The sequence below is a fragment of the Puma concolor genome, chromosome D3 (genome assembly GCF_028749965.1).
Source record: "Puma concolor isolate L17-30 chromosome D3, mPumCon1.1.hap2, whole genome shotgun sequence".
NCBI lineage: Eukaryota > Metazoa > Chordata > Mammalia > Carnivora > Felidae > Puma > Puma concolor.
In genome coordinates this window covers 60,728,003-61,304,718 of record NC_141678.1, presented here as the reverse complement: position 1 = coordinate 61,304,718, position 576,716 = coordinate 60,728,003, and the positions used below count along the sequence as shown (strand labels likewise).

Genomic DNA, 576,716 nt, shown 5'->3' with positions numbered 1-576,716 from the left:
TTCTCTTATGTGGTTGGTAAATACTATATACTTCTTACTAGTACCATTTGTGTCTTTGTAATTTCTATCACCAAATTCTAGTTTTGTCCTAAGGATGTATTAAAAAAAAATACATTACTCTCTTAGTGCACATGTTCTACTCTTTTTCATTTTCTTACTTAAATGTTCGAAATTTCTACGGTCTCATACAACAGGATTTTCAAACACTTTACTACCATACTTTACCTCCCCTAAATTTTTCTAACTTGTTATTGTTTTTTTTTTAAACTGTGGTGCTCCAAACAAAATGAAAACTTCCAAATTGATCTAAACAATGTAGTTCATTTTCCCTTGTTTTGGACACTGAACTTTACCGTTATTTATACAGTTTAGGATTTGATTGGCTAATTTGAAAGTTAAAAAAAATCACATTCTAACCTCCTCTAATCTTGGAGTCACCCAAAACTTCAAGACCTCAAGAGAAATCTGCTGTATTCAGTTTTAAATAGATTTCAAATTTACATTTATCCCTATTAACTATTTTGCTCTCAGGTGTGACGCCTCATTCTAGCCTACCTTTTAAATTTGAAGTCTCTGATATGATGATTCAGTTATACGTCTGACTTTGTAAAGTCTACGGATTAAATAATAACCTTCTATTTTTCCACCCACTTTTTACTGAATTAAGTCAAACTTACATAATCTCCTTGAAGGCAACGGAGAGTTTGTCTTTGCCAATCTCAACCTTGCTCACTGCTGTTTCTTCAAATTTTAGGACACATCAGGCACTTGACATGTATGTGAAGAAAAAAACAACACAGCTCTAAGACTTCTCTCTGGATTGGCATTCATCCTTTAAGAAGCCGGGTTCAACCAACATTGACTTCATTTAAATGTTCAATACATGTTCATTTCCCCCATCTTCTTTTATTTTTAATGTCTTTATTTAAATTTCAGTTAGTTAACATACTGTGTAATACTAGTTTCTGGTGTAAGGCATAGTGATTCAACACTTCCATTCCTCTCCGATGCTTATCACAACAAGTGCATTCCTTAATCCCCATCACCTGTTTCACCCATCCTGTCCACCTCCCCTCTGATAACCATCAGTGTGTTCTCTATAGTTAAGAGTCTTTTTTTTTTTTTTTGGTTTGCCTCTTTCTTTTTTCCCCTTTGCCCATTTGTTTTGTTTCTTAAATTCCACATATGAGTGAAATCATATCATTCCCTCCCTCCCAACCATCTTCTTAAAAAGAGAAAAATTTCGTTGAGATGTAGCAATACTGTTATTGAAACTTCTGATTTTCCAGTCTGACAACAGGATCAAAAAAAGAAAAAAAAAAGAAATAAGATTACTTTAGCATGAGTTATTTTTTTTGGTGAAAATACATTGCACTTACCACTTTTCGTTTTTTGAATATGAGCAAATCAGTGATTTAATAATTAATTCGACAGTTTTATTAGTTATCGATGCCAAGCCCTTGAGCTGTAATTTTCACAATCCACCTTTTTCTCCTTTTTGAGAGCTGGTGAGATTTCTGCGCTTGCTTTCTAGCACTTCTCTTTTCCATTCCCCCTGATTATAATTGCTGCAGGGCTCTGAAATTATATTTGCACGCTTTTCTTATTTAAAATAACCAGGTTTATTGTTATAATTTTTTGGTCTTCAGTAGGTTGCAATTTTTTTAAGTCTGATTATTTTGTCCTTTAGAGTTTGAATCTGTTTTTCTTCTTTAATAATGAAGATGGAAAGAGACATTCTTCTTGGAAGTAAAGATTTTCAGAACATAGAATGTATCACTAAGAAAGGTTTTGCTAAGAAACAAAATTCAACCATGTGAATTTGAAGATCTAATTGCCTTCACAAAAGAATTCATGAGGGCAGAGTCCTACATGAGGGCAGAGTCCTGAGTTATACAAAACAGTAAGTTTTTATAGGAAGAGAGGTGGGACAAGAAACTTATCAGCAAAAGAAAAAGATTATTCCAGGCAAGGGTGCTTGATCTTAGGTGAAAGAGCAGGGAGTCCACAGATTTCCTCATCTTCCATTAGGGGGATGGAAAGGGCCCCTGTGGCAGATCCTTTGGCACTGAACAGGAAAATTCCTGACTGACTGGTTAAGACTGCATTTTGGGGGGAGTTGGAACCCACGATTAGATTAGGTATTAACCCCTGGTTTGGGGACTTGGCCTCAGTGACACCATTTTGGGCTTGTGGTTTGCATTTTAACAGTTACCTAATGTCATTCGATTTTTTGGAAGATCTGAAAAAATAGGGCTAATCCTAATTAATTCTGATTTGTAAGTCAGGATCTGCCTGTGAGCAGACAAACGGTTTGATGACCTACTGGCATTCCTACAAGTGGCTTTCGTCCCTACAACTAGCTCCCTTCACTTCCTCGGAGCACAGTCTTGCACCTTTCTCATTTAAAAGCATACGTCCTTTCCAAGCGTGGGAGTTCACTGAGGTATGAACAGCCGTGCAAAAGTCTTCGGCACAACACCAAGATATTTTCCCTTGACTCATCATTCTCCTTTTGCCTTCCCAGGTGATTTTCTTTCTGGAGCTCAGAAAGGTTTGATAAGACAATGGTTTTCCTAAGTCTCCTTTGACTGAAATCTCTGGCTATCTTGCTTCTGACATCGTCTGTGTTGCTGTGCTACCTGATTACCTGGACGAATAGCGTTTGCATTCCCAGTGCCCCAGCAGCTTTCACAGGCAGGGGAGTTTGATCTATTCCTGATTTTGCGGTTATATTAGATGAGATGTCCCTGTAAGCTAATTACTTTGGCAACCAAGGGGGCACCAATGATTCTGTCAGGCATCCATGGGGGCACCTTAATGGTGTTTTAAACAATGTGTACAGAAGGGGTTACAAGCTACACAGAGAGGAGCAGAGCCTGAGGGGAAAGACACTGCAGGTGTGTGGTTAACAAGGAACTAATTGGGTAACCAGGAAGGAGGAGAAGGAAGCATAAAGCTGGTCAACGTGCTTGTGTAGAATTCCAGCAGTTAGCTAGTGCCGAGCCCTTGAGAAGTTGAAATAAAGACAAGTTGAATCTGGAGTCTATTTTTTGCTGTGATCTTTACTAGAAACTGCAAATTGGGACTTGACAGCTTTTCTCGCCGCCTGTTGCTTTATTTCAGGTGGTATTGTTTTGAACGAGCTAAGAGCTGACATTCTGGATGCCTAGCCTGGGTGTCTTGCATCCAGACAAGAATGTGTGTCAACTTTTCAAGGCACGTTACTCTTTTTTCTGTTCTTAATGATCTCTGGGTATTGTGAGTGATGGTAAATAGTGAAATAAGTGTTGGCCTGGTACACAGAAGACGAGCCTAATCCCAAGTGTGCAGTCAATAGCATCAGCTTGAGCCGTTCACCCTGCCCCCCAAGTCTTCACTGCCTTCCAGGCTATACACAGAATGAGATTTCCGTGTGTCTATTCAGAATCTTTTTGAGTCCTAAGGTTTTTTTTTTTTTTTATTTTAAAAATTGATCAGTTTTCTGTATTAAATTTTGACCAAGTGCCTAAAAATAGACTAGGCAATACAGAAATACACCCAGAGTAGAAGGCATGTTTCCTGTCTTCACACAAAAAAATCATAGGAGTGCTACAGATGGATGTGAAGACCTTCTAGGGATGTGAAGACCTTCAGTATGGGGATGTGGTCACCCACTGAGCAGTGCAAATTTAACAAAGAAGGTGATGAGATGAGCCTTCTGAAGAGCAGGCTTTGAGGTGATAGCCAACATAGCTTTCTAAGTTGGTGGAATGGTGTGAAGTATGGCTCAGGATTGATAATAAACCTATGGGGAGAGGTGGTGCAATAAAGAGATTGATCAGACTGAAGGAGAGACCAGTTAATGGGGTATACTCTAAATAGTTTTCTTAGCAGGCACCAAATTGTGGATAGTCTGAAATGATAAGCAGGGAAGACTTGGAGGAGCAAGGGGAAACACTTTGGATTTGGGAATATTTTGAAAAACATTATGACAGAAATATTCTGTTGAGTAACATACAGAACTAACTCAAGTTCAATTACATTTGCCTTTATATAATAATGACATATATAATAAGAAGGAAAAAAAAACTTGCTAAAAAAATAAGTTCCCAGACCAGATTAAAATGTCTTTTCACTAATGTCATTAAGCTGCTTATTTTAGTCTAGGATAAAGGTCTATATTTTCACCGAGCCAAAGTGAGTTGGCATAAAAAGAAATAGAAATAAACAATTTGACAATGGTTTTATGAAGAACCTCTTCTAATTGTTTTTCAGCATAAATACCAAAGGAACTAAAATGGACGGTGAATTGAGTATATCACCACCACAGGTCTTAAAGTTGAGAACTCAACTTCTAATGCATGAAATATATGTAGTCACTGGTCAACTCAGATATGGGCATGTACCTTGTGTCAGCTCCATCACTACCTAATTGTCTCACATCCTTCCCACTGAACTCATTACTGTTGCCTTTATGACCCAAGAGGTCACTTCCAGGTATAATCCCTGATTAGAACTGGCTCTGCCATTGTGTGAGTGAGATCCTTGCTGCCCACGTAAACTCTCTGGCCTCTAGATTCACATTTGGAAAATGAGGGTGTTTGACTAGAGTAGCTCTAATTTCCCTTTTATTTCTAAAGTTCTGCAATACTTAGCAAGAAATAACATTTTTCTAACATGATAGTGTGATATGACAGTTTGGAAAGAGGGGAGAAAGGAAACTTTCAAAGACCAGATTAATGGAATGCAAATTGCAACCATATAACTTTTATTTTAAAGAAATTACCTCGTTTGTGCTGATTTTCTGAAGAACCAAATCACAATTCTTAAAGGAATTTGCAAAATCAGAATCTGAATTCCTGGCATGTCTTTCTCCTCCCACCTCCATTCAAGTTTCAACTTACAAGGAAGAAAGAACATTTTTAAAAGAGCTTAGAATTAGGCTCAAACAGCAAGTTCTGTAGTTTGAAGACATTTTGCCCATTTTAACAATAGCTGTACTAATGCTTTAGCAATTCATTGAGATCAGCGATTCCTTTAAATTAGCTACAGAAAAGTTCAACTTCTGAATAAAACTGACTGGTTGAAATTTTTATATAAAAATGGAGCTATTATACAGAATTTATAATATAGTATTTCAAATTCCAAATTTCTGCTTCTTAATGGACAGTGCCATCAAGCAAAACTGACATTTATATAAGTTGAGCACACATCCATTTTATTTCTATAACTTACTCTTGATTAATCACTTTCTTGTCTTTGATATAAGTTGAAGCTATGACATACAGCTTTCATATGCCACCAAAGACTCATTTTTCTTCTCCTTTTCTCTTATCTAGCCAAATTCTTCAAGTTGGATTATTCATTTCTCAAATTTGAATCTCTAAAGACTACTGGAATAACAAGCATTCAATTCTCTAATTAAAAGTCCTCTTTCATTCAACTTCCATTGTTTCTTTGCATTCTTTTAATGGTTGAACAAGAAGGAATGCAGAAATAAAGGACTGATAATCATAGTATGAGTGGTGTCCATAGTGATACAGGGACAGGTTACAGTGGGATACCATTATTCTCCTCCATATCTGTCATATCATGGCCTGAGGATTAAATGATAATTGCCATTGATGGTGAATTTGTGGTTCCATTATTGAAAAAAAACTGTTTCCATAATTAAAAAAAACAACCCATGACTCTTGAAGTTCTAGACTTATATACTCATGCCTCTGCCCCAATTTTCTCTACTTCTTTGAATATACTAATGATAAATGCAAACTTATATCCTCCTCCATCTTTCCTACTATTCAAGAGAAGCTTTAAAATATGTTGACATCTGACATATTGAGCCAATAATTATAAAACTTGAATTTATGTGATGAAATAATCTCCTAGGAGCAAACAGCCATTCATTTATTTATTCAGTCTATATTTATTGAGTATCTTTCATATGTCAGACATTGCACGTGGAGATAGCAGTCTATAAGACAGTCATGGTCTTTGCCATTTTAGAGTTAATATTATGCACATAAGGAGTCATATAATAGACAAGTAACTTCTATGAAATAATTTTGGAAAACTGCTATAAAGGAAAAACAGAGCTCTGTGGTAGAAAATAAAGAAATAATGTTGCAGTAACAGGGGCTATTTTTAGACTGGGTGGTCAACAAAGAGGTATCCAAGCGAAGCCTCAGTGTTGGAAAGGAGTCATGCAAAAGATAGGGAAGATTCTAGAAAATGGCATGGTAAAAACCCAGAGGCAGGAAAGAATTTGGTAATTTTGAGAGGAGACCAAGGAATGACTGATTTCTAGGAGGAGCTAAAGCAGAGTGTGCAAGGTGGAAAGTGGTATGAGAAAAGATTGGAGAGGCTGGATGATACCGTAACAGGAGAAATCATATAAGTCATGTTCGTGAGTCTGTACTTAATTTTGAGTGAGGTTAAAGATTTTCAACATTTTATGTTTGAAATGACCTCCTTTCTCTTCTGGTTGTAGGGAATGGGTTGGTAGAGAACAAGAGTAAAACCCTGAAGTCTAAGAAATCGTCCTGGAATGCAATTGTGGAGGCTTGGACAAAAGTGATTCCACTAGAAATGGAAATGAATGGTCAGGTTAGGAAAACATTTTGAAGCAGAAAAATAGGACTTGCATACAGATTGTCCTGAAGAAAGGCATCAAGGAAGTCTCTTAGGTTTCTGACTTGAGAAACAAGGTATTGCATGGTATGGTTTGCTGTAAGTTTGCATGGCAAACAAGTCTGTGTTTATGTAAGTGGGCTTATGTGTGTATATCAAGGATTATAGTTATATTTAAGATGTCCATGAAATATCTTTCAAGTAAATATGTCCAATAAGAAGCATGATACAGTAGTCTCAAATTTTTGATACGTTATGTCCTAAAGATTTAACTTTGGAAGTCCTTAGCACATAGACTACTTTTGAAGGCAAGGATGCTGAAGCTATCTTTTGGAGAACTTTTCTTTAAATAGTGAGGGAAATAGAAACTAAGACAAAACCTGTCATGTACACATGTGGCTGGACATGAAAGGACTCAGGAAATTTCTAATGAGAATTCTTGTAGGAAACTATTGGAGGATATGCTGCACCAAAAGCAAAAAAACCAAAACAAGAACATGACCAAAAAGTAAAAAAGAAGAGCAAAAGGCACATGCACAATTTTAAACACTGTAGTAGGCATATTAAGAAGTAAAAGAAACTGGTGAAATTAACTTAATACTATATTTTACTAATTCACCATAGTAAAATTATCATTTTAAAATGTAAAAGATATAAAACAATTATTAACACTTTACTTTTTTGTATTTGGTAAAAAGTCTTTGAAATCTGCTGTGTATTTTATACTTCCATACATTTCAATATATAGTAGCTACATTTCAAGTGCTCTATAATCACATATGGTTCCTGGATACAAGACTAGATATCAGGGGCTTGAATGCTTTCTAAGAATGGTACAGAGAAACATGGGATAAAGGAAATATCTCCTCTAAAACAATTGTATCTCTCAAGGAGCAAGGATACCTATGATACTTAGATATAGGGCATAAAAGGGGGTTAATCTTTGAAGGATTGGCACTCCCTTAAATGTAACAGAAACATTTTTAAAAAAGGATGCAGACGCTGATAGAATTGATTTTTTCATGAAAATACTAGAGTTCAATTTCACAAAATATTCTATTGCCTTCTTGAAATATGTTGCAAAGTCATTAACCAAGTGAGATGATGATAAGGTAACCTGTTCAGAGAACTTTCTAGAATATTGCCTACTGCAACTTCATGAATGGAATCAGTACTTAATACAAGGGGCCAGATTAATGGTACAAGTTGACCCTGTCAGAATTCCTCTGTATAGTCCTTCACCTGAGATGTTGAGAGGACATTGAAGCCTGCCTGTAATCTCCTCTTCACTCCTTTTCTTTTTATCTGCTAGTCAGTATTCTTCGAATTCAACAGCTGGCTTTTCACAATGCACTGGGGCATTGCTTCAATTTGAATTGGGCAAAATATCTTATTTTGTCATTGGTAGTTTTTTTTGTTTTTTTGTTTTTTGGGTTTTTTTTTTTTTTGGCAGGGAGGGGTGTAGGGAGGTTGTTTAAACAAACAATGCAATGTGTGCTATGGAGACACGGTAGCCTGTTATTAGCAGATCATGTTATAGGCATGAACTCAAAATTCATAGTGAATGGCTGCATGATTTCACAGCTTCTCTCTCAACCTTAACGTCCATTTCCCCAGCCCTACCTCCATGTACTTAAACCTCTGTGAGTAGAGAAGAAAGAAGTCAGAAAAACAGGAAATATGGGAACGGCAGGAAGGTCATATGGAGCAAGAACACGATAGATGGCTGTCCTGTTGTGTTGAGAAAATAAGACAGGAGTTGAGAAGTCAGATCGTATAAAAGTTGCTGCTTTGTGCTGTGGGGAGCAGGAGGGGGAGGGGGAGAGGAAGGAGGGGAAGGGTTGTGCAATAGAACTGCTCTGTTTTCAAGAATACCAAGGCTTTTAAACATAGGTCACTCCAAATCAATCCACCCTGCACTCCCCCAAAATAAGGAAAACACTAAAACAGCTCTTGATGTAATTTATTCTTTCAGATCTTGTGGCAGAGAGTTTTCTAAACCTTTAAGCTGTGAGTAGTTTTCTTCCTTTTTTTTAAGCTATATATCCCACTCACTTAACCCACACTTTCTATTTTTAGTTTTCTCTTTCTGATGAAACCTTGCAGATCATGAAGATAACATTCTCTGAGCAAGATTGGACTATGGGAATCTCAAGATTGCTTCTTGTTCAGCATTCTTTTTAGTTGTATATTTTTTTTCCTCTGTATATTTCAGTGTTACCTCTTGGTTCTGTAAATATTGCACAGACTTCTGCTATAATTTCTGATGTACATACAATCTTAGGTGTGGGGAAGGATACAGAGACATTTTTGTTACAAGTGTGCTGAAAAGGGGAAGACCAAAAAAAAGTAAGATTGGGATTTTATATTAAGTCTTTTTAAAAGAAGTTTGTTTATTCTTTTCTTCTCCATTCTGCATGCGCTTTATATTTGTACTTACACGTGTTAGGTTTGTTTCTGAGAATAAGGCATTTTTCAAATTGGTTTCCCCTTGCTTTTCCCCCTTGCTGATGAGACAACTTGTCATTGAGGTACTATTCAATTTCTATTCCACTATGGGCCTTCCAGGATATCCAACCCTTTTTTGTTTTCTGAACCCTTGTGTCTGAAGGAATCTGAGAACAGGACAGGGGGGAAACTATGAATAAGAGTCTGGATACTCAAGCAGTCAGGCCTCAGTTTGAATTCTGGTTCTAATTCTCAAAGTTATACCACTTTGATAAGTAACATACTGCCAGATTCATCATTTCTAAAATTAATAATTTCTCAAAGTAATGCTACAAGGAGTAAATAACATGTTTGCAAATCAGTGTGCATATAGCCTCAATTTTAGCTAATATAAGTAAATACTACTCCATAAATTGTAGTAATGATGACAATAGCAAGAAATGGAGGAGAACTTAAACATCATTGGGTATGTTTTTTAACTAAGTATCCCGAGGCTCACAATGTTAATTTTACCATGACCAAAGGTAGCAATGGAGCTGAAACTAGAATTAACATACTTGGACCCCTAATTCCATGTTCCTGGATTATCAGTTTGAGAGGTAGTAACCCACAATAGATAGAGTACAACCCTTGTAGTCCACAACTTGTAAAGTTAAATCCTGCTTCCAACACATATAAATGTGGGGCTGCATACTTCACATTTTTAGCCTATTTCTTACCCTTACCTACTTCATAGGCTTGTTTGGGTTTTACATGGCACAGTCCATAAAAACCAGGGGTCAAGTCATGACACATACAAGGGGCCAAAATTACTGAAAAGGAAGGAGAGGACTCTTTGGACCCAAAGATTATGAAAAGGTGTGAGAGAAAAAGAACATAAGTTAGAGGTGGGTGCAATTTGGAAACCTAGTGATTTTCTTCTTGGCCCATGCAGAAGCCCAGTACCAGTTTCAGCTGGGGAGAAACATGCTTAAGATACATCATGAAGAAGAAAAGGATCCCAGAGAACAGGAGCAAAGGAACTTTTATATGATAAGATTGTGTTCCTTACTCTTTTTTAAAATGAGTTTACATTTCTATTTAGAAAATGACATACAGTAATGAAGTTTGTAATTCTGCCAAAACTTTAAATAGAATGTGTTAAAAATAGCCTATAAAAGTTTAGGTTGCTTTCAATTCTGCAAAGAAACAGTAGACATCCCGTGTGTGTGTGTGTGTGTATGTGTGTGTGTGTGTGTGTGTGTGTGTGTGTGTGTGTGTAACAATCCCACTTTCTATGTGCCAACTCCACACTAATAGTATTTGTTAAAAACAAAACAAAAAGTTTTTAACTGCATGGCATTGTTTCTGTTTTCCACCAAGTTCTCCTTTTACTTTTTATTGATATGTAATGCACCAGAATTAAGCATTTGATTTTTAACTGCTTAAAGCGTCATTTCTCTTTCTCTCTATTTTCTGTGTTTTAGAAGCATTTTCTCTATTTTCACAAGCCAAACACAGTCGACTGTTAATGTCTCCCTGAAAGACATTGGAAGATGGCTCCCAAAATTAATGTTGTAAGACAAGCTTACAAACTGCCAGGCTTTGAAGTGAAAATTAGTGTGTCATCTTTATGAAAAAAGCAGAGCACAGAACTGACTGCTCTGTTATGAGAATCTCTCAAGGCAAAATATATGTTTTAGGTGAGAGGACAAAAATTAAACAAATGTTTTCTTCCCCACCTTACTACCCAAATTCCATCAACATACTTACACACATGCGCACACACACACACACACACACACACACACACACACACACAGGGAGGATTTCCCAGCAGCACATTCTTCACTGTTCAAAGAAATCAATAGCTATAGGAATTACACAATGAGAAATCATAAAATTCCACTTGACAAAATGTTATGTTGACTAGCATAACTGGAGAGGCCCAGGTGGGAAAAATCTGGGGACTATGTTACTATTTTTTTAACTCCTTAAAGTAAAAAAAATGTTAATGTTACTCAAAATTTGATGGCCACTTTGAGGAAGAAGTTTCAGAAAGATGAGATAACCTTTTCAAATAAAGTCAAGTGTTGGCTTTATTTTCAGGCTAAAATGCCACTGTCATTAAAAGCTCTATCCCAGCTGCCGTCCTAGGGTCCAGGATATTACAGCTGTAGATTCTTCAAAACTTACAAAGCACAACTTTTTCATTGTTTGAAGTGACAGAGGATTTGGGGTGCGTATTGTTGGGGTTAGGAAGATTTGGTCTCCTTTTCTTTTTAATGAAATCATGAACAACTTACTTGATCTCCTTGAGCCTCATTTTTTTTTTACATGTTTATTTGGAGAGAGAGAAAAAGCAGGGGAGGAACAGAGAGACAGAGGAGAGAAAGGCTCCCAAGCTGGTTCTGCACTGTCATTGCAGAGCCTGATGCAAGGCTCAAAGTCACAAACCATATCATGACCTGAGTAGAAACCGAGAGTTGGTCGCTTAACAGACCAAGCACCCAGGTGCCCCGAGCCTCAGTTTTATAGAGCTATACATCGTGAATAATAATCCCAATTTAAAGATCTAGGAGAAATGGAAGGGTTAAATTATACAATAGATTTAGAGCACATGACACATTGTTAAGGTTGGTAATCAGAGATGGGTTTATGCTGAGATGAGGAAATAAAGACTGTCATCATGGAAGTAAACTATTCTTAGGGGTAGAAGTGGAGTCCTCTCTTCTGGAGTAGGTTTCATACTGGTGAATACCTTTGTGGGAGTACAGTCTTTCTTGGGATAATTGGGCACCAATAATTTTAAGGAACACATTTCCATATCCTCAACTTTATGTATGCCTTCTTTATTCTAAAATTGATCTTCCCAAGAAAGTATCTGAGGGCAATTCACCTATTTGCTCGCTGTTCTTCTCCTGCTGGAAAACTATACATCTCAATGGATCATCACACAGAACATAAAAACTTCTAGACATATTCAAAATATTGTCATCCCTAAAGTACAAAAATAGACTTTTCTCGTTATCACTGTCTTATATATATTTCTGTCTTATATATATTCTGTTAGAATATAGCAGGGCTCCTGGGTGGCTCATACAGTTAAGTGTCCGACTTCTGCTCAGGTCATGATCTCATCCTTCCATGAATTCGAGCCCTGCATCAGATTCTGTGCTGACAGCCCAGAGCCTAGAGCCTGCTTCAGATTCTGTGTCTACCTCTCTTTCTCCCCCTTGCCCACTCATGCTCTGTCTCTGTCTCTGTCTCTGTCTCTCTCCCCCAAAAATAAACATGAAAAGGACAGAGTATGGCATTGGAAAGGGTATTTTGACTTGAGTTGAAATGTTCTAAATTTTGATATGTTATAGGATGGGGGGTGTGACGTAATTTTCATACTGTGACCTTCACTCTTCCGTCCCCAGTCTATCTAAAAGAGCACCTGGCTGCTAAAAGGCAGGTCCTGAGAATCAAGCAAAGAAAATTTAAGTGAAGAACTGAATGCAGTGGGCCTTATTTCATTCAGACCAAAAACTCAAGTCAAAACTTTATGACTTTATCTTTTATATATCTGTCACCCATTAATTTATCTATATCAGTGAAAATCCAGAATGTGATGTTGTGAGGTTGAGGTATGTATGAACACTTTGTTTTAAATTTAAAAATAAAGTTAAACTTTTTCTAACAAAAGGATGGTTCTAATGGGCTAATTGTTTTGACATTGACCTTTTTATATATTAAGTCCTGCATTGCCCATTAGGTTAAATAGTACTCACATCTTTTTTAAAGGATAGTAATCAGGGAAATTGATGATAAGCACTATCTCATGATAGCAATGAGTAGAATTCATCCATGAAATATCAGGGAAAAAAATACCTAGATCCATCTATCTCATTAAGAGATGCTATTCTAATGGAATTTTGTATTTTATGTTAAATATTATTAAAGTTTGTGATTTATTTATATTATTTTTATCAATTGTGTATTAATGATAATTATTGTAACTTGATTGAGAAGAAATTTTTGATTCTTAGAGCTTTATAGTCAGAGGAGTAAAATATTAAACACATTTTACATGCATAATTGTGTTTCAGACGAAGATGATCAATAAAAAACTTTTAAACATAAAAATGTATTAAAGGCTAAAATTCTTTGGGGGATATAGAACAGAAACAAATTCATGGAGGAAAAAAGAAACTGAAAATTTAATATTGCAAAGGAAATTCATATCATCTACTGTTTTCATAATGATGGCAGCTTTCAAATCCTATCCAGTATTCAGATTCCATTAGATATATTTAATAGAATGATTTAACAATTTTATATTTAAATGTCAACATTTATAATGTATTTATTTTGTAATCTGTATCATAAGTATGAGCTTATGATGAAAATTTTAATGTCAACTTAAAAGTACGTGACAGAGTAAATTAGTTTTTCAAAAGTCTTAGTGGTACATGAGCAAAAATGTTTGAAGACAACTGCTGTAAATTATTTACTAAGAATCCTATAGGGCCACAGCAAATTCTTTGCACTCTCCCTCCTGCTTGCTTCAATAGAATCAAACATGGCTTATACATCTATTTCTTTTTTCATTTAAATTTTTTCTTTAGACTTATTTAGAAAAGTTTGTATTTTTTTTCTAGCTGCAGCTATTTAAAATAACATCAACACATCTTTTCATAATAGGAAAAAAATGTTGGTAAAATTGAGTACATGATGAAATTATCATAGTGCCACTGTAACCTGAGAAGTTATAAGGAACAGCATAAGAGCAATCTCTATATTTCTCTGTAATTTCCTTGGTCAGGTACCCATTTCTGTTTTTTTTAAAAAAAAATTTTAATGTTTATTTATTTTTGAGAGACAGAACGTGAGTGTGAGAGGAGCAGAGAGAGAGAGAGAGACATAGAATCTGAAGCAGGTTCCAGGCTCTGAGCTGTTAGCACAGTGCCTGATGTGGGGCTTGAACTCATGAGCCGAAGTCAGACACTTAGCTGACTAAGCCACCCAGGCACCCCCTCATGTCTGTTAATACAAGGAAATATATTCTAGGTCATGCCAAAGAGCAGCTCCAGAGTAAAGTCTGTAGGAAAAGAAAATCTACTAATTTGGTGTCTTGATAGGTCCTCTGTTTTGGTGAACTATACATTTATGGAATTTTAATATTCATTGTCATCAATTCTTCCAAAATATGTTCGAACCATTTAAGGTTCCTAGTTATGTCTAGGGCTTTTTCCTCCCTACCCATTGTTACTGAACACTATATTAGAGAACACCCCTATAACCTCTAGGTGAAGTTTAACAGAGTCTCTTTTCCCTGACTGAACCGAGCAGACACTGTTCTTCATTCATTTTAGTACCACCAATAATTCTAAAACTTTATCAGACCCTAATTGTTCCCATAAGGCTGCTTCATTTACATCATTATCTAAAATTCTGTATCTCTTCATAGAACTATACTGTTTGTCACTTCTTTGCTTCATAATTTTATAAAGGGTTGTACTTCACCCTCCCCCTAAAGAGGGGGAAATTAAAGAAAGAGGTCATTTCAAATATTTTAAAATATTTCTTATCTTTCATAATATTTAAGGCAGGAGACATTCAATAAATCCCTAATGATGCATTGCTTGATCCAATTTACCATATTCCTTCACTGAACCTCCCTGTAGTTAATTACATCACTTCCTCTTTACCTATCAGAAACTTCTTAAAATGAATCATTTAAAATTAAACTACTATGGATTATAATTTATGTCTGCTGTCCGTTAATAGCCGGGTTTTCAGAAAGATACTTTAAATCCAAATAATGTAATTAGAGATGCTTCAAATTGGAAGTAGTATTGCACAAAATCAAATCTAACTTCCTCATTTTCTGGATGAATTGGAGGCTTTATGATTCATAGCCCCAAGGTCACATAGCTGGTTAGCAAGGACTAGATTTAAGACTAGAACTCAGGCTGCTGACTCGAGATCAAGTGTTCTTGCTGTAATAACTTATTGTCTTTTATATTATAAACCAGAGCTGCTTTTTTTCATGACTGTGTTCTTGTACATATATATATACCTTTGCAGTCACTCATATACCCCTGGCTAATTTTGGCTTCTCTGTTAGTAATGAAAAACAAATTGTGGATTTGAAAACCTCATGGCATCATAAGCAGTTTTAAGTAACACACATATGGAGCAAGTTCACTGTCATACCTTAAGAGTTGTAGTGAGCTTCCTTCCCTTTACTTCCTTTTCAATTTCCTTTAGCTTATGGAAGACCTCCAAACATAAATTGAGACAGTGTCCTTTTATGTAATGTCTTTATTATGAAAGATCTAACCATCTTTCTTAAGGAAAATACCACATTTTATACCAAGAGACCATCTTCCAAACAAAGTGACAAATCCCATATTATAACAGTTAGGGCATAGAACTATTTGACAGTTAAAGAAATAGCAGTGAATTTTATTGATGATGATAATATACAGAGTAAAGGAAAAAAAGAAGAATGACATTCAACAGAACATTAATGTAAAAAGATTGCAAGAGACTTGTAATTGAAGTAAGAATGTAAAATTTTAGACTAATATTGAAGGACTTGCAGTGGCTAGGCATAGTCTTAGCTGCCAAGTATGGTTCATGAAGTAGAGGGAAACCAGATACCTTTTGCAAGATGAAGAGTAAGTATAGACGGGATGGTGACAGATCCAGAGAGTGTAGTGAGACTAACTCACAGACTCCAGAGTAATTCTGCAGGCTGCATGTTAGTTTCTAGGGTGGCCTTTTATTCCCCGTGCTGAGGTGAAGGCCATGTTGTCTTTCCCTCATACCACTTCCCAGCAGCCTCTGATGAGCTCAGGGAGTTCTAATGTTTGTGCTGTTCAAAAAGGACTAGAGGCAATTACAGGAATGGATACTCCCTCTGACTATATTTTCCCAAATGTGTGTCTTCTTTACAAAATTTTAAGGTGCTATGTGAACACAATATCTGTTTGGATATAAAAAATACTTTATAAGAAGCAAATGGAAAGACTGTGAGACATGATAAGAAGGTAATCAAAATGAGACACGCTTTTTTTTAAAAATCTTCTTAAAAAAATAAAAAAATCTTGCTCCCCGTCAACCGATGACACACGTTTCACACCTAACCTTTCCTCTCACCCCTGAAATGCTGGATCTTAGCAAAGCTTCAAGGTTGGGATGAAAGGAAAGCCAAATTCTCTTCCAATGCAATGATTTCAATAGCAGTTTTTTATCACTTGTTCATGTTACCACCTGCTCGGATATCTGGCATTCCCTAGAGAAAGTGGAGAGGCTCTTTAATTAGCAGTTTACAAGTCTTATTAGAGAAAATGAGTTGAAACTCTAAAAAAAAAGAGGAAAAAATATGGAAATGGTTACTCAAGCTTCTGAACAAACAGAAGAACTTCAATCTAATAGGGAGAAAGAATCTTTCCCAAGAGTGACCAAAATGAGTGGTTTAATATTGCAGAAAAAGAAAATACACTTTGAAGGCTTTGCTTAAAGGCAACTTCTTATTTATTTTTCACTTTTCCCAAGGGCCTCTTACTCAATGCTCATCTCTGATGTCAACAATTTTGACCATGGGGGGAGAAAAAGGCTCAAAGAATACACTCCTTTAGTTTGGGACATTATTTTTTCTTTTGAGAAAACTGAACTTACAAAGAAGGGGCAGAAAATCTAAACTCAGGTACAAAGGCAACGGTTTATAAAGAAAATACACATTCTGTACACAGGGAACTAATTTAATAAGCAGTCTCCCCCTGGTAGCTTGCGATTAAACTAAATTGCCAGCCTAAACTTTTCTGTGCAGAATTTCAAATGTCAACACATTATATTGCGATTCCTCTTAATTTCTCACAAAGAAAATGCAAAATGAATTCATTATGCTGGAGTAAGTGGAAAAAATGATGAGTTTCTCCAGAAGAGTATGCAATGGGGAGAGATTGGGCAAGACGATTATATTGAGATATTTGAATAGCTGGCCATTAGCTAGAGCATCCCCATTACTCTGCTGATAATTATATCTCTTCTGCTATGACTTCCCAGTGGAATAATAGAATGTTCCCAGTGCAGGAGATAATGAAAAATACCATTCAGGTGGTACATATATGCCAGGAATAGAATGCAGTATTTCTTTCCTTCCTGGCTTTTGCTCTGCCTTAGCCCCCATCAGCCCCAACTGCCTGTACCTTGTCACTCTAATGGCGCACACCTACGCAATATATGTTAATATGTGTTTGGTTGTTCTATGCTGTGTACAGGGAGAATAAATGTATCTTGAAAATGGAGATGGCAATGGAATATCATTCTTCCAACATAATTATCTCCTGTGTTTAGAAAGCCCAGTGTTTTGCTGAGTACATTTTTGTTAGCTATTATGTAAATGACTTTCAAAACCCACTATGGCGCAGAGTGAAGGCTTTGGATGGGATCTTATAAGGATAAAACTTTTTTTTTTCTTTGTAAGAAAAATAATGGTTCCATGTTCTTCTAATTAATCCATCATTTTGCAGACACTTTTCATTTTAGCAATCAAGTGAAATTAAACAAACAAAAAGAGAAAAAACGAGATCAAAGAATAACACCCACTTATTTTCAATAACACTTTCCTTCCTTTCTCCTGCCCTTCTCTCTCTCCCCCCCTCCCCCCTTTCCTTTCTCATTCTAACAATTCATAAAACCTCTTATGTGTTATTGCCACCTTATCATACTGTGGAATTTTTGTTGTTGCATATTTTCGTTTTGGGGAAATCTTGCTGGGTACTCTATGTCTTCACAAATTCATTAATTTTACAGAAACCTCAGTTTGCATCTCTTGCACCCTCCTTTGCTTTGCCACTGCTGTTTTAAATTCTGGATCCTTGCTTGAGAGTTTCATTTTGAAATTATGCGCAGAAAAGAAAGTTCCACCCAAACAACTTATATTTGCATCCTGTAGAGGGCAGTGAAATGTTACAATGGTTTTACCCTTCATAAGGGTTAAATTCAGAACTGCTCATTTTTCTGAGTTTTGGCACTCACTGGAAACCAGGACAAAAAAAAAAAAAAAAAAAAAAAACAGCCAAATTACCCAAGGATACCATTTTTCTCCTATTAAAATTGTACTTATGTTTAGAGTCAGAGAGGTATACTTCATCATATGAATGTTTTCTGGTTAAAATATTTACTAACAATGTATTCTGAATGCATAAAGGTGCAATGTGCATAGACAAGTGGCTATAACTCAAGCCATATGGAAACAAAGTGTGTGTGTTCATGGTGTCCTTGTTAGGATTCATACTCAGTATTTTGTTAATATCAACTCTAGTCAAAGGACTGATTCAAATAGTCAATGCTTGATGGTGATCTAATACGAAATTAGGACTATTTTTAGTATGGAAGTTTTAATTTACAAATTCCAGTCACACACCCAAAAAACTAAAATCACATCTCATTATTATAATTTGCGTGTTTTATCATCAATGTCAAACATTACTAAGTAGCTTAAGGTAATCGTGAACAATGTCTTTTAAAATTGAATAAATTATTTGTGCATAAATTAGGAAATGTCTAGTTCCAAAGAGAATTTAGGGTACTTTAGTCTGTTTATCTTTAAACTAAACAAAATTTGAATTTAGAATAACACAAAGTACATGGATCTGTGTGTGTGTGTATATATATATATGTATATATATATTAAACACTTTATTATAAGGGTTCTCTATACCCAATGTGGGACTCAAACTCACAACCCCAAGATCAAGAGTCATATACTTTACGGACTGAGCCAGCCAGGTGCCCCACATGGCTGTGTATGTTATGTATGTATGTATGAATATATATATATATACTGTGTTTACTAATTATGACATATAGTCAATATATGGTATGTTCTAAATATCTTAACATTCATAAAGATCTTATTAATTATGTGATAGACTTACAAAATACTTTTTTTGAAAATATTTTATTTTAAGTAATCTCTACAAACAACATGGGGCTCAAACTTACAACCCCACGATCAAGAGTCACACACTCCACTGACTGAGCCAGCCAGGTGCCCCAAAATACTTTTGTAATCAATACCTAATGAAAAAAGCTATGATCTATCTAAATGCTTTCCCAAGTTTCAAATCTGTATGATGAAATCAATGTCACTAGTGATGGATTGAAATCTATATACCACACTCTGGTATGTATTTGGAAATAACCCCTAAGTTTAATAATAGTGTAAGTGACAACACAATCCTAGTTAGCTTTACTCTGGAAAGGACTACCTTAGTTTTTTCCTGTTTGTATTCTCCTTTCCCACTCCCAGTGACTTTTCATTACTTTCCAAATTATTTTCTTTTCTCTTTGAGATGTCAAACCCTATGATCAAGGTTTTGACCGTTTGCACCTGAATTCTCCAGTTTCCTTACCATGTGTATGTTTTTGTTGTTGTTGTTGTTTAAACGGTTTACAATGATTCCATTCTAGACTCTCGCTTCCTTAGCCTCCTGTTGTTTTTCCGAAATTTGAATTTACTAAATTCAGCTAGTTCTGGCAAAGGGTGAACTTCCTCACTGTAATCTCTCCTGCTTAGGAGCAAGGACTCCCCAAGGAAGATATTCTTTCTCATTCTAATCTCAGGTGCTTGTATAAACTTTCTAAATTTATTAGTTTAGGATAATCTAATATTGGTTTTTGTAACCACTTGTCTTTCTATTTTTTTTAAGTTAACTTCTTTTTCCAAGCTTTTGAATCAGAATTTTATGTTGACCTACAATTAGGTATGCTATTGCCTCTCTGCTCTAAGTTGTAATTATGCCAGTTTGAATTCACATTGTGCTATAAACGTTCATACCTGAGGTGTTCCTGCCTTGAGGTTTGTCCCATGATGTGGGAGCCCACTCGTCTCTCACTAGTGTAGCCTGGAAGTGCAAGGATATTTCTTCTAGGGTAACCTTCAAGCAGTGAGTATATAAAAGCTCTCATTTCGCATCCTTTAGAGAGCCAAAGTTTGTGTGACATTTTATATGTTTCATAGGTATTCCCAACCCTTGTGGTCCACAGTGGTCACTTCAGAGGCTTACGCTTAGATTGGCTTTTCCGCTTTTCCTAATTGACAGTCCTTGATCCCTCACTCCTATTCCCTTGATCATCTTCTAAATAAACTACTTGCACAAAAGTCCTTTACTCAAAGTGAGATAGAGAGAGAGAAAGAGAGAATCCAAAGTAGGCTCCTCACTGTCAGCTTGAGCCCAAGTGACTTAGGGCTCCATCTCAGGAACTGTGAGTTAAAATCAGTCCATATTTCCATGCATGTTTTAGGATTTACTTGTTAATTTCTACAGAGTATGTTGGGCCTCTGTTTAGAATTTCATTGAATCTATTGATAAATTTGGTAAGAATCAATATTATAGACGTATTGAGTTTCAAAACAAGGATAGGATTTAATTCTCTATTTGTTAAGTTATTATTTACTCTCATTTAGCAATGATTTGTACCTTTTATTAGGTAAGTTATGCACATATATATTTTTTAATTTTTAGGTATTTCGAATGTTTGTAGATTTAAAAAATTATTTCCCTGTTTTTGCTGCTAAAATATAGAAATACAATTGATTTTTTATATTCATCTTTGTAAATATTTTGCTAGACTGATAGAATCCTTAATATTTTTAACCAAAATAATAAACATCACTGTTTAAAGATAGTTTTACTTATAATTTTTTCCTTACCCACTTATTTTTCAAAGTAGACCCTCCACTGTAATATTAAATAGAGGTATGAAGGGTACATCTTTGTGTTTTTCCAAATACTAGGGACAATGTATACAAATTTTTATCATTAAGTATGATGCAAAGCATAAGTTATTTGTAAATGTTCTTGATTAGATTGTTGAATTTCCTTTTATGCCTAGCTTGCTGAGAATTTTCATTATAAATGTGGGAAATCTTGCCAGATACTTTTTCTGCATATATTGAGAAGATCATATAAATTTAATCATTTATTCTGTTAATGTTTTGAATTACACTGAATGATTTTCAAGTATTAAACAAACCAACCTTGCATTCCTCTGAGAAATTTCACCTAATCATGAGCTATCTCTTTATATTTCATTCCATTTTCTAATATTTAAAAAACATGCTTATATTATTTTTGGTCTGTATTTTTATTGTAATGTTTTTGTCTGGTTGTGGCTTCCAGATTGTGCTGACCTCAAAAAATGAGTAAGAATTTCCTCTTCCTTTATGTTTGCTGAAAGACTTCCTATAAAATAATATTATTTTGTCCTTAGATACATGTTAAATTTCAACAGACAAGCCATCAGAAACCTAGTTTTTCTTTATGGAAACTCTTTTTTATTATGAATTCATTTTCTTTAATACACAGAGCTGTTTAGATTTTCTATTTCTCCTTGACTCTCTTTGGTACTTTGTTTCTTTTTAATCCATTTCTTCCAAGTGGTGGAATTTATTGGCATAAAATTAACCATAAATTTCTTTATTATAATTTTAATACCTACAGAACCTTTAATGATACGTGTCTGCTCTTTCATTCCTACCATTGTTCATTTATGTTTTCTCTCTTTGTTTTCTAACCAATCTCAATAGGCAGTATAATTTTATTCATTTCTCTGCTGTGCTTTGCTTTCTACATCATTGATTTCTGCTTTCTTCTAATTAGTTTTTATCTTCTACTTACTCTGGATTTAATTTGCCCTTCTTTTTCTAGCCTCTTAATATAGAAGTTTACATCACTGATTTCAGTGCTTTATTCTTTTCTAATATAAATATTTGCATATAAAAATGTTAATCTAAACATTATTTTAACTGAATCACACAAACTGGTATTTTGTTTTCATTCATTTTGTTATAATTATTTCAGAACATTTTCTAATTTATTTTGCACTTCTTCTTTGACTTAGACTTTTTATAATTTTCACACACTAGGGATTCTCTAAGCATTAAAAAAATGTTTGTAACATCATTATGTTTTGGTCAGAACACAATTTGTATTTCCTTGTTTTTTGCTATCTGTTCTTTTGACTAAGAATATAGTTTATCTTATAGGATACTCCATGTATATTTGAAAAGTCTGACTTTGGCTTTTTTTTTTTTTTTTGGTCCACTATAAATGTCCACTTAGGTCAAATTGTTTATTAGTGTTGTTCAAGTCTTCTATATTCTTACTCATTTTGCCTCTTTTTCTATCAATTATCAAGAGACAAGAGACACATGTTAAAATCTTCAAGTATAATTATGTATTTTGTATTTCTCCTTTAAATTATTTCAGATTCATTTAATTTGAAATTCTGTTATTAAATGCATAGACATTTAGGATTATTATGTTACCTTGATTAATTGATGCACTTATCATTATACATTTTTTATTAAATGTTTTTTAAATGTTTATTTATATTTTAGAGAGAGAAAGAGAGAGAATGAGAATGAGAATGGGGGAGGGGCGGAGAGAAAAAAGGACAGGATCTTTGAAGCAGGCTCTGCCCTGACAGCAGAAAGCCTGATGCCAGGCTCAAACTCAAGAACCAAACAATGAGATCATGACTTGGACAGCAGTCAGACACTTAACCAACTAAGCCACCCATGCACCCTTGGCTATACATCTTTTTTATTGGTTATTTTCCTTGTTTCAAAGATGACTTTATAATTCATTATTTGAGCTTTCTCACTTTCTTATGATTATGATTTTCATGATATGTACTCCATACTATTACTTTCAAGCTAACTGTGTTTTCAAATTTAAAATATATATCTTGAAAATAACACACATTTTAGCATTACCTTTTTATGCAGTCTGAGAATTTCTTCCTTTTATTTTTATATTTAGTCTAATTGTTTTTAATGTAATCATCAATATGGCTTTGTCATCTTGCTGTTGGATTTCTATTAGTTCTTCTGTAGCTGTACTTTTTAGTTAATTTTCTGCATTATGAAAATTTCAAATTCCAAAAATAAGAAACCTATAATGAATCTTGGTTGTTTTACTGAATCAAAATTCTCTTCCAATAAATACCTTTCCTTTCACAGATAAATACATTGTGAGAATCAGTTTAATAACTTAGTAATAATGTCTCATAGTTATTTTAACTGTCTCTTAGCTTTATTCTAACTAAAAGTTTATCAACTACCTAAAATAATTCCATGAATAGAATCCCACAAGTATTTACCAAATCTCACACTAACCTTGTGCCTCAGAACAATCCAGTCAATAAATTAAACTTTTATGAAATCTGATTGCTATTGCAAGTCATACAAATTTGTCACCCATATCATATTATTGTCATGTACTGTTTCTTATATTTTAAGAAGAGTATCTTGGGGCACCTGGATGGCTCAGTTGGTTAAACTTCTGACTCAGTTTTTGGCTCAAGTCATGATCTCATGGTTTGTAAGATTGAGCTCCTCATCAGTCTGTGCATTGACATCACAGAGCCTACTTGGGATTCCCTCTCTGTCTCTCTCTCTCTGTCTCTCTCTCTCTCTCTCTCTGGCTGCCCCTCTCCCACAAGTGCTCTCTCTCTCTCTCTCAAAGTAAATATTTTTAAAAGTTAAAAAATTAAAATAAAAAAAACAAATATGATGGATTTACACTACCTGATGTAAGGAATTATTAGAAGATAATAGTAATCAGGAGAGTGTGATATTTGCTAGATAATAAAATAAATCAATAGAATAAAATAAAGAACACAGAAATTGATCCATACATGATTCTCGACAAGGATATCACTGAAATCCTATGGAGAGTAGAAAAAGCACTTCTGTGGTAACTGAGTAGTTAAAAGAGAAGGAATATAAATGGCCATAAGTACATGAAAATATTCTCAATGACATTAGTCACAAAGGAAATAAAAATTTAACACAATTAAATATCTCTATATACCCACTAGAAGGGCTAAAATTAAAGCGGTCACAATACCAAGAGTTAGGGAAGATGTGAAACAATTAGAACTTTCAGATCTGACTGATAGGAGTGTAAAATGGTATAATTATTTTGTGAATTGGTCAAGTATTTTCTTACAAAGTTAGATGTACATTAAACTTATAATCCAACCATTTTATTTATAGTCATTTACTCAAGAGAGATAAAACCATATGTACACACACACACACACACACACACACACACACACACAATGTATACAAGAATGTACATAGCAGCCTTGTTCAGAAATAGCTCCAAATGGAAAAAGCACAAATATTTTTTGACCATAGGATTGCTGAATAAAGTACAGTATAACCATAGAATGGAACACTACTCGGCAGTACAAAGAAACAAACTGCTGGTCCATAAAACAAAACGGATGAACTTCAAGTTATTATGCAGACAGGGAAAAGGGTATGTTTACAGTGGAGAAAGCAAACAACCACCACCTGAGACAGCTGATCAATTTGACATCATGATTAACCATTTGATAGTTTGCACCCTTGATATGATATACCAAAAATGTCACTTTACCTCTGTGGTCTTCCTCCCGAAAACTTATAATTCTAGTCTATGCATGAGAAAAACATCAGACAAATTTCAATTGCAGAACAGTGTACAGACTATCTTACCACTAACCTTAAAAAATGCCAAGGTCATCAAAAACAAGGAAAGTGAGTAACCATCATAACCAGAAGCCTAAGAAGACATGATGACTAAGTTAATGTGGCATCCTGGGTGGGACATTAGATAAAAACTAAGGAAATCTGAGTAAAGAATGGATTTCCCTTAATAATAATGTATCAGGGGGCACCTGGTGGCTCAGCTGGTTAAGCGTCTGACATTGGCTCAGGTCATGATCTCGTGGTTGAGGGGTTGGAGCCCTGCGTTGGGCTCGGTGCTGACATCTCAAAGCCTAGAGCCTGCTTCAGATTTTGTGTCTCCTTCTATCTCTGCCCCTTCCCCACTCGCACTCTGACTCTTTCCCTCTCAAAAAAAATGAATAAAACATTAAAAAATGTTTAAAAAGGGTATCAGTATTGGTTGTTTAATTGTAACAAATTTACCCTATTAATGTTAGATGTTAATCGGAGAGGAAACTGGGTATGGGATATATGAGAATTTTCTGTATTATCCTAATAGTTTTTCTTTAATTATAATACTGCTTTTTTTAAAAAAGTCACTAAAAATATTGTGATAAATGAAAAAGCCAGAAACATGAATGCACATGCTGTATGATTTAATTTATATTACATTGTAGAACTGACAACACTAATCTATGATGAAAGAAGGAATCAGAGTACTGATTGCCTTGTGGCAGGAGGGGTATAGATTAACTTTCCAGTCAAGGGAACTTTCTGGGGTAAAAAAAATGTTCTATATCTTGACAGGGGTCAGGATGATATGTGATCATTTTTCAAAACTCATTGAATTGTGCACTTAAAACCTGTGCATTTAATGATATGTAAAATACACTTCGTTTTTTAATGAAAAATGTGCAGTTACTGAGAGGCAATAATGAAGTATTCAGAACCTATCTTTATTCTGCCCTCTTGTTTCTGATTTAGTTGTCGTCCATCTGAAATGAGAATGGGTGCTCTTTGCAGCTTTTTGCCTGGTGAGATCTTTGTACAAAAGCCACTGAGTAAGTACAAAGGCTCATTGTGACTGTGTAGGATGACTCATTGCCAAGCGAACTTTTAAATAGGGAACTTTACTTCCAAATCTTACCTTCCTTTGTTTCTTGATCTGAATACATGCAGACATTCTCTCCTTCCTTGTCCTATTTAAAATTCTCAAAAAAAGAAAAAAAAAGAATGAATTCTTTCTATAGTCAGGATGAAATGTTCTCCTGGTTATCATTCTAAAAATAATACTATTTACCCAAATTTCATTTATGATTACTTGTCACTCTATTTGTTACTCAAGTGTCCTTACATTTGTTCACATTTTTGTTCATATGAAACAACTGTTGTGTTGAACTCCAAATCTCTTATCTTTACATGAGTGCTACAGATACACCGTCCTGTCATTTAGTTTCCATTCTCTTTAAAATTTTAAGTCCCTATTTAAGGGCAAAAAATTAAATGAAAGGAGACAAGAGGAGGAAGCAAATGAAGAGGGTAGGTAAGGAATGAAGATAAGACTTTGAAAGGTAAAGAGGAAATGCGACTTAACCAAGGTTTCTAAAACAGACACATAGAGCCCTCTGTGAGCTATGTGCATAATGGTATTCCTTAACTTACCCATGCCTGCTGTTTCCCTTTAAGAGTTTTTCCCCCTGAATTGAATGCTATGTGGCAATGTTAAGGACATATTAATACAGGCTTATAATAATGAAAATATGGTATAAAATTTGAGAGTGGCATCTTTTAGAATTCCGATGAACTCCATGACTTAATTTTTACACATCATGATCTATACCTACTGTATTTTATAAACACGTGTTTTAATGTAAGATAAAGACTTTTGAGACTTAAAAAATCCAAGGCAAGCTACACATATATTCCACAGGGTTCTGAACAGAGCTTGCTTATATAGGGTTTTAGTTTTTATTATATCCAGATTAAGATGTTTATTATACAGTACAAACATGGAATAGTAATTCACTGAGGGTTAGTATACTGCAACTATAATTAAAATTATTATGAAAATAATAGTTTCTCTTTACAGATCCCAAATGTATATATTGCTATTTATATAAGAAAATATCACCAATAACTTTAAATATAAGTTCCTGGAGGAGTGCAAAGTGCCATTTAATCAACAGTTTCTGTTAATAGAATGTCCAGCAACTGAGAACTTGCTGCATTTATTTTCTTACCAAGGATGTAATGAGTGTTTAAGATATCCATGGAACTGTCCTAAATAATGTTAGCTATAGGGGCAGAACTCTAAGCCATGTGGAGATAGCCACACAACAAAGGGTCTGAGTCAAAGGGATAAAAGAATTTCAGGAAAACAGCAATTATCAGGGGCAGAAGAATCCTCTTCGGTAAGAATTCAATGAAGGTTGATCAAGTGCAATGAATAAGCACAGAACTACAAAGTGTCTTGTCAAAGGAAACGTGGTACAGCAAAGCTTCCAAGTATGGGATTGTCATGGAGGCAATGGATTAGTGGAAGTTCATCCAAGGGAATTGCATCCAATACAAGGTGAAGAACTAAATCATGGATTGATCTCACAAAGGGACTGAAAAGACTAATTCTGGGCAATAGCCTCCAGCTAGTTATTGAAATGAAGATAAGGAAACTATTCTGCCAATTATGAATGTCAAATTGTTGGAAAAGGGTAGAAAAGCCCAAGTGCTGAAGAGACCACAAAGAATAGCACACAGTAGATGCCCTAGCTTTCTCTAGATAGGGATAGAAAAAAATTTGGATAAGTAATCCCTAATATACATGCCTTGAGACCATTTCTAATATGTATCATCATAGAAAGATAGGACTTCAGATGTTTTTGCCAAACAGTATCTTCATGGTTGCAGAAGTAACTCTATATCCTGAATACATTTGAATGGCCATGGAAAACTTCTTCATGAGGTATGATTAAATCATAGGCTAATATTGCTAGATACTAAAGAAGGTATAGAATTAAGTAAAAAAAAAAAAATCAGATACCTTACTCTAAGGGCATTATTAGATAAATATTCACCACAGTACATGAATATAATACATGATATGTGGGTGAAAGGTAAAGAGATCACAGGTAGTAAAGAGATCTTAAAAAAAAACAAAACAAAACAAAACAAAAAAACCAGAAAACAGAAAACAACCTGCCAGATGTAAGGGAAAGTGCCAGGGAAAAAGTCAATAAACAGGCTTAATCCCCAAATCCAAGAATTTTCAAAAAAGGGCAGGGAAGGGCAGGAGAAAGGCATTTCTGACAAGAGAAATAGCATAAACAGAGGCTTACACTCCAGAAGCAATATATTCCAAATGTGAACTCTTGGGAGGTCTGACAGGAGACCTCACAGATCTGCAGTAGAAGGTTTTTACTGGAAAATAGGGACAAAAAATAACATGATCCAGGCATTATTCTAAGCCCCTTTTATATAAAACACAAAGACTTTAAATAATTTTCCCAAGGTCATGTAGCTAATAAGTAGTGGAATTCAGAGTTTACCACAAACTGGTTCCGAAATTTATCTCTTTTTAAAAAAATTTTTTATCATGTTTATTTATTTTTGAAAGGCAGAGAGAGACAGAGCGTGAGTAGGCGAGGGCCAGAGAGAGAGGGAGACACAGAATCTGAAGCAGGCTCCAGGCTCTGAGCTGGCAGCACAGAGCCCGAGATGGGGCTTGAACTCAGGAACTGCGAACCGCGAGATCATGACCTGAGCTAAGTCGGATGCTTAACTGACTGAGCCACCTAGGTGCCCCCAAAATTCATCTCTTAACCACTGTGTTATACCCAATCTTCATATTCATTAGGTAGAGTTTCAAATCTACAGTCTAACTTTAACAAGTTTTCCAGATCAATAGGAATATGGTAGAAGTTATTCATGACCCAGTGAGTAAATATTTCTTCAGTGAAAAGCCTTGCATACCCTTGCCTGCCTGGCTAGTGCACTCTGGTAGGGATCAAGCAAGAGTGGATCCTCTGAAAGATCAGAAAGGTAAAATTAACTCATCCCATTACCTCAGGAACAGCAATCCATCTCAAAAGAGGACCTGAGCCTCATTCAATCACCCTCCTTAAAAATGGGTACATCATCTTTGTTTCATTAGCTATTACCAAATTGGAGTCATAAGGAAGAGAATGGCCAATGAGGGTCTTTCCTTCAAATAATCTCAGCTTACATTTTCAAGGGAAAATTTTAAACCAGCAAAGAAACAAACAAAATTCTATTATTTTTGTCACATTTATTTAGCTCCAAACGCTGTGGCATTAACACTCATAAAAGCATCTAATTTATCCCACAAATTGTAGAATGTGATTTGTCATGAAGGGAATTTGCATGCAAAGAAGAGGTGTCAAATTGACTCAAGCTGCCTGGGAGAACCTTTATGTATAATTTCTTCTAGGTTTCTATTGGGGTATTTAACCTGCTTTGGGAAAATGCCACTCATACTTATTACTTCAGTCTTTCTTGCCAAAGAGGCTTCAGCTAATGCCCCAGCAGGGATTGCACCACGAGCCCCATTTTTCAAGGGCTTTCTAACTCAGTCATAAAAATTGGATCTGGGTTCAAACTTGTCCCAATTGTGGTGCACTTTCTAGCTTGTTTGTTATAACCAGATGTATTTAAATTTTGTTCAGCTGCTTTTGAAGGTGGAAGGAAAATGACATTTTCTGCTTTTCAGATGAATTTTGGCAATGCTGGGAATCTGAAGGGAGTCTGATTTTAAAATTAAACATGAACTTTTAGATTCTATTAGGTCCATACTTTTGATCTGGGGCCACTGCCTATGGGCATTTCTATTAACAAGCAAACAGAAAATAAAACCCAGTGGAAATCATGCGGTTAAAAAGGAGCCTATAATTCAGTTCCATCCCAGGCCTTATGCTAATATTCAGCCAATTGTAGAATGTCTTGACCTCTGAGGATGATGCATTCTGACTCTGTGGAACATCAGATTGGGAGTTTGGGCCCAGATACAATTTTGGTTAGAAATTGAGAGGCAGGCATAATGAGAAAGAGGAATTTTGATCACAAAAGAAATATATAGGAGGAAAAAAATTACTTTCAACCAATAGACATGTTGACAGCCTACTGTGTGTTCAAAAACTGACAAGAGGCTTCTTCAGAGAGTGGGCATCCATATTGTGTTAGATGCAAACAATACAAATAATGAATGCAAACACGAAAAAGATGGCTAGAAACCAGAACATGTCAGGGAGTGCTGCAGACAATTATCCAGGGACAGAAGGACTCACTTTTACTGTGGAAAAGATGCCATGGGGTGAGGAGACTCCCTGACATCTTTCTGTCTTTGTGCAGCAAGGGGAACTTGAACTAGCCTCTGGAGGATTTGGCAAAGAGAGAAAGGTGAACTGCATGAGGAGAGATACAGAGTGAGAATGAACCAGGCACTTTTAGAGGATCATATTGGCAAGACCATAAGGGCTAGATTGCAGAGAGTCTTATATGCAAGAATAAAGCTTATTGTTTGTTTGTTTGCTTGTTTGTTTATTTGAGAGAGAGAGAGAGAGAGAGAGACAGAGAGAGAGAGTGCGCAAGAGCCTGTATGCTTGCTTGTGAGCGGGGGAAGAGCAGAGAGGGGGAGAGAATCTTAGGCAGGCTCTATGCTCAGTGTGGAGTTGGAGCTCAATGTGAGTTTGAATCCCACAACCCTGGGACCATGATCTGAGCCAAAATATAGAGTTGGACACTTAACTGACTGAGCCACCCAGGCACCCCTGTTTGTTTATTTTTAATAAGGCTTACAAAATAAATGAAGGTTTTTTGAATGAAGGGATACTTAGAATGATTTAGAAGATCCAGATGGTTTTAGTAACTAGGAAGAATGGAGTTTAAGCCTGGAGAAAGGGAGGCAGAAAAGTACATCAGTTAATGAGGATCTAAACTTTTGTGGTTATCAGAAAAGAAGAAAAAACTAACTTGAACTCAGTGTCTTGTTTTGTGTGAGGAATGGGAGGAAGAATATAAAGGAATAAGAGGCAAAATATAAAAAATGCCAAGGAGCATAGTGCCCTAAAGGCAATGGCTTTAAGCTAGGCTTCTCTCTGGAACCTCAGGTGGGAGGTCTCTTCAGGCACAGAAACTTCAGCATAGTAATATATGTTAGGGGCAGAGTATATGTCCTCATTCTTGCTGTGTTTTCAAGCATACGGATCCTGGAAGACTGCCTCCTAAATAATTAAGCAATTTATGGTGCAGTTGAATTTGGTACTTAATTTCCATTCTCTTTTTCTTTACTATGAATGTGCCCAGGTTAAGAACAAACAGTAAAAACAACAGTATCAACATTAACAACTTATTTTCTTAAATTCCTTTGCTAATAATGAGGCCAGTGAGATGATTTTTCCCCAGCCTATTTGAGGTGTAATTGACAAGTACAATTGTATATATTTAAGGTGTGGTAGTTTGATATATGAACACATTGCTGAAATGAACCGCTATCAAGTTCATTAACACGTTGGAGATCCAGAAGCAATGTTATGTCATTAAAGAGGATTGGAAGCGGAAGCCATGCATAAGGACGACAAAGCAGAAATATAGAGGAGTCTCTATAACTCAAAACCCACTATACCAGTACTGTGTTGCCTAACTCTGGGTTTTGTGTGATAATCTCCTTCAAGGAAAAGAAATCCCTCCTGTCATATTTGAGTTATTACCAGCATCTCATACATTCCTAATGGGCAAACATTCATTAAGACTAGATAGAAATCTTGAGGGGCACCTGGGTGGTTCATTCGGCAAAACATCTGACTTCAGTTCGGGTCATGATCTCATGGTTCACAGTTCCTGAGTTCAAGCCCCACCTCGGGCTCTGTGCTGACAGCTCAGAGACTGGAGCCTGCTTCAGATTCTGTGTCTCCCTCTCTCTCTGCCTCTCCCCCACTCATGCTCTGTCTCTCAAAAATAAACAAACATTAATTTTTTTTGGTAAAAAGAATAGAAATCTTGAAGATGTATAACTTTCTTGATTACATGTGCTATGATTAAGAACTGTTGAGGAGGAGTAAGAGAAGCCTAAACTCACCTTGTCCCCCAGATATTTACACATCAGTGTGAATAACCCAGAAACTGACCCTGAAGACTGGCAGAACAAACTCTCCACAGCTAAATGTAGAGAAGAGGTCATACTGCCGAGGGTAGGAAGGGCAGAGAACTGTTCCTGAGCTAAACAGGGTCCAAGGGAAGGAAGGATGCCATAGGTATTGAGAAGGAAGGGAAACAGGCTTTCATACCAGGGAGTCCACGTGGCAGAGATGAATCCCCATAATATTTGGCTTTGAAAACCAGAGGAGCTGAATTTTGTGAGTTCTTTCAATCAGCAGGGCTTACCATCTGGGACTTTAAAAATCAGCAGTATCCTGGGAAAGCTGGGATGGGGAGAAGAAATTGAGTCCCTGACCTGAAAGAGACAGCCCTGAGGAGATACAGCAAAGAAGCTTGTCTCAACTCAAGCCCAAAGTGACCCCAGACTGACCCACTAATAGCACAGGGACCAAATCCTGCCCACAATAGGCAAAGAGAGCCACTGAAGATAACTGGATAAAAGCAAAACCTGCTCAGCCATAAGAGCAGAGAACATGCAACACCAGGTTCTGGTGAACAGGGCACATTGCACTGTAGGGCATTATAGGACCTCTTCTTCATAAGGCCACTATTTTCAAGAGTAGGAAACATAACTGACTTTCCTAACACATAGAAAGAGACACAGACAGTTGGCCAAAATGAAGAGGCAGAGGAATATGTCACAAATGAAAGAACAGAACAAAATCAAAGTAAGAGAGCTAAACAAAATGGAGATAAATAATATGTTTTATAGAGAATTTAAAGTAATGGTCATAAAGATACTCACTGGACTTGAGAAAAGAATGGAGGACCTACCTCAGTGAGACACTTCACAAAGAGATAGTAGACTTAAAAAAACAACAGAGATGGAGAACTCAATAAATGAAACTTACAATACACAAGATGGAATAAGTAGTAGACTAGAAGAAGCAGAAGATTAAACTAGTGACCTAGAGGACAGAGTAATGGAAAGTAATCGAATTGAACATGAAAGAACAAAAACCATATAAAGTGAAAATAGACTTAGGGAACTCAGTGACACCATCAAGTGTAATAATGTTTGCATTATAGGGATCCCAAAGGAAGAACAGAGAAAAAAGGGGGGGCATAAAATATATTTTGAAGAAATAATAGCTGAAAACTAACTGAATCTAGGGAAGGAGACAGAAATCCAGATCCAGAAGGCACAGAGAGCCCACAACAAAATAAACCTAAGGAGATCCACTCTAATATACACAATAATTGAAATGGTAAAAAATGTAGTAAAAAAGAGAAATTTAAAGGCAGCAGGATGGAAACAGTTACATACAAGGGAAACCCATTAAGGCTATTAGCTGAATTTTCAGCAGAAACTTTGCAGGCCAGAAGGGAGTGGCATGATATAATCAAAGTGCTATAAGGAAAAAAAAAAAAGGAAAAAAAAAAAAAACCACACACAACAAAAACCACATATGCAACTAAAAATACTCTATCCAGCCAGACTAGAAGGAAAGATAGTTTCCTAGACAAAAATAAGTTAAAGAATTTATGACCACTAAATCAGCCCTATGAGAAATGTTAAAGGGGACTCTGAGGGGAATGAAAAGACCATAAATGGGAGTAAGAAAAATAGGAAACACAAAAGCAGTAAAATTAAATATATCTATAAAAATCAGTCTAGGGTTTAAAAAAATAAAAGGATGTAAAGTATGAAAAGGAGAGGGGAGAAGAGTAAAAAATGGGTTCAAACTTAAGTGACCATCAACTTAATGTAGACTTCTAATTGCACAAGATTTATATATAAAACTAATGGTAACCACAAATCAAAGATAAAGGAATCTAAGCATATCACTAAAGAAAGGCAGAAAACTATGAGTGAAGAGAGCAAGAGAAGAAGGTAACAGGAAAGAACTACAAAACTATCATGAAACAAGTAACAGGATGGCAGTAAGTACATACCTATCCATAATTACTTTGAAAGTAAATAGACTGCACACTCCAATCAAAAGACATAAGGTGACAATATAGATAAAAAAGCAAGATCCATCTATATGCTGCCTAGAAGAGACTCATTACAAACCTAAAGACACATGCAGTTTAACAAAAATGAAAGGGACAGAAAGCACTTATCATGCAAATGGTAGTGAAAAGAAAGCCAGGGTACCAATACTTACATTGTACAAAATAGACGGTAACAAGAGACAAAGTAAGACATTGTATAATAATAAAGGGAACAATCCAACAAGAAGATGTAACAATTGTAAATATTTATGCACCCAACTTGAAAGAACCCAAATGTATAGAACAGTTAATAACAAACATAAAGGAACTAATCAATAGTAGTACCATATTAGTAAGGGACTTTAATACACCACTTACATCAATGGATAGATCATCCAAATAGAATTTCCATAAGAAAATAGTTGCTTTGAATGACACATTGGAGCAGATGGATCTAACAGATATATTTAGAACTTTTCATCCTGAAAATGCAGAATACACATTCTTCTCAAGTGCAATGAAACATTCTCTAAGAATAGATCACATATTAGGTCACAAAACAAGCTCAACAAACTCAAGATTGAAATCATACCATCCATCTTGCCTGATTACAACACTGTGAAGCTAGAAATAAACCACAAGAAAATATAGAAAGAACACAAATACATTAAGGTTAAATAACATGCTACTAAACAATGAATGGGTCAGCCAAGAAATCAAAGAGGAAACAAAAAGATACATGGAGACAAATGAAAATTAATACACAATGTTCCAAAATCTTTAGAATGCAGCAAAAGCTATTTTAAGACGAAAGTTTATAGAATATGGGTCTACGTCAAGAAGGAAGAAAAATGTCAAATAAACAAGCTAACCTTACATCTAATGGAGCTAGGAAAAGAAGAACAAACAAAACCTAAAGCCATTAGAAGGAAGTAAACTTTAAATATTAGAGTAGAAATAAATGAAATAGAAACTAAAAAACAATAGAGCAGATCAATGAAAGATCATCAAAGATCAACAAAATTGATAAACATTTAGCCAGACTCATCAATAAGAGAGAGGGAGAGAGAACTCAAATAAACAAAATTAGAAATAAAAGAAGAGAAATAACAACCAATACCACAGAAAGACAAAGGATTATAAGAGAATATTGTGAAAATTATATGCCAAAAAATTAGACAACATACAAAAAATAAATAAATTCCTACAAACATACACCCGCCCAAAACTGAATCAGGAAGAAATAGAAAATTTAACAGATTTATTACCAGCAATGAAATTGAATCAGTAAACAAACAAACAAAACAAAACAAAACAAAACTCCCAACAAACAGAAGTCCAAGACCAGATGGCTTTACAACTGAATTATAACAAACATTTGAAGAACAGTTAATACCTATTCGTCTCAAACTATTTCAAAAAATAGAAGAGGAAAGAAACCTTGCAAATTTATTCTATGAAGCCAGCATTATGTTGAAACAAAAACCAAATAAAGACACTACCAAAAAAAGAGAGAGAGAGAGAGAGACAACTATAGGCCAATATTTGTGGTGAGCATAGATGCAAAATTCCTTAAAATATTAGCAAACTGAATTCAACAATACATTTAAAAAATCATTCACCACAATCAAGTGGATTTTATTACTGGGATGGTTCAATATCTGCAAATCAATCAACATGATACATCACATCAACAATAGAAAGGATAAAAACCATATGATCATTTTAACAGATGCAAAAAAAAGCCATTGACAAAGTACAACATCCATTCTTTACAAAAAACTTTCAAGAAAGTAGTGTAGAGGCAACATATCTCAAATTATTAAAGGCCACATGTGGAAAATCCCACAGCCAACATCATAGTCAATTCTGAGGAATGGAGAGCTTTTTCCTTAAGGTTAGGAACAAGACAAGGATGTCCACTCTTACACCTTTATTCAGAATAGTACTGGAAGTCCTAGCCATATCAGTCAGACAAGAAAAAGAAATAAAAGACATCGAAACTGGTAAGGAAGAATAAAAACTTACACTATTTTCAGATGGCATGATACTCTTTGTAGAAAACCCTTAAGACTCCACCAAAAAACTACTAGAATTGATAAATGAATTCAGTAAGTTCATAGGATAAAAAAAATCAATGTACAGAAATCCATTGCATTTATGTACACTAATAATGATGTAGCAGAAAGAGGAATTAAAATTAAAAAATTGGAGGTGACACAAACCAATGGAAAGACATTCCATGCTCATGGACTGGAAGAATAAATATTGTTAACATGTATATACTACCCAAAGCAATCTACAGATTTAACACAATTCCTATCAAAATACCGATAGCATTTTTCACAGAACAAGAACAAACGATCTTAAAATTTGTATGGAACCACCAATGAACCCAAATAGCCAAGGAAATCTTCAAAAAGAAGAATAAAACTAGAGGTATCATAATCCCAGATTTCAAGATATACTACAAATATTAGTAATCAAAAAGGTATGGTATTTTAAAAAAAGGAAGGAAAGAAGGAAGAAAGAAAAAAGAAGAAAAATACGGTAGATACATAGATCAGTGGAATAGAATTGAGAGACCAGAAATAAACCCATGTTTATATTGTCACTTAATCTTTGACAAAAGAGGCAAGAATATGCAATTGGAAAAGGGCAGTCTATTCAACAAATGGTGTTGGGAAAACTGAACTGAAACCTGGAAAAGAAAGAAACTGGACCACTTTCTTACACCATACACAAAAATAAACTCAAAATGGATTAAGGAGCTAAACGTGAGACCTGGAACCATAAAAATCCTAAAAGAGAGGACTGGCAGCAATGTTTGCGACATTAGCTGTAACAACATTTTTCTAGAAACGTCTCCTGAAGCAAGGGAAACAAAAGTGAAAATACACTATTGGGACTACATCAAAATAGAAAGCTTCTGCACAGCAAACAATCAACAAAACTAAAAGGCAACTTACTGAACGGGAGAAAATATTTGCAAGTGACATAATGGATAAAGGGTTAGTATCCAAAATGTATGAAGAACTTACACAACTGAACACACACACACAAAAACAAATAATCCAATTCAAAAATGGGCAAAAGACATCAACAGACATTTCTCTAAAGAAGACATATAGATGGCCACAGACACATGAAAAGATATTCAATACCACTCATCATCAGGGAAATGCAAACCAAAACCACAATGAGATATCACCTCAGAATGGCTAAAATCAAAACCACAAGAAACAGTAAGTGTTAGTGTGGATGCATGAAAAAGGAGCCCTTGTGTACCCTTGGTGGGAATGCAAATTGGTATAGGCACTGTGGAAAACAGTATGGAGGTTCTTCAATAAATATAGAATTAGCACTAATTACTACCAGTAATTCCACTATAAATATGAAAACACTAATTTGAAAAGAGATATGCACCTGTATGTTTATAGCAGCATTATTTACAATAGCCAAATTATGGAAGAAGTCCAAATATTCATCCATAAATGAATGGATAAAGAAGATGTGGTGTACAAACACACACACACACACACACAGCGATATTACTCAGCTATAAAAAAGAAAGAAATCTTGCCATTTGCAACAACATGGATGGACCTAAGGGTATAATGCTAAGTGAAATAAGTCAGTCAGAGAAAAACAAATACCATATTGTTTCACTCATATGTGAATTTGAGAAACAAAACACACAAAGAGAGAAACCAAAAAACACTCTTAACTATGGAGAACAAACAGATGGTTACCAAAGAGGAGCTGAAGGGGGGTGGGTGAAATAGGTGAAGGGGATTAAGAGTATACTTGTCACAGTGAGCACTAATAAATACAAGTGTTGAATCACTGTATTTGACACCTGAAACTAATATAACACTGCATATTATTTATATTGGAATTTTAAAACACTGCTTAGAAATAGATTAAATATACTAAAGTAAAAATGATCTTGTTTTTAGATCAGGCAAACAACTGAAACTCAGTAAGTATTTAGGAAATATTTGATGAATATATCTGTGGATAGGTCAATAAATTAATAAATTTGTTATTTACTCAGTCCCAGTGTGATTAATTTCATCCGTCTAATCTCTGATGTTCGGCATTGACACCTTTGCATCTCATCTCTCTATCGAATAGCAAAGAAAGAGAAAGGCTCACATCAGTGAAATATTATTTATTTTTAAGTCTTTAATATCTTGGTAGATTGGAAAGTTTAATTTATTGGATATAATCACCATATTAAGAGATCTTAGAGATACATAGATAAAAATTAATGCCTAGAAAAGCTAGGCAAGGTCTAATATGTAAAAAACAAACAAACAAACAAATAAAAACTTACAAATTTATGACAGGAAAGGCCTTTACCAAATAGGAAATGAAAGGACTTAAATAGTGATCTCACAGAAAAAGAAATGGATTTAATAATATGGAATGGCATTCAACCTCACAAACTATTAGACATCAGCAGAAAAGAAAAATAATCCCCTTCAACTTTCAATATTCAGAATAACAAATAACAAAAAGTTGGTCTGGAAGTGGGGAAACATTATCTCCTGTTGGTAGGAGTACAATTTGGTGTCACCAATTTGCTGGGCAGTTTTGCAGCTTCTACCAATACCCAATGTCCTGCAAATTCCATGCAAAGGACTTTATTATACAAATATATTTGCACAGATGCACAGGGATGCGTATGTAATAATGTTTGTCATCAATGGTAAACATTTTTTAGCAAACATGAAATACCCTATATTTTCACCAAGGAGCTTCCTAGAGCTAGTTGTTTTTCATAATATGAACATCTTCTTTATATAATAAAATACTAAGAAGACTATAAAAGTGGAAGTTCATGTGCTAAGATAGAAGGATCCACAAGATACATTAAGAAAAACAGTGAGCAACATTTGTGTACTACACCTGTACCCTTGTATGCTTTTAATGCATGAAACAATCATATTGGTTAGCATTCTTTATTTTCCTAAGGTCACAGACTGAAATCTTGCTTTGGGCCAGTTATTTAGTAAAATTTTTCAACCAGAAGAGGGTATTAGAACGGTACAATGCAATTTGCCCCCACTACTGAAGAAGGAAATTAAATTTGTCATTTACACTGACACTGTTCTATCACTTTCTTATGAGGCCCATTGCAAAGTAGTATTTAATACCTGAGCCGGGAATCCAGTTCACAAGTAGATCCTAGTAATATGAGAAAGCCAGCTCTAGTTACTGATGAATACTTTATCTGGTTCATGGGAAAATTAAATTCTCCTTGCCCTTGGGCTGATCAGATCAGGCCCATGAGATGTTGTGTATCTTTTTCAGCCAAAACACCAGCAAGGTTATTGGTCATTAAATTACCCACCCTGTAGTCCAACACTGTTATTTGATTTAAAGATGTCCTACAGTTGTGAATCCCACAGACCTATTATCACTATATTTAAGGTTATTGCCTTTAATTTGTTTCAAATTTGCCAGCCCTTCTGCATTGCCCCTAGTACCTTATTTTCCTGCTGTACCAAAGTACAATAGAATTTTCCTTCCTCCTGGGCTGTCAGTTTGCTTATGTTACTTTGCTATAGTGCTAATGACTCCATATTTCATGACCTTAAGTGTTCTTACACCCTGTCCCCCATTTCCTTGTTTTAGTACAGGATATCTATCTTTTGGAAGATCACTTTAAGTTTCAGTTGTGGACCTACTTCAGGTTAAATAGTTCATGACAGTGACAAATATGTACAATGATGGGTGACCTTGAAAATGACTGACATTTTAATTTTGCCTGGATATGATCTGAAATGCCAAAAGGCACAAATATGATCTGGAAATTTCACACAACCATGGAAAATTTTTTATTGTTTTTTTTTTTTCTATAGACAGATGTCTAAGAGATAAAGTAGCATAGTAGAGGAGACAGAAAAAAAGAAACAACAACAACAACAACAACAAAAACAGGCTTTAGAGTGAAGCAGGACTGGTTTTGAAACCCAGCACTGCTGCTACCTAACTGCATCACCTTGAAAAAACTACATAAAGTCTATGGACTTTAGTTTACTCTATAAAATAGGTTTAATGATGTATACTTACCAAGTGGTTCAACCTAGCACATAGCAGGTGTTGACTAAATTTAAATTTTAGTTTTTAAGTAGAAAGCAGATATTTTCTTTTAAAGATAAATTGGATAAATTGTTATTCTGGGGTCAGAGATTGTGAGAAACAGTTGAGAAAATCAGACTGTATGAGCTATATAAATAATAAAAATTTTTGAAATAGTCATGATTAATTGGCAAAATATAAGTATCATTTCAGCATACATTTCTTCTAGCATCAGCTTATGTTTTCCAAAGATAATTTGGGTAAACCAGCATGGGTGAAGGAAAAAAAAAATGAACACTTGACCTTCTCAATGAACCATATGGTAAAGAACAGGCAGTATTGGCAATATTTAAAGCTAGAATCTTGTTTGGCTCAACCATTGAGCAACTAACAAAACTTCTGTTTCATCATCTGTTAAAATGAAATGTTGAACAAGAAGTTCCCTTAGGTTCTTTGTAGTTTTATTATACTATAATTTAATGATATGTGACCTTTCCTTTTTCACTGTGGGCTCCTTCTCAATTCTTTCCTTGTTGTTGACAAATTTAACCAGTTTTGTTCATCTATATATACTTACGCAATCTCTATTTATTCATTCCCTTAGCAATATTATGAAATTTCTTATCAGCTCCTACTTTGCAGCTTTATCAAGGAGGGGCTTAGTTAGTAATGTGCTGGTAAATGTTTAACAATTAGGTTTCCACCAAAAAAAAAAAAAAAAAAAAAAAGATTGAGAGAGAGGAGAGAGAACCTTGATTTGTAGCATTTGCGTATTTCTGTGGTGGAAATACTCCCACCATGGTTTATTGCAATCTATCAATGTGACATTTGTGAAACTAGAGACTGAAGAGATAATTGGCCATTAACACACCACCATATAGTATTTCCAGGTACAGATACAATAGACATAGAACATGGGTAACATAAAATGTAACAAAATAATTAGAAAGTATACATTTTAAGTATTTATTACCCTTGTTTTTAGTGTCATTTATTTCATTGTAAGTTAATATAATTTAATTTCTAATAATGGCAGTATTTAAATTAGCTTGTGAAATTCCTGAAAATGTAACAATTGGTTCTTTTGAGCTGATATGAACTGACTCCAGAAGTGGCACTTAGTTCTGAAATTGAATTCAAAAGAAACCCTGTTATTGGAAGATGTAAAATGTTATACCTTTTAGTTACTGGGACTTGGAAGGGTTAGCTGAGCTTCTGAAGGTTATGCCTCTAATTCCAGGGAAGGAAAAAGAAAATTGGTAAATTACATAATTTTGTGTCAACTATTTGCAATGATGTTTATACTAGATATCATTGCTCAGTATTTTAATATATAGTTTTTTGTAAGTGTATGTGTCTACATTTGTATATATATATTATTCTTCAGTAGATGTTTTTATGAAATTTTAAAATTGCCCTATTGTCCATAAATTTTAATCTCTTAGGAAGCTAAAAAGCAAAGAATTATAACAAAAAGTTATAGTTTCTATCAATGAATGGAAATATTGTTGTGCATTTCTAAAAGTAACCAGAAACAGTTGAAAGGAGTTGTATCTTTAAAGCTCCTATAAGCTGTCAGGAAAGTGATTGTAATTAGGACAGTGGCCAAGATGATCAGGCTCTGTGTGATAAATTATTTGCTATTGGTGCCTAATTCTGAGGGTATCACCTCACCTGTTATGAAAAATCTGTATAGGTACAGATGGGCATTTTGAAGAACAAAACAGGCCATAAAACATTTAAACTCTGTGTCAGATCTAAAGGCAAGAATAAAATTAACATATAATTTGCATATCAGCAGTAGGTAAAGAGAGCAATGTTGATGGAAATAAAAGGAATAATACCAATATTACCTTAAAAGTTGATTTTGAAAAAACATGGAAATGGTCCATAGTTGGTGTGATAAAATTGATATATTTCTCAAAGTTGCCTCTGAAATCAAACTGAAGCACACTTTAGTGGTTGTGGTGTTTCCACAGGAAAAAGAGACAGGTTGATGTAGGCAAAAATGCGATGTAGGCAAAGTAGGTGTGGCAACTGTGGAAGGTATTGCTGATCTATCTGCAAAAAGCTACAGTTGGTTAATAGAACATACCCAGCAGCAAGATAAACAAGCGATTAACAAGGGTATTTCTCAAGAAATCAAGAATGTATAATCAGGAAGCTAACAGCAATTACCCAACTAAAAAATCATAATTTTGCTAATTTCTAATTTTAACTCAGTTTTTAGACCTAGTACCTTGATTGAAAGGGAGACAGGATTCCTAGAAAGGACATTGTAATACCACAGCAAATGTATGTGGTAATGATTCTGGAGTTCTTACCAAAAAGGATCTATGGTCATTTACTCAAGTAAATGTTAGAAGGGACACTGATGGAAAGCACAAACACAAACATTTTTGAGATTGTTGATCAAAAGATATTATTTGTCATAAATACCCAGACACTTCATCATGCCCCCACTGCACTGTTATAGTTGAATTGAATGAAGGCCTGGTAATAAATAGAATACTGGACTAGATTTGGCTCATAGGGGCTCCATTGTGTACATGGACCCACCAGTGGTCATTTCTCTGGTTCTCAAATGTATACTTGAAATGTATATTCCAACTTGGTTGTTGGGAGAACACGCGTATTACATACTTGGTTTGCAGGATAAAGACTATCAAGGTAGTGGAGGTCATGTGACAACCTTTTATACTGCCCTTCCCTAAAGCAAGACAGTAAATCAAGGATAGATTACATCATTGTGGGAGATAATTGCCACCCTTAATGATCTAAAATATGCCAAGTAGTGGTCCTCTTATATCTCTCTTTATTGCACAGTCTGGACCTTACAGAGGCCAGAAAGATCGTAGAGGAGGATACTAAACTCAAAGTCAAACTCAATCATGTAGTATTCCCCAATGCAGCTGCTGCACTTATCTTTGATCAGGTATAGTAAATCCTTGGTTTGCAAGCATAATTCATTCTGGAAACATGATTGTAATCCAAGGCACTTGTATATTAAAACAAATTTCAAGAACCATTGGCTCAGTTGTGATCATGCAACATTTGGCCTCCCGTACTACTCGTATTACAAGACATTGCTCATTTATCAAGTTAAAATTTATTAGAAATGTTTGCTTGTCTTGCTGAACACTCACAGAATAAGTTATTTGCAGTCCAAGGTTTTACTGTAGGTGGTATTTTGTCATTTAACTGGTGCATGCATTATTTTCTATTCCTACTAGAAAGATGGATCAGAAACATTTGGCATTCCTATGGGACAGAGATAGTTTACATTTTAGTAAAATTAAGTTTTATATGGGCTCCTGGGTGGTTCAGCTGATTAAACAACAGACTCTTGGTCTCAGCTCAGGTCATTGATCTCACAGTTCATGAGTTCAAGCTCCACATCATGCTCTGCTTGGGCCTGCTTGGGATTCTCTCTCTCTCTCCCTCTCTCTCTCTCTCTCTGCCCCTACCCTGCTTGCACTCTCTATAAATAAATAAATAAATAAATAAATAAATAAATAAACTTAAAAAATAAAGTTTTATAAAACGTATAAGTATAAATAAATTTATAAAATAAATTTTATAAAATTAAATAAAATAAAATTTTAATAAAATTCTATATACAAAAACAGGTGTCAGGCTGATATTGCCCATCAGTTATAGTTTTCCAATTCTTGGTCTACTGACCATGAGGAATGGGAGGTAAATCCCGAGGGTTTGTATGCTCCATGTGTTGGTTTTTCAATGAAGAGTCTTTTATTTTTCTTCAACTAGAGGTTTGAGGGCAGGGAAGAGGACACAAACTATTAATGAGGGGGTCTAAGCCACTTTTTTAGACCCAGAGAATTCAGGGGAATCTGGATATTTACAACTTAAGAGTATGTTAATGCAAATGAACAGATGTCCTCTTCTCATCTCTCTTTCCCAAATAGGACCCTGACCTGGCATATCTGATTTTCAAGGTTTGCAAAATTATCTTCCTCTGGAGTTCTTTCACAATTCTGCTTAAGACCTGGGCCTTATTCTCAGCTTTCTTGACCCTCTTTCTGCAGGAAATGAGCCCTTTTATTGACTACCACAGAGGTCCTCTGACTTTTATCCTTAGCCTTTAATAGATAATTAATTACCTTCCACTTTTCACTGATTTTCATCAAATCATATGTTCCCCCCAACAGCAGCCTTCAAATTCTATTTTGCTTAGAATTATTATCTCCCCCAAATTATTAACAGGATGATGCATTACTATATATAGCCTATGCATTTTTTTCTATCACTATGCTATCCAATCTTAGCACCAATGAAATAATTTTTTAAATGTTTATTTATTTTTAGAGGGAGAGAGTGGAGGGCAGAGAGAGTAGAAGACAGAGAATCTGAAGCAATCTCTGCGCTGACAGCAAAGAACTCAATGCAGGGCTCTAACTCATGATCCATGAGGTAAATGACTTGAGCCAAAGTTTTGAAGTGGGATGCTTAACCAGCTGAGCCACCCAGGTGCCCCAGCACCAATGAAATTATTGTAAATTTCAATGCTACTGCATACAGAGACTATCGATGCTCTGTCTCTAATCAGAAACTGGATTCTCATTGCTAAACAGCTAGTGTGCGATTCTACACTAAAATTCCATTTTAAATCTACTTTTTTGGACTACTCTTACACCAACCATTACAGGTGAAGATTCCTTAGGAGAAAGACTCTGTGATGGAAAATTTAGTGCTTATTATAAGCACTCTCAGATCCATACAGTAAAGGCATTATAGAAAGTGGGATTAAGCAGAAGGATAATGAGGGCCATAGTTAATTCATATCATAGGTCTCAGGCTATAGAGGAGTCTAAGGCTGGGATGGCCCTTCAGAATTGCCTTGACATGGAGCAAGATGCCAGACTTAAACTCCTCCACTGACCAGTGATTGGATGTAAGATGTTCCTGGGAAGAGGATGAGACTTTGGTTGAAATGGTTCTCTTTGGCCTAGAGTAATTTCTGGGAGGTCTCAGACAGACTCTGTAAATCATCAACTGTCTCAGCAGCTGGGGCAATAAGTCCTGAAATTTGGGGTAGGGGATGAAAGCCTGGTGGTACAACACACTGTCCAGTACAGGTGAGTAATTCTGGAAGAAGTAGTAATGAAGATCTTTGTCATGTAAACAGATAGGGTTTCAAATATCAGGAAGAAGAGAGCTCAAGAACAAAAGTCAAGAGACAAGAAATCATATAAGAGGACTGGCAAGTGGCCCATTCATGGGGTAGAACCATGATAAGACAATGCAATTGCAGTTGTGAAAATTGAGACTCTTCATATGTCCATACACAGAGGCCAGACTAAACAGTTTAAAGCATACAGCGTGTCTCTTCTCTCATACAGAGGTTTATAACCTAGTTGGCAGGTATCTTGAGATCAGGACTAGAACAAGGGTGAGGTAAATGAGCCACCTAAAGTGCAAAATTTAAGGAGGCACTCACTCTCAAACTCAACAGTCTGGTGCATAAATTTATAAATGTGACTCACTCTATCGACACCACTGAGATCACCAGGCTTTTTATCAAATGTTGCCTTGCCTTTCCTTCAAATTCCTTTGGGTCTAGCAATCCATTAGTTGGAACGATCATGCTTCCTACAGAAGGTGGAAAGGGGATTATTACTTTTTCTATCTAAATCACTCAGTTAATATTTCCTAGATCACAGGGGCGCCCAGGTGGCTCAGTCGATTGAGTATATATATATATATATATATATATATATATATATATATATACTGAACCGACTTTGGCTCAGGTCATGATCTCACATTTCGTGAGTTCGAGCCCCACGTTGGGCTCTGTGCTGACAGCTCAGAGCCTGGAGCCTGCTTCGGATTCTGTGTCTCCCTCTCTTTCTCTGCCCCTCCCCTGCTCATGTTCTGTCTCTCTTTCTCTCACTGTCTCTCAAAAATAAAGATTTTTAAAAATTATAAAAAAATAAAATAAATATTTCCTAGATCACATAATCTAGGGATATTGTCACCATTAGTAATGGGATGTCATCTTCTTTTCCTCTTCTTGTTCCCTTATTGCTGTTTCCAATAGTCATGCAAAAGAACATCCTTTGAGCTCTACTAGGGCCAGCATAGTAATGATAGGTATCTTCATGCCAATTAAGAATACTAAAAACGTTTCTAGAAATTGTGTTAAATAATACCTGATAGAAAGCAACCTCCTTCTATGCATTCTCCAATATCTCATTCTGTGAAAAAATTTGAAACTTGAAAAATAAGCCAACATTTGTAGTGGTAGATTTGTTCTTAATTTTCACGTTTTTAGGACTTCAGTGCTTTGATTGAGGGATTTCCATGAAGAAGATGATGAGAAACATGAAAATATCATCATATCACTGATTTTCAACTTTATCTACTTGATAGGATGCATCAGTTAAACATAGACATTAGCATATAGTTACTATGAGATACAGTACAAGAGAAGTTAAAGACATGTAGAGACAAAGAATGGACTGGGGTTAGGGTTGTTGACACAAGCATGTCATTCTGATGCCTTGAATTATTCATGCAAGCTTATTAAACATATTGAAGATACTGTATTGCTAATTTGATTTGAAAACCAAAAATAAGCCTGTGAACAGAATATGAACAGAAAAGAATGAAGATCAAATGGCACTCATTCTAAATCAACCTTATTCAGTGTCAACTAATTAACTAGCAAATCCTTAGATAAACTTTGTGATGCAAGTGCCCTCATATCACATGGCAGGAGGCTTGGTTTGGGGTAAGGTGGGGGATAAGGTAGATAGAGGCTGGAAGGGTTAGGCACATGGGGTCTAATACCCTTCCAGGGAGAAGCAGGGACCCCTGCTAACTTTAGATCTCTCAAACCAGGATATATGTCAGAGAGACTATGTGAATCAATAGAATAAACATTGGCCAGCTTCCTGGGGCTCTCAATTTTTAGCATAAAAATTTAAGTGAACTGAGAAGTAATTTTAAACATTTTTATATTACGACAGACACCAATATATTTTATGGAATAAAATGCAAGATATGCATGAATTTATAAGATAAAACGGAGACTTCAAAGAAATTTCACACTTGCTATGGGCCACTTAAGTTTAGATTCCAGAGCCCTGGGCACACATATCACTTTCTTTGTGCTGATAGGGATGCACCATTGAAAAAGTTGGAGAATCTGTTCTGCAAAATAGGTTTGTTTTATGGATTCTTTCTGAGCCCATTGGCATTTGGAAGGGGAAAATTAAATTCTACCATTGGGTTGGATTATCTTATTAGTGAGATTTCTAATAATGTCTAATAATGTTCCTGGAGACTTAGCATAAGATTTGACATTTCTATCTTCTCCCCAAATTGATGGCAAAATAAACCCCAATCTTGGTGTGCCACTAAACCACTAATAAACCTAAAGTACCTGAGGAAAGAGGTATACCTGTCCACTCTGCCTGTGAAATAGGCTTAGGCCATTCCAGCTTTGAGGCAGCAGACTCAGGTCAAGGGCTGTGATTTAAAGGATTCTCTTTCAGGAAGAGTACAGACTTACCTAAGATTTTGTTATTTTCTAAACCAGGAGGTAAAGAGAATGTCTATTTCTTTTAATAGATAAGGTGTCAAGTCCTAGTTACAGGACAATAATTCTGTCTAGATCAGATATTGGCAAACTTGGTCCCACAGGTCATATCTGACCCACTGACCATTTTTATATGGCCCCCAAGCTAAGAGTGGTTTTTACATTTTTAAACAGTTGAAAAAAATTCCAAAGAAAAATATTATTTCTTCACATGTGAAAGTTACATGAAATTCAAATTTCAGAGTCAATGTTTTATTGGAATAAAGCCACACCCATTTGGTTCTGTGTTATCTTTGGTTTCCTTTGTGCTACAACAGGCAGGGTTGAATAGCTATAGCCTAAAATACCTGTTTGTCAATTTTTGTATTAGAGTGTTTTAACTTAATGTGTAGTCCTAGGACCAACAGCATCAGTACCATCTGGGATATTATTGGAAATGTAGAATCTCAGGCATGATCCCACCTATCCTAAACCATATCTGGAATCTTGACAAGTTTCATTATTGATTCCTATGCACAATAAATTTTGGAATCACCAGCCCAGGTCACAAAGACCTTGAAGAGGTATGTGCTCCTTGAAGCTCCAATTGGCTAGAGAATAATGGAGGAGAAGTGAATCTTAGACCAGGACTACACAAGCTAATACTCCCCATGGTTGCTGAAAATGAAAATAAACTCCAGAGTCACTTTTTTGCCCAGAGAAAAGTGTTTTGATTAAACCAAGAGCATATAACATGAACAGCAGATATCAAGACAGAAATGATTCTTCTAAAACAGGATTTTGTTCTCCCAAGACACTCCTTCACTGGAATAGGATGCTGTGAGACCACTCTGGATCCCAGAGTATCCTGGAATTATAGCTCCAATGAAGCTGTTTATGCTAGAATACAGCTCTGATGAAGAGTGTTTGAACTCTTACTAGTCAGACATCGACCAAGGAGAGTTAAGTATTATATAGGATCTATTATACAGATTCAGTATTACATAGACTCTTGAGTTCTGTGCTCAAGAGAGCACCAAATTTCTTTCTTCCTTCTTTTTTAAAAAAAATTTTTATGCTTATTTTTGAGAGAGAGAGAGGGGTGGAGGGACAGAAAGAGAAGGAGACACAGAATCTGAAGCAGGCTCCAGCCTTTGAGCTGTGAGCACAGAGCCAGACGCAGGGCTCAAACCTGAGAGATCATGACCTGAGCCAAAGTCGGACACATAACTGACTGAGCCACTCAGGTATCCCTTGTTTCTTTTTCATGTTAGTGTTCTCTTCAATCCCAACAAACACATTCACAGACATGTATGTGCGCATGCATGCACGCACGCGCGCGCGCGCGCGCGCGTGCGCGCGCACACACACACACACACACACACACACACAGAGCCTTGGTTAATTTGAACACTCACTATAATTCCTTCTGACTTACATTTTGTGTGGAAAGAAAAATGGTAAGAAATCATTTTTATTAGCTGTAATCATAAAAAGGATAACAAAAATGAGATGAGATTTTAGGAGAGAGCCAACCAAAGAAGACAGGTGTTACGTATATAGACTGAGATCCATCAAAAGCAAGGAAAGAAATTTGTACACTGGAATTTGGACTCTAAGTGTACATCATACACTACTGCATATGTCTTGTGTTTGCTGCTATGGGTGAACAAATCCATGCAGCAGGATATATGGAACTGCTTGATTTAACAGAGACAAAAAATCGCACACATTAACTCTGTGGTAAATGTTCACTGTAATGACAAATGTTCCTGATGGTTAGGATTTCTGAGTTTTCCCCCAGTTTCACTAGTCCTTTAGAAAGAAACTAGTATCATCTTGCTATTGATTTTTAAGTACAGACCTACTTAAACCCATATTTACATTGGGCGCTGTGCTGAATACATTATAGACCTTAACTAATTTAATTCCTATAACATAATGCCAGGTAAGGTAGGCATCATTGCTCTATTATAGAGAGGAAGTGACTGAGCTCAGAAAGATTCAATAATTTGCTCAAGTCACATGGGTATTAGGAAAAGAGCCAGGCTGTAACACCACACTCTTTCTGTCTCATTATACAGCAAAACTGGTGGGTCTCCAAACAGAGATGTCACTGAAATATCAAGAGATGCTTCACCTCTGGTCTCCCCATTGTTTCTAGTCAACTTGTACAAAACCTTCTTCAATTTTGGGACCTCTCCAAGCACCATGATCATTTTGGAGCTAACTAAAACAGAATCTTAACACCAAATTAACAGTGGGAAGTTCTTGTCTGCCTTGCTTATGTACACCTAAGGTTGACATGCATCATTTACCTCCTTCTTCTAGACTATAAGTAATAGACCTTCACTTACAAAATGTTTAGGTGTGTATAAGGTCAAAACAAAGACTTACTGAATATTGGGTGAAAACACACACAAAAACAATCAATTACATATAAGGCTTACTCTGTTGCAGTTTTGACTAACATAAGATGCATGACGATAAACACTGTGGGAAATAAAAACGTTGCATGGGCAGTAATAAAATGGATTTTGGGGGGCACCTGGGTGGCTCAGTCAGTTAAGCATCCGCCTCTTGATTTTGGTTCAGATCATGATCTCATGGCTCATGAATTCGAGCCCCATCAGATCATGATCTGAGCCGAAATCAAGAGGCGGATGCTTAACCGACTGAGCCACCCAGGTGCCTCTCCTCTCTCTGCCCCTCCCCTGCTCATACTCTCTCTCTCTCCCTCTCTCTCTCTCTCTCTCTCTCTCTCAAATAAATAAATAAATAAATAAATAAATAAATAAACTTTATTTTTAAAAAGTTTTTTTTCAATACTAGATTGGGCTAAAAGTTTCAACCTATCTTCTCTATGTGATTCTTATAAAGATCAGAAATGAATGACTCCCTCACTCTTTCACTCTTACCCTGTGAATCATGAAAATTAACAAATTTTGTGGTTAAGGAACCTCCATTCTCATGTTATCCTAAGAATTAGAGCTAGGAAGACCCTTGTATCTTTTCTTGCTTCTTATGCAGTAAGCATTTGTCTTTCCTAAAGCATGGTATTATAAATATGAGAATAAGAAAACAAAGTCATCATTATTCTGTTCAATGTGGATTGCATTGCCAAATATCTACCCCTTTAGAAAATGTATCAGCCGTGCCATGTCCTACAATGTATGCCAGTATAACCACAGGTCTCTACAACCTGTTTCCACGTTCCATGGAATGCCTTTAAATAATGATGACATAAAATGTTAGAAAAAAAAATCATCATCAGGATGGTAAATTGAATCACAAATTAAACATAGAATGGCTCTGCTTATCCTACAAGATAAAAATCTGTCATCTACGTAAAGACACAAAATGGACAAACACAAATTGTGTTTCAGTTTCCTCGTAAAATTGTGAAGATTGAATGAGACAATAGAAATAAAACATTTAGAATGTCTGGCACACAGTAAGTGCTCAGTAAATATTAGTAATGGTTTGATAATTATTAGTTATATTCAAGGACTCACTTCATTTTGGTCAATAGCTTTTCATCAATTATTAATGACCTTCACTATTATACAGTGGCTTTAGAAAGTGGTAATTAGGCTGCTGTACGCTAACATGGAAATGACAGGCAAATATATTCATACCACTCAGATGTGAAAGTCAAGCCCCCTCATGGGGCCTTTCATGGGACATCTACCCTGAGGGCACAGAGTCAGTTTGAATGTCCTTCCCTCCCAGTGGGAGTACCATTTGGAGGACACAGTGGCCTGTCATCTCTTTCAGAGGAGCCACCACAGGAAGCCTGATTTGGGCTTAATGAACAGCCTTTGGGGAATTTCACATAAGTGGTCATTAATGTTTTGCATATTTGCAAGGTGAATCCATCCCATTCTTCAATAGGACTTTACCACAACAGACCCTGTGTTCACTGATCCATCCCACAGTACAAAAGGTGAAGGGGGAATGTAGGGGTACTGTGCAGCACGCAGAGGGTCAAATAGATAGATATTCAGAACTCAGATTGGATTATGGGCTACATGTTGATTATAGTGTTTGATTGGGGTGGGAGGTAGGAGGAAGCGTGATAGGTATGAGTGTGTGACAATTTCTCTGATTAACATACATTTATATATTCATATTTCAGAAAAACAATTCTAGAGGACAGTAATCTGCCTTAAGTTTATTTCCTCATGCATATTTGTTGTATTTAACAGCATCTTTCTTGATCATAATGCTCCCATATCCTTCATGCATCATGTATATTTTTCCTTGATCACTATTTCATCTAGGCTTTCAAATTTATTTGCATAAAAGTCTGTAATACAGTCTCTTGTGATTTTTAAAAACCTATTTGTTTCAATGGTTGTGTACCCTTTCTCCTGTCTTGTATGTTTTTGTTTTCTTCCTTCATTTCATAAATGAGCTAGTGGTTCGTCTATTTTGTTAAATTTTTCAAAAAAAACACCCCAAGATTTTTATTTGTTAGATCTATTTCTCTATTCTCTTCCTTAATTTCTTCTTTCATTTTTATTCTTTCCTTCCTTGTCCTTTCTTTGTGTTTGCTTTGTTGTTCTTTTTCTAGTTGTTTGAACTGGGAATTTATGTCATTTATGATCTTTCTTTCATTTTTACTGATAGTAGGGTTTAATGCTATGAATTTTCCTCTGATCTCTGCTCTAAATGCACCCCATATGTTCTGGTGTGTAGTATTTTCATTGCCATTCTTTTTCATAAAAATTTGTAATTTTGGTTTGTATTACCTGTTTTACCAAAGAGTTGATTCACAGAAAGCTTTAAAATTTTTCTGTGTGAAGGGTCTTTTGTTTTTGGTTTCATTGTTGATAATTTCTAATTTTATTTCATTACTATCAGAATGTTGTTTATATTTCCACTTTATGGAAATGACAAACATTTCCTCCTTAACTCAGTTTATGACCGGTTTTTGTGAATGTGCCATGGGTGCATAAGCAGAAACTATATTCCTTTATTGGGGTATAAAGTTTAATATTTATTTATAAGATCTATCTTATTGATTACATTTTTAAAAACCTCTGTACCCTGACTGTCTACTTCATCTCTCTTATTCTAGAGTGATATACAAATGCATCTTATTATTAGTGTTCTACTTGTCTCCTTGGATCTCCATACTTTTTATTTCATAAAGGTGGTCATTGTGTTCTTGGTGCATATATATCCATATATGTTATATCTTCACTGTTAATTGTGACTTTTAACACTTAAAAGTGTTCTTTTTCACATTTTATGGCTTGGGGTTTGAATTCTACTTTTTTTGATATCAGGATTGCTACTACTGCTCTGTTTCTGCTTCCCTGGTACACCTCTGTCTACTCCTTTATTTTCTGTATTTCTGACTTTCTTTAGTTTAGGTGTCTTTCTTCTATCGTGCCTATAGTAGGGTCTTGTTTTGTGAGCCAAATAGGAAATTTTTACCTTTTATTAGATCATTTGAGTCCATTTAAATTCACCAAAATGACTTTTTGGGTTTGATTTCAACCCTACCATAATATTTTGTTATTACATTTTTTATACTTACTGGGTTTTCCGTCTTTGGTTGGTGTCTATATTTTCCCATCACTTCTAAAATATTATGTTGTATTTAGGAAGGTTTGTATGTTTGTTCCAATGATAACTTTTGTATTTCTACTTTTCTTAAATGTTCTTATATATATGTGTGTGTATATATATATATATATATATATCTTATATATATATATATCTTATATATATGTTCTCATATTTTCTTATTTAATATTTTCCTATCTGATTTCTCAGTTTTTTTCAGCATTCTTTAATACCTATCTATAGCCTAGCCTATTCGACAATGAACTTATTCTATTTTTTGTTTTGTTTTTCCTTCCCATCTTTTCCCATTATTAAGTGCTTTATTCCTACTTTGTCACAACATTTAGGACTTTTACAATAATATATAACATTTTCCACAGTACACAGCATTTGTACATTAGTTGCCAACAACATCATGTTTTGTATTGTTTGGGGAGAAAATATTAGGAGGAAGGTAGTGGACTACTGACTTTGGGTTAGTTACCCAGAAGTCCTTGCATTCATATATTGAAAATGTCTTACACCGCTTGCTACTTTAGGCCTTGTGTTGGTCAAAGTTTGTTATCAGCCCTGAGATCTGACAAGTCCTGGGATTCTAGCGGTTTTACTATACCTTGACCTTGTAAACATGTCCTTTAGTAAACTTTCCCCAAATTACCTCTTTGAATATGTTGAAAAAATAGTAGTGGCAAAGTCTACTATTAATGGGGTTTTACTCATTTTTCCTAGCAAGTTCTGGTGTAATGTTTGAGAGTGTCCATATTATATTATTTGGAGTATAGATACTTATATTGCTTGCATTTTTTATTGTGAATTTTACTCTTTAGCAGTTAAAAGTGATTTTTTTTATCTTTTGAGGGTTCTTTGGTCACAGTTTAAACTTGTCTGATATTAAGATCATGACCTTTTGCTTTCTTAGTTTTTCTAGAAGGTTTTTGTCAATTTAAAAATTTTCAGGGCGTCTGGGTGGCTCAGTTGGTTAAGCATCCTACTTCGGCTCAAGTCATGATCTCACAGTTTGTGGGTTTGAGCCCCAAATCAGCCTCTGTGCTGACAGCTCAGAGACTGGAGCCTGCTTTGGATTCTGTGTCTCCCTCTCTGCTCCTCCCCCATTCATGTTCTGTGTCTCTCTGTGTCTGCATCTATATTATGGATTTAATGGTGCTGGGATTTTGCTTTGTAATCAAATGATCACAGATAAAAGTCATTTTCTTTTTAAAGGTGAATTTAGGGGTGCCTGGGTGGCTCAATTGGTTAATCGTCTGACTCTTGATCTCAGCTCATGTCGTGATCTCACAGTTTGTGATTTTGAGCCCAGTGTTGGGCTCCATGCAGACAGTGTGGAGCCTTCTTGGGATCCTCTCTCTCCCTCTCTCTCTGCCACTCCCCTGATCTGCTCATTCTCTCCCTCTCTCCCTCTCTCTCTCAAAAATAAATAAACTCAAAAAAAATGAAAGGCAAGTTTAACTAATTTGAATTTATTGATAAGATATACATTTATGGCCTTAATATTTATCTTTATATAACCCTTTTGTGTAGTTTCTTATGCTATTTTATTTTTTAAAGTTTATGTATTTTAAGAGAGAAAGAGAGAGTGTGAGGAAGTGTGAGCAGGGTCGGGGCAGAGAGAGAGGGAGAGAGAGGATCCCAAGCAGTCTCCACACTATCAGCACAGAGCCCAATGCAGGGCTTGAACTCCACAAATTGTGAGAGCTGAAACCAAGAGTGGGTCACTTAACTGAAAGCAACCCAGGAACCCCTCCCATGCTATTTTAAAAAATGTGTGCATGATTCAGATATTTAAGGAATTATAGAATTTAAGAAAAATTGTATTTTTTTCTTGTTATCTTTATATTAACTTCAAAGTACCAGTCTATTAAATATTCACTATGGGCATCTCTCCTCATCTGCAAATCTCTCTAATTCTATTTTCTTGATTAGCATCTATTTTTGTATTTTAGATAAGCTTTTTACTTCAATTGATATGATTCTGTCTCCCAACTACTAGCTTTTTTTTTTTTAATTTGTGTTATTTGTGTAGTTGTGGTATTCTCACACATAAAGCTTTGTTTTTTGTTCCATCACCCCATTTTCAGATTTGTTTCAGTTGTAGGTCCCCAGTTAACCATAGGCTTCCTACATGGCCAATACTTTTGCTACAGGCTTCCTAGTGATATCTTAATTGACTCTGTTATTGAAGTAGAATCCTGAAGTTCACATTAGATGATCTTTCCTTAATTCTTGCATGTTACAAACCATTTGTTTCTTGATGTTATAATTGATTGACCTTTGATCTAGGTATGAAATCCTTAGGTTACTTTCTAGCTTCAAAGAATTGGTATGTTTGGTCCTACTGTCTTCTTGTATCGACAGTAGCTGTGGAAAACTTATGGCCCGCCTTTCTTGCTTCTTTGTGTGCCTTTACTATGATGTGTTTCAAACTTGGTCATTCTGATTACTCACTGATGCAGGCTATATCTTTTAAGAAGTAGAAATAATTATTATTATTTTTTTCAATATATGAAATGTATTGTCAAATTGGTTTCCATACAACACCCAGAGCTCATCCCAAAAGGTGCCCTCCTCAATACCCATCACCCCCCCTCCCCCCTCCCCCCCTCCCCCCCTCCCCCCTCCCCCCCTCCCCCCCTCCCCCCTCCCCCCTCCCCCCTCCCCCCCTCCCCCCCCTCCCCCCTCCCCCCCTCTCCCCCCTCCCCCCTCCCCCCCTCCCCCCCTCCCCCCTCCCCCCCTCCCCCCTCCCCCCTCCCCCCCTCCCCCCTCCCCCCCTCCCCCCTCCCCCCTCCCCCCCTCCCCCCTCCCCCCTCCCCACCCCCCCCAACCCAACCCTCAGTTTGTTCTCAGGTTTTTTTTTTTTGTTTTTTTTTTTTTAATTTTTTTTCAACGTTTATTTATTTTTGGGACAGAGAGAGACAGAGCATGAACGGGGGAGGGGCAGAGAGAGAGGGAGACACAGAATCGGAAACAGGCTCCAGGCTCCGAGCCATCAGCCCGGAGCCCGACGCGGGGCTCGAACTCACGGACCGCGAGATCGTGACCTGGCTGAAGTCGGACGCTTAACCGACTGCGCCACCCAGGCGCCCCTGTTCTCAGTTTTTAAGAGTCTCTTATGCTTTGGCTCTCTCCTACTCTAACCTTTTCTTTTTCCTTCCCCTCCCCCATGGGTTTCTGCTAAGTTTCTCAGGATCCACATAAGAGTGAAAACATATGGTATCTGTCTTTCTCTGTATGGCTTAAGAATTTATTATTTTTCAACTAAATGATAATTTTCTTGGGTTACATATTTCAATATTTTATTTTTATGAATTTTTTTGTTTTTTATTTTTCTTCTAAGGACTCCAAATATATGTAGGTTGAATCTCCATTTAATGTCTTTTTTCCTTATAAATTCTTTTTTTTTAATTTCTATTTTATTTTGCTTGTATTTTCCATCTCTATATCCTGTGGATATTACTACATTTGTGTTCCTTTCTATTTTGCCTACATTATGTAATTTTTCATTTTTTTTTCATTTTTTAATGTTTATTTTTGAGAGAGAGAGGGAGAGAGGGAGAGAGAGGGAGAGAGTGAGAGAGAGTGCGAGTTGGGGAGGGGCAGAGAGAGAGGGAAACACAGAATCCAAAGTAGGCTCCAGGCTCCAAGCTGTCAGCACAGAGCCCAATGAAGGGCTCAAACTCACAAAACACAAGATCATAACTGGAGCTGAAGTCGAATGCTCAACTGACTGAGCCACCCAGGTGCCCTACATTTCTGTGATTTTTTTGAATTCTACTTACTTCCTGAACTATTTTAGCTCATAATATCCATCCCGTACTCTTTCCCCATCCATTCCTTAATGTGTTATTATTTTAATTATTTGTTTCAAAGCAAAGTTGGACATAGTGTCTTTCTTCATTGACGGTGAAATGTTTGGTTTTCATTTTTAACTACACTTGGCAACTGTTTTTTTTTTTTTTTGCCAGTTACCTTTTCCTATTTTCCTTGTCATGTCTTTCTGTCAGTCTTATGTTTGTTTCTCTTTATTACCTTTACTGAAGGAAGTGAATTTATTCTGCATCAGATATTTTCAAGGGGCTCTTGTGGCAGTTCAAAGTTGAGAGCGTTTTCTGGTAGAGTTGGGATTTTTCATAAGGCCTAGGTTTTTGTGTGCGAGTCTCTGTGACAGACAATTCTCCCAGCTAACGGGGACAGGCAGCTGTTTTTTTGTTTGTTTGTTTTGTGTGTGCGTGTTTTTTTGCGGGGGGGTGGGGGGGGGTTGTACCGTTAAGTAATCTCTTTTCCTCTGCACCAAATTATTTTATAAAACCCCAACTTGTTCATATGGTTCTTGGTTTGGTAAAATCATCTGTGCTTTCTGATTCTCCAGCACCAGCCAACACAGAAAATTGTACTATATCCTTTATATAACTAGCACCTCCAAAAAGCTAGTTATTACCTATTATATAATAATAATAATAATTATTACTATTATACTTATTATCTGTATATATAGTAATGCTGGCTGTTGCCCATTAAATTAATAAATTGATTTATTATCTTCCTGAAGGAGCTTATAATCAATCAATCTTGTGCTACAGTGCATATAAAGAGGAGCAAATGAAATACCTAAAAAAAGTGAAATGGAATGATACCTGCAACAGGTGTCAGAGAAGTAAGGGTCTCCCTATTAGCTCATGCTCAGAACAGGAGAAATGAGACCATATTTAAGCCCTTAAAAAAGAAAAAAGAAAAAAAAAAAACCCTGAAATACTGTTCCTTAGTGTGTCACTTTCTGCTGCACTTTCTGCTACATATATAGTGATGTATGTTATCTAACATCAATATCATATGCCATTTTTAGGTTAATATTTTATAATTAGTGCTCATTTACAGTTAGCAATACATTTTATTGATTTCTTTGCTCACTGCTGTTGCTTAAGCTCCATTTTTTTCTCTAGGATTCATCTATTTTACTTGTTGGAATGTATGCTCTGGTAATTCAGACTTGAATTATGGACACTGGAATATCCATGTCCTAAAAAAATCTGAAAATGTCTTTATTCTGTGCTAAAAAATTAATAATAGTGTTCAACATAATTTTCTCTAAGAATCTTGTGGAAAATGGACTTCATGCATCCAGTGTTACTGATGAGATTCTGAGGTCAAGCTATGTTGCTTTGTTTGAAATCCCATTTATATTTTTTCTTTTTCTTAAGACACCTCAGGGGCATTCTGTTTATCTTTGGATGTTTAGAATTTCACAATATTTCTATGTGCAGTCTTTTCTTTGTTTTTGTTTTGGTCACACAGTATGTGGTGGGCTCTTTCAATCTGGAAACACATCTTTTCTTCAGTCCTGTGAAATTAAAAAATTTTTGTCTTTGCCTATTTCCCCTTCATTTTCCTTTGATCTTTTCCTGGAACAGTATTGAACACATGTCCAAACTTCTTCCTATGTGCTTTTATGTGTTGGTCCTTTTATACTCCATTGGAGTGGGGAAAACTCAATTCCACCTTGCTGCAAAATATTTTCCTTTTTAGCATATGAATAGTCCACTTTTCAACTTTTCACATTTTTTCTTCAAGAATTACATTTTAAGTTTCCAAGTTTTCAAATTAAATCTTTTTCTTTAAAAAGTAGTCATAATATCCTCTTGTGTTTCTCAGAGATATATATAGTATCTCCTTTACTATCTTGTTTGTTTTATGCACTATTTCTGTTAGCATATATTCTTCCATTTGCTGTGTTTTCTGCCTTTCTTTCTTGATGTGGCTCTCCCCAGGTTATGCTTGGCTGTATGTTTATCTTTGTCTTAGGATCCGCTGTTATTTTTCCACTAATGCTGTGTCTGTTTGCATGGACTGTGTGGGCTATGGGCCAGGTCACAGCCCTGTGGTTTATCCTGATGTCTGAATAGAGTTACAGTGAAGAAGGGTGGTCTAGGTGTGGGATTACCCTATTCACCCAGAGCTTTAGCAGCCACTCAGCTATTGTCTTGCTTTCTGCCCTGTGAGCTCACATTTATTGTGGTTGCCTGGGCCCAGGCACCACTGGTGTTGACTGCCTGGCTAAAAGTTTGAGGGTACAGAGAGATGCAGAAGTTCTGAACGGTGCCACCCAAATGAATTCCTCTGCAATTGTTTTGGTCCCGATCTGATCCTGACACCACATTTTTAAAGCTACTTCAATTTTTTTGTAGCAGTCTATAGTCTGGCTCAGGTTGCTTTCCATATTTTATGTATCATTCGTGGTTCCTCATCCAATGAAGATACCCCGCCAGTATAGCTGTGGATTCATTTTCTAATGATGCTATGAATTGGTGACAGAAAAGGAGGCTGTGCTATTGGCACCATCTGCCCTCTTGGATTTGCAGAGTAGTGATTAGATGTAACACTGTACATAGTGATAAGGAGACATTTCTAAAACTTTCTTGTTCATATCACTTGTTGGTATAATGATTCCTTCTAATTTTCAATTGAAAACAACCACCAACCCTTAAGGATTGATGTTTCAACCCTACAACCTGATCAACCTAATAGTGGCTTCTTGGATACAATTATTGCTATTTATTGCTGAATTCACTGGGAGACCATTGGAAAATCAGGAGGCATGCCCAGCTAGAACAATAATCTTCCTTCCTTCTCCTTATTTAAATCCTCAACTACAAACATAAATCCTGTTTTGAGTGATCATGTTACAAATAATGAATAAATAATAAAAAATGTACCTTAAATCCCCTGTCCTTTAGAGCTCATCTCTTTCAATAAGCTTTCTCTAACCCGTCAGACTACTTTAACTCCTCCAGCTTCCTGGAAGGGTTTCAAAGTCAAGGATAGCAATGCTTGTAGGGGAATGAAAGGTCATCATGTTTGTTAATCGAGACTTTCCAGCTGGCAATACTTGGGTTGTAGGTTTTGCCTCTTCAACGTGACATTGGCACATAAGAATAAAGATTTTGTTAAGAATATTGATAAAACAGCATTCAGTGGGGAAATTTTTTGCATTTTCTATTTCACCAATATCTCCAGAAATAGGAGCACCCAACCCCACTTGTTGCATCCATTCGACTCTCTTTACCCCATCAGTCCTGCTATGTCTTACCTAACTCATTCCTTGAATATCTGCCGTGACTCTTGGGAACCTATTTCTCTGCTCTGTCATTCTAACTGCTATAAACTTTTCTTATTATCTGGTCCAAGCTGCTTCTTCCTTAGCTTCAGGCCATTGCACCTACTACTGCCATCATCTGAGACTGTGAATAATTTCAACCCTTCATTTATAATGCTACCTCGAAGGTATTTGCAGTCTATGATCATGTCCCTCCTGAGCCTTCCTTCTCCACATCTCCAGCTTTCCCCAAACTCTCTTGCTAGTTTGTGGAGATTTGTTTTCATCCTTTATGTATTTCTCTAGGTTTCTTACTTCCTTCCAAAGAAAGTCAAATATTGCTGATGTTCCAGGTGCTGTGGCATGCAGGAGGGGAGGCATGCGACTATTATCCCTCCTCGCTGTGTGTGTCCTCTTTAGAGGAGAGCCTCAGAACTGATAATGGTGCCTCACATAAAAATAAGCATAATCCCAGTCAACTAACCCTGTTAATAAATCAGAGAAACCCGCCATTCACCGGCTGCTTCCACTGCTCCCAGGGTCTCTGTGATATAATAGGGCATAATTCACTCCTCACAAACACTTAATACCGCATTTCCGCCATTTACAATCTGATAATATTCAAATACTATTGCTGTATTATGCAGCTCACAATTGCAGATGCGATTCCATAACAGCCTCACACTTTGGCATGCATTATGTAAGTTGGTATAAAATTGCCTGTCTTAAAACTCTTCTTCAATTGCAACCCAATATCATCGTTTCACACACAGAGCTTCGGGAACATTAAAAATTTAGCTTCTTCCCTATTTAGCAGGTTCTGCAAAAGGGAGTAAAACAGACAAACAGATGTTCCCTCTTCTGAGTCCCCAGGAGGTCTGAGGCAGAGTAGAGAGACCCTGAAATGCAGACAACAGCAATGACACTGAAGATGCATTTATTCAGATTTTAAAAAAGAGACAGAGAAATAGAGAAACCTTTCATTGTCTCCTCTGGAAAAGTAGGAATACTCTACGTGACATTGGTGAACGCTCCTCTAAACTAGAGGGGTTTTTCCATGTTATCACCTTTTGGAATGGAATTTCCCCATCTTACAATTATTAATCAATTCCTCACATGGTTTCCTGAAAGGGGAAGTGATGTGTGCACTTTGTTATTACTAATAGTAGATGTTAGTAGCTCAGAGATGAGAGTGGCAAAAAACAGCCCGCCCCTTGCCACAATCTGCCCTGATGTCAAATCCTTTAACAAGAACAAAATTTTTCCATTTCAAGAACTCGGAATATGTGGCTGAACATGAACACGCCCTCAGGGAGGGTGGTGTGGGGAATCTCATTCATCTTAAGTGGTTAAAGACAGATGTAAAACAATTTCTAATTGCAAGTTTTGTTGGAAGAAGATAGAAACAAAGGCTCCCGCTCTGAAGAAGGTGGGAAAGGCATACAAAATAGCATATAGCAAAGGGAAGATAATTCTTTAAGAAGACATTATCCTGGCAAGAAGTCTGTAGGAAGAAGGAAACAGAATATGGAATTTCTAGCCCTGGCTCTCTCTCTCCAAAGAGGTACAGGATTCTGGCCAAGTCACCTACACTTTTGGGCCTTAGTCTTCTTTATTGATAAGCTAGGGTTTGGGACTACGGGCTTGCCCCACCCTGACACACTAGGATGACTTTGCTGATGAGCAGACCAGAATATATTACACACATTAATGTCTTCAGGCTTAGATCAATGAGAACTTAAAAAGGAAAATTGTGAAGGTAACATAGGGAGATAACACATACAGACAGATGGTTTGCCAATTAGTCATTAAGATTTTTTTTCTTTTTTTTTTTCTCCCCTCTTGCTTTGCTGTCCTTTGCCTTTGAAGATGACTGTGCTAATGCAGCCGACTCTCCACGTGTGGGTGTGGCTGAGAAGATGAAAGGGGCGCCAGGATGCCTTTCCTTTCCTTCCTAGACTTGGTGAGGAGGATCTGTCTTCTCTGCTCCTACTTTGATTTATGCTTCTGGTTATTCGGAGACCAGTTAATCCTTAGTGACAGCAGCTGACCACTACCAGAAAACTTCAGAGAAATACTCCCAGCTACCATTTCTGGGAGGAGGGATTTGTCTGACAGTTAGGGGATGATTACTATTGTAGGACTGCAGCTGCACACGAGACGAGGCGGGGAGAAGCTGCTGCTGCCTTCTCGTGGCTTCTCTGAAGACCACGTGAGGGCAGGGGGATTGAACACTTTGAAGTTAAACCGAAAACACAACAGACAGAAACCAAATTGAGTGGGGTGAAAGATTTATTTTATTTTTTTGAAAATCTGTCTGGTTTACCTGAAATTGTTGTACTGTCTAAGAATTTTTTTTTCTTAAAGTAAGCTCTACACCCAACATGGGGCTTGAACTCAGGAGGGTGAGATCAACAGTTCCATGCTCCACTGACTGAGCCAGCCAGGTGCCCCTACAAATATTTTTATAATTGGGTGTTTTCCCCATTTCTGGTCCTCAGTTTGCATACACACACACACACACACACACACACACACACACACACTTGATTTACTGCGTTTAAAGATTTGAGTATCCAAGCTAAAATGGTTCAAATCCTTCCATTTTAAATGTTTGTTTATTTATTTTGAGAGAGAGAAAGAGAGACAGACAGAATCTGAAACAGACTCTGAGCTCTCAGCACAGAGCCGGACACAGGACTTGATCTCACCACTGTGAGATCATCACCTGAGCCAGAATTAAGAGTCTGATGCTTAACTGGCTGAGTCACCCAGGCACCTCTAAATCCTTCCATTTTAATCTGCACTTTAGTTAGATAACAAATATGGTAGATTACTTCCAGAATACTTTGCTTAATATGCACATATTTTATAGTAGAAAGAGTCCTCATAATTCTAGCCTGGACTCTTACCTTGACTAGTTGTGATCTACAGGAGAATCACATTGTCCTCAGATCTTGGGTCTCTGATCTATAAAATAAGGAGAATGATGTATCTGGCCTCTGAGAGTCTCCTCAGTAGTAGGATTTGGCGTTGTACCATTAACAGACAGGTTAGCTAAGTAAGAATGCCAAAGGAAAATAGAAAGCAAAGAAATATGACAGGATGTGGAAGGATGCACTAACTATGCCAGAGGTTTTGTCAGTGGTGGGGTCTAGATGTAAGCCTACTGTGATGGGGAATCAGATGGAAGGTGGTTGAGCATTGCCAACGTTTCTTCTGCATAAGTATGCTGAGGGTCAGCATTCTCTAACCTCTCATTGTTTTAAGTGAGAAGCAATTAGAAAAATGCTGTTTCATTATAAGTAAACATTAAAAACTGAACAGGCACACATATGAAGAAATCTTAACACCTAAGATTTTTCTTAGAGGCAATGATTGATTTTAGATTTGGCCACTTAATGCTCCTGGAAACAGCACTTAAGAATGCCCCATAGAGGTGTCTGTTGGCTCAGTCATTTGAGCATCTGACTCTTGATTTCAGCTCAGATCATGATCTCCAGTTTGTTAGATTGAGCCCTGGTTGGGCTCCGCACTGAGTGTGGAGACTTCTCAGGATTCTCTCTCTCCCTTTCTCTCTGCTCCTCCTGCAACTCTCTCAAAATAAGTAAATAAACATTAAAACAAAAGAATGCAATGTAGGCAGTGTTGAAATTAAGATGTACAAGACATTTGGAGCTTGAAGCACTGTTTCATTTTAAAAATGTTGATTTCAAAGTTACCTAGTTTAAAAACATATGCAACTTTTTGTTGATTTAAAAAATATGTGTTTTCACAGACCTCTTTAGTACAGATAGAAATGAGGATACAGTGGCAATCTCAAACAAACTCTGACTAGATACAAACCAAGAAAATGCAGACGAATCAATAGAGGTGGAGAAGGATAGAGTCGATAAGGTTCCTCACAGCTCCAAGGGCAGATTCAAATGAAGGGTTGAACAATCATTTGCTAAATCTAATAAAAATTAATGACAGTGTTTCCATTCTCCATACATTTATCAATTTACTTAATAAATAAGTAGCTGTTAGGGAAATGCGTTAGGTACTAAGAATATATCAGTGAACAAGATAGATACATGAGATTGACCCCTGTCCTCAAGAACCATATGATTTAACAGAGAACATAGTCAGTGAGCAAGTAATTTCAAGTATGATGAGAGTTATAAAAGGGCAAAGGGGGCAAACTAACTTAATCACAGAGACAGAGAAGCACCTTAAAGAATGTCGTTTCACCTGAAAACTTCCCAATGAATGGGACGAAGGCAGGCATTGGCCATTAATCCCTAGCTGCCAATGAGCACTTTCCCCTGGCTGGAGCTAGATGGCATGGCTAAGGGGAAATGGTAATAATCGTGATAATGGTGGGCAGATGTTCTGGGAAGAGTACAGTCCAGGAGGGAGAGCTTGAGGTGAGAAAGCAAACTGCGCAGAATAAACGAATTGAAAAATAATATAGATAAAGACTAGACAGAGAGATGTAGATATAGACATAATTAGAATATAAAAACTGAAGAATTAAAGTGGCATTCCTCTGAGTAGTGGTGGAACCCCCCGATTTTGCTGGATGTTATGGTGTAATTTAAGGGGCCTTCTCTGACTGCTTTGTGGATATTGGATTATAGAGGAAGTAAGGGGTATCAGAGTGTAGTCTCCAAAGAATTGATGTGAGATGTAAGTACTTTATACACATGAAAACAAAAATGTACTAAGAAAACCACAGACTAAAAAAAGCCACTAACAACTGAGGATGAAGCCCAGACTGTGGAAGGGAGCTCTGTGATGAGGAGAGAGTCACTGTTTTTATGAGGAGTGTGTGCATGGAGGCCCAAGAAAATTTCTAATGAAGACATGAGAGATACTGGTGAAAAAGGGGGACTGGATCCCACTTCTGTGTTGGATGTCTTTATAGGTAGTCAAATTGCTAATCTATCCACCTCAGTAAAAGAAAAGTAAACTGGAGAGGGGAGGCAGGCAGGCAGAGGGTGAATTTAGCAACCTTGACTCACACCAGTTGGCTTGGCAAAGGTGAGTTAGCTCTGGTCAAGTGGACAGTGTAGAACACTGTGGAAGCAAGAGTTGAGGTGTCTGGCTTGAAGCCCATTCAGCGGAGCTGTCCTCTGAACGGACACTCCTAAGTTTCCAGAAGCAAGTGGGAACCTGGGGCAGGTACAGCATTCAGCTTGGCTAGTGTCCTGATTGATCTGTGGGCACTTGCTTTGAACAGATGGGTCCCAGGAGTCTGAACAGCATGGACACCAGCTACACAGAGGCCATCATCAATGAGGGGTCAAAGTTAGGCAGAAAAGCAAAGGACATCAGCAGAAAAGGATTAAAATTAGGCCCAGGATGATAAGGAACATTTGCCCTTACCCTCCATTGCTTTGTCCTTGTCCCTAATTCTTGAGGAGGTAGTCATTAAAAGAAGGACAATGGCAAAGGAGTGAAAAGTGCCAGCCAGTCCTCGAGTCAGTAGTAGCAGACGAAAACATTTAGAATCAGATAAGAGATGGAGCTTTTCATATGGACTGACCAATTTTAATATTTGAAATCACTGTGAAGTGTTAGAATCTTCCCAGGATGTTGTTAAAAGGTAGAAAAGAGGAGGAGGGGATTCAACTTAGCACACTTTGAGGCAATGCTTGGAAGAAATGAAAACATTCCATCTTAGACTCAAGTGGAAAGAGATGCCTTGGTAAACAGGTTGGATAGAGTTCAGTGTGGCTGCTGCCCTGATCCCCAGGCCAGACGCTCCACTCCCACGACCTTGCCACAGTCTCATGTCAACTTACTTTCAAGAGAGATAGATTTTTTGAGGTCTTTCCTGAATAGCATCTGGGCCCAGAGAATGAACACCCTTCTCAAGGTAAAAAACAAATGTTCAGTGATACAACTCGGCCCAGAATGAAGGCACTATTTTACAATAAATGCAGAGCAAATTCTGCTTCATTCTTCATTTGAGAATATGATGTTTGTTTTATCTTCATCTTGAAAGGTGATGTAAAATCTTTGCCTCTAGAGAATAATAAAATAAAATAAAACAAAATAGTAAAATAAAATAAAAAAGTGAACAAAGGTAAAATAAAATGAAACTGTATTTAGTGTTTACAGTGATGACTTTTTCCCTTCCCTCTCTCCCTCTTATCATGGGTAAGAGTGGCAGTGGCCTGGCAAGTTGAGAGACCTGTGCACGTGTAGGGGTGAGGATGCTAAAATTGAGGGGAGGCTCTGGAGAATATTTGTATTTAAAAAGAGGTCTTTCTTAGAAAAGGCCTCAGAATTTCTCAGCACCTTCATGGCAGCTGAAGCTGCAGACATGGGTGACTTTGCCTAGGAAGCAGGTGAGAGATAAGAAAAAGGAGCCTAATAGTAGGTCTGAGTACATTTGACAATGTATAGCAATTTTGTTCTTTTACCAAAAGTTTTAATTCCTTGTTTTATATGCATTATTTTAATAACTGTAGGTGAAATAAATATTATTATTTCCTTTCCATGTTAGAAAATGGAAGCGCACATCTTTAAATCTGAAGTGACAGTTCCAGAAGGACAAATTGAGCACCATGTTTTCTCATCCTCATTCTTTTCCAGTACAGCTCAATTAATTCATAATTTTTCCCCATGTGGAACAAGAATTTGAACCCAAATTCTCTGGATAATAGCCCTAAATCTCTATTTGAATGTTGAGAAATATCTCTAAGAAGTTGACTAACTGTCAAAAGGAGAAATTTTAAAAATCTACCAACTTGTGTATAATTGATGCTCTCACATATGCTGTCCTCATGTATTTAACCAACTTAAACATGGAATCATCTTGTTGATTTGACACATATTCCAGGTGGTAATTTTAATAATATTTTAGGACACCTTTCCCATGCACCGAAGAATTCACAGGCATTCTAAATATCATCCTCCAACTACTCTCCTCAGGAAAGTGATATACTGCCTCTAATGAGCCTGAACTCTGCGATCATTTAGAATATTTCGTTAAGCTCTATTTAGTACCAATAGATACGGCACACTCTGGGTGGCCAGTCTGGTCCCATCCCCTCAACCCAGTGGGGATGGGAATTTACACTTTGGTTCATGCAAGAGCCCTGTGTTCATCTTAAGGTCCTTGCTTCTGTTTAGAATTAAGAGTGGAATGATTTTTTCTCTACCGACTGTCAATTGTCAAAATGCACTGAGTTTGTTTGGATTTGGGGTATTGGAGTGGTGGGGAGACCATCTGCTTTCTCTGACATGATGACTCCCCATCTTTTGCAAGTCATAATTATTCAGTCCCTTGTACCCAGGCTTTCTCTGAGATGAGGCATTCAAAATGTCCAGCATTAAATGCTTTTCAAATAGAAAACAGGATTTTATGACCCTGCAACTGCAGGCTCAGTGGTTTTATGCTCCTTAGCCTTTGTGATAATGTGTGTCTGCTTCCCCCATGCAGGCTATGCTGTGGTTAGTGTTGATTCAGTAAAGAAATTTTTGTTTTGTTTCCACAGATATTGTGTCTGTGGAGGACAGATTGTATTTCCTGATAGAGCTTCCTGGTTTTAAAGCACACTTCACTAATCCCAGCTCTCCTTTGTGATTTTCAGTATAAAACAAGGAAACTGATTAGAAAAGAATCAGGAGAAATGAGGGAGGGGGATAGAGGGGGTATATGTGCAGACAGCAACTGAGAAATGGAAGCATTTAAAAGCACTACATAGTATAAAATATATGTATGTATCAATTTAGTTAAAAGGAGATATATATCTCCTGAAAGTCTCTGATCTTTTTTCTCCCAGACCATAGATTATGATCTGGCTTATTGCATAGATTTTAATAGAACATACTGTTACTGAAGTTAACTTTCTGGAAGATAGAAACTTGTAAATTTCTACTTATACAGAGTTTTCCAGTTAGAAGGAGAATCATAACCTTTTTTGACCTTTAGAAAGCTGTCAGCCTTGTGTGCTTCATTGTTTGTAATACTTTGTATAAAAAAAATACCTTTGAAGGCAGGAGGTATGTTCTGACACGTGTCCTCTGAATCTCTGTAACACAGATCCTGGTTATAATGAGAACTCCTTGAAATTGCTCATCTGTGCCATTGTTGTGTTTGGCCCATTAAACCCTGAGCTCATGAAAGAAAGGAGTTACATCTAGTCTGTACTAGGTCAGGGGCATATACTTCCCTAAGAAAAGTGCTGGCTAGAAAGAAGTGATTGATTGGGTGTTTTGAAGTGTTTATATAAACACGTGAACTGGTTATATAGATATATTGCGCCGGTGGCCTGAGGAGACAGTAATAGAAGTGGCCGTCTGGCAGCCTGCACTCTGTCTCAAATTTGCTTTTTTTTTGGAGGGATGGTGATACAGGGAGAGGTGACTTTTCCACAGAATGGAGTCTGCATGTACAAGATCATTTGTATTTAAAGCAAAGGAACCACAAGGGTAATTTGCAAAGTATTTACTATTTAGTGACCTGTTACTCCTTCACTTACCTAGTGATGTGGAAATAATGTTTCTAAATATTAAAGTGGTTGGTCAATTGCTTGATGATCTTAAAATAGACTTCCAGGTGAAACTGGAACCTTTGCAGTGTCCACTGTGGGCAAGTGGACTACCACTACTCCCAGAAGGATGTAAAATTTGCAAAGTAGGTGATGAGGTGTGTTCCATGGGAGGAACCAATGTTCAGCTGAGATGGAACTGAGGGATGATTCTCTCTGACAAATATAATTCTCCTTGAGGCTATGGTACAGCAGAGAGTATCAGATGTGATAAAAAAAAAAAAAAAGCCACACAAGGACTCCCAGGTATAAGGAGAAATGCTGTACGTAGATAAATAAATTAAGGAGTCATTGTGAGTTGCGTAATTTAGTCTGGTAACTAGTGAGAGGTAATGGTGACCTTGAAGCAAGGTGCTAGCTGAATGGAACAGAAGCTGCATAGGATATAGGAAGAATTAGAAGATCCTAGAAGGCAAGGTATCCAAATTTAGCCAGGGCTCATTCCCTGTTACCATGCGGGTAAAGATTCTCTCTTAGCTCTTTAGTAAGAAAAACAACATTATATCAGAGGCTTTGCACATATGTTGTATGTGTAAGTATAAATATAAGACAAATATGTAGCAAAAGTAAGTGTTCTGTGAAAAACTGTGCTTTAAATGTATGTGATTTGGGATATATTATTAAAATATTTCTCAGGCTAAGGTGATGACGACTTATAATTCCAATTTTGAAAAATTTTCAGGATAAAATTATTTGTGGCATGGTATTTGTGCAGAACATGGGGGTGCTGATTACTCATGTGTTCATGTATTAGCATGGGCACAGTTGAACATTTTCAGAAAAACTTTGGCCTTGCTTCAAGTCCCCAGTTGGTCTATCTCTGTACAGAAATAAAAATGTCATTTAGTCATTACAAATATTTATTATCTAACTTTATTTTCTCAGAGACTATTAACTCTGCATTCCTCATTTATTAAGTTACAGTACACCCTTATTCATAAATTTGGTAGTTTCAGATTTTATGTTTGGTGACTACCTATGAAGATGTTTGCACCTCTGATTCTCAGCACTGATTCCCTCATGCATGTTAGAATCATCTGGGATCCAAGCATCCGTGCCCTGTACAGACATATATCTGCTACATATACGTGTAAACACACCTATACACATATGTTCACAGATGCCTGAACACACACACACACACACACACACACACACACACACCCCAGGGACACAACTTGAAAAAAATCTGGTTTCGTTTCACAGGTGGGGGCTAAACATTGGTATTTGAAAATGCCTCCCTATGGAATTCTAATTTGCAGCCAGGGTTGAAACCCACTGGTCTACAGCATGTAGTAATCTGCAGTTTTGCTGAGGCACAAAATTGAATTGCTTGTGCTTGGAGTAAGTGATTCAGTTGGTGAAGGAGGCTAGTCTGCCACTCAGCTTCCGTTCCTCCGGACAGCCTGGTTTTACTCTATTTGGGCTTGCACACACACTGACTTTTATAAAGCAAACAACAAAATTTTGCAAATAAAAGCCAACAAACAAAAGCAAGCCAAAATAGCACTTTGCTTCCTCTTCTTTGTGGGAAATTGGCCAAACAGAAAGACACAGTCACTCACGTCTCAGATGTAAGTCAAAAGATTGTGAAGAAGTCTAACAAAGCCCAGTAATAGAAGATTCGTTAATTATATTCTAATTAAGCAATCCTATATTACCTGTATGTTTCTTGTCTATAGTGTGATCCTTTTAGAGTTCTAAATTAATGCAAAAAAAGACGAGGATTTATCTGACTAGCTAGATACTAGATTTTATTGGCATCATGGTGAGTAGGAACTAAAACTGGTTCCAGCCTGGCTCAATAGTGAACATTCTAAACAAGGATAGAATTATCTGGGGTTTTATGCCATAAATTTGCATGAAGATGTATGTGTGTATATGCACACAAGCAAAAAACAAGAAAACAAATAAAATATCTCCTTTATATTGAAATCACTCCTTCCAGGGTGTGCGGTGACTTACAACCACGATGGCACTGATTTTTCCTTCATCCAAAACTAACAGATGTTTTTCTCACAGATCTTTTACTTATTATTATTAATCCCTTGCGTTTTGAGACACTGTACACGGACTCTATAGGGTCTGAATGATACCATCTATTTTAGTAACGATATTATAAAATCTAAAGAAAGAAGATTGAGAATCATTTTGAGAGAGATTTTATTTTCTTGTTTTCTCTTTGTTTTAAAAAATTCAAATCTTATATTCTATCAATTAAAAGACCCTTTCTAAATACTGAATCCATACTTTGTGGTGGGATCCCACACACAATGGCACCTCCTTTCTCATTGCTAACCACTCATTAAATGGCTTTTTAACTGCTCGTGACCTTTGAACCATGGGAAACCTAGACAAGATAAACTGACTCATTGCTCATGTTTCCTTGGTTCATTTCTTGTCCTCTAGACACTCTTTTATTCCATAAGTTTGGCGCCCCCTAAATGGGCCAAATAAGTAGAAATCTGAACCAAAATAAGCCTCTTCATAGATACCTTTTTCTATTTTGAAAAATTCCTCTTCAACATGTTTATGAATTTAAGGTTCAACTATTGTTTTCACAGTTTTTAAAATGATGGACAAAAGATACTGCAGTGAGGTTTTGCTTCTAGAAACCTTACTCATTTGACTGAGCATCCAGCATGTGCATAGCTGTCTTCCACATGCCCATCAAACATGAGTTCTTCATCTATAGGAACCAGGAACTCTGCAGACAACAGTTCTGCTCACTGATGCCCAGAGGTAAGGCCCTGGAAACAATTCCACTGAAGGAATGACATCAAACTAGCACCCTTTGACCTCCTCATCATTTATTTGTCCAGAAGAATGAGCAACAATCTCTGAGAAGTCTTGCATGGCACCCCTACCTACTAACAACATGATTGCCTTCTGCATTCTGCTTGCATTGAGCCTACATGTCATGTTTGAGTAGTCCTTGTCACTAAGGCCAATTGAACTCTTGACACCTCCATATCCTATCCTGTACATGCCATTGACTTTCCTACGGCCACATCCAGGTAAGGGTCACTGTAGACCTGATTATAAAAATGGCCCAAAGCATAAAACTTATGTTTGAATTAGGAACCTCATGTCTGATTGCATCCATTGGCAGTTCCAAAAGTATGTCTACACTCAGCATAGCCACAAGTGCTTCATTGCATTGTGTCCAGGTTTATTTCCCAACTACATTTCTTTGGGTAAATGGATTATGTCTTACCACTATTTCTGCTTTGATGACTTGCATATGCTTTAGATATAGTGGAAAATCCATGTATATTAATGAATAAATTCACAAAACAAAATTGTATTAAATTCACAGTCCTTCCTGGCTGCATTTTTGAAAATGTCAGCCCCACCTCCATCCCCACTACACACACACTTTTTTTTTTTCCTGGATTGAGATTAGTTGTGTCTCATTCAATATTTCTGAAAATTTTCTTAGGATTTTCTCATTTTAATTTCCTCCAAGCTAGAAAAGCAGGGAACTACAATTTGTAGAATTTGTGTTAAGTTAAATGGGACACTCAGAGTTTGTGGGATTTATATCTCTAGAAATATATGCTTTTACCATATTGATCATAAAATTGAATGGGAACAACAGTATTTTCATCCAACTGAAATAGAGTAAAGAAAGCATCAGGAATTACATAGGAATGTAAGGGTTGAATATATCTAAATATCTAAAGAGACTAATTCAGAATAAAGAAGACAAGTGAAAATTTCTGGTCTAATATATTTCCTAAATACAATTCTAAATGTATTTGATATTGTCCCTGGTCCCTACTCCCTGACAGAGGAATGAGTGAAGAGGATAGAATATCCTGTAAGTGATATTTAGTTAAGTTATTTTAATAGCAGTTTCATTACATCTAGCCATTGAAAAAGGTGGAAAGTGAGCCCCAGGGAAATGTAATGACTTGACAAAGGTCATTTTAGCAGTAAATGACATAGAAAAGAGTGGTTCCCAGAGACCTGACCTCTAAACTCTGCCTCACCATTCTCCTTTCCCCTGATAGTGCCATAAATGAATATGTTATTTTGATGGTGACAAAGCAATAGAAATACTTATTTTATATTGAAAATGATGTTTTTCTTTACTCAAATAAAGAGATATGGCAATACCTCAGAAACACAAGTATTTGAGAGGTACCTGTCCTTATAGAAATATACATAGTAGCCTAAATGGCTGTACTATTTTTTTTCTGTAATCTAGGAATAAGACTTTTTTTTATAATTGAAGTATAGTTGACACAAAGTTACATTAGTTTCAGATGTGCAACATAATGATTAGACAAATCTATACATTACGCTATGCTTGCCACAAACACAGCTACCATCTGTCTTCATACAACACTATTACAGTATCATTGACTATACTGCCTATATTGCACCTTTCATCCCCTTGAATTTTTCATTCCATAACTGGAAGCCTGTACCTGTCACTCTGATCCACCCATTTTGCCCATCTCCCCACCCCTCTTCAGTCTGGCAACCACTAGTTTGTTCTCTGTATTTGTGGGTCTGTTTCTGTTTTTGTTTGTTTGCTTGTTCATTTGTTTTGCTTTTTATATTCCACATAAAAAGCTGTACTCTTGATGTGCCCTACTTCACTCAGATTTTTGCTTCTTAACAAAGCTATAAGGGTTTACATAGAGGTCCCATTTAAAAAGTTGGGGAGAAGAAAGGGAGGAAGGGAGGAATGCAGGAAGGGAGGAGAAGAGAAGGAAAGAAAGAAAGAAAGAAAGAAAGAAAGAAAGAAAGAAAGAAAGAAAGAAAGAGAGGAAGGGAGGAAGGGAGGGAGGAAGGGAAGGAAGAAGGTAAGAAAAAAGGGAAGGAAGAAAGGAAGGAAGGAAGAAAAATGCTTACAATATTTCTTTTCTTCAGTTAGGAACATAGGCTAAATGAGTCAATATACAATTTGTGTTTTCAAAAATGTTTTTAGCTCAAACTATTCTGACCATTCATTGCCAAACAGTAAAAATCAAGATAAAAAGCATTTTCAACTTTATCTTACTCTGTGGTGAATCTGTGAAGTCCTCAAAGCATATTCCATAAGGAGAATAAAAGGCCAGATCTTACCCAAAAATACAAAAGGTGACAGTCATGCAGTATGATGCAAGAGGGAAACATACATAGAATCTGCCTATCTTTCTGTTAATCATTCTCATATTATACTTTGAATTATACTCATATTTCTTTGATGCCTTCAGGCCTCAATTTGGCTATTTTCTTTTTCTAAAAGGGGTCATATTTTAAATTTAAACGTATTCCTTTTTTAAAATAGCTAGCACCTTAACTGGGAATTCATTGGTCAAATAAAAATGAGAATTTGAGGGGCGCCTGGGTGGCGCAGTCGGTTAAGCGGCCGACTTCAGCCAGGTCACGATCTCGCGGTCCGTGAGTTCGAGCCCCGCGTCAGGCTCTGGGCTGATGGCTCGGAGCCTGGAGCCTGTTTCCGATTCTGTGTCTCCCTCTCTCTCTGCCCCTCCCCCGTTCATGCTCTGTCTCTCTCTGTCCCAAAAATAAATAAATAAACGTTGAAAAAAAAACTTAAAAAAAAAATGAGAATTTGACATAAATTTAGGGAAATATGCCTACCCAGTTCACACTCGGCTCACAAGCAGTTAGCTCATGTGATAGAATGGAAAGGGACTTGGCGATAGGAAAAAAACTTATATGTCTCAGTGAAAGAACACTAACAAGTGGAAATTCTGGTACACATGTCAGTAAGTGGAGGGAAAGAGTTCCTACCAAGTGGTTGGTGAGTTCCTATGAAGAAGGAGTCAAGTTGCCCTGTCTCTGAAGGGCTCTATTTGTGATGATGCAATAGCTTTCTTACTAAGATATTCACCTGAATGGTTATTTTTGAGTATACTTGGAAGCACTCATTTAAAGACATTTCTCCATGCTCCATTTCTCCATTATTCTCCAAAACAGAATAATTAAAGAAAACCTACCAGACAAGATTGTCTTCAGGAAAACGCTCTTCATGGACAGTTATAAATTCAGGAAGGCTACCAAGTCAGCTTCTAACACATTCTTGGCTATTGGAACTCAATTTATTTAATTTTCTCGTGTATCTCCATAATAATATTGTTTCTGTTTTCAGAAATGCATCTAATTTCCTCATACTGTCTTTAAATAACTGTAATTGCAAAAATTCTAAATGTGAAGTAATAAATGCAGAGAATGGGGAAAATACCAGGTTTATTATGTTGTATATCATGTAATTCAGCTTTAAGGCACTGAGAATCACAAGACCAAGTGCAAAATAGAAACCTATCTTATCCAGTCATTTAAAATATGATCTTTGACTAGTCAGCTTAACAAATTCAATTCATCAGTGTATCAACCAACAAAATTTGAGTACCATACTATCTTATAGTATAGAAGCATGAAGAATAAAAGAGATAGTCTCAAACCATGGATGCTGTTTGCCATGTTCTTCTTGCCCTGTACCCTTGGGCTCATGGTGAGATTGTTCTTCTTGGTCTCTTGTTAGTTGAGTAATGTGTCCAGTTCTTTCCAACAAGCTGTCAATGGAAAGAAGATATTTGAGTGCCTATTCTAGTCCCTCCAGACCTTTTATTTCCTCATTTAGTGTGAGGATAAAGCAGAGTATCCTGTCCTCACACAATGGATATGTATCATGAGTACATTTTTTTTGAATTTTTTTTGAATTTTGAATACATTTTTTTGAATAATATTTTTTTTGAAACACTGAGATTTTTGTTATGGCAGTGTAACCTAACATCTGCTGAATAGACCAATAATCAACATCTAAAGAACTCTAAACAGAAAAAAGCTAATTGTATTTGTAATAAATGTATTACATATACATTCATATGTATATATATGTACACACATATATATATGGCAAATATATATGGCATATTTATGTTTATGGTTAGGCATATATATATTTATATAATATATGTAGTATATTTAAATATATACATGGTTCAGTAAATATGTTTCCTAAGTTGATCAACAGTTAGGCTTAAATTAAAACCCTGCCTATCCTAATTTCTGGGCCAGGTGTTTGGTGGACAAGAAGATGTAATCTTCATTTATCAAAAACAAACATATCAACTGTATTAATTTCCTAGGACTGCCGTAATTAATTGTCACAAAGTGGGTGGCTTTAGACAACTGGAATTTATTCCCTCACAGGTCTGGAGGCTAGAATTCTAAAATTAAGGCATCAGCAGGGTCATGCTCCCTATGAAGCCTGTAGGGCAGAATCCCTCCTTGCCTCTCCCTAACTTCTATTGTCTCTTGACAATCCTTGGTGTTCCCTGGCATGTAGCCACATCTCTCCAATCTCTGCCTGCATCTTCAAATGGTCTTCTTTTTTGTGGGCCTTACATGGCCTTTTTTATAATGACACTAGTCATTGGATTTAGGGCCAACCACATTCTGAGATTCTAGGTAGACAAGAATGATGGTGGCAGGTGGAGAACATTATCGGGCTCAATGCACCAGCACTGCCCTAAATATAGTTCTGAGTTTCAAATATTGTCTATATAATTACCAGGTCAGTGTCACAAACAAAAGACAATTATGCTATTGGATTTAGCATCTATTCTTTTTCATTGCTGATACTCTACATAGCTTAGAAAAGAAAATTGAGGAAAAAGACCAATTATTACTTGTCCTTGTCTTCTCCATAATTAATAGATATGAAATAAATATTTGCCAAATGAGCAAATTGATTTGATACATAAAATTGTTCCTGATCAAATGACAATTATATTTCTGAGACTGAATCCACAGAGTTACTGGTTTTATAAATCTGCTGCTATCTGGATAATTAGAAGATCTGTAATAAGTCTGATTTTTTTATATTGCCCTATGCTGTGTTATTTTTTTCTTTATGTGGTAAGTTCAGATGAATCTACAGTGCCGTATTTGAAAATAGTCATTATCCCTTCCAATAGCATCATTACTAAATATGAACTATCTACCCAGTGTCAATGATGACAAATGGAAGGCGGGCAATTTGAACCCAGTTTTGAAAAATTCATGACCAGATTGCTTTAGGCCATTTCGAAGTACACAAGACACAGTTTTGAGGGTGATAAATATCCAGAATACAACTCTCTTAGAGCATCACAGACCTGGAATTAATTTCAAGGATTAGGTTTACCAAAACAAGCTTCATTAAAGATAATTTGAATTAGGACCTGGGTTAAGGCATTATGTTGTCTGAGAAAAGTAAGTCTTTAAGGAATTAATGCTTTAGCTCATTTAGTTTATCTGACTAAATCTATTAGACCTTGAAGTAATGAGACTCAATGGTGAATGAATTTTGGTGAGAAGAAAGTTGGGAATTTAATGTACTTTTTGGTTATCAGAATTCTGCAATTTAGAACCCTTAGTTTCCAGTAGATGATAGTTTAGAGACAAAAGGAGCTTAGTCAGGGTACCTGAGAGGATGAGCTATATGCCCTGGAATAAAATTTCATTTTTATGGCAGTTTTGCTAAGGGCTGTCCTTAAAAGCTTCGTAAGTCTTGGTTTCCTTGGATCTTATTTATTGCCTAGAATAGTGCCATGTTGCACCCTCATTTAGCATGGCACATCAGAGTATATGATGAATTTTTTTTTCTGCCTTAAATCCCTGCAGAGCACAATGATAGAGACATAATGCATCTGCATACACATGCAAGGTAGTTTGAATTTAATGCATTTCATATCATTAAAGTTAACATTTCATGTATTATATTTCCTTTTAGAATACACTTGCATACATCCATATCCATATAGATATATGCACGCACACACACAAAATCCCATTATGTAGATCAATTTACATGATCACAATGTTCATATCCATAAAGCAGTGAACTTCCCAAATCAGATGCATGCATAAAAGCATTGATGCATAAAATTTCCATCTTGCAAGTACAGAGAAAGTTCTAGTAGGCATTTAGTGCCATGACAGGTCACTTAGGTTACAACTAGCTATATAGGACATGCTAATAAGATTTAACCTTCTTTGTCTGTTACTGAAGAGGGGGGAAGAGGGGAGGAGTGAGACCTTCTCATCTTTGAAGATATCAAAGAAAATTAAAAATAACCACTTTCCCTCTGATCCCTGTGGCTGAATGTTTTTGAGCTGCATAAATGAGGTACACACAAAAAGAATATATATTTAAGGGAACAATATGAGGTCTTAATCCATTCTCTACTGATCATAGCATAAATGACATTGATAAAACAGAATTTGATGGAGTGTGTGTATAGAATTACTTCTATCTCCATACTTGATGTGACTTTTCATCTAAAGTAAACTCCATAGAGATTAATATTTAAAATGGAAAACTAAAAACCTAAAGTGCCATGTGACAACACTTACATAAAAATATATTAGACTTGTCATTTCTGTTAATTATTGTCATTTCAGCTAATTACTAGCCATTCCTGTTGGTTATTAGACATGTCATTTCCCCTTCCAAGCTGCCATCTAGCACCACCTCTGATTCTGGTTTCACTGCACACTCTTAGGCAACGGGTCAGGGGCCAGCCCAGTGGATCTGAACTCCAGAAGAACAATTCAGAATTGTTGTCAAAAGGCAGAGTGATCAGTGAAGAAATCCTTAACAATTCTTATCCTTCTGGCTTGCTAGGACAAGAGTCGAAGGAAGTGGCATCATTTGTTATAAATAAAACAACAAAAGCAAAAGGGGTTGTCTATGAGCTAGAGATAATCCATGAAGAGTTTATCGATAGCTTAACCAAACTCCAGAAATCTCTTGAACTCAGCAACATTCACTTCCCCAGGGTTTTACGATCTATATTGGACAATAGACTGAGAGGTGTCAGCTGAAGGGTAGCTTAGGGAGAGCAGCCTGACACTGATTTTCAATAAAAAATCCTCCCTGTCTGAAATGCTATCAGTGGATGTTAGACAACTGTGTGTATGTGGTTTTAGGAAAGGGTTTATTTCCCCCCCAGGTTTTCATAAAGTTTAATCTGATGATAGTAATAGAGAGATTAATCTAGGAATTGTATCAATGAAATGAAAATCAGGTATCACAAGAAAGAAAACAAAGAAATGCAGACATTGTATTTAAAAGAAATGTCAATAGACTTAAACAAGCAATATGGACACTTGATTTCAGTATCTTTAGGGTTTATTTGGGAATCATGGCATGGTCCTCATGAATAAGGCAGGTTGTGCTAATTATAAAGAATGTTCATGGCAACTTTATTGGATAGTTGGATAAATGCCCTCTCATTACATTTTGTTTTTATACATAATCAAAATAAAATGGAAAACTGAAAGATTATTTTGGAATCTATTCAGTAGAAGTAGCCAAATTCATCAAATAAATTATTTTGCTGTAGAGGTTTTTCTCCAAAATAATCCAAAGACACTTCAATTTGCTGCTGTAAGCTCACCCACTCCAGAAATTCACCCACCCCAGAAAGGCTGCATTTGAGTTCCTAGCTCATTCATTTTCCACTAGACCCATCTCTGTTCATATCATATCACTGGATTCCGCTCTACTCACTGGGCTAAAGTAGCCATCCCTCATCCCTTTGAAATGTTCATTCAGTTTTAGTGAGGTGATAGCATTTCAGTCAAGAGTTCTGTTACTAGTTAGAGTTCAAGGGCATCTGCCATACATACTGCAGTAAAAGGGAAGAAAGGGTAAGAAGTGCCTAAGATTTGAGACAGTCTAAGAAAGACTTGGGTATTCTAAATACATGCATGACATTCTCAGGCTTCATCAGATGCTTCCAAGTGAGGCAGTGACACTAGAACAAAGATGAAAGTCTAGCCATTCATTGGACTAACACCAGATGTTTCAGAATGCATCTTGTCCCACTAAAAATCTTGTCCCCACAATGGCTGGCAGTTAAAATGCATTGCAGAAGACTGAGAGAGCAAATAGCCATTTGATCTTTAAACAGTTAAAGTTGGTCTACCTTATACATCCCTAGACTGTCAGAACTCAAGTATTGAGATTTGGACACACACCATCAGTTTATGCATTCTGCAAGATTAGAAAACCTAGAGCAGTCTGGTCAGAACAGGATTCCTAGGTACAGGAACAAATTAATCAAATGCTGACGAAATTTACAAAAGGTGCAAGAGGTTTTGAAGGCAGGAGAGCAATGTAATTGCTACAAGGCAAAGATACACAAATAACTTTAGGGAGCAAAAGATTACATGTAAGTAGAGGTAGATTTTTTCTTGGGGAAGAAAACAGGGTAATAGGAATAATAGTTTCAGGGTTTATACTATACAAGGTAGGATCTACTAAATTAATGATGAAATCAAAAGTTTATAGTTGGATTAAAGGCTAGTATGGTCATTATCATGCACAAACTGTCTGCCCTGTTCGGTGTAGACAGAACAAAAGGAACAGAGAGGGTTGGGGAATGATATAGGAATTGTATCCTAAACATAATTGTTAGATACTATTTAGGAAGTATCTAATCTGTCTCAGGGAACCGGAATAAACATCATGGCAAAAACATGAGAAATTCCCCTCTATATGAAAACAGCCACTAGGCACAATCGAGTTGTTTGTAACCTGTGCAAAAATTCCCCCTCAAGCTTGAGAACTTTGTTTCTATCTTCCTACCAAAAACCGGCAATAGGCTACAGGTATTTGCCTGGAGCAACTATGGGACAAATTGGAAAGGGAATAGAAAAATAACTCGCTGCACGTGAGTGTGCGCGCGTGCTTCGCCACAATCAATCACATTTTCTCTGACATTGCTTCATTTGTGGATTATTGCAAAAACACAGGAAGAATGTGAAAAGATAATGTTGTAAAGCCATCGGAATGAAATTGGTGGGAGGAACCCATTTCTCACTGTGTTCCCAAGCACCTCTGCACTCAGAATCCCAGCATTGTTTAAACCTCCATTCTATATAAGAAAGCTAATCAAATGACACTCAGGAAAATTGACTTGGGTTTTCAATCTAGTTTCAGATCTCTAGTGTACTTATTTCAAATGGCATTTGTTATTCTCTGCATATCCTTAGGAACATGCCCTGTCAAGAAATGCCATACAACTTCAAACCATGTTTTTTCCCACCTCTATAACTTTTTATGTATTCCCTTTTTACATTTTATTACAGCATAACATCTAAAAATGAAATAAAGATTATAGGCAATGCTTCAGGACCTAGAGTTCTATGCCTTGCCCTGAATATAAAACCGTGTTGATAGGAACCGCTGTTATACCTCTGTAAATTGCTCAAATCTCCCCACTGACCATCACTGTAATTATTTCTGCTTGGAAATGAAAGGTTTGATCGGCAGAGGGGTCTTTTTTTATGTCTATCTTTTCTACCATTCATGTGAACTACACATTTCCCCTTGGTGGTGAATTACGGAGATTAAATCTGTATTTATTTATAATACTTATCTCGGGGAGGGGGGTAATCAAACAGGAATGAGGAGAAAAACAAGCAATCAATTTTTGTAACTTTTTAAAGGTAGCAGTATGAGAATTTGCTCTTAATTTTTCATGATTTTAATGAAATCAGACTAGTTGATGTAATTGTTCTCTCTGAAATTGTGTACTTTGTACAATATGGGGGAAGGGAGAGAGAGAAGACAGGAAAGAGAAAGAGAAGGAGGGAGGGATGCAGGGACAGAGAGAGGGTGAGAGGTGTGGAAATTTCAAAGCAGACACGGAATGTTGCAGAGACAGGGCAACTTTATCCAAAAATGTCTGCACTAATACAAAAGTTTCGGTAGTCAGCTAATTTAAAGGCATTGAGTTGTGATAAATTTATTGGAAAGGCCCTTATAGATGATTTCCTGTAGGCTTCAAATGTTTATGGCAATATCTGTTCTCCATTCTTTGCCTCTGCTCCAACTTTTTAACATGGCTCTTCCTGTTGGCTTCTGGCTCTAGGTCAACATAAGGTTGATTAGTTCTTCTTTTCAACTGAATACCATTCTTTTTTATAGAACATCCCTTGTGACTTGACTTTTGTTTACAATTTTATAGAACCCAGCAAGCATTCAAAGATGGGAAGGTGTTCCAATGGTGTGGGGTAGGAGTAGTGGTATGTGTGTGGAGTCCTGACTCTGCCAGATACCAAGTACTTCTGTGTCCTCATCTATCTTCCTGTCTCTAAGGATTATTTGGAGGATCAAAATGAGTCAAAATTCTCTCCCCTACTTAGTAAGAAGGTACTCAAGAGGTATTAGGGGAAATAAATGTAATTAATAACAAGACAAAATCATAACTAATGGGAAATCAGGGCAAGGAGGACAAATAGAGAAAGTTAGAAAGTGTCCAAAGTTGTTTTTTTCTGTTTATAGGGCAAGGATAACTTCTGCTGTAATTGTGGTTGTATACTGTTAACTCCTACACCTTCCCCAAAGCCCCAGAGATCAGGGTTTTTTCTTTTTTTCTTTTTTTCTTTTGTTTCCATCTTTCTTTCTACCATTTTCCCCATCTTCCTTTCCTTACCTCATTCTTTCCTTTCGTTTTTTGTTCTTTAAGTTTATTTATTTATTTTGAAAAACAAAGAAAGCATTCACACATTCCTGTGCAGAGGGGAGGGGCAGAAAGAGAGGGAGAGAATCCCAAGCAAGCTCTGTGTGAAGGCAGGGCAGTGCTCCACAGGGTGCTCCTTCTCACCATCAACATTGAGATCATGACAGGAACAGAAATCAAAAGTCCAAACCTTAACCAACCGAGCCACCAGGCACACCTCCCCTTTTTTTAAGTTTATTTATTTTGAGGGGGGAGGGAGGTGTAGAGAGAGAGGGAGTCAGCCTTTTCTTTCTCTGTCTATTCCTTTCTGCCTCTGTCTTTCACTCTCCCTTTATTTCCTTACCTTTCTCTCCTTCCTTCTGTCCTTCTTTTCTTTCCTTTTTTTCTCTTTTCTTTTTCTTTATCTAAACTAGATTTGATAAGCCCCATGAAAGACCAGTGACCTCAGCATACATTTCCTGGAGAAAAAGACCCCTTTGAGTATGGAGGTCCTAGACTAATGAGATCCAGGATGCAATATGGTGAGATGCTTTCTCCAGCATTCAACTCTCAGGGGAGGGGTGAATAAGTCTATATGAATAGTTCCCTGTTTTTAAAGAAAATAAGAATGGAAAGGCTCTAACTATGATCCCAGAGGATGTGCATACCCTGGAACTGAGATTATATAGATTTCTTCTCTTAGCAGAGTTTCTGAGGAAACCCAACCTTTGCACATATATTTCACTTTGATGTGTAATCTCTGAGTCTTTTAGACTATGTGCACACTTGCCAAGTTAGAGAGTGGGGTTAAAAACAAAATAACTGACTGCTTGTTAGAATCATTGAATTTAGATGCCATCTTGCTCCATTTTACAGATGAGGAGACTAAGTCAACTTGCCCAATGCCACAGACTTAGTTGGATGCAGAACTAACACTAGAATCTTTCTGTCTGCATGCTAAGATGAGTACCACTATAGTTATGTAAGTGGAACTGACCTCACTGGATATACACTTCAGATGAGTCCACTAATAGACATCTATGGAACACCATTAATTACCAGTGAGAGAGCCTTAGAACATTAGTGGACAGAATGTACCAGCTTAATTTGACTCTGGTCATGCTAAGTCACTCTTGGTTTTAGTAAACCAAGAATGCTTTAGCAATGACCAGAATTCTAAGAGCATCCAAGATAAAAGCAAAAGCCCTTGCCTGATAGGAGAAAAAGGGTGTTAAGAAAATTGTTAGTGTGAAATTTAGAAAGAGCACCTGCCAGCACACTGATTTCCCCATGCTTTAGTTGACTTCAGGTTTAAGAATTGTTTTTGATATGCATATCACTGCCTCTTGTTCAAGTTAATTTGTTTAAACATTCATGAAGGGGAAGGTTTTTTAATAGAAATGTGCCAAATGTTTTTTTTTTTTTTTCAATTACAGACAAACTGGGGTGTTTGCTGATCCATGAACAATGTGAATGCTCAATTGTGGAGAGTTTTACTGCCTAGTAACAAAGTTTTTTTTTGTTTTTTTGTTTTCTTATTTTTGCCCTCTCTGTTAAATGCCAAAATCTGTAAGGAAAATGATGGCAAATGATTTAGCATCAGCTTCCTCACGAATGGCTTGTTTTGAATAAGGCAGAGGTTTGACTGTGGCTTTGTTAGATTGGAAAGCAAAAACAAAACAATTGTGTATGGGCGAGAGGCAGTGGAGGAAATGATTCTGTGGGCTGACAAAATCAGTGAGGATGCAGGGAGATGAGCAGCAGGGTTGGTGCTGTTAGGTTCATTTTATGATCCATTAGGTTTAGGGCAGTGTTGTCGGAAGTTGGGTCAGAGACTCCAGGGAGAGTTTGTCATCAAAAGCATGTCAGCTGACCTATCAGGGATTGGTGATCAAGAAACGGTTGGTGGACAGGTGAAGGTTCTGTGAGATCTGGCTGATTTCTGTTCTGCTCTTGTCTTCTTCCCAACCCCTTAGTGGAAGCTCAGTTGATATCTTTCTTCAACTGATATTTTTGAATGAATAAGTGAATGCATGCAGGCAGTAAACAACAAAAGGATGCTTTAGCAGACTAGCATTTACATATAGAACATACAGTTGCAAATAACCTGTGTACCCAATCGGGAAGACTGAGGTTCACAAACAGGATGGCTCTGCAAAGAATTAGGCAATGGTTTGTGCTAGTGGAACTAAGGTATAATGAAATAATTTAATTATAATTAGATTGTAAGAATTTAGTTTTTATGGATAGAAGGATCATCAATAAGATGTACTTGGTTTTGAGCTGCTGTGCTTCTAAGTTACTGATTAGGTTTCTTAGATTCCCCCCACCTAAAAACTGGATCAAGTTCAGAGCCCAAGATTAAACAGAAGTGGGGAATTGACACCAATGCAGAACTATAGAGGAAATGAGAAATGATTTCGATCCCCCTTTTTTTGGAACTTTGGGACACAAAGGAAAACCACTTGACAGATGTTTCTTCCAAATTACCAGCAGAAAAAGGCATCTTTGGTGTCCTGCCAGAACCACAAGGTTCTCAATCAAAATTCCTTCAACCTTGGAATCTCTATTGATTTCATCAGCTAGGAAAAACTATGGTCCAATTGAGCCTCATCACCACATTCTATATCTTCTGCCATTTTATGGATGCTGCTATCTCTGATACTGATAACACTTAAGTCTGTGCCACTGAAGTCTCACAACCAGCAGAGGAAGACTTGGCTGTTGTTAACCAGCTATCTTTGATGACAGGTCATTACTACTTCCCTTATTAGGAGATGATTGGCAGAATCTGCAAGAGATGCCCTTTGTCTTCATCCTCAGGGAAAGAATGACTTTCTGTGGTATTTGCTTTTGTTAGAGGGTCTCAGATAGGAGTCCCTTCTCTCCTTCTTTAGACCTTTCAGGAAGCAGCCTCAGAATTACAGGCCTTCTCTGAAGACTAGGTCAGAGGAGGGGTCATTGGTATTTTTATGTTCTAATGTGTAAAATTCCAGGTTGGGAAAATATTCTGGGTATACATAGATGTGGGAAATTTACATGGAGTTCAGGTCAAATTCTTGAGGAGATTGAGGACAGGTGAAGGTAGGATGATGCTGGTTGATGGTTTGTATTCATGTCAGTCTGGATAATGTTGAGACTTGAAACTGAAACATAGATTGAGTCGGGTTTCAGAGGTTCCAGTAAAGTTAGGAAGGACTTGTGGAAGCCCAGTTGCATGGTGTTGTGTTAAATGATAACAATAGAACTTCAGGAAAATGTTGTGTGTCTCTTTGGGAGTTAGTGCTCTCTTTCCACAGAATACTTAGCATTAACAGAAGTTATTAGAAAGCTTTGCTGAGCACATTTGAACATATCAAACAATAGCTCTGCTTTTGCCTAATTCTTGAACCTTGAAAAAGAGAGTTTTAGCAAAAGACAAAGAAATGGAAAGGAAATGGAGATAAACTATAGTTAATAATAGTCACAGATAATGAAAAAATCATGGAGTAGTGACCCAAAGTGACTTTGAGTTATGAGAATGTATAGGTAGGTGTGTAAGTCAGCAGTTTGTAAAGGAGAGCCTGAGAAACATTAGAATTTACACAATGTTTTTGTTGCGGTTTTATAGGGGAAGGTTAAATTACGACATTTTCAATCTTGGCCTCTCCTCTAGATCTTTGGATCTATAATATACTCATTATGTTTGTGATAATGTTTTCCAACCTCTAATTGGAACACACGGTCCAACACTAACCATCAGAATATTTAAACTAGGGCATACCTAGATGGAGTCTTCATTTCTTGGTACCTATCTTGCTCTCAACTGGCAATGAAAGTGATTGTTGCAAATAAAGTAGGTCCAATGCAATACCTCAGAATTTTTTTAATTGACCTAATATCTGAAAAATCTATTTTGACAAAATACAGATCACTCTTAATAGAAGATTCCTCCATTCTGATAAGTTTTATGCCATGGGCAGTCTAAATTCCTCCATATTTTCACTTGAAATATTTAGTAAGATACCCATTTTTACAAGTTTTTCAAGGAGATTTTTCCATTAAAGAATGAAAAATGAAAAGTCATAATTCAAGGTCAGTAAAGATGGTGAATAGTGGCTACCCTTAGTATCTGCCATTCCTAGGTTAGAAATGATGTTATAAGATGCAGTAGCACATTCAGTGTATGGAAGTTACTGATTTATAACAAGTAAGCAGTCAGCCATTCTATTTATATGGCTGATCTTGTTGAAAAAAGATCTCAGAGGTACATGGGTGGCTCAGTCGGTTAAGTGTCCTACTTTAGCTCAAGTCATGATCTCAAGATTTGTGAGTTTGAGCTCTGCATTGGGCTGTCTGCTTACAGCACAGAGCCTGTTTTGGATCCTCTATCCCCCTCTCTGTTTCTGCCCTATCCCCTACCCTCTGCTGATATTCTCTCTCTCTCTCTCTCTCTCTCTCTCTGTCAAAATAAATACATAAACTTTAAAAAAGTTAAAATTAAAAAAAAAGATCTCAAATCATCAACTAAGACCAAACAAATTAATTTAAGTTTATTCTTTAGTTTTATTTGAAACGTATTCATAGGAGCACTGGTGTTCAAAGGAGATGCCTAGGGGCTAATACAGACTTAAGGAAAAGAAATATAACTGGTAATCAGGTGGGGTGGGGCACATGGCCTCTGCCTTCTTTATTCAAAGTAGCTTGACTTTCATTTGTTTTGGATAACAGCATTTTTCATATTATCCTTACTTAAAATATTGCTATTTTGCCAATATGGAAGTTTTTCATCTAGAGAAAAAAAGTGCAGAGTTTATACATGGGAGAGTTCTTAATGTTCTTTATAAACACAGAAGTGAACTTGGTGACTACTAAAGGTCTCTTCCAGGCATATCAATCTTTAGCTCAAGACCTTTAAGACTTTAACATTTGGACTGAAAAGCCTTGATGGGTGAGTGTACCTTCCTTTCTGGGTAAAAAAGATACCAGTACTTAAGCCAACATGTTCTACTCATAAATTTTTACTAAGTCTTCCCAGGAAATCCTCAAAACTGAACCAATCAGAGTTCATCTTCTCAATCCCTCTGCTCAAACTAGGGAACAGTCTTTGAGAAATACCATTCCTGTAACTTTGAGGGACACCAACAAGCAATGTTCTCTAACTGGAACTTTGGCTCTACCCTGCCAATCCTCATCAGCTTCTCTCATTTCTTTCAGAAATTTCCTGAAAAGTCACCAGCCTGGCAGGTACACTATCAAACATGACCTCAAACCCTGTCATCAAAACCTTTATACACTAATCAGAAAATTCAAGTGATTATTGATAAAACCTATCAACTTTCTTCCTCCACAATTGTGAATATAGCTCAGTATCAATTCTTATCTGCTCTCTTTCAGTTTCAGAAGATAAAATATCTCTCCTCTTCTTCAATGCCACTTCCTCTCATCACACTTAATCTCATCCTCACCAATTTTCTGTAAGGTGTCACTCAATCAAAAATTTACTTCACTCCCATGATTCTGAATCTTTTCCATCTATACATGTCTTCAAGAATATTCCATCTTCATTCTGCATTTGACTCCATGTTTCCCCTTAATAAGTTACTTATGCATCAATTAAAGTTGCGTGTGTGTGTGTGTGTGTGTGTGTGTGTGTGTGTGTGTGTGTTAAATTCTATGGAAGATGTTTGTACCAGTATTTTTAGATGCAATAACCTAAACACAACTAGGATTAGAATGGAGAGTTAAAGGTGTTTTATTATTTTACATGACCAAAATTCTGGACGTGTGGAAGTTGGAAGTTCCAGGGCTAATAACCAAGAGTATAAATTCTCTCTTCCATTTTCAAGATGTCAGCTTTTATCCTCAGACTTGCCCTCCTGGTTACAGGATAGCTGCTACAGCTCCAGAAATCATAGCCTTTGATGACTCCATCCAAAGGCTAGAAGATGAGGAGAGAGCATGACCCTTTCTGTATCTCTCACTTAAAAATTTCATAGAAGTCCACAGCATGTTTCGCCTCACATCTCATTGGTGTCAGGATCACCACTGTATAAGATTCATCCCTGGGGCTGAGTATGGGCCCAGAGCCCCTAAAGTTTATGATCACTTGATATCTAAAATTAATAAATTAGAGTTCTGTAAGCAAGAAAAGGCAGGGGTGGAGGGTGAGTGCGAAAGTATTCTTTAAACCACACATTCAGTCAATTAGAATGCCAGACTTAAGCATATTGCTGGGTGAAGTTTTGCTTGTGCTGCTCATACAGCCTTGATTCTGTTGAAGTCTCCAATAGGACATTTCATTATTTTTTGTTAGTTGGTCTTTGGATTAAAGAGAAAATAAGTAGGTATTGGTATGTGTATGTTTGCAGGTAGAGAAGTGAACTGAGGAGAGTAGAGAAAATCCAATACAATTCATAAATGCATGACTGTGTTTCTGAACTGAATTCTTGTTTATAGCACTTGATCCTTCTTATTCTTGTTAGGAAATCTGCTATTTGAATAACCATATGTCTGTTGGTCCAGAAATAGAAGAAACTAGAACAAAGGATCAGGTTGGAATTCAGGCTGGAATAAGCATTCAGTATTACTGTAACTCATAGTGCTTTCGATTTATACACAGCAGTGACTATAAACAATTTCAACAAAGTACAGAGATGGCTTTCTATTTATACCTATGGTACCTCAGGCTAAGGACTTATAATGACTTTTCAATGATATTATGGACTATTCGAAAACTTAAGAGGGTCTCACAGTGAATGGTAGGATCTGCTGGAGGCAAATTTGTGAATAAGTCAAGTTTGATACTTAACTATTCTGAGAACATGTTTACATAGGTTTGCTAAATAATCTCTCACTTTTTCTCTCAGTCTTTATTCTTAGTTCTTATTCTGGCATAACCTCATCTTCCTTCTCTCCCTTAGCCTTTCCACTCATTTTTTTCTTGTGTCCCTCCTTTTCCTTATTATCTGGACTTCCTTTTTCTCCATCATTCTTTCTTTCTTGACTCCTGATCTATTCTTTGCTTCTTCTCTTCCTTTTTCCTTTAACCTTAGGAGTCAACTGGAGTGAATATTTATCCCTATTGGACATATTTATATGATTAGGGGTCCATCCCTGTTTAGTGTGCATTTCAGCTTCTGGTAGCATCAAGGTAAACTGCAATAAGCAAAGTCCTTGTTTGGTCAGGTTTGACTATGTAGACAAACAATCTAGATAAATAATTCTCAACCTCGGCTCACAAAAACACCCTTTTTCTCCTTTGTAGTGTGTTTTCAGGCTTTAAATTTTTTATGTTCCTGCTTTAACACTTCACTTCACAATGCCTCCATAAAAAAGTAATGCCTTTTCTCTTTTGTTAAAAGAGGAATATCCTCCCAAACAGCTATCTCTCAAGATGTGTTGAAATCCCAAGAGGAATCATGTTTTACATTTAAAAAATTGCTTTCTCATGTAATATCTTGTTAGATAATCCCCCAAATCAAGTGAAGTAGGCAGGGAGGCAAAGCTGCTTCAGAGAAGTTTGGTCAACAATGTAATAGGCCAATTAAGGACAGAACCTAGATCTCTCTCAGTCTTTACAGGACTGATAGTTATGAATTTGCATTAGAATAATTTTATATAAAGTACAAAGCTACAAAGACAGTGAATATGCAATAAACACATATGATTGTCTTCTCTTTATTTTCAAGGAGAAGTAATATTTGCAATTACTCATTCCATGGAAACTGGAATTACTTCCCCTGGGTGACAGACACACCCTTATCTCTACAGGTTCAGCTGCATTTCTCTGTCCTTTAGTCCATTTTATTCAGATGCTTGATGTGGTATCAGGACCAACCCATGAATGAGCATTGGTTTACTTTTTTCCTTCCTCTCTTCTTTCTTTCTTTCTTCTATTCTCTTTCTCTCTACCTCCTTCCTTTCCTCCCTCTCTCTTTCCTTCTTCTCCTTCTCTCTCCTTGTCCCTGTCTCTATTTTCTATTTCTTTGTACCCAATCCCACTACTGAGAAGTGATGTGAAATTCCAGATTCCCTACATTCACATTCTCTTTGCTTTCATTCTTTGTTTCCCCTTTACATCCAAAAACATAATGCCAATTATTAGAAAATATAATTTGCTGTGTCTCACACTATTATTTATAATCTACTCGAGCATTTTCTTCACACTCTTAATATCCTCAGTGTCGGAGAGAATTACAGCCGGAAAGCTGACCGCAGACCTTTGTGTAACGAGAGGAGAGAAGAACATTGTTTTCACGGGCAGATTTTCTGTTGTGTGGTGGAGTTTCATGATTGTCCTACAATAGTTAGACATTTCTTTATTCATTTACAGTTATTTTTGCCAAAAAAGAGACTTGATGATTGAGTTTTTCTTTTCTTTCCTCATAGGAATAAGAAGATAAAAATGTTTCAGTAGATCAGTTTAAAGGAGAGAAATGTTACAAAGATATTTGCAAAGATATCCACTAGATGGTGATTCCCAGCATGGTTAGTTCTGTAATATGGCTCTGAACATATATGGCTTGTTCTGTACATTTGACTCCAACTTTTCCTAGCTCCTGGATTCTCTCTCCCCACCCCCGCTCTCTCTCTCTTCCTCATTCTCTCCACACTTCTCTGTCTACACACACACACACACACACACACACACACACACACATACTACATGAAGGTGAACTTTCGGAAGAGAAATAAAGTCCATATCTTTCCTTCAAAATTCAGCAATCATCTTAGTCTCTGTTCTGGAAACTCTGTTTTTTTTTTTTTTTTTAATTTTAAATTTTTGCCAAAGATAAGATTTATGATCTTACTAGGAGTCAATACAGAGCTAGACAGAGAGGCTCCTGTGTGGCTCAGTTGGTTGAGCCTCTGACTTTGGCTCAGGTCATGATCTCCACAGTTCATGAGTTTGAGCCCCGCGTCAGGCTTTGTGCTGACAGCTCAAAGCCTGGAGCCTGCTTCGGATTCTGTGTCTCCCTCTCTCTCTCTCTGCCCCTACCCTGCTTGGACTCTGTCTTTCTCTGTCTCAAAAATATATAAACATTAAAAAAAAGAACTTTACAGAAAAGTGAATTAGAAAAAAAAATTTTTTTTGGCAATAGTATGGTGAATGGGAAAGGAAGTGAGGAAAGCACAGAAGATGAAGACAAGGTAGATAGAAAAATTAGTTACTCCTAGGCAAGCAACATGCCATCTGGTGACCTGGGGATGAGAGAATCCCAGTGGAATTTAATATTAAGACCTTGAGTCCTTTGTCAGGCTCACAACTCTCTCTCTCTCTCTCTCTCTCTCTCTCTCTCTCACACACACACACACACACACACACACACACACACACATATAGCTGCCTTCCTTCTGTCCCCTTGTCCTACTCTTCCTGAAAAAAGCATAGAGGTACTTTACCTTTAGAGAATTTCTGTGCTAACCAGCATAGGAAAATAAACAATAACAATGATAAACTAGACACAATTACAAACATTTTTGGATTTTATGTATGATCAAACTTTCGTTTTTTTAAATATTTTTTTCAATGTTTATTTATTTTTGAGAGAGAGAGAGAGAGAGAGACAGAGTATGAGCAGGCGAGGGGCATAGAAAGAGGGAGACACAGAATCTGAAGCAGGCTCCTGGCTCTGAGCTGTCAGCACAGAGCCGGATGCAGGGCTTGAACCCACAAACTGCGAGATCACGACCTGAGCCGAAGTCGGACTCTTAACCAACTGAGCCACCCAGGTGCCCCAGGATGATCAAACTTCTAATGTGCATTTTATAATCCTCTGTAATTCATCCACTCATGCAACTAAATGATACCCTTACATACCATTTCTATAAAATGTGTCATGGTCCTAGTGGAATCCCTTTGATTTTCTCATAAATATTTTCTTAATGTTGGGTTCCATATTCAATTAATATATCAGTCCATCATTTAGAATCTTGTTTTGTTTTGTTTGATTGTCTTTTTAATTATAACCAAGCACAATATATTTTTCCATAAGAAATAGACTGAGTAGTATAAAATAAACTACTGACTTCATGAAACATAACTTCCTTGGACTGCAGGCAAACCAAATTCAGCAATCTCATCAATGCTCAATACTAACCAACTAAGAGATACTCTCTTAATTTCCTAGGATTGCTGTGACCAAACACCGCAAACTGGATGGCTGAATTAAAACAAGAGAAATTGAATCTCTCACATTTCTGGAGGCTAGACATTTGAAATCAAAGTGTCAGCATGGCTTGTTTCTTCTTGGGGGATGAGATGGAGAATCTTTACCGTGCCTGCATCCTAGTTTCTTGGGGTTTCTGACAACCCTCAGCATTCTTTGGTTTATAGATGCATCACTCCAATTTTTGCCTCTGTCTTCACCTGATGTTTTCTCTATGTGTGTCTTTGCCATGTTGCACAAATGTTGCATTAGCACACATTAGACCATGGTGTTTCCTCTATGCATGTTTGTCACATTAGGAAAAACACATCATATTGGATTTAGGACCCACTTTAATCCAGTATGACCTCATCCTAACTAATTACATCTGTGAAGAGCCTATTTCCAAATAAGGTCATATTCTGTAGTTTCAGGCTGACATGAATTTGCTGGTACACTATTCAATCCACAACAGATGGTAATCAAGGGCCCTTCTACTTACTTGAAAGGCAAACTAAAACAAAATGGTGTCCTTGAATATTTTATTCCACTATCTACTTAGTCTATATTTTACTCTTCTGGAGAAGAGTGACGTTTACTTGTACTTTTAGGGTGACACAAGTCACATCATTGACAGCTACTTTACCATATCCAGTTCCTTCCTTGAAAATCAGCACAAGAGGGAGAGGGAAGATGGCGGCGTAGGAGGACGCTGGGCTCACCGCGCGTCCTGCTGATCACTTAGATTCCACCTACACCTGCCTAAATAACCCAGAAAACCACCAGAGGATTAGCAGAATGGAGTCGCCGGAGCCAAGCGCAGACGAGAGGCCCACGGAAGAGGGTAGGAAGGGCAGCGAGGCGGTGCGAGCTCCACGGACTGGCGGGAGGGAGCCGGGGCGGAGGGGCGGCTCGCCGGCCAAGCAGAGCCCCCGAGCCTGGCTTGCAAAAAGCGGAGGGGCCTGACGGACTGTGTTCCGACTGCAAGCTCGACTTAGCGTCTGGGAGGTCATAAGTTAACAGCTCTGCTCAGAAAGCGGGAAGGCTGGAGGACAAAGGGAGGGAGAGCTGCTGAGCCCCCTGACGACAGAGCTCAGTTTGGTGGGGAACAAAGGCGCTCGCCAGTGCCATCTCCCCCGCCCATCCCCCAGCCAAAATCCCAAAGAGAACCAGTTCCTGCCAGGGAACTTGCTCGCTCCACGAAAACACCCAACTCTGCGCTTCTGCGGAGCCAAACCTCCGGCAGCGGATCTGACTCCCTCCTGCTGCCACAGGGCCCCTCCTGAAGTGGATCACCTAAGGAGAAGCAAGCTAAGCCTGCCCCTCCTGCCCCTGTGCACCTTGCCTACCCACCCCAGCTAAGACGCCAGATCCCCAGCATCACAAGCCTGGCAGTGTGCAAGTAGCCCAGACAGCCCACCCCACCCCACAGTGAATCCCGCCCCTAGGAGAGGGGAAGAGAAGGCACGCACCAGTCTGACTGTGGACACAGCGGTGGGCTGGGGGCAGACATCAGGTCTGACTGCGGCTCCACCCACCAACTCCAGTTATACACCACAGCACAGGGGAAGTGCCCTGCAGGTCCTCACCACGCCAGGGACTATCCAAAATGACCAAGCGGAAGAATTCCCCTCAGAAGAATCTCCAGGAAATAACAACAGCTAATGAGCTGATCAAAAAGGATTTAAATAATATAACAGAAAGTGAATTTAGAATAATAGTCATAAAATTAATCGCTGGGCTTGAAAACAGTATAGCTGACAGCAGAGAATCTCTTGCTACAGAGATCAAGGGCCTAAGGAACAGTCACAAGGAGCTGAAAAACGCTTTAAACGAAATGCATAGCAAAATGGAAACCACCATGGCTCGGATTGAAGAGGCAGAGGAGAGAATAGGTGAACTAGAAGATAAAGTTATGGAAAAAGAGGAAGCTGAGAAAAAGAGAGATAAAAAAATCCAGGAGTATGAGGGGAAAATTAGAGAACTAAGTGATACACTAAAAAGAAATAATATACGCATAATTGGTATCCCAGAGGAGGAAGAGAGAGGGAAAGGTGCTGAAGGGGTACTTGAAGAAATTATAGCTGAGAACTTCCCTGAACTGGGGAAGGAAAAAGGCATTGAAATCCAAGAGGCACAGAGAACTCCCTTCAGACGTAACTTGAATCGAACTTCTGCACGACATATCATAGTGAAACTGGCAAAATACAAGGATAAAGAGAAAATTCTGAAAGCAGCAAGGGGTAAACGTGCCCTCACATATAAAGGGAGACCTATAAGACTCGTGACTGATCTCTCTTTTGAAACTTGGCAGGCCAGAAAGAATTGGCACGAGATTTTCAGTGTGCTAGACAGAAAAAATATGCAGCCGAGAATCCTTTATCCAGCAAGTCTGTCATTTAGAATAGAAGGAGAGATAAAGGTCTTCCCAAACAAACAAAAACTGAAGGAATTTGTCACCACTAAACCAGCCCTACAAGAGATCCTAAGGGGGACCCTGTGAGACAAAGTACCAGAGACATCACTACAAGCATAAAACATACAGACATCACAATGACTCTAAACCCATATCTTTCTATAATAACACTGAATGTAAATGGATTAAATGCGCCAACCAAAAGACATAGGGTATCAGAATGGATAAAAAAACAAGACCCATCTATTTGCTGTCTACAAGAGACTCATTTTAGACCTGAGGACACCTTTAGATTGAGAGTGAGGGGATGGAGAACTATTTATCATGCTACTGGAAGCCAAAAGAAAGCTGGAGTAGCCATACTTATATCAGACAAACTAGACTTTAAATTAAAGGCTGTAACAAGAGATGAAGAAGGACATTATATAATAGTGACAGGGTCTATCCATCAGGAAGAGCTAACAATTATAAATGTCTATGCGCCGAATACCGGAGCGCCCAAATATATAAAACAATTACTCATAAACATAAGCAACCTTATTGATAAGAATGTGGTCATTGCAGGGGACTTTAACACCCCACTTACAGAAATGGATAGATCATCTAGACACACGGTCAATAAAGAAACAAGGGCCCTGAATGAGACATTGGATCAGATGGACTTGACAGATATATTTAGAACTCTGCATCCCAAAGCAACAGAATATACTTTCTTCTCGAGTGCACATGGAACATTCTCCAAGATAGATCATATACTGGGTCACAAAACAGCCCTTCATAAGTTTACAAGAATTGAAATCATACCATGCATACTTTCAGAACACAATGCTATGAAGCTTGAAATCAACCACAGAAAAAAGTCTGGAAAACCTCCAAAAGCATGGAGGTTAAAGAACACCCTACTAACGAATGAGTGGGTCAACCAGGCAATTAGAGAAGAAATTAAAAAATATATGGAAACAAACGAAAATGAAAATACAACAATCCAAATGCTTTGGGACGCAGCGAAGGCGGTCCTGAGAGGAAAATACATTGCAATCCAGGCCTATCTCAAGAAACAAGAAAAATCCCAAATACAAAATCTAACAGCACACCTAAAGGAACTAGAAGCAGAACAGCAAAGGCAGCCTAAACCCAGCAGAAGAAGAGAAATAATAAAGATCAGAGCGGAAATAAACAATATAGAATCTAAAAAAACTGTAGAGCAGATCAACGAAACCAAGAGTTGGTTTTTTGAAAAAATAAACAAAATTGACAAACCTCTAGCCAGGCTTCTCAAAAAGAAAAGGGAGATGACCCAAATAGATAAAATCATGAATGAAAATGGAATTATTACAACCAATCCCTCAGAGATACAAACAATTATCAGGGAATACTATGAAAAATTATATGCCAACAAATTGGACAACCTGGAAGAAATGGACAAATTCCTGAACACCCACACTCTTCCAAAACTCAATCAGGAGGAAATAGAAAGCTTGAACAGACCCATAACCAGCGAAGAAATTGAATCGGTTATCAAAAATCTCCCAACAAATAAGAGTCCAGGACCAGATGGCTTCCCAGGGGAGTTCTACCAGACGTTTAAAGCAGAGATAATACCTATCCTTCTCAAGCTATTCCAAGAAATAGAAAGGGAAGGAAAACTTCCAGACTCATTCTATGAAGCCAGTATTACTTTGATTCCTAAACCAGACAGAGACCCAGTAAAAAAAGAGAACTACAGGCCAATATCCCTGATGAATATGGATGCAAAAATTCTCAATAAGATACTAGCAAATCGAATTCAACAGCATATAAAAAGAATTATTCACCATGATCAAGTGGGATTCATTCCTGGGATGCAGGGCTGGTTCAACATTCGCAAATCAATCAACGTGATACATCACATTAACAAAAAAAAAGAGAAAAACCATATGATCCTGTCAATCGATGCAGAAAAGGCCTTTGACAAAATCCAGCACCCTTTCTTAATAAAAACCCTTGAGAAAGTCGGGATAGAAGGAACATACTTAAAGATCATAAAAGCCATTTATGAAAAGCCCACAGCTAACATCATTCTCAACGGGGAAAAACTGAGAGCTTTTTCCCTGAGATCAGGAACACGACAGGGATGCCCACTCTCACCGCTGTTGTTTAACATAGTGCTGGAAGTTCTAGCATCAGCAATCAGACAACAAAAGGAAATCAAAGGCATCAAAATTGGCAAAGATGAAGTCAAGCTTTCGCTTTTTGCAGATGACATGATATTATACATGGAAAATCCGATAGACTCCACCAAAAGTCTGCTAGAACTGATACATGAATTCAGCAAAGTTGCAGGATACAAAATCAATGTACAGAAATCAGTTGCATTCTTATACACTAACAATGAAGCAACAGAAAGACAAATAAATAAACTGATCCCATTCACAACTGCACCAAGAAGCATAAAATACCTAGGAATAAATCTAACCAAAGATGTAAAGGATCTGTATGCTGAAAACTATAGAAAGCTTATGAAGGTAATTGAAGAAGATTTAAAGAAATGGAAAGACATTCCCTGCTCATGGATTGGAAGAATAAATATTGTCAAAATGTCAATACTACCCAAAGCTATCTACACATTCAATGCAATCCCAATCAAAATTGCACCAGCATTCTTCTCGAAACTAGAACAAGCAATCCTAAAATTCATATGGAACCACAAAAGGCCCCGATTGGCCCAAGTAATTTTGAAGAAGAAGACCAAAGCAGGAGGCATCACAATCCCAGACTTTAGCCTCTACTACAAAGCCGTCATCATCAAGACAGCATGGTATTGGCACAAAAACAGACACATAGACCAATGGAATAGAATAGAAACCCCAGAACTAGACCCACAAACATATGGCCAACTCATCTTTGACAAAGCAGGAAAGAACATCCAATGGAAAAAAGACAGTCTCTTTAACAAATGGTGCTGGGAGAACTGGACAGCAACATGCAGAAGGTTGAAACTAGACCACTTTCTCACACCATTCACAAAAATAAACTCAAAATGGATAAAGGACCTGAATGTGAGACAGGAAACCATCAAAACCTTAGAGGAGAAAGCAGGAAAAGACCTCTCTGACCTCAGCCGTAGCAATCTCTTACTCGACACATCCCCAAAGGCAAGGGAATTAAAAGCAAAAGTGAATTCCTGGGACCTTATGAAGATAAAAAGCTTCTGCACAGCAAAGGAAACAACCAACAAAACTAAAAGGCAACCAACGGAATGGGAAAAGATATTTGCAAATGACATATCGGACAAAGGGCTAGTATCCAAAATCTATAAAGAGCTCACCAAACTCCACACCCGAAAAGCAAATAACCCAGTGAAGAAATGGGCAGAAAACATGAATAGACACTTCTCTAAAGAAGACATCCGGATGGCCAACAGGCACATGAAAAGATGCTCAACGTCGCTCCTTATCAGGGAAATACAAATCAAAACCACACTCAGGTATCACCTCACGCCAGTCAGAGTGGCCAAAATGAACAAATCAGGAGACTATAGATGCTGGAGAGGATGTGGAGAAACGGGAACCCTCTTGCACTGTTGGTGGGAATGCAAATTGGTGCAGCCGCTCTGGAAAGCAGTGTGGAGGTTCCTCAGAAAATTAAAAATAGACTACCCTATGACCCAGCAATAGCACTGCTAGGAATTTATCCAAGGGACACAGGAGTACTGATGCGTAGGGGCACTTGTACCCCAATGTTCATAGCAGCACTCTCAACAATAGCCAAATTATGGAAAGAGCCTAAATGTCCATCAACTGATGAATGGATAAAGAAATTGTGGTTTATATACACAATGGAATACTACGTGGCAATGAGAAAAAATGAAATAGGGCCTTTTGTAGCAACGTGGATGGAACTGGAGAGTGTGATGCTAAGTGAAATAAGCCATACAGAGAAAGACAGATACCATATGGTTTCACTCTTATGTGGATCCTGAGAAACTTAACAGGAACCCATGGGGGAGGGGAAGGAAAAAAAAAAAAAAAAAGAGGTTAGAGTGGGAGAGAGCCAAAGCATAAGAGACTGTTGAGAACTGAGAACAAACTAAGGGTTGATGGGGGGTGGGAGGGAGGAGAGGGTGGGTGATGGGTATTGAGGAGGGCACCTTTTGGGATGAGCACTGGGTGTTGTATGGAAACCAATTTGACAATAAATTTCATATATAAATAATAAAAAAAAAATCAGCACAAGAAGTCAGAGTCACATGCCCAGTGCCTGGGGTTCTGACAATAAAATGTACTCTTTGTTTTAATTTATAATTGTGTATTTGTAATTTATGTAACTAGACTGAACAACATCTAAAATGAACTTTAGAGAGTTGAGTATCTCTTATCTTATTCTATTTAGTAAATAAAGAGCTAGGAGTTAAAAATGAGGCATATCAGTTGAAATTGGTGACAAAGTCATTCGACAAATATAAAAGCATAGATGTTACACACACACACCAGGAAATAGGGTCAGCTTCATAGTTCATATTATTTTATTTCAAGAGAAAATATTTTATATTCAAATTACATAGTTTTATACCTGTTTAAAAAACAAACATGGTCACTCTTAGTCCTTTACATCTCAATTCTTGTCATCGCATATTTTTAGTCAATCAAGTTAAAATTTTGTATCAAACTTGTCCTTCCTCCCACCCTACAATGCTCTTGTAGTTTTATTTTGTTTCATAATAATTTGTGAATATGGCTTAGAGGCAGCCTAGAATAGCAATTAAGCAGTTATAAACATTTTCGGATTGATTCTGGAAACAGGTGTATGGAATTCAAATCGAGTCCCCACCAGTGTGTGAATTTGGGTCAAGTACTTGACCTCTTTGTGCCTTAGTTTCCTTATTTACAAGATGTGGATGGTGAAAAGAGTACATTCTTTATAAGAATATTATGAGGATTAAATGAGTTAATATCACTAAAGCTCTTATGCATTATAGAGTATTTGTTGAATAACTAAATGTCTGCTAGAGCAGAGGCTCGTTGATGATGGTTCTGTGTCTTGCATCTCTATTATTCTCTATGGCACTAAACACAGTGCTCTGCATTTAATATATATGCAACCCAATATCTATTTGAATAAAATATAATTGAATTGAGGTGAATTAACTTCCTCTAGCAAAATTCCTCTCCCTACATATGGATTGATTTGAGTTAGGGAGAAGAGGTATATCTGTCCCTCTAGAGGTTTGCAGAGCTCTATGGAGTTAGGAACCTAACTGATCAGCGCTCATTGAACATAGCACTGCACATTTTGCAAAGGTCTTTTGCAAGTATCTTTCCCAACTTCTCTTGTCCAAGCTAAATAACCCAGCTCAAAACTTATCTTCTCTTAGGGCTTTTTACATTAACCTCAGAAACATATCCCTTACTCTGTATTCCTCAATACTATTCTAGTGTTCCATAAGAATATGATTTATAAAGTTACCATAGTTTATAAAACTGGAAGGCATGGTAGAAGTTTCCAGGCCAGTGGTTATTGCCAATGGTGCAGATCACAGTCCACTTGGAATTTAGATTTGTCTTTTAATACACATGACTGGGGCCTATCATCAGAAATTTGGATTATATAAGACAGTAGGGTATTGGTTTCATATTTAAGGTCTGAAGTCAGATAGGATTTGATACATATCATGGCCCCTTCTGTTTGTCATCAGAGTGACTCAGACAGTGCTTGTCAAACTTTAATGTGTACACTAATCACCAGAGATGCTCTTGAAAGTGCAGATTCTGATTCAGCAGGTCTGTGATAGGGCCCAGGATTTTTCATTCCCAACAAACCTCATCTTATGATGGTCCAGAGAATGATGCTTTCAATATAAAGAACCTAGAACGTCATTGCTTAATATATCAAAATCTCAATTTTCTCCTGTATCAAATAGAGCTGTTATAAAAATTAAAGATACAAGATATACAAGGTAGCTTTATCACATAGCCCTGTACAGTAAATGTTAGACATTTAAGAGTATTATTATTAAGGCCAACTTCATGGGCTTGGGCCTGTGCAGTTGCACAGAGCTCTGTCTTAAAGGGGCTCTGTATTTGGTTTAATGCTCCTGTCACCATCTTGAATTTCTTAATAATTTTATCTTTGAACTTGTATTTTATAAGTGAAGTTCAGTGGGGCATTAGGGCATGCATGTGAGCAGAGTATATACTTGAAATATGCATTATTACCAACATCACTTGCCAACCATTTACATTTAAAATTTACAAGTTACCAGGAGCTCAGAATTCTGATGGACTCAAAGTGAATTTGAATTCAGTAAGACTCAAAAGTACAAGGTAAATTTGTTACATCTATGGCTAAGTAAGGCCACACTTTCCCCAAGAGATCATGCTTTCCATTTGAACCAGAACTTGCTTTGAATGAGGAATGAAGACAATTGCAGCCTAAGAATCATGAACATTCCAGGATCTCTATTATATCCTTTCTTACTCAAGTTACTTCCCTGTGTGTTAGCTAACCACTTACACTGAAAATACACCTTAGAAGGAAAGGAAAAGATAAGGCAACCCACAGTTCTTTTCTTTTCAATTATTTCTTACTTATCATTAAGCTGAAGGTAGAGTATTGAATGGGTAGAACATATGAATATCAAAAAGTGAAATGCATCGCCGCCGTAATCCCCCCTGCAGACTCTCTGCTCAAGTTTGAGAGCAGAGAGTGTCGGGAGCCGAACACAGAGAAAAGGAGCCCCAAAGCACGGCCACTGAAAGGCAGCCCCCCAGAAGCCTGGACCCTCGGATCCAATCTCACAGTCAACAAAGACAAGCTTCCTGTGTCCCAGATCCTACCAAGTGAGCAGAAGAAATCTTGAATAGCGTCCTGTCCCCAACGGAGTGGGTGGCTGCAGCCATGAGTCCAGCAGGTGTCAGACATGGAGAGGAAAGGTGCACCTCTAGGAACGGCCGGATCTGAAGCTGCAGCAGCGGCAGGCAAGGGGGACCAGCATCTACCCGGTGCGCAGGGAGCTCTGCTCGCAGTGTTTTGAAGAGCTGATCCAGGCGGTCATAGTCAACTGTGCAGAGAGGGGACTGCCTTCGCTGTGAGTCCAGGATGACATCTGCATGACCATGGCCGCCTACCAAAGTCTTGTATGAGAACAGTGTGGCGTGTGGCACGAGGAAGGAGCCGCAGGCCCGACAGGGGAGGTCAGACATGGAGAGGAAAGGTGCAGACTTAGAAACGGAAAAGAGAAGTTTGGAGAAGCAAACGAAGGAGCAGAAGGCCAAGTGTAAGGCCACTGAGAAGCGGGAGAGTGAAAGGAAACAGGTGAAGAAGCACAAAGAGGAGATTCCATCCTTCAAGCTAAGCAGACAAATCCCCAGCTGAAGGTCCACGGGGGAAGGCATTCTTGCACCAAAGAAGCAAAAATTTCCATATGAGTCTCAGCAAGCACTGTTACCCCATCATAGGCCTCTTGTAATAAAAAAGCTAGTTTCCTGAAAAAAGAAAGTGAAATGCAAATAATTTAGTTTTGTGTAGGACCCACTGTTCTGGTAAGACCAAAATATAGATGGGTATATGAGCTTAGATTATGAATTGTGCAAGTTTGGTGATTCCACACCCAAGTGCCTTTGTACATGCATTTAATTTTTTTTTGATGTTTATTTATTTCTGAGACAGAGAGAGACAGAGCATGAGCGGGGGAAGGGCAGAGAGAGACGAAGATGCAGAATCCGAAGCAGGCTCCAGGCTCTGAGCTGTGAGCACACAGCCCAACGCGGGGCTCGGACTCATGAACCGCGAGATCATGACCTGAGCCAAAGTTGGATGCTCAACTGACTGAGCCACCCAGGCGCCCCATGTACATGCATTTAAAACTGGCATTCTGCAATAGAAAGATGAATAGTAAAAGTCATGCAAATAATTTAAATTTAATTTTTCACTAATTAGGATGACATTAAATAGCAAATTAAACACACCATGACAGGTTGAAGGAGAGAGCATGGAGTAAAGAGAAAAGCTTTATATTTGAATATCTTTAATGGATACTTTTTGCTCTGCTTTTTGAACTGGGGTCCCTCTAGTTTCATTTTATACTGAGCCCCAGAGATTCTGTAGCTGACTCTGCCATCATTATTAGAATCACTATCAACAGGTCTGGGTGGGGCTTCAGGTTGAAAATCCTAAATAAAATAGAAATAATTTTGCAAAATTATATAGATCAGGAAATCTATCTATAGTTGAACACAATTCCCACCCTAAAATTTACTGATAAAACTAAGAATATTTTTTACTTTGCATAAATATTGTATTCTGAGGAATGTCTGGTTGTTTTATGTTGTGTGCAGATTCTCCTTCAGGAAGAAAATATCAGCATAAAGCTTGTTCCTTCTTGTATCATCTAGAATCGGTCCCTTTCTTCTCTGAATGCATGTGTTATTTCAGCTGGCCACACCTGCGACATAGCCCATACTCTCACCTGCATTATGATAACACATCATACCTCAACTCCCCAACTATACTGAGCCTTGGAGGCCTTCCTTGTAGCTCCCTTCACACTGGAGCTAGAAGATTTCCACACAACACAGTCCTTTCCTGATGAGTGAATGAGTGAATAGGCTAAGTAATTGAACAGACCGTGAACCCATTTGAATAATTACCAAAGGAAGAGGGGTCAGATTCTGAGGTATTATGTTAAATTCCAGTTTTGACTGCATTTATGCTTTCACCAGAGAGAAAGCAGCCATGTGTCAGTTATCATACAGTGTTGCCTTCATCTTTCTGGAATGAGGCTGTTTGATTCCACTATTCCAATTTATTATTGTGAGATAAATAATAGTTCTTATAATTGAAAGTGAGCAGGAAGACATTGCACACAGTTTCTAAAGGTAAGAACTGCCTACATTGGTCCTCAACTGATGCAGCGTCTGCCCTATGTAGACATCTTTAAATCCATATTCCATTTATATAGTCCAATCCCAAGCAGCTAAGACTTCTACCCCATATATTGCACTGCACAATTGACTCTCTGCTTTGTGTGTGTCTATGTGGGGGAGGGGGGAGTTTGCTCTCCTCTGGTGCTTCATGTATCATCTGGTGCCAGAGGCTGTGAAAATACAACATTGATGGACCAATGGGCTGATCCAATATGGCAAATCCTATATTCCTGCTTGGGTACAAATGAATAACCTCATATAGTTCTGCACACATTCAACAAAATGATGAAAGGGAGAAAAAAACAAATGGAATTTCCTGATCATTGCATTCCACTTTATTTCTCTGTTCTAACTTTGTAAGTGAATTCAATGTCTGTAGAAGGCAATTGATGGCTCTAAAAGAAAAGGAAAGAAAAATGTTAAAGCCCCAAACCACAATTTGAGCACTGTTAAGCTAGGTTTTCTTCTCCTGCTGGAATTCTAAGCTGGGCTCCTCATCTTGCAGCCTTCAATGGTCATCCCTGCATTTCAGGGCTAAGGGATTGTAGATTCTGTAGGACAGGCCTACAGCCCTAGGTCTGCTGCCTCTCATTAGTAGGAGGAGCACGGAAATGAGGACAAAGAAAGGAAGAATTGATTAGGCATGTGTGAAAGAAAAAAGTGGTGCTTCACTTTTTCTCCAAATCTCTCCAATATGTCTTCTAAGGGATCATGCTCCATGCCAATCATTTCACCTTGTCCACAGCTCACACTATACATACTCTCAGCTTCTAACTTTCTAGAATGCCCTACAATTTAATTTTTCTGCCTATCTAATTCTTGTGCTATATATTCTCTGTGACCTACCTCCAGTATGAAGTCTTCCTTAATCAACCCAGACCACAATATTCCTCTGTCACCGTGAGTCTGAAAGATTTATTATATATTTCTTGTTTGTCATCATGTTGCTCTGTGCCCTAATTTTTATTTTGCACAAATATATATTTCTTTCTATTAAATAAGTTAATTAAGGGAAGGTATGGCACTTAATCTTTTTATCAGCTATAGTTCCTGGTAGTACCTTTTACATAATAAGTTTTACATAATACCTTTTACATAAGTTCCTAATTAATGTTTATTAATTAAAATTACTGTTATCCTTAAAATAAGTATATGTAGGCCATCTCTTCATATGCATACACACAAATACATATATACATATATATACACACATATATACATATACACATATATATAGTAATATATATGTGTGTGTGTGTATATATATATAGTGATTTTTCTAAGTGAGTAATTTTCTCCATAGTCAATTGATTTTCTTTATTTTGATACTTCTACACTGGCTAGAAATAGCAGAACAGAACCTATATTTCCAAGGGCGGAGGTCCACCAAGCACTATCCAATTACCAGAGCTGCCCGCTTTTTCCCCCCATTGAGCATCGAGGACCAGGAAGTCTGATTTCAACTTGATTATATCTAGGTGAAGAAAGGAGGAAGGAGGATAACCCATCCATCACAGCCCAATCAGCCAATTTAAAAGATCAGGGCATATTAACCAGACAAGAATGAGCAGGACAAATGTGCAAAAGGGCCAATGGGCATAAACAATATATGCAACGCAAGGAGGCAATATTGCAGAAAGAGCTCAAAAATAATTGAATGCGAACACTATACATAAATCCAGATGAGATTCAAGCTGTGACCTTGAGGTGAAAAGGCTCCTTAAACGGCAACCAAAGCTTTCTATTCTAAAGGGATTAAATCTCTGAAAATCATTCTCTTTCTCTGCATTCATGTTTCACACTTTGTCGTGCTCACATAAAAAGGGCAGATATACCAGCAATTCGGTGTTTACTTTCTTGTGTTTCTTTTCTTCCCAGATAGCTGGTATCGGCTTTACCACAGATCAGAGTGGGTGAGCCTTTTTCACCTTCTGATTATGGCTTGTAATTGTCAATACCAGGTTAGCAAGCTTTCTAATGGAAATTACCAGTGCACGGAAGAATGATAAAGCAATCTGCTCAGGTGAGAGAAGTATAGGCTCCGGAGCTCAAGTCATCTTTTCTAGGGCTTACAATAATTATGAGAGCAAATTTAATAAACTTTTGCATGAAACTTGTAACAGAATATCCCTAGATTCTATTGTTGCCATTGCATTGCAAACTTGAGAATACTCGCATTAGAACTAAAATGTTCAAACGCAGGCTAGGCAAGGTTTTATCTTGACTGCTTTTCTATGGCCTCAGTGTAATATTTGAATCCAACTCCTAAGACAGGGATGCCTGTAGCATTTACAAGTTTGATTTTTCCTTTCTCACCAGACAGGTGGCAATGATCACAGAGCTCAAACTTATTTAGAATGGCAGCTACCACAACAGACAGTGGTTTCTTAGTTCAGAGCGTGGAAGGATTAAAACTGGATTAGGAGGAGGAAGGATGTATTCCCAACGGGTGATATTTATAACAAGGAGAAGGCTTTTTTCCACCTCCCCTACAAGAATAACAAGGAGGAAAAATGAATCCCTGCAATGATTCTCAAAATGGCAAGATGTGGGCAGGACTTAAGAAATACACCTTTCTAATTCCCAGGCAATTTATTGTGTGTATGCCTAAGTATCCAATTAGCAGGCACAGATGCCATTTTGCATTAAAAAATATAGGGTTTTACAACTGCAAACCAGCTGTGCCCATAAATTTCACCAATCACTTTGCAGAGGTCTACCGAGAATTTAGACTTGAACCTCATGGAATTTATTTTCTTCTGTGTTAAAATAATCAAAGATTGATTGGCATTTTTGTCTAGTGAAATATTTTCCTCAAAGAAGAGTCAGAAATCACCATGCATGTAGAGTAATAAGCCTCATGAAAATCAACAGAAATAGGTTATTTCTGACCCATGAAAAGCCCACATTTTAAAACAGCTCTGGCCAATGGAAATTTTTGAAATGATAGAAGTGTTCTATATTTCTGCTGTCCATTTCAGTAGCCCTTTGGCCCATGTGGTGACTGAGCCCTTGAAATGTGGCTAATTTAAGAAATTAATTTAAGAAATGTAGGACTGCATTCTTAATTTTACTTAATTTTAACTAGTTCAAATTTAAATAACCACCTGAGTGGTTCCAACAGCACCATTCAAATCATTCGTGTTGTTAATATGTCAATACACTAACAAAGATAGTCTGAAATCAAATAGGCACCTGTTGCTTAAAAGCCATGTGATAGCCACATGAGTTAAAATGGTTCACCTGTTAACCATTTTTTCATCTGGCAGATGCCAATAATAATGGTTCTTCCAGTATTGTTGGGTTGTTAAATGCACAATATATAAATTATTTGACCTCTTGCCTGAAACAAAGTAGGTCTTTAATCAATATTTTTGCATTTTACTTGTCTCTCCCTCCTTTCTTTTATCCTTTCTTTCCTTCATTTATTAGATAAGAAAAAAGGACCCCCCCCAAAAAAAGCAGCAAATAGACAATAACATTAATAAGGAATATTGTGATATCTGTCACTTCCTCAAGTGCATTGTTCTAAATGGGGGTTTTATGTGAAAGTCTAGTAAAGTATAACTGCCTCCTGTCTCCCAACCCCTCTCACAGCCTCTGCATTTACATGCACATACTTCTTCATGCCGCATACATTCCATTTAGTTCTCCATTTACCTATTGGATTTGGTGGTTCTCAATCAATTTTTATCAGGTTAGAGAAATCTAAACAGATTGAAATGATCCTCTCTGTCATTATCAAGATCTCAGGGTAAAGCACAAACTCACTGAACAGCATCTGTTCAGGACATGGCTGAGGTCAGCTTGCTCTTCTTCTGCCTTAACTTGCTACTCATTACACAGGACTTACAGGGAAGAGTGGGCAGCCCAATAGGAGAACATTGATTGAAATCAGATACAGAAAGGTCAAGAAATAAAGAGAATACCAAAAATCAAATTAAATATTTTTATGGATAGTATCTGATATTTGCATAATCATTTTTATGTATTCCCAGAATTTTCATATTTCTTACTGTCAATTTCTTTTATCAGCCCTTAGAAGGAGATCCTACAAACTATTTTCCCTGTTTCATAGGTACATAAACTAATAACCAAAAAAAATTAAGTAGAATGCTCAGGGTTTCTCATGAGGGTGGCCAAGAGAAGACTTCAAGTCAGTTACATTTTTTTTCTACTGCATTTTTCTTTCCAATGGCCTTATATATTTTTTTAATTTTTTTTTAACATTTATTTATTTTTGAGACAGAGAGAGACAGAGCATGAATGGGGGAGGGTCAGGGAGAGGGAGACACAGAATCTGAAACAGGCTCCAGGCTCTGAGCTTTCAGCACAGAGCCCGACACAGGGCTTGAACCTACGGACTGTGAGATCATGACCTGAGCCGAAGTCGGCCACTTAACCGACTGAGCCACCCAGGCGCCCCTCCAATGGCCTTATATTTAATGGTGCAGGTAATGCAAAGAAACAGAATTCATTTAGTCTCCAGATAGGTAGAGACTTTCTACCGAGCTCAAGTCAAAGAGTATTTATATATCAGGATGCAGACCCTTGCTTTTAAAGTTTGTTTATTGTTTTATTTTTCTTTTCCAATCGTCATTAAAATGTACCACTGATATCCTGTGTGCTGACCATTGTGATGTTTCTAAGAAAGGTGTTGGGGAGGACTACACTGTATGTGCATAGTGTGATGGCGGCTGGCGGTCAATAGTGAGAAAACTATATACTTCTCAACATGTTTTATGTGGCTGGGAACATTTACATTAAGGTCCATTAAGTTGCCAAAATGGAGAATCACAGCTGAGGGATGCTTAGTGAAGTGCACTGGTGTTTGGCAGGGGGAATGGAATTGATAAACCTACATGTGGGTTGGTCTGCCAGCTGGTGGGTGGTCCCAGCCTTGTTGCTGGAACACTGTCCAATTCATTTCAACAAATATTTATTAACAAGTTGGTGCAAGGCACCAGAGACAGTGCAGATGGGGTGGCAAGGCAGCACAAACCATGGCTCCGGTCTCCGAAGGGTTTCCAACAACAATAGATCTCAATATCTAGCAACGATGGCATGATTACCATATGCTAAACATTGTTCTAAAAGTTCAACATGTATTGGCCACTGTAATTTTTATTTTATTTTTTAATGTTTACTTATTTATTTTGAAAGGGAGGGAGAACGAGCATATGTGAGTTGCTGAGGTGCAGAGAGAGAGAGAGAGAGAGAGAATTCCAAGCAGGCTCTGTGCTGTCAGCAGAGCCTAATACTGGGCTCTATCTCATGAACCATGAGATCATGTCCTGAGCCGATATCAGGAATCGGGAGCTTAACCAACTGAGCCACTCAGGCATTGCAACCACTGTAATGTTTGTAACAACTCTATGAGATACGTGCTGTGATCTGTTTGATCAATGAGGACACTTGATTGGTAGTTTTGCTAGCTTTCATAATGTCTCCTTTTTTGAGCATACGGCAGAGTTACATTCACTGCTGCCTTGGAGTTGGCCATATGGCCATGTGTCTTGCTTTAGTCAAAGAAACGCGAGCAGCAGTGATGTGTGTCACTACTTGGGGAAGTGTTTAAAAGCTGCCACACAATTCCTCTGCTGCCATGGTACCCATTGACCTTCCACATGATGGAGACTCCATCAGCCTAGTCTGTGAGCAAGGACGAATGAGAGCAGGGATGTCACTGATATAAAATAGACATGAAGTAGGGTGTCATTTAAGCCTCTGAGGTTTTAAAGTTGTTTATTATGGCAGCATAATCTAGCACAGACTGGCTAATGAAACGTAAGAGTAAGAACAAGAGATGTATGAAGTTAATTGACAAAAAAGATACCACATGATTAGGTCCTAAGGAAAAAATAGCAATAATAAAAGCAGCTACCATTTATTAAATTCTTAGCAAGGTGCTAAGCTCATTACATACATTCTCTCTAGTTCATAAAACAAACCTACAACACTGTAATCCACATTTTATGGACAAGAAGCAGAAGCTTGGGTTCACTGAACTACTTAAGATGACATAAGAGATACAGAACTATGAATAAAATCAGGTCTTTTCTGTCTTCAAAATTCACACTGCCTATAGACGGGACCTCAGCCAGCAGCATACTTCAACTCCCTCCACTATGGAGTTGAAATAATTACAAGCATCTTTCCTTTTCTCCTTCTTCCCTTCTTATCTTCCCTGCCCCGTTTTGTCATTTTATCTCTTCATCCTCTCTTGTCCTTGAATTCTTTCCTCTTTTACCCCATTTCTTGTCTCCTAATTCCTGCCTTCTCATTTTCTCCGATATCTATTGTGCATCTTGTGTGTGTGTGTGTGCCCATGTAGGGGATGTGGGATTTTCCTCAAGATTGCCTCTGCATTGCTAACCCCAGTGGGTAGAGGCCAGGGATGCTAGTAAGTATGTCAAAGTGCACAGGACCTCCTCCCCACAATGAGAAAATAATTCAGCCCATGTGTCAATAGTGCTGACTTGGAAAAACCCTGCTCCATATGATCAGAAGATGCATCACGAGCTCTTTTTCACATCTGAATCTGGGACCTCCTGCCATACTTCATCTTTTGGTTAATCAAAACTCGATTTCACCTCTTCCACAGGAGGAAGTAACTTTTTTTTTGTTTCTTTCTTCCCAAGTCCTCAGTCTCAGGGGTTCCCTGCTTATGTCTAGACACTTTCTATGATTCAGGGTAGGGGTTGGTGTGTGGGATTTCAAATCCTAGTTCAATCCTTCTAATGAGATCATAGTATTCAGTAGCATCTTAGGATTTTAAATCTCCACTGACATTCCTGCATTTCCAAAAATTAGATCCATGGAAAACTATGTCAGAAGAATGTTCATATTCAATGGACCAACAAATTTCCAAATATGTTATATTTGGAAAATTCTATAATGGAATTAAAAAGATTACTATAGGGCTTTTCTGGGCATTTAATATGCATTATGTCTTGAGAATCTACAAATTGGAGATAACATGAGTGTTTCTTCAATATATTTTATCACAGAACATTTTTCCCAAAGATCATCTTTTTGGACTTTGCTTTGTAGCACATAATTTGCAAATTGTGACTCCTCCAACTTGCTCATTTGACTGAGGTCCAGAAAGTGAAATGACTGATTCCAGTTTAAAGGGCTAAATCTTGACAGTGCTGGAATCTGAAGCTAGGAGTGCTGACCCTAATTCGTTGTTCTTTTCAATACATGTCAGATAATAAAATCATGTATCAATCCCAGGGCATCCCTACATTGCAAGCATTTCTATTTCACTCAATTATTTCTTTAAAATAAAAATATAGGGGCGCCTGGGTGGCGCAGTCGGTTAAGCGTCCGACTTCAGCCAGGTCACGATCTCGCGATCCGTGAGTTCGAGCCCCGCGTCGGGCTCTGGGCTGATGGCTCAGAGCCTGGAGCCTGTTTCCGATTCTGTGTCTCCCTCTCTCTCTGCCCCTCCCCCATTCATGCTCTGTCTCTCTCTGTCCCAAAAATAAATAAACGTTGAAAAAAAAAATTTTTAAATAAAAATATATACACATTGACATAAGAATAACTATGCTATGCTCTTCGTGTATTTTTCTCATGTAATATTTAGGTTTATAACTAGTGTTACAAATGTTTGTTAAGAGGTTTGTGCATGCCTAAAACATCTATAGTTTTGTTGAGACTTCCTACATATTATCAACTGAGGAAGAATTATACTACGCTGACGAATTTACCTAGTTCGATGAACCCATAATATTTTATATTAATATAAGAATTTTTTGAGAATCTCTTATAGTGGAGTGTACCTTATTTCACTAAACATTCTACTCTCACACTTTTTCCTTTATGATGTTCTGGATCATTAAACACAGGTTATTATCTTATCTTGGGTCCATTGAAAGCAGAACTTAAGACAAAGAATAAAGGTGAAGGAAAGAGGAAGGGAGGCGAGGAAAGATGGAAGCAGTGTAATGTGATGTGTTCTTATGAGGCCACCACTGTATAATTAGCTGCAAACTAAACTCTACCTTTTTTACTCATTTCTAGTTTCCTACATTAACCAACATGCATTGCTTAATTTGGCAGATTTCTAATCTTCAAATTTTCTCAAGATGTACCACTTTATTTCCAAATTCAAATACCAAGTTTTCAGATTTCCCCTGATTTGTCCATAACTGGACTTCAATTGAACCTATTCTGAAATTTCTAAAAAATATATGACTTCAACCGTACATTATGCTCCATGTTTTATAACAGGATTTCCTTTAGACATGTCTGATGTTTCTACTATTATAGATTATAGAAACCCTATCTGGGCAAATATGTTGCCTTTTCTTTTTATTAAAAATTTTTTAAGTTTATTTATTTATTTTTGAGAGAGAGACAGAGGGAGTGAGCAGAGAGGGCCAGAGAGAGTGCGGGAGAGCGAGAATCCCAAGCAGGCTCCACACTGTCAGCACAGTGGCTGATGCTAGGCTCTAACTTACAAACCATGAGATCATGACCTGAACTGAATGCTTAACTGGCTGAGCCACCCAGGTGACCCAGATATGTTGCCTTTTAAAACTCTTTGTATCTCTCAAAGCATCCTACACAGGACCTTGCACATTGCTGATTCTCAGTACAATTTTGCTGAATAATTGTTTGTTTAACTTTGTTTATATTTTCTTTCAATATACAAACCTACAGGCTTTCTTTTTCCAAACCTGACCTTTTTCCCCCTATTTTCTCAGGAAGTTCTTAACCCTTTTGACATAAGGCAATTGAAGAAAATGCAAGTAAGAAAATTGTTTTCCTTACATAAAGCTTTAACAATGTTGCTGAAAGGCATAACGTGAAGCAGTTACAAGTACAGCAGGCCAACATTTCTAGTCTTTGCACTGAGGCTAATTAGCTAAGCAACCTTGAGAAAGTCATCTTACCTTTCTAAAGCTTCATTTCCTTATCTTTAAAATGAGCTATAGTGTTTTCTATATGAGCTACTACATAGGATTGTTTCAAAGAACAAACACTATCACATAAATACATTTTGGAGGTGCAGAGCACCATATAATTGCAAACACTATCATGAATAGAAAATAATAGTGTCTCTGAGTAGGGCAGGGCTTTGAAAACATTTAGTCCTGTCCTCTTCTGTTAGTGTTGAGTAAACTGAATACCAGGAGGTTATAGAACTTGTTCAAAGTCACAAAACTGGTTGATGCCAGAGCCAAAAATGAACCTAAGGATTGAATCATTCATCATTTTTATTTCTGTTGAAATTCTACTCCCAGATTTCCAGCTCACCTGATCTCTCTAGATTATCAAATCGTTTCTTTCCTCTATCCCCAATGCATTCACTTTCCATGGTTCAAGATTATTTTTTCTGATTCCTTGAAGAGGTCAGAATCACTGTGTTTCACATTTATGTAGGCTCTTTTATCCTTCTATAATTCTAGGCTTCTAAAATTTGACTTCAAACTGGAGTCCTAGCCAGGTCTCTGACTGGCTATGTGTTCACATTGGCTGGCATCTTCTAGCCTGTCCCTACTAAGCCAATCTGCTTTGAAGATCATACACAGACTCCTTGATTTTTCTGATTTGAAAACTTGCCCTCTCACTTCACGTGAGTTATTCTTTCCAGATGGAGGGTTTCTCCCACCTCTGTGCACATTTGTACAACAAAGCTAATTCTCCGGGGACATTCTTTGGTAATTTGTCACTCAGGTATTCCCAGAGGTGGAAGATTAGTTCCAAGTTCTTTTAATTGCGTAATACCATCCATGGTAAAATTAAGTACAATTCTTTCAAAAAATTCTGGCCTTCTCTAACCCAGACAAGATTTTTAAAAATGTAATATTGTACTTTATTATTACCACTGGTGTTACTCTTAGTTTCGAGAACATGAAAAGTAGGTTCATTCATTAACACAACTCAATTTGTATTTTTTCTCATTCTTGAAGAGGATGTTATATCAGTTGCTTTTGAATCTTATCAATCTATTATTTTCTTTGACAGTGAAAAAAAAAAGTCAGAAAATCCAAGCACTTTCTGTTGGCAGTAGTCAGATGAAACTCATCTATACGAAATGGAATGAAAAACTGTTTGATGAGCTAGACTTGAGGCAGGAGGACAGGCCTCATATATCTCATTGTTTTATTTGCCTTCCTTGGTCCTCCAATAACTATTCCCAATTTTGTTTTGCATCATCTATTTTCCCAAAATATACTCCTTAGGCTTTTATATTTATAGGTCCTTCTTTCCTTTTCATTCCTTTGATGCTCTCCCCCCCCCCCTTTTTCTTCCTTCTCCAATTATTCTACAGAGGTTTTTATTGACTTTAGCCTTTGATAGCTCTATGTATTTGAAAGCAGCCATTCACCACCTCCTCTGGAGAAGTACCAATAAAGTGCAAAACCATTATCACAAAACTGTTTCTCAAAGTTTTGTCACATCCCAGACAGTTTCATGAAGATATGCTGAAAGGATTTGTTTTCTTTGTTTCTGCTTTAGGGATTGCTAAGGGCAACAGGCGATCGGGGAAAGGGATTGTAAATCATGGATTATTGTGACGCATCTTATTTGTTTCTGGGGTATTTTCTTTTCTTTGGGCCAAAAAATTCAAAGTTTTGTGCAAAAGTATTTTCTAATGTCCTGTGCCATATCAGAAAAATAGTGCATGCTTTGTTGCTGGAAATCTTGAAAACTCTCCAAATGATTTTTAAATGATTTTCATCTCCAGGTCAGTAAGAACTACATTAAGTAGAAACAGATTTTGACATTAAAGAGTTTATAGAGTATTTTTATAAGAACAATTTTCAGATGCCTCTTGTGAAGTGGAGAGAAGGACCTAGAATCAACCTAGGTAGATCATGTAAATATACTGACTCTAAGGGGGGATACTCATTGTTAAGTCTCTACTTAGAAAACTCTGGGTATTATATGATAGGTCACTGGGAGTCCTCTGTATAATTTTAGTCTTTTCTGGTCAGAAGTATCAATAGTCTAGAGACTCAGTTATTGGGATATCTATAGTGATGAAAAATATGTGGATTTATTTTGAATGGAAGATGAATTTTGAGTTTTGGAAGTCTTGATTGAGGAGCCTGATGATGTCCATGCTGGGCATTGGTCCATGCATCAAGTCTGGAGCTCAAGAAGGAGATCAAGACCAAAAGCATAGTCTTTCCCTACATTTTACTAAAATATATGCATCGAGCTCCTAAATGAGGGCCACCTTGTGGTGGGCCCCTGGGACATAGTAGTAAAAAACAAAAACAAAAACAATAAAAACAAAAACAATAAAAACAAACCAAAAAAAAAAAAAAAAAAACAAACCCAAAAATAAGAACAACAAAAACCAAAACCAAGAAACAGTTCTTAACCTCAGGGAGTTTGACACACGTAAGAGAATTTTAAGCAATCCCTGTGAAGGGAGCTGGAGGAGGAGTCATAGAGACAGGAAAAAGAGGGAGAGAGACAGAGACAGAGAGAGACAGAGAGAAAACTGACATGGAATCCATAGAAAAGAGTATGATGAACAATTTTCCAAGTGTATCCAACTTGGATAGGGCATTTTAGGAAGGTGAATATTAAAAGGAAGGTATTGAAGTCAGTGAAATTAGGAAGAAATATTTTATTTTGTGGTAATTCATTTTTTTTGTCTACACTGGGAGAACCCTATCCACAACAAAAATGGTAAGAAATCACCATTCTCCAAAAGATATTTATAGTATAGGTTATTTTTTTATGAATTTACAGATTTGCTTTTCTGAATTACTTGGTGTTTATTCATGAATATACATTTTATCCTATACTATCTTGCACATTTATTGATCATTAAATATTCAACAAGGCTTTTTGACTGATTGATGAAAACAAAATGAATATCCATCCCTCCCCATTTAGCACAGTTATCTTCTGACAGTATAAATTCAATAAAGATGTACCAAGGACTTCTTAACAATGTCCCACACACAAGTCAGGATGCAAACACTGAGAGAAGGGTACAGATGTGTTAATTAATACACATGAAAGTAAATAACAATTCAAGGCAATATACTAGGCAATTCAGGAGGGTTCTTATTAGATTCATTGGTTCTTTCATGCATTAAACCCATTATTCATTCCATGTATATGTATTAATATGACCTCTACATTTTCTTCTAAATCTAAGCATCTCTGATCATATAGTTTGATGACTTCAAATCCATGCACTGACCTAGGTTTGCCTTGATTTTTTTTTTCTTTTTTTGTGATATGTGTGATCTAAATAGCCTTAAGGAAAGAGGTTAGAGGACATAATTTTTCTTTCTATATCCCCTAAAACTCTTGGCAACATGTTATGAGAGTAGGTAATTTTCTCTGGTTAACTACTTGCTAAATGAGATAAGTATAAATATGTACATAAACATACACAAACAGATATATGTAAATATATGTGTCCACTAAATGAAGGGTCAGTCTCTCACCAATATTTTGTATTTTGTCCTAGATTCAGTTACTTATCCATAGCAGTCTCTTGCTAAATGACAGAATGAAGTATCATCCAGGGCATTTTGATATACACAGTTTAATATAGCTGTTCTAATGTGACCATTTTTATACAGGGGATTTATTTGCAGAGCTTTTTTTTTTGTCCCCATCAAAATGTAAATTCACTGTCCTCTGTATCTCTTTGTTTGTATTTACTAACGAAGGTATGTAAATGAAGTCTCTGATTAACAATCCATTCTTGATCTCAGTTCCAACACAATGCCCATCCCAAAGGCAAAGTGGGCAAAGGACCTTTTTTTTTTTTTTTTTTTTTTTTTAAAGGACCTTTAATTTATTCATTGTGCATTCATTTCTGTTGTGTTTGTGTCCATTTCCTGCCTATTAAAAACTCTCCATACTTCAGTATAAATTACAGAAGAAGCTAATCTGATTGGCCTATTTAATTAGTATTAACCTTATTGGGTAGAGTCATTTATGACTGAATACACTATTCTTCACCATGTAGTATCTACCCAGTTCCTTTGACTCACAGGGACATCTGATCCTGATTCAATCAGTAGTGCTTGAAGAACACTTCAGTACCTATTTTCCCAAGCACTGGTCTGTGGATATGGCATGTTCAGAAAGAAAGAGATAGTGGGTATAGTGTGCTGACCATAGGTGCTAATTTCCTGAGACAGCTCCAGCTTGCCTCTGCTCTTCTGCTATCCCAGCCTTCTAGCTCCCTGATTCTTTCTCTGGAGTGGTAATGTAGGTATTCTCTCCTTCATGCCATGGCTGCCATCTTGCTACATGTACAGTTTCAAGGATGTTTCTGTCTAACATGATCCATGAGAAGAAACACAAACACAAATCATCACCTTCCAGCAGGGACGCAATTCAAAGACATCTTGGTTTACTTTATCCACAGGGACTATCACAGGTTCCTTTAAATGCTGTTTGTGTTGGAATCCACAGTCTCCATATGTTGTACATTTCTCCTCTAATTCCATCATAATCCCACCCAGATGTTACCAGATCATCTATAAGCTGTGGACTACATAGTAAATCTAGCTACCAATACATCTTTTGTGTAGTAAAAAGAGAATAATTAGAACACATGCAAACACATATGAACAACCACAGATAAAAGCATTATTTGTCAGTTATACTGCATATCAAAATACCTTAGCTGGTATTATTTTTCCCAAGGCATAGTATAGTCTTTGGTCTTAGTCCAGAATTCCAGTTGGCCAGACCTCTTAGTCCAATGGTATGAGATGAACACTTGGTCATCAGGAATCCAAGGCCTATGTGGTCTTGCCTGTGAATGTAGTGGTAGACTGCTATTAATTTTCATCACTGATAATGATTATATAAGAGCCTCCAAAGGGGATTCAGTAAGTCCCAAATTTGCCAGGTACCAAGATTCATTTCTAATATTTCTGCATAGCACCATAGCACTTTTTTAAAAACCTGTTTCTGTGAAATTAACGAGTTTTGAGATGGCTAATATGAAGTTTCAATTTCCAACTTACTGAAATATTTGTCTTTTCCCAGGATTGAATTAGTTTTCTTTTGGCTTTTATCACTATAGAAAACCAGAAAACAAAGATTTTGAGTTATTCTTTTAAGAATGATCATGAGGGGCACCTGGGTGGGTCAGTCGGTTAAGCATCTGACTCTTGATTTCTGCTCAGCTCACAATCTCACATTTCATGTGATCAAGCTCTGCATCAGGCTCAGTGCTGACAGTGCAGAACCTGCTTGGGATTCTCTCTCTTCCTCTCTCCTTGCTGCTTCCCTGCTTGCGTGTATGCTCTTCCTCAAAATAAATAAATAAATTTACTAAAAAAAATAAGAATAATCATGAGAGATTCAAGTGGACAGCTCCAAACCATGGTCTCAGGTTTCATGTTGTTACCATGTAACACCAAACATTAGATGGTGTTTCAGAGATCAGATCACAAGTCGGAAGACAAGCTCATCTGGGAAGAAGTGCTCATCTACTCAGTAAGTAATCCCCCAACAGTTTTTTTTTTGTGTGTTTTGTTTTAAATTTTATGTTTTATAATGATAGTACCTGTGTATGATAGGCTACATGATTAGTGAATCCCATTTAGATCAAGCCACTTTACATCTGGAGCAAATACTGTTGTTTGCCAATGCCAATGCTCATTTTCCTATCTCACTTTCTCAAAAGAATTCCATGTTTGTGCGACTACCTGCCCCTTAAGGAAGATTACACTATTACAAGTTCTTTAAGCATGGTAATTTGATTACACTTGCTAGTGATTGGTTTAGGGGTGAACATATGACCTAATAGGTAGCTCTGTTGAGCAGCTTCTGACGAAAAATAAAATTCCCTTAGTCTTAAAAAAAAAAAAGATAAGAAACAGATGAGGTTTCCTTCTGCTAGATGTTATTTTCTCGTCATTTGATATATGTAACTTCAGCAGGCCTTTGAAATTTAAAGGGAGGTAGCTGGCTTCCCTTAGAAGAAAATGCCAAAGTTGTGCCAGCAGACCTAGAGGACAAGTACACTGCCCTACTGGGAATGTGCCCAAAATGTGGGCAAACACAGAGGAAGAAATAACTAACTTTCCCTCGGGGAGCTGTAAAATTTTCAAGAAAAGGTGGTTTTTAAAAATAAGGATTCATAGATAAATAGTAGTTCATCAAGAGCAAGTATAGCAGAAAGAGGTGATCAAGGTAGAATAAATAGAATATGCAGAGGCACAAGGCATGTCAGTAGAGGGAAACTTTCCATAGGTTATTCAGGGGAGATAGTCAGGAAATGAAGCTAGAAAAAGTTGATCACGGCCAGATAGTGGGGGTCATTTTCCAAGTTGCTTTAAAGAGTATGAAATTCAAATGCAACTGATAAGGAACAGCTAAAAGTGCTTAAAGATTACCCATTCACGTTCACTTTTGGAAAGTTTTTTGGGAGGATGGATAGAAAAGTGTAGATTTATGTAGCACGGAAAACCATCAGCAGGCAAAGTAGTAAAACAGGTGAGAGACGTGACAGAGCTAATAAAAGACATTGGTTTCACTTAATTGACTGACCCTTTCCTTTCAGGGAACTTCACACCCTACATTTGAAACCTGGCTTCATTTCGCCAATTTCCAAGGCAAGTCTTTTCATAAAATGTGCACAAGTATTTTATGTTTTCAACCTAGCACCACTAACAACTCTAATTTTGATGTCCTTTCCCCAGTCTTAAAGAACAGCATCAATTTTCTTTATGTTGTTTTCCCTCTTTCCTAAATTACATGGAAAACTTCTGCCAAAGGCATAAAATCATCATTAGAAAAAAATCCAGTCGGCCCATCTGTTGTAGAAGTGCCACCTTCCCTACAGACTGCTAACACATTTTTCTCCCTCACTAGCAGTCAATGTTGCTTCTAAATTCCCCCAATAGAGTCTTTGAGATAATCTCAAATTCTTCCCCAACCTTTGTGGTCTCACTCTTTAAAACATGAATGAGATTTAGGGCTGGTAGATGGAAAGGACATCTCATCACATCAATATTTCTTTCAAATTTGGCATAACTTAGTCTCTTAGATTCTCAAAATATACATCCTGTCTTCTTTATCCTGAACCTTGCATGAAATTCACATAGGCTGATCCAGTGGGTGTTGATGACAGTGCCTATATCAGTCTCAGGCAAGAGGAACCCTGAGCCTGGACCCTGGTGTTAGAGAATACCTTTCTGACCCTCCTCTCTCCTGTGCCTCCATTCAGTGGGAGGCACCCATGAAGCCGTGCAGATGAAGCTTCACTTAGACCCCGTATTCCTCTTCTAGACCATGCTGTATGTATCTGGGACCTTGGAGTCCTTTGCTAAATCAGTCCCAAGCTCACTTCTAAGGGCTGTGCAAGTGTTCTTCCCAAGTCTTACCTCTGAGGAAGTAGCCCATGTACTCATTCCTAGGGTCAAGGGAAAGCTACAAGGAAATTCTTTACAACCGGTGTAGATGGAGTTTGATGTGCAGTCTCAACTGATCACATGTGTGTATACTTGCATTGCTGGACAGAGCCAGTGATAGGAAGGGAAAAGGATGGCTGCCTCTCCCCAAATTGCCATGTTTCTGGTCCAGGACATTGAAGAGTCAAAGAATTCTAAATTCAAAAGTGCCCTTCCAGGTTGTAATGAAAGTATGTATTTTAAAGTAGGAAGTTCAAATATAATTTAATGATTTGTTGACTTGACTTTTTGGAATTTAAATATTTAAACATATGTTATGTGGATCTCCATTTGTACTGTTGCCCCAGGAACTGCACACATTAGGAAGAACAGATTATGAGGTATGAGTTGATGGATCCTCGCTAGCTTCCTTGTTTGAAAATATTCCTCTACAGCCAGTTGCTGTGACTTAAATCCAACCATCATTGTTCCTTATTCAAATGCAAGTTCACTTGAGGGGATCACTTCTGTGGGCTTGGCGTTTCCAAATTCTCTCCAGATGGTAGGTTTGAAGAACAAATTTTAGTAAGTGGAAGGTGGAAATGCTGTGGATATAGACAACAACCATGTGGGTCTGAGATAAACTTGGGGAAACTATAAAGGAAGAGTTGATCAAGGGAACACACAGAGTGACCATGCACAGTTTAGTGAGCTTCCTAAAGGGCTGGTTCCCACAGGCTTGTGAAGTTCAACTCCATCAGATCACCATCCCCAGCCACTGAGTTTCATATGCACTTTGTCATATTCTGCTGTGGCTTGGTCAGGAGCTAGTGCTTTTCTTGGATTCATGGCAAGGTAAAGCAGATGGGTCAAGGAGTGCTGCACTCAGGGCCATCTCTGATCCTCGCAGGTGTCATGGCCTTAGAAATATAACTCTGCCTCCATCTCCTTTTCTCCTATGATGGAGATAACATTTCCTGACAAGCCTCACTCAGAAAGTATTTTCTGATTGGTTTGACCTGTTTTTTGTTTGTTTGATTTCTTTTGTTTTTGTGAAACTTAGATAATAATGAATCTAAAGAGTTCTATAAAAGAAAATGCATTGTATACGAATAGACTGTTAACCTTATTTTGTGCCTGGTTTTGCCTTGCTTTCCTTATTATTGTAGAGTTTGTGTGTATGAGTGTGTGTGTGTATGTGTTTCTTTCATGTATATGCAGATGAAGTAACTTTGGATTTCTAATCCCACTAAAGACGGAATGCAACAGGAGCACTACAAACCAATGGGTTCAAGTTACAGTAACTGCTGTGGTTTGACTCAAGGAGGGACAACTTGGGCCACCTACTTCCACCATTCCTAAGTGGATAGTGCACAGGAACAGAATTAAAAGAGTTCATCAAAAGCCAATTCCCTAATCCTACTTCCCTGACAAGCTGGAGGTTAGATAGAGCCCTAAGGCAATGGATGGTTTCAGGGCCAGAGAAAATTTGGGGGGTGGGATGTCACTTTGAGATGGTTGGAAGATAAGGGGTGTTACCCATAAGGTGCTTTGTAAGGCTCTGCTTTGTCTAATTAAAAATGATTCTAAAATCAGATAATTTTCCAAATACTGCTTATAATAAACATCACAGTTGAGTGCTTATTCTGTACATAATAGGTAGCACATATTGAGCACTTAGCATGTGCCAGGCATGTATTAAACAAAACATCATCCTCTTTTGGCTTCATAACAATACCAGGAGTTAGGTAAAATTTCTATGCTTATATATTAGTAAGGATCAGGCAAGAAAACAGATCCCATGAAAGAATGATTTTAATGTGGAAGGAGGAAATGCATTTAGAGGTAATGCCTAAATGAGGACTAAGTAGCTGGGGATGCTGTTTGGAAAGATGTCAGCAAAGCAAACTGCCGGAGCCAAAGCGTGCTATTTCGATTCTAACCAAGAGTCATATTTGCAAGTGAAAAAACAGCAGCAACAGAAACAACAAAACATTGAACACCTATATGTGCCAAGACAAAGCCAACAATCTTTATATGAGGTCAAAATATAAAATAAGCACAATTTAAGCTTCTGATATGAAAGGCAGATGTTCAAACACATATTGTAATAAGGTGTAGTAAGTGCCTAATAGTGAGATGTGCAAGGAAGGGGCTGAGTAACGGGGCTGGAGATGGCTTCATAGGAGAGGTGACAATGGATCTGGATTTTGAGGGGTACATAGGATAATAGTCACACATCATAGAAAGGTAGTCACATAAATTATTTGTGGCATAAGCTACATTTAAAAGAAGATTTGGGGCGCCCGGGTGGCTCAGTCGTTTAAGTGTCCGACTCTTGATTTCGGCTGAGGTTCGTGAGTTTGAGTCAAGCATTGGGCTCTGTGCCAAGCCTGTTTGGGATCCTCTCTCTTCCTCTTTTCTGCCCCTCTAATGCACACGTGTGCTCTCTCTCTTTCTCTCTTTCTCTCTCTCTCTCTCTCAAAAATAAATACATGAGCTTAAAAAAAAAAAAAAAAGAAAATGATTAGGGGTGCCTGGCTGACTCAGTAGGTGGAGTGTGTGACTCTTGATCTTAGTTTTCTGAGTTCAGGCCCCACATTGGGTGTAGAGATTACTTAAAAATAAAACTGTTTTTTAAAAAAGAAAATGATTAGACAAAAATTACCTCATTCTTGCGTATCTTATTGGCAAAATTACTTTTTAATAGAATAAGATGTTTATTCTTCATTCTATCAGCTATAGTATTTTATGAGTCAAAGACTGTTAAAATTATAAAAAGAACATATGAAACAGAAGGTTGTTTTTGATTTCCTCCAACTACTCCTTTAAATATCCTTTTCTTCATTCTTCAGCCCCTCTTCCCTTAGAATATACAGCACCACGTAAGATGATGTCATTCCCAGATGAATACATCTCAAGCACTGAATAATGTTCACTATTTCTGCTCAGGTGACATCTCTGATATCGGAACAAGTGGTGGGAAAAAATTGGGGTGCTGCTTGTCACCATTCAGGTCTTAAGAGTCAGGGAAGCTATACACACCCTGGAAGGATAAATGAAGTCAAAAGAGCATGAGAAAACAGGAAGTTGAGAAGTCCTGTAACAGGAAGCTGTAAAGTGCTACCCAAACTGATGAACAGAGAAATCAAGCAGAGACAGAAGCAGAAATGCTGCTCTTGACTTTACTCTAATATAAATCATTTGGTTCGGGGCTTTGTTGGTATTTCAGTCTCTGGTGCCCGTGCTATGCTGGGGAACCTCTGGTAGCATCTGGTTAGAAAGGTGCAGTTGTCAGTGCATTTCGACTCTTTGGAAATGCGAAGTGATGAAATATCAAAGTCAATATTTTTGCCAATCTTCCCTGCCCTTTGCAATCTCACAACTCTCCAGGGGCCTGAAATCTGCCGGTCCTGGAGCGGATCCATGTGTGACTGCCAACAAAGCCTCTCAGAGGAGAGGCTGGGTGTTTGATTCCACGTTGGACAGAAAAACATGCTCCCCTGTGTTCTCTCCAGTAAGTGGAGGAAACTCCAAAGGCAGGCGCAAAAGGTTCTGCAGCAACGAAGCAAAAGTTTCCATCCTGATTGTATTTTCTTACTTTATTTTGTTTTTCCTTCTCTACTTTTATTTTCCTTTATGAGAAAACTGAATGTAAAATGAATGTTTTGAAGAAAATGATAAAAGAATTATTTAGTGCTTGAAGCATTGTTGCAGAGGAAATTCTGCAATATTCAGTGGAGTGAAATTTGCCCCCGCTGACATCACTTTTAGTAGAATTTTGATCCTTTCACTTTACTCTAAGTTTTCTACTAAAACTTGGTTATCCTACTGTGATCTTTGACCAGATATGGTCTCAGGAAATTTTCAATTCTCTCTTACTGGTTCAATTCTCTCTTACAATTCTTTCTACCGTTTTTGCTTTCCCCTCCATGTCTACTTTTGTTCTCTATATTTGAAATATTAACCATTCCTAAAAGTGCCAGGGTCCTTACTGTTTTCTGCACTCTGAGTTCCTTTTATGAACTGGAAGGAGGTTGGATCTGTAATGTAGAACTCTGGTTGTCTGTGATCATGGAGGTTGATTTTGAGTCTAGATCTGAAAATGATGAATAAACTGCATATTGTCACTCAGGAGTTGTGCTAAGTATACATGTTCTGAGGACAAATCCTTCGGATTCTGGTCCTGTATGTGTATTTGGGAGCTCAGGAATCTGATTTCTAACATGTACCCTACATGATTCTGATATAGGTGATGCATACATCAAGAATGCTTCAAATTCCTTAGTAAGTGACCCAAGGTCCTTCACAATTGACTGTTGAATGCAAGGCTAGTTCTCAAAATTTCAAACTGTGCCAAAGGGGTTCAGACCAATTTCCCACCCTCTTTTGCTCCCTATGCTTTCCTTACTTTCCTCAAGTTATTTTATTATATCACTTGGAATGGTATTTGGATATTTTAGTGTAGACATTCTTTAGAATCAGAAACCCTATCTTCTCCATCATGACTTAGCTTCATAACCTTATGGAAGCCAGTTTACATTTCTATTCTGCAGCTTCCTTGTGTAATGTGGAGATACTTTAGGTCACCACATGAATTTAGGGCCCGCTTCATGGAAGCAACCTCTGCAGTCACACGTGACCTCCCACTTAGAAGGGCTCATACCTTGTTTAATGCTTGTGTTTTGCAGCCTTGAATTTCATAGTGATATTTGAACAAGGAGTCTTGCATTTTAATTTTGCACTGAGCCTTGCATATAAGTGTAGCTGATACTGTATATATTGAATGAGATAATTAGGTAATGTTGAAATAATTTCTACACATCCTTAGTTGTTCTTGTCATTCTTGCATGTCTCCATATTCTGACTTGGATCTTGTTAGGTGGAACCAGCTCTTATTTGAGAATGTCACTTTATGGATGTTCAGAGAAGGAAAATGCTGAGTGATTACGAATATTCACACTCAGAGCTTTCCAATATTAACCCGAGGCAGTTCTGCCTCCTCTGAGGTGACTAAACACATTTATCTGTGGCTCAAGTTCTCTAGGATCCAGAGTCAATGCGGTTGTCTAGTCCCTGCCTTCAGGATGGTTTTCTTGTACTCATCATTAGACTGATAATTACTTATATCTGCTTTGTGATTTCAAGAACTTTTTTATTCCCTGGGACTCCTAAAGTCAAAATAACTATAAACTCCTCAACTCAAATTATCAAATATGGGATTATACAAATAAAGAAGGAAATTAAAAAATTAATTTCCAAGTTCCTCTTTTAAAGATTAATTATCAGAGTTTATAGTATCACCCAGTACTTCCTGTGGTCTAAATAAAGTTGAACTTGAAACCATGTATTGCTATTAATTTACTGGACATAGGCAGGATAGAGGAATGCATTCTACAACACTAGGAGATCCTATCAAATAGACTTAAAAAAGATGTAACACCCAATACAATTATTGACCTACCTGCATGTTGATTCAAGCAAACTATTAAGACAATGTGATTGATATAAAGCTAGACATATAAATCAACAGATCAGAATTAAAAGTCCAGAGGTGGGTCAACCCATGTAGGATCAAATTATTTTTGACATAGCTGAGAGAGTAATGCAATAGGTAAATGAAAGCTTTATTCAACAAATTGTGCTGGAACAGTTGGGTTACCCATAAGGAAGAAACTAAATCTTGACCCTTACCTCACAGGACATTAAAAATTTAACTTAAAATGGATGAGAGGTCTAAATGTAGAAGTTAAAACTCTAAATTTCCTCATATGAAACATAAGAGAAAATCATTGCAATCATTGGATAAGCAAAGATTTCTTAGGATGCAAAAACCATGAACCATAAAAGAAAAAGTGAATAAATCGGACTTCATACAAATTAGACTTCTATTCTTTGAAAAACCCAATTATTAAAATGAAAGAAAAAGCTATAAAATTGTGTCAGTTACATTTTTCTAACCTCCAAAAAAAGAAGACAAACCCTTAAAATATTGTGCAGGATATGTGAATAGATACTTCAGAAGAGGTGTTGTGAATAACCAACAAGCACGGTAATCTCATCATTACAAATCAAATCAGAGAAATACAAATTAAACCTTAATGAGATACCACTACACAAGCACTAGAATTACTAAAATTAAAAAGACTGCCAAATGATGGTCAGGGTGTGCAGCAAATGAACTTTTATATTGTTGGTGTGAATTTAAGAAGGCACAAGCACTAAGGAAAACTGGCAATTTTTCATAAATTTAAAATACACACTTGACATGTAACTCAGTATGAGGTATCTACCTGAGACAAATAAAAACATCACCAAACAAAGACTTGTTCTCAAATTTTCCTGGTAGTTTTATTTGTAATAAGCCTCCAACCTAAACTTCCATCCGTAGGTAAACACATAAACAAAATGTTGTACCTCCACATAATGGAATATAGCAATGACACAGCAAACCACTAATACATAAAACAACATGGCTGTATCTTAAAAATAGCATGCTGAGTTAAAGAAGTCAGGTACGAAAATGTATATGCTATGTATATGTTTACATTTGTATGAATTTTTAGAAAATGAAAATTGAGTGCAAGTAGATCTGTATTTGCCCGGTGCAGGGCGTGAAGGGGGAGGAGTGAATGAGTTTGAAGGTGCCTGGGAATATTTGGCAGTGTTTGGAAATGTTCTATAAATTAATTGTATTGGTAGTTAAATATGTGTGTATAGTTTTTAAAAGTTACCAAAATGTACACTTAACATGGATTTTATTGTGTCTACATTTTACCTCAAATAAGTTAAATTGGATTTCCTGTGATAGAGAAGTAGTATTCAAACTGATTGAGTTGATTGACTATAAGTCCAAGTCAATTTTTTTAAATGTTTACTTTTTTTTATTTTTTTTCAACGTTTTTATTTATTTATGGGACAGACAGAGACAGAGCATGAACGGGGGAGGGGCAGAGAGAGAGGGAGACACAGAATCGGAAACAGGCTCCAGGCTCCGAGCCATCAGCCCAGAGCCTGACGCGGGGCTCGAACTCGCGGACCGCGAGATCGTGACCTGGCTGAAGTCGGACGCTTAACCGACTGCGCCACCCAGGCGCCCCTAAATGTTTATTTTTGAGAGAGACAGAGAGGGAGAGAAAGAGAGAACAAGTCAGGGAGGGGCAGAGAGAGAGGGTGACAGAGGATCCGAAGCAGACTCCATGCCCGATGCGGAACTCGAACTCATGATACCGTGATATCATGACCTGAGTTGAAGTTGGACGCTTAACTGACTGAGCCACACAGAGGCCCCTTTTTGTTCTTTTATATAAAGCATACACTGTGTCGATTCAATCTTCTACTTAGGGATGACTGTACCATACTGGCCTTAAGGAAAGTTTAAAACTATTTATGAATTTAGTCAAGAACAAACAGTTTAATGAGACTTAAGGCTAGGGAATAGTACAATAAATTTGTCATTGAAATTCAGGTGTGTGTGTGTGTGTGTGTGTGTGCGCGCGCGCGCACGCGCGCGCACGCATATGCGTCTGTGTGTTTTCTAGTCATATCAGGAATTGGGTAATGGGAGGGGGCTTAGGCAAATTACAGACTGGAAATGGGCTAGTGCTAGAGAAAGAAAATCACAAAAAAAGATGGAAGTATCCTGCACCAATTGAAGATTAATTTGGATTAAAGAGGGCAATTTGAAGAGCCTAATTTCACCCATTCTATAGCCATTTGCATTGTATTATTAATGTTCTAACTAATGAAATCAATCCCTGGGTGTTATTTGACTTGGTAAATGAAAAGTCTGATTGGAGTGGGGGTAATTTTGTAACTGTAGTTTTTGGTGGAGAATGCAGATATGAATGGAATGATACCTGCTATGGAACTCGGAATTTCTTGTTGAGTGAAGGTAAAAAAAATATGTTATAGACAGTAGTAGAAGAAGATAGATTATCAGGTTGCTGGTGTTCAATTTTGCCTACTAATAACTTTACATACATACTCATACATTTCCATTTAATTGATCTCTAACTAATATTTCTCAAAATGCTCTCTGTATTGCACCTGCAGAGAATCACATGTGGAGTAAAACTATTATGATTCCAGACAGTCCCTAAAGCATATTGTTCTGAAACCTCTGAGTTTTCTGGCTGAAAGTCAACAAGGCCCAGTAACTGATTGGTGGGTACCCAAAAGTTTGGAAAACCCTGGTTAAGACTGCAACATTTAAATACTGAGGATATTTTGTAAAGTTCTGCAGCCCATAGGTCAAATCCTAGTTTTGGTCTTTTAATTCATACAATTTCCTGTAAAAAGAAGTGTGAAAAAAAGATAAAGGAACCCCAGGAAGAATACCTGAGGAGTCTACATGGCAAAAGAATGACATTATAATTGTTTAATCTTGAGGCATGAAATGACCTCAGGAAAGGGTAACTGAGAGTATTATGGTTCCTGAAGCTGCAAAACAATGTGAATGGGGAACTAGGAATACAAATATCACAAAAATATAATATAACATAATACTTATAAATAGAAGATAATATATAATGCAGTAAAAGTATAATAGATATACAAATATAAAATATAATGTATGTATTTTAAATACAATACATAAATGCTCATTAAAATAAAAAAATAGGGGTGCCTGGGTGAATCAGTTGGTTGAGTCTGTGGCTCTTGATTTTGGCTCAGGTAATGACCTTGAGTTCTTGAGATTGAGCCCAGCATTAGAATCTGTGCTGATAGTGTGGAGCCTGCTTGAGATTGTCTCCCTCTCTCTCTCTCTCTCCCTCCCCCCTTCTCTCTTTGCCCCTTTCCTGCTCTTGCTCTCTCTCAAAATAAATAAACATGAAAAAAATTAAAGATTAAAAATAAAACTCATCCAACAATTCCTTCATGAGCAGCACTACTCGTTAATTCATTCCTTGTTTCAGCCATTCTTTGTTATATATTCACTGTCTACTCTAAGGCACTACTGACACTCTAAGATTAGCACTGTGAGAAGTTTTTTAAAAGATGCTATAACCAGTGGAGATTATACTCCATTTGATGAGACCAGACAATTAGACATCTCTTAGAAAGCAATAAAAGTTACATGCAAAAGTATACTCTACAAAAATATTATATAGTTAGAGAAGAGATGAATAGAGGTCAAAATACTTGAAATTTTCATAGAGAAGATAGGATGAGCTGTTCTTTAAGGTTGGGTAGGATTCAAGCCAAGATATGTGTGATGACTATTTCCTAGGAAGGGATGATATAAGCAAGTCATCAAGTGCAGAATACCATACTTCCTCCGTGGGTTTAGAGCAGGAAAGGTAGTGCACATCAAAGGAGCAGCATAATGGGGTTAAAATAGGACATGAAATCAAATTGCCAAAAGTATTATTTTAGTATTATTTTATACATCCCTAACACTGGTGAATAATCAATGATCATTTGCAGAAGGAAGGGTACATCTTAGGGAGGAAATCCTCACATTATCAAGTCTATAGCCAAGTTTAGAAAGATGAGAAATCCATGTGAATAGGAAGAATAAAACAAAACAAACAAAAAAAAATAATAAGGAGGGCAAACCAAATAGGCACAGAAAGAAACCAAACCTGGAGATGTAGTCAGGTTCTGTAATATAATGTGTCCCAAGGGTCATAGTGAGAAATTTTCACTTATCTGATAAATCAGAAGAGGCCTGGAAGGCCTCATCAGAAACTTAACTCAATAGGCTTGTATTATGGAATGACCAATCTTGCCACAGCATGGAAGGTAAAACAGAAAGGCCCAAGTGGAGGTAGCTGGGCCAATTAGAAAAGTAATATGGCACCCTAATTCCTATCAGAAAGGGTAACAATTTCTCTAGGGGGAGTGAACAGAAAGGAGAAGGTGTGGGGTCAGAAAGGAATAATGGGAGGCAGCAGCAGAAATCAGTAGGGTTTGCTATCATCCACCTCCATTCCACGCAGGAGGCTCTCATGCAATCCTCATTCCTCCCTCTTTCGATAGCAGAATACACACATATAAATACAGAGATGTTTTCCTTTGTTTCTTAATCAATTCCCTACTGCCCATGTGTATGTTTAAGTGTGTGTGTGTGTGTGTGTGTGTGTGTGTGTGTGTATGAGAGAGAGAGACAGACAGAGATAGAGAGACATTCAATGGGAGTGTGGATGCCTGCTCCAAACACAGGAGTGTTTGTCTTGGACTGGTGTAACATCTTGTTGGCTAAACAGAGATACCTGTCATCCTTCATTAATAAAAATTAACTGCAAATCTCCTTGCTTCCCACAGGAGGGCCTTTTAAACATTCCACTGGGGGCTTGCAGAGGACATCTGGCTGCTAGTCAATCAAGAGGCAGCAGGAACTGGCAGCAGAATCAATGAGAATTTTTAAAATATATATATAGATTTATATACTTTTATTCTATCTGCCAGTCCTGGGCAGCTCTCATCTGAATTTGTTTCTATGGCCTCTCTACAGACAGTTTCTTTTGCCACCCTCCCATCACTACCCCCTTATTCTTCCCTCACCACCCCTACACCCCCACCCCCTGCTGCCCTCCTAGTGCTGGAGATCTGTGCAATATCATTTTCCGCATAATGAAATCTGGAGTGACATTAATATAAGTGTAATTTTATAGAAGGGAATGGGCCTGGCTGATAGTTTCTACCTGCTGTGTTTTGATGATAGACATCGGGATGTCACCATCTGTGTAATGAAATTTCACCTCCGTAATGGTTCAGATTATCAAACGTTCTTCCAAGCTGGCTCTGGGAATCTATTTATTTATTTATTTACGTATTTATTTTTCTATGAACGGCACTGTAGGCCTGTTTATCATAGAAGGTATGGGTGAAGAGAGTTTTAAGTGCATTAAGCAAAGTAAAGGCGAAGTGAATCAAAACATTTGCTATTGCCCTATAGATACATTGATCATAAGGTGAAGTTACTATTTCCATCCTGGACAGAAGTTTCTCTTCTATATAAACTCCCATAGCTCTCTAAGTGGAACATGTCAAATTGATGGGTTAATATCATGTGAGTGTAAAATTAAGATAAGAAAAATGCATTGAGTGTTTATTACATAGATGTATATACTTTATATCATTTGATTTCCAAACAGGGTTGTCTGGATGCAGTGAGTTAGCAGGTCTAAAGCTCCAGTAGGCAAATGCAAGGCAAAATGTATAATATTCACCAAAAGGTAGATGCTAGTATCCTTTTAAGCAAAAGGTGTGGCTTAGGGAGGATAATTAATGTTTCAAGATGACCCAGGGATGAAACATGTTTTATCTCAGTTCTATCTGCTTCACAAATGCATGCCCTTTTCATCCAAGTTGCTTCCCAGGCACTGAGACCAAATTGGGGCAGGTGAGTTGGATTCAGTAGAGAGAATCTCAGCCTCGTCCAACTACCCCAATATGGCTCAATATATTCAAGTTGTGATATTGACTATCTGTGTCTTGAGTTGCCAGCATTGACCTAGAATTCACTTGTTTTCTATTTTCCTAATGTCTCGCTGAGACAATGTCATCAAGAAGATAAAGAAGATAGGAGAGAGAATAAATATCGATATGTAATCACATCAGATAGATTGCAAACTGCTTATTCCATTATATTATAAATCCATTTTTATATGAATACTTAAAACTACATTTCAGATTATATCCAGAAGCCTAGTACACATTTTTGATAATCAATTGCTGAATATTTATGGCTGATTATATCTTCTACCCTCTTTTTTTTAAATAGAAAATGCTAGTAATATTTTTTCATGATTATTTAGTGTTTTACTCTTCATTTCTAACCAAAAAAACCTCAAAGATTCAAAACTCTGTCCCTTTTTCAATTGGTGTGGATTCTTTGACTTTGAGGTGAAATACAAGTGCTAATAAGAATAACTACTCAAAATGTTAAATTATTTACCTCTGTTGAAAATATGTTATAGATTTTACTCACTTGCAATTCTCAATGAATTTTGGGTAGGAAAGAAAGGGATAGAGTTCATATTGTTTTCCAGTAAAATTCAAAGCCTCTTTACTTGTGTCATAGCCTGTAGCAGTGTGGAACCCATATGAAATTATGTATCAAGTCTTGGCAAAAGCCCGAGAATTGTGGATCTGCTCTAGTAAGTGCAACCAGTTTTTGAACCCCTCTTCAAGAATGTCAGATTTTTTCATCCCCTCTCTCTCATCCTCTCTGCATAGTTTCTCTTTTTGTACAGACTTGCTTTATATCCCACCCTGTGTACTTGTTGGAGACCCCAAATTTTATTGAACACCCTCCAAAGTGAGGACTTTTACCCATCCTTATGTGTACTGTGATGCCTAGCACAGTGCACTGAACAATCAAGGACTGTGTTTACACACATATTCAACACCCTTTTTTAACCAATATTAAAGCTAACAGAAGTACCTTCGTTTACATATTTTGGAGCATAATCCTACTAGAACTCAGATTTTCTGCCTCCTATCTCCTAAGTGTTCATATTGCTTTATGTCGTTCCTGGTTCTCAGATTCTCCTGTATAGAGAGCCTTGAGCCTATCTTCATTACCTCAGTCAGGAGTCTGTGGATGGAGCTTGCAGAATATCATACTTGATAACCATTTTATGGTCAAGGAAGAATCAAAACACTTAATACCTGGACAGATGGCCTTAGAGTCACTGGAGTGTGAAACCAGCAATGTTTTGTTGGTGGTGAGCACATGCTTATTCACTTTGGAATAAACAAACCCAGTGGTATAGGTTTGTTTATCAATAGGGGGTAAAGATAGAGGTGGGGGACAAGTTTATTTTGTTGACACCTTCCATCTGGGTCTTGGACAAAAACCCCTGCTAACTGAAGATTGTAATATTTTCCTTAAAAATATGCTTTTCATGGTCCTGAAATCTTTGCATGGACCAGAGACCAGAACTTAGAGTAGTGACGCTGAGTTAACAAGGGCTCTCTAATGATTTTTGTCTGTATCTAGGTGTATACCTATAGCCTCCCAAATCTCAAATTATACTTTACACTATTCCATTTCATCTCCTCTTCAGGTCAAATCTAACTCATCTAGTTTTATCTAACAATTAAATAAGAAATAATATGCATTTGATTGTAATTTATATCGAGAGAGATAGAATTATCCTACTCAAGACTTACTGGCAGAAGCCCAAATTTTACCTACAATTCTTTGTCTTAGTTTCCATTCTTTGTCTTAGGTTATTCGGAATCCTTCTCATTTCCCGTTTGGGAAGATATTTTCCAAGACTCATCAAGAGAAATTATTCACCAATAATTTACCTTAAAAATTAAGGCTGTTATATTTACTGAGTTTTCAATCCTTGAAATTCAACTTCAAATACTCATATGTACACGCACATACATGCACACACACTGCATATGCATACATCCCATGGAGTCTATTCTTCATTTTTTCTGGTTGCTTTTTGTTAAGTCATCTTTCATTACTTTAAACTTCTCTACTTGCATTAACATTTTCTCTCTCTTTACATTTTAGAAGTGGAAATATGAACAGTTCAGATTTAGTCTACTTTCCTCATATAACATTAGCAAGAGAATTCCAGGTAAGGATTGAGCTTCAATAAACTGGGGCTCTGGGTCTATAAACTAAGGTTAGGAAACTTTCCATTGCTAGAGGTTATAAACAGGCATGAGCAAAGAGTCAAGGTAACTCAGGAGAAACAGGAAAAGAGCAAATGGCCATTAACTATGTGAGCAGATGGGTTTCTAAGGAGCAAGAGATTGTTGTGTTTCAGAATAAGCAAAAAGTCAGTAATCAAAGCCCTATCCTGTGATAATGAAAGGGGGGTAAAGGGGTCATAGCAGGGTACATCATTAACTTGTCGTAAAGTTAGAAATAAGGGATGACTGTCACATGTCTGAAATCACTGGGAGTTTCTGAGTTCATGAAACTGTTTTAGCTTTAAGAATAATCTAGTCACTTTTCAGGGTGCCTGGGTGGTTCGGCTGGTTAAACGTCTGACCCTTGATTTCAGCTCAGGTCATCATTTCATGGTTCATGGGTTCAAGCCTCACATCGAACTGACATTGTGGAGCCTGGTTGGGATACTCTCTCTCTCCCTCTCTCTCTGCCCCTCTCCCGCTCACCTTCTCCCTCTCTCTCTCTCAAAATAAATAGAGAAACATTAAAAAAAAGAATAGTCACTTTTCCTACTGCTCTGTATCTACAATTCAGGCAGAAGAATGCAGTCAGTCTCAATAAACAAAGAATAAAGGAGAACTTCCTTAACTTGATAAAGATTTTCTTTAAAAAAATCTATATCTAACATTATACTAAACTGTAAGGAACTCAAAGCTTTCCCACTAAGATTAGGAACAAGGTAAAGAAGTCCCTTCTCACCACCCCTTTTCATACTGGAAGTACTAGCTAATTCAATAAGACAAGAAAAGGAAATAACATGTATATAAATTAGGAGGGAAGAAATAAAACTATCTTTGTTCACAGATAACATGACCATATATGTAGAAAAACTAAAAGAAACACCACTACCACCACCACCACCAACTCCTGGAACTAATAAGCAATTATAACAAGACTGCAGGCTACAAGGTTTATATACAACAGTTAATCACTTTCCTATTTATCAGCAATTAACAAATGGAATGTGAAATTAAAGATACAATATCATTTACATTAGCACCACCAAAATCAAATACTAACGTATAATTCTAATAAAATATGTACAAACTCTATTTAAAGAAAACTATAAAACTCTTATGAACAAAAGTAAAGAAGAATTAAATAAATGGAGAGACATTTCATGCTCCTAGATGGGAAGACTCAGTATTGCCAACATGTCAATTCTTCCCATATTGATCAATAGATTGAATGCAATTCTAATTCAGATTTGGGGATGTTATTTTGTGGACATTGACAACCAATTCTAAAGTTTATAGGGGGAAGCAAAAGACCCACAAAAACCAACAGATTATTGAGGAAGAAGAGTCAAATTACAGGACAGACATGACCTGACTTTGGTACTTACTATAAAGCTACAGTAATCAAGACAGTGTGGTAGTAGTTATGGAATATATATGTAGATCAATGTAGATCAATGGATCGCACCGAGGGCAAACACCATGAACAGGGTTCCCCTGTGACCCACCTTCAGAGGCATTGATCTACATATATATTCCATAACTACTACCACACTGTCTTGATTACTCAGTCAGAATAGAGAGTCCTGAAATAGATGCATATAAACATAGCCAAATAATTTTTGACCAAAAAAAATGCAGTCAGGTGCAGTACATCCTTCAGTTCATACCACATTATTGTGTAAAAAATATGCTCTTTGGTGATATTCTCTTATTTTGCAGTGAGAAGCCAGGGACCTAGTTATGACCATAAAGTTGTGACTTCCATATACCTGTGGGTAAAAATAAATTAGAGGGAAAAAAATCTGATTTAACAGGATGAGGAAAAGAGACACGATGATGTATATTACTTGAAATGGAATCCTACTTATTAAAACCTTGATTATAATAAACCTACAGACTTAAAACTTTACATCATCTAGTCTTTATTTTAGGTAACGTGTTTGACATTAGGAATGGGTAGATGATGTAGGTACCACAGCTGGGGTACTCAGAGCCTCAAGATCTTCTTTCCAAAACTGTTAGAACTGCAGAACTTCTAATAGTTAAATCACCTGGGGGAACCTGAAGGGATTCTCTGTCCACCCAGAATATAGAAAACTAATGGATTAAAAAAAAAAAGAAGAAAACTAATGGATTAGATTTACAGGCATTAGCAAACTACAGTCCGTGGAATGTAGCCCATCTCCTGCTTTGGTAAATAAAGTAGTAGTAAGGCCCAGCCACACTCATCTTTTTATGTATTGTCTATGGCTGCTTCTGGGCTACAGTTGCAGAGTGGAATAGTTGAGACATGTGGCCTAAATAATTTTTCCTTGGGCCTTGACAGAAAAAGCTTACTGACATCTAAGTTATTGATATCAGAAAGTGTTCTCTAAGCATACTTTAAATGACTGTACAAAATAAGGACAAATGACAAACAAAGCAAAATAAAAATTATTGTGCATATTGTTTTATAGAACAAGTACCAATGAAAACAATAAGTAATTTTAAAAAATACTAAATTAACCTCGAAGAAGAGAAGAAGTAACACCAAAACCCTTAGTTTCAGGATGCTCCAACATTATAAAATTCGGGAACCATTTGTCCCAGTTTACAAAAGTGAAAGAAAATGCAACTTAGAGAGAGAGAGAGAGAGAGAGAGAGAGAGAAATTTTTTAGAGGAGTAAGCAATTGGCAAAATAAAGAAAAATTACCTTGAGAGTGATTAGAAGTATATTCATGAGGAATAGAACACAAATGTTGCACACATTATAGAAAGGAAGAAATAAAACAGGAAAAAAGAAAGAAATGTAAATTAGAGATGTTACTCTAGCATATTAAATTGATAATTGTCAAATACTCATTGGATTGTTGGATAGTGAGAAAACAGTTTTAAACAACCACACCCCAAATCCTTCCTCCATAGTAAACAAATAAATTATGAGCAAGAAATAAGTACTTGCCAGAAAGTATTATAGAAAGCACAGGGTATCATATTACTGAAAGGATGGTCATTTGGATGTCCCAGCCTAGAGATGCTCATATAATGAGCAGGTGGCAAGTTTGGGCAAATGGGATTTCCTCTGCTAGTAGTAACACACTGGGGGTACCTGCCCATCAAAAATCTATATTGGGTTTTTAATGAGGGATTTTTCCTTTTCCATCTTCCTTTTATTATACATTTTTTCCCTTTTAACCCAAGAAAAACTTTCCAGAAGCTGTCTACCAGACATCATTTTCAATCTTATTGGCCAGAATTGTATCATCATCCTACTTTTAACAAAATCATATAAGTGGATATACTTACATTAGACAAAATAGACTATAAGCCAAAAATTGTAACAAAAGATAAATAAGGTCATTATATAATGATAGAGAGATCAATCTATCAAGAGGATATAATATTTGTAAATATTTATGCACCGAACAAAGGAGTGCCTGAGTATATAAAGCAAATATTAACATATCTGAAGGGAGAAATAACAATACAATAGGAGCAGGGGATTTCAATACCCCACTTTCAACAATGGATAGATCATTCAGGCAGAAAATCAATAGGGAAACACTGGATTTCAACCATGTATCAGACCAAATGTATCTAACCGACATACATAGAACATTCTATTGAGTAGCAGCAGAATACACGTTCTTCTCAAGTGCACATGGAACAGTTTCCAGACTAGGTCATATGTTAGGCCACAAAACACATCTTCCTAAATTTAAGAAAATTGAAATCGGGGCGCCTGGGTGGCGCAGTCGGTTAAGCGTCCGACTTCAGCCAGGTCACGATCTCGCGGTCCGTGAGTTCGAGCCCCGCGTCAGGCTCTGGGCTGAGGGCTCAGAGCCTGGAGCCTGTTTCCGACTCTGTGTCTCCCTTTCTCTCTCTGCCCCTCCCCCGTTCATGCTCTGTCTCTCTCTGTCCCAAAAATAAATAAACTTTAAAAAAAAAAAAAAAAAAAAAAAAGAAAATTGAAATCATATCAAGCATTTTTTCTGATCTCAATGGTATGAAAGTACCAATTCATTACAAGATGAAAACTGGAAAAGTCACAAGTGTGTGGTGATTAAAGAAAATGCTCCCGAATAATCCATGGGTTAAAGAAGAAGTCAAAAGAAGAATCCAAAAAACATCTTCAGACAAGTGAACTTGGAAATGTAACATGCCAAGACTTATGGGCTGCAGCAAAAATGGTTCTAAAGAGCAGTTTATAGCAATAAATGTTTTCCATTAAGAAAAAAGAGAGATCGCAGATAGGCAACCTCACTACATCTTAGGGTCTAGAAAAAGAACAAACTATACCCAAAGTTAGTTGTATCAGAAAAGAAATAAATGATTCAGAGACAAGAAAAAAACAGTAAGAAAGGCTGATGAAACCAAGGGCAGTTTTTTTTAAAAAAAGATAAAATAGGGGCGCCTGGGTGGCTTGGTCGGTTAAGCGTTGGAATTCGGCTCAGGTCATGATCTCACGGTCCGTGAGTTCAAGCCCCGCGTCGGGCTCTGTGCTGACAGCTCAGAGCTTGGAGCCTGTTTCAGATTCTGTGTCTCCCTGTCTCTCTGCCCCTCCCCTGTTCATGCTCTGTCTCTCTCTGTCTCAAAAATAAATAAACGTTAAAAAAAAATTAAAAAAAAAAAGATAAAATAGACAAACCCAGAAGAAAGAGGATTCAAATAAGTAAAATTATAAATAAAAGAGGAAACATTATAGCTGATACCACACAAATAAAAAGGATCATAAGAAACTATTACAAACAATATTATATGAACAAATTTGACAATCTACAAAATTAAATTCCTAGAAACATACAACCTACATAGACTGAATCATGAAGAAATAGATCACTGATTAGTAGTAAAGAGATTGAATCAGTAATCCAAAAACTCTCCAAAAACGAAAGTACAGGACCAGGTGGCTTAACAGGTGAATTCTACCCAACATTTAAAGAAGAATTAATACCAAACTTCTCAAACTCTTTCAAAAAATAGGAGGTGGAATACTTCCAAACTGAGTTTACAATACCTTGATATCCAAGTCAGAAAAGGACACTATATGAAAAGAATATTAGAGGCAAATATATGTTAAAGTGTTCAGTAAATGGGAAAACACTACATAAACATTAGCTATTATTATTATTATCATTATTACTAGCATTGACATAATTGTAAATATAGCTCATATTTTCTCAGTAGTGGGTATACAATAAGAGTTATTTGCTATATTGAGCTACCAAATTGTAATTTTTCTAAGCGTTTTTAGATGACCTATTTAGCTTTAGTTGCCACTAGATAGAAGGAATAATAATAATAATAATAATGATAATAATAATAATTTGAAGGCTCAAATTTCCTGGAAATATTTTTATATTTGTTGACTTCACATACATTTCAGTGACTTGGGTCTCAATAATGCTAATTATATAATCATATGTGAGGCCCTGAGCTAGTTACTCGGTGTGCTTCCTCTCCCTTAAACCTCATAATTCATTCTGTAGTGTAGATGTGATCACTTTCATTTCACAGAGAAGGAACCTGAGACTTAACGGGGTATTGTAAATGCCCTGTGTCAGAGTTCATAATGGGCAGAGGTAGGGTTTGAGTTTAAAAATGTCTAATTTCAGAGATAGCTCTTGTGCTTTACTGTTTCTTTATACATTATAGGTGTTACATATAAATTTTTTTTTTATTTTTTAATGTTTATTTATTCTTGAGGGAGGGAGAGACAGCGCATGAGTGGGGGAGGAGCAGAGCAAGAGAGGGACACAGAATCTGAAGCAGGCTCCAGTCTCCGAGCTGTCAGCAGAGAGCTTGAAGTAGGGCTCAAACCCATGAACCATGAGATCATGACCTGAGCCAGATGTCAGACGCTTAACTGACTGAGTCAGCCAGGTGCCCCTCAATATATATTTTTGAATGAATAAATGAGTGTTTTCTGGACAACCTTTGGTCTAACAACCTTACAAGCTCACAATATTTCAGGAAGGGAAAAGTGTCTGGATTCCTACTCTCCAAATTTTGTATACAATGATTATCTAGCATTCCACCATTATCTCAAATTAACCAGGTCCAAATTGTAACTCATTATCTTCCAAGTAATATTTGCTCCATTTACTGTGTTCCTCAAGTTACTGAAGAGTATGACTATCCACCCAGTTGCCTGTGTTCAATACTTGGAATCCTCCGTTTGCCCCATCCCTATTTAGAATCCATTTCTAAATCACGTAAATTCTTCTGTGAGGTATCTCAGATTTGGCTATTGCTTACCTTGGCTCCAACTGTCACTAGCTCTCAGCTGGGCTACTGTAATAGACGCCTAACTGGTTTTACCCACTCACATCCATCTCCCCGCTGCCGCTGGAGCATCTTCTACATGCAGATTTGATTATACCATCTTTCTGCTTTAAACATTAAAAGCCTTCCTGTTGCACTGAGACAGACATCAGCCTGGCCTGTAAGGATCTTCCCCATTTGTCCTTTTCTAACTCACTTCATTGGCCTTATTACTTGCCTTCTCACAATTTCCACCACAGAAATAATTGACTAGCTGCACTTTCACAAAGCTTTCCTCGCAGCTTTTGCCTTTACTCATTCCTCTGCCTGGACAGCCATTTCCCACATCTGGCCTAACTACTTCCTACAGCAGGACTGAGCTATTCCAGTGCAATCTTCCCACTAGCTTTGCCAATCAGAGCAAAAACTAACCCCATACACTCCTGAATCTAATCCTCATGTGACGCTATCCTACTGCATGGATTGCTCCGTTGTCTCTGTCCCCACTAAGTGAAAGCAGCTTGAAAACATGGGGCAGGTGTTTTTTTACTTTTATATTACCAGAATTTAGCATGCTTGGCACAATTCTGATGTCCAGTAAATGGTTTCAAATAGCACAATAAATGAATAAATAACTGGATGAATGGGGAAGGAGTGAAGGAAGAAAGGAAGGCAGGAAGAAAGAAAGGAAGGCAGGGAGGGAGGAAGCGAGGAAGAGAGAAAGGGAGGAAGGGAGGGAGGGAAAAGTAAGAGTAAAGAAGAAAAATTTATGTCCTTTTGCCCAAGAAGAACGTAAAAACCTAATACTGTTGGTTTTGGAGGTATGGGGATGGGATCAGAAGCACATGCTAGTGTAAGATGCAAGTGTATTTTTAGAGAAAATAAATTATAGTGTGTTTCTTGTATAGCAAACTGTAAACCTATCACCTCCTGTCGTAAATCTGACCCTCCGTGGCATAAATCTGTCCTGTAATCTCAGTGTTTTTCATAAGATAGTATTCTATTCTTTAAAAGAGCAAAATGATCTAATCTGCAGTTCCAAAAAAAGGGGGGGGATTATTGAAATTTATAGATTTGGCCATGGCAAAATGGCATTTATGTTTTTCAGAGTTAAAATGAAATAAAATATATAACTTGTTGGGTTTTGCTTTCATGACAAATAGGCACTGACAAATACATACCACATTACCATCCTTGATTGCTCTGATGGAACTCATTTTCATCTTGTGTTCCTCTAATTACATGAAAATTGCATACTTTTTATGCATGACACATTTTGCACAGCTTTCGCAAAAGGTTGTGAAGAGAGGGAAAAAAAAACATTTATCAGTTTTTTCCCCTTTCACAGAAGCAATTGATCATCTTCCCAGCAATCAATCTTGCTTTATGGGCCTACTTTTCTCCACTATTGTTGTAACCAAGTGGCAACAGAAAGGCACTGTACACAAAAAAATATGGTGGCGGTTTTTAGGTGTTTTTCTCTGCTCTTAATAGATGAGATTTAGGATGCCCTTGCTGTCCAACGAGGGTTCTGAGTTGTTTTCTTTGCTCCTCACTCCCCTTTCCACCTGGATTTGAAGCTTTTCACCTTAGAAAGAGCGATAGGATCCCTGTCTATAAGTCCTGTCCCACTCCTTATTTTTCATTCAAACTACTTAACATTTATAGAGAATATTAAATGTTTTAAAGCACTTTCTTATCAATTTTTTTTCACTTTAGCTTCATAATTAAATGGGATCTATTTAGAGGAGATAATTTTAATCCATATTTTAAAGATGAGGAAATTGAATGATTAGGACTTGTGACTTGCCTAAATTGATGTGATTTATTTGTTTTGAATCTTGAAGTTGACTCAGAAGTCCTGGCTTCCTGTCCCGGCTTTTTTCAGAGGGGTTGGCTTCTCTTTATGGAAGACCTGGAAAAATAATTTTTTTGCTACCTATCCCTAAAATGCATACAAAGAATACATCAATAACAAATACCAGAGCAAATTACAGGCAATCAATTGGCTGTTTCTTTTCCCATTCTTTATGTCTATTCTTTCTGAGAAAGAAGGCATTGGCATTCACGGGAAGCTCAGCGTCATTGTATTTAACTCGAAAGGGATTGTGGAAGGCACATCTCATTCCTTGAAAATAATGACAAATTATGCAATTTTTGTTTTACCCAACTAGATTGAAAACGCCTGGGGAATAGCCAAGCTGCCTGGCAAAGGGAGGCATTTGATGTTCGGGGCTTTGGAGCTGAGGGAGCGGCATTGCTTTTTAAACAGGTGCGGGCTCCTAAAGCTTCGCTCGCTTCCCTTTTTTGGACAGGCACAGCACCTGACCAACTTAGGGAGAACAAAGCCTCCATCTGGACCGAAGGGAAAGGGAGCTGGTCGCCCGTGGAGCAGCAAAGAACAAGGCTCTGCTTCCCTTTGAAGCGCTGGCATTCTTCTTAATCACCTGGCAAAGTCTTAATTTAAAGAGGGACTCTTGGAGAAGGGGGAATCTCAAGTATATTTGACTTTCATATCAAATCTACTTACCTTTCATCAGGTTTATTAAAATTGGTGATGTGTTAATTGTGAACCCTGTTTGTATCTGAATAGGAAGTGCTGCCTTTGGGTCCCCACCCCCTCCTTGCTGTTTTGTCTTAGGATACACTCACATTGCTGCCTTTGCCACGGAGTAATTATTTCTGGGGAGACATACTGTGATGTCAGGCTACTGGGTTACAGTTGTTGCAGGGTAAACACAAGAGGACATTAGATTCTTAGAATGCCTAATTAGAAAGAAAGTAAGTGCATTGCTGGATAGCTGAAAAATACAAGCCTATGTAGTATTGCATTTTTCACCAGTGGATGCTACATGCATTGGTACATTTTATATCTTTACTCTTAGGAAGTAAACATCATAAAGGAATTCTCTTGCCTTTTTAGAAAGATACTTGTAAGATTCACTTTGGAGGGATATATAAAATCCATAAAGTTATGGTATCGGGAGGAGTATTCAGTTCTACACCACGAGTGTGGAAATTGTCAGTGATTCCAATACATGAGCCTCATCCAAATTCCACCATGGAGTGCATTTTTAAAGAATAGGGGATAAGTGATTTTTTGATTTTATACAGGTATTGGGTTCTGGATGCAGCCATGTGCTGGAGATACAAGAAACATAACACAGTTATTGTCATAAAGAGTTTGTAATCTATATGTGGGAAATGAAATCATCCGGGAACACAAGTACAAACATAGAATTGAACATCACAAATATCAGTGGGAAATCAGACTAAGAAAATTTTAGTCAAAGAAATAGGTGACTGGGCTCATGGAATTGCAGTTAGAGATCAACTTTAAAAGTTGTAGAGCTATGAAGAGAGGGATGTGGATGGTGTGTTCTTACTGTCGATGAAGTAAAGAAGAAAATGTGTGTAGGAATAAGCCAGCTGAGTTTCTAGTGAGGACTCTCACCATGTCATAGAGGAGTTTTCAAATGATCTGGATAAATGAAGGCATCTTTAGTCAGTTATCAGATTTGAAATTAAAGATGAATGTCGACTTTTGATTTTGAGTGGAGTGTGTGTGTGTGTGTGTGCATTTTCACTAAACTTGCTCTCTTCTCACATGATGAGGTGGTACCCAACTACAGCTCCTTGGTCCATGACCCATACTCCAAAATTTTCCTCGCTTTTTTTCCTTCTCAGCAACCTTTCCTTTCAGGGCCTGTTTCCAGCTGACAGGGTGGGAGAATGATCAACAAAATTAATTTACCCTAGGTTGTATACATATGACTGCAATAACAAATGATGCTTCTCCCAAGACTGTTTATATTTGCAAAGGGTGTTCCCAACTCAAAGAAACAATGGGATGTCCTTTCAAGGAGTGGATGACTGAGGAACACTTTTGGGGAATAGGAGGACATCCCAGTGTCCCTCAGTTCTCTCCAATCAGTTGCTGTCTACCTACAGCAATGTATGCTTGGACAGAAAAGAACTTGTGTCTCAGGCCCACAGACATTCACAGGCTTATAAGCAATGGTGTCTGTCACATTGGGTGTTGGGAGTAGAGAGATGGGTGGGGAGGTGTTGCTCACAAAATCCCATTTAGGGAATTATTTATTATTCTAGTTTGTCGTTTATGCTTATAGCATCTGTAATAAATAAACACGCTCCAGAAGAAAGCACAACTTAACAAGGAGTAGATGAGATTGAATGTGACGACTCCAGCCCTGTAAGAGAGGCACTGGCCCATTAAATGAAGGCGCACAGCTACTTCTTAATGCTCTCCCTAAGTAATCAATTTCTGAAAATACCAAATAATTTTAAAACAGCCCTGTCTGACCTCACTCTCCAGTGACGTTGGACCAGCCCTTGCTGATTTGCCTACCTGGTTTTTAATCAATCAGATTTGACATTTTTGGTTTTGTTTTGTTTATTTTGTTTCTTCCTCTTGCCTACACTGGCACCTTTTCTCTTCCCTTGGCAAAATTAAATGGCATCTGCCCTCCCTCAAGGTTAGGGACCCAAAACATAGCTTAATATTTATAGGTTTGGACGTCTTCTGAAATAGCAGCAGAGGAATCTAAATGCCATTGCAAGAGGGTAGAACATTCTGATGCTGTACTAGGATTTGATTTCTATCCAGATAAAAAGACCCAGGATGCCCAGAGTCTGAACACAGATGGAACTTGAGGAAGAGAAACTGTCAGCCTGAAATATCTTCTATCAGACTTTCGAACAGAGTATGATTCAAGCAAAAGAGTTAAAAAAAAATGTGATTTGAGCCTACTTTCTCTTTTTGACTGATTAAATTCTCCAGGTCATTTTAAAACTACTTTTTTTCTCATTTCCCAGCTCGTAGAAGATAATAGTTGTGAAAGAGGCTTATAGATTATAATTTTTAAATATATATTGTATTATATAACCATCCTTTTTTTTTCTTTTTTTATCTCCTTTCCCTCTTACTGCTTCCTCCTTTCTGTATTCTTTTAATCTTCTTATTTCCCCTCCTCTTCTTCCTTTTGTAGTCATCCTTCTTTTAAGTATAATTACATGTATTTGTTATGAATTGAATATTTGTGTGCCCCCAAAATTCATATGTTGAAACCTAACTCGCAACATGGCAATGTTTGGAATTGGGCCTTTGGGAAATGATGAGGTCATGAGGGTGGAACCCTCATGAATGGCATTAGTGCCTTTCTAAGAGTTCCCAGAGAGTTCTTTCACTCCTTGTGAAAACACATGTAAGAACAGAGAGAAGATGGCTGTCTGTGAGCCGGGAGATGGGTCCCCTCCAGACACTGAATCTTCCAGAATGCTGATCTTAGACTTCTCAGGCAACAGAAGTACATTTCAAAAATAAATTTCTATTGTTCATAAGGACCCAGTCGATGGCATTTTGTTACAGTAGCCTGAACAGAGACTAAGTCAGAATCATAATGTGTCTTGGTGTGTTGGCCATACTGAAGGTGGCAGAAAGGGAGTTACCACAGAAGTTATGGGAGTTCATAATTTCATACTGGGGAGAGGGGGAGGCAAGGTTAGTAAGATCAATTTAGTAATATTAATAAGATTAGAAGTGATTCTCTGTTTAAAAAAATTAAAATGCTTTAGATGGGGGAAGAAATTGCTTTGACAGATGAGAAGATGGCAATTCAGGAAAAAATTCAGATTCTCAGGAAGCTAGTAGTTACTGAAAAATTAATTGTGACAATATGGGATATGCCTAAGTAGTAAATGATTGTGAAACACTGGCTCACACAGAAGCTCTGTGTTTATTCTAAAATTGCTAGAATGCATGGGCCAAGATCTTTGCATGTTCAATGTACATCACCTTAACAAGTGTTGGAGGTCAACAGTTACACTACTAGCAAAGAAGGTATATCTGAACGAGTGGCTTGGGGGACTTTCTGGTTGGGACATAGCCAAAATGATGGCTAGATAAGGCAATGACATGAATATGAATTATGTTAAATGATATATGCACTAGACAAACTGTAGATGGCAAAACCTGAAATGAGAGTTCATATAAAGTGTTAACCAAATAAGGAGATGAAACAGGTGATAAGTTGTGGCAGGTATCAGAAACCACAGCCTGTGGGTTAAATCCAGCTGGCTGAGTGTTTTTATATGGTTCTTGAGCTAATTGCTTCCACAGTTTTAAATGGTTGGAAAGCAATCAAAAGAATCCTATTAGGTGACAACTGAAAATTATATGAAATTCTAATTTTAGTGTCCACAAATAAAGTTTTCTTGGATCACAGCCATGCTCAATTTGTATTGGCCTATGGCTACTTTCAGTGGAAGAGTTTAGTTGTTGCCACAGTGACTTCATAGCCTGCAAAGCCTAAAATGTTTGCTGAAAACATTTCCTACTCCTCCTCCCTAAGTTCTGATTTGGGGGATTCTGGATCCTTGTCCATATATTGAATTTAATTAAGCAGGTATTTGTTGAGTGCCTGCTATTTTTGGTGGTACTGAAATGTCTGAAGTTAGATTGCAAATGTCTGTTCCTTTGAGATTTCTGTGATAGACAAAAATCTGTATGGGATTTTACAATACGTCCAGTCTAGGAATGATATGGAGTGGGAAGCACTAAGACCCTGTGAAAGTTTTTTAGTTTCAAAGAAAGGGAAGGACATGCTAAAGAAGAACACGCCATGAGTTTTACACAAGAATTGTCAGGAAACATGATACATTCCAGGACCGAGGACACACTTGAAATGGACTGAACATGCTCTAAGTGCAAGTAGGAAGTGGACGTACCAAGGTTAAAAGGAAGCATCAGTTTGGCCAGATGATGAAGAACTTTCCTGTGAGGCTAAGTATTTGGATTTTGCTCATGGTGAAGGAGGATGAATTTGTTCTTTGGTTTTTTGTTTGTTTGTTTTTTTAATCTCAAATTGATTGTGAAGAAAAGAGGATCTGACATCTATTTCAGAAAAAGAACCAATGAAATTCGCTAACAACTGGAGTTGGGTGGTAAAGAGATAGATATAGGGAGGTTTCTGGATGGGGTGCCTGCATGGATGAAGTCTTCCTAAAATGGTAAATGTAGGTAGGGAGCAAGAGTGTGGGGAGAATGAAGTTTGTCCTATTAGGTTATGTGCTTTGTGGAAGAATCATGGGCACAGATTTAAGCACAGGGAAGTCTCTGAGAGAACAAGAAGGGTTGAGAATTATGAGTGTACAATGGGAGTTGAAGCCATGGGGTGCATGGGGCTTCCCAGGGAGGGCGTATCAAATGCAGGGCAAAGGGATCAGGGAGAGTAATCAGAACAATAATACCATTAAAGAGTTCTCAGAGGGATTCAATATCAAATCTACCTTAAGCCTCCTTAAGACCTTGTGGAACTGAGACCTGGGCTATGTACCTGTGTCTGAGTAAAAGGGAAAAGGTTTATAAATGGTCACGTGCATGTCACGAAAGATGACTCTGGCCACACTCACCATTTTGGCCAGAGTCCTCCTGGTGCTCCTGCTTTCTAATCATGAGCTTAATTTCCTGAAGCTAAAAATGAAAATAAAGATCTTATACAGAACAGGCTGACGTCAACTTGCCCACTGCTCCTGGGACAGCAACCTCTCTTCCAGCCCCAATTAGTTTCATTGTCATTTTTCGATTCCTCCCCCAGTTTCCAGGCTGATCATACTTTGTTTTCCACCATCTCCCTTTATTTCTTCCTTTTCCAGTTGCTAAGCACTCCCTTGTTGCTAAGTGGGATATGAGCACTTAATTTACTCCATTCTTTTTTCTCGTACCAGATTTTAGAAATTGCAGATCCTGTTTAATCAATGTGTAAATGCAATGCTTTTGATGTATTTTTCCTAAGAGCAATATTTTGATCATTCTTAATGATACTTAATGAAGTCACCGCATGATTTCTGATTGTACCTAATTGAAGCTTGTGACTTGCATTTCAATATTATCATCTTACAGCTTTAGGTCTATGAGATGAAATTTTTCCAGGGCCCAAAAATATTAGAAAATATGAAGAAGTGATGTTTTGTTTTAAATTGAAAATTATTCTACAATAGATGTATGTGAATGTGGATGTATATATATATGAAATTAAATGAAAACTGAAACAAATTTCACAAAATGAGTTCCATGTATTGATGATAAAGGAAGCAATCTCTTTGATAGGAAGTTTAACCACTAGTTTTAAGTCTTAAAGGAATCTGAAGGGCCTTAATATTTAATATTTTGATATAAATCCTATGCTTAACTGCATATTAAATCCAGCATGTAAGCAAATTCTGGCCCTTGCAAAAGATAATAAATCGGGTTTTACTCTCTTTTTTGCAGTTTTTTTTTAAGTTTATTTATTTTGAGAGAGAGCCCTCACGCGTGAGCATGCGTGGGAGAGGGGCAGAGAGAAGGGAAGAGAGACAATCCCAAGCAGGCTCTGCACTGTCAGTACAGAGCCCAAGGTGGGGCTCGAATCCACGTACCATGAATCATGATCTGAGCCGAAATCAAGAGTCAAACACTTAACCGAATGAGCCACTCAGGCACCTAACAGGATTTACTTTTCTTGAAGCCTCTTCTAAAAACCCAATCTCAATGATTTAGTTCCTGGAAGCCATGGTACCAAGAATTTAACTAGCCCCAAACTTAGTCTCAAGCTTTTAATTTTGCCTCTTTTCATCAAAATGAGCACATCATGTACCCCATTCCCCCAGGATCCTTTTCTTTTCTAGAGGACAGTGGGTGGTAATGGCTTAATCAGAGACAATAACCCCTGCTAATATGTTAACTACCTAATATATGAACCCTCCTAGGATAACGCATTAGCCTTGACCCAGATTATAAAAAAAAAGAAGAACTATAGTTTCACTAGAAACCCTTAAGGAATAATACCATTAGAGCAACTTAACCCCATAGCAGGCTAGTGGGGGAGTTACTTAAGGGCAGCTTTTAGCATCCTTGATATAATATGGCCATCTCCATATTTGGTCAGTGGTGGAAATAAATAGCAATTGTGGTGCTGACAGAAATCAATTTCACTAATTACTTCTAATACCTGTCTCAGGAATTTCCATGAAGAATCATAAAGCTTATACAAAGCATAGATTGTGCATAATATCTCTGTAAGAGTAGAGAGGGCACCATAGTCAAAGTATCATCAGCATCACTTGTTATTTCTTCATGCTTTTCCCAGGTATTAAGGGTTTACAAAGATATTTCTAATCAATATTTATTTTTTTAGTCACCTGCTGAGGATGTTGACAATTCTAAGGAAATGAAGGCCCATATAATTTAAATTGAATAAAGTTCAGAGTTTAGTAAATATGCAAGCTGAGACTCAAATCCAAGACTTAAGTCCAAAGCTGGGGCTATTTATCTATGTAGGTTATTTATCTCTATAGGCAAAAGGAGTCCACATAAGAACAGTAAATGGGTTTTCCAATAGACATATTGTTATGGGGGTGGTTAGACAATGCAGTGTGACTATTGCTGGTAGTAGTCGTACAATAGTATAACTATTATTAGCCCTTTCATTGTTTAGATGTGCATTTGTGGATTGGGGTAAGATTCTACTGAAAAATGCATTGCAACTCCCCAAATGCCTCACCTATGAACATTAGGCAACCAGCCTGTTCATGGCTTAAGGAGCACCTGCATAAGATAATATCCTTATCATCAAGCCACTTAGAGTATAAATATTGAGACAATGTATGGAAAATTCAGTTATGAACCAAAGCAAACACTTTAAATAACAGGCATTGTGAGAATTCAGAAAAGGAAGAGAACACATACTACATTTTAAGCATTTTGTTCAATTATTTACCTGGCTTACCTTGTTTAATCTTCTCAATAAAACTAAGAGAAAGGTATTATTATTATCCTCCTTTTACAAATGTAGAGACTGAGACTTAGAAGGTAATGAGCAAGTAGCCCAAGTCACACTGAGAGTAAGCATCCAAGGCAAGGTTTGAATCCAAGCATCAAACCTCAGAACACAGGGGCATTCATGCTCCCTAGCTTTGGCCCACATTCATTCAGATTAAGAGCTGGAATCCAACTGGGAAGAAATAGGGACACCACTCGAAATTCTTACCATCTGCTTTCGGGAAGTGACGTAACATGGTTAAAATCACAGTAGCGTCAGGTGTTCTCATATTTATTGAGCATATACAAATTTACTAACGAGCTATTGCTGATGTAGAAGCAATTGTCCAGTGTGCTCTATTGGTTAATACTCTCCTCTACTCAGGAGATAATGATTTAGGAACAGAGCTTCTCAAACTTTAAATGAGTCGCCTGGGTAATTTGTTAAAAGCAAATTCTGATTTGTAGGTCTGAGGTGAAGCTTGAGAGGCTGCCTGTCTAATAAGCCTCCATGTGATGCTGATCCTGCTGATCCACAGACCACTCTAAGTACCGCGGATGTACAAGACATATTATTCTTCCAGGCAGATGATGAAAAGCTGGTAGAAGAATGAGCACTTGAACCATTTCAATTATGAAAGCTTTGAATGGCTTAATTAAATTTTTAAAACACCTTAAATATCTACAATAAAGTGCCCAAACTGGAAAGATAACATTTAATCGAGTGGAATACATAAGGTGGTATATGTAGTGCATTGGCTAAAAACAATGCATAAGTGAAAAGACTGACTGATAAACTACCTCAAGGTCTTTTAGCCTGTGAATGGTCCAGCTGGGATCTAAACCCATTTAGATCCCACTCCAGAGTTCATTATCATACTGACTGAGCAAGCTACCCCTGAAAAGGTGCAGATTAGTGCATGTGTGCAAGCTTTATCATAGAATATGGAAGGTTATTCAACCAGGCCTAACAGCATGCGAGAGGAAAAATGAGGTACAATGCCAAGAAAAATATAAATAAAATATAAAATAAAATAATAGTCTCCCTGAGCCCTTGCAATCACACTTAGACTACTTCTGGAGTGTTATACTTAGTTATGCATCACAGCTTAGGTATGATACTCACATAAAATATGTTCAGATGAGAAGGAAAGTCATTTTAGAGGGTCTGGAAATATGCCATAGGAGATATTAAAGGAACCGGTTACATTCAGAGTAGAGGAGAACATACTTACTGAAGGATGTAAGAACAAACTTACTGATAATGTAGGTTAGTGAGACAGAGAAGAAAGAAGTAGTATTATTCCATGCATCTCCAGAGAACACCACAACTTATGCATAGAAGTTGTAGCAATGCATTTTTTCTCAGTTAAATATGAAATATAAGCATCAGGAGTACTCAACTGGAGACCTGCCAAAAATCCTCTAATAATCAAGCAGTTTAGATGTGACGCCTATGCAAGAGGTAGGACCAGGTACCTATAAAGGTCAACCTCTAAGTCTAGGTGTCTGAATACTATGGACTTGGGAATCACCATGGTTGAGTCTCTCCAAAATACTGTACTCAAGAAGCAGTTCATCAGCCAGAGAAATGTTTAAAAAGAATTTCATTCTTTGATAACATGTCTTGAAGGATGTTAAAGAGATCTAATTTATGACCCACTGGAAATACGGTAAAAATCGCTTCCTCCTCTCTCCAGTACTTTTGTACCCCATAACTGTGAAAAATATCCCATATGTCCTAAACCATAGACATTTCTGCTCCAGACCAGCCACATATGACATTTATTTTCCCTCTCTGCTTCTCTCTCCTTCCAGCAGTAAAAAATTCTTTTTAGAAGGAAGAAAAAAGGAAGGGGATCTGAGAAGGTAAAGAAAAGATTTTTTTTGTTTGTTTTTCAGCTGGATTGGAGGGAGAAGCAGGCATCAGTTCTGACTCTTCACAGGAATCCAGAGTTGGAAGATCTTGAAAGGCTTTTTTCTTGGTCTTTCTGACTGAAGTTCAGCTTGGACCCCAGTGTGTTCATGTTTGGGTAGAGGAATGGTGTTATGGAAGAGATTAGAAGGAACAGTGTGGAGGGAGAGCTGTCTTGTTTCCTCTCAGATTTATGAGACAGGAACACAATTATCACTAACGAAATAGAAGCCCCGTTCCCTCCAACTACTACCATATACGCTGTCTGAATAAAAAGAAAAAATAGCAATCTAAAACTCTGTAACTGCCAAATCACCTTCCTTTCCTTCAGGATCTAGCTCACTTCCTTGAAGAAATTGATCACCATTTGATGGCCATAGAAATTCTGCCTCGTTATAAAACAGAATGTGAAGAGATTGTGACAGTTTTTTAAAAAAACAATCAATAGTTCAGTCTATTTGCTGAGTACCGACTATGTGCTCAGTCATTTAATTGGTGTTCAGGAAAATACAGGAGAAGAGACCTGGAGTTTGGAGTTCAATACTAGTTTAGCCATCTTAAATTCTAATCCTAAGACTTTGAAAGTTTGCGTATGTGTGTGTGTGTGTGTGTGCATGTGTATATGTGTTTGGGTGTGATTGTATCTGTACATGTGAGTATGTTTGTGTATGTAGGACCGTATTAATGAAACAAATGCAGAACCACACAATAGGATTCTTTTTGTCAACAACTTGGTGCAAGACATCAATTTAAGTGTGTGAATCACAGGCACTAGTTCTGGGAACCTATTTGTCTTGTTAGCAAGAAGTTTCTAAGGTTTTCTGTAAGTATAATAATGTCTAATAAACTTGCAGATTTCTATCTCACATGCAACTATTTGGCAATGTATCAATGTATGCATCTCAGCAGAAGTTGGGGTAGTGGCTTTTGTAATGGCTCTACTGATAATGGCTAATGCACTATCACCAAAGCATCATACAGACCGTGACAGATACACCTACTGTATACATAATGCTTATTGGGTATTGCACACTGTAAGGAAAATGGCTCATAAAAATCCCAGATGTCTTTTTTGTCCTCTCCTCTTTCTCTTTTTCTCCACATGTGTTTGCTCACAGTGTCACTGTGCTATGTAAATAACTGTACTGGAATATTTGATGGATGAATGAGTAGACGGATAGATATCCCTGTCATTTTTGTTGATAGTTCTAGGGAAAATTCCCTTGAACAATGAAAAGTAGAACTTTAGATGGTCCAATGAACAAAAATTGTGTGCCAAATTTAAAAGAAAAATGAAGACAATAGAAAACATATAACATTCCTGAGGCCTAATTTGTTAGGCTCCATGAGACAGCTCACAATATAATGGAGGATACTAGATTGGGAGTTAGAACACCTGAGTTCTTGTCCTGAATGGCTACCAACTACTGGTGTGACCTTGGGCAAGTTGCTTAACTTTTCTGAATTTCAAAATGTGGGGTGGGTTTGTGTTAGCCTTCAAGTCCACTTTTTGTTTTCACATTCTGTGTTTTGGTTTATCGATTTTATCAGGAAGTCATTCAGCAAGCATTTATCAATTTCTTAAGTAGTGTTCTTTATGATGTGGAGAATATAAAAAGATAGAGGGCATTGTCCTTACTCCACTTGAATTTATTAGATAAAACATAAACTCAGGAATCACAAAATATATAAGCAAAGGCTTGTGCATGAGTCCAGGTAGGATAATAAGCAAGCATTTGAGGTTACCAGAGAGCAATGAACACATTAGAAATCTTTGCAGAAAAGATTCTAATCTTTTAGATTCCCAATCTCTTCTTGGAGTCTCACTTTTCCACAAAGTTATTCTCTTTCTTTCTTCCCTTACTGTGTACCTTGCACCAAAACACATGCCTCGTTAATAGTCATTTATATTTTGCCATAGTGGTTAGAAACAATATCTCTGACCTTATTTTTTCAGACCTAATTGTTTAGAAGATTTATATATAAGGGTGCCTGGGTGGCTCAGCTAGTTAAGCATCCAACTTGATTTTGGCTCACATCAGGAACTCACACTTCACGAGATCAAGCCCCATATCCAGCTCCATGCTCACAGCACATGGGATTCTCTCTCCCTGTCTCTCTGCTCCTGCTCTACTTCCACACTCTCTCTCTGAAAATAAATAAATGTTAAAAAAAGGAAGTTAAAAAAAGAAAAGTTTTAGATTTATGACAAAATTTAGAGAAAGGTACAGAGATTTCCCCAAAATGCCCTGTCCCTACATAGCCTTCCCCATTATCAATATTACTAACCAGAAGTATATTGTTTACCAAGGAGAATCCGACTTAGATACATCATAATCACTCAAAGTCTATAGTTTACCTTAGGGTTTGTTCTTGGTATCATGCATCCTATTGGTTGGGCAAATGTATAACGACATATACTCATCATTACAATATTGTGCAGAGTATTTTCAGTCCCCTAAAAATCTTCTGTACTCTACCTATTCATCTCTCCCTCACCCCATCATGGGCAACCACTGATCTTTTTATTGGTCTCATTGTTTTTCCTTTTCCAGAATGTCATATAGTTGGAACAATATAGTATGTAGACTTTTCAGATTGGCTTCTTTCACTCAGTAATATTCATTACAGTTCCCTCCATGTCTTTTCATGCCTTAATAGCTAATTTTAGTGCTGAATAATATCCATTTTCTGAATGTCCCACCATGTATTTATTCATTCATTCACTTACTGAAGGACATCATGGTTAGGTCTAGCCTTATTTCATAATGTGAAAGTTTATACATACACAAAGGATTGGGGATATGACTTGAAACAATAAAGCACTGAAACTTTAGAAATCACACAATAGAGTAAAACAGGGTATTCTTTTTATCATTGTAATCCCTATTGTTAAAAAAAAATAACTCTCTTGATTACAAAATTATGTAAATTTAAAACTATGTAAAATTAAATCCTGTTGAGGATTTCAATTCCATCCCAGGTTAAACTGCTTATAATCAGAAGCTTCCCTAATTTAGGGACATCTTATGTGAGGCCTTCCAGATTAGCCTTGGAAGACATGCTATGGTTCCTTTTTGGTCAGAATCTCATAGAAGCTCGTTCTCAGGATCTACCAGAATTTTAGGCAGCTGCCTATGGAAGCTGGAGCTGCTAGTTAATAAAGATGTATTATTGTTCTAGACCTTTTACAGACCTCCTCTCTTCTCCTGGTTAGGAAGGTAACCTAAATTCGACGTCTTCTTGTATCTTTTTCCTGGTTGAATCAACAAGGAAAAATGAAAATCCCTGCAGAAGTTCCACAATGAAATATCTAATATGAGTGCAAAACTTTTGCTTTGCTAGAGAATTCTATTGGCAGTAGAAAAAGGTCAAGTACAAGGTTCCAGCATTAGCAAGCCTTCAAGCCTTGGCTCCAAACTTTGGGAAATTATTTACATTTCCTACACTTCAATTTATTTATTGGCAATACTAATTAAACTTATCCTATAGAGTTGTTATAAGAATTGAAAAAAAACTATGTAAATAATGTATCACAGTACCAGGAATGCTGTAACTTTGCAATAAACATTTGTGGTGGTGGTATTGTAATCTTTCCTGAGGCTAGAGAATGGTGAATCAAAAACCAAGCTTCTGTGTGTACAGTGAAAAACACTAGGAAATACATGTCTGGTGACTTCTCAACCTTCTTTGTTTCATAAATTTCATGGCAAAATGACCCTCCTGAGACTAACAGGTGGCATATATATATATATATATATATATATATATATATATATATATTCTTTTTCAAATGTGTATCTTTGTGATGAATGTATAGCATGCATTGCATGCTTATAGTATTCAATATAGCAAAACATATGATTAATAAAACATAAATTTATTTTGATAATTATGGAATTATGCTATGTATGCTGTAAATCAAGGGATAATAAACAGACACCTGCTACCATGTGGAGGCTCAGACACATTTGGGATATGCAAAAAGCATGTCTCAAGTGGACCTTTTGGAAAAGCCCCCACAGGCACCAAGTGGCCTTTGTGAAGACCCTTCATTTGACTGTTCTATATTTTTAAAAAAGATTCTTCTAGGGACAAAAAGACATGATTAGAACTGAGGTAAGCATCAAAGGTATAAAATTTGCTCCACAAGGACTCCAATTATTACCAACCCAATGTCTATGCTGTCAGATGCCTATGTTTGCCAGGGAAGAAGAAAACTAGAGAAAACTGTTGTTTTGTTTTAGCTTCATAAAAAAATTATTTTTTTGCTTGTTCTCTGACATATGGCATTAGAAAATAAAGGAGAGGATATTACTCATTCATCTTCATTCCTGCGTGGCTAGTGCAAAGATTGAACCTTGACGGGTACGGCTAGGGTAAAAGAAACAGCACACAATATTGTGACACTTGGAGTAGAATGAAAATTTTATGGCAAAACATTACTGATTGAGATCATGAGACAGAAGACTAGAGTTGACTTCAGTTAAGCGAGTGATCAAAGAGTAAATCGTTTTCCCATATGTGTATCGTACTGATCTGAATCAAAAAGTGAATTTTGGGGGTACCTGGGTGGCTCAGTTAATTAAGCATTGACTCTTCAATTCAGCTCAGGTCATGATTTCAGGGTCCTGAAATCGAGCTCCACATTGGGCTGCATGCTGGGCCTGGAGCCTAAGGAAGATTCTCTCTGTCTCTCCCCCTCTACCGCTCTAGCTACAAATACATACATACATACATACATACATACATTTTTTGTGACTTTTCTGCTCCTGAAGGTATTCAAGCTGAGAGGTACAGGGATTGTTGGTATAAAGCAAATCCTAATCCAGTAGAGTCTGGGCTGGAAGGCATTTCAGTGAGATTGTTTTAGTCTTTAAGTTGGAGGAAAGGCATGGAAGGTGTCTTGAGGAAACACTTAATTTTTCAGTTCACTTGTGGTGACCCTAGTGGGATCTTTTATGACTATCATTCATCACAAAGTGAAGTATAGAGCTGGGGCAAAAACTCATAAACGTTAACCAAAAATATAATCCTCCTCTTAAGAAAAATTCATATTCATTGCTTATGGTTTTGTCTAGATTATTTAAATCAGCTGAATGTCCCAAATTTACCCAGTGGTAGTTTGAGATCCCCCTCTGGAGAACGTAGCTTTTGTAAACCCTTTTGTGGGAGAGTGTGGGCACTGAGCACAATGATAAATGGGACTAGGAGTCTCACAGCTATCTTCCATATTATGCTGAACTCATCTGCCCTATTTCTACTTCTTCCAACTCTCTGAAGCATCGATGTTTCTTACTGATCCTAGAGATCCTAGAAAGGCCCCTACTCACATAAAAATTGTGGTACATTGTCCTTCCATGGGTCTTCACTCCCCAAACAATGATTCTCAATAGAGGCAATACAGCTCTCTGGGGGCATTTTTGTTGTTAAATGTATTGGTGAGTGCTACTGAAATTTAGTTGTTGGAAACCAAAAGAGGCTCATCTATTGCCATGTGTGGAAAATCATATGCAAAAACATATCCTAGGTCCCAGAGAAATTTTGAATGCCTTGCCAGTCTTTCGTGTAGAGAAGCCTACATCCTACACCTGCTTTATATAAACAAAATCAGTTTTAGCAGACACTGGTTTTTCCATAAGTGCAACAATCCAATAAATCAAAGAAAGATCATTTTTGTTTTGTTCTGAACTATATCAAGAGTTTTTTTTGCATTTTAAAAAATCATTTCACTGATGACAATACCACGCCTGGTATTTAAATACCATTGTCACACACTGCAGTAACGTGATTTGTACTTGATTCATTCATAAAGATTCTATGTATAGGTGGAAGCATCTAACCACTTTATTATGTTTCCTAGTGTAGTTTGCCTGTTCATTTAAATATTATAATAAATATTATCTTATTGTATATTATATTCCTCTTATTAATCTTTAAAGTTTGAATGTTACATTTTTTAAAACCTATGTGTGCTATAAGTTATACATCCATGAATTTTATTTAAGGGTACTACACTGGATGCTAGAAAATAATAAACATGAGGAATTTGAGTCTATTAGCACTGAAACCACTGCTCTTAAGAGTTTCTTATTCCAGGTACTAGACTTATTCCAGTCTTCAAAGCATCTGTATGATGATGGGTGTTATCCCTAGAACACTAATTTGTGGAAGGCCTACTTATACTAATACCTTGCCCAAGCCTCAATTTCTTTCTTTGGGATTATTTATCTGCCTTGCATATTATATATCTCTTCTAATTATTCCAAATCAGGCCATGAAATCTTTCAATCTGCATCCATGTTAAGTAATGTATTTATTCAATACATCAACTCAATCATCAGTGGATATTTATTGAGTATCTATTAGACACAAAACATTCTGCCAGATGCTATAGGACTCTGAGACATATAACACTTCATTTCTTAAAGATCTTATATTTAATTTGGATACAACGAGCACATATAAACAGTAAATCAATTTCATCAAGATCTTTCACAAACCTTCTCTCTGTTGATCCTACCAATGGTGAGGTAGGTATTATTATCATCATCTTCAGTTTAAAGGTTAATATAATAAAGCTCAAAGAGGTTGAATGACGGTCTTGAGGTTGATGGATCAACAGCTCGATCCCTTGCCTATTGATTTCAATGTTTAAATTAATTCTACTGCTAATCCCGCTTCCTGGAAAATAATAAACAACAACAAAATCATACCAACAGGCAGTCTGTAATTCAGCTCCCACAGAGAGACTATCAGTAAGTACTCCAGGAGCTCAGAGAGGAGAGACACCACTACGGGTTTGAAGAGTCAGGGAAAACCTCCCAAACACAGAGGAAATCAAATAAAACATCAGTTTCAAATATACAGGGCAGAAGTACTTATCAAAAAGAGGGAAGAGAGTATAATATATTGGGGCAGGAATACAGGAGGCTTACTGGAGGAAGAAAGAATACCCAATGTTAAGGGAGCCCTTACTCCGCCCAGATACCACCATTCCAGACATTCTCCCCAAGTCACTGCCTTTCGACAGATAAACGATCAAAGGAACAATAACTTACTCTGTGTCTCACAGCAGAGGAAAGGTTTCAATTCAGGAAGGCTGGCTCCAGAACGTGCGCACTTGTCACTACGGCCACGCCACAACTTCTCCAAGAGTTGGTGAGGTGGACTATATACACATGTGAAAACAAATCTAGACTACCAGCCTCAGCTTACGTATGCTTACTTTTGCAGTCCGAATTTATTGGTGACTTTTAGTTATCTGTGCTTGCACTGTTTTAGATATAGGGAAGTGATTGGTTGACTTTTTAAATCATTTGCCCAGCACATTCACATGTAATAGTGCATTTATTTCTTACTAGAATCCTATAAGAGAGACAAATCAGATAATCTTTCCATTTTAATGGAAAGACAGAGTAAAAATCTACAGGTCATGAAGTGCCAACTTTGTTCTTTTTTTTTTTTTTTTTAGGTTACTCACACATTACAAGTTGGCTTTGTCGCAGTCTGCTGGGAGATGTCACCATCTCTGCTGCCTCCCACTCTCTCTTCCGGCTCTATGTCTGGCTCCTAGATATGGTCCTCCCAACATGCTGCATGTTTGAAGGAGGACAAGGAAGCATTCACTTAAATTGCAACTCTGAGCAAGGCAGAATGGGATAAGGTTGGGAAAAAGGAAACTCCAATTTCCAAAAGGTTCATTTGCCAGTCACTGTTCGACCTGAGTGATTCAGTGGCCCTAAAAGTCTCCTATAAGAGTAAGGCCACTGCCTCCCTTGACAGCCATTCTACTGGGAAGGAGACAGACCGTGTAGGAACCTGCAGGGGAAAAGAAGAGAAAAGAGAAGAAAAAACAACTGTTGCTTCTGGACAAAATAAGCTGCTTGCCTAAGCTTTTGACTTATTGAATCAATTGGCTATACCTCCCACAGAACTTCATATTTCAATTAAAGACAGAGAGAAAGGGGCAAAGGGAGTATACAACTTTAGGAGGTTTTAAGCAATAATAGACTTTTACCCTTTTAGCAGGTCTAATTTCAGGAACTTTATCATTTCTGCAATGTTAGGGGTATTTTTCTGTCCTTTCTTCTCTAGGAACAATTACAGGAAAGCAGTCTGGAAGGGTGGCCAGACTCGGCTGATCTGCACCTGGAGGCTGAGGTTCTCTGTTCCAGGCAAGCCCCAAGCACTTGGAATTGGGCAAAGATTTCCATCTTCACACTCATTATGGCACAAGCCTTTTTAAAACAGAAATGTCCACCAAGCCCCAAGAACGCACATCCCATAATGAAGATAAATGTTCCCTTGAAGCAAGTTCAAACTGTGGAATTCATTTTGCTATGGACTTTATTGCCTTCTAATTAGAGTGACATTTGGTCATTCTCATTATATCTGGAATCAAACTCGAGACTTGGAGGTAAAAGCCCCTCTCTGTACTACCCCCCTTCTAGAACTGACTCAATGAGTAGGGTGAATAGTGTTGCTTTTTGATAGCTCCTGCCCTCACAGTCTGATTATTACTGGCATTGTTACTAGTAAAAGATGCCAGATTCGAAAGTGGTTTCTGCATTATGGTCTATCTTTTAAAATGTGGTGTTTTTACTTAGCTGTCTCCCTCTTTTCTGAGCAAACAAAGGTGTCGATGTCAGGGTACACTCTTTCCTCGCCCTCCTCCCTGAAGGATGCAGTTGGAAGAGTGCAGAGATGGTGAACATACAATGGTTGGCACCCATTTTTGTTGTTGTTGTTTGTTTTGTTTTGTTTTGTTTTTGTTCTGTTTTGTTTTGAGAAATGACTGGCAGGAGACAAGGAACATGAAGCATTTGATTGGGTGACCTGTCTTCTACAGAACACAAATCACAACATTTGAGTTATGTGGAAGTAAATATTTAGGGCCTTCCCGTGGATGAAGAATGCCTGGCTTTCTGTGGAGTTCAAGCGCCGTGGGGTCTAAGCGGTAGATCTTCAGACAGACCTGGGGAACCTAAGTGAAGCAAAAGGAAGGGAATGATCAAAGGGGTGTCACAGCACACATTATAATTCCTGTGGCTGGCAGACTGGCACCTGGACTCCCAGGTTCCTCTTCCATGACCCTCAGATGGCAGGTGTCCTGCATTTAACAGGATCTTTTTGTCAGCAGGCGTCTGGTCTGGGAAGCCTCCTCTGTCTCAACACTCTCACATTCTAGGCTGACTTTGTCTTTGCCTACCCTTGAATAGGTTTTCTCCTTCCATACGTAAACTTTCCTTTTTTTCCCTCCATAAGGTGTCCAAGGTCAGTCAAAAATGCACAGTGCACCATGTATAAGGCAATAGGATACCTACCCAATTAATAAATTTCCAGATTATTAAGCAATATCTTCTTTCATTAGTGCCTTTGGCATATTAATCATAATTATTTTAAATTCCTGGTCTGATAATTCCAACATCCCTGCCATATCTGAGTCTGATTCTGACATTTTCTTTGTCCCTTCAAACTGTTTTTTGCCTTTTAGTATGCCTTGTAATTTTTTGTTGTAAGCTAAACATGATTCAGGGGTCAAAGGAACTGTGATAAATAGGCCTTTAGTAATGCGGTGGTGAGGTGTTGGGGAGGGAAAGCATTCAAAGCCTTATGATCAGGTCTCACAGGTTTAGTGAGCCTTTGCTCCTGGGCTGTGAACTTCACAAATGTTTCTCAGTTTTATTCTATTTTGTTTCCACTCCTTTAGGTGGGACAGGATGGGTTGGAGATGGATACTTCTCTGGTTGGTTAGGCCTTGATAAAACCACAATATGTCAGGGTCATAAAGGCCTTCTCTTGAAGGCAGTCCTTATTAAAAAGAACAGCACAGAATGCTTTGGCAAATTTCGAAATGGTTACTTTACCTCCCCCCCTCCTTGCTCCTGTGGGAACAATGAGGGGCTTTTTCTCCAATCTTTACCATGAGAACTTGATAGAGTTCCTGGAGGTAAACAAAGCCCTCCAGGAGATCTCCCAAATACCGTTCCCCCAAACCCCCCCCCCCCCCCCGCTACACACACACACAAAGTTTTTAACTCCCAAACTTGTCTACACTGAGCCTCTAGCAATTCATCAATTAGTTTAGGTTTTCCTGCCTTGGTACTAGTTCCCATGGAGCTCATGGGTTTTTACTCCGGTAGGTTGTGATTCCCTGTGTCTGCATGTCTGCTTCTAAGAGGTTGTGATTCCCTGTATCTGCATGTCTGCTTCTAAGAGGTTGTGATTCCCTGTATCTGCATGTCCGCTTCTAAGATTTTTGAGACGGCCGTTTGCCTTTACTTCAAGGCTGTGATGGACTAAAGAAGAGTTACTTGTTTTTAATTTGTTTAGCTTTTTACTTATTGTTGGGAGGGAGTGATAACTTCCAAGCTCCTTACTTACTGAACAGGAAACTAGACATGCAACATCCTCTTTCAACATTTATGTTAGTCCTCCGAATCCTCCAGCATCCCAACATTATTTTCTCTAATATGGTTAAAAATTTCTGCCATTGATAGGTGGCACCAGACACCTCATAGCATTGCACTTTTGCCTGCTGTTCACCTCTTTGTGTGTCAACACTTCCAGAAATTTTCACAGGTGATCTGGAATGATACTAAGCGTCTGTACGATTGACTAAAGCCAAGCATATCTGAAAGTGTTAGAAGATGCCCAATGCCCAACCTGAGGAATTTATATTCTCCAGGTATCTTAACATTACTATCACAATCATTGCTATTATTGGAGCATTTATCCTACATGGTGTTGGATACACATTTATAACTTGAAAGCTGCCTGCAGGCTTATATACTTGAGTCCACTGTGGGAAACTTAAATGCCTACTGGGTGCAGACTGGTAAGGATTTAAGCTGGCCAGGATAAGTCTGGGCAAATCCTGGCACTCAAGCTCTTGTCTGAAGAGGGCAGTGCTACTCAGGGGCTGCTGTTCTGACAGGAAGGCAGGCCAACTCTAGTGAGATCATCAGGCAACAGGAACTACAAGTACAGATGTTTATGTTAAATCTCTAAATTAGTTAATCATGTCAACTACTTCCAACATTTTAATTAATCAAAATAAAACATGCCTACAAACTAGAGTTCTTTGGTAGGCCCCCCATTGTGCATCCTGTGTCTTAAGGCATGACAGCAAAGATGCGGGAGCTCTCCCCACTTTGACATTCACCTATGTTATCAAGGGAAATACTCTTTCCAGACTAATAGGTTCCCAAATATTGAAAATACTTCAATCAGTTACCCTTTACTCTTGAACACAATACTGAAGAAAGAGTCTTGTTTACTTGATCACAAACTCAGACGGACAAAGAACCATGTCACCAGATTGTTGTGTACTAACTAGGTGCTCGTTCTGTGTAGATCTGCAAATGTTTATTGAAAAAGCCCTATGGGGCAATCACTGTGCCACATATAGCTGATTTATGATTGGAAATAAAACATGGCCCTTTATGAAATCCTTTATGCATATCCATACAGTAGAATATAAGAGCGGTAAAAAAGAATGAGAAGGGTGTTTTTAAATATCCGACATGGAACAGTCTCCAAGATATAATATCAAATGGGAAAAAAAAGCGAAGGACAGTAAATATGCTAGAATTTGAATTGAGGGAAGAAATACATATTTATGTTTTTTGTAGAAGTAAAAAATCTCTTAACACACAGAAATTGACCTGGGCAGGAGAATTGAGAGAATAAGGGACAGCATAGGAGGAAGACTTTATATTTTGTATAAATTTAACCCCAAAGTTAGTTTTGTTATATTGTCAATTATGCTAATAAAATGACAAAGACAAGATCTCCTTTAAAAAAAAAATCTATCAGGGGACTCTTATGGTGACTCACTGAGTTAGGTAACATGGAGGCAGACACAGAAAGACATTCTAGAAGCACTTTCCCCTCCACCCCAACAAACTCATACATTTTTAAAAGTCAATAAATAAATAGAAAATTAACAGTATGCAAATGTGTTTCAGAAGAAAAGCTCTCCATGGCCCAGGCAGCTTTTGTTTGCAAGAAGCCAGCATTGTAAACTGTGAAGCAAATCCCAAATTGAATTTTCTTGGTCCCCAAAACGTATTCTGGCTGCCCTGCTGGTGAGAGACCAGGGGAGCCACAGCAGAAATCTCTTAGTTATTCATAAATTCTTCCTCTTAAAAAAAAGTTGTTGTTGTTGTTTTAAACACAAGAGTGAAGATGAACTCCAGAGCTCAGAAACCATTTTCATGCAAAACCAGGCGGCTCAGTATACAAATAAAGACCTAGCTGGGAACCCTGAACAGAGCAACATAAATACTCACATCTGGTATAAATAAACAACAAGATACATTGTTTTACGACTAATGCCCAGCTCATGAATAAGTACACACAATGGAGATAGAAATATTTAATTTTGTGTTGTAGAACATAATTAGAAATTATTAAACAAAGTCAGAACACAGTAGAGATTTCTCAAAATGCACAGGCTCTGGGTATAGTCTGGGCGTGTTTGGAACCAGTTTTGTCCAACATCAGATTTCTCTTTCTTTCTTTCTTTCTTTCTTTCTTTCTTTCTTTCTTTCTTTCTTCTTTCTTTCTTTCTTTCTAGAAAAACAATCAAGAAAAGCTACAACCACAGTGTTTCATTAAATAGTTCATGAGAGTCTCTCACTCACTCTCTCTCTTTTCCCATTTCCTTCTGGGAGTTTAATGCACTGTGATAAGATAAATATCTGCCTTTTAATGATGATCACACCGTATTAAAATGTCTCACCCGGTTACCGATAATGCATGAGATTATGAAAGATGAAAAAAAAGAAAAAGTTCCGTTTTCCCTTCCCTGCGGATGCTGTTCGTTTACCTTTTGCATTTCCTTAGCTTTGACAGTGAAACAGCAGCAGCTAATTCTACTGGATTTCTGTTCATTCCACTTTCATTTCTCAGACGGATGCAATACCTACTAGTTTTATTAATTATTTTCTTCTTAGATCAACAATCGTAATTTTGTTTCATTAAACTTGACTGAACATATCACTGTCACTTGATTTAATCGACTAGGATACAATTGGAGAGAATTAGGTTAATTCACCAGGGTTCATTAAAATAACAAGAGACTGCCCAGTGTTGAGGTGTGGGGAAGGACAGCAGCGGGTCAAGCCACCATCGTACCCAGTCACATGCAGTTGAGTGTGGTCATCAACACACAAGGACAGTTTTGTGTAAAGAATCAATGGAGTGATTTTTCTTTTGAATCTAATTTTTAAGAGCTGCTCTGCATCAGAACACGGAGGGAACTTCATGCAGACTTGATTTTTAAATATTAGAAGTAAGCAGGTCAAGAAGAATAAAGACCAAAGAATAAGCAAGTAGACAGGTACAAAGAGTTCTATGGCAAGAGAAAATAGGCTCCAAAAGGCGTGATTCTCAACGTTGGCTTTGCCAGATTCCAGAAAGCAAAGACAGGGCTTTTGTCCTCAGAGAGAATTGTCCCCTGCTCTGACTTTCTGTCTGAATAACCTTTCGAGCTGATTTATCTCCTTCTTAGAGACCAAAATGATAAGGATGCTGAATCTCTTCTTCCTGGCCTTTTTTCCTACTCCCCTGCCAGCAACTTAACTCTTATTTGTTTTGAAAATTAGCGATTTAACAGGGCATTGCCTTTACTGGCTATTTGTTCTGCTGACCTATGGGGGAAGCTGGAATTGGTGCTGCAAATGTGCTCCTCTAACAGGTCTGTTATTGCATTATTCCTTTATGGGGGCTTCCACGTAATTACACCAAATGTTGTTATAAATCCCACCGGAAGCCACCTCTCAGCTGAAGTCTAGAGGACACTTTCAGTGTATATATCCCTCATCTGCCATTAGCGCGACTCCATGTTCTTCCCAGTATATTAGAGGACACAGCGAACAGGGGCAAGGACTACACGATCCAAATGGAGGGTGAGTGATTTGACAAGAAGCCAACAAGCACTTCTCGCAAAACCAAACACTTCTTTCACAACAAAGGTTGAATCGAAACCCTATTCCCCTAGCATATGAATTAGAAGAACAATTGTCTGATTATGATTAAAAAAAGAGCATTACATTTTATGTTCAGCCATAATTGGTATTTATGACAATTTATGTAAACAGTAATGAAGCCTATGTGATTTTTGCGGGGAAATTGCATTATGACACCAATGATCGTTACTGTTAATTTTCCTGAAGATGATGGCAATCAGCAGGCATAGTTTCATTGTAAATAGGTTAATTTAAAATTCAAACACTGCTGGTATTTCAAAATGAGTTCACATTTGATTTCTGAAAGCTTTGGCCCAGCCTTTTTCTGTGTCAGGATAAAAATGCATGGATGATATATGTCAGTACGTAAAACTTTTTTCTTCTGGATTTTATGTGTATAAACATGTATGCGATATATATACGAACGTGTGTCTTACGTACTACGCATCCTTTTAAATTTTTGTTCTGTTTTTGTAAAAACTTACTACAGCGATCACAAACTATTTTGCCAGCTTTTTAATATAAGCAAAGCGCGACACACCATCATATTTTATTATTTCTATTGTGTAATTTGAAGAGTATCTAATCAAAATCTTAACAAGATATAAAAATATAAATGTATTTCTTTTTATTGACCCTGGGTTTGGGCTAGTTACTCAGTTAAATTGATGTTCTGCCAGTACATATTTTCAGATCACATCAACTAGTTAATTTCTTTTTTTCCTTTTCAGATACATGCTTTCTAGGATTTAGATCAATTCCTGCCAACTTGTCCCAGCAAGGTGAAAGTGTCTAATTTTCACCTTTTGACACTTTAAAAAAAAAATAGAAGCTACCCTAATATTCTTGTGTATATATATATATATAATATGTATATTAATAAAAATCACAAAAAGGCATTTGGAATTATAAGGCAAAAAGGAGAAGAATCATTTTAAATGCTGGTCTGTGTCTACTTATTTTAGGCAATATTTAAGTAATCACATAATATACTTTCATGTCCTTTGCAACTGTAATAATATAAAAACTACACTAATATAAGTTACTCATTTTTCTTAAAATAAAAATATTATGGTCGATGACTGTGATTTTTTTTTTGCAATAGATTTTTTTGATAATATAAATGAACCATGCTTGTAAATAGCTTCTTTCTCTGTCTCTGTCTCTTTGTTTTTAAGAATAGTTTCTGGGTGGTCAATCAATTGCTCATAGTTTGTTATTCTAATGAGAGAAAATGTAAGTATGAATATTCAAAATGTATTATAATTTTGATTATATTAATTCTGCCAGTTGGGTCTTTTGAAAATTTCAGCCTTTGTAGAGAAGTTATATGGCAAAGCTCATCTTTATATGTAGCCCTTTTATTTTAAATGCCACTTGAAAAATAACCTACTCAGAGGCACCTGGGTGGCTCAGTTGGTTAAGTGTCCGACTTCAGCTCAGGTCATGATCTCACTGTTCGTGAGTTCGAGCCCTGTGTCAGGCTCTGTGCTGACAGCTCAGAGCCTGGAGCCTGCTTTGGATTTTGTGTCTCCCTCTCTCTCTGTCCTTTCCCCGCTCATACTGTCTCCCTCTGCCTCTCAAAAAATGAATAAATGATAAAAAATAATGATAATAACATACTCAGATAGTTTTACCCTGAACCACTCATTTAAAAGAGGAGCAATTGGGAGTGCCTGGGTGGCTCCGTTGGTTAAGCGTCTGACTCCTAATTCGGCTCAGGTCATGATCTTAGGGTTTGTGAGATCGAGCGCATGTCCAGCTACTCACTGACAGTGTGGAGCTTTCTTGGGATTCTCTCTCTCTCTCTCTCTCTCTCTCTCTCTTTCTCTGCCCCTTCCTTTCTTATAAACGTGCACCTGTGCACATGTTCTCTCTCTCAAAATAAATAAACATTACCAAAAAATTTAGAAGAGCAATTGGAAAACATTTTTTAGGTAAGCAAACACCTGGAAAGGTGGAACAAGTGTTTTCAAACTTAGATGTTTAGAGCCTTGAATTCATATTATTTTTATTGACTATAACAAAAAAATCAATAATTTTTATGAACTAAAATTATATTTATATGAAGAGAAAGGATATTCATGACTATATATTAAGTATACGTACTTTATAACCACATCCAAATACTCATGCTTCCGTCAGGAGAGGGAAATACAACATGTTGAAGAAGATTGTTCAGGTGTTTTCTGGGTTTCTGTCTCAACATTCATTTGTAACTTTTTTCTCCACTCAAGTAGCTATTGTTAGAAGACCAGTAGTAGCCATTCTAATGTTTTAAGGAGGAAATTCTGGAAGAAACTTTCAATTTAAGATAATTATGTACATTTATTAAATGTTCTGTGGATTAGATGAGGGCCATTATTTGAATTATTCCTTTACCAGGTATCCTTTCCACAGGCATTTCTATTGAGAACTACTGCTCTAAAATATAATCAAAATGATATCGGTCTAGTGCTGAATAGTTTTTGTTTTAAACTATTTTTAATTTGATTGACCATTCTCTGCTGATGAGGCCAATTCCTATTTGGTTCCTGGGTGATCCCATTTATTGTCCTTCCATTCCCCCACAGGCAGAATAATTTCTAAATTCAGAGAAGCTCGTTAGTGAGAAAAAATAAATTCCTTCATATAAACCCTTGCCATATTTGAAAAACAGAATCAATACAAGAAAAAGAAGCAAATGAAAACATATCCTATTGATGAGAATTCATCACTAAGCACGAAGCACTGAGTCTTCATTTTTCAAATGAACAGGGAACGTCTCTAGTTACCCCTTTGCAGAACCATTTCGCAATAAAATCTCAGGATTTTTTACCTTTCAAAACTTTTATAATTCCATATCCCATAGGGGTCAGCTATTAATAAAACCTAGTTATGTGGCATCATAATGAATGGTAAATTGATTTAGTAGTCAAACAAATGGTGGGTTATACTAAAAGGAAAAAGTTCAGCCAAATTGATTTGCCTGTTAAATGCAAATTAATTTGCGATGAGGATATTCATCTTAAGTTACTCATAAAAAAAAAGAAGAAACAAAGAAAAAGAAAAAAAAAGAAGAAAGAAAAAAAATCACCTAAAGCAAAACATCCAGGCCAAATGAACCTTAAAAACTGATCACTGTGCTGGGTTCCCTGGGTGGCCCAGTCAGTTAAGCATCCTGACTTCAGCTCAAGTCATGATGTCATAGTTGGTGAGTTTGAGCCCCACGTCGGGCTCTGTGTTGACAGCTTGGAGCTTGGAGCCTGCTTTTCTCTCTCTGTCTCTCTCTTTCTCTCTCTCTCTCTCTCTCTCTCTGCCCCTACCCCACTTGTGCTCTGTCTCTGTCTCTCAAAAATAAATAAACATTAAAATATTTTTTAAGTAATCACTGTGCTAGTTGAGAAGACTTCTTTGTGTATCCTTATGACTGAGCATTTGGTTTGGTTATAGGAGCATAAATGGGTTCTGAATCTTGGGTTTAACATATGTACAAGTTACTGTGATTCGTTGAATAGACTACATCAATAATTTCAGCCAAAATATATCTATAAGGTTAACAACAAATTGTGCCTGTACTGCTGGCTTTTAACCAATCTAAAATCTCATAGAAAAGCACAGGTCAACAAGAAAAGGAAGTATGATACTAGTCTACAGTCATCTCTCCAATCAAAAAGCAAAAGCAAAACAAACAAAAATCAAACAAACAAAAAATCTCACCACTTATTCTATATGTAATATAAAGAGATACATTTTCTGTGACTATGCTTGTGGAAGATATCACCTCCTGTGCTCTTTAGTTCCTTGTGGGTATTTAGAAAGCACAGTACAGTTGTGTGAACAGATTTGAGACTGCATTAGCCTACATTGTTAAGGTTCTTACTTTATAAGTCGGACACTTTGGCACAATTGGTAGAAACAAAAAAGTATCCATAAAGATTTTATTTCTTTATTTTTTTAATATGAAATTTATTGTCAAATTGATTTCCATACAACACCCAGTGCTCCTCCCAACAGGTGTCCTCCTCCTCAATACCCATCACCCACTTTCCCCTCCCTCCAGCCCCCAATCAACCCTCGGTTTATTCTCAGTTTTTAAGAGTCTCTTATGGTGTGCCTCCCTCCCTCTCTAACTTTTTTTTTCCTTTTTTTTTTCTTCTTTTTTTTCCCTTCCCCTCCCCCATGGAAGATTTTCTTTCAATCTCCTAATGAGTTGCCCCTTATTAGGATTTCAAAAATGTTTGCTGAATATGGTTGATGACTTACACACGTGTTAAACATTTTGGTTTCTGACAGACCTTTTAAGATACTATATTTTGGTGGTAAAAAGAAAGTCTGCCACCAGTTACCATGTCCTTACCTTCCCGAAAGGGAGTACATAAACGCATTGGATACAGCATGCAGTCAGGGTTACTGACATCTTCCACAGACCATGTCCACATGGTAGAGCTGATCAGGTGGTTATTCACACTCCTAATTATGTTGGGGTGGGAGCTTGCTAGGAATTATGCAAACCTTATGCTCTCTGTCCTAATGGGGAAAAATGGCTGACAAACTGATTTACCTCTGGAGTTTTTGATCTAAAGATAGGCAGAGAGAGAGTCTAATTCCATTTGTTACTATCTGTCTTTCATCACTCACAGCTGATGAGAAAGAAAGAAAATTGCACTCAAAGAGATTCTTTTATTTCCGAGAGGAAAAGGAATTTGACCACAAAGATGACAGAGTTACAATTCTTTAGCTTAAAGGGGCAACCTTTGGAGGATGACTATCATTCTAAAAATGCAGGCATTGCTTTTTTTTCTTTTGTACTCTATTAAGAATTGTGCATGAAACCACTCAGAGTAAATGGGGACTAGGGGTCAACAGAACAGTTAGAAAGGTGACAAATAGCAATTCATTTCACTGTTTGTTTTCTAGATGATGGCTGCCTCTTTCTCCTGGTGTTCCCATGTTTCTGGGGGTGCTACACAATGAGCTCTATGTCCTTTTAAATAGGGGCAGAACTGCCACAGTGTAAACTAATAAATAGTACAATTGAAGTTTCCTTGGTCATGAAATACAATGGATTCCTCTCAGGTACTTTATTCTTTCTCTCAATTATCTTTTCTAAAGAAAAAAAAAAAAGAAGTTATTTTGTAACTTTATCCTGACATCCATGGATTATTTTTTTTTAAACTAGTGCTCCTTTTTCATACCTTTTGTAAGGTACAAATTTGGACCAAATTTGTATCATGTTTGCCTGATTAGATCCAAAACCTCCTGCCTTAAGAAAATTTCTAGTTACTCCTTATTTGGTAATCAGATTATTTCTGATGCACTAGTTTCATATTTTTAAAAAAAAAATTTTTTTTTAATGTTTATTTATTTTTGAGACAGAGAGAGAGACAGAGTATGAACGGAGGAGGGTCAGAGAGAGAGGGAGACACAGAATCTGAAACAGGCTCCAGTCTCTGAGCTGTCAGCACAGAGCCCGACGCGGGGCTCGAACTCACTGGCCGCGAGATCATGACCTGAGCCGAAGTTGGACACTCAACCAACTGAGCCACTCAGGCGCCCCCACTAGTTTCATATTTTACTTTTATTTTTAAAAATGTGACAACCGAGTGACAAAGAAATGGAAAAATTCCAACCTAAATGTGCTCTAGAGATTTCTGTAGGATTGACCTAATCAAGATGCCAAATGTGCATCAAAGAAGAAAAAGTATTCCACTTAATCAATATACTAATTTCAGTCATCTTTATAATTAATATCTGTCAATCCATTGAAACAGATGCTCAGTGATTCACACTGATCTCTAAGGTTCCCTGAAAAACACTGGGAAAAAACAGCATGCCAATGTGCATTAATTGCACTCCTATTGATATTTTCTAAGTGTTAGAATTTCTAAGATAGCAGCAAGTCAAATATTATAATGCCAGATCCAAGAAAAGTGATATTGTGATAATGATTAATCAGAGAATATTACCTCAAAAAGTGCTAATCATCTTTTTTACTAATCAATTTCTCATATATATATATTTACTTCCTTTTCTAAAATAACGCTATTATAACACTTGCTGATTTTAGGACCAAACTCCTAGAGGAGAAAAAAAGTCTTTGTACTAATGGGTGAGGCAAAGGTTCTTAGCTATGACACCAATGCATGATACATAAAAGAAACTACTGATAAATTGGAATATATCAAAATTAATAACTTCTATTCTTTGAAGCCACTGTTAGAAAAATGAAAAGATAAATCTCAGACTGGGAGAAAATATATGCAAAGCGTAGATCTGAAAAAAATGACTTGTATTTAGAATATATAAAGATATATCAAAGCTCAATAACAAGAAAACAAAAAATACAACAAATAAATTTCAAAAAATGGAATAAACCCTGCTCCCAAAAATGTCTATGATCAATACCATTAGTTATTAAGTAAAGAAAATTTTGGGGCGCCTGGGTGGCTCAGTCGGTTAAGTGTCCAACTTCGGCTCAGGTCATGATCTCATGGTCCGTGAGTTTGAGCCCCGCGTCGGGCTCTGTGCTGACATCTCAGAGCCTGAAGCCCGTTTCAGATTCTGTGTCTCCCTCTCTGCCCCTCCCCCGTTCATGCTCTGTCTCTCTCTGTCTCAAAAATAAACATTTAAAGAAAAAAAATTAAAAAAAAAAAAAAGAAAATTTTAACAACACACTTACCAGGATGCCTGAAATTAAACACTGACCATACCAAATATTCAAGAGAATATCAGGGAACCAGCATTCTCTTATACTATTGGAGGAAGTATAAAATGGTACAACCATTATAACCACTCTGAAATAGAGTCTGACGGTTCCTTATCAGGGTAAATTTGTATCTACCACATGATTTAGCTATTCCCCTCCCAGGTTTTTACTGAAGAATAAAAAAAAAGTTCTCTAGAAGTTTTATACTTTAGTTTTACTTTTTTTTTTAATTTAATTTTTTAATTTACATCCAAATTAGTTAGCATAGAGTGCAACAATGATTTCAGGAGGAGATTCCTTAATGCCCCTCACCCATTTAGCCCATTCCCCTCCCCCACCCCTCCTGTAACCCTCTGTTTGTTCTCCATATTTAAGAGTCTCTTATGTTTGGTCCCCCTCCCTGTTTTTATATTACTTTTGCTTCGCCTTCCTTATGTTCATCTGTTCTGTGTCTTAAAGTACTCAGATGAGTGAAGTCATGTGATATTTGTCTTTCTCTGACTAATTTCACTTACCATAATACCTTCTAGTTCCATCCACATAGTTGCAAGTGGCAAGATTTCATTCTTTTTGGTTGCTGAGTAATACTCCATTATATATATATATATATATATATATATATATATATATATATATATATATGTATATACCACCTCTTTTTTATCCAGTCATCCATCGATGGACATTTGGGCTCTTTCCATACTTTGGCTATTGTTGACAGTGCTATTATAAACATTGGAGTGCACGTGTCCCTTCGAAACAGCATACCTGTATCCCTTGGATAAATACCTAGTAGTGCAATTGCTGGGTTGTAGGGTAGTTCTATTTTTAGTTTTTTGAGGAACCTCCATACTGTTTTCCAGAGCGGCTGCACCAGCTTGCATTCTCACCAGCAAAGCAAAAGAGATCCTTTTTCTCTGCATTCTCACCAACATCTGTTGTTGCCTGCGTTGTTAATGTTAGCCATTCTGACAGGTGTGAGGCGGTATCTCATGTGTGGCTTTGATTTGTATTTCCCTGATGATGAGTGATGTTGAGCATCTTTTCATGTGTCTATGGGTCATCTGGATGTCTTCTTTGGAGAAGTATCTATTCATGTCTTTTGCCCATTTCTTCACTGGATTGTTTGTTTTTTGGATGTTGAGTTTGGTCAGTTCTTTATAGATTTTGGATACTAACCCTTTATCTGATGTCGTTTGCAAATATCTTCTCCCATTCTGTCAGTTGTCTTTTAGTTTTGCTGATTGTTTTCTTCACTGTGCAGAAGCTTTTTATTTTGATGAGGTCCCAATAGTTCATTTTTGCTTTTGTTTCCCTTGCCTCTGGAGACGTGTTGAGTAAGAAGTTGTTGTGGCCAAGATCAAAGAGGTTTCTGCCTGCTTGCTCCTCTAGGATTTTGATGGCTTCCTGTCTTACATTTAGGTCTTTTGTTCATTTTGAGTTTATTTCTGTGTATGGCATAAGAAAGTGGCCCAGGTTCATTCTTCTGCATGTCACTGTCCAGTTTTACCAGCACCACTTGCTGAAGAGACTGTCTTTATTCCATTGGATATTCTTCCCCGCTTTGTCAAAGATTAGTTGGCCATACATTTGTGAGTCCATTTTTGGGTTCTCTATTCTGACCCATTGATCAGTCCAGGGCATATGGCCCTGGACTCTTGTTTTTTGGCAGATTTTTGGTTACTAATTCAATTCTTTACTGGTTATGGGTCTGTTCAAATTTTCTATTTCTTCCTGTTTCAGTTTTGGTAGTGTATATGTTTCTAGGAATTTGTCCATTTCTTCAAGATTGCCCATTTTATTGGCATATAATTGGTCATAATATTCTCTTATTATTGTTTTTATTTCTGCTGTATTTGTTGTGATCTCTCCTCTTTTATGCTTGAATTTATTTATTGGGGTCCTTTCCTTTTTCTTTTTGATCAAACTGGCTAGTGGTTTATCAATTTTGCTAATTCTTTCAAAGAACCAGCTTCTGGTTTCATTGATCTGTTCTACTGGTGTTTTTTGGTTTCGATAGCATTAATTTCTGCTATAATCTTTATTATTCCCTGTCTTCTGCTGGTTTTGGGTTTTATTTGCTATTCTTTTTCCAGCTCTTTAAGGCTTAAGGTTAGGTTGTGTATCTGAGATCTTTCTTCCTTCTTTAGGAAGGCCTGGATTGCTATATACTTTCCTTTTATGACCACCTTTGCTACGTCCCAGAGGTTTTGGGTTGTGGTGTTATCATTTTCATTGCTTCCATGAACTTTTTAATTTCCTCTTTAACTTCTTGGTTAGGCCATTCATTCTTTAGTAGGATGTTCTTTAGTCTCCAAGTATTTGTTACCTTTCCAAATGTTTTCTTGTGGTCAAATTTCATAGCGTTGTGGTCTGAAAATATGCATGGTATGATCTCGATCTTTTTGTACTTACTTATGGCTGATTTGTGTCCCAGTATGTGATCTATTCTGGAGAACGTTCCATGTGCACTGGAGAGAATGTAAATTCCGTTGCTTTAGGATGAAATGTTCTGAATATATCTGTTAAGTCCATCTGTTCCTGTGTGTCATTCAATGCCATTGTCCTTGTTGATTTTTTGATTAGATGATCTTTCCATTGCTGTGAGTGAGGTGTTGAAGTCCCCTACTATTACGGTATTACTATCAATGAGTTTCTTTACATTTGTGATTAACTGATTTACACATTTGGGTACTTTCACATTCGGTACATAAATGTTTACAATTGTTAGGTCTTATTGGTGGATAGACCCCTTAATTATGATATAATGCCCTTCTGCATTTCTTGATACAGTCTTAATTTTAAAGTCTAGATTGTCTGGTATAAGTATGGCTACTCCAGCTTTCTTTTGTTGACCATTAGCATGATAGATGGTTCTTCATCCCCTTACTTTCAATCTGAAGGTGTCTTTAGGTCTAAAATGGGTCTCTTGTAAACAGCAAATAAATGGATCTTGTCTTCTTATCCATTCTGTTACCCTACATCTTTTGATTGGAGCATTTAGTCCATTGATGTTTAGAGTGAGTACTGAAAAATATGAATTTGGGGCGCCTGGGTGGCGCAGTCGGTTAAGCGTCCGACTTCAGCCAGGTCACGATCTCGCGGTCCGTGAGTTCGAGCCCCGCATCGGGCTCTGGGCTGATGGCTCGGAGCCTGGAGCCTGTTTCCGATTCTCTGTCTCCCTCTCTCTCTGCCCCTCCCCCGTTCATGCTCTGTCTCTCTCTGTCTCAAAAAAAAAAAAAAAAATATGAATTTATTGCCACTATGTTGCTTGTAGAGTTGGAGTTTCTGGTGGTGTTCTCTGGTTCTTTTTAGTCTTTGTTGCTTTTGGTCTTTATTTATTTTTATTTTTTTTCATTTCTCCCCTTAGAGAGTCCCCTCTTAGAATTTCTTGCAGGGCTGGTTTAGTGGTCACAAATTCCTTTAATTTTTGTTTGGGAAACTTTTTATCTCTCCTTCTATTTTGAATGACAGCCCTTGCTGGGTGAAGAATTCTTGGCTGCATATTTTTTTCTGATTCAGCACATTGAATATATCCTGCCACTCCTTTCTGGCCTGCCAGTTTTCCGTGGATGGGTCTGCTGCAAACCTGATCTGTTTTCCCTTGTACGTTAAGGACTTTTTTTTTTTCTCCCTTGCTGCTTTCATGATTTTCTCCTTTCCTGAATATTTTGTGAATTTGACTATGATATACCTTGTTGATGGTCGGTTTTGGTTGAATCTAACAGGAGGCCTCTGTGCTTCCTGCATTTTGATGTCTGTGTCTTTCCCCAGGTTAGGAAAGTTTTCTGCTATGATTTGGTCACATAACCCTTCTACCCCTATTTCTCTCTCTTCCTTTTCTGGGACCTCTATGATTCTGATGTTATTCCTTTTTAATGAGTCACTGATTTCTCTAATTCTTAAATCGTGCTCTTTTGCCTTAATCTCCCTCTTTTTTTCTGCTTCTTTATTCTCCATGAGTTTGTCCTCTATATCACTGATGTTCTGTTCTGCCTCATCCATCCTTGCCACCGTGGCATCCTTTAGAGATTGCAGCTCAGTTATAGCATTTTTTATTTCACCCTGACTAGCTTTTACTTCTTTCATCTCCACAGAAAGGGATTCCATTCTATTTTTGACTCCAGCTAGTATTCTTATTATCATGATTCTAAATTCTGGTTCAGACATCTTGCTTGTATCTCTGTTGGTTAAGTTCCTGGATGTCGTTTCTCCCTATTCTTTCTTTTGGGGTGAATTCCTTTGTTTTATCATTCTGAAGGGAGAAAAGGAACTAATGGGGTAAAAAATTAAAATTAAAAAATATTAAAAAGTTATAAACAAACACACACACACAAATCAAATAAATGATGCTAGATCCTTGGTGTGGTTTTGTCTGGGTGTTGAAAGGGGATTGATAGATTAGAGAAAAAAAGGGGGAAAGGAGAAGTAAAGGGAAATCATCTGAAAATTTGAAAAAAATGAATACAGTGAAGTAGCCTAAAATGAAATGATGGAAGTAAAATAGAATGTGAAAAATTTACACAAAAATAAAGCATATAGTAGAAAAAAATTTAAAGTGTTTTTAATAAGAATTGAAAAAAAAGAATTTTTTCTCTTTCTGTATTCAAGAAAAAGAAAAGAAATGAAAAAGAGAAAAAAGAATAAAGAAAAAAAAAGAAAGAAAATTGAATAGATGGACCAGTGAAGAGACTGATACAACTGAAATTACTTTGTTTTCCCCTAGAAGTCAGACTATCAAACGCTTTATAGTAATAAACTAAGGAGGCGGAAAGACTTGTGTTCCTGAAGAGCGAGGTTGGCCGGGTTGGCCGGGCTTAGTGTAACAGCTCCATTCTCCACTAGATGGCGCTGCCATTCTACTGGGGTGGATTGTTTCCGTGCGCATAGGTGCGTATACGCATGCATGGGAGAGGTGAGAATGGCGAGAATGGCGTCACCCAGGTACCGAGTCTCTAGTATCGTTGCTCTGTTCTTCCCAATCAGCAGCTTTGCCCCCGTCCTCTGTCTTCAGCTTTCCTCCACTCCCCGCTTCTTCACTGTCCCAGGCAGCACTTCCCTCCTGAGTTTTGTCTCAGATGTGACTGTTTTTCCCAACCCCTTACTTCTGACGGACTGCGGCTTTGACCTGTTCCGCCCCTCTGAGGGAGGGTCTCATCGAGCAATGGCCGAGTGCCCGCCGCAGCCAGGAACATTCACGGGCCGTGCTGCTGCCAACGCCCAGAGACTGCAGCCGGGTGCCAGCCCGCCCCGGAAAAAGTTTGTGAGACAGCGTAGCAGCAGCGCCTCAGGGATTATGGAAAATCACAACACGCATCTGGCACCAGGCTTCACCCCCAGCGACCTTGTTCCAGCACCAGTGAATGCAGTTATTCTCCTGGGTCTACTGGGGCCTTGCCTTGGGGGGGGCTGCACAGCCTCTACCAGGTGTCCTCCCAGCAGGGGAACTACCTCTCCCCGTGTGGCCTGAAGAACTCCAGACTCCACTCTGCTCCTCGGGATTCGCCCTTCTGACCAGAGCACTACCAGGTATTGAGCTGCGGAGTTTCAGATCTGCGCTCCCCCTGTTTATAGTCTTAACGGAATTTAAACCCTCTCCTTTCTCCTGTCTCCCTTTTTAGGTCAGTACCTGTGGCGATTTCCACTTTTCCACTTTCTCTCCAGCTGCTTTTGGGTCAGGGGGGCTTTTCCCATACTCTCTCCCCAGTCTTCGTACTCCTTCCACACGCAAAAGTGGCTCGCTGCCCTGCCCTGCCCTCCGCGGCTTCCCTCTCCCCCAGTTCACCTCTCCGCGCCGCGTACCTGCAGAATTCTGTGCTTCAGGTTGTGCAGATTGTTGTGTTAATTCTCAGATCAGTTTTCTAGGTGTGCAGCAGGGTTTAGTGTTGATCTGGCTGTATTTCATGGACATGACATACACAACTTCCATGCTGTTCTGACATCTTCTATACTTTAGTTTTACTTTTAAGTCTATGACCGATGTTGTCATAGATAACCATAAGATATGGATTGAAGTTTATTATTTTGTATGTCAATACCTAATAGTTCCAACATCGTATGTTGAAAGGACTATCCATTCTTCACTGGATTGCTTTTGCAGCATGGCCAAAATATATATTGTATATGTATGGGTCTATTTCTGGGCTCTACACTTTATTCAAATGTTCTATTTTTATATCCTGCTACCAATAACATACTGCATTCATTTTTGCACCTTTATAATAAGCCTTGAAATCGAGTACTGTTAGCCCTCCAATCTTCCTTTTGGATTTGCTTTGGCTACCTGTACTCTTTTAATTTTTATATGTATTTTAAAACAGTTTATCAAAATCTATAGAAAAACAGGGTGATGAGATTTTGATTGCAATTGTGTTGAATTTATGGATCGATTTGGGAAGACTGATATCAAAAGGATACTGAACCTTGCAACCCATGAACAAAATCTGTCTCCATTAAGTTAGGGCATTTACAATTCTTAGCAGTAAAGTCGTGAAGTTTTTCATGTACAGTTTTGCACATCTTTTATCAGATTTATTCCTAATATTTCACGTATTTATGCTATTTTAAATGGTAATTTAATTTCAGTTTGTTTCTTCTTGCTTGTATGCAGAAATACAATTAAATTTTGTATACTAAACTTAGTTCTTATAGTCTAATTTCACATATTAATTCTAGTTGCGTGTTTTTAGTATATATATATTTAAGTTTATTTATTTTGAGAGAGACAGAGACAGCTTGAGTGATGGAGGGGCAGAGAGATATGGAGAGAGAGAGAATCCCAAGCAGTTCGAGCAGATGCAGGGCTCGAACTCACAAAATCGCGAGATCATGACCTGAGCTGAAACAGAGTCAGACTTGGTTTAACTGACTGAGCCACCCAGGTACCTCATCTAGTTATTTTTTTATCATTTTATGTTTCATTATTTTTTAAGTTTTTATTTTAATTCCAGGTGGTTAACATACAGTCTTATATTAGTTTCAGGTGTACGATACAGTAATTCGACACTCTATACATCACCCTGTGCACAACACAACAAGTATACTCCTTAATCCTCATCACCTATTTAAGCCATCCCCCCACGCATCTCCCTTCTGGTAACCATCAGTTTGTTCTTTATAGTTAAGAGTTGAATAATATTCCATTGTGTGTGTGTGTGTGTGTATATACATACATATATATATTATATATATATATATATATATATATACACACACACACACACCACATATTTTTTATACACTCATCATTTGATGGGCACTTGGTCTGCTTCCATATCTTGGCTATTGTAAATAATGTTGCTATGAGCATTGAAGTGCAGGTATCCCTTTGAATTAGTGTTCTGTATTTGGGGGGTAAATACCCAGCAGTGTGATTTCTGGATCATAAGGTAGTTCTGTTTTTAACTTTTAGAGAAACCTCCACACTGTTTTCCAAAGTGGCTGCACTAGTTTGCATTCCCAACAACAGTGTAAGAGGGTTCCTTTTTCTCCACATCCTCACCAACACTTGTTGTTTCTTTTGTTTTTGATTTTAGTCATTCTGACAGGTATGAGGTCATATCTCATTTAGGTTTTGATTTGCATTTCCCTGATGATGAATGATGTTGGGCATCTTTTCATGTGTCTGTTGGCCATCTGTATGTCTTCTTTGGACAAATGTCTGTTTATATCTTCTGTCCATTTTTTAATTGGAATATTTGTTTTCTGGGTGTTGAGTTTGATAAGTTGTTTATACATTTTGGATACTAACCCTTTATTGGATATATCATTTGCAAGTATCTTCTTCCATTCCATAGGTTTCCTTTTAGTTTTGTTAAATGTTTCCTTCACTGTGCAGAAACTTTTTTTGGCTGTAGTCTCATTAGCTTATTTTTGCTTTTGTTTCCTTTGCCTTAGGAGACATATTCAGAAAAAAATATTGCTATGGTCAATGTCTCTTGGTCAATGCCTGTGTTCCTCCAGGATTTTTATGGTGTAATATATTTGTCTGATTTTGCTACCAGGGTAATACTAATCTCATAGAAATGGTCGCACATTATTTCTTTCTCTTTATGTTTTTTTTTAAGTTTGTATAGAATTGTATTGTATTGTATAGAATTGATATTATATCTACCTTAAATGATTGGTGGTGTTTGCCGATGAAATCTGGGCTTGGAGTATATTTGTGCCATAGTTTCTTTTTTTTTTTAATTTTTTTTTTGACATTTTTTATTTATTTTTGGGACAGAGAGAGACAGAGCATGAACGGGGGAGGGGCAGAGAGAGAGGGAGACACAGAATCGGAAACAGGCTCCAGGCTCTGAGCCATCAGCCCAGAGCCTGACGCGGGGCTCGAACTCACGGACCACGAGATCGTGACCTGGCTGAAGTCGGACGCTTAACCGACTGCGCCACCCAGGCGCCCCTGTGCCATAGTTTCAAAATGCAAACTCAGGGATGCCTGAGTGACTCAGTTGGTTAAGCGTCGGACTCTTGATTTTGGCTTAGGTCACGATCTCACAATCATGACATTTAGCCCTATGTCCAGCATCTCATTTGGTGTGGAGTCCGCTTAAGATTCTCTGTCTCTTGGGGCGCCTGGGTGGCGCAGTCGGTTAAGCGTCCGACTTCATCCAGGTCACGATCTCGCGGTGCGTGAGTTCGAGCCCCGCGTCAGGCTCTGGGCTGATGGCTCGGAGCCTGGAGCCTGTTTCTGATTCTGTGACTCCCTCTCTCTCTGCCCCTCCCCTGTTCATGCTCTGTCTCTCTCTGTCCCAAAAATAAATAAACGTGGAAAAAAAAAAAATTAAAAAAAAAAAAAAAAAAAAGATTCTCTCTCTCTTTTTCTCTCTCTCTCTCTGTGCCCCTCCCTCTCTCTCTCTCCCTCTCCGTCTCTCTCAAAAATAAATAAAGAAAAAATAAAATGCATATTGAACTTATTTAATAGAAATAGAGTTAGTCAGGTTTAGTTTTCTTTCTTTCTTTTTTTTTTTTTTTTTTTTTTTTTGAGTGAGCTTTGGTATCTTGTGCCTTTCAAGGAATTCGTTCATTTCATCTACAATGCTGAATAGAGTGACGTAAAGACTCTCTTCATATCCCTTATCTTTTTTAATGCTTAGAATAATTTTTTGTGTGTGTCTACAAGAAACACTAGAATAGTTACTGGCCTTCCATCTCTCACCCCTGACACTGGTAATCTGTGTCTTTTCTAAATTTTTTTCTGATTATTATAACAAAAGGTGCATCATCTTTATTGTTTCTTTCCAAAGAATCAATCAGATTTTGGTTTCATTGATTTTCTTTATTGTTTCTTACTTTCTATTTATTATTTCAGTCTTATTTTCCTTGTTTCCTTTGTTTTGTTTATTTTTAATTTGTTCTCATTCTTGTTTCATAAGGGGAAGATGACTTCACTAATTTGAGACCATAATTTTTCTCTAATATTGTCATTTAACGCTCTACATTTTCTTCCATTTTAAAAGATGCTTTTATTGATTATGGAATTCTAGGTTGGCAGTTTTTCTCCCAGTAGTTTAAAGATGCTTTTCCCTGTTTTCTCACTTGCATTGTTTCAGAAGAGAAATCTCTGTCATCCTTTCCATTTTTCCTCTGTACAGAAAGTGGCTTTCTGTTTGGCTGTTTTTTAAGATTTGTTCTTTTAAAGTTTTTTTGAACAATTTGATCACCATATGTTTTGGTGTAGTTTTCTTCATGTTTCTGTTGCTTGGGGTTCATTAAACTTCTTAAATTAGTGGCTTTATAATTTTCAACGAACTGGGTGAAACACTAGCCATTATTTCTTCAAATATTTCTTCTATTTCTCACTCTTTTCTCTCCTTAGGGAGCTCCAAATACATATATATTAGGCCAACTGAAGGTATAATATAGCTCACTTTTTTTCAGTTTTTTATCGTTTCTTTCTCTGAATATTTCATTTTTGATTATTTTTACTACAGCATACTTAATCACCCTAAGTATTTTTATCTCTATCCTTCTTCTTGCTCTTACTCACTTTTCAAATTTCATCTCATGGCCAATTTTCAAAGAAACACCATTTGACCCCCTAATCTCAATCATTTTCCTCAACTGTAATATCTTATTTCAACTTTTATGCTTATAACATAATATTTATCATAGCATACATATCAGTTAACATTGCAATAGAAAATGTTTCATTACAAACCTTCAAAATAGAATAACTCAAATAATAGAAATGTTTCCTAATTATATTCTGATTTTGTTTCTTGGGAGAAATTATTTTCATCGTTCTTCATGGCTTTTATGTCTATACTTTGGGAGACAAACCTGTGTTCACTAATTTCCATAGCAATATTAGAAGTAGGCATTTTGCAAAAAGTCTTCCTTGGGGGTGCATAATTTTCACACTCCACAGATTTGATGGCCTAAGGTTTACTGTTGTGATTTGTTTTGTTTCTATTTCCTAATAACTCAAAAACTTTAAAAAAAACTTCAGTCTGATGTTATGGCTTCTTTATTAATGTAATCAATATAATTTGTACACTTCTGATCTATTTGCTTTTAGAGAGTTTTATGTAGTACTATGTGTTGGGAAATAATTCTCCATAAAACCATCACAATTCTGTATATCTTGCAACCAGAGGCATGGACTGCCTTACTCCTGGACTATGTTCTCAAGGATGTCTGTATAGTAAAGGGCCTTAGAAGTTACAGTAAGTATCTAGTTCTGAATCAAAGAGAAGCTTTGTTTGCAGTTTTAAGACAGAGATCATGTCTCCTTCCAGGCAGAGGTCTGGCATGCTCACTATCCATTACAAAATATTTGGATTCCCAAAGCACAGGGCACTTGTACTGTACTGCAACCTACCTCGTGTGCAGATGTCTTCCCACTTCTCTGTGGGATCCGGGACATAGGGAACTGATGGGGAAAAAAATGCCGAATCTTCAGCTATAGCTTTTGCTATGAGTAAACATTTCTTTTTGGCAATTTGGCAGGCCAAATTGTTAGCTTTGAAGTAAGATAAAACCTCAGACTCTTCAGTTATGGGCAGTACATATGCCCAACATTTCCCTTTACATATTTGTCATGCCTATTCATTCATTTGCTTCCTCATCTCCATACCTTTGTCTCTCCGTTTAATGGTGACAGACAATCTGAAATAAAAGGCTTATTTTGAAAATAATACTCTTACTTTGATCTCTGTTGCATGGCCGAGTCATTTACTTCAGCTAAAAATTCTTACAATGTCATGTTCTTTCAATCTTTCTTCTTTGTCTTTGGAGTCCAGAAGTCATTGGCTTTTCCACCCTTTAAAGAGGCTAATCTCTGTATTCTTTCCCAATTCTGTTTGAAAATCAGTGAATCTTTGCTTGGACTCATCTTTCTTATAACATCTTATTAAAGGCAGGCAGTAATAGCCATGCCACATTAGCTCTCTGTCTCTTTTAACCACTTGCCTTATAGCTATAGTCTCAATACACACATTATCTTCCTTCCAAGTTATTGCAAAGACAGTTTTAACAAATCTGTTGCCACTGCGCAGCATGGATCTCCATGTTTTTAGCTTGTGAAACATGTTCACTGCCCACTACTCAAATGCTTAACTACTAAGCCAATGTCACACATTTTATTAATTCTTATTTTTCTTTTATGGAAGTTTGAAGGTACAAACTTCTGTATTTGCTAGTCAATTTTAACTACTGAATCAATCTAACTAAAAAATGTATAATCACACATTATTTCTCACTAATATGAAGTTCAAAGTGGAAGTTCCTGTCTGCAGATGGCTTTTCTCCAGGCAGTGACTCAAGGACCCAGGCTCATTCCATTTTGTGACCATACTACCTTCAACATATGACTTCCAAAATCACTATTGCATTTATAGCAATATAGTTAAGATCAAGAGTTCATCAAAAATCACGATCATGCACTGAAGACTTAGGGGCCTGGGCTGGAAATTGTGTATATTGCTTTCAGTTACGCTGCCTACCTAACCGCAAGAGAATATGGAAAACATAGTCTAGCTGTTGGTCCAGTCAGAGTAGAAAACTGGTGAAGAGTTTGCTAGTTTCTGCAACAGCGCAGTTATAAATTTATCGGTACGGTTGTTAAATGTCTCTCTCCATCACTGGATTATAAGCTCCATAAAGACAAATTTTATGTATATTTGTTTTGTAATTATGCTCAGTACTTAGTGTTCAATAAAATATTTGTTAAAGAAATGAGTGAAAGAATTAAGAAGACTTAATATGATCACACTATTTTACTGGTAAGAAAATGGAGGCTACAATGTAATCTGCTTTCCCATTTCATGTAGGTTTAAAGTTTAGAAAAGGTTCTAAAACCTACCTCTGCAGGCTACTCATCTGATGTTCTAGGTAATTTTATAAATATTCATCAGTAAGTTTTCAGTGGTTAAAATTGTAATTGTATTCAGGCACACATTAGTTTTTAGAGAAATAGCAACATGAAAAATATAGCAACATAAAAATAGCATTTTAAGAAAACACAGGATTCTGTTTACAAAGGATTTTGTCTTCAGTTTGGGTAGACGTACCTCAGATTCTCTAACATGTATGTGGATGTGCTCTTCCCAAATACTTAAATGCGAGTCATAAAAAGTCAATTTACACCAAATTTTCTTTCCCTGTTGTATCACTTGTTCAGTCCAAGCCCAATAACCAACTAAACATTTTTTTGGTCATACGGTGTCTGACTGGCTCAGTCAGTTAAGCATCCAACTCTTGATTTTGGTTTAGGCCATGATCTCACGGGTTTGTGTGTTTGAGCCCCATGTCAGGCTCTGTGCTGATAGCGCAGAGCTTGCTTGGGATTCTCTCTCTCTCTCTCTCTCTCTCTCTCTCTGCCCCTCCCCCACTCATGCTATCTGTGTCTCTCTCAAAATAAATAAATAAACTTAAAAAAAATAAAATAAAATTTTTTTCTGTCATAGCCCTTCCCTTTGACATCAGTCTGACTTTATGTGTAAACGTGAGGTTTATTTTTCTTCAAAATGTAATCCTGTATATATTCAAATTTTCCATACATGGAGATACTTTATTTTAGTCTTTGACAAAACACTCATCCAAAGACAGTGTCACCTCCCTACCACTGTAGCCACAGTAGGTGTATTGGTATGTAAAATTGTGTGTGCTTGGTATGTTTTGAACATCAGCTGAGAGTAGTGATGTATTTCCACGTTGGTAGAAGGATGATGAGAACGTCTGGAAGATAGTTCAGACTGAAACTGTGGAGCACCATCTAAATTTCTTTCTGACAAGGTCGACTTCAAGGGCGACATTAACAACTTGTTCTCTGTCTAATGACACATTTAGATTAGAGTTTGCAATGTACACAGCCTCCATTTTTTTCTTCTATTCATTTCCAGATAAGATGCTTGATAGGTATCTCCACAGTAACCTTTCAGAATTCATTTATTTCGATGAACCAAAATAATGAAATGCCAAACGAATTAAGAATGATATTTTTTATATCAACTGAAAACAATTTAAATCGTCCATATGCATAAGCTCTGTGGCATGAATGATCTTTTCATTTCATGGTTAGAAAAAAATGAAGAATTTGTTAGTTTCTATTGCTGTGTTTTTGTGTACAGAATTGGGGAGAAATGACTGCATACTGGGAATTCACAGCTACCCTTTTCCCTAGGAGTCTCATTAGACCTACCAGAGCCAGGAATACAATAAGAATACACAACTGGAAGTGTGATTTAAATTTCTAATGTTTAAAAAAGTATAATTATAGAAAGTTTTGTTTTCCTTTGTTTTCTTTCCTTTTGAAAACTTTTAGCTTGGATTTCAAGAACACGTAAAGTAAAAACAAGATCAACCATTCTAAAATTGCTCTTCTCGTGATTTGCACAACAAACTAAAGTATCATTGTTTGCATCTCTTTTCTTCTACTCTGTTCTGCCCCAGTTCTCTTTCCCTCATGAATCTTACCTGCCGGGGATAGGGAGTAACTCAGCAGCTCCCTGCCATTAAATTTCTGGCAGCGGGTCCTTCTCTGTGAAAGCTCTGACAAACATATTCTGCATATACTTTCTCTTGGTGAAGTCTCAGTGAGTGTACCAAGGATTTAAGCATCTTCCATAGTCCTCAAATTGCTTCACATGTTCATGTCTTTAAAATCTCACATAAATTTTCTTAGACAGGAACTACATAATATCTTTCTTTTAAATCTCTCATAGTAAATACAATGTTGCATGCATAGCTAGCATTTAATAGAGATATTGAAGTGGATAAATTAAATAGAATTGCTATTTAAGACCCTAGAATTGTCTGCCTTATTGACAAGAAGACACTGGGATAAATGAAGCCTGATATTTGTTGAAAGGTTGCTGAATGCCATTTTGTCTAACTTTCCATTTATTCAAGATGGCTCCCAGCATTCTTTCTTGTTCAGTGGATAACTAACGTGGGACTACAACAGAGAAGCATGGGCAGATGAAATGCCATACTCATTATCATGTGTAAATGTCAACAGAGTTCATGTTTAAAAAAACACCTTTTAATGTGAGAATAGGCATTGGGCCATGCTTCCTCATGTACCATCTGTCACATCACCTTTGAAGTCCTACTGAATCCTCGTCCTTTGAAGTCAGACACTCATCCTTCTACACAAAGGAAGCTGCTACATGCGGCAGCAGCAAAGAGATGAAAGAGTGTGCCTCAGCTATGCTGAATATACTGTCGATGTTTTAATTTAAAGAGGTAATATTCACCTTTGACATAGAAAATTGGCCTCTGGTTATAGTTCTTCTGAAAGTATGTTTGCGAGCACATAGATACAACCTTTACAGATATTTTCTCCCCATGTAAGAGTTCCAACTGTAAACTTTGGTCATAGATACTTATTATAATATGATAGCAGCTATGATAAACATTTAAAAAGTTGCTAAAGCTGAAAAAGACTCTCTTCTTGACCAGACTTTTGAAAGGCTTCTCCAACTCCTTTTCTTTTCTTTTCTTTTCTTTTCTTTTCTTTTCTTTTCTTTTCTTTTCTTTTCTTTTTTTCAGCAAGGTCTTGTCCTTGGGCCCTGCCTTCAGTCTGCTAAGTTCAGTTTTAGCAAGAATCCTCCTATGTCAGTTTGGAAAGAATCCCCCACCCTTGGAATTTTATTGCTCTTGATGTCTGATCTAATCCTCACCTCCCATCCTGGATATCAGATGACTCTGGCCTGTCTTCAGCAAGAATGTTATTAAATCTACTTTGTAAGAATTACCCTACCTTTGATGTCATCTCTTAATAATTTTCCATCCACTGACTCCCTCATTTCTGCTTGTGGGCGATAAATTCCTACATGTCCATGTTGCATTCAGAATTGAGCCTGACTCTATATTGAGCCCTTTTTCCCTATTGGAGTAGCTTCTAATAAAATTATTTTTAAACCACTTTAGCTACTCTCTGATTGTGATTCTCTTTAACAAAGCAAATATTTTCATTGTGTAGATCAGATGACCAAAGACAGGTACAGTGTACTCTTTGTAGTGGGCTATACAAAGTAGGATTAGGATCTCCTATAGCTGTGTCTATGATATTAAAATTGCTTCAATTTGTGAGAATTAGGTTTTCAAATAAAAAAATTGTATTCTGTGCATTTTACTTTTTTATCAGAAGAGGTACTGCAGATCAAAATGCACTTATTAGGTGGGTGCCTGCAATGCATCATGCAGCATGCTGAGTCGGTGTAAGGCATTAAATACAAAGAAATCTAGTTTTTCTATAAACAGTTTGCCTGGTGATGCAGCAAATTAGTGAGCATATAAACAAAATATACAATGGAGAAGTGTAACCCCTTTTTAGAAGGGGTTGAGGGAAAGCATACTAGAAGTGGTGTCATTTGAGGTGAGGTACCAGGTAAATAGAATTAACTATGAAGAGTGGAGTGGTGATGAATTAGGAAGAACAAAGAGGATGGGGGAGATGGAATTGAGAATAGTTTAGGCACAGGGACAGCAAAAGAAAACACTGGTATAAGATAAGTATAGGTTGGTGGCTCTCAAGGTGTGATCTGTGAACAAATTTGGATCAGAACCACCTGCATTGGCGAAAAATGTACATTTTCAAGTTGAGTGGCTCTCTCTCTTTCTCTGGTACTCAAGAGTGTCTCTAACTGGTATTCAAAAAATCAGAATTTTAAAGACACTTTCTGTTTTATTTGTATGCAAATAAATTTTGAGTTTTTGCTTAAGACATAGAAGGTACACTGTTGCCCTCAATTCAAAATAAACAAACATTTTCCCCAGTCATCACTAATTTAGCACACAAAAAGGGACTCAAAATCTTTCAAGGACTAGATGATTAAGTTGGTTTTTTAGAGAATGTGTTTTTTAGAAAAAACAATCTGTATAAAAGTATGGCAGAAATATGGAGGACTAAAAAATTTTAAGAAACATTCTGTAAACATTCCCACTGATATTACTCTGAACAGTATTGTTGAGCTCACAAAAGAGTAAAGGGAATCTCTAAGGAAAAATAAATAAATGAAAAAATTAACTAGATAAGTAAATGATAGTGACTTCAAGTACAGGGGGATTATAGACAAAGGAGACCATAATCCTAGGGTAAGTGACCAGTTCTGGGATCTATAGAAAGTCTATGGTTTCTGCGATATTAAGGAGCTGAATTTGGGATGAAAAATTAAGCTGGTCTACTCAAAAAGGGAATACAGATAGTGGCAGGTCCAGTGTCACACCCTGGCTCGCAACAGAACCCAAAGCAATACTTCTCTGGAGTTAAATGTACAGCATTCCACAGATTAATTTTCATTAAATATAATTGCCAAATCAAAATCACCCAACATACAAGTCACCAGCAGTAAGAAGGAGAAGGAGAAGAATAGAACCGATTTAGACTCAAAGGACTTTATGTATTACAGATATTAGGATAAATTATAATTAATTATATATGGAAGGTTTATAGAAAAAACATGAGGGGCGCCTGAGTGGCTCAGCTGGTTAAGTGTCCGACTTCGACTCAGGTCATGATCTCGCGGTTCATGGGTTTGAGCCCTGTGTGGGGCTCTGTGCTGACAGCTCATAGACTGGAGCCTGCTTAGGATTCTCTGTCTCCCTCTATCTCAGCCCCTCCTCTGCTTGCACACTATCTCTATCTCTCTCAAATATAAATAAACATTAAAAAAAGAAAAAAATATGAAATAAAAAATTCTACTAGTATTATATCTATTCTACATCATGCTATAGTTGCAATTCATAGAGACATAAGCAAATAAAATAGCTATAAGAATTTAAAAAGGCAAGAAATCTGCCATAAATTTAAAAAATGATATATTTATATAATATACTACAACTGATCTAAGAAAAAAATAGCATTGAGAAGTGAATTTAGCAAGATGGTTAGATATAAAGTCAATTACACAAGTTACTGAATATTCCTCTCATTTATTTTTTTAATGTTTATTTGTTTATTTTGAGAGGGAGATAAGTTCTGCTAGCACAGAGCCTGACGTGGGGCTCAATCTCACAAACTGCAAGATCATGACCTGAGCTGAAATCAAGAGTCAGAAGCTCAACCGACTGAGCCACCCAGGTGGCCCTAAAATATTCCTATCATTTAAATTAGAATTTTAAAACAATAGAGTCAGTAATCTTAGAATACATTTACCATAAGATGTGCGTGGACTTTATGGAGAAATTTTAAGGGAAAATCATCAGAGAAGACCTAAATAAATAGAGAGAGATATTATGGTTGTGAAGAAAGCAATATCAACATATGTCACTTCTCAAATCAAGTTAATATAATTCTAATCAAAATATAAGAAATTTATAATACATTTTCCAAGCTCTTTCTACTTTGTGTAAGAACGAAGTTTCATCAATAGCCAAGATACTCCTGAGGAAAAGATGTAGTCAGACATGAGAGATTATGGTAACTTATTCATTCTGGACTAGACAAATTGATAAACTGATATACTAACTAATGGAACAGAGCTGAATGGCCAGAAACAGAGCCAGACATAGATGGAAGCTTGATTTGTGACAAAGACAACATTGTAGATCACTGACAAAAAAAGTTCAGCTCAGAAAAACTTGCTGGGTATAATATTTTGTTGTTGTTTTCAAAATAAATCATTAGTTTATATCATACTTATTTTCAGATATATAAAAGGTTACTGTAAATGTCAAAAACAACTCCAAGAAGAGGTTATAGAAGTATAGATTTATGACAACACATTATGAAAGAATCTCTTCACTTGCGATAATTTCCACAAAACACAACAGAAACAGTATAATTGGGTATATTAAAATTAACAAATTTACTTCTCAGAAAACCATCATAAAGAAATTACAGACAAGCTATAACTTGCAGAATATGGTTTCAACCCACAGAGAATTTGTGTCTAGAATATAAAAGAATTGCGAATTAGTATAGGCAAAAAAGAAATGCACAAGTGTTTCAGGGAACAGAAAAATACAAAAAATGATACCATTTTTTACCCACAAAACCAACAAAAATTTCATTTGAAACTATTAATTTATTAGAATGTGGCATAACAACAACCTTCCCTCACTGCTGGTGTCAGTGTTAATGAAGTACAACACCTTTGGGAAACCATTTGACACAGTCCTGTAAGTCATACATGTTCATGAATATTACCCATCAGGTCCTCTCTTAGGGCCATACTAGAGTCTTTCAAGCCCTGTGCCCACAAGAGATATACACAAGAACATTCATTCTGTGATGTGATAACAGGAGCATAATACAAAACGTGAAAACAACCCAAGTGCTGATAAGCAAGAAAATGGATGAATGTATTTACTCAAAAAATATTATAGAGTGGATAAAATGTGTAATTCAACATGACTCACAAATGTGTTGATAAAAGTTAGAAATGTATTTAATGAAACAAATCACAGACAATATAGAATCAACAGGTTTAATCACACAGTATAAGGGTTTATTACTGGTGAGAGGCCCTCACAGTGTCTATTTAATTGAATTCAGAAAACAGTTGCAAAATATGGGCTTTGTGTAAGGCTTAATTCTTGATTCTTAAGCTCCATGGCATGTTTGATCCTCCCTCAGTGGTCTGCTGAGACCTGGTCAACACAGACTTTCTGACAAATAATTTCTCTTAAAAATGAAGACCGAAATAGCTTGTGTAACATGGACAGAATTGAAGGCTCGGGCCAGATAATGATCTCCTATGGTTAGCGAAAATAAGTATCAAGGCAACATGGACACATTTATTTTCAAAGCGGGAGACTATTTTTCAATCACAGTGTCCAATTTCATTTTCATTAATGTTATTAGAAAAAAACAATTTATGGAAAGAAATGAAAAGCAAACAAAATTAAGAAGAGACAGTGTTGTTGAGCTGTGGGCTTCTTCTGATTTAGGGGTTAAATCTTCCTTGTTGATGATCATCCTGTGAGCAAAAGTAGAATTAGTAAAGTCTAGGGTTTGCAAGAAATTTTGCATTTAGATTTTTCATAAACTTTGTGCTTGGAGGCTGCTTTTCTTTAGGATTTATTTTAGTAGATTTTAATGGCTCTGTGCTCCATTGACTAATAATTGTGCCTAACTGGAGAGACAGAATTTACTTGCCCGTTGAGATACAGGCAAACCATCCAAAGTGATTAGATAATAAACTTAAAAATGTTTGTTTTAAACTCTATTTTGAGTTTGCTTTCCTTCCTTTTGTTTTGTCTCAAATACCTGTGTAGAGATACACAGCCTCAGATAACAGACTTCCAGGAACACCGAGCAATTCTGAAACAGAGGCACAGCCAAACAATGAGAAGTATATTCTTCCTCTGAAACAGGTAGATGGTGTGCTGAAAGGCATTTTTATTCTAGTATCTGTGTCTCACTAATGCCTATCCATTGTTAGCAGGAGCTGTGGAATTTCGAAATTAATCCTGATGTTTCTAAAAATCTGCATCAAAATGCCATAGTTCTCAGTGGTTTATTGTGAAGCACGTGAAACAAACAAAAAAAAGTGACACATTCCTATCCCCTGAGAAGACCCCACATGTCATCAGCCCCTATTTGCAAAGATATAATTATCCACTGCTCCTACCTCATGTTTAATTGCACATCTCTAAGCAATATTTCATATTGAATCACTATATTTAAAAAAAATTTTTTTTAATGTTTATTTATTTTTTGAGAGGGAGAGAGAGACACAGAGTTTGAGTGCGGGAAGGGCAGAGAGAGAAGGAGACACAGAATCCAAGGCAGGCTCCAGGCTCTGAGCTGTCAGCACAGAGCCCAACACAGGGCTCGAACCCATGAACTGTGAGATCATGACCTGAGCCAAAGGCGGACGCTTAATCGACTGAGTCACCCAGGTCCCCTTGAATCACTATATGCTTAACTAATTTCTTTTCAAGTCTTTACATTCTTTTCATGCAACTTTCAAAAAGTGTTCAATTTGGCTTTCATTAATACATGGAATTCTTGTATGCTGTAGTGTTGGTGTGTAAACTTACCTTACCTAACATAACTCCCCCTCACTGTAGCTCACTCTTATTCCTCCTTCTGACTCATATACTATTGGCCATGTTTTCCAAATCCAGAAGGATCTTTCTCCATCTTTCAAAAGCAACTTGAGGTCCACCTTCTCCATGCTTCCCCCCTGCCTTATTTCTCTGTCCTTGGCACATGCTCTCTCTTGGCCTGTGGTGTTCACATCACGCTGTTGGGCAGATGATTGATGTATCTGTGTCTGGTCTCATTAATTATATTAGAGCCTCCTCAAAAGTATGTGCTGAGGATTGCTCTGTGTCCTTCAGCCTCTGACACAGATGTGGTCACATGTTGAGGAAATGAAGTGAATGAAACACAAATGAAATATTGTTGAATTAAATGAAAACATATTTAATTTTCAGAATGCTCTTCAACTTGTGTTTTCCAGATTGTGCTTTCTAGAGTACTAGTGCTTCTTACACTATTTTCTAACCAGTTGATACCATGAGTGATTTTTTCTAATTGATTCTTTCACCAAAACACCAAAGGTCCTAGATAAATCCATAGCCAGTGAATATAGCAAAATGAGAAAATATTTACATTGAGTAGAAAATCTCCTTTACCTCAAACATCTGTGTAGTATATGAGATAGAAGTCAGCTAGTCTGTCCTTTCATTTTTCTGATACTGACTTGAGATGACCTTTTATTGGATGCCAGTTATTCAATGCCTGTTTGATGATCTCCATCTCCCCAATATGCGGCCTCTGATCTTTCAACCTGAGTGCAGCTGAAAACCAAAAGGGAGACTCCAGCTCTTGAAAGCTTTCGGTAGCTGATTTTTCAAATTATGATCATAAGGTGCTCACTCACATCCCTTTCATCTGAGACTCCTTCAAATGCATTATACACTAATTATTAACTAATAATAAACAGAACAGCCACCATGCCGTCATGCATCATTTTTCGCTTTTTCTTTTTCTGCCCATTTCTCTTCTTTTTATTGTTCCTACTTATTTTTTCTTTCTCTCTATACATTCCCTATATTTATGTTGAAAAATTCAACAAACATACTTGTAGCTATATTAAAAAGGGGTGAGTAGAAGAACTGGAAGCATTAGTGTCTCCTTCCTCTGAAATACTTATCTATACCGCCCCTATGAGCAGTTAACTTACCTTGTCAGAGTTTCAAGTTCTTCTGTAATTATAATTGAATTTCATGGTCTCTACTGTCATATTTATCTCTAATGGTCCATGAGTCTAAGTTACCTTTTTGTTCTAGGATAGGTCTTAAAGAAGGATGTGCCCTTGGGAAAACCTGAAAACTAGGTGGAATTTATATTTATGGACACCTTTCCCATTTCTGTCCCTGTCTTTTGTTCTGAAATCATTGTTAGGGAATCAATGCTTGCCTGCTTTTTAATCCTGAACAAGGGCCCATATATTACCACGAAGGCAGGATTCACCATTGCTGAGTAACTTCCCATGTTTTCCTCATGAGTGGTCTCCATCATAATATCCCCATCTTTTATTTCTTGACATAAGGACAATTCTAGAAACTTGCTAATCTAAAAATCTAATTTATGACAAACTGATAAAATGCACATTTCCATGGGAGAAGTTATTATCAAAGTATTACCAACCAGGCAGAGGGGAATTCTGCAGATAACATGCATTTCCCTAAGAACCCAGTCCCAGCTGGTGAATTTTCAAGTATTATGTCAGATCAGTGGGGGAGATAGTTTTGCTAACAAGTGTCTTCCCCTGAGGCCACTGACCTCTTCTTCTCCCAACAGATCAAATGGGTACATTTCTACTGTAGTCACTGCCTAAAGTGCTTTAGGATCTTTAATGCATGCAGGGAAGACTGAAGGGCACGGTGCTCTCAGAAGCCTGAGAGCCTCTGAAAGGAGATATTGGAGTCAACTTTCCCCAGTTGAGAGATGTGCTTTTATCAGAGATATTTGTAGGGTAGTTAAGTATGTGAGCTTTGTAGACAGATCTGGATACAAACCAGGCAGCAATGGCTCAAGGGGTAGCTTGGAGCTTTGAAAATCCCCAAATCTCTATCAGTTCTTTTTTCATAATTAAAGCAATTCCAAATAAAAATACAAACTAAGTAAAATCAGTATGATTTTCATGCAAACAGAGTTTTAAGACACATGCACCAAGATAGCCTTCCAACCAGATCATCTCTATCCCATATAAAATTATCGAGCCCCTCTTAAAACCTATGTGCTAACTGGCTGCAATTCCCTGTCTCTATACCTGCTATTGCTGTGCCTATGAGAAGATTGCCAACTGCCATTATTTCCTTGGAGGCTTTCTCTGAAGCAAAGAAAGTTAGTATCTGGTTATGGGAAATTATCCTCCTACCGGCCCTCTATGACCGAACAGAATTGATGGATACATACCCCAGCTTCCACCCACCTGGACTGGGATAAGTCTGAGGGATGTAGTCTGCTGTTTCCAAGAGTTTCCCCACAAGATAAAGCTCTGGTCAAGGATAGTGATAGTCTATTAAGTAATGCACCCCATACTGGCCACCATCCTTTCAGTTTCTCAGTGTACTTCTCTCTACTGCTGTTTCCTTCACTTCCCAATTAACCACTTCTACTCAAATCCTTAACTACGGTCTCTTCTTAGGAAACCAAACTAAGACATACATTCTGGATTTTCCAGTTTTCAGGATAGTTATATACTTTCTCTTAGCCTCCATTTCCTTATTTTTAAAATGGAAATAACAATAAGCCTGCCTTATAGATTATTTTGTGATGATTCAGTAAAATAACACTTATAGAGCACTTAGCACAATGAATGGCAAATGCATGCTAAGAGTTCAGTGAATGTTAGATCAGATGGTAATTATTACTATATTCCTCTCGTGATCAGCAATGAGACATAGCAAACTTACTGACAGTATTCAGAAGTACATTTAAAATATACACACATGTGAAAATGTAGACACTATTCTGTCTACAACCAGAGGTTTTTGTTGGGTGTAGTTATCCATATTATCTATACTCGTTGTCCAGTAAACATGTTTGAGATGAGATTTTTTCTATGTGCTCCCAACTTTTCAAAGGGTGCATAGGAAGCACCAGGCACTGCAATGCATACCAAACTCTAAGGTGGAAACTTCTATATGCTTCTGGTAAGAAATAGAGATATCATGCTAGTATTGTTAAGGGTGAACAAAAATACTGAGAGGTCCATGAGTTTCTTTTGTGTACTAGCTTATTTTCCCAAATTCACAGGTCAGGATATGTTCAAATTGATGATACTTCCTGGAGTTCAGGAGAATAAAGGAAAAGCCGCACTTCTGGTAAATTTATCCTGCCAACCAGTCTATTGTAAAATTATATTCAACACAATGCAGTAGCACAAAAAAAGTGAATAATATTAGGTTGTTAAAGTTTTCAAAAATTGTGAGAACTTTTAGCTAGTGTGGATAACCCAAACATAAGTATGTGTGTGTGTTTACCTGTGAAAAATCCATAATACATTTACAGAAGTTAACTGTCCCAGTCAAACTTCTCTTAGGAACCAACTCCTGCCTGAAATACTGAAATACTGATTATTGTCACTGGATTGTTGTTATAATTGTTTCAATTATCCATGTAACTGCACCAATTTTCCAGAATATTCTTCTTATAGATATGTGCCTACTTAAAAATGTTCAATCAGAGGATACTTATAGTCGTGTACAATTAAATTTGCATGGCAGTCAATGGCACATTTTCGGGATAACACAGCAGTGGAAAATTAATTTTTAAATATAGATTTCATTTAAAATTTAAAAAATGGTGAACATTTATTAAGAGGCAAGTTTTAAGACTAAGATGGGATATCATTTTGAATCAAATTTAATTTAGTTTGTCAGTTTTTTGTCAATGTGATTTAAAAAAACATAAAAAATGAAATCAAAGACATTGAACTTTAGTTTGTAGCAAATTCAAATCTTCCCAAAGTATTTTCTAGAGGACAACACTAATCTGATTGATATACCTGGTGTCTGCCCCCACCATGTCATAATCTTATTATTTTATAGATACACACAATTGAGAAAATTGACATATTATTCTTTAAGAAGAAATATTGGGACACTAATACATGAGCACAAATATAATTCCTGTAGAGCATTATACAATGATGGGTGTGTGTGTGTGTATTTGATAGAAATGGACAGAAGGGTATCAGATTATTTGAATTTGTACCATGATACATACACACAAGGAAACAAGAAGATTACAATCCAGTGGTGATGATCCATGACTTATAGCTCATCTATATAGCCATATGCAAAATCAAAGAGAAATGAGGCCAGCTTCTGATTTGAAACATACTTTCACCTGATCTATTCAGGTCAATCTCTGAGGCAAAAGGAGTGATTTCATTTGAAAGATATAAACAATAGTGTGGATTCTCTTTATCACCATATACAGGGACTTAACCATGGTGTGTGGGTTTGATAGGAATTCGTTGGAATTATATACTGTATGTAAAGAATGAATGTGACGTGCAATTTTTGTATGTCTGCAAAGCAGCCTGCTCTTTGGTTTACATTGTCTTCACTATTGTGTTTTCATTTGCACGAGTTGGCTTCGTGTGTGTGCATGTTTTATGGGGATAAGGGCAACAGAGTCGTTACAAAAGAAACACATATGTTTGTGGGTGATTAGATGAATAATAGTTTTATTACTATCCGTTAGAGAGAGTTCTCTGCCTTGTCCCCCCAAGGTGTGAGTGGGAATTAAAGCGAGTTGGCAATTACAAAGCTCCTGCTGCTGAATGTGAAGCAGGCACTGCCGTTATTGGCAGAGATTTCCCCCCCTTTCCTTCTTTCTTGAGGCTTAAGACAAGTTTGGAGGCCAGTCGTTTCTCCTCTGCACTCTACTGGCTGTTGCAGCCCGAAGCTAGCTTGTTATAACCTACTTAGGCAGTGGGGAACTGTCACTCACCACTTCAGAATCAATGGTTGCAGATGGAGGCTTGGATGCAGTGCCTTTTCCCCCTGCAGTAACAAGCAGTTAATAGATTTTATTATAATTATTTTAACTGCACAAGCTCAGAAGGAAACTTAGAGGTGTGCAGGTTTGCTAATCAAAATCACATACACTCTCACACAACAAAGAGCAGTGGAATCTTTTGAAGGTACCGTACTTAGAGTTGAGTAATATTAATAATGATACAAATAATAAATTCACTCCATAGGGAATTTGTTTGCATGAACTTGAAATGTCAGTTTATCAGAATTTTGCTAAAGGAAAGAAATATTCACCAAGCTGTCATCAAGGGAGTGACATTTGATGATATATATGTACATAGGACTATGTCTCTATGGATATATGCATATATATATGGTTGCATTCATATAGTTAAATTTTTTCTTATTTCTCTCAGGGAACACAGAATGTTTCTGAGAGGCACATCTCAACTCAAAGGAAGAAAATTCACATATTCTATTTCTCTTTGTTAAACTTATAGTTTCTGATCTCGAACTTGCCATAATGCAGAGACTGTTCTGTTAAGGGAGGCATGGGAAATTTTTTGCCATAATTTTAAATCCGTATTTACCTATAACCATCTGCTGTAGTTTGGTAATCACATTTCACCTCCTTTGCTTGATAATTTTTATGGCGGGACTTAAGAGTTCTTAGAATAATTCATAAAATAAAAATCAGTAATAGAAAAGAAAGGATCCAGAGAAGAATTAATCTAACATATACTTTTAGGATTGCTAGGAAGTCTTCCATATAAAAAAAAAAAAAAAATCCCTGCTCTTTGAACTTTAAATTCTACCAGTAGTTACTTCACTCCTATAAGATAATACCTTTTGTTCTAAGAAAAGTGACATGTTCTTCTACTATTAGCCTGTGTTATAGACACCATTCCTTCTCTCTTCTTCTCAAAGCCTCTCAAGATGGAGGCTTGAAAATGCCAGATACTTATGTCCTCAGCCCTTTCTTTCTATAGTACTTGTCATATAACCCAGTTCTAGCCAATAAGACATGGAAGAATGTCTGCTGGAAGCTTCTGGGAAAAGCTTAACTCTATTATAAAACACAGAGAACTCTTGCCCCATGTTCCTTTCCTTGGACATGTTCACAAAGCCACTGGAAGGTTGTTGTAGAAACTGTCTAGTGACCAGAAACTTTAGTGACCAAGAGAACATACCACTTACTCACTGAACATATCACTTACTCATTGATTAGGACAAAATAATAAAATGGATTAAGAGCCTAGTAAAGATATTGGTGAATCAGTATACAAACTCTGGAACCATCTATATACAAGACAGTTTTTGTGGAAAAAAATCCCAGAAATCTTTTTCAGATTTTCTTTCAAAATCAAACCAGAGTAGGAGAAGCAGATCTTACACTGCCTGCTTTCAAGACTTTACATAAAGCTGCAGAATTCAAGAAAGTGTGATATTGCATAAAGATTGACTGACAGATAAAAATACTAAAACAGGTAATCCAGTAATAGGCTCACAATTATATTGTCATTTGCTGAGAGAGAGAGAGAGAGAGAGAATCTCAAGCACGCTCCATGTTAACAGTGTGGCCTGATGCAAAGCTCAAACTCACAAACTGTGAGAACATGACATGGAAGGGTATCAAGCGTCAGATGCTTAATTGAGCCACCCAGGTGCCTCTTTGGCAATAATTTCTTGAACATGGCATCAAAAGCACAGGCAGCAAAAGCAAAAATAGACAAGTGGGACTACATCAAACCAAAAGGCTTGTGCACAGCAAAGCAAACAATCACCAAATTGAAAAGCAACCTACAGAATAGGAAAAACTTCTTGAAAACCATATATCTGATAGAGGTTAATATCCAAAATATATAAGGAACTCATACAATATCAAAACAAAAACCAAAATATAAAAAAGACAAAAAATTAAAAACAAAATCTAATTAAAAAACAGGTAAAGGAACTAAGTAGATGTTTCTCCAAGGAAGTCATACAATGGCCAGCAAGTACATAAAAGGTTCTAAGATCACTAATCATCAGGGAAAGGCAAATAAGAAATACAAGGAGGTATCACCTCACATCTGTTAGGATGGCTATCATAAATAATAAGCATTGAAAAATACGTGGTGAAAACAGAAACTTACAGACTACTGGTGAAAATGTAAATGGTGTGCTTGCTATAGAAAACAGTATGGAGGTTCCTCAAAAAATTAAAAATAGAACTACCATATGACCCAGAAATACCACTTCTTGGTCTATACCTAAAGAAACTAAAATCAGGTTAGTATCCAAAATCTATAAAGAACTTACCAAACTCAACACCCAAAAAACAAATAATCCAGTGAAGAAATGGGCAGAAGACATGTATAGACACTTTTCCAAAGAAGACATCCAGATGGCCCACAGATACATGAAAAGATGCTCAATGTCACTCATCATCAGGGAAATACAAATCAAAACCACACTGAGATATCACCTCACACTGGTCAGAGTGGCTAAAATTAGTGACTCAGGAAACAACAGATGCTGGTGAAGATGTGGAGAAACAGGAACCCTCTTGCACTGTTGGTGGGAATGCAAACTGTTGCAGTCGCTCTGGAAAACAGTGTGGAGGTTCCTCAAAAAATTAAAAATAGAACTACCCTACAACCCAGCAATAGCACTACTAGGAATTTATCCAAAGGATACAGGAGTACTGATTCATAAGGGCACATGTACCCCAATGTTTATAGCAGCACTTTCAACAATAGCCAAATTATGGAAAGAGCCTAAAGGTATATCAACTGATGAATGGATAAAGAAGATGTGGTCATATGTATATATACATATATACATATATGCATGCATATATGTACATATGTATATATATATATATATGCAGTTATAGGTTATATAGATAAAGAAGATGTGGATATATATCATATATATCATATATATATGATATATACATATATGGTATATATATATCATATATATCATATATACATATATACACAATAGAATACTACTTGGCAATGAAAAAGAATGAAATCCTTCCATTTGCAGCAACGTGGATGGAACTGGAAGGTATTATGCTAAGTGAAATATGTGTCAGTCAGAGAAGGACAGATATCATATGTTTTCACTTATATGTGGAACTTGAGAAACTTAACAGAAGACTATAGGGGAAGGGAAGGAGAAAAAATAGCTACAAACAGAGAGGGAGGGAAGAAAACCATAAGAGACTCTTAAATACAGAGAACAAACTGAGGGCTGATGGGAGGCTTGAGGGAGAGGGGAAAATGGGTGATGGGCATTGAGGAGAGCACTTGTTGGGATGAGCACTGGGTGTTGTATGTAAGCAATGAACCACAGGAGTCTACCCCCAAAACCAAGAGCGCACCGTACACACTGTATGTTAGCCAATTTGACAATAAATTATATTAAAAACAAACAAAAAAAGGAAATCAGGATCTCAAAGAGATATTTACACTCTCATGCTTATTGTAGCATTATGTACAATAACCAAGCTGTGGAAGCAACTTGAATGTCCAACGATGGGTTAATGGATAAAAAATATGTACATAAATCAAATACTATTCAACCTTAAAAATTAAGCAAATCCTGCCATTTGTAACAACATGAATGAACCTGGAGGGAATTATGCTAAATGAAATAATCTGGATACAGAAAGGAAAAGTGCTACATGATACCACTTATGTGAGTAATCTAAAATAGTCAGACTCAGAAGTGGTGAGTAGAATGGTGGTTGCTAGGTAGAGAGGAAATGGGTGTGGGCAAAGAATACAAAGTTTCTGTATACAAGATGAATAAGAACTAGGGATCTATTCTACAGCATCGTGTCTATAGTTAACAATATTATATTGGATACTTAACATTTTGCTAAGAAGTTAGATCTTATATTAAGTGTGATCATCATCACCATCAAGAGAGCAATAGAAAACTTTTGGAGATGATGGATATGTTTATGGAATAGATTATAGAGATGGTTCTACAGATATATCCTTGTTTCCAAACTCATCAAGTTGTATGCATTAAATATATGTATTATTTTTTATGTCAATCATACCTCAATAAATTATTATTATTATTATTATTATTATTATTATTATTATAAAGAACTAAGAGTAAATAGAATGATCTTGGACATCTAGTGCTTTAATCATGAAAGATCTTCTGTACAAAAGGGTAGATATCCCCCTTCATATTTCCTTAGTAGGAACCAACATCCCTACTAACCAAGTAGAAGCTCTTGCTGATTTGCACAGACATGCAAAATGCCCTCTCTTTTTATTCAATTATGATAATGGTGGTGAGAATTATGAAATAATATGAGATTAACACTGACACCTAACATATTAAGAAGTCTGATTATGGAGGATAATGCCTTCTTTTCAATAAGTGTTTAACTGGCTTCTAACCACAACCATTAATAATTTCATACATATCTGTGTAACATTGTCTTTCAAAAAGCTTTTATTCCTATACTTCATGTACATATAATTTCGTACCTTCTCCTCTACCTCAGACCCAGTCTCATATTTCCTGAATTAGATTTGACCTAAGTGGGAAGGTTAGCCCTCTGCATGATTATTTTATGGACTGTATTTTCTCCAAATGGAAGGAAAGTAAATTTTGTTTGAATGATCTCCTATTTCTCTAAGTTGTGATTCAGTTCATTTCTACATGCACAGAGTAGAGATATTCATAAGTAAATATTATTTTGAGAGTTTAAAATTTTGTCTTCCATCATTAGCATATTCCAGGACAAAATTTCTTAAGCCAAAGTTATATTTTAAATTGTTGCATATCTTCTCTACTTTGCATGAACAGATGTTTTGTAATCATTAGGATATTTTCCAAAAGCATGCAGTTCTCCTTTCTATGAACATTTCTGGCTTTATGTTTCATTGGGCCACATGACTAGCTCTGGCCATTGAGTAGTGAAAGTCAGAGCACTCAGTTATACTGAGACCCTACAGAGCTTTCCCTCACTGCTCTATCGCAAATATAGCAATGTTTCAAACAGTGGCGTCTCCATAAGTCTGGTTCCAAGTGGGAATAATACTCTGAAGAGCCTCATCCTAAGGAACATGAAGAATAAGTAAAAAAATACATCTGTGTTCTTTGTACCCATTGAGATTTGAGGGTTGTTTGTTGTCACATGTAGACAATCCTGTTGAGTACAGATATAGACTTAGCTTATAGTTATTTTATAATTGAGAGAGGAAAATAAATATTTATTTATTATAAATATAAATTTAAAAATATATAAATTTTAGAGTTTGCCGTGTCTACACAGTCTAAATTAATGACATAATCACAAAATTTTCTTCTAATTTTGATCAACATTAAGAGTTTTTTAAACCTATTTTATACAGACATTATGTTAGAATTCTGATATAGAGTGACGAATAAAAAACTAGAGTATAGGTACTTGGCACTAGGGAAATTACATTCTTGTTGGGGAAGTAGATATTAAATAATGTCATATAATCCTAATTTCTGGGTCCGTTTATACTTGGACTGTGTTCCAATTGAATCAAACCAAGGAGGGATCATAAACTCTGCCAACATTTACTTTATGTTGGTAAGAGTGTGTCTCGAGGCAAGATATTCCTCTTGAAGGGAAATATCACTAGGGACAATATTTAAACAAGTAGGCAAAGTTCTAGTTCTAGAGTATAAATCTATGTTTAAATCAATACAACAGGAGTAGAGTTGCAGGAAGCCAAGTCAGATGCCAGGGAATGAGTCAAATTCACTGGGTTTCAACACAAGTCAGCAACTTCAATGGAAATCTGTGAGCTACTGGAAAATTCAGGTAGGAGCCAGCATAGCAAAGGCTCCAGAAGCCAAGACACACCCAACACTCAAGATCAAAGCAGAACACACATACAAGAGGCAGGACTAATACAGTTTACAATTATTTTTTTCACCATATTTGCTAACATGGCCTTTAATTTAGTCCTCAGATTTGTTATTGGGCAGGACATTAGCCTCTTTCAAAGTGCATCAGAAACTATACCTTGGCAGGGATGAGAGACAAAGACATTTCAGAAGCAAGATCCTTCTAAAAACTGTATGGAATCACTCGACCAAAAGTTGCTGCTCCATATATATTCAATTAAGGAGTGAATGAAAAATCAGACAAGTGGAGTCAAGTCTATTAAAAAACTATGAATGCAGTAAGACAAGTTCGTTGTTCTGTTTGTTTGATGAACTAATCAACTATTATTTGTCTTAATACTCCAAGCCCAGGTACTCTCCCCTTAGAATGGCAGACACCTGTATCTCTCCACTGAATCTTTTATTGCTAAGAGAATGGAAGCTTGGACTTCATAGAGTTATCTCCAGGGCACTTGTGCTGATGTCATTAGACATCTCTTTGGAAGCTGGGAAACTTGGTTGGCAGAAAAATCATTAAACCACTACAAAATGAGCCAAGGTTTATGGTGTCTAAAGTTTTTTTTTTTTTTTCTCAAGAAATGTATTTATTTTAATTTACATTTAGATGAGGTTTACAGCAGCAGATGGCAGGAATTTCAGTCAATTTGTAAGAAGCGACAGGCATTTTACCCAATGAGACAGCAAAAAGCAATAGTACTTGTCTTTCTCCTTACCTTTTTGGACAACCATGTCAGAAAAAAAATGTAAATCAATGAGAATTCCCAAGCCAGATATATATATAAATTCAGATGGAAGAAATCCAAAAGTTTTCCAAACAGACTATTTAAGCATACAGGAATTGAATCTCTACGGAAACAGTTAACAACTAGGTAGAATAACTATTATTTCACCTATATTACAAACATTATTATTTTTATTCCAAAAGAATAACTTCCTAATTATGAAAATGCATATGATATGGAACCAAGATACCTTCCTATCTTTGAGTTTATCTCCATAACTGATTCTCTATAATGGCTTTCTGAGCTTTAGTTATCTTTCATCAAACATACAGGAGATAAAATTTTGTCTACAGATTGTTATAAAAATTAAATATATATGACAACTTATGTGAGGTATATGGGCAAACTTTAAAGTAATTTCTAAATCTTTGTTATTATGATTATACATAAAAATGAGGAGTTCTAAGACCTAAGGGAATAGATATTTTTGAAACCACTGTTAGTAATATTTTTTTTAATGATTGGAATGACTGCAGTACTGAACATTCAAAAAAAGAATATTAGGAGCTAACCAGGGTACACTAACAAATTTATTCAGAATAGTTTTCTTTTTTTCATATTGTTATCAAGCAATCAGGTGAGTGCTTTGGCAGCAGCAAATCTTGCTTTTAATAAGGATTTGCCACAATTTCTCATATTACACAAGAAATTTTAGAAATATTGACATATATACATTTAGCTTCTTTAAAAGTAGCTGAATACTTATAAACAATATTGATTATATACCCTGTGGTGGGGGGAATTTTAAGATATGAAAACTACTTTAAGGGCACGCCATACATAACAAAAGCATATATGATAAGAAACATGCATAAGTCAGGAAAATGGGTAAATTATTGACAATCCACACATACAAATATCTGGTGCCTACACCTTTACTAGTCAGTTTACCATTAGGACTATATGACCTGAAAAGCTTTTGGAAGTAGAGGGGTTCCATATCTGGCATGAACCCATCTGGCAGCCATAAAAATGATCTAATTTCTTGGTCCCATTACTAGAGTTTGTGTTTTAGTAGGTCTGGTAAGAGGAAAAAATCATTTGATAGGAACAGTTTTGCAGGTAATTTTGATGTGTGGTGATGTTTGGGAACTAGTAAAATAGCATAATTCTTTTACTTTGCATTTGCAGAAAAGTAAAATGAGTTGTCAACGGTAAACATTTGACTATGAACTGAGCTGGAAAACAAGCTCAGGTCTTTTTCTTTTGGTGTAAGAAATTATACCAAATATATATGTTTACTGATCCTCTGATATTAGATAAGTATCATATGGACAGTCAAGATTTGATTAAAGGAAATAAGAGAAGGTCTCTAATCTTACCACCCAACAATAGAAACTTTCCCAGCTATCATTTCACTGATAAACCTTAATGATATGAAGGCTCTGAGACCTCAAGAATTCACTAATCCAATCAAAATACATTGAGGGGGTGGGGAGGAGGGCTCATGTTATATCTTCATTAGATAAAAGTTTTAATTATCTGATAACACTTTAGTTATAAGAATGCTGTGCCAGCAAATGTTAAACATTTGGTTTATCTGGTTTGGTTTCTCTACCTTCCAAAAACATAAATTGTGTGTGTGTGTGTATGTGCCCATCCCTGCATGTGCAGGCATGTGTATATACACATACATATTTGTATTATAAGTTCTAAAAAGTAAAAAAAAAACTGTATGGCACGTAATTGCTAAGGAACAAAAAATATACTATGCTTACTACAGATTCAATGTAGCCAAAAGAATGTTAGCTTTTTGTTAACATTCTTAGAATGTTTTGTTGATTTTTGCTCATCTCTTATAGCTCAGGTCAATCTACGATTGTAAATGACTTGACTGATGAGTACAGTTTGGACTTAATGATGGTTGAGATGTTGTGTATGTTTACAAGTAAGAATAAAGTAAAATAACGAAGACTTCCAGAAACTTCACTTATTCAAAAATGAAATTCTTTTTACTTAATTGGATAATTGTCTTCAAATACTGAAAAAGATATTTCCTCAGTTTTTGTGCTATTCGCAATGTCAGGGCTACTGACACACACATTTTTAAGATTAATCTGCATTAATAACACTTGCTCCACCGCTTTCGTAAGTCAAGACAATCAACAAAGCAATAAATCAAGCTCTAATTTGTAGTGTTTCCTGGTTTCTGTGAATTTCAAGCCACCAATGTGATGTAATTGAATGTGGGGTCAGGAAGAGATGCTGTGTCTTTGTGCTCCATGCTCCCACATTTCCACTATGAAGACAGAATAAACATAACTATGTTCAAAAGCATAGATAATGGTAACATGTAGTAAGCTATTTAGGAAGGTATGCGTCGAGTATTCTCTTTTTTGTTTGTTTGTTTTAATATACTGTAAGTATGGTGAATGTAATTTAATTCTTAAAAAAAAATTCTGTTTAATGACTGGTTTTTAAATATTCTGGAAATTTAAAAATTGGTGCTTATGAGGCACTATGCCCAGTACACCACTGGTTCAGTTAATACTGAAACTGGAAAGAAAAGGGAGAACACTAATATGAAAGATGAATTCCACTAAGAGAGAAAAGTGATGTTCCAATTAAACATCATACATTAGGGGTGCCTGGGTGGCTCACATGGTTAAGTATCCAACTCTTGATCTCAGCTCAGGTCTGGATCTCAGGGTTGTGAGTTCAAGCCCCATGTTGGGCTCTGTGCTAGGCTTGAAGCCTACTTAAAAAAAAAAAAAAAAAAAAAGCTGCAAACTATAAGATGATGTAGCACAACTTTGGGGGTTAAATTTCAGTATAAGCATTTCTCTTTTAGGGTTCTTTTCCCTTCACATAATGTTAAAGTTAGGTTACCCAACTAAATTTAAGGAATTGTATTTCCTTTTTGAAAGAATGATTTCTCAGCAAGTCATAGAGTCAGAAAAAAACTACTTATTAGAAGTTTGGAGATAAACGGATACAAATAAGGCCTGGCAACCATGCTAGACTTAATCAGTTGACCACTAACCCTGCAACACTGTATTGATCTGTTGTTGGGATCCTATTCTAGTTTGAGAGTAACTTCTATTTTGTGAAGTTTAATTACAGATGAACTTTAGCAATAGCCTACAATCCCATGCCTTTCTGCCTGGGCTAATTCATAGCAAAAATGGACACAGTTTATGAGATGGCTTTTGTTAGGAGTGTTAATCAAATTTCCGAAGAGTTCCTGTGAGTTTACAATTTGTAAATACAATATTAAAAGGAAAGACATAAGTTTCTAAAGTTTTCTGTCATTTTCTTTTATCTCTATTCAAGAACATTGTTTTAGCCTATAAAATTCAGTTAGCGACTATCTACACAATTCAGAAAAGTTCACAGTGAAGACAAATATCCCAAACACTCAATCAAGTTAAAAAGTAACTTCATTAATTACGGATTAATTTTGGATCACGGAAAAGTTAATGATACCTTCTTTTTGGTTTGGTTAGGTTTTCTACTGTAATCAGAGGTATCTATTTATTCCTCAGGAGTTTGAGCTGTGCATTGCCAGGAAATCCAGTGGTCTTTGAAAGTTACTAAAGGTGACCCCAGAGGAAAAAAAAATCATATTTCCTGCCATAGATGAACTAATAATCAAGTTAGGGAACTAAACTAATTCACAAGAAACTACTAGAAATATTTTAGGACAAGATATAACCATATCCTAAATTAAATGCTTAAAGATAGAAATGATATGGTATGAATGATATAGTTTGAAATATATGAGAATATTATAGACCTTCATAAAGAGAAAATGTGTGTGTGAGTGAGTGTATGTGTAAAAATTCATAGGTAAAAATTCACAGTGGGGAAGTAAAACCTAAGATGTGTTCTCTGCCCTTTGGGATTTTACCAGCTGGTTGGGGAAAGAATAAAGCAGGCCATATAAACAGTTAGGGAGCAACAGAAAACTGATGTACTTAGCTCCTATCCTATGGGGCAGTACTGTCTGTGGATACCAGGAAGGGAGGTCATTTTGGACTAGAATCCGCTGGGAAGGTTGAACACAGAAGTAAAGATTCAGTTGAAATTTATAAGCTGGTGAGTATTTTTTCTATACTCAATAGGAAATAAGAAATTCTAGAAGGAAGAACAAGGAGTCAAGAACTTGGAATCTGAAATGAGAGTGGGATGTCTGAGCAGTAAGGATGATCAGCTGAATGAACAGATCAGTTGAGGATTTAAAAACACTGGATGGGTAGCAAAGGGGGTTCCTGTAGTACATTTTGGAAGCTAGGCTAAGAAGCTGGTGCTTCATTCTCATTGGCAATGAGATGTCAGAAGTGGCCCTTTCTTCTGTAAAGAGATTCAGCATTAACAATATCTTAGGAACAACAGGTTGTTCTAACTGTCCTGGGGTGCTAGTGTTTCTTCCTTGCTGGTGAAGGTATCTAGCACACTCAGTGGCTTTCTTCAGTAGTATCTGGTTGGCTGAAACCTTCTGTTACTCTACCACCATATAGTGCCTGTCCAGGTTAAGAACTGGAGTGAGGCAAGCAAGGCATTCATGTCAGGAGCAAAATGCATGAGTCATGAAAAAAATCAGTAATTAAGATAAGTGTGTATTCTAACATAATATTTTCATAAATATATAAATCAGTGCCAAATTCCATATGTACAAAATATCAAATAATCAAACAATGATAGGCTCAATACTCACCATGTGTATCCACACACCCTATCTCACGTGATCCTAACAACCACCATGAAAGGACCGTAAGACAGTACGTGTTCCTCCCACAAAATTACCAAGGCAAGTAAAACTCAGAGAGGTTCACTCACTTGCTTAAAATACAGGGAACTTCCACTCAAGCCTAGAGGTTCCTATAGCAAAAGTAGTGTTTTCCCACTCTGGGGGACTGACATGTCATTTTATGGATGCTGTGTGAATAGAACTGGGGAAGGGACAATTGAGAGAGCTCAGAACACTAATAGTAGATACCAATGTGAGCCTAGGAGGTTTGCTGTGTATGATGCTGATTCCCTTAAACATTCTTCTACCAGAGTATTTTTCTTTAATTTTTTAAAATTTGTATTTATTTTTGGGGCGCCTGGGTGGCGCAGTCGGTTGAGCGTCCGACTTCAGCCAGGTCACGATCTCGCGCTCCGTGAGTTCGAGCCCCGCGTCAGGCTCTGGGCTGATAGCTCAGAGCCTGGAGCCTGTTTCCGATTCTGTGTCTCCCTCTCTCTCTGCCCCTCCCCCGTTCATGCTCTGTCTCTCTCTATCCCAAAAATAAATAAACGTTGAAAAAAAAAAAAAAAAATTTGTATTTATTTTTGAAAGAGAGAGAGAAAGTGAGAGAGGGAGGGAGAAAGAGCATGCTGGTGGGGGAAAGGAAGAGAGAGAAGGAAATGAAGGATCTAAAGCTGGCTCTGCACTGACAGCAGGGAGCCCAGTGCAGGGCTCAAACTCACAAACCTGCAAGATCCTGACCTGAGCCAAAGTTGAAGTTAGAGTTTCAATGGACTGAGCCCCTCAGAAGCCCCTCACCAGAGTATTTCTGTTAAGATTTGGGAGGGGGGCAGGGAACAAAGGCCTGGAAGAGGTAAACAAGATTATTTCAAAAGAAAAAAATAAAAAGAGGCTGAGAACAAAGTGCAAAGTCTGAATAGGAGAATGCAAATTACATGCTAAACATATGCAAATAATGTATGGCCCTACTATTCCATACACTGGCATATGACCCTCAGGGATTAAAAGTAGCTGAATCCATTACATTTTGTCATAGTCTCTGAACTGGATTTATTAGTAAAACCAACTCAGATAAATTTTTATTTATTATTTAGCTGATGAAGATGGTTCCAAGGTCACTAATTAGCAGGTTTAATTTCTCTAAACCCCCATCCTATTTGGATTCAGGGTCTGGTCTACACCTTGTGTTCCCATCTGCATTTGCTTTGATTTGTCACTTGGACATTCATACTGACCCCATCTGCACACTGCTCTCTGCCAGCCCAGAAACTGGTCAGTTGCGTCAGGGGAATGGATGCTGGGCCTGAAAATGGCGATGAGGACTGCAGGCAGCGGCTCAGTGTGTAAGAGGCCAAGGCCTGGAGCCAGAGCCAATATTCAGTCTATTGGACCCAGGAGTTGGGTCTCAAGTGCTAGGTGCACAGCAGGTGGACTGTTGAGATTACCGGGCAGCAGCAGTTTGGAGTTGGCAAGGTTCTGCTCACAGTTTGAGTCCGGCAGCCTTATTAACACGGTTGAAGCAGTGGCTTAATCCACTGAAGTTCCCTGACAAAAACATTGTCCCACTTTCAAAACTCAAATAAAGTCACACTCAACAGGAAAGCAAGCCTCCTGCATGTGGAAAGGTATTGCTCTTTGATCAAACACTTTGCTTCTAGTGGGAGACAGAACGAAGGATAGGGCATTGCCTGCCCCACCAAGTTAGCAATGAACTTATGTTTATTTCAGTGATCCAACCTACAGAATGGAAATAATGGCCTTACCAGATATGTTATGGAAATTAAATGAAATAATGTTCATGACACAGTTTTAAAAACAGGAAAGTAATATCTTAGAGAGTGTCTTTTATAAAAAAACGGTATTGGTTTTGAATATACTAGAATGTGTCTTTTTATTTCTCCTGAGAAGGGATTTATAAGTAATCTGAGTTACCATTAATCTTGCACAATTTACTTCTTGCTCCCAATTCCAGCTAAGGGTTGATTTTGCTTATTCCCTGAACATAATTTTTTGTATGTTTTCCCATTTCCATGTCATTACTCATGGTATTTTTTTTCCGCCTGGAAAATTGGTTTGCCTTCTATTTGTCTCAGTAAGAACTTTGCCTCTGTCTTCAAATTCCACCTTAAATACTATTTTCTCCATAAAAAGTTTTGGTCTCCTTCTTGCTACTTGATACTTTGAAAACACAATCTTTGAATTTTGTTATACTACAACCTGCCTTCTTAGAATATAATCATTTATGTCCTTCTCAAAAATTTTCCTCTTTGGGGGGACAAGATACTTATTAGGGAAAGCCTCCAGCCATATAACTCTTTAACAGATTTTGTTAATATAAACCAAAGATCATCCTAGAATCTTTCCCCACAAATTTCCTTTGGTAAAATATATCTATAAAAATCCAAATGTGTCTTCACTGTTCTAAAACATGGGTACTGAAAATATGGCAGGAATTTCATCTTTTGTCTTCTTTTTTTTTTTTTTGGTGCATAAATATGGGGATTTAACAGGAGTTATTTCTGAAATAGAAATCCTGGTAAGCCTTTCATGACCATGATAAAACTGGAAGAATCCTGCAGAAGGCTTTCCATGTAACCTTGGGACCCATAGTGAAGTAGGGGGCTTATAAGACAGAATTCATCTGACCCACTTGGTAAGAGAAATTATTCAAATCTTGAAACACAGTAGCTTACAGTGATGTATGTGAAATCCCCTAGCATATTTCTGGTACCCAGTAGATATTCAGCATGTGGTAAACTAAAGACAAAATGAGCAAGAATAGCAGGTATGCTTTTCGTATACCACACTGCTAAATAGGGCAGCAGGAATAAGGATGGATGAAAAAAACACCTAAACTGATCACTCCTCTCTGTATCAGACCCAGGACACACCCACCATGTACCCAGGGAGATGGTGAGATGAGTAAATATGTACAGAAGGTGGAAGGTCATCCTGCCTCTCATTGACAAGTTGGCCAAATCAAAGTGGATCATGTCAGCCTGGTTTGGTTTGCCCAAAGGGAAGCCATGCTGTCAGAATTCTTTACCATCCTAAGTCCAGTAAGAAGTTGGGAGAGTGCAGTTGCAAGATTAATTCCATTATCTTAGGTCAGTGGTTTAATATGATTCATCTTCAGACCTTGGGCAAAATGATCAGCGCACATTTTCAAATTGTAGCTAACTCATTTGTTCAAATGCATTCCTAATGAGACAGTAAGAAACCTGGTTTCTGGTGTTGTGTGGCACTTGCAAGGCATGTGACAAAGCTACTTAACTACTGTATGCTTCAAGACTGAGGTGAACATTTGCCCCTCATTGCCTGTCATACTCCCTGTTTATGCCTGTTGTCACTCTAATTATTAATGCCATCTTTTTCATCCTCGAAAGTGCCCACGTTTGGACAAATAAATTCAAGGTCACCCTACTTACCAAATAAGGTTTGTGGGCAAATGATCTATAACATCTGTTGCTCCTGTAGATTTCTATAACTTTAACTAATTGAAGAAACCACATCTAAAAGGAGGCACAATTAAATACATATATAGTTATATTTATATTTGAATGTCATACAGTACCACATGCTTATATTACATCTGTAATAAATAAATTCACAATACTGCAAACACATTTTTAGAGTTAGACTCAATTCAGAAAACTCACTGACATCCCCAATCTTCTACCAATGCTCTTTGATAGATAGATGTGAATAGACAGAGCAACTTCACCAACTGATGTGAATTTACCTTAATTATTTTTTGTTTTTATTTGTTCTTATCTTTCTGGTCTGTAAAGAAAGGGAGTGCATTTTTCCTTCTGAAAGTCTTGTCATTGGGGGTTCATTGAGCTTTAGTCCTCTTGAAGTAATGTTTTTCAACAACATAAAATTTATAACAGCAAGAAATGTAAATTTAGTTTGTGGATAAGAGTGAGAGCATTAAAATAGGAAGGGTTGCCATGGATAGAGGCAGGTTGACAAATGCTACTGAATGAAGGAGAGATAAATGTTAAAATGTGAGAAAAATGAGAGAGAGCATTCAGATTTGCTAGGTCATATCCTTGACTATGGGTATTTGTCAGATGTTGTGACAGCTGTGTCTTATGGTATGACTTTTGGAAATAGGCTATTGTATTTGTTTAAAGAGGAATGCATATGCTTAGTCAATATCCTGGAGGTAGATATATCAGGGAACATTTAAGAAAAATCAAAGAAATCTAAGGAAATGATAAGGCCAAGTTGTGAGTACAAAATACTTTGTCCTCTCATACACACACAACACACCCCATAGCATGCTTCTTGGACACAGTTGGAATGGGTGACAGCCTTTAGTAAGTTGGGAGGAAAAGTAATAGCAAAGACAATGATATACGATGTCTTTAAAACAGCTTTGACTTTAGCCTGTGTCTTTGTCTCTTAGATTGCTCTGTTTAATAATGTTAAATAATCTCAAATATGCTTTGAAGTTGGGTAACCTACAAAGCTCTTCTGAATAGCTTTGAAGTTAGATTCTGAAAAGCCTCAAACTGAACTATAATTCGGGAATCTTGAATGTGGTATACATCGTCAGTCACTATGATGTGAAAAGTGGTCAGACAGAGGCTGTATCTGAGAAGCACAAAGTCAAATGCGCAGTTGAAAAGCTAGCCCTGTGGAGTTGACCTCTTTTAATATGCCAGATTAGTAGTTTCCTCAATTTTTTTAATTATTAAAAACAAAATTATTATTAACATGTTTAAAATACATGTTAACATTGTCTCAATTTTTTGAAAGTTATAAATGAAAATTATACTACACCTCCACTTTGGCCAGAATAAAATGAAACTTGGAAGTAGAAAGTAGACTGGCAAGCGGTAGGAGAAATAGTGAGGACTTAAATCATTGTGACTGTTCAAGATCTCAGGTTCCTAAAAAGTAGGAATTAGGCTATGTGCAGTTAGTCTTGTTTTGTGCCCAGTGTAGCATCATATAAACTCTAACTCTTCCTATAGGCTTTCCAATTGAGAAGACATAGGAAGTCACAGAAGCTATTTGTCTTATAGAGGAAACTGCTGCTAGCAAGATTTTTGTGGATGCTATTTGGGAAAATCCAAAGAAATGAAAATGAGTTCCCAGCTTTGTGTAACCCAGACAAAATACACTAAGGTAGAGAATTAGACATAAAGACAATTTGGTACATCCATTACAAAATAGGTACATATGGGAAAACACATTGGGTCATATGAAGAGAGGCTCAAATGTTTTCATAGTGAGGGTAATGCAAATGAAACCCAAAGCAGGATTATATTTAATGTCATTTGATAGGCAAATATGAGTGTCTATATTAGCAAATGTTGAACTATCAATAGGACCTTTTAAACACTGCCGGTGCTGGGGCGCCTGGGTGGCTCAGTCGGTTAAGGTTTCGACTTCGGCTCAGGTCATGATTTCACAGTTTGTGAGTTCAAGCCCCACATCGGGCTCTGTGCTGACAGCTCAGAGCCTGGAGCCTGATTCAGATTCTGTGTTCCCCTCTCTCTCTGCCCCTTCCCTGTTCACACTCTGTCTCTCTCTCTCTCAAAAATAAATAAACATTAAAAAAAATTAAACACTGCTGGTGGAAGTATAAACTGGCACAACCACTCTGGAACACAGTTTGATATTACCCTGTAGAATTGACCATTCATATAACCTATAACCCCAGCAATTTGACTCCTTTGTACACACCCAGGAGAAAACACTTGCACAAACTTACAAGAAGATACACAACAGAATGTTCATAGCAGCACCATTTATATAAGCACAAATCTGGGAAAAAACACCTGGGGGGAAAATACCTGCAAATTCTCATTAAGAAGAGAAAAACAATATAATTTGTTGAATAATAACACTATGGAATAGTATACAGCTGTGAAAACGAACTACAGTCACATGCAGCAATTTGAGTGAATCCACTTAAGAATATTGACATTTTAGTCACTATTAATAAGTTAAGAAAGTATCTAATACTAAGCTTTATTATTTAGGTATGTTTAGTCTTAGCTGTGTGTGTGCGTGTGTGTGTGTGTGTGTGTGTGTGTGTGTGTGTGTGTGTGCGCGCGCGTGTGTGTGTGTGTGTGTGTCCACGCTCTAGGATCTTGAATTTCACCACTGGAATAGCATCTTTGTGTGTCTTATGAAAGTTTCAAACTCCTAGAAGACCTTGTTAATGTGCACATGCCCCTGGGATGAAGAGCAACCAACACTTCTGGAAGGAAATGGCTTCATGACAGCTGAGAGGGAGCAGTGTCTAGTGGGAATAAGGCAGGTAATCATTTATTGGGATGTTCAGACCCTAGAACATTAGGGCAAGGCCAGTGAAAAGAAGTCGAAAGGCCTCACAATCAACCATTCTCTCCATTTTTGTTCTCTCAAAAGTTGCACTGGAACATGACTTTAAGAGGTGAACTTGGATATACTTCAACAGTTCAATCTCTCCCCACCAGGCTGAGCCAGGCCATTTCCCTTTTTTGGTGCTTAACCTAATTTGGAATCCTCCTTTACAAAATGCCTTTACCAACTGCCCGAGGTGAAAGGAACAAAGCTCACGCCAACTGACAGGAATGTTTTCTGCAAGGCTGAGTTAACAGGGCAACCTTACATTATCTTTTGCTGAGTAAGGAGATTTTTCCCAACAGTGAAGGCTGAGAATGTACTTTTCTTTATTCATTTAAATGAAACTCATGTTAAGTGGAGAGCAGCCAAAATTTCACACATTGGGGGTGATAGTGATGTTCTTATATCCTGAGGAGTGAAGGGATATACAGAAACAAAAGTGTGTTTTCTCTGTAGACCATCACTAGGAAACAACACAAATCCCTCAGTGAAATATTTTCCATGGAACAAATAATTTCCATGTAATAACAACATGTTATTGGCTCTCGTTATTATTCATTGTGGAACGAACCTCATAACTCTGCTGTAGTATTGCAACAATCTTTAGACTCCCATACCTAAAACATAACCTCCACTCTGTTACCAAGTTCATCTTCTCCCAACATCATCTACATATCTCTAAGGTTCAAATACTTCCAGGTACTCTTCAGCACCCACAGGATGAAGGTTGAAGTTAATTTGACATTGACATTCCACAGGCAAGCCCTGATTCACCTTTACAAACCAAAGCTCAGCTATTCTCTTCACAATTGTACTTCTACAGCCTGGCCTCTGTGGCTAGTGAGTTCTATTGACTGTTGCTGTTTGGCCAATTCTATAGCTTTACCATGTAGTTCCCCTGACTAACTATGTTCTTTCATAAATTTGTATCTACCCTTTATGTCTTCTTTTCCGCCCTAAAATCTTCCCAATTCCTTCAGCATGTGCAACTTTGCCTGTCTGTACCTCTCTTGAATTATTTTGACCAAGAGAACCCCACCCACACTATAAAACATCTTGATTTATTGTGTGTATCAATGTTCATTTCATTCAATTAACTAGTGTGACTAAATTATTACTATCACAAATTCAGTTTCTGAAGCTTTGGCTGACTTCTCTCTTCCCACCAAAAACTGATACAATGGTCATGTTCAAGCTAATATTTAAAAATGATCTTGCATTAATTTAAACCAACAAGAAAAATAATGAAATGAAAATCATCTATGTTAGATACACTATAAAATTCATATTGACTGCAAGAAAGATGAACTATGGATGCAATTAAAAAAATCATTGATATTTTCAGCTTCAGGACAAGCAGCACAAAGGATGCCATAGTGTGTTGAATAGATAGTTTCTATAAAAAGTTGTGTCTTCTCAAAACCTCAGTGTCTTTGCAGTCATAATTAGTTAACTTATGATGAGTTCAAACACTCATAGGACTCACTGCCATACAGTGGGTCCTAAATCCAATGATGGGTGTCCTTACAAGAGAAGATGACACACTAAGACACACGAATGAAAGAAAACTATGTGGCGATGGAGGCAGAAATTAAAATGATGCACCTACAAACAAGGAAGCCAAGGATTTCTGGGAGCTACCAGATGCTAGGAAGACGCAAAGAAAGATTCTTCACTAGAGCCTTCAGAGGGAGCATGGCCCTGCTGACATTTTAATTTCAGACTTCCAGCCTCCAAAACTGTAAGAGAATAAACTTCTGTATTTAAAGCCACCCAGTTTGTGGTAATTTGTTATGGCAGCCCTAGGACACTAATACAGATGGTGAGTGTTATATTAAGTGTCCTGAATGCGAGTGAGGCATATCATTCAGAATAGAGGTTTTAACACTAGCTGAAAAACAGTTCTGTCAGAGAAAATCTCTTTCTATAGAAAGCTTTAAAAATAGAATAGCTTCTCATTTTTCTGGGATGGTTTTGGTGTGATCCTACTTGAAAGGAGGTGAATGAACCAAGTAACCTTTGAAGATCTTCCTCAATCCTTTGATGCTAGAATTTTATGAACTCTGCTCACTTGATAATCTGGGCCAGCTTTAGTTATGCATTTATATTTCCAGAACAGTTCTTCATCTCAAAACTTCTACTAGAGGCAAACAGATTCCTTCATGGTCCCGTCCTCCTCTTTCTACACATACGCACTAAAGTACAGCTATATCTTTGTTCATATTGATATATTTGTTCTTACTAATAGCCTTTAAGGATTTTCCTACATTCGTTTATTTGGTGCTTTCGTTCAAAATTTTAGCTGGTGTTGTTTGATAATGGTTGGTTTGGTTTGATTTGTTTCTTTCTTCCTTTTCAGACAGTGGGATTTGAAGTGTTCCATCAGACTAGATAGTGGTAGTCTTAGTGTGTTTAGGCTGCTATAACAAATTACCATAGACTGGGTGGCTTATCAACAACAGAAATGCATTCCTCACAGTTCTGGAGACTGGCCGTCTGAAACCAGGGTGCCAGCACAGTTGGGTTCTGGTTGAGAACCATTTTCCTATTCTGTAGATGACTGTCTTGTTATATCCTGACATGTCAGAGAACGGAGAGAGTGGTAGCAAGCTTTCATGTTTGCTTTTTATAAGGCACTAATCCCATTTATGAAGGTTCTACCCTCATTACCTATTTACCTCCCAAAGGCCCTAAGTCCTAATACCATCACATGGGGGATTAGAATTCCCAAATATGAAGTTTGCATGGGCACAAACATTCAGTCTATAATAATGGTATTTCTTAAAATTTCTGTGTTTATCATAACAAGGTAGGTAACAGTAATAAACAACCCAAAACTACAGTGGCTTAAAATAATTTTTTTCTCTAGTCACTTACCTATTATATCCATCTTGGCTCAGTGGGAGTCTCTACAGCACATTTTACTCCTTCCAGAAGACAGACCAACGGAGCTCCAACATCTAGAATATCTTGGAAGTTGGAAGGAAATGTGGGGAATTGTGTACCGGTTCCCAAAGACTTCTATTTGCACATGAAATGTATCATTTGCTATCACATGTATCACAATTTATTGGCCAGAGCAAATACCATGTCCATACATAATTTTAAAAGGGCAGGGAAATGCAATCCTACTGTGTCTTTAGGAGAACTGTAAATATTGGTAATCAGCATAAATGATGACCAACATTTCAAGCCACAATTCAGAATATTTGTTATTTATCTCTGTATACAGCATAATAGGTACTCAGCTATATAGGTATATCATCCTCCTACTCTTAAGCTAGAAAGAGCTAAGAAATTTGAGCTAAGAAAATGATTAATTTTCCTAGAGGGAAGAGTCACAGATATGGACAAGCATTTGAGCTGATCCTCCAAGGATGATGTAGGAATCTCAGGATGGAGATGGGGATGGAGAAAATTCTGGTTAGATTGGCAGAAAAAGTAGAGGTCCAAGTCTGGAGTCATGGAAGCGCCTGACTTCAAAAGAAAGCAACTAAAATAGTTGAGGCTCAGGAGGAGGAAATGGAAAAATTCAATGTGACTAGAATATCTGAGTGCCTTACTGTCTTCTCTTTATCCTTCCAAACCTGCATATACCTCTATAAAAAGTCCCTACATGAGTTTCATCTGAACCCAGGGTGAATTCCTTTTCCTGATAAGACTTTAACTAATACAATCTATTTAATCCCAAGCTTTCCCCATAGTATAGAATTGATTAATTTGCATATTTTCCATAGGTGAAAGGTAAGGAAAGAGACAGATTCTTGTTGTACTTATCCAGCATGATTCATGTAGACCTTCGCGAGTTTCCAGGTAGATGACATTTGTCTCACCAATTATTATAATGTTTTCCTGATTTCAGTGTTACGGAAATATTGCTATCTTTCATCTCATGCTTTAAAAATGCATACAAACCCGAGATTTAAAATAAGAAGACGAAAATTAAGAAGCTCATGCTTTCCTCATAAGTTTTCTCAAGAGAGAAAAAAAAGCTGTTTCCCTGGTGATGAGAACCCACCAAAAAGTTTATAAAGGAAACAAATTCCCCTCGGGCAGTAATCAGTGGTCAGACAGTATCTGACAAGCACAGCGGAATTTTAGCGATTGCTGTAGGGCTGTTCTTAGTTCTGGTCAATTCCTTTGCTAACTGGGATATGAAAAGAACCCAAGTGAAAATAGTCCAGAGGAAAAAAAAAATAAGCAAGATAATGTAAAACAAACTCATTATATCTGGAATATTAAGGCTTTTCCCTCGAAGATTTTCTTCTTTTTGCCCTGGAGCACTTGAAAGTTCTAAAGATCCATTTAATGTAAAGTCAAAATAATATTTTACATAATGCTTATTTTAGGTTTAAAGGCTTGCTACAGTGAAAATGGACCTATAGTGAACTTGAAGCAGCAAAATAAACTGCAGAAGCCCCATAAAAATATACAGGCAGCAGCTAACTGATACAAGAAAACAAGCTTCATGTAGGAGACAACTGACTCGTATTCATACCTGAATGCTTCCAGCCTTGTGCTGGAGCTCTGATGCAGTAGTAGCATCTCTTCCTAGATTTTTTTTCCTCAAAAAGGAACAGCAGTTCTACTTCCTAACTAATTAGAATGGTTTATAATTAGATTTTGGCCTGTAGGAAAGGATTAATCTCTGTAAGAGGTGTGGAAGATTCAGCAGCTTCTGTTGGCAAGAGTATTCACGCCACTTTATTTATTTTTATTTTGAGTTTCATTATTTAATAGAAGCCTTCATTCTGCAGATGTCCTTTTGATGTCAGGACTAAACTAAATTTTCAAATTCACTCCCTCTCGTTTACTCAAATTTTCAAGTATATTTTCAAATTTACTCTCTTCTACACACCAACTTCAGGTTTAGAGTGGCCATTGAATGCCTCAAGGTTAAGGATCTGCTTATTCTCACATCTTCATCCAAAAGCAACTAATTGGGGGAGGGTACACCCCTTCCTTCCCAACATCAGTCTGTTCTTCAAATGCACTGACTGGGTGCAAGAGACTCAACTAGATATTTTGAGGTTTGGAAACACCAGGGTACAATTTTTCTAGGAGTTTATAGGATCACTGAAAACCATGTTATCATGCCGGTTTGAACTGGGCATCGGGACCATCAACAAGGCATGCATGATTAAATGACACATGAGCTCTACATACAGTGAGAAATATACTTGAGAGGAGATCATTGCTATCCTGCCTCTGCCACCAACCAGAGCTGTGATTTAGGGAAGTCTTTTTCCTTGTTGCTACAATAAGTAAATTCCTGTGGGTTCCACTTGCTTTCAAAGTGTTTGGTTCTATGATATGGTTTTATATACCAGGTGTTTTGGGGATAGAGGGGATTCTACAATTCTTACTTGGCAGTATGGCTACATTCTCAACAAAGAGGTTGAAGTAGGGAAGTTTAAATTTTAATATGCAAAGCACACTCTAACAGACAGAGTCACTGCTCCAAGCCCACCTTCCAGACTTGACAAACATAATTCTGTGAGAATTTTTCCTTATTTTGTATTTTAAAAATATGGAATTAAAAGTTTTAGTGAGATGAATCACCTATTACTGAAATTGTATAAGAAAGAAGTGACAGTTGTAGAGCTCATGGTCTTTCATACTCCAATTCCTCAGGACTCAGTTCCTTCCATGGAGGACTAGAGAGAGGATAGACGTTCTCATACTCCCTTCTCCTCCCCAGTTTCTTTCCCTTCTCATACCTCAGACTTCCTCCTGCTTCTGTGGTGAGATACAGACTCAGAACTAAAGAGAGATGGACATACAGAATGGGGGTAATGAATGATGCATGATCAGATTTCAAAACCGTGATCTCCAAATCCCTGACAATATTTATCCTCTAAGTAGGTCAATTGCCTGACACCCTCCCTCTGGGGCAGTTTAAATTCCAACATAACTTATCCATCCTTAAAAGTCTGGCATAAATTCTTCCTTTCCAAAGCCATTGTGGGAGACTCAGTTCATTGGGACCTCAGACTCCTGGCTCCTGAAGCAGACATTGTCTCCTCTGTGTGTAAAATAGCTAAAAGCATACATTCTTTGATCAAACGTCCTGGCCTCATCCCCTAGTAAGCCTGTTCATGAGCTGTATGACCTTGGGCATGTTACTGATACCAAGTCTGCTTCAGTTTCTTCATCGTAAAATGGGATATAACATTACCCACCTTCCAGGGCTGTGGTAAACATTAAATGAAGTAATACTTCTAACTCACACCAAATAGAACTTGGCTCAGAGTACCCATTAAACAACCAATGATGTTAGCTAACCTTATTTGACACCTGGTTATATTTGAGGGTACATGCCCTTTTAAATAGCCCGATTGTAAAGTCTTTGAAATTTAGTTTCCATATCCATACTTTTGAGCATTCCCCCCAGAACCCAGTATAGCACTCTATACTAATCAAACATCACCTAACCAGTGCTTAGCAGTAGTGATCTTGTTTCTTTAATAAGAGGCTAACTAACAGGTGAATGGATAGTCGGATAGGTTTTGGAAATACTGTAGCTAAGAGACATATTGAATGATTTGGAGATTACACTAGGCCAGGGCTGAGCACACCTCCATTGAGTCCCCCTATTGGAAGTTATATTCTATGCATCTGTTCTGCTAAACTCATTCTTGCTGTGCCTTACCTGGGAAAAGAAAAAAACCCTCAAATTTGAGCCTGGCCACAAAGGTATATGTTAAAGTTTCGGCATATTCTCCTCCTAATAAATATGCCAGCACAAAAGTCATCCCGTTTTACACCCATGCTTGACAATGAACCCACAAAAATTCAGCAGTGTGTCCGTACTTAGCTTCTAAAAACAATTTTCCTCTGGGCAAAACAAAATACGTGATCATTCCTTTTTCGAAAGATCGTAGTCCAAATGAAATTTCCATGAAGGTCCCCTGATTTTAGGTATGTGTACCCCAAGAAAGCTAGAGGAACACTCAACCCTGGTCTTAGCTCTGGACAACAGTGGAGCTAACTTCAGGTAGCTCTGTCTCCTGCCTGGCTCTGATGCCCACGGCTCATATCTGCTTAAGTGACCACAAGAAGAGCATTTGCTTTTACATCATACACATTCAATCAAGCTTTCACTCATAAGGTGGATGGTCCCAACCTCGGGAACTGAATTCTATCCAAGTGGCCAGAGAGACAGCATGATGGCCAAAGGCTGAAAAGCACAGATACAAAGAAGGAAGCAACTTGGATGAGGATAACCTGAACTTCTCCCCATAGATAACAGGAAGTGATTCAACGTAACGAAATGCTCTATTTTACAGAAAAGGACCCTCCCAGACACACAAACGCGCACACGCACACACACACACACACACACACACACACCCCTTCAAATGACTGAAGGCTGAGGACAGTTATTTCCAAAAATAATAATAATCACTACTATTTTGTAAGTTCTAATTAGATACAAGAAATATATGTGATTTATTTCTGATTCTTAAAACAATCTTTCACAAAGATGCTGTATCTTCATTATAGGAAAGTGACAATACAGCTCAAAGAGGCTTCCCAGGCAACTCCTGCATAGAGAGATCTGCATCCCCTTTGGCAACTTCACACTGAATCATTCTTTAATTTTTATTGTCTGTGATTCACAGGTCCCTACACTAATAAGCAGTCATTCAAATACCTCAGGGACCGTAACACTAGTCTGACTACCTTACCATCCTAGCCCTGTCCAAACACTTAACATCATTCTCATCCTAAACCCTAGGACAGCAATTCTGTACTTCTGTTTCTATCTTTGTCTCTCTGTGTGTCTCTCTCTTTATCTGTCTATCTATCATCTATCTATCTCTCAAGATCAGGATCTAGACATACTTCACTATCTGAAATTATCTATTGCTTGCTTTAAGGATTATAATTTATTTCATCACCAAGACTGTAAACTACTCATATATATCTTTCACATGGTATGAGACAATTATGGATGGTCTATATGTATACTACATCCTAATTCCAAAACTTGATCTATATATTAAATACTAACAAAATGCCTCACAAAATATGTATCTTTTTGTTGAAAAGATCTCAGTATCCCTCTTTATATTTTAGAAGTCTTTATTTTTCCAAAAGCAATAGTAAAATGTTATCAACCACAACAACAGAGACACAAAAACATAACTGGGACTGTCACTGAAAAAAAGGATAAGCTGCTAAAGTCACAGAAACAAGGGTTACCAAGAGAAAAAACTAGAAAGTGGACATAAAGTAGGAATACGAAGATCACATGAACAAACTCAAATCAGCAAGCCCCAGTCAAGGCATCCCAGAGTACAGAAAAAGCTGGCAGAGGAATATCAGAACTGTTGGCAATAATTTTGGGAACTCACACAGGAAAAGTGGGGAAAGGCAATGTGACACTCCATTCATTCAGATGAGGGCTTGGGCAGCAGGACAATGGCGAATACAAGGTGCAGCTAACAAATACTGTGTCCCTACTCAGCAAATCACACCTAAAAAGTATTTAGTATTGTATTTATTATAATTGTATTTAAGGTAGAAAATCACGAACACTTCTTTAATCTCAATTATTTTTTTTGCATTACTTTTCATTGCTGTTAGTATTAACAGTCCTTACACCATGACTAAGAACAGATCCAGAATGCTGATAATGACCAGTAGCTCTGACATTTGTACAGTACTATTATATAATATTTAGAAAAAGATAAAATCGGGACTGTCATACAGATATAAAAATAAACATGTTAAAGTTTTGACTTTTCTCCTATGAGGAAACCAGGCAGATATAACCAGTTCAAAAGAAAAGTAAAACACACACACACACACACACACACACACACACACACAATTTACATGGAATAAAGGGATTGAATTGCAAACGAATACAAAATTGGCTTTTCCATCGAGGAAAGAGAAGGTCAATGGAAGCTCTTTCAAAAAGACCGAGTTTGCCTATTGGTTACTTACAATTAACAAAGAGATGCAAAGTAGTTCAATATAATGAGTAAGACTATAGTCAGTTCAGAAAAGTGTTATATGAGCAATGAACACTTTTTCTTACAGTACAAGTTGTTTTATTTCCCTAGTCTCTTCTTTTTTGCTCAAAAATAATCTGAAATATTTTTCTTTAGAATTTTTTTAAGTTTATTTATTTTTGAGAGAGACAGAAACAGCACGAGGAGGGGAGGAGCAGAGAGGAACAGAGAGAGAGGGAGAGAGAGAAAATCCCACACAAGCAGGCTCTGAGCTGGCAGAGCAGAGCCCAACATGGGACTCAAACTCAGGAACCATGAGATCATGACCTGAGCTGAAACCAACAGTCACCAACTCAACCACTCACTCAACCAACTCAGCCACCCAGCCACACCTGAAATACTTTTCTTGATTGCAAAATAAGACTGGTCTCATTAGATTTAACTTGATTATTGACATAGGTGCATCGAAAGTATTAATTTGCCACATAGAACTTTTTACATTTGCTTTGTTGGAAATTTTCACAAGGAATCTCAGATTAAATTTTAATAGGCTCTTTATGTTAGAAAGCTAAACCAAGTAATTCTCTCTACTAGATTTTACCCATAAATTGAGTATATGGGGAAATAAATCGGGGAAATGCCTCACTTTGCAAAACCCCATAGTATTCTAAGCTCCTAGGCCTGCCTGAAAGTAAGCTCCCTTACTCACTTTTAAGGCCAGAAACTCTAAAAGCCAGGTTGCAGGCCAGTTTTCCCAATGCTCTTTGTAAACACTGATTCCATAAAGTTAAACTTAGTTACTTAAAAGTGCCTAGTCACAGCTGATTATATGCACATCATTCTCAAATCTGATGTTCCAGGGTACAAGTGGGCCCATGTAACTAAAGTTTCCAATTATGTCTTGGAAAAGGATGGCAAATTTTTATTAAATCTATGCAAATAAATAGACTGTGTGCGTAAGAATACTCAATAAAAGATTCCAATCAGGCATGCAGACAAAGTATAAGAAAACATTGTTACCCAATATCACAAGGCAAAGTAGCACTGAAACTCTGATACATAGAAACATGCCCAGGAGAGCTCAGGCACTAACATCTCTCTAGAAACTTCCCATAGGGCATGCAATCTCCTTATATTAACAACAATATACCAGTGAAATTTAATCTAGGAAAAGAGAAAGCATCTCTTCAAATTTGACAACTCCTTCTGTAAAAGTCATTAACGTTAACATATCAAATAAATCTAATTGTTTCTGGCACCTCTCTTTTATAGTGTAGAACAATCTTTATGAATTGGTGGGAGCCCACTGGGAAATCTCAAAGATAATTTTTGGTGCAAAAAATGTCATGACAGTTTCATCTTCTTTTATTTCCTTTTACATTTAGGATTCATTTTGGGAAAGCCAAATAATAAAACCAAAACCCAAGCCAAACAAACCCAGAAACAAACAGGAGTTTTGAACATACAAGATAGAAGTAATGTTTGTCTCCTCATTTGAAAAATAAGCATATAACATAACAAGACTGTAAAGAACTAGGGAGACAGAACTCAAGCTCTTTCGTGACTTTGTTTTGTTGTTTCATAATCAAGGTCATAACAAAGTGAATACAAAGCACAGAAAATTATTATGGTAAAACACAAAATCTGTGCAGATTACACAGAATTACATACCATACGGCAACGGAATAAACAGTGAATGAAAGAAAACAATCCCATCAAAACTGAGAAAACTTTGCTCAGATTTTATCATATCTCATAGATTTTCCACATTCATTATTTGCACATACTATAAACCAAAGCAAATACAATTCCTGTCTTGTGAACCTTCTACAACTTTCTATATACATCCAGGTTTTGTCCTTCGCTACCCTCTTTCTTATTCTGGAACAACCACTTTAGAACAAAACTAGTCTTTTTCCCCTTACTGAACAAGAACACATCTTGTCACCTCACACGAAGAGCTGGACATTTCTGCCACCATTGCTCCTAGTTCACTTACATTTACTTACAGTAACTATAACTTTTAACTAAAGCAATTTCTATTTCACCAGGAAAAATAGACGTGGATGACGTGTCTGCCAGACACCAGCATTTTGCAGCAAACTAGCAAAGATTATGCCTACCTGTAACTCAGTTGCCTATAGCCAACATGTCCCTTAGACTACAGCTTCTCAATGTGGTAAGAATTGAACAAGGTCGTTAAACAAACCCAAAGATTTCACCAGTGGGTAGCATGTAAAAATAAGAAGAAAAAGCACATAAACTTAAAATCGTGCTTAGTAATCAATGTTTCAGTTTTCTGTCTTACTTAGAAATGATCTAAGTATCCAGTGAATGTGCACTGATTAATTCAAGTTAATATCAATTCAAGGATTTAAGTCACCTACAGCTCTTGGAAATTTTCTTCAAGCTGACAACTACAAAGCAGTAAAGGAATAAAATTAATCTGAATAGGGACTCAAAACACAGATTCACATTTTTCATAATCTTGAACATTAAGTAGAAGTAATGCTAGCTTATTTGATCAGTAACATATTAGTTTAAGAAAAACAGACACCGAAGAAAAATATATGCTTGCATTATATTTAACAGTGATAAATCAGAGAACCCATAGCATTTTCATTAAACCAAAAATATTTAAGTAGTTTTATTTGCCAGACTTATCTAAATTACGTTCCCTTGAATTCTTAAAGTATTTCTAAATTGTCTTTTGTAAAAATACATTTTTTGCCCATTTAAAGTATTCAAGTTCAATTTCCTTATTGTCTGGAAATTTTAGGAATATTCAGTTTATATAACTGCTTATTTATCTCTATAAACCAACCAGAACAAGTTCCTTTAAGAAGCTTTATAGTCTAATTTATCAATATCATCTAGAGGTAGGAAAACATTATGCATTTATACAATTGGAGATAAATACCTATCTGAGTTATAGACACAAAGACACACAGACAAAAAAGAGAGAGAGAGCTTCAATTTTAAAATTCAGCCAAGCACCAAGAGTAAATAAAGAACCACTAAACCTTACCAGTTCATCTGATAGAACTGATATCCTCCCCAGTGGAAAAATTATAGTTGATTGGAACTCCAAACATAAAGAAAAGTTTACAAACTAAATTTTCCATCATCTCTCCTCTAACAGAGACTAAAAATCACCAAATGATCAAATCAAGAAATTCAACTCCTAATTAAAAAGGTTAACAAACCAGACTCTCCGAACCTAGAATAGATTTCTAGAAATAATTAATCCTTTTACTGAGATCACCAAATAATCAAACTAAATTCCCAAACATTGCTGCTAGCAATGGGGAATAATTTATTGGCTGGGGAAGAAAAAAGCAAACACAAAATTAGTAGACAGTAGAATTAACATTTGAGAAATAGAGAGTCATTAAAGTTCTGTTTCCTCTTTGGAGTCACCTCTAGGAACTAAGAAAAGATGTGTCTGGGCCCAAATCATGCCCAAGGTACTCTCCTCTGGTGAGGGAGATTACCTGGCTCTGGTAGGTAAATACATCAGGCATCTCAGGGGCAAATTCCTGAAACTGTTATAAGATAATTTTCAGAAAACAGTAAGATCATGACTTTCTTATAGATATAAAAAATAAATTTATGTTCAAGATTTGATATTTCTCATATGAAAGAATCAGGCAGATGTTCTAGCCTGTTCAAAGAAAAAGCCGAAAAAGCACATAGTTGTAAAACCGTTCTCTACAGTGGGGAAGGAAGTCATTGGAAACTCTACCGGAAAAGGTGGTTTACCTATGAGTTGCTTACAATTTACACAAAAGTGTACAATAGCTCAAAAATAATGAACAAAACTAGAATCTGAGAAATCAGAGAACATGCTATAGCCAATGCATAGTTTTGCAATCAAGTTCACATGTATTGTTTTATGAGATCCTCAGTTATTCAGTCAGGTCTGAGAAATAGTCATTATCCCCATTTCAGAGATGGTCGAACAGAATAAATAAGGAGTATTAGGAAAACAATTTACATGCAAGTGTTCAAACACAAACATTAATGCTTTTATCCCTCTGTACTGGTCATTAAGTCTCTAGAAAGCACTGTGGAAGATGTAAAAGAAGTAAAAACTCCCAACTGATGAACTTTGCAAGTTTAAATAATGCAAGTCGTACAACCTGAAAGAGAAAATATAATACAAAAAAGTGTCAAATGACCATGATAAAGGGTTCAGAGAGAGACGTGATCACTTAATACCCAAATGCACCTTTTATCTAAGCATTGTAATTCAGGATACAGTCTTCAATTTATCTAATGCATTTACTTTCATACAGAAATAGAACACCAATACAATGCATTCATGTATATACCATCTTACTTTCAGCATTAGCCTAATTTTTGAATTTGGCCCTAGCATTTATCTAGTCAAATAAGAGGAGTGTTGACTGCAGCTACCCAGAAATATTGCTGCATAGTCAGTTATCTTCCCAAACAGCAGCAACCTCCTGTGTCTGACTGAAACATCTTCGGTTTGCCTTTAAGTCAGTTTCTCCCATACTAGGTCAGACAGTAATAGGGGCTGTGTGACCCACAGGTCATTGAAACTGGCATCAACCAGGAAACAATCCTTGAAGAGGAAGAAGCTGTAATCTGGAGAAAGACTTTAAAACAGGAATTGTGCTAGATGGTAAGGTCAACTTGAATTGTCAACGAGCTGGCCTCTCTCGAGCTTTCCTTCTATAAAAATGAAACCTACATTTCTTTGTTATATAAGCAAGACCACCTTCCATGCTTCTTTTAGATTTTTGTATTCAGGTGTTCAGAGGTCACCATCACATAGATGGAAATCAAAAAAAGTAAACAGAGAGAATTGCAAATTACATTTAAAAAAGGCCCATAGCAAAAATAATACACTTAATGTAAGCTGCGTCCAACAACACGTAAGGCGAACTTGCCCTACACCAACGGAGAACAGTACTTGGTTTCCCTCTTTACACTTCTCATCTCTAATTCCTTTGTCTTCTTTCATTTTCTGAAGGCTTTCTCTTTATTGTTTCAACATGGCTTTCAATAGTTCCCAGGACTATATACTTCCTTGTTTCTAGTTCAGAAAAAAATTATGAAGGTTACTCTGTTTGAAGCAGCTTAGATCATGAGCTCCCCTTGGCACCATCCGTCAGGGCCATTGTGATGGACTGTTTTGATACACTAAAACAATGGAGTTGGTAGTTGGGTAAGTCCCAGCTGAACTTCTAGTACCAAAACAAGATGGGGATGACTTTCTAAGGAAACTACAGGTCCTTTTTTTTTTTTTTTTTTTGAGTAGAGAAACACTGGATCTGGGCAAATAAGAACCATTCAAATTGATTTTCAGAAACATGGTGGCGTGGAATACTCACTTTCTCAGCTTCGGAAGCCTCGAGCACCAGTGCTGTTACTGTTGCTCACCAGGCTTTGTAAAAACATTTAATCTCTCCATTTCCCCATTTGTCAAATGGAGGTAATGCTTATCTCATATGGAGAGGGGTTAAATAATTTGAAAACTTTTCTGTAAAGTGTATATCTCTGTGTAAATTATTTATTCTGGTTAAGATGTGATTGCTTTCTTCCTTTACCTCTTGTCTTTCTGTTTAAGTAAAAAGACTTTAGCTCATATTAGCATTGTCAGCTTTAACAACAAAAATAAAATTTAAATATTTTGCCTCTCATCTCGACTGGTGGTACATGACTCTTCAAATACATTAGAGGAGATCCAAGTGGCCTGAAATGTCCCTGCCACCTGATATAGAGAATTTCCACCCATTGAGCCCTGACTTTACTCTTAGAAGAACTCTGGCATTTCAGCAGGATTCAGCTGTGATTCAGGTTTTGATCATTTTGATCACTTAGTAAAACAATTTATTACATTTTTAAATCTGCCAGGCGCTTATTGACTAGAGAACATGTAGTGGTTAGTTAAGAGACATTCTTTTCAATAGCGTCAAAATAGAGAATTAGTTACATTTATCCATTGCCATGATGCATACTCTCTTTTTGTGTGCTTGTGCAGTCTTACCTCTCAGTGTCCTGATGATACCTTAAAATGAATCATACGAATCACCAGATGAGTATGATTGCTAGTGCAAAGCCTCAGAAGTGACCACTCGCTTACCCTGCAGCTCTGCAGTCACTGCACTGTGAGGGAAGAAGAGTGATTCTGTCCTCTTCAAAGTTACTTCCTTCACTGTGGGGGAGGAATGAGCTGCAGTGCATCAATTGGAAACTACGCTGATTGTGGCTTATTTACAAGCAAGGCACCTCCATAAGCTGGTGCGGGTGACTCACACTATTAAGAAGAGAACATGGTGTAACGTACTAAAGATGCATCAGGGAAAATGTTAGTTACATATTAGCAACAGCTCTGCAAAGCTAAGCTCTGATAGGCCAGAAAAGGAGTTGCCAAGGCAGGCAGTGCAGAGTCAGCCATGAATCAAGAGAAGCCTCTGTCTTTGCAGCTAACTGATGCTTAAAGCTGGTCTACTAGGACATCCTGGCTCTGAGAGGAGGACTCAGTCTTGAAGAGTCTTAGGGATTGCCAGGGTCACAGATTGTGCTTTTTCAGACCCATTGATCAGCAGGAAAAGCTAATATATCAGCTTCGATTAAAGACTTTGGCATAAAGGAAGAAGTTTTCTGTTTTTCAAACCCCAGATTATATCAGTTTCTATTTTTTTTTCTTTTCCTTAAAGCAACTGTCCAGCAATGAACCCAGAATTATGGAGGGCTATATCTACACAGGACCACTTCACCACTCTGCTAGAATTATCCTTCAATTGTAACTAGTTATTAAAGGAGAAAAATATGGAGTAGGCAGATTTTAAAAATTATCTAGTTCAAGACTCTTTTTTTTTTTTGTTAGTTAAGTAAAATTAGGCCTAAAGATAAAAATTTCCTCCAGAAAGTCATACAAACTCCAACACAGTTTTCCTATCATTTAATCTAGTTCCCTAAATTGCTTCCAAAGCAGATTATTTTCATGGGAAATATTTTTTTAAGTTTATTCATTTATTTTGAGAGAGAAAGAGTGTGTGCATGTGAGTGGGGAGGAGCAGAAAGAGAGAGAGAGGGAGAGAGAGAGAATCCCAAGCAGTCTCTGCACAGACAGCGCATGGGGTTTGAACCCACAAATGATGAGATCAAGACCTAAGCTGAAGTCAAGAGCTGGACAGTCAATTGACTAAGCTACCCTGACACCCTTACGTGGGAAATATTTTAATATGTTAGTCTATAAATGACAGCACTTGGACACAATATATATTGTTATTACCTATTTTTTTTTAACAAATCAGCTGGAAAGGAAAAAAAGATAGCATATGATGCACTTGTTTTTTAAGGTTTTATTTATTTATTTTGAGAGAGCAAGAGAGAGCATGAGAAGGGGAGGGTGGGGAAGAGGGAGAGAGAGAGAGAGAAAGAGAGAGAGAATCCCAAGCAGGCTCCGTGCTGTCAGCACAAAGCCCAACACAGGGCACGAACCCACGACCTGTGAGCTCATAACCTGAGTTGAAATTGAGTCAGATGCTTAACCGACTGAACCACCCAGGCACCCGCAGTCTGTGATGCACTTTTTAAACTTACCTAGCATGTTTTTGGGGGATGGAGAATGGGGGAAATGTTATTTCCTATTTATGTATAGATAAAAGCTTAATAACAGATATCAATGATTCTAAAAACTTGGTGCTCATGGGAGTCACACTGGCATTTTGTGAAAACACATAGCTGGGGCCAATTCACAGAATTCTTGATTTGATGTGTCTGGAGTGGGACCCAGGGACTTCCCAAAATGTTTCCAGATGATGCTGATGCTACTCCTTTGGATATCACACTTTGAGAACCACTGGTCTTTATGGTGTAAAGTGTAAAAATTCTAGCCCAGGAGTGAGGAAATTTGGATTATAATTCTGGATCAGACAGTATCCAAGTATCCAGGCATGTAATTCCAAGAAAAAAAAAAAGAATTAGACTTTTGACCAATATTTTTTCAACTGTGAGGAGAAAATTGAAGCTGATTCCGTCTAGTATGCTGGGGTTGGAGTTTTCCAGTAACTAGGGAATTGAGGTATCTCAAAGTTAGTCTATAAGGAGATTTACACTCTTTACTGAAAATCAGTTCCTGCCTTTTCATGAGTTCATGTGCTTAAAATCTCACCTGATCCCAGAAGATTGTTGCCCCCACTTGGCCTCAACTTACATAGGTGTATTTGTTGTGTAGCCGTTGGTGTGCACCGATATCTCAGGAGTCACAACTCTACCCACAGAAGACAGATGGTGGTGAAGCCCTGATGCTCTGTCCATGGGCTGCTCTCTGGCCACAGGAGCATGCTCAGACCAAGCACAGGGCAAACCAGGACCCCTGAAGAATGAATATGTGGGAATCAGCCCTGGATCAATGACTGATAAAAGTAGAGGTGTAAATATGCTGCTCTTTGCACCTGGAATAATTTGGAAGTATGTTTTACACTGGTTCCCAGAATCCACCAGTGGGATGGGACACCATTTGCCACAGTAGTAACTGATTCAGTTGTGCAAGGTGTGATTGACTTCCATTCTTTCTCTGTTCCCTGTCCCCTCCTGAGGTCACCTCCAAAATAATCTACTTTCATTTAAATCTTTGTTTTAAGATCCAATGCTGGAGAACACAAACCAAGTATCCTGGTCTGTGTTCTCCAGCATCAGATCTTAAAACAAAGACGTAAATGAAAATAGTTCAAGAGAAAACAATGAGCATCATTGTTTTTTCATTTGTTATTTTCAATTTTTTCTTTACATCATGAATAACAATTCACTTTTATTCTTCCTCTTAGTGTTAATTTAATGTATTGCTTTATGGCTAATTAAAAATATTTGTCAAAGAATGCCTGTTGGCTCAGTTGGTAGAGTGTACGACTCTTGATCTCAGGGTTATAAGTTCAAGCCCCAAGTTAAGTTTAGACATTGCTTAAAAAATAAAATCTTAAGGGGCGCCTGGGTGGCTCAGTCAGGTAAGCATCCAACTGTGGCTCAGGTCATGATCTTGCATTTTGTGGGTTTGAGCCCCACATCAGGCTCTGTGCTGACAGCTCGGAGCCTGGAGCCTGCTTTGGATTCTGTGTCTTTCTCTCTCTCTGCCCCTCCACCTGTGCCTCTCAAAAATAAACATTAAAAAAATTAAAAAATAAAATAAAATAAAATCTTAAAAAGATATCTGTCAGAAGTTCTGTTTTTAATGTAGCTTTGATCAATAGTATTTGATGTTATAAGATTCCTTGAAGAAAAGTAATGTTAGTGTCTACTTTTTAGACCCTTGTAGTTGATCAACAAGCTTTATATGGGACAGTGACTCAGTCCCTAGGGAAAATCTAATTCATTAAACATTTTTCAATACATGTTTTACCTTTAATCATAAAGTGTGTATATACAGCATACACGTTTGGAAGCCTAAAGATTAAATTGCTTTATCTTACTTTTAACCTCTAAACACAACAAGCTCACTCTTAGAATTAGTGCTGGAAGGGACATGAGCCTTATTTTAATACAACCATTTCTCTGTATATGAGTAAATCATGTTCTAGGAATGAAATTAATTGCTGGGCAGTGAATATGTGATGTACCTGGAAAGAGAATTTTGGTGTCCTAATTTCCAGGGCATTGTTCTCACTGGACTTCTAGAGAGTGCACTAAGAGCCATTCAATTTAATTCTCGCTACAATCAGAACCATTTAAATGAGTGAGAAATCTTTTACGGGGTATATTGTGAACATCTCGAATTTCTTAAACTTAAAAAGTACTATCAGGACTCATTTCCCAAATGTAGCAACTTGAGTATAAGATGGTAGAGTTATGTCTTCTGGGTTGAACTCGCAGAAATTCAAGAGAAGAATAGATGAAAGTATTGAAGTGGTTGATTGAGATGTTGGAAAGGGGAACTGTAGGGGAGCCCGGGTGGGTTAAGTGTTGGACTCTTGATTTCGGCTCCTGTCATGATCTCATGGTTCCTGAGTTCTAGCTGTGCCTTTAGTGTGGAGCCTGCTTGAGATTTTCTCTCCTCCTCTCTCCTGCCCACTACCCCCCACCCCTTGCATTCTCTCCCCCCCCCAAAAATAAAAATAAATAAATAAACATTAAAAAATAAAAGAGGAAGGGTACCAGTAATTACAGGTGATGATAGCCCAGAGCTGTACAGCATCACGTGGTGAGGAGGAAGAGGAGAAATAGAGAAAAGGAATGTCAAGTTATATTTAATAGTTAAGACAAATTTGGGTACATTGGAAAAGTTCAAGGCTGGTCAGGAGGTTTCATTGTTTAGAACTCATTTTTTAATTGAAATATTAATATTATGTTTTAGAACAAATCCTATTAAAATTTTTAGGCAGAAATTTGTAAGATGCATCTAATAAAATTTAATATTCTTTTATATAAAGAAGCCCAGAGCAATTTCCCAAAATATCTTCTAACAATAAAGAAAATACACATTCTATAAAATAAAAGGAGAAAATCTTTCAAGCCATTTATTAACCAGAGAGTGAAGACAAGATAAAATGGCAACCCTTCTAATAACTAGTCCAACTAGTCCTTCTAATAACTAGGTTCCAATGTGAGCCAGGTACACATAAAAAATCAGCCATGGATGTTAATTTTTATTAGGGTAAAATTTACATTCAGCAAACTCTCTCAAGTACACTGACAAATGCCTATCAAGACACAGATCATTTCTAACATCCCAGAACACTCCCTTTTGCTCCTTCCCAGTTGACCCCATCACTACAGAAGGAGCCACAGACCTGATTTCTATCACTGTAGGTTACTTTTGTTTATTCTAGAATACCTTATAAATAGAACCATACGTTATTAACTCTTTTTTGTTCCGTTTCTTTGAGAATAATTTTTTGTGTGCATGTTACAGTTGGTTCTTTTATATTAGGGAGTAGTATTCAGTTGTATTAATACATCAGTAATTTTTAAATTTTTTTTAACATTTATTAATTTTTGAGACAGAGACAGAGCATAAACGGGGGAGGGTCAGAGAGAGGGAGACACAGAATCTGAAACAGGCTCCAGGCTCTGAGCTGTCAGCACAGAGCCCGATGCGGGGCTCCAACTCACGGACCGCGAGATCATGACCTGAGCCGAAGTCGGCAGCGTAACCGACTGAGCCACCCAGGCGCCCCAATACATCAGTAATTTTTCAACCATTTCCTAATTATACATATTTGTGTCCTTTCCTATTTCACACTATCTTGAATGAAGCAATGAAATTTCTTACACAAGGATTAACATGAACCTATGTTTTAATGTCTGTGGGATGAATATGTAGGAATGGAATATCTGAGCAAATATATCAATTATGAATATTAACTCAAAAGATAAATCTTGTGTTAAAATAGCAAATAAAATATTCCTGAGTTTTCTGAGATTTGGGCAGTCAAAATGGTTAATTACCTACCTCACTATAGTGTAATGTCTGCAAGATTACCTTGTTTCTTCTGGAATATATTATATATATGTATTTACATATTGACATATAATGAAATAATAATTACCAATTTAAAGTGAGTACTTCTAAGATATTTAAATAGTCCAATCAAGGAAAACCTTGGGTGACTAGCTAATTACATTCTCTCAATTGATATCATAATATAAAAGCTGCTCAAATATTATTTGACATTAAATTTAATATCAAAATCCACATAGTTCAGGATTCTGACAGAGTCACAAAGGAACAATTTGAACGCACTAATTTACCAATGTCCTATAAAAATTCTAGTCCTTTTAGTAATCTATTAGGTATTTACCATATATTAAATACAAACAGTTCCTGTTAGATTCCATGAGTTGCCCTATGAACTGCCTTTCTTTTGCTCATTCTGAATGTCTTCAGCAGGTATTTACCATTACAAACTGGGCTGCCTTCCTTGTGCCCTCCCACTGTCTTGGGTATCTCTGATTCCTCAACCCTGCCCATTCCATCCCTCCTTGGAATTCTCTTCTCTCTCTTCCTCTGTCTTCTTATCAGTCCCCACTCAACACTTCTCTGGTCACATCCTTTAGTGAGGCTCATTTTAGCTGTTTGAAGAAGCTTCTTTAGAACCACTTTGGCTCTAATAAAATAATGTCATGTGAATTGACATTCATTTAGAACTCTTTCACAAAGTTTGTTTGTTTTTTCGTTTTAGTTTGGCTCCACCAATCTATTTTAAGCCTGTGAACATACCCATGCCACCACATAATACAGTGCTAAGTGCATCATATTCTCAAATCACTGCTGATTGATGGATGCCCTTTACCATTAAAGTGATAGGTGTACTAGTCGGTAGGTAAATTCATGCTTGCCTCCAATTAAGTAATTTTATGTTTTAAAAGTTCTCTCATTTGTATCATTCTAGAATGGAGTAAAAAAAACATAGCTCTCTGTTTTAGTTTTGTTTTGACAGTGTTAGTCTTTGCCTTCAGGTATATACCTTTGATCTTTAAAATTAAGATTTTATCCTTTAGTAGGTAAAACTCACCTCCATATCCTAATTTTGGGTGTGAATGACATTTCCTGTTCTGGATATTTTTTCTGTTTGTATAACCCTTTTCTAGGTTGATGACTGAAAGTAATGTTTGGTAGAAAGTATACTAGATTTTAATTTAGGAGAGTTAGGTGCCATTTTTTTTATTTTGCCACCAGTGTCACTCCTTGGGGTGTTAGAGTCTTTATATATTCAACTATTTGCATTTAATATCTATTATATTTGATACTTAAATTTTCTCACTAAAATATTTAAATAATATGTAAAGACAATTATAGCAAATGTGATCAATGGAAAATGAATAGAAGATTTTCTTGCTGCTATTGATAATAAATATGCTGTAAAAGGTGATGTGTATTTAGATTAGAAAACACCAATGCTAAATTTACTTTGCTTCAGTAACATCCATCACGCAGTATTAGAAGAAATATTGGACATTTATTTTTTGTTCTCACTTGCTTTAAGAATAATGAGAGATGTTAATAATAATTATTATTGAAGTTATTATTTAGATATGGGCTATGTGATAAGTAGCCTGGTGTTAAAAGGAAGGTTTGTTAGCAAAACTGTGCTTGAGGGACTCTCCACTGAAAAGTAAAGCTCAGTCTGTCTTGACATATTTTTTTCATGTGTTGTGGTGGTCAGAAAGGTTGAGACAATTTAACCTTTCATCAAGGGACTAATTGTATATATTGACATATACTTATTTGTTCAAATTTTCCTTGGGATCACATGCAGTTGCAGCATGGTGAAAAGAGTTATCAGAAGCCCACTCATACGAATTGCTTTAATGATTATATGTGCACTCATCCAATTGTCTATCTGGCATTCTGAAGATGTAAAACTTATGAGCAATCATAAGCATCATGATTTATTTTTTCTTTCACATTGCCTGTGTCAACAAACAGCCAAATGAATTTTTCAGATAAATCAATACAGTGGCGAAAAAACTTCCTACAGGTTGTTTGGTATACCTCAAACAAAACTCATGATTAATTTTGCTGGTAGTGGTTCTTCTTGCTTACATGATCAGACAACTATTTGCTCTTTGTCCATTGTTAGCGGCAAATCTCTTGACTCTGTACAACACTCTTGTGTGCACATTGTAGCAATGGATTGTACAGAAGAAAAATAAACCCGAAAACCTATGACCTGCTTTTTCTGGGTGCATTTTTAATTCTGGGTGTTCACTATGAATCTGTCTGTTCTAGTTTCTTAGAATGGCTCTCACTTTAATGCATGCAGAGATTAGAAGGAGCAGGGTCAAGAGACATAGAAAAGAATCTTCTGACCAATTACTGAACCCTGGTTTTTTAAAAGCTTGCACTAAGATGAGCCCTCACCAAAAAGAAAAAAAGGGCAGGGGGGAAAGAAAAACAAAAACAGAAAAAAAGTAAAAAACCCAGCAAGAAATTATGTATCTCATTAAAAAATGAATCTGCATTGATTTACTGCAGTTGTAATCAGGGGGTACGTGACCTTATACGCTTTGCTACTCCATTCATAATAAATCTAAGCAGTTAAAAATACATGAGTTTTAGAACACATAATTTAAGAAAACACTTTGAGAAAGTACATGATTATAAGTGAAAGGTCTCTCATGCCCTCTCTGACCATCTCTGTTTAATCATCAAGACCTGGGGGCCTAGTTGGTTCAGCAAGTACTTTGGTTAAGGTAAAGAGTGGGACTGTCCATGTTTACTTTTTTTACGCTGGTTCTAAACACTGAAGAAGCAGAGAGGCCCAGCAACAGTAATTGTTGGCTCCTCCCTAGCAGTCACGGTTGTAATTGGAACTGAGTTCATCTACTGTGATAAGACAACACTCCTGGATTTAGATCATAAATATAGAGGTCGGCCATAATCGTGGATGGGGACATTTTCAAGTCATCCAAGACTACTCATTTTAAGAAATGCATGTATTAACCACATATAACTGTGAGGAAAATAAATAGTGGCTCTAAGGCCTTACTCAGGAAAGGGAAACAATAAATGATCTCTGCCTCTTTTTCTTTAAACATAGGTTGTAGGGAAGGAGCTTGTCTGTACAAGAGAGGAGCAAAGCTGGTCTTTACAAGTTAAAAAAATATATAATTTTATGTCGTGTGGTAGATTGTGTCATAGCTAACAAATACGTGTTGTCCCTCCTCAGGCGACAACTGTATTTGCCTACCACATCAGTGTTAATAATGATGTGTAACTTGTTTTGGCAAATGAGATAAAGTCTAAATAATCTATAGTGATGTGCTTTTTTATGCTTTTATTATTTTATCTGTGACATCTCTCTCGTCCACTTTATCTCCTCTCTCTCTCTCTCTCTCTCTCTCTCTCTCTCTCTTTTTTTGGTCTGGATCTTTAATAAACCTGCCAGAAGTTTATTGATTTAATCGGATTTTTTCAAAGAACTAACTGGTAGCATTATTGAGTCCGTGTATTGTGTGTTTGTTTGTTTTCTATATAGAATTTTTATTTTTTTATTTTGTAATCTATCACTATGATTTTGTTATTACCTCTTTCATAAAATCTTTAGATTATTTTTGCTGTTTTTTTTTAGATTCTAAGAAACTGGAAAGCTCATTAATTTTCAGCCTTTATTTTTCTAAAGCATGTATATGCACATAAAATATATACATGTATATAAAGTGTATATATATACATATATATGTTTTTTTCTGATACACATGCACACACACACTCACATATGTGTATACACATATTGACATACCTAAATGTCAAACCAAGGGCTGCATTAGGTATTGTCCACAATTTTGAATACTGGTATTGCCGTTATCATTTAACGTAAAATATTTCCTGAGTTCTAGTTCTATTTCTTCAATCTATGGGCTATTGAGAAATGTTTCTTAATTTTCAAACATCTTTCTCTCTTTCTCTGTCATTTGTCATCGACCACAGTTACATAGTAGAGAAGACATTCTCTAGATGTCTCTAGGATGCCTTGAAATATGTTAAAGTTTATTTTATGATAAAGTTTCTGGACGATTTTTGTAAATGTATTTGGTGTCTTTGGGAAAAAAATGTCTTCTTTGAATTAGTTGGGTAATATTCTATATATGTTCATTAGATCAATTCTATTTCCTTATCAATTTTGTGACTTGCTATATCAATTACTGAGGTACATATTTCACAAATATTTAAATTTTTCTATTTTTGTAAGTTAGTAAACTTTGGTCTATAAATTGAGAGTATAGTTTTAATGGTATACATATTAAATGTTTATACTGTCTTGGTCATTTGAAGCTCCTATTATCATGAAGTAATTATCTCAAGTGCCAGTGTGTTTTATTCTATAAAATCTATTTTGTCTGACATGTAGCATTTGAATCTCAACCCTTCTATTTCTTATGCTTTATATGTATCTCTCATAAATAGCATTTGCTTTTTTATTCTGGTGCGGACATGATTGTCTTTTATCTTGATTTTCTTTAAATTTAATACGATGCACATTTACATCTTTTATTCTAATTTGTAATTTTTATCTACTCTACCTATATTCACACACTCTCATTCTTTCTTTTATGGCTATGTCTGGAAAAAAAGAGCAACATATATAACTAACCAAAGTCTGAAATTTAAAAAATCTTATATTTTCTTGGATTATCATTAACCCTATTTACACCCATGATATTTATGTGCCATGGCATTATGCCTGGCATTTTCATTCTAGTTAAAAATGTACCCTAGAGATTATTACTGTTTTATGTAGTCAGCATCTATTCACATTTGTCCATATGTGTACTACTTTCATTCTTTTTTTTGCACGACAGGTAAAATATCACTGAAATTTTTATGAATAATCACATTCTCTCTGTCTGGAATTTATACTGTAATAGTCCTTTAATAAGGATCTCTAGTGATTAATTCAGCTTTTGTTTTAAAATGGCCTGATTTTCGGCTCTGGGCTGATGGCTCAGAGCCTGGAGCCTGTTTCCGATTCTGTGTCTCCCTCTCTCTCTGCCCCTCCCCCGTTCATGCTCTGTCTCTCTCTGTCCCAAAAATAAATAAACGTTGAAGAAAATTCTGTTTAAAAAATAAATAAATAAATAAATAAACAAATAAATAAATAAATAAATAAATAAAATGGCCTGATTTTCATTTCTATCATTACAGATATTTTCCTTGCACATAAAATCAATGTGCTGTTGATTTCTTTTGGTATTTTGAAGATACCACTCCATGTGTTTTTTGGGGTTTTTTTGTTTTTTTGTTTTTTTTTTTTTGGTTTTTGGTGTTTCTGGGGTTTTTTTGTTTGTTTTTTTGGGGGGGTTGTTTTTGTTTTGTTTTTGTTTTTTTTCAATTGTTGCATTTGTGAAAACAGTGGTCAGTCTGCCACTCTTTAAAAGAAATCTGTGTTTTATTTGCTAGCTGGCTTTGGTTTTCCTCTTTCATTTTCAACAATCTCTCTATGATGTCTCCAGGTATGAATTTCTACTTAATTTGTCTTGCTTGGGGCTGAATCTGTGGAATGGTTTGTTATCAGGTCTGAAGAATTGTTGGCCATTATCTTTCTTCATGTTACCTCTACCTAGTCCTGTGTCCACTGTTCTTCTGGGACTCATTTCAATCCCTAAAACCATATTCTGTCTATTGAATTTTAAGTTCGTTTTCTCCCTGGCTTTGGTAAGAACAATATCTTCTTATCTATCCTTTAGTATACTAATTCTCAATTAGATTATGTCATTTCTACTATAAAGATTTCCACTGAGTTTTTAATTTGCTTTATTGTACTCTATATTTCTAGTACTCTTTTATTTTCTTCAAGTCTTCCCTCACATGTTTTCCTTTGTCTTGTAGGTATTGTCTGTCGGCTTGTTGTTGTTTCTTTAAACGTGGTCATTTTGTAATCTGTGTTAGATATTCCCAGTATCTGAAGTATGAGTAGATATCTCTCTGCCATCTACAGTTTTTACTCTTTACTCATATGACTTTGTTCTTTTGAGTGATGTTATTTTTAACTGCATGCTAGACACCCTCTTAAATCAGTTTTGATGTCATTTAAAATTTTTTTCCAGTCCATTTCCTTATTTTTCAAAAATAGTTTGCTTTGAATAACCTAACTCACCAGAACCAGTCAGGGAACTCTGTTAAAATTCACTTGATGCATTTTAGCCAATAAAGAAAACGAAGTAATCAAAAAGGAAACACTGTATTTTAGAGGACGATTTATCTCATCTCTTTTTTTATTGTATTTCTTTCAATTTAGTAACATGGCTGTTTGTAAACTGTGTTGATTCCCTTAAAAAGAATTTATCTAAAACTATATTTAAATATGGGCAAAGATGTATACATAATATTTTGTATTTCATTTATATTATTTGACAAAATTTTAGAACAAACTAAATATCCAATACTGATGAAAAAACATATAATATGAAACATTACGTAGCAATTGATTGAGATTTATAAAGCATTCTTAATGAAGTAGGGAACTATTCATGAGATGATATTTAGTTTTAAAATGTAGCATATAAAATTGTTTAAAGAGTGTAATCTAAATTTTGCATATACAGAGATAAGTTGTCTTTGAGTGATAGAGAAGGATAGAATGCTGCTATCTCTACAAATTGGGAAAATTTCCATGCTTTCCACTAAGATTATATATTACTTAAGAAAAGGAGAAATCTCAGACAAATAAAGTAAAACCAAATGAAAGTATATGTGTGCTTCTTTCCTCTGGCTTCATGTAGGAAAGGCTTTGTGTTCCTTTTTTATTTTTTGTCTAATAATTCTAATCTGAAAACTCTACTTTTAGGGAACAGCAACAGTACAAAAGAAAACAAACAAAAACAACAGTAACAACAGCAACAATTCAGAAACAACAGCTAGGGAGGTTCTTTTTCTCTTTGTCATCTGTCAGCAGTCCTCCGTCTGTCTTTGGCCATACCTTAATTCTCCTGGCAATTTTCTTTTGAAACAGTTTCCACATCCTCCCAGCTCCCCCCACCCACCCTGGCATCTTGGACCCCAGCACACTGTGCACTGCCTTCTCAACTTGAGCCTCCCATGTACAGGCTTTTTATTTGTATCCCTCTTGATGGAATGCCCTTCCTTCCGTCATCTATGAAACTCACTTAAGAGTCAGGGTCCATGGGGTGCCTGGGTGGCTCAGTCAGTCAAACAATGGATTCTTGATTTTGGCTCAGGTCATGATCTAACTGTCGTGAGATTGAGCCCCGCGACAGGCTCTGTGCTGAGCATGGAGCCTGCTTAAGACTCTTTTTCCCTCTGCCCTTCCCCCGCTTGTGTGTGTGCATATGTGCATGTGGCTATGTGCAGGCGTGTGTGCATGGTATCTAAGAAAGAATGAAAGAGAGAGAGAGGGAGAGAGAACCCATATGAATGCTTCCGGGGCCCTTCTAGAGCCAAAGAACTGGCTCCTTCCAAATATTATTTCACTTTCTTATTTCAGTTGTTGGCAGAGATCTTGTCAGAATATGACTTGTTTACTTTCCTATCCTCTAATCATGTTTAGAATATCTGTTCATGGGTTACAATCTTTTCTTCAAATTTACTTATTCCAGTGCTCCTCTAAAATAAAGTTCTAATTAAACCGCACACTATTGGATCCATCCCCCTCCCCCAGTCCCTGTTATGGAGTTCAACGTTAATACTCAAGCTTCTTACAATTTCTACATAGCCACCAGTTCTTCCCCATTGGTAAGAATTAGGTCCAGAAAAGTATGCTTCTTGTTCTTTTGGCCATCTACCATGCATTCAGGTTGTCAATAAGGCGAGTTAAAATGAGCCTTTCAGCAGATGTCAGGATAAAGAAATAAGGCTGTCATTCTGAAAGTTTCAGGACAATGTGTCCAAGATGAACAGAGCATATCCTCTTTCTTTCTTTCTTTCTTTCTTTCTTTCTTTCTTTCTTTCTTTCCTTCTTTCTTTCCTTATCTGAGATGCCAATAGTATTTTGTTCTTTTCCTTCATAAATGAGGGCAGATATCTCAAACTTCCCCACTTCCTTTTACTTTCTGTAGTGTTTTGACAGTTAAATACAAACGCCTGGGCTTTTGTGTAGGACAGCCTAATTTAAAACTCATTTCTATATACTATCAGTATTCCAGATCTGGGGCTATTTTCATTTCTCAAGAATATTTTAAAAACTACTCTATACCTGTCTATATGTGCAGCCAGCCAGGATTAGGCACAAATATTGCCATTTGCATGGTCTTTTCTCATTAATTTAATTGGCCTATAGTTATCTAGTCTCCCACAGGGAAACAAAATAGCATGAAACCCTTCACCATTTGTATTTTAAGAGGAGGGGAAAAATGCTTTATTTGGAATATTGCAACTTTTATTTGATGAAAGTTACTATTAACATATTTTCATAATCTTCTCAGCCTAGCAACAGCAGGAGTAAAAGGTGTGAGGGCCATGTAATATTCATGAAATTAAGACGACTTGAGATGAAAGGGAGTTCCATTAGAGAGACCAAGTGTGACAATATGACACATATTTGCATATTTTACACTTTAAATCTTTTCAGCACATCCAAGTTGATATATGGATGTAAACATGCATTGCCGGTTTTTAGCATATTATAAGCCCTCAAGACTTTGCATGCATTTTAATATGTTTCATTATTGCTGTAGATTTTAATTTCCAAACTGCACGGCTTTGATGGAAGGAAGCTGGAAGTCAAGGCATCTGGCCTCTGCCCCAGGCAAACACAGCCTTTTCCTTGAATATTTTGGGCAGAAACCAGGCTATTTATTTGTGGGGCAGTGGGGGGAAATTTTTTTAAGAATGTGCTGCCCAGAAGCATGATTTATTTGGTACACATACTAATTAAGTGTTAACTTAACCATCCTGGCAGGAAAGCTTAAGCATTCAACTGTGGATGTGCCAAACGAGACACATCGTGTGGGGCTTTCATAATCCCCTTTTTCCTTTCGATCAGCCAGTCTCAACGTCCCTATTTGGAGAGTGAAGATTATTGAAAGTAGTTTAAGAAATGAGTGTGAAACAGTGTTTATTCCCTAAATCAACTGAAAATATTTTTCAGCTGCCCATTCTATCTTCTGGAACACAGGGTCTCTGGTTAGTAGAGAAAAAGTTCTTCCCATAGACATACAAGGACACATTTGGCCCAAAGAACATGGCACTTAAATAATTTTCTTAGAGTATTTTTCTTCTGTTTTACAAACCTATATATTTAAATAGCTAAAGAAGTGTGATCTTAGTACATTATCACCTAAGAAAAGTTGAGTTAAAGGGAAAAAAGTGTTAAAAATAGTCTTTTAGTCCATTGTCTTGGCCTTTAATGAAGACAGATGACCTTTAAAGATAGTTTCTAGTGATCATATCAAAGTTTATTTTTATTGATATTGAACCATCGTGCTTCACCTATTAGCTTCTCTCAAGTGTTCAATAGCATTTTATTTTCATTTTCGGGGCTACATTAAGCCATTGAGATAAAAACTTCTCCAGTTATGCATCTCTGGATAAACGGTGAAAGTACATAGCAATTATCAACTATTTAGGAACATATCTTAATATTCTGCATATGCATAATGCTACAAGAAACATAATAACCATGGAGAAGAAATCAAAAGCTCTATTGCTACTTTAAAGTCTTAAACAAATGAAAGAAAAGTAATCCTTAAATTTTTAAAATATATTTTATCATTCCTAGAACACAGATATTCATTTGCAAATGAAACAAGGAGAAAAAGAGTCCTTTGGTTTTTTGTGGGGTTTTTTTTTGTCATACTTCCTTTTCTAAAACTTCATATATAATTAAGCATCACTAGAATAATATTCCCAAGAACTACGTAACATAAAAACAATAGTTCAATCAGAAACAGTGGAAGTTCTCATTTCATTTTCAGGCCAACATACAATTTACCAAAAAGGCTCCCAGTACTCAGAACACTAGAGGGTAGACTTCGTTGGTTCCATCACTCTCCTCAGTGAATAACATGATATTGTCTTATGTCTCAGTGAATAACATGATATTGTCTTAGGTCTGACCATGCTGATTTGGATGATGGAGGTTTGCAGTCACTGTTTTGATTCTCTTACTTGTGCCATGTTTCAGCTTTCCAAAGTTGAGCTTTCTTATGGATAGAACCACAAATCCCTGGCCCTAATTTCTGAGCTAATGTTGACAAGGAGGAAAAGTTTATCAGTTAGGAATTTTGAAATTGCCATTTCCTCACATAATAATGGCCCTTGGTAGTTGAGCTACCAAATATTTACAAGACAGGATGGAGTAAGGATGAGTTTTAGATTCTATGACGGTGTTCTATTGGAATATATGATCTGTCTTTCTACTAAGTCGTATTTAATTCCTACACCTTCCTCTTCTCTTTTATCCTGAGTAGTAATAAAAAGACTTTTCAGACTATAGCCCCAGATCTCCATCAACTTGGACTACATCATATTTCTCTATCTAGTTCTTGCTAGATCTATCTTGCTAGATCTATCACCTCACATGCCCAGCCATTATCTGGGAATCTGCCATGAATGAATTGCTCTCCCACAAAAAGGTAGTATTCTGCCTAATTACAATAAACATTGTTGCCATGGGCTTTGCTCTACATAACCACTGGACTTTCTTATACTGGTGCATATTGACCTATAGCCAAGTTTGTTACTTTCCTTTGGGAACTTTGACTTAGAAAAATCCAACATCTTTTTTGGAGCCAATCCCTTCTGTTAACTATGTTTGTCTTGCTCTTCCCAGACTTCTCCTCCTCACCAAAGATCCTCCAATTTCTCAATGGCTTATCCCAGAGCACACTTCTGTTAATTCATCTTGATGCATCCCCATATGTGGCTTTGCTTTGATGGCTAAACAGGCTCTGAATGTGTGCCTGCCATCATCGATGCTATTGTGTGCTCTGTGAATCACATTTGTCATAAATGAATAGAGAACATTTGTTGACTTATCATCTTTGAATATTTGATCAAATGAGTTAACTCACTTACTAATTCACAGAATATCAAGTTCTTCTGAATGTCTCGCAGTCCTTCAGGTGAATTAGACAGTGACACAAATGGTAAAATTCCCCTCATTTGTGTTCTGTGGTTCTTTTGTGGTATAACATCTTGTCTGCATGATTATTTATTTCTACTTTGAATCTTACATGACATTTAATCAAAAACCACAATCAGAAAACTAATTTAACAAGGGTACATAACTCACGCTGAACCTTTTTACCTTAGAATGGAAACTGAAAACACAAAATAATAAAAAGAAGTACGATATGTCATGAAAATAATAGCTGCTTTCATTGAATGTTTATTATGAGTCAAGCACTTTACCTGAATTACATTACTTTTTCCTCATGACAGCCTTATGAGGTAAGTTCAATTATTTTTATCCCCATTTCAGAGGAGAAAACTGAGGTTTAAGGAGGTTAAATAGCGTTCCTAGTATTTTACAGATGAGCCATAGACGCACATTGCTCTAGTCTTAGCCACAGACTACAGGAATTGTGAGCTTATACTTTGTGGTATCTGGCCTGCCAATTATAGGTTTAAAAAGTCCCTGTTACTTTTCTAACTCAAAGATTATAGAAAGAAGATCTTTTTCCTATCTAGTGTGTGAGCAGGGAAAAGAAGAGAGCTTTTGTACCCTCACCGAAGCTTCCCGCCTTCTCTCCCCAACAAGTATCAGGTGCCAGGTCAAATGTTTTAAATGTTCCATGTTTACTACCTCATCAAATATAAATGTCTTTTCCTGTGAGCAAGGTCTTCTATATTCTTAACTATCCCCCCTCCTCCTAAATCTAGGCCATTTTCCCAATTTCCTAGTATTTCCGTATCTACTGACTGTTTCTTTCTTTTTTTTAAAGTTGATTTTTATTTATTTTGAGAGATAGAGAGAAAGAGAGTGAGCAGGGGAGGGGCAGAAAGAGAGGGGGACAGAATCCCAAGCAGGTTACATGCTGTCAGTGCAGAGTCCCAGCAGGGCTCGAACACACAAACCATGAGATCATGACCTGAGCCGAAGTCAAGAGTCAGACACTTAACCAATTGAGCCACCCAGGCACCCTTCTACTGACTATTTCTATCAGACAAGGGGTCTCTCTATGACCATGTGGGTATCTCTGTCCTAATGCTTTTCCTAATATGGTTTTCCAGAATGGAACGGTTTCTGTGGCTTTCTCAAATCAACCTCAATCCTTTGCTGCTGGTTTATAGATCAGATTTACCCTTCCTTTACAGAACTTTGTCTTCGTCATTACATTTATTCACTTCATTGTTAATTATTGGCCATTTACTTAATGCCAGGGACTGATCCAGTCTCAGATGGCAAGATAATGAATAAATCAAACTGAGTCCTACTCTTATTGAAGTACAGACATGAGGATAAAGACCAGAATAAACAGTCACAACAAACTGATTATTGTTATGGCTGAAGGGAGGACACCACTGAAGTAATGCCAGATAATGGTGCCATCTTTTTTCAAAGATGGAGACAACAAGGGGTGAGGGCAGGGCTGGCAGGCAGGGGAGAGGCAGAGAGGGAGTCAGTAGGCCCAGCTTGTGTATCCTTCTGTTCAGCGGTCAGAGAGATGTCTGTGAGTCAAGCTGGAACCAGAGTAGCAAATGCCTTAAAGCCATGACAAGAAGCCCAGGCTGTTTTAAGATCTAGGACAAATGATCAGATGATTTCAAACAGGAAGGTTTAAACTGGCCTGATGAAACCAAGAAATGGGGCTGTGTGTAAACTTGAGGACATTGTTACATATACCACTTAGAAAGATCACTCCAGCTCACTGTTTAGAATGGATTGGCAAAAGGAATGGCTGGAAGTCAGGGAACCACTTGCCAAACTGTAGAAGTATTCCAGGTAAGTATACATGGTGGCCTCAACAGGGTGATGGCAGCAGAGATCAGAGATAAGTAGACACATTCCAGAGATATGTAAGGACAGAAACCATAGGACTTGACAATTGATTAGACATGAGGGATCATACAAAGAGAGGAGTTGAGGATTCCTCCCATGTCTCTGACTATGGGATCTGAGTGGATGGAAGAAGGAGGAGGACAGGTAAGGAAGTGACAATAATTAGTACAGACTGTACTTAAATTTTAGCTTTGATTATGTGCTACCCTTTATCATCAGGTGTCCGGTCAAACCATGCCTTCTGCATCCAAGCAGATCATAAACTCGTAAGTCCAGGGATTGTCTAGTTTTATTTCTTCTGTGTCTCTCAAACAGCTCAGCATTAAGCTAAAAACTCAATAATGGATCAATAAATATTTTTCAATAGTTTTCTGGATTAATGCTGAGAAGTAAGATACTGCCTTCTGGCTGAGAGCTATCATTATGGGACGTATTTTCCCCAATTATAAAACAACTGAACTTCACATGTATATACAGTGTTTACTTTGATATACCTGATCTCAGAATGGGATTTCTAAAATCTGCTTTATAGAAACATGCATTTATGTAGTGAAGGTGGATAGGGGGGATAAACTGCTTTTAGAACCTGGGAAAACAAAGGCATATTAAAAGTATTCCTATGTAGCTGGGGGAGGTAGAAAAAATAACAAGTCTGGCCAGCCTTCTTTTTGTGTAGAAATTCAGTCAGGCATCACTGTTCTTGTCCCCTGGGTTTGTACTTTTCCTCTCTCCATGACTATCTATCACTGCTTGTAAAACTCCTCCACTAAAAGATCTTAAAGTTCACAGTAAAGCAATGCAATTATTCTGAGTCATTCCTTCTTACCTTTTAACCTAATCTTCAGAGGTGCTGGGACTGAGGAAGCACAGCTCCTGCCCAAAATGAGCCTAATCTTGTCTCTGAAAATAGCACTTCCTTGCCAAGAAGAACTTTCTCCTTTTGAATGGCTGCAATGATGAGAAAAAGGAGCCAGGCTTCATTAATGGTCCTGGGCATGGTGGGCACTAAGTCAGAGCACCCTTCCTTTCTACAGAGAATATAGCTCTGTCTACTTACTAAAGCTTTTTCTTTTTTCCCCCTTTTTATCCTTACAACGGCTGCTGGCAGAAAGCTTTGAAACAGCTCATTACTGATTTCTAATTCAATAAGCTAAAAGGGTGAGGGGGAGGGCAATGTAGATTCAGATTTAACTATAATTTTTTGGAATGCCTACTATGTGGCAGGCCCTGGGTTACATGCTGCCATGACAACACTCTAAGTTGGGAGATATGAACCTGACTTAGCAGAGAAAAGGGCAGCTCAGATAAGGTAGGAAAATCATCAAAGCTGGGAAATTTGAACCCAGATCCTCAGATTCCAAATGCATTGATCACTTTCTTCCCTTTAGTATCTGACTGCGAGCAAATGAGCTCACTCCTATATTCCCTTCAAAATGAAGCCATTAGAAAGAAGGCATCTTTTTAAAAATCTTTTTCTTCCTGCTAACTTCCAGGCAGTCCTTGCATCAACCAGACACTGCTCAGGTGAAAAAGGAAGGTACTGTGGTCCTCCTGCTGTCATTGGCCTGTACTCCTCTCTCCACCTGGGCTGGGCATCCAGTCTCCTGCCTGCCTTGGCTAAACTCCCTCCCTCTGTCTTCTCTTCTCTCCCCTGCAAGTCCTGACTCTCTATGGGACTTACCAGTCAGCATTTAAGTTTCTTCAGATCTCTTCTGACTTGGAGAACACACACACACACACACACACACACACACACACACACAGCCTCTGTCATCAAAGAAGCAAAAATCTACCTTGCTGTGTTAGAAAATTTAAATAAACTTACATGGGTCAAGATTTTGGTATATAGTAAATGCACAATAAGTTTGACCTGTTCCTCTACCTAGATGTTGTAACAGACTGCATCTCAATCCATATCTGCATTGAATCTGCTTTCAGGATTCAGCACTGTAAACTTTATTTTATATCATGTTCTCCTCTTGTCTCTCATGTCACCCCCACTAGTTTGTTTTTCTTCTCTTTCTCTGGCTGCTGCTTCTTACATCCCATTTATTAAATGTCAGGTCTCTTTGGTGTTCTGACATACCCTTTGCTTCACTCATGCTATACTCTCTTCCTTGTTCCTGTCATCTATTCCTATGATTAACAATTTGACAATGACTCCCATTTTATTTTTCACCTTTAAATATACATATCCAAATCCATACTCCTAAATACTTATTCGGCTAGCTCAGAATCACTTCAAACTCAGCACTTGATTTAGAAAATCCCTCAGGACATGGGAAGAGTAAGTCACTGTTCCAAAAAAAGAATAAATGTTGCTATATTCTAAATTAGGGGCAACATGGATGGGGACAAATGGGCAGATTCTAAATATATTTAGCAGGTGGGTGTTCAAGGATTTGATGGCTGATTACATGTAGGACTAGAGTCAAGAATATAAAATCCATAAAGTAAATCTGCTGCCTTAGAGTTTGAAGGAGGAAATAGTAAACACAGATATAGACAAAGCTAGGGAGATGGTCATGAGTCAGGTAATGAAGGACCTTGCAAGCATTTGGGCTTTATCTTCACTGCAAAAGAGAGCTATTGGAGAGTTTTAGACAAGGGAATGATATAATCAGATTAGACCAGGGAATGATATAATCAGATACATCTTAGCAAGAGCTTATTTTGATTGCTTTGTGGACTTACCGTACAGCTGGGTAAACAAAAAAGATGCATATGAAAAAGTAACTAGAACCACTAATGATTAAGTTGTGCCAACATGATTAATGCAAGTAATAATGTGGCTGAAGATAAGAGGAGAGAAATTCTTTTAGATTGCAAAGGAAGTCTTGATAAAGAAATAAAAATTGAAAATTTGAATTAAGACTTGGGTAATGCATTAGATCTCAGTTCGGAAAAAAAGTAGAGCTTTTCAGGCCTACAGAAGTGATATGGTTGTGGATGACATACACAAACTGAAACCCACCAGGAATTCTGTGATGGGGTAATGGACTAATCAACCTTCCCAGTAGAGGGGATTCACATGGAAGGAGAGCATGAGAAGACAGGGGTGATAGCACTTGTGGATGCCACTGACTCAAGACTACATAGGTTGTTTCCTGGACAACTGGAAATCATTTCAGGGTCCTGAACAAGGAAACGGAATGAGAAAAATCTGTGCTTTAGGACATTAAACACAATGGAAGGAAAGCCTGCAGTTAAGGTTACAGGGATTAGAGACAGAAAAACAAGTCTTGAGTGTGTTAATGGGGGCTGAGGTCATGAGGTAGTAAATAAATTAGCTTCCGGGGAAATGGGGTGAAATTGTTGGAAGGGGGAGTATTAAAGAAGAATGAATATCAGGATTTTCAGAACGTGAGGCAAACATTAGAGGCATTGCTCTAGTTGTCTAATATCCTTTTAGGATGTAAGTAGGAAATAAATTTGGCTCTGGTAGAATACAGCTCAGTGTCTCTGTTTATGGCGAGGGCTGGCATTCTGCAAAGGGAATTGGGGTTGTTCCTATTTGAAATTTTTCTTCTACTCTTGCACCAGAATATGTATCTTTGTCCTATAGTGCATGAAAATTTAGGAGGAACTGTTCAAAGATGACTGCAAAGTTGGAAGTGAATCCATAATTCCTGTTCAATATTTATTAAGAGTCTCTTATGGAAAAATGCTACTAGGGAGAACAACAATGGAGAAACATTGGTATTGAGATGGCAGAAATGTAAAAGTGGGTAGAAGAGCTGGGGGAGCTGACGGAAAAAGATTTATTTAAGTATCATGTGTAAGTAGGATTTAATATCTTCTGCTAAGCAAGCCAAAATTAATCTCAGGGCACCAGAGTATTTGACTGAATAAAATAACTTCTGAGAGCAGTTATTGCAGACAGTCAAGAGCTGTGTGCCAGCTGATGTTAACCAAAATGTTATACGGCTTGATGTCTACCGAAAAACAAAAGGTCGAGAGTGTTGGATCACAGACTGAGGAAGAAGAACTCAGATCATAGCTATTTCTCATTGAAGGAAGGAGCCAAGAAATAGCATAGATGGTGGCAGCCAAAGTCAAGAGAAGAGTAATGACAGCTGGAGACAGCCAAGATGTAGGGGTATCTGGACTCACGGGTTGGGGTACTAGTCTAACAAATGCCAGGATCAAAACCAAATAGGCTCTATCTTGCATCTTCTTTAACATATTTGCCTAATTTTGTGTATGTGAGTGTTATTACTGGTGATAGCAATGGGTAATGCAGGTATGAATGCAGGGTTATTCACAGGACTGTGGACTCAGCAAGTACTCAAAGTTTCAGAAAACTTCAGGCTCTACACACAATATACAAGTCTCTTCTGGGCAATGAACCTTTAATTGAGAATATACGGAAAAAAACTGACACCAAAGCCAAAGTTAAAAAAAAATGTTTTCTTGCTTCATTATCAGAATTCAAACTCTCACCACCATGTCACCTCAAATGCTTGCAGAGCCAGATGGCTCCACTGGAAAGGCAATCGGGAATAAAGAGAATAAAATCTTTTTAAGGAAACAGTGTCATCTTTCTCAAACATCCTTAAAGTGATAACAATCCTAAAAGAGCAATAATCTGAGTTCCTGAACACCTTGGTAGATTAAATAGCCTTTTCCTGCCCTCTGAAGAAGGGCTGAGGAAGCACAGGAATCTGAGAATTCCTACAAATAGTACAGTTAGGGGAAACAGCATAAAAAGAAAATGTGATTGGACACTGGAAATGCACTTTACACTTTTACCCAGGGCCAATTTCAATGTTTCGTTTTGTTTTGTTTTGTTTTGTTTTGTTTTGTTTTGTTTTCTCTCTCAAAAGTGTTTGGTTAGGAAGCCCCATTGAACAGATGGTGTTGGAACAAGAGAATATCCACTTGCAAAAACAAAAATAAATAAATAAATCTAAACACAGACCACACATTCTTTACAAAAACTAACTCAGAGTAAATCACAGACCTAAATGTACAATGTAAAACTGGAAGATTTGGTTTTGTAAGATACTATAGACAGATACAGAATGACCCAGGAGAAAACTGATATGACCACTATGGCAATGACTTTTATATATGATGCCAAAGGCACAGTCTATGAAAGAAAGAATTAATGCCTGGACTTCACTAAAATCAAGAATATTCTGTTCTGCAAAAGATACTGTCAAGAGATTGCGAAGACAAGCCACAGATTGGGGAAAGTGTTTACAAAAGACACAAAGGATAAAGGTCTGATATCCAAAATAAACAAAGAATTATTAAAAATCAATTTTAAGCAAGAAAACAACCAATTGAAAAATAAGTCCAAGACCTTAACAGATATCTCACCAAAGTACGTACACAGACGGCAAATAAGCATGTGAAAAGATGTTCCTCATCATATGTCACTAGGAAAATTCAAACTAAAACAACAACAAGCTACCAGTACACACCTGTTAAAATGGCCAAAATCCAGAACAATGACAACACCAAATGCTAGTAAGGATATGGACCAACAGGAACTCTCATTCACTGCTGGTGGAAATGCAAAATGGCACAGCCATATTGGAAGGCAATTTTACACTTTCTTATAAAACAAAACATAACTCTTACCATATGATCCAGCAGTGATGCTCTTTGGCATTTACTCAGAGGAGCGATAACTTATGTCCACACAAAAGCCTTCACATGGATGTTTATAGAAGCTTTATTCATAATTGCCAAAACTTGGAAGAAACCAAGAAGTCCTTCAATAGGTGAATGTATAAATAAATTATGGTACATCCAGACAATAAAATATTATTCTGTACTAGAAAGAAATGAGCTATCAATCCAGGAAAAGTCATGGAGGAAACTTAAATGCATATTACTAAGTGAAAGAAGCCAATCTGAAAAGGTGACATACTGTATAATTCTTAAAATTATTTTTTAATGTTTATTTATTTTTGGGAAAGAGAGCGCGAACAGGGGAGGGGCAGAGAAAAAGCGAGACAAAGAATCTGAAGCAGGCTCCAGGCTCTGAGCTGTTAGCACAGAGCCCGACATGAGGCTCAAACTCAAGACCTATGAGATCATGACCTGAGCCAAAGTTGAAAGCTCAACCAACTGAGCCACTCAGGCACTCCAGTATAATTCTAATATGACATTCTGGAAAAGGCAAAACTATGGAGAGAGTTAAAAAACAAAAACAAAAACAAAAACAAAAAACAAAAGAAACAAAAAACCTGTGGTGTCCAGAAGTTATGGGAGAGGGAGGGATGATTAGGTATAGCACAGGGCAGTGAAACTACTCCATATGATATCATAATGGTAGATACACATCATTATGCATTTGTCAAAAAACCCACAGAATGTATAACGTCAAGAGTGAAACTTAATGTAAACTATGATCTTTGGGTGGTAATGATATGTGAACATAGGTTCATCAATTGTAACTAATGTACCTCTCTGGTGGCAGATGTTGATAATTGGGCAGTTTATGCAAGTGTACATGAAATATCTCTGCAGCTTTCTCTCAATTTTGCTGTGAACCTAAAAGTGCTGTAAAAAATAGTTTTTTTAAAAAAAGGCAGCTCATGCATTTTTTTTCTATTATTGCTTTTCCTAAGCTTTGTGAGGGGGTCTAGGAGTTAAGAAAGGAAGGGAAGCATTTCTGTTCTTTTTCTTAAGGTCAGTGTGTGATTCAGTAACACTTGGAAACACCCATACTCAGCACCACCCAAAATAGCTTTATTTACAATGAGATGCTTTGACCCTTACACAAAGACCAGACCCTTAATATTGTGCAAAGAGAAGATCCAGTTACCCATTTGCGGAAAACACTTCCCTCATGCCCCAGCAAGGGGCCTGGAGAGTTGGTTCCCTTCCCAAGAAGAGTTTTCAGAAAATATCTTTACATATTTTCCCCTGTTTCCAACTATTACCTCTCTTCTCAGGCCAGGAAACAGTGTGTGTGCCTTCTCTCCAAATAGTTGTTAAACTCAAGGCCAAAAAAAAAAAAAAAAAAAAAAAAAAAAAAAAAAATCCCCCCCACACAAATCCAACTGGGCTGAAAGGGAGTCAAGGGTACCACATGCAGAAGGTCTGGAAGCTCCCCTCAGAGACATGAACAACTAAGTCAGAGCAGTGTGGTATGACAGGAAAAGTGACACAACAGGGTGGATGGATAAGATACTCACTTGGCACACCTGTGTTTCCACTGATTACCCAAATGAACTTGGGCAGTTCATTCAAAGCTTCTCTCTGTATCTGGGGAGTTAGCAAACCAGGGGTAGGGAAGGGTTGGATTGGATGATCTCTTCTAACTTTAACATTCTGTGATCTTTCTGTCTCTTTTTTAGGCTTTTCGAGATAATCCCATTGATGTTTAGGCCTGTAGGGGGGTTGAGGGATTAATCAATATCCCTTTCATTCGGGAACCATTCCAGCTAAGCTCAGAAAAAAGAAAGCAAGCAGTTCAATCTGCTTGTGCAAATCTGTAGCATAGATATCGACATGCCTGTAGACACAAATATTAGGCCTAATTGTAATTATGCATAGACTCATATGAAAGAAAATATAACATTAGAGATTGGAGATGAATGGTAGTCTTTTTTTGTGTTGAAAAAACTGTTGTTTTCCTCTTAGGAATGTTATTTTCCATTCCTTTTTTTTGGTATTAAAATTTATTCGTATTAATTATCAGAAACATAGTACATATGCTTTCATATATATTATCCTATTTACTTTTTATAAGGACTCCATAAAGAAAACAATGTAAGATAATATTTTCTATATTTAACAAAAGACGACACCAAAAACCCAGATAGGATAAGTGATTTATCTGGTACTAATACAACTACAAAGATGAAGATATGGAATTTGAACCTAGCCCTTTCTGATATATGATTCCTTATACTTACTGATATATCAGGTTGCAGAAAGTAAAACAGAATTTCTGAACAATTATATGTTTAAAGTGCATCTCCTCTGATTCCATAAACTTACAAAATCATTTTGATGTGATGGAAGGAAAAAAAAATTTCTGCTTTCTTCCCATTCAAATTTAAGAAAAAAAAAGCCTTCAAAGTACAAGAAAACCTGGGTTACTGATTTGACATGCAGATAAATTAAATATTTTGCTTGTTAAAGTCCAGGGAAGTGGTTTCTCTGTGAGCAATAAATTCATCATGAGATTCCGCAGAATGGTGCTCTGCACAGCATTCTGGGATTACCAGTGGAGCATGCATCATGGCATGGCATCTTTTATTCTAAAAAGCAGAATGTACACCATCCTTATATTTTAAACCATTTTCCTTCTTTTCCCATTAAATCTCTTCCTCCCTAACATATATGTATTAGTTAGGGGTTTCCAGAGAAACAGAACCAATTGTCTGTCTATCTATCTATCTATCTATCTATCTATCTATCATCTATCATCTATCTATCATTATCTATCAATCATCTATCATCAATCTATAGAGAAATTTATTATTAGGATTAGCTCATGCAGTTATGGAGGCTGATAAGTCCCACAACTTCCAGGGTGAATTGGCAAGTTGAAGACCCAGGAGAAGTGATTGTGTGGTACTACTTCAAGTACAAAGATCTGAGAAGTCAGAGAGCCAATGGTGTAGTTCCAGTCTGAAGGCATTCAGGTGTGAATGCCAGATTCACCCACACAAGGGAGAACAATCTACTTTTCTCAGTTTAGTGATTTAAATGTTAATCTCATCCAAAGATACCCTAAAGGAAACATCTAGAGTAATGTTTGACCATATACCAGGGCATCTCATGGCCTGGTCAAGTTAAAATACAAAATTAGCCATCAAGATATATTTACTGAGGGAAGCCTACTGTGTGTTGCCTGGGCTATAACCTGCCAGGAGGAAAATTGATCGATGTTTAAGTCATCCTACTCTGTAAACAGAGAAAACTGTTGAAAGTTTCAAGGAACAGAGTAAGCCTCCACACCCTATACTTTTATCTTCCTTCTCAGAGTCATTATTATGAGCTGAAATTTGTAGAAGTTCCCTTGTTCATTAGAACAGAAAGAAAAAAAAAATGGTAACGGTGACTTAAAATAAGCTTTGCCTACAGTAGCTTCAAAGGATCTTTTTCAAAAGCGTATTTTAAAAGTCCAGGGGGGAAATGTTAATCTATCTAGTTCTTATATACAAAAAAGTAAAATTTGAGGTGGGTGTTTTTCAGAGTATAGTTCTACTATTATTAAAACAAAAGAATCCATTAACTTCTGGGGCTGTTAGATTAGATTCATGGGGTCTGCAAATTCGCTAAAAAGCATATGCAGAAATTTTTGTGTAAAAGAATTCTTTTTAGGAGATAGTTTATTACTTTGGTCATATTTTCTAAGGAGAGTATGCTACACCCCAAAAAAAAATATTTAAAATTTTCTATTCAACAATGAAGAATAGGAGGACATGGTGTCTGAATAGTGGATAACAGAGTGATGATGGTAACTCACATAGTGCACAATCAGAAGAGATTTTCTAAAATCAGCTTGACTTTTGAGACCATCTGGGCTCTATTCCCATAGGTCAGCAAGATTTAAAGGGCCAAAGTCCATTGGAGCCTCTACTTGTGGTCTATGAGGCACCAGGAGGGAACCTATATTGCAATTCTTGAAATGGCTTCTTGTCCACACTATCCTCTCCACATTATGCTCACCCTGCACCCACGTGAAATAGAAAGAATAACTAAAAAAAAAAAACAAAAACAAAAACAAAAAAAAAAAAACACAAACAAAAAGCCAAAACCCCTCTGAAAACATAGTGCAGAATGTCAGAGCATTGGCTTAACTGTATTGCTCTGTTTCTTAATAGCTGGGCCACTAAGGTGAGGAAAATCAGTTCTGTAAGCCTCAGTTTCCTTGGTTAAAAATAGAGGTAATTTGAGTTTCTTCCTCAGATGGTTATTGTGGACATAAATGAAATAGTACGCAAAAGGGATGCATCATAATAGTTAAAGACAGTAGGTAGAATGTGCTCATTAGCTTCCATCCCCTGCTGAAACCCCACTAAAATGACAAAAAAAAAAAAAAAAAAAAAGAATCTTTAGAAAATACAGAAACTCACAAAGAGAAAAAAGAAAAAGAAACAATAGCAATAACGTTTTGGAAGCTAGAAAGTCGATAGATATTAAATAATTTATCGAGCCTCCAAAAGTTGAATTCAAAACTGGCAGCAGGTTAAGTCGAAGAAGCAATTCAATTTACACTGAAGAAACCCTAAAAACCTCCAGAATTTGTGGCACTCTGGCAGCACTTTAAAAATCACAAGAATTGGTGGTATCGCTGGGAGGGCCTTATATAGAACTTAAAATAAGAAAAGTGGATCAAGGTGTGTTTAGAAACCGCTTCTCCATCTACTCAGTTTCATCTCCAGGGAGTCCTGGAAACATGGAGCTGCAGTGTTGGGTATCACAATGACTGAGGGGTGGATTCGGGCATTCGGTGAGCTGGGATCAGCAACGATCTATTTCTGCACTGTATGTGACAACGCCACGTAACAAAGAAGTGTCCAGCCTAAAATATCACTAAGCCTCTCCCACTAAGAAACATTGATTTAGAGTCTTCCCAGATTCCTTCTCCTACTTTGCATAAGCAAGTAACCACCATCTCTCACCCCATCAGAAGATTGGAATTTTATGCTCTGAAGAGAATAAGCAGTGATCTTGAGACAGGACAGCATCAATCACAGTTGTGGGGGAGGAGGGGTGCACACCATTTTGCATACCATGACGTTAATGACTATTAAAACTCCTAGTCTTTTTTTCCAACCTAGCCACCAGAATTTCAGCCTATTTTATATCCTGTAGGCAGAAGAAATCAAGAGATTTCTCTGGAAAATATGACTAGCTCATGGGAAAAGTTCTAAATGTGCTGACATAGATGATTGCTCAGTGAAACAGCCAAACTAGATTACCCTGAGTGAACATTGCAGTCGATGATTCCCACCCACGAATTCAGAGGTTCCAGTAAGTGTCTTAGTTTACACTCATAAATGCAAGTACACAGCAAATGATAACCAGGAGAGAAGCCAGAACAAATAAACAAATAAGAACAAATGGGTGGAAAAAGAGACGAAGTAGGAAAAATAAATTTCAAAAAGAATCTTTAAAATCCTTATAGAGGAAAAACAAGATCAGTGTCCAAGCAACTGCAGAGATATAGATAATCTATGCAATAGGAGGGTGATAAAAAAGGTATTAATAGAACAAATATGAGCTTTAGGGAATGAAAAATTTTATAATAGAAGAAATGAAAAATGTAGTAAAAAAATTGAAAGATAAATTTGAAAAAAAAATCTCAGAAAGGTGAGATTTCATCTCACTGAGATGAAAAAGGATAGAGAAACAACACAATAATTATAAGACTGGTACAGGAGTTCCAATATCTGCATTACAGAGTTCAAGAGAGAATAAGGAGAGGAAACAGAGAAAGAAGTTAAAAATAAACAAAAAACAAAAAACAAAAAAAACCCTCCAGAATAATTCTCAGAACCAAGGAAATTGAGTGGCCATATTGAAAGCCAATGAAGGGCCCAAGAAAATGGAAGAAAATACATCTGTACAAAAACACAACATCTTGAATTTTAGAACGATGGGGCAAGCAGATTATTTTTAAGCTTCTGGAGTCAAAATGACTTCTTATTTCTTACAATGAAATACATAAAACTGGAAAAAAGAAAATGGGGAAATTTTTTCAAAATTATTTCCAACCTAAAATACTAGACCTTGTCACTATCGGTCAACAGTGAAGGTAGAATAAAGACATTTTAGACATGTGAGATCACAAAACTTTCCCACATATGCACACTTTCTTATGAAGCAACAGCATGACATGCTTTGCCAAAAACAAGAAAATAAACCAAAAATGAAGATACAGCATAGAGTAAACATAGGTTCTGACCCAAGAGAGATGCCAGAGAAATCTCCTAGGTGATGATAAAGGGAAATTCCAAAAGACACCAGTTCTAGAGGTTAATCAACCCAGATTGAAACAAGTCAGAAGATGCCTGCAAGTTAATTCCAGAAGGTGACACAGAAAGAATGTTTAAAGGATATTAATATACAGAAATGCACTTTCAACAGAAGAATGAAAACATGGAATAAATTAGTGAAAATTAATAGAAAACTATAATAAAAAAAGAAATTGAGAAATTATTAACTTAAGGGAAAACAAAAAGTGATTCAATATGTAAATTATTAAAGATATATTTAATCTAAATTATGATATAATTATTTTTGGAAGACATAAGAAGAGTACATACATTTGAGAGCAAAATGGGATGAGAAAGATTGCTGAGATCTCATCTTTCTAAAGAATTACAAAGTAACTATATAAGCATATTATTTAGAGATGTAAAGAAAATTGCAAACAAGTTTATTAAAATACCAAAATTTCATTTTCTCTGGGTAACAGAAAATGTGGGGATGGAGGAGGGGTCATAAAACTGCTTTTTTTTTATATTGAATTCTTTCAAACCTTTGGGAATATTTATTGTGATTTTAAAAATAAAAAGTAGAAGCATGTGTAATGTTGATAAAATAAAAATTAAACTAAAAAAATTATGGTAGAGTATAGTCCCAACACATTGTAAGCTGTCAGTATTATTCCTCTTTATATGAATAATTAAAGAACTGTAAGGGTTTGTTCTCTTAAGCACCTTAAATTCTCCTTTTTCGTACTACTTATATTATCCATTTTCTCAGTAAACAGGTTTGTGCTGGGGTAAAGAGGTATATTCCAATAGACCGCTGCCTGAATATTCACAAAATCCCACTCAATCTGAGATTAAATTCATATGTTTGACAGTACTATACTTTATGTACAGTTAAAATGTTGAATTAATTTTTTGTGAGTGTGGAGTGAGGGAATGAGGAAGGTATGTAGGTAAATATTGAGCTAATACAAAGTGTGGCCATAATGTAAATAAGACTCATTTTTTTTTTTTTTAATTTTTTTTTTTTCAACGTTTATTTATTTTTGGGACAGAGAGAGACAGAGCATGAACGGGGGAGGGGCAGAGAGAGAGGGAAACACAGAATCGGAAACAGGCTCCAGGCTCTGAGCCATCAGCCCAGAGCCTGACGCGGGGCTCGAACTCACGGACCGGGAGATCGTGACCTGGCTGAAGTCGGACGCTTAACCGACTGCGCCACCAGGCGCCCAAGACTCATTTTTTAATAATATCACCAGAGAATGGTTAAGATCTAATGATATTTTAGTGCATCAAATGTGAAATAATGTTTATATCATTTAATCATTGTTTAATCTCACAACAGTCTATTTTAACAACCACTATTCCTATTTTAGCATAGAAATTACTACTAAGATTATTAGATTATACTCATTAAATGCTTTTTATGTACAGGACCCTCTTTTAATGTTTCCTCTAAATTACCTCATTTAAACCATTTTTAAAATGAGTAAACTTAGATTCAAGAAGGCTAGGTAACTTGTCTATGCTCAAAGCTAATATACAATGCAACCAATTTCATAATTGTTATTTGGACCCTGTGTTCTTTAGTTCTCTATATATTGCCCATGCTATAACTAACTCTTTAATCCTGTCTTCAGGGGAACAAAAATGAGTGTTCAGTGGACTCTGTTCTCCCAAACAAAAGTGTGGAAATGGTTTAAAGGGCATACACAGTGAATCCAGTAAGAAAGTTGAGAGGCATAATTATAAGAATTTTATCAAATTCCTGGGGCACCTGTGTGTCTCAGTTGGTTAAGCGTCTGACTTCGGCTCAGGTCATGATATCACAGCTCATGAGTCTGAGCCCTGCATCAGGTTCTCTGCTGTCATCACAGACCTGCTTCAGATCCTCAGTCCCCCCCTCTCTCTGGCCATCCCCTGCTCACTCTCTCTCATTCTCTCTCTCTCTCAAAAAAAAAAAATAATAATAATAATAATAAATAAATAAATAAATAAATAAATAAACAAACAAACATTAAGAAAAAGAATTTTATCAAATTCCATAATCTTTGTAACTTCTCCATCCTTCCCATCTTGAGTATCACTTGTTTTTCCATTATGATTGTCTTAAGGATCAGAGTGGACAGGGGCTGCTGAGGAGAGGGGATACCATCGCACAGCTGGTTTTGTTTCTCCAAGTGAACGTTAACTTCATCAAAGGAATGACCTTAAGACATTGGTAGAGAATGGATAGATTGAAGAAACTGATAAATTCTGATTCGTTTTGCATAGTTCTAATTTCTCCCTTAATCTTTGTATGTATCAGGATGGCCACTGACCAACAGTGGCTGACATCAGCTAGGTTACTCTGTCTACTTGGTCTCATAGTGACTTTTCTGAGATGGATATTCTGTGACTTCCATTAATATGTATCACAAAGATAGTCACAACTAGTGACCACACCCTTAGGTATTTCCACATGCCTTTTGCTCAGACTGACTTTTCCTTGATCTTCTAATCTTTCCCCTTCAGTTCTCTGGCTCCAACCAGCCAAGTCATTTTCCACTGCCCATTTTTCCATACACAGCGAGCCTTTTTCTTTCCATGGTAGCTGGTCATATGAGGTCAGCCTCATACCATCATGGGTGTGGGCTGGGGAAGAGGCACTGGTGCAAACATAGTGGATGATACAGGCGTCTGGGACACCTACTAATGCAGCTTGCTTGTGACCTCCACATCTGCCTATGATTTATCTTAGATGTACTACTTTTCTCTTAAAATAGATCACTGTGGATAATGCTCAATCTCACTAGTTGGTGGTATACAGAATCAAGGTCTTGATGGACCTTTCTGGTCCCAAGCCCACCTCATACCACATGGTCAAGCTGTTTATCTCCTGCCTTATATCAAGCCAGTTTTCTGAAAGGCATAAAATTCTTTGTTAGTGTGGTCTTGCTCCAGAAACCTAGTGAGCTACATTGTGATTCTCCTACTAGGGCTTTCTGTATATTCCATACAGCATCTGTTTCCAACAGAAATATTGCTCACACCATAGGCTGCAGAATCCTTTCCAATCCTGGGCTGCATCAAAACTGGCATCCTTTAATGTCATCTGATACACATGTCAAAGAAATATTCCCAAGTGCATAAAATGTTGTCTCTAAAACCCAAAAGACCTACAAGATATTATGCCTCCTTGTTAGTATGGGGAGGTGAAGAATGTAATGATGTCTCATGCCCAAGAATGTTGGACCCTGAAGATTTTATGTGGCAAGTCTCTGAATCTTATGAAGGCCTATAGTTAACAACTGTAAAGGATACAAGATTTCATCCTACTTACAAGCTAAACTGTGACAGTTAGTAGATACTAGATAAAGACACAAAACCCCTGGATCAGAGATAAATAACCATGTGACTCACCACAAAGCATGAATATCATGTTTTCACTCTGTTTTCCTTGCCACCAAAACTTATTGAGGTTATGACAAGAGACCCAGTAAATTCTTCACACACAGTAGATTTGTATCCTAGCTGATTTACCTGAGGTTAGTGAACTGAAATCTTTGAAAATGAGTAGTAAGCCGACAACACCTATGTCCCAGAGGGGACTGTCTTCATCATCCTGGAGAATAAACAAATCTACCCTTTGCTCTGGAGAGACACATTATATTTTCTAAGTCTCGTTGGTATGCAAAGATTCTTGGAAAGACAGTCCAGAACAAATGCAGCCAGTGCCTCTGCTTGTAAACAAGCAGAAATGCTTGAGACATGGAGAGTTGTCTCCCAAAAGGCTTTCCACATCCTTACCACTTCTTGTTCATCTGGTCTGATCTCCTTGGAGGAAGACTGAAGGCATCGTTACCATATATATTTCCCATGGTGTTGTAGGGTTGTTTTCCCCCAGAGATCCAATTTCTCTTTCAGTTAACGGATTACAGAAGAAAAAAAGTGGATGAAGTCTGGAATTTTGGTAAGAGAATCATGATATTTTTTATTGAGGCAGCAGCCCTTACCCTTCTGATTAACCATACTTTATTTTCTCTTTTTGTATGCATTAAGCAATATTTTTGTTGGCAGCCTATCTTGTCCATAGGGATGTCTTGCTCTAGGAAACATCTCCATAGTTCTCTATGGGTATAGATTTTCTGGCTGTTACTATGACTTTGTTGCTTATTATAATAATTGCACCCACTTGTCTTCTTATTGTTGAACACTGATGCTTGGCATTTAGTATATGGGGATCCTGCCAACCTCATTGTTCAGCAAGCCTCATTGCATAATAGCATCTCCTACCATCATCTGTGATCTACACAGGACAGCCACCACTGAGCCTCTCAGTGGTGCCCAATCATTTTCATTGGTGCATTCTTCACCAGGATTTCTCTCTGGGTCTTCCTGCAGAATATGAACACTTTATAGCCTGTCTAGCTTTATGTAGAATGTCTAATCTCTGAGCCTATTTATCTCTTCTTCACCCACCCAACACACTAGTTTTGTCATTCCTATGTCATTTGCTATGGGCATTTCTTCTTCAAAGATTCCAAAGGCAATCCTAGCAATATGTTAGCATTGTGCTCCGGGATCTTTTCTAAGATGTTAAATACTAAATTATAGAAGAGTGCTTCTATATCAATAAAGTCTCACTTATCCAACTTTATGCTCTGTCACCCACAGTCATCATCCTCAGGATCTGTTCCATACATACTTTCCTGACTCTTGACTGTCCATGGACATTAAGTCCTTCAGCTCCTTCAAGGTAAGATCCCTTTCCTCTTCGAGAAGTCCCAACAGTTGCGTAAATAGGTTGCAAGAAGTTGTCATCTATCAAGGCAGAAGCCTCTGCATTATCAGTCAGATATAAGGGGAGTGTTAGCCTTTAACAAAGAGGAGTGGACCGCTTCTAAACCCAAGAAGATTCAAAGGAATCTGTGGATTCATGTATGTCTGCTTCAATTCAGACATCCTCATCCTCTTCTCATGGACATACTACTTCTACTAAGTTGAGAATTCAACTCTTCTATGCTTATAATTAAGTCTTAGGCCTGATTCTCAGGCTTTTCTGCTGTCATGACAAAGATGCTGTCTGGGATCTATGCTTAGACTTTGGTGATGAATCACCCTTAGCCTTTCCTTATCTTTTCCCAAGACATAAATATTTCTCAGCATCAGTCATTAAATTCCATAGCTCTTATAATTATCATTTTCCCATAATTTTCAAACACTGTTATTTTATTCCTTTCTATCAATATGCTATCTTAGTTCAACACCTATGAAAGTTTTAACCATTGCTGTACTACCATGCCAGAGGCCACCAATGCTCCTATAACTACTACAAGTGGTTGAGTTCTCATTGCCAGATTAGCTGCATCTCCAAAATCTCATTTTCACAAAGGCCTTCTTTTTAGGTCACTCCTGGTACCAATTGTTATGTATTGGCTTTCAAGGAAACAGATGCTAAGATAGAGATTTGCATATAAAGTTTATTGGAGAGTGTTCTCAGGATTGATACTCATGGGTAAGTGAAAGGACAATATTTGACAGAGGTTGGCCTGTTAGCTATTAGAAAAGGCTTTAGCTGAATCTGTGGAGAACTCTGAGAGATGGGATTGCTCTACGGAGTTGTTCAGATTGTCAGGCCAATGAGGTAGACTTTGACCAATCATTGGATTCATGCTGCCAACATACAGGGGGCAAGACCTTGGGTTGATTGATCTCTTCAAACAAGGGCAATCCATGGAGTGAGTCACAGCTAAAAGCTGCCAATCCTTGACTGACCCAGTATATATAGGAGTGAGTACTTCATTCCTGAAGGAGAAAATCTGGGCAATACAATACCACATCTATAATAGCATAATTTAATCATATTCTACAGCCTACAAGATAAACAAATATTGCAGAAATACATTAATGGATGAATTCCATGTTCCTGTAAAACTCCATACCTCCACTCTATGCTCTGGGTTCCGTATCCTCTTGTTGTCAAAAGGGTTTTTCTCCTTAATGATTTTTCCTACTTCAGCACCACCACCGTCGCCAGTTGATTCCAATTCTTTATCCCTAATGACCATATTAGTCCATGAGCATGCAAACATATTGGATTCTCTTCTGTTTTCTGTCAGTAATGGAGGGGAGGGAAAAAAGCAAAAAAAAAAAAAAAAAGGAGAAAGAGAGTGAAATAGAAAGACAAAATGAAAAATGAAAAGCTCACATACATCCTTTTCAGCCATTTCTATATTTTTCTGTTAAATTATTGAAAGACTTATCTAAAATCTGTCTCCTTATAGGGGCACCTAGGTGGCTCAGCTGGCTAAGTGGCTGACTTGGGCACAGATCATGATCTTACTGGTTCATGAGTTCAAGCCCCACATCAGGCTCTTTTGCTGCTAACTTGGAACCTGGAACCTGCTTCAGATTCTGTGTCTTCTCTCTCTGCCCCTCCCCCACTCACACCCTGTCTCTCTCAAAAATAAATAAACATTAAAAAGGTGTAAAATTGGTCTTATTTTCCTCCTCCTCTCTCTTAGTACCTTCTTTCCTCACCCTGCTGTAAAAAACTGATGCCTTTTCATGACATTGAAACTGCTCTTAAGAAAGTCTCTAGCAATTATCCTAACCTATCAATGGTTATTTCTCTTTACTTACTTTAATTAACCTCTCATTTAAAATAGTTACCAACACCTTTATTCTCTTCAATCAGTGACAATACATTCTCCTGGTTTCCCTTATTTCTCAATGACTAATTTTTAGACTCTACCTTCCTGGATATTCCTCTTGGGATGGGCCACTAAATGTTGGAATGACCTAAAGCTTTGTCTTGACATCCACTATTTAATACACACATTTATTTTGTAGAAATGTCATCTAATTTTCTGGCTTTAAGTACCCTTTATGTACTTTTAATACCCAAATCTCTATGTTCCTCTAAATTACAAAATGACTAAATTCTAAAAATTATTCCTTTATTTACTTGGCATCTGCACTGAGGTATTTACTAGGCACCTCAAACTCGAACATGGCTAAAACACAACTGTTGTAAGCCATACAATTGTTCCTTTTTTGAAATGTCTTAAGTAGCTTAAGTCAAAATCTAATTGTCACTCTTTTTTCCAATCTTTCTTTCACTTCCCATATTGACCAATTTACCATTACCAAGACTAACTGATTTTTCATACAAATCAAAGCCTAATATTCCCACATTTTTATCTATTTTCTGTATGACCATCTTTGTTCAAGTCACCACCATCTCATGAACTATTTTGATGCCCTTTTCATCAGATTTTGTTCCTCAACTTTTGCTTCCTCCTGTAAATTATGCCACAAACAAAAGCCAAGACCATTTTGGAATTGTAAATCAGAGAATACTTTTTCTCTGATTAAAATATTCCAGTGGCATCTAACCAGCAATTGGAAAAAATATATAAACTCATATTTTGGAACACACCAAAGGTCAGTCTGATGAGGTGATGCCTGTCTTTTCCATATCATCTTATATCTTACTCATCTGTATTGGCTCCTTTCCAGTCAGAGACATGCTGGCCTGCGGTCAGTTCTTAGATCACCCCATGTTTGGTCTTTCCCAGGGTCACTGCACTGGCTATGCCATCTGTTTTGGATGACCTCTCAGTTTTGACCACTACCAGATCTTATATTATAATATAATAACTGAAACTTATCATTCAGGTTCTGTTTCACCATCCAATATAAGGAAGTTATCTCAGTACTTTCTACTAAATCATGCTGTTTATTCTCTGCAATGTATCTGATGTTTTTCTTTATTCTGTTTTTCTCTCTGATAAAATAGAAGTTCTGTTAGCTGGTACTTTACCCGATCTACTTACTTTTCATCTCCAATGCTTTAGAATGTGCCTTGCACATAGTAACTTCTAAATATTTGTTACAAGAAAGAATAGAGAGAGGAAGACAGGGGACCTGGCAAGGGGAAAGAAAGGTAAGGAAGAACATAGTTTATTCAGTAAATTTTGCCTGCTGAAGTTAGTTGTAGTAAAAGGCAGTAAGGTGCATATCATTGCAGATATTGAAATATACTTGATTTTACTGACTCAAATTTTTTCTTCTAGAATTACTTTAAAGATTAGCAAAGAGGGACTGTTTCTGGCAATGAACACATTATTACATTATGTGTATAAATGTTACTATGCTCAGTGAAAGCATTGGATATAGCATTGGATTTAAAATACTTTTTAAGTTAAAGTATCTTTATTGAATGTGATTTAAGTGCATATTTCTGAGATAGGGGATGATATTTTTTTCTTTTTGCTATTACACTGCCTTACAAGTATGCTTAACAAATATTTGCTTAAAAACAAAATGACTACATAAACTCACATAACTTTTCCAAAGTTCACTTGAATTTTTTTTTGAGAAACTCACCGTAAAGGTATGATCATTTTTCTGCCAAATTGATGTATGAAGTTTCTTTCAGTACAGTGAAATGAGTCCCTACTACGATGCAGGGCCTATCAGTAGCAACTATGAAGTCTGGAGGCATACACGTATGCATGTGCATGCACACACACACACACACACACATACACACACACACACACGCAGGCATGCACACACACAATTCCTGAGATTTAACCATTTTTGGAAAGGAGTTAAACTTTTGGAGAAAGACCCAGCACCAGGTATTTCTTGTTTATACAGCTTCAGGATTAGGGAAGTCTGCTTTTTCAGAAAGGCACAGGGTAACTGATATTCCTTTTAAAACTCTAACAACTTTGTGTTGGCACAAACCAGACGACAAAACCCAGGACAGCAGCAGAAAATAAAGGGAAAGATCCTAGGAGAAGGGAATTGGAGAAAGACAGTTCAAAACTCTGTGTATAAACCCTACCTAAATCTCTGGCTGAATCTCAAACCACACATGTGGGGGCACAATAAAATCAGCTCTCAGTGGAGGCGAAAGTAACAGTACCGCAATTTGAGCAGCCACCCACTGCAAACAGGACAGAGTTTGCAATTTGAGGCTACCAAGTTCTTTGCCTTCTGAAACAAAAATTAAAACATCCACACCCACTGGAGGAATGTTACAAATCCAAGTTCTCAACAAGAGAATATTTACAATGTCCAGGATCCAATACTAAATTGCTCAACATAGGAAGATAAAGTAATAAGAAAATGTGATTCATTTCAAGTTAAGGATAATCAACAAAAGTCAACTCATAGATGACACAGATACTGGGATGATCAAACTAGGAGTTCTTAGAAACTATTATAATTTGATTCCCTGAAGTATAAGAGGATATGCTTCTAATAAATTAGAAAGTGGGAAACCACAAGAGAGGTGACAAATATATATACATATATATATATGTATATATATATAATACATAAAAATGTATTAAGAATATATAACATACTATATTAAATAAATAAATGCATTAACATAGTGAAAATGTTAGAAATAAAGTTACAGTTGACTAGATGGGATTATTTGTTGAATGGATATGACAGAGCAAAGAGCAGTAAAGTAGAAGGCAGAGTAGTAGAAATTATACAATCTTAAGGAGTGAAAAAAATATAGAAAATATTTTTTGAAGAGTTCAAGGCACTGTGGAGAAATATTAAAAGTTAAACATATGTGTCTCTAAAAGAAGGAAAGAAAGAAAAGGGGAAAAATAGTCAAATAAATAATGGGCCCAAACAGCTCCATTTGGGGAATAAGCAGAAATTTTCAGATCCTCAAAGATTAGATAAACCCAAGAATATTATATATATATATAAAAAATCACTCTTAAATATATCATACTGACAGAAATAAAATACAAAAGAATATCTTAAAAGCATCCAGAGAAAAATAACACATTACATGCAGTTAAACATCAACTCAAATCACTGTGAATCATCCATTGGAAAGAATGGGCAGCAGAATATCATGAGACAGAATACTTAAAAGTGCTGACAGAAAAAAAATAATAAAAAATTTTCCAATCCAGAATTTTATATCCAGTGAAAATATTATTTAAGAAATATGACACTTTCATACAAAACTTAGATGATTCCTTGTAAGTAGATCTGCACTATAAGAAACGCTATCAGAAGATCTTTAGGCTGAAAGAGAAAATAATACAGGAGGGAAAAAATCTCCAGCAAGAATAAAAGCATAGTTAAGTATGTAAATATAGTTCTAAAAACAAATTTACTCTTTATTTCAAATTCTGACTTCAAATGTTATGGATATATGTTACTATGTATAACATATTATCGTTACATTGTGTGTGTGTGTGTGTGTGTGTGTGTGTGTGTGTGTGTGTGTATAAACATTTTCTTGTGGAGTTTATCATGAAAATAGACACAACACAAGTGACGACTATAGTAAAAGGAGAAGGGAAGGAAATAGGTTCAATGTTTCAATATTTCAGTTGAGGTGGTACAATATTCACCTGAATCAGAATATAAAAGGCTAAAGATGCATACTGTAATATCTAAAGCAACCATTAAAAATAATTCAAAGAAATATATCTAAAAAGACATAGAAAAATTAAAATACAATTCTGAAAAATATTTATTTATTTCAAGAGAAGGCAGTAAGGGGGTTGCAAATGAGTAACAACAACAAAATACAGGGGACAATAGGAAAACTAATAATAAAATTATAGACCGAAATTCAACCATACCAGTAATTGCACTGCATATGCTATGCAGCAGTGATCCTGAGAAGATGAGAGCGGCAATATTAACAGAAAACAAAACAAACATCAAGACAAGGACTATTATCATAGACAAAGAGGGACACTTCATAATGGTAAAGGGTCAGTTTGTCAGGAAGACATAATAATCATAAATGTGTATGAACGAAATAATAGTGCTTGAAAATACATGAAGCAAAAATGGACAGAATTAGAAGAAAAACAAACAATTCAATAATTAGATGATTTAACACCTTTATTTCCACAATTAATGGAAAAATTAGACAAAAATAGGCAGTGCATAAAAAAATGATCTGATCAGCCTGAAACACCTTGGCCTAACTGAAATTTATGGAACACTGTGCCCCAAAACTGCAGTGCACATTCTCTTCAAGTGTACATAGTACGTTTGCTGACATTAACCATATGTCCATACTGGGCAGACAAATTTTCCCTTATGATGATAAAATATTGGAGTGAGGATAAAAATTAACAGTATGAAGAACTGCACACACAAATGATGACATGATGTAAAACAAAATAAGAGGTTGGGAGTGAAAAGGGAGTGAAAAGAAAGCTGATCATATAGATATAAAAACTGATTCATCAAAGTCAGTTACTTGTTTGTTTCTCCATATTGAAAGAAGACATTTGTATTAAGTACATCAAATACACAAAATAACTGGTCAGTAGAGCAGATATATTTTTCTTATTATCATTGACTTTATGAGGACATGATTTTTTTTTCACATAGTGTAGTTCCCATTTGGGAGATATATTTTATTCACCTAAACTGTCCAATACTTTTTCCTTAATTTTTTCTCTAACACAGCACTACAGGGCTCAAGACTTATTTGGGATTTATTTGTCAAGCAGACAAACATCCCAGCATCTTTCAAGGAGTAGAACAGCTGCAAAGTTTAGACAGACTGACATTACTTGTCTGCATCTCTTATTTTTCTCCCTAAGTCTTCCTTTCTATTTAGAAGTTCTCACCTTGCTGTGTGGAAATCATAACAGAGGAACAAATATAAACCATGTCAGCCAAGAGGACAACTTAAAAAAAAAATTTTTAATGAGAAGGCAATCAGAAAGTGTTTGTGAAGTCTGTTTATAATCTTAATTAGAGCATTTGCTACCAGGAACATCATAACATGACTGATGAGGAGGACTTTGAGATCAATGCCAATAAGTTTTTCTAAAGATTTCAGAATTTTGCTGCTGAGCAAGGCATTTATAGGTACTTGGGGAAAAGTGAAGGTGTATTTCTGCCCCATTTTTTCCCATCAGCTCCACAGGTAATAGCTAACTGCTTATGTCTGATCAAGGCACATTACTTGTATTTATCATACTAAGTGGGTGAACGGTCCCTTTATGATAAATAAAGGCATCTATCAATTGCTGGAATAGTTTTCTTCAACTGGAGATAGATAGATGAAAGATAGATTAATAGCATAAATGGATAGGCAGATAGATACTTATTATTAATGGAAAAAAACATTGATAATGATAGGCTTATTCTCTCAACTCCTTCTCACAAAGGCTTTTACCAAGCTTTACCCAAGAGGTATTCCAGAAGGATTCTGTGTAATTAAGGGAGTGAACAGGTAGAGTAAAACATATTCTGAATTTGCATACTTTTCACATGGTTTGAAAGCAACTTCCCAAGAGCCTCTGCTGTAAAAGCATAAAATGTGTTGCAGATATGGTGCAAACCCAGACACCAAGCCCACACTTGTGTGTCCTGGCATGTATATGTGCCACAGTGTACTGATTTTTATTTACTGCCTTAAAAACCACCTGAAACTATATAACTTAAACAATAGCCAGTTAATTTTATCATAGTTCTGTGGGTCAGCAGTTTGGTCTGGGTTCAGCTGGGGTTTTCTTCTGTTGGTATTTCCTAGGGTCATTTATGTGGCCACAGTCTACTGGCGGCTCAATTATGGGCTGGCAGGCTTAAGGCGACACAATTCTACTTCATCCTGCACAGGCTAGACCAGGCTTCTTCACGTGACAATACCAGGTTTAAAGAGGAGAAGAGAGAGGCTACAAGGTTATCAACAGCCTGAGCTTGGGAATCGTACAACATTACTTTCGCTGAATTTTATTTGTCTAAGCAAGTTACAAAACCATTCCAGATCTAACAGGTGGAGGAATATATACTATCTCTGGAAAAGAGAAGTGATAGAGTCAATTACAAAGGGCCATGTGTACATGAATAGAACTTTTGGATTCATCTTTGTAATTTGCTACACATCGAAATTCTCATTTTCCACAACCTTGGCTGCCCTGAGAGCTTCACAGAAAATTCCTTCTCAAGTTCTCACAGAGGTCAATAGGAGAGAAAACTGCCAGCAGCAAAACATACAAAACAAACAGTTTAAAAACAAAAACAAAATATTCCCTAATATACTCTCTGGGCTATTCAGATTTAGCACTTATATAAGCTTCTAATTAAATTCTATTTATTTGGACAACAGTGATGAACTGTATTGTAGGCTCAGAATCCCTTCTACCACCAAAGGGTTCACATTTCCCAGAGTTAAAGTCTGGACCTATACAGTATTTGTCTTGTAAGCAAACATATTCCTGGCAAAGACCTTCCAAGTCACAGTTGATTTAAACGTCTTTTCATCGTGGTTCTGGGTGGATGCTCTTCTTTTATTGTACTATTTACTCTTTTCCGTTCAGTTCGCTCCATACCCCACGCTGATCTCTATCTTCTCACAACTAATGAGACGGTTTAAAGGACGGTATATTTATGGCAAAGAATTTTCAAATTCTTGTTCAACAATTTTTCAAGTATCGTTCTTTGAAGCACAAATAATCCACTGATCACATTTTATAGCACAACTATATATTTTTATTAATTGGCAATGAATATTGTCAGTGTTCCTCCACTTGGATCCCCTTGGATCCCTTTTAGAGTTTTTGTCTGATTTGGTCTCTAATGGCTGATATCTCTGACTTTTCTCAGAGTAATGTCCTCACGAAATAGAAGGAGCTTCTCCTGGGCTTACAAAGAATAGGGAATGCTTGGGAGTTTAGATCCCTAAGCCAGGTGTTAGTAAATAACTCGATGGCACGAAAACTCAGCTCCCTTCCCTGGAGAAGCAACAACTATGAGATGTATCTTACACACCCCAAACCCCCTGCGGATCAAGAGGAATGATGTTCTACAGGACTTTGACTAAAACCATGCTGTTGCTTGGTGTCCTTTTTTTTTTGCTTGGCATCCCTCACTGTCTTACCTATTTCTCCTAGGAGCATATTCCCTAAAAGATCACTCTGTACTTATCTTGGGTTTCTGTATATAACTTAAGACAACGAACGAATAATCTACATTTTTTTGAACTTAAAAAAAAAAAAACTTACTTCCCTTAACTTCATTGTCATTTTACTGGCTATGTTAGCTTGACAATAACTAGTGTTACCTCCTTGACATCCTTTCTCTACTGGTGTATCAAGTTGAATTTTATGATCTACATCAGTTTGTACAGAAAAATATAATGTTTTTTAAAATATAATGTTAAAGAGCCTTTTATTAATATTCAAAACTACTTGAGACTTACTTCTAGTATAGAATGGAAATTTTGTTATACTGTATAAAATATCCATTAAATTATTTGTTACATCAGCACACACAAAAAAGGAAGGAAATGATTGAAGTAAGCATCAGGATTATTTGAGATTCATGAAACAATCCTTCAACCTAAAATATTTAATCCAAACTCAGAATTTCCATTCCGTCTGCCCTTCTTAGGTCTTTATAGGAAATTCAACCAAGCTTCTTACAGAATGCAACAAAAGATTTCCTTTATACACATTCATTTCATGAACATTTGGTGCTTATTATATGCAAGGCACAGTGACAAGTTGGCCAAAATAAGCTCTATCAATGCTCAGGCAGTCCAGTAATAGTAATCCAGAATATTTCTGGACAACTACTGATACATTGTCAAACATAATTAGATCAATTACAAATAGTTCACTATTCCATCAGTTTCTTGGCTGGACACTAATGTAAAAGCATTGATTGAGTGCCTAGTTAGTGCTGAGTATTATGAAAACATTGCAAGTTTTGGGGAAAAAAAGGCAATCATAGCCTTTGTGCTAAAATAAGCAATTGATTTAACGGATAAATTGATAATATGTGAAACAGTAATAAACAGTCCAAAAACCATTCTGCCAAGCCTTTAAATTCTTTGGTATTGACAGTAAGTGTCAGAGTTCAGAGTAGAAAAAAAGGCAATCGGGGCCAAATGAGGGAACTCTGTATTAGGAATTAGATTAGAAAAGAGTATTGTACTGAGAGTCTCCACGACCACTCTCCAGCATGGTAATTCTCTGGAAGGGCTTACATAAACTCAAAAAAGCTGTTAAATGTATGGTATGGTTGGTTACAGCATAAGAAGACAGATGAAAATCAGTGAAGGGAAAGGCATGGAGGCAAAATCCAGGAGAAGCCAAGTGCCAGATTCCATGTGTCCACTGCCAGTGGGAATGTGCTTAATTTTCCCAGAAAAAAAGTATATGACAACACGTGTGAATTGTTGTCAGTTAGGGAAACTAATCCATGCCTTAGTGTCCAGGGATTTTACTGGGGCTCATTCAGACACATAGACATGTGTTTCCCAGGTGTCTGATCTCAGCTGGTCAGACTCCAGTCCCACTTAGTTCTACAGGAAAAACAAGCATTTACTGGAAATCACATTTACATGATTAAACTGGTCTGCATGGCTCAACACCTTAGGCATACAAAAACCATCTCATTCTCAGGCAGAATATTCCACTGGTTCAGAGGTTATCTTCCAGAATCTGGCCACTGGGTCCGTCCTACAGACAGGCCTTTCTTTGGAATGGCCAGGGTTTGAGTAATTCAGGCCTAGCAAGTTAACCCTTTCCTGCCAAAGTCATTTGGAAAGAAAAGTTCACAAATCAAAGTGCACTTTCAATTTAAAACATTTAGTTCAGCTTCTAAGTTACTATTTACTGTGCCCTCAAGTGCATATCCAGCAGTACTCTCCATTAAAGAATAAATGTATTATTACTGCAGAAATAAGTTATGGGGGTAGATAGTTGTGTGTTTGAAGTAGGGAGTGTAAGTGGGAAAACAGGTGGTGTTTTTCTAATTTGTATGTAACAAAACTTCTTCATAGTTTTGAGCTGTTTCATTATATCACTTCTATCTTACTCTATCTCATCAAATCTTGTTTACAATATTTAGTGCTTTTTGGAGTATGGAGTATTTGTGCTTAGCAACATGACATGTTGTAAGTGATGAAAAGCCAAAGTGTGGGGTACATGAAACAAGCTTGTTTGGCTTCAAAATGTGCCATTCTCAGCTAAATCCTAAGCTTATCTTTATTTTCCGGTCCTCAAACATGTACCATGAATGCCACTTGACAAAGAAAAGATAGTCTAATTCTGTAGGGGGAAATAGAGTAAGGAGGCCCTCATGTGATTAGGAAATGTGCATATTTTACAACTCACATTGGAAATGGATCCTGAATTAATCATTAAGGCTTTAGAAGAAAAAAAAACAAATATAACAAATTTCAGGGTCATATTTAGGTTAGTATCACTCAGTAGTAAACAATAGATTAGTACACAATAAATATATGAAAATATGTTAACCATTTGGTAGGTATTTTATATGCATTTTGTATCTGAAAAACAAACGGCAGTGTGAGTTGACACAAGTTTTAAATAAGTAGCGTGTCTCCCAGTATGAGACAATAACCACATCTAGCTAGTTGAGAAGGTACAGAATGGCATAAGATGTAAGAGATGTCTTTTATTAAATTCAGTTTCATTGTATTATTCACATTTATACATATTTAAAAGACATATAGGGCACCTGGGTGGCTCAGTTGGTTAAGCATCCAACTTTGGCTCAGGTAATGATCTCACAGCTCGTGAATTTGAGCTCTATGTCAGGCTCTGTGCTGACAGCTCAGAGCCTGGAGCCTGCTTCAGATTCTGTCTCCCTCTACCTCTGCTCCTCCCCTGCTTGTGCTCTATCTCTGTCTCTGTTTCTGTCTCTCTCTCTCAAATATAAATAAACATTAAAAATAATACATATATGTTGAAACTGTATCCATTATTTAACAGATACATGTTTTAGAGTGTACCTGGAGCCACATGAACCTTTTATTTCCAGAGTCTCTCTGGAGTCTAAAAAAACAAGGCATGGAACCACTGACTTTGATTAATCTATTTAAAAAAACACTATTCCTCAGTTATTTTATAAACTTCAGTGGATCATTCTTCCCTATTGTATCATTTCTTTAATTGAACTAAGTTCTTTTTTTTTTAATGTTTTATTTTATTTTATTTTATTTTATTTTATTTTATTTTATTTTCGAGAGAGACAGAGCGTAAGCAGGGGAGGGCAGAGAGAGAGAAAGACACAGAATCAGAAGCAGGCTCCAGACACCGAGCGTGCCTGCACAGAGCCAGATGTGGGGCTCGAACCCACGAACCGTGAGATCATGACCTGAGCCGAAGTCAGACGCTCAACCAACTGAGCCACCTAGGTGCCCCTGAACTAAGTTCTTTACTGTCCCATTAGTCAGTATCTAATACTGTCCCATTAGTCAGTATCTAATACTGACTTCATGGCTTATGCTATGATTTACTTCTATTTGGTATTTATTCCTTTCTCTCCAGAAATTCAAACATTATCTAACAGTCAAAATGCAAGTGAAGACCTAGCACCTTCAGGTTATCCTATAGGATATTCCCTTTCCACTGATATTTCTTTAGTGTGAATTCTTATAAAGGCTAGAATTTATACCATGTGGCTTAGCAATTAGCCTTGCTATCTTTCGTTTTAATCATTCACTATTGTTTCACATGTTAGTGTTCTCTAAAAATCTAGAGCATAAGGTTCAAGGTCTCTATAACTTTCATTTGTTATGTCTTTCCTCCTTTATTTTATTTTTTTAATGTTTTTTTTGAGAGAGAGAGAGAGCATGTGCAAGCGGTGGGGTGGGGGTGGAGGGGCAGGGAGGCAGAGAGAGAGAGGGAAACAGAGAATCCCAAGCAAGCTCCATGCTGTCAGCCCAGGGCCTGATGCAGGGCTCAAATGGGGAGATCATGACCTGAGCTGAAATCAAGAGTTGGACTCTTAACTGAATGAGCCACTCTTTCTCCTCCTTTAATAACTGATTTTATTCCCAGTGCAGAGCATTATTGCCTATCATATTACCACCTGTGAAGACATTCTTAGTGACTATGATTTTGATAAATATTAAGTCTTCTTGCTTCTCCCACATATCCTCTCGTCTAGAATTCCCTTATTCTGGAGTCTACTATTCTTAGAGAAACTGTACTTGGTTTTACCCTTTTCAATGGTACTTCTCTTCTCAGTCATTGATCGTGTATCTTACCTATATTTTCCATTTGGAATTAGATTTTATTGTGTTCAATAATTCTGCCTCTTTTTTACATATAAATTTCATTTCACTAATAGTATTAAAATAAAGCACAAGGTTAAAGACTGCTTTATGCTTTTGAATATTACCTGTAGCAACTTGCATAGTTCTGTAAGGGAAGAGTACAATAAGCATGTCAGTCAATAGTGATGCTGATGGACAGATCAATAAAGCACACTGGTGAGTATTGCATGTCATGGTATATCAGGTGAAATTAGACCTTTTTTATTAATAATAAAATTTAACATCATTATCTTTTTTAATCTATTGGATGAGGCCATCCCAAAGAAACAATCTAATTTCTTGGTAGGCAGATGTTCATCATACAGTGGTAAAAATAGCAGTATAACATGTAATTGTTTCAGAGAATCATTTGTTTTCAATATTTACTCAGGAATACTAACATAAGAAGAAAGAAGAAAATCATTCCTGTAGATAACAACTTTTACTTTCTATATGATAACTTAAGAGCCCTTCAGACCTGGAAGTTGGTCTGTAGTCTGACAGATAATGACTTCTCCAGCCAGGAGTCTCTGCCTCAGGGACAGCTATGATGTGAAATCTCTGGTGAAGAGGAACTGTGCTTGCAAGTATTGTCATGGTTCTTGGATTTTTCTGTGTCTTTTTCACACACCAAGATGGTTTGTCAGTGCGTTGTGATTGTGTGTCAGGAGGCACCTCATTACTGGTCTGCATGGAGACAAGAAGGAAGTGAGGGAGGCTGACATGGTTTGCATTAATTACATAGCTATCTGTTGTTCTTGCAGCCATCCAAGCATATAATAACTTAAGTAGAATTTCAGTGAGTTAGAAGCTTCAGCCTCTTGTAATGTTTTGGCAAGCTGATTCCCTATTATAGCACAGTCAGTACTTTTGTGTAAAGTCTTGACAAAGAGCAATGGCGGCCGCAAACCTTTATTTTTTCCCATCACCCAGTTCACTGGAATATTACTAGTGTGCACGCACACAAAAGACAGGAGGTCACTGATTGTGCCTTTGGGACCAGAGTTAACTCTTTTAATCATTTAAATATCAGATGCTGATTTATTCTTTTTCCAGCCAGAAATTTGACCCAATAAGAGATATGGTATGGTGTGGTATGGTATGGTGTGGTATAGTATGATATGGTAAAAAGGCTTACACATTTTTGCAAAGTATATTAATAAAGTCCTTAAAAGTAACCAAACCTTCTTTCATAAAAGGTATATGGTATGTGCTCAAAAATCGTTGGCTGATGGAAGTTTGAAACTCAGTTGTCATGGTATGGAGAATGAGTCTTTTCTGCTCGCAGAACCTTGTTGGTACTCAGAGAGTTTAACAACAGTGACAGCAAAAGATTTTTCTCTCTCAAAAGAAATGAAATAGTGCATTGCTTAATGTGTAAACAAATCTCTTTTAAGTTTTTGAAAGTTGACATTTACTTTCTTCTATTGTGGGATAACTTAAGTTATGATTGGGAGATACAAATGAGAGAATTATACGTGGAGAGAGTAAAGGTCAACTTAGAAAGGGAAAATTTTGCTAAATGGAGGGGTCTAAGGAAGTAAGATCAAAATGGTATTCTAGCTAGACATAATAACAGCATTGTATGACATTTGTATAGTCTCATTGTATCAGAGAACCTCAAAGTGTTAATCAAATAAGAATTCACACTGATTAATTAACCCACCTGGCCATCACCTCTCTGTTGCTCTAAAAATTGAGCAGCAGTTTCTCCATTAGAGACATTTTTAATTGCATTTGTTACATTAATTAAGCATTCCTTGTGCTTTAATTAAGTGCCCAAATGTTGGGGCATTGCATCCATTTCCCCCAGAATAGAGAATTATCACCTCCAAGCTGAAAGGATAAACTTGACATGCTTACTAGCACTTTGAAGAAGAAGGAACTGAATAAACTTCTAATGGGAGAAAGAAGAGATAGATTTGGGAAACCTAATATTTCATACTCATGGAAGTAATGAAAAATTCCAAATGCATGCATCAGTCAAGAAATACTTATTAAGGGTTTATTATGTGGAAAGCACTGGGATGAAGAAAGTAAGGATGACAGATAAGCAGAGTCCACAATGAAGCCCAACTTTTGGGGAAGGAAATGCTAATTTCATTATTGCGTTTCTGTCCCCAAACATATCCCACAATTATATCAGGCCGCTCATAAGTTAATGTGATCAAATAAAACAAATGAAGAAATGAAGACCTCTGGGGGCAGAATGAGCTAATTTAAAAATATTTAAACCCTCTAGAGCCAGAAGGGAGAATATATGAAAAGCATGAAAGAGTTGGAATCAACATTTCTAAGTCTGGATGTTTTATGAGTGTTTAATTGAATTATCCTCTTACAGTTATATTGGGGCACATTTATCAAAATTTCAGCAATTACTGGTTATTGTGAGCCTAGCCAGTTATAATGTGCAAAAAATAGCTCTTTGGTCCTGAACTTTGCAGGAAATCAAAGCACCCTGTTCAACTAAGATGTTGTAGTTAGACTCACAAACCCTGCTTTCATTTTGGAAAGCTTTGCCATGGTAACCATCTTGGACTCCCTATCCCTTAACAACTCCATAGACCAGCAGCATAAAAATTTCCTGGTGCTTATTAGAAATGCAAATCTAAGACCTTCGCCAAGCTCTACTTCATCAATATCTGCATTTTAACAAGATTCACAGGTGATTTACACACTAGTGATTACGCTCCACAGCCATCACTTACTCTTCTCCATGGGAGGTGGAAGCATTGTCTGAGTTGAGAATATAGGAGAAAAATCTGGGAGTGTTTGGCTCAACCCTTCCGGATTGCCCTTTTGTTCCTCTGTCCATGGAAACGGTGCTTTCTGGTCTGTATTTCACCATGATGCCAACTTCCTGAGGCAGGCTTCTGCTGAGGTGATCTGTAATTAATTATCTGTCTGCACTGGACAGGGTAAGGTAAGTACTAAGACAACTTATTAGAAAACCAGTGTGGCCAAACATCTAACCAAAATGCTCAAATCAACTTTGTGAAATAAAGTTGATAGTTTCATTTTATATGTCTGATTGTTAGAGAACAATAGTAGCTTCTAGCACAAATAGTTGGAGAATACAGTTCTTTTTTTTCTCTGCAATATCTCTTATTTCACCCCTCCTGCACAATTACGTTCTCACTATCTTGGTTCACAGACCTTCATGTTATGGGATATTTCCACTTCCCTCCCCCAGTCTCCTCCCTCTCTAATTTCTCATTATCAATAACATCATATTTTCTTTATAAAATATGGAACTTATATGTCATTTTGGTTTTAATTAATTTTCTTTTGCTTATAGCAGAAGTTTCTCTTTTAAGATGAATTTCACAACCTTTAGGTGACTTTATCCAGCTTGCTTCCTCATTTCTTGCTCCAACATAGTGCCAAATAAGCTTTATTTTCTAGATACATAGAACTTTCTTGTGTCCCGCACCCCGCCCCCGCCAATACCCCATTACAACAGGAACAACATTCAAATCCTATACCTTTGCTCTTGTTCTAGTGTTCTGCATTCCATTCTTTATCATTAAGATGTATCTCGAAAGTCACATCCAGCTCCCTGGTTTGCCTGTGTTTCCTCAGCATGTTTAAGTTAATGTAGTGCTATATGCAAAGCACTTGGCATATTGTTTGATCCTAATACTATTAAAGTGATGTCCCCCTGTCTTTTCATATACATACTTAATTGTGTGCCTGGAACGTGAGACTTAGGATGACAAGTTATTGATTTTTTTCAATTTTGTATTACAAGGATCTCAGGAATGAATAGAAGGATGGATATATGACTGAATGAGTATATAAATGAATGAATGCAATAGGCTTCATGTATTTGGTTTTTTTCTCTTTGACAGAATGCCCCATTCCTGTGTTTCTGTGGAGGCAGGTATAAACAAACACCAGTCCCTTATTTCACAAGTTGATTGTGCAATGATCAGGCCACAGACAACTCCAAGCCTCTGCTCATTCCCACAACCAGCCACACCATGAGGAGTTCACATTTCAGCTGTTCTCCTTCATTGAGCAGACGCTTCAAATGAGAGGGTATTTAAAACTAGCTGGTTATATAATTTACATTGTATTAGTCTAAATAAAAACATATGCATTATCAAAAGTAAAATTAAATGATCATCAACGTAATTAGCTACTTTGTTGTTATCATTGAGTTTATGGTTTCAATCGTATCAGTGCAAATTAGCAAAACCTTAATTTGTACAGAAATCAATATATTCATTTTTACCACAATGTGTGCATATCTTTAGATTGATGTCATTTACATAGAAACTGGTGCAATGGGGCTAGGTTTTGCCTCAGATTTAGAAACCATAGAATTTAGGACTACAATCCTCTTCTTTCACAGGGTAAAGAGGCTGAAGTCCAAAGAACAATTTGTCTAAGGTCATCCTTGAGCTCTAACACGGCTTCAAGAGGTTAAGGCTTTGTCCTTACATATGGATATATGCATATGGAAAAGTAAGAAAGAACATTTATGTGATATTTATTAATGAACACCAGAAGCATATGTCAATGTGGAATTACTTACAGAAAGAGAAGTCAGGTACTTTTCTGGAAGAAAATGATTTAGATTAGACAATTGGGGGGTTTTCCCTGGAATTTTGGTTCAATACGTGAGCAGTGATTTAATTAGTGGAGAAATTATTTTACATATCCCTTTTCATTTTTCTCAAATATGGTCTTCCTTCATATTGTCTCTGTCTTCTACCATCAAAAACGTAGTTCAAACTCCACCTCATTTTAGACCTTCCTAATTATTTATCTCCCATTAAATTTGTCCTCTCCTCTTCTCCAATTTTATAGTACATAGAATCTGCAAAACACAAACACCTTTCATGTTGATTTAACAAGTATTTTCTGATCAATCACTATGAGCAAGACATTTTGGAGGGACTGTAGAAACCAATATTCTGAAGTGAAACAATATTTTCTAATTGATTTATGTGCTATATTGGTCTTCTAACTTCCTTTTAAAAAGGATATCTTTTCTATTGCCACAACATCTAACAGAGGGATGAGTCCAGTTGGAAATCTGATTGATTAATCCTGTCTGCCCTGTCTATAGCCTTTTAAATACTGGTGGTACTTCCATGAATCTCACCATGGAGGCCAATTAAATGTCAGTGATAAATTACACCTCTTCTTGATTTTTTTTCCAGAAATAACCTTCCACTTAATCTCTTGACCTCTGTTCTCTACTCAGGATTCCACTGTCCCTATGTTTTGACTTCATACTGAGCTTTTGACATCTGCTTCTTTTCTCTCTCAGTTTGATAAAAAATGTGCTCTTCCATTTCTTGCTTTACTGACTGCATTTTGTCCACTGAGTTCTTTGCTTCTCAAGATTTCTTACAGATTCGCTTAAGAATATTTCCCTTTGCGAAACCTGTAAAATCTCTATTTGCTTGGTTAACTCTTACTAGTAAAATTAATCCTCCAGTCTCTATGTTTACAACAAGAACAGAGAGACCCAGATATATTAATGAAGGAATGGAAATATTTGTAAATTCATATTTTATTGAATCTGAACTTTTTAGGAAGGAAAATATCCACAAGAACCGGAATACGATATTTGAGGAGTTCTAGGAAAAACAGTTGTACCAGATAGTATATTTGGATGAAAGACTTAGTAGTTAACATTAAAAATGTGGGTAGGAGCTAAGTTACAAAATCTTGGTCATCCTTTATATGCCCTCTAAAGTTCTTGAATTATTTGGAATGTGGTTTGCTATTTTTTTTCCTTTTTAGCTTTAGGAGGGTGAAGATAATTCTTGCCCTGATTCACTGTCTCGCACTCCTTCCTTGTTTTCAGAACAGTAGTTAATAGCTACAATGCAATCAATATCGCTTTACCCTGTATAGTATCTCCCATACAGGCAATATTGCAAACTACTTTTTTCTTTAAATAATACAGTAACCAAGTTAAATAATAAATAATAGCCCAGAGAGAGAGAGAGAGAGAGAGAGAGAGAGAGAGAAAATGAATGCTGTGTACAAAGAAGGAAAAATCGGCCTTTCTATATGATTTGAAAGGAAGTTAGGAGTTTATGAGGTAGAGGTCCAGGAAGATCATATATCATGGGAATAACTGCTCTGTGTTTTCAAGCTTTCTGGAATCATCCTAATGTTATGGAGGCAATTTTGAAATGTCACCATGAGATGATGAGCTTTTCAGGGAATATAAGAATTTGCCAATAAAGCAACATGGTATTATGCCATGGTAAAGAAGTGGGCCTCAATTTTAACTCTGGAATTTGAGTATAGAGCATAATTTGTGAAGGATATCAACTATTTATAAATGAGTATCAAATTGTGTAGAAGGCTCTTGTATGGCAAAATATTTTAAGAACCAAACAAAGGATCTGATAAATATGCTAAATGTATGGAACAGAGAATCAATAACAATATTGTTCCATACAATGCATAATTGTGGAAAATCATGGTCAAGATTCTTATCTGTTCAGGCTGGTCTATTAGCCTATTATATCTGCCCAGTCCAATTTCTGTTGTGCAAACCCTATTCATTTTTTGGGGAGTTTAATTCATCTGTAGCCTCTTCTGAGATGAAGCTCCCAACAAGTGTTAATTGTTTTCTCACCCCTTGTTTGTTGCCCCATCCCCATTCATGTTATTTCCTTTGAAGACCATCTCCATTGAGCTTTGCATGATTGCTATTGTTTTCTTCCCTTTTGGAGGCTCATCACCAAACTCCCTAAAGTGCTTTATGCATAGTGACTCCTCAATGACTCTTAATCTAAAGAAAAACCATTCAGAGACTGTACTGAGTTCAAATCCAGTAAGTGAAGGTGTGAATCTCTAAGAATCTGAGCAGGAATTGTGACCATAAGTTAATAAATTTTAAAAGGCAATATGCAGGTCAAAGGGTGTTGAGTGACTATTGAATACACTCATGGAGGGTGCTTTTTCATCTGTGCCATGGTTGGTTGAGCAAAAAGCTGATGTATAATTTCCAAGTCTAACTTCTGGATTTCTCAAAGAATTAGGCAAAGAGCCAAGCCTTTCAAATTTATTCCATGTCATCTGTGAAACACTTTAGATGTAAGTAGAATCCATGGTTTTCTATAATCTTTACCCAAGACAGACTGCCTGGAGTATTTGATCACCCTCATATTGTCTTTTCCATTCAGGTTAGAGTCTAAGGGAGAAAAGGAAAAAAGAAAAGTTTAACATTCATAATACCCAAACTGCAAATGTAAATCCGGACAGATACACTCAGTTCAAGGTAAATGTAATGTAGCCATTAAACTTGCATATTCAATTTTGGAGTGTGCTATAGGAGGAACAAATACTATATTTGCCTCAGTCATGTGCTTATTCTTGATGCAATGTGGTTGAAAACATGCACAATTTATTTTTGTCTTGCACATTGGTGCTAACACTTGTTTTCATTTCAAAAAAAGAATGGAATTTTCCAACCTCAATTTTAAGCTCCTGGAGATCAAGATTATGCCACATTTAACTTGTATTTCCAGGGCCTAAGACAGAGAACATCACATAGTAGGCATGGACCATGCTGAATGAGTGAGTGAGTGAGTGAATGAATGAATGAATGAATGAAGTATATAACACTAGATCTCTAGTTGACTGTTATCTACTTCAAGGATTGCTGGAGCAGAAGTGAGAAAGTGCCCACGATGTCTAACTCATTCTCTCATAGTACCATTGTTCTTGCCATTTGTGGGTAAGTGGGAAGAAGGCTGCATGAAAAATGTGGAGGAGCAGTCTATTTCTAGGTTATCAGTGATTTCCATCCACATAGCAGGCAACTAGGCAGTTTGTACCTAAAGGCCACATTGGAATGTGACTGACTAAGAGCTCCAAGCACTCAGAAAAGGGAAATCTCATGCAGGTGGTAGAGGCAGGATGAAAAGCAGTGGGGGAGATCAACTCCAGTGCTGCTTCCTTTTTAGCTCTATGACCTTGTTTACTAATGGAACCACTCCAATCTCCTTTTTCTCATCCATGAAAACAATAAGACAATACTTGCTGGGCTAAACTTCCAAGGTTGTGTGAGGATCACTGAGTTAGCTTATGTTAAAGCACTTTGAAAATCATAAGCACTAGCAGGGATGTAAATGATTATTACTAGTTGAGGAGGTTTCAAGGAGGGTCAATCGTGTTTGAATATGCAGAAAGAAGGCAGGCGTGTATTGTAAGCACAAGGGAAATACCTGGAAAAAATGTCTAGAGGTACAAATAAATCTGCAGATATGCAGAATTTAGGAGAGGGGCATCTTAATTGGTGCTTAGGTGAAGGACGTTTTAGGGAAAGTGAAACTTATCGGGGATCTTACTTTTTTTACCCTTCTTTCCCAGTCCCTTCACTGCAAATCTGGCAGCCTAGTCAGATGTAATGAAGGCCAGTGTCTGTCCCATTGGTTAGAACATGGGCTCACTATTACTTAGTAAGGCAATTGCTTTGAATCCTTTATCAGTCGTGGTTATTCAATCCAGCTCTATTCAGAAAAAGAAATGCAGAAGAGAAATAGTGGATTTTCCATACTTGAATAGGTGTTTTGTCAAAGGCCCAAACCTATGGCAGAACAGTTGTAATGATTTTCCAAATCCACTCTGGGCTTTTCCATTAGTATTCATTTTCTTCTCATACAAATGGCTACCAATTCAAATAGAAAGTTGAAAAAAATCTCCCCAAACAGGAAACATTCTGCCTGAAGCCTGAACATACAACCTTTCATAATTTATTTTAGGATAAAGGGAGAAAAGCTACGAAGTTTCTATATATATTAACTTGCATGGAAGGAGATTTCTCTGTGGCACAATGACCACTAGTCTTTTCTGAAAGAAATTTAGTTTGCTATTAATAAAAGAGACCAGAAAGAGGAGTGTGTGTGCTTGTGTATCTATAATTATGTGTGTATGTGTGTGTGGGAGGCAAATTGGGAGAAAACAACAGAGCAGATATCAGTTGATAAAATCTAGTGATTTTTTAGAAAGTAGAGAAAATACTTATGAAGACAAAAATTATACACTTGTGTGATTTGCTGCAAACCCTCTGGCCAGCATCTAAGGAGGTAAGCATTTAACAAATATACAAGGCAGTTCAGCCTAGCAGAAGAAATGCCGTGGGAATGCTAGGAAGATATCTAGTTGAGATCTTGGGTCAATCATTAAATCTTTCTGATCTTCAGTTCCCTTATCTATGAAATAATTGCAGTAATATACCCTCTCTTGCCTATTGTAAAAGTTTATTTTGAAGCTCAAGCGAGAGATTAGATTAAAAACCCATACATTCATAACAGATACTAAGTTTTTAAATATTGTTATTTCTGGATATATCATCATTTGCTAAAATCCCTCTCACAAAAATCGCACACAAGCCTGGTCTTTGAAGGGTAAAATATCAGAGAGAACAGTTTGATAAAGGTTCAGCAGCCCTTAGGTTGTTGTGGGGGTGGCCAACCTCCAAGATGGCCTCCAGTGGTCCCTGTTTCATAGTATTCCCATCCTTAGGTAATGACCTCCCACGCTGGATCAGGGCTGGTCTGTGTGACCAAGAGGTTACAGTTGAAGTGAGATTCGGTTGGAAAAGACACTGAGTGTCAGATGTAGTGATCCTGAAGCCTTAGGGCTTGGGTGCAAGATGTGAATATTCTTTGTAGCCAGAACTTGCCGAAGCTTTACTGTGTGCATACACCTATGCTAACCTCCTCACTAAATCCCCACATCAACTAGCATGGGAAAGTGAGCCTGGCATTAAATCTTCCCGTGCTTCTCTGTGCCCTTCTGTATTAGATCTTAGCATTGGGTTTATCTGAGGACTCAAATGTAGATCTATATTCAGAATTTTGGTCCTTTTCTACAAATGCCTGTCTAGCTGCTGGAAAGGTAGTTCCAGAGTATGGTATCTTGTCTCTCTTTTCTTCCAGACTTTTTACCTCTACTGGTATGGAAAAAGAAAAAGTAAAAATCTCAATCATACAAAACGAATGCAAGAATTGTGTTGCTTTTAATAAAATCCCCATTGTACCAATGGGGATATTAGAGTGCCAGAGAAAGGTAAGGTCACAGTTGTTTCAGACAGTTTGAGCCTCTCAGAGAATACCTTCCTATTTCCTAAGATTGAAAAGAGAAAATAGCAATGTTTTATGTTTTGTAACAGAGACATACAAATACAGACAGAAGTCCACACACAATGCCTTCCTTCTCTCTTTCTTTGGGCAGGAAGGGTATGTGTAAATGTGTGTGAGCAGAGAGATTTATTGTGTAGACAGTAGATAGGTCATACTTCAAAGTGTAGTGTTCCAGGAGGTGCCTCTTCAAACTTCATTTCTCAATTAAATGGGGATAGGAGAATTATGGGCATTAATCCTCTTTGAGCTGAGACAGGGATTAAAACAAAAACATGTTTCACCTAGTCAGTAACCCTAGGAATCCATGAGACCTGAGCTGCTCAGATCAAATTTATTTTGAGAGCTCACTGAAGTATTTAAGCTCCCCTTGATTAGATGTTATAATGATCAGACAGAGGAGTACAATGAGCTCAACTTTGCTGAGGGCTTGACAACATTACCAACGTGGTTTATTCTCAGGCATGTGGCAATTTCATTAATTTATTCATTTTAATTTGGAAAATTATTTGCTCTAGAAAAAAGAGTTACATGAGGACTAATGTTCAATTTGTTTTTCGTGTTCTTTAAATGCTAATGATATGTATTAGTTTAGAGGGCCTGCCCTTTCACTGATTCTTCGTCCTGTGATATATGATATAATTACAATGGCAATTGATCTTTGACCGAAACGTTGGTAAAATGGAATGGAAGTCGCTTTTCATGTGCCAAGGTTACAGTTAAGGACACAAGAAGCTTTGCTCAGGCTTGCAGATTGGCTTACAGAGCTTTTTCTAACCCCAGATATTGATTATTTGCCGTTTGCAGTTATCACGTTCACCCACCTGAACATTAAGAACGGGATGAAAGCTGCAAAAATGACTCATCATGAGAAGGTGGTTGGGAGGTATCAGAGGTAGGGACAAAGTCTGTCAACATGGTTTGGTTTTGGAGGTTCACGAAAAGAACCTAGTACAAGCCTCACAAAAGATAAAAACAACTGGGAAGCTTCTGGATCAGGAATGTGACTAAACCCACAAGTTAGAAGGCTGCCTTCTGCTCTGCTACCAGACCTTTCTAAGCCGCTGCTTCCTTAGCTCTAAAATGGAGTTAATAATAAATGAAGTACACTTCTGAGGAAATTCATAAAAAATCCATGTATTGTTAGAGTGAGAAAGGACCTGAGAGGTCATCTAAGTAACTTATTCTCTCGTTTTAGGTCAACTCAAAGGAAACTTGAATTATGTCTCCAGTAATGTGATAGAAACCTTCAAGCATGGTAAACTGCAGGCTCCTTCAGTTTTAAAAGGGTTGAGATTGTCAGTCATTCATACCTAAGGGTTGATGTTTATTTATCAATTTCTTTTCTAATACTTCTTTGGAAACACTCAGCACTGAAGGGGAAAGAGACTCAGGGGATAGAAGGGTGAGGTTAACTGGACTATATCGATAAGGGACAGTTCTGGCCTGAGACCAATTAGTGACTCAGTGGATATAATACCTGCATCTTCTATTGACCTTACATGAGCTCCATTGAGCAGTTCCATCAGGGTGATCTATATGTCTCATTGAATATTGATATGTCTAACTAGGTCACCCATCGTGAAGAGGAGCAAGCCAGTGCTGGAGGAGTGCTGTACTGCTCCCCAGGGCCGCATGTATGACTAGAATTGTTGACAAAACATACCCTATAGCCATACCTGAAAATCAAAGTTGAAGTTAAAGAAAAATAATGAAAGCAGAATTTCTCATCATGTAACTTTTCATAGTATTGACTCTTCTGAAAGACCGGCACTGTGCTGAGTAGGTAAGTACCCAGAACTGGTGCAAGCCACCCGAATGACGAATTTTAGGCAGAGTAGCATATAGGTTAATGGCACAGCTGAGAAGCTAGGAAAGTGTTTGCATCTGTACTACAAGAAAAAAGCCTTGCCTTTTGAGCTATAGACCCAAAACACAGATTATTATGGAGAATGTCACTTCTGAATATAGACTATAATCTCCCTTGCACACACAAACTTATGCATATACGGAGTGGTCTCCCAACTTTCTACCCGCCAAAAATACCTTTAGAAAAACGACCTCTTCAATATTTTGCTGATTTTGCCTCTCTTCTCTTGAGGAAGAGCTGGAGAACAAATTGAAGGTCACTTCAGATTTTCCAAATCAATGATTCATTTAGCAATATAGTCATGGCTTAGAAATGCAGCTGCATACCCGAAAATGAAAGGAAATAGGAGATTTCTGCAGCCCCAATGGGATCAGAGTGAGCAGCCTACATTAGTCAAGAGCCTGAGCCAGGATTTGAAAAGACATGCTACCGAACATTGAGTAAGCCGGTTTCGTTTGATTAGACAATGAATGCTTACTTAAGAATATTTGCGCTAATGCTCCCTCTGATTTAAGTAGGTTAGACCTGAGTTCCCAACTCCCAGTTATCTGTTTGCCAACAAAAACCATCACATTAGAGGAAATTAGCCATGATTTATTATAAAAAGTAAAGACTATAGTTGGAAGGTGAAACATTTCTAGAACTTTTTAAAAGACTCCAGTCCTTCTCAACTTATTGTATTGTTATAATAAAGCTATTTTAACAGTTCCTGAAACAGAGGCTGACCCTTCAGAAAGCATATATTTATCATCATCCCTGTATTAGCCATATTAAAAAGGCTTCTCGAGAAGTATTCCTGGGGAACAGAGAGAAAATTAAATTTTAAAATTAGCATGTTAGAGGTAGGTAAATAAATCAGAAGCACATCTTTCTTTAAATACCAAATACATAGCAATGGATGGTAACTCACAAAAACAGACATGGAACGTTTTATAGGAAATAGCATTTTATAAAGCAGGCTAGTATCAACTTAGTATTCAAAGATTTTTTAGAAATGATGACACCAAAATGATTGTAATCAGCAATAATACTGATCCTAATACTAATAGCAAAAATAATAGCATCTATAGTTCTTTCCTTCAGAGAAATGTGTTTGCTAAAAGTAGTAAGTGAAAATGCCTATAAATGATTTTGAGGAAAACAAAGTACTCTGATTGTTGGAAGAAGTCTTAGTAAAATGTTGCTGTGCATTCACTTCTAAAGTAATTTAACAAAAAATGTGCATATATTTTAGGCACCATATTAATCAATATGTGAATAGATCGAGATACAATTTTATAAAAGACTAACATTTTATTTAGAACATTTTGGTGTGGACCATTTTAAATCAATGACTATCTCAGTCAAGTTTTTTCAAAAACCTTTCTGGGTTGCAGGTATTTTAAAATTTTGAATAGGTAGTTCATCATGAGTGTTAGTCTATCTACCTTGCCCTTACTAGTACTTTATCCTTTGAGGTTTGGAATGTCATATCATTTGGCTAACTACTTCAATCTGTTCCTTCCTTCTGTCAATCTCTTTCCTGCAGCTGTCTTAAGCTCCTGCCCTCCATTTTTACCCGTCACACACATATGGAGGAGTCACTGAAAAAATAAATACCGTTGAAAGGAGTTTAAAACTTGCTTCAACATGAATGATTGGTTCTACTGATCTTACTAAACTGACCTACCTGTATATTCAAAAAATGGATGCAGAAAAACAAACTCAGTAAAACCATTTTTGATTGAACTAAACACATGCTTAAAGTTGCCCATGCAAAACAACCTACTTAATTTCAAGAATTATTCTTAAAGTGGCTACTACATGCACAGCACCATGCTAGCACCATGCTAGGCCTTGGCAACATGCAACAGAAATAAGATGTGATTCTATACCAAAACATTTGTAGCTTGGTTTGGAAACAAGGCATGTATCCATGTAATAAAAAACAATGTGCAATCAAATACTAAAATGTCTAGATCACAGAAACAAACACTATGAGGTATCGAAGAGAGAATTATGTTTGGACAAAGAAATCAGGGAAAGCTTCTCATTGGGACTTTGTGGTAAACGTCTTTACCCTTTCTCTCTGGGAATTATCCCTTTGCCCAATCCATCCATGTAGTTTCACAAGGAGCTTCCATGTGCTTACCTAACTCGGCTTTCTGGAAACAGTGAACTGATTGTTGGATGAGCTGGTTATGCATGCTAAACATTCCCTGACACAAATATTTGAGCTTTGATTCAAGAAAGTTTTGAGAAGTTTGTGAACAGAGATAGAGTCCTACTTTACACTTTGAGAGCTGTTGGTGGATTTGGTTCCATTCATTAGATCAGAGAAACAAAGCATTCAATCTGTGGCAAAGAAGGAAATACAGAGGAAAGATTGAGAGAAAATCTATCTGGAATTTGAATCCCTCTTTCCAATTGTTCTTCATGGTAAGTCCAAGTTTTCTTCTTGGGTTCCATGTGACTCTTCATATCATATCTTTGTAAAATGCCTTTTTCTTTGTAATTTAGATTGAGTGGAGATTCTTTAATTTTCTACAAAGAGTCTTAATGCAAAAATGAATCTGGCTTATTATTTTAGGCCTGGTGCCTTATTCTCATTAGGAAAATCTTGATCTATAAAGATTGGTTGGCAGATGTGTATTATTATCATTAAAATTACACATTTCCAGACCACTCTTCAGTCTGTTCTGTGAAACAGAGACATTACATATTTGAGCAATTGTGATAACTTCATAAATTTGCCAAGAGATTGAATTTGCATAGCCCAGCATCATCTTAGTATGAGCATCTGAGGGACAATTTCCTACATCATTGAAAAGTAGAAAGTTGTCCTATATTCATGCAAGTCAAAAAGAACAGAGAAAAATATGTCAATCTTTTTTTTTATTTTTATCATACAGAAACACACAGATGTTTATTTGTTTTTTATAAGTCTATAGCATAATTCATCTTTCAATTACTGAAGAGATGTTTATAGATGTTTACAACATATGATTTCTAATAACAGTGAAAAAGTCTGAAAGTGACTAACCGATGATAGTATGTTATATATCTCTATCTATACCTATATCTACATGTTTAATCCAAGCTCGTGTGAGCCTCATGAAAACCTTGTATGATTATTATTACCCCATTTTACAAATGGAAAGACTTGTACACATACAGTGAAAGACTGCTCAAACTTATAAATAAAACAGTAATAGAGAAATCACTAGAATTGAGATTTGTTGATACGAATCTGTTACTTCCACCAAGCCTTATTTAATTCTTCCATAAATTCTTAGGAAAACTTAATAATAATAATAAAATAAGAGTAATAATTATGTGGTATCATAATATGTCATCTTATAAATGAATCATATTTCTTAGCGTTGGCACTAATACATGACTTTTGGGTTTCTAGAATCAGAGAGTGGTCATGTTAGGAGGAAGTTTGAGAGCATAATTTAAATCTGTTCTTGTTGAGATTAGGAGCAAAGAATCAGGGTTTCTTCTCTGCTCCTATGCTATCTTGATAACATAATGGATGGCTGGATATTTACGTGGATAACTCTGGCATTTCTCTGAAAACAGCGTAGTGAAGTCTTTATCTCCTACTTAATCCCAAGCCTCAAGAGGATTCTTTCCTCCCAGGTTTGTGACAGTGAACAGTCTTATGTATACAGTGTTCACTCACTATGTGATTTATTGATTATAATTCTAAGGATGGAAAATCAGATGATGTAAGTTAAAATGTCTCATGTCAAAATCATGTATTTAACATATTCCCAAGGGAGTATTAAATCAGTAAGAATGGAGTTACCTCCAAATCTTGGCAGAGCCTCCACAACAACTCTTAGCACTAAGAAGAAAAGAATACCTCTCAAATAATTAAATCAGTGCGTTCTCTACCTGGACACCTTCCCACAGTTGTTTCAGTTGGATTGTGTGCGTGCGTGCATGTGTGTGTTATATGTATGTTTTCAGTATTTTGTGCAAGGCAGCATAAGATCTCCAGGGAAGTAGGGCCCATATTACCAAAGGTGCAAAGGCAAGAAAATGCAAGACGTATTTTAAAAATGGAAATAAGCCAACTTTTTCTGGAAAATAAATGGTATGGAGAAGAAAAACAAAAGGTCACACACATAGAAGGCGAGGATGGATCCATATTTTACGGCCCTTGAATGTTGGACAAACTTTTATACTTAATTTTGTAGTGATGGTGAATCATTCATGGTTTATAAATAAGGAAATGATAAAGATAAATATCAGATAGATTGAAGAGGGGGTGGCTGATGTAGGAAGGTCAGTCCAGAGACCATTATAGTTGTTACACTTGACCTAGGTCTCCCTACACACTGCCGACACTTTTGGAGTTGTTTCTTCAAGGCAGTCTCAAGGCTGATAATTCAGTTTTTCACTGTTAACATATCAAACTTTTTTATATCCAGACATTTAAATTTTAAAAAATCCTAATTCAGCACCCTCCTGAGAGGGCTGAGTGCTTCACAAACATTCTGTCAGAACAGCCCTCTGAGAAAGGCAGGCAAGCTATCCCCCACCCTTGAATGTTGGCAAATAGAAAGTTACCTTTGATTCATCCTCGTGTCCTTTGAATAACTGTTTTGTTATTTCAATAAAGGTCAGAAGGCTTAATGCACAGGGAAAGGTTTGCTCAGGTTTTTTTTTCTTTATTTTTAGAAATGAACACAAACGCAAACCCTATTCACTGGTGGCTTTGAGATACACAGTTTCATCACCAAGAAGCAGTTGTGATTTCTAATCAGAAAATGAAACCCAGACAATTCTCAGGACCAGACAGTCTCACTTTGGCATTGACTCTTCAAAACTGGGGCCATCCCCAGGAAGATGGACAAAACAGAAATAGTGCGGTCTTTTAGGATAAATTTTCTGTTTAAAAACTCACTTTTGGTCTAATTACAAATACCATCCTGTCACTTTGGCTATGTGGTTTAATCTTTGTTTTGTTGTTTGTATTTTTTTAAGGTGGGGCTACTGGTCTGAATCTTAGGCAGGATCGATGATACAAAACTTTCTCTTTCCATAAAGACAACATTCTGTTGGAGGGAGGCCCTATTAGCTGTATTCACGCTGATCTTTACAAATCTAAGCAAACATTCTTTTGCTCCCTTTCCACATCGTGGGAGGCACTTTTTCATTCATGTATTCAACTAACCCTTTTAGACATGACGTTTATCTCTCTTCCACTCTTGCCAAAGCAGTGTCTCAGGTTTAGTTGAGATGTTATACTTCTCCAGTTATTCTAAAAGTAGAAAGTTATCAACTTCACTGGGAGAAGCTGCTGTGTAATATCAACAACAATGATATAAACAACAGTAGCAACACATTATTGATCACTTATTAAATGCCAGGCTGAGTTTTAAATGTTTGGCAAGCACTGTCTCATTTAGTCATAAGAAAACTCTAATAGAGTGAATATTGTTTTCACTTCTATTTTGCACTGAGTCAAAAGAGAGAAAGAGAGGTGAGGGTAGGTAACTCACTTGAGGTCATGCAGCTTCTAGGCATACTACAGTATTTTCTCCCTGACTCCTCTGCTTCTTATCAGCTGCTATGGAATCCATTCTAGGAGCCTGCTGAGATGCTAGAAGCAGCCCTACATGCCTTCATGTTTTGAAGCAAGATATAGTTTATTGATGAATACAAACCCATCAAGGAAATACCTTCCCAAATGATGAAAAGCTCTTTTTTATTTTATGGGCAGTTTCTGGAGTATATGTATGTGGAAATCTTGCCCAATCCATTTTAATTCTTCAATTAAAGTAGAAAAACATGGAAGGCAAAAACGGCTTAACATTCTTCAACTTAGGTGTAAATTTGAGGGTCACTTATGCATTAATTCTTTCTTCTTTCTATAAATTACAAAAAGAGTTAACATCAATGAATTAGTTTTTGTTTTTATGTATCTCATTTAATGCTGTAATTTGGGAGACTTGAGTAGCTTCCTGTAAAACCTGTCAGGATAAAAAAGCTGATTTCAGATCTTCAAAGTTCTGGACTGAATAAGTAAGAGAAAAGTGCTGGCTGTGGTTATGAGTTTGGTCACAAACCTTCAAATTATGGAATTCTAATTCCATTTTTTGGTTGTGGTTCTCTAGGGCTCCAAGTGAAGATTAAAGGCCTCTTCTTGTTTTCATTTTTAATGCGTTAGTCCTTAAAAAGTAAAACCTACTGCACTCCTGGGTCTTCCACAACAGGATTCCCCTATGAGCTGACCCCAACTTCTCCACCACAACAAACAGATCATTGTGTGACCTGTGTGTAGATCAGTTCTCAGCCAGAGTTACTCCAAGTCCTATTGACCAACGTCCAGAGTCTCCCCCATCTGGATTAAAATACCAATATTCAGAACTTGGAAACCTACCAAAATGGACACCAGTCTACACTGGCACTCAGTTTAGAGTTCTTAGGTGATTTCTATCCAAGACCCTCTTTGGCAGAGCCCCACTTTCTCCTTCTCACCAACAAGAAGGAAAAAAAAAACACTTTCAGAATTCACAAATAGGGGAAAAATACTGTCCAAATGAACAAAATGGTTAGGGCAATGGGTTTCTACTACAAAATATTCATATATGAGCATTCATTTATCCTTGATAATGTGTGGATATCTCAACCGTGTTATATTACTTAAGATAATTCTATATTCATACATAAGACTAATTGTAAGACCCTGTGAGTGTATTTGGGTGCATTTTTAACCATACTTTATATGTGGTTTTATATGTTTTAACCACATATAAAATGGATATTTAAAAAGTCTAAACATTATTTCAATTGTGACCAAAAAAAATTTTAATTGCTGAATTTATTCTTCATATAGAGAAATTATCAGGGAGTGATATAGAATGAACTGTGAAGAACAAAAATAGATTACTCTGTGTGTGTGTGTGTGTGTGTGTGTGTGTGTGTGTGTGTGTGACTGTGTGTTCCCAGATGGTAAGAGTTGGTTCTATTCTTCCAAAATTCTGGTAACAGAGGCTAAACTTTGAAGCAACACAGAGAAAAAAGAACAAAATCATGAAAGAGTTCTATTCAGAGCGTGGAGACTCATATTCTGATAGTGAGATTATGTTCCACCTCAAAGTGGCTTGCAGTTCAACAAGCAAAGGGGAAACCATTTTAAGAACTAGATTACAATTTGTATCTCCAAACCATTAACTAAGCTCTATTGCACCAAGCGTAGTGATAAACCTCCATGTTTCTCTGACTTGCAACAAACTCTCTTACATTCAGACTTTTTCCTTTTCTTCCTGATTGGAACACACTCCCTGAAGCTTGCCCTCTTTCCCTCATCTGTCTACTACTCACTCTTCATCTAGTTGACTTCTCAAATATCAAGGGTCAACTTAGTGCCTATATTCTCTTGAAACACTACCTTGATCCCCTCCTTCTGTGCTTCTCATGAACCCTACAGCTTTCCATCTGTGTCATGTATGACACTGAATTATCTTGTTGTATCTGGTTTTGCCAGCAAACCATACATTCTATAAGTCAGAATCCACAGGCTATCTTGTGTACCTCTGCTTTCTTCTGTATCTGGTCCAAATGGGGAACAACTGCATCCCACAGTTTATCTTAGAGCTTCTTAAACCACACAACACTTTCCTATGTGTTCACAGGGAAATTGCAACATAGACTACCAAGCTTAGGACATTTCCCTCCTTACATTTATGCCATCTACCATAGGTAATCAAGAGCCAGAAATTCATTTTTTTTCTCAGGCTTCACAACGGAAAAGTTGGCTTTAAACCATGCTTCTGATGTCCCACATGATTCCTCATTCCTATGTACACTGCTGGCCCATCTGCTAGTGGGTTTGCCCAACCATCTGGCTGAGTTACACTGTTTGAGTCTTTGCTTCAGCATCTCCTCAGAGCATTTTTCCTTCCATCCCATTGTGCAATCTTTCCACTTACTATCACTTTCCTCAACAGCTTATGCCAGAGTCCACCTCTGCTGCCATTTGAGGACATCACAACTATTGGTGTGGAGAGACGTAGCTTCCATCATACCAGTCTTGCCTCAAGATGACTTTTAAACACTTTTCAGTTGTCCTTTCATTTCAGAAGTATTTTGATAACATCAAATCTCTCCCTTACAGAAGTTTCAGTGAAGTGAAGAAATGATGCTAGGCATTCAACCACTGTCCCCCAGGTCTCAGCCATATATCACTCCATTTACCTCAAGTGACAGACTCTAAGGAGAAGGTAGGATTGGCTGATCCCCAGAAACGAAAGTTGATATATGTTGTTCTGGAGCCTGAATGAAAAAAAGTAGTTCCAATAACATTTTAAAAACAATTATTAAGGAAACAACACAAAAAACATTCTCTATAGATTTATTTCCAAATGAGTGAATACTGATAATTTCCTTTTGTTTAGTATGAAAGTTTCAGAAGAGGTAGTGTTGATATTTTCCTGCACATATATAATTTATATCAGACATGCATATACACACATCTACATAGCTTATGAAATCATCTTAGGAAGAAAAATATGCTACCACCCACTAATCTTCAAAAAAGTCACCCCCTCTAATTGAAATTCCAGTATATATAAAAGACTTAATTTAGATATCACCATGATTTAGAGATTTTGAGACCACATCAATTTTTTTTTGAGAGAGAGAGAGAGAGCCAGCACATAAGCACGATGGGTAAGGCCAGAGGGAGAGGGAGAGAGAAAAAATTAAGCAAGCTCCACACCTAGTGCAGAGCATGATGCAGGGCTCAATCTCACAACTGTGAGATCATGGCCTGAGCCAATATCAAGAGTGGGTGCTTAACTGACTGAACCACACAGGTACCCCAGACCACATTGATAAGCATATTAAGGAAATCAGAGACTGTCATTTTAACTTATTTCTCAAGATATGGACTTAAATGGTTCCATGGAATGATCCCCTAAATGAACCAAGATCAATCAAAGAAATTTATGCCGAGGAATGTTGACAAGGGAAGCAAAGCAATGTAAATTTGACCATGTCTTTGTTTTCCTCAAGAACCCCTTTCTTTGGTATAAAGAACAAAGCTTCTTATAGAGCCCTGTCTTCCTGACTAACTTCATTTCATGCCCATTCAACTTGGTGCCCTGTGTTCTAGTTCTACTCTTACTAATACCTCCTAAGCTGTTCCTTGAAGAGTCTTTCTTTCCCTGCTATTCCAGACAGGCTAGACCATTTTGATCTATACTCTTAAATCACACTGTACTTCTCCACAGCACTCAGTAAAATTCTAAGTTAAATACTCATCTGTTTATTATTTGTTCTGAACTAAACTATAAAGTTCAATTAAGATAGAGAAGTTCTAGATAGCATGTTTGCCACTATATTACCACAATGGTCATTATGTAAAAAATTTTCAGTCAATATTTGGTGAATGAATGAATGAATGAATGATGACCTAATAAACTAGGTGCTTTGTGATCTCCCTATGTCTTAATAACACATTTTGTTCATGGTCTTTACCATGGGTCAGCTGGGTAACCCCACTCTTAATGTACCAACTAGATGATCAGCTTGTGGGATGTTTCATCTCCTTTCTGTGTCTCCTGTATACACAAGATGTTAAGGTTCATCTTCAGTCTCAACAATTCCATAAAGTTCCATATGGTCTTCCCCTCCAGTATGATTGTGTTCTTCTCAAGTCCTGTGGATTATATATTTTGCATTGTTACCCAACTGCATCATCATAGTTATGTAATATTTTCTCACACTGGGATGTCATGATGTCTTTTTTTTTTCCCTATCTCAGCTTTCCTAAGTACTTTCTTAGGTAGCCCAAAGACAAATAATGAATGACACTAAGAAACACACACACACACACACACACACGGATATAGTGTTATTTTGATGATTTTGTCTCAGATTGGTGCCCTGAGGTTCCCACTAGTCACTTGTTACTTATATTTTGAAATTAGTTTCTACATCCTGGGGACTCCCCACTTTCTCTTTACAATGGCATTTTGGCCAGTTTTTCTATGCCAAATGACCTTGACTATATTCAGTAAGCACTCTCATTACCCAATTCTCTTTTGTAAAGAAAAAAAATCACTGTCACAAGAGATAAAACCAGGATATGCATTCAATCAATTTATATTGAAAAAATGAATTATTGCCTACATATCTCTAGCTCTCTTTCAAATACATAAAATATATTAAAAAAATAGAAGGAAATCATTTCTCCTAAGTTCTGCAATCCTATTGACAATATAACCTATGACACCAACGTTTTAGAGAATCTATCAACCAGGTTGGACTTAGCTATCAAAGGCAACAAAGCACTCGAAACTCTCAGAAATAAGACACATTAAAGATTATTTCTTTCTCATGTTATTTGTCCATTATGGGTCAGCTGTGTGGCTCCACTCTTAAAATATCCAACCAAAGGATTAGCCTGACGGAGGCTCCATTTCTGTGTTTTCACAATTCCCAAAGTAGAAGAAAGGAGGAACATGAATGTGTGTTGGCTATTAAAGTTTCATTGCCCCCCCCCAAAAGTCAAATGGATATGCCCAACATCAAATGGATGTGGAAGTATAATCCTACCATGAGCCTGGAAGAAGGAAAACAAGGATCATTTAAAACATTGCACTAATGACTAGCCCAGGGAGTAACAGCTAAATTTTGCAATGTAGATCACGCATTATAAGAAAACTGAGGAAAAGACAAGAAAGGGGATAGGCTTTATAGGACAAAGGGAATATAGATCTGAAACTGGTAGTCAAGAAGGAATACATCACAGTGCTAATTTTTAAGGACTATATTAATGAAATGTAAATTTACCATTTCAAACAAATGTTTTAATGGGGAGAAACAGTTGAAAATTGAGTGAGTTTGGTCCTAAGGAGTAGAGAGCAGCAAGAGGATACACTGCTGGGAAAACTGGCTTGGTATGAGCAATCCGAGTGGATGCCAACACTCTTGGAGAAGTATGGTGTTAAAGGATAAGGTACGGGCACAGCATCTGGAACTCTATTGTGAGGCAATATATGAAGTCAAGCACTGTGGAGTGCTGGGATACCTGTGGTTCTGACAAGTCTCTCCATTTGTAGGGATACCCCACTGCAATGGACCAGTAAACAGAGACGGACCTTCCAGGAAGTTGGACTGCTATAATGAAAGGACATGTTCCATCCCAAGCTATCTGGTAGAACTCCCAGATTTGAGGGCAACCTGAGGTGTTAACCAGGAAACTTAGAGGAAAATTTAGAGAAGGAAAATTTGGTGAAATGTGTGTGTGTGTGTGTGTGTGTGTACAGAAATTTGCAAAGTCTGTGAAAGAGCTAGTTGTGTGAATGGCTCATGGAATTTGGAATGAGTATGTGAAAAGCAGACTGGAAAAATTGGATCAAGAGAGGATTCCTGGTAAAGAGAACATTTTAAGAATTCATAAAAAAAAAAAAAAAAAAAAAAAAGAGGTTAGAGAGGGAGGGAGCCAAAACATAAGAGACTCTTAAAAACTGAGAAGAAACTGAGGGTTGATGGGGGTGGGAGGGAGGGGAGGGTGGGTGATGGATATTGAAGAGGGCACCTGTTGGGATGAGCACTGGGTGTTGTATGGAAACCAATTTGACAATAAATTTCATATTTAAAAAAAAAGAATTCATCAAACAAATGTGACTTCACAGGGACTAGCCTTGTGTTTGTTTTTGGAGTACAAGTAGGATAAGTAGGTTAGGATATATAAGGATGTATTTGCCTAAGGAAATCAAACAAAGTGACCTGAATGTAGGGAAGTGAGAAGAACATGAAGAAAGAAAAATCAGATGTCTTTAACACAGAGGATGAAACTACTAAACCCCTCCAAAATTTTCAGATGACACCAATTAGAGCAAGAATTATGGACACCAAGGACAAAGTAGCAAGATTCTCGTAGAATCCTTTGTGGCCTTAGGCAAGTAGCACTGTTGTAAGAGGACTCCAGCTCCTAACTCTGTTAACTTCAGTTATTTCCCAAATGCTCCAAATGGAACTGTGCCCACTCTAGTTGAATACCAGAAATTACACTGTGTTCATTTTTCCTCCAAAAAATCCTATGGAGTCTGACTTATGCTCCCAGAGCTTTTCTCCATTCAATAACCTTCTTGGTTCCTATTGATTTTTCCAAGGTCAGTTAAAAGTTAGATGTCTCAGACAACTTCATACAATGACTGTAACTATCAATATGCTTAACTCGCTGTCACACCTGCGGCCAGGTGGAGTCAACATCCCCAAACTTACATGGCTTTGTGTGTTGCATCGGGTTTCCTAAAATATCCCTCTTCATTTCTACTCAGAATTCAGCACTTACTTACTTATCCCAAATTCCAATGTTGCTTAGTAAAAATGTATACTTAATATGGTTAGATTAAAATTTTGACTTTAACTTTTGTTTATATCATTAGTAAATCTCTGCTAAATTTTAAAATGTGCATAAAATACTCTCAGCCAAATGTGGCCATGTTATTTCTACAGTAACCACTTACTCTGAAATGACTGTGCTTGTTGCTTGAATTGATGTTTGCCATTGAAGGGTTCACGGTCCAGTGTGGAAATCAAACACACAAACAGGTGAAGTTCCACCAATTCTGTGAAAGAAGTATGATGACCATACTAATGATGGTAGTGATGAAAAGAATTGAAGTCTTTGACAAAGTCCCCAGTTAAGTGTAACACAAGCCCCTAATTGCCAGGGACTCCATCGTTCTAAAGTGTAACTGAATGAATGCGCTAGTTGCCTAGTAATTCTGACATTATACGGCTGCTATACAAAATAACTTATTTCTAACTTTCTTCGGGGCTCTGCTTCTGTTATCTCGGATACATTTCAAATTTCACTTTGCATTTGCAAAAGTTTCCATTTGCAGTCACACACGAGGGCGCTGCTTTCTCTCCTAGGTCGGTTTGAAGGACCAATCAAAGGACGCAATGGGTTTACAGGAGCGCTAAATCTGGAATCCTCACATTTTCCTGGGGACAGTCTTGCCTCTGTGGCCAACACCTTCTTGTCTTCAGTTATTTCCTGCTTTGTTATTCAACTGTTCACAATTAAAACATGGGCAGCTGTGTTGAGAGGACTAGAATGAGAATCTTGACCGTAGATGTTTGTGTCAAAGAAAGCGACCAAGGTAAGTGTGATTTATACACCATTGGTTACATATCTTGGCCAAGATGAAAGAAGAGAAGAGCAGAATCAATATTCTGTATAATTGTTGATTAGTAGTACTGTTCCTGCTAATTACATTCCTGAGATGGTTAGGGAAATTTTATTCCCCTGGAGAAAGCTACTCAGGAGTTATTTCATCTAGTTTCTATATTGATACTATAAAAATAAGAAGTATGGGCTATAAAAATGAAAAATCATTATTTGATCTCAGAGGTTCTTGTTTCTTTTCTTTTTTTTTAAAATTTAGCATCAATGAAATAGATGCAAAGATTATTACTGAAAAAAATCTGCCTGAACTCTTATTTGCCAATGTCTTGGGAAACTGGACACAGGCTGTTGGCATCTTAGGTATCATGCCCAAGAAAGAAAAACTGATAAAAAAGACTTGTGAAAATGGGTTTCACCTCAACTCATCCAAAGGGTGATAACATCATTGTTCACTAAACCTAATGAAGGCTAGAACCTCAAAGTTATCTGATGGGCCCCAAAACTAGAAAGAAGTCCCTCTTTCTCGCTCTCTGTTTCTCTGCTCCTATCTCTGTCTCTACCTCTATTTCTATCTCTGTCTCTTTCTCTGTCTCTACCTCTATATCTCTTTCTCCTTTTTATTTTGTCCTGCAGAAATGGTTGTCTCTAGCTATCATATATGACTCAGTGGCTGGAGATATCTGAGCCCTAGAAATTCTTCTGGGTAGCCATGGTGATCCCCTTCTCTGACATTCTGCAATATTCGTGCTCAGCTCTCACTGACCACATCACTACCACTCCATCCAGTAAACTTCATGGACTCTGACCTCTAAGATCTCTCATTGCCAATACCAGTGCATGTTCAAGGGCCATTGTCCAGAATCTCCCAGTGGAAGTACTGGACATTCAACCCAAGATATCTAAATTTCAGACAATTTCTGTTTGACAAACATTTATTGAACACTTATCCTAAGCCGAACATTGTAGTAACACCAGTATGAGTAAGACATATTCCATTGTAGGTGGCAAATAATAACCATTGTGTGCTTACTATATGCTTGGTGTTGTATGAATTACTCTGTATACATTATTATATTTAATCTCTGCAGCACATCAATGAGATAGTTCATATTATTATGTTCTTGTTTCAGAAGAGGAAATCAAGGCTAAAAGAAATTTAAATCATTTGCAGAGTGATACAGGTAATCAGTCAGAGGGTGAAGATTCAGACCCAGGAAGTCTTTTTTCAAAGACAAAGATGTTAACCACCACACTTTCCTCTCTCTCTCGGTACCTCATCACAGATACACATCTCTTCTTTGTTTAGTGGGGTGGCACCTAGGTGCCACTTTCACAATAGGATTATGTCATCATTCTGTGAGTGGGGACACAGACTCTGGCTAGATTTATCTACTTCTAAAGTAGCCTGGAGATCCTTAGGTATAATTCCATAGTGGGCTCTTCTGCTCCTGTATTTTGTAAGGTGTCATTGTCCTGTTCACAGCTCTGAGCCACTCTAGGGCATGGTACAGTAGTTGCTACTCTCAGAGTCCACATGCCATCTCTCTCCTTTACTTGTTCATAAAGGTGACCCGTATTCCCCATCCAGGGCAGCATACTTCTATGTAAGAGAAATCGCCAGATTCCAAAGCCTCCTGGTCAAACCCAGGGACCTCAGAATCTCTCTGACTTCCAGGATTCCTTCTTTGGGGTCCCTGTCCTTTACACATCACCCTTAGTCCAGTGGCCAAGCTAAACATTAAAACAAAATGCAGTGGCATAGCTATGCTTCTCTGATGTCTGGGTTATCTTACTCTCCCAGAGGATCTTTGCTAAAGTACTTCATTTTCACTCACAGTTAAAATCACTTTATATAGCAAATATGGAAACTAACTTAGCAAATAGAAACCTATTCCATTCTAGTTCCATTATAGCAATTTTCCACCATATTAGTCACCATAGCCTTGAATGTCCCCCAGACCAAGCTTTGTGGTTGAAGTCCCTGAGAGGCATCTTCTGTGGCATGCCAAGCAAAGGTTTCTCCTTGAAATAGACACCGTACGGTGGTGCCCCTAAGGTATCACTGCTGTCCTGTCATCACTACACACTGTCTTCTTGCCTATGGCTCTCACTGCACCTTTCCCTATGGGGCTCTGTCCATAGGGTCATAATGCTTAAGTGTGTTCCCTACATCCACCTTCTGTACCCATAGTAGCTACCATTGCATTTCTATATAACCACTGACTGATGCTAGGATTTTAAAGTGAAGTCCCTGAAAAACAGAGAAATATGGACTAATAACTAGTCTTCTACTACACAGTGTCTCTAACTGATGTTTGTTCCAGAACTTCAGGAGCAGAGCTAAGATTTGGGGGGAGGAGGGGCTTGAGGCCTATGTATCTAATTAAACAGTCTCTTTAAGAAAAATAATACAAAATAAACAAAAATAAAGAAAAAAAATAACACAATATTATGGACAAAAGTGGGTAAAAATTAATATTTACATAGTATATAAAATAAATCAAGATTTCATATTTTAATTTTAGCAGTTTGGAAATCCCACAGATATTACTATATACAGATACAAAGAATGTTAATTTTTGAATATTCTAATATTTAAAATATTTTAAAACTTTTAATTAACATAGTATAAAATGAACTTTAAGTGTACAGTTTATGAATTTTAACAGATTTAGATTCATGCAACTACTAACACAATGAAGATACAGAACAGCTAATCACACCCTATCATTTCCTCATACTTTCCCTTGTAGTTAAACATACTGCCCCAAACCCCAACCCCTGGAACATACGGATTTTTTTTTTACCCTTCCATAGTTTTACTTTTTCCAGAATGTCATACAAATGGAATCAGATTCTATTGTAAACTTTTCAGACCGACTTTTTCTAGTTAGCAAAATGCCTTTGTGATTCACCCAAGCAGTTGCATATCTATAGTTTAGTCTTCTTTATTATTGGGTAGCATTCCATTGTGTGAATGTATTCACAGTTGATCTCTCCATAATATTTTTTTCTACATTTTGTGACAGCACACTATTTATAAAACAAAGATTTTATAATATTCGTTCTGAGATAATAGAAAATTCAGTCTTTCTCCTAACATGATTGAAATTTGATTTCTACAGCTGATAGATATATTTTTTAATGTCTTTTCAGTTTTATCAATTTGTTTTAGTAAATTTGGGAAAAATTTTCAGATTATTATCAAACTCTATCAAATTTCCTTATACTTGAGAAGTAAGGTTTGGAAGAATTTTCTGAAGACTAGCTCTGGCTCCCTGTATTTTTAATTTTGTACATACAACTTCGATTTGTCTCCATTTCTGTGATCCTTTGGATGCCAGGTACCACATGGCACATTCATGCTGAGAGCCAGCCTCTGACCTTGCCCTTCATCACATCACTGCTCCCTGTGAGTCAGCACAGTGAGCAGTGGTAGGTCCAGGAAGGCATGACTGATCTGGGATAGCTAGCAAGAACTTAATCATACATGCAAACCTCAAACTATACCACACTGAATACAAACCAAATGTATCCCCAGCTCAACTGCCTTTCAGCTGAATCACCAAATTTCCAATGTCTTCCCCAAAAGGAGGAAGTATGTGAAGGGGAAGAAGGCAAAGTTGAAATAGGTGATGGTCTTAAATGATAGGAGTTCATATATCTTACTTTGTGAATGTGTAGGGCTAGGAGGTCTTGTTTTCACTATCCTGCTTAAGCTGCCCTCCATGGAGACTAGGCCACAGTATTAAAGCCTAAGGTCCAGGTGGTTGTGGACAATCCATTCCCATCCCATGTCATCCTCAGAGCTCCTGCTCTGGGTATAGGAAATGCCACAAAACTGCATTGTAGACCCTGTAATTTTTCTCTTTGGTTTTAGAGAGTGTTTCACGATCATTATCTGCTTTCCCAGGCCTCTTTTACTCAGGGTTTAAACTGGCGACAATCCTTATATTATTTGCTCACCACTACCTGTTCTTAGAGGAACTCTATCTCATAAAAATCTGTGTCTGTCTGTCTCTCTCTCTATTTTTTTTTCCTCCTGAGAGTCTTTGGAATACTCCACACATGTGTTCCCAAATGAAATAGGTCAGTTTCCTGAGGGAATCCTCAAAAAATTCCTTGTACTTTCTGTTGATTATGCCCATCATGTAGAGTTCCAAAGATCTTGGCAGGCCCCCAGGTAACTCTCCTATAGGACTGCCACCACTAGGGGGCTTCTGTGGTGTGTAGCTACTACCCATGGCTCTATTGTTTCTGGAGGGTCCGTCCACTGGTGTAGTGTCTAAAAGATAGCAGTGCTGCTATCCTGGGGTAAAGTAGAGAAACATCTTGTTCCTTCCTGGTGAACAATGACTTGATTAACTGCTTTGAAAAATCAAACCAACAAACAATAACACAAACATCCTAAGGTGTTAACAAGCTGAAGGACCCTTGTAAGTGTAATATTTTCCTTTCCAGCTGGCATGTAGAGTGCTCTCTAGAGACAGTTCTCTAGTCTTTATTTCCCCAAGAGGAATCTTCTGATTCTGGGAGCCATCCTCTACACATTATTAAGATGGATAAAAGGTAGTCTGAGTGAGAGTGAACCTGCCACCTAGGGAATAACTACAGTGCAGTGTGTGGGTATACACGTGGCTGTTGATCAAAAGGGAGAGCTTTCACTCCGGGCTTGAGGAGACTGTATGTGGCGTTGTGTGGTTCAACATGGAGATAAAAAAAAATGAAATGTGTTACATCTGTGGAACAAGAAAGTTTTAAAGAATAATCAGTATCCTCCTTGGTATAATGAAGACTCCCAACTACAAATCATCTTGGGATCCAAGAATTCCACTTCTAGGCATTGATTCTGAGAAAATATTCAGCAAAGTAAATGACCATTTATATGCCAGAATGTACAGGCATTATCTATTAAAGCAAATATTGTGGGAGAACTAATAGTCACTGTATTCATTTGCTAGGACTACCATAGCTAAGTACCACAGACTTAAGCAACAGACATTTATTTTCTCACATTTCTAAAGGCTGGAAATCTAAAATCAAGGTGTCCACACAGCGGTTTCTTCTAAGTATTCTCTCCTTGGCTTGCAGTGGATCTTCTTCTCCCTTTGTCTTCAGGCAGCCTTCCTTCTGTGTGTTTCTGAGTCTTCCTCTCTTATTCTTATAAGGATACCAGTCATTTTACATTAGGGCCCACTTTAATGATCTCATTGTAAGTTATTACCTCTTTAAAGATCCTATCACCAAATACAGCTCCATTCTGGGATACTGGGGTTAGGACTTCAACATATGAATCAGAAGGGAAACAATTCATTTCCTAACAGTCACATAGTTGGAAATCCATTATAATAATTATGGTGCATGTACTTTAGACTCTGTAGCCACTAAGAATTGTATTTTGGGAATATTTAAGGGTGTAAGAAAATGTTCACGGTAAAGAGTTAATTTCACAAATGGGTTATAAAATTATTTAGAATATAATACTGATTTTATGAAATTATATTAAAAAACCCCAGATCTATATTATATATGTTAAGTTAACCCAATTCTTGCCCCATCTGTTCACATGAACCTAACCTATATCAAATCTCACTGTCACAAGTTTCTGGGGATTGCGTGGGAGTGCTCAGTTCAAAGTCAGAATTCAAAGAGTTCGCCAAACCTTCTGGCCTGCCCCACTGGCCAACTAATCTCTCCTGCTATTCCAACTGCTCTTCAGAAGCCACTGCCCTTCTGGCATGATGGGGATGCTCACATTCTTCTCCTGGCATCACAGTTCATCCAGCTGTGCTTCCTCTCTCTGTATCCAGTGTCAACCCTCCAGGCACTGCTTGGTCCCAGTGCTCTCTGGCCACCTTCTCGGGACCTTTTGACACCAATAAGCTCTATGAAGTCCAAGGTTGAGTATTTTCTCGTTCGGTGGGGAAGGGTGTCCCATTCCCAGTGTTGCCACTTGTGCTGCTTGAGTTATAATGGTATAAAGAATTGCAGGTGAAACAGCACTTTCTGTTTAAAATTACATCTCCTGTAGTCCCTACAACTCATTAACATGATTCAAATGGGGATTAAGTTGGGAAACAACCCAAGAGACAGGCACTTCTAACTAAAGGATTCCTAACTAACATGATGCTTGGATCCTTCAGCTTTCCAGGAGGTTCCAGAGATTTCATGAGGTTTACTGGATATCTCAAATCTTTGCTTAGACCCAGGCATCAGGGATGCTTGATAAATATGTATATATGTTGGTATCATCATTTGTTCTAACTAATTTAACTTATTATATGTATATATATCCATTATAGATATAGATACAGGTATAGATAACGATATAGATACATTCTATCTATGTATCTATCAATCATCTATCTGTTGGGAGAAATACTAACTGTTATTTCTTCTGGATTGTGCAGTCATGGATATTTCCTTTTCTCTTTTATACCTTTTTAGTTTAAAACTTTTCTTTAGCAAGCATTTATTATTTTCACCAATTTTGTTTTAGATCTCTAAAATAGAGGGAAAATACTGTCTATAAAGAAATGATAAAAGAGCAGAAGCTCAAAATGACAGAACTAATCATTTCAATTTTACCATAATTTAAATTTTACCAAATTTAAAATTTTCAAATTACTTAAAAAATTATGTGTGCTTGTATAAGACAAGGAAATCTGGTTTTTCAGATGATATGTCAGGTCCTGAGATTTTCATTGTTCTGAGCATGGAAAGTGCCCATATCCAGAGGAGAGACAGCAGGGAATGCCCAAGTTGGACTCAGGGGCTTCTTAGGAGGCAGTAAGAACCATCAGTAGCCATCAGTAGCCTAAAGCAGAGAGGACTTGGACATCTTAGCAGTTTTTACGTATGTAATGGGCTGCCTCATGGAACAAGAATTAGGTGGATTTATTGGATTAGATAGGTGTATCTAGATGGCAAAACTAAGATCAATATTTTATTCCTTATAATACAAGTATATTGATGGCCTACCATATGCCAAGCATTTAAGGTAAGAGGAATAAAATACATACATTCCATGGAAGCAGACATATGCTCAATAATTTTTAAAAAGGACTCATAACAGTTTTTCTTAATAGAACAGGTTGTTTTTAATATAGTGAGTCTCTCAACCTTCAAAAGTTCTGAGTGAGACTGTATGACCATGTCCTAAGGATGCCATATCAGACATTTTCTGAGTCCATGGAGCCTAGAGCTGTGTTTCACCAAATTTAGTATCAAACAAAATCACCCAGAGGTCTTGGGAGAACACAGATTCCTGGGAACACCTCCAGAGACTCCGATTCAGCATATAATTCCATTTCCAATAAGCCTCCAGGAGATACTGATGCCCGTGGTCCATGGACCACAGCTGGAGTAGTAATAACCACGGTTAGGCTATCCCAGGTTCTTCTTCTGCCAAGATCAGTAATTCTAAGACTACAGACAGAGAAAAATGTCTGCTTCCTCAAGTGTATTGACCACAGCTTACTGAAAAGAGAAAGACGGCTGAGGAAAGCAAAGAAACACAACCTGATCAAAAGCAGGAGCTGCCCAAAGTGATAGACCTGTTTCTGGGGCAGTGAGATATTTAGAAGACAAAGTTTCAAGCAAGCCTCTCCTGATGATTCCTGTAAAATGGTTTCAAATATAAATTTTTTTTTCAAAGATCCCCAATTACACTCTACACAGCTCTTAGATTGCACTGACAAAGCTTTAAAAAATGATGCATTTACTCCATGCAGGCAGCAGTCTCTGGAGCTGAAGCCTCTGCGTTAGTGATGTGTCGCAGCTGGTTTCAGGGCTGCGTTGAAAGCTTCAAGCTTTGGCACGACCGAGCATTAACTCAGCATTAAGCAGAAGCTTTGACACTGGAGACTACAAACTTGGATGGATTAAATACACATTTTGAATATCTCACAAAACACTAGCAGTAAGGGGGATATAGAGATTTTCAAAAAGAAAGAGCAAGAGAGGAAATAAAAAGCATGCAATGCAAATGAGAAGACACATTGGTCTCGCAAATCCTAGCTGTCCCACCTTCCCTCCACATCCTTCCCCTTTCTGACCAGGCAGCATTTATATCCATCTTTTCAAGGGGAATGGTCCTTTGAGATTTGAGCCTATGTGTGCAGCACTGAAACACAACAAATATTATTTGCTACGTGGCAAACTCAAATCTAGCATCTCTTACTGTTGAAGAGATTCAAACAGACTCCTTCTGCAGGCCAGCGCCTGCCCTCCAAACAGCAAAAATGTCACCATACAGTAAAAGCATTCAGAATGCTCACATCGGTTACTAAAATGCACTACACAATAAATGTCATCTTCTCGTTGTATTGTGCATGTAATTTTTTTGTAACAGCTTCACAGGTTTGACTCACTTGATTCTTACCATAACCCATGTGTTAAGTTCAGGATTATCGCACCATTGCCTGGAAAAGAAAAAAATGGGTATCTAAATGATTTCGTTCCTTGCCTACATGTATATAGAAGATTAAAGGAAATGTCAGTGTAAGATTCCAGTTTTCTAAAATCAAATTCTCAGACTTTTCTTCCACTGTGCATAGCAATTGTTTCCAATATCTAGTAGTGCCATTACAAATAAATTCTTCTAATGTGTTAATTTTGCAATTCATATACATAACAGTCTTTATAAATATTCTAGAGAATCTCTGTCTGAAAATACAACACAATACTAGTAAGGAACAATAATATACTATTGTAAACATGCCAATGTTCTAAGGGTAGGGATTCAAAAGATGTCTTTTAGAGCTGTCCAATCAGTCTGCCAGAATTCCATTCCAACTCCATGGAATTTATTGGTTAAACATAGCTGATTTCTTTTCCTCCCTCCCTCCCTCCCTTCCTTCTTTTCTTCCCTCCCTCTTTCTTTTCTTTTTGGAAAGTAGTGTTGGGGGCAGGGAGCTCTAGAAATGATAAACCCAAGTGAACTAAGAAAATAGCAAGGAAGAAAATGTGCCGGCACATTTTCAATGTAACCCTGTGTTAAGTACACAGTTTCACCAGATAATAGAACATTTTGGGATACGCATGCATATTTTGTCAACTTAGACCATATTTAAAAATTCTAACACAAATGTTTGAAGGTATTAATTTACCCAGTCACCTGACTACCTTTCTTCTGCCCCCACACAACCACCAGCTTTGTTTTTATCACTAAATTGCTTCAGAAATTGTCTAGATATAATGCTGGTACAGCCCAAGATCCATTTTCTTTCTCATAATTCTTCACCTTCCAACAAAGACTTATTAAGCATCTACCTCTAAGTTCCTGGGTTAGAAAGACATCAGATACCATCCCTGTTTTCAAGAAGTTTAGAGAGTGGGGAAAGGACACATATTTTAACAAGCACGTGCAATAAATTGTTACAGATATACTAATAGAAGTTTGTATGGGAAGAAGCTCTACCCAAAGAAGAAGTGGTCAATTGTATACTAAGAAAACACGCCTAGTAGATGGAATATTTTAACAAAGAGCTTCAATTAAGAGGGATCCAATAGGACACCACATGTATTCATACAGTTTAAGTTGGTAGAAATCCAAGGGGCAAACCCCAGTGTTTATCGGTTGAACCTTAGCGGTGAGGACAACGCACTAGAATTTTGACACAAGCTGGATGGCCAGGGTTCTAGTGTGCTTCTCTCCGTATGCACATTCTAATGAGCTCAGACAGTTGCCAACTTCTTCTCACCTCCCCTTCATGTAGGGCTGGTGGACACATCTGATATCACCACAATTACACAATATAATTGAAAAGGAAAGAAGGTTTACAGGCCTGTCGTATGCAGGTGGGTTATTTCAGAATGAATTTATTCCATGATTTTGCCTCTTTACCCTGGCTGTCTACATAAAAAGTTATCTGCAGATATACTAAAAAGTTCAGTCTGTGGCAAATCAGATGATTCCCACTAGACAAGCCAACTATGATTAGCATGATCCTCGGGGAGAAGATTCATTGGTACATCATAGGAGAGGTTACAACCCAGTATCTGGAAAATAAGGTGACAGGAATTAGACAGAGGGACTAAAGCCCCCAGGCAAGGGAGTCACTGCCTTCAAGGAGGACCAGCAATGAGTGGAAACAGGAGCAGAGTGTGACAGACACACAGAGAATGGGCATGCTGAAGACGGTGGGGTAGGGACCTTTCCTTGGCCATTCTATAGACTTTGGGAACACTGGTAGAGATAAGACCCGTTCCAGTCTCAGAAAATTGAACTCAAAAATTGTCCCAGTCAGGGACAGGGCCCCTGAGAATGAATATGTCCTTGTTCTGTTTGTGTGGCACCTCATGCAGTCTGAACAGTGACTGGGGAGGCAGATAGGATGCCCCACTTTTTAGAGGAGCAAATGAAGCCTCTGGAAAGCTAGAGAGAGGAGAGATGGAAGGGAGGGGGGAGAGAGAAGTTGAGCAGTTACTGGAGCAGCCACAAAGTTAGCAGTGTTAAGTCACTAAACTCAAGCCCAAAGCCTCCAAAATGACCTGTGACAAAAACTAACGGGACTAAAGCCTGTAAGGCTGTGTCTGTGCTCTGAAGATGTGTTTGTGTGCAGAGCATGCATGTGTGTGTGTGTGCACGGTGCCTCTTTCAGAGGGGAATAAAAAGTGGGAAAGGAGGATGAAGATGGTCAGGTTATTACATTACCCTTTAAGATTTTAAAACACGGCATTTATGACAATCATATTGTGAACCATCTACTAAAACATAAAAACATGGAGGCCTAATCTCCCTAGGTTTAGGATGTAATTCTGTCTCCGGAATATTAAGTAACAGTCTCGAATGCAAACGCTGCCTTTGACTGAGGACACTCCGGGAAACAATTTTGCACCGCACGTTAGCGTATCTACAATCAAAGCCTGTGTGTGTCTGCGATTTTTTTTATCCGTTCACTTCTTTCTTCCTCTTTTTCTTCAACTGTGTCCCTACTTTCCCCGCCTCCCCACCATCCCCCAAAACACTTTTCTCTGGCCCATAGAGATGGGAACCAAAAGGAAATTGATGCAGTGGCGGGTTTAATATGACATTTGAAAAGTGACTTTTTGATTTTCAATTAACCTTGCACAAAGAGGAAATATTGAAATTCGCCCCTTTGTTCTTGGCTGGATCTGCAGACAGGCTGGTTGGTACCAAGAGCTGAAAGGGTTTGGGGTGGGGCAGTGGGAAGGAAGAGGCAGGAAAGAAAGAGAGCCTGGCACCCACCAAAGCACTCTGTTTCTGTTTGCACAGAATGAGACAAGACTAGCCTGTAGTAATTACTCTCCGAAGAGGCAAACAGGTAGGGGAGAAAATGCTCTTGTCATTTGTTTGACTTAATTGTATGCTTTTATGAGCCGTCTGGCTGGAAGGATTAAAGTTACTTTTAATAACACTTCCTTTCAGAAAGCATTTGATTTGAAGTTTCCCAGCAGGGCCTCCCAGCCAACAGCAGGGCCCCTTCCCCAATCCACGGCCCCCTCCTCCTTTCCCCTCTAGTCAACCGTCTCCCCTTCGCTTCTTTGAAAGCCCCATTGTTCTGTTTTGTAGAAGAAAGGCGAAGCTCACACCACAGTAAGATCGTAAAGTTAACTCCAATAAGTCTCCTTTTTCCGGATTTTCTATACAATCTTTCCTAAAGGCGGCGTCCGCCCCCCTCCCGTTCGCAAGAGGAAACCTTGAAAATTACATATGGAAAATAAAGTCGCCCGACGCTGTGGACCTTGTTAGGCTGCGCTTGGAGACCCGCGTGATGGCAGCGGCCGGGCTCCGTAAACACACACGGCTCGTTACCGTGGCACGGTCTGGCCTCCCGAGGGACCCTGTCGCCGCGCTTCCTCCCCGCTCTCGTGCCCGTCCTTGCAGTCTGTGTGTCCCCGGCTCCCCGGCTGTTTGCTCTCGCTCTCCCTCCTTCGCACTGTTTTCGGGTGCGTTTCCACTTGCTGCCTGCCCGGCTTCCAGCGCGGGCCCGGGCGGCGGCGCGCTGGGGGTGCGCGGGGGCTGCGCGGGCCCAACCTCGCTGCACGCGGCTCGGCGGCTCGGCGGCAGCGGTGGCGGCGGCGGCGGGGCAGGGACGGCGGCGCCCCCGGCGCGCGAGGCCCAGCGTCCCCGGCGCCCCGCGCCGCACGCGGAAGACGCTCTATCTCATCCCTAGATGGCAGCAGGATTCTGAAGCTGGCGCAGCCCTCGGCAGCCCTTCTGGTCTGTTTTCCCGAACAGATTGCCAGGGGATACGGCGGCTAAACAGCCCGGCGCCTCCCCGGAGTGCGGGTCAAGCAGAAGAGCAAGCTGGGCAGACGCAGCTGGCGGGGCCTCGGGGGGGTCAGATGCTGCGGCTCCGGACACCGCATCCTCTCTTCGCACATAGATGTGCTAGTGTGTGTGTTAAAAAAAAAAAAAAAAATCGAAGGGAGTTTGGCCTCTTGGAGACGTGTCTTGCCCAAAGACCAGTGATTCTGGACGGTGACAAAGTCCTCGAGGCCTGGAGTGCACAAAGGGCACACACACGCCACAATCGCGCGCCTAAATTCCTGGGGGAAACGCTGTCTTCCTTCCAAGGGACCAGGCCGGCCGGTTCTGCGGGGAAGGCGGCAAGACCTGAACCCTGAGACCTCAGCCCCAGCTCTGTGCGATCCTATATGGTTCGGGAGGAAGCTTCCTTCTGTCCCTGAGCCTCAGTTACCACATCTATAAAATTGGGGTTATTATAGCTTCCAGCTCTGTGTACACACAAAAGATTGTCAGGATTATCGAGAGGAACAAAGAAGGGAAAAATTCACTTTGGCAGGAAGAGTCTCACTGCTGCAGCATTTGGCCCAGAACAGGAATTTTCCTTCAGAGGATACATCCAAATAGCACTACAGTGTTTACTGTGATCAGCCAGAAATTACTCATTTGAAAACAAAGGGCAGAGGTTGTTTCACAACTTAAAAGCCAGAGACCTTTATCTCTAAACCGCTTTGATTATCTACATCCAGTCCTCATCTTTGACCTTGTCATCACCTGGAAATCCTGTATGTCAGAAATCTTTATCACCAGAAAACTGCACTCCCGCAGCCCAATAGCTGGGTCCCTGAAGGGTCCCAAGATTAAATAACAAAGGCAGAGACTGCTCTGGCGTATGGTATTTTAAAAAACATTACTGTTAACGTGGCATACAACATACTGTGTGAGTCAGGAAATTTTCTCACCAAGCCTGACTCAGAGAGAAAAAAAATATTCAAAAAAAATTTAATTCCTCATACAGTACATTCTCTTGTCTGCCAGGAGTTCTGATCCTTTCTAGCACCATGGCAATCTTTGTAACAAGAGCCAGGAGGATCGAGGTTTCTGATACTTCTGTCTTTATCTTGCCCGTGTCTTGTGGTTTTTGTTGTTGCTGTTTTGTTCTTTTCCTGACCTGCAATTCCAGCAAATAAACCAAGGCAAGAAACATCCTGTCCTGCCCCTCCCCCCAAGGATTATGTAATAAGTGTAAAATTTTAACTAGCCATTGACAGTTATCCTTCCTTAAGAAGATCATGCCAGATCACAGGGAAGGAGGCAGAGTAGAAATGTTTCTGTCATTTGCTTTCTCTCCTGTTCTGTTTGAATATTAGACCAATTTAGAATTATTATTAGACCCCTGTAGCATCCCCCGCAGCAATAATATATCAGTAATTCCTAGCGATCTCGTACTACAACATTGACTCATCACATAACCTCAGTCTTACAGCTTTGTAATAGTCCTTCCAATTGGGCCATTTCTCCAATCTCATAAAGTCCTCCACTTCAATGATCCCCTCTATTGTCCTGGAAATTGGCTTCCCACTGCCCCCCATTTGGCTTTTCCCATAAACCTTGGCAGCCTGAACCCCAAGGTTGATTTCTGAATCTTTCATATTAAGACCTTCCACCTTCTCTTCTAAAATAAATTTTTAAAGGATGACAATAACCAAGAACTTCTGAAGAGATGGGAACAGATCAATACTTCATGCAGTCTGCAATCTCTCCTCCTAGGGCTGGATAACACCATTTTGTTGATGAAAATCACTGAGTTTTTCTTATGATTGTCATTAAAATAATTGCATACAATCTTAGATGGAACTTTATGTTGCCTGATATTTTGTTGACATCTGATTATTTATTAATCGCTGATGGTTTTATTTATTTGCCCCTAGTTATTGCTTCCTTTCTCGGGATCTTTAGTCAGTATGGCACAACTTTGCTCTTTTCATAGTTCTCACCACCAAATACCCTCCCTTCCAGGAGATGAACCCCTCACCTGCTTCACACAAGAATCAAAGTCGTTAGGTGGAATGCACCCCATATCCCTGCTCCCCACCTAAATATTTATCTCCCTGTGATCCTCTGTTAACCTCTGCTTTCAAGGGCGAGAGGCCCTTTGTCTGCTGTAAGGCACTTTCACTAGAAATTCTTATTCCTACCTTTGCCTATTTCCCTAGGACCTACATCTGTCAGTTACTATTTTTCTCTTGTCTTTAACCACCCCCCTAACTCCCACAATTTCCTGTTTTTCCTCTTCACACTCTCTTTCATCAATGCTTAATCGCCTGCTGCACCCTCTACAGCCCAGTAGGGCTAACCACTGGTGTGGCTGCAAATGCACACTGGCCAGAGCTCAGCTGTGGCACCTCTTTGCCTTGATTCCTGCATATCTCTGTGCGGCCGAATGGCTTACCTACACTTTTTCTTTCTGATTCTTGCCCATCATTTAAGGTTCAGGCTCAGAGACACTATCCCATTAAGTAGATTTTCCTTAACATCGAAAACAGGCAAAGTCCTCTTCCTTTATTTTGCCCTAGCAGAAAGCACATACCTTTATCATAGCAGTTACACACTGATTTTTTTCCCCCATTGTGTGTGAAATTTCTGTTTAACACACAAGAATGTGAGCTCCTCAAGGGGGGAAAAATGTCCTGTTCATTTTTATTTTTTTAGTCCCAGATGCTGGCCCAGGCACATAGCATTAAAGTTTGTTTTAAATGTATCAGTCATATTGCATCCTATACCTGTTGCCTTCTAAGGAAAATGTTTGCTCACGTCACCCCTGCAGAACAGAGAATGTTCTGAATTTTAGTCTGTGTTAGCTGATCCCTCTACTCATTTCAGCTCTCTAGACTGTGCTGCTAGTCCACAGGCCAACAAATCTAACTGGTCAGTGGCCTATCGCCTATGAACCTCGTACAGAAAGCTCTTCCAAAACAATCATGATGTGGTCACTGAGTCATTTCAATTGGAAGTGGATGCTGTAGAGAGAAGAAATAACAGTTGGCAGCAGAAGTGCAAGATTTAAGGTCATGAGATAGCTAGAGGGTAAGAGACAAGAACTAGAATGGTCGCTCAATGATCTGACTTTTGAAACCAGAAGTAGGGAACATACACTTGATCAGAGATAAGATAATAACCCATCCCAAGTTCTCACAGAAATTGTTGGTGTGGACTAGAGTTAGGTCTCTTTCTATTAAGCCTGATGCTCTTTCCAGTCCAATGTATGTGCTTTGCTGTTCCTTGTACATAATCTAATGGTATTGCAAAGACAGACATCAAATGATTTATTAGTTGATGAACTACAAATGCCCAAAGGTAGGTTTTTTTAAGTTGAAGAGTCATTCGTTGAGATTGTAAACTAATGATCACAATTGATTGATGTATAATCTAAGCCAAGCAGTCATTATATCACCACCACCACCACCATCACGATCTTCGTTATCAGCATCAGCATCATCCTGTAAACTCACCAGGCATTACTCAAAGAACTTTACAGGTATAAGCTATTTAACTTTCCTAATAATCCCTGAGGTAGTTGAGGCACAGAGGTTAAGTAAATTGATTAGAGCCCAGAGCCCAGAAGTGGATGTATATACATATTGTCGCGTGCACTATCTTATATCATTCTCACAGCAATTTTCAAAAGTAGTTAGTGGACCCTAAGGTTGCTTCCATATGTTGTCTCTTGTAAATAATGCTGCAATACACATAGGACTACTACCCAGCCACGAAAAAGAATAAGATGTTGCCATTTGTGAAGACATGGGTAGACCTAGAGGGTATCCTGCTAAGTGGATAAGTCAGAGAAAGACAATTACCACTTGATTTCACGTATATGTGGAATCTAAGAAGCAAAAGAAACAAACAAACAACAATAAAAAACAAACAAACACAAAAACAAAAACCCCAGAAACAGACTCATAAATACAGAGGCCAAACTGGTGGTTGCCAGAGGGGAAGGTGGAGGGGTGCATGTGATAGGTAAAGGGGAGTAAAAGGTCCATACTTCCAGTTATAAAATAAATAAGTCATGATGATGAAAAGTATAGCATAAGGAATACAGTCAGTAATACTGTAATGGCATTGTGTAGTGGGTATATAGTGACTATATAGAGACATTATGGTGAGCACTGAATAATGCAGAGTTGTTGAATCACTATGTTGTACACCTGAAACAAATGTAACATTGTATTTCAGCTATACTTCAATTAAAAAAAAAGGTATTTAGCAATTTCTCATTTTCTAGATGAGGAATCTGAGGGATCAGTTGAGTAACGTTTTGTGTTTGCAGCTATGAGACCCCATCCTCTCTGATAGCAAAATCCATGTTTGCTCTTTTGCCCTGAACTATATTATGCTTCTGTATTTCAAAATAAATATTGAGGAACAAGGAAGATGTTACTGAGCCTAAGTCTGTAAGTTATTCATATAGAATGTTTTTGCTCCCACGTAAATAATGTTTTAAGCCTTCCTTAGGTTGCTGATGATGTTGCTGATGATGTTGACAGCAATAATAAATATTAGAGAATAAGCCTCTATCTCCAGTCTGAAGTGGGTCTTCAACATCATTTCAAAGAGGGAAATTTGCTTTCTGGATTCTCCTGTAACTCTTTCAGTTGTAGCTCCTCATCCCTTCTTCTAAACTTCCCAAAGTTGTCTGTCCAATTTGTTTTCTTAAGTAATAAAGCTATTATTCATTTGGCAATATTTCTCCATCAAGTGTCTCTTAAACCTAAAATTAAAAGAGGGCCCCTTGAGAGGAGAGTAAAAGCATGTCACTCTTTCCTATAAATAGGAGTAAGGATTAAAGGGAACCCCAAAGCAGACCTACTGATCAGAGAAGAATCCCTAGAAAGTTCCTTCTCAGCACCACAATTGTAAAGCAGGAGTCACTAATTGTTCTAAGGGAATATAGTGAGCAACAGCTTCTGTTTTGCTGAGAAGCTTAGCAAATCTGCCTTTCTATTGGTGGAGGGAAAGGAGTTGGTTAATTTGGGTAATGAACCAGTGGTCTGGTAATAAAAGACAGGCTGATCCTTTCCTCTACCCAGTGACACAGAAAGTCAAACTGTTCCCCCAAAATAAGTTACTGGAAGGAAAGGGACTCTAAGTTAGTGGCCCAGGCCCAGCACAAAAGACTGAGACTCTTAGTAATGTCCTATTTTTCTAGGGGGACTCCATGGCTGAACATGAAATAATATAGAGAGGAAGGAAGGAAGGAAGGAAGGAAGGAAGGAAGGAAAAAGAAAGAAAGAAAAGAAAGAAAGAAAGAAAGAAAGAAAGAAAGAAAGAAAGAAAGAAAGAAAGAAAGAAAAGAAAAGAAAGGAAAGAAGGAGTGGGGAGAAGGAGAGAGGGAGGAAGAAGAAAGGAGTCAATACAAGGTACTTCTGCAGACTGGGAAGACCTAAACTATGAAAGCATCCTGTGAACGTTAAGAAGGATTTCACTGAATTAAGAGGTCCAGTTTTACAGAGTGATGCCTTGAGACAAAAAAAACAAAACAAAACAAAAAAAAACAAAACAAAAACAAAAACAAAAAAACAAAACCAAGAACTAATCTATTTCCCTTTGGCTATTTGGAAGAGAGCTGAAATACTTGGTTGGATAAATTCTCATGTCCTTAAGAAATTCCAGAGGGAAAGTGATTGGCAAATATACCTGTCCTTAAAGGGACTGGAAAGGGTAGTTTGATTAAGTAAAAAGAGTAAAAAATCAAAGTGTATACTTGCTCTGAATTTGTAGAACAGGTCTTATTGATCATGCACTGAAATTATGGGAATCTCTCTTTTTTTTAAATATGAAATTTATTGTCAAATTGGTTTCCATACACACACAGTGCTCATCCCAACAGGTGCCCATCACCCACTTTCCCCTCCCTCCCACCCCCCCCCCCCATCAACCCTCAGTTTATTCTCAGTTTTTAAGAGTCTCTTATGTTTTGGCTCCCTCCCTCTTCAACTTTTTTTTTTTCCTTCCCCTCCCCCATGGTCTTATGGGGATCCCTTGATGACCTAAATATCCTCTGTATCCAGTGGGTGAGTCTCTGTTTTTAGGAACAGAAGTTGTAGCCTGTGGTTCTCAAATCATATCAGAGAGGGGAAAAATCCACCTGCTGATTTCCAAAGGCTAACTGCCTATATCAATCACTGCTTTTGAGCCCACCATGACACTTGCATCAGCAGCTCCAAATGTTTCTCAGTGTTTATCCTCATGGTTATTTTGAAAAAGATTTGTTTTTCTAGTTGGAAAAGTTAAATCTTATGAAGGCTGAAAAAAGTGCCCTTAGTTTCATCAGTCACAATTCCTGATCTAGGAATGGTGTTGATCACAGCTGACCCAGAATCTGCTGCTGGACCTATAGATAATCTTCATGTACAATATAATTGTCTTAAAACATTCTTTCTTGGAGCACCTGGGTGGCTCAGTTGTTTGAGCATCCATCATTGACAACCACTGATCTTTTACTGTCTCCACAGTTTGTTTTTTCCAGAATGCCAAATAGTTGGAATCATATAACATATAGCCTTTGATTGGATTCTTCCACTTATTAATATGCATTTAAGCAGCTTATGGCTCACTTTCTTTTAGTACCAAATAATATTCCATTGTCTGGATGTACCACAGTTTATTTATGAAGGATTTTTTGGTATCTTCCAAGTTTTGGCAATTATGAATCTTCTATAACCATTCCTGTGCATGCTTTTGTGTGGACATAGGTTTTCAACTCCTTTGGATAAATACCAAGGAATGAGATTGCTGGATAATGTGATAAGAGTATGTTTAGTTTTGTAGGAAATTGCCAAATTGTCCTCGAAAGTGGCTACACCATTTTGCATTTGCATTCCCACCAGCAATGAATGAAAGTTCCTAAAGCTCCACATTTTCACCAGTGTTTGATGGTATCAGTGTTCCTGCTTTTGGCCATTCTAATAAGTATGTGTGTAGTGTTACCTCCTTGTTGTTTTAATCTGCATTTCCTTGATCATATGTAACATGGAGCATCTTTTTATATGGCTATTTGCCATCTGAATATGTTCTTTGGTGAAGTGTTTATTAAGCTCTTTGACCCATTTTTTAAAAAATAAGTTTGTTTTCTTATTGTTGAGTTTTACGAGTTCTCAGTATATTTTGGATAATAGTCTTTTATCATATATGTATTATACAAGTATTTTCTCCCAGTCTGTGACTGGTCTTCTCATTCTGTGAAGATGAGTGAACAACCATATCCAAAATGTATTCATAAATAAATCATTGGCAATCTGGAGAGATGTATTTTTGTTGGGATATGGAGTTTTACACTTGTTCACTTCTTTTTTTTTTTTTTTTTTTTTTAACCTTTATTTATTTTTGAGACAGAGAGAGACAGAGCATGAACAGGGGAGGGTCAGAGAGAGGGAGACACAGAATCTGAAACAGGCTCCAGGCTCTGAGTTGTCAGCACAGAGACCGATGCAGGGCTCGAACTCACGGACCGCGAGATCACGACCTGAGCTGAAGTCGGACGCTCAGCCGACTGAGCCACCCAGGTGCCCCAACACTTGTTCACTTCTGTTCAGTTGTCTTATCGATATGTTAACTAATCAAGGACTGTTTACCGAAACTGTAGGTAGTTCATAGCTATGAAGATAGTTAGAGGTATCTATTCATTTCAAGTCAACATGTCAGTATTGGCCCCAGGTATAAAAGGCATTTTGTTAGATATTGTGAGGGCTCCAAAGATGAAGCATGGTCACTAAAACTTCAATAAGAATACATGTCTATAGGGGATATAAGATATGCCTGCAAGACAAAATTTGTCATGTCATGAGACAGTGTCCTTTCTCTTGCTTTCTCACATGTCATTCTCCCTCTTCGCCAAGGATGCTGGATTTCATTTCTTTCTTCAAAAATGCCAAGCACTCACAAGGAGTTTGAACCTGATGCTCCCCTTCTCCAAAATACGCATTCTACTCATCTAACCCCTCCACTTGCCACATACCTCAGCCCTCCCAAAACCCACATGCAAATACTTATATACATACCTTAGAGAGTCTCTAATACAAAATGCCACCACCCAAGTACTATTTACCATCCTCATATTATGCTTTTCACCTTCATAAAATTTATAATTATGCATGAATTTGTATATACTTCTTTAATATCTGGCTTCTGTATGATCGAAGAAGAAAGAAAATAAGTTTGTTTTATCTTTTACACTGTGTCTAATAACTGGACCAGATCTCTGTGTATGGTAGATGACATATTTGCTATATGAATGAATATAAAAAATGATGGTTTACTCCTCAGCTAAGTGAAGATGTTTGTATCAAAGTGGTTAATATTTGGGCTGAAACTAGAAAGTCGCATAGGAATTTTGTAGGGTGAAGATTGAGCGGATTAACAATATTAATGCACTATCTAGCTAATGACTTAAGTATTTTATGATGTTCTGACTGCCACTTTCAAAAACAGGCACTGATAAATGGGAGTGCACGGAGAGAAAAGCAACCCAGATAGTAAAATGTAAGATGTGTCAGAAGTGACTTTGTTGAAGTAATTAGATGCTTAACCTAAAGATGAGAAGACATGTGATGGCAGTCCCCATTATTTTACTCATATAGGGGAGAGATTAAAATTAATTTTTAGAGCGCCACAGGGTGTTTACCGTAAGACCAATGGGAGACAAAACTGGGCTCAACATGTAAAGACTCCTCTGAATATCATTACACATATATATACATATATATATGTATATGTATATACACATATGTATATATGTATGTGTATATATACATATGTATATATGTATATGTATATATATATATATATATATATATATACATATATACATATATAATGTTTCTGAGTCTGGAAGGGTTCATGTGACCTCTGCTAAAAGTTATAGAGGGGAACATTACATGATGCAAATAGGTGATCTGCAACCTCTCACCAAACTCTTACTGGTTCAGCGCAGCAGAAATGATATTTATGCCTTGCTCTATTTCTCACTTGTGAAGTAGCAATGGTAATCATATTAACAACACTCCTCCTCCTCTTCCTCCTCCTCCTCCTACTATCAAGTCTATGAATTGTTGAGAGGACTGAATGAGGAAAAATGTAATAAACTTATATAGTGTTGGGAAAAAGAGAAATAACAATAATAACAAACATTTACTAAGCACTTATTAGGACCAGACACTGTACTACACACATTTTGCTCCATACGTAGTTATTTGTTGAACTGAATGCGTTAAATATTGTTATTGTTGTTAATGCTTAATAATATTATTTATTGTTAATAAAATAAATAGTTATTCTTAATTGAAGGAAAATTCTATACCTTAGATCATGATAGATTTATTCTGATGTTTTCTTTCTCCAGTTGCTGTGCTCACTCAGTAGAGAGGCCATCAATGAAGTCTTCCATCACCAAGAGCAGCAGGCTTGAGTCTGAGACAGCATTGAGAAAAGACTATAAACACGCTAGGGTTACACTTTTTGCATACGTCAAGAATTGTATATTGCATTTCACAAATAGAAGTCATTTCATGGAATGGTGATTAAAAACATTAAATAGGCATTGCTAGAACTAGATTCCAGTCACTAATTTGTCATTAACAAGTTCTGCCACCTAACCTCACAGGTTGTTGCTACAGATGGGATATAAGAGTTATTTATTTTTGTCCACTTTATTTCTATTATCTACTTTTGGTTCAATATTCTGTTTCCTGTTTAAAAGATGATTGTCTGATAGAACTGAAAATTTTAAAGTTTAAAGTCATTTTAAATGGGACTCTAAAGAGCTGGCAAATGAATTCTAGGACTGGGGGATTGGTATGGGAACAAATTTATGCAAACGCAGTACATAGATTAGATTGAAGAGAGTCGAGTGCCTTAAGAACAGAAATTATAAGACAAGGGAAGCAATCAATTTTGAGAAAATTCTCTTCCTCATTGGGCAAAAGACAATAGGGTTTCTTACAGATAAGGAGTTCTGTGGTTGTGTGTAATTTTTATCTATTCTCTTGTCCTGTTAGAAACGAAATATAAGCATAGGAGTCCTTCTCTCCCTTACCTTTTAAGCTGGCATCAAATTGTCTTGCTAGGACATATGCTGTGGTAGTGTGCAGGGGCAGGGAGGGGAGGCTCTGGTGCTGGAAGATTTCTGGGGAGTTTTAGCAATGTTCCAAAAAGGTTTAATCCACAACTCTTCTATCGTGATAGTTCTCTTCCAGCTTGGTTACAGAAGCACCGTTAGAATAAGAAGTCACTGATGTCAGGAAAATTGATATTTGATACTGATATTTGAATAGAAGTGTATGCAATGAACAAGAAGAAAGAAAAAAGAATTGATTGTAGCTGGGTTTCTATTTTGTGTGAGGAACTGCCTAGGAACTTTGTCTTCATAATAATCCTGTGCTGTGAGTCTTACCCTATCATTTACAGTAACAGGAAACTGAATTTCAGAGAAGTTAAAACTTTCCCCAAAGACATGCCATTACTGAGAAGCAGAGGTAGAATTTGAGCAAAGACCTGCCCATGCTTACTCTTCCCACATTTTATCAAACATAATACTATTTTAATAGTTTTTTTAAGTTTATTTATTTTGACAGAGAGAGAGAGAAAGAGAGAGAGTCCTGAAGGGGCAGAGAGAGAGGGAGAAAGAATCACAAGTATGCCCTGCACCATCAGCACGGAGCCTGATTTGGGGCTCGAACTCATAAACTGTGAGATCATGATCTGTCCCAAAATCAAGTCAGACGCTTAACCAACTGAGCCACCCAGGTACCCCTTTTTAAATATTTATTAATAGCTACATATAGTTGTTTTAATATAAAGTTCGATCACTAAAGAAAAAGTCAACTAATCCTAATTTCTTTTTTTTTTAATTTTTTAAATGTTTATTTTTGAGAGAGAGAGAGAGACAGAGTGCAAGTGGGAGAGGGGCAGAGAGAGAGAGGGAGATATGTAATCTGAAGCAGGCTCCAGTCTCTGAATTGTCAGCACAGAGCCCAACGTGGGGCTCGACCTCACAAACCATGAGATCAGGACTTGAGTCAAGGTCAGACGTTTAACTGACTGAGCCACCCAGGTGCCCCAACGAATCCTTATTTCTTAATTAAACATAAACTTTAAAAAAATCAGTGGTTTGGACTATAAAACCTCTACCAAAGCATTACCAATAGTCTAGTAGCAGAATTATCTAATCGTCAATTACATTACAAAATAGAAAAAATGGTAAGGACAATTTATATCTTTGGTTTCTTTTCACTCCCCTCCCTCCCAACCTGGTTACTTTTATTAGAGGTAGGTTATGGAATTGCTATAGACTCCAAATTCTTACAGCATTAAACCTAAATGACCAGGAGGTAGTCCCAATTTATCAATTTACAAATTAGGAAGGTGACTCTCAAAGAAGCCAATTACCTCGAACAAAGTAACACCTATTGTTATAGACTCAGCATAAGAACTCTGAAGGGCATTTATTCACCAAATATTTACTCAGAACCAACCATGTGATGGACATTTTTCTACATACCTGGCATACAGTAGTGAACAATGAGGGTGATGACCCTGTTCAACTAGAAATTATGATTTGCTGGTAGGTGCAGAGAATTAAAATGAAGAGGTCCTAAATTTTAAGAAAGAACCAACCACATAAAAATTAGAGGATCACACATTCCCAGTAGATAAAAGCTCAAGTATAATGAGCCTTAAGGTGAGAACAATACTGGCATGTCCCAGAAGCTGAAAGAATGTGCTGTAGCTAGAGTGTGTTGGCCTGGGGGAAAGGGCAGTAAAATAGGATCCAACATAGACTGCGGCCAGATCATGTGGGTCTTCATAGGCAAGAGTCAGAAATGTACACTTTGTTCTATATGCATCAAGACATTGTTAAGATTTTAAGCAGGGAAAGCATGGCCTTATTTGCAGTATTTACACACTACCTGGTCTACTGTGAGGGAGAATGGACCAGGAGGGAGCGGGACCAAGAAGAGGGAGGCTCTGAAGTACCTAGCAGACAGATGACAATGAATCAGTAGATGAGGTTGGCAGAAAAAAAAAAAAAAAAAAAAGGATAAAAAGAAGGAGACAGATCTCGGATGTGAATTAATGACAGAGTCAGCAGTTCCTGCTTGTGAATTTTGTGTCAAGAGAGAAGGAAAGAGAAGAGTCAAGGATGTCTTGTTTGTTTTGTTTTGTGTTGTGTTGTGTTCTGGATTGAGCAATAGGGTCAGTTGGTTGGTGGAGTAGTCCGCTAGCAGAGATGAGACAACACTGAGGAAAGAAGACATTGAGGGTGAGGGATGGGAAGGTATTGAAGAGCTCTGTTTTGAACATGGTACATTTGAGATGCATATTAGAAATCCCTAAGAGATATTCTCCTGGAGATGGGGAAGAGGTCAAGGCTAGAGATACAGTTTGGGAGTCATTATCATATAGATGAATTTGAGGCCATGGGAGTAGATGAGATTACCTATGGAGAGGAGATAAAGGATCCCAAGAATGAGCCCTAGGGCATTTAAAAATTTTAAGAGCAATATTTTTCCTTAAATAAATGTCTTTCTATTTAACTAGCAGGTTTAATTTCAGAAGTTTTCTATTTAAGGGTAGTTAAACCAAAGCAAAGCAACCATTATTTCTTCCTTGAAATCTTCTCTAATCCCCATGCCCCAAAAGCCATATATAAAGTTATAAGTAAGTTTAATAGAGGAAATATAAAAATACACACAATTATACAATTTGTTTAAGAGGGGCTTCTTGATTATTGCTTTGTACTCGATGGCATTTCTATCAATTTTTGGACATCACCTGTCATTCAGCCTTTCCTAATAATAGATTGTAATTGTGCATGTTATTATATCTTTCTAAACTCAGAAGGAAGCATTATGTTCTATGAACTGTCCCCCCATGAGTTTAAACCCTGTCAAAAGTACAACTAGGGAGTATCTTTGTCACTGAGCAATTGCAGCTCAGTATTACTAAAATCTTCTTTAAGCTGCTCATTGAAGAGTACGATGCTGCCATTTCCATCCCAAGTAACTCCCAGTTCTGAAGCACAGTGTTATTATACTGTATCAATTCCAAGGCCTGCCAGCTGCAGGTTTGAAATAGCTGCACTCAGTGAAACCCAACTTTTAAATCCCAGGAAAGGGAGTTCAACCCTTTATTGTCCTAAAATAGACCAATGTGATATGGCTCAGTAAGGGGTCTTTCGGATGGCGCCTTCAAAATTACCATCCTCAGTGTTCTATGCGGGAAATAAAAGTGCTGGACAGCTTTCCTCGAGCAGGCTTTTGGCCTCAGGCTCTTGAACAAAATCTTTTCAGTTTCTTCTTGTCTGTATTCATCATGATCCATGATTGCTTATCACCTTTGCCTGGAGAAGGGAAGACGTCTTTTATGAAGGTGCATGTCTGTTTTATGTGCCTGGCTGTACTGAGTGGTTGAATAGTGGATGTGGTTTATGATTAGTGATAATGGGATTGGTTGCTAATTTTTAAATACCTAAAAATGCTGCGTAAAATATAACATTGTCATGATTGCATGGGAGAGATGGTAGAAAATTGAACTGCATGAATTTCTAGCCTGATTTGTGTCCCAAAGGACACTCCTCGACTTCCACACCCACCCCTGCACCCTTTTCTGAGTGTTTTCACAAACACGTACACTTGACTTACTTTTGCCTTTCTGGCTGTTCATACCCAGTGCCTCATTCTGACTCCAACAGGAATTACTCAAATCACCTTACTGGATTCTAAATCTGGTTACTGGTGAAAGGAGTAAACTTTCTTGCATCCTCAGAGCTGCCTTCCAGATCTGTTTCCTCTTCCGCCTTCCATGGCCTCCTTGTATGATCTTCCCTGCCTATATTCCCAACCTGCTTTCAGGTCTCCCATTTATTATCCGAAGACATTCTTACCAGAGCCTAGCTCCCCTGGTCTCAGAATCCCCCGAGGGCCCTTCCTCTGTGACACCCACTTGCTTCATCTTTAGGTTCCTTATTATCCCTGGATTTTCTCATTCAACTGAGTTTCATGATTCTCCTCTCTCCTGAACCTTCATAGTTTTATGTCTGGCTCCAGAAAGTCAAAGTCCTACCAAGAAGAGAATAATTCTCTTGGTGTCCTTTAGAACACTCATCTCAATTTGCTTTGAATGAAAATGAGGTCTGTGATAATATTTTTCTTAAGCACAAACACAAATGCCATTCCTGATTTTCTATTATACTTAGTAAAATAATTATCTAAATGGATGTTTCTCATTTTACTAGTCTTAGCATTTTCATACTTTTTAATATGATTTAGGTTTTCCTTTGAGGATTAACTGGCTTAAAACAAGAAAAGTCTTGAGCATCTCATTTTTTTTTTCTTTTTACATCCTTGTCTCATTGACCTTTCCAAAGTGGAGGTGATGACCTGTAATATTTCTTCCAGACTGACCTCCCACTTCCTGTGCCAGTTTTCAACTCTTTACAAGTAAAGAAGTTAATAAAGAAAAGAGAGAACTTTGATTCTGCCAACTCTTAAGCAATTTAAGCTGTGACTTTACTAACCTTAAAGTAAATGAAGCCGGATCCAGTAGCTGCACGTTCAAATGCTGTTACAGGATAATTTAGTCCAATTGAATATTACCGTAATGGGGGGAAATGAATTCTGTGCACATTGAAGTTTCTGCTTCTCCAGGAGAATTAAACTGCTGAATGCCCATGTACCCCACTGAAAGTATCTCAAATACACCTTAGCATGCTGTGTGAATGTGAAGGTCAAGTCTGTTGACCTCGCTTTCCAGAGTAGATCTTCAAACTAGAACCACCCATTTTCCCTTCTTCTTAAAGCTCAAGTGTTTTCTGTATAGTTTTGAAGAACTAGTTTAATTTCACAAATGGATTTTGTTAGACTACATAAAATTATTTTCAACATGTAGCTTTATGGCTCCCAAGATCCTATGGAATCTTATACCAATTGACTGGCATACAACTGAGACCACACATACGCTAACTTGCTCAGCCACTGAGAATCTATTATAAATATTTTTCAACTTTCTTTCTATGTAACGAATACTGAGTTTTATAGTTTTATGGAGATATCTTGTTTCCAAAAATATACACAAAAGAAAGATCTGGGAGAAAAAATATTGAATGCTTATCTATGGTCAAGTAAATAGATACATATCATTTAGTCTTCCCCCAAGCCACCCTGGAAGAAGCTACAGATAGCACATAGAATAGAAAAAAAAACTTAAAACATGGCTACAGCCACTATGGCTCCGGAAGGTGCAGACCACAGAAAGTGAATGAAAAGGAAAATTTTATACTCATGTGGTAGGGAGAAGCCAAAGTAGGGAAGTAGGGGTGGAGGGAGGATAGGACTTGAAACAGTTAAGTCCAGAAGAATAATAAAACTGAAAATTTTAAGAAAAGATCTGGTAAATATAAAGGAAGATACAGAACACATTTCAAAGACACAGAATAATATTTAATGTAAGACCAAATATCGTTATTATGTGCAAGGTCACATGACTATTTTGCACAGTTTCAGCAAAGAGAAAGAGGAGAAATTCTGGGTACATCATCTAAATTGGCATATCAAATAATTGTGTAACCCAGCAAAAGAAGTTCACCCAAAGACATCTGTTTCTAAATGCAGCAACTACTTGTGAACAACATCCTATATTTGGCCCTTAACCCATTTTCATGGTGAAAGGCTAAATCATTAGCACGTGTTCAAAAGACAACCTAGCAGATACTGACCAAGACCTGTTGATGGGCAACATCCTTATAACAATTTCCCCTTGATGGTACAGAATATGTCAACTAAATTCAAGCATCTGTGTGAGACACAGTGTGGCACTAAAACCTTTCTACCTTAGGGTACTCACCCCTATTGCTTCCCAAATCTTAGGGATTATGCCTAATTTTATGCTGACTATTGCATAGGCAGGGTACATTCCATCCATCTGTGTACCCATCTACCCATATGTACACACGTTGTTTTTACTGAACAATCATTTATTGAGCACTCTTTCTTTTTCCCAAATGGTGCTAGGTGCATAGCAACATATCAAGGAAGTATTCAAAATTGCCCTTCACCTCATAGAACTCATCATCATTTTATAAAAATCACATCAAATTCTCATTTTCATTATTTTTTATTCTATTTTTTACCACCTGATTATGATTAATTTTTCTGGGCATAATTTGCTTGCTCTAAGAGTTCCTTTGTTTTTAGTCCATTGACTTGCCATCTTGCTTACTTTCCACCATAATTTAAGATTGCCTAATCTCTCATTTTTTTTTTGTCTAGAATCGCCACTTTGCACGCATAATTTTAGCAACAAAAATCTCTCCTTACAGCCTTCACTTCCTGCATTTTTTGAGTCTCTCCACTCTCTGCAAAAATATATATCCCAATTTCATTTATAGTTAGATGCTTACAATTAAAATGCCACTGTCCTTGTAAAGTTGCTTTAGTGATATCATTCTCTGCCAAAACTATGGTAGCTGTAAATGAGATTCGAGACTCATTTTCTTCATAGACCAAACACAACTTAAATTTATGTGCACAATTGGTGGCCAGTTTTCTTACTTCTACAAATGAGATGTAGTCAAGTGTCCAGGGACACATGTCTGTCCATACAGGGAGGATTTGCTGTCCTTATGGCCCTTTTAGTCTTCTAGAATATTCTATTGGCTCTCTTGATATCCTTATCACAATCGTCATCATTGCCATGAGACACAGATATTCTGAGTCGAACTGAAAAATTCAATTTGTCCAGGCACAAAGCCACTATGCCTGTGACTATGTCACCTTTTGTATTAGCCAGGAAAGAGAATAAGGAAGAGAAAATGTGTGAGTTGAAAAGCAACACTAAATGGAGTGCTTATTTAAACATATTCTAAAATATGTTTGTCTACTTGACCTAACTACTGACTTAAACGCAATAAGAAGGCATTTTAACACCATTAGTATCTGGATTTCTGCCAGAGAAAGCTCCTTGCTTTATATCCCCTTAGGCTATACTGATGAAACTACCTAAAAATGGGGTTTAATAGCACTTAACTCATTTTAAATACTGAAGCAACCAGTAAAGTGTATCAGATGATGAAAAAAATAAGACTCTCGAGGTTAAAGTATTCCAGCTGGGACTTCCTTGCTTATATATACAATATGTCGTATTCTCTCTTGGAGTTGTGGTGAGGACTTTGACCAGGCAGTGGTTTCTGGCTGACTTTGCTTCGCGTCAACAGCAGTGATGTTGCTGCTTCCACTGGTGTGTTTTCTCAGATATCACTGTCTAGTTATGACTGTAGATATGACTGATGTTGGCAGTCTTGGTGGTGAATGGGGTAGCAGCATTCTAAAATTCCTTCCACACAATAAAATTAAAAAGTACAGATTTCAGATGCAAACTGCTCAGGGACAAGATACTAAGTGCTTCTAAGTGTTTTGTTGAGAGCCAGTGTTTAAGTAAACATTACAAATTATGGTTGTCTAGTAAATAACGTGGACTGAAGCCCTTGAGAAATTTATTATTCATAAAATACATCATTTTGTCAGCTGGATCATGTAGCTTTTTTCTCATAGAAATTGATAGAGGTTTCAGTTTGATCACCAGCAAAGAACAGTAAGTGCTTTTCAAAGACCCCGACAAGGGACAAGGGCAGGGTTTAAGAATCTCCCCAGCTGTGGGGCGCCTGGGTGGCTCAGTCAGTTAAGGGGCCGACTTTGGCTCAGGTCATGATCTCGCGGTCTGTGAGTTCCAGCCCCGTGTCGGGCTCTGTGCTGACAGCTCAGAGCCTGGAGCCTGTTTCAGATTCTGTGTCTCCCTCTCTCTGACCCTCCCCTGTTCACGCTCTGTCTCTCCCTGTCTCAAAAATAAATAAAACGTTAAAAAAAAATTAAAAAAAAAAAGAATCTCCCCAGCTGAACCTCCATCCGAAAAGGCAGTCCAAAGAGGCAGCCCAGTGTTTTGACAGTGGTTTTTGGTGTTTGGCCAGCTCATCTGCTGCATCCTCAGAAGGGTATGTGGTCTATCACATACCTCTTTTACTGTGTTTTCCCTCAGTAGCCTAATAAGAATTGTTCCACGGGGATCAAAGATTAGTCACGTAGGTAGAACTTGATTTGAATGTGTTTCTTCCCTTTCAAGCCCTGTGTGTATGCATGCATATGTTTATGTGCGTAGTTAAGTGAAATAAAATTAACAATAAGTTAATTTTCAACACAGGAGAAATTAGCCGTCAAATCCATTTTTTCATTTCTTGCCCTGTTTCTGTTTGTGCTTTAGTTCTAGCACGTGAGAGTGGCTTCCATTCATGAATTTGTTCATTCATGCAGTGAATATTCCTTACATTCCAACTATGAGCCAGGACTGTTCTGGGCCCTGGTAAACCGGCAGGCAGGAAAGTAAGTCTATGATTACAATTCAATAATATACATACTGTCGTAGAAATAAGAAGGAACTGGAAACAATGAAAGAACACTTGCCTCAGCCTTTCAGATCAGGGAGATCTTCCTGGAGGAGGCAGCCCCTTAGATAAGTCTTAAAGTAGGAAATATATAAATAAAGGGAGAGGGATCAACAGAAGGAAGAGTGTGTTTAAAGTCAAGGAACAGAGAGAGAGGTAGTGCTAGGGAGTTGCACTTTGTTGGGCCTTCCTGGAGCTCAGTAGTTGCATGGGGATGAAACAGAAAATGGGATATTAGAAAAGGTGGAAGATGCTGGCTTTGGTGTGTGGAATAGACTTATCTGTGGCAGAAGAAACTAAAAAGCACTTTCTAGTTCCCTTTGTGGAGACAGGGAAATCAGTTTTAAGTTTTCTCATGTGTAAAACGACGTATTCAGAGTTTACAATCACCAAGGCCTTTTGCAGTTTTAAGATTCTGTGATTCTATGAATTTTTGGTATCCTGCAAGAAAACATGAAAGTATTCATGGACACATGAATCAACATTCTCTTCTGAAGGAGAAAACAATTCCATTATCCAAGATTTATATTTGGAAAATTGCTATAGTATTAGACATATTTCACGCACAATCACATCATTTAACTATTAAAATGGTATCTATTGTTGGGATAAGTAGAAACAAAACAATAATTACAAATATTTATTGTTGTTTTTATTTCCATTCTTGAGGAAAATGTGAGATCTCTCAACTTGTGCTTAAAATTTCTTAGCAAATTAGGATGTTTATTGAATAACTAGTTTCCTAAAATGAAAGGCAAGATATTTTAGTAGAAATATAATGGTGACAGTTCAAGCACATATTCATCATTACTATTTTTTGTCTATGTAAAAACTAGGTCAATAAGATTTAACTTTGGAAGTCTTTATATGAAAAGGCAAACAATAATTGATCAGTTTGCTCATTTTTCTGTTCTGCAATAGAAATTTCATGTGTACTGTTTTCAGCTTCATCATTGTTAGTAATTTCCATCTTCTCATCAACCAAAGTGTGAGTTGACTTACATCTAGTTATGTACAGATGATAGACACATGCATCTAGACATATACTTTGTTTTGTGCTGCCAGAAATCCATAATTATTGTAAAAATCTAAAATGATTGCATAAGTAATTTTGTCTCAAAGCGCTTTTCCTAAAACCTTTAAGAAAAATGGAATCGGGGCGCCTGGGTGGCGCAGTCGGTTAAGCGGCCGACTTCAGCCAGGTCACGATCTCGCGGTCCGTGAGTTCGAGCCCCGCGTCAGGCTCTGGGCTGATGGCTCGGAGCCTGGAGCCTGTTTCCGATTCTGTGTCTCCCTCTCTCTCTGCCCCTCCCCCGTTCATGCTCTGTCTCTCTCTGTCCCCAAAATAAATAAACGTTGAAAAATGGAATCAAGTGGTTCAATTATTTCAATATTTACAAAAAAGAAGAGACACAGGCAGTCTGGGTTATTATTCAGAATCACATGGCAAGCACGTGATAAGATGAGAATAAAATATGGTAGTTTAGAATGCAACATTACACTGCCATTGAGACTCACCATTCCTATCGAACCCATTAGTATATTGGTTTTCAAGTACAGTATTCTAATATTATGGCAGATAGGAGAAATTTTCAGAAAACCAATCTCTTCAGTTACAATCAAAATAAGCAATCTCATTTATTCAACATATATTTGTAGTGTGACTAAGGTTTGCCAGGCATGGAATTAAGCATTGAAGTTACAAGAGCAAAAGTAAGTCAATCCTTGTTCCTACGGAATTCATAGTCCCAGGAGAAATCCACCCTGTAAATCAGCAATGACAAGCATTGTAATAAATGAAAATAGAAAATAAGCTTGAGGTACTTTGGAAGGGTCCCTTAGAGGGTTTACAACCCAATATGTGGAGGCTTTCAAGAGTCCCCTGTGGGAGTGAATTCCAAATTGAGATCTATGGAAGAAGGTGAAGTTAGAGAATTTTGGCAGTCTGAAAAGTATCAGCATTTACAGGTTATGTGGAGGAAGGGCAGTGCAAAGATGCCTGAGCAGAAGCATCCACAGGGGTGATGGAAGATCCAGGAAGCATGACTTTATGGAAGCCAAGGGCATAGAGAATTTCTAGAGGGTGATGGTTGTCAAAGTCGATAACTGCAGAGAGGTTAGGGAAGAAAATGATCAGAAAGCAGATGATGGATTTAACATCAATGCCGTAGTGTCCTTGGCAAGGATTAGTTCATGAAATGATAGGAGTAGAGTTCAAAGGGCAGTGGGCCAAAGAGGGGCTTTGAACCTTTGAATGAAGAAAGCTGACAAATCTTTTTAAAAGTAGGGTTATATAGATGAAAGATATAGTACAGTGTAGACACAGAAGGGTTTGTAGGAGTCTTTTGTTCATTTTTAATGGTAGGTCACGTTTAAATATCAATAAAAAGTACTTGGGGTCAGGTGCCAAATAGAAAACAATTTAAGAGAAGGCATATTGGACTAAAAGAAGGTTGAGAGTATAGGGTCCAATGCATACAATGAGGGATTAGTTCTAGATGGGGAAGGGGGACTCTTTCAAAAGGAAGGACGAAGTAATAGAAGTCTATCTTGTAGATAAGCACTGGGAGTTGATGGTGTCCCTACTTAATATCTTCTATTTTCTCTGTGATGTAGCATATGGAGCCAAGGCTGGAGTGGAAGGGACAGGATGTTTCCGCAGAGATCTTTTGAAACAATGCTGGAAATAGCACCATTATCTAGCAGCAAAAAAGCCTTAGTTGTGGCTGAATTTATATTCATATAATATTGAGTAATTTTTCAACACTATTTAGAAATGAGCTAGAGGAGAAGGAGGACTCTTGGATAGAGAGCAGTGTTTGTATGTTGGACAACAGAGGCCAGACTGAATGATAAGGAACAAGAAAACAGGACAGGGATGATAGATAGCAAAAATCTAAGCAGGTGAGCATGCCAGAGTATCAGCAAGATTGGGATTTAGGTACATTTATGATAATAACCAAGGAAGAATGCTGAAAAACAATACTTTGAGATGGGATAGAATTTCATATTTCAGAAGTGCAGCAGGTTAGTTAGTTTGTTTTGGTTTTATTGACAAAGTCTATATTCTGGCTTTGGGAGTATATAGATGAAATGAATACAGTCATTCACAGAGATGAAAATGTTAAGGAACTGAAGAATCAGTGAGTTGAATGAGTGCCAATTGGGTGATGGCAAAGTTCTATCTTTCCCCGAGTTCTAATAATGAATTTGGAGGCTGGCAAAAAATGCTGAATGTTAAGGCTCATAATACCTTACCTCTACACAACATTGCTCTTCACGCTATCCATGGCCACTATTTAGTCATGCCCGCACACAGTTTACTGTAGGACAGGACATCCACAGCCCATGGAGAAAAGTTTGGAGAGGCAGGCATGCAATGGGATGGGGAAAGGGGCATGAATCAGCTGAGAAAATACAGCCCAGTTTGGAATAAAAATCCAGGAGAGGAAAGGGGACTGGGGGGATTTATATTTGGGGCTGGGAAGCATTGTAGGTAAGATTAACTAGCCAAATTTTCCTAAAATTAACAACCCCTGCAATGTCCTAGTGGATGGAGAAAAGGTCAAGGGTAAGAGGCAGGGTTGGAAATGCATCATTTCTGGGGAAAGTACCTTAATGTGGCTTAGGAGAGAATCCTACTCTAATAGGAAAAGCAGACTGCAGGACTATTTAGTTTCCAGGACACCAACCACTTATGCATTCTCTCTGTCTTTTATCTCATTTCTTCTTTTTTGGCATCCCGCCTCCCTTTCCTTTTCACTTTGCTCTTGCCCCTTCTTTGTTCTGTTTTCTCCACCCTCTTTTCTGTTTCCTATCTCTTCCCCCATCATACAAAACTAAAATTCAATAAAGTGCAGGAATATAAAGCTGTGGCTAAGGACTCTCTGCTGAGACTTTCTTTGCCTTGCTATGGGCACTGTCTAGAAGGAGCCACAATGTTCTGTGTCGTACCCATGATTAACCAGTGGTTCCAACTCAGCCCAAGGCCAGCTGGCTCTGCTTCCAGAACCAGGCCTTTGCACACAGGGTACCCTTCATTCTTCTTGCCCATGACCTTTCAACAAAGTGTAATTCTGCAAAGCTGATCCTTGTACTTTATTGCTCGACCTGCAAGTCACACGAAGACACATATGGATGTGCTCCCGTGTTTATCTGTGCCATCTGCCCTCCTCCAGTCTCTGCCACTCAGCCTTTGCTCCTTGACTGCTTGTATGTCCCATTGGAATGGCAAACATTCACTTCCTTCATAATAAAAGAAAACTCATTCCATATATGATTGTCAAATTCTGAAGGCCTTGGCCAGCCAGAGGTTACCATCAATTGTTGAGCAGTGACTCATTTCATTGTGCGATATTACCTTTTCCTTATTTCAAATAATGTGGCAGCTGGAAGCAATTGGCAGGAGGACTCTTCTTTCCTCCTTGTGGGAGAGATTCAAAAAAATAAAAAAATAAAAAAGGAAAGGGAGAGAGAGATACCTTCATGAATCATGAATCATGCAAGTTGTCTCCTACCATGCCAAGGAAATTATCTTCTCTACACTACCTATCAATACCATTGACCTTTGTCATAAAAAGCAGGTCGCTTATATCTATATCCCATTAAAAGGCATCATCCTACAATCACTTCTTCAGTACTATTAAAGTCGTGTCAAAAAGAATCATTGACTTATTGTCAAACACATCCAACCTTCCACATTAATGTACCTAGAGACACCTCACTAATCAACAGGCAAACAATGCCAGACACCAAGGGAAACCCAGGGAAGCCAGTGCATGTGTGTATTGGGGTGGGGGGTATCTCTAATTTCATCCTTCCTAGCTGATCTGTGCATGTTCTGTGTCCTGTACATTGGCATGGTTGATGACATGTCGTTTAGTACATCTGTCCTTACATATTTAGAATGAATACTATGTTTTTGCTCTTTCTCTCTGGAACATATCAGTGGCAGAAATTCCACAGTATTTCAGAGGATGTTAGTGAGTCTTCAGGACCCATCTGACCCTAACGTGGCAGTGGGTATTAAAGGGGAGTCAAAAACCACTTACTGAATATATATTTTGGTGGAATTAACAGAAAAATAGAGTTATCAGCTTACTAAATGACAGAAATATCATGTGTTATGTCATTCCAGGAAATAAAACAATAGTTTCACTTGGTTTGGCCAGGTAAGGCTTCCTGCAAAAGGTGCATTTGGGTGGGGACTTTAATATGGTGGAATTTGAATATCTGGATATGAGTAGAGAGATTTCTGGGCAAAAAACCATTGGGAAAATAAATAATTCTGGACATAAGAATATTCAAGGAAGTGAGGGAAATTATGAAGAGTGTCTTGTCTCAAGTTGAGTGCATATTGGTGATAAGAATACAAGTGGGGACCGTTTCCAAGATAACTGAGCTCCAGACAAATATCTTTTGATTTTCTCCAAAATTCCAAGAGTACTTGTTCAAGGTTTTTGAGCCTGTATAATGAAATACATAATGAAAGGAGAGGGGTGGTTTAGGATTATTCCTCAGGTAAGCCAGGTCCATCAGAGGTAAATGAGATTACTGCAGAATTGACAGAGGAGATGAGCACCTGGATTTTACTTGGAGTGGGATGGATTTGAAGGAACTTAGAAAGGATTAATTCACTGAGCTTGTAGAATTAAGACATTATGTACAATTTAGACCCAGGATTTTATTCATTATCCTTTCTCTCCCTTCCTTCCTTCCTTCTTTCCTATCTTCTTAATTTTGATTCTTAATTTTAAAGGATATGTTTTGACATAACTATGGAGAAGCTATCTATATGCACCCAGTGCATGTGGCTGAAACTCACCCTCCCACCCAATATGAAAGCATGCTGGTGTGATGTGGCAGCAGAGAGGCAGAATGGAAAGGACAGACAACCCTGGGTCAGAGACACTTCTTCAGAAGCGCTGCCTCCACTACTGTGGTATTGTGACTTTATACAAGACAGTCGATAGTCCTCTGCCTTTCTAATTCTCATCATTTTATATAGTCATTGTATCTAATCCTCATGTCAACCCTTCATAGTTCTCTCATCCTCAGAGTAACCCTTCACAATCATCCTCATGTGATGACTGTGTATGATCATCACAATCCAACTTCACATTCTCAAGTCCCAGGCTTACATAGAATTATTCAACTGCATTGACTACTTACCATTTTGAAATCTTTTTTTAATTTTAATTTCTACATGGCACACTCATGACTTTTATCTTAACTCAATGGACACATAATTTCAGTGTACTTAGATGGCTTTTCCCACTCTGGTTGCAAACACTAAATGGTAGATGGTATGCAGTTTAAGGCCTAAGGTCTCTTTTTTGTTGTCTATACTTTTCCCCTAAGTATTTGTAACCAGTTCCATTTGTATGCTTACAATTTCCAAATGTATATCTCTATTTTTCACATTTATTCAGGACATAGGATGCCTCCAGGACATGCCTTTTTATGCTGGGTTAAGTTGAACTCTTGACTCACTCTCTAAATTCTGCTTCCAAGAGTCTCTTTGGGAGACTACCATCTACTCACCAACTCCAGCCAACAAACTGAAGGAAAATTTTACTTCCTTTCTTTCCCTTACCTCTTACAGCTAATCAGTCAACAAGTAGACACAAAAGTAAGACACTTCCTTAATCTATCTTATTTCTTCTATTTCAATTGCTATCATCCTGATTTTATCCACCATCATTTCTTATCTGGATAACTCCAGTGGACTTTAATTGGCTTCTTTGCTTCTTCTTTACCATTCTCCATTCTTCACCCTATATCTAGAATAGTTACAGAGAATGTAAAGTAGTTCTCTGCTTAAATTCTATAATGGCCTCACTTAACGCTGAGAGTAAAATCTGATTCCTTACCCTGGATTTCATGACATGATTTACTCTCTTACTTCCCTCAACTCACTGTGTTTAAGATACAAAGGCCTTCTTTCCATTTCTTTGACATACCAATCTCTCTTCTCTCTCAAGTCCTTTGAAATAACCCCTTCCTCTGCCTGGAATGTTCTTCCAATAGATCTTCAATGAGTGGTTTCTCCACTTACCTATAGCCTCATCAGAGGCAGAAAAACCTTCCATTACTGCACAATTTAAAATTGCTGCTAATTAATAGCTAATTAACAGCTATTGACTTGCTATTCAATGCATGGGGCAAAGACCAGCAGCCCTGGCATTACCTGGAAGCTTGTTAGAAATTCAGAGTTTCAGGGCACCTGGGTGTCTCACTTAGCTAAGCATCCCACTCTTGATCTCAGCTCAGGTCATGATCTTACAGTTTGTGAGACTGAGCTCCACATCGAGCTCTGCACTGACAATTTGTAGAGCCTGCTTGAGATTCTCTCTCTGTCGCCCCCCGCCCCCACTCTGCTTGTGTGCATTCTCTCTCTCTCTCCCTCCCCTCTCTCTCTCTGTCTCTCTCAAAATAAATAAATAAACTTTAAAAAAGGGGGATGTTTCAAAAAAGAAAGGAAGGAAGAGAGACAGAACAAAAGAAAGAAAGAGAAAGAAAATACAGAGTCTTGAGCTCTACCCAAGACTACTAAATCAGTGCATTGTAAGAAGATCCCTGGTTGATTTGAATGCACATTAATGTTTGAGATCCACTAACCTAGTACATCACTCTCTTTTAATTTTTTTCTTTAGCACTTACATTTCCTGATTTTCTCTTGTGTATGAATGTTTATTTGTATGAGCGGTACTCCTCATTAGCTATACTAAAAATAAACTCCATGAGAGAACATGGGCCTTGTCGGCACTGTTCACCTCAAACATGTCCCAAAACAAGAGCAGTGCCTGATACTCATATGGCATGTTGAATGAATAAATGAAGTATCCACATTTGCCTGAAGCCATACTCATAAGGAGAGAAAAACTTGAGACCCAAACTCTTCCAACCACTTCCAGACTCGCAGTTCATGAAATAAATTATGCAGGTCTTTGTCTCTTTGGGAAGGTTGAGGGAAGTTCACAGTCCAAGGGGTCATCTGCTTTCAAACTACATTGAGATTGAAGGGAATATCAGGCCCCTTTCAGCACCCTTGTTTTAGAACAGCGGCAACATCAGGGTTTCTGAGCACTGTCCCCAGAGTTCCCCTGAGTAAGTCTGGCCTTTCAGGGGCCACAGCTGAAGCTGAATTCACCCCACTGAGCTGTTTACATGTAAAGAGTGAATGACAGCATGAGAATCAACAGGCTTGAATGAGGGCTACAGGTTGTGAGGTACCCAGGAGAGAGGTAAGGACCAGATAGAAGAGAATGTCTGGGAAACTGAGTGGTAGGAAAAATCAATTCCCCGAAGAGATATGTCGTTTTATGGGTGAGAGAGAAGGCCCAGTGTATCTTTATTTCCTCATAATCATTTTATTTCTATACTATCATATCACATTTTAGCTTATCAACCCATTCATGACAATAAGATCATCTAAAGGGTTAACATGGAACACATGATATATTTTTATTTTCCCAAACAATGACTTTAATTCTGCAGCCAGTGCTAAAATGTACATATTTTCATTTTCTCCATTTCTTGTTTTCTCTTGCACCATTACCTCCCCTAGTTTTTCACATGGAACTCTTCATTTCCGTACAACCTATATCTTTACAACAGGAAAGAGCTAAGTAGCACTATTTACAGAGTTAAAGTCAGAATTTTGAAATCTAACTCAGATATTCTGGAGCTCTTCTTTTTAATAAAATAAGCAAAGTTATTCTGAGGTATAAATAAGCATAGTACAACAAATGTGAAAGATGAGTTCTGAAGTGGAAAAGATAAAAACAGATTGTCATAATTTGGAGAAAAAGAAAGGTAGGAAGGAAGGGAGGGATGGAGGGAGGGAATAAAGGAGAGAAAAAAGTTATGACAGCCAAAAAAGAAAGTGACATTTATCTCGAGTCCTTGCTCTGACTCACCATTAGCAGTCCTGCCATTCTATCCTAGCCAGGATCTTGTTTCAAATTTTCAGAGGCCAGCAGGCTCCATCTTAGTTAGAGTTATTGAGAGATTCGATCATGGCCATCGAAATCTTCCAGAGTGAAAAACATATGTCCTTTTGAATATGTGTACATCCTCATAATATATTTAATCTCTTTATATTAGTATTATGAAAATATATAAAATGGCTTCTCTAATGAGTTAAAGCTGTTTTTATTTATTTATTTATTTATTTATTTATTTATTTTAGAGAGAGCGAGTGCACACGCATGTGCATGTGTGAGCAGGGAAGAGGGACAGAGGGAGAGAAAGAGAATCTGAAGCAGGCATCACCCTTAGCACGGAGCCTGACACAGGGCTCGATCAGAATCATGAAATCGAGAGTCACTCAACTGACAGAGCCACCCACGTGACCCATTAAAGCCATTTTTAAGAAAACTAAAATATTAAAACAAACACAGATAAAAAACTAAACAGATAGACACACATATGCAAATCAGCCCATTTTTTAAAAAAAAAAAATATGATTCCACACGGTCTTTATGCTTTGATGTCCTTACAACAAATTATTTTTTTCTTACAACAAATTTAGTTAACTTCACACCTTCAGTGTTCTTTTTCCAGAAGTTTAACTCCTTTGGTCATATGGAATGATCACCACACATACTTTTGGTCTGGGTTGATATACCTATTTGAAAAACAACCAACGCAGACATCTGCAGGTGAGTTGGATTCACACATACGTGCACTCACACATAGGCACCATGGACACATGCTACAAGAAACTTAGTAGAGCAACATTAAACTCAACTGAATACTTTTCAAAACTACTCATTATGTTCCTGCAACATGTTTCACTTCGTATAGACCCTGGAAAGGGAAAGGCAGCAATGGGAACAAAAAGAAAAAAAAAAAAAACAATGAATAGCAAATCTGGCGTTTTCCAACTCAAGAAGCCGCAGTTGATTTGAGAAGTGGCAGAACATATAAGCTGCTTCCAATTTTATTTGAGCGAAATCTTCCATCCCAGCTTTTGTATATGCCTGGCCTCACACATCACAGTTACACACCAAAGCCCGCAGGAACCAGGGTTTTAGATCAGTGTCAGAGAATTTATATTTTTAAAAAATACCCTGAAAATGCCAGTTCTACCCCAGCTAGGATTTCTTCCCCTGTGTCCTGCAGTTAGACTTGTCAACATCAGTAATATACATGATGTTTGAACTTCTTCCAAGTGACTTACCCACACACTCACTCTCCTGAAAAAAATTCAGTGTCTGCCCACCTGCTGTTCAAGTGTAGAGAAGAGATGAAAGATTCTTTTCCCCTGAAATTAAAAAGAACTGAACACAAACAATTCCAACTGAATATGTCAGTTTGTGCCAAGACCTCTTCCGCCCTATCCTGTCCACTGACCCGCTATAGTAAGCCAGTTCCTTGTGACATCCTCTTTAACACAATCAGATGCATTGAAAATTTTTAAACATGCTTGCATTGATCTGATAGGCTGCAATTATTGTGATAGAGCACCTAAAATAGATTTTTTCACCTAACGCTTTTTTAAATGGTGATAAACATAATTGTAACAGCCTCCGTAGGATAAATTGAAGAACCCAATCTCAAAGGAACTAATGAACAAATGCTACTGCTTTCCTCATTTAAAAAAAAAAAAAAATAGGACACTTTCATGTATGGTTCCTCTGAGAAATCTTGTGTAAGCCTTTGACCACACTAAATTTATTCATTCTTTCATTCATTTCAATTTTCTTTATTCATCCACTCATTCATTCATTCACTCATTTTTTTTTTTTTTTTACTGATACTTCAGGGATATCATGTGATAAAGGTAAAGAGAATTTTAAAAATGCGTCAATCCGGTTTCTGTATTCAAAAAATTTCTGGGTTTTTTTGGAGGATGGATTAAATGTACACCTAGAATAGGTAAAATGACAACGTGTTACCTAACAATGCAGGATTTAGGCACAAAGAAAACATATGGTAGTGTTAAGTATGAAAATAAGGTCTAAGAATTTAGTTAAGAGATATTATATAGGCAAAATGTTCAGGAAGATAGGAAGCTTCAACTGGACATTTTATAAATAGGTAGGATTTAAATAGTTGGAAAGGAGTGAAAAAGACATTTTCCATATGGAGGGACAACATAAGCAATTTCAGAAAGTTGGTCATGCATGTACCATGTGGGACAGGGAAGGAAATTAGTGTAATGATGACATTCCTATGATGACATTCCTATGTTAGTTTAAATAATTTATTTGTGGGGTGCCTGGGTGGCTCAGTTAGTTAAGCGTCCAACTCTTGATTTCAGCTCAGGTCATGATCTCATGGTGATGAGATCGAGCCCTGGTTTGGATTCTGTACTGGGTAGAAGCCTATTTAAGATTCTCTCTCCCTCTTCCTGTACCCCTCCCCTGCTAGCTCACATGCACTCTCTCTATCTCAAAAAACAAACAAATAATTTATTTGCTATATAGATGTTTTTCTATCTCCTCAAGTGTTTCAAAGGCATTTTAATTATACTGGAAGTGTTAGTTTATTATAAGAAACTCATTTATGTTAGCTCAAGGAATAGTAGGGTGGGGAAGTAAAGGAAAGGGGTGTATGTAATTTGCTGTCCTGGAACTCCAGGAGAAAAGATAGAGGTCATAGCATTTCTAGTAGTCATAAGGGAAAGGATTTGTGGTAGATTTTCTTCTAGTTTTCCATTTGGCTATTCTATCAATCTTAGCTTCTTTCCGTACATCTTGTCTTCTTACTTTTCCCTCTGTTTCTTGCTTCTTTACCTTGACCTCTTAATTTTTATCCTCTCTTTTTCTGTGCCTCTTGAGTTATAGATTCTACTTCCTTTGTCTTTGGATTAGTCTTTCTTTTAAGTTTATTTATTTATTTTGAGAGTGAGAGAGAGAGAGTGGGGGAGGGACAGAGAGAGAGAGAGAATCCCAAGGAATCTTTGCACTGTCAGCGCAGAGCCCAGCACGGCTCAAATTCACAAACCACGAGATCATAAACTAAGCCCAAACCAAGAGTCAGATGCTTAACCGACTGAGCCACCCAGGCACCATGAGGCTTACTCTTTTTTTAATTTTTAAACGTTTTCCAATTTTTGAGAGAGAAAGAGAGAGAGAGATGAGTGAGGCAGGAGCAGAGAGAGAGAGGGAGACGTAGAATCCAAAACAGGCTCCAGGCTGTAAGCTGTCAGGACAGAGTCTGACACAGAGCTCAAACCCATGAACCGTAAGATCATGACCTAAGCTGAAGTTGGATGCTTAAGCAGTTGAGCCACCAGGGTGCCCCTCATGTGGCTCATTCTTAATATAAGTTCATACACAGTCCCTCATTCTGTGTTTTCCCATTCTATTTCCTGAAAGCAAGAATCTGGTTGCCCAGCTCATTCACCATTGGGCAGATAGTTCAAATGAGGTTACTCATATATTGTCAAATAGCCTTTCAGTCCGGGGCACTTCCCATCCAAAAAGTTATATTCAGCGAGTGCTCCAAAACATGGCTGTCTGGGCCTTCTCCCTCAAAGAGACCTGTGGACAGAAGAAGCTGTGGTAATGGAGGTCACCAGGATTGACCCATGTAATGGAAAAGGAGATAGGGACCATATTTACTTTGTAATCTCTTCCAAAAGAGATGGCTTATTCATGTAGTAATGAATTTATTAAGCGTCTATTATGCTACCGATAGTGATGAAACCTTTATTTTCAATTGGTTACCTAATCTCCAGTATAATTTTCAAAGTAGTTAATATTATTATTACCATTTGAGGTGAGAAAACTAAAATCAAAAACATTAAGCAGTTTATCATAAATCAGATAACTAAGAACTCATGTAACTTGGGTTTTAATACATGTTTATTAAAATTGAAAGATGATTTGGTTCTTCCATCCCTAACTTCCATACTCCTTCATTATACAACTCTGATAATTTCAGAGAGAATTTAATCCTGTACTTGGTGACTTCAAACTGGTGTAATCAATCATTTGATGAACCAAATAATTGCTTTTGCTCTCTCATTTACTTTAATTATGGGAAACATTGGGTAACACTAGTTCATATTTGTCAAATGTGAAACTAGAAAAAAAATTTTTAGACCTATTTCAATTTTAAAGTACTCCTTTTGAATTATCTATTTTTTCTAAAGTAGACTTCCCTTGGGGTACCTGGGTGGCTCAGTTGGTTGGGCTTCCGACTTTGGCTCAGGTCATGATCTCACAGCCCATGGGTTGGAGCCTCAAGTCTTGCTCTTTGCTGACAGCTCAGAGCATGAAGCCTGCTTTGAGTTCTGTGTCTCCCTATATCTCTGCCCCTACCCCACTTGTATTCTCTCTGTCTCTCTCTCTGTCTCTCAAAAATAAATACACTTAAAAAAAATACAGTAGACTGCCCTTATGTTCTACATGTATGTAACTGATGATATTGCTTAATTAAATAGTCCATTCTTCTTGATTGCAGAGATTGTTTATTTTTAATGACTTTTTGTGCTGAAAGTCACAATACTTCTAAGAAAAGATTTGGGTCTGTTACCATTTAGCAATAGTAACCTTCTGCTTAAGGAATGTGGATATTCGTAAAACTGGATCTGTTATCTATATAATGCATTCATTCTGAAAATAAAACTTATTCAGTAAGTCATTGCAGCACAATCTGAGACAGGAATGCACAGAGTACTTCCTGAAGTACAGCCCCTTCTTAGCTACTATAGAATGTCCAAACCAGTATTCATGGTCTCTGGCCTCAAAGAATGTGAAAGATTTCATATATGAAATGTACTCAAAATAAACAGGGCATAAAAATAAGGTGTAATGTAGGCAACAAAAAGGATAATATAGAAAATGTATAACACAGAAATTCAGAACATTAAATCAATGTGGGTTGGAAAAGTCAAGAAAAATGTGATAGGACTAGTGATGGAAAGTTTAAGGTTGAGAGTCAAGAAAGATACCTATGAACATATTAAGGCTTGTTTAACTTATATTCTGCTAAGAATCAAGCATACTTTAGAATGAAAGGCACTGAGTGAAGCTAAATAACTAGGATATGGATTTTACTTTATTTCAGACTTGGAAATCCCAAAATATATAACACTTTATAAAAACCATCCATCAAAAATTCTAATTATTCTATTCCTGCTTTCCTCCTTGCTTCTACAATAGAGATAAATTATTTGGTAGTTAATTTTTTCTCGATAGCAAATATCTAGTTATGTTAAGGAAATTAACATTGTCTGGAGACACCCATGTCAGGTTTTTCTTTTAAGGAGTGATTTAGTCTGTGCCAAAAATGAAAGATCCCCCTGTCTTCTTCCATCCTCAAAACCTTGCTCACTTGGAACCCAAGAGGATGTGTATACCAAGTTTTGTTCTTTTCTTGCTTTAATTTTCTGTAGTGGTGAATGATTAGGAATGAAGGTCTATATTAGTCTTGCCTGATCAATTTTGTAAAACTGCTTAGGACAACATATTGTCATTTCCATTTTGACCAGCAAAACAAAGTTGGAAGGAAAAAACCAGCAAGCCATTGGCAACGGAAAATGTTCTCTTTTCAAGGATGGAAAGACATCTGTTCAAATAGTTCCATTTTCCACTTTTGTGATATTTTAAGGATCTTATGGAACTCTGACCTTTATTATCTAACTTCTGGCTTTCAGGACTCTGAAAATTTAAGTGCTCTTTATTAATAATTTCAAGAATCACTCTATTACCCTATGAGAACAAATTAGAAGTTTTTTTTTTTTCAACGTTTTTATTTATTTATGGGACAGACAGAGACAGAGCATGAACGGGGGAGGGGCAGAGAGAGAGGGAGACACAGAATCGGAAACAGGCTCCAGGCTCCGAGCCATCAGCCCAGAGCCTGACGCGGGGCTCGAACTCACGGACCGTGAGATCGTGACCTGGCTGAAGTCGGACGCTTAACCGACTGCGCCACCCAGGCGCCCCCCTATGAGAACAAATTAAATGCAAAAGATGTATTTTAGCTATAAAAGAGCTGGATATTCTGGAATTCACAGTGCTTGAGTATGCTATTTAAGATGTCTGAATGTGAAGATGTTGCTCTGAAACCCAGAAGGCATCTGAACATTTATATTGCTTGGAATTCATTGGGATTCTTTGACCTAAGGATTTTTGTCTTTCAATAAATGCGTTTGTTTGTTTTTCAGCCACTCTTTCTTCCAAGTTAGCCACTTTTTCATTCTATTATATCTTCTTGATGATTGCATTCATGGTAAATTTTTTTAATCTATCCTGCATGACTCTTGACTCTCATATTTATTATCATTTGTCTCTCTCTGAGCTACATTACAGATTTTAAAAAAAAGGTTGCCTATTTTCCATGTTTCTTATTTTCCCTTTAGTAGTGTCTAATCTTCTATTAATGCATCTATAAAGTTTTTATTTTCAAATATTTTGTTTATTTTATTTCTCCAAGTTCCATTTACTCCAAATCTAGTTAATAATACATAATCTCTTGTTTCTTGTTCTTAGTTTTAAACATCCCATTTTTGTTTAAATATATTAAACATAGTTAATTTACATTTTGTGTTTGATAATTTTAATATCTAAAGTCTTCATGGGTCTGATTCTACTATTTGTTGTTTCTTCTATTTTTTTTAATTTCTTAAAATGTTTATTATTTATTTTAGAGAGATAGAGTGCAAACATGGGAGGGGCACAGAGAGAAGGAGACACAGAATCTGAAGCAGGCTCCAGGCTCCAAGCTGTCAGCACAGAGCCTGATGCAAGGCTCGAACCCATGAACCACAAAATCGTTCCGAGCCGAAGTTGGACGCTTAACCGTCTGAACCACCCAGGCGCCCCTTATTTCTTCTATTTTTAACTGATAAAGTGCTCTGAGATAGATAGATAGATAGATAGATAGATAATAGATAGATAGATTCATAGATACACAGGTAGATACATAGATAGAGGTGTTTTTTTCCACTATGAGCTTCTCATTTTCCTTGGAATAATGTCTGTGGGAATTTCTGAGCCCTTAGTGAAAGTAGCATTCTGCCACAGATGAATTACAATTAAATTACAGTTATTTATAGTCATTGAAGGGGGAGTTTATGTAGATGGGGAAGGGGGAGGGCACTATCAAACAGCTCAGGAGCATTTAAAGTTTAAGTTCTCTACTTCAGGCTGTTCAGACCACCACAAAAGAGTAAAATAAGATAACCAACCTATAAGAAAGCTGGCTTATGATTATAAATTCAAGAGATATTTTTCTTTCTACAATGCCTAGGTCAAGACAGGCAAGTTTTTTTAAGTTCTCCTTTTGTGCAGTGGGTGGAACACTTTGGGTTCCTAACTTTATGGAGTGGTCCTTTATTAGACTCTCCACTTTGAATTAATCTATGCATCATCCCTTACTCCTGTGATTTAGGCTGAAATAGAATTAAAACAGACTTTTGCACCCAATAACTGCCCTGGTTTCCAATTCTTATTTCATTTTTGCAGGAAAAGTGTTTAAAATTTTATGTGATATTTTAGAGTTCTTTTTTCCCTCTTCTTCTTAATTCAAGAGGATCGTTGGCCTATCAGTCAGGCAAATGGGATTATGTTTGACCATCAACCTGATGCCTGATAATCTGACTTTCTGAGTGTATAAGTAGAACTGAATGATTTGAAAAGTTGCTCCTTCAGTTGGGCAGTTAGGAAGAGGTCCCTGTGTGCCAATGATAGAAGCTATCCACTGGTTAACTAGGGTAGTCCCAAAAATTTGAAACTTGTACTCATAGAAAATGCCCCTTATCACCAGTCTTATTACTCCAGCATGAGGGCAATTTGTTCTTCCCTTTTTCTCGTATAATTTTCAAATTGCCTTGGTTGTGGTTTTTGCCTACATGACTTTCTCTGATATAAAAATTAACTCGATTTCATGTTTATAAAGGAAGTGAGAAGATCGGGGATATTGAGGCCATGATTTTTCTTCTGAGAATTTGAGTAGGAATACACCTTAGGAAACACTCTTCTTGAAAAAGAGGAGTGGAATACATTCATTTAGTGCTTTCTTCTCATCAAAGATACAATTTAAACTTTTCTATATTATTCAATATCCTCAACCTATATAAATTTATTTCCTACATTTTCTTCCCTCTTTGTTTGACTTTAAAAATTATTTATAGTTACCTGAACATGCTGGGATATTTCTTGGCTCTTTCTTTCTGCACATGCATTCTCCTCCTCCTCTTAAATATGTCAAACTCTTATGCTCTAATACCTATCTTAATTGCTCATCTGGTTATGGATGCTTCTTGAATCCTCTCTCTATCCTCTGCCCTGAGAAGTGTTCATCTCTTCCTTTAGGCTATCACTGTACCTTTTATGCAAGTCTATTAAAACAGCTATCAGCCATAATCAAACAATTTATGTATATTCTTCTCTCCCTTAATGACATCTGAGCTCCTTAAAGGTGAAAGCAGCAACTTTTTCATCTTTATATAGTCAATGCTAGAGAAAATTATAATTACTCAATAAATGATTGATTCATGAATGAATTAACACACCAGACACTGTCAGTACCTGCTTTCATGAGCTTAGGTATATATGATGGCCAAAATGAACACATATAAAACAATGATCAACCAAGGCAGTCAGAGATCCATGATGTATGATTCAGAAACCAGCTGTTACAGAAATTTGTATATTTACTCCAGGCTCAAGACCATCTTACTATATGTTTTCTCCTTTGATTAATCATGACATCAGCCTGGATGCTATGAGAATTGGAATATTGATATCTCAAATCCCTTCCACCTGCAAGATCCTACTTACAGTGTGGCTTCACATATGTATAGAGGGATATATTATGCATTTAATTGACTTCATCTGATTTTCTCCAAAATTCCTGATGGATATTAGGTCAGATATAGCTATACTTAATTTTGCAGACCATGACATTTTGTTCAGGAAAAGTCAGTGTGTCAAGATTAGTCTCTACAGTCAATTACTGTTTGTTGTTCAGATTACCGTCATAGTGGAATAAGCAGGACTAGCCTACCAGTAATTGGAATCCTGGTCTGACCATCAGCCCACCATGGCCATATGAAGGTCATACACCCACAGCTGAATATTCAGCCCAATTATCTGAACAAGCTAAGATATTGAGCAGTTAAAGTGTCGTTTTATTAAAACCTTCTTATGGAGGTTTGAACCACCACATTATCAAATGGGAATTCTAGCTGGGCATCTGAATCTCTGTTTTCTCTCTTTGTGCATTTCACTTGTGTCGTAGTGCTTGTTTCTTTGTTGTTTTCCTTTGATTTGCTTTGGTGTTTTTTTGTTGTTTTTTTTTTTTTTAATTTCCCATTTGCCTTGCTTTTCTAGAATTTTGGGGTAAATAAGAAAATGGCTGTTTTCTTATGTGTTTATGGGGTTAAAAAATTGAAGAAAGCCATCTTTACCATCATCTTCTGCCAATATTCTATCTAAGAATGAAAATTGAACAAATTTCTGGTCAGTGGTAAGAGTGAGGATGTGCTTCCGAAAGAAAGGCTCAGTTGCTCATTGAGCTGCTGGGCAGCAGCAGGGACTGTGAGGGTTGGGGAGCCTTGGTTGCTGAGAGCTATGGGGCGAGCAAACAGGCATTTGCGTGTGAGTTGCCTGGGTACTGGGAAGCATCTGAATGGATATGAGGTGATGTTCAACCCCATTGTGTTTATATGAATACACATTACCATTTCCCGCAAGGAAGCTGATAACAGCACCATGATGCTTTGCTATAAAATCCATTGAACATTTTCCTGCATGTTTTACTCTTTAAAATGGCTCAGGAACGGGCATGGGAAGTGCCATTGCCCCTCTGTAACATTCTCTTTCCCCAAATGAGAACCCATTGGAACACACTGTAGGGGTGTTTCAGTGCAAAACGCTTGGCATAGACAACTAGAGCAAATGAGGGATTTTCCTTTAAACGCAGCAGGTTTGGGGGTTGTGTGTGGTGGGGGTGGGGTGGCATTCATTGTTTTTCTCTTCTCTGTATTTCTATGTTAAAGCTTACAGGAGCAGATAAAGAGCAAGGGGATTTAATTATGCGTAAATGGAAGACAATGAAGAGTCCTTAGGAGTGTAATTAGCTGTGGATGTAGATGTGTGCATTCTTGTAGCTGCATTTTATTTGCATAGGAGTAAAAAAGTTCAGAAACACATAGGTTCGGAACATGTTAAAAGACCTTTTGGCCACAGAGGCACAATCAGAGGTTAGCACAGCATTCTGCAGATAGCACTTGTTCACACTGAAATCATAAAATAAAAGTGAAAAACTGCCCCACTCAAAAACAAAAGCGATAATAATAGCAAACATTTATCCAATAAAAGAATTCCTTCTGTAGCATGGTAACAATATTTAAATGTGCTCTAAAATCTTTTTTTTACAAAAAGAAGAGAAAGTAAAAGAAAACCTTAAACCTATGGCTAGAGTTCTGTTCATAATTCAGTGTCTTCTGCCTCTAAGCAGTCTAGGCATGGAATCTAGAAACACGTTGATGCAATTGGAAAGTAAGATCATGTCACTGGGATATGAGAAGTGAAAAACTACTGTATTATGGTTGAAGTGCTGTATAACAAATACATTCCTCTCTGTATATATTTTATTAAAGAAATATCAGTACATATTATGCTTGCTTAAGGTGATGGATTCCTGCAGCCTGGAAATGTCTTCACTTTTCATAACCATTCTTGATAACCTGTCCTAATACTTAATAATAACCTTTCGCCTGTCAACAGATATGGCTCAGTCTCCATCACTTAAATCCTTCCTTTTTTCCTTCTGGTTCATTTCCTTCTGATCTGCTTTTGGTGAAACTGGAGGACAGTTACTCTCTCTTTTGTAGTATAACTGATCTTGTGTGTGTGTGTGTGTGTGTGTGTGTGTGTGTGTGTGTGTGATGGTTCTTCCCAACTCAGGACAGACCCTGTGGCAAGGGGTCCTACCAGTCTTTGTCCAGAGTTGGGGAAATTCTCTTTCACTGTGAGAAAGGAGAAGCAAAGTTCAGTGACCTGTATCATTAAAGAATATTTAGGTGAAAGACTATCAAGTCATTTAAGTACGGAAAATGGTTCCTCAGCGGCAAGGAGGATCATTAAGGATACTAAGAGACAATATTAACCAATCAGAGGTAAGAATCAATTAGATGAAATAGACAGGGAGAAAGAAAAGAATTAGATCAGGAACACCTTACCTGGGTAAGCAGGCCATACTGAGAAAAGTCAAAGGAGAATTGGAGTTAGCAACTGGGGAAACAAGGGTGAAAGGGCCACAGATAGGATGGGAGGAGCTGGGAAAATTGTATAGGACCATGCCTGAAGGTGGAAACAAATGACAAGGTCAGATGTTACCTGAGTTCTGTGCCAACTGGAAAACTTAAGTGACACTTAAGAAATCTCTCTTCCATTTGGTTTTTGGCTAATCACAAAGGACAATTTTGCCCTTGCATATTTTAAGATAATGATCCATCACCACTGTGCCACACGACTCCTGTGAGACTCATGGATCACTCCCTTACCTACCTGCCTTTATGGGAACCCAGGTCCCTTTCTTTTCATTGAGATGTTCTTCATAAACGAATGTTCTCCCTATTCAGTAACCAAAATATAATCATCTCCTTCACTGTCTGGTGCATTTTGTCTTTCATGAAATAATATACATTTCTTCCAAAAGTGCCAGCTGAATCTACAAAGCTTTATTCCCCAGTGGCATTATCATCCAGGAAATGATAATGTCCAAGTTTTAAAAAGGGAAAGAGAAAGGCGTAAGAGTAACTTAGGACCACTAAAGTCTTCATCTTCTCTGATAGAAGTTTCTTCTGAGTCTAAGAGATCGAAGTGTCCCAGGGCCAGATGAGCTGTTTAGTTTGGATCCTCACTCACCCCCAAACTCCACAGGATGAATGTGAATAAGTAATAAGGGATGAAAGACAATTCTCAGCATGGGGGATGATACAGTCTAATATGGATTTCCTTTCTTCAGTCTTCCTATAGGCCCTCCAGAGTTAACTTTGGGATAATGATTGCCAGTCTAGAAAGTGGACTTAGCAACTGAAGCTCACTCTTTTCTGGAGATGGGGGCAAATGCAGTCACTTTTACACTCAACCGCTACTTTGAGTTCAATGCTGAGAGCAGGCCACCCCCCTGAGTTCTTAGCACCTCACTTTGGGGTGCAAACGCACTTCACTGTAGCTCCAGCTACAGAGACTCAATTAATCAGCTTTATTATATTCTGTGTTATATTACTAATTTACTATATTAAATTATTTTTTAAATAGGCAATATATATGTACTCAATACAAAATTGTAGATATGTAAAACGATATACAGTTAAAATTAAGTTTCTCTTCCACCCCGAACTACTGCTCCTTATTCCACTCCCCAGAGGCAAATACAGTTACCAGGTGTATTGTATTAAGTGTTTTCGGCATTTACGTGATGTGTGTGTATGTGAGATAGAGAGAGAAATGTTATGTATGTACATTATATATATGCTATATATAGTTTAATATTTTTGTATTTGTATATTATATCTGTGATATATTTTGTGAGGAAACAGTATATATCAAACTATACTTTCTATTCTGTACTTTGCTTTTTCAATTTACTAATCAGTATGCATTAAAGATCCTTTCAGATCCATATATATAAATCTGCCCCATTATTTTTAATAGCTGCAAAAATCCATCAGATTATATGCCATAAAATATTTAAGCAGTCCCCAAATGATGGGCATATACGTTGTTTCTGATCTTTTCAAACATAAAAAAACAGCACCTGGAATTTTCTTGTTCACACATAGTTCTTGAGTGTTTGCCTGTATATCTGTAGGATAAATATCTTGTGAAGGAATTTCCAAGCCAAAGAGTAAATGCATTTGTATTTCTGACAGGTATTGTTCGACTGCCTTCTGGAGGTGTTGCACAAATTTTCACTCCTTCTGCACTGTTTCCTCACATCCAGAGTGACACACAGTGGAATCAGCTTTGTAGTCTGAGTATACAAGTAATTAAAATGTTATTTCTCTGCGTACAAAATTTTTATTTCTCTTGTTTTCAATAATTAACTTTTCTAATGGCTATGTCACCTTCTCAAATAGACTGGTGATCTTCAATGCCAGAATATTCTTCTGTCTTCCTTCTCTCATTCCCTAGCACCTAGCACATAGCCCCATATATGGAATGTACCCAAAACAGTTTGATTCATTGATCCTATCCCAAGCATTGATTAGGTATGCTAATCACTTGAGTCATTGTGCCATTCTTCTTTTTTTCTCCATTTACAAAGTGGCCTCATTAGGAATAAGAACAGAAAATGGCTCTCACTTCCTTGTCTGTGTTATTGATATTTCATGAGGAGTGTTTAGGTGGAGGGATAAATACAAACTTTGTCTCACATGTCAATAGAATGAAGGAGGATGTATGTAAATGAACCTTTTGACAGGAGGTAGGACTTAGAGTTTCTTTGCCTGGGAATTCTTCATTTGTGAAGCATGTTTTCCCCCAGGGAAGTAAAACAAGATTTGATTCAGTTTTTTTCCTAAATTAAATTAAATGAAATGGTCATATGATCCCCAAGGGGAGACATACTTCACATTCTGATGGGCTGATGGCTTACTCCAAAGCAAGTAACTTTTGAATAAATTGGAACTGTCTCTGATGAGACATGGGGAAGGAAATGAATTGATGTGCTGGTCTAATGAGCAATATTGTTAAAAACTCATTCCAAAGATCATGATGTGTTCATGGCAGGTAGTTGAGTGTAATGTTCAGCTGAGAAGACTGTTAACTGAGGTAAACGTTGCTGGTGTTTGTTTGACTATTTCGTCATCATTTGCCTATACCCTCTGGGGGCTAAATAATAGGTTGGGGAGAAGAATTCCTTGTTTTAATCATAAATCTACTAAAATGACACTCCCCCCATTTCTGAGTCAACACTGGGTTTTAATTTAGAAAATCAATTAACACAAGGAAACTAAAGAGACTCCATGAAATAAAAGATGTCTTTTTTTCTTTCCTCCTTTTCCTGCTTCTGTTCTTGCAAGGACGTGCACCCCCACATTACCTGCCTTAATGTCTGTCCTCCTTGTAAAGGTCAAGCAGTTAATGATTACTTTGGAGTCTTCCAGCACAGTAGATAACATCTAAGGAGTGACAGGTGATGTCATCATGAGCATTCTCTAAGACCACTGACTGCAAACACCTTGACCTCAAGACCCCTGGCTCCAGGGCATACGGATTTATGGAGGATGCTTGAGCACTGGTCCTGGATGCCTGAGAGGACACGTACACCAGATCACTGTCCTCAATAAAAACTCCATACCTCCAAGCTAAGATGCGACTCAGGCTCCTTTTCCTTTCTGAGTCTCCCAGATACTCTGTCTGTATCTTCTCTATGTCTTCAATAAACTCTCTTCTGACTCCTCTAGACTTGCATTTGATTTTCATCCTTCAGGAAGCCAAGAACCCTCTTGGCCAGTCCTTGAGGGATCCCTCTTGTTCCTAGGACCTGGCCTGCCTGTATCAAATTAGATCTCATTCTGTTGAAATTTGGGTATTTTTTACTTCCACCCCTGTTGCAACTTTGTAATAATACTCGTGAAGAATTTATAAAATGTTTATTAAGTGACTAGTCCTGTGTTATTTACTGTAAAAGCACAAGGCAAAAATAAAGACACTTTCCAGATCAAAAAAACAAAGGAAGGGGTGCCTGAGTGGCTCAATCATTTAAGCATTGCAATTTGGCTCAGATCATGATCTCACAGTTTATCAGTTTGAGCCCCACGTCAGGCTATGTGCTGACAGCTCATAGCCTGGAGCCTGCTTTGGACTCTGTGTCTCCCTCTCTGCCCCTCCCCACTTGCTCTCTCTCTCTCTCTCTCTCTCTCTCTTAAAAATAACTAAACATTAACAAAGAGGGAAAAAAAGGGACATTATGTATGTATATGAAACAAGTACGACCTTGATAAGGCAATAAATAAAGAACCTACCTTTCCCACCTAGCTCCAAGTCCTGACTTTCTTGCTTCCAACCTTGACTTCCCCATTTATATGTTTTTTTTTAAATTTTTAAAATATATTTATTTATTTTGAAAGAGAGAGCATGAGTGGGGGAGTGGCAGAAAAAGAGGGAGAGAGAGAATCCCAAGCAGGCTCCATACTGCCAGCACAGACCCTGACACAGGGCTGGAACTCACAAACCACAAGGTCATGACCTGAACCAAAACCACAAGTCAGACACTTAACTGACTGAGCCACCAAGGCACCCTGAGGCTTACTCTTTAAAAAAAAAAAAAAAAAAAAAGTTTCTTTTTTAATATTTATCAATTTTTTTAAAAAAAATTTAGGTTTATTGATTTATCTTGAGAGAGAAAGCACAAGTGGGGGAGGAGCAGAGAGAGAGAGAGAGAGAGAATCCTAAGCAAACTCTACATTATCAGCACAGAGCCTGATGTGGGACCTGAACTCAGAAACTGTGAGATCATGACCTGAAGTCAGACGCTTAACCAACTGAGCCACCCAGGGGCCCCTAATGTTTATCAGTTTTTCAAAGAGAGGGGAGGGGAGAGAAGAGAGATAAAGAGTGAATGGGGCAGGGGAAGAGAGAGGGAGACACAGAATCTGAAGCAGGCTCCAGGCTCTGCGCTGTCAGCACAGCTGAAGTCAGAGGCTTAACTGACTGAGCCATCCAGGCACCCCAATAAATGGTTATTCTTAATTGAGTGACAATTATACCCCTTAGATCATGGTAGATTTATTCTGATTTTTTCTTTCTCCAATTGCTGTGCTCACTTAGTAGAGGGACCATCAACTCTAGCCCTCCATCACCAAAAGTAGCAGGCTTGAATCTGAAACAGCATTGAGAAAAGACTAGAAACACACCAGGGTTACACTTTTTACATAAGCCAAGAATTATATATTGTATTTCACAAATAGAAGTTGTTCCATTCACGAACTGTTGAGATCATGACCTGGGCCGAAATCAAGAGTCAGGTGCTCAACTGACCGAACCACCCAGGTGCCCCAATGTTCCCCATTTAGCCAGGCTAGATATAATAGAATCGTACTGATGTGAATTCATATCCCACCTCCTGCACTGAACTGTGTGGCCTCCAGCAAGCTAATTCACTTCTCTTAGCCCTGCCTTGCTTTGCCTTTGCTGCTACTTGTAGATAAATAAGAAAGTTTCCCTCCCACGTCTGTTATAAGGATTGGAAATAATGCATGCAAGCAAGTCAGCAAGCACATAGTAGGTATGACAGAAATTTCAGACTTTGGAATTATCCCTTGGAATCCCCACTCCTTTATGTACCTCAGCTAATCTCTTAGGTATTTATTTTCTCTGTGATTCCCATTATCTTTTTCTTCCTTGGAATCCTGTGGCTAGTACCCTAGTTCGGCTCATGTAAGTGGTCTGTGGTTTCTTCCCCTTGCCCACTCTGTCCACTAGAACCAGAATCTTCTTCCTCAAGTCCTGTTTTCAAAATGGCACAACACTGGCTTCCATTTCGTGCTTAAAAAAAGTAAAGGGCCTAAATGCTAAGTATCCACTATAACGGAGCCATGGGATATGTCTGTTTTCTTCCTTCTTCCTCCCTTTCATACAGCCTTTCCTCAATCACACCAGACTCCTCACCACATGTCCAAATATTCTGTGTGCTTCCTCTTTTGGGTCTTTCCTCATTGCCACGTACCAACTCCTATTAGCCTTCAAAGCTCACCTCAACTATAACTTCTAACCACTTACCTTACATTTCCGGTTCTATAATTTTGTTCACACCCTTCTTAGAATACTCAGCACCCACTTCTTCTTCTTTTTTAAAAAAAGTTTATTTATTTATTTTGAGAGAGAGAGAGTGAGGGAGAGAGTGGAGGAGACACAGAGAAAGAAACAGGGAGGAAGAGAATCCCAAGCAGTCTCTGCGCTGTCAGTGTGGAACCCAATGCTGGGCTCAGACTCACAAATTGTGAGATCATGGCATGAGCTGAGATCAAGACTAGGATGCTTAACGGACTGAGCCACCCAGGTGTCCCTCACTTCTTTTAAACTGTAGCTGTTTGGTGCCATTCTTCATTTTTGGATGATATTAAATTTCACTGAAGGCAGAGGAGTGATATTTTTTGTTTCCAGAGGCTGGATTGTATTTGCTTGGGATGCAATGTGACACAGTGGCTAATAGGAAATGTTGGATCAGACTGCCTGAACAGTCTACAAGTCTACATTTTATTCTCTGTGTTGAACAAATCTGTTATATCCACCTCAGTTTCCTTCATTCCATTCATTAATTATTGATAAATAAATGAATAAATAATTTTCCAAAAACTTCCAAAAACGCAATTCAGACAGCTATTATGTGCTCAGAGTGCAGTGGTGAACAGACTTTATGGGCCTGGGACCCGTGTATCCACATAGGCCCTGAACTGAGAAGGGCCTTGTACTTGGCTTAATGTCCTGTTACCATCATCTGGAAATTCTTAATAATTTTTTAACAAGAGGCCCATATTTTCATTTTCCCCTTGGCTCTGAAAATTATGTAGCCAGTCCTGATGGTGACTAAAATAAACATGGTCCCTGCTTTTATGGTGAGACAGAACATAAGCAAGCAAATTTAGGAAGTGAAAAAGGAAAATATCAGCAATAAATGCTATGAATTCCTAGGTGGCAACTTTAAATTCAGTGATTGGGGAAAACCTCTTAAGTTTACATGTAAAGCGGAGATTGGAATGATAAAACTTACCATGTAAAATGCTACAGAACATTCCAGGAAGAGGAAACAACACGTGCTAAGATGTTAAGGCAGGAATGAAATGAAGGGTTTACAAAATATTGTTTTGGGGAAAGAAAGAGCAAGGAAGAGAAAGATAAGTCTAAATATTAGCCTGGCCCAGATCATTAAGGCCAAGACACAGGGTTTGCATTCTATTCCCAATGTGATAGGAAGCCATTATAGGGTTTATAGTGAGGACATTAAATTTGATTTATATTTTAAAAGATCACACTTTTCCATTATATTAAGACAGAAATGGAACAGGCATATCAGGAAGAAGACTACCTACAAGTCCAGACAAGCAATGATGATGGATTGAACCTTGCTGGTACCCAAGAGGTTCGAGAGAAGTGGCCATATTTAGGATATACGTTGGAGGCAGAGTTGATAGGATTCCTGATAGAATGGATTTGGGGAATGAGGGAAAGAGAGGTATCAAGGATAGCACCCAGATTGTTGGTGACGATGTCATTTATTGAAAGAGGGAAGCTGGGCAAAAATAATTTTAGAGGGTGTATACTGTGTGTTCCTGCACATCAACGTTGGGGAAGTTAAGAGGGAAGACAGGTATTATCACCGAAAAATAGAGATAACAGCACACACTTCATGTAATTATTGTACATATTCAATGAGATGATATGCGTAAAGAATTGTGTCCCACGCCTACCACACAGAGGTGTTCAGTATATGCTACTTATTTGCTATTTCCGAAATGTGTAGCTAAGTGTAATTGCGCTTGTGATTCAGAGAACTTCATAGTAGTAAAAGTATATCTGAGAGGTCTGAACTATTAGCTAAATAGATGGCTACAAAGATTCTAAATAGGAAAAGGGATGAGATAAGACTTGTCCCTCTCTTTAAACAAATCACTTTTTCTCAATAATACCTCCATATTTCAATGGTTTCTTTTTTAAGAGTCTCTCTCAGAATACAGGAGCCAAAGACCCGATGAGTGAAAGAATACAAAATAAAGACATGTATGCAGCAAGGAGAAAGTACACATTCTACACTATGAGCAAACAAGCTATTGACAAGAACTTCTTCAAATATTCTGTAATTGACATTTGATTCAAATTTCTACCCTTAGTACCCATTAGTAGGATCTGGCTTTATTTTGGAAGCCACGGAATTCCTATTGTGAAAATAGAAGTAGGATTTTTTTTTTTAATGTTTATTTATTTGACAGCGGGAAGGAGGGGCAGAGAGAGGGAGAGAGAGAATCCCAAGCAGGCTTCCTGCTGTCAACGTGGAGCCTGACGCAGGGCTCAATCCCATGAACCCATGAGATCATGACCTGAGCTGAAACCAAGAGTTGGACTCTCACCCGACTGACCCACCCAGGCGCCCCTGGAAATAGGATTTAATACATAACATCTTTGCTTTAAATGTCCTTCTAGTATTCTGTATGTGTAAAGCTGTTCTTACCCCCAGCAGGGAGTCCTGGCTCTGGAAAAAGCTGCTTTAACTTGTCATTGGTTGGTTAGTGTGACAGAGAGTGGTCAGTCAGAACTAGGCCTGCTGGTTAGCCTGCAGACATCTAAATGACTTTTGATGTCTCTTTTTCTCTCTTATTCTTTATCTCAGGATGCAGAAAGTACACCTTGAAGAATTTTAAATAGCATAAGTCATATATTATTGTATATGTAATCATATGTTGTCTAGCATCAAGATTACTCACGGCTATATTAAAATATTTTTGAAGTTGTGTCCTTGAATAGTATCTAAATATTGAAGTAATGAACGTATTCCCAAGTGTAGTCTTATTTGCTAGGTAATATGTAAGCATATTTTGGAATACAAAGCAGTGCAAAGAGAAACCTGCTTGGAGGTGAGCGAGCTGGCTCTGGCTTCGCCCCAGATTTGTTCCTCTGGCCCCGAGTCACTTCCGATCTATCAAAAAGATGCAAAACCATGTGGCCTTACTAGCACTCCTGTATGGAAGTGAAAGTTAAGATACAAAACAAAACAAAATAGTGGCGGTGAGTACAATTTGCAATGATACAGTGTCAGACAGCAGAAGGAATGATTATAAATAGCATTTCTGCTGCCCTAAGTCCCTCTCAGGGTCTCTCCAAATTTACCCTCTGCTGACTGCAGTTCCTGCAAAGCATTTTCTGTGCAACATACTCACCAGGGTCCTCTGCATTGTCTCAATTCTATTGCTCTGCATAGGAAACTAAAAATACATATCTCGTAGATTTGTGTTACGCTAGATGATCATTTAAATGTTCAGATCGGAACCCCTGGAATTTTCCATCTGCCTTTCGTCTGCTGGGCTGGTTCTGGAAGGGCACTGCTGAGAGCTTCCCTGCGGGTTGGCTTTGCCTGTGGGTGTGATTGAAAATCTGTAGCTAACACTTGGAGAAACAGGGTAAGGGGATAGTTAATAAAGGACAAAAATAGAGATCAAAAAGATATAAACACACATCGCAGTTTGATCTCAATATCATTTTTTAAATAATACATTTGCACATTTTCAAGATCAGCCTCTCCGGGGTTTCTTGCAGGGGACAGAAAATTCTTGCAAGTTTCAGGGAGGCTGATCTAGTTTGAAAGAAAAGGGTAGAGGTGGCAAATTGCCAATTAGATTGCAGGTGGGGACAGGGATGGGAGGGTAGAGATGGATGGCTCTAACGTCAAGAAATTCACGCTGATGACACAGGGTGAAGACACATTTTAGGCCCGTGAAAAGGAAGGCAAGGCAGACACAGGCGGTGAAGCAAATCACAGGCTTGCTTTTTGTTTTCGCTTACAAAAGGAGCCCCTACCCCCAAACATGGAGATCATTGTACAGAATGTCCAAGGCAAATTAAGGAAAATAATTATTGTAGCTGATGAAGCAGAAACCCTATTAGAGCTAAATGCTACTTCACAGTACTCGGTGGTGGAGGTTTTGAACTAAATGCATTTTTCAGCATCTTTAGTGTAGTATATTAAATTAAGTTTTTAACCACCTTTCTCCTCCCCTTTATTTTCCTTACCTCCCTCCTCCCCTTTCCTCCGTCTCTCGGGCAGGTGGTGCAGAGTTGGAAGTCTGCCGCAACAAGAAATCCCTTATATCCTGACTCCTTTCTGTTTAAGATGAAAAGTAAATAAAAACCTAAAGGGGTAATTAATGGTGGAAGGCTGAGCTTGAAGTGACAAGGAGTGACCTGTCACCACAGAAAATGGGGCAGAGAAGAGGCTATTGAGAAGCAGAGAGAATCCTTAAGTTTGTCTGGCTTTTTGTGTTGTTTTGTTTTCACTTAAGGAACCGCTTGCATCCTGAAAAAGATTTCCTTTATTCCCATGTTCTCCTCCTGTCTCAGAAAACAGGTCCAAGATAGGGGACAATTTCTATTGATTTGGGATGTGTGTGTTTCTATTATTTCTTAGCTAACATCATACTTTTTTTTTTTTTTTTGAAATGATGTTTGTTAGGTGTGTTTTTCTGTATTATACTTGGAGTCTTTAAATCCATAAGTTATATAGGTCTCTAATTAGACAACAGGTTTGCCACGTAGAGGGAACTGAGTCTTAACGTAGCTTGTGTATCACATGACACTTGAGCAATAGTTGCCACTTTTGACCATATGACAGATGTATATTGTATACAGAAAGGAGTAAATTACTTTGAATATTTTTTTTTTCTCAGTAAGTTTCTGGCCCCTAGGAAGCCCTATGGATTCTCATCTCCATAATGGATCAGTCAGTCTTCTTCAGCATTGTTCAGGCCTTACGGTGTCCAGTCCTCTATTAGATTAAGTATAGCATTTCCGGTTCCACTTCATCCAGGAAAAGACACAGGCTATCCCCTCCATATAGGCTGTCCCCTCCCTGGTGGACCCCTGTGCTTTCTATCTAGCACGTGTTGTCAGGGACATCTGTTCATACACGGAACTGTTGACAGGTGGACAGAAACCATGTTGTAAAACTTCAATTCTCCTTTCAGAGTTTTTATCAAAGCTTTGCACATAGCTGATACTCAATAAGTCTTTGATAATGGTGTTGATTATCAGAAATGGGCTTTAGGCTAGTAATATAACAAAGATGGAATGGTACATTTGCTAATAAACTTCAACTCCTCTCAGTCCTCCAAAAGGATCTGTTAAAGGATTTTTTGCATCCTCCATGGCAAGTGCTTACCATCGAATACTTCAGAAAAATATGGGACAACGTTTTGTCTACAGATGTCAATGCCTATTTCTTCGCTGCTACTTAGCTATGAGATCATGGGGAAATGAGATTCCAACTTCCATCATCACTGAGACCAGATGAGAGTAACCGTAGCTTTCCTGAATTCCAATAGTGTTCACGGTGGAGGCTTACTCTGAGCCAGGCCCTGAGCCAGGCCCTGAGCCATGCCCTGAGCCTGTCCCTTGGTGCTTTACGTGTATGGATGGATGGATTTCTCATCAGAACCCTAGGTGGCTGATACTATTGCTTTCCCATTTTATTGATAAGAAAAATGAAGCTTGGGAGGTTAAAGAACCTGTCCCAGGTCCCAGAGTTGATAGACAGCCAAGTTGGAATTTAGTGAGAGAGTGTGGGTGGCTCCAGTGCCCAGGATTTTAACCCATACACAGCCTCTTATTAATTGTTTGTTGCAAGGATCAAAATCAGCATGATACGAAGAAGTGCATGATTTTAAAAAATGGTAGGAGGAATTTTGAGAGTACTTTAAAAAATGAAAAAGACTTTCACCAAACTGGTTCATGTTACACTTCTTTCTTTTATATTTTTTAATTTTACTTTTATTCTTTTTAGGGGGGAGGGGCAAAGGGAGGGAGGGGGAGGGAGAAAGAGAGAGAGAGAGAGAGAGAGAGAGAGAGAAAGAGAAAGAGAGAGAATCTCAAGCAGGTTCCATGCTTACCATGAAGTGCAACACAAAGGCTAGACCCCACAACTCTGGGATCAAGACCTGAGCCAAAATCAAGAATAGGGCCCTCAACTGACTGAGCCACTCAGGCAATCCCCATGTTACATTTCTATTCCCTCTGCCCCAGCTACTAGCTGAGAATCCCAGACTTTCCCCCTCACCACGAGCAGAGATAGTTGGTGGCAACCACTCATGCCTCTTTCAGCCCATTACTTCCTGAAGACTGTCTGTGGTTGTTTTCAGGGGTGACATACTTCTCTCTGTTTTCTGTAGTGAGCCAAGAGGCCTGATTCTGGAAAGGAGTTTCAAGCTCTGTGTGTAGCAGTGTTTAAAATGCAAGATCCCCGTCCGGGAGAGAAATGACTTGAAGAGCCTTAATGCAAACCTCCATTCTGCTCTCCCAGCAGCTGTGAGGCTGGCAGACCCTATAGGTAGAGAAAGGACTTGCATGGGCCATGATGATCCATATTCAGGAGCAAGGAAGACTTGATTCTGCACCTTGCTAGTTACAGCTGCCAGATTGTGAGCGACTGATAGAGAACTTTGTTAATGATGTGGAATTCACTTTTGGCATGCTCTGCACAAATACATATGCAATATATTATTAGTGCCCTCAACTACAGGCCTGTCCAGATGTGACTTAATTCAAAGTGTGATTATCTTTTCCTCTTTTACCTTCATAATTGGAACATTGTTGATCAGATTCTGCTTTTAATAAAGATTGGCAAGCCATGCAGTATTGCTCTGAAACTTTTTTTTTTTTTTTGACAGCAAATATCAGAAAATCACAAGGTGGAGGTAATGAAATGACAGTAGATGTTCGGGTTGCCCAGAGGAAAGCAACTTGCACGGTCTTGGAGTCCACATTTTTAAGAATCATGAAGTGGGGTGGATTATCTTTGGAAATTATTAGAGAATATGTATTTATATAGATTCCTGTCCAAAAGATGAATCCAATCATCATCCCATAGACAAATGTGGAGTCTTAATGGCAAATGTTGATTTAATATTCGAGTCTGAGTCTTGCAGTAAAAAGGCTGAATTGCATTAGAAGAGCCGGACTAGAACTGGGCAGACACAGAAACCTAATACCACAGCAAATAAATCTGGCAGGACAATTTAAAGCTGAAAAGAAATAGAAAGATAAATGATGTCATAAAAGATTCACAGGGGCGTTTTTAACTGAACTGCTAAATATTTTAAAACAGAATAGCCAAGGCCATTTTGTATTAGAAACCCAAATGAGTGGCTTTCTCAATTTATTAAATTTAGTTCCCTCAGTGTTTATCAAGCCTGTTCTGTCAGAAAGATACTGTACTAGGCACTGGATATATCGGAATATTACCCAAAGAGATTACTGACTAGAAGATAACGCAAGTAGCTCCAACAATTTAAATGAACACCATACTAAGTTAGGAAAGGGAATATGCTAGTGAGAATCTTAGATTGTCACTCCTGTAGAACCACTTTAAGGAAAAGGTCTAGAGATGTCTCCCCCTATCAAGTTTCTATGCCTTTTGTTAAATGACCCAAGTGCTCTGGCTACAACCAACATCAAGGCTCTAGCCCAGGACACTTATATATTGGCCACCATGAAAAGAACAGTGACTCGTCAAGTAGCCTTTCCATATTGGACAAGAACGAAGCCATCCTATCAGATCATCTCTTTAGATGAGCGTTGGGTTCAAGAGAGAGAAGATAACAGTGGAAGCACATGCAAATGGCAGGAATCATCTGTAAGAGACTGACTCCTTGCAATGAACCAGGGCCCAAATCTGGTTGCTGTAGAGTCCCAGCTTATCAACCATGGCTCTCATCTTCACCAAAACACAGAACCTTCCATGACAATGCACACTGCATTTGGACCCAGATGAGACAATATGAGAACCTGGAATGATAATAAACAGAAGCACTTTTAGCTTTAAAGGAAGCTGCAGTTGGAAAAATAGAGTTTTTAAAGCCCCTTATGGAATTTGCTGACTAAAGATTTGGTTGATATGCTCAAGGCTATTGTTAATGAAAAGAAAATAAAAGAAACAAACAAAAACACACATGCAAGAGGATCCCAAACTCATAGCAGTTTTTTTTTTTTTAATAGAATATTTACAAATTTAAACACTGGGAGACTTTTTTTTTTTTAATAGTTATTTATTTATTTATTTGAGAGAGAGACCAAGCAGGGGAGGGATGGGGTTGGGGATGTGGTCAGAGGATCCAAAGCCGGCTCCATGCTGACAGCATTGAGCCCCTTGTGGGGCTTGAACTCACAACCATGAGATATGACCTGAGCCAAAGTCGGACACTTAACCAACTGAGCCACCCAGGGGCCCCAAAAACTGGGAGACTGTTTTTAAAAAACTAGATCAAACTTTTGACAGGCAAAGTTTAAGACATTTATCTGGACCAGGCCTGAGCTGAGTAAATCACTGATGAATATGAGAAAATGAACATGCTTCCTTACACTTTAGCTACCACCTCCAGTGGCCTCATGTGTCAGCCTGTTTTTCTGTTCAGGGAGTATCAGCACCAGGGGACTTTGAGCTCAGCTGAAGGACTGGGGATGATCTGAGGGATGAGAAAGAGGCCCTACCTGCCCAAAGATAGCATAATTCTTTCCTCTCACTGGAGAGATCATCTCATGTGTTAAGGCAAATGGAAATACCTTTGGCAAGAAATTTTTGTTCTGTTTTCTATTTAGTGAGAATTTTGGTCATAGGTCCATGGAGCCTATCAGCTGGCTAAGCATGGTAGTGGATGGGAGTTGACAGGAGCTGTATTATGTAGGCCTCTGATGGTTGGGGAGACCAGGTTGGTGTGGGAGAGATTGGACACCAAGGGTGCAGTGTGAATGCCTGGGGCCTTGTTTGTCTGGAATTTCATGGTAGAAGGAAAGTGCTAAAAGAAGTACAAGAGAGTTGAATACAAGTTTTACTCATTTTTTCTGATTATGTGCCATCATAATTGTCATAAATGCACATACAAGGTAAGTTCTTTCTGCTTATAGTAATCCACCCTTTTACCCAATCCTGTTCACACTTTGAAACCATGTGTATTCGTATTTCCTTCCCAGCCATTCAAAATCCGGTGTCAGGCAAGAACGTTAGAAGAGTAGTTCGTATTTGAATGTGAACTACTTACAGCTAAATTGGTGTTCCTTTCTGGGCACATCTATAACCAAAAGGGCACAGATTCTAAGATAATTTTTTCTTTAAAAAAATTGTAATGCTTATTTATTTTTGAGGGAGAGAAAGAGAGAGAGAGAGAGTGAGGGGGAGAGAGAGAGCGAGACACAGAATCCAAAGCAGCGTCCAGGCTCTGAGCTGTCAGCACAAAGGCCGATGTGGGGCACGAACTCAAAAGCCGTGAGACCGTGACCTGAACCGAAGTTGGACACTTAACTGACTGAGACACCCAGGTGCCCTGAGCATGTTTCTAATCATACAAAAATATTGAAAGAGGAGATTTGAAAGTGATAATATCCTCCCAGGCGGGGCCATGCTGATCTGAGGTTAGGACCCTCTCTGCAATCCCTAGGTGCCATCTCCCTACCTATTGGAGGGACACTGGCAGGCCAGCACTAGAGAATTTGGTCTATATCTTGGTTTAGTCTATGCTTATAATTATGTATACAATAAGGAAAAGCCCTGGCTCATAACAGTATATTTAGTAATAAAAAATATCATTTGAAATACTCAATCAAAACTGCCACTGACTAGATTTATGTCTAGTTTGGATTTGAATTTTGATGAATGAAGAAAAGACAAAAGAAAGATAAGAAGGTTAAGGAGGCAAAGTGAGGTGTGGTGGTTAGGCATTAGAAGGAAAATCATCTCTAGGCTTCATTGCGGAAAAGGACCCCACTGAGCTACCTTTTACATCTTTATTCTGATTTATATAAAATCAGATTCAGAGTTATTCACAGAGGTCCTACGAAGTCTTCTATTGGCCAAATAATACAAAAAGAAAGTAGGAAGGAAGGAAAGAAAGAGAGGGAAGTAGGGAGGGGGTGGGGAGAAAGGAAAGAGTAGAAAAGGAAATCAAGGATGTTTATAAGCCCCTCCGGAAAGAAAACTCACACATCAGAGTAAGACTTTCCACAGCAAATTTTAAAATTGAAAAATGTCATCCTCAGTGACACACAGAATTTAATTTTTTGAATGTCTTATAATCTTATAGAAAAGCATAGGCAGTTACCCTTTGATTCTCCAGATTATACTGAGGATGCAAAGGCTAACTGTCCTGCAAAAAACTATGGGAAGTGAAATAATCACTGTAATATCTCCAAAGGCTATTTGGGAGCAACTAATCTCTTAGGCCCACACCTTGCAAGTCACATTTAAAAATTATGTAGATATATCATGAAAAATAACACCATGATTGGAATCATTTATTCCCCAATAAAGAGTTGCCTTTTCAAAGCTGCTTCATATCCAAGAGATCTTGATTACTCCTTGTTTCTTTCACATTATTATTTCTTTTCCTTAAAAAGAATTCTAAAAGATTACAAAAATACAAGAAAATAGAGGAAATTTAAAAGTACCCGATCTTTATTCTACCACACTAAATTCTTCCATTTAAAAAAAAAAAATCCCAATTAGTGAGCTATATTTATGTTTGTTTTTGTTTTTCACACTAGATGCTAAATAAGTTATGCATAAACTTGTTTCTCTGCCATTACCAAGTGTGTGTGATAAGCTCCTCCCTGACTTTGACATCTCGAATGCTGTGAGATAAGGTCAAAAAAGTATTTCTCTTCCTTAAGCCATACATTTATGACACTGAACGAAAGGGCCTACACGCATGTTCTGTTGTGGTGACTGGTTCTGGAAAAGCTTAACTAACTGGACTGGAGGCATCCAGTCAGTGCCTTCCATGTTCTCAGTGTTCCCTTGAAACCCAAATATCTGAGCAATGAGAGAATGTAGCATTCAAATAAGGCTCTTAGATCTGATGGGGCCAGAGATTAATGACTTTGATTTAAATAATTTGAAACATCTATAAGCAGTGCCTTCTTTCTCTAAATCAGAACATGGCAGACATGTAGAACCCCCATGCTGAATGTTCATGTATCCATCCTCCAAGAGAGAGAGGGTCTGGGCATACACCATCCCTGGAAAACTGAATGTGGCTTGGGAAAGCTAACATTGAGCCACTTCCAAGTCTCTTCTGCTGAGTAAGATTTTCTCTTCTCTCTGAGAGTTTCTACCTAAGAGGCCCAAGAAACCCAGAGGCACAACTTAGAAGATAGACAGGTTCCTTTACTTCTTCCAGGCAATTCAAGACACTGGCCCTAAAGCAGAAATTAATGTGTAAGAAGCGAAAGCTCGTAGTGGGCTAGTTCTCCACCCCTACTGACCTTGTGCTATTTAAGCAACTCCTTTTATAATTTTAAAAGTAATTATGTATTTACTTTTTTTGAGAGAGAGAGGGAGAGTGAGTGCACACAAGCAGGGGGAGGGACAGAGAGAGAGACAAGAGAGAATCCCAAGCAGGCTCCACACTGTCAGCACAGAGCCCTATGTGGGAGTTTGAGCTCACCAACCATGAGATCATGACCTGAGCTGAAATCAAGAGTTGGACACTTAACCAACTGAGCTACCCAGGTGCCCCTACTTGAGCAAGTCTTAAAGCCATGGTCATGGTACCTACAATAATTTGCTGACCCTTACTTAAGAATGACCAGGGCCACCACATTGCACAATTCCAGGGGAGGGGGGGAATCCATTCCCCCTGTGACCAGAGTAACCAGTGTTGCTGGGGATACAATCCAGGAGCCAGATGCTAAGCCCATGCAGGCTCTTTCCCCTACGTATTTAGGAACTGCAAGGCTTCAGTCATTTGTTACCAAAGGCTATCACATTTTTCTTTTTAATTAAGTATGCTATTACAAATGGCACAATATTTGGGAATAAAAGAAGGTATATTTTTAGTAGAAAATATATACTTTTGAGGAAAACAAAGCTGATTGGAAAAATATGTAATTATTTATCATCTGAAGTCCAAAACTAAAAACAAAATCAAAACAGACATTGAGTGACTGTCCTCATCAAAATTGTCAAGAAACTAAGGAGTAAATAAGTAACTGGCAGGAAATTATTTATGATCTAAACACAAAGACAGATGTCTTTCTCTTTCTGGGAAGGATAACTATCCTCCTCTGTAAGATATTCTTTCCTTGTCTCTCTCCTCAGGAAGGTGTTACATCCTGTGATAATTCCACCTCCCACTGTCTCCTGTCCTTAGTCTTTAAATTTTTCCTCCAAATTCCCATGTGACTCCCATGGAGTCAAGTCTGAAGTTTGCACAGATGAAAAAATACTTCAGCAGACTCCCAAGAATATGTAAGTTTTTACTAAATATTTTTCAGTTGATGGGATCCATATCTGACTCCGCATCCTCCAGAGAGACAGGCTTCTGGTAGTAGTTGCCTGGAATCGCTGCTTTAACAAACAAAATCTGTTTATAAGGGAGCACAACACAAGGATTTGATCTCAGAAGGACCTTATCTTTTCCACACATTTCCTCTAACAGAACTTTGTGGAATTTGCAACTTTTAGACATAAGGGAAACACATGTTTGCTACATAGTATACTGGAAATAGCAGTGGACTTTGAGTCAAGTGGGAAAAAGTATATATTAGGTTTGGCATTACAACTCTAAAATGGCTTATTCAAATTCATGTACTTTCATGACAACAAATGACAGTGGTGCCACACTCAAGGCTACCGAAGAACATAAACTTCACTTTTTTCAACAAATCATAGGATAGAACTTGAAAAAGAACTAAGATACCCAGAGAGGAAGACAGAGGGAGAAAGAGAGAGAAGAGAGTGCTAAATTAATCGAAGCCAATTTATTCCATTTGCCTGAAAATACAGAGAACTATAGGATATCTTCTAAGGGGCCTAAGTTTTTCTATGATCCTTTCTATTTCTTTGGAACAGAATACCCTGAGCTATCCAGCTGCTTCTCGGGAACAGTAGACATTTCTCTAGCTAGGAAAGTCTGCATTTATTCTGCTTTTCCAATTTTCCATGGTATGACATTATGAACGATGATAGGTTTCACAGACTTTGTAAAATGTGCTCTTGCCCTCAGCAACTTGGACTTGCCTGCCTCTTGATGTAGGGCAAGAAGAGCTCAGCACGCAAACTGTCCCTTTCACGTCACCTGCACACCAACAGACTCACCCCACACCAGGCAGGAGCTTGAGAAGGAGAGATTACTCCTTTCTCTATCTGTTTACACAGTTTTTGTTGCATATTTGTTCCTGGAATCTTCAAGGCAAGGTTCTGGGGCTCTGTAAATCACTAAGCCACATCCATTCTTACGGAAATGTGGTGATTCTGCTGAGTACCTGGTCACTTCCCCCAGCTGTCACTTCTTCTTGACAGAGGCTGAAAAACCTCATCAGACTGGGCCCTCACTAGAATTTGGATGTAATTAAATTACTTTGGTCCAGACAATATGTTTTCCTGCTGCGAGTAGATGCAATCCCTCAAAACTAGCTTGGTAACGTACAGACGGAGATTGTGAAATTCTACATATTTCCCCCACTTTGCTATTCCCCTCCCACGCTGCTCAATGGTGCAGAGGAACAAAAGGGCGAAGTTAAAAAAGAGGTAAAGATTTTCACTTTGTTTTCATGTATTTTCCAGGTAAGCCTCTAGCCTAGTATTTATGATTGTCATCTAGAGGCCACATTTCATATACCACTTAACAGATTCTCTCTGGCCACCAGGCCCATGCCCTTTCGTGACTAGGTTGCTGGAGTTTCTTGAAATGACTGTCACTTTGAGCGGCAACAAAATCTTTTCTTAGCCTGCAAGGGAAGTTTGGATATGTACATATCTTGTGGTTTGCTCTTTCAGAATCCCAAATTCTGCAAAGCCAACATTGTGGCAGGCAGTCATGTGAAGACATTTTAGACCTTTTCTTTCAGAAAAATGTTCCTGTGCCAGGACATGGTGGCAGAGGACAAGACCAAAGACAACTGAAACGGGGCTTGTCTTTCAGCTAGAGCCGGACTCTTCCTCTAAACAGAAGAGAGGATGGCTGTATCCACAGACTGAGCGCAGAAAAAAAAGTGGGAAGTTGCATAAAATCTAAATTATGCAACACGAATAAATTCTAGAGATCTGCTGTACAACATCATGCCTATAGTTAACAATATTGTTTTGGACACTTAAAAATTTGTTGAAGGTATATTTCATGTTAAGTATTCTTACCACAATAAAAAAGAAAAGAAAGGTTGTGGTATGCCAGTGGCATCTGAAATATCCTCTATCCCAACTACATCTCTCCCACAGGCTGGCCTAGGACACACTGCTTATATTGTGTGAGTCCTCCTTTCAATTTATAGTTCCAAGACCATATCACTATGAAGGAGAGGAAAATGCAGGAAAGCATTACTTGTTTTTGGAGTTTATCCTGTCTGGGAACTAGGTTGCCGACACTCTGAGAGAGGGTCCTGCTATGGTATGTGTGGGGAGTGTGGCAGGCTCTCATTGGTAATCATCTTCTAGTCTGGATTGTCTAGATGCTGCCAGTTGTCATCCCAAGACAAGGATGTGCCTGAATATCACTTTGTTTTCAAACAAATCACATTTCATTGTATTTTAGAAACCAGCTTGATGGACTAGTAGAAACTTTAGTTGCAGAATGTTCGGATCCTCCCAGGACCCTCGCTGCCTAGAGTTTTTAACCAGGTTTCAGCACGTCCAAAGATAACCAAGAATATTTTTTGGTTGAATGGGGGTCTGGTTTTTAGATATGAACCCACAGAGGTCACCACTGAGATGTTCCTTATACTAGCTAGTGTGGCCACTCTCTGTAGTTTATAAGGTCTTATTTAGGTGTTTAGGAATCTCTGCTGTTACTGTCCCAACAAGTATATGGGGCATTTGAGAGGCTACAAATGGCCTTTCTGCTCCAGTCACAGCTATTATTTCTTTGACATTTCTTTGTCTTCCTAGGAATCTGACCAGGAAGTTCAGAGCCCTTCTCACTGGAACCCAACCATACCCTTGCTCAGACCTCTGTCCCCTGCCTTGCTCCACTCTATCCTTTGACTTATGACTCCTTCGGACAAGGAGGTCCTTTCTCAAGCCTTATGATTGAGGCTGCTGATATGAGAATACAACTGCCATTATTAGTTTAGCAGGTATTTTCGTTTTCTTCCTTGCACACAGGGACAGCCAACTCCCTGAATAAGAAAAAAGGGAAAGCAAAAATATAAAAAGGCATAAAGAAGATATAAAAGTGAAAAAATGTAATTTCATCCCTAGAGCCTCCATGTATATCGCTGTAGGTTGTTAATTGTAAACTGGCCACAGACCAAGAGGATGAATGTGAGCTAAAATCTAGCCAGATCTTAGCTTGCCAAGCCATGCTGCATCCATCGAGAAGGAATGTCACTTTTGAATTCATACTAGATACCTAGTGAAATAGCAGTGGCCTTGATAAGCACATGTCCATATTATCAGAAATTCCTGAGAGTTGAGAAGAGCTTTCCATTCCTGGAAGCTCTGTCAACACACAGCAGACTCTGGTCTGTGATCCATTCTCTCCTCTAACTGAGCATAGGTGTGATGTATAAAAGATGGTGATTTTATACCTTGCATAGTGTGCATATTCTGGTCCTGGATGTAACTTTTGGAGATCTCCATTTGTAGAAAAGGTATTCTGATCTATCAGGGAAAGGAAGGTCATGAGGAAAGGCAAAGACCACATTTTGTCTTGAGAAATGCTTTTCTATCCAGTGAAACAGCAAACAATAAAGTGGGCTTGGAAAAGGAATGTTCTCAAAAAATGACAACGACAGCTCCAGCTTTAATTCACTCCTCTGACTCTGACAATAAAGTGACAAATGGAATCAGTGACTGTCCTGGAATACCTATTGCTTTGGTGTTTAAAGAATGTGGCTCTACACACCAACAGAAACATGCATCATTGGAGAAAGTGGTCTTCTTTACCAATTATTCACTTAGGTATTGGATTCTGTATTGAGATATGAAACACTTGATCTAAAGATTCTGCCAAATGCAAATGCTTGCAAAGAGTAGGCAAGTGACGTAAGTATATGGTGATCATGTGTACACAGTGTGGAGTGATAGGGACACGGGAAAATTAGGGAGGCATCCCTGGTCTAAGAGCATTCAACACATAACGTTCAACACAACGTCTGCCAGTATTAAGGTAGATTTGAGCCACCTCTATAAAATTTCTTTTTGAGAAGATATTAAGATAGCAAGAAGAAACAAACATAACTATGTACATGTACTGCTATCAGGCACCATAACAATCTAGTTTCTTTTCATTTCATAAGTGGGTAAAAGAGGCTCTACGATGTTACACAGCTTGTCTACATTTACACTCTTAGAATGGGGAAAAGCCTCATTAATCAAAAAATTAATATTCTTTCAATAAAAGTGTCATTTTACACCATCAGGCTGCCTCCTTTGAAGATCTGATCTCACTGAAGAGTGAACTATACTCATGAAAAAGTGGTCCAAATGGGTGATGTTGACAGAAGACAAGCTACTCTAAATTTCAGTGAGTAAAAAAGATTTTACTTTTTTTTTCAAATGTTAGTAAGTAATTGCATGAGAAACACTGAATGGCCTAGAGATTTAGGTACTTTTACTGAAAGGTCGTATTTGGGAGAAGAAGGAGATAAGGCGGGTTAAGCAAGGTCTATTGGCTAAAAGATGGAAGAAACTACATGTGATCTTTGCTAGAAAATAAATTTAAGAAATGGTTGTTATTTCCAATTCACAAATAAAACCATAATTTGCTTCATCACTTCCAGCTTTAAAACTATGACTCTGTTATTCTACCCACTAATGTTTCAGTAGGTAAACCGCCCATAACTGTATAAAAGGAGCTGTTTTCTGGTCAGTATGGATCCTTAATTCTTCATGTCAATGGGAGGAGAAGTGAAGAAATAGAGAAAACTAGAAGGGATTCTGATTTTTGGAAAGCGTTTGCCAGTGTTTCATGGAATCTTATGGAAGAAATTAATTCAAATTGGCTTGGATATGAGCCTTGTCATGTGCATCAAAGACTCTCAGAAGAGTCGAAACCAATAATGATAAACAAGACAGTATCTTGCTGGGAGGAGGTGGCCGTTACTGTGCCAAAGTCTACATTTTCTGAACAGCAATAATCAGTTAATTGTGCTGGTGTACATCACACCATGGGAATCACTTTCAGAGTTAGATTGCATAGGATTTCACAACTTGAAGATTACAAATCAGGAAGAGACACTTTTTTGTTTGTTTTTTAAAAATTTTTTAGGATCAAATAATGCTTAGCTAGCTTTGCAAATAGCCACAAGCCCACTAAAGAGACCAGGGAGCAAGTCTGATAATCATTACCTGAGGCCATGGAATATAGAATTCTCTTTACAATTGGATGACTTTAGACTTACTACTCCAACCCTAAGCAAAATAAAATAGTAAAACCTGTGAATTCCTTTGGTGTCTCTGTGCCTCTAACTTCCCACGAAAATAGTTTCTTTTTTTTTTTAAATTTTTTTTAATGTGCATTTATTTTTGAGAGAGAGTGATAGAGTGTGAGCACAGGAGGTGCAGAGAGAGAGGGAGACCCAGAATCTGAAGCAGGCTCCAGGCTTTGAGCTGTTAGCACAGAGCCTAATGCAGGGTTCAAACTGAGCCGAAGTTTGATGCTTAACCAACTGAGCCATCCAGGTGTCCCTAAAATAGTTTCTATTCATTGAAAGCTTATAGCATACAAGGCACTTTTTCCTAATAATTTAACCCTCAACATCCCTATAAGGTAGGTAGTTATCACCATTTTGCAGACAAGAAAATGATGGATACCTTAGACTTCTAAGCTACTATGAGCTTCTAACTTCTAAAATTTTTTTTTTTTCAACGTTTTTTATTTTTATTTTTGGGACAGAGAGAGACAGAGCATGAACGGGGGAGGGGCAGAGAGAGAGGGAGACACAGAATCGGAAACAGGCTCCAGGCTCTGAGCCACCAGCCCAGAGCCTGACGCGGGGCTCGAACTCACGGACCGCGAGATCGTGACCTGGCTGAAGTCGGACGCTTAACCGACTGCGCCACCCAGGCGCCCCATGAGCTTCTAACTTCTAGAAGACACTGTTGTCAAAATAGCCCACTTGACTCTCCCCATATATTGAGTGTGTGTTATCTCTCATGTTAAAAAATAAAATGAAAAAAAAAAAAACTTCTAAAGGGACAGACATTATTTGATGTGCATGTCAATACAATAAATTAGAATGAGTATGACCTCTTCCAAAATTGGCATTTCAAATAAACATTAGAGTCTTAAATAAATGAAGTTCCACTACTAATGAAACTTGAATTAATACAAGCAGTTTGTGTGTGAAGGGTAAAGGTAAGAGATATTGTTTTGGTATGGCAAGGCAATCATAGTCAGTGGCACTCCAAGCAGTGACATTGCTGTGACTTCAATGTGAACCCTTGGAGGTGTGCAACATGGCAGTTCTGTTCATGTCATGATGTACAAGTGTGGACCTAGAGGCTAAAGAGCCTTGATACTAAAACGACCATTGTCCACAGTCCTACTCTCCACGCAACATGGGAACATGAACAAAATAAGATTGAAAGTATTTCAGATGTGCCCGGAATATGAGTGAAACATTGGGAGCAAATGAAATGATGTTTTTTCTCCTCTGTACACTCAAATATTCTCAAAAATTTTACTTTAAAAAAATTTTTTAGGGGCGCCTGGGTGGGGCAGTCGGTTAAGCGTCCGACTTCAGCCAGGTCACGATCTCGCGGTCCGTGAGTTCGAGCCCCGCGTCAGGCTCTGGGCTGATGGCTCGGAGCCTGGAGCCTGTTTCCGATTCTGTGTCTCCCTCTCTCTCTGCCCCTCCCCCATTCATGCTCTGTCTCTCTCTGTCCCAAAAATAAATAAAAACGTTGAAAAAAAAAATTAAAAAAAAAAAATTTTTTTAATGTTTATTTATTTTTGAGAGAGAAAGACAGAGCACAAATTGGGGAGAGAAAGAGGGAGAGGGAGACACGGAATCTGAAGCAGGCTCCAGGCTCCAAGTTGTCAGCAAAGAGCCCGACACAGGGTTCAAACTCAGGAACCATGAGATCATGACCTGAGCCGAAGTTGGATGCTTAACCAACTGAGCCACCCAGGTCCTCCTCAAAAATTTTACTTTAATTAAATTAATATACACTAAATTGGCTTTTCTGGGAAGTATAATTAACATAATTTGCATTCATTGCAGATGTACAACATACTGATTCAATAATTCTATTATTACTCAGTACTCACCACAATAAGTATAGTCACCACCTGTCACTATACAATGTCATTACAATATTATTGACATATTTCCCTTCTGGCAACTACAAGTTTGTATTTAAGAGTCTATTTTTTTGGTTTGTTTCTTTGTTCGTTTGTTTTGTTTTTTTGATTCCACATGCAAGTGAAATCACATGGTATTTGTTTGTCTGTCTGACTTATTTCACTTAGCATAATGTCCTGTTGGTCCAATTATGTTGTCACCAATGGCAAAATCTCTTTCTTTTTTATGGCGGACTAATATTCCATTCTATCTATGTATATACAAAAGTCATAACTTTGGCTTTTTTATGGAGTACAACCCTGAAGTTTCACACATATGCAGGTTCAGGTAATCACCACTACAGTCAGGAGAGAGAACCACTTCAGCATCCTCAAAAAACCCCCATGTGCGGTCCTTAACGCATGGTAACCACTCATCCATTCTTCATTGTTCTAGTTCTGCCTTTTCCAGAGAGTGTCACATAAATGCAATTATACAGTAGACAACCTTGAGAGACTGGGTTTTCTACTCAGCATCACTCTTTTGAGAGGCAATAATGCAGCCACAGGTATCAGTAGTTTGTTTCTTTTTATTAGCACTAAGCTAGCATTAGTAGTATTCCACCGTATACATTCACAGTTTGTTTATCCAGTTATTTGCTGGAAGAATATTTGGGATGTTTCCACTTTGGGTCAGTTATGAATAGGACTGCTTATACACATTCATAGATAGGTTTTTATATGAGTGCAAGTTTTTACCTAGGGTAAACACCTAGAATTGAAACCACAGGGGCATATATGTTTAACTTTCTGAGAAATTGCCAGACTGTTTTCCAGAATGGTTGTGACATTTGCCTCCCATCAGGAATATACAAGATTTCTAGTTGTTTCACATCCTAGCCAGCAGTAGTACAATTGTGGTTTTTGTTTTTGTCTATAACTGTCCCGATAGATGTATAACAGTACCTTACTATGGTTTTAATTTGCATTTCCCTAATGACAAATAATATTGCACATCTTTTCATGTGTTTGCCTTCTGTTTGTCCTCTTTGCAAATGTCTTTTCAAATCTTTTGCCTATTTTTAACTGGGTTGTTTTTTTCATTACTATTGAGATTTGACCATTTTGTCGTTGTTGTTAATAATTTTATGTATTTCCCGCTAGTATATTACTACACAAAGTTTAAGTATATGTGAATAGTTTTAATATATTCTGGACACGTGCTGTTTGTCAGATATGTACTTGCAAATGTTTTCTCCCTGTCTGCATATTGCCTTTTCATTCTTTTAACAGTGTCTTTCACAGGGGAAATTTTTTTTTTTATTTTGATAAGGTACAATTTATAGTTTTTGTATAGACTTGTCTATTTAGTTGCATATGGTAGGTCCAATTAACCCAATTCTATTTTTGAGAAGACAGTCTTTTGCCAATTTTATTGCTTTCATCTTTGTCAAAAATCGATTGGCGAGACACATGAGTGGCTCAGTGGGTTAAGCCTCTGACTCTTGATCTTGGCTCAGGTCATAATCTCACAGTTTGTGACATGGAACCCCACACTGGGCTCTGTGTTGACACCATGGAGCCTGTTTGGGATTCTCTCACTCTCTCTTTTCCCCTCCCTCGCACATGCACATACACACACACTCTCTCTTTCTCTCTCCCAAAATAAATAAACAGACATCAAAAAAAAAAGATCAATTTGCCATATTTTGACAGACAGGGGTCTGTTCTTGGACTCTATTCTGTTCCATTGATTTGTGTTGACTATACCTTTACCAGTATCACACTATCATGATTACTGTAATTTTTATAGTAATTGCAAAAATCAAATTGTGTGAGTGTTCCAACTTTGTTCCTTTTCTTTTCTTTCTTTTTTTTCTTTTTTTTCAAAAGTGTTCTGACTGTTCCAGGTCTTTTGCCTTTCCATATACATTTTAGAATCAGTTTGTACAATAAAAATTTTTTTTTCTGGGACTTTATGCAGAATTGCATTAGATACATGGACTAATTTTGGAGAGAGTTAACATAACTATATCAAGTCTTTCAATCCATTAACATGATAAGTGTCTTCATTTACTTATGGCTTCTTCAATGTCTTTAGTCAATGTTTATAATTTTTAATATATAGATCCTACACCTGTTTTTTAGATTGATAACTAAACATTTTATCCCTTCAAAGCTATTGTAAATGGGACTTTCTCTTGATTTGGGCTTCCAGTTGGATTTTTAGATCGCTCATGAAATTTTCTATATAGACAATAGAATTTGTGAATAGAGTGTTTTATTTCTTTCTTTCCAATCTGCATATCTTATAGATTCATTTTACTTGACTTGTTTCATTGACTAGGAAATTCAATATGATGTATAAAAGCGGTAAGAGGGATATCTTTGCCTTATTCCTGATCTTTAGGAGAAATAATTCAGTTTTTTTATTATCATTTGAAGTATGGTCAACTGTAGTTTTCCTATAGATGATCTCTACCATGTGGAGGAAGTTCCCTTCAAGTTTTAATTTGCTAAGTGTTTTATAATATATGTGAATTAAATTTTGTCAAATACTTGAGTATCAGTTGATATGACCATGTGTTTTTTCTTCTTTAGTCTGTAATACAGTAGATTACATTGATTGGTTTCCAAGATTTGAACTAGCCTTGCATTCCCAGAAAAATCCACTTGGTCATGGTGTGTTATTCTTTTCATATATTGCTAGGTTTGATTTATTAGCATTTTGTTAAAGATTTGTATGTGTATATTCATGAGATCAATTTATCTGTAGAGTTTTTTGTTTGCTTTTGTACTGTTTGTGTCTGGTCTTGGTGTTAGGGTAATTCTAGTCTCATAAAATGATTTGGGGAGTGTTCCCTCCTCTATTTCTCGAGAGAAATTGTGTAGGTTTATTGTTATTTCCTCTTTAAATGTTTCATAGAATTCACCAGTGAGACTACCTAGGTCTAGAGATTTCTTTTTTCCAAAGGCTTTTAATAATAAATGCAATTTATTTAATAGAATAGAACTATTCATGTTATCTATTTCTTCTGGGGGAATTTTAATAATTTATTTTTTTAAAGAATTGGTATAGTTCATCTAAGTTGTCATATATATTTGCATAGAATTAATTGGACTATTTTCTTTTTTTTTTTTATTTATATATGAAATTTATTGTCAAATTGGTTTCCATACAACACCCAGTGCTCATCCCAAAAGGTGCCCTCCTCAATACCCATCACCCACCCTCTCCTCCCTCCCACCCCCCATCAACCCTTAGTTTGTTCTCAGTTCTCAACAGTCTCTTATGCTTTGGCTCTCTCCCACTCTAACCTCTTTTTTTTTTTTTTTTTTTTCCTTCCCCTCCCCCATGGGTTCCTGTTAAGTTTCTCAGGATCCACATAAGAGTGAAACCATATGGTATCTGTCTTTCTCTGTATGGCTTATTTCACTTAGCATCACACTCTCCAGTTCCATCCACGTTGCTACAAAAGGACATATTTCATTTTTTCTCATTGCCACGTAGTATTCCATTGTGTATATAAACCACAATTTCTTTATCCATTCATCAGTTGATGGACATTTAGGCTCTTTCCATAATTTGGCTATTGTTGAGAGTGCTGCTATGAACATTGGGGTACAAGTGCCCCTATGCATCAGTACTCCTGTGTCCCTTGGATAAATTCCTAGCAGTGCTATTGCTGGGTCATAGGGTAGGTCTATTTTTAATTTTCTGAGGAACCTCCACACTGCTTTCCAGAGCGGCTGCACCAATTTGCATTCCCACCAACAGTGCAAGAGGGTTCCCGTTTCTCCACATCCTCTCCAGCATCTATAGTCTCCTGATTTGTTCATTTTGGCCACTCTGACTGGCGTGAGGTGATACCTGAGTGTGGTTTTGATTTGTATTTCCCTGATAAGGAGCAACGCTGAACATCTTTTCATGTGCCTGTTGGCCATCCGGATGTCTTCTTTAGAGAAGTGTCTATTCATGTTTTCTGCCCATTTCTTCACTGGGTTATTTGCTTTTCGGGTGTGGAGTTTGGTGAGCTCTTTATAGATTTTGGAGACTAGCCCTTTGTCCGATATGTCATTTGCAAATATCTTTTCCCATTCCGTTGGTTGCCTTTTAGTTTTGTTGGTTGTTTCCTTTGCTGTGCAGAAGCTTTTTATCTTCATAAGGTCCCAGTAATTCACTTTTGCTTTTAATTCCCTTGCCTTTGGGGATGTGTCGAGTAAGAGATTGCTACGGCTGAGGTCAGAGAGGTCTTTTCCTGCTTTCTCCTCTAAGGTTTTGATGGTTTCCTGTCTCACATTCAGGTCCTTTATCCATTTTGAGTTTATTTTTGTGAATGGTGTGAGAAAGTGGTCTAGTTTCAACCTTCTGCATGTTGCTGTCCAGTTCTCCCAGCACCATTTGTTAAAGAGACTGTCTTTTTTCCATTGGATGTTCTTTCCTGCTTTGTCAAAGATGAGTTGGCCATACGTTTGTGGGTCTAGTTCTGGGGTTTCTATTCTATTCCATTGGTCTATGTGTCTGTTTTTGTGCCAATACCATGCTGTCTTGATGATGACAGCTTTGTAGTAGAGGCTAAAGTCTGGGATTGTGATGCCTCCTGCTTTGGTCTTCTTCTTCAAAATTCCTTTGGCTATTCGGGGCCTTTTGTGGTTCCATATGAATTTTAGGATTGCTTGTTCTAGTTTCGAGAAGAGTGCTGGTGCAATTTTGATTGGGATTGCATTGAATGTGTAGATAGCTTTGGGTAGTATTGACATTTTGACAATGCACTATTTTCTTATTACCATTTAATGCCTGGGCACTCTCCAGTGATGTCTCATTGATGCTTGATAGTGATGATTTATCTTTTCTATTTTTAATGTTTAGTGTGGCTAAAGATTTGTTAATTTTACTGATCTTTTAAAACTGAACTTTGGTCTATTTTATTTCAATTTTATTGATTTCCATTCTTTTGCTTTAGTTTTATAATTCTCTCTCTCTTTTTAGGTTTCTTTAGGTAGAAGCCTAAATTGTTGATTTGAAACATTTCTTCTTTTCTAATAAAAGTAGTTAATGCTATATATTTTCCCCTAAAGTGTACTATGTGGCTCCATCCCATAAATTTTGATAAGTTGCATTTTTATTTTCACTTAGTTTAAAATATTTTCTAATTTTGTTGAGACTTATTTTGAAACATAGATTATTCTGATGAGTATTTTGAATCTGTTTATATCTTTCATCAATTTGGGAAGTTTTTGCACATAATTTCTCAAGTCTGTGTTTTCACCCCTTGTGCTAGAACTTCTAAGACATGAATATTAGACCTTTTGGTATTGTCCAACAGGTCACAAAGACTTTGTTCACTTTTAAATTTTCTCTCTGTTAGATTGGATAATTTTTATTGATCTATCTTTGAGTCTATTGACTCCTCAGTCACCTCCATTTTTTATTGAGCCCATCTAGGGAATTTTCTTTATAGCATTTTTCAGTTCTAGAATTTCCATTTAGTTCTTCTTTATATCATCTATGTGGAGACTTTTTGTCTGTTTTTAGAATGTCTGTTTTTACTTCCTGAAGCAGGGTTATAATAGATGCTTTAAAGTCTATTTTTAATAACTTACACATCTTGTGTCATTACTGGAGTTTCTATCTGTCAGTTGTCTTTTCTCTTGTGAGTTGAGATTTTCTTCATTCTTCGTATGTCAAGCAATATAACTGCTTACTAAACATTTTGACAATTACAGTAGTCTGGGTCTTATTTTAATCCTATGATGAAAGTTGTTGTGGTTTTCATTTGATTTGTTTTGTTTTAGCATGCATTTGCCCATGTGACACTCAAGATACAAATTCTCATCTGATGTAGGGGGCTTGGTTCCAATATCAGTTCAGTTTTTAAAAAGTATCTGCATTGTTATTCTCATCAGACCTTCATGTACTCAACCTGGTAGCCAACTTGAGACATGAGTACAGATCTACTCTCCACCTCAGTTCTCAAAGTCTCTGGTAGGCTATTTACAGTCAAATTCCTGAATGAACAACTCAGAGATTAGTTCATGTACAAATACAAGAATATAAAGGTATTTTTTTACATCTTCCTTTTCACTGCCTTCTCACTGATACTTTCTCACTTCCTGAGTATTTCTTTCCCTGTTTTTCAGCCAGAAATTGGGGGCTTAGTTTCATTACTCTGTCACATATTTCCAGGGTCTATATCTGCATCCAGGTCCAAGTGGTAAACTGACAGGGAGAAAGAAAAGGGGGGGGGGGGTGGATAATCTATGCTCTGGGACCACAGTTCCTCTCATCAGAGAGAATATTTGTCTTTCCTCTGAGTTTTAGATGCCTGATTGGCTGTCACTTCCTTATTAAGAAAAATTAAAATAACAATAAAATAATGGTAAATAAATTATATCCCTTCCATACCAGCTCCTCTCTTCTCACTTGCTTTACATTTAAGAATCATTTTTTGACTCCTTGGGCCAAAAGTGAGTGAATGGTGCTTATTTTGAAATTCTTTCTGTCCACACCTTTGTACACTTCTGGTTCAGGCTGCCTCTGAGATCAGTTGGAGTGATACTAGGTTCTCATGACCGGCTCAGTGGAACTTTGAATTGCTGTTTCCATCGTCAACTGACCTGTTACCATTTACTTTGCAAGTCCTCCAGTTGTTGTTCCATAAAGTTTATCTAAGATGGATAGTTGTATTCATCAAGAGAGACTGCAAGGGGTCTATTTACTCCAGTTTCTCTAGAACGGGAACCCTCAAATTAAATCATTTTAAAGGTAAGTTAGAGAGAAGTCAACGTGATGACAGAAGCAGAGTTGATGACAGAATGTGACAATGGTATGCTGTTGGATTTGAAGATGGAAGAAGGGATCACAGCCAAAGAATTGAGAGGCCTCTAGAAGCTGACAAAGGCAAGAAAACAGATTGTCTTCTAAAACTTCTAGAAGAAAGCAACTCTTGTTTACTTTAGCCCAAGAAGACTGATTTTGGATGTTTGACATTCAGAACTGATTTTAGGAGTGGAACATATTCACATGAGGCTATGGAACCAACGGGTTCAAGATGAGTAAAGGTGAAGATCAATAGAAAAAATATGAAGCAAAATGCCAGAGTGGAATCCATAGGCACATGCATGTTGAAGTCACCCTGAATAATGGCATGACTAGGAATGAAAATGAGAGCCAAGAGCACAGTTGGATTCAGTGTCTTGGTTAAATAAAGTGGGATGGAGGATGGTCAAATAGCAAGAACTTCAAAAGAGAAAGAATTTTTATTAGAAGAAGAAGCAATCATTTAGAAGCTTCACTGGAACCCAACAAAAAGATCACTGACCCCATTTCTCAACCTCAGATGCCCAGGGAAATGGGCCTGGTGGTGAATGTGAAAGTGCACAAGAAACTTGTTTTAACCATATTACCTTTGGTGAGATATAGTGAAGCCACATGCACGTGGATAGAGGGCAACAGAAACAGTTTTATAGTTTTGTTACTCAGAGTTCTCTGGGAGAGATAGCAGCCACCAGGGCCACCCAAGGGAAGCACTGGGGTCAGTCATGAGGCAGAGAAAGATAGGGGACTGTAGATAAGAGCTTTTGTCACAGTTCAGGGGGGAATGAATGGGTGAGGCAAGCTAAGTAGGGTTAGGGTTGGCAATTGGAGCAATCTGGGTCAGCTGTGAGGCCTGGAGTTGTCCCTCTGCTCCTCTCATACTTGCCCCAGGGTGATGAGGGTGGGGCTATAGTGGCCCAGAGCGTAAGAGCCTGACATGGGAAGTGGTTGGGGTGTGGATTTAATGGGCTACTCAAGAAGGGGAAGTAACCAGCTTCTAACCACAGCCTTAAAACTGAGGCAAGGTAGCATTAAAAAACAAAACAAAACCGTATTGCAAAACTGTCATACTTCCCATGCACTAATCCCATCCTTCAAACATCAGTAGAAACTTGTTATAATAACTTAAAGGTCTTTTAAAAAAGTCTTAGCCAAACTACTGTTGTGTATTATTTTCTAGCGAAGAGAACTTCTATATTCCAGATTCTTATTATACGATAGCTTACTAACAGGTATGTTTTCCATCATTATGCACATAATGAAAGAAATGTTTCTTTCTTTATCTTTTGGAATCAAGTCATATCCAGCTCTGAGACCTCTCTTAGGAGTGTAAGCTTTTCTTTGTTTCTTTTCTCTTAGCCCCCATGGTTTGTTAGAAAGTAGAGGCACGTCATGTCACATGTCTCATTTCCTAAGGCCATGATGCTTAATGTTCAGTGCCCAGGCAATTTCTGCCCACACTCTGCTGTGGCTGCAGGCTTGCTCTATCCCGCATGAGCATCATGGCCTATCACAGAACCCACCACCCTCTTCTGTTCCAGGCTCTGGGAACCCAACTTTCTCCTAGGCAGGTATCAGCATCTTCCCTTAGAAGCTCAGCCATCACGTCCCTACAGATAATCCAGCAATATTATTTCAATCATACCCATAAATCCATGTTAGAGTATTTTCATACTTGTGTTTGCACTTTTTTTATTCCTATGATTCAGAATTACAAAAAGGTGTGAATTTTCCCTGGGGATGAAGGAACTCTAAACATAATTAGACATGGGAGACGGAAGGGGAAACTTGTACTTTTTTTATACATCCTGGGAGGAAAGGGAACTTTTTTCATTCATTTGCAAATAAGTTCTCAGCAAGAAAAAGAAATGAGTAATGTTTTATTAAAGAAAATATTAAAATGAGAGTACATTTCCTCAGCACAAACATTGAGATGAGGTTGTAAAGTTTACCTGGGATTTACAAAAGTTATTGCCTGGGTGCACTTTAGTCTTGGGGGAAAAAAACTGCCGGGACTCTGAACAATGCACTCTTGGTGCAACCATAAAACATTTTTAAAAACATAACAAACAAACAAACAAACAAACAAAAAGCCAAATTAATTTCTCTAAAATAACCGAATACATACTGTTCTCCACTGTTGTTTCATGTGTTTATATAGTTGGGACTAATCAAAATCACTAAATAATTAACTTAGCTCAGATCACCATAAAACGTTGCACTAACTTAGCTCAGATCACCATAAAACGTATTCATTTGTTCAGGAGTCAGTTTGCTTTCTTGTTTGCCAACAGGTCCTTAGAGAGCCTACTTTGAAGACTAAGAATACTATAACTAGCACTTGACTTGTACCAACATTCAAAAATAAACATGCTTATAATTTTCTAACTGCTTGAAGTAATTGACTTTTGAGGAGGTACCCATTTTTTCCTCCACCTTAGCAACATCATTTATTTTAACTGCATTCAAGAATATATGGCCTTATAGTTAGATATTGCAATGACCAATTTCAGCCTAGTCAGCGTCTGTGTAGTCATGTTTAAAATATGTTAAGTCCACAGTAATGAGGCTTCTCTGTGTAGCTACTTTAAGCATATTTTTATTTTTGCTTTTTTGTTTGTTTTATTTTGCTTATATCAGCTTGCAATATCAGCATTTGTGAAATATTTCCTTTTTCCAATTAGGAAACTTAACTTTACACGCAAATCATAATATGATGCTGAATGTTTAAGTTGCTTATAAACTATATCCAGTGCAGCACACTTAAATTTAAATACTTAATGTGATGCAAGTTATAAAAGAAAGCAATTGTTTAATCTTACAGAGTTAATCAAACACTCTCCTTTCTGCTTGCATTTCCAAAACTCTCTTAAGTATGGGTTTTAGATCCCTAAAAAGGTAGAAAATCATTGATCACCAAATTTTATAAAAATATTTATCTAGTGATTTAGCACTTATCTATTTAGCTCAGATCCAAAGGAACTTAGCACTCCTTCAAGAATGGTTTGTGGTTAGAAATCTGGAAGAGTAAGAGCTGGTGAATATGTATGCTTTGTTAAAGAAGATTTAATTGTTTCACTTGCTTTAAAGACATTCCCAGGATTAAATAAGGAGGGCTCACAAAAGCATCTTTGGGGCATTTTGGTGTCTGAAGGGGGTAAGGAATACAGCTCATGTGGATAAAACAGCCAATTGTTGCCTCAAATAATCTGGAAACAATCAGATCACCCTAGTCACTATTTGAGGACAAGAATAATGAGCTGGGAGCCTTATGGGAGAAATGTGTGCTGCTGAAGTTCGGCTCTCAGAATGAGTTTTTCACATCAACACCAAGAGGTTTCACCATCAAACCTCTGAGCTGGAAGACTGATTTCCTGAGTGCATTTTTAAAGAATGCCCATTGGAGATATTTGCTATACAATGTATAATAATTTGACGTTCTTTGAAGCAGCCAACAGCAGAGAAGGATCAAAAAAGATACAAACTTTTAAGACATTGCTCATTCTAACTCACTTTGAACTTTAAAGCCTCTTTTTCAGCAATAGCAGGGGCTACAATGGGAGATCAAACTTGGAAATCACAGCTTGAAATGTCCATCCAGATGAAATCATGCAGAAAATGAAACAGGTTTGGCAGAACAAGGCTGTGGTCAGGGAAACAAGACAATGTCAAAGAAAAGAGCAACAAGTAGATAATGGGAACCCATTTCTCTTCTCTCCTTCCCACAGCTCACCCTCATGTCCTGAAGCAGGAATCCTTAGAGTGTATGAAAATAAGGCATGTACAGAAACGGGCAGAGGATTCCATGAGGGCTCTTGGAGGCTGGGCAAGTTTGGTTTGGCTGAACACATGCGCAGAGAGTGATGGAGGGAGGCAACTCTGGAATAATCCAGACATGCCAGATATGCATCGACCATATCTACCTAAGTCCAGGACCTGGCAACTTACAGAATCCAGCCAAGTGGGGATGAAAGAGGTCCTGGCTCTGTGGGACTCAGAACATCTCCCTTCTCTCTTTGCTTATGGATTTGTTGAGAGAAGAGGTGATCTCAGTTCTTTATCCTATCCCCAGTGTCCCATGTTTCTGGAGCACCTAATCTATGATTTTTGTTCATAACTATTTTTTTTTTTTTTTTTTTTTTTAGTGTGTTTGTTGCTGTTCACCGACTGGCTTTTAACCTTAGATGAGAACTTTTGTTTTGTTTTTAATTAACTGGTATTCATGGAGTTCCAAGTGTCCTTTTTTCTAGGTCATTGAAAACTTCCTAACCAAGGGAAAATTCCCTCACCCTGCCCTGTGTAGCTATATTTTGAGTTAATACTTCATTGGCAAAAATCATTAAGAATGACTCATTTCTCGGGGCGCCTGGGTGGCGCAGTCGGTTAAGCGTCCGACTTCAGCCAGGTCACGATCTCGCGGTCCGTGGGTTCGAGCCCCGCGTCAGGCTCTGGGCTGATGGCTCAGAGCCTGGAGCCTGTTTCCGATTCTGTGTCTCCTTCTCTCTCTGCCCCTCCCCCGTTCATGCTCTGTCTCTCTCTGTCCCAAAAATAAATAAACGTTAAAAAAAAAAAAAAAATTTAAAGAATGACTCATTTCTCTAGTTTTCCTTTTCCAGGGAAGGTGCTGCTGCCTAGCGTGGCAACTCTTCCGGTGGTGAGTGCTTTCGTGTGCTTGAGACAAGGGGAATAAAAACTAATTTTTTGTGAACTACACTTTTATGATTTGCATTTAAGAAACACAATCCATTTTCTTACTTCCTGTCTTTTATGTCTCAGTCCTTCTTTCCTCCGACTAAATGATTTCCTGGATTTGATTTGCCTTAAAACGGCACTGACAACAGAAGAGAAACAGGTAGTGGATTCACTTAGAAAAAAATACACAGGCTCCCAGGGTGCCTGCGTGGCTCAGTCAGTTGGGCGTCCAACTTCGGCTCAGGTCACGATCTCATAGTTTATGAGTAAGAGCCCCGCGTTGGGCTCTGTGCTGACAGCTCAGAGGCTGGAGTCTGCTTCAGATTCTGTGTCTCCCTCTCTCTACCTCTCCCCTGCTCACGCTCTGTGTCTCTCTGTCTCTCAATAATAAACATTTAAAAAATTAAAAAAAAAAAATACACAGGCTCCCAAAGCCTGAGAGCTGGGGGAACTCTGTGTGACACTTGAGAACATAATCTTAGTGAGGTTGAGTGACTTGTCCAAAGTCACATAGTTGTCTACCGATGGCTATAACAGAATTCAAAATCCCCAAATCGAGCCCACTGTATTTTCTAGTCAGTGAATGCTGCTAGACCCTGCCTTCAAGTAGGTAGGAAATATCCATATGCCTTATGTATTAGGAAAACCAAAAAGAACTCTGAGAACTATTGCATTATGGAATACATTTTAATAGAGTGAGAGCACTTCAATGTTTAACAATATGCTTTCATGCATACCATCTCCTGTTTTTCATGAAAACCCTATTTCATCATCCTCAGACTGAGGCTCGTGAAAGTGAAAGGGTTAATAAGTGGTGAATCTGAGACTCAAACCCAATGCTTTATGTTTTCAGTTTTTTATGCCTTTTTTCTAGGAAAGATGCCCAGAGTCCTAGTTGCTGCTGGTGGACACAGACTTGCTTACTTTTATTCATATCTTTGGAAGGTCTATGTCCATATTCTTTCCCCCAAGGAGACAGAGTTGCATTCCGTTTAGACTTGGTAGCCAAACTGTGCATCTAGAATTATTTAAATGAATACGGTGGCAACAGTCTTTGACGTCAATCCAAACTATAGCTTCCTTTAACTCCATGTTTACCTTATCCTAAATTGGTCTGTGAATTTAACCCTGTAGGTTAAACTTGTACAAATAGCTAGCTACTTTTTTTTTGTATCAGATCTGAAAAAGTAATGTAAACCAACAGAAAACTGAGATTAAAAATTAACAGAATTCTGTCTTAGCATTCCACACTGAGTGGCTACTCATTTAATATATTTAGTGAACATTAACTGTTTTAGTACGATAGCACACTTATCTTGGGAGGAGACACCCATAACATACTTGGGAATCATTAAATAGCCATGCTATGCATACTTATAATACAATGTGATCAGGTGAAATTCGGTATTGAATATTACCAACTTTTCTTTTAAAGTCAGAATTCATGTTATCAGAAAGAGGACCACTGGAGTCCCTCTGGTTTGAGAACATTGATGGAAACACTAGCGGTCTCCTGTAAACATTCCCTGAGTACATCATGTGTGTCAAGCTCTGTGAACGACCCTGGGGAGTCTCACAGAGTCTCTGCACAGGCCCATCCTTTTAGGTTTAAAAAAAAAAAATTATAAAAAGCCCTCACTGCTTCCTTTAAGGAACTTAAGATCTTTTAAGAAAAAGAGATACAAACAGGCAATTAAAGTGCATTGTGGTTAGTGATCTCACAGAAATAGAGACCACCAAAGGAACCCAAAGGCGTAACATCCAACAAGAAAGAGAACCTGGAGGAGGATTTGTGAAAAGGAAGACCCATGCTCAAAGGTCTGGAGGATTGCCGGTCACCCCAGCAGAGGAACCATCATGGATAAGACCAAAGGAAAAAGACAGACAGAAAAAAAGGCCAAAGGAAAAAAACAAAAGATATTTCATCCAGCCCAGAGTGCGACATGCAGCGAGGTGAGTGGCACATATTAAGCAGGACTAGAACTGCCTACATCATGGCAAGAAGTTTGAAAGTTATACTGAGGTCTACAGTCAATGATGAAATTTAGGAATATTGTACTGGCGTATCAGTATTGTCCTCATCAAAGCAGAAGAGCCGAGTTAGAAGTAGGCAAGCCTGGAAATAAAGAGGCCAGTTGAAGGAAAGAATTTATAACCTGCAAAGACGTGGGGATGGTCTGACCAAAATAGTGGTAGCCTAAGAAAGGAGCAAAGTGAATGGAATGTGGAAATATTGAGAATGAAGAACTGAGAGTAATTTGGAGCTGATTGGGTGGCAGGGGTGTTGTCAAAGCAGGAAACTGGGGTACGTTTATGTTTTTGACTCAGGTACAGGAGTGATGGCTGTGTCCCTCTGTAGGGGTGGGAACCCAGTAGGAGGAAAAAGCTGACCATTTCAGAAGCCATGCGAGAGACTGAGGGGAAGCACAGGATCGTCGAGCATGCAAAGATTGGTATTACTTGAATTATTTCCAAATCTCCCTAGAAAAAGCAAAAGGAAGGTGTGTGTGTGTGTGTGTGTGTGTGTGTGTGTGTGTGTGTTGCCACCTGGAATTATTTTTTAGGATTCTATCCAGAGTATTGCTGCCTGGAATGGAATGGATTTGAATGTAGACACCTGGAATCACTCGTGTAGAATTATTTCTAACATTGTATTGGAGGGTAAAGTGTTAGCATCTTTGTTTTGATAAGAATCATTGCCCAAAACACAAGTCTATACAGTCAAGAATATGGGCAAAGTCCCTTATGTAATCCAAATAAGGAATTCAAAGGAAAGCAAATAAGTCATTGGCAGGAAACCAGCATTAAGTACAGATCTCATTGATTTTGACACTGCTCTTTTGAAATCCTACTTCTGCTACTCATTCCTATTCAGAGGCCAACTCCTCCCTGAGGCTTTTCTGATCACCTCCATTGGACAAGAGTATCTCTATCCTCTGAAAGTCCTTGAATACTCTGGCATTCTTAAGACTTCGATCATGGATTACTTTGGGTTATAGCTGCTTTCATGTTTGTTACTTGTATATGCCTTACCTTTCCTGGTGGCCTGCATGCTCCTTCATAATTTCTATGCCGAACTCGTTGGACCTCCATATTTGATCACATAATAGATGTACAATTAGCTAAAGGATTTGCTAAATTAATTTTTAAATGGTGCTTTATTTTGGGGGTACTCATACTGGGAAATGCCATCAGTACTCCAGATAGCTCTTTTAAAAGCTAATAGTTTTAATGAAAATGTCAATCAATTAATCTTTATGGCTACTGAAGGCCATTGCTACTGTGTCTTAATGAATTTGAATGATCAGATGTTCTCCTTTAAGAAAATCTTCCCAATGGAAGTGACCCAATTATTTCAATATAAGTAATAGACAATGTTCTAGCGTGAGAAATAGAATTAAGAACCCAATTATAGTTTAACTATGAGATAGTAGGTTACATAATTTATAAAATGGATATGTTTCAATGGACTTTTTCCACATGTGTGTATACATGCCGGTGTCTCTGTGTTTATAACATTGAAATGTGTTTTATTTTAATTTGAAATAGCTATATATTAAGAGGTATTGCATGTACAATGCTGTGGGGACGCTGGTATGGTTTTCAGCAAGGATGGATTCCTAAGCAGAGGTTGTGATTTATTTTTCATTGTGCTTTACTCCAAGACCTATGACATAAAGGAAATAAAATAAAATTAATTTATTAAAATAACATAAATCTTTTCTGCTTGCCTAATGTTTTCCTGAAGTGGTCAAATATGCAGGATAGGATAATGACAACATGAAAAAGGAACACATGTTGAAAAAATTAATGAAAGAAAATTTGATAGAGATTAACTGGGTCAGTCTGTCACCAGATATTTACTAATTGCCCACTCTAATCTTCATACTTTGTACCATGTGGGTTTGTAGGAAGGAATGTAAAAAGTTCCTACCCTCAACGATCTATAGCATTTTTAAGATACTGATGCTGATAGAAAGTACTCAATTAAGTTTAAATAACATAAGAGAAAGTGGTAGAAGGAAGCTAATATTTAATTGAGAATATATAATGGGGTAAGAAAAATTTGTTTGCATACATATTATAAATTAATTTTATAGCTGAGGAAACTGGAACTTATAATTACTGGAGAAGTTGCTGAGTCTCAAAACTTGACTTTTCTGCTCTTCTTGATGGCCTTAGTGTAAGGGCTAGAACTCAACAGAATGCAAAGTGGGAGATACCATCCATGAACAGTATTATCAGACAAACTTGAACGTGGTCATAATTCCTTGTTTTCCCAATGGAAAAAAAAAAGCCAAAATTTGCTCACCTTGAATAATTGAGTGGAAACATTTAGGACTGTTTCAGCAACATTCATATGTCTACTTAAAACTGCCTAATTGATTAAAGCTTAGTATTGTATGTGTATTTAATGTTACATATTTTTAAATGTGTTTATTGGGAAATATTGCATTTTTCTATTATCAAATTATACAAAACATTTTTATTTAGATTGCTCCTGGTCAACTTTGACACTAACTTTATCACTTTCATTAGATCTACACATTAAATCATTGGATACTTGAACTTTCCAAAACTTATAATCTGTACAGACATCTAATATGTTTGGGATAGAGCAGTTTTCTCTATATGTATTTTTATTTTGTTTTTTTTTTTTAATTTTTTTTAACGTTTATTTATTTATTTTTGAGACAGAGAGAGACAGAGCATGAACCGGGGAGGGGCAGAGAGAGAGGGAGACACAGAATCTGAAACAGGCTCCAGGCTCTGAGCTGTCTGCACAGAGCCCGACGCGGGGCTCGAGCTCACGGACTGTGAGATCGTGACCTGAGCCGAAGTCGGACGCTTAACCGACCAAGCCACCCAGGCGCCCCTGTATTTTTATTTTGAAACAATGTCAAATTGTTGCAAGCACAGTACAATACCTTTCCTTTTCTTGAGTCACTTGATAGTATCTTGTTGATTTAATGCTCTAATACCTCTGGAAACTTTCTTGTATATTTCCTACAAAGAAATCAGTAGTCAGCAAATTATGCTCATGGCCAAATACTATCCAGGGCCTGTTTTTATAAAGTTTTATTGGGATAGGGCACACTTATTTGTTTATATATTGTATATGATTTCCTCCCTTATACAGTGACAGAGTTGAGTAGTTGTGATAGACATCAAGTGGGTCATAATTCCCAAAACACGTGCTCTCCTGATTTTTATGGGAAAAGCTTGTCAGCCCTACATAATCGTAATATAAGCATCAAAACCAGGAAATTAACATGACTGTATTACTACCATATAATCCTCAGACTCCAATCAAGTATCTAGAATTGCCTCAGAAATGTCCTGTAAGGAATCAGTTCTGAATGTTGTGTCCCATTTAGTTGCCACATCCCTTTAGTCACCTTCAGTATGAGATGGCTCTATGAAAGCCTATCCTTAACTTTTATGACCTTGACACTTTTTAAGATTACAGGCCAGTTATTGTGTAGAATGGCCATCAATCTGGATTTTTCTGATATTTCCTTGTAATTACATTCAGATTGATCAACATTGGCAGGACTCTCACTGATAAGCTTACCTGCTGGGTGCTTCTCATTGCATCCTTCCACATGCCATGGTGGGGATTTGTTCCATTACTGATGATGTTCACTTTGATCTCTTGATTAACATGATGTCCAACAGGCAGCTCCACCACGATATTATTTTTTCTTTCTTTGATATTTACTAAATATTGTATACTTTTGACAAGTCTATAAATATGTTCTCAGGGAATATGTACATGTGTTTATGTGTGTATCCAGGGTTTGATACCGAAGGGGACCTACGAAAAGGTATTTGTACTCTAACTGAAAATTATCTTGTGGGCTAGATCCTCTTTAAGGAAATAACAATCCACTCACGGTAGCATTTTAGACCCTCAGACAGGTGTCACACAAGAAACACAAGGACTAAAATATCAAACCATGACCTCATTTAGTGAATCCTCTAAACTTCTTTAAGTGTATGTTCTGTAAGTCCGATTTGTGTGGCACCTGTTATATTCAGCCTTTGAGACAATGTAATGAGAACATGCCTCTAAAGAAACTCCTAGAGTCAAGGCTGAGTCTTCTGTGCATTTTTTACCTATGGCAGACCCACTAGTCTTACCACCACCTCTTGTCTATAATAGTTGCTCCATAAACATTTGTTAAATGAATGAATAAATGAATGAACAAATGGATAAATGTGCAAATTTCAAGAATGGCCTTACAAGCTGGCATACCGCATTTTGCAAAAGTACTTCTTACCATTTCTTTTGAAACTATATGTTGTACAGAAATTGGAGGGTTATTTAAAAGCTCCTGAATAATTAAAAATATCTACTCATAGAAATATAAATGAAGAACCCAACCTTCATTTGGACTGTGTCTATTGTGCTTCAAATGTAAGTTTATTTCAAAAAAAAAAAAACCAACAAACAAGTTGTTTAATAGCCTACAAAAAAATTGACTAAAACTTTTTTTTTAATCAATTCATTATCTTAGAGTTTGGCAGACATACTCTTAGAGATTTCAGACAGGTAGGCAGGCAAATAAAAACTAGGTGCACCCTCAGCTATATACCTAGAGATGCTGAAAGCCTAGTAAATATACAACATTCCTCTGTAAGTTTTTTACTCAGGCTCACACACAAGAAGTTATGCCTAAATTTTTATATCTGGTTTTCCATATCTTGCAGATATTTTAAATTTATTCTTCCTGCCCAGATTCTGCCCCAAATCAAAAAATATGCAGAGGAAACCAACGCACTGGCATTTTCTTTAACTTCTGCTGTGTTTCATTCATCTGTGAGCTAAACTAGAATGAATTCCAAAGACTCGGAAAGGATTAGGTTAAGATATAATCTTAAAAATACTTAATAAACATAGGGAACTGGAACACATAGCATCTAGCCAGGAATCCAACTGACTTCTACTCAAAGTGGCCCCCTATGATAAGCCTACAGGCTTGCCGTGTGTGAATCCACAGATTTGATTATATTATCCCTCCATTTCCTTAGCCACAGGGGTAGAGATTTTGCCGGCATGTCTCAATACCAATCCAAACAATGATATGACTTACTACTTACAGTCATAGTGCACATTCCTCATCAGAAAGCTTCATGAATGGAAGCTCATTAATCAAGCAGTCATCCTGAGAGGCAGACTGGAGGCAGGATCTGAGCTTGGAAGGTGTCCGGAAACTGCCAGGTACAGGAAGCATACATTTACTAACTTGTCCATCAGTGCCTGGATGCCAATAGGTCTTCCTAAACAATCTAATACTCCAGTTCTCATTTCTGCATCTTTAAATATTTTATAGCCTGTATATATCATATCTAAGACAGATCTTAACCTATGCCCTTAGACAGACATCTACCTGAAATCCATGTTTAGCACATATCAAGTCAGGGGCTTTGGGCAACTTATTTACATGTTTTGATCTTTAATTTTTTCATCTGTAAAACTGTGATCTTTGTTATTTAGAGTTGCTGAGAAGATTTTATAAGATGACATAAGCAAAGAACCTAGTAAGGTCAAATTACACTGCTTTCAGTTAATCCCTTGAGAAAAAAAAAATGTGCTACACTTGCTTCTCCCAAACAAGATCATTTCTCTATCATTTTGGTCATAACATCATCATTATCCTTATCCTCATATTTACTTCACTGAGTGTGGGTTTTTGCCATGCTATCCCATGTGCCTGTGTGAATGTGTGTGTATATATTTATATATAGTTAATCTCCTTTAGTCTGTGGATGTATATAGAGTTAATAAACAGCATATAAATATATAAAGTTAGATGGGATTCATTAACATTAAACAAATAATATTTACATTGACTCTATGAATGAATAGTGTTCTCATTTTACAGCTGAGGAAACCAAATCTGCGCGAAATTAAGAAACATGAGTAGTGTTAGGTGACTAGACAATATCTAAGCTGAATTCTAATCAGGCTTTTTAACTCCAGTGTCTACCTGCTGCCTTCTAATGAAAGGCACCATTTGCCGCAGAATGTCTACAAGGAGTAGAGACTACGGATTATGAGACAATCAGATCATTGGACTTATATTAGCTGCTAATTTCACTTGGAAGTAAGAACTGGGTTCTCATTCTGCAACCAATGGGTTGGACCAACTTGGACATGTAATTTAATTTCTTAGGTGCCCCCTTTTGGGATGAGCACTGGGTGTTGTATGGAAACCAATTTGACAATAAATTTCATATATAAATAAAAAAATAAATAAAAAAAAAAAATAATTTCTTAGGTGCCCAATCTCTGAATTGTGGGAATGTAAGAGATAATCTTCAAACCTTCCTAATCGTGTAAGCTACTGATAATTAATATATATTTGAAAATATACTAGAAATAGAATATGCAATATAGGATAATGAATTGCACTCAAAATTTTACAGACAGGAATGTTTTGTTTCACTTCTTATCTATGCACACAAGAACATATTCCCCAAAATTATATATCTCAAGATTCTTTCCATGGAATAGAAGTGTTTGATAGATGTGTACAGACCCTTATAGTAAGCAACTGTTCTCCATCAATATGTTTCATGTGAATATTCTCAATCACTCAGTGAGGGAAATGGGCACGTTCAATACCCCTTTGGAAATGAGAATATTTTGCCTTTGAGAGTTTGAATGAACTCATGTTTGTGAGTGTATTTGTCTTCCTCAGGACTCAGTCACTACTGTAGTGGGTTGAATAATGTCCCCACGAAATTTATATCTACTTGCAAGTTCACATTATGAACTACACATAGAGTCCTTACAGGTGTATAATTAATTTAGTTAAGAAGAGGTTACACTGGTAAAAGTGGTGCCTTAAATGTAATATTACTCCCTTATACGAAGAGGGGAAAAGACAAGGACATGGCTGGGTAATGGTAGAGATAGTGCGAAGGGGAGGGAATGGGATGGCTTTACAACCTACTGGTGGCAAATCCTGGAGGTGAGTAAGCTGCCATGATAGAAGATTGGATTTAGAAAGAGGAATGCTTAAAGTTGAGATTTGGAGGGTGAACTTATTGGTAATGGTTTTGACAATGAGATTTGGTCATTGAGGTGAGGTGGAAGAAAAGATCATTTGAAATGCAGAAGAAAAACAAAATGAGGAGCCAAACACTTTATATTCATTTCTAAGGACTGTTTCTAAGACAGTCCTTGGGTGTGGCTGTGTATGTCATCTCCCACTCAGCCTAGAAGGACAGACACTGTGTCCCAGCTGTCTTCATATTACTAGTGCTTGTCATAATCCTGGTGTTGAAGAACTCAAGAAGAGCTTGCTGCAGGACTGAATTATTGGAATTATTAACATATTATCTATTTCTTATTAAACTGATTTCTAAAGGAGTTTCTGCTCCAAGTAACTGGTGCCATGCCAGCGTGTTAACACTCATGATGTAACTGGAAGTGGACAAGAACAACACACACACACACACACACACACACTCACACATACGCACTTAACCAGTGATTCTGTATTTTGGAAAAGCACAGTATAATGACACATAAGTGACCCAAAGTAATGCAAGCAGGGGGAGAGGTAGTGTGTCAGTCTGTGACCCAACACATCAGGATTCTGCTGTCAGCAGGAGGTTTCATGGCAGAAAAAGAGGTTGAAAGCCACTTTCTCCATAAGTAGTATGTTTATGTATTATTCACAGTAGCAAATAATTGCAAAATGTCAACATTTCATTTTCCTCTTAAGAGCTTCTTTTGATTAGTGACCTAATTAACCATTAAGAAGAAAAGGTTTTTTAAGTGTAAATATGAAAAGAGGGAGTGTTTCCTAGAAGCAATTTGTGATCTTAAAATGTCACAGGCAGGCGCATCACGGAGGTGCTACCAGCCAGCACTTTTCAAAATATGACTCTGTGTCAGAAAGTGTGTGGTGTGGATTGTTTGGTTTGGGTTTTTTTTTTTTTTTTTTTTGTCTTTATTCTGAAACGAGCAATGCAAATATAGATATGGTTGCCCGAGAGATTTCCTTCCCTTTTTGAAAACCCTTCAACATAGTCTCTGACAGCCTTGGAAAGGTTGTTTTTAATCTATTTAATTTGAGGCTGTATTCTCCACAGATAATGACACATTTTCTCTTTCACTTCGTGAGTATATATGAAAAAAAAATGCAGAACTGCCACACACACAGCACATTCACACTTACCTACGTATATAAGAAATGCACAACTAAACACGTCCATATACACACGTATAACACACACAATACAATGCACACAAAATGCACCCATGACACATATGAACATACTCAACACATACACACAATGCACACATTGTATGTGTATGCTCTCACAATCATAACACATGCATACTTCGACATACTGATACAAACATGAGACCCACGTGTGTATAATCACATGGCATATTTATATATGAATTTTAAAGGCATCTCCTGAAGACCTTATTTCACATGTCAAAGTGTGACATCTCCTGGGAGATCTCAGCTGGAAACATTTCTGAAACAGCCCTTTCTCACAGTTGACAGTAACCTGACCTTTCCTGCCAGCTGCCCACAGGGACCAGGGATGAGCAAGATGCATAAAATGGGAAAACACAAACAAACAACATCTAGAACCATGTAACTTTCTTTTAAAAAGATCCAAGTCAGTTTTAAGTATAGTCTACCTGACTTCAACCCCATAACGAAATAATGAAGTTATGTTATCAGAAAAAAGATATAAGAATCCCTCTTTAGGGGGAGAGTCTAGAAAATACACCATATTATACAAAATAACACAGACTAAATTATTTTATAAATTTTACTACAGCAAAAAATGCACAAAATCTTAGCTATAGTGAAACCCATCAACCTGTTCTGTAGTATTTTACACACACCCCCCCCCACACACACACACAGTCTTTGTAAATAAATCTTTCAAGGCAAGTGATTTCTCTTTTCTTTTTCCTTCTGAACCACCAAGTATAAATGGCATGTGCTAATAATTTTTGGTGAATAAGTGAATCTCTCTTTACGAATAAGAATTCAGAGTGAATTAAAGCCTTGAGTAGTATGTATACTGTGTGACTCATTTAGCAACTACTGAGACGCTACCACATGCCAGGCACTGCACAAGACCTTATTAGGTAGCAAATATGAGAAAATCCCCGCTTTTCAGGGCCCCCAGGCTAAAGGGAGAGACACAAGTTACAGTAATTTGAGGTCAGTGGTATAAAAGAAGGCACAGGGAACCACTAGAAAACAAGGAAAATCCCAGCACACTCCTCCATCTCAGGTCCTTCCATACTCCCTGAACACAGCGTAATTCCTAGAAACAGGCACTCAAAGACCTATGAACGGAGACAAAGACAGTCACATGGATGGCAAGGAATCAGAAATACATACTGCAACATCACAATGCCTGTTGAGCATTGTAAACACACACTTAGCTGCAAATTTCCACAGGAAATATAAACTGTTTACGAAGACTTTCCAGATCTCAGTTTGGATAGTATCACGCTCATCCAGTTAAATTCTGTAAAACCAACTTAACTATATTGGGATGACTATGCTCCCCTATTTCTATTTCCTATTTGTGTCTCTACCTTAGACCTCCAGCTCGTAAGCGTTCCTGATGCTGAAAGTCTTTTGCATGTCTATATGGATATGTATCTGCCTATGCCTCTGCATATGTACATGTCTGTCTGTCTGTCTGTGTGAGTATATATACACCTATGTATGTATATAGGCATAGCCTCCGGCTGTTTGTTCTTGATCAATTAGCTCCACTATGCAACTCTGAGTGTCTGAGAAAGGATCATTCCAGAGATCACCAGACTTCCCCTGGTTCAAACACTGGCACTTGCAAAGGTCAGGAGGAATAGCTTGTGCCATACCTTCTCTTTGGGAAAGATCATCTCTAGAAACAGCAGAAGATACCCTTATAAACAGCAGAAAATGCCCCTATGAGGTTGAGTATACCCTCATGCAACGAGTGAGGCCATGCATTCTGGTTCTGAGCAGGCAACCAGTACCCATTAGGGAAAAATGACCATTCCGTCCTATACTTTTAGCAATTGATCAATTTTATCTGGTCTGTGCCATTTCTTTACTTTTCGGCTTAAACCTATATTTGACCCTCAGCCTATGGACTCTCTAACCATGTGGATGAAGGTAGTATTGTTAAATACTCTACTAATGAGGTGGAGACAACATGCCTTACCAATCACATGTTGCTAATGACAGCTCCTTACTCAACTGCTGAAAAAATATCCTTAGAAAATTTAGGCATGTGACAATAGTGACAATACTGACAAGAGGAAGGCCTCAGCAGGTGGTCCAGCAAGACTATTCTCGAAAGCATCTTCTTGCAGGCAGCGCTAATTGAGCTACCTAACATGTTCAATTCCCACTTTTGCCCTAAAAGATGTTTTTTTCCCTTCTGAATTTTAGGTAAGAGACAATGGACCAGTGAAGATGAACTAAAGCTACTCTTTCCCCTAAACTTCGTGTAGTGTCTTTGCAAATGGAGATTCCAACCGATGCCTAAGCCACTCGAATCATTTTATTTCATATCTATAATTCTCTCAGAAAGCTTTGGTAATCCATGATGCAAGCATGACATTGCTGACAGTACTATTGGTAGGAGGAGTACAGGAGAAGTGTAACGCCAGGTGTTAAAAATTCATGGAGAACATCAGTGGGGGAAAAAAACAAAGCCAAGAAAAAATGTCGGATGTACATATTAGAAATTCTCTGGATTCTGTCTGTTAAAGGAAAAGGAAACTTATCTTTAATCGTTTGTAAAAGGAAAGAATTAAAAGAAACAAGGTTTTTGGTCCCAATAGCCTCCTATCTCCACCATCCACAGGGCTCTATTAGAAGCCTGTGACAGCCTCTGCGTGGGGAAGATAATGTCACTATCCAGAAAGGACCAGCAATGGGCTGATTTTTCACACATGCTTCAGACTCCTGTAACCAGACAATGCCCAAGCAGGCTGTGCAGAAGGAAGATTGGCAAATCACGAAAGCAGAGACTGATTTTCTCCTTTATTGCCTAAAAGCAGATGAAATAATCCTTACATAACAAGCAGCCAGCAATTCTGTACCAATTGCCTGAGCCTCAATCAGTCTTTCCTCATGGTTATAGTATCTTTCAGTCTGATTTCAAATCTAACTCTCTTTTGGTTACTGAGCAAAGCCAGATGACTCCTCGGAGCCCCTGACTGTAGCATGTGAGGGAAGATGCCCTCACTAAAGGCCCTTTTCATCCTATCAGCGCTGGCTAAAATGCCTTTTATTTTTATATTCTATTAGTTACTGCTGAATGTACATCAGTTCCTAGGTTAGTTGCTGCAAAACTCATGTCCCCAAAGATCTCCAAGAATAGATCCCAGCGATCGTTAGGCTCACCAATTAGTAATTTAAAATTTATGGAAGTGAGACATTTAAAACCATGGTTCCTGCGGACACAGATGCCCATAGCAAACTTACTCTTGGAGTAAAATATCTATCTTTTTGGAATGATTCCACTTGTATTCTGTTCGAGGATAAAGGGGAAAATGTCAATTCTTAATCACATCTTCTCCTTTCCTAGAAGAAGTTGGTCCAGGAGGTCAAAGCAGCTGCAAGGCTGACACACGGAGTTTCATTTTGCAAGAGGTGCAACCCTATGCTGGTTTGAGAAATGCGGCCACTGCCCTTTCTGCTTTATCTACAGAATTTACTCCTAAGCTGTCTATTTCTTTTCACCTCCACTGACACTCAGTTGAGGTGCCATCACATCTCAGCTGGACATCATCAAGACACGTGCAACTGGCATCGCTGCTATTATTCTTGCCAATCTACAATCCTTTCTCCATAGCAGCAGTTACTTTGAATTATGTCACTTTCATGTCTGAGTCTCACCAATGACTTCTTATTTCCCCTAGAATGAAATCTAGCTCCATATCCCAGCTACTAGTGGCCTCCTAGGCCTCATGATGAACAACTCCCTGCCTTTTCCATTATATTCTACTCTCCTTGGCTTTGTTTGCATTTTTACCAACAGAACCCTTTAGCTCTATTTTTAGGCTTTGCACGTGCTATTACCTCTGCCTGAGCCAGTACCTCAGTATTAGTTCAGACACTCCCTCTTCAGGGAAGCCGCCTCTGATCCCCCATTTAGGCTTCACTACCTGTGACATAAACCTAAGTATTACCTTTATAGTACTCAGTGCTGATAGGAATTGTGAGCACACAGGCAATGATGGTTACCCAATGGTATTGTCTCTGTAAATATTTAATGAAATCTGATCTGAACTTCTATCACGGAATTATAACTTTATTAGTATAACTGTTAAACTTTGATATGCTGTCTACATCTAAAGTTGTTCCAATCACATAATCCCATGGTTGAACATTGAGTTATTTGGAAAGATTTTAAGATACAATGTTTTCCAGTAAAAAATTCTAGTATGCTGTCAAAGCATATGGCCTGCACTAGGCAAAGAATAACATGATTGTGAGCGTAGAATGGACCAGGCTCCTAGCAATATGCCATAAAAACTTGCCACTCCGATGATATGTGACCTTTATAGCTTGTAGCTTTTAAAATCATATTCTTACCCAGTGCTGCATGTCACTCTCATTAAAATAACAATTAACCCTATACACTGCTGAGTGGCATTAGTATCTTTTACAAGAAAAGCACATGATTTCATTTCATGCAAAATGAATATAAAAGGTCATGCAAATAACTCAACTGTTTTCTTTCTATAAGTCACCATATGAGCTGGAAGAAAACCAGCACAACTTAATTCACAGGAACATAAGCCAACACCTTCATGAGGAAGATTAAAAAGTGAAGGAAATAGAAGCCAGAAAATCTTACCTGTAGAGAGGCATGCAAAAGATGCAGAATTAGATACCGGAAGCCATGTATGATAGATGGATGGAAATCCCAATCTGTGCATGGGTGAAAATTCAAACATTCCCCAGACAGGATGGATTTATTCTTCTGCTTTATTAAACTCAGACTCGCAGCCCTGGGTCATTTGCATTTGCATTAATGACTTTATATTAATGCAATAGCTTCATTACTGCATATAGCCATTATTTGATTATCCAATTGACAGATAGGTGTTCTGTTTTTAATAATGATAATAAACACATTTGAATTTGAAGGTGTTGGAGTTAAGCTAACAAGTCCAACAACTATTTGGAAGTCTTAGGAACAGGATAAAAAGAAATATTTTATTTATAAATAGTTGACAGAGAACTCCATTGTGTAATCTCATTTTCATAAAAATGCAAAGACAGGAAGGTAGTTGTATATTTCAAACTTCTGACTTATTTGGAAATAAATGCTATATGGCATGATTAAAAACCTAATTCTGTGTTGATTAGGGTTTGAATTCAGAAACTGTTTTCTTTTTCAAGTGGAAAAATCATGGACAATGTCCTCAAATACAAATAGATTTCTAATAGATTCCTTAATATTCCTGTAACAAGTGTATGTTGTGGAAATAAGCCACACAATTTAGCACTTGATTAAAATTGTGCATAGGAGTATCATTTGTCAGAGCATAGTTTGATAGATGAAATTAAAGTATTAATAAATGTGTATATTGTCAGAAAGACCTTCGAATTCATATAGTGCAACTTCCCAACTAATATGAAGCCCTCATACGGCACAGATAAATATGGTCATTTAGTTCAGCTATAAGATTTCTAATTATGGCGTCACCATCATGTCTCACATTATATAACTCTAAGTCCAGTGGATCCCTGCAGCACATTCCTTTACCCTCTTTGGCGGTACTCACTATATGCATTCCTCTTCTATGTACAACCCTCAAAATATTTTGAGAGACCTGTTTTCTGACAAACACCTCAACGATTCCTCATAAGATAAAGTTTCTAGTTGCTTAATTAGAAAACTAGTTCCTAGTTCAATATCTTTCCTGAATTCATTTTTGATGGGTTTGGTTTATAACTAAAATATGGTGTGTGGAATTAAGTGCAGTTCTTTAACCATGGTCTATTACTTTTTTGATGTCAAGGTGCCATAATTCTACTAATGTAACTCAAATTTTGTCAGTCTTTAAATAGCAACATACCTCATCATTGGCCCGTATTATCTAGCAGTCAAAATATCTCTTATTGTTTTTCTAATGATCACATCTAAATCTTGCAAATCTCTTCACCAGAATGTGGTGATTGTACTTGATGTAAAGTCTGAAAGAACCAACATGTGAACCATCCATGCTGCCTAGTAGAGCCTCCCCTGATTTCCCTACTCTACATTCATCGATCATTTGGTTATCTGATTGGGTTTGTGTGATTTACACTCTTTTATATACCCAAAAGGTTTACTTTGTCTCTCCCAGTCTTACCGAACTTTTAAAGCTCAGATCAGGTGTTTCTATAATGTCGTATTTTCTGATCAGGCCAGTCCACGTGTCCTTATTCTTTCCTCTGAATTTTCATAGCAAAAACCATCAATTCCCTTTGAGATTAATCACACATAATTCTGCATCACAATGGAGCTTTTCACAAATACATTCCTTGACAGTCCAGCTAGAACATAAAATGTTTGAAGGCAGGGATCTTCTGCTTTGAATTTTCCCTAGACTGTTGCAATGAAGAATCAAGTAAACAAAAGCCACTTGATAATTGCTTGATGAGCAGTAACAAAAATGAAAAAGATTTGTCTATCACTGTAGCTAAGAAAAAACTAGACTTGGGTCTTCACCTTGAAGGGACCTTGTCATAGATGTATGAAGCTTCTTCTCCTTTCAGGTTGATTTGATCTTGGGCTTAAGTATTGGACTGCAGAAGGCATTACACAGGGAGAAAGTAGTTCTAATCATTATTTCTGGATTATCTACTCTGCTCATTGTCAAAAATATAATGTCACTTGTTCAACATTTTCCCTTGCTATACATACAGCATTTAAACATGTTTTAATGTAGGAAGATGTTTGCATAATATAGGTCTTGTGGACTCTAGGTATTGTTCTCTTTTTCATGAAGTTTGCAAATCTTCACACAATGTGGTAAGTATGAACTGTTCTAACAAGCACAAAGAAATAATTAAACCTTAGCATGTGTTTTGTAGGCACAGGTTTTAATTTCTGAAAACCCTGAAAGAATCAAATGTGACACCAACACAGTGTCTTTTCTCATATTCACTAAGTATTAGTTGAGTGGCTGAGTCCCGATGGGTGTGAGTGGGGGTTTACAAACTACTGCCTCGGATATTCACGACTAATTAATTAAATTCTTCCTGACACTATCAGTGATGATACTGGTAACCCTTAAATGCACTTAGATGGACTCAAATATTGTAATGATTAGACATGCATATGTAATTCCAATTAGGAACATGGCAGAGTGATTCTAGGCACACATTTCTAGTAACTTTTCCCTGTACCACCTCATCATTCTTTCTTTCAAAGTAGGTAAGGACTTGTATTTTAATAATAATAATTCTAAGAATCTTCTAAAAATCCTAAGAATGAGCTACACACTGGTTCTGGATTGGCTGTGACTTTAAATTACACCTGTTGGGTGGTAGAAAATATCCTCCAGTCTCTTTTATTTATATATCGGTTTGGGGTGATAATGTTTTATTTTGACTTATTTTGAGCTTCAGCATTTCAACTAATTAAGACCAAAATAGTCAAACATTCTTATTGGCTTTGTATTTGAGAACAGTTTCTTGAAAACCTGGCTTGGATCCAAGGCAGGTTCCCCTCTCCCTGGGGTGGGGTTTTAGCACCACAGTTTTCTACTGCAACTCTGATGCAAGCCGATAAATCTCAGCAAGTTCACAAGGTTTCACATTCTATTAGAGAAGAAGTACAAAGGAGCAACAGAATTAGAGACAAATGATGTGACCAAGTGTCACAAGAAGGTTCATTAAAAATTGAAGACAAAACCTGTGAAACATTTACCTAAAAAATGTTTGCATCTTCATAGAAAAAGGTCCATTCCGGTTTCAGTGACTGATTTGTGAGGGGTTACAATGACACAGTGAAATGGCATTCTTTGTTCACTGAAGCTGCTACCCAAACACCCTGAATTTTAAATCTCTTTCTTTTTGAAATACATTTTTCTTCTCTCTTTCTCTGAACAGTCATCGAGAGGCTTAATTAATGAATTAGTATTTGCAGAAATCTTTGATATTCCAAGATGAAAGGTTTTGCGTAAGGGTAAAGTCTCAGCACCAGCAGTAAAATGTCCTCTTGATGACAGAATGCATGAAGTGTTAAAGTGGAATACATTTGACAACTGCAATTAAATAGGTTTGATCCTGTTTTCCTCCTCTGTTTTTTATCATGTACATTATTCCAGAAGATACGAGGTTAATAGGAAAGGTAAATTCTCATTGGCTAGAAATTGTTGAGATATATATATATACACACATACACATTCCCCAGTGGTTAAGGCAGGTGGAAAGTTTATGGGCAGCCTCTTTCTGGGGCAATAAAAGCTTCCTTTATTTCAAATTCTCTTTTTACACCAGTTGCTATTACTCTGAAAAGCTCCTGGCATTTGGAAGGCAATAAGCAGGGCATAAAATCCATTCTTTCCTGAACAGGTCCCATTCCTAGGACTGCTTTTAAACTAACTAGTTTACAGCAAAGAAACAGACAGCTGGGTCTCCTACAAAGGCTCTCAGGAAAAGCAAGGGACGGGGGACCTGCTAACTGCCTAAGTGCAGTACACGGGTTGTAGATAAGTTACCGAGGATCTGTAACTCTTTTCTTACAGGAGTGAAATTCTTTGGATCTAAAATATGATTAAGTTGACAGAAGTGATGTCAGTTGTGGATATAGGAAATGACTTTTAAGTTCCCATTTTCTGCAGAATACCTCTTTCTTGGTTTAGGCTCACCAAAAGGCTTTCTTTTGAGAAAATCCCAGTGCTAGCTCCCACTCAAGTTGGGGTAAGGATATGAATGAATGTAGAGTTGGGGTAGATATTTATTGCCTTCCCAGGACAATAAATTCAGTGCTCTACTTGATAAAATGAAAGTCCACATTGTAGACTTGTAGTGTGAAAATCGAACTGAAACACACCTCACTGTATGTACAAATGTCTGCATCAGGCACCGCTACCCACCCACCCAGAAACCAGTTTTTCCTTGCCTCCTCAGAGGGAATGGTCATCCGTATCTCTAAGGGAGGCTGGACTACTCAAGAAGACCTGATTGATTGGAGTCTGGCACAGGAGACACATGTGGGCATCAATGGCTGGGGTTCTGGAAAGGACTTTATGAATGTAAATAATAAGCGCCTGATAGATCTAGTCTTGAAGTAGCAAGACCAGTTTCCAGAACCACAGTGAAAAATATCTAAGAATAGAGGCAACTCCCAAGTCAGAGATGACTTGGCAACTGGGCCTGAATTCGGACCAATTGCCTTAAGTTGTACCTTAAATTGGATCCTGTTCATGCCTTCCGAATCACAACAGTACAAAACTACCTCTTGAACACAGTGCCAGAACTACAAGCACCTGACAGCTGAAAGATTTAAAGCTTCTCAGTTAGTAAATATTTTAAGAGAAAAAATTATAATAAATTTATGAAGTGAGTTGCTCCAGGAGGAGGATTTTTTATCCCTCAGTTTCTTCTATACGCTTTTGTGCAATAATAATAACAATGACATTTACCTGTCATTACTTGGTATGCAAGAATCATTGGGCAGCCTCCAATTCCATTTTTCAGGGCAGAGGAACTGAGAAATATGTTCCAGAGAAATGGAGGGGAACCTGCTAGCAGAGTTCAGGGGAGGGGATTAAATGCAAGGAGTACTTGTATTTCCAAGAGGGCTTCATGTCACCTTTCAAGAGGGGGTAACTAAAGGAATTATCAGGAGATAAAATTGATAGAACCACAAGGGGAGCAGGACATGTGGCCAAGGACATGGTTGAAGTATCGTGGACTGAGGGAGAGAAAGGCTCTCTCACTGGGGGTTGGTGATTGGCCTAAAACCAAGGTTTCCTAATGCTTTCTGCTGCCATCTGTAATCTGAAAATGTAATGTGGGCTGATTTTCTTTCTGCTCACTTAAATTGCTTCCTGCAATGTTGCTTTGGATGATTGCAAGTATGGCTATGCTATAGATAATTTCTGCATAAATGAATTGACAGTTTACTAGCATTAAAATACATATCCAAATCCTTCAAAAGCTTTATTCAAACCCATGAAACAAATGGGGTCTCTATGGGCAAAGGCATATAGAGACAGGCAATTCCATTACAAGCATTGAATAGACACTGTCTAAGGCTGTATGACCCACAGCTGGCATTGTTCAACTCAAGAAATTTAACTTGAGGCTGTACTTCAAGGTAATGAGTTATCTAGGAAGTTATCTAGGAGTTAATCCCCTACTGTTGTTAATTAGAAATAGGTAAGGGCTGGGTCCCCTAATACAATGACCTGTTGATAGAATAAAGCTGTGCAAATTCGCCAAGTGCTACATTTTGGGCTTCCACTTTGCCCCTTCATTAGATTTCTAGAAATGGAAATGTCCATAGATTAAAGTTAAATTATAGTTTCTTGGAAGTCCTTGGGTGCATGGTTGGGTTTGAGGGGAGGGAGGAGGTGGTTTGGGAAATACTGCTTGCTCCCTTAGAGCCACACTAATGTCATCTGGCCAGACCTGAATAAAGCAAAGACTGTTTGCTACCTATGTGGCTATGTGTACAGTAAAATGATAATTCTTCCCATTTATCACACTTGGCAATTTGATAGATTTTGAAGGAGAGTGTTCATGCATTTTAGATGAAACGTCTGGTTAAGGGCATTATCTGTTTACTAGTTGACTAACACATCAAACTCCTCAAGCTGGTGAAGCTCTCTTTCCACATCACTGGCCTATGGGTGTCCTTTCGTTAGCTCTCAGCTCTTTCCACTCCCTATTTCAGGCAGTTGTGTGACATTTTACTCTCTTCAACCACCTCCTTCACACTCAGTTTTCTGAGACTGATAAAACAGTCCTGGAGAGTTCACTTTGTAAAAGGACTTTGTAAAAGAATGCTTAGGCTTAGGAAACAGTAGAGTTACTTAGAAGAGATATTCTCAATGTCCCTGAAATTGCATTCTAGAGTGGTTAATAAACTTTGCATAAAATGTGCTTCTTCCGTTCAGGGCATGTTTATCTGCTCTGGGTTCATAGCTTTTATGTCCCGTCTCATTATCAATGCATTCTGATAATGCTCAGCCAAGAAAGTAAATTTGCCTCACAGTATGACGATGGGAAAATATGAGCCCTCAAGATGATTGTTTCTAGAATTAGCAGCCTCCTGCCAAATTCCTCAAGACTTCGATCAAATGTTTTAATTTGAAATTTTATGATGATCTGCATATTTTGAGTACAAACGATAGACAGAAACTGGAGACTCCATGTGGCTATAGTCTGTATTCATGTGAAGTCACCTACGTGTCTTCTCTTAGAAATGCATGGCTGATTTAACCATCAGTTTTTGTTTTCTCCAAGTACAGTAATTACCAACTTACTGCATTCTCTCTTACCAAATTTCAGATTCTTGTTATCAGCCTACATAGTCTCATTGCAAAATCTATGCTTCAAACATTAGTGACTATCAAAAGTTTTAGTTAATATCTTTATGATAGTTAAATAAATAAATGTTTGCATAATGCAACATATACGATGCATAATTGCAATGGACATTGCAAAACCAATTTGTCATTGTAAATTTTGCAGTCTACACTATAACATAGCTTATTTCATGTCTGGAAACCAGATTTTTCTTATTTCTGAATCTCTCTCTCTCTCTCCCTCTTTCTCTCTTTCACACACACATATTTGTAGAATATACAAAATTTAACTAAATCTAAATAATTACCAAAACCTACTCTTATTTTTTTATATTCTGGAAATCACTCTTCATTAAAACTTGCCTTTAAGTAAGCATAATAAACTTAAATGAAGAATCCTTCTGACAAGACCAGTCAAATAAAGTCAATTAAATTTTAACTTCTTCAACAGACCTCAACATTGGAGCTTCGTATTTCTTGACATGAAGCCAAGGTTAGTTCTGGTTTTAACAGAGTTGGTCTCCTTATAACTATTTTAATAAAGATATTTTTGAAAAATCTTATGACAGGCCATCAGCCAGAATGATACACCTCATTATCAGTAATCAGTATATATTTTAGAATGAGATATATGACTGGTGTATGTGTGTGAAGAGATATACCTTTCATCTTACTATTCCTATTTTGTTCAGGATCTTATGGAAACTAGAAATAATGGTTATATTCCTTACAGTATTTATAATAATTGTCATGTCTCTAGAACGAATCATCTTCAAAACACTTTATAATGAATATGCTCCTATTGCACTCTGGAGGAATATAAGGCACGCTAAAGTGTCTATTTTATAGTTATTTAGATCTGGATATGGGACAGGTTATTTACTCAAGATCACCACAAAATGGCTGGGACTGCACACACTATCAGCTGCAGAAGAGTCCAGGAAAAACAGGGGTTAGTGGAACACATTTCATCATGCTAGTTTAGTATTTTGCTTTTATCTCTAATATTGGGATATATTCACTAAGCAGAAAACTTGAGACAGAAGCTGTGGAAACACATATTTTATTCCTCAATAAAGATTGTTGATGCTGGCATACAAAAATAAACAAAACAACCAATGAACAAATACAGGGCAATGTGTTCAAAACCTACAGTGGGTGCTTCCTGAAAAGTCAAAGAATGTTCCATAAGAATGTGATTCTTGTGTTTCGTGTTCCCTGGGGCATGGGACTGTTAATGGGGGTGAGGGAGCAGTGAATCTGGGCCGAGAGTATTGCATGCCTGGGGGCACAGAGGAACAAAGGAAAAAAGGATCTATGGGACTGTGGAAGGGCAGAGGAGCTAGAGTTGAGGTATGAAAACAGGCAAAGTCATTGGAGGACCTGGGTGACCATGCTCAGTAACTGGGTAAGGTTGAAGGGCAACAGTGACAACTTGACCAATTGCAAAGAAAGCATCTCACAGTGAGGTATTGGGAAATGATGAGGCTGGATGAAAGAATAGTATGGTCCTGTGTGAAAAGTATTTGTGGGGGTAGACAGGAAGAGGTGGGTTTGACATGATTAACAGGGACTTAAAGATTGATAGGAGAGTTTAGGTGACATTTGATTTAATGTCCAGACCAAGACACTTTTGATAATTCATGGAAAGTGTATCCCCAATATTTATGCCAATATGATAGTCATCAACCAGGACCGTCCTAGGTGACCAAGGATGTATGCTCGCCCTCAGGGTAGGGTCACACCTGTACATTCTTGCCAGCTGCAGAACCTGGAGACTAGAAGAACACATCCTTGGCCGTGTTGTTCAGGAAGACAAGAAATCTGACAACAACTTAATTTATTAATACTCACAGGAGCCTTTGCATTTTAAAAGACTCTATTTGAAGAACTGTAATGCTTTCACTCCAAATAATCACTTTCTAATGTTTGCCTGGGCTTCAACCCAGATTCATTAAATTAGAACTCTTAGGGGTAGAGCCTGTGCATTAATTTTTTAAAAAATATCCACAGATGTTTCTGATGTAGACCCAATGTTAAGAACCACTGAATTAGAATATGATCTTCTGGATAGAATTGTTCATTTCCTCAATTCCTTTGTATCAGTTCAAGTTCTTAATACATCACTTTATACTTAGTAGATTATCAACATGTATTCAGTCATTTTTTGGTAAACAAGGGACTGAGTCCCTTTGAAGGAATAAATAAGACTCATTTGTAATTGGCATATTAATTGTGTGTATGCAAATGCATGGTGCTAGGCTATTTGAAAGAAAATTCTTTCAAGTGGTTAAACAGACCTTTATAGAATCTTGTTTACATGATTAATTTATTTAGCAAACTCTTATTCACAGATAGCACAAGGGCAAACTTCAGTCCCACCACCTTCTAAATGATCACAGTATCTGTATTTGTGGGGGTCCAAATTAACGAGTTTTTACAGAACAGATTGGTGGACTGTCAAGACTGCCACACCAATAGAGGTAATGCAAGACTTTTTATTTATTTATTTTTTTAATTTTTTTTTTTAACATTTATTTATTTTTGAGAGAGAGAGAGACAGAGCATGAACGGGGGAGGGGCAGAGAGAGAGGGAGACACAGAATCGGAAGCAGGCTCCAGGCTCTGAGCCATCAGCCCAGAGCCTGACGCGGGGCTCGAACTCACGACTGCGAGATCGTGACCTGAGCCGAAGTCGGACGCTCAACCGACTGAGCCACCCACGCGCCCCAATGCAAGGCTTTTTAAACCCAGAGAATAAGTGAAGTTTTCCTAGATGGTAGCTGATCTACAAGATATTTGTATTTCATACTGCTAATAAATGTTCATTAAAACATGTTTCATTATTAATTATACGGACTAGCATTCAGAGCTCCAGTAAATTGTATCCCTATTACAATAAACGTATTTAATTACAGAAGTTCAGTAGTGACGTGTATTTTCATAAAGTGGTTTTATTAGGTGTGTCATATGGTTTAAACACCACAGAAGCAGACCTCACAATGCACGAAGATTGTTTAAACACGTCAGAGTGGAGATTACTACATTGCTACGTGATAACTGATCACAAATTTACAATTACCACTTTTATTTTACTGTATCAAACATTGGTCTTAAAGCACGATGAACTGGCCATTGGTATTGAATAGCTGATAGGCATTGTCCATTTTGTATCTCTGAGCCAATACATCATCTGTAGATAACCTGTGGTTCTATCTTGGCCACACATTATTAAGGTATGGTAAATCATCCCTGCCCAGAATGGGAATTACACTGGGGCATCTGGGCAGTGGACTCTCGAAGCAGTAACTACTATACCCTTAATAAACTTGAGATTTACTTAGACATTACAGTTGCATGTTGGGGGAATGTCACCAGTATTGAGCTAGAAGAAAATAAACCCCCACAAAGTTAAATGAGTGGCCCTAAATTACACAGCCAAATCTGGCAAGCAGATAGGGACAAAATAAGCAGAGAGAGGCAGCATTATGTACTGTGCTCAGGAGATTCAGAGGGCCAAGGAGTTACAACTTGCCTCTGCAATCTAATCTACAATCCCATGACAGTGGTCAAACTATTCCACCTCCAGATTCAGTTTTCTTATACGTAAAGTAGACTAGTCCTCTCTGCCTCGCCAGCCTGATGTCAGCAAAAGGTTCACTACAGGGTCTGGTACTCAGGAAGCCTCAAACTGTGTGAATTCCCTCATTTGCCCCGAGAAACTGCGTTTTTTTCAACTTGCGATCCCTTCTGCTTTCTACCTCAGTTGCTCCTCCTTGTTCTCACAGAGGTTGTGTTCTAGGTTTATTATTTGTTCCTGGATGATAGTCTTAAGAGTGAGTCCTGCTGATGGTATTTTGGGATATTGGAAAGAGCTGCCTAGTGAGATAGAAAATCTCCCACCTCTGAGGAGGTTCTCAGCATGACCTGAATCCAATTCAGAGAATATTTAGAATATAGGCTCATAAATTGGTGAAAACTTTGAACTCAGTTGATTTCTAACTTTGCTTCATAATTGAGATTCTCTGGTGACGTTTCCTCGGCATCCAGAGTTAAGAGGGAACATTGGATAAAATTTGGTCTGACCAACTAACTTAAATGGAAGGGTGCCTCCTTCGTTTTCTATTTCCTATGACTATACTCATGCCAGACACAGGCCCTAAAACAAAATCTCATTTTACAACTGAGGGGCTTTGGAGACCTGGAGAGGTGGAATGACTCTTCCACGTTCTTACAAACTTACTGGCAGAAGACAGGATCAATCATTGCTATATTTTATACAGATGTTGGAATATGTATTGGACCTAGAGCCCCATATTGAATATTTAAATTGCTATTTTTTAAGCCTGTTCTCATCCAGACCTCAGTGATTCATTGTCACCTTTATATGTGAGGGTTCATGGGGTATGTGTGTTTATGTGGGCATTTAATAGTTTTTGTTGACTTTCCTAGGAAGAGACATACAGGTATCTTTCCTACTTTTTTTTTTTTTTTTTTTTAGGTCAAAGCTTTTCACACTTGATTTCAGTTTGTTGAGAAATTGAAATGTGGTTTCTCTTTCTCTGAGCATGATATAAGCAAGGTAACATAAAAAATAAACAAGGAGATGGTCTTCTTTTAATAAAGCTACCTCACCTTTGCCAAAATGCCTTCTTGAGTTTGTAAACCATAACTAAAATATATTTTAACCTAAACTTTGAGACTCCTCCCCCACCCTTTTTTTTCCTCTAGTTTGGCTGCAGGGAGGAAGCACTCCCATTCGTAAGCCTTGGCTGTGAGTGGCTTGCTTCAGACACAGTAGAGATAATTAGCTGGGATAAGTATCCAACAAGAGGATTAGGCATTCATATGGATAAGAATAACATCTGCAGTGACATGATAAAAATGATACAGACCATTAAATCGCATACATCAGGGCATAAACTGATCACCAGCTGAGGTCAGAAAGAAATCTCCCCTCCTGGTATAATATTGTACAATTAAGCAAATTTGAGAGTTTTATGCTTTATTTTAGAACATCCATTATCATGTAGCCTCAAAAACAAACTCTAAGGACCTTGACTGTCTTCTTTTCAGCATTTCCAGTGGCCTGAAACACTCAAGGTTTACACCGAAATCCATGCTGTCCTTACTAACACAGACATCCTCAACACATGCCTCCAAGGCCTTCATGCTTCTGTCACTCCAGTGAATAGTGGTTTGGTGCTCTCCTCTCTCTTGTGCTTGTCCTCTTTATGGTCAATAACATTCATTAAGGAGACGGATGGTCAAAATTTGATGTGTAAGCTTATGATTAAGAGTTGGTGTAAGTTTCAAAACTGAACTCAAATTTGTCTTGAGTTCTCCTTCCTTCATTCATAAGATCTGCAACATAATTAATAAAATGTAAATGAATTAATTATTTAATGATGACCTACTATGTGACACACATTGTTCTAGGTGCTAAGAATTTAGCACTGAATAAAAAATTATTTATTTCCCTCAAAGAGAAGACAGATAATTAAAGGACCAAAAAAGAAAAAAAAAAAAAAAAAAGACACTTAGAAGACATGAACAACACTAGAGCCAATGAGACCTAACAGACTTCTATAGAATACTTCGCCCAACAACAGCAGAATATATTGTCCTCAAGTGCACTCATAACATCTGCCAAGACAGGCCATATGCTAAGCCATAAAACAAAACTTAATATATTTAAAAGAATAGGACTAATACAAAGTTTATTCTCAGAACACAATGGAATAAAATTCGAAATTAATAACAGAAAGAAATTTGGGAAGCTCACAAATATTTAGAAATTAACACATTCTTAAATGACTATTAGTCAAAGGAAAAACCAAATATGTTTGAAAATATTTTTAAAAGAACGAAGGTGAAGACACAAGCTTATAGTATATAACTAAAACAATTCACACAAGAAAATTTGTAGCTGTAAATGCCTATATTAAAAAGGAAGGAAGACCTCAAATAAATAAGCTATCTTCCTACCTTAAGGCCCTGGAAAAAGTAGTACAAATCTACCTATAAAGCATATGGAAGAAAATAGTAACAACTAAAGTGGGTATTAATAAAATAGCGAATAGAAAACAACAGAAGAAAATAGATGAAACCAAAAACTGGTTCTTTGAAAAGATTAGCAAAATTGGCAAACCTTTAATTAAAGTGATCAAAAATGAGACTCAAATTATTAGAATTAGAAATGAAAAGAGACACATTACTACTAACCTTACAGAAATAAAAAGTGTTACAAAGGAAGGTAAATAACTGTATGTCAATAAACTAGGTAACAGTTGAAATGTACAAATTCCTAGAAAGACACAAACTACTGAGATTGACTCCAGGAGAAATAGACTATTTGGACAGACCAGTAACAAGTAAAGAGATGAATTAGATTATCTACAAAGGAAAGTTCAGGCCCAGGTGACTTTACAGATGAATTCTTCCTAACATTTAAGAAGAATTAATAATAGTTCTTCAAAAATTTTTCCTAAAAATAGGAGAATCATTTCCCAACTCATTCTCTGAAGACAGTTTAAACCTGAAACAAAACCAGACAAACACATAACAAAAAATAAGTCTGATATCTCTTAAAACACAGACTGCAAAATCCTCAACAAAATACTAGCAAAGTGACACCGATAGCATATCAAAACAGTTATACACCATGTCCAACTGGGATCTATCCCAGGAATGCAAGGTCAGTTTAACATCAGAAAATCCAATACATCATATCAATAAAATAATTTTAAACACCATGATTATCTCCACAGAGGTGGGAAAATCACTGACAAAATTCAACGATCTTTTATGATAAAAATATGCAATGAACTAGGAATAGAAGAGAACGTCCTCAAACTGATAAAGGGAATCTTAAAAATGAAATCCAGCTAACATCAAATTCAATGATGAAAGACTGAATGCTTTCTTCTTAAGATCAGAAACATAACAAAGATATTTGCTCTTGCTACTTCCATTCAACATCACGCTAGAGGTTCTCACTATGGCAATTGCATAAGAAATATAATTAAAAGTCATCCAGATTGACAAGGAACAATTATTGAAGACCTAAATGTAAGAGCCAAACTATAAAACTCTCAGAAGATAACATACCAAAATAGGCAATTCTATCTAAACAAAGTAGATTAGTGGTTGCTTGGCGCTGGAGAAGGGATAAGAGGGGGATAGGAAGGAGATAGTTAAAGGTACAGGGTTTCTTTTAGAGATGATGAAAATGTTCTAAAATTCACTGTGGTGATGGTTGCACATATCTGTGAATATACTAAAAAACTATTGAACTGTGCACTTTAAATGGATAATTTGTATGATATGTAAAATATATCTCAATGAAGTTCTTTTGACTTTAAAACAACACATTACTAGAGAACCTGTCAGGTGAGGTTGAGCTTTAAAAAGAGATGGTGATGGAGACGGGCTGCCGTTTTCAATATGGAGCACAAGGATGGCTTGCTCTTACCAGCTTACAATGAATGAAGCCCCATTTTTAATATATGTTGGCACTGTACTCTTACAACATTAAATATGGGAACATGTCTTCTCATTCTTGTTGACTTATATATATAGTAAATGACTTCTCTGAGGGATCCATAGAAGTGAGAAGAAAAGAGAATTTGAATACTCTCCTAATAATTAAAGATGATCCATATGTTCAGTATAATAAAAGTAGAATTCTGATTTATATTGTCTGCCCACCTCCTCCATTTCTTTCTTGCAGTCTTTCTTCTTTTTCTCCTTTACTTCTGCTTTCCTCCTCTGTATACTCCTCCCCTACTTTCTTCCTCTTCATCCATTTCTTTCCTATGATCTTTTACTCCCACCTGCTTTTCTGTTTCACTTTAGTGTCTTCATTTTCAGAATCAAAAAGGAGTGAAAGTAAAAATGGGACATGTACCCAAGCACAATAAGCCAAAAGTCCCCTAGTTAACTTACTTGTATATATAATTTTTTTTCCAGAAAAAGTAATTTGGTGACTTGAATTATCTTGATAGGTTCTTGTCTGCTTCCTCATTATATAAGATACATTCATAGTTATAACCCAGGACTTCCCAACTTCAGCACTATTGACATTTTATGCGGGATGATTTTGTGCTGAAAGGATCTGTCCTGTGCATTCTGTTAAAGAGCACTCCTGTTCTCTGTACAGAAGACACCAGCAGCATGCCCATCTCCAACCTTGACAATCAATGACATGTCCAGATATTGTCCAACATCTCCAAGAGGCAAAATCACCTCTTGTTGAGAGCCATTGTAAATTAAGTCTGCGAGAAAAGCTCTTTTCTTGATTGGCTCGCATTGCTTCCTTTCTCTCTCCTGAAAGAAAAGGAGGTTTTGGAAGAGATGTACTTAAAGCTGAGAGAGGGCTAAGAAGGTGGTTTGCTTTTCATTTTATACTTTTACAGGGTACAGATCCAATGACCCTATGAACAGGAATGGGAATTTTCACTTCAACATTTTAATCATTTTCCTTATGTGGTATTTATGTTCTATCATCTTTGGCTTCCTGCAAATTCAACAGTTTTCATTTTTTCCCCTTCACTTCTTAGCCCCAACATATATTGTTGAAAAAGCAACACATTAAGTACTTTCTGTTGGATTATGGAGATAGCTGACATTCAACGTTTGAAAGAATGAACACAAATCTGAAACAGAGTCTAACAAATAAGCAATTTTGCTTAGCTATGTCTACTAGACCAGCAGCAATGGCTTATCTAAAAATGAATTGTGGGGTGCCTGCAAGGCTCAGTCAGTTAAGCTTCTGACCTTGGCTCAGGTTATGATTTCATGGTACATGGGTTGGAGCCCCACATCTAGCTCTGTGTTGACAGCTCAGAGCCTGAAGCCTGCTTCAGATTCTGTGTCTTCCTCTCTCTCTTCCCCTCCCCACTCTCTCTCTCTCTCTCAGAAATAAATATTTAAAAAATTTTTTTCAAAAATAAAAAAATCAATAAATCAATAAAAATAAATTGTGATGTTGTGGTAGGTTCCCCTCCCTAAGGAAAGGAAAAAAAAAATCCTCAAGGCAACCTGGTTATACCCTTACGTGGCAACATCCCTCAAGACCTTGTAACATGAGACCACTTAATCAGACTATATGTTTATATGTTACCATATATTGGAGACAAAGAAGTAAAAATATGTATAAAAAACTATGCCACATGGAGTTCCGGGCATAGTTGAACCCAACTGAGCAGTGCCTGCAGAAATAAAGCTGCTTCCTGGAAAGAAAAGCCTCGTGTGTGAGAATCCTGCTACAATATAGCTCACAGTCTCTCCAGGACTTTATTCATTGTCTACCTATCAATAGCAACTGCTTTTCCATCCCCTCTATTTCAATCATCAGGGCAATAAATACTTACTTTGTGCCTACTGTGTACAAAGCACTACAATGGGGGATGCCTGAGTGGCTCAGTGGGTTAAGTGACCGACTTCGGCTCAGGACTTCCGCTCAGGTCATGATCTCACAGTTTGTGGGTTTGAGCCCCGCAATAGGCTCTGTGCTGACCACTCAGAGCCTGGAGCCTGCCTCTGGATTGCTGTCTCCCTCTCTCTCTCTGCCCCTCCCTTGCTTGCACTCTTTCTCTCTCTCTCAAAAACAAGTAAACATTCAAAAAAATTAAAAAAAAAACATTACAATGGGCACCCAAAACATTATTTTTTTTAAGTTTCTTTTTTTTATTTTTAAGAAAGATTGGGGAGGGGCAGAGAGAGAGGGAGAGAATCCCGAGCAGGCTCTGTGCTGTCAGCGCACAGAGCCGGAGGCAGGCTCTAACCCAAGAAGAGTAAGATCGTGACCTGAGCGGAAATCAAAAGTCTGTCGGGGAGTGCAGGCTTACAGGAGGTTAGGTGAGCTATTTTGCAAGACTTACGATTGGTGCTGGCGGAGTTAAACTATCTAACACCGGACTGGCTGTCTAAATAACAGGTGATACATTATCTCTATTTCTATATATAGATTCTACTTCAAAGATCATGTTAATTCTCTAAATGTGGAGAGTTCAAATTCAAACACAAGACTGTGGTTACCACCCACCTGTAAATGACCCCATATTCCTTAATATGGCAGTTAAACTAAAGCATACCTGCAAAGGGTGGGATGATTTCCTTAAGGTCAGTGTGGCAACTTCCCCACCAGCCACCAACAGAATATAAACCAGAGTTTCCAGAAAGTCAAATCACTGGTTTTTCTAGAAGCCACACAGATTTTTAGCCAAATCATCCTTGAGACAGGGTAAGGTCCAACCTTAAGCATCAGCAGACATTTGTGTAAGGACTTGCTATTCCTGCGTGCAATTTTGGAGCTAGGCAAGCAAAATATGCCCTTTGGGGTTGGAGTAGGAAAAGATCAAATGAGTAATATTTCAAACATTTTTTCTTTTGAATTAAAATGCATGGTTTAAGCCATATTTCAATTATCAGCTTGACATTACTCTTTAAGCAAATGACTAGAGTTAACAAGAGAGCTACTACATTTTGAATACATTGATTTTCTGCTTGGTCTAAACTCTAAATAGCTGATTAGAAAGCTGTGAATCAGACAGACTCAGTGTACCTAATACATCCTGCAATATATTACAAACTGGAAACATTCGGATCTTTGAAGGTGAAATGAATTAAAAGCACATGATTGTTACAACTTCAATATATAAATAGTAACGACATACTAGCTCTTATCTGGCAATTTAAAAAATAGTCCACATTTTGTTATGCACGTCAACCTAATGCATAAAACTACTGAGCTTAAAGGTATAAAGAAACACAGATTTATTTTTCAAAAATGACTGTGAAATGAAATGAATACTTAATTGAACAGTTTCCAGTTACAGAATATGCTGATGTTGCCCTCCATTATTTTCATAAGCAGCAGGATATTTCTGCCACTGTGTCTCTCACTTCTATCTTGGCATGACACTCTGGTTGTCCACATTTAGCCTGGGCCCCCATTTTATCGATCAGAGGAATATCTCATCAGCTTAAATAGTATTCCTTGAATTAAGAATTAGTTGTGTTTGCTTAGCTCTACTCCCAGCATTGACAATGTGACCTTGGGGAAATGGCTTCACCTCTCAGTATCCCGTGTTTCTCTATCTATAAAATTATATTAATGAAATGATAGCACGTACCATGTCATTGAGAAGGGTAAAAGGTGATTATAACTGCACAGGCTTGTTGTTGCAATTATAATATTAGGAAAAGAATCCATGTACTGTTTCTAAGCTCTCCTGCTTACCAAACACTAAAAAGTATATTTCACTATATTTTGGTTTCTGAAATTTAAACCTTGTAATAGAATTGAGAAAGTGGAAAGAGACTTTATCTATTTGATGTGATTATTTAGCATATAAATTACATTTATTGATGTAAAGCACCTCCCAGTAATTTTTCCAAGCTGTTTTCCTCATACAAATCCAGGTATCAGAGGGTCTTTGAGTTAAGGAAACTCAAGCATGGACGATTTTAAGCCTAGCACAATAGATAGCAGCATACAGACATGGAAGCAAATCTGGAAGGAATATTTGCACCTTCAGCTGCCTTGGAGGGAAAGACATTGTAAGTCTTGTGTAGACTCTGTCCTTACCCTTAACTTTACCTTTACTGGCTCTTACCCTATCCCTGGCAAACCTTCCACTGCCTGTCAAATCTAATCGCTTTATGCCTCCATTTTACTTCCGGAAGAGCCAGGGGAGAATGTTTTCTCCCATCCAGTTTCCCAGGCAGGCCCAAGAGCTCCTGAAGTATGGCCCCCACTCCATACTGCAGTTCAACTCAGGGCTCTAGCTTCAGGAACCCAAAATCACATTCAGGTTTTATTGATTAAAAACAAAACAAAACAGTGATACATTGCCCTTCTCATGGTTCATTTGCGATAGATCTATTTGAAATAGATGAACAGCTTTTAAGCCAGATATCAGAATCTTGGGGGAGGAAAGAGTGGTGCATTGGATAATTCCCATTCATTCAAAATCATTCTGCCTATGCAGTCACGAATTGAGGTCAGCTATGATATTGCATCATTGGAAAAGTGAGATGGAAGCAATCCAGTCCACTTGGCTAGGCTCCACTTCAGGAATTAGCCATGTTTTGCTTGGATGTGTTATATTTGAACAGTCTTTTGTTTCAAAGATAGTTAGAAAAGTTTGGAGAACACAGAAATGAAAGCAACCAAATGAAGGAAAATATTTTCTTTGGGGGCATCGTATAATCAGGTTTCTCAGTCTGTAGAAATCAAAGCTGAATAGACTCAAAGTCTACAAGTCTATAAAATTGAAAAGAATAGAGAGAGGATTGAGATATACTTATTCATCAAATTCCAGAACAAAGGGCCCCCTTTGAAGCTTGAAAAAGGAGGATTTAGGATAAATGGAAAGAACTGTTTTTTAACACAGTGGGGGATAAACTTACGAAACTCATTATCCCAACTACTGCTATTCATTAAAGATATAAATAGATACAGAGACAAAGATTCATTCCTGAATAAATATCAGTAATGGGTTACTAAGGAACGTTCAGGTTTAGTTCAATGATTGGGAACTTTTGCATTATTGTCACCCATACCTGGTTTTAAATTCTAGCACAGCCCTTACTGGTGGGATGACTTAACCTTCCAAGTCCCAGTTTGCATTGTGCCATCGAGATAATAATTGGACTTATATTTTAGACATCACGGGGGTGATGAAATGAGGCTAAGCGTGCTAACTTCATGGTAGCACGTAATGACGAAGATAAAGGAAACGAAGAAGATGAAGGCAAAGAAGAAGACAAAGCAGATGAGGAAGAAGGGGGAAGAGAAGGAGGAGGAAGGAGAAAGGGTGGGGGAGGAAGAAGGAAAGAAGAAGAAGAAGAAGAAGAAGAGGAGGGGGGACAGGGGAGGGGGGACAGGGGAGGGGGAGGGGGATGATGATGATGATGATGATGATAAAATCCTTCCAGGTTGATGTCTTGTTATGCTCAACTAAATCTTATACACGATATTTCTGACATTTGCAGGACAGTCCCACCCAACAAAGAGGTACACTGTTCAGAATGCAATGGAATGCAAATAGGGCCCCATTCAAGAAACACAGATTTAGACCAAAGATCTTCATTGAGGAAAACCATTCCATACTTAATCCTCTTAATCATGAGTTACTAAGCTCTATTGACATATACACACAAACAAATGTATGCATGTATACACGGACTCATGTGGATGCACACACACACAATTCAACTCTTTGATCCAAAGAGTCTTTAATTTAGTAAGAATTTAAATGTCTAGTTTCCTAAGCTGATTTGATCAAGAACCTGAGTAATTTTTGCTTGTAAATATAGGCTATCTTTTGGTATATCCTAAGCCCAGAAATGTTTTCCTCTTTGAATTGTGTTTTTACCCTTCTCCTGAAAATCTAGAGAGCAATGAGTGGGAAGAAAGTTATTCCATATCAAACATCGGAAAATACATCTCCATGCACATCCAATCTATATCTGCAACCCCATTTTTGTTGTAGCATTACTCTCAATAGCGAAGATATGGAAACGACTTAAGTGTCAGTCCACAGGCAAATGGATAAAGAAGATGTGGTATGTGCAATATTATTCAGCCACGATAAAAAGGAAATCTTGCCATTTGCAACAACTTGGATGAGCATTAAGGGCATTACGCTAAGTGAAATAAGTCAGACAGAGAAAGACAAATACTATATGACATAAGTTATATGTGGAATTTAAAAAAGGCTGAACCCAGAGAAACAGAAGGCAGAATGATCGTTGCCAGGCACTGGGGTAGAGGGACATGTGAAGATATTGCTCAAAGGGTACATAATTCTGGTTACAAAGTTATTAAATATAGCATGGTGATTATAGCTAGTAATACTGATTCTATATTTGATTGCTTCTAAGATAATAGATCTTAAATGTTCTCACCACAAAAAGAGAAATTCTAATTATATGATGGGATGGAGGTGTTAGCTAATGCTATAGTGGTAATCATTTTGCAAATACATAAATTTATGAAATCAATATATTGTACACTTTAAACTTACATGATTTTATATGTCAATTATATCTCAATAAAGCAAGAGAGGAAGAAAAAGGGAATTTGAGCCAAGCATTCTCTTCACTCCCTTCAGTCCTGCCTAAAAATGGTCTTAAATGAGGTATATTATTTCCGAAGGCTCATTGCTGATCATGTTTTGCTATCCATGCTTGAAACAGATTTTTTTCTTTTTAATTTTGTGTTATTTTTTCCATATCTACCACACAGCTCTTCGCTTCTGAAAATACATTTCTTTTCTTTTTTGCCCACTGCAAAACCAATTCTAAACTCCGCCATTCTTTCCTAACATTCATTAAAAAGACTCACAAGAGGCCACCCTTATGCAAGCTTACACACACACACACACACACACACACACACACACACCTCTTCTCCAGAACACACATCTCTAACTCAATGTTGTGATGCCTTCACACTTCAGGCAGAGGTCCTGACACTCAATCTGCATAGCTCTTATCTGTCCTGCACAGCAGGAGGCAAAGGGGTCTGGGGGGCAATGAAGAGAGAATATTTGTTGCAGTTCAAAGCAAGCCGTCTTTTTTTTTCTTTCTCTCTCTCTCTCTCTCTCTCTCTCTCTCTCTCTTTCTCCTTCCAAGATAAATAGAAGTAGAAAGGACAAGCAGTTTTGATTAGCATTTAAAATGTTGTCAATTTTTAATGAAAGCGTAACCTCAAACCATCAACTTCACACAAGCTGGAGACAAGGTTGCAAACCGAATGCTAATATATTTGGCACACTTTCTCACACTTGTCCTTCCGTGAACTTTTCTTGTTGCTAATTTGTTATGTCAGCCCATATTAGTAGGTTTCAAAAGTCCAAACTGGCAAGTGTGGTGACCCAAAGAGAAGCAGTCTTCGGAAGATCTTTAAATCGCACAGGAGTTGGGCAGTTTATTAGCTGTGTACCTACAGTCCTGTAGACACGACTATTCGCTTGGAGGACTTGCCAAGTTTCAGGAGTCATCTTCAGAATCTTTCCAAATCTGTTTCTGAATGTGACATTTTTATTCAGGAAATAAATGCTTGCCAGTGAGTCAACAACATTCACTGCATGCAAATGATATATTTGTTCTACCTTTTATTAATAAAGCCCCAAATAGCAAAAGGAATGCAGGATACCAGGGCACCTGCGCGGCTCAATCAGTTAAGCGCCCAACTGTTGATTTTGATTCAGGTCATGATCTCATGGTTGGTGAGACTTAGCCCCGCTCTGGGCTCTGCGTTGACAGCATGGAGCCTGCTTGGGATTATCTTTCTTCCTCTCTCTCTCTTCATCACCCCCCTTAAAAAATAAATAAGCAAACATTAAAAAAAATTCATGATACAATTATTTCCTTCAAGGAACTTACATTTAAAAAAATTTTTTTTTAACATTTGTTTATTTTTGAGAGACACAGAGAGAGAGAGAGAGAGAGAGAGAGAGAGAGACAGACACGATTGGGGGAGGAGCAGAAAGGGAGGGAGACACAGAATCCAAAGCAGTCTCCGGGCTCTGAGCTGTCAGCACAGAACCTGACGCAGGGCTGGAACTCAAGGATGGTGAGATCATGACCTGAGCTGAAGCCGGACACCTAACCAACTGAGCCACCCAGGCGCCCCAAGGAACGTACCTTTTTGATAGCAAAACAAGAAAAAAAAGTATGAAAAGGACAGGAAAATACTGAGAAAAATATATAAATAAGTATGAAAAAATAAAGAACACACTTCTGAGGGGAATTAATAATGGCGCTATTAAGGTCCATATATAACTTAATGCATATTGGAATGTCTTTCTCAGAACAACCAGGGACTTCATGAGCTGGTACACACAGCCTATGTTCTCCCACCATTAATTTACTTAGAGGAAGCCTGGTAATAAAACAAATATATCAGGTTACCTCATAGCAGCACAAAATGGAGAGGGGAAACAATGAGCCACATTACACAAAAAACATGAGATATTTGACCTTTGAGAGCTTTGCTCGGATCTTATTTAAAAGTCAAGAAGGCAGCTAAACTAGTTTCCACTTCAGAAAGATTAAAAAAAATGTATTTATTATTTAGGTCAACTCAGGTTTACTGTTCTCTCTCTCCCTTTTACTATTTCATTTTCTCTCTTTCTCTTTTAATTCACACTCTGCACAAACGAGGGTGCTGTTGTAGAGCCCACTTATAGCCAGCAGTATGTAAGTTCTACAAAATAGGTAGATTTAGTCAGAAAGTTTGTCAAACACAGGATGTTACTCATTCCAGTGTTTTCCTGGGGAAGTTCCCATTGCCCACTTTTCCCTGGAAATGGGGATTGAGGAATACTACTTTCCTTAGGTACAAGACATGATATTTTCTCTTGTTGATTCTGAGTAGACCTACAGATATCAGTTTATCTGATTTGCTTTGTGTTTGTGGATTTTAACTGGAATGTATGGTTCTTTCTGGGAAAATACATATATATCTACTTCCTTAGATGCTATTCTTTTCAAATTCTTCCACCATCTTTTGGGGACTCTTACACTCTGGAGAAAGCTTTTCCATTGTTGTCATGGGAGAGTTTTCTATTAGTGACTCATGCTAAAAGGAAAACATCTTGTCAAAAATAGAACTTAATGAGCTCTGCATTTTATTATGAATTGAAATATGCAAATCAGTAGAAAGCAAATCAAAGGTGGAGGCTCTTAACATTATAATGTGCCCCTAGCACACTTTAAAAATAACAGTCTCTTAAAAGTATACGGTCATGAAGGTAATATAGATAAACTTACAATAAAAATAAGTATATTTATATTGTCATTTCCTGGCTTCCGTATTTAACTCTAAAGTGTTAATGTTGTATTAAGTGTCTAGGTTGATTTAGGCAGAAACACACACACACACACCACACACACACACATCTTTATTAAAAAGAGGAATTACACAAGAAGATTTGATGGAAGAATTAAAACTAAAGGTCATGAAATTTGATCATCTCCATATTTAAGGTTACTCTAAGTACTCTGCAAATAACAAGGTGCTTTAATGCCGTGCCTGCACTTTCGTCTCATTTAATATGAAACCCATGAAAGATTGTTCCTGAAGTCATTATCTTCAACTGTTGAGAGCATAGATCATGACTAAGTGACTGAAGTGCCGTGGGAACTCTCAATGGGATCCTGTTCAGGATCTGATATATGTCTCTTGGTATCCATCAAAATCAAATGATGTGCAAAAGAAAAGAAAGGCAGAACTTTAATTTTTTTTTTTTAAGTTTCCATCCTGCTTGCAAAATGCAGGACCAAGATAAGTTGAGAAACTGATGCCCAAGAAAACTAAAATATAATTTTAAAATGTCATGTGAGAGGAGTGCCTGGGGGGCTCAGTCGGTTGAGCATATGACTTTTGATTTTGGCTCTGGTCATGGTCTCATGGTTCCATTTGTGAGTTTGAGCCCTGTGTCGGGTTTTTGCTGACAGTGTGGAGTCTGCTTGGGATTCTCTCTCTCTCTCTCTCTCTCTCTTTCACTCCCTCTCTCTCTCTCTTTCCTTTTCTGTCTCTCTCTCTCGCAAAATAAATAAATAAACTTAAAAAATAAAAATAAATCAAAAAAATAAAAAGTCACGTGAGAGAATTTTTCAATATTCCCCTTGAGAAAATTACATCTGGCTTCTTCAAAAACATAAACTGTGCAAGCTTTTGACATAGTAAAGGTTCTGTGAATCATACCTTATTTGTTTCCTTCCTCTCTACAAAAGTAGTTAATCTATTTAACAAGCATGTTCTGAATACTTGACATCCATATACATGGATGTTAGGAGAGCTGGACATAAAATAATTTTGACTTCAAGAAAAGGAGTAGCTGACTTGGGTGATCAGGGATGGAATCAAAGGTGAAAGAATCACATCAGTAAATCCACAAAAGGGGAGATGAGGAGGCTTGATTCTAATACGGGGAGATTATTATACAGGAGAAAATGGTGTGCAATTGAAAAAAGTTGAGGCTACTTTAGCTTGATGAAGATCTACCAAAGTGGACTCAAGCCCTTGGGAAGCCCACTGAGTGTTTTGAGGAAGAGAATGACACTAACCAAAGTAGTCTAGAAGAACGGCTGTAGTGGAAGTGAAATATGTGATAAACTAGAATGGGGAGACACTAGGGGCAGGGAAGTTCAAGAAAATAATTATAATGTCTACTGTGGTGGATTTGAGAAAGACAAAAAGGAGAGCATAAAAAACATCAAAGGAAGACTTTAGACAAGTGAGAGAAGTTATGGACAATAGGGAAAGGTCTCTGTCAATGTTACTGCAGGTGCAAATATGGGTAATAATGAGAATGATGGATACTTATGTATCTCTCTGAAGAGAGGAAGGGGTCTCTGCGTTAAATTTAAGGCATTTTCAATTTGCTTTGAGCATACCATTTGAGTGGAGGTGAGCCAAAGCTATATGGAAAGTCAAGTTTGGATGTTAAATCTAAGACCTCCACTGGAGATTTAGAATACTAGACTCCCGAATAAAGAAGGCAATGGGACAGAGAAGATATTGTTACTGGACAGAGAGCCAGTTCCAAATTTGGGTTCAGCTGCTTGCGGCTCAAAAATCAATACTCAAGAGACAAGTGAGGGTGGGAAAGGAAAGTTGCTTTATTCTGGAAGCCAGGAACCTAAGAAGACCCTCTTCCCTGTCCAGGTGAAGTTGGAAGGTTTGAAAGGGGAAGGGGCAGGAAATGATAGGAGCTACGTGCAGGAGAAGCCTTGCTCAGGTGGTTAGTTGTAGGTCCTCGGGAACCTGAACATACTTGCTGGCATCAGCTGACTTTGAATGTGGTCAGGCCTTATCTGCTGGGCAAGTTTGGTCTTTCACTCCGCAAGGTCAGTGGTCTGCAAACCTTAAGGAAAGTTGGTTAGTTCTACGATAGAGCAGGAGACTTAGGTCAGCAAGCAGGGAGTGCAGAGGCTTGAACACCCTAAGACCGGTTGGAGTACTGTTACGATATTACCACAAAAGGGTAAACACAAAAGAGCTGAGAAAGCAGGGTGTGGTAGAGTGAATAATGCTCCCAAAGATAACCATGCCCTAGTCCTTGAAACCCATGGAAGTCACCTTCTATGGCAAAGGGGCTCTGTAGATTGGATTAAGTTTAAACTCTTGTGAAGGGGAGGTTATCCTGGCGGGCTGTAAATGTAATCTCAAGTGTCCTTGGAAGAGGGAGGCAGAAGGAGATTTGCCTGCAGAAGAAAGGAGACTAGAAATTGGGAGTGATGCAGCCACAGGGCAGGGAATGCTGGAGGCCTCTAGAACGTAGAAGAATCAAAGGATAGATTCCTTCCCAGAGCCTCCAGAAAGAAGGAGCCCTGCCCATACCTTGAATTCAGTCCTGTAAAAACTGTTTCAGACTTCTGGTCTCCAGAACTGTAAGAGAGTAAATCCCCATTGTTTTAAACCAAGTTTGTAATAAATTCCTAGCGCAGCAGTAGAAACCGAGTACACGGGGCGTGTATAAAATGTACAGTAAAAGCAGAAGGAAGAGTAAGAAGTAAGTCAGTAGGGTTCAATGAGTCACAGAAATTAGGGGAGGAGAGAATTTTAAACGAATTCCCAGTATTGAAAAGTACACAGAAATTCTGTATCTCCCAGATTGGAAGTTTAAGATGCAGAAGGGTGAAGGAAGTCAGATATAAGGATTTTAGACTGACTTGCGTTCCTTATGCAGATTCATACAGGTTTGAGTTTTCCGGTATGTGGTCCCAAGGCTAGCTCTGTTCTGTTCTCTAATGTTTAAGAGAAAATATTTTTCTATGTATCTCATTGAGCTTTAAGCTTTTTGTATGCATATTTGGAGGCAGAATATAATACAGTGGTGCTCTCGCTGGGAGATTTCCATGTGAGCTCCAGGAAGCTGGTGAGCTAGCAGGCTGAATTACTAAGATGAAATACTAGTTTCTGACTCTCTTTCTTTGAAGTTCTAAGAAGTCAGAAATGCAAACATTTTTATACCTAACTGAATAATAATTTCTTTCCAAGCCTCTATATTTCATAAAATGGTGGTTGAGATGCATATGTGTGTATCTGTGTGTGTCTGTGTGTATGGTTCAGTAATGATGTGACAATAGATGGATTTACATAAACTCAGGTTCACATGTCTGTGTATGAAATTGTCCTGGCTCCCTACCTGATCTGACCTTGAGACTAAAGAATGTTTACATCAGTGATGAGTCTATCAGTTCTTGATGAATCGCAATGCTTGCTTATGTTTAATCATTGCTGATAGTACCAGCTGACAGCAAGACCTGAGGAGAGAAAGGGGAAAAACGGAAAGCAATTGAATTCTATTTAATGGAGGAGAAAAACATTTTTTACAAATGACTGTTTTTGCATATGGATGGAGTGAACTGAAGGTTATTCTGTGTATTTATATAAAGTACATGAAATTACAGAGGATGCATTTATTTCCTTTTGAAAATAAACCCTGTAAATGTTTCCTGATAAGCCTTTTAAATTAAGATACCAGAATGGATTATCCTTTGACTTTTTAGTGTGAGAATTGCTTGTCCTAGCATTCCCAAGGAGTGAGAGACTCTCTCCCTCATAGATTGAAAACTGATTTTGATGGGGTAGAAGATAGAGAAAAGAAGGCAATGATGTCATTAATGGTCTTAACCATGGAAGGTGGGCAGAAACAAGCAGGTTTGGTTTAAGTAGCATGTGCGTCCCTCAACATACAAACCACTGGCCAAAGGGGCATGTGCTGAGCTCTGCTAGACAAATACTTGGATTTCATAACAAGGGAAACCTTCCATTTCTGTGTATACAACCAGAAAACGGTTGTCTTTGCCAACACAAAGCAGAGCCAAGGAACACTCCATCACCAGCCTGAACACACAAACATTTTCTTCTCCATAAATGTCTTTAAGGTGCTATAGATTTGTCTGCAAACCAGTCTGATGGGTCACAGCTGAAGATGTTTTCAAAGGAATGAGACTGTGTTGATGCACTAGCTTTTGTGTAACCATGGTAACAACAAGCTTCTTCTCCAGTGTCTTCATTTGGGAGAGGGCAGAAAGTATAGCAGGGGACCTGATAGGGACTCTTGTTTCCAGCTGGGAAGGGAAGAGGAAGCTATGGGCATGGTATGTCATTTGTCCTTTTCATACCACATGTTACAAGGGTGGACCTTGGACAGCTTCTGCATTTTCTCCAGTCTTTGTCATCCAGTGGCACTCAGAACCACAGATTCAGTTCTAAGTAATACTTGAAAAGAATTCCAGGTGATGTTTCAATGCCCCTCTGTGCTTCTCCACTGGCTTAAATGCATTGGAACTTGGAGTTATCCTCCCAGGCCCAGGCACAAAAGCCAAGGTCCCAGATGAAGCTGCTAGGGCCAATGTCTTACTCTTTCATACTTCCCATCTCTGTAGTGTCTGTCTCTCCCAAGTAAACATGTCCCAGTTCTCCTTTTGTGACAACCAGACTCTGGAAATCCTGAGTCTTTGTAAATCACATGCCATTAACAGTCACTCTATTTTGTGCTCAGTAATAAGGCTGGTTTTAGTTCTCTTCCACACCTGCTGAGTCCTACCCCCATTTCTTAAAGTACCCCTCCCAACTAGGGATTGAACATATCCCTCTCCTGCACCCACAGAGAGATGTCTAGCAAGGCATCAGTGTAGCTAGATGGTGACTATCTTCCTGTTTCCCGAATATTGGCTGTTGCATGGTCCTACTGTGCTGAGTGTGTGTTTGGAAACAAGGTCTGATACAGGTACAGTTGTGGATACAGTTGCCCTTGCCTGGAAGCCAGGTCATGCTGGTGGCCTGGTTAATGGGGTTTTCTGAAGATCTCAACTCCCTCCTGTTTCCTCAGATCATCAGGGCTGAGGCACCATAATGCCTTTTTCCTCAGAGACTACAGAAAGTAAATCAAAACTCAAAATAGCTTTTATTTAGTTTTGTGCTTAACCTATGCACTGCCCACCCTTTGCACCGAAGCGGGAGGGCTGCAGTCAGTATGTGATCTGCCCGTCTACACTGCACTTCCTTGGGCTCCACGGTAGGTCTCTTCTGAGACAGATGCTGCCAGGAAGCAAAGACAAACGGTGGCTGTTTAGGCCAAGGATATACTAGGAGGCAGGGAAAGGCTGCTCATTTTTTTTAATTTTATTTTTTTTTTTTATTTTTTATTTTTTTTTCAACGTTTATTTATTTTTGGGACAGAGAGAGACAGAGCATGAACGGGGGAGGGGCAGAGAGAGAGGGAGACACAGAATCGGAAACAGGCTCCAGGCTCTGAGCCATCAGCCCAGAGCCTGACGCGGGGCTCGAACTCCCGGACCGCGAGATCGTGACCTGGCTGAAGTCGGACGCTTAACCGACTGCGCCACCCAGGCGCCCCTAATTTTAATATGTATCACAATAACTTTGTTCAAGGGATGCTCACTTGGGATGGAGGAACAAAGAAGCTGAAGACACCATGAGCCTTGGGAAGCAGGGCTGGAGCTGGTGCTGGACCCGACCGTGGGTCTAGAGGACAAAGACACCACTGGGCTAGATGTCCACTCCAGCAAAGTTGCTGCCCCTTTAGGCGCTGGTATAAAAGGTTTCAGGGGGAGTTCAGCCCTAAGTGCAACTAATGCATATGTACTCATCTGAAATATTTCTGTATCATACCGACATTCTCTTGGTAGCCATTTTATCTAAAGTGGAATATTTCCAAGAGCTGATTATAAGCATGTGAAAGAAGTCTTAGTTGCTATTTTTTCAAACTTCAATCAGTTCACAGGGATGATTATATTCAACTATTGAGGGAAGCGTTGACGTAATCTATCCAAACGTGCTCCTGAGTCATCGCTGAAAATGTGTGTATCCACGGTCTGCTGTATCTAGCCTTGCCGCTTCTTTCACTTTTAATTAGTAATCTTTCCCTCTTGTGTGTGTGTGTGTGTGTGTGTGTTTTCTTTCCTATCCATTTAAGGTTTATAGCCTAGAAAAGATTCCTACCAACAGTAACCACTATTTGAATGGTGAAATCAACAGCACAGCAAAGGTGGTCCTTCATGACGTGAGACCTGTTGCCTCCTCAGTCTCATGAGAACTATTTGCTCACATACATATTTTTAAATGTTAAAAAAGATTGTGTGAAAAAAGCATATTAACTTCACCTTTCACAGATTGGAAAGATTCACGCAGCTCTGTGCCAACATATTTTTATTTATTTATTTTTTTGCAAGAATCACTTTTATAGTTATTTTCTCTTCTACTTGGTTGCTCTTGCTCCTTTATTTAGATTCTTTGCCATGCAAATATTATTTAAGCCTTACTCAGCTTATGTGGTGATTCTGCAATGTTTTAATGTTTCATTTGACATTCCCACCAGTCCCATTTCTTATGCTGAAAATGTATTAACTCCCATATCAATATATATGTATATACATTCTTGTCAGTCAAGGGTATAAAAAGATATTTTCTGTCCATAATTAGAGAAGTTATTATAAGTAGAGGATAGGAGAGAGGGAAAGGAGGGAGACAAAAAGAGCAAAGGAGAAAATGAGAAGAATATAAAGCAAAAGAAAATGGAAGTAAGACAGAATTTCAAAACATGGAAAGAACAAAAAAGATGGAAGAATGAATTCCTAAAGATGGGAAAAGAATGAAGCAAACTCAGTGACAGGGAAAAATAAACAGCAATTTGAGTAATCACCAAATAAATTATTAGGGAAAAGAGGGAAAGATTCAGATTAGGGACTGACAGCAAATCACAAATGAAAACAGAAGAGAAATTATGCTATTGGTAATGGGTCATGTCAATTTAACTGAAATGCTCTGATTTTCTAGTTTTATCAAAAATGTTATTCCCCAAGTATTATTCTTATTAATGTTCTCTTCATTTCTGCAGGAGGCATAAAAATAACTGATGAGTGTGGGAACATAAGCCGTGTGGTTAGTGAGGCAGGGGTGATAATTAGAACATGCTGTACTATGCAGTAAACAAAGCTATTATGAACGAGAGAGTTCTTTATAGAGTGTTTAAAAAGAGGATGGAAATAATATACTTTCCCTTGACTGGCTTAAAAGCTCAGTTGGTTTTTACCCTGAGAAATTAAAAAAAAAAAAAAAAAGTGGTTGGAGTTAATCGGCCAGTGGATTTGGAATCTCGTTAAAGGCAACTATAAATATTATTGATAGGTGTTTTGTTTCATATTAATTTTTTCTTATGCAATACCTTTCTTATCCAAACTTCTAGTTTTTAAACAATTGCCAAAATTTCATAAAGCTAAGTCATTGAATGAAAATCTTCCATGATTTTTAAACCCATATTTTTTTTTTAATTTTTTTTTTAACGTTTATTTATTTTTGAGACAGAGAGAGACACAGCTTGAACGGGGGAGGGGCAGAGAGAGAGGGAGACACAGAATCGGAAGCAGGCTCCAGGCTCTGAGCCATCAGCCCAGAGCCCGACGCGGGGCTTGAACTCGCAGACCGCGAGATCGTGACCTGAGCTGAAGTCGGACTCTTAACTGACTGAGCCACCCAGGCGCCCCTTTGAACCCATGTTTTAAGAGGTTATTGGTCTGTTTGTTTTCTGATTTTTAATAATTCTGATTTAGAGTTCTCAAAATGTGAAATACTATTTGTAACCTCTGATTTTACTTTGGACATCACTTGTCCCACTTCCACTTATCTAAATCAAATAATTCTGATTCTGGAACTATATCCATTCTCCAGTAAGTACAATATATCCCCTTCATCCATGGAGAATATGTTCCAAGATCCCCTGTAGATTCCTGAAACCGTGGATAGTACTGAATCTTATACTTACTATTTTTCATATATATATATGCTTATGATAAAGTTTAACTTATAAATGATTCACAGTAAGAGATTAACAATAATAAAATAGAACAATTATAACAATATACTGTAATAAAAATAATGTGAATGTGGTCTCTCTCTCAAAATATCTTATTGTACTGTACTCACCCTTGTTGTGATGTGTGTGACGATAAAATGCCTAGTGATGAGATGAAATGAGGTGAATGACATAGGCATTGTGACCTACTGTTATGTTACTCTTGACTTTCTGATGATATGTCAGAAAAAGGATTATCTGCTTCCAGATCATGGGTGATGGTGGGTAACTAAAAACATGGAAAGTGAAACCACAAATAAGGGGAACTGCTTTAATACCAATATGTCTATATTTGGAAGGGTTTTTTCCCAGCTATATCAAATTTATGAAATATCACACAGTGTGTTTCCTCTCTTCATCCTTTCATACTCCCAAAAACCTTAGTTATACTAAGAAGCCTTTGTTATACTTTTGCCTTTTCATCTAGGTAGTTTGACCATGTGCCCCCATTTTTTTTCAGAATACAAGTTCTTTCAGCTATTGTGAAACACTGCAGTGTTATTTGGCCATCAAAAAAAGAAGGGAATTGTTTATTAAGGAACCCTAATTTGAAATTGTGCATAATGCTTCATTTCTACAATTCCTTTCCTTATAAACAGTGCTTAATTACTTATTTGGGTTAGTCACCATAGTCCGGAGATAAAGTGATGTGTAGATGTCTTTTCTATGACCACAAACCCTAGAGAAGGCCAGCAAAAGAACAGTAATTACTGATAAGACAAACTATAAACAAAGTAGGAAAATGCTTTGGTAACACAGGTAAAGTTACGAATGGCTTCATAAGAGAAGGCACAGTTTACCTGATTTGTGAAAATAGAGAGACAGATGTGGAAAGGGGAGATAAACTCGAGGTGAATTTTTAGACAAAAAAATTAACATAACTGGCTTCAAATGCAGACCTTTAAGGCTGACACTTGTAGAGAAATTCGGCCTGACTTCATTTAAGTATGCATGTGCCCAACACTGCAGTTGGTTCTAGGGACAGGATGAAAAGTAAGTCATGGTCTTTGCCTCAACAGAGCTGCTGGTCTATCAGAAGTGGTGGAGATGGGCTCATAAGTGACTAAGTTCACTGGAAATTATTGGGGTTATAGTAGGAGGATGTCCAGAGGAACATGGGCCTGGAGGTTGGCCAATAGATCACCAAAGATAAGGAGTCTGGGACATATTCATCCATGGCAGTGGTCTCTTATTTCCCTGCTTCTGCTTTTTCCCTTATGGTCTGTTCTCCACAGGGCAGCCAGAGAGATCCCTTTGGAAACTTAATGCTAATGATACCATCAGTCTGTTCTGGATCTGGCAGTGGCTTTCATCTCACCTTGAACACAATCCACAGGCCTTACCCTGGTATCCATACTCCTGCCATCTGGTCCAACCTCATGTCTCTCTTGTCCATTTTTCACTAAGATCCTTCTGCTTCTCCTCCAACAGTTTATTCAGGGTGTTGGGACCACACTCTCCATTCCTAGTGCACTCGCTTTCCTCTCCCTTTCTTCAGGTGTCTGCACAACTCTCTCCTACTCAGAGAGGACCTCCCTGACGATACTCCCTCTATCTTCCCTTTTCTATTTCTAATATTGCTTTCTCTCCACATAATGTATCCTGGTGCTATATTATGTACTAATGTCCTTGATTTGTTTGTTTCCACACAAAGATTGCAAGCTCAGTGAGAGCAGAGTGTTTGTCAGTCTTCTTCATTGAAATATCTCCAGTATCTGGAAGAGTGTAAAAAAAAAAAAAAAAAAAAGACTTTAAATAATTAAAAAAAAAGTAAGTAAAAGAATGGAAAGGAGAATCCTAAGAGAAATTTAAATCATTGATGTAAAGTAATCAGAAACTAAAATTTGTACTCAATCTGAATCACTTTCCAAAAATTAAAGCTTTCCTCCATTAGTCTTTTTGGCCTCATGAGGTAGGATTTTTGAAGATACTTAAGCAAAGTCTGAGTGCTCATGTGTTAAGAAGAATTCCTCCTACAGAAAAAATCCATGCAATTAGGCGCAGGGTTGGATTAAATGAGCTCAAAGTCCTTCCAACACTAATGGTTCATGATTCTATAGACAAAAGTACCTAATCACAGGAGGCTGACGGTCTAATGCAGGGTTTTTAAAACTGTTTCAGAAAGTAGTAGTTTCTTGGGATCTGAATCTTTGTGATAAATAAAAAGTTGTGATTCAAATAGATTTGAGAAATTTGAATGAAATACATTGAAATAAGCTTCTGATAGAATGAACTTAACTATGGGAATGGGTATTCTTAATCTTCAAAGCAGGAGTATCATTTGCAGCTTTAACCAGATTTATTTGAACATGAATATATTTGGTTGTAGAGCAACCTACATACTTAGGGAAACACTTTTCTAACAAAACAAACAAGTTGATAGGACTTAGCAAATGTGTGGAAGTGCTTGAAAGTTTGCTTTCTCTGTCCCACACCTCTTTCTTCTGAGTCCCTTTCCACCTTGCAGTGCCCTCCCGTCTGAAGTAACTCAGAATCTCAAACTTTTCTGAACTTCACCTATCACAAAAACCAGTCAGTTTTCAGTGTCTTCATTTTTTTTTTTTTTAAATTTTTTTTTCAACGTTTATTTATTTTTGGGACAGAGAGAGACAGAGCATGAACGGGGGAGGGGCAGAGAGAGAGGGAGACACAGAATCGGAAACAGGCTCCAGGCTCCGAGCCATCAGCCCAGAGCCTGACGCGGGGCTCGAACTCATGGACCGTGAGATCGTGACCTGGCTGAAGTCGGACGCTTAACCGACTGCGCCACCCAGGCGCCCCTCAAGGTGTATTTTAGATTGTTTTTAAAAATGAAGACACTGAGGGGCGCCTGGGTGGCGCAGTCGGTTAAGCGTCCGACTTCAGCCAGGTCACGATCTCGCGCTCCGTGAGTTCGAGCCCCGCGTCGGGCTCTGGGCTGATGGCTCAGAGCCTGGAGCCTGTTTCCGATTCTGTGTCTCCCTCTCTCTCTGCCCCTCGCCCGTTCATGCTCTGTCTCTCTCTGTCCCAAAAATAAATAAACGTTGAAAAAAAAATTTAAAAAAAAAAAATAAATAAAATACACCTTGAAGATTATCCCACATAATAACAGTAATATTTCATTTTAAATGGTTTGAACCACAATAAAAACAACCCATTTTCCCATAGTTTTTAAACAATAAAGTTCGAAGCGATTTAATCTTTAACCTAGAAATAAACAGCACATGAGAATCTTCACTTTGCCAAGGAAAAATTTAAGACTCAGAGAGATAAAATGACTTGTTTTTGTCCAAGAACTACTAAAGGTGGAAACAAGACCTAGCTGTAAATATCTTTCTCCTTCCATTCAACACCATGAACTCCTAATGCCACACCACCAAACATTGTCGTATCAAGGTACACGGTGGCATCTGTTGAATGAGGACACACAGACTGTCTCAGGGCACTGTCTCAGTGCACCACAGTGAATCTTTAAGTAGCAGGTACAATTAAACTTGTCCCCCCACTTCAACCCCAGACTATTATCTCTGTAGGACAGTGAGAAGGTGGGCTCAGCTTGGGGACAGAGAGAGGTAGTTCCGACTGATGGGAGAGGTCACCATTCCACCTGTCTTTGTTCCTTTGCACTGAGTTTGACTGCTGTGCTTCTCCTCCATTATTGCTAACAACATCTGAAGTAGAGGAATTGTTTTCAGTAGTAAAGACACAATGAAACTTAAATTTGGGAGGCTTGCCAAACATCTCCTCTTTCTGAGCCTCCACTGAATTTTTTTGCTACCAGCCATAGAGAAGGTCAAGAGAGAAAGGCATGATGATAAACTCACTTGTAAAATTGTTCTAACAAAGCATCTGTGAGCTACTGCTTGATCAAAATGACAGACATCAATCAGAATAATAACTTCAAATATGAGATTTTCAATTAGTGAGTGAACATAAATAAACGTGTCTGGAAAATCAGCATAAGGGATTTTAGACAGAGACAGCCCATACATAACAAGAGAGAGGCAGGCATCAGGGAAAAGGTGTACTGTTCAATAAATGCAAAACAGCCCCCCAGAACCCAGGGTCAAAGAGGAGCTAGAGGAATTGGCTTGCACATAAAGACCTATGCACAATTATCCTTGAGTGATGCTTTTGAGCTCATGTGTACCTTGTTATAGATCTGTAAAGATGATTAGCCTCCATTTTATAAGGGGGCAGAATATACCTTCCTCTGCTACTCAACAGGGATTTCCAGATTTCCCCAGCGAAATGTAGCAGATTAGACAAACACTCAAAATAGAAAGTGTAGCACATGTGAGGAGATACACTTTAGGGATGGGGAAAGGGAAAGAGGAATGTTATAAAGGTCAGAGAGTTTTCCGAAATGTTGAGTCTGGCCTTTCAGCAAACTAAATAATCCAGAGTTTGGTCCACAGTGTCTGTCAGCATAGTAAAAAGTGATTAACACAACCAAGATGTACTGAGCACAGCAGGCTTACTTTTCAAGAGTAAACAAGGAAGGAGAGAGAAGGAGATGCTTGGCTGGCGGTATGCCTCACAGACTATACAACTATTGTAATTATAACACCAACAATGACAACAAAATAAAACATTCAAAACTGTATGTGTGTTCCACCTTTCATCAGAAAGCCACAAAGGTCTTTTCAAACAATAACTCATTAGTCTTTACAATACCCCTGTGAAAGAGTTGAGGATGTATATGTTATTAGCACTTCGCACTTCCATTGTACTTTCCCTCCAAGGAGATGGAAGTAGGATGGATTGAAATTGTAAAGTAGAAACCACTTCAAATTGATGGATGGATTTAAAGGAGGGCTTTGTCATGGCTGTGAATGTGCTCTTTCAGCAGGAAAAAATTATATAGTACTATGGAAGGGAAAGAAGGAGAAAGGAAATGAGTAGGCATCTGCCTTAATGATCCTTTGAAGGCTCGTTTCTCTCATATATCCGTACACAGTTCAGCCACGGAACACTTGGCCCCATTGAGGGGAGTTCAGTCCAGTGCCTCATCCGAAAGAAATAGAAATCTGACTTTTAGGCCCTCTTGTCTCATAATGAAGCCAGTGTCCCTTTGTAGTTCTCTAGTTACTGTTCCAAAGAACCCTATCACAGTTCCAGAATCCTCTGCATTGTTCAAGTCACTCTGGATGCCTGTGCTCTAGTGTTGACTTTCTTACCTGGTAAAGTCAAATGAGGACCTGAAAGAGTTTAACTGTAACCATTGTAGAACTTCTGCTTTCAATCTAATCAAGATGCCCTTGTCTTAAACAATTGTGCATTGCTAGATGCTGAATTAAAGAGTCCTTTTGGACATGCAACTTCCCCAAGGAGTTTCTTAGTTAGTGCTTGTGATCTCCTCTCCTTAATAAAAGGGAAAGAGAACTGTTCAGAATAATGCCAGTGAAACCTCAGTTTGGTTATCTGATTGTATCTAGTCATCAGTAAGAACTCTTTAAACTTTATAATTTGGGAATGCAATGTAAGATATATAAAATAATGGCCACAGAGCAGAGAAGGATTATCATATGTACAGTAACCAATGAATATACTCTAAAAAATCATTATAATCAATGATATAAGCTAATATCATTGACTAATTGGAAAAAGAATTTTTGAAATGTGCTAGTAAAATGCCATGCATCATGGGAGAGTCTTTTCTTTTGTGTTGCAGTTTCTGACTTGAGAAGTAGGGTCATTCTTTTATACTCTACAGATTTATGATTCTTTTTTTATTATGCGTCATGAAAATTTTAAAACATGAGAAACTGTGTTCTATTATCCAGATTTGTCAAAAGTGAAATTGTTTTGAGGAGTATAATGCTGCAAATTCAATTAAAATGACCTTTACCACTCCCTAACCCATTTGGCTCCTTCCTTTCCCTGGGGTAACTGATATTTCTTAATCCGATGAGCATTTTCATATTTGTATTATTATGCTTTTATTACATATGCTTATATCCAGATGCAAAATATAGGATTGTGTTAAATTTAAAACTTATACAATAGGCCTTATACCATAGAAATGTTTTTTCTTTTTCTTTTTCTTTTTTTTTAATCTGGCTCTTTTAGCCAATATTATCCTTTTAAGATAATGTTGATGGTGCAGACATTTTGCTGTATTTGTTTTGCACTTCTCCCTCTCTCTCTCTCTCTTACTTTAATGCAAGGATATATGACTGATAGAACTAAATCCTCACCCTCCAGTCCTTTCCCTTCCTCACTTTCTAGATATAACCATCTTGAAGTTGGTGTGTGTCATTTCCGTGGATATTATAATTTTATTATTTATGTGTTTCTCCATGGACGTTAATATACTTTTTGAATACTTACAAAATGTTATCATGTTGAACATGTTCTTCTTTTCAGCAATTTACTATGAAAAATTTCAAACATACAGCAGAGTTGGAAGAGTTTTATACTCAATACCTACACAACTACCACTTAGATTTCATCATTAACATTTTACTATACTTCCTTTATCATTAATCTCTCCCTCCATGTATTCATCTCTCTATGCATCCATTAATTCATATTAGTTTTTAAATTCATTTCAAACTAAATTGCAGAAATCTTTTGCATGTTCTTTGCAATTGCATTTTCACTTAAAATTGCATTTAGTTGATTCTTTTTAACTGTTGCAAACTATTCTGTTATAAGATTAACAGTAGTTTGTCCATTTTCCCTGAGTGATTGGCAATTGGGTAGATTGCAATTTTGTATGTACTGCTAAATGGGTATCCAAGATAGCTTTGCAAACGTACACTCCCATATGGCAATGTAAGAACTCACATTTGCCCTCGTCCATCCAAACACTTGAAATTATCAGGTTTTTGTATTTTATCAATATGATGGCTGTCAAATACCACATTGTTCTAATTGACATTTTTCTAATAAGTAGTGAGGTTCAGCAAGTTTCCACGTTAGACACTTGTTTTTGCTCTTTGTGGAACTGTTTAGATCTTTTTCCATTTTTTTTTTTTGTTTGTTTATTTCTTTTTAGAGAGAGCATAAGTAAATGAGGGGTAGAGAGAGGATCTCAAGCAGGCTCCACATTATCAGTGCAGAGCCTGACGCGGGATCAGTCCCATGAACTGCAAGATCATGACCTGAGTCACCCAGGTGCCCCTCCATTTTTTTATTGTACTATTTTTCTTCTTTTCTTCTGATCAATTTGCAGGTATAAATTACACATTATGCACAGTAGTCTATTGTCATGTCTATATTCACTGTCAGTATTTTTCCTAATAAGGTGGCTTTTCTTTTTATTTCATTGAAATATCTTTTACCATACAAAGCTGAATTTTATACATTTACAGTTGTATTTTTGTATTCTTGAAATTTTTACTATAATAAAGGTATTTTCCTATATCTTCTAAATGTTCCCAAGATCAGCTTTTTGGATATAGGCTCTTTTTCATCTGAAACTAATCTGTCTTCTTTATAACTTAGGGATCTATATTATCTATCTTATTTTCCCTGTGAACAGCTATTTTTCAAGCAATGTTTGTTACAGTGTCTCCCACTGGTTTTTAATACCTCTTTTGTCACCCATCAAGTTTTTACATACGAGTAAGTCTAATCTGGGTTTTCCATTTTCTTCCAGTTCTGTAATATGTCTGCACTACTCCACCAGAACAGTGTTTTAATAAATCTTGGTAAATAATATGACAAGTTCTTATTCTGCCTCCTCCTCTACTTTTCTTTTAGAATATTCTTTGTCCTTTAACTTTCCAGATGGTTCATGGGTCAAGTTCTTTGAAACACCCTGTGCGATGCTCTTTGTAATTGTATTAATTCATATAAAATTTTTGCTAAAAATCATCATGTTTATGCAATTTTCGTACATCTCTAGTTAATGTGTCTTTATTTTATGTTCTTCACAACTGTTTGTAGCTTTTCCCTTAATTTCTTAGGTCTGTTATCACATCTTTTGTCAGATTTATATGTAAGTGCCTTTTCATTTCTTTCATTTTTAATGGTGTCTTTTGTTATTAATTTTAGATTTATTACTGCTGATATGGAAGGTTGTAAAGAAATGTTAGATTTCAGAAGGTAGATCTGGTATATATAGTAAATTACTGAACCCTCTCATTAATTCTTAACAGATTGTAGACTCTCTTGTACTTCACAGATAATAAAGCTTTACCATTAAGTTTTAAGTCGTCTGTTTGCTGTACCTTATCATTAGATATTCTTCATTAGGTTAAGGACATGTTCTTCTACTCTTATTTTGCTATAGTTTTCTGCTTATCATCTATAAGTACTTTACTTTATTCAATTCTTCTCTACACCTACTTAAAATTTCATCTATCATTGTTCTTTGATTGGTTCAAGAGAACATCGATTTTCTGGCATTAAACCATCCTTGCATTGTGGTATAAACCCTAACTCATTTTTTTTTGTGGTGCTAAATATAGTTTTGAAGATTTTTTTTTAAATTTTACATTGTGTTCATGAGTCATATTGGTCAATCACTGTATTTTCTTACATTGTTTTACCTTATTTTAATAAAAGTTATCCTAGACTTATAAAATAAATTTGTTATTTTTCCTACTTTCTCTAAGACATATTCTTCCAAGTGTCTCTAGGAATGATGTATATAAAATTGGGCAAAGAGAAAATGAAGAGAGAATGATTGCTCTTTCAGTTTCTACAATACATAGTTTCTGTTTACTTTTTCTCCTTGATTTATTTTTGCAGTTTACATATTTCTGTCAGATTGCTCATTTACTTTATGTCTCCAAATTTTTTGGTATCAAGTTGTTCACAGTGTTAAACTAAGGTATTTTAAACATTAACATAATTTCTGCAGTCATATCTCTTTTTGTTCAGAAACTTGTTTAGCTGAGCTACTTTTTATTTCTTAAACAGTATCACCAGTGTTTTTAAAACTTTTTCTTGTTAATCTTCTTTAGGAAACTTATAATTTTATTATTACATTTTTGTGTTATTTTTCTATTTCATTAGTACCTGCTTTAAAAAAAAAAATTTTTTTTATTGTTTATTTTTGAGGGAGAGAGAGATAGAACATGAGCAGGGGAGGGGCAGAGAGAGAGACACAGAATCTGAAGCAGGCTCCAGGCTCTGAGCTATCAGCACAGAGCCTGATGCAGGACTTCAACCCAAACCACAAGATCATGACCTGAGCCGAAGTAGGACACTTAACCAACTGAGCCACCCAGATGCGCCTCATTAGTACATGCTGTAATCATTATTATTTCTCCCTTTTACTATTTGTTTGTATTAATTATGGTACATTTCTGGCTTTATCATTTGCAAGTTTACTTGTAATTTTTCAGTCTATTTTTGTAACAGATAATTTTTTATTTTTATACAGGTAATTATTTTTAAACAGATAATTTAGAACCATATATTTCTTTTTAAATGTTAATTTAAATACCATTTTATCTCATAAAATTTGATGTTTAATGGTTTATTTGCTAGTAACTTCTGATTATTGTTTTATTTCTTTTTTACCTTTTACTCAAGAACTAATATAAGCATATACACTTCAAAAAAATCCAAACTCTTTATTATTTAATTTTGCATTTGTTGCTGCTGAAATGTATTGAAATGCTGTTAGAAAATATGACATTGATTCTTTAAAATATATGGAGACTATTTTTTTCACTAGAACATAGATTTTTAAAAAAATAAATGTTCCATGTATATTTGAAAACAGTCTATTTTTAAGCATAGAGTTTTATACATAGTTATAAAAGAAGTAGAAATAGATATAGACTTAGGTAGATATATTCAAACTTCTCAATATGCTTATTCCAATCATTTAGATGTTGACCTTTTCTGTCTCCTTGGTCTGATATGTATTAAAATAACCAGTATGACTTAACATTTGATTTTCCTAATTATATTAGATTTTGCTTTATATATTTTAACATAATTATTTTAGGAATATACAATCTTCTGTTTGTTTTATATTGTTAGGGTTGTTCCTTTTATTACTATATTACTTCTGTTCATTAGATACTGTTTTCTGTATGACATAATGCTGTATGAGTTTAATATTGCTGTATCATAAAGCATTCTTTTGTTTAATTTTCCTTCTGTGTTAAATCTTCCCTTCTCTCTTTCTCTCATTTTTTTTCTCATTTTTTAATCATTCTGCATCACTTTCCTTGCATATACTTTTTACAAGCAGCATAATGGATTTTAAAAATCTATATACATTTTCTGGTATTAATAAGAAATCTTAATCTGTTTACAATTATTACGTTTGTTGATATATTTGACATTTGATCCTGTGTCAACCACTGTTAGTGTTTTCTTTCTTTCTTTCTTTTTTAAGTTTATTTCTCTAGAGAGAGAGGGAAGGAGAGAGTGTGAGTTGGGAAGAGAAAGAGGAGAGCAAGAATCTCAAGCAGGCTCTGAGCTGTCAACACAGAGCACAACATGGGGCTCGATCTCATGCACTGTGCGATCATGACCTGAGCTGAAATCAAGAGTCTGACACTTAACTGAGTTACCCATTATAACACTTATAAATTTCTTTTTATAATATGTTTCTTTGTCACCTTTTTGTTCTCCTCCCAGGTTTTGTTTGATTATCAGAATTTTCCTCATTGATGTTTTTTTTTTTTTTTTTTCAATTACTCTTCTGGTTTAGAAGCGCCACATTATATTTTTGTTCTTTCAGTTGTTTAATCATGTATCTACGTGTATATATCATAATATTTATTAAAATATAAATTATTCATTGGTTTCTCTTTCAGAATATGATAAGGAAAATTTCTATTTTAATAACAGACTGAAAATAACCTTCCAAGCATTCTTATTATTTATTATTTAGAATTTTAGTGTTGCCTTTAAAAGACACAAGGTAGCCATTACTTATTTTTTACATTTGATCATTAAATAACTTACTAATGTGTTTTATCCATCATCCTATTTCAACCCTTGCTGAAGTTTCCTCCTTTACTTGAACTTTCCGTGAAGACCTGTGGTAGTTAACTCAGCATTTACATAAGAGAAAATATAGCTGTTTTGCTCACTTTTCCACTATGCTGGGCATAAAATTCTAGACTGAGGACTTATTTGCCAATCTATCTGACATTATTATCCACATTTTTTAGTGACATCTCCTAGGGGTAAGGATAAGTTCTACTTTTAGTCCAATTGCTATCTCTTTGTAATATATCTTTCTCCCTCAGTTTTTCTAAATTTTAATATTTGTTATTTTTACTATTATCTGTCCAGGGGTGGATTCTTTTTTTGTATATCCCATATTTAAAACTTGGAGAGTGATAGGATAGATTTTTGGGGAGGGGAAGGAGAAGTCCAGAAAATATTTTTCTGAGCACATTGAAAACATCAATCTATTTAAGTATCAGAAGACTCCTATGAGGTATGTTATGACCACATTATAGAAAAGAAAATGGAGACAAGACCTGCCCCCCCCAAAGTTTATTTAGAACTTTCACTTTTTAAATTTTGAACTTGAATGTTTTCAATTCAAAAAATAAAAATAAAAATAAAACAATTAGCCCCTGTGCTTTGAATATTGCTTGTTTTCAATCTCTTTGATCTTGCCTTTGAGAACACTTATTTTAAGTCACTGTGTTCCAGGACCATCCCCTGCAGTAAACACATGGCCATGGTATGGATAGTATTAAAGGGAGGTAAATAATGTAGGCATGGACTCACTTGCCCTCTGTATCCGAGTCTTTTTTCCTCTGTAGTATTGTTTCTCTCATCCTCTGGTTAGTGCAACAAGGTTTGTATGAAATATGACCCTCATTCCTTTATTTCATACATTTCCAATTGCTGTATCCAAGTGTGTACTTAAAAGAATACACATGCTGGGTTTGATTCTGATTCTTTTATTTGATGCATTGGAATACTCTGATCTGCAACACGATCCTGCAACAAAGGTGCTCTGATGAGTGTAGAGCAATGAATTAACCTGCCTAGGTTTGTCTCCATTTTCTCATCTGTGATATGGATTTAACATTAGTACCTAACAAATGGAACACTTGGTGATATGAAATAGGTTGATATTTTCAATGTGCTTAAAAGAATGTTTACCAGAACTATCCTCATCCTCCTCACTCAACTCCATCCTATTATTTTTCCAAGTCTTATTAACATTAGTTCCCAAATACCTCAGATCACCCCCCTGCTATCTATCCTGCTGCTGCCTTAGCTCATCTGGACTATTGTAATAATTTCCTAAATAGCCTATGTGCCTCCAGCTTCATTTTACTCTAATCCATCTTCCACCATGCCACCAAAATGCCTTTCTAAAGAGCAAATCTGTTCACATCACTGCTGTTCAAATTCTAGTAGCTTTTAATTACTTTTATGCACCTTAACATGACTTGTTTCAGCCTCTGGCCCCAGCTGGTTTCTTCAGGCTTCTCTCAGTCCATGATTTTCCACTTACCTCTCCTTTTGGTTCTCCTGATCTGTATTCAGTTCCTTAGTTGGCATGTTCTTCCTCCCTTCTGTCCTTATGCTCATGCTTTTGCCATTTATGATACCCTATCCAACCCTGTCCACTTGGCTGGTCTTCACTCATCTGTCTAAATCAATATCTCCTTCTCCTGGCAATGTTTCTTAATCCTAGTCCTCAGGCTGAGGTCTAGGCTCTTTGTCTATGTTGTTGAATACAGATACTTCACTCCTCCATATTGTGATTATTTTGTTGTCTCTTTCACTGATTCTAAAATGAGCTCCTTGAGGGTAGGAGCCACACTCTGTTCATCTCTGCATCAGAAAAATAACTACCTGGTTATATTTGTGTGAGAAGGCCCAACAGATATTTCCTAAACTCATGAATAAATGACTTGCTAATTGAATTTCAATAAATGATTCACACTGAGGCCTGTAGAATAAAGATGGTTACTATTAACGAATTAGAGTTTCAAAGACTTATTTTTAATATTACCATTTAATTTACAGAATTAAACAAGAAGTGAGTGCCTACCTGGTGGACAGCCATTTGCTAACCACTATGAGCCCTTATAAAGAAGATTATTTGGTTCACAGGATGTTTGCATAAATATGAAAAGAAACAGTTTCACATAGTATAACATAAGGTGTTATTTTGAGCCTTAGAATCAACAACGGTTTGGGGACATTGTGATTCTAGAACTTTAAAGACATTTTAATCTATCTACTCCGTGGAAGTAAATGCCTAATAAAATATCATGGCCGCCACCCTGCCGGCCCACCCATCTTCGTCGTCTGTACCTTCATGCCCTCTATGCAGTACGGCCACCCTTGGCCCCTTGGCTCATGTGTGCAATTCCTATTAATTTCAGAAAACGGCCACCGCCAAAGCAATAAGAGTGAATTTAATTTAAAAAGTGCAATCATGTTCTGCCTTGTGCAGAACCGGACTTGGAATTATTTGTGACTGTGATTTAGCATTATTTCTGGGGGGAGAGTCACCCTGTTTAATACTAATAGTCTTCCCAGGAAGTTTCATTAGAGTGAACTGCAATTTTTATTGCTCAGGATTTAACAAACTCCAATCTAAAGTCTCACTAGAGACCTCGCGCCTCTTCCCCCCTCATGAGCGCCTTTCTCCTGAAATTTCTCTGCTCAACACTCCTGACAACAACCTGTCTGCAGATGCACCAACAGCTGCTCCTGCTGAAAAATGGGCTTGTCTCTCTCACGGGGGCTATGATTTCTGGCATATGCATGCCTCCTACTGTCTCTTTGGTTTTAAAGCAATTTTCAGCACACCTGCTTGCTTGAACTTTACTGACAAGCCCTCTTAAGAGTTCACTGAAGAAAAAAATATTCGTTTCCTAGGTACTTCCCTGTAATTCTAAATTTCACTTTAAATCTCCCAGTAAAGTGTTTACCCCTGTGGATGGAGAGACAATCTGTGTTGAGACAGTCCCGCTGCCTCGGGCAGGATCTCATCAGCTCTCATATCACAGCAGATAGAGAAAGGGATGATCCATTAAGGCAATAAGGCCAACTTGTTCCTACCGCCAAAATTGTTCCTTAGAGTACATTTGCTACTGCCATGTCCATTCTGGGCTTAACCACCACCTAAGAGATTATATCTCACTCAAAAAAATTCTCCAAATGGATAGTTCTATTCTTTTGGTTTTGATCCTGCCAGACTTTCAATTTGAGTCAATCTCATGAAAACATTGCTCAGTTCATTGTTATTCTACTTCCTGGCCTTACCTTAAGGAAGTTCTCCATAAAGTTGTACTTTTGATTATGTCTCAGGAACACTTATGTGGCCACTGCCTTAAGAGTCACCATTTAGTCTATCCATGGGTCATGAAAAAGTGGATACTTAATCTGTACACAACTACCCAACAATTTAAAGACCGTCATTTTCTTCCTTTAGTTCACTGGCCTGATCTTAAGGTAATTGTCTCAATGCTTCAAATGCTTCAATGGAGTCATTGTATGACATGTTCAGTGTCAGAAACCACTTTGATTATGACTCCTGTGGAACTGGTAGGCGCTCTCAACTGTGGCCAAGGTCATTGGACAGACCCATCTCAACCATTGTGAGACCAGTGAATTGGCAGTAAATGAAAGTTTCTAAAGCAGGATCAAGTCAGCTAATCTATATCCAAAATAGTGAGAAACAGAGGTCTGAATGCAATGGAAGGTAATTAACATGAAAGTAATATGAGTATAGACTATTCGGACATTCTCAAAACCAAGACCAATAAGCATTCTAAAAGTAGGTGATGGACAGACATAGATGGACCTTTTGGGCTTAGAATGCAGTCACAATGTCCCAAAGTAACATGAAAATACAGGAGAAGAAGCAAGAAAGTCCACATGGGAACCCAAGCCAGCACTGTTAATCTTTGCATATGGAATTTGGTCAATGATATATGTAGGTACTAATCATTCATTGCTTCAATAAATATGAAGAACTCCTTTTTCTTTGCTTCAGATCAATTCTTTCTTCTAAGGAAATTCTCTGCTTCGAAACATTAAGAAATAGCTTTCCCTGGGGTGAGCTGAGTGGAAAGTTGAAATAATATTAGCTAAACAACTATTATGTATTATATTTACTTACAATAAACCCTGGACTTCACTACATGTTGTTGCAATGAATATTATCTCATTCCATGTCTGGTTAGGCTCAAAATCAAGGACAACAGAGCTAGTCAGTGTAGGGTCAGGATATGAACCCAATTGATCCTGATTCTAAAGTCAGTATTTTTTTTCATGGTGTCCTACTGCTACCAAGGTTTCCGTCTCCAGCGGAAGCACAAAATATCTCAGTTACCAAAATCACATTGACTCTAGTCCATTTTGCACTTTCTCTTCATCTTATTTTATTGTGCCTAAGTCTGTACAAGAAGGCAGCTGCCATGGGGATGGGAAGGCCATGGCGCTGGAAGGAGGCCAACTCCATTTACACTCTAGCTCAGCTTCATACTAGGTCTATGAAGCTACACTAGCAGAGTAACCTCTCTGAAACTCGGGTTTCTCATCTGTAATGTGGGAATATAAGTGCTTAAAACTGACTTGTTGGGAGGATCAAATACCTGGCAGACAATACATGTGTGGCAAATATTAACTCCCATCTCTTTTACTGTCAATTTGTCAGCTGCAGATTGGATACAATCTTCCCGCTTTGACCTTCCTTCTCCCTTTTTACAAAATTCAATTCCATTCACTTAGCATCTGAACATAATTGACACTTAATGAATACATGTTGAGTGAATGAAAGATCTCTTCAAGACTCAGATCAAATGTCCTCAGGACTCTGAAGTCCCAGCCCCACCCTTGTGAAGATTGGTGACAGCCTTAAATCCCCATAGTATTGGTTTCGGTATCTTCATTTGTATTAGCATGTTGTCTTATAATTATTGGCTCTTGGATTTTCTCAATAAATGGTAACTTTTTCAAGACCAGAGACTATGTTTTACTTTTTCTTGTAAACTTTGTACTCAGCAAATGTCTTGGAATATTTATTTGACAAATTATTGTTTGAAAGATTTAACCTGAATACAAGTAGTTAGTATAGTTAATACTGATTAATCTTGTCCATGTTTCTCAAAGTACTTAAATACAATAAGGAAGTTGAAGAAATTCCAATTATAACATAGCCAGAATATGAGTATGTTAGTTTATTAAGATTTACATCATAGTTTGATTCCATACTTTGGCCAGAGTTATAGTCTACAATCTCATGTTTAAAGGTGGGGGTGAAAAAGTATTCGGTGTAGAGTATCTACAGAGCTCCATGACAGGTTGGTGTAAAACACCAAAGAATTTTACAAAGTAAATAACTCCCCAAGTCAACTTATTTATTAAATAGTAAGTTTTCATAAAATAGGGTCCATCATAAATGAGAGATTCCTGTAATAGGTAATCTTGAACAAAGAAGCAAACAAAATTTCACACGTACACACACCCCACCATGGTACCTGTCCTCTGAAGTAACTCTCTCACAGTGGATTTAGTTTGATGGTGGTGGCTGTGATGTGACTGATTTGTTAGGTGAGCCCAGAAACATATGCCTCTGTGTTTCCTCAGGAATCTCCAGAAAAGGGTAAGTTCTGGTTACCATCATTGCATCCTGGAAGACATAAATTTAACTTTGAATAGGCATAGGGCTCAATTATCTGCTTTAAAGTAGGGACTGCCAATCTCATTTAATTGTTTCACAATTCTTTGAGTGGGAAAAGCATTCCATATATAGGAGAGACTCATTGTGATCTTCTAGGCTTTGACCTCAACTCAATCCTCTGTCTTTCAAAATCACCAGTAAACAGTTTCCCTTCAGTCATAAAAAAACATTAAAGGGACCTTTTAAGATTCTTGCTTTCTCACTTTCCCAACTTGATCCCATCATTCTGCCCTTTGTGGCTGAGAGCAACTTCTTCACTCACGGACCCTCTGTTCTAACCTGGCTGTCCACTAACCATGCCCTCGATGATACTTGATAATCACATAGTATCTCCACTAGTTTTCTCAGGCTTGTTTTCAGCTTTCAATTAATTATGGAAACTCCTCAAGTAGAATTTCGCATTGTAAATGTAGCTCCACTACCCTCAAATCTCCCCCTAGGAATGTAGCTGAATACCAGGCTTATTCAGAAACCCAGCCCCGCTGAAAGAATATCCCACCTCTGAGAGGACAGAGCTCTTTGGGCTGAGCCAGAGGATGAGACCCAGCAGAAGTGAAGGCTGAGTTTGACTTCCCTTGGAAACATTAGTCAGAATGGGGAGGCTGCCCCATTAAGAGAACTTGGGGCTTTTCAAGGGTGACTCACCCCTAGGAAAACCCATTACTTTCCCAGAACCCTGCTATATTCTCAATTTCTCCCTTTTTATGGCAAATATAAAGTGGTTAGAACTCCCACACTGTTCCTTCAGCATCTCTGAAAATTGTTCAGTCCTGTTCAGGGCTTCACCAGTGATAAAAAGCTTATTCTGCATATTCCCAGACGGTGAATGACATAGAACGCACCTAATGTGACTGCCCAGTGCATTGACATTCATATTTAGTACGCAAAGGCAAGTCGTTTCTGAGAGAGGGAGTCTGGTTTGTCCTGTAATGCCCTGAGACAGTCCTGTACCTCTTGCTGCGGCTCCTGACAGATCTTATAAAAGATCGTAAATTACTATCTGTTGAAATATATGAATTTAATGGATTCCATTAATGCACACCTGCACAGAAGAGATTTCAGGAGCCCAAAGATATGATCAGTCAAACAGCTTTAATAGTTATTAATTACAGAAGCGGACTATTTATCCCCTGCTTACATAGAAATCTGCAAGTAGTGTAATACTCACACTTCAAGGCTTTCTGGATGGAAGAAGGAAATGGGCTTTGGTTGAAAGGATCAAACACTTATTTTAGCTAATGCATTTCCATGCTGGGATTTTTTTATTTATTTATGGGAGAAAGGTCACTACTTTTGTATGTGGATTTTAAGTAATTTAATGTCATGGAGAGTGTGGATTTTTAAAAAAGAATCATAAAAAATGCTTTGACCAGCATTTAATATAGGCCACTTCCTTTTACATCCAAGTGCTTGAAAATCAAAATGTTTAGATAAAAACCGAATCGAACCATTTAGGAAAGTCCAAGTCAAATTCTCATATGCGGTTTTGGTGATACTTTACTTGAAGTGGTTGGGCAGAGTGGTATGCATGAGGTTTTCCTAAACAGCTTTGACCCAATTATCCATGCACTGGGGACAACGATCTCACCCTCTTTATCTGATAAGAATCATAATGATGACAGAAAATAATTTTTGCCACATCCTAGGTGTGAGCAACTCTGTGAGGCAGATACTATTGTTATCTCAACTTTATAGATAAAGAAATTGGGACACACGAAGGTAAAGTGTCTTACTTTTGGTCCCACACTTAGAGGTTGAATATGAGTTTCCTGTTGTCTGATTCTCTATGCCCTTAAGTGCTAGGCAATGCTGCCTCCCAACTGTTAGTGAAAACTTTCATGTGTGACCTTATTTCTATTCTGATAATGACGACTATGTAAAATTTATAACACCAACTAGATAGACACACATGCCCTAAAGGAGGGTAGACCCTTATCCAATACAGAGTGAGTCTCTAAGTCTGCAAAATCTGATGATGGAATCAAGTGGGACAAGAACCATGTCTAATGACTGAATTAACTAACACACTCTTCTCCAGTTATATAACCAGAAATATGTCTGTAGTCTGGGAGACTGAGGTTGGTTCCCAACACTCAACAGCAGGACAGAGGTGGGCCACGGTAGTGTATGCTACTGAATGCTGTGTCCCATATTTAGATATTTGATTATGGCTGTGCCTCTACTTAGGCCTTTTGAATTTTTTTTTAAATTATTTGTAATATGATTTATCTTCCTGGGTTAGTTAGGTTCTGTGGACAGCAAACTCTGTGTCCTAGGCAGCTTTCCATTTCCCAAAGGGCCTACCACAGTGCTATAAATGTGAGTAATATTCTATATACATTTATTCAAGCATCATTAGAGACTCTCTATCTCTCTGAATAGTTTATTTATTATTAAAAGTCCTATTGCAGTGCTCCTTCTTCTATGCAACTTTTAAAGACAACAGTAGCTCACCCTAGCTCCTTTTTTAGGAAACGCACACATTCATACCACTGATTGCCCTTCTTGGGGATGGGTCCCAAATTAGCAAACATTTACTAGGTGCCCAGCACTGTTCTAAATACTTTCAATGTATCTGCACATCGAACAGTCACAAAAATCTTCTAAAGAGGTACCATTATTAATCCCATTTTACAGATGGGTTGATTGAGGTACAGAGAGATAAAATAAGTTACCCCAAGTCGTAAAGTTAGACATGGCAAAGCCAGGAACCATACCTGAGCTTTTCAACACAGAACCTGAGGCTTCTGAAGCCTTGTAATTAAGTGGGGAAGGTTAATTGGAGATGAGAACAATGGGAAAAGATACAAACTTAAGTCTAGCAGTGAAATGGTGTGGGTAACTGAAAGTTTGTTTTGTTTGTTTTTAATTTTTGTTTTAATGTTTATTTGTTTTTGACAGAGAGAGAGAGAGAGAGAGAGAGAGAGAGAGAGGAAGCATGAGCGGGGAAGGGACAGAGAGAGAGGGACACAGAATCCAAATCAGGCTCCAGGCTCTGAGCTGGCAACACAGAGCCGGATACGGGGCTCAAACTCATGGACTGCAAGATCATGACCTGAGCTGAAGTCTGACGCTTAACCACTGAACCGCCCAGGCACCCCAAAGTTTGTTTTGTTTTTAAGATGAGTAGTCCTTAAGCATTTTAAAATCTGATAGGTTAGAAGCAGGGCAGAGACTGGAGATAGAGGAATAACTAAGCAGAATGCAGCCCTTCACCCAGTTCACACTGTCTTGGCCCAGAAAGCCGTTCTCATTTATGTGGGCTGTGATGGGAGTCTCTCAACCAGTGTCCTACTGCCTATTCCCATTTCTTATATCACCAACCACCACAGTCCCTTTCTAAAGTCAGAAACTGCTCATGTCACTCCCTGGCTAAAAATCTCCAATCTCATTTCTCACACGATAAAGTCTAAATTCCTCCATCTGACTCCACATATCCTCTGTGGTTCGCCCTTGTACGCTCTGTCTTCACAGTTCACTCCATAAGTTGAACATCCCCTCCTCTGACCCATTCTATGCTGAGATACTTTTAGTTCCCCATTGTCTGTGGCTAAGGAAGCTATTCTCCCTGTTGTCTGCCTGTAAAATCACTCATATTTTAAGAACCACATCAAACACCACCTCCTTCATAAAGTCTTTTCTTTCTCCCCAGGCAGAATTAAACATTCCCTTTTGTGTCTCCCTGTGTATGCTGCATATACTTCTATCATAACAACTATAATGTTTTATTGCTCTGACTTGTTTGCGTGACTGGCTTTCCCTACTAAATGGAAAGGTGCTTGAGAACAAGGATGACTTGTTTGGCCTCAATATTCTCAATGTAACCAGCACATAGTAGGTGGCCGGGGATTAATTGTGAATGAATTAATAAATGAATGTGTATTCAACTAAATGTAGAAAATATCTTGTTGGATGATGTGGGGAGAGGAAAATATGATGAAGACATTTTTTCCTCCTTTAAAGAGCTGAAATAATGTACCTGGTTTATAAACAAATCATTCTTCTTTCAAGAACATCCCGGTAACTGTCTCAATAAGTGAAGGACATATATTAGAAAGGTATTACACTTGCTGTTGACATTTCATTTCCTGTCTTTTTTTATGTGCCCATGCAGCTGCAATAACCTTGCTCTTACAATCCCGGTGTTTGGAAAAACCATTTCTATGCATAAAGTTCCTACGTGAACAAGTGTGGGGTAGACCAGGTGGGTGTAGGTGATATAGTTGATGGCCATCACTGTGAGTTCCCCTGTTTCACCACTCTTGGTTACGTATGCCACAGAAATCACTAAATGAGTTTCACGTTGCACCACGTAGCATTCCACTCATGGGAAGAGCTTATTCTTTGCATAAACATGGTGGAGCAGTTTGACGTTGTTTAATTTGACCAGGAATGTAATCCTCCAGTGGAGGAGGCCAATATTGTATTATTATCCATTTCATGGCTGTGAAAGCCAAAAAGGTGGCTCATGAGGGAGCCAGAACAAGCATCTAGCAATTCTGACTTCCCCCTCTGTTTTCTTCAATATGCAGTATGACTTTCCAAATGGAAGCTGTATTGGAGGGAACACCACTAGCTAAATTATTTAAATAATAAATATCTCTTGCCTTAACGTGATAAAAAAAGATGTACTTATTTCTAAAGTGCTCATACCAGAATTATACGAGTTAGAACATTTCTGTATGACTGGCTACTCGAAAAAGTTGTCATTTTCACCATTGACATCACTGTCATCATCAAGTTTGCTGGCAATTTTACGCTATTTCATAATTCCTGCAATACTTTCACTTATATCATGTTTCCTGACCCTCACAAAAGATCTGTGTGGTAAATATTACAGTTATAGTACCCATTTTACACATGAAGAACTCGAGTCTCAGATTTGTTAATAATTTCAGCTGGTAAGTGGCATGGCTTGATATTGATCTCAGATATTCTAACCTAAATTACATGCTCAATGAATACCTGCTGTGCTTTCAGACTTTGCTATGAGAGTCTTATACTTCTTTTCTGGTATCCTCTCCATGGCATAAAGAGATGTCCATAAAGCTTAAATCATAGAATTGTAGCAACACCCCTTTGTTGAATATCTATTATAGGCAAATGTATATGCTGGTCACCGTAAGAAATATCAAGACGAAGAGGAAACAATTCTTACACTAAAGACACTTATGTGTTGTTGGAAAAAATAAAAATGGAATAAAAAGAAAGATCCTCAAAATTAAAAACAAAAGCAATCATGGCAGGAAAGAGAGAAATCCCAGTGAGATGTATATAGCAAGGACTGTGGAAGTTGAAGGGAAGCAATAGTCCATTATTTCTTAGAGTCATGGAACTTTGGGAGTTGATGAGATGGTTACAAAATTGATTAAGTTTCTCAAGGGTTTCAGATCTTTCTATGGCTTCCCACTGCCTATATTATAAAATCCTCCAAACTCAAGGCTTCCATACCCTGGCTTCTCTCCTGTCCCAAATTCCTCTCACACTATAAGAAAGCTCTAGCTATAAAGCATTTCTTACATTTCCCTAATCAAAACACAGAAAACTTATTTTTCGTATTCAGTGCCATTGCATATTCTGTTTCCTTTTTCTATAATAGTCTGTTCTTGACCTTGTCTTTCTTAGAAGTCCCAGCCTGAATGTGACCTTCTCAGAGATAACTTCTAGCAACCCCCAGAAGAATTTATGTTACTCTCTTTATGTGCCACTATACATCATCTCTCCCTCTATCATAGAATTTTTGGTCATCTGTTTATTTCCTCTACTAGAATATGAGCTATCTGAGGTATTTGAAGTGAGGGACTAAAACTTCCTTGATCTTTATAAACATATCACTGAACTCAATACTGTTCATATGTATGTTGAGTGAATAATGAATAGATCCTGTCAATAGTAGAGGGCAATTCTTTCATTAAACCAAACACAGTTTCAAATATAGAAATTTCTTCTACATTAGCCCTGAGAGACAGCCATTTCTCCTTTACTTTAATCCCTGCCAATGTACGAGTTGCTACTGCTCCAAAACAAACAAGAAGTCCGAATTATTTTGTAGTTTCTCCTTTACAATCATATGCATGACACCCTTTAAAACAACTAAAACCAGTAATCATGCTCTTTCTAAGTTCTTCATCTTGAATAAACGGCCATTTTTCATTCAATTATTTCAGATATGACATAGCTACACACATTTTAGTTCCTCACTCTCTGGTCTAGGTGAAATTTGTCAGTGTTCCATTTCAAATGGATTTCCTGGAGTCTGCTTGTAACTCTCCTGAACACTTCGTAGAAACAAGGAGAAAAAAGTCAGAATTGGCCTGGAGCTCAGAGCTGCCTTAACATTGGGAAAGGCTCAGAGGAGTCTTCTAAAAGTGAGAAGGGTAGATTATTATATTGCATTATTAATATGCAATGGATATGCATTTATTCATGTATGGTTGGCTCTACCTTTTCAACATTAAATTACTTTCTACCTTATGAAAACTTAGTTCCAAATGCTTTTCTGAAGTGCAAATTGTCCAGGGAGAAAAGATGGTTCTATTAGGTTGGTATTCGACACCAGCCCTAGGAAAAATAGTGAAGCAGATGAAGATTTTTATTGGTATCTTTCCATCCTAAATTAAAAAGAAAAGACCAAAAATAAAGAAAATTCACTTTGCTAAGGGATCTGTTGTGCATTGTTCCTATGGCATCCTATATGCACCCCAACTATTACACATGCACCCGCTGCTTCATTTGGGGGTAAGGATGAGATAGGCATAGGCACAGCAACAAGAGACTCCAGATTTCAGTGTCTTAATACACAACAATTTATTTCATGCTCATGCAAATCTGACATAAGCCCAACAGCTCCACAAGGCAGCTATCTTCCAAGAGGTAACTTAGCAACCCAGGCAGCTTCCATCTTTTTTTCTGCCATTCCAACACCCAGGCTCCACCATTACGTCAAAGGGGAAGAGAAGCTGTGAGGTTGTCTACCAACAATTACGTTCTTTTGCCTGGAAGGGAGATTTATCAGTTTTCACTCACAGACCCTTAACTAGAACCAGTCACCTGGCTATATCTAATTGTAATAAGGCCAGGAAGTGTCATTGAATTCACAAATATTTGGTGAAAAGTAACTATCCATGTCTCGCTCTTGAGCTCTAGCCCCTGCTAACACAGAGTGGCGCAGGAAGAAACATTAAAACAAATCCTATAAGTCACATGAAAACATGAATCGAATTGAAACTTAACTTACTTAAAACCAGACTTACAGAGTCTCCATTGTCTGAAATACAGAGAGGTGCTCTTATGGAGGGAAGAGAAGCTCCAACGTGGTTTCTGGCATACCACTTTCTCCTGCATTACACTTGCCAAAGCAAGGCACCTGGCTTGACCCAAATTCATAGGGGGCATATGAATTCCCTTTTCAAGAAGGAGAAAAACTAGAACATTTGAGCTCAGCTCTGGGACTACACTAGCATACCTTGTGATGGAGAGCATCAGGATGGAATGTCTGCACATTTGGAAGGTTACCAGAGAAGGTAATTTAGTGGTCCATTGACAATAGTCTTCTATTTGTTGGCAGCGTGATGTCATAGAAAGCACTCTGGGTCAGGTACATTCTACTTCGGCTAACCTTGCCCATCACTTATCTTCTTTCTAGACAAGTCTTTTAAAATTCCTAGGTCTTACTTTCCTCCCTTATTGAAAGATGGAACAGACACAGATGATCACTACAGCTCTTTTCCTCTTTAAAATTTTGAAATTTCATGGTTTTGTATTTGCTTACTGTTTAGTTTTCAGTTTAACTTTTTTCCTTCTTTCCTTTCCAAATTTTTTTTATTCTAAAAGCGCATCCTGAATGTTACCACACATTGACCTGTAAATGAGATACATTGAAAGATAGAAAACTGCTCACACTTCACGATGCTTACTGCTAAAAAAAAAAAAAAAAACAAGAGGAAATGGATATGCACATGAATAATACCAGTGCTTACCCCAAAAAAGAGTATATAGTACATGCATACCATTTACTAGGGCTTCAGAGAGTAATAAATCTGCACTTAGCTAATCAGGAAAGAATCCATAGTGAAAATGCCAATATTTGAAAACAAGGTGAAGGTTCTCTTGATGGAGAGACCCAAAAAGCAAAGCAAGAAAGAGTCTCCATCAGAGGGCACCAAGAAATGGACCAAAACTTACTATAGAATGATGCCAGGCAGTAAGACTGAGAGGCTGAGTGGGCTCGGAGTGTGGGGAACCTGTGAATATTATCAGGAAATGGTTTGGGGACCCTCACCAGTTTTATAAAGGAAATACCATGATGAAAAATGTGGAACCGCTATTGTAAGTATTTAAGAAAAGAAAATAATAAAAATGTTAAGAATGAAATGAAGAAGGGAAAATCAGGATCATTTAGAGAAGAAATATATGTGAAAGGATTTACAGTGTATCATAGGCTGCTTCACGTTTATGTGTGTGTGTGTGTGTGTGTGTGTGTGTGTGCTATGATGGTTACTTTTCTGAGTCAACATGGCTAGGCTATGATGCTCTGCCATTTCATCAAACAGTAGTCTAGATATTGCTGTGAAGGCATTTTATAGATGTGATTAGCATTTACATCAGTTGACTTTAAGTAAAGGTAGTGTTTCTCAATAATGTGTGTGGGCCTCATCCAATCAGTTGGATGACTTACTAGTAAAACACTGAGGTTTCTCAACGAGGAATGAATTCTGCCTCAAGATTATAAAATAGAAATTCTGCTGAGTTTCCAGCCTCTTGGCCTGCTCTACATACTTCAACTTTGCAGGTCCACATAATCACATGATTTAAGTCCTTAATCTCTCTCTCTCTTTCTGGTCCCCCTTCACCCTCATTGGTTCTGTTTTGTGTGTGTGAGTGTGTCAGTGGAGTTTTTTTTTTTTTTTTTTTTTTTCCTGGATATACTTGACTGAAACAGGTGGGAAAGAAGAAGCAAAGGGGGAATCTTCCATCCACTGCCCTGAGAGCAAACCCAATTATGTCCTTACATCCCTTGCTAAGACTGACAGATATGATTTAAATTGTTCTTGGTAAGTGATGAAGATCGATTCCGGAAACATCATTTCTCACTGGAATTCCTCCTCTTTCACACAGCACTCTGCTGCAGCAAATATTTACTTTACTTTTCTTTGGTTGTCTTAAAGTGCTACAGGAATCTTTCATTATTTAAATGTTTACGTGTTTACATCCTGTCTCTCTCACTGTACTGCTGTGTCATGTACAAAGCTTCCTCCCCACCAGCCCCGTTCTTAAAGACATGTGTTTTTTGCCAATTGGATTGAAGAAGAACACAACAGTTGGTCCAGAATCTGAACTCCTGGAATGTGGCTGGACCTCTCCGGGAGCAAAGCATGGCGTGGCACGGGCAGCGTTGCAGAGGGCTCTCCTTGCTCTTCCTGCAGTCTGTCTGCAGTAGTTGCTGAGGCAGTGAGGGCCTCCTCCTCACACGAGAGGAACACCCATCTGTCTAGGTGTAGTGCAGAACCACTTCTACTGTTTCCCATGAGTGCCCTCATCTCACTGTGCACCGCATAAGTGATATGACTGACAACCGAGAAGCTCGCCCAATCCATTTCCACAGACACTTCAATTTGGACTACAGTATAATCATACCCCAGATCAGATTGAACAGTTTCCTGTCTCTCAAATAGTGAATATTCAGACACAAAAACGATCAATTTAGCATATGTTCTTTGTCTGTCTTCGCCTTTGTTTGCAAACTTCTCAGAGGCAAATGTGTTAAGAAAATTTGTAGTAAAGGGTGCCTGGATCAGGAGATTAGAAGTGTCTCTCTTTTTAAAAACAGATTCTTGGGGCGCCTGGGTGGCGCAGTTGGTTAAGCGTCCGACTTCAGCCAGGTCACGATCTCGCCGTCCGTGAGTTCGAGCCCCGCGTCAGGCTCTGGGCTGATGGCTCAGAGCCTGCAGCCTGTTTCCGATTCTGTGTCTCCCTCTGTCTCTGCTCCTCCCCCGTTCATGCTCTGTCTCTGTCTGTCCCATAAATAAATAAAAACGTTGAAAAAAAAAATTAAAAAAAAAAATAAATAAAAATAAAAACAGATTCTTCATTCCATGTGTTATAATGAAGACATTGGGAACAGCAACATAACGAATTGAAAGATTTTTGTTTTCCAAAGCCTTGTGCAAGTTATCTCTAGATGTTTCCTTAGGACCCATGTTGTTTCGAGCTCAAGTGCTGCTTCTATCCCATTGTAAGAACGTAGTCTCTGTGTTACAAAGCACCACAGTACCAGGAGAAGGGCACGTTCTTATTCAGCTTTGCTGAATTAGTGACAACTAATGGAGCAATGGAAAAAGTTTTGTTTGGGTGGAGTGCGGAAAGAAAAGGTTTGAGTGAGGTGTGTCCAGAAAGAATCTTTATTGCCTGCCACAGAAGATTTACTTCCAGATTCCTTATCAGGAGCAAGTTTAATCTTCCTGTTTGTCAAAGAGCAACAATAACAATAATATTTTCTTGGTTAAAAAAAAAAATGGGAGAAAAGAAGTCATATTTCTTTATGATTAGTTTATGTCTTATTTAGATCCCCACCAAGGATATAAAAGCTCCAAAGTCTGAAGCAGGTTTTTAATAAGACAATCTTATAGTACATAGTACTATAATACATACATATAATACATAATACATACATATATATAATATAATGTATTATAATATAATATTATAATATAATATATATTATATTATATATTATATTATATATATAATATTATATATATATAATATAATATAATATAATATAATATAATACATAATAGTACATAGAGGACAGAGTTAGCATAAAACATCCATCTAAGGGAATTGAGACATTTTGCAAAAAGTTATCAGAACTGAATTTGCCCACATGGTAATATGGCACTTGGCATGGAAGACACTGACAAGAAATACTGTGCCATGCTGAATCACTAAGTTTGGCTCTGATTCTGTCTACCCTCCCCTCACACCTTCCTCTCCATCTCTTCACATCTCCCCGCCCTTCAGTGGCCTGCTCATGTCTCCTCTGAGCATTTCAGTGACTAAACCCTTTGAAGAGGGTCATTTAGTCATGTAGCAAATATTTGTTGAAGGCTTAGTATTAAATTCTGTCTTTTACAAATCCAGACTGCATTCCATTTTAGAGTGTAGGTGTTTTCTCGTTGTTGCTTGTGTCTCCTTGGTACACGTTCTCCATGGAGAGAGGGCATGTTTATCTGCAACTCTGAAACTTTATGGTAGAGTTCATTATCCTAGCTTATAGTTTTAATAATCCTGCCCCAGATGCTAGGACCACATGTGCTCTGGGAAAATTAGAAAGGGGCAAATGCCCACTGACTCCCAAGGAATCAACCCTGTTTGGATTTCAGTATCTTTCCCATTCAGTGACTCATTAAGTCTCTACCTTGTTCCAGGCAGAAGAATAGAGTTGGACATACAGAAGGTGAGGACACATAGACAAATTTCTCATCCAGAGATGTCTAAGTAGGTAGACAGAGAACTAAAGGCATGATTTAATATAATGTGGGAGGCGCTGGGGTAGCAAGGGGCTAGTCTCTAATCTCCATGGTAGTATGAGATTCAGAAATTGAGTCTGCTTAGAAAGTATTCATTTTTGGGGGCGCCTGGGTGGCGCAGTCGGTTAAGCGTCCGACTTCAGCCAGGTCACGATCTCGCGGTCCGTGAGTTCGAGCCCCGCGTCAGGCTCTGGGCTGATGGCTCAGAGCCTGGAGCCTGTTTCAGATTCTGTGTCTCCCTCTCTCTCTGCCCCTCCCCCGTTCATGCTCTCTCTCTGTCCCAAAAATAAATAAACGTTGAAAAAAAAATTAAAAAAAAAAAAAAGTATTCATTTTTTTACTTCTGAACACTAATGTAGCTGGGTCTTCATGCCGTCAGATACCATTGAAACTCCCTGACAGTCGAGATCCATACCAACTCTCTGTCTCTTGTTCCTCTCTTTTCTGCTTCTTCCACCTTCATCTTGTTTTATCGGTTTGGATCCTAAACTTGGCTTTCTATTAGCCAATGCTTTCTTTACGTAATTTAAATTTTCCCAGGTAGAATGATCTTGCGGTTCACACTCATGTTCCAATGTGCCTGTCAATTTCATGGCACATGCCTACTGGCTCTTTAATTTTTTTAAATCCATCAAGATTCCAGGGCTCATCCTACTGCTGCATGAGCCTGTAGTACTCCTTTGGCATTGGTGTGTATTAAATACAATATTTTTTGATATGTATTATTTTACAAAGTGGAAAGATAACCAGAATTTGAATCTTATGCTGCCTATCTCCTATTGCAATCCATATTTATATATTAGAAAATATGTGTAAAAAAGAACCCTTAAGGCAACCATATATTATTACTAGCTGGGATATTGGCCTCCAAACTCAAGTTAAACTTTCATCCTTTTGCACCAGGTAGGCCCTCGAAGACATCATTTGCTTCTTAACTAAACTAAATGTAGGCCTAGGGGTTACTGAATGTTTCAGTCCAAAGAAACCCCCATTCCTTCGTTCCATTTGATACCAAAGGGGTGAGAATAGCTAATGTAAGAGATACCACTGGATTCACTGTAACTCACTGATATCATGAGATAAAAGAAAGAGGAAAAAAACTGTAGGAAAAAAACCCCACAATGCACAAAGAATCAAATAAAAGGAAAATGTGTTCCTCTCTGATTCGGTTCATATCTTCCCATTAAAATGTTTACTTGAATATGGTTATTTGGGACACTTAAAGATAAATTTGTTAATGCATATCAGATTCTCCTGCACAAGAAGGCTGTGTAAGTAAGTGAGGAGGGAGGGATCTGTAGATGAAGGAAAGAGAGAGTAAAGAAAACTGTGCTCTATCCAAACACATAACATTCCTCTCAAGGTTGACTCTTTGTGCTGGCATGGCCACTGATGTTTCTCTTACTTAGTGTGACACCACAGTTTCTAAAATAAAACCAAGAACAGGGCAACAGTGAGGACAATCTCTAATAACCAACTCCTTGTAAATACCTAAAATCTACCTTCACAAGGTACCTTCACTCAAGGTCTATTTATTTTTTTTTTTTAAATTTTTTTTTTTTTTAAATTTTTTTTCAACGTTTTTATTTATTTTTGGGACAGAGAGAGACAGAGCATGAACGGGGGAGGGGCAGAGAGAGAGGGAGACACAGAATCGGAAACAGGCTCCAGGCTCTGAGCCATCAGCCCAGAGCCCGACGCGGGGCACGAACTCATGGACCGCGAGATCGTGACCTGGCTGAAGTCGGATGCTTAACCGACTGCGCCACCCAGGCGCCCCACTCAAGGTCTATTTAAATCATTTACTCAGAAGTCAGAAAATACTACCTTTTATCCATCACTCCATTTTTTACTTTGAGAAAAGTTTTACTTTGTGAAATATGTTAGAAAACTTCAAACCGAAATAGTTCAAAATATTTTTATACTTAAAAGAGTTAATCTTAGTTATCTGAACAACATTCATGACTGGAGGTTTTTTTTTTTTTTTATATTGATTTAAAATTTTAAAAGATTGTACTGTATACATGTTGCCTTGTTTGATTCTATTACCATAGTAATAAATATCTTTCATAACATGCATGAAATGCTAACTTCTTAGCCATCGGCTCATGGGGAAGAATTCAGCTGAAGCCAACACTACACAGGTCAGGAGATGAGGCACTAATTGGCATGGCCTAGTCATTGAGAGCTTGTATTTAGACCCCAAATCTGGCTCACTACATTTTTGGGTAAATTACCTAAGCATGCTTGGTCAGATTTACTTATGTATAAAAAAATGGTAATAATTATAGTATACATTTCATGGGTTATTATAAAATTAAGTGGGATAATGTACCCAAAGTGTTTAGAGCAACACTTGGCACATCAGTAGTACTTAATAAATATTAGCATTTTTATTGGATTAGCTCCTGACGAGCCAGAAGCATCCATTTCAATGCTCCAAGATGCGTCATTATCTCAGGCTTGATTTAGGCCAATATCCGTATCTGAGGGTGTCCAGCCCTGCCTGCTGGGGCACACAGCGGGAGGTTTCAGGCAGAGGCCATAATGACAATCAGGTGGATGGCAGCACTGTTGTTCCAGATGGTCCTTTGGCAGAGGGTCACATCCATGGCTGGAAATAGAGGTGATGGGGTCCAACCCCCAGGAGATGATAATGAAATTCTGAATAGGAATCCAAAGTGAATACAATGGTATTTAGGTGAAGTCTGTAGCTTGGTAAACAAACAGATGTCTGAGGTTCACTCTCCATACACCAAGTACTGGGCCATTGGCGACTGAGGACAATCACACTCCCCATTGTGTCTTCATGATGATAATATAACGATCTCAATTTGGGGGGCCAAGACTGGCTCAAAAAATGGATTGGACTAGAACTGCAGTTTAAAGTATCTGCAGGTGAGTGATTTGGGGAAAAGCCATTTTAGAACATACGATGGTATTTCAAACATTGTCTCACATCTTTCTCGGTTTAAAAATGTCAAGGTTGAGATTCAGGATACTGTTTCCAAAACATGAAATTCATAAGTGATGGAGCAATGCATAGAACCTTCTTCTTCTCTTTCAGGATGGTGAACTGCTTCTCCTTTTAGTAGTGGTTTCCCCGGAACTATAGTTTTATGTATATTGAATATTCCAGTTGGAATGTAAAGTGGATGATGTATTGGGCTACTTGTACCCAGCCAAGATTGCTGCACAATAGTGCTCCATCAATGATTATTGATTAATTTATAGATTACTTTAGTATGGTCTAATTACCTCATATAACTGTGTCCACTTGTGCATGTAATAATTATTGCTTGAAGAGAATGGTGATATTTAAAATTTTTAAATTTAAAGATTAGGTTGTAGTTGTAGGGCAATAGAAGCAAAGTATACTTATAATAAAAAAAAAAAAACACTCTCCAATCTTTTTCTTTAAATTCTTTGATTTAGTCCATATTTTATGGGTTTAAATGTATAAATTATTCTGTATGTCTCATTAAATTCTGATGGCATTATGGAGAGAAAACAGTCATATATTTACCTTTCTAGTAGGGAGTGTAATAAATTAAATCCCAAAGTAGGTAAAACAGGTACATGTTTAAGATTGCTTCAGATAGGGGCGCCTGGGTGGCGCAGTCGGTTAAGCATCCGACTTCAGCCAGGTCACGATCTCGCGCTCCGTGAGTTCAAGCTCCGCGTCAGGCTCTGGGCTGATGGCTCAGAGCCTGGAGCCTGTTTCCGATTCTGTGTCTCCCTCTCTCTCTGCCCCATCCCCGTTCATGCTCTGTCTCTCTCTGTCCCAAAAATAAATAAAACGTTGAAAAAAAAATTAAAAAAAAAAAAAAGATTGCTTCAGATAAATTAATGTGTGATAGATCCACTGTAGAAGCTTATAATAGACAAGGTTCTTATTGCAGACAACAGAATTCACTCTGGTTTAGGTAGAAAGAAATAGACTCTAAATTGACCTCCAAGAATCCCACTTGAAGCACTTTACCTCTGTCAAGGGCAGGTAGTTTCTGAATCAGAAGCCAGAGTCAATGCCACTTCTTTCCCATCAACTCTGCTTTGATGCACCACAGCAAAACAGATTCTCTGTACACTTCTACTTCCCCCACCTAATTTAATTAAAAATCAGTTTTGTAAAGAAGCACCTGATTGGTGCAGAAACTAAAAATATTTCACTCCAGCTTCATCGAATCCAGAAAATACAGGCTTATGTATTTTTTACTACAATTCTGTACTGGAGGGGTGCCTCAGTTGGTTGGGTGTCCGACTTCGGCTCAGGTCATGACATCACAGTCTGTGAGTTCAGGCCCCACGTCGGGCTCTGTGTTGACAGCTCAGAGCCTGGAGCCTGCTTCGGATTCTGTGTCTCCCTCTCTCTCTCTGCCCCTCCCCTGCTCATGCTCTGTCTCAAAAATAAATGAAAACATTAAAAGGTTTTTTATAATTCTGTACTGGAAAGTCAGAATTTGTACTACGTGGAAACAATCAAACTATTGAGTGGTATTTTGAATAATCTCAAATGTTGAACAGCTACTTCAGGTGTCAAGGAAATATACAGACATTAGGAATGTTTTATCATTATGTTTTATTTTATGCTCAACAGAACATCCTCTAGAGGTCAATTTCTGTCCGTATCGCGCATTGGACTGCATAGAATGTGTGTATCTAAAATCTTCATGGAAATTTTTGATGAAGGAAAATGAACTATCACAATGTTCTTTTGTTAGTGAATGTTTCTAACAGTGCCCTGAGAGAATCTGGAATCTGGATGAGACTCACCTGCTTCTGAAACCATGTGGGGTCTGATTATGTCACCATTACATAATTCACAAACTTAACACCAGAATCTTGATTTTGAGTATAGTCAGGGAAGTATGGTAAGCTGAAAAGAACATATATATGCCAAGTCCTTTCCTATCTTTATTATTGAAAATATTCCCATATGTATACACAAAGCCATGTGGAAGCTCTTTCGTAATTTTGTTAATCTATCACTTACAAATTCTTCACACAATGTGATACAATACACATACAATGCAACAAAGAAAACAGAGCTGTAGCTTGATTAGTCAAATCTTATTTATTGCAGCCACACATCAAATACTATATTTAGATTGGTGCCCATATTTTAGGCAAAATTATTTAGATCAGAGGTTCTCAGATAGGATGTCCAGGATATGGAGGCAGACTGGGAGATTATGCCATGGCATAATAATAATAATAATGGGATAAAAGTGAAACAAGGGTAGTCAAGGAAATGTAGGTAGTGAAACTAAAATGCGGATTATGTGATGATAACAGTATTGGTAGTAAATAGGAACAAATCTGGTTTTTCTGTGTTGTATCAATCCATGTGAAATGAAGAACAAAACCATGTTACTTAGAAAATTCGCAATGTTAGATACAGTAGAGCTGATGGAAGTCCAGCATCAACAAGACTTGGCAGCTACACAGTGGTTGATCAGGAAAATCTATGAGGTCTCTGCACTATCAGCCAAATATGGGATTTCCAAGGTTCCAGATATTGTAGCTATCTGTGTGACTTCTCCATTAGCAGCAAGTAAGGCCCATGGGAGGGTGGATATGGATTCGGATAAAAAGTAGAAAGGGGGTCTTTCCTAAAGGTTGGATCTGCCTGGAATGGAAGAAAGGGAGCAAACAGCAACAAGAGACAGACATCATTACTACTCCTCCACATGCTACCTGCCCTCTCTTTTCTTTCTTTGTATTCTTTCTACTACAAATCCAGAAATTCTAAAACGATGTCTATAGGAACACTGAGAAAATGCAAGATCTATCTGGGCAATATCTCTTACTTACCTGCCTTCATAGAGAAAGAGCAAGAAAGAAGAGGAATTCTGATTCAAGCTCTCTAAATGAATACCCTGCCATTTCCCTTTACACACCCTACCCCATTTCATCTGGCAAACATAGACAGCTGTTATTTTCTCTTTGCTCACAGGTTCCTGTCTTTTCCATTTATCCAAATCCCACCCAGCCTTCTTGACTCAGCTCACATCTCAGCAAATCTACCCTTTTTTTTTAAATCCAGTTCACATGCTTGAGCTCTACCTCTCTGCCAAATTCTTAGAGCATTTCAAGTCTGTAGCTTACAATTCAGTACTTAATATATCATCTATTCTTTGTTGTTGTTTCTTGTATCTTAATCCTCTTACTCTGCTTAACAAAATTGCAAATGATACAAAGCTATTTGAGATAGCTAATCACAGAAAATACAAATTACAATAGGCAGGAGTAATGGGTGCAAGACACCAAGCCAAAATTTGATAGGAACAAATGAAGAGTCTGACCTTGGCCAATAACAATAGCATGCCGTGAACAGCCAAGCATGGTTAACTCTATTCTGTGGACTGTAGGTCCATTAAAAAAATAATAAAATGATAAAATTCTGTACATAGGATTGAAAATGGAGTTGCATGTATAGAATAGCAGTAACATATTACAAAATTGTTTCTATATAAGAAGGAACTAGGTCTTTCATTTATTCATTTATTTTTATGCACTCATTAAGCATTTATGATGACCTGAGATGTGCCTCACATTAAGCGAGGGGGGGAAAAAGAAAAATGATCTGCCTTTCTCCTCAAGGATCTCACACATTGCTATGCAAACTGAAGACTGGTCTTCACTACGGGGAGCAAAAAATATGGGCATGTTCAAAATGCTGGGTAAAAGCAAAAGCTCAGTATTAGTTATCAATATGCAAATTATAGTGGATAAGGGGTCCATGCAAACTGAGACTGATTCCAGGGTGCACAGTGTCTGGAAAGAACAAGGGAGAAGGTGATACCACAGTCCTCATGCAGGCAGACCAGAAGAGGGATGCTGTTAGCTTCTCAATAACACATATTATGAAAAGGATTAGGAGATTACGGTGTACTTTGAAGGGGGCCACATAAACTTTAAAGATATGGGAAATGAGTCTTATAATTACAAATGACAAAAGAACAGAAGAAATAAAGAAGAGATAAAGATGATTATATTTAGACACTTGAAGGACCCACGTAGGGAAAAGGGATAGACTTGCTCTGAAAACATATAGAAGGCAAAATGGGATGTATGACAGAGTGGCAAAGAGGCAGATTTTGTCTAACTAACAAGGAGAATTTCCTAACAGTAAAAACTGTCCAAAATGAAAACATGCTGCCTTGGGAAGGAGAGTCCTCAAGTAAATGACCCACTGTCCAGCAGAAATTATGTTGCGTCATGCTTAACATTCTTACAATATCTAATAATAATGAAGATTTTGATGATACTTATAATGAAACATTTACTTCCACACTACTTACTGAGAATCTATTATCTTCTAGGTACCATATTAGCTACCATATATTTAGCTAGAGTATTTTGCGATTGCTGAAACGGGACACTGGCATAACTGATGGAAAGGTATCAATAGGCCAAGTTCAAGGATAGGCAAGTAGGCACATACTCCCAGAGGAGGTACGGGCTTTCTAGAAAACCTGAAGTTCCCCATAAGGGTATTGAGTTGCTGTTGATCCCACTGCAGTAAGTGAGAAATCAGTCAGACGCAAGAAGTTCTGTTAATTCTTGTAGAAGGTTTTGTAAGCTCCATTCTCTACTCCTCAGCTGCTGTAGAAAATCTATAAGGTTAAACCGCCCACCAAGTGCAATGGAGTGGGGCAGAACAATCCTGGAGTTGGCTACATGAGAGTGTGTATCAAAGGGGGATTGCTCTAGAGTGGGCTGCCCTAAGTCAACCTTGGCTTCAGGCTTGGCAATTTTATAGGGAAAGTGGGCTGGGAGGTACAGATGGAATGGACAGTCTGCGACTAGATTCCAGCTCCTACAAAATCTCAAACTCTCAGAAGGGTTTTTTAAATCTTTCAAGTACAGGTACTTATGAATCAGACCAAGTACCAAAAATGGCTAATTTTCCCAATCTGTTAGGAATCAGATTCTGTATTTACGTACATAGAAAAATATCATAATTATGTATATCCACATTTTCTTTAATGAAAACATGTTGATTTGTAACTATTCCTTACATTCCTCCTTACATGGGCTGCATGCCCTTGTAAGGCTGCATGTCCTTGTAAGGCTGCATGCCCTTGCATGTACCCCTTTCTTACCCATTTTTGCAGTGGACAACATTGGTACCCAGAGCATTACAGACTGATGCTGTGTTCCTATCATAGTGTGTACAAGGTTCAGCAAAATGGAATTGCAAAGTGACAAAGGAGAAGCACCACTCTCAGGGGCCCAGGGACCCCAGAAATAGTAAGAGAATGTTGGCCCCTGTATGAATACTATGAAATAGATAAGAAACAAGATGATCAGTCTTCATCACTACTACAACATACCCAGGGTGCAGGAACCCGGAGCTACCAAGGTAAGACCTGGTTTCAAACTGATTCTGGATTATCTATAATGGAATTAAAATTACACCAATAGCCAAAGTGTCTGTAGCTACAATGGTTACAGGAGATAATTGAATTGCATCGTCAAAGAGCTGAAGTTTACCCCAAAGACGCCAAAGACAAATCCTAAAGTAAGCTAATAGAATGTAAGAAAAGATATTTGAAAAAACAAACAATAGAATAATATCTGTTGGGTAGAAGTTTACTGAACACACATTGTGGCTGAAGAAAAAATATTTGGCCAGCTTTGAATGCAAATATCATAGAATCAATTTCTTAGGTATAACATTAAGTCTGAGTTCTTGGCAAAATTAATGAGTGTGGCAATTTACTTACTGAGAATGTGAATGGTCAGCTTTAAAAGTTTGACATTATGGTGCAGGAACGATCAGTTCTCTGTGCTATTGGATACTAACAGCTTCTCCAGTGCACGAAAAGTGAGGTTTACTTGGAGCAGACATGTGATAACATCACTAAAATATTTACACACACCAGAACATAATTCAGGAAAAAAAAAATTCAGTAACATTTCTAGAAGGACGTTTTCTTTGAAGCTTGGGCATGTCTCAAAAACCTTTCAACTTCAGATGTTGAAAATCATCTCTAAAAATTATTTCAGGGATGCTTAAAATTTTGGTCTCCACAGTCTCAAAGGGGGATAAGGAACTGTCTTGTTAAAGTGTACTTTTAAAGAATGTTACTTTGAAGTTGTATGAGGGAGGAGAACATTTGTTTGAGCTATTTTATTCCTCTTCCACTCTTTCTTCTAGTCTTTATACTCTATATTTCCCACTATGTCTAGACCAGAAATGATTTATCTTGGATATTGTTGCACATGATTTTGCAGTTTTTCCTCCTCATGACATTTAGGGGTGGCAAAGTTGAAAATCTGCTTTTAATTCATCCTTACAAGGTATCAAGTCTTCTCAAATAGGACTTTTTTTCCTTGAAAGATTCTTGGCCTAAGCTGAATTAAATAACTAAAAATTAAATATAGCTCTTAATGCTTCTAAAGATTAGCATTGTGATATAATCTAATTTCTATTATCCTGCCTTTTTATTAGCATTTAAATTTTTATAAACATTTGCTGGCTCAAAACGGATATTATGTTCTTGTTAATGTTATCTATCTAATGCACTCTCTCTTATTCATAATAACTACTAATATTGTTTAACTCTTTGAAAGTTCTTAATAATTTTTGCACACCAAATTAACAGCTTTCAAAATCAACATTAATTATTTTAAGAATTTTATTATTGTAATAAATAAATATGCTTATATTTCAACTGCCTAAAGAAGCCTAGCTCATGAAGGTTTTCACTCCAAGTTGTATCTAGAAAGCTGGCCTAAATTTGAAAATGGATCTTAATGAATATTCAAATGTTAACAATCAATTCAAGGACCACACCTTGTTCATATCTACGATACCACTGATCAGATTAGAGAGGATGGAAATGTGCGTGACTGCACTGCCATTGAGCAGGCAGGTGACTGAGGTGCCAGAAGGAGCTATTTTGTTACTTTGTCTTTCAAAGGCTGACGCTGAGGCTGAAACTAAGTATCATATTTTTTTCTGAATACTGAAGCCAAAGTTAAACTTCAGAGTATCCTTATTTAAAAAACAATTCCTAGATAAATTTACAAAGAAGAAAAACAATAGAAAAATGTAAATAATCCCTAAAGTGAAAGCTTGAATCATCAGTAAGCCTATGACAAGTTGTTTAACCCTGCCAGTAATTGGGTAATGAAGAATTAGACAGCAATGAGCTGCCATTTCATACCCATCAGGTTGGGAAAAAAGAAATTAACAGTGAACACCAAATGTTGATGAGAATACATGCAAATGAAAAGCCACAAGCAATTTGTTAATACATGGTAAATGTAAAGTTTCATATACCTCACAATGAGCAAACTCATTTTTAGTGTGTATCATAGATAAATATTTGCACATGCACACCAGAGATCACATGAGAGTTGTGTTGTATCCAATAATGAAATACTATACAGTAATTGAAAAGAATAAATGGTTATCTATTTTTATCAAATATAAAAATAAAAGCAAGCTAGAGAATGGCAATTGAAACAATATAATACTTAGGTCATATTTTAAAAGACGCCAAGCATGATTTTGTGGCTAGACACATAGTAAACATATAAAGAAAATTCTTGTGAAGGTGACATAATTTTAAGATGGTGATTACCTCAGAGAAGGGAGGCAAATACAGTTATTCTAATTTATTACTTCTGAAAGAGGTCTGAAAAATAAAATCTCTGGAAAGCAAATAATAGTACTGCCCACTTTTTACGGAAGGGGAAACTAAGGGACAGAGAAACAAAGTAACAGCCCCAAGATTGCACAAGCAATTAGGAGTAAAGCAGAGAGCTGAACCAAAACTATCTGGCTCCAGTGTCTGGGCTCTTAATTATTACATTGTGCTGTGCTGAATTGTCAAATGTTTCAGTAGATAGTGAACCACTCCCCCCCCCCCCCAACTATTTCCATTACTTGGCAGGGAGGCAATATGAACCCATTCCTAGCTGACTCAAAACACCTCAACTAATAGTATCCTCATGGTCCCAGAAATTTAACAGAAGACAGATATCCAAATATTTAGCTCAAATAGAGGAAGATACTCTTGCACAAGAATTAACAATTTACTGTGTGCCACAGAGTCTAAGGATCTTCCATATAACCCAGTCAACCCCTGAGATTTGGTTGGTCTGGTAATCAGTGTTTCTGTGTAGGAATCCCAGTCTGGCATTTCTCAGAACATTTATCTGACTTGTATTCTGAGAAAAATCCATTAATAATTTAGGAAAATAGGAAAAAGTATTATAATTTTGTGAGACTTAAAATTTCACAATCGGCATTTAGACCTTACTAATATTATCCAAGGACTCTGCTAATGTCAATTCAAAACAAGAACTAGAACCAAAGGTACACACTAGAAGGATAATGTTGCCATCTCTGGGAGACAGGACGGGAGCACATAGGAGAGAAGTGGTCACAATATAATCAATCTTGTTTCTTGTAGCTGACACTGTCTTATAAGTATGTGTTTGTGGCCCTGTCTGCTATATACAATGAGTCATTCTTGCAAACAAAACATATATTAATACATTTACATGTATCTATATATTATAGAAATACTATAACTGATGTTCCAAGAAATAATTTGAGAAGCAAAATAAATCCTTAAATTGGCAAGTTTGACAGGTGAGTTTGCGCGGCATCCTTAATGATGCTAGGATATCCATATGCTACGTTATTAAATGCCCAATAATGTTAGCTAGTATTTGAATATTTGCTACAACTACAGTTCTTTGTAAAGTGTACCCAATGTTTTTATCATTAAAAAAAGGAAATTAGCTTGTGGTAGGTAGCACAATGGACCCCAAAGATACTTGCATCCTAAGTGCAGAACCTGTGAATATGTTACTTTATAGGGCAAACTGGAACTAGCAAATGTGATTAAATTAGAGATCTTGAGAAGGGGAGATTAACCTGCATTATACAAGTGGGCCCAACTTAATAACAGGAGTCTTTAAATATTGGAAGAGGGAGGCTGAAGGTCAGAGAGGAAAAGATTTGAAAATGCTGCCTGTGCTGCTCACTTTAAAGATGATGAAAGGGACCACTAGCCGAAGAATGCAGATGGCCTCTAGAAGCTAAGGAAGGCTAAGGAAAGCATGTTCCCCCTAGAGCTTCCAGAAAGAATGCAACCCTATTGACACCTTACCCTTAGCCCAGTGACACTTTTGACCTACAAATTGTAAGGTAATAAACTTGTGTTGTATTAAGCCAGTAATTTTGTGGTAACTTATTACAGTGGCAATAGGAAACTAATCTAGAATTTATATGAAATAATCTGAAGATGTTTTGACTTCACTCTTTTTTTTGTTTTTGTTTTTTGTTTTGTTTTTTATTTTTGAGACAGAGAGAGACAGAGCATGAACGGGGAAGGGGCAGAGAGAGAGAGGGAGACACAGAATCGGAAGCAGGCTCCAGGCTCTGAGCCATCAGCCCAGAGCCCAACGCGGGTCTGGAACTCACGGACCGTGAGATCGTGACCTGAGCTGAAGTCGGACGCTTAACCGACTGAGCCACCCAGGCGCCCCTTGACTTCACACTTAATAATTAACTACAATGTCAATGATAAAAGGAGGGAAATTATCCACATCTGCAACACTTGTCACATGCAAAGATCAAGAATATGGAACAGGGAATTTTCCATGTTTTCATAATTTTAAGAGTAGCTTTTAAATATTTGTGGTGACTTTCAATATTTCAGATTACTTTATTTGACCTTTATTTGGTATAAATAGTTGCTCCTTTTATTTATTTCTATTATCAAATGACAATATCAGGTAGATAACATTGTATGAGTTACTAAAATATATTTTTTCACTAGCTCAAGTATTACAAAACTGTGTACTGATCATTATATATTTTCCTTTTTTAGCAGAAAAGCTGTATATAACTCTGTCACAGAAAAATGATTCCTTGTTTATTATTACTATGGCTCACTATAACTTTAAATATGTAAATAACTATAAAAATATAGAATATCTTATGATTTCAAGAAATCTGGAGGATTCCTGGGAATTTTGATTTGCTGTTCCTGATTCCTGAACATAAATATGTATTTAGAATTTGACAGGACTAGTTAACAGTGTGTATATCTTAGGAATTACAAAACTAGTAACTCCTTTCTTGAGTGTATACATTCAAGGCTATGTCCTCTAAAGAAAATACAATCTATTAGACTTCTATGTAGTATCATCCAATCATCCCTGGCAGAAAATAAAGTTGAATGCTATAAATAACAAAGATGAATTGCTGGAAAACTATGATACACTAATGATTATAATCATACTAATTCTATTGCCACAGTATAAGAACAATGGTTGAAATGCTCCACATTTATGGTACTATTAGGTAGAATCAGGAATAATTGGAATAGATCTAAGAGAGCTAACCTAATTGAATAGCTCTATCCCTGAGACAGATTTCACTGTCCTATCATTTGAGTCTCCCCATGTTACACATGGGAAAGCACAGACTTGGAGTGGCTAAGTTACTTTGACACAAATTCCCCCATTCCTACTTTATTTGATACTCTGAGCCATTCACAAAAGTCATCACCTAATGAGATGTGTACACAGTCTTTGAATTAAACATTTCTAGGATTGGAATTGTTCATTGTATTCTGTTTTATTTCTAAGAAGTGAATGTAATGTAAACCAATTACTGGCAGACGAAAACCTTGAAGGAACGACTTCTATTATGTTTCTCATTTTTTGTGGCTACACAATCAGCGATCATACACAGGGGCAGAGATTTCAGAGACTTCCAGGAAAACGACAAACTAGACAAAACCTCATGGCTTGACACCTCTTTTGCCAGGGGCTGAGGTGATGCCTTTCATGTTGCAATGAAGTGTGTATTAGGCACGAGTGTTCTTCCGAAGCTGAGGCAAGTTTGAGGATCTCTGGGAATGGTTTCATGATAATTCCAGCTCAAACACAGAAAATAAACTTGTACTCCAATGTCCTAATTAAGACTTCTGAGACTGAGATAGCAAAGGAAGAAGCAGAATCCATTCTCTTTATTCAGACATTCTGACAGAGAACTGTAATGGAACATCTGTTGTGTGGTATGTTTAAAACAAAATCACAACCACAACAAGTTTTTTCTGTACTACCTGAGGTAGAGTCTGCCTTCTCCGGACCTTGACTAGACTGACACCCCCAACTGCTCTACATTCTCTTGGCTGTGGCTGATGGGCTCTGTCCTTTCTCTTTCAATTTGAAGACCTTCCATATTCTAACTGCCCACTCCCCCCAGTCTCCCTTGGTTTCTCAAAAACAAACAAACAAACAAAAAAATGAATGAATGAATAAATAAATGTAATACCAATAAGACAAAGAGGATGTCTATTAATTAGAATAATTAAACTTTAGTCATGAGACATTTAAACTGGAAGAATTTTTAATGATTATCTGTTTTACCTACATTCATTTTTAGACTCACAAAATAAGATCAAAATGCTTTTGGTATTACTGCATATTTTAACCCAGAGTCCTTTGTACTTAACAGTAAATATCATGTCTACCCCTAGTTTCTGCCATTTTTCTTTATTTTGCTATATTTCAGGATGTCAAAAAGCCTATATGGGCTTACAGCCACATTGCTAACTACCAAATTTTATTTGAAGCCACAATCAATCTGTAGAGGGAAAACAAAACCAAAAACAAACAACCCTTTCAGGTAGATCTTTAATTGCACATGAAATCAACAGTATGAGGTTTTTGTGAAGTTATAATGGTTCAGTTTGTTACAAATCATCAAAAATATGTCAGGAGATACATTTCATGAAGTATATTTAATTGCAACAATAGACCTTTCTGAGGTATTCTATAGAGACTATTTTCAAATCCTTGTATGTATTTAAGTTATTCTCTTTTTTTTTATTCTTTTTTTTTCTCCCAGAGTTCATTCTTCAATTACATGAAAGTTTGTGCACTAGTACCTTTATCCATTGCTAACCAGTGCAATGCATTTCTTCTTTATAGTATTTGTCAGTCTTGTGATAACACAATTATATGTGTACCTATTTCTTTTTTAAAAAATTTTTTTTTCAACGTTTTTATTTATTTATGGGACAGACAGAGACAGAGCATGAATGGGGGAGGGGCAGAGAGAGAGGGAGACACAGAATTGGAAACAGGCTCCAGGCTCCGAGCCATCAGCCCAGAGCCTGACGCGGGGCTCGAACTCACCGACCGTGAGATCATGACCTGGCTGAAGTCGGACGCTTAACCGACTACACCACCCAGGCGCCCCTATGTGTACCTATTTCTTTAGGTACCTATGACTTGCATGAGTTTTATGCAGTCAGAGTGTAGTCTGAAATTGTTCATTTATTTTTGAATAATTAATGCAATGTGATGGAACTGAATCATAGGCATATAAGCTAAATTTTTTCCTCAATGGAAAGCCCTTTGATCTCCCTCACAGTCATAGATTTGGGAGATATGTTAGGACTAATTTCAGACTCTATTGCGTGAATCTGTTGCGTTAATGGAAGCAATGATAGTCATCATGAATTTATTGAGCACTGATTACATGCGAGATTTGGGGTTTCAAAGAGTTCTGACATTTTTTTTCAATTTAACCATAAATTTGAAGGATGCAGCATAAAGCATATTTGAAAAATGCTATGGGTTGAATTTTGTTTCCCAAACAGATAAGTTGTAAACCTAACCCCCAGTACCTATGAATGTGACTATGCTTGGAAATAGGGTCTTTGCAACTGTAATCAAGTTCAGCTGAGGTCAGACTGGATTAGGATAGACCCTACTCCAATGCAACTGGTTTCTTTATAAAAGGAGGAGAGATACAGACACATATGAAAGAGAATGCTGTATGAAGACAGAGGCAGAGATTGGAGTTAGACATCCAGAAGACAAGAGACACCACAGATTACCTGCAACCATCAGAAGCAAGGAAAGAAGCAGGGAAAAAGATTCTCTCTCAGCCCCTCCAGTGGGAACCAACCCTGCTGTAACCTTGTTTTCAGACTTCTAGCCTCCCACATACATGAGAAAATAAATTTCCGTTTTTTTAAGCTGCCAAGTCTGGTACCTTGCTACAGCAACTCTAGGAAACTAATGCAAAGAGCTGCTGTGGTGAGGTGGAATTTATACTTGAACAATAGACAGATGGGAATTTGCATTTTAACTCTTCAATTCAATGACTGTGTGACTGGGCAAGCTACCTAACCACTGCTAATTAATTTCTTCATTTGTAAGGTGAGGGCTGCTATACACACTTTAAAACTTGCGATGAGGATTAAGGATAAATTTAAAATATCTCATGTAGTGTCTATTATTATAGACTAATGCAATAATACATATTCAATAAATTGCTATCATTCTTACTCATTGCCAAAAGTGTGTAACTATTCCTAACTTACATATTGCTTAAGATGAGAGGCACAATGGGTACTATTTCGCTTTTAGTTTATACCACCCAGTGTGCACATTTCAGGTACTCAAAAAATACTTTTTTGACGGAGGTAATGGTTTTGAAAGCAATTGGAAAGGTGAATAGCAGATGTCTAAGCTGTCTCTTTTTTTTAATGAGGGAAAAGGATTGATCTGTCAGTATCAGTTTGCTTGAAATTCACAAAAATATGCAGCCCATTAAGAAGAGGATGGAAGGGTTTCCACTGAGCGTTGACCACTAAGCATATGATACGAAAGGCACCTTTTGAAAAGCGTTGTGCCCCCATTCTCATTGGCTGTTCCAGAAAGCAAGCAATGATTGTTTCGTGAAGCATCAGGATTTGTCCATGGTGATTCAGCCTTGTCACTACGAAAGTTAGAAAGGTGAATGAAATCGAACATTTGTTAGTGGTGTTTGCTCATTAGTTCATTTCCCTCTTTGTAAATATGATGTTTAATATTCATCAGGAGGATTCCTGTCCCATCTTGATTGATCACCTGTAAACTACTGGAGACAATTCCTGCTGGTGAATGAGAAACATAAACTCGTTTATCTTTATATCATATCTGTTGCAAATTAAAGTAAAAACGTAGAGTTTGCACACTAAAATGGTTCTACTGTGGAGCAACGTGGCTATAAAACAGCATGCTAACAAGCGTGACATGATGAATGGAATACAATAAACTGCCATGATTTCCATTTTCCCCCCAGCCGATCAGAGAACTCACACCTATTGGGGATACAGTAACAATACTCCAGGGAGCCCAGTAAACCACCTTGAGGGCAGTGATCCTCAGCTTGCCCAGGGTAGCTGTTCAGCCAAGTCAAGATGAGAGACGCTGAGCCTCACATCATTTCCACACATCTCCTCCCACTGTATGTGAATGCACATGCTGACAACCACAAAATGTGCAATATTGATCAAGGGTGGGAACAATGGTAGAACAGGGAAGGCCTGGAAGTAATATTTTGCAAGTGGCAAAAGGAGCAAGGACTAGCAACTTCTTTAGACTTCATAAGATCAAAGGCCGAGCGTGAGCAACTTATCCCTTTCTTACCTTTCAAGGCACTGTTGTCATAAAGAACAGGGGAGTCATTATTTAGAGATATTCTAAGTTTGAAAAGAGTTCCCAACACTTATCAGAAACAATAAACCCTTTTTTTGGATTCCATCTATATACTATAGGGAATTGTGACTTGGGAAATGTGAAAGGCAGGGGGGTAAATTCACTTGCAAAGTACTTCACTGGACTATGGATTGTTTAATAATTTAGATCAAGTTCCAAGTTATGTGTACCCAGCAATACCGAAGTCTATCATTCACACTATGGCATATGTCTGTCTTTCCCACTTCCCTAGGCCTTTTACAGTCTAAACTCTCCATATCATATTTCTTCTCCTTCATCTCTAAGATGTTCACTTGTCTGGCCAATTTTTTTTCATTTTCCTACAACATTAAAGGTATTTTTTTTTTTTTAATTTGGGTAATACATTAGCCATTCATTTAATTTTGTTTTTGCCATTGACCTTATGTTACAGTTTTTTCAAAAGAAGAAGGAAGGAGGAAGAAGGAAGGAAGGAAGGAAGGAAGAAGGGAGGAAGGAAGGAAGACAGGGGAGGGAAAGGAGAAAGGGAGGAAGGGAGGAAAAAAAAGAAAGCTTTATATCAACAGACACCAGCCTCATTGTCTGGTAGACTCCCAAGAAGGACTTCACCAAATCAATGGCAACCACAACAGCTTACTAGCAACCCAAATGAATATTCTGTTGATTTTATTTGTAAACCAAGTGGTGTGAGGGTTATCAAGAAGTCATGTCAAAAATGGTGTGGCCTGCAGGCTTTCCCCTCTAGCTATGATACAGTGATAGCAACTAGGTTTCCCTTTCCACCTGAGGCAACTTAAAATATATAGAAAGTATATGAAACAATGGTTCTTAAGATGCTGAACATTCACTTAACGAAGAGCATGTTAAGAGTATAAGAATCAAGTGACATGAGTCCTCTGACTGTCCCCTGCCTCCTGCTAGGAGAGACTTTCCAAGCTGCAGCACGGACAGTGGGATTTTCGGAGCTGAGTGAACTTCTTGAGCACAAGAAATGAGCTGGAAGTCCCGGAAATCTCGGTGGCTAAAGTTTGCAGTCTAAATTATCTGAGAGGAGAGAACTATACAGCGGGACAACTCTGGGGCTCTGCACAGGGAGCCACCTGAGTGTTCAGCTGGGTGCTGATCAACACACAAATGTGAGGAAACTTCCTAAAGTTGGGAAAAACTACTCCAAAGGATTAGAGAGGGAACAACACATAGAGTCCATACAGGGATGGACATGGTTATTAACCTAACAGTCTGTGAAATTCCTTATAATAATTCACCAGGCAGGGTGCCTGGGTGGCTCAGTCGGTTGAGCCTCCGACTTCAGCTCAGGTCATAATCTCACACTGTGAGTTTGAGCCCTGCGTCGGGCTCTGTGCTGAAGGCTCAGAGCCTGGAGCCTGCTTCAGATTCTGTGTCTCCCTCTCTCTCTGCCCCTCCCCTGCTCATGCTCTGTCTCTCTCTGTCTCAAAAATAAATAGAAACATTAAAAAAAAATTCACCAGGCATCAGGTAAAGAAGGCTTTGCCTCAGCAGTAAATAAAAATGAACTCTAGACCAAATATATTTTTTGTTCTACCAAACAAAACTTTATAGCAAGAGTTGCAAGGATCAAAATGTTTCCAAGTGACTTAACTGTATCTCAGAACAAAACTCAGTAATACTTACAGGAATATAGGAGTACAAAAATATTCAGCACCCACCAAGTTAAAGTCTACACTGCCTGGTGATGCGGTTTTGGGGTGATGGTGGAGGATCCGGAGCCAACAATCAAGAAAGAATTCTTGAAGATGTTTGTGTTGCAAAAGGGTGATTTTATTAAAAAACTGGGACTGGACCGGTGGGCAGAAAGAGCTGCCCTGGTACCATGAGGAGCTGCTGGTTATACCATGGAGTTGGGGGAGGTAAAGCTCAAGGGAAGTTTCCAAGCAGATTTTCATATGCTAAAGAAGACTCACAGGATACTCCAGGGGTAGCTATTTTCAAGTTAAGGTTGCTTTTCCCTCTAGTAAAGCATTAACATTAAAACAGCAGGGAGTTCCTGGAGAAATGTTCTACTCTGCCAGCCTCAAGTATTGGTCAATGGGCTGCAGGTTATAAGGAAATTTAATTTTAATTGCCATTTCCTTCTGCCTTTGTTTCCCATATCTGGTATGTGATCTGGCAAGGGAATCTGACCAGAAATTACACAAATGCTGGAAGCAATAGAACAGGACACTAAAACAGTTACAATTGTATCTCATATGTTTAAGGGGCAGGATGAAATATGCAACATTTTAAACAGACTGGAAAGATACAGACACAATCTGCAGACGCAATCTACCAGGAATTTGTAGAAATGAAAATTACAAAATCTACTAGGAAAAATATACTAGATGATATTAATGGCAGATTCAACATTGCAGAAGAGAGTTTAAAGTCATTGCAAGAGAAACTTTCCAAAATGAAACAATGAAACAGAGAGAGAACCACGAGAAAAAAGGAAGTGGGGAATAAGTGAGCTATAATTAGAATGCCTTAAGGAGCCAAAAAGAAACAAATACTCAGAGAAATAATGGTCATGTATTTTCCAAACTTGATAAAACCAAAACCCCACAATGAAAGCATATGTAAGTCATGCATATACAAAACTAATTTAAAGTCCACAAGATATGAAAATATACTATTGCAACATTTTTTTTTAATTTTTTTTTTCAACGTTTATTTATTTTTGGGACAGAGAGAGAGAGAGAGACAGAGCATGAACGGGGGAGGGGCAGAGAGAGAGGGAGACACAGAATCGGAAACAGGCTCCAGGCTCTGAGCCATCAGCCCAGAGCCCGACGCGGGGCTCGAACTCACGGACCGCGAGATCGTGACCTGGCTGAAGTCGGACGCTTAACCGACTGCGCCACCCAGGCGCCCCTGCAACATTTTTAAAAAAGTTTATGTATTTATTTTGAGAGAGAGCACAAGAGCATGAGCAGGGAAGGTATAGGGGTTAGGGGGAGAGAGAATCCCAAACAGACTCTGCACTGTCAGCACAGAGCGGATGCGGGCCTCAATCCCATCAACCATGAGATCACAACCTGAGCCAAAATCAGGAGTCAGACAGACCCTCAACCGACTGAGCCACCCAGGCACCCCATGAAATATTTTTATGTCATATACTATAATATCACTAGAAGGAAGACTATTTTAAGGTAAGCAATCTTAAATAAACTGAACAACCACTAAAGTAACAGAGTGATCGCTAATAAGACACAAAAGACATGAAAAAGAATCCTAAACAAACATTCAGTTATTGCAAACAAAGGCAGAAAAAGAGGAAAGGGGGATAAAAAGCATATAAGCCAAATGAAAATAGATAGCAAAATAGTAAAGTTATACCCAAGCATATCAATAATCTCATAAATAGAAATAGTCTGGGGCACCCGTGCGGCTCAGTCAGTTAAGTGTCCAACTTTGGCTCAGGTCATGACTCACAGCTTGTGGGTTCGTGTTCTGTGTTGGGCTCTGTGCTGACAGCTCGGACCCTGGAGCCTGCTTCGGATTCTGTGTCTCCCTCTCTCTCTGCCCCTCCCCGGCTTGCATTCGGTCTCTCTCTGTCTCTCAAAAATAAATAAACGTTAAAAAGAAAAAGAAGAAGAAGAAGAAGAAAAATAGTCTGGACATCCCAATTAAAAGACACTGATAGTCCGACTAACAAGATACACAAAACTATGGGACACCTACAAGAGACCCAATTTAACTATAATGACACAAACAAGTTAGACGTAAAAGAATGCTCCACGATGTACCATGTTAAAGGTAGTCACTATCAACTATAAAGATACTTATTTCATAATAATAAAAGACTCAACTAATTAGGAGAAAATGGCAATTATAAACATTCACAGAGTTAATTAAAAAGTCTCAAAATACGGAAAGCAAAGATTGATACAATACAATACAATGCAAAAGGAAACGGATACATCTATGCAAAGACCTGTACACAAATGTTCACAGCAGTTTGAGTTTTCCTAGCCACGAACCAGGAATAGCCCAAATGTTCAGCTGGTAAAGAAACAAATCGTGATATGGCCATACAGTGGGAAACTATAAATTAATAAAGAGAATAAACTATCATGACATGTGGAAACATGAGTGAATCCCAAAATAATTATTCTGAGTGAAAGAAACCAGACAAGAAAGAGGACCTTCTGTATGAGTCCATTTATGTAAGATTCTGGAAAATTCCAACCAATCCATAGCGACATAAAACAGAGAAGTGGCCACCTAGGTGTTGCAGGGATGGGGTGGAGAAATGAACACTGGCAGATGGGAGAGAATACAAAGAGGCATGAGGAAACTTTAAAGTAATGCATACTTTCTTATCTTGATTGCAGTGATGGTTTCATGGAAGTTCACATATGTTTAAAAAAATCAACAGTTTAAATATATATCCTGTCTGTCATATGCCAATTATATACTGTGATTGAAATTCACTGTTGATGTGGCTAAAATTAGTTGCTGTAAATGGCTATACTTATGGTCTCTGTTGATATGGCCTAAAAATAATATGAACATGTATAGCAACCTTTGCATGGTTTCTGTTTCCTTTGTCTTACAATCATCTTCTGAATGAATGGTTTTTTTATTTACTTTAAAATAGAAATAGCTCTCCTAATTTGTTTTACTATTTTTTTTTGAATTTTTAATGTTTATTTATTTTTGAGAGAGAGCACAAGCAGGAGAGGGCCAGAAAGAGGGAGACAGAGGATCCCAAGCAGGCTCTGTGCAATAAGCACAGAGCCTGACGTGGGGCTTGAACTCATAAACCGTGAGATCATGACCTGACCCGAAATCAAGAGTGGGACACTTGACTGACTGAGCCACCCAGATGCCCCCACTTATTTTAAAATTATTTTAAATAAGGTGAATGTTCTAGGGCTGCAGTATCCAATAGAATAGCCACTAGCCACGTTTGGCTATTTACATTTAAATCAATTAAAATTTTAAGAAAAGTTAAAAATTGGTCCTGAGTCACATGACTCACATTTTAAATCCATAATGAGCAGTTGTGGCTGGTGGCCACCACCTTGAACAGTGCAGCTATGCAACATTTCTATCATCTCAACAAGTTATATTGTACAGTAGGTGCACACAATCAAAAGCATAAGTAATATGGCTGCTAGAGCTCTGCTTTGAGACCGAATAGGTCTTGTGTAAGTCAGTTTATCCAAGCTACCCTATTTTTTTTTCATTAGTCAATTAATAGAATTGATCGTTTGTAAGGTGCCTTTCTATGCCCCGCATCTAGGATTGATTCGATGAGGTAACTCTATGTTGTTGGGAAAATATCTGTGGGTGGGACACCAACATGTGTCTCTCACTCCATATCATGTGAACCCGTACCACTTCTTTAATATAGTTTCTATTTAACATCTGCAGGGTTGATGGGTAAATAACTTCACTGTGCCTTCCTTGCCCATCTATCTAAACCAGTACCCATCTTCGAGGTAGAATATTTTGAAGAGCAGAGAGAAAGTGAGTGGGTAAATGACAATTGAGACAAATCCATGCTAAGAGTTAGTGAGGAATTGCATTATCTTCTTCCTCAAGTTTACTGTCTCTTTTTAGAATGATCTTTCTCCACTAGGCTCTCCTACTACCACTCACTTTCTTCCTTACCAACCTGACTTTCACCAAGGTGGTTCCATTCGGCTTCAGTACCCAGCTCAATTATCATCTCCTCCAGTTTATAAGAGGACTTTACTGATGCTCTAGACTAATTCAGGTTCACTCTATCACTCCTTTTTTTTTTTTTTTTTTTTTAAAAAAACAATCATCACAGTTCTGGTTAAATAACGTATATTTAACTGTCTCACATATGTTATTAGGTTGAAGAGGGCAGTGACATTGTTTTTCTTGAAACTCTTTATCTCTTAAGTCTGGCCCAGTACCTGGTACATAGTGAATAGGTAATATGCATGTAATATATTGGTGTTGAATACCTGAAAATCAGAACTTCTATTTCACCGGGTATGGTGAAACACTCCTAAAGAGAACCACTGGGGTTGAAAGTCATCATAATATGCTTCTACACATTTTTGAGATTTAACATAGCTCTGCTGACATTGAGTCATTCTATCTTCTAGGCTCTCATGACCCATTGTCAATACCTCTATCATAGCACTTACTGCCCTGTATTGTAAATTGTTTGGCTAATGTCCAGCAATGTGAGCTTCTCAAAGGTTACCAATCATATCATTTTTTTTTTTGCAGTCTCTTAGTTATGATGTGTAAAGTACATTAGAATCTCAATAAATGTTAGTTCATAACATTCATGAAATATGATGTGACTTGCCATTTCGAGTTTGAAAAGAAAAGCTCAGGAGAATTCAAAAAAGATCTCTGTGGTATACTTGACTTCAGAGGCTAACCAAAGAGCTTGCTTTCAGAAGCAAACCAAAGCACAAAAGCTCAGTTTTTCACACAGTTTTAAAGGTTGGCCAAAGGTGCCACAGATAGGTCAATTTCAGAAATTTACACTATTAAATTAAGCATCCAAAAAGGAATTTATGTGCCCCAGGGAACATAAAAAGCCATGAGTTACACATGGATTCTTCATGAACCGTCATTTCTTTTCAAAAAGTTTTCAAGAGAAAGTTAAACTTTTGCCCTTGGTCCAATAGTTTATTTTTTGATGTGTGGTAACCTCTTCAGCTTTATTTTGAAACACTCTAGGTCATGTTATTAAATTTTGAAACTTAATCATATGATTTTTTTCTTCATTCATCTAGAGGGGAAGGTGAACATCACAGTGCAAAGATCTTTTATTACATAAAATTATTTCAAAACATCTTGATGAACTAGATAAGCCTCAAGGGCTTGAATGATGGGGTAAAATCTGGATTGATAGTCTTGATATGTTTCAGGAACATTTCTTAATTACAAAATATATTTGACACACTTTTGTACTGTCTTACATTAGAACTGATGTCATAGTTTTAAGTGTATAAAGCTGATCTTCCAAATTATTTGTGAACTCTTTATTTTTAAAGTTTATTTATTTATTTATTTTGAGAGACAGAGAGCATGAGCAGAGGAGGAGCAGAGAGAAGGAGAAAGAGAATCCCAAGCAGGCTCCGTACTATCAGCACAGAGCCTGATGCAGGGATCCAACTCATGAACCGCAAGATCACAAACTGAGCCTAAATCAAGAGTTGGATGTTTAACAGACTGAGCCACCCAGGTGCCCCTGTAAACTTTTTAAATGCCAGTTTCATGCCATTTCTTCTTTAATACTTCTTACAGTACCTAACACAGGCAGAGCATAGAGGAGGCATTTAGTGAATTATTTTTAAGCAGTATAGAGCACCTACCTTCCATCCATATCAGAATCTATTAGGACTGGACCTTCCGTGGAGCCTAAATTGTATCTTTGACTGTCTCAACCACGAGAGGTTGATATTCTAGAAAGATATAATGTTTGGGGCAGCCCTGTATTTTGAGGCCCTTGGCAAATTTTGAACCAGGAGGAGATTCTGCATTTTTGGTCCACCAAACCAAATATTTGACTATCTCCTTTAATAATTCACTACATACATTGATATCACCAAGTTCAAAGGTTAGCCATCTATTGATCTACTTGTTAAATATTTTTGGAGTGCCTACCATGCGCCAGGCATTACGGAGGAACTGGGCATTCAGGGAAGAAATCTGTATCAGCAGCCAAAGGGAAGTGATAATTAGCAGGAAACTGGGAAGGGGTAATAAGACAAATAAAATGATAATTCTAATTTCTTAGGGTTTTTGTGAGGACTATATGAGAGAATTATATAAAAATTACCACAGTGACTAGCACATTATATGTATTTCACATCTGGTACCAACCATTACCAGGAACTAATTGGGCCAGGCTGGAAAATCATTTTTCGTTCTACATTTTTGTGACTCAGTATCACAGATTGGTATGTAGCTGGAGAGAGTTTTCCCCAGAGTTCAGCTTGCATTTTTATCTTTATTTTTACCTCTCTCGGGATAAAAATACCTTCTCTGCTCAGTTAAGCCCATTTGCTAGATTCTGAATCATTATGCAATCTCACATCCAACACTTATCCTTAAGGAAACAAATAGGATTCACATAAGCAATGTTTCCACTTAAAACCTTGTCTCCACTTAACCATTTTCAAAACCTGTGTGTGGAGGGAATAGATAGTCTTGGGGGATCAGGGAAGATTGGAGAAGTGAATATAAGTAGGTGAGGTCAGTCCTGGGGAACTGCATGTCAAAAACCCTTAGGCACTGCTACCATCCAAAGCCACAAGGTTCTTGACACATGCCAGCGAAGACTTGACTGTGTCTGCTAGTCTGGGAAGAGCATGCATTGCGTTCTGCTCTTCCCTTTGAGTGTAGGTCCTTAAAACAAAATTGAACCTTCTGATTAACCATACTTTAAACTGCCTACTCTGTAGACGTCCAGAGCTTTGTATGGCATAGTAAAGAATAAGGAAGGGCAGCAGAGCATTTGAGCTTTGTCTCTGACATTATGTTACCTGAGTTATGTTGAACAAGCCATTCATTTTGTATGAATCTCTGTTCCTTGAGGTGTCAGCAGGTGTCACCTTCCCTCCCCTTTCTACAGAGAAACGCTCTTAACCCCTAGTCTTAAGCCATGTAGTCATCTAGAAAAGGAACATAGACCAGAATTCTCAGCCACTAAATATGCAGTTAGACTTATATAATACTAAATCTTATTTAAAACATAAGTCATTTCCCTAAAATATTAAGGGCACTATATTTTTATTAGTAGCCTTTCTGTTTTATGCGTAAAGATGCTATAATCAGGCTGGCTTCAATTGGATAGGCATTGACCTATAAAGTATGATTTAAAAACAGACCTTGGCCAACACAATATTGAAGGACAACAAAATTGAAGGACTGACACTGTGAGACATCAAACATTCAAGACACCAAATTGGTGTGGAAATATTTGCAAAAGACGGGGCACCTGGGTGGCTCAGTCAGTAAAGCATCCCGCCCTTGATGGGACATGATCTCACATTTCGTGAGTTTGAGCCCTGCATGGGGCTCTGCACTGATAGTGTGGAGTCTGCTTATGATCTTCTCCCTCTCCCTCTCTCTCTCTGCCTCTCTTGTGCACTCTTGCTCTCTCTCTCCTTCCCTCTCAAAATAAATAAACTTAAAAAAATATTTGCATAAGACATATCTAATAAAGTATAATATGTATTATCCAGTGTAAACATATATTGGATAACATACAAAAACTCTAAAAACTCAATAATAAGAAAACAAGCAACTCTATTAAAAAATAGGACATTGGCAAACACTTTACCAAAGAAGATATATGATTGGCAAATAAGCATATACACAGGTGGTCCACCTCATTCATCACCAGGAAAATGCAAATGAAATCAATAACGACATACCACTACACACCTATCAGAATGGTCAAAATCCAGAACACTGATGACACCAAATGCCAGCAAGGATGTGATGCAACAGGCACTATCATTGCTGACGGTTAGGAATGCAAAATGTTACAGCTACTTCGGAAGACAGTCTGGTGGCTTCTTACAGAAGTAAGCATACTCTTACCATATGATCTAGGAATCATGCGCCTTAGTGTTTACCCCCAAAAGTTAGAAACTTATGTTCACATTAAACCTGCACACAGATGTTTATAGCAGCTTTGGTCATAATAGCCAAAACTTGGAGGTCACCAAGATGTCCTTCAGCAGGCAAATGGATAAGTAAAATGAGCTAGGATACCTTGAGACAAAGGAATATTATTCAGTGCTAAAAGGAAATGAGTTACCAGCCATGAAGAAGCATAGAGAAATTTCAGGTGCACATTTGCTAAGTAATACAAGACAATCTGAAAAGGCTACATATGGTGTGAATCCAACTAAATGACATTCTGGAAAAGGCAAAATTATTGAGACAGTAAAAAGATCAATGTTTGACAGGAGTTGGCAGAGAGGGAGAAATGAATAAAGAGAGTGCAGAGGAATTTTAGGGCAATGAAACTACCCCATGTGATACTATAATGGTGGATACATGTTATTATATATTTATCCCAAACTATTTAATGTACAACACCAAGATGAACCCTAATGTAAACTATGGTCTTTGGGTGATAATGATGTGTCAATGCATCAACTGTAACAAATGTACCGCTCTGATGGGTGTTGTTGATAGTGGGAGAGGCTATGCATGTGTGGGGATAGGAAATATACGGGAGATCTCTGAATCTTTCTGCTCAATATTACTGTGAACCTACAACTGCTCTAAAAAAAGAATTAAGTATATTTGAAACAAACAAACAGACAAAGAAAAACAGATCTTGGAGCATAGGTCCCATCAGCCCTGTCGTTGCTGTATAGCTTTTCTACAGGGATTAGCCCTTCCTGCCAAGGATTTCATAATAAAATACTGTCAAGAAAGGTAACACATTAAGATTCAAATCAAGCATTCACTTTTATTATAATCTGCCCAAATGTGGATTCCTTGAGTCAATAGAAAGAACAAAGGAGGATAAGAGGCTCTGTTTATGAGAGGATGCCTGGGTTGGGCACTATAGTTGGAGTGGCCCTGTATTAGTCAGGGTTTTCCAGAAAAACAGAATTAATAAGATCGATTCATTTTAAGGAATTGGTTTACCTAACTGTGGAGGCCTGATGATACTAAAATCTGATGGAGGAGGCTATCCAGCTGAACACTCAAGAAAAGTTGCAGTTTAAGTCCAAAGGCAGTCTGCTTTAGAACCAGGAAGAGCCAATGTTGCAGACGAAATCCAAAAGTATTCTCCTACAGAATTTCCTCTTGCTCAGGGTCGATCAGGCCTTCACCAGATTGGATGAGACCCACCCACAATTTGCTTTACTCAGAGTAGTCCACAGATTTAAATATATATCTAATATAAAGTACCCTCAGAGAAACATCGAGAATAATATTTGTCCACACATCTAGGCACTGGCATCCAACTTGACACGTATAATTAACCATCACAGGCCCAAATAACAGGAAGCAATTGCAGAATTTGGTGAAGTCACCAATAATGGAATTGTCAAGAAATAGCATGGGCAATATACACTTTGTGGTTTTGTTAAATGCCAAGGATATTCATGGAAATAGGGTCTCTACAAGAACAGAGAAAGAAAATGAAATACTTTTTTCTAGCTAAATATTATGTGGAACCTATTTCTTGAGAGAGATGATACCAGTATTATCAGAAGTAAAGCATTTTTTCAATAGCTGAATATGAAACTTCAGCATGTATGGCTAGACATGGCTACTTCCTTCCTTTTCTTCCTATTCAATGTGTTCTTAGAAATGAATACATAGGGAGCTAGTAAGCAAATGAAAGGCTATAAGACAATAAATAAAATAGGTTAAACAACTTCTCCCTTTAACCCTTCGCATTTTTAAGTGTTACATATTTATCTGTACTTCTCCCAGACCTTTATACTGCTACTAATCTTTTTGCTCCCCAATAAAAAGGTGTACATGATGCTGTTTTGTTTACATCAGAGCAAATATCACTGATTCATACAATGTATTCCACAATCTCATCCACAGAAATGTACGCTGCCCCATGGCATGTAAGCTCCTGTGTGTCTCCTTCACTGACATACGTTCAGGCTCTGGAATAGCATCTGGAACACAGCAAATATACAACCTTCAGTGAAAATATAGAAATTTGAGTCTGGGGTCTACTGAGATGTTTTCAGGCCACTTTGTGTAAAGATTTAGTCTCCAAATCTATCAATAAGTTTAGAAACAACTTTATGGAAAAATGAGAAGTTGTGCCTTTGAAAAAATTATCTCCAGCCAGATGACACAGCATCAATTTATGAAAATAAAGGCTGAAATAGAGCTAATTCTCAAACCTTTCTCTTGGAGGTGAGAGAATAGCAGTCCAGAAAGGCTGAATAACTTTTGATAGGTTGGTTTGATGTAAAGATAACTTTACAAGTTCAGAGCGATTAACAATAGAAAGAGCTATCCTACTAATATGACTAAAACATTCTTAGAATAGCTTTTTCAAACCAGGTTCTGCATAACTTTATCCCGTTCTAAGATTCCGAAAACAAAGCTCTGAGAACAAGAATTTAAAAACATGCTTAAAAAACCCTCTTCGATTTAAACCTGCTATACCTTTTGCCTTCCTTTTTTAAAGGAATGTCTACTAAACCACATGTATAATAATACACAATTTATTTAACCCTTTGATAGCTGACTTCCATTTTCTCAACTCTTAGATAGTTTACCCATAAAGAAAAAAAAAGGATAATATCATTCAGCTTTGTTATGTAAGGGAATCAAATGAAATTGCAAGTGAAAGATTTTTAGAATTATGAAGCTTTTTGAAAATAATATAGTGTTTGGGGAAGGAAACACTATGAATCCAAAGAAAATATTATAAAATAGAGACCAGAGTCAGGATTTGGTTGGCCTCCCATATTACTAAAACATGGAACCCTGAAACATGAGGTAAAATTCTCAAAAAGATTCCAATTCTTTAGGTTATTTTGGAATTTTCTGCATTGATAGAGGATACTATCCCCATTTAAGGAAAATCCAGTCCAGTTTCACTCTAGGTAGCCAAGCTCCTTTTACAGTCTGCCTATTTCAGGGGACAAATGGAGAAACTGTTTGTTTGTTTTGCCCTGAGGAAGGCCATAACAATTTTCATGTATCAAATTCCTAAAAGAATTTCAAGTTGTAAAAATGACTCATATGGGAATAAGGTTTTGAAATTACTTAATATGAAGGATGTTTGGCTAATAGAGTATTCAACTTTAAGAAGGCTTAGGGAGTTTTCGATGATTTCTACAAATACATAAAAGAGTGATTAGATTTATTCTGAATGCACCTGATGGTGAGAGAGCAGTCAGAAATAGGAACAATACCTGGACAATACAACAATTTGAGTGTAATGTAAGAGAGAAAATTTTAATAGGTGGGGCTGCAGTTGGATATCTCAATATATTTAGTTGTCCATCCTTAGGAAGTTTAAAATAGACAAAATATGAACAGCATCAATATTGCAGCAGGTCAATCCCCAGGTGAGTACTTGAACCAAATAAGCTCCAGGCTTTCTTCTTAAATTGAGGTTTGATGAGTTCAAATGAGATTTTCCTACACTCCAGATGACTTTTGGAGCAAGACACTAACTCTGTGATTTGTATGTAAAGAATGGTTTTGTAGCCCCTCAAATTCCATCCCAACCAAAGTCCTAACATTCCCATTAGTTATAAAAACGAAAGCAAAAACAAAAACAAAAAAAACTTGCCTGACTTGGGGCGCCTGGTTGGCTCAGTCAGTTGAGCATCCAACTTCAGATCAGGTCATGATCTTGAGGTTCCTGAGTTTGAGCATCAGGCTCCCTGATGTCAGCATAGAACCTCCTTCAGATCCTCTATCCCCCTCTTTCTCTGCCTCTCCCCAGCTTGTGTTCTCTCTCAAAAATAAATAAACCTTAAAAAAAATTGCCTGATTTATTTGTAATATGTATAATCTATCCTTCTGATTTGATCAATATACCCAGAAGTGATCATTCATCACCTCCAAAGGCACCTTCTTCCATTATTGGATTATTGCAGTTGTCAGACGTTGGTTTTCTTCCTTTGATGAATTTGGACAAGTGAGTCCACCTCCCTCAGTCTCAGTTTTCTCATCTATAAATGAGGTAGGTGTTTAGGTTATAGTTTCTGAGTGTCCAGTGTGGGTCTAGTCACCATCAAAGACGGGCCAACTATGTAAAGAAAACTGCCATAGGTCATTCAGACATCTGCTTAGGAATCCCTCTCAATGTCAATGTGACATCTCATTAGGTAGGTTATGATCAAATATTGTTTTTAACTCAAAACTGCATTACCCAGTTTGATCATGCATCTTATTGACTAAACTTGGCTCTGAATAACTTTTAGCTATTTCCCAAAATCAGATCCCATCTGCAAGAAATGAAGATTCACCACTATCAAGGTCTTTAAAAAAGTGCTACAGGCTTTGAAGAAAGTTCCAAAACAAGAGTTCAAACAGCCTCTGAGCTATAGCAGCATCATTAAAGTAATTGCATAATTGCTCAAGGGACAATATCATTTGAAGGTGTGAGTTTGGATTTGATAAAAAAATAGTGACATAGCATATTTCATTCACAAAAATAGTAAGTAACAATATCAAGCAGCATGTAAGAAAGATGGAACATAATAAGCCTTACAAGGGTCCACAGAGGGAGGGTGATTACTATATACTGAATAGTCAAAGAAGGTTAAGTTGAAAAGATAAAATCTGTTCTACTTAGAAGAGTAGGCAGATTATTAGCATCTATTAGTATCTGTATAAAAATATATGTTTTACTTTATCAGAAGGAATTAATTGGTAATACTAGCCAGCTTTCACTCAGAAAGGAGTTGAAATATGCGAGACTAGAAGAAAAGACAATTAATCTTTGCCTTGGCAGGGGTCTGCAAGGGCCAACGTCAGGAATCACAGTGACAGTGGAAGTGGGTAGAAGGGATGTTGCTCACTCTCTCCACCTCCCTGGAAACATGTTCAGTTCTTTTGCCTACGAAGGCCAGCATTTTGCTAAAGTAAAATCTCACCTACCACTAACCACCACTTCCACAGATGCCCATAAACATCAATAAGAAACCAAAGCAGGGTCTACCTTGTTTGTCTGCCATAAATAATTATTTGATTCTTAAGCCTTATTTATCTACCCAAAGTTACAGCTTTTGTTTTTTTTTCCCCCCTAGAAAGATGCTACAGAAAGGATTCTCAATTCTACCTTTAAAACCAGAATGGCTATAAAGTAACAAGATGTGACAAATAGAAGAATGACTGATATGTGACAAGATTATCAGGACATTAAAAAATATAGAAATGGGGGGGTGCCAAGGGTGGCTCAGTTGGTTAAGCGTCCGACTCTTGATTTCTGTTCAGGTCGTGGTCTCACGGTTCGTGAATTCCAGCCCTGCATTGGGCTCTTTGCTGACACCATGGAACCTGCTTGGGATTCTCTTTCTCCCTCCCTTTGCCCCTCCCCTGCTCAGGCTCTCTCTCTCTCAAAATAAGTAAATGAAACTTAAAAAAATATATAGAAATGGGTTCACAAAAGGAGACCGGAGCTGATGAAAATGATCTTTCCTCACTTAGAAGTGTCTCTCAAGTGAAATCTACTTGCTCTTTCTATGTTTCAAAGAGAGCAGGGATGGGGAATGTCAGTAAACCCGCGTGTCACATGCATGCAAATCTCTAAGTGTTCTAAAGGTCATTTGCAACCCACATGGCTTGGCATTTTCCTTCCAGAACACTAAAAGGAATAATTTAATTAACTCTTCCAAAGAAACATAATCAGACTTAATTGGAATTTATGCCGATCAAAATATTTGAGTCTGGGACCTGGATAACTGGAAAAGAAATGATACAAAAAATATTTGATAGCTGGTGTCAGTAAATTAAGGTTGAGAAGCACTTAAAAAAGAAATCAGAATTTAACGTACAAGAGTTTGCACTTGATAAGAATTCAGTGTACCGCTTTGGTAATTTTTTTCTTAGCCCCCTTTCCCAAATTCTTAATCTCTAGAAAATGTATCAAAATGAGTCAATAGCAAAGCTTGCCTCTGAAACAGGAGACTTGACAACAAATACCACCCAACTGTCATTGTTTAAGCTTATGAGCAATTGAATCTCATTATTTCAGCCAAATTATGTTTTACTGCAGTGAGAAGCCAAAAAAAAAAAAATATTTTAAACTGTTTTTTTTCTACACTTCAGATTTCAGTGATATGGACAAACATTGAGCTTTCAAGAAGGCAGGAATGTCCTTTTTAGCCAAGAAGAATCATCCCAGGAATGGTAACCAGATGTTTTTTTGACCTAAAACATGGGGGGAAAATAGCATTTTAGCCAGATTTTTATCAACCAATTTTAGAGTAGAAAAATAAACAATAGGTATTTCTAAAAGTTACGTTATTTCCAAGGGATGTTATAGCTTTTAGAAAATGTATCTTGGTAAATGACTAAGAAGTATCATTAATAATAATAAAACCACTATAAATCAAGTGAGGTAATATGCTAAGTTATTTGCATCAATTATCTTGTTTAAATTATCATGTTAAAAATACTGTGATGTGTTTCCACAGATAAGAAAACTGAGTCTCAAAAAGGTAAATAATGTGCTGAGGTTACCCAGCTAGTGAAGAGTTACACTGCCTTTATAATAAGTTGCAATACATTTCACACTTGCTTGGGGTAAAAAGATGAATGGGTTATTTCATGAATGTGAGCAGTCCAATGGCAGCTACACCCTCAGTATGGCAAAGATGTCATTGGGATTCAGTCTGTTTTCTCTATCCCTTGATCATTTTTCCTCTCTGTGTTCTTCATTCTCAGACAATATTCCTACATGATAGCAAAGAAAGTCACTAGCATACTAGGATATCTGTGGAGTTAGGCATTACATACTCTCAGAGATGCAAAGAAACAAAAGTATGTTGCATGTATAGCTGCTCTGGTTTTGTTCTGGAGTTTCCATTAATGCTAAAGGTGGTGCCTCTTCCCACCACCTATTAAACATAATACAGTCTTTAGTCAATGACATTACAATAGTGTTGTATGGTGACAGATGGTGGCTACACTTGTGGTGAGCATAGCATAATGTATAGAGATGTTGAATCACTATGTTGTACACCTGAAACTAATGTTAACATTGTGTGTCAACTATATTCAATTAACAAAACAAAACACAGTCTCTGCCACTTTACACTAGACTATTTTAGAGCATTTCAAGATGTTTCAGAAAACACGCAATCACATTTGAGATTCAAACAATTCTCTCCGCTCAGAAATTGGCCCATCTATTTTCTCGTACCCTAAATGGTGACTGGTTATAGGGAAAGCTCATGAACCCTTATGGAGAGTGGTGGCTGGTTTACATGCTATCTTCATTGGTCTTGGCATGTTCCTTGTCTGCTTGACCAAGGCTGTTGGCTCTCAATTCCCAAGACTGTTGGCTGTCTCACTCACCATAGTTTACTCCACATTATACAGAGTCTGGGGGTATAAACACGTGCAGTCTTGGGTCAACTCCCTTTTGCCAGAGATGTTCTTCCATTGTGCTACTTCCTGTTCCATCTTGTTCCAGTGTTGGTTCGAAGCACTGTGTGAATCAGTCTCTCCACCAATCTGAAATAGGAGGCAGGATGCAAGTCCTCCCTGTTTTGGATTTTCCTCTCAAACTTCATATTTTTATCTTATAATTTTAATTTTATTTTATTTTTATGATGTTCATTTTAAGAGATAGAGCGGGAGGGCCAGAGAGAAGGACAGAGAGAATCCCAAGCAGGCTCTACACTATCAGTGTGGAGCCTGACATGGGGCTCTAACTAGCCAACTCGCAAAGTGTGAGATCATGACCTGAGAGGAAATGAAGAGTCAGATGCTGAACTGGCTGAGCCACCCAGGCGTCCCTCTCCTTTCTTTCTCCTCTCCTTTCCAGTGGAACAGAATGTGTAATGCAGCAAAGAAAGTAACCACATTAGGAAGAAAGGAACATCATCAACACTGTAGTGAAGAAGATTCCTCTCTTTTGACGGCTTTTAGTAAAGTCATGAGCATGACTCATGGTGATACCATGTAGGTTCTATGTCCATTTTAAACCCATCATTATGGAAAGGAAATGGAACACCTTAATTGGCCAAGCCTGAGTTAAATGCTAATGTTAAAGAGGTAGTAGAAATGAGATACAGAGTGAGTTAGCTTCATCCAAACTGGATAGAATATCAGGGAAGAGAGTTTAGAAAGAAGGAAGAGATTTATAATAAGCTATGCACAGTTATGCTTCGTGTGCATTATGGATACAGTGGAATGACTAGTTTTACAATTAATTTACATTAATTTCCTTCTACATACTTGGAAAACCCAAGGTATAGAAACATATAAAACAAGATACCTTTATCTATCTCCCTCCCTTCCTCCCTCTCTCTCTCTCTCTTTCATCTATCTACACTTTTATTTATCCCAGCAACTTGGCCTTTATTATCCTAACGAAATAAAATCCTCAGCCTTAAAAGAAAGTTAAAAAAAAAAAAAGATAATCCAGTACTTCTGAGTATCCAAGGTCTTGGGTTCCAATAATAGATTTCACTTTATGAGATGTTTTGGTTTTTTTTCCAACTTATACATTAACTTTTCAGTCTAATTCCCAAGTAAATTATCCCCTCCACATCATATACCCTCCAATATATATGCATATATATGAGGCCATTCTTCTGTGTTCGAAGCCTCATAATCAAGAAATGAGTTAAAACATCTATCCTAACCAGGTTCCTGGGTGGCTCAGTCTGTTAAGCTTTCCACTTCAGCTCAGGTGATGATCTAACAGTTCGGTTGGTGGCTTCAAGTCTCACATCGGGCTATGCACTGACAGCGTAAAACCTGTTTCACATCTGTGTCTCCCTCTCTCTCTGCCCCTCTCATGTGCACTCTCTCTCTTAAAACTAAATAAACATTAAAAAAACCAAAAAAATCTACCCTAGTGACATTCTACCTTGAATTTTGGCAACAACTTCAAATTATGTTTTTTGTTTTTGTTTTTTTTTTTTGTTTTTTTGCTTTATTTTTGTACTTAAACTCTATTCTGCGGTACCTCATGAACACAAATGTCTTTTATGCAATTTTATGCAGTCACTCTATTGTCCTGAAGATGGAAGCCAAAGTCCTGGGTCGAAGATGTAAGATTTTCACCACTTGAACCTAACATACATTTTGTATGGATTAAAAAAAAATGCAAAAGCCTAACAGCTCCATACATCAATAGTTCTAAAAATGTAGGAAGCCTAACATTTGTAGATTTTGCTAAAAATTGAGAATTCTAGGCTTTACCAGATCCAGATACTGATTCAAGAGGTTTGGCATATGGCCATCAAATCTATATTCTAAGTGAACATTTTTGTTAGTCAAGATAGGTTAGTTTCCATTGCAGTAACAGGCAAACCTCCAAAGTTGATATTCTACTTGACAAAACATACAAATAGGTCAGTTAGATACTCCTCTCTAGGACCAACGCAGAAATGTTACCATTCACTTCACCTGAGGAAAAGAGAATGTGTTGAACTGCTTACTAGCCCTTAAAACTTCCACCCAGAAATGTTTTTATTTTATTAGATGAAACAAGTTTTGTGGCAATATCTAAACTCAAAGTGATAGGGAACTATTTGGTGAACAGTATTTATGTAGCTATTCTGAGGACTTCATTTGAAGACACAGGTACCCTATTATTTATTCTGAAATAGCTTGTTCATTAAGTTTCAAAACCTGCCTTCAGTTTTCCTCAGTGCATTTGAATACCCATTGCTCATGCTGAATTTTTCTTCTGTTTCTAGGTGCACAAGAACTTCCAACTATACGTTTATCTTCTGCAACTAAGAAGTCAAAAGACATTTCATGCTCAATAATTTATTTGCTTTTATTGTATTTTTAATGCTCAACTTGTCAAAAATCATTAATATATCTATACCATAAAATATAATCTTATTTTTAAGAAAAAAAAATCTTTCAGCAATCAATTCAGGGCAAAAGAGATATCAAGAAAAGTAGTCTTATCTGCTCAGTGGACTCCAACTATTAATAGATTATTTTCCAAAAATTTCTTTATAAATCAGTTGTTTGAAAATCTTTTAGATTTCTCCAGTGGGACAATATTATAGCGATTGAGATTTCTGGGAGAGTATTCCAATGCCTATTTAACTCCTTAGGCTATATGTTCAAAATGAAACACTGTAAAGTAAATTTGTATACTATAAAACGAAACACCTTTACAATGCTACTAATTCAATAAAACAAAAAAAGTGCTAAAATTCAAAGAATATGTTGTCTATATTTTAAGCTAATACTGAGACAAGCTTTTTTAATTAGGGGAGAATGAAAAGGTAGGTAGAGATTTTACAGATGTTTTGAAGGGAATTAGGAATATTTTCAAGGATTTATATGTTATTGGCAGTGGTTCTTGATTATTCCTAATTGCCACTTCAAATTATATGATGTTCTTGCCTTAAAACAGGTATGTCACTAACCACTAAAATTTCAAACAATGATTATCCCACTGTTTGAATCATGATTGCAATAATGAAGGTGAGAATAAAAAAGTTAATGAGGAAGGAAATAAAGAGAGAAAATACACCATACTAACTGGGAAAGAGTTTTAACAGATAAAGGAGAAAACAATAAAATGCAAGTGGATGTGTTCTGTTGTGAAACATTATGTGAGGGGGAATACCTGAGCTGGTACTGGTAAACTAAAGAGGAGAAAAGGAGCAGGCTCCATTTGAGAGAAGAATAAAGTTGGTTGTGGTATAGAAACATTGGAGTCAGACACCTTAGAGCAGGAGACAAGGGAAGAGTAGAATTACTCTCTTGATATTTAAAGTAATGAGTCTGAGTGGGACTTGAGCTTGTACAATGACGTACTGGGTGAGAAGCAGACAGAGGGATGAGATAAGAAGGGGCATAAAAGAGCTTTTCTTTAGTATTGAACGATGACACAAGGTATGTGTCATCTATTCAGCCTCTTGAAGTTGAGGCAGGGGTTCCCACAGCCCCACACCCTGTTAATGAGCCTAGCACAGAATCTATACCTGCTTTTCATTTGTCAATCCGTGAGGTCTGACAGCCTTCTGCGTGGTTAAGTTAGCTTTATGCCTCCACCTCCCCAGCCCTCCTATTTTACCTGAATCCCATTTCTGGGTGCAATCCTGGGAATTTCCTCCGAGGAGATCATAAATTAGGTTGGAACTAGGACTATTAACAAACACAAAACCAGGGAAAAACTGGATTTGCAACAATCCCTGGGGGCCGTGACTTTATTCAAATGAATCAAGTGTGTATTGAGTGCTGACTTCTGGATCAGGTGCTATGCTATGAAATTTCACATTTATAATTTCTATTTAACACTTAATCAGTTTTTGGTGATTATATTTTCAGCAACCATATACAGGTGCTAGAGGGCTAACTGGCATAGATTCAGGTTCAAGTTAGAGAAGGCAGAAACCAGAGCAAGATCATGACAGCTGGGGACCACTGGAGAGGTAAGCCTGAGGGCAAACTCTGAGATCTGAAAGTGTACCTTTTGAGTCCCTGTCTTTTCCCACTCCTCCTACCTTGGATACACCTCAAGGAACCATTGCATATCAAAACCAACTATTAGAACCTTCATCACATTGACATGTGAGTGAAACCCCCTTTAGGTACCAGCAGTCTAAGAACACCAAGCAATTTCTTTTGAATGAAAGCCTTGGGATAAATAAATCCACTCATTTACGTATTATTCAGTCATGTAATGAACACCTTCTACATGCCAAACACTAAAAAGCTAGTCTTTCTTTTTTATTTGCCAATAGAAGCTATGAATGGCACACTGAAATTCCAGATACTAGGTAAGAAACATTAGTTTGAAGGATGAAGATATCAAGGCCTCAGTCTCCTCTGAAATCAGATCACAATGCTCTATGTCATCAGTTTCCCTTTATCTTGATTACATGTCCAGGAACACTGACACTCTAACAACAAAATGGACAACTCCAGTGGACCAAAATAAGTTGACTATACCCAAAATGATGGAAGAAACGGTGCAAACATTAACCCTGAAGGGAGAAGGTAAGTACAGATACACACAAAAGCTTGAGGAGTCAGGGAAGCCACTTAGTCATGCAAATGCAGAAAGAACACATCCACATAGGTTAAAGGAGTAAATCTAAGCTTCAAAACTATAAGAGATTGCCAGTAGGAAAACACACTATGGAATGCAGTGGTAAAAAATTCAAAACATTAGTTGTATTTTTTTAAAAAAGTATTATCTATCTATCTGGGAGACAATCACGTAACACTTTAAACAGCACAATTTCCCAAGATACCCCAGTCCTTTCCTGGAGCATGGAGGTGTGTGTCTATTCTCCTCTGTGATAGGGCAGTGGGTTATAAGAGCCTCAAAAGTCCAGGTGTTGCTATACGGCAGCTCAAGGTCAGGATGGGAAGGGCGTCTGTCAGGTCTTCTCTGCCTAGAAATATCTCACATCTTCTTCTGTCACTAAATTGTACCCCAAGCCATTCATTCTTTTCCTATATCAGGACCCAGTGCTGTCACTTCTTTTGGAGACACACATATTTCCAGGAAGAGCAGGAAACTTCTAGAAGTCAGTTCAGTGTGCCTGGGTGGCTCGGTCGGTTAAGCGTCCAGCTTCAGTTCAGGTCACCATCTCACAGTTCATGAGTTCGAGGCCCCCGTCGGGCTCTGTGCTGACAGCTCAGAGCCTGGAGCCTGCTTCAGATTCTGTCTCTGTCTCTCTCTCTCGCCCCCTCCCCTGCTCACGCTCTTTCTCTCTCTGTCTCTGTCTCTCTCTCAAGAATAAATAAACATTAGAAAAAATTTTGAAGTCAGTTCAAGGTTGTGAATTACGTTATCAGAGAGCATCCTCCCACCTGCCAAGCTCACAACTTTACTGTAAGCAAGGGAGCCAGGGAAAACCAGGCTTGACAGAAGCTCTTCTATGAGGTCACTGTGCTCCCACTGGAGTTTGTGTGTGGGTTAGGCTAATATCTGAAGATAGCAGATAGATCACTAGTTCAGCAGTTCTCAAAGTGTGGCCCCCAGAGCAATGGCATCAGTATTGCTTCAGAATTTGGTAGAAATGCAAATTCTCAATCCCTGTCTCATGAATGCTGAATGAGGGACCCTGGGATTGGAGCCCAACAATATGCGTTTCCACAAGCCCTCTAGGTGATTCTAATTCATGTTCAGGTTTAAGAAACGCTGACCCCTCTGGCAGCTCCACTGGGGATCTACTCTATATTGTGGATTCAGGTAATCACCAAAGAGTGAACAAGTTTCTGATGCTTTCCTGAAATCAGATTTTGATGTCATGGAGAAAGGGCTTGAATAAAAGCTTGCAGAGCCAGGAGATGGCAGTGGCAGCTGGTGGGGTGTAATGAGACAAAGGGCAAATGCGGATGGTGTGAAAGGAAGTTCAGGAACAAAAGAGCAGAAAAGGATGAGAGACTGCAGGAAGACACAAGCATTACCATTTTTTCTAGCTTAGTTCTAGCTTAACTTCAGTCTTTTCCATGATCGAACTTTACACTGGTGACTACTGGGTCACAGACCTGGATTAGGGCTGCACTGGGGACCATTTTACCCAGGGTTTTTATTTTTCTGTCTGTAAAGGCAGTAGCAGCAGGTTAAGCTGCCTCCCCGTTTGCGAGCTTTCTTCCACCCCAACTTGTGTTTTCCTTTCTTTTTGTAATGAATTCTGATGTACTTACATCTTTCCAGGGATTAGGCCTGACAGCAAGAGCCCACAATAAAGTGAGCACGAGGTCACACAACAATATATGGGGAAGAATGAACTACAATTAAGCCAGCATAATTGCATACAAGCAACACCCTCCAAAGTACCGAACAATAAATCTTTGGCTCAAAGTAATGAGGGATCAGGAGATGAGAACATTGGAACAGCTCACTCGAGCAGTCTTAAAACTCACCCTGGAAGTAAAACACATAAGAAGTTACCGTGGATTCCCACGCCTGAGAAATCAGGCTGACCCCCAAGATGTAAGACCTGGAGTTTCTAAGGTACATCATTTTTGCCAAGCACTTAATTTCCTCCTAGCTTCTTGTTGGATAACAACAGACTTGCATCTTAAATTTTTTAAATGTTTTATTTATTTTTAATATATATATAGAGAGAGAAAGTGTCAGCAATGGAGGAGCAGAAAGAGAGAGACACAGAATCCAAAGCAGGCTCTAGGCTCTGAGCTGTCAGCACAGAGCCCAATGAGGGGCTCGAACTCACAAACTGTGAAATCATGACCTGAGCCAAAGTCAGACGCTCAACAGACTGAGCCACCAGGCGCCCCCAAACTTGCATCTTTATTACTGGAGCCAGCGTTCAATTACCAGGGTAATGGAGAAGAGCCTTATCAAGAACGGCCCAAACATAAACCTAATCAGCGCAATATTCAATTTAAGTCACAGTTCATTCTGTGCATTAGTAATTTCATCCCAACAACAAACTGAGTCATATACTTTGCTTCAAATGATTTTTAAAAGTCTCCAGTCCCTCCAGAGTAGAAACAGTTTTCTGTTTAAGTATCTTTTTCTTACTGAAAGTCATCTAGAAAACCAACCTACTCCCAGAAAGGAGATGCAACCGTGAGGGGCTTGGAGGTCCATGATGAAATGAAGACAGTTATCACTTTTCATTTCTTCCTGGTGGAGGAGCAAAGAAGCCATCATGTGACAAATATGGAAAAAGAACAGAGAGGGGGAGGGAAAAGGGAGCTTCCTTTTCCTTCAGAAATTAGTTGTCTATTTAGGACTCTAGAGCACAGTATGAAGCATCTCTGGCTTAGTATATTTGTTCCTATATTACTTGTATCATAAAAACCTTCATAATTAGGACATTAGCGAACTAACAACTCAATCACTCAGATAATATGAGTTTTTAGTAGGCTCCTAAATGTGGCCTAGTCATTACCCAAATGGGTCACAGTTCTTCCCTTTCCCAAAGAATGTATATTCTATTGTAGGGGCGGGTTGGATCAAGACCAAGAAACCTGACAAATCACAGACTAGTTAAGTGCGTACACTTTTTGCTATGAGCTATGGATTATAGAATAAAAGGGAGACATATAGAGAAACTACCACAGAACAGAGAAGCTGAAAATACTAAAACTGAGCTTGACTTGAAATTAAACTCCTTTACTCTCTCCTCTTCCTGGTACTTTCCATGCAAACTTGGAACAGTAGGCTCCAAGTTTTAAGGCAAGTTCAAGGCCTGCTGGAACATTAATCTCACCAGGGGCTTTTTATTTATTTATTTTTATTTTTTAAACATATTAGCTTTTTGTAGGATACACAAGAAATCATCTAACTTTTAGTTCTTATCAAGAAACTGGGTAGAAAAAGTCACCAGACTAGTTGCAATCTTAAGAAACTGTGGCTTTTGAAAAATATCTTAAGTGAAGAAAAAGAAGAGACCAAGAGAAAAGCACAAAGAAACAGAGACAGAGATATAGAGAGAAAGGTTATACATCAAAGAAGAGAGGAGAAAAAAAGTTGAGAAGAAAAATTCAGGATATTTGAAATATTTCATTTTGCGTAAATGAGTTCTTATGTTTTAGAAGCATATTCTGTGTGCTTGTGTGTGTGTGTGTGTGTGTGTGTGTGTGTGTTTATGAGTGTGTATTGCCAGTTGTCTAGTTGATCTCTCACCTTATGTATGATTGGTTTTATAACTGTTATTGGCCAGTTGTATTCGAAAACTGGTCTCACATGTGAAAACCTTTTCTACTCACTATAACAGGAAGAGAAGAGTCATATGTCTTTTGGCTTCATTATGGTGACAAAGACAGTTCTGGACGCCTTGCCCATGCTTGGTACCTGCTAACCTATTGACTCGAATACATGCGGTCTATATACATGGGCTCTCTTTTGCTTATACAACCCAAAGTGAGTTGACTTTGAGGCCAGAAGCCATAGACTTGAAAGGTAAAGTCAGAGACAAACGAGGCTGAAGCTGTAAGGACAAAGGAAATTAGGGGACACTTGCTTACCTCAGATACAGAGCAGGTATGTGTTAGAAATGTTTGTGCTTACTAATTAAATACATTTCATTTCCTCTTACATCTTTTTTGCTTAACTAAGGAGAAAATGTGCATTATTTATAGGAACTAACATAATGAAAACACAAAGAAAAGGAACCATTTTGATTCAAATCTTGGCAAATATCCAACTTGCAATAACTTGAAGATTTAATATTATTACGTGCACACACACACAAAAATAAAGCCTAATGCTCATCCAAGCATATTTCAATCAAAACTCTCTCTGGGAACCTTCCTACTGACAATACAATTTCGTGCAAAATAAACAATAAGATGCAAAAACTACAGTAAGCAGTTTAGGAAATTACATATCAAATATCTTCTTAAGAGCCTGGGGGTCTTACTGAGCAGAAATTTTGCCTAACAAGTCTTATTGCATATGCAGATTTAAATAATTCACTTGTTTAAGAAATCTCCTATTCTCTATTTACTCAAGCACTTCAGCCATGGGTTGTCGCCAGCAGTCATGCCAAGAGTCAAAGGGAAAAAAAAGGTTATTTTTCTAGTTTTGAAGGAAGCGATATGAAAATAAGTAGCAAAGCTAAGATTCTGCATTAAAGTCAGGTAACAATAGTATATTCAGTCAAAATCTGTTCTCCATAAGTCTGATTTCAGAAACCTGTATCATTCATATAGGTATATATACACTTACACTAAAAAATGGTGTGGGTATGATTAGCTATGTAGCCCACTGGTCTCCTATCTCTCCTAATATATAGATGAGGATCCCAGAGAGAGATGTTGTCTAAGGTCACAAGACCAGTGAATATAAGCACTGGAATGAGACAATAGAACTTCCAAAGGTTGGTTCCTCTTTTCACTACTCAAAGATACCTCACAAGGCATCCTGCATAAATGAATAATTCTACATAAAATCTTAAGTGTGTGTGTGTGTGTATGTATGTATGTATTTTCATAGACTTCCAAGCTATTTAGACTTTGATTAAACTGAATACATCTTTAGTTCTCTCATGCACTCACAGAATTTCTCTGATGATTTAGCCAATAATAGAATAATAAAATAAAAAGACAACAACAATAAAGCAACCAGGTCTGTTCCAAAGGAGGAAATTAACAAAATCAATGTCTACAATACACAATGTACCGAGGTAGCTCTTCAAAGGTTTTTGGTCTGAAAGTCCAGATAAAAATGGTTTGATTACTAAAATTCTTAAACTTTCAAAACATGGATTTTTATTTCAGGCTAATTTTTTAAATGTCTGTTTGTTTTTGAGAGAGGAGAGACAGAGCACATGAGCAGGGGAGGGACAGAGATGGAGGGAGACAGAGAATCTGAAGCAGGCTCTGCGCTGACAAAAGAGAGCCCAATGTGGGGCTTGAACCCACCAACAGGAGATCATGACCTGAGCTGAAGTCATATGCTTAAATGACTGAGCCACCCAGGTGCCCTTTTAAGTCTAATTTTTAAAAGAATTTTTCAAGTAAACATGTATTGGAGGGAATATAAAAACACTGCTTTCACCACCTCTTTTTCAGATAAAAGTGGCCCACAGAGTCTAAAGCAATCGTTGATAATGAAAGTACACAATACATGTGGGCTTAGTTGGGTGTTTTATTCTAATTTCCAGACCCTATTTCACCCTTTCAGTTTTTCTCTGTAAAACTCTCACAGGCATTTGACATTGACTTTCTCTGAAAACAAAAACAAAAACAAAAACAAAAACAAAAACAAAAACAAAAACACTGTGCCTAGGACAGTGGGAAATCCAAAGTGGAAGGCATTGTCCTGCCTCTGGTGGAGTTCACATACTTGCTGGGATAAGATGACCTTTTTAAATTGAAATGTTATTATCCAGTTCAAGGCCGTATCTTACTGAAGGGGTTTGGAACAGGTCTCTGCAAAAAACGTGCCACTTTGTTATGTGGACTATTTTGAACTGAAAACAATTGAGTCTCTGCAGGCTCAAGGGAGACTTCTGCCCCTCCCTTAACTACCTAAAGAATCTAAACTGGGGGTCTTTCCCAGAATAAGAGCTATTATCAGAGATAAATTTTATCTCTGAGTGACCCATCGATATGGCAGGGCAAACATCTAATTATCAAACATTTGTTCTTTTTATTGCCCTGTGAATTGGTCTGTATTGAATTGCCTTCCTCCCCTTTAAAGCCCTAGGCCACTATTCCACTCCTTAGCTCAGCCTCAACTGAACCCACTTGTCTTTGGGACTCACATTTTCTGATGGGGCTCCTGTATATATGTGATTAAATTTGTTTTTCTCCTGTTAATATGTCTCATGTCAACTTAATTAATTGAATAGCCAAAAGAACCTAGAAGGGTAGAGAAAACATTTTTCCTCTCCTATACCAGTGAGTTGATGTTATTTTACACAAGGCAAAGAAACATGACATTTGAGCAGCTTTTCCTCAGTTACTGAAAAAAAAAGCTTTTTTTTTTTTTTCATATTATAGATGACTCATGGACCTTTATTGCTTAGCCCTATAATTTTAAAGATCCATAATATAATTACTAACTAGGAGTATAATCTTTCCTCTCTGGTAGTTAATGTTGGAGGAGTATTGGAAAGGGGGACATGTCTGGTATTCAGCCCTTCAGGAAATGTCTAAGGGCTGGATCAAAGGATCAGTTGGAGCCTGCCTCTTGTATGCCTCAATTTCACAGAATACCTCTTCGAATTTTACAGTCTTTTCCTATCTCTCATTGCACTTAGTATAGAATTGCAAATTCCTATTGATTGATTAAACCAATTTAGACTGGTTCACTTGCAGATGGCCCAAAGGGAAAAACACAAAAACAAACAAAACAGAAAAAAAAGTCTAAGTCCTTTCACTTCCCAAGCCTTTGGGCTCTTTGTACTACAGAGAACAATGCTCTTCTCAGTTATTCCGTTTCTTTTTTCAAGAGTCCATATAGGTTGTTATTGTTTTTAACCCCACACGACAGGAGAATATAAAACAGGCAGTTGTTCTAGTAATTTTCAGTTTCAGACTGAGATCTTGATGCTTTTTCCATGAGTTATTAATCACAGGATAATGGGGCAAAATCTCAAACACACACTACCTTCTGATGGATATAACTAATTTCAGTTTCAAGAAAAGACACAGCTAACTCTCATTTCTTTAGAACCTCATGAACTGTGCACACACCCAATACAACTGGGACTTGGAAAAGGACCCAGAGGGGATTTGGGAGGACAAGAACTGAAACTAATGTGTGACTTACACATGCACATATTCTGATTGACTCTGTTCAACAGGAAAAGGCAACTTCATTTAAAATTCATGTCATGCAGAAAAGGAAAATATCCATTTTGGGTAAAAAACTGTGACCATGTTTTTACCCATGGTAATATTAATTTCTCAATTTCCAAGCAATCAGAAACATAGAAAATGTGTCTAAGTTGGCCACATGGTTCATTGAGTCGTGGACTATGACTCTGTCATACCCATGTTTCGGAAAATGATTGTTATTCTTGGCATCAGATTCAATGTTTGGAGGACTGTTATTATGGAGCTGTTCCTTGATGATCCATTTTACTATTATTATCTGCAAATACCTTATACAAAGTAATTATACACTCACTATTTACTTTATATCATCTCTTGGGATTATGAGATTCATCCCTCTATTTCCTAATGATCAAAGAGATTTTCTCCATATATTTTATTAATTTTCTAAATTCATAATAACTGAGAGGAGGATTTTATTTTTCAAGTGATATATTTCATTATTACATGGACATGCTCTAATTTCAACTAGTCAGTCTTTATGATTTAATAGAATTTTAAATGTCTATTCTTAAGTCTTTGATGAATGGTTTTTATTATTTATTTGTTTAAAAATTGTTTTCAATGTTTTATTTATTCTTGAGAGAGAGACAGAAAGCATGAAGAGGGGAGGAACAGAGCAAGAGAGGGAGACACAGAATCTAAAGCGGGCTCCAGGCTCTGAGCTGTCAGCACAGAGCCGGATGCGGGGCTGGAACTCACAGACCATGAGATCATGACCTGAGCCGAATTCAGATGCCCAACCGACCGAGCCGCCCAGGCGTCCCTATGAATGGTTTTTAAAGTGTGTTTCTAGATCCTTTTCCAGGGTCAAGGCTAAAAAGAGGAAGGAAGGGGGAATAAGTCCCTTCCTCCTAATCAGGGTACTCCTACTTTCACTTTCACACATTGGGCTACATATTTGAAAATGAAAGTTATGTAACCACCAGTCAAGACTACAGAATTTTAGCTCCTTCATTAAGTAATATGTTTATTATATATTTAGGTCATTTACATGTAAGGAAAGAATGTAAAATAATTATCCCTTCATCTCTGAGTCTCTCCCTTTCTAAATCATACCCTAAAGAGTGCCCTGTTTCTGCTCCCAACAGCTTGTTTACATGCCTGTTTGTCCTACTGCAATAATTTATTTCCTATCCTCCACATGACAACATGACTTTGTTGAGGGCATAGATTTTTCACACTCTTCTTTGTATACAGAATATCCAGCACTAAAGAAGAGCATAATAGATGTGTAAATCAAGGTGCCAATTGAATTTGCTCTAATCTGAGCAGAAAACCTAAAGAACTGATGTAAAATCCACTCAAAGTAAGTAATCACGTGGGAGAAATACTTCCCCAACCACACGGAGATTGTATACTCTCTCCACAAAAGACTGTGGGAAAGACAATAATCATATCATTGAAATAGTAACCCTCTGCCACTCAAGACTCAATCATCTGAGAGATGAATTGATTCTTTCCTTCATTCTTTCGTCAAATGCTCCTTACAAACCACCTATATACACAGAGCTGTGCTAAGAACCAAAGATGAAGATGTGCTGTACGTTTCTAAGGTCCTCATAATATAAATTGGTAAGTAAGGAGAACAGACGTACCTAGAGACAGAATTAAATTGTAGTTCAAGGCAGGATATACAGATAGCCAATTAGTTCTAAGGAGAGAATTGTACTCCAGGAAGTTTCAGGGGAAACATAGAATAGTTGGGAACAAGGGCTTTGATTATGGAATGGGGGCGGAAGGAGGCCTTTGCAAAGGACTGAGAGAAGAAAACATGTCTGCGAGCATGCGTCCAAATGGAAGGAGGTGATAAAAGGCGAGACTGGAAGGGTGTGTGTGTTGGGGGGTGGGGGGAGGTGGAGATGTAGAGGGCGGCAGCTCCAATTATCAAGAGACTACCAAAGCAATCCAAATAGCATGCCAGGAGCAAAGGTTCAGGTTCGATTGCTTAGTATTATTATAGTCCGCTATTATACTAGGCTTTGCTGGTGAGTTACCACCTCCTCCAAATACACTCACCAAAAAAACAAGACAAAACGAAACCATGTATATAGCGAATTCCCTGCACCTCTCCAAACAATTACAAAGAAAGCATGAGCACTATGCTTCTGCAGTAAAAATAAAACAGGAAAGAAACTGTAAAAAAGTATATGCAAGTCATTAAACATTGATATAGGTGAAGAGAGCAAGATATAAAATCTATCCTTTTTTGTTTGTTTGTTTTTGTCTTGGTCTGATTCTTACCTACCCAGCCTATAAGCAAAGAAATTGGCCCTTTAAGGTTCTAAGTGATTCTAAGTTACTGCAACCCAAAAGCTGTGGCTCTTACCCCAGACATTTTGGGAGTAATACCCAAATTTAAACAGGAGGGCTAAACTGAGATTTGGGGTCAGCTCATTTTGTAAGGGAGGAATCTTAGAACCAGAGAGGAGCTTTCTCTGGTTTGAAGACCTGATATCCTCTCATTTGAGTCCATGGTCACGGGTGCTGATCCGTTTGTTCTATCCAAATGGCCAGCTACAGCGTTCTGGGCCTCCTTTGTGCTCCCCTCTTAGTCTGGAAACACAGGCCAATTTAGCAACTAGGTCCTGGAGTGTATGCCTGTGAAGAGAGAACCTGGGTGTTTGGGAACCCGGTAAGTCTTCTAGCTCCAGCTGTAGGAATTTTCAGGCTTCTTCACTCTGCTCTTTCTTATATAGGGGGTTTCTACCTGCGGACTAGAATTTCAATGAGCCCCCATCAGGAGAGAGTTGGTTAAACATACACATCCTTGAGAGGGCTGTCTACTCTCCACCCCTAATCTCTGCCTTGATAAATTTCCCCAGCCTGTTTGAAGAAAAAACAAAATAGAACAAAACAAAGCAGGAACCTACAATTTCTTTTTCACTCTTTTAATTTGAATACTAAAACGAACCCCTTCCTATAGGTTTGTATGTATTTCCTCTTTTGTTATCCCTTGATATTTATAAGCAGGGGTATCTGAATGGGATAAGAAGGGAAAGAAAATAAAAGGAGCACATTTCGCGCTTGGATGTTTCCATCATCTTTCTTCCCCATCTAAAAAGAAAAATCAGCTGATTATTCAAACTTAGATGTAAATGTTTAAAGTGTTAATGAGTCAGAGATTTTGCATTTTAAATACAGAGATCAAATCCTTAAAGAATAGAAACTTCCATGGGGCTTTATGAACATCACTGAATTCGTGCTCCACTGTTTCTGAAAGCAGACTGAGTGGGCAATCTGCTTGTCTTTCAGGTGGAAAAAAGTAATGCTTCCAAAACTCAGGCCAGGAACATGTATCCAGAGCAGAGAGGATTTGCCTAATTATCACCCTTGGAGACTCACTGGAGTAGCAGAAGGCTGGGTCTGCTTCTCATGAAGGCATGTTTTTATTTATTTATTTTGATTTACAGGTTAAAAAAATATGAAGAATCCGAAACTTTCAGACCAAACAAAAACTCTTTACTTACAAAAAGAAAGGCTTAAATGGGGTAGAATTTAGGAAATCTCAACTTTTAAATTCTTCTTCCAAATCTAAATCTACTCATTTCTCTTTTTCCTCCTTAGATTTCCTCTCCCTCTTTTCTCTTTCTTCAGATATGCTCTTTTTTAAAACTTCTTTCTTTTTATCTTATAGTCTGTCTCTTCCAGGGGTGTGCTGATAATACAGCAACTAACTCTCTGGAAAACAAATGAACCATCCTGATTTGTGTTTGTGACAGTGCTGATTCCATGGTGTACACCCACTATGGCTTAGTTGGTTTTGGTTTCTCTGAGCAGGCTCCAGACCCCACTATTTTCCTCAGTTTCTCTCTTTCTCTGTCTGTCTGTCTCTGTCTCTCCTCTCTTTCTCTCTCTCTGTCTCTCTCTCTCTCTCACACACACACACACACATGTAAAAAGCTACCCATCAGAGGGATAAAGAGCTTATGAACAGAGAAGAAAACCCTGCAACCAAAAAAATATATTCAAGAATTCTTCCTCTTATTGAAGTGTCATTTTGGTCTCCTGGTATTTGAAGTTTGGGGCCAGCAATGTTCTACCTCTTTTTCTGTAGAGTTGGGGAGAAAATTCAGATCTCAGCTGGGTTCTCACATTTTTTTCCTTCTAAGAAAAAATGAGCCCTAGGGAAGAGGAGAAATCTGAAGAGTTTATGTGTGTGTTTTCATTAGTTGCTTTGAGATTCAGAACTTTTGTTCTATTGCCACTTTAAAAAATATTTTTTTCTCTTTAAGTCAGCAGGGAACTGGAGATGATGAGCCCAGGACTTGGTTTCAGCCCTGGGGCACAACATCATAAGATTTAAATAATGTCTTATAGGTTTTCATACCTTTTTTTCCCAGGGAGTTCTAAGCATGTTGAAATGTGCAAGTTTTGCTCTCAGTATTCATTTCCCACTGGCTTTCTTTCCTTTCAACATTTCCTCTTCTCAAAGCCTTTTCTCTTTCTTTCCTTTTCCTTCTTTTCATTCCCTTTCCTCTTTCTAATTCCTTTTTTCTCTATGTCTTCTTTACTATCACCCTTTCCCTTTGCTTTTCTGCAGTCCTCTTTCTAATTTTCCTTTCACCTCTGACTTCACTGTTTTAAAAAATCTTTACCCAGACTTCTCTTACATAACAGCATCATGCAATAATTCCTTATTGCAATTACATGGAAACATTTTCCAGCAAGGAAAAGGTCATTAACATAAATCATAAGAATAGCCCAAATAGGAGTTGAAGCTAAGGAAGGAGACGGGGCATTCAGTCCAAACTTTAAACAAACACTGGGGGTCAAAGTCAATTAAAGTGTGGTTGTCACTAAGGCTGCTTGCCACATGGTTCTGCTTCTTCCTGGCACATGGCAGTATTGGGCTGCCCTTTCCCTTTAAGTTGGGTGTGACCATGGAACAGGCTTTGGCAGGTAAAATACGAGCTGTGGCAATATTACTTCAAGACAAATGTTTCAAGAGCTGATGCCAGGAGCGTTTACGATGTTCAGGGTGGTGGATGCTCAGTCAGCATGGGTCTCAGAGTGAGGATAAAGCAGGACAAAACCTCCCGAAGACCTTGTGGTGGAAATGTAAAATGAGCAAGAAATAAAATTTGTTTTAAGACTCTGAGATTTGGAGGTTGTTGCACATACATACATGAGATAGCCTACTCTGAAGAGTGCTGTAACCAAGAGAAGAAAACATAACATAAGCTATTGGCTTTCAGAGATAAGAGTGTAGAGGCTCAAAAGAAAATGAAAAATGAGGTTAAATTATTGTCACTTCAAGGAAGATTTCCCCAAGAGTATAAAAGATGGCTGAAACTAATCCTATATTTTGGATGAATACAGAAAGTGCTAATTCCTGTTGTCCATGCACATGACATATTTAAGGGCCAACAAATACTTCAGAGCATTTGCAAATGTTGCTGTAGCTAGCCAAGAGGAAAATGTGCCTTGTCAAAAGTGTTTTCATCCAAGATCTGAAAATCACTGCTAGATCCAGCGCAAGGCCCATGCCAACCTAAGATGTAAGTGAGCCCATTGCTTTCTCACGTTATGGGATGGGCAATATTCGTTCACCATTTTTACACTGTATTCATTAAAAATTTATCAGATATCTGAGACTAAAGTAGACTTTAGAGTTTTAGTTTTGTTATAGTTAATGAAATACGCTGGGAAGAGTATCAAACAGGAAGTAAGAAAATTTGAGCACCTGCTCAAATTCTGCCACTAAATAAATGTTTTAGGTAAATAAGCCTGAGCCTCAATTGTTCTTATTTGTAGAATGGGGGATGGTCTCTAAGATTGTATCTATATTGAATCCCCTTGGTTGCATGTATAGAAGCCACAGCTTATAAGAAATACTAATAATTGATCCTCAAAATGACTGTGCTTTTCTGGAAGAAGACAGTCCTGTGCTATTCCATCAGAGACTGTCAGGCACTCTGAGAGAGATGTGATTTTACCCGATTTGCAAGCTAACAAGTTAGCCTGCCGTACCTTTATAGATATGGGCAGAAGACATGTCACTCCTGAGTCAGAGACAAAAGATTTTACTGCTCACAGAAATAGCAGCAATGAAAATATCAACAACTCTTGTGATGGTTCCTTAAGACTCAGTTCCCAAAGGATGATGTAAAGAGGACTGGTGACCTCTATACATGGAGTGGGTCACATTTTTGGAGGAAAACCCTTAGCTTACAGAAGCCAAGTCTTTTATAATGGACATTAAGCAAGTCTGCCCTTATCCCCAGAGGGAGACATTATCTTTATTATACTGGGCAGGAAGCATGACTGCACTTTGCTTTGGAAGGAAACACTATCTCTGTCTTCCAAGGCAATAAGAAGACTTGTTCTTTGTTCTGGAGGGAGATACCACCTCTGTCTTCCAAAATAGTTCACTATACAGACATCCTTGAAAAGATAATCCAGAACAGAGGCACTCAGTGTGTTTGCTCATTACACATGCAGAAATATGTGAGATAAATATGTAAGCAAATAAGTCTCCCCTAAATAGGTACCCCTTATTTTTATATCATCTTGGCTTTTGGAAAATCTTTCCATCAGAAGGCCACTCCATTGACCACTTTGAATAATCTGACAGAGGCTGGGGCCAAATCAGCTCAGTTCATGTCATACAGCATTTAATTCAGGAATCCAACAGGATCCCAGGCAGGACGATGGTGTCAGTCTGCAATATTTGACCCTGAACCATATCTCCAAGTTCTTATTCCCAACCAATTAAACACAGATCAGGCCATTAGAGTCTACCTTAGAAAGCCAGGTGACTTGCTCCTTAAGTTTCTGTATTAACTTTTCTACTTGGCCCAACGTGTTAATGTAGGTACAGCAGACTTATTAGTGGCACAGATGCCACTTGGACTTGTAAAAAGAAATTGTATGCTAATTTTCTTATGCATAGTGATGGCCGACAAGTTGAGGCTGACCTGAATGCCTCCTAGGACCAAGGTAATGTCATTGATCACTTTGAGTAAAGTGAGGGACAAATTTTGCACCTCCTTTTCTTTAAAAAATTTTTTTAATGCTTATTTACTTTTGAGAGAGCGAAAGAGACGAGACAGAGCACAAGTGAGGGAGGGGCAGAGAGGGAGACATAGATCTGAAGCAGGCTCCAGGCTCTGAGCTGTTAGCACAGAGCTCAATGTGGGACTCGAACCCATCAGCCATGAGATCATGATCTGAGCCGAAGCTGGACACTCAACCAACTGAGCCACCAAGGCGCCCCTGTATCTCCTTTTCTAATTAGACGATCCACATCATATATATAACACCCAGCAGATGCACATAAGTAACGAGATAGAGGATAGTTATCTCTCTATTTCACAGCCAAATATGAAAGATTTCAAATCATATCTGATTATGAAATTGCTAGAACAATGTCAAACTAAAAAATTATAAATGATATATTTATTTACTGTCTAAATTTTATAATTTAAAGTTTCCTGCTGCTGAGGCTACTAAGTAAAATTCTTACTCCTTTGTAACTCCTAGGTTATTAAAAAAAAAAGGTGAGAATAAAAGTTCACAGAACATCATGTTGGACAAGTCCTATTTGTAGCCAGAGTAGATATTTCCCCACATGTGTGCAGGTAAGTATCTCTGATCTAAATACATTCCTTCCATGGGGTTCCTGGGTGGCTCAGTCAGTTAAGCGTCTGACATCAGCTCAAGTCATGATCTCATGGTTCGTGAGTTTGAGTCCCGCGTGGGGCTCTGTGCTGACAGCTCAGAGCTTGCAGCCTGCTTCAGATCCTGTGTCTCCCTCTCTCTCTGCCCCTTCCCCATTCATTCTCTCTCTCAAAAATAAAATAAACATTAAATTAAAAAAAAAATAGCTTCCTCCTGCTTGCATACCACTGTATCTGAAATTTCCACCATTAAATACAAATTTGTTTATATATAAATCTAAGATATATATTCATGTATATATAATTTGCTTATATCTGTATCCGTATAAGGGAGAGAATCTTGTTTAAAAACAATATCCTTAAGAAGAGAAATGGTCTCACGTCATTATCCACACATTTTTCAATTAATGTGAGACCTTTTCCACTGTGACAACACCTATTTCAAGGAAATTTCTTATGAAATGAGACCCTCAACAGGTCAGTTTTGGGATGGTTATGACAATGAAGAAAGGCATGGGGTGGGGAGGAAAATAGTGGAAGTTACAGGTTGAGAACACAAGTCACCAAGACACCCACAGAGGAAGGGAGGGGAGGTGGGAAGATACTGTGGAGACCAGACTGTGTCAACATCTCAGTTTTGTCTAATAATGCTCTTTTGAGATATAAGGGGTTGCTAAATGACTGAAGTGTGGAAGCCCTGCCTTTCCTGTGATGGGGTATACCAAAAAACCATGCTGGCTCCTTTTATTTCAAAACAATGTTGACCCATGTCCAGTGAGATTCATCCACAGCCCATCTCTACTGACTCATATAGCTATAAGGAAAGGTTCATCTCTACTGACTCATATAGCTATAAGGAAAGGTTCACAGATCAATTCAGAATAGCATAATGGCAAGGTGCACAAAGAAACAGAATTGAGAAATATCATGTAAGGCTTCTAGCACCCTTTAAAAAATGTTAAAGCCAGCCAAAAACAACAAACCAAAAAGGGTAAAGAAAAAGAAAAAACAACAGTTTGGAAATCATTTTTAGGGGGAGTCTGAGTGCAAGACCTCTACACCAGGTGCATAGTAGGAGAAAAACATAACCTTTTGTCTCTCAGAATGATAGATGGATGATCATGAAATTGTAGAATCTGGAAATGGTTTTTCCCACCACTGCCTGAATACCTGGCTCCTGCATCTCACATCCATAGCCCAGATTTCATACCTCAGAAGCTAAAGGGAGGCATGCGGGGCTCAGCTGTCAGCCTGTGTTGATATGATGCGGCAAAGGCTGTTCAAATGGACAGATTTTCACTGGGATTATGCCTAACTGAATCGTTAGTCACTCACCCTTCGTGGCTTATCTGCTTTAATTTGTTTATCTTGTTTGGTCATTAGTTTTGTCTAGATTTTATATTCATTATTCTGTATCGTATCTCTGACATTTCAGTTTAGGAGGTGATTGTTTACCATATACATTGATTCTCCCAGGCCCTCAAATATTCCACAATCAATGCTAACAAGATAGTAACTACGAATAGTCATTATTTGGCTATTTTGGGACACTCTCTCCTTCTCATTTTAATGCATTCTTATGTTTCCAGTCTCCAGGGGACTCTCACATATTCCTTTTGAACCTTTACTCTTTAATGCTACCCAGACAGAGCCTTTGTACCTCTTTGGAATGAATAAATACAGACTATCTCAGGTGATTTAAATCTCTCTCTCATGTGCCTTTAAAAATGCACACTTTGCTTTTATCAATCCCATATTTTGCACTTTCAAGAGAAAACACTGCAACTGGCATAGGTTCCCTTATCAGCCTGTATTATAGATGAGGGGACCAAGTAAGGACAGGCTTGTCTTCTAGGTTCCTAACAAGTCACAGACACAGCGAGAATGTATTATGGATGTTGTAGATCATTTGTCTGGCCTGTTTGCTATTGTAGTTTTTGTTGCTAGTTTATCTATTTACTGCACCTGGAGTTTCCATGTGGCCTTTAATTGGGACTGAGTAGGAAACAGGTACTCCTGGGGCCTAAGTGAATCTGCACAGTAATGGGTTTCCTGGGAGTTGGCTAAGCCTAGTGCAACCAACACCCCGGCCCTAAGGGAGAGACCGGTAGGAACAACTGCCCCTTTTACACTCCTTTCTGTCTTGACAATTTTGTTTTCATAGTGGAATTATCGCTGGTGTAGCTGTCATTGTTTGTGGTCAGAGAAGTCTGGGATATTGAAATACATCCCATATATTGGCAAAACTGATACACAGAGCACCCTGTGTCTTCATGCTGCAACTTTCACATAATGATTATATGATATGATATGACGATATGATATGATATAACTTGATATGAATACAGACAAGCCGGCTCTAGATGGCTATGGTTTAATGAGTAGACCTAAAACAGGTTCTGCACCACACTATTCAAAAAAGATCTTACCTATTTATGTCAAACTGCTGAGACATCCTAGCAAAACAATAAATGCAAAATGTGGCTGACTTCTGCAAGATTGTGTGAGCAGTCAAGCACTCTGGCCACCTGCCAGACCAACCAGCACAAGGCCTATTACATTGTGCTTCACTGCAGTCTGCCCCGAGATTTGCTTGGGAAGAGACCGAAGATGGAAAAAAGAGGGCAAAGCAAATCTTTCTCCTAAGCATCACATGAAGCCCATACACTGGTGGTTGAATTCTGAGCACAAATGTGACCCCCTATCCATAGCTAAGCTTGTTCGCAATATTCTGTTGTCATCTCTTCCCCAACTACCAAAAATACAAAAACACTTTGAAGGAGATGATAAACCCCAAAGTAGAATACAACGCAGCGTATGAGGAGTCCTGATTAACTCGGTTAGATGTCTAGTCCAGGGAACAAAATATTCAACCTTTAAATAAATACACAATAAAAATAGCACACTCTTACTACAGGGTTACTGGACTGTAGCAGTAAATGAACTGAATAAAATTTTATGGCTTCTTAACATGCTGAGGTTTTCGCAGTGTCTTCCATCTTGTAGCTTAACAACACTTTGCAGTCTGCTATCAGTGACACTAATAGTGCAGATGAAAATTTTATGAAAAATGGGAAATCTACATTGGTTTTATATTATGTCAGTGAAATGAATAAAGATCATATTTTGGCATTAACAGCTAATGGTGAGAAAAGAAGTGGGGGCAGGTTACTCCTTTTTTGGCCCCGGAATTGATGTTTTTTAAAGAGTCGGCTGTAATTATGATATTTGAATGTCATTATCATTAAACTGATGAATTATTTAGAAAGAAGGTGAACAAGGCAAAGAGTTCCTCGGTGTGTTCATGCATTTTAGTTGTATTTTGCCAGTTGAGGTGCTCCTTTCAGAGGGCGGTATTAATCACACGGATGGTGCAGATGTGTTATGTTATTATTTCTCTTAGCAAGGTCAAAGTTTTCTACTACGGAGCATATGGGGGATAAGAAGAGAGGAAAAGGGGAAGAGGAATTGCCAAATAATCACTCATATTGCAAATGTTGATAGGAAATAGTCCCCACTCTTTGAAATGGATTGTTTTATATCTTCCATGAGTTGTTGTAATGACCTCCTTATCAACTTTCTGGCCTCCCACCTTGATTGACTTCAAGAAAGCTTTTTGATAAGAAGGAAACATAATTTGAAAAAAAAAAGACTATTGCAATCTGGATGAGAAAAATATTCAGTTTAGGATACAAGCAAATTTGCCTGCAAACATTTTTCCTGACGCAAATGGGAAATTAATAATGGACAACCTTTATTTTCTCATTTTTCTCTCTCCCACTCCCTCTCTAGGAAATAACCTTTACATGTTTTCAGTGGTCCCATTTCTTAAGAGTCTGAGAAATAAACTTTTCTCTAGATTTATTTTAAAAATTAGGTTTTGGTGCGCCTGGGTGGCTCAGTTGGTGGAGCGTCCACCTTCCACTCAGGTCATGATCTCACGGTTCTGGAGTTCAAGTCCCACATGGGGTGTGCTGCTGTCAGCCTGTCAGCACAGAGCTTGCTTCAGATCCTCTGGCCTTTTCTCTCTGCCCCTCCCCTGATTGCGCTCTCCCTCCAAAAAAATAAATATTAAAAAAAAAAATAAATGAAAAATCATGTTTCATTTATCTGACTTAAATTAGTATGTCCTTGGGGCATCTGGGGGGCTCAGTTGGTTAAGCGTCTGACATGTGATTTTGGCTCAGGTCATGATCTCACGGCTGGTGAGTTCGAGCCCCCTGTAGGGGCTCTCTGTTGACAACTCAGAGTCTGGAGCCTGCTTCAAATTCTGTGTCCCTCTCTCTCTGCTACTCCCTTGCTCCTGCTCTCTCTCGCCCTCTCTTTCTCTCTCAAATATACATAAGCATTAAAAAATAAATTAAAAAGAAAATTGGTACGTCCCTGCCTTCAAAAGAAACTTGCCATGTTAAGTCCTTCATGTCAGCCTTTGATTCTTATTGAGTGTCAAGGTGCATAATCCTGTGTGGCATGTAAGACAAAACAGATGAAGTTGTTTACTTTTGGATGCTGTAATTAACATCATACCATATTTTAACTTCATCCTAAAAAATACAAGTAGTTTTTTGTGTCCTACATATTTTTGTGCATTTTCATAGTTTATAACATGAATCCTTCAACCTATAGAGCATTCTAAATGCTCTTTCTTGGTCATAGATGTTTTTGCTTTCCTGAAGAACTTGTAGAATTCCATGATCCCAGTGATGTGACTTCTCCCATCTGTCCTTGTTTTTGTGATTTTTTTTTCCCTTCAGCTGGGGGCTGATATTATTTTCACTGGGTATTCTCTGTTGACTCACCTCCCACAGGAAAACAAACAAAAAGCTGCATACTTGGAGTGGACTTTGGGTACATGACTTTAGGTAACACTCTAAAGGGTAATTTTCTTCCATGTTTTCTCTGTTCAGTTTAATTCATCCAGGAAAGGTCCAAGAATACATGACCCAACATCTGTTTAGTATAAAGAATATGCATTTGAATGGAGTATCTTTTGGACTCTAGATTAGAGAAAAATGGATATGGATCTATGGAGATAAGGAAACTCAATAGCCAAGTAAATTTTCAATCAATATGATGAGATTTAAACAGGGAAATGCAAGCCAAAATCACAATGAGATATCACCTCATACCTGTTATAATGGCTATTATTAAAAAGACAAAAAAAAAAAAACACACAAAGAAACAAGTGTTGGCAAGGATACAGAATAAACGAACTCTTTGTGCACTGTTGGTGGGAATGTTAATTGGTGCATCCTCTAAGGAAAGCAGTATGGAGTTTCTTTAAAAAATTAAAAATAGAACTACCATATGATCCAGCATACTGCTTCTGGGGTATTTGTTTGAAGATAATGAAAACCCTAATTCAAAAAGAATCTGTACCCCCATTTTTATTGCAGCATTATTTACAATAACTAAGACATAGAAACACTCTAAATTTTCATTGACGAATGAATAAATTGTGGTACATATATACAATGGAATAGTATTCAGCCATAAAAATATCTTGCCATTTACAACACCATGGATGGACCTCGAGGGCATTAGGCTAAGTATGAAGTATATCAGACAGAAAAGGACAAATATTGTATAACTTCATATGTGGTATCTAAAAAACCAAACAAAATCAAAATGAAACAAAACAAAAAGACCCGAGCTTATGGATGTAGAATACAGAGTGCTATTGTATGGGGTGGAGGTGAGGCAGTGAAACCAAAAGGTACAAATATCCAGTTATAATATGAATAAGTCATGGGGATGAAATGTAGAACATGGTGACTATAGTTAAGAATACCGTATGGCATATATGAAAGTAGTTATGAGAGTGGGTCTTAAAAGTTCTCTATATAAGAAAAAAAACAACGTTGTAAGTGCACATGGGTGGCTCAGTCAGTTGAGCATCCAACTCTTGATTTTGGCTCAGTTCATGATCTCAGGATCGTGGGATTGAGCCCTGCATAGGGCTCCGTGCTGAGTGTGGAGCCTGCTTGGGATTCTCTGTCTCTCTGTCTCTGTCTCTGTCTCTCTCTCTCTGCCCCTCTCTCCTGGTCATGCTCTCTCCCTGTCTCTCTCAATTAAAAAAGAAAAATAAAGAAGAATAAAGAAAAGAAAAAAGTTTTCTAACTATGTATAGTGACGGATGTTAACTAAACTTACTGTAAGTTAGTAAGTTTAGTTAACATATGGTAATTGATCAAATATATATACAAATATCAAATTACTACATAGTACACCTTACTATACCTTAATAAAAAACAAATAAAGCAAACAGAATTGTTTTCTTTCACTAATTATAATGTGGATTTGTGTTTCTTCTTATATTTTTATCTAAAATATTTATGGCAAAGAAATGTAAGGAAATAATCTACAATATACTTCTTTCACTGTTAGGAGAATTCATTTTTTAATATTTATTTATTTATTTATTTATTTATTTATTTATTTATTTATATTTATTTATTTTGACATACAGCACCAGTGCAGGGAGGGGAAGATAGCGAGGAGAGACAGAATCCCAAACAATCTCTGCACTGTCGGTGCAAAGCTAGACATGGGACTCTATCCCAGGAACTGTGAAATCATGACCTGAGCTGAAATCAAGAGTCAGACACTCAACCAGCTGAGCCACCCAGGCACCCCACGAGAATTTCTTGATTTTTAAAAAGCTTATTGTAGCAGGCTACTCTCTTTTATCTGTTTAACCAAGTTCTTTTCCCCCCCAGTGCTTCATATACTTTACATGTTCACATATACACAGTTCAACACAAATACACATAAATGCACACATACACTCTCATCACAAGTGAATATCAAAGAGAAGCCAGTCAATATGAATTTATTCAGTGTTATTTACATTGAATGAATGAGATCTTATTTTCTCCAATAGTATTTACATTTTATACTGTTTAATTTATAATAAAGAGTAAGGATCAGCCACATATTTCATTCAGAGGTGAATCTTTAAGCACGGGAGCTTACACAAATTAACAAATGATTAGCCTTGACTAAATAGTAAAAGCTGAATATTAAGAAAGTGATAATATTTTGTTCTTTGCTACTGAACATGAATTCCTGTAAGATCTTTAACTCTTACCTGTCTGTCTCTTTTCTTTCTTGATTTTTTATTAATAAATGGTGTTTAGAAATTTTATAAGGCATTCAGTTTTGATTCTAGGTGTGACCTAAGGGTAGTTCTACCTGACCTTTTCAACAAAAGCACAAACACATACTATAATCTGAATACTACGTGCATGAGACGCTAACCATTTAGTGCTTATATATATATCTCCTATGTTTACATTACTCTGGAGAGTTAACTTTATGTAGTCAAGACTCCTATTGAGGGACTCCAAAAGCTTCCCAGGAAATAATGCATAATATTTTGATTCCACTGATATGGTTTGAGCTTATTTGTTTGCTATTCTTGCTTGTTTGTTGTTTTTATTCAATCCTACCTCGATGGATCAAACCACACCACTTTCTTTCTCAAGTTGTAAGAATTGACTATTTTAATTTGAGAAGGCTAAAAGAGGGTCCAAAATTTTTATTTACTTTTCACACCACTAGATATGGAGTAGGAAGGACGAAAACAGAGATCAAGTCTCTCCTTCTGGAGCATTTCAGAATCAGAGCTAGAAAAAGTATTTCCTTGGGATTTCATCAATCAATATTTACAAGAGTTCCATGAAATGGTTAGAACTGAGATGCCATGCTGAACAAGTCAAATGTGGCTGAAATTCACCCAGGGACGAATGTTGCAGGTATTAAATTATCCATGGGCTCCAGTCAAGCAATTCAATACTCAATCTGCTCAAAGCCCAAGGAAATAAAAATCACATAAGGAATTCCAGTTTGAAAGAATATTTTCTTTTTAATTTCTGACGTACAATGGCAGGCCATCTGACATCATGTCACATCAGCTTAACTCCCTGGCTGCAACAGACCTGTTGTGCTGTATCAGTGGGGGAAACGTACAAAGAGATTCTTGTCCTCAATCAGATTTCCCTGGTATCAGTCTGGACAGCAAGCAGTCAATCCCAATTGAGCGGGCAGATGGAGACAGAGCAGATTAATAAGTGGATCCTCTTTATCTGAAGAGCTGGCAGGCATCATGGTTCGCCAGGCACCTGAGTTATATTTTTAAATAGGTCAGCACATCGAGCGTTTACAAAGGGGAAATGGAGTTAGCTGGAAGATTGGCACCAGTGGGGAACACAATGTGGGAGGTGGAGCTCAAGGTGCACTTTGATGGAGTCTGAGGATTTGGGACAGTGGAGGATGGAAAATAAGGAGTAGCTCTCACTGTTTTACCACCTTGTTTAAAAACAATTGTTGGGGCGCCTGGGTGGCGCAGTCGGTTAAGCGTCCGACTTCAGCCAGGTCACGATCTCGCGGTCCGTGAGCTCGAGCCCCGCGTCAGGCTCTGGGCTGATGGCTCAGAGCCTGGAGCCTGTTTCCGATTCTGTGTCTCCCTCTCTCTCTGCCCCTCCCCCGTTCATGCTCTGTCTCTCTCTGTCCCAAAAATAAATAAACGTTGAAAAAAAAAAAACAACAATTGAATGTACTATGGAAAGCACATAAAACATATCTGGGTAATGTCTCTGAACCTGGTTAGGTATTTTTGTTTTAAAAACTTCCAACAACATCATCACTGCCACTCCACAATTATCATCAGGGCAAAAGTGAAGGGGTTTTGTTTGTTTTGCACCTTGCATAGTATAGGATCCTCTGGGAGCTACACAGAAAGGGGAGAAATTGGACCTTCACATAAAGCAGGGAGACATAATCTATTAGGTTCAATTATGAAAAAATAACAACCGTGTGTGTGTGTGGGTGTGTGTGTGTGTGTGAAAAATTAATTAAACTGTCTTGAGGGGTGCCTGGGTGGCTCAGTTGGTTAAGCATCTGACTTTGGTTCAGTCAGGATCTTGCAGTACATGAGTTAGAGTCCTGCATTGGGCTCTATGTTGACAGCTCGGAGCCTGAAGCCTGCTTCAGATTCTGTGTCTCCTTCTCTCTCTCTGCCCCTCTCCTGCTCACACTCTGTCTCTTTCTTTCAAAAATAAATAAACATTAAAAAAAACTGCCTTGAAATTAGGCCCCAAAGGAAATATAATTTTGTTTTGAACAGAGGCTACATATAAGCCAACATATAAGTAACACGTCTAAAATGATCCCTAAGATTTCCAAATAATGTTGCTTTGAAAACAGATTTTTTTTCCCTACCCTAGTCAACAATGTGATCAACAACTTACGTTTTGAATATTAGCCTATCTCAACCAGGAACGTTTTGTCCCTTAAAGAATCAGAGAAACCTTGCTACCACATTTTCCAGGGTATGGATTTCTAGTGATGGAATTATAGGAAAGTCTGAGTTGAATTCTTATCAACAACAACAAAAAAGGTAACCCACTTAAAATACCCTATTTCCAAATCTTAACCCTGATTTACCAAAGACTTCCAAGGAACATAAGCAAGGATTCACTATTTAGGTAATAGTTTATGTACGAACAAATAATGTATAATTAAAAAAATAAACAAATTTTCCAACTTTTGAGAATTATATAATCTGTCTTTCACTCCTTTCTCTCTCTTGGTGGTAGGGGAGGTTTTGGGACGGTGCCACATTACCCAGATTGAACAAGGCAAGATGGAATGATTCGCGCTCACAGGGTTTGCCTCAACACTTGATTTGACAGCTGGAAGTCAGACTCCATTTGCTTGTGTTGTTTCCAAGGGTAGATAAAAAAGACATTTGAAAAGAATAATTTGGGACCTCTAGGGAGAATAGCGTATTGATTGAGATGAAGTGTGCAAGGCTAAAGGAGCAAATTTCTCCTAAAATGAGACTCAGGAAAATTAAGTAGCAAGAAAGCATTGAAGTAACAATAAATACTTAATTTGGAAAGGTTTTTAAAGTCTCCCAGAGTTCTTGAATTCTCTAATCTCAGTGTCTTAGATTTAGTCAGTGATTAAATGATTATCTGATATGACAGTACAGTGTGGTGGGAGTTTCCTCTAAAACTTCTGTGTGGGAACAATCATTTTCTTCCCTTGAATAATAGAGGAATAAGTATTGGTAATATATATCTAAGATAGATTGGGATGTAAAAGTAAATGATAGAACTCTGAATTTCTTCCAAGTCATTTGAAAAACAAAGAAGTAGAAACCAAGGAAGTACAAACAGTCTCACATTGACAGCCAAGGCAGTCCTCAAACACAGAAAGGGGAAGTGGCCACTGGAAGACTACAGTGGCTATGGGGCAGCCATCTTGGGTCAGGGAGATATGACAGAGCTGGAACGAGCATAAGGCGTGGGGATGAACTTGACAAATTGGTTCTGGCAAAGACTGGAAGGATCTCAAGATCTTTAAGTGTTTCTCATCTTTCTTTGTTGCTTTGTCTTTCTTCAGTTCTCCTCTGCCCATTGAAAAACCTTTCCAGTGGTTTTGGTTATCACCCACCTCTCCTTGTCTCACACTCTATTTCAGAAGCACAGTTGTAACAATGTGGCCAAATGGGTCTTCCAAGGGAACAAAAACTGATCAATCCTTAGGTGACTTCCATATCCAAAAACTAATAAAAGATCATTTATATCTCTGAAAAAAACTTTCCCCTTTGACTTCTGGTGTAATACAAGTAAAGATACCAGCAAAGAAATCTAACCAGATAGCTTTGAACAGACTATGATAAAAAATATAATAAAATCTAGAAGTAAAAGTAGATTACCAATATTGTAACATAACACCCTTCATTTCTTGCATTCTCAACTGTTCAATTTAGTCCAGTGTAACAAACATAGAGTCAGCCCTGTAAGATGGATAGAAAGATGAGTAAGACATCCCTGCCAACAAGAAATTTGAAATTTTATATGGGAGGAGAATATTCATCTATAATAACCACGCTGTTATAAGTGTTACTCTATTCATTTAAGAGACACTCTAAGGAAGAAAAGAAGTGTGTATTTAAAAAAATTCTTACAGCTAAGAGCCTGGAGCCTGTTTTGAATTCTGTGTCTCTCTCTCGTTCTCTGTTTCTCCCTTTCACTCGTCTCTGTCTCTCTCTCAAAAATAAATAAGGATTAAATTTTTTTTAAAATTCTTGTCCTAGATGAATAATATTTTTCATATTGTAACATGCACTTTAAATATGTTAATCTTGAGATTTGCATTGTGGGCCTATTCCATAATTTTCTTAGATATTTTCCTTTTTGTTGACTATAAAGATGTTTCCAATATTTTCATATTATAAATTTAGTTGCAATAAATAATGTTAATATATTGTTTTCTCTTGTATTGTCTTTACACTCTACTTACCTGAGTATAGTTAGTATGTTAAAAGATAAGCAAGCAGATATTAATACACTTTTTTTTTCTTATGGAGAAACAAGTATAGATCCTTTAAAATTCATTTGGCATCTTTTGGTTCCTTTGAAAACACACCACACCCTTGTAATAACTGGCTGGTTGCTCATAAGGGAAACATGGGAGAACATTCTGGGGCATCTTTGACAGAGAATTCCAACATTGCTTAGATTTATTTTATGTGTTTGGATACCCTCAGCTCTTGTACTTGACATAGTTTTGTTAGTTTTCTCTTTCTGTTTTGTCCTATATCCTTTCCAAGTTCTAGCTTCTCTTGGCTTTACTATTTAATTAATGTTAACGCTTTCCCACTAGGGCTGTACTATGGTCTCCCTCTAAACAATTCTCAAAGCTTTCTCTGCTCATTCTATACATGGTAAATAGTAAAACACCTTTCAGCTTAGTCCAAACCTTATTCCCTTCCTCTCATAGCCAGCTACTCATAAAAGCAAACCATGGATAAGTCCAACAGTTAAAGGACCTAAATCTGGCTTTACAGTTGGCATTCAAGCTGCCTTATTCACAGGAAATATGTGATTGGCATGAGAGGTCACTACATAATAAACCTGAGAAAACTTTCTAAGGGAATTGCTACACCTACCATTTTTGCTCAGCTAAAGGTGATACATCATCACTTTCCAGAAAAGGTCTTCAGATTGCACTCATCTTTCAATATTCCCTTCCCTATTTACCTGGTCTTCCTTGTCATCTTCAGAGTGTGAGCACAATGACTGTACTAGAGTGGAAACCTCTATCAGATGGTATACCTTTATGCTGAAAAGATTTGTTACTCTTTATCAATTATGTGTTTATTGTTATAAATACACAAATAAGTCAAATATACATAATTCATGCTGGCTTTAAGAAACAATAACATAAATAATAAAATCACCCAGAAAAACTGACTGGTTTCCTTCTCAGCCTCTTAAAACCACTTTTCGGGGCAGATGGGTGGTTCAGTTGGTTGAGCATCCGACTTCAGCTCAGGTCATGATCTCACAGTTCGTGGGTTTGAGCCCCGCATTGGCGTCTGTGCTGACACAGAGCCTGGAGTCTGCTTCAGTTTCTGTGTCCCCTCTCTCTCTGCTCCTGCTTCTGCTTGTGCTCTCTCTCTCTCTCTCTCTCTCAAAAATGGATAAACATTTAAAAAAATTAAAAAAAAACACTTTTCAATATACTTTATTCATCTATAGATCTCATTATAACACTCAGGTCATTTTGTGTATATATATATGTGTGTGTGTGTATAATAAATGCGTTAAACATATATAATATGTTAACTTGAAATACATAAATATTAATATAATAATCTATAGTATAACATATATATTAGGCACATGCTTTCTCTTCTTAAAATTTTATAAGCTCCTGAGGACACAGATTGTGACTTGTATTTTCCTTGTATTTCCCTCAGTTATTAGAATAGTACTAAGTACAATAAATATTATTGGATTAATAATATTAATAATTCCTGATACTATTAATATTAACATTAATATTATTAATATTAATGGGTTGTTTGTTAAATGTTAGATATATTACCAAGGTAGACTTTAGTCTATTGTCACAAATGGCTTTTGAATTCTATTTTCTACTTATAGATTCCCTAATTATATTACTATCATTCACAATCCATTGGATGACCACCAAGAAGAAGATGATGTGTTCACAGGAGCTAGTGTTAAAATTAGAGTTGCCAAAGAAGGTTGTCTTAAGAAATCAGAAAGACTTATGATGTGATTAAAATAAGCTTCCTGATACCAAAATAGGAAGAAACCAAAGTTTGAAAACAAGCCTAAGGCCCTCCTCTATTATATTTTAATCAGTATCTGTGGCACCCTCTCCTTCCTGATAACTATAGGTCTTTACCTTTTCCCCAGACGCCCCTTACTATTTTTCTTTTTCCCTTGATAAATGATTTAATTTTCCCCAACTTGGTTGGCAGAATGGCCAACATTAAATGTTCATTTGTTTAAACTAACAGAGTGTGGTCAGTTGATTCCCAAGGGAGGAGAGGAAGCCAAACAGGTCTAAAATGGCATCATTTAAGAACACAATCAATTCATTATCTTTTTCATAAAGTTCACATATGCACACATTAATCATCATGGCATGGCACTGGGCAGGAAGTTCTTACCTAAGCAAGTTCTACTTTACAATATATCTTTAGTGTTTAATGGCCTTTTGCAGCTTTGATTTTATTGTGTGCTCACTCATCTGTTGTTTTATGAGCCAGTCTGTGTCTTTGTGATGAACTGATTAAGCAACTGGTTTTGAAGTTCAATTCATAGGCAAGTCAACACTCCATCCATATCTAAGGATTTTGGCCATTAGGATCTCATCATTTCTCTAAAATATACAGTGTTGGTGGGGTAGGGGAGAGAAGTCTTCTCAAAGGACTTAAGGCTGATTAATAAATTAAACAGTTGAAGAACTTTAGATGATGAGTAAGAAAAAAAAAAAAAGAGAGAGAGTATTAAAGAAATACCCTGGTGGCCATCTTCACATACGCAAAGGGTTATGTATATTTAAAAAAAAAAAATCACTAGGTACTGCTCCAGAGAACAAACAACAGTCCTATGAAAAATAATTAGGATCAACATAAGAAAGAACTTTGTCAATGTGCAACATTGAAACAAATTAACTGGGAAGAAGTTGAAATTTTAACCAATGAAATGATTACCAAAAAATCAGTGGTTTTGTCAAGGTATTGAAGTGAATCACGCTGTGAGATTGGACATGGTGACCTTCCTAGTTAAGAGTCCATGATGTTAAGCATTATTTGACATTTAACTCTCTTACCACTTACTAGCCAGTCTCATGTAATAACCCATTTATTTGTTTTCTCCCTCTTTGTCTTTCTTCCTCCCTTCTTTCCTTTTTCTTTCTTTTTCTTTCTCTTTCTTTCTTTCTTTCTTTCTTTCTTTCTTTCTTTCTTCCTTCTTTTAATTTCTTTTCTTTCTTCTTTCTTTCTTATTTATTTATTTTTATTTTAGACACAGAGAGAGCATGAATGTGGGAGAGGGGCAGAGGGAAAGAGAGAAAGAATGTTAAGCAGGTTCCACACTCAGCATAAAGCCCCACATTGGGGTTGGTCCCACGATGATGGGATCATGACCTGAGGTGAAGTCAACAGTTGAACACTTAACTGAGTGAGCCACCCAGGCACCCCTGTCTCCTCCTTTTTTTCTATTTGTGTTTGGCAATTGTTTTTAGCTCAATTTAAGTCTTTTCATTTGGTTATCTATTTTATATAAAAGCTTAGTAACAGATTCAAATGTTCCCCTGGCACAAACAGAAAATTCAGGCCTGATTTGGTACCTAATTGGCTATCAAAGGGTATCTTTATTCCTTTCCATGTCCAGCTACTTTCCCTGGGTAGTATGACACCACTCTTCAAACTAACTGGCTCATATTATCAAAATTCAGAAGAGTTCACTTCATTTTTTTCTTGAATAAGGAAGTAAAAATTGCTTCATTCTTTATTTTAAAAGGAAGTTTATGCTTTTAAGTAATGTATATTAATAAATAGGATCAAAGAAAAGAAAAAAAATGTCAAGGACATTTCCAATTCCAGATTTAGATTTAAAACCCACCTAGAGAAGAAGATTGTAGAATCACTTCAAAGTCTTTTTAAAAAAATGTCTAGGCTAAACAAAATCTCCTATTTCCTTAATCTAATTTGGGCTTCCTTGAATATGCAAAATAGTTTTTTTCTTATAAAGATTTCTCCTATATTTGTAGATAGCAATTAAATCACCCCTTAGCCTTCACTTCTCTATATTAAATTAGAACTCTATCTCTTCCCCAACAGTTTTGTGCCAGCTCTTTAAAGATTTATGCTGCTTTCTGCTGAATTCTTACTCAAAAGTATGTCTATACAAAATTGGGCTGAATTCTTTACATGCTAAAGCTCGTACTGCCCTTCTAAGATTGATGTATATCATCATCTACATTTTGAAAGTTGAGGAAGAAGTTAAAGAGGAATTAGGCCTGTCATCATTAATAGATCCTGAATCATGGCTAGGATTAGAAATCAGAAGCTCACACCACAAATAATAGTGAGATGAACAGCAACTTCATCACTCACCAGTCACCTAACAGGTTGCCCTCCAATATCATCTTTATTTTATAGCACTATATTTCTTACCTCTGGGGATCTTTGTGAAATGGATGGGATGATCAGCTGGACTGTGATGGATGAAACCATGCTGATTGCTTGTTTTCCAAGATTGAAGACTCTCTGAATGTTAAACCATACCCACTCTGTGGTGGACAGACTTTAAAGTGACCCCATAACCCCCACCTCCCAGTGTGCATGCTCTTGTATAATCTTCTCTCCTTGAGTGTGGATGTAATATGTTGACTTTATTCTAACCAGCTGAATGTGAAAAGGTGATGGGATATCATTCCTGTAATTATGTTATATACATTCTGCCTTGCTAGGGGACTTGCTCATACTCTTCTACTAGTCTAAAGAAACACACTACTATGTAGTGAACTGTCTGTGGAGAAAGCTACAAGGCAGGAGGAGCTGGGAATTGAGGACGGCTTCCAAGTGACAGCTAGTAAGAAGCTGGGTCTCTCAGTCCTATATAACCACAAGGCAATGAACTCTGCCAACAACAGAGTGAGTTTGGAAGTAGATTTTTCCTCAGTTAAGCTGCCAGATGATAATGTAATCTGGCCAAAAGATATCTTGATTGCAACTTTGTGAAATGCAAGGAAAAGACCCAACTAAGCCATGGCCAGATTTCTGAGACACAATGACTGAGATAATAAGTGTGTGTTATTTTAAGCTCTTAAGTGTGCGGTAATTTTTTACACAGCATCTTTGCAGATGAGAAAAGTGAAGATGTTGATTATGATGAAGAAATTTCCCTGAAAAGCTTGATAAAGGGGCCATAACTCAGAACTGTGAGGATGATAAAAATTTTTTGTTTAAGCTTTAATGTAATGATATATCAAATGGAAGAAGATATGACACAAGATTAGACTTAAGGTTAGATTCTGCAGACTTAGAGTTTTATTCTTTCCTTTATACTCTTCAGACAGGTACTCTGGACAGTTACTATAAATGTAGGAAGAAGAGTCAGAGGATGACACAGAAATGCTGATGTAACTTTCAACATTGCAAAGGAGCTATGTATGGTTTTATTACAAGTCTCAAAGAAACTTTAAATTCTTACCAAGCGCATTAACCTACTTTTCAGATAGGTGTTTCCTTAAGACAAGAGAATCAAAAGAAGAGTTATTTATACTTCATATATGAGAAAAATAAGAAAGAAACAAAAAGGAAGGGAGGAAGGAGGGAAAGAAGAAAGAAAAGAGGATAAGGGAGAGAGGGAACAAGGAGAAAGAAAGGGGAAGAAGATTGACACAAGGTAGTAATAACCCTATTCTGAGAATATATAAAATGCATTGTTTTTTAAGTGTATTTTTTATAAACTTCTATAACAGATTAATTACTTTAAATGTATGTGAATATGGAATGAATAAAACAATTATTAAAAAATAGAAATGCCTTATTTTATGTTTTGAACATATTACAGATGTAACTATAAATTTCTTTAAGATACTAAAAATTAATGACACTCAGAGTTTTGAACACAATGTTCACAACTTCTGGATTCTTCTCGAATTTCAAATTTCAGCTAATCTTCAATTGCTTGTAGAGTTGGTATTATCAATCACCCTCTTTGAATACTACCTTTTAGATTCAATATGTACAGACTCCCACCTCCTTATACTCTTATATCTTATAAACTTATAACTCTAGATACTCTCAAGACTGGTACCTATAGTCTTTCTTAATTGTATATGATTAACTCTGCTCACTTACAGAAAATTAGACAAGAAGGATCCATTTGTAGACTCTGACAAAGTCAGAGGTCTTCAAGACCTTCAGGGATAGAATCAAAATCTTTTGACAGAGTTAGGTAGTGATTTCTCAGGAAAAGTAGCATTCAGTCACTGATTCTATAACTTCCTATTATTGTTCAGATCCCATGGAAGGTTTATATCCCATGGTTCCCTACTTAGACATTTGGTGGCCCTCATGCATTTTTTGGATAGCCAAGGTTTCTAATTTTGGGTTTCCTTGTACATTATTATACCTTAAAGTGCTCTGACTCCTATAATTTCTCATCTTTGAACATTCACTAGAAGGAAATCCTTCTTCATATTGAGTATTATTAGGTAATACTTACTGTCATGTCTAGCTCTCTAACCATTATACAGGTCCAGATTTCCACTTAAGTGAATCCACTCAAACCAACCTTCTGCTTAGAATGCCCTGCTTCTCAACACTTAACTCATGGTCTGTAGGCACCTGACTAAAGGATGCTGAATTGTAACTTCAAAAGAATGAGCAAATACCTTCCTATTCAAGGTCTGGACCAGACCTTTCTACTTCAGTTTCTTCTTTGCCAAACTTGATGATTCAGTCCTTAAAAATATTAATTAATTTAGAACTTTTAGGATCCATTTGCAAACTTCTCAAACATCACAATGAAAGCTATTGTTCTATTTATATTGTCTTTAGGAATCATTTGCATATAAACAGCTAAAAAATAAGGTTTCAAATAATTTATTCCCCATAATAATAAATACAGTATTCTATACACAGTAAGCAATAATACATTGTCTATTAAATAAATAAGTACTTGCTGAAATAAATACTTGCTAATCACCAGTTAAAAATCAATGAAAAAAAACTCTAACATTTAGAAGGGAGCCACTTAAAGGAGTTCATTTGTTTCCCATTATTATTACATTGAAAAGCGTTATTGAAAATGCTCTAAGTTTTCAGAGCTAAATGTGGAAAATGACTCCCCCCAAAAAAAGTGGTGAAGAGAATGTTTTAAGGAGATAGGACCAGGTCCCTAGGAGGCCAATAAGGTTATGTTGCCTCAGCCTCATGATTCACTGTTTAGCAGGGAGATCATTTGAGTAACAAATGCAGGAGAACAGCTGCAGGTTTGCATGGGGTGAAGGTAAATTTAGGTGTGAAAGGAAGCTAATTGCCTTCCTGTGTGCCAAACTTTTCAGGTGCTAACAAGATCCTGCTCAAGGACACTGGGGGAGCTGGAAGGGGAACCTGGAATGCACTTAAACTCAGCTATTGACTCCCATCTTAAAAATCAGTCACACATGCACACAAAAGAGAGGACAAGAATGAATGTTAATTTGTTAAATGTCAACGTATATAGATCAAATAAACTTAATTTAATTAATATATCTTCATTCTTTCAGGGGAAATGTAGAGTGAATCTCAATTAAATACTCTGATCAGGTGGAGATTTAGAACAAGATTTAGAGTTTCTAAAAATCTATGCTTATGTCAAGAAAATGTTAAATATGTCGTCCATAATTTCTACAATTTTGGGCAGAAGGTGACTCAAAGATCAAAAATCAACTAAAAGTTATTTCAGTTCCTCATTGTGACTTTGTGAGTGTGTACGTGTGTATAAACTTTTCTGGATAAGAATCAGATCAAAAAGTCCTCAACGGTCAATTATATATATTTGACACTTACTTAAAAATCCTCCTATAATGCTCTGAAATGATAAAGAGAAAAAACAAAGTAGTGAAGAAATCAACTACTTTCAAATAAATTAGTTCAGTGCCATGGGAAAAAATGGGTTTGTTTTAAAAGTGATTAAGTTGTCTGATAACATCGGCCACCTGTTCCTATTTGTTTCATGGTGGGTCTATCCATATGGGACATTCCTGCTCATGACATCACAGGGTGACTATAGGGAAGACCTAATTTTAGGATAGATAGATCCCTAACTCTGGAATCTTAGAAAAGTCATCTATTCACCATCCTTGGCAGCTTTAGATCTGGACTAGGCTCAGGCAGTAACACAGGTGTTATATTCTTCTCTTTGTCTCCTGTACAAATGATCCAGCACCATTTATGTCAGTTCTTTACTCTTCATTTATTCTGAGATTTTTAAGTCAGGGCTAGAGGGCAACTATGAGGCTGAAATTTTAATAAGCTAACATTTGGGCCTGATTTCCTACAGGCTGATTTCCACAGGCTACATTCCTGATTTCCACAAAGCCTTAACTGGTACTTGAGGAATGGGTAAATGTATTTTGTTTACACTTAAATTATAACTCACCACCAATGTCATATTTTAGGACAATCTTGTCCTAATTTCTGTAGCTCTTACAATCATGAGCACTTTTCTTCTTCTCAGTTGCACTGAGATGGGCCTCTGTCACAGGATATAATTCCTAAGTGTGGGGGTTACCAAGTTCCCTGTCTCCTGACTTGCCTTTGGGAGAGGCAGTGGAAATCCCTTAATTTTGAAGGCCTTACTCTCATCCTAATGATGCAATCAGTGATTCCCACTTTGTTTCCAAAGATGAATTATATTTTCATAAAACCCCCAACACAGCCTCTGCCTCAAACTGAGATACATACACCTGGGTTTCTTCATTCTCCTCTGAAGGGTTAAGCTCTTGAAGAGAAAGTATCAGGTCTTTTTTGAATCTATATTTTATATTTTATCATTCTATTAACACAACAGGTTTGCTGTATATTTACTCAATGATGTGATTTGGATATAAATAATATTACACAAAGATATGATATAATGTCCAAGGTTTCTCTTCTGTCCTGAGGAAACACTTGCAACCAAGAATGATCACAAATATCTCTTCTCTCTTAATCACACCACCATGCCCATCACAGAGAGTTCTTGCTCATTTCCTGAGTCTTAACATATTACCACATTTATTAGCCATGCACCATATTCTACCTCATAAGACTCAGGAAATGAGCAAGAACTCTCTGTGATGGGCATGGTGGTGTGGTTAAGAGAGAAGAGATATTTGTGATAGTTCTTCACTCTCACCATGGAGGGGTTTGAGTAATTTTAGGTTGTTTTCATATTCAGAAAGTTTCAGTATACCAGATGGACTGTAAGCATTTATTAACCAGTGTCTTATAGAAATGGTACATGCCATTGGGTGGCTTACTGAAGAGTTGGGAAGAAATACTATATACTAGGTTTAGCTCATGACAGATAATACACTTTCTAATAGATAAAACCTATAATGTCTTGGGAAGATTACAAAGTAAGACTATTAATATACATAGACTTTTCTGCTATATGCTAAAACCTAAGTGTCTGATGAAAGAAGGATAAAGCAATGCTCAGAGAAGGAGTAGAGTTAATTAGGGAAGGACTATTATACCCAGACCCACATCTTCCATTGAGTCAGTTTCCTGTTCTTTCCTCACTGGAGATGGAGAACAGCTGGTTTCTGTCTTCCACTTAATAGATCATCATATTTCAAACACAATTCTCAGAGCACCCTTTAGTCTCCTCTTTGCCAAGCTAAACAACATCACTTTCTTAAACTTTTCCTATGGGACCTATTTAGACTTAAATCATAGTACACACACTTGAAGTATATTGTCTTCCATAATCCACAGTTTAAGTCTGCTAATTTTAGGGAAATTGCAAGAAAAAAAAGTATTTTGACAACTGTCATGTTCTGGTAATTATTCCATCAAGGAAAAAACAAACAAACAAACAAACAAACAAACAAACAAACAAAACTTGCCCCATGGATGCTGGATGCACATCAAAGACAGTTTAACTTGATGGATTTGTATTAGGTTTCCTGTTCCAAACACAGCTTCAAAATATACTCATTGGATAATGTAAGTTATGGTTGACTTGTCCATCACAGTTGCATATATGGTTCCTAGTAATGGCCATGTGCAAATGTACCATGTGATGATCCATATGGATCAGCAAATAGGGATATGACAGCCAATCTAGGGACTTAAAAAAAAATAACATTTTATTTTTTAGAGGAATTTTAGATTCGCAGAAATATTGACCAGGAAGTACACAGAGCTCCTATATACCCACTTCCTACCCTCACCCATAGAGAGTTTCCCCCTATTATTAATATCTTACATTTACTGTGGTATACTTGTTATAATTTATGAGTTCGATTGACATTTTTTTTTTTTTTTACTTGGTTAGAAGCCATTTCCTATCACAAGGTTTGAATCTGAGCCCCTCAAGCCTTTCCTTTAAAGGAGCATGGTTCAGCACAGTTTTCATCCCCTCTCCAAAGTGGACTGCTCGGCTATTTTGATGAGATGAGATGCTTCTGAGGCTGCTTCTATGCTCAGCAGGAGAGCAGGTAATCATTGATTCACAATGGCTGCCATACACACGGATAAAGAGAGTGGTAACATATATGATACCTATTTGTTGTATCGGAATACAAAAAAGCTACTGTATTATAAATCAGAAGCTTGGATTCTAGGTCTCTCTAGAACAGTTTTATAACCTCAAGGAGCTTATCTAACCTTTCTGAACCTGAGGTGCAATAAAACAGAAATATTATTTTAACTTGTGGAAAGTAGCACACTGAACTAGAAAAAGTCCTGAAATCACTCACAGCTCTAAAACACACGATTCGAAGTGTCTTTGAAGAACACTGCTGAGTCAGTTTTCATCAACTCAACCAAGAGATGTACAGCTGGCATTTTACCACTTTTTCCATAATTGAATCCAATAATTTATTTCTGGCCCAACTAAATCCAAAATCATACACTAAAAATTCAAAAGCAGGGAAACAAGGTGGGAAAGAAAAATAACTAACATTTCTCATTTGATCATTACGCTCTATTTTGGTGGCTGTCAAAAACAATATCTAATTTACAGTATTTTATATTTAAGCATCTGGCAGTTTAATTAATTTGATTAATTAATTTCTTAGAATTCTATCAACTGTGCTGCACCAAAACTTGTAGAAAGAAAAACTATGCAATAAAAAATAGCTTTAAAAGGAATTAAAGATGTCATTATTTGAGGTTTGATGTTACTAAGTTCTCATCTGGAAAAAGCAAAATAAGGTGAAATTAGAAAATTAAGGGAAAAAGAAAAAAAATATATTTGCAAGGTAAACATATATTGCAAAGGCATGTAATAGGTGTTTTATTTTAAGGTGTTATATTTTATATATGTTCCTAAAAACACTAGATGATTGGTTTCTTTAAAAGAGTATTTGTTGAAAAATATATTCTTATATTTTGGGGTTACTCTTTGATTTCCAGTAAAAAACACACTCAAGTGTGTTAAGTCCAGCGCGATCCTCATGCAGAAAGTCTGTTCAAGTGCTGGGTCACCTCCTTGTGTCAAACATTTTCTTCGGGGGGGGAGAAAATCATCTATTTGCTGCACTAGTTGTTATGCAATCTGCTATCTGGACATCATACCGCTGATATGCTGAAAACATCTCTCAACTGACAGCTTTCTGAAACTGGCTTTCCCAGCTATCCAGCTGATGAGCTTACAGCCATCCCACATTCTCCTGACTGCTGCAATTTCGCAAGCAGGGCCTAGTGAGGTAATCACCTGACCTCAGCAAAACCATTGTATAAAGGGAATTTTGTTAACATTGTTGTCAGCGCAGCTGGATGGACTAACACTGCTTTCCTTTGCAGATTTGGAGTCTGTGAATTCCAGCAGCCCGCAATGGTGTTCCTGGGTTCTTGCTGGCATGTGTCTGCATCTGGCTCATGCTTCTTTATCAGGTGGTTAAGCAAACTGCCCATTTCTGGAAAAGTTCAGTGGCACAAAAGAAAATTTGCTTGTGGCTTCTCTTTGGTATGGAATTGCAGAATTGACCTATTATTTCACAATTGGGGTAGGAGAATATGCTGGTTGGCAAAAGTCACATATTCTTTCAATTCTTCTCAAGTGCCCACTTGCAGGTGTAAATGCTTGTTAGGTCTATGTGTGTACTTGAGTAGAGATTGCATACGTTTGCATTTTTTATTCTCACCCACGTAGACTGTTGCATATTCTGAGGCAAGACTATCACCTGAAATCATATTATCTTCTTAGAGACTTTATGCTTTGAATTTTCTTTTTTTTTTTTTTTTTTAATTTTTGTTTTCAATGTTTTTATTTATTTTTGGGACAGAGAGAGACAGAGCATGAACGGGGGAGGGGCAGAGACAGAGGGAGACACAGAATCGGAAACAGGCTCCAGGCTCTGAGCCATCAGCCCAGAGCCCGACGCGGGGCTCGAACTCACGGACCGCGAGATCGTGACCTGGCTGAAGTCGGACGCTTAACCGACTGTGCCACCCAGGCGCCCCTATGCTTTGAATTTTCTTACATGTATTTTGAAATATCTTTCATATTGAAGGCTCTCTGGACATTGGAATAGGGAAAGACATACTCACAAACTGAGGACAAGGAAAGAAAGTGTTAGCAACCCCAGGGATTTTTGGCAAGTGGAGGAGAGAGCTTCAGATTCATTCCTGTTGGAAAGTAGGGGTGAGAGGTGGGGCTCAGGAACTGACAGAGTGGTCAACCTTATGCAAATTTTGTGATTGGTATTTGTCTTCTCCCATCTCCCTTTTCTCTCACCATCCCCTTATGTCAAATCTAAACTCCAAGTCCCCAACCATTTTCCCTTATTCAGTACCACACTCAGTCCAGACATGCTGTCTTAGGGCTGCAGACCAACTCAGTGACTTCATTTTTCCCCAGATCCAATGTTCCACCCCTTCAGTTCTGATCATCAGCAACACTGTATTGTATGAGAAGATCTTATTAACCGATAACCTGAAAAAAGGTGGTTAACAGTAACTTAGAATCTTAGATCTCAGTGGGATGTTTATATCTAAACAAGAAATTGATAGACTGAGATACTTTGAGATAAATAATGGATGGCAAAATCAATCTGGTGCTGCGGGGTGGGGGAGACAATGGTCAGAAAGGTCATCCTGATTCTCATCAAATTAACACACAAGTGTATTAAAATTTTACACAAGTGTGTAAAATTATAAGGCAAGGTATGGTGTTGTTCAACAAATTCTAGGTTCTGTAATCAAGAGATGCTCATTAAAATGCAAGGAATTGGTTTTATATCTAACAAAAGGGATTTTCCCTCTCTCATTATAACCAGATGTGGTCTCCAAAATAAACACAGAAATACATTCATGAGAAACGAAGAGAAGCTTACAGGCAGCTTGATGAGATGTGTGGGGTTAAGGGGTAGTTTAGCCATTCAGTGCTGACATTATGAAGTGAACTTTGACCACCCATCAACCATCCTTTTGTAGTCCTGAATCCTATGGGCCACTGTGCAAAATTAGGAGCAGCTCCAATGTGACTACACTCTAACAGCACTTGAACGAATTCTAAACCCAGAAATGTTTTAAAGTCAAACAATTGCTCTTAGGATTCACTTTGAATCTTGAGGTAGTCCCTGACCAACCTGTGAGCTCAGAGACTGGGAATACAGGTTTCACCACCCTTTCCTCAAATATTCAAAGAAACTTGTGCAGAGTTGTAAGTCAGCACAGGAAAATACTGCCCCATTTATTTTTGGTCTCAACTTTTAAAGAAGTGTTAGCCTAGCTAGGGTATCTCTTCCAACACTGCTGGTGATACCTTTTTTAATACAACCTATATTTGATTTCAGTCCTCTAAGGCCAGACTCCTTGAGCTCGCTCATCCTGTGACCACATGAATTGAGGTCTCTTGAATATTATTCTTCATATATGGAGTGTTTCAATAAAGTGAAGTGGTTAAATTGCACTGATCCATCAACTCATCTCTGGTTATTTGTTCCCCTAGCTGTTCCTAGGCAAGTCTCCATGAGATAGCTCTGGGAGCCTTGGAATTCTGGCCTGGGTTGAACTTACTCTTCAGTACTTTGTCCTTAATGCAGCTCATTTATTAGTTGCAGTGAACAAGGGTGGCTGGACTCTGTATCTTTGCTTTAAGCTCTTCAGGTAAGCAAATGAGAACATTTGCTGACTGCCCACTGTGAATAGTGCACTCCACAGGAAATTGAATTTATAAACAAAGCAACAAAACAAACAAACAAACAAACAACTAAACAAATAATGCTGCTTTCCTGGTTCTAAAGTTTGAACAGAAGAAGAATATTATAGGCAGAGACAATACATACATCCTATTGTAAATCATAAACAGAATTTTAATTAAAAGTCATCCTTTGAGTGTTGATTCCTTCCTACTGAAATTTGGACTTTCCCTTCAAGAACGGTTCCATTGCTGGCTAATCTCTCTGCTCACCTCTCATATCTGTTTTGATGGGACATTCAGTAACCTTCCCAGGATTGGTATTTACTGTTTTGTACATTCCCCACTTCCTTATTTATATGGTGGAAGTTCTGAGATCAGGAATCTAGACTTGCACCTTCTGGTGCAAGACCCCACCCAAAGGACCCAGAATACTCTCTTCCTCAGGCTGCTAGAAAACCAGCCACTTTTTGGACTTACAGTCTCAGTTTAAACATCACCTTTTCAGTGAGGCCTTGCTGGGCAGCCTATCTGAAGCATTGCTCAACACTGCTAAGGAGTTAGTTACTCTTCAGTATCCCATTTGTTTGTTTCATAGCAACTCTTTTACAATCATTTATTTTATGGGCTTCTTTATTTTCTGGTTTTCCTACTAGACCAAAACATCCATGAAAATTCATTGCTTTCATTCCCTACTGCACAACCATAGTGTAGCTCATTCTGCTCATTCATTCATTCAAAAATATTTATTTGAATTTTTATATTTCAATATTTAAAAATATTTAATATTATACATTACTCATATTTTAAAATTATGAATATCTAAAAATTTTAAATATTTGAAAATAGATGTTCATTTATTGAATTATGTGTCACTCACTTATTTGGATTCTCAAGATGATGATGATCATCTTGAGAAATTTGAAAATTTTGCAAAGAAATAAACCTTTGCAAAAAAAATCCCATATATGTTATACATGAACTCTAAATTGGCTTCTGATTCCCACTTAAAAGCAAAATTTTTAAAGCAAAATTAAAAATTTAAGTTTAAATTTTAAATTAAAGATTAAAAGCAAACTTGCTACAAAGCACTAAGAATACTTAAAGTAGACAGAAAAGTATGTAGTTTTTGGTGAGTTTGGGCATAAAAGATAATGTTGACTAGAGTTGACTGTCCTATTGAATTCCATGGAACACATTGATCCAGGTGTATAAGCCCTGGGCAGTTGAAAATAGCCTAAGTCTGAGATCTAGGAGTGTCCTATCTGACAAATGAGGAAAAGTCATATTAGGAGTGGTTCTATTTAGATCACAGCCTTCATTTCAGATTGTGTAGCTTATTTCTTCATTGTCAACCATCTTGACATGGGAGATAGCTATCTTTTTTTTTCCTCCCTAATCCAGTTGACAGACATAATTGTTTCTATATCATGCATATCTTATCCCTGCTGCCAGTAGTTAAATAGCTATATTTGTGAGGTTCTTGCCAAAATGGTCTCACTGTTAGATCCCAACTGGGTAACCAATTGCTAAAACCCATGTATTTGGCAGCAGTCTGGACCTTTTCATTTCTGTCTATGAAAAATTGAGGTCAAAAGTAAAGGACTGTGAAATTTCATCAAGACAACACACCAACTTTCTTCGCTTTATTTCCTTGCTTCCATCTACATATCCTCACCATGGCTTTGGAAGTATTTTTGGGCCAATATGGAAAGATCAAAATCAAACACTAAAGTCATGTATATGGCCATTTCCATTACTTGTCAGTTATCAACATGACTCAAGGAAAGCCAATGACTTGATTCATTGATTTCCATAATTGTCATCAAAGTAATCAATTTATCATGATTAGACATCTAGGGGACTTTCAAAATACAATTGAATGTAGAAATTATTATTGTTCTCAAGAAACTCACAAGACACAGCAAGGGGTGCTTTCCTGTTTAATTAACACCATGGAGTCCATAATCACGGTGGGGGGGGGTGGGTGGGTGGCAGCATTAGAAATCATCTAATCAAACCCCTTACTTTATAGCTATGCAAACTGAGGCCCGGAAAAATGTAGGTGACTTGTTCAAGGTAATTAAGTGTGCTGATGGCAGAGTCAAAGCGAGGGCCTCTGATTCCCTACCAGGTAACAATTTAGAAGGAATTAATTGACATCAACTGAACATAAAACAGGAACTAGGACAGCACCTTGGGGAGTATAGAAATGCTTGGGAGCTGCCAAACAGGAACCTAGAGAAAGGAATTACAATAACAGCCACCATTTATTGAGAAGCTATTATGTGTGAGGCACATCGCTTGACATTTTGTAAAGTAATCTCTAATGCTCACAACAACTCTGCAAAGGAGCTATTATTCATCTCATTTTCCAAATGAAAAAATGGATTCAGCAAAGTTAATAAACTGGCCCAAGGTCACACAGTTAAAAATAAGATTCACATTGAGCTATGCTGAACCAAAGCTCACATTCTTTCTGTCAGGCCAAATTTTCTCAAGGGAATACTAAAGATGTAGGGGCCTTGTTTGATCTGACCTGATTGCTTACCTAATGGAAGCATGTGGGGGGGTAGGTTCGAATGTTCGAATAGAACATGGTTAAGGGAGACTTTTCACGTTGGACTAGTGAGTGAGGACTTTAACAGGGATTCATTAACTAACGGAGCCACATTTGAAAATCGGTGCTTCAGGAAAGAATCTTTCATAGTGAAGGCCAGGTGATCAATCAGTTGGAAGACTGATGAAGACATGGATACCAATAGTAACAGTTTGATTTTTTTCTTTCCCTCTTGTTTCTTCACAACATTCAGAATTATTGTGCAGGAGGATTTAAAAAGTGATCCCAAGGGGCGCCTGGGTGGCGCAGTCGGTTAAGCGTCCAACTTCAGCCAGGTCACGATCTCGCGGTCCGTGAGTTCGAGCCCCGCGTCAGGCTCTGGGCTGATGGCTCGGAGCCTGGAGCCTGTTTCCGATTCTGTGTCTCCCTCTCTCTCTGCCCCTCCCCCGTTCATGCTCTGTCTCTCTCTGTCCCAAAAATAAATAAACGTTAAAAAAAAATTAAAAAAAAATAAAAATAAAAAGTGATCCCAAGTCCTTAGTGGCATTTTTCCTTCCTACACAACCAGCACTGATTTTCAGCATGTACTTATTGCAAGCAACTGGTATGATTGGTCACATATCTGTTCTGATGGAGGTACCCATGCCACAGCAGATGTTCCGAATTTGAATGTAACTCCTTTGTACATCTAAAATAAATCCAAGCCATCCTTCAAGGATATAGTCCTACTGCATCATGTGTATTTCTCTGAGCACCTCACAATTCAGCACCTTCATTAGTAAACCTAATATTAATATTAGTTAAGGTAATATGAGTGTTGTAGAAGGCCTTGGAACTTTACATGTTGTTATTCTTGTTTTCCCAGGACAACAAATGAGGCTATTCGGTATTTTGTTCATGTTTACCTTTCTATCCTCTATCTTTCCACAACTCATTTAATAGGCATCAGTTATTCCTAACCACTCAGGGAGCTCTTTGTCTTTTCTGCTCTATTTGCAGGAGCTCTCTTCTCCCCTTGGAATAGTCCTGCTCAATTTTCAAATACCCTTGAGGATAACCTCCTGCAGTAACTCACCTTATTTATGCTACCACAGAATCCTGTATTTAAACATCTCAGAACAATTATATTTTATGACTGTTGTTGATTTGATTGCATGTTTTGCCTCTAAATTGAAAATTGCTCATAGATAGAAATTTTGTTTTCAACATAGGATTTTCAATGTATAAAAGAATTGGCACTGGTCTCTTAAATATTTTTAGAAGGAAATATTGAAGAAAGGAAAGATAGAAAAGAAGATGGAAGATGAAAAATATCTATATGTGAGGGAATTAAATTTATAAGTAGTTGTGATTATCTGTTCTGAGATTTCTAATTTCTCTATTTGTGATTAGTTATAGAATGAGATTGGTTGTGTTACCTCAGCCTGGAAACCACTTAGATCTCTATTATGTATGTATTTATGTATATATGTATGTATGTATGTATGTATGCATGTATGTATGTGTGTTTTTGTGTGTATATATCTACCGATATCATCCATATCTATGTCTATATCATCTACATCTATCTATGACTATGTCTATATCTATCTAGCTCTATCTCCACTCTATCTATATCATCTATCTATATGTAATCTACCTAATAAGTAAACAAGAATCTAGATTCAAGTAGAATTTGATCATTGTTTAGGCTGAAAGCATTACTACTCTTTGCGATTATCCATTGCCAAGCAAAGGCTGGGAACATGTTGCTTGTGGGAAAGGATGACGATGGATTATTCATTATATTTTTTAACCTCTGTGCCCAGCACAGTGTTCGGCTCATAGAAACTTTCTAATCAAAATTTGCGTGAATGTTAAAATGATGTTCCATACTTTATGCTTGTTGACCAAGACCTGGTTTTGTTACTAAGTAGTTCTGTAGCTCTGTGAGCTCCCGTTTCCTCATCTGCAAGAGGAACAAATGTATGTCTGGTTACTTTTGCTGTCCTGAAGATTACCAAAGATAATATGCTTTTTAAAAAAAAATTGGATAAATGTTAAACTGTTTAAGAAATGTGACTTATACCTATTATGGATGGATTGAAGTCAATGAATTAGTTCTCCTTATAAGCAATATTAATTTTTAGGGTGCAAATGAGAAAGATTTATTGGTATACATTAGTAAGGTTGAAGCTATGGGAAATTTACACTTTCTAAGTTTTGTCTCTCAAGCTATTCTTTTCAGTTAAGAGTTATCTAGATAAAATAATTTCTTAAGATGGTGACTTAGTCTCACTTTGTAAATACAGCCAAGACTTTAAAACAAAGTTTGGAGATATCTAAATGAGTGTAGATACATCACCGCTGAGACAGATTTGTCTCTTTCCATGAGAATCCATCACTGAAACAAAGGGACTTCCATTTCAATAATCTATGAATATCAGTTGACCACTAATTAGAAATTTCTGACAAACATGCCTTATCAATTACCATAGAAAATATATATTTAACAAAAATCAAGATTTATCAACTTGTGTCTGATTGGATGCACTTCCATAAAATGCATCATCAGAAAACTGCTGTCCCACTGCTGGTCTACTCATTTAGTTTAACATTGATTTAAAGGAACGAGTTGTGGGTTTAACTTTTGGTCCTCTTCATGAATTTTTCATACACCTTACCCCACCTCTGGCAACCACCAATCTGTTCTCTGTATCTATGGCTTGATTTTGTTTGTTTTTAGATTCTGCATATAAAAAAGATCAAATGGTAGAGGGAGCCAAGATGGCAGAACAGCATGGAAGTTTTTTGTTTGTCTTGCATCCATGAAATACAGCCAGACCAACACTAAACCATCCTCCACACCTAGAAACTGATCTGAGGATTAACACAACAATCTGCACAACCTGAACCACAGAATTCAGCAGGTACGTGGCATGGAGACGTGAACCTGGGGAGAGAGAAGCCGTGGGGGGCAGGGAGGTGTTTTTGCGTGCAGAGAGAGGACGGAGATGGGAGAGGGGGAGAATACGGGAAAAGCATTCCTCTCTAAAAGCAGCTGGAGAGAAAGTAGAAAATTGGACACAGCCACAGGGACTGAACTAAAAAGAGAGAAAGGAGAAAGGAGAAAGGACAGGGTTTATATTCCATTATGACTATAAACAGGGGGAGCGCAGAATCTGCAACTCTGCAGCTCGATACCTGGAGGTGCTATGGTGGGAAGGGCAAATCCCCAGGAGCAGAGTGGGGTCCGGGAGGTTCACAGGCCACACAGGGAGAAGTGGTTACACTGCTGGAAGGACATTTGGTAGAGGCTGTGATGCAGCCTGGGCCCAGCAGACTCCAGAGAACAGCCACATTCACTGGTGCTGGAACAAGTCATTAAGGGTGAAGCCTGGTGCCAGATGTGTGTTGTGATTTTCCATAATCCCTGAAACGCTGCTGCTACACTGTCTTGCGAACTTTTTCTGGGGCAGGCTGGCACCTGGCAGCAGTCTCTGGGCATCGGCGGCAGCACAGTCCTGTGAATTTTCCTGGGTAAGGCTGGCATTCAACCATTGCTCCATCAGACCCTCTCCAGAAGGGAGGAACCGATCAAAGCCACAGTCCCTCAGAAGTAAGGGGCTGGGGAAAACAGCCTCATATGATACAAAACTTGGGAGAGAGGTACTACCTGGGTTTTTGTCACGGACAGTATAAAAGCAGGGAGTGGACGAAAGCTGAAGACAAAGGATGGGTGCACAATTGCTAATCAAGGAGAACAGAGTTCTGATACTAGAGAATGGGTAGCTTGGTGACATCATTTTCACTGCTCCCGTGCATGTGGATACGCACCTAAGTGCCACAACAATCCACTCCAGTAGGCTAGCATCTAGTGGAGAATGGAGCAGTTACACTAAGCCCTGCCCAACTGGGCCAACCTTGCGCTTCAAGAACAGAAGTCTCACTGCTTGCTTAGTTTATGACTATAAAGCACTTCATAGGCTGATATCTAGGGGAAAATGAAGTAATTTCAGTCGTATTTCAGTCTGTTAGTAGGTCCATATATTCAATTTTTTTCCTTTTCACTCTTTTCAATTCTTTTCTTTTTTTTTGATACAGAAAGAGAAAAAATTCATTTTTATTTTCAATTTTTATTAAAAATATTTTTATTTAATTTTTCACTATATTTTTTACTTTTGTGTAAATTTTTTCAAATTCGATTTTACTTCCATCATTTTATTTTAGTCTACTTCACTGTATTCATTTTTTCAAATTTCAATTTCCTTTTTTCTCTTTTTCATTTCCTTTCTTTTTATAGAATACAGAAAGAGAAAAAATTCATTTGTATTTTTAATTTTTATTAAAAATATTTTTCTTTAATTTTTTCTACTATATTTTTTACTTTTGTGTAAATTTTCTCAAATTCTAGTTTACTTCCATCATTTCATTTTAGTCTACTTCAGTGTATTCATTTTTTCAAATTTTCAAATGATTTCCCTTTTTTTTCTTCTTTCCCCCTTTTTCTTTAATCTATCAAGCCACTTTCATCACCCAGACCAAAACACACCTAGGATCTAGCATCATTTATTCAATTTTTTTTGTGTGTGTGTTTTTAATTTTAATATTTTTTTATTCTAATTTTTTTAATTTTAATTTTTTCTACCTATTAATTACTTTTATCCCTTTAAAATGATGAAACAAAGAAATTTACCCCAAAAGAAAGAGCAGGAAGAAATGACAGGCAGGAACTTAACCAACACAGATACAAGCAAGATGTCTGAACCAGAATTTAAAATCACGATAACAAGAATACTAGCTGGAGTAAAAAATAGATTGGAATCCCTTTCTGTGGAGATAAAAGAAATAAAATCTAGTCAGGATGAAATAAAAAATGCTATAACTGAGCCACAATCATGAATGGATGCCAAGGCGGCAAGCATGGATGAGGCAGAACACAGAATCAGCGATATAGAGGACACACTTATAGAGAACAATGAAGCAGGAAAAAAGAAGGAGATTAAGGCAAAAGAGCATGATTTAAGAATTAGAGAAATCAGTGACTCATTAAAAAGGAACAACATCATGTCCCAGAAGAGGACAAGAGAGAGAGATGGGGTAGAAGGGTTGGTTATGTGAGCAAATCATAGCAGAAAACTTTCCTAACCTGGGGAAAGACACAGACGTCAAAATCCAGGCAGCACAGAGGACTCCCATTAGATTCAACAAAAACTGATCATCAGCAAGGCATATGATAGTAAAATTCACAAAACACTCAGGCAAGGAAAGAATCATGAAAGCAGCAAGGGAAAAAAGTCCCTAGCCTACAAGGGAAGACAGCTAAAGTTTGCAGCACACCTATCCACAGAAACTTGGCAGGCCAGAAAGGAGTGGCAGGATATATTCAATGTGCTGAATCAGAAAAATATGCAGCCAAGATCTTTATCCAGCAAGGCTGTCATTCAAAATAGAAGGAGAGATAAAAAGTTTCCCAGACAAACAAAAATTAGAGGAGTTTGTGGCCACTAAACTAGCTGTGCAAGAAATTTTAAGGGGGACTCTTTGAGGGGAGAAAAGATGAAAAAAAAATTTTTTTTAAATAAATAAATACCAAAAGCAACAAAGATTAGAAAGGACCAGAGAAAACCACCAAAAACTCCAAGTCTACAAGAAACATAATGGGAATAAATTCTATCTTTCAGTACTCACTCTAAATGCCAATGGACTCAATGGTGCAATCAAAATACATAGAGTAACAGAATGGATAAGAAAACAAGAACCATGTATATGCTGTTTACACGACACCCACTTTGACCTAAGGACACCTTCAGATTGAAAGTAAGGGGATGGAGAACCATCTATCATGCTAATGGTCAACAAAAGAAAGGCAGAGTAGCCATACTTATATCAGACAATCTAGATTTTAAAATAAAGACTGTATCAAGAGATGAAGAAGGGCATTATATCATAATTAAGGGGTCTATCCCCAAGACCTAACAATTATAATTTATGTACCAAATGTGGAGGCACCCAATACATAAATCAATTAATCACAAACAAAAAGAATCTCATATAATACCATAATAGTAGGAGACTTCAACACCCCATTCACAACAATGGACAGATCATCTAATCAAAAACTCAATAAAGAAACAATGCCTTTGAATGACACACTGGACCAGATGGACTTAACAGATATATTCAGAACATTTTATCCTAAAGTGGCAGAATACACATTCTTCTCCAGTGCACATGGAACATTCTCCAGAATAGACCACATACTGGGACACAAATCAGCCCTCAGCAAGTACAAAAAGACCGAGATCATACCATGCATATTTTCAAGTCACAACACTATGAAACTCGAAATCAATCACAAGAAAAAATTTGGAAAGGTAACAAATACTTGGAGACTGAAGAACATCCTACTAAAGAATGAATGGCCTAATCAAGAAGTTAAAGAAGAAATTAAAAAGTTCATGGAAACAATGAAATGATAACACCACAACCCAAAACGTCTGGGATGTAGCAAAGGCAGTCATAACAGGAAAGTACATAGCAATCCAGATCTCAGATACACAACCTAACCTTACACCTTAAAGAGTTGGAAAAAGAACAGCAAATAAAACCCAAAACCAGCAGAAAACAGGAAATAATAAAGATTAGAGCAGAAATTAATGCTATTGAAACCAAAAAACACCAGTAGAACAGATCAATGAAACCAGAAGCTGGTTCTTTGAAAGAATTAGCAAAATTGATAAACCACTAGCCAGTTTGATCAAAAAGAAAAAGGAAAGGACCCCAATAAATAAATTCAAGAATGAAAGAGGAGAGATCACAATCAACACAATAGAAATAAAAGCAATAATAAGAGAATATTATGAGCAATTATATGCCAGTAAAATGGGCAATCTGGAAGAAATGGACAAATTCCTAGAAATATATATACTACCAAAACTGAAACAGGAAGAAATAGAAAATTTGAACAGGCCCATAACCAGAAAGGAAATCGAATTAGTAATAAAAAATCTGCCAAAAAAACAAGAGTCCAGGACCAGATGGCTTTCCAGGGGAATTCTACCAAACACTTAAGGAAGAGTTAACACCTATTCTCTTGAAGCTGTTTAAAAAAGTAGAAATGGAAGGAAAACTTCCAAACTCTTTCTATGAAGTCACCATTACCTTGATTCGAAAACCAGACAAAGACCCCACTAAAAAGGAGAACTATAGACCAATTTCCCTGATGAACATGGATGAAAAAATCCTCAACAAGATATTAGCCAACCGGATCCAACAATACATTAAAAAAATTATTCACCACGACCAAGCGGGATTTATACCTGGGATGCAGGGCTGGTTCAATGTCCGCAAAACAATTAACATGATTCATTACATCAGTAAAAAAAAGGACAAGAAACATATGATCCTCTCAACAGATGCAGAGAAAGCATTTGACAAAATACAGCATCCTTTGTTGATAAAAACCCTCAAGAAAGTATGGATAGAAAGAGCATACCTCGAAATCATAAAAGCCATATATGAAAGACCCAACCCTATTATAATCCTCAATGGGGAAAAACTTAGAGCTTTCCCCCTAAGGTCAGGAACAAGACAGGGATGTCCACTCTCACCACTGTTATTCAACATAGTATTGGAAGTCTTAGCCTCTGCAATCAGACAACACAAAGAAATAAAAGGCATCCAAATCGGCCAGGAGGAGGTCAAACTTTCACTCTTCACAGATGACATGATACTCTATATGGAAAACCCAAAAGATTCCACCAAAAAAACCTGCTAGAACTGATTCATGAATTCAGCAAAGTTTCAGGATATAAAATCAATGCACAGAAATTGGTTGCATTCCTATAAACCAGCAATGAAGCAACAGAAAGAGAAATCAAGGCATCGATCCCATTTACACTTGCACTAAAACCATAAAATATCTAGGAATAAATCTACCCAAAGAGGTGAAAAATCTATACACTGAAAACTACAGAAAGCTTATGAAAGAAATTGAAGAAGACACAAAAAAAATGGAAAAAGATTCCATGCTCCTGGATATGAAGAAACAAATATTGTTAAAATGTCGATACTACCCAAAGCAATCTACATATTCAAAGCAATCCCTATCAAAGTAACACCAGCATTCTTTACAGAGCTAGAACAAATGATCCTATAATTTGTATGAAACAAGAGAAGACCCTGACTAGCCAAAGCAATCTTGAAAAAGAAAACCAAAGCAGGAGGCATCACAATTCCAGACTTCAAGCTATACTACAAAGCTGTAATCATCAAGACAGAATGGTACTGGCACAAGAACAGACACTCAGATCAATGGAACAGAATAGAGAACCCAGAAATAGACCCACAAACGTATGGACAACTAATGTTTGGCAAAGCAGGAAAGAATATCCAGTGGAATAAAGACAGTCTCTTCAGCAAGTGGTGCTGGCCAAACTGGACAGTGACATGTAAGAGAATGAGCCTGGACCACTTTCTTACACATACACAAAAATAATCTCAAAATGGATGAAAGACCTAAATGTACGACAGGAAGCCATCAAAATCCTTGAGGAGAAAGCAAGCAAAAACCTATTTGATCTTGGCTGCAGCAACTTCTTACTCAACACGTCTCCAGAGGCAAGGGAAACAAAAGCAAAAATGAACTACTGGGACCTCATCAAAACAAAAAGCTTCAGCACAGCGAAGGAAACAATCAGCAAAACTAAAAGGCAACCGACAGAATGGGAGAAGATATTTGCAAACGACATATCAGATAAAGGCTTAGTATCCAAAATCTATAAAGAACTGACCAAATTCAACACCCAAAAAACAAATAATCCACTGAAGAAATGGGCAAAAGACATGAATAGACACTTCTCCAAAGAAGACATCCAGATGGCCAACCGCACACGAAAAAATGCTCAACATCACTCATCATCAGGGAAATACAGATCAAAACCACAATGAGATACCACCTTACACCTGTCAGAATGACTAACATTAACAACTCAGGCAACAACAGATGTTGGTGGGGATGCAGAGAAAGAGGATCTCTTTTGCATTGTTGGTGGGAATGTAAGTTGGTACAGCCACTCTGGAAAGCAGTATGGAGGTTCCTCAAGAAATTAAAAATAGAACTACCCTATGACCCAGCAATTGCACAACTAGGTATTTATCCAAGGGATACAGGTTATGCTGTTTCGAAGAGACACATGTGCCCCAATGCTTATAGCAGCACTATCAACAATAGCCAAAGTATGGCAAGAGCCCAAATGTCCATTGATGGATGAATGGATAAAGAAGATGTGGTATATATATGCAATGGAGTATTACTCGGTAATCAAAAAGAATTAAATCTTGCCATTTGCAACTATGTGGATGGAACTGGAGGGTGTTACACTAAGTGAAATTAGCCAGTCAGAGAAAAACAAATATCATATGACTCCACTCATATGAGGACTTTAAGACACAGGACAGATGAATATAAGGGAAGGGAAGCAAAAATAATATAAAAACAGGGAGGGGCACAAAACATAATAGACTCATAAATATGGAGAACAAACAGAGGGTTACTAGAAGGGTGTGGGAGTGGGGATGGGCTAAATGGGTAAGGGGTATTAAGGAATGTACTCCTGAAATCATTGTTTCACTATATGCTAATTTGGATGTAAATTAAAAAAAAAATTAAAATAAAAAGATCATATGTTATTTGTCTTTCTCTGTCTGACTTAATTCACATAGCATAATGCCTTTGAGATCCAATCATATTGTTGGAAATGGCAAGATTTTTTTTATAGCTGAATAATATTCTATTGTCTATCTATCTATTTATCTATTATCTATCTCAGATTTTATTTATTTGTACATTCACTAATGGACACTTAAGTTGTTTCCATATCTTAGGCATTGTAAATAATGCCACAGTGAATATGGGAGTGCATATATATTTTCAAGTTAGTTTTTCTATTTTCTTTGGATAGATATCCAGAAGTAGAATTGCTGGATCATATGGTAGTTCTATTTTTAACTTTCTGAGGAATCTCCAGATTGTTTTCCATAGTGCCTGCACAAATTCATAATCCTACCAACAGTACACAAGTGTTCTTTTTTCTCTATATCCTCACCAACACTTGTTATTTCCTGCCTTTTTGATAATAGCCATTCTAACAGGTGTGAGGTGATATCTCATTTTTGTTTTGATTCGTATTGCCTTGATAATGAATACTGTTGAGTATCTTTTCATGTACTTGTTAGCCATCTGTACATCTTCTTTGAAAAAATGTTTATTTAGATCTTCTTCTCATTTGTTAAAATTAGATTGTTCTTTTGGTTACTGAGTTGTATGAGTTCTTTATATATTTTGGATATTAGTCCCCTATCAGATACATGGTTTGCAAATATTATCTCTTACTCGGTATGTTGTCTTTTCATTTTATTAATGTTATTCTTTGTTGTGCATAAGGCTTTATAATGTAGTTCCACTTTTAAAATTTTGCTTTTGTTGTTTTTGCTTTTGGTGTGATGTGAAAAAAATCACCCCTAAGACCTATGTCAAGGAAATTACTGCCTTGTTTTCTTTTAGGAGATTTGTGGTTTCAGGTTTTATGTTCAAGCCTTTTGTCTGTGTTGAGTTAATTTTTATGTATGGTGTAAGATAATGGTTGAGTTTCATTATTTTGCATGTGGCTATCCAGTTTTCCCAACACCGTTTGTTGGAAAGACTGTTTTTTCCCCACTGTATAATGTTGGTCCCTTTGTTGTAAATTAATTGACCAAAAAGTGTGGGTTTATTACTGGGCTCACTATTTTGTTGCATTGATATGTGTCTGTTTTTATGTCAGTACTCTATTGTTTTAATTACTACAGCTTTATAATATAGTTTGAAATCAGGGAATACGATGCCTCCAGTTTTGTTCTTCTTTATCAAGATTGCTTTGGCTATTCAGGGTCTTTTGTGACTCTATACAAATTTTAGGATTATTTGTTCTATTTCTGTGAAAAAAATGCCAATTGAATTTTGATAGGGATTGCTTCAAATCTATAGATTGTTTTGGGTAGTATAGACATTTTAACAATATTGATTCTTCCAATCCATGAGCACATAATATCTTTTCATTTATTTGTGACTTCTTCAGTTTTCATTAATGTCTTAAGACATTTCTTCTGTGTGTTCCTCCTATCAAAGGAGGAACCAGGAAGAAGGTAAGAATAACTATAGGAAAACAGTTGACATTTGGAAAGAGACTAGACAGGAAGGAACTCATCCTTCCTGAGTTTTCCCTTTGTTCTAGGCACTGGGCTTGGTGATATGCTTATATTCTCCCATTTAACCCCCAAAAGGCAATAATTAGAGTCTTATTAGGACTTGGTGAGCTCAGGCAACTTGCCTAAGGTAACTCACGTGTTAAATATCAGAGCAGATATTGAAACTAATGTGTCAGATATTTACCCTAGAACCACAGTGTAACAGGTTTTGGCAAATATCTTCCATTTGCCTTTGGAAGCTCTCACCACCTTGTCCATCTTTCTGTGCTGCAAGGCTTATCTGCAATGGACGACATTAAAGCGCTCCCATGCCTTCTGGCTTCCACTTGAGTTTAACTGGTAAAAGCCTCAGGATAAGATGGGAAGGAAGGAGGAGGGAGAGAGTGGTAGAGTATTTATTACCTGGCTCCTTCCCTGTCAAGTCTTCTTGGGATATCTGTGTCCCTCAATACTGTGACCACTGCTTTTCTCAAGGTGGCCTGTTTAACATTGTCCTGAACCTGGACATTGTCCTGAACCATAGAACATTGTCCTGAAACCTGGAAACTTCACCTTCTCCTTGTCTCACCAGACTGTGAGTGGTAACAGCTCCTCTAGTGCTAATCCTCTGTTCCTGCACTACTTGTGTTTCCTCTATACCAGACCACACCTTTGTGTTAGATCCTCCTAGAATTACCACAAATTGAGTATGCCATCTGTTTCCCACCAACATTGTGGCTGACACAGGTGAATCTGGAATGCTGCCTTACTTACATATAAAAGTTGCATAAAAGTACAATTGCAAGGTAAATACTTTGCCCAAAATCCATAGTGCCATAATTTTGTTGGTAAATCTGTGTATTTTGAAGTGATTCAAAGTTTAAAACTGTTTGTGACTTAGGAACTCATAACTAAGAATGACGGCTCTCCTAGGATGTGTTCCCCAGACAAGCATGCTGTGACTTTTAATCATGAAAAATGCATTCACTGCAGAAATTCAACACTAACTCCACAAAGTTTTTGTAGAGAATATTTCCAGTCAATGAAACACTTCAGAGCAGTGAGTAAAGTTTTAGAGGACAGGCAGTGTTTGGGGGATGCTGGGGGAAATACAAATGGAAGATTATACATTTTGCAATGTCTGCCTCAGACATACACAAACAAATGCATCCTCCAGGAGTTTACAATGAAGCAGAGAAACCATTTAAGCTACTGTTAAATGCTGGTGATAATTACTTACTTTGTGATAAAATCAATTTCTTAAAAAATTCATTGAAAACTTTTTTTTTTTTAAACAACCTTCTTAGCAAACCTATGTGTCTTTCCTTGTAAAAAGTAAATGAGGGGCGCCTGGGTGGCGCAGTCGGTTGGGCGTCCGGCTTCAGCCAGGTCACGATCTCGCGGTCCGGGAGTTCGAGCCCCGCGTCAGGCTCTGGGCTGATGGCTCGGAGCCTGGAGCCTGTTTCCGATTCTGTGTCTCCCTCTCTCTCTGCCCCTCCCCCGCTCATGCTCTGTCTCTGTCTGTCCCAAAAATAAATAAAAACGTTGAAAAAAAATTAAAAAAAAAAAAAAAAGTAAATGAATAAAGAGAAATAGTTCTTGGGTAACCCAATTTTTTCTTGCATGTTTATTTTTATTAAAACATGCTTTAGATAAACAAAAGCATAAAGTGAAAATTATGAGTTTATTAGATACACCATCATTAGTTTCAGGGGAGTATCAATTAAGCTTAAAAATAGGTGGTTTTAAAATATAGATATGGCTATTCTAATTCATTCATTAAAGAATAAATATTTGGACTTTACCTTTGAAGACTTAGACAAATTCGCATGGAGAGCTCGTTTAATTTAGTAAGGAAAAGTTTATTTTCTTAGATTCATGTCAAAAAAGGTAATCATGTTCCTTAGAAATAGAACTCAAGGCTAAATGTCTAAGCCATTATCATTTTTTGTTAAAAAATTATTTGCTTTTAAACTATTAAAAACAAATCTGAGGGGCACCTGGATGGTTCAGTCAGTTAAATGTCCAACTCTTGATTTCGGTTCAGGTCATGATCTGATGGTTCGTGAGATCAAGCCCCCAGTTGGGCTCTGTGATGATAATGCAGAGCCTGCTTAGGATTCTCTCTTTGTCCTTCTCTCTGCCCCTTCCCCACTTGCACTTTTTTTCTGTCTCTAAGAATTAATAAATAAATATAAAAAAATAAAAATAATAATAAATCTGAACCCCCAAATCAAAAATAATAAATAAAAATTAAATTTAAAATCCTTTTTTTTTTTTTTTTTTTTTTAAGTAGGCTTTATCCCAGCGCAGAGCCCAACACAGGGCTTACACTCACTGCCCTGAGATCAAGACCTGACATCCAGGCCTGACATCAGCTCATCCTGATCATGAGCTGACATCCAGTGTTGGACACTTAACTGACTGAGCCACCCAGGTACCCCTGAATTACAATCGCAACGCCATTGCCCAGTGGATTATCCCTTCCAGCCCATCTTATCACACCTGGTGCCAGATGCTCCTGGTTTCCAGCCTTTGCAGCCATCCTACCCCCACTGACAGCGCCTTTTGAGCCCCCTCTGAAACTTGGGGTTAATGGTTCTCAAATTTTACTGTCCATATGAAATTTCTGGAGGATGTATAAATTTCACTATAAAATGAAGTTTCCTGAACTACACATCAGTAGTTCTAATTCAGCAGAGGCCTAGGCATCTGTATTTGAACAAACACCTCAGGTTCTCTGATGCAAGTGGTTGGAGAACCAGGCCATAAGCAACACTAATTTAGTGTTCTCTAGGGTTCTACATTCATCTTGATCACAGGGCTGTGAGTGCAAAGCAGTGGATTAAGTAAGGTACTTTATCCAGCCCATGTCTTAACTCAGCAACAAGTCTCACTGCTTACAAAAAAGTAGCTTCACTGGGGTGCTCTCATTCTACAAACATGAATTCCACTTGTTTTCAGGACCTGGAGTGACCCTGATTCTTAGTTCTGCTAACTGGATAAAATGTGCTTTGCTGAATCCTGCCCAAGTTACTTCTGGAGGTTAATGCTCTGCTTTGCTCTTACCCACCAGCCTCTCTGACAGCTATGACTCAGTTTCTTTGGGTAAGAAGAGAATGGCAACATCAGCAACAACCTCACAACACTGCTGTGAGAATTAAATGTGGGAACCTGTGGAAAGCCCTCGACACAGTTTCTGGCACAGAGTAAGTACTAAATGTTAGTTGATAGTATTGTCAAAGGATTGACCTTATTGAATTACACTGTCTTGCCATCTCAGGATAGAACGGACTCTCCCCAGCTCAATATTTAGCCACTTTCTAGCTCATCCCAGCAGAAGGGCACAGCCGCCTCTGGTCTGTCCCCCACCACCTCAGACAATGGCCACCTGAGGGCCTCAGCTACTTGAGGTCATTAACATTGTCTTCTCATTTTTTCCATCCTTTGTGTTTGCCCAGAAAAGGAAGCCGATAATCATTTATTAAGTTGATACATGAGTATATGGATAAGCTTCCTAAAACGTCAAACTGGTGTTTTGTGTGTCTCTTTCTTAGTTTGCCAGAGTTATGCTATCATGGATTACTCAGCCAGTGTTGTCAATTCCTTTGACCTAAAATGCAAAGTGAAGAAATGTGAGATGGAGATGATAAAGAAGAACATTACCAAGAAGAGGAACAGTGTTGATTGCCCCTGATCTTTAGTGACTCACATGGAAGTATCTTTATGCATATGGGATATGCATGAACGTTTAAAAGTACTGGGTCTTCAAAACTAGCCTTCGTAGGACTTCACACAGGGCCAGCTGATGTCTGGCAGGTTAGACTCTTGCCAAACTCTCTTCCTTGGAAAGCAGACCACCCCGTTCACACGTTTCACCATTGTATGGATGCTTTGACAAACTGGGTTGCAAAGATCCAGAGAAGAGTGGGTGATATCCTTACCCTGCCTCTTGACCTAACATGGGCACGATTTGCCTGGCCCTCTCTGGAGGTCTGACTCCGTGATCTAAGCTGCGGCAAAGATGGCATTACAAACCCCAGGGATTGCTGAGAAGCACTAATGCTGCCTCTATCCCATACTCCCGTGACTCTGAAAGGCTCTTATTTGCTCCCCCTTGCTGAGAAGGCAGCTGTGTTGTGGCGATATCGGTCCATCCGACTTTACAGCAGCCTGCGAGGCCTCCTGTGACATGGAATAATGTCCCAGAAATCCAAACCGCCAGCGAGGCACAGAGATCAGCACGGCATTTGTGGTTCTTGGGGCCGGACCCGAGGTCCGCCTGGGACATCTCCATGTAAATGAATGCTGGGGACAGGATTTGGACAGCTTAATCCTGCATTGTAAGAAAGGCTGGAGCCAATGTAAGTTCCAGACACGCTTTCATTCAGAACTGGAATAAAATTTGACTATCTTCAACTTTTATTTCTCATTATCTCCCAGAGACCTGAAACAGTTTACTAAGAAGAAAGAAAGAAAAAAAAGGGGATGAGAGGAAAAAAGACCAGTCTATATCCCCTCTGAAATCCTGTTCAGAGGATTTGCTGCAAGGGCATTCCAGCTTCAAATAAGACTGATTAAAATAAAATTACTCAGTCTCCTGACCCATAGCAAATTTCATGAGCTGCAATTTGTCTAGTAGTTGAGCTGTGAGTACAATCTGATTGGCTATAATTTAGGTTTATGGTTCCTTCTCCCCCCCCCCCCCCCAAACACAGTAGAATCCAGTGATCCTGAAATAAAGAACTAGAAGGGAAAGGGAGGGACAATATAAGCTAAGAAGAAATGGAAAGAAAAACATTTTTTAAAATATGATAACACTGTTTGCTTTTCTAAAAGCTGGAATTCTCAACGTTTCAGGAAGTTTGCGGGAAAGAATGTCTTTGTATCTGCCAGGGTGCATTCCTTTCTAAACTTCCTAGTTGTGTTTTTCCTGCTAGATTGCTCGTTTCTTTTTTCTTTAGTCTTTGTTTCCTTCTCTCCGTATCTCTAATTTCTAGGTCTATAAATCATGAGAGAATTTCCAAATCTGGAAATGCTAAAGACCCAGAGTGGTTCTTTCTTTCCAGGGTCTACCTCCTCCCATGGTTATCAGCATTCTTGGCAAGAGGGTGGCTTCTTTTCCAAGAGACCAGTAAGGCACATTAGCAGCTGTGGCTTGAGGAAGCTGTGGAGAATGCCTTTGACTTTCTGTTGTCTAGGATCTTGGGACAAGTCTTTTCAACATCCAGAAGGGGAAATGTACACTAAAGGAAAAAGAAATACTAAATAACAGGTATCTATTTAATTTTCTCTTTACCAAGCAAAACTGCAGAGATGATCTGTAGAGTAAGACCCCTCTGGTCTGAGGTCATCAGTCTTGCTTTTTCAGACCTGTCAGATGAGTTAGAATGAGGTATGCTAGTACAGGAGTAGAGCAGAGACACAATCTGAAACCTAAACATGTTTACACTTCTCAATTATGAGTCACTGTAACTGAATAGTAATTATATATAGTTTGGCCTTAGGATTTCCCCAATTCTCTGTAGGATGCACCTTCCAACTCTTTCTTTCCCTAACTGGAGCTCACTTGCTGGCAGTCTGGGACCAAAGAGCTTACTTAACTGTAGTGGCGAAAGAGCAGAGGGATGTGAACACAAATTCCTGGGGCCATACTGATCTCCTCTGGATACCATAATGTGGTGAGTTGTTCTATGTGGGGTGGAAATTATCAAGGCCTTCCTTATTTCCTTAGTGGCATCTGTGATATTTCTTCTGACACGTAAAGAATTAAAAAAAAAAAAAAAAAAAGAACTCATTTCATTTTATATGCCCTGGTCATACCTGGCATATAGTAGGTGCTCAATTAAACCTGAAGCAAGGTGAATGAATAGAGTTGCTCCTCTGTAGATTATACCTCGCTGAATGGGAGGACCTCTCATCAGCCTGTATGCCTCTTACTGCCAAGGAGACAAAGAAGGACCATTGGATTGCATGCTTTTGAGCCTTCTTACAACCATCCATTATTAGGAAAAGAAATTTTGAAGAGCTCTGCCAGAAAACAGACTCAGGAATTCCTTCCCTTCCCCATTTTGCTCTCTAAATGAAAAGAGGCTATTTCTATGGGGGGAAAAACAGCTTGGCTTCAGAAAAAAAAAAAAAAAAAACCTCTCAGTATGAATATTAGCTCTATAGGTTGCGTGATAACTGGGACAAATTGCTTTGCATCTCTGAGGCTTAGTTTCCTTTTCTACAAAATGAGAATAATAAAATCTACCTTGCAACAATGTTAGGAGGATTAAATAAAATGAGGTATCTAAAACTCCTGGTACCTAGTAGGATCTTAATAAGTGAGCACGGTTATGATAAAAACACATGAAGAACACTTGGCACTTTCCTGCAGAAATCCTTCTTTCTAATTCACTTCTTCTCATACATTGCTTGAGGCCACTCTAAAAAAAGGGGAGCTTTTATTGAACCACCAATGCTTATTTTAAAATATATAATTACAAGAGAGTCTAAAATGAGAATCAACCATTCTTCCTATCTTTTCAGGATTGGCACAGAGTCTCATTAACGTGATATTCAGGAGAACATGGAAAATTGATTCCAACTGAAAGTCATTTAACTTTTTTATTATGAAAAGATTCAAACTTATGCATGTGTAGATAATGAAATCTAGGTATCCATCAGCCATCTTCAGGTGGTGCAGAAATCCAAGCCCTGACAACCTCATAGGATCTTAGATTTCCATGTTTCTTCCCCAAGATGACAAAAATGTCCTGTACTTATATTCTTGTTTTGTATTTGAGAAAGCTGAGGTTCATGGAGATTGTGATTTGTCCAAAGTCACATTTCAACCCGAAAAAGGAGTCAACGCTATGGCCCTTATGTGATGTCCACCCCAAAGCATTTCTCTTTCATGACATTTGCCTATGGATAAGGATGGGAGAAGAAGTCCTAAGAGGAAAATCAATGGTAGTTTGGTTAGTATCTCCTTACTAGCGCCTTTCATTTGCTTGTTGTAGTAAATCAAACAGTTAATGACTTCTACATAAAGAATTCTACTATTTTCTAGAAAATTTTCCTTTGTATAACCCAAAATAGATTTCAGATTTTAAAGCAGGCAGTTTTCATACTGTCTATTCCAAAATGCACTGCCTAGATAATTCTAGTTCCCCTTAATTAAATGATAGTTAGAGGGGAGGTTTTCCCATTAGGAGTACTCTTTAGCCAACAAGAATGGTGATGTCAGGTGATAAAAGAATTTCTCAGTCTGGATTGCTGAACATCACAAGGCAGTACATAGCTTTGGGGAGGAATGATCATTGTCAAGTTTTAAAAACCCAGGAGAATTTTGGGTTTTTGGAAGACTGGACACCAGAGGGTGCTAAAGAGCTGCATAATTTGCTTCTGGGTCTTTCTCCATCAAGTTTCTATGGTAATGGGGCCCTCTGGCACTGAGAAAAGAGGTTGAGCAGGCTGGTGCCAGGGGATGTGTTCCCTGGCTCAAGACTTTATTAGAGGTAGACGCCCACCTGGAACCACAGGCCACTAATGGACCACAGTGTGGCCATCGCCTGGTTGTGCTGACTAGACAGTTGGTTTGGTCAATCCCATTGATTGTGAGGAAGTCAACTGTTAAAAATAGAATCAATGGTGCTACCAACAGCTCACTAGCCATTTACAGGCACTCATAAATACTGAAAATGACTGCCCAGAGGCTGAGCTTCCAGGCTTCTTTTAGCTTTACTTTGAATTTGCTGCTTCTCGCTACATCAGCAGAAGAGGGGACTTGAAAGAGCTGAAAACAGCCCAAGCTGCATGAGTCTCTCAAGAAAGGAATTATTAATAAAATGTCAACTCCTGTGCATTAAGTCTCTTTTTAAAAACTTTCCTAAATTCATGAAATACCAGGTTTTGTGCTTTGGACCTGCTCTGCATTCCTAGTAGCCACACTTCTGCCTCTCAAAAGCAAAACACTCCTGTACCCATGAGATCAAGTCCATTTCCCCAAATAAATATAACTACTGAGCGTTTAACACAATGCCTGGCACTATGTAGAATAATAACAGATTCTAATCTCAAGAAGCTTGCAATGACTTAAACATAGGAGAGCATGTAATGAACAATATGGACTGTTTTATAAGCTACAAATTTCCTTGGTACATTAAGTTAGCATACTGATGAGAACTCAGTCCAATATACATTAAGAAGATGGGAAATGTCTGTGTATATACCAAATGTGTCTAGATAGTCATATAAACGATATATGGCTGAGTATTAATTTGTGTGGATTGAACACTAAATAAAACTTAATTTTGAAAAAGTCTTATCTCATAGTCTGTTATTTTTCTTCTAATCACTTACTATTCCCTCTCATAGTCATTTAATATTCAAGTTGGCATGCACATTTCCATAATTTTGTTCATACAGTAATCTCTTCACCACTTGTTCATTCATTCATTCTTTCATTCATTCAGTTTTGAATTCAACACATATTTTGGGCTCTCACCATATACTGGACCTAGGGTGAGAATGCACCTTAGGATACAGTGATGAATAAGATGGAATTCCTAACCTCAGGAAGTTGACAGTGCACCTGGGGAAACAAGGAAACTGTTACATAGACAAATCTTAAAATAAAAATACACTTGGGGTGTTACAGGAGAGATGGAAGGCTATCAACCCTGACATGTGAGGTCAGACAAAGCATCTTCTGGGAAGAGGTGAAATCTGGGCTGATTCCTAACAGATGAATTGAAGTTAACCAGATAATAAAGGGAACGTGAGGATAGCTGATGGGAGTGGGGAGAGTCGATGTGTGAAGTACCTCAAGGTGACAAGGCCTTGGTATATGGTGTGAATAACAAATCATTCAGGATGAAGAGATGAAGTGTCAGGGGACCAGCAGAGATGAGTCCGGAGAGACAAGCAGAGGATTGATTACAAAGAGATTTGTTTGTCATTCTAAGGGGTTTAGATTTTGTGCTGTTGGTAATGGGTAGTCATGGAAATATTTTAGGGAAGAGATTGGTCAGGTCAGAACTGCATTTCAGAAAGATCACACTGGGTCCACTGGTTTGGACAGGACAAAGCAAGAGGCAGCATCCCAATTAGGCAATGATGTCAATACTTCAAGCAGAAGTTCAAAGAGAATTGAACCAAAGTAATAGCAGCGGTGATGAAGATGAGTGTTGAGATGCATGCAGCTTTTTGGTTGCTGTCAATGAACTCAGGGGCATAAGAGGTAGGGAGTCAGCAATGAGGCCCTGGATTCCCAATCAGGCCATTCTCTGGGTGAATGTTGGCGCTATCCTCTTGGAAAAATGAGGCTATATGCCTTCTAGAGGATTCAAGTTTTGGCTGAAGTTCTGTGCTTCATACTCTTAACTCTTTGAATTCATGTCTTAACTAAATTGTACCACTGAACCCTTACCACACTATTTTGCAGTATTCCCTAATTGTTTCAGGAAAGTGGGTCCTGTTTCTACATCAATAGACTAACAAGGAACAGTCCTCTACCTGTGCTCACCTGCACAGCTGATTGTATAACTGGAGCACATAATCATTTTCATATTCACAATGATATTAAGTGATTGTCTGATTTCAACTTAGGGCTTGGGTTCAGATGGTGTGATTATTGGTTAATGAAAAGGCTATCTTTTAACCATGGGATCAGAATGTGCTAGTAGCTTTCCAAGTCTTTCTTAATGGACCTCCACGTAGACTCTTTTCCTCTTGTCATGCTGACTTCTTACATGTTTCTACCAATTCACATACTGTTAGGTTTTTGGATTTGAAGGAAGGAGAAATAAGTTACAATCAATAGTGACTTGGAAACTTTAATTTTGGTAAACAGCATATTCATAAGCCCAGACAAATTCATGGTTTGGGAAGAAATAAAAAGAGTGTGTTTTCCCCTCATTTTCTCACAAATGCATTTGGAGAATTCTCCAGCGTAGCATCAGCACTTTTCAGAAAGGAGAAATCTCCACCAAACCCCCACACTGTGTCCCACCTCCACAGACAGCAGCTCCCTTTCCTCAGTGCCTGCTTGCTAATTCCATGGATGGGTTAACAAGACGCATAAGATCAAATCAGAATCACTTACCCCTGTGGGCAGGACTCATAGATGACTACTCCAGTTTATTCAGAGAATAAGAGGTTACTCAAATATGCCATTCAATGGTTCCCCAGATAAAATAGTTTTTCCACAATATAAAGTATTTTAATCTATTTTTTCATTTTATTTTTTATTACAATTTTTTTAATGTTTATTAATTTTTGAGGGAGACAGAGTGTGAGCAGGGAAGGAGCAGAGAGAGAGGGAGACACAGAATCCAAAGCAGGCTCTAGGCTCTGAGCTGTCAGCACAGAGCCTGTCGTGGGGCTCAAACTGGTGAACTGCAAGATCATGACCTGAGCTAAATTCAGATGCTTAACTGACTGAGCCACCCAGGTGCCTCTATTATTTCTTAAAAAGACTAAAAAGTATAAAAAAAGAAAATGAGAAGTATTACCTGAATCTAATCAATTATTATAATGCTGTTAACTTTTTTGAAAATATTTTACAACCATCTTCCTATTGCTCTAAAACATATTAGAAATTTAAAAAGACCGGTAGGTGTGTGAATGTATGTGTGTGCACATATTAAACAATATTTAAAAATGTGAATACATCCTTTCTCATTCACTAATATTGAAAGACATCTTTCCGTGCCAATAAAATGCATACCCTATCACAATTTAATGGCTACATAGCATACTAGTGTGTGTGCATTCCCGTAATTTATAACCAGTGCCCATTAGAAGGTACTTAGTCTTTTGCTAAACTTTTGCAAATGTACACTATGAGGCCACGAATAAATGCGGATACTCATCTGCCCCTTCTTAAAATTTTTTTTTTTTTCAAACGTTTATTTATTTTTGGGACAGAGAGAGACAGAGCATGAACGGGGGAGGGGCAGAGAGAGAGGGAGACACAGAATCGGAAACAGGCTCCAGGCTCTGAGCCATCAGCCCAGAGCCTGACGCGGGGCTCGAACTCACGGACCGCGAGATCGTGACCTGGCTGAAGTTGGACGCTTAACCGACTGCGCCACCCAGGCGCCCCTCATCTGCCCCTTCTTAACAATACTTTTAATGTTAATTCCTAATAATGAAATTTAAGATTCAAAGGTATACATTGATTTTATTTTATTTTATTTTTTATTACTTTATTTAAAGAAAATTAAGTTTATTTATTTTTGAGAATGAGAGAGGGGGAGAGAGCATGCGTGCACACAAGTGGTGGAGGGGCAGAAAGAGAGGGAGAGGGACAGGATCCCAAGCAGGCTCCCCACTGTCAGTTTGGAGCCCTAACCCACAAACCTTGAGATCATGACCTGAGCTGAAACCAAAAGTCGGATGTTAAACTGACTCAACCACTCAGGCACCCCTGTTTTATTTTATCTTTAAAGTTTATTTATTTTGAGAGAGAAAAAGAGAGAGAGGCGGGGGGAGTGGCAGAGAGAGGGAGAGAAAGAATCCCAAGCAGACTCCCCACTCTCAGCAAGGAGCCTGAGGCAGGGCTTGACCCATGAACTGTGAGATCATGACCTGAGCAGAGATCAAGAGTCTGGTGCTTAACCTACTGAGCCACCCAGGCTCTCCTGCATGAATTTTAATAATACATTTATTTTGCCAAATTTTTCTCTAGCAGTGTTGTACCAATTCACTGTCGCATAAAGAGTATAAAAAGTAAGAATGTAGGTGGTGTCCCTGTATTGTCACACACAACACAAAACTTGGTCAATCTTTGTATTATTTATTAATTCAGTGAATACAAAATAATAGTATATAGTTTCCTCAAAGAGTAGAAATACTTATTTAATCTTTTAATTGTATTTTGCCATATAACTTTCTTCTTTTGCAACTGACTTATTTTCTTTGTCTCTTTCTATGTACCTTTCATATTTGTTTCCACCAATGTGTCGTTTTCTCTTGACCAATCTTATAGTTTTTAAGTTACTATGGATTCATTACATATTTAGAAAAAGTAAATATTTCACAGGAAATGCATGTTTTGTAAAGGTTTGAAAAAAATCACCAATAAAACAAATTAACCTTAATTTAAAAAATGTTTTAAAAAATTACTCTTTACTAAATTTCTAAATTTCCTTCATGGTTGAATTTTGTTGTTGTTTTTTTTTTTTTTTTCATTTAAAAAATCACCTTTGGAGTCAATTTTGTTATCTTTTAATTTTCTTAGAATATTATTCTAGTGATTTACATTTCCAACATTATTTTTACAGAGTTTAACGAATTTGTCTCTTATGGCTAATTTAATAAAGTTATGCCATCTTCCTTTCTGTTAATTCTTAAATGCATGGATTGCTGCTTTTTAACAATTTCTTTGTTATGCACATTGGAAGTACTTTTCCCTAATACAAAGAATCTCTTTCTGGTTTATTTATGAACTTCAATTTTCAAAAATTTATAATTCTTTCATTTCAGCTCTCATACTTATTTGTCTATTTTGCTTTGATAGCACTAAATTAATGCTTTACTTTCTAATCTGTTGAGCTGACTGTTTAATTCATATATTTTCGTTTAATAATAAATGCAGCTTTATGAAATTATTTAGTTTATTTTAACAGCTTTACTGAGGTACAATTGACAGGAAACAGATATTTAAATTGTGAGGGTAAATATGCTATGAAACAATTACCACAATGAAAACAATAAACATCTCCATTACTCCCAAAATTTCCTTAGGCCTTTATAACCCAGTGTATATTGCCCCTTCTGACCCACCCCATGCCCTCCCCTCCACCTCCAGAAAACCACTGATATGCCTTTTGTCACAGTACATAAGTTTGTAGTTTTTAGAATTTATATAAATAGAATCATACAGGATGTACTTTCTCTCTCACTCAATGTAATTATTTTGATCTTAATCCAGGTTGTTGCATGAATCAGCTGCTCATTCCTTATTGTTGCTGAATAATACTCCAATGTACTGATATATTAGTTTGTTTATCCATTCATCTGCTGGGGGCATTTTATGTTGTTTCCAGTTTGGGGCTATCACAAATAAGACGGTATGAACATCCAGGTACCCATCTTTGTAGACAAAAGCTTTCATTTTTCTTTGAAAAATACCTAGGAGTGAAATGGCTGGATCCTCTGACAGGTGCATGTTTAAGTTTTTAAGAAACTGTCAAAGTCATTTCCAAAAGGATTGAATTCTTTAAACTCTTCTCAGTAGTATATAAGCGTTCCAGTCCTTCCATGTGGAATTCACCATCATTTTGTACACTCAATCTTTTTAACTTTTGCTGTTTTAACAGGTGCATAATGGTGTCTTTTTTTTTTTTTAATGCTTATTTTATTTTGAGAGGGAGTGAGCACAAGAGCATGGGAGGAGCAGAGAGAGAGAGAGAGAGAGAATCTCAAACAGACTTCAGCATGGAGCCCCATGTGGGGCTCAGACTCACAAACCATGAGATCATGACCTGAGCCAAAATCAGGAGTCAGGCGCTTAACTGACTGAGCCACCTGGGTGCCCGTATAGTGGTGCCTTGTTGTGGTTTCAATTTACACGAAACTCTACATATTTTGATATATCCTAGATATTTGTGATTTCCTTTTGAAATAATAACTATTAAAGAGAGTTCAAAATTCCTATAGTTGGATGTTTTATTTTTATAAGTACTATAATTATTATATGATATTTTAAGATGATAATTTATATTATTTCTAATGGGGACAATAATAATATTTACTTTGATCTCACATCATGCATTTAAATATGATAATGTTATAAAATACTTAGCACAGTGGCAGGAATCATTGGTTAAATGGCTTATGTAACTGTTGTACTTACTTAGTATTATCAATGAAACGTCTATCTTGTTTATGATGGGACATTAAAGAAGAACTTGGGAATGTGAGAGGAACCCTAGGTTACCAGTTGTGAATCTGGCTGTGTATATGCAAGGATAGCTAACCTTAGAGATTCTCTCAACAAGAATCTCTACACACATTTCCATTCTCCTGAAGGACTAGCTTCAGTGCCACATGAAAAGCCATCAGTCTTGAAGCATCCTAAAGTTCTTAAATTCCATATTTAAATGCCATTTAGAATGATAAAAAGGTCATAAGATAATAGTTGTGTTAAAACAATGACAGTAGTTGATACACAAAGTGTTGCTTATTGAGTATAAAAATATCCAAAATTGAAAATCATAAACCTCTTCATTTAAAAATTATATCTCTGGGGCCTGGGTGGCTCAGTTGTTTAAGCGACTTACTCTGGCTCAGGTAGTCATCTCACAATTCGTGAGTTCGAGCCCTGCATCAGGTGCTATGCTGACAGTGTGGAACCTGCTTGAGATTCTCTCTTTCCCTCTGTCTCTGCCGCTCCCCTGCTTGCTCTCACTCTCTCTCTCAAAACAGATAAATAAACTTTATTTAAAACTAACTAAATAAATGTTATAATCTGTGCATTTTGCAATATGCATGTTTTACCACAGCCAGGGCGTATCAGCATGCATATGTAAGGAAAGATAAGTAAGTGTAATGACTATCTAATAGAATCACAGACAGATTTTGGTACCACCAGTTTAAATATGTTTAGTCAATTGGTCATTAAGGGATGATGCAGATATCATTAGAAATAGAAATGCCATTGCCAAGTCAATGACAGCCAGGACCCTAGAGATCCTGGCGGATTTCAAAAGCATCTCTTTTTTTTTCTTCATAGAAACATGGATTTAGGAGATGTTATACTCGTACACATGAGTATCTGGGAGGCAATCACTCTACCTTTTGGGGATACCTTGTCTAAGTCAGACAGACTTTGTGGGCCTTTGTTTCCTCATTATTAAAGGGAAGAGGCACTGACATGTTCTCTACCTATCATTAAAGCTCTGATAGTTCATGACTTTGTGTGTTTAGGTACTTGCTTTTTTGATAAGAGGTAAAAAACAATTACATGTCTTAGAAGGAACTACTTATTCCTCCAACTCAGAACAGTGGCCAGGAAATGTAGTACTCTAGAATAAACTCTATTAAGAAATCCTGGAAGAATTGGGTCATTTCGCCTGGAGAAAAGAATACTGAGGGAGGGTTTAGTACAATCTCCTGAGGCATTTTCTCAGCATCTAAGCCAGATGGCTTTTCTTAGTGTTCTTGTTTAGGCCATGTGCAAATGAAGTCATTAATATGATCTGGTGGCAGCTTTCTTTCTGCCTATTGGCCTTACAGAGGTTGTCAGAATGTCTGTGGGATATACTTGCCTGTGAAATATATCCATCCCTGGATCCAAGTGACAAGTGGGGAAATTCGTGAATAACCAAAGATGAGGATTCTGATTGAACAAAATGAAATGGCCCCTCCCACAGACCCCAGAGAATAAACAGACCTTAAGTCCAAAAAACAGACCTGGGCCAATAAACAGACCTTAGGTCAACATAAGAAATATAGGTTTGCTTTTAAATATACACAGCAAAGAATTTTTTATTCAGTAGAACAGTGAACTATCCTCCTGAGATCCTGACTTCTTTAGCTAGTGTTAACACTTAAACACTCACACACACACAAGACCACTATTATAGGAGTAACAACCCTTCTCATAGTGGACATCTCGATACCATAAAGAAACTTGCTGAATATGCAACTTTTATCCATTTCACAAACATTTTCTTCGAGCCTATGATGTAGTAGGCACTGTCCTGAGAACCTGCCACATAGGTAAGCCTAAGTGTGGGCAAGATAATGATCAAACTTTTGCACAATTAAATGTGAAGTTGTCATCGAAAGATTCTATAAATGGAAATGGAAAGATGTCACCTGAGTTCAATAGAAGGGACTAGCCTGGGGGTGTGAATCATTATGAAGTGATATTTGCACTAGGCTCTGAAGGCTAAACAGAAGTGGAAAGAAGATAATTCCAAGCAGATGGAACAGGATGTGCAAGCACCCTGCAGTCAAAGAAATTTGATTTAATTAACTTTCTACCCAATGGGTGTGGCTGACATGAGACGTGACCCCATGTACCCATTCATTCACTCATTCCACAGTGCTTATTATGTTTTGTGCTATGCAGAGGCACCATCCTCTATGCTGGGAACAGGGTGATGGAGAAAAAAAAACAAAGACCATGCCTGAGACCTAGTGAACTTTTAACCTAGGGGGAGAGTACATATTAAGTTAATAGTCATGCATAAAACTGTATAAATTACAATGATAAGAAATCCCGGAAAGCAGATTACATGATGCTTTGCCTTTAGTGTGGAGCATAGTTTAAGACAGAAACAGGAAGAATTCCTTGATGAAATGACATTTAAACTGAAGCTTTCAAGATAAAGAGAAGTGTTGATTATTCTAAAAGCAATAAGAAAAGCTTTCCAGGAAGAAAAAAAATATTGATTCAAAGTTCCTGAGACAGGAAATAACTGAAAGAGAGCCAGGGGAGTTGGAGCAAAGCAGACAAAGAGGAGGCCAGGAAAGCTAACTGGACTTTGAGAGCAATGGTAAAGGGCTTGGTATCCATTTTAGTGGGATTAGGAAGCTACTGAAATAGTTTAAAGGGAAGAAGACATCATGAGATTTAGTTTTAAGAACATTTGATGACAGCTTTGTGGAGACTGGGTGAAAGGTAGGCCACTGTGGAAGTAGGTGATCAAGGTGAAGGCTGTGGAGTTATCCAGATGACAGACGATGGTAGTTTAGAATAGAGATGTAAAACAGGAGTGAAATTTGATACATGTTCAAGTAGCATGTTTAGGAAAAGATCCAACTCTGTTTTCATCCCATGACCTAGGTCAGTTACCCTGTTACCAACACACGCAGATGAAATCATGTATTGTGGTTTCTGAGCCCTTCTTGTCGTAGTGTTACATGCTTGAAGGAATATATTTCTACTGATCATTGCTCAGTGATCTTATGTTTAGTTTTGGTCCATATGTGGGTTGCACTGCTGGACATATTTATTGATAACAGTGCACCAAAGTTAAGCATAATGGTGTGTTTTCTGGATCAGGGCTCACTCCTTATCTGAAATAGGAAAGAATTTTTATCAGCAAAGGTCAATAACACAATAACACATTTTAAAGAAGTATTGTATCTGATGGTAAATGCCTTCCATAAAACACGGAAAATATAGTTTTAATCATAGTATGAATAATTTAGGTCAGAGATAGAAGAGTATCCTGATGAGAAATTCAAAAAATTCAATGCTAGAAGTAGGGGAGTTAAGAAGGCATTGGGTTATGAAATGGACAACAGACCATGGAAACATCTAGGGCTGCTGCATGGGGCTCTGCAGATTGTCCATCATAGTTTACAGGACTGGCACTTCCTGCAGTTATGCAAAGAGCAACTTGACCAAATGTTTGTAGCTAGTCTGGTCTAGCTCTACGTCTTTACACAGGTTATTTCACCTGCTGGATCTCCTAATTTCAAAGAGTTGGACTGTAAGGCCTATACATGCCAATCTAGATCTACAATTTTATGATTCCAAGCAATATCTCTGAAGTTGACAATAAAGTAGCTTCTGAAGATGTTGAATCAGTATTTTCTAGCCCAGGTCTGGGATAGATTTCTGGTCACTCATGGGTTCTTCTAATGGCGGCTCAAACCAGATTGCAAGATTCAGTGAAGCTAAATATCTGAGTTTACATTAGTGAACCTCAGCATAGCCTCACCTTCTAATCCCATGGCTCATTCAGGTATGTTTTTTTCTCTCTGAGACCCAGATTAGCAAGTGTTTTACGTGGTGAGGTGTCAGTAAATCTGCCAACGAAAAAATGTGCAATCCTCCATTCTTGAACTCAGTTTTCCATACAACTCGACGAGGTTTGCTATGAGACCAAAATATATTTTCAGCTGTTACAGACAGCCCTGAAACATTTGCAGCTCGATGCAGTTGAATATTCACACTGTGTTTTTAATTAGGCTAATGTGTGCTTGCTCCAATGTATAATAAAAGACATAATCCATAATTATAACCCCTTTGCACTGCTTCCTGTCAGAGGGATTGGTAAAAAAATTCTTGTTCTATCTTTCAATTTGTTAATGGGATTATGATGAGCAAAAAAGCCTGATTACCATGGCCGAGCAGGCATGCCTTAGCAAGGTGAAAGGATTAATACTACAGGTCATCAGTAATTTAAAGATGTCAATTGCCAGGCTCATCCATGGGTTTCTGAGAAACCAGTGAATCTAGAAAATGTTTGCTCCTAGGAGGTGAGCACGTTAGCCACCCTTAATAAGTACATGGAGAAAAAGTGTCCTTGCACAGCACTGCAATTCAAAACCATGCACCAATAAAAGGAAATAATCCAACCATGAATCTACATATTGGAAACAACAAATAAGAGTGAGAAGAAAAATTGTTTTCCAGTGAACAGAGTTTAAAACAAATTTTATATTATTAATCCTATCCTGGGTCTTCATTATGACTTTTAGTATCTGTTACCATGAAGTGTTATTTGTCTTT

At 37.6% G+C, this 576,716-nt stretch overlaps 1 protein-coding gene, 3 long non-coding RNA genes and 1 pseudogene across 7 annotated transcripts; 4 read left to right on the top strand and 1 right to left on the bottom strand.

Moving 5' to 3' along the window:
* The first annotated feature begins 101,047 nt into the window (after positions 1-101,047).
* Positions 101,048-102,200, top strand: LOC112868189 (axonemal dynein light intermediate polypeptide 1 pseudogene; annotated as a pseudogene).
* Positions 102,201-176,727: 74,527 nt separating this feature from the next.
* On the top strand, positions 176,728-500,231 carry LOC147575596 (uncharacterized). 3 transcript variants are annotated; one of them, XM_086682844.1, is made up of 4 exons: positions 176,728-177,548; positions 376,347-376,450; positions 473,435-473,628; positions 498,528-500,231. In XM_086682844.1, the coding sequence occupies exon 1, from the start codon at positions 176,926-176,928 to the stop codon at positions 177,487-177,489; it is 564 nt and encodes a 187-aa protein (XP_086538970.1). In that variant the 5' UTR covers positions 176,728-176,925; the 3' UTR covers positions 177,490-177,548; positions 376,347-376,450; positions 473,435-473,628; positions 498,528-500,231. The 3 variants fall into 3 exon arrangements, with proteins under 3 accessions (XP_086538970.1, XP_086538969.1, XP_086538971.1); XM_086682843.1 differs by lacking the exon at positions 498,528-500,231 and adding an exon at positions 478,884-479,535; XM_086682845.1 differs by lacking the exon at positions 473,435-473,628.
* LOC147575597 (uncharacterized) lies at positions 453,390-461,239 on the bottom strand. The gene is made up of 2 exons (XR_015242739.1): positions 461,195-461,239; positions 453,390-453,678 (listed from the first exon to the last, which is right to left on the bottom strand). It is a non-coding gene; the product is annotated as an uncharacterized LOC147575597 (long non-coding RNA).
* Positions 500,232-500,242: 11 nt separating the features above from the next.
* On the top strand, positions 500,243-508,740 carry LOC147575595 (uncharacterized). Of its 2 annotated transcripts, none has more exons than XR_015242544.1 (3): positions 500,243-503,836; positions 504,295-504,404; positions 508,109-508,740. It is a non-coding gene; the product is annotated as an uncharacterized LOC147575595 (long non-coding RNA). The 2 variants fall into 2 exon arrangements; XR_015242543.1 differs by lacking the exon at positions 508,109-508,740 and adding an exon at positions 506,077-506,317.
* Positions 508,741-541,769: 33,029 nt separating this feature from the next.
* LOC147575594 (uncharacterized) lies at positions 541,770-562,669 on the top strand. The gene is made up of 5 exons (XR_015242738.1): positions 541,770-542,047; positions 542,145-542,414; positions 549,768-549,951; positions 561,327-561,459; positions 561,808-562,669. It is a non-coding gene; the product is annotated as an uncharacterized LOC147575594 (long non-coding RNA).
* Positions 562,670-576,716: the final 14,047 nt, after the last annotated feature.

Bases quoted from the DNA above. Each gene is read 5' to 3' on its own strand.
- LOC147575596 (XM_086682845.1), top strand. From the start codon at position 176,926: ATGGGAGAGGTGAGAATGGCGAGAATGGCGTCACCCAGGTACCGAGTC.